The sequence below is a fragment of the Lytechinus pictus genome, chromosome 5 (assembly GCF_037042905.1).
Source record: "Lytechinus pictus isolate F3 Inbred chromosome 5, Lp3.0, whole genome shotgun sequence".
Lineage (NCBI taxonomy): Eukaryota > Metazoa > Echinodermata > Echinoidea > Temnopleuroida > Toxopneustidae > Lytechinus > Lytechinus pictus.
Window position 1 is genome coordinate 19,233,410 of NC_087249.1, and position 576,716 is coordinate 19,810,125.

Sequence of the window (576,716 nt, forward strand, 5' to 3'; positions counted from 1 at the left end):
TGAATTTGAGCTCTGATTATCTGTTTGTCCACAGTGGGAAAGCGGTGAAATATATTGACACAATCGCGATGAGTAATGTTTTAGACCTTAATCATGAATCTGTAAAATAAATATGAGGGGATTATGTTGACATGGCTTACTCACTTGACGCAAAAACATCATAAAACCTAATTTTCTTGACGCTTTGAAGCGCCAAAGACGTTGGAATACCAAGAACGTAGCAACATACAATATTGAAGAATAGATTATCAATTGTGCGAAGTATGTGAATGAAACGAAATCTATCCAACTGCAAGCCGATTCAAACCGATTCGAACGTCTTTATTTCGACCTCCAGGCCACGACTTTTGGAGTTAAATGACGTCAAAGTCTCTCCGAAACGTAAGAACAGTGAGGATAAAGGGCCTTGTTATATAGACCTGAACTAGGATCTATTTTAAGCAGATTTTTTTTTATACTATTACATGTAAGTAGATACACTCTGACGAAAGTAATACATTATCTTATATGTTTTTATGTTTTTTTCCCGTCAAAAGTCATGTGTTACTCGGTTAAAATGATTAATTATTAATATTGTTTCTCGTTCTCGTGTCTCTGGGCGAGGTTTCTAATATGGCCACCACCAAACTGTATATAACTATTTGTCTAATGTCGGTCCGACACGGAAGAGCATTGGAAATTAACTACTAAATAGAACTAAATTCTATTTCAAGTAGGTTTGTTTGTTGCTATACAATTTATGTAGGTACATATCTGCTACAGGGTATGCTGAAAAAATATCACATTTTTTAATACTGTTTCCTTCAGTCATGTGTGACTTAGTTAAAAAAAATTTATTATCAACATGTTTTTCTCGTTCTCATGTCTCTGGGCGAGGTTTCTAATATGACCACCGCTAAACTGTATATAACTTTTTGTCTAATGTTGGTCCAAAACGGAAGAGCATTGGAAATTAACTACTCAATAGAACTAAATTCTATTTCAAGCAGGTTTGTTTTGTTGCTATACAATGTATGTAGGTGGCATTTTTTAATACTGTTTCCTTCAGTCATGTGTTACTTAGTTAAAACAATTTATTGTTAACATGTTTGTTACTTTCTCATGTCTGTGGTCGAGGTTTCCAAAAATGAGTGCCACCAAAACTTGTAACTTTTTTTTTTCATTCCCCTTGAATATTCAAATTTGTTTCCTGGATATCAGAAAGGAAGGCACATGCAGGTTATTTATCGTAACTATAATGCTCTTTCTTTCATCAGTTTTCTTTTAATCCATAAGATTCCCCTCTTAGTGTGACCCTTATATTCAAAGATCATGATGATCTGCATGAAGCTCAGATAGTATTTGATTCCAATATTGAGGTAGGGTTTTCGTCTTCGTTCATTCAGTTATACCTTCACCAAGTTGAAATTTGAATGGAGGCATGGAACGTATCCATTTTCTTCAATCGAGCACACAATATCAGTTTGCACTGGCGGTAAATTGTTTGATCAATAAACACTGCACGTTTTCGGGGACATTAATTGACAATCACAGTCGGAGCTGAATTCTATTCTCTAGATAATAAGACTTTAATGCAAGACGACTGAAATTTCCTTTTCTAAAAGTGAGAGGTCACAAGCAACTGTATCTCTCATTTGTATTCGTTCGAAGGTTTTTATTATTAAAATAATTCGCTCGTCCCTAGCTTTCAGCTTCGAATTGCGAATCGGGCGTTCATGTGATTCAATCAACTACGAAAAAGGGAAAATGTTACCATGTGATTATAAAGTCACTACAAATTTATTACTTTATGATTAAAATATATTTTGGAGAATGATTCATCTACTCCTTTCAAAGAAATATCGGCGAAAATGTGTTGAAGCAACATATTTATGAAAATTTTCACAATTTTGCAATAACACCATGGTCTATTTGAAATGTGTCTAAAAGAGCATTTCCACCTTTTTGTAGAGTTACATTCCCACATCGTGACATGCAAGAAAATCAGAATCGTAAAAACTTTCAAATATTTGTAACTGTTTATAAGGAGCATTTCATTATATATTTCCTATGGCCTTAATACTTTTAATATTTTTGCTACTTTTTACCCAATACAATGAACAAATTAATGGCTGTGCTGAGGGTGAGTGTTTCAAAATGGGCCGGCATAAATATCCGGGGATTTGGAAACTCTCGTCTATCACAAACATCGTATTATGTGTACAATCGGAGCCTTCGGCCAAGTAACATTGTGTTTAATGTCAAGAATATCAGGGAAATAATCCTTGTAAATCTTAGAGGTAGAGTACAAAGAAAAAAACCCTCTCAAGACGAAAAGGATGCAAAGAAGCAAAAGAGGGAAAGAAAACGGAAGGACTGGGTATTATTTTTTTTAATACCGGGAGGCAAATAACGAATTACCATTACAAAATTGTCCGTATTCCCTTTTTCATTCATTTGAAGTGAAAAGACAAGAAGGTAAGAAGAAAAATGGTTTAAAAAAAACCGAAACAGATTTATAGGAAGTAGAATGGGATATTCCCGTCTTCGTTTAATCACGGCACATACCAATTACTGAAGTTATTCCATGGGGAAAGGTATTCGTGTACTAGAACGTTTTCGTATCATGTCTGTCATATTTGTTTTCCTTTATGAGATGTGCATTATATAACGTTGTACTTAAATTACCGTGGTAACTCCCCCCGGGCCCCAGGAGATTTTAAGAAAAATCCTGTTAATTTTAAAAAGCATGTCTAATATTGATCTGGGTATCAATTACTTTTAAAACTTAATTTATATACTTGAGAAAAATCTTTTAGTATATACTTCTAAACTTTGAGCATTCCCTCAACTAGACTTTTACAGTACTAGGCAAACTATTAAAAAAACGTTTTAGATGAAGCGGGAATGATTTGTGCAAATTTAATCGAAATAGCTTGGTCCCTTCTCCCTGTTGTGTTCTGCTATGCATACATGTATTTTCTAGACATTTATGATTATGTCTGGCGTATTCACTAATATGCTCATCTTTCTAGGAAAAACAGATAAAGTTATGACTGTTTTAATGGAATATGACAAGTTTAACTTCGTTTGAATGATATTCTCAGACATGAAATAGGAGTACAGGCTAGGATACAGAAGACAGGAGAGAGATGGAAAGAGTGAAAGAGAGAGAGAGAGAGGGGGGGGGGGGGGCGGAACGGACAAAAACGGCGGAATTGGAGCGAAAGAGAGATGAATAAAAGTTAGAAGGAGATCACTAGGTAGTGGTGAGAGGAAGGATCCAGCGAGATACACTGACAGAGGAGAAAGAGGGGGCATGCATAAAAATATGTTTTCTTGAAATGAAAATTTCATATTCTCTCCTTCTTCATAATCAAAACTCTTGTCTATCATAAAGTAGACGAATTCATATTTATATTCAAAGTGCACTTTATTGCTCTGCGGAGTCAAAATCATTCGTGGATAAATGCGCAGATTTGAAACGTGATGGTGAGTGAAAGGTGGAGACTCCTTAAGAGGCAATAGGAAAGTTATCTCCAAAAAATGATTTATGTCTCTCAATTATCCCCATTAAATAGGGTGAATGAAAACATTTTGGTGAATTAGTCTGCGCAGGTGGAAATATTGTGCAACTAACAATAACTCGGCATTCGAACGAGATCACCGTACATTGTAGAAGCCTTCGAGTGGTTTTAGCTGAACCTGTCTTTTAGATCACAGCCCGTCCTTAAATGATATCTAAATCCCGCCCCAAGGAAGAACGTGGAACAGATGCGAATGAACTCAAACTTTAGTCTTTGAGAGAGCGAGAACCCTCGATATATTGTCATTTAAAGCACCATTTCCTCCTATCATTGCTATCGTTTCGACGCGTTTCCTTTGCAGATTGTTTAAGAAGGCATTGCAAACTGAACACACACACATACATCTTACGAAGATTGAGATTATGAAAGCTTATAGATAAGCTCTACGTACTGCGATTTCTGTTGAAGAATCTTGGAATCCTGATTTACCTGTAACGAATTAAATCAACTTCGAAATCCGTGGTGCGTTTAGTAACTTCCTCGGTCTGGGATAGTCAGATTTTTTCGTTGAAAATTTGATCATTTTGTAAAGATTAGTATGTGGTTCCTGAGGTAATGTACAGCGAACTTATAGAAGATAAAAAACACCATTGAAGAATATATCATTCCTGTTACATTCATCTCTCCAATTCTCCCAGTTGTTTTAATGCAAGTCACAAACCTGTTAAACAATATCTTGTGTAGTTTATGCGCTAAAATTATATTGAATTTATCCGATGCCAGAATAGCTCTAAGTAAAAATATTCAGAGAATTCGTCTTTGAAAATGTAAAAATATGGTTATGGTTAACACAAAGTTCAAATAATCAGGGTTGTTTCATGAAGCTATCCACGAGTAACTATTTTAATTGAAAAGAAAACTTGATTTCATATAAATCAAAGCAACAAACACAAAGTTTTTAAACATTTAGTGATGACATTATTTTATTATTATTTTTTTTATCATTCATATAAACAACTATAGTATTATAATCAATGAACTTGTCTGAAAAAAATTATGAAATCTATTGGTGATCAACCATGAATTTATTTCATTGATTTCGTTATTGAAATTAAGAATAAAATTTCCGATATTATAGTCACTCAAGAACACACTGGTGTCATCTGCAAATAATATTTATTGTAATTTGCGAGATGTATTACAAATGTTATTCATATAGAGTAAAAACACTTTCTAGTCATTACTGATAAGTTGAGAAAAATCGTTATACTTAATACGGAAATTTAAGTTAAAAACTTTGAACTCAAATGAAAGCATTTCACTATACGTTTGTAAGGTTATGCGCAACGTTACAATGAACTTCAATGAACCGCCAATTGGTGTGCTACATATCCCGATCAAAGAAGTCCCCCTTTTTATTTGAAAACTGTCGGCAGTACCAAAAATCCTTCAATCGATTAGCGTCTGACATGAATCAAGATATGATGAATATTTCATAATTCAATTGCAGTGTTTAAAGATAATGGATGACTGGTTAGAGCGACATAAGCAAATCTGCCATTGCACACTTTAGCGCGTTGCGTTATGACTGCTTGTGTTGGCTGTCATTGCTTGAGGTAAAGAGACGCCGAATTTTGGTCGGAGATTAACCACTTTTTTCTGTCAGCACGATCAACATTATGCTCTCTACTCGACAGTGTAATGAAGCAATTCATGATATTGACGTGTGTAAGCTATCAATTTATATTTCCTCCTCACACTTGATATTCCACAAAGAAGTGGCGGAGTAGAATATTATTTAGTAAAAAAAACATTGCCAATAAACACGTGGTACGTACATGTTTCATCGGAAGTGTTCAATGTACACTGTTAAAAAAATTTATCCTTAAAAGAAAATAAGTTCCTGCTGCAGAGTCTCGAGAACACCTGTAATCTTACCAGATTGCGTAATCTTACATTATATCATGTAAAATTACAGGAAATTGGTATTTGGTGTATGGAACCTTACAAATTTCCTTTAATAAAACACCCTTTTCCCCTTTTTAAACAGACCTTAAAGAAATTCCTGTTTTATGAATTTACAGAATGATTCTGTTATTGCTTTCTGCAAAATCTTCTTTTTTCTGTAAAATCAGGTGTTTTTTTTACAGTGTATACAACTTAATTGAATGCTTCATGCTGAATGCTTTCTTGCCAAATCTGATATCTGTCAAAAAAACTTTGTTTTACAGTCTGATGGTACTGGTTGCCAAAATAAATGCATTTTATACGAATGTTGACTTTAAGTAGAAATAAAAAGTAAGAAGAAGAAAAAAAAACAGATGGGAAAATCCCTACATTTCGATGCTTCATATTAAGCCTTGAGAGGTAGTCTGTAATGTGTGATATCAACTACCGTCGTTATTTCCGCGAGAGATTGATTAAATTCTATTCAAACTCTTGAGTATTTGAAGCATCTCCATTGTTCCAAAGTGCGGAAATCGTTCGATCTGCGGAATGTTTTCGATTCGTAGCGATCTTAGTAAAGAAAACCTTGTATTGTCCTTTTATATAAATTGGTTTTAATCGAAACTATTAAATTGCTTAATTTCATTTTAATCTTATGTATTACACAGTTGCAGGTAGTAGGAAACGTCTTTTGGTTGTGTTTAAAGTTCGAAATAATAATGAGAACATTCTAACACTGACTAGAAGATTTAAAAAAGACGAGTCCCAGGAAAAAGATCTAGTACACACTTTTTTTCCCAAGAAGCCGCATTGAAAATAGGCATCGAGGAAAATGAATTAATTCAAAGAGCGTTTGACAGATGAGGTAGAAAACGTCTAAAGATATAGTACGTTGTATGTGAGAGGGTGGTTTTGTTTGTGTTGGGGTGTGTGAGGATGTGTGTGTGTATATGTGAAAGAAAAGGAGAGATGCCAATGATTGTAATGCAAAACTATATCAGCAGTAGATATGAACATAGTCAAACTGTGACACAAAATACTTTTCCATCGAGAGTGAAAAAAAAGAAGTGTTCTCTAAAAAGAGACGAAGAAAAATAGGTTTCCCCTTTAAAAACAAAAGTCGCTTGTGTCTCAACCACGCCAACAAATCTTTCGGTAAATAGAGGGCCATTTCATCGATGCAGTTAAGCAAGACCAAGGATTCGATGGAGATGCCTAGCTCTCCTCGTCATCGTAGTAGTCTTATCTCGTGGAGCCATCTATAGGGAATGGCAGTGAGGACACTTCCTCAGGCAATTTGCTTGCCTTTTAAAGACGGAAGACAAGCAGTATGCAGACCGATCGCAGCTAAGTCTGATTAAGAATCACCCTTTTTTCAGATCTAAAATAAATATCTAAAGCGTAACATGGCTCCATTCATTTTGGCAGTACTTATGATGTTTCTACTACCGCCTGCGTCATAATCAGTTTGCACGTGCCGATGGTAATATGGTGGGTAATCATAAATGAATTGCATGCCTGATTACATCGGGAGACTTTGTAGATAAAAATATATTGGAAAGTATGAGGTATTACCATCATGTATCATCAAAATGTTTTACATGATATTGCATGACTCCTGTTAAGTTAGCAAGAAGCTTCGAACCGTGGACTATTACATCTATGTAGCTCAGTAGAGGGTTTTTTTTTTTTTACGACCCATGGCCATGTGCCGCAATCTATAATAAATTATATAATTAAGAAATCACTTATACAATCACAGGTACAAAGTAAAAAGGAGATTCACATTAATTTAAACGTAACAATGAAGAATAATAAGATTGTAGTGGGTCGAAACACTTACTTGACTCACTCAAGGTTTACATTTGTTATGATACTAAATCCTCCTACCAGACATCAGATGCCACTTTAAAAACCCTATTATGCAACATATTCTCCAAGCTCTTTTTAATTTTCATAAATAAGCTTAAACAAATCATAACGCAGCCAAGAGTACATAAGAAATTGATGAATTTAACAGCTCATAGGAGTATTGTATATAGCTCCTTGGTTATCGCGAAATATTTATCAGTTGAATTTCTACATTACGAACTTTAGCGGCTCATTTCGTTTATTTTATCCCTCAAATTACTATTCTCCCTTGAAGGAGAAAATTATACTTAATGAATTATAGAAAAAAAAACAATATCAAAGCTTTATTTTTAAGAAGGGAAAACCTGCCCCGTGGGTAAAGGATAACTTTCAATTTTCAATCAATAAGCTTCAATTTTCCACCTGCTTTATTATTTTCGTAGTCTACTGGGCTTTCACTATGTAATTGATAATGCGATAGTAAGCAATATGGCAAGTATCGCGATCTAATCTTTGTTCACAGTGAGCATGGTGATATAGAATTTTATCAACTTAAGAAGTCTGGCGGCATCCAGTCAACAGATAACCCTCGGGATTTGAATGCGGACGGATATGGAGGAGAAGAACACTGATGTATTCATGATGCATCTGGAATTTATTACTTGTCTCCTATTAATTCCAAACTATACATTTGACATGAAAGTGGTACGTTATTAAATGCACATTTGCCTGTTCTGGTCTCCATCGAGTCTGGTTAAAGGGTAAACCCTAAATCACTTCAGCTCATAGTCATTCTGACTGTCATATGGCAAACTGCGACCTATTTGTAATCGGTGCTTATTATTAAAAAATCTGATAATCACGGATCTTTTTTAAAATCCATGTTCTAAATTGAATATCAAATTCCCTCTACAATCTCGCTGTACGTTCGCCTACCTCTACATACCCCTCTAGGCGTGGTCCGAAGTGAAGGATGTGAGGGTGATGACTGTTTTTGGCTTCTCAAGTTTTTTAAATGCACATTTTTAAAGCAAATCCTCGATGTGACATTATTTATGCATATTATGAAGAGACAAAAGAGACAAATAGTACTGCATTGAGAGATAATGCAAGTTCCAACAAAAAGTTTATTGCAATGTATATTCCAAATTTTCGACGCAACTTCGCGTCATCTTCAGGAAAACGAAACTTAGTCAAATACATGCGGCAGTTATCTCTGAATTACTTCAATTTCATTGCTTTTAAAGGAGAATGTCGCTTTTGACTCAAAACCGAACCTTCGTATGTCACAGAAAATAAAGAAATTCAGTTTTGCTCGGTCTTTATTAGTTTTCGTTGATGTGACAATGAATACCAAGACGCAGACTACCTAGCTGTTAGATTCTGGAGAATATAGGTTCTGTGCATTGATCATGTTGAAATTCCTTGTAATAAATCGTATAACAGTGAATACAAGTAAAAACAAATGATATTAAATCGGCAGCCCTGATTACAGAATAGATATTAGAGAAGAGAGAGAGAGAGAGAGATGATTGATTGACATGCTAACGCATTTTTTTTACATTCCTCAAAGTAACCACAAGTAGGCCTAGCCTTATAATTTAAGGACACCAGTGATTTCAAATTTAAATATTTAGCCACTACTTGGTTTGCAATTTTACTCAAAGTCTACGTAGGTGTTATTTAAATGAGGCTTTTGAGTTATCCTTAGAGTGGCGTATATGGAGATAATTGATGCATTCTGCATGAGTTCGACAGAACGCAAGGGGGCACGATGGGTAGTTTACCCGGAAAGCGCAATCTCTGTAATCAACCTGGAAAGTATTTGAATATAAGCTGTTCTTATATCCCCTTACCTGTGGAAGCCCAAATATCAGCAAGAGTTGAACGGTCGAAACATTGAAGTTTACCGCCATGGTTGAAGGTTAAAAGTTTTTTTCCGTTTTACAAGTGCATTGTAAGAAGACACTAGATACTGAAGTAAATCCCCGAAACTATTGTGCTATAGAATATCAATGTATAGATGCACCGTATTACAGGTAATGGGTTATCAAACTTTCTACAAACATGTATTTGCGTGGCGTGTCAGCCTATCACTTTGTATGATACTTTTTATTAGACTGAAATCGCTAAATCTTACAGGATAAAAACATTAAAAATGCAGAATCCATTGTATTTATTGATATAATAAACACAATCATTGTTTTTAAGAGCATAATTGATATGGGTCAGTTAAGGTAAGAATAAGAGTGTATATGGCTATAATTTGCATACCATTGATCCTTAAAACAATGGGGCCTTAAAATCGGTACCTCCCCCACTAAATTGAGAACAGGCTCGGGCCTCCAACTGATCCCTGCAGTACGGCACGTACTGATCCAGTCGGATCGAACCATGAATTTATTAATACAAATAACTTGAACCATTCGGTAAAGTATGAGTGAAATTACTCCGGAGCTTTCCCATAATACCAAGTGATTGCCACATAATTTACTTGTCCATCAACTATGTTTCCATCAATTCCATGCAAACAATATGCATGAATTAATTACCACTCTTATAACATAGCATATTGTCAGATTTTGGGAGTTTATCGGGAGGGAACAAATTACAAGGTTCGATCAATTTGATTTACCTGAAACTTACGGTCGTTTTCTCCCACATTTTCCCATTTTTCACACGACCTTTAGTAAGCGACGGTCGGTCTGAGGAACAACGTTACAGCTCTTGTTTATTGAACGATAATTCTGTTATTTTCAGGTAAGACATCTACCACCTCTATATGTGTAGCTATTATTGTCATTATTATTTACCTCTTTGCTTCTTGTGCCTCATTATTCTTAGGGTGTAAACTTCAAAGGGGTTTTGCAGGAACTCCTCTTTAGTAATCGCAAGATATGTGATATATCTGACTTTAAAGGCGACCGCACACCTTACGATTGGATTGGTCTGCGACCCGATTTCATAATAAAATGTGGTAGAATTTGATGCTTATATTGAGACTTGGAATATCTTACTGTGTAATGTTCTAAATCATCGTACGAATACCTGTGTTCAAATCTGTGACTGTGCTATCATCCTTCTTAGAATAAAAGCGAATTTAATATCTAATCATAATGACGTCATATCAGTCGTACGATTGCCTACGATTTGAAACTAAGTTTGGCCTTTACTCTAAAATAAAGGCTTGCAATCTTTCAAAATGGTTATATTAGTATTCTTTCAATTAATCTTAACCTCAAATAAAATGATATGTTCCATTCACTTTTTCAGAAAATGAGCAAAATGCGATTTGTTCCAAAATCGGATCGCGAACAGTCGTAAGGTGTGCGGTGGCCTTAAAGGATAAAAATTGCAGTTATGACAAGGCTGTCTTTCTTATGCCAAAAAACATGTTACCTCCATGGTACGATATTTACTGTTGCGTTTTAGGGGTCAAAAAATCAATTTCGTGGAAAATTAGGGAAATATTATTTGTCCGTAACTTATAATATTACAGGTATTTAAGACATATTTTAAGTTAGTTTCAATCATTCAGTTGTGTGCCTTGTTATTGTGTGCGTGCGCGCATACGCGTGCGTATGTGTTGTGGTTCATGCTCACACGGTCTCTCAATTTACACAGACAAACCACGATAAAGCATGATATCGGGGCGCGTGCACACCTCAGTCGCACATCGTCCAAATCGATTCAACCATATTTCCACTCTTTGTAGAGCAAATGAGACGGTTTTAATACTTGGCCAGCGTTTGGCCTATACCCGCAAGAACCAATATACAACAAAATTTGAATGTCTTTATCGGATTTCTCGTGATATTGTGGTGACTGAATAAATAACGTGACTTCTGTAATATCGATTCGCACAGTCCTCTAGATGAAGCTATTTGAAATTGTGGACGCAGATAAATGTATCCTGCTTAATACGTCAAGCTCTTGTGATAATTGAAAACAAAACTCTCAGTTATTTTCAGCCGATAAAGAATATCACGTCATGTTATATTGCCTAGTGTATTCCAATTGATGTGAATATTGTGAAGGATGGATTTCGGTAAGTATTCGGTTCATATATTGTATCAGTTGTTTGAATTAACATTTTAAATTACGAAAAATGCCGAATTCTCCAGAGTGATCATCATCAAGAGCAATAAGTTCTGATTCGAAATAGTGTGTGTTTAACTTACCAATTCATTATAGTGAAATAAAGACAATTTCTTAATTACTTCCTGAACACTTTTGAACTTGTGCTTAGCATTGAGTATTGACTGTTGTGTACATCGAAAATGTCTTACTTTGACAAAGTTACATGGTTACAGTTTCATTTCGCAAACCAATTGGTCAAGTACGTTCCGAATAGGGGAATAAGGGACAAATAATCGAAAATTGTCAATGGTCTTCTTTCAAAACGATTTGGTGAAGAGGCCTTTTAGGAAAAAACAGCTGTAAAGCTCTTGACCTGGACGATGGCCTGGAGATGTTCAGAGCTTATTCACCTGCTTTTAGTCGATTTGACATCTTCCGACCCTAGAAATGTTCTTTCCGATGAAGTTTTTTTCTTGATTTGTGTTCCTATGGGGTCCTAGAACAAATTCAGCTTGGTTGCCCAAAGTTCCCGTTTGGGCAATTTTTCTAATATGCATAAATCCAAAATGGCCGCCACATGCCATCTTAAAAAACTAACTTTTTGAACCCTTGCCCTAAAATGATGAGAAAGAACTCCTTTTATGGGTTTAGGTGTGTGTAGAATCCATTTCTATTATTATTTTTGCAATATAAGGTCATATTCTGGTCAAATCCAAAATGGCCGCCAGATGCCATCTTGTAAAATTGAATTTGAACCCCTTGCCCCAGAATGATGAGCAATACCGTTGTTTAGGGGTTTTGGGGTGTGTAGAATCTATTTCTGCTATCTATTTTGCAATATAAGGTCATCTTCAGGTCAAATCCAAGATGGCCGCCTGATGACGCCATCTTGAAATATTAACTTTTGAACCCTTTGCCCCAGAATCATGAATAATTCTAATAACTCTATGCGTGAGTCATTTGGCATGTTGATTCAATTTCTGATGTAATTTTGCAATAAAGGATAATCTTCAGATCAAATCCAAGATGGCCGCCAAATGCCATATTGAAAAATTACTTTCCGAGGCTTATATAGTGTAAGAGCTTATGTAAGGGGATTTCAGTAAGAATACTAATTTCTTTTTATTAATTCTCAATTTTGTAGTTCAAGGGGAAGCCGGATCTGAGATGTTGTCAGACGTTCGACATTAACTGCTCACCTTAGAATAAATCCTCGTTAGGTTTGGGCTAATTTCGCATGTACTTTTATTTATTTTAATGTCCATCCATACTTTTGTACTGAAGAGGCTTTAATTTTTTTTTTTAATTTGAAAGTATTTTCTCCACATTTTTCCTAAATCAAAGTGTCCAATGATAGGTTGGCATCAGTTCGTCTAGGGTCGCTAGGGTTTACATTTTCGAGAGTTGCTGTAGAGCTCCGCTCTAGAGTGGCAGTCTCCAAAGCAACTTTGTACAGATGAGGGAGGATGGCGCTGAGACAGGTTCAGATAGTGATGCTGCCCTAGCCTTCCTCCTTAGTCTTTGGCCAGCCAATGTAGCATTCTAATTATTTTCTGACGTCTTGACCCCTGTACTTAGTAGCTCTCCATAGATGACGACTATCATCTACATCTTCAAAAGTGTTAGTGTTTATGCCGGCCAAGTTTTATGTCACGTTTTCAGGTGTGTTTATAACGGAGGTGTGATCTATCTGGGGACCAATCCAAAACTCACCTTACATTGGTGAATCCCTTCTAGGATTTGCCAACGTTTCATGCGGATAACATGCCCCCAACCACTTGAGGCACCACCTTTCACTAAGAAGCGAGAATAAGCTGGTGATGCCAGCATGCACGTACGCTGAAGGGCCTTATATTTTTCACTCTGTCGTGCCATTTCATGTGCAGGATACGTCCGAGGCAGCTGACATGGAAGGTGTTTAGCCGCTTTTCTTGATCGGCGTACGTTTTCGAGGACTTATTTCCGTTCAGGAGCTTGGCCATGGCTGTGACAGATATTCCCATCCTGGTGCTTATCTCCTTGTCCAGTGAACAGATAGTCAATCCAAGGTAGGTGAGGAGTCTACCACAACCAGACGAGTGCGTGCTGTTGATAGAGATATCTGGAGGACAGTCAGTGTCTTGAGTCTATCAGTATTTCTGTCTTACAGGCTGATGGGTGATCCAAACTCCTTACATGCATATTAGGTCGTGTAGGCCTACTACCGCTTATTTATAAAAAGGCAGGGCGACGTCACGTCGTTGCCGTACAACATCTTACGAATGAGAACCATCGTGACCATTGTTTTGGCACGAAGCCGGTCGATGTTGAAGAGTTTCCCATATGCTCTGGTACGGATATACATGTGGATGCCTTCTGTGCATCCGCCAAATGCATACTGAAGAAGCATGAAGAAGAAGATCCCAATGAGTGTCAGGGCCAGGCGCAACATAATTGCTTCACGCCACTGCTCACAGGAATTGAGGGAAGCTACCAGATGTTCCAGCATTGTAGCAAACTGTGCTCATGGAATGATACAACCATGGATCAGTCTTGGGGAGCCTTCTACAGGAGGCTAAAAAGTGCACTCGTGCTGACCAAGTCAAAGGCTTTTGTCAGGACGAAAAGTCCAATGATTACTATAAAGGAAGGTAATAAGTTAACCAATTTTCTGAAAATACGGAGAAATCACTTTTGATAAAAAATAATACTTTTAAGTCCTTTCAATAGAAAAATATGGCTGGACATAAAAAAAAAATGATGAGAACTCCCGAAATGGGTCATAGCCCAAACCTTGAATGGTTTAATTCTAAGGTGAGCGGTTAATGCCGAAATATATCAACCATCTGACCATCTGAGACCTGACTTGACCACTAAAAATTGAGAAATTAAAAGAAATGAATCATTGTTACTGAAATACCCTTACATGAGCTCCTACACATAATAGTAACCCTCTTTAGGACAGCGTGTACTTTTTGGGGAGAGTATCTTCAATGTTCAAAGTTCAAGTCTCGGGAAGTAGTTTTTAATATGGCGTTTAGCGGCCATCTTTTTTTTTAAATCTGAATGATCCTATATTGCAAAATTATTACCAGAAATGGAATCAACATATCAAATAACTCACGAAAAGAGGTATTATTCATGATTCTTGGACAAAGGGTTCAGAAGTTATTTTTTTCAAAATGGCGTCATCTGGCGGCCATCTTGGATTTGACCTGAAGATGACATTATATTGCAAAATAGATAGCAGAAAGAGATGCTACACACCCCAAAACCCCTAAACAAACGTATTACTCGCCATTCTGGGCAAGGGGATCAAAAGTCAATTTTTCAAGAGGGCATCTGGCGGCCATCTTGGATTTGACCTGAAGATGACCTTATATTGCAAAAATTATAAAAGAAATCGATTCTACATCCCCCTAAACCTCTATAAAGAGTCTTTACTCATCATTTGGGGGCAAGGGGTTCAAAAGTTAAGTCTTTAAGATGGCATCTGGCGGCCATTTTGGATTTATGCAAATTAGCAAAATTGCCCAAACGGCAACTTTGGGCAACCAAGCTGAATTTGTTCTAGGACCCCATAGGAACACAAATCAAGAAAAAAACTTCATCGGAAAGAACATTTCTAGGTTGGTGTATTGAGCCTATGGGACTGTCAAATCGACTATTTGCACTGATACTCGATCAGTTCCTATTCAAGTGACCCATTTTTAAAGAGCCCCGCATTATTAGTTCTGCTATTGACTTTTGAAGTATGAAAGGCTTTTTTAGTCATCCCTGAATAGCGTGATTAGGAATTCGTGGAAAATGTCGATAATTGATTGTAATCTCACACTATACCAAACCAAAATTGTCTAGATGATTAACTTTACTATTGCCTTCCCAAAAAAAAAAAGATGCTTTCAGATGGGGACTTTTTAGTGGATGAGTCTTAGAGTTAGGGTTCTGACGCTCATCTTTTTCAAACCGAGGGTCGTGGGTTTGAATCCCAGCCATGGCGTGATTTCCTTCAGCAAGACATTTATTTATTCATATTTTTCTTCACTCAACCCGTGAGTTAATTGGGTACCAGGTATGATTAATTCCTCGGATGCACTGGGTGCAGGTGGTCAAATACTGTCCGAATAAAGGACGAAGCACTAACCAATAATTGTTGCGCTTTGTATCCTCTGGCAAAAATCCATCCATTATTGATTATCAATATGTTTTCGGTGGTAAAAGGCACAAAATAAGTGGAGTGTTCATCTCATATATTTATGAAAAAGCTGAGGCTTTAGCTGGAAAAATCGTAACTGGAATTTACACATACTGCTTTATATACCAATTATTATTATTATTATTTATCTTTTAAAAAAAAAGCCGGTCAAAAAGGGCCTACGAATTGATAAATAAGTATATTCGTATAAAATCTTATAATTGATTGTTGAATGTGCGAGATGATCTATTAAATGTAATATTTGAACTGACCAGTTGATAAATTATGTAAAATAGGAAATCTAAAGGATGAAATCAATGAAATTACACTTAAAATGCTTCATAAAGACTCTATATGACGAAGATATTAATTGATTGTTATTTTTCTGTCAATTCATTGCGATTTATTTTGATAAATAAATATTTTTTCTCTGGCATCAGATTCCATTCGAGGTAAAACAAAATGTACGTTTTGTTTATGAAAACAATGACACTATAAATCCTTTTAGACAATAATAGGAAAAAAATAATAAGCTTAACAGTAAAGTAAATTTTCTAATTTTCTTTAGATATGCAAACATTAAATTTTCAGAGGGTTTTTTACCCTCGAGTATCGTCGAATTTAATGGAAGATTGAATAAATGATGCACAGTTTAAAGGCATGTTGATGTAATCATCACCAACCTTCTCGCCTGTAGTTTTGAAATGTCTTTCGAGAAAGGCAGTATGATATTGGTTCATAATAAGGGGCATTTTGCGTTGAAAAATGCAGCCAAAAATGGTTTTCGCTCAATAATGTGAGTTATTTGGTCAGATTTTTTTTTTTTTTTTCGAAAAAAGAAATCACTTTTGGTCAGAAAAATTGCACTCCACTAAAAAACAAATGTTCAACAAAAGTTGATCCTACATTTTAGCATACAATCTGGTTTCCAGGGGGCGTTGCCTACTTACGCAGCACCCTCACTAATTAGGGAAACGAAAAGGCACCTAAATCAGGAAATTTGGTCCTCCCTCAGGGTTACATTTTGTCGCCCTTGCTCATTTTGGAAACATGGTGTATGCATTAAAAATACATTTAATTACTGACAGTGCAAAATAATTACACAATTACCTTGATTAGATCGTTTTTCAGGACCGAACACATGTCAATAATAGTAGGGCGTACCGTGTTTTAAGCCATTATACTAATTATATTTCTTTAGTTCAAAGGAAATCGCTTAATGTTAGGTGATTTGTACAAAAACACCTGCGTAACAGGTAATAGCCATTGGCTCTTATAAGGAGGTATACATACGAAATAACGTATTACAAAATAAAGTACAATGACAAAATAACGTATGACATGAAATTAAGAAATAGCGTATACATGTAGTTGTGAAATAACTCAGTTTTATGTATAATTATGCATGGCCCTGGGAATCGGGGGTGCTGAAGCATCCCACAATATTTACTTGGGTGTGCTCTGCGTGTTATTCACCATAGGCAACACCCCGTGGAAATCTGGTATGTATGTTAGATAGCAGGAATATAACTATGATGATGATGATGCACAGCATTTGTATAGCGCCATATATCTGTCAAAGACATTCAAAGGCGCATTTTTGGAGGAGCCATCCAATCTGGATCGCCAAGAACTGTGACCCGCAGGTCTCTCCTCCCGATATAACTGGTTGAGGGAATGCAGGTGAACCACTACACCGGGATTCCCCCTACACTTATTCGAATAGTGCAGTGGGTTCTTAACGTGCAAAGGTGGTGACTCTCCTCTACACGGGGCCTCCATTTAACGTCCTATCCGAGGGACGGGGTGTTTTCCACTGTTAGATAGCCTGCATCTATGGAACAAGGGAGAAACGTTTACATACAACGCACTGACTTCAGTCATCCGCCCGGGGTGGTCTCGAACCCACGATCTTTGGTTCGACGGGCAGACACTTTACCGACTGAGCCAACTTCGCTCAACTATGTATACATGTATATATGAATGTGTGTGTGAAAATATACTTATAGACATATAACAGATCCACATAATTTTATCAAAATCAATATTAATTAAGAAAATAACTCTATGTTAGAATTGCACATGAAAACAGGAGATAAAGCCTACATCCTATATAGAGATCAATATGGAGCATTTGATAACATCATAACTTTGCACCGTTAATCAGTCATCTTTTATTGTAAGTTACCTTACATGAGGCAATGTGGAGAAAATGGAAAAGAGTCGATACCTTTTCCCCGACAATTTGTCATAAACTCTGAGTTTGTTCTGCTCAAATGGACACTTTGTCCATTTCGATTCCTCCGATATTGATATTCATTGAGTGTAATGCGAAGGATAGGAGGAGAGTAATGATGAAAAAGTACTGGAAGGCAAAAAACAATATAAGTGAGAAAAACCAAAATGCATTCAGGTGCACGGAAGTGAATAGATCAATAGATACGCAGGAAGTGACAATTATTGCGTATAGGCCTCTATGTCTGTCCGCCTTTTTCATTATTGACGCTCAAACCAAGTAGAAGAAATGATATTGCGCGAAATTCTACACAGATGCATATGCATTCATAGTATTAGAGAGGCATGCGTACTTTTAAAGTCACCCCCCCTGAGAAGTGCCAATGACTTTATAAAAAGTGCGCTTGTCATTATTTTTCTCAGAAAATCCGTACCGAAAAACATGATGAACTTGTACCATTGTACTTAGTTATTACCATAACTTTCTCTTATAGCCCACATTCGCCATGGCATTGGAGGTTGAAGATATTAATATAATTATCTAATAAAATTTTATAAATTTTTGATAAATGTGATATATATTTGTATTCAAAGTTTTTAGGATTAAAAATTATTGTTTTATATCTTCTGAATTGAATGCTCTCCTTAACAAGGTAAAGTATTTGTTGATAATGAATCCCAACAAGTGAGAATAGAAGGTTTGCAAACGTAAATTAAGAATAAGGAATTGTACTCGACATCAACAACATAATAACAATATACGTTTATATTAGGCGGATATACGGTGTCTTCATGAAGACTGATTTGAAACTTATCCAAAGGAAATTGGTTTGTACGTAGATTTATAAACCACAGGCAATTGCTTGTAAAGGATTGTCTAAAGCCAATGCTGAAGAGATAACGTTGTTCAGGGTTTGGTTAACAATCTATTGAATCGAGCTTCCTTTGCCCGTGGCTCATTCGTAACTGTCCACATCATGGTTTCCATCATCGCTTGCAACCTTATCTTTCTTGAGTCAGGCCTATCGAGTGTTGTTTTAATTGCGCGCAAGTTGTGCCCTTGTTGTGACACCATTCATACGCGTAAATCATGAGAGATTGGTCGAACAAAGTGTAATAATTATCAAACTTACAATTTCTTGAAAAAACGCCTTGAGTGCTCTGCAGAGTTGGTTTGGTGCATTACCATTATTATTATTATTATTATTATCATTATCATTATTATTATTACTGAACATCACACATTATACACACTTTTCTCTTTCAAAGTGATTACAAGTGACATTCGTGGTCTAAACTTTTTTCCTTGGATGTCACCTATGAATATACGTATCTTCCTTATTCTTCAGGTGTTCTTGTTTCTTTAAACGCAACTCCATCTGAAACGGGCCTCTGGTAGAAGACAGATTAAAAAGATATTCAAGGGTCTGTTTCTTTCTGCATAGTCATTTGATATCCCTTTTTTGTAAATCCTGGCTGTAAATCGTATCAAAGTAAGGTGTTTGTTACCAATGAGGATAGGGGACTCACTTTAAAGCTAGGCCAAAATATCGTCTAAATGACACTAAATTGTGTAAGAAATTGGGTTCATTAGAATTTCGAGAGTTGGATGCTTCATTTAGAGGTGCTTATCCATATTTTGCGGGAAGTAAAACTAACATTTGGCGTTAGGGTGGGGATAAGGAAATTGTCATTTACATATGGATATTGTCCATTGGCTGGAAATGAAATTGAGGATATTTGAAAATGAACCTAGAGAGAACGGCTTTGATCTGTCTCATAAGATGTTAGTTACTTCCCGGTAGGCCTAAACATGGTCTATGTGGATTGCGCTTGGGAATTGCTTTACAAATCAGAACACGTGCCCCGTAGGTGTAAATGTTTTAAAAGGGAATCTTATTTCTCACTAATTCCCCCATCGAATTAGTATTTACGCCGTTCTCACTGACCTGTTGATTTGATTACAACCGTAATCATCTACATGTAGCATACAATTCAGAAGCCAGAATACAGTATATTCTTTTTTGTATATTCGAAGTGGACTATACAATACACGAATGCATTCAGAGAGTGAGAGCATTTAAAATGTTCAGGCCAATATTTCGCTCATGCTGCCTAAACTTTCAACGTCGATTTGAAAAGGGGGAAAGAGGTGTTTAACGACATATTACAGTATTCTAGCTGTACTTTCTCTAATTTTTGTTATAGTCGTATGAGCATTCCAACAGCATTCCAAACACTTGATTGCGATCGGTATTATACGGGAAGTACACACATCGTCAATGCCCGGTCTACTCCTGCTAGAAGGCAAAAAAAAGTTGCTATCAAGGAGTTAAGCGAATTGCATTTAAGGCATGACCTTGATTGTTTTTAATTTTCACCCAATCAGCATTGTGTTTTTCCTTCTGATTCCGAGCAAGTGGTGGTATAAGGCCTTCAAGAGAATAACTGGAATTATTCCGCTGCCGGCTTCACGCTTAATGTGTGATGATCGCCGATGTCAACATCCCTACAAAGTGTGCACCTGTTTTGAGGCTCGTTTTTGTGTGTTTCCTTATTCAAACGCGTTCTGTCACGACTTTGTGTTTTCACGTGTCAGGTTTCACCTCTTCTGCTTTCCACGGTTTTCGTGCGATCAGCTCGTGCTGATCCATGGATCGTTTTTTGCAAACTGCTTGCCTAATGTCTTCTACAGTGTATTCTACCTTCTTTCTACTATATTGCTTTATCTAGGTTCATTTTTTTCTGAAAGAACCCTGGAGTAAGCTTGAAGATGGCTTGAAATATAAAAGAATATTTTGGTGACACACAGTCTTTTTTTATCTCTTATTTGGTGACCTCGGTCTACTAGTGAATTTAATGGGCATCATAAATAATAGGACGATAAGGAACGATTGAAAGAATGGATGAAAATATACAGCAATACGCTTTGGTCGCTTTGGGGGTGCCATATCGGCAATCAGAGTTGTAAAACGGCGCCCAAAGACAACAGTGTTTGATGTTTATTGAGGTTTATAGCGTGCATTTTCAAGTTGTCACTGATTTATCTAAGAAGCGCAATCGTCGCATAATGAATAATTTCAACATACCTTGTCCAACTGACAAACTCATCCAGATTTCCTAAGGGCAGTCTTGGACATTGATATTGGTTTCCCCTTTTCCTGTAAAGCCAGGTGACAACGGACCGTGTTAAATGTGCATTCATTGGGAGTTGCGCCTGCATCTGATTTCTCGTGTACAGGCCTTGGCCAAGGCCCATTGGAAACCTCTGTATTTGTCATCTGCACCGAATTCTGTAGGATATCATTGTGCTGCACGTACGTGTCCCCACATCTCCAGATCAAGCAATCATGGTTAAAGACAGCACTCAGGTCACATTTGCTTACTGTAAAACTAGTGTAGTGTGGTTCTTTTAATGTCTCATCAACCTGCAATGCTGCTCTCTACCTGATATCTTTGGCGAATTTGGAAGGAAATCCTCCCGGCGCACGGATGGATTCGCACATTTTAACTTGCGCGCATGAAAGGGGGAAGTTGGATATGTCAAAAAAAATATACTGATTTGAGAACCTTTTTTTATATACAGGTGATACCCGCGATCATCGTACCCCCTGTGCGTTCTTCTTACGTCGAACGCAATCAAGAAGGTCGCCCGAGCTTCTTGGCATAAAATGGAGCCGTAGCACGTACAAGTTATTTAGATTGCGTTGTAAGTGCGGCGCTGTACGTTCTCTTCACGATAAAATCCCTACGCTTATAATTAAAGTCGCAGGCATGGGTACGGGTGGTTAGTGATTAAAGGTCAAGTCCACCCCAGAAAAATGTTGATTTGAATAAATAGAGAAAAATCAAACTAGCATAACGCTGAAAATTTCATAAAAATCGGATGTAAAATAAGAAAGTTATGACATTTTAAAGTTTCAATTATTTTTCACAAAACAGTGGTGCACAACTCGGTGACATGCAAATGAGACAGTCAATGATGTTCGTCACTCACTATTTCTTTTGTTTTTTATTGTTTGAATTATCCAATATTTTATTTTTTACAGATTTGACAATAGGGACCAACTTGACTGAATCATATAGTTTTCAGCAATGCTAGTTCCACATGTTCATGGAAGAATCAATCGTTGTTTCACTTGACAATGAGAAAATTATAATATTTCACATATCATGTGATAGAATACAAAAGAAATAGTGAGTGGATGACGTCATCAGTCTCCTCATGTGCATACCGACCAGGATGTGCGTATAACTGTTTTATGAAATTAAGCAAAAAAAATGTGTACGGGGCGGTAATCATGTTAATGGACTCTAAAAGGTTGACATCAGCTATAAGGGAAACTTTCTCCTTCCATGAGTCGACGTTACTAAACGTAGGTCATTATTCTAAAACCTCATCGGATAGAAAATGTGACTGCATCCTTCCTTAATATCTTTACTTAGACAGTGAAAACCAAAGTGATTTCTTCGTTGGCAGCGACATGTTCACTGTAAAAAGATCGGTAAGAAGGCAGAAGATTCAGAAACTAATACTATTAGATTATCACGTGAGCCATGTATTGGATTATCTCAGTTACCTTTCCAGGAGACGAGCTCTCGTTTCCAAGATTGTAAGGTAGATTATGCGCATTTAAAGGGGCAGATTTGAGAGCTTAGCATAAACGTGTCGAGATACGCGATTCCCAACAAGTCGCCTGTTTTTTTTTTTTGCAGTGTATTTCGATATGAATTGCCCTGGGTTGAGGAATGAATTTACGAGGGAAAACACAAGAAACAGCGAGGTATCGTAGGTGTCGTGTATCGTGTGCGTTTAGGCATGTAGTATTCATACGCCAAAAAGCCAATGTGTAACGTATTAGTCTAGAGAAAAGCTGTTAACTGTGTTTCATAATTAACAGAGAATTATTAATATGAAACAAGACACGTGCATGAGGAAATGGTTGTGGGTTAAAGACCAATCCATCCTAGTTATTCTTATACGAGCTGGTCTTCCTAACTCATACCTCGGCGATATGGGTCATGATTCTCTGACCTAAAAACATGCCTAATATTCCCAGGTATTTTTTAAAATTATTATTGTATAAAGTATAGTTAGGCAGGTAAAACTGACACAAGCTTAGCAAGGAAAAAATCGCTTAATTTAACAATACAGTTATGTGCACATCCTGGTCGGTATGCAAATGAGGAGACTGATGACGTCATGCACTCACTATATCTTTTGTATTTTATTATATGAAAGAATGATATATTCTTATTTTCTCCTCATTGTCAAGTGAAACAACGAATAATTCCTCCTTGAACATGTGGAATTAGCATATTGTTTAATACTATATTAGTCAGTCAAGTTGGTCCTTATTGTCAAATCTGTAAAAAAAAAGAAATATTGTATAATTCAAACAATAACAAAAATGAGTGATGGACTGACTGATTTGCATGTCACTGAGTTGTGCATACAATTGTTTTGTGAAAAATAAGCGAAACTTGAAATTGTCATAACTTTCTTATTTTACATCCGATTTTGATGAGATTTTCAGCGTTATGCTTGTTTGATTTTTCTCTACTTATTCAAATCAACATTTTTTTATGTGTGGACTTGACATTGTAGCACCCAATGTGGTGTTTTAGCACCCCAAATGCTAAGAAGCAGTCCTCCGTTGTGCAGTCACAATACGAACTCGTTGATTAAGTACTCATATTTAGCGCTTCATCTTTGAAAAAAAATCTGCAATGCCAACGTATGGACGTTAGCACTTGTGAGAAGGATGTCACCTCAAGTAGCAGAATGCATTGCTGATTTTGAAAATTACCATTATCAGTGAGGAGCTACCTAGCTGACTAATTTGGCATGTGACATTTGCCAACCAGACACGAACACTTCGACGTAATTCTGTTATTCATTTTTTTTTTACAATAAAAGAAAGTGAAATAATTTTTTCTTCACGTGTGCTTCTGTATCAAAATGAATAAAAGCTCAACCCCCGGCTTTAAAGCAGGTGAAATTTGAAGGAGGGATATCGATCGATCACACGAATAAAATGAACGTGCAAAAGCGTTTTACCACCTCAGCTAACACACGAATCCTTCACAGAAATATTATATTGAAAAAAAAAAGAGCCAACGACATGTTGAGGAGAGTGTGGGTGTGAAAATGAGTAAGTGTGTGTGTGTGTGTGTGTGTGTGCGAGTATGAGAGAGAGAGAAAAAAAATGGGGGATGGAAGTAAGAGGGAGGGAATGTGGAGGGATGGGTGTTGGTTCACACATATGGATAGTGCGTGGTAGACATTTTAGGGTGAGAATTTCTTTGATATATAGTTCATGCTCGAACCCATGACCTTCATATTTCCAGTCCCGTATTCAAGTCATCATTCTGCGACACAGTATTTTAATCTTAAAGTGACAAAACTGCACATTCAATTTTTGTTGTTTCATAAATTGATCAATACATACATCTTTAAGATAACAAAAAACGGTCATCCATTAAAAAATCAATCAAAAATATGTCGAAGGATCCAGCGAGAGAAGGAACATCATTTTTAATTAAAAAAAAAGTTAGAGAGGCAAGGAGAGAGAGAGAGAGAAAGAGAGAGAGAGAGAGGGGGGGGGGGGAATGGGATGAGCCACGGGGAAGGGAGAACAAAACAGAATTAAAACTGCCAGCGGTGCGTCAGCCCTAAGTGCTTAATTTTCTTGTTCTTGTAGTCATTATTTTACTTAGCATAGATACTCGGGAATGTTAATGGTGAATACCTGGCGTCCTGTGTTGATTGATTGCTCCTAGCACCACTAACAGGTTCCCGTCAAAATACATCAGGGTACATTCAATAAACTTATTTAGGATAGGCTTCGTTCCGTGTAGGTTTCCAAATAGGATAAACAGGTCAAGTAAAGCTCGCACCGTGCTGAAGAAATTATATTGTGAGCTGGATTAAGGATACTTGATCAAAATCTGTCAAGTAGGGCAGAATGTTCTGTAACTATATTGGTGATTACCATGTCAATTTTGGTGACAGCGATGATGGTCGAGATAACGATAGTCATCATGATGAATTTCATTTAGAAAAACCTGATTTTTCACAATATTAGTAAACAAAGAGAAGCAAATAACAATAACAAAAAAATTGTTGAATAGTAATGACAAGGATAATGATGATGAAATTAATTATGATAAATGCCCAAAAGACCCACATTATTTGCTAGTGTTAAGAAAGTGAGAGTAGAAAAAATGGGGTGATGTAATGATAAATTAGAAATAATGATAGTGATACTATAAAGAAATATGACGAGGATGTAAAGTACACATTTTTAATACCATTTTTCTCATAAAAAACGATTATTTTCCCAGGGTGACTTTTTCAACTTCAGGTTAATTTTTTAAATTTTATTTTGATATCAGCACTCTTTCTTGTTCTTGTACATACACTTACAAAACATCAAAATATCAATAAATTCAATTCAATTCATCATATTACAGCTCTTTTGTCAGCTTACGAACGGAATCCCCCTCATAATCTTGGGAGTGCATGGAATTTATAGTTTGACTGATGTTGCACGAAGAAATCCTGTAATCGTTTACGACGTTAGTCTTATTCTACAACCATGCACATGGCCAAGCTTGTAATTTGTGGAGAGTTTGTCAGCTTTGTGCAAACTTGCCATTCCAGTCTTCCACTCTTTATTGTCAATCATAACGCCGTGGCGACGTGAAGTGGATTAAAGGGAACGGGGATCGGTGTCATTGCGAGTTTTCAGCCATAGCCCTGCCATGCCAGTGCTGGGCTTGAATGCTAGGCGTGGGGCACAAAACTTTTCATGAACATGCGAAATAAACTTTGAAAATTGGGTTTAAAGTTTAGATATTCTACACAGTTTTCAGATTTTTTCACAGCGGGGCATTTTGTAGGATAGACAGGAATAACCGTAGTTTCTGGGGATTTATTTAACAATTTCTGACATTTTACTATCATCCCCATTCACCGACGGTAGTGTGTCAGTGCGAGCCTGCATTGTGTAATAATTTCTTCCAATTTGGGCGACCGGGTTTTGTCTAGATTTTCTTTTTAAATTCTAAATGACATTATATCATCTTGAACGAAGGCCCACTTTTTTCGTTAGACTCTAATCTTTGTTTTGATATTATACAAATTGCAATAAAATATCGGAAATATACGTTACCGATGATTTATTCCTTATTTTTTTAATTTTTCTGCCGGAGAGGAAAAAAGGCAGCCGCGTGTTGCTGCTCTCTACGTTAAACGAGTTGTGCTTTTATCCAAACTGGGCGTTGTGGCATGCGCCTGTAATACAAGCTATGTGGGGAAGTTACAAATTGATGCAGAGGTTCGAGGTTCGAGCCCTTGTCACGTCTTTCGGATGGTGACGTTAAAGGTCGGTCCCAGACGTAAATAATCATATCTGATTGATACACGTCTGACAAAACCCAAATACACACACACACTCAAGGCTTTCCGATTAAATTTTCGATATCCTGGCCAATCAATGGGAGCGACAAGTTCCGAACGCACGCACATCTGGTAAATACGTCTGTAAGGATGGTGACGTCATCCAAGATGGCAACTTACGTTGACCGACGAAAGGATCGAAGATGACTATATTTTGATCATCATCTGAAAGGAATTAGCGGTAACTGCGGTCTAAGGTACGATATTTCTGAATTTTACATATTTTTTTCGTAAATTTGATGTAATTATTTTTTTCATAATGTGACATTTTATGTACAAGAAACGATCCGAAAATCGGGTTTCCGTCGAATGTTAGATCTAACGTTACTGCTAATGCGTTGTCTGTACGTACGGGCCTCCAAGCTCTTCAGTCTATGTATTGGTCATGTTGGTGAGTGAGCCAACGTTGTTCAGCGGAACAACCAAAATACAGAGAATGAAGCTTTTGGTCTACTTGTAGGACTGCGTGATTAAAAAACGTAATTCATTTTGGTGAGAGAACCGGAACGATTTGAGTAATGAATACCTGGGGAGCGTTTTATGAAAGGACTTGTCGGACGTTTTATCCGACAGTTACCATAGTAACAGTGCTTCTCAGCAAATCAAAGACAGGGAAAGATGTCAGATCTGACTACTTTTCGGACAAAAATGTTGATGAAACGCTCCCCTGATTGTGTCACTCTAGCACTAAATTTTTTATATTTTTACACGTATGATTTGTTTCCAGATTATATATAATAATTGCCCGCTGCAGATCATCCAAATCCCCTACGAGCACTATTGATTTCACTCTAAACTACTAAAGTGATGATATACTCAATCAATCAATCAATCAATGTTATTTGAATAGGGACTTTACGTTACCGTACGGGAGTGTCCACGACAATGCTTTATACTACAAAGGATCATTGGAACAAAACCGATCAACCAAATCGATTACCCTTCCGCGCATGCGCAATGATACTTCTCACCGTCTTTTGCATCATGGTGTTAATGATATCGAGTAGCGTTGCTTTGGTGACGAGAACAAGGCAATACATCCATCGTCTACCTGGTGTGCGAGAAATTTTGAAATTCATATATACAAGCCCGTATGTGCATGTTCGAATAATTAGTATGGTATTAGCATCTATGGTATTTAGGCCTAAAGTACATGTATAGTAAACGTTATCGGGAACGTCCCCAGTCTGTAACGTGAAGTCCCCAGTGATGGGTCTCGGAGGTGAAACGTCTTTACCCTTCCTGCTCAACACACTTCTGTTTACAGTTTGCATATTTATTGTATTATTTTCGCTTCTTTTTGCACTTCATATAAAACTAAAAAATATAGGAAATCTAAAGTAAATTAATATCTGAACTTAACTACTGTTGACACGACTTTGACAAGGCAGGTGAGCAAATTGTTTTGAAACATGAGACGTGATGATTTTATTTCAGTGTTTCAGTTTACACCGTACAGGCGAGAAAAAAGCATGACGCATATTTTCCTTGTTTGACATGCTAGCACATTGAATTACCAATTTAGATCTTACATGTATAACAATTTGAATATTATTAATCCTTTTGGAAATGGGGAATCGTCTTGTCTTCAAGGTCATGGTTTAGAGATGTAAGGCCTCAATCACAACTCAGAGTGGCGACCGACCGATTATTAGCTCGGGCGCCGTTGGAATTCAGGCATCACCCAACGATTTTTGTAGAAGTCAAACGGGCTGTAAAATGTGCCCTGTCGATTACACAAGGCCAAATTTTGGTCAAATCGGGGAACTTTTCTGTTTGGCGTCGGAGCATTGATCGACTGACGACCCACCGATTCCCGGGCGGTCCCCCAACGGCCACTCGTCTATTCTTAGTAGATACTATGTAGATACATCATGGCACGCGCATGCGTAGTCTTATTCCGAAGACGAAAGTAATGAATATTCATATGAATGTCCACAACTGCGGTGGGAAAAATAATTTCGCGACCGGGCACTGCTCGGCAACCGCTAAGTATTTTTACAGCCCACTCGACTTCTCCAAAAATCGTTCGGCGATGCCTAAATTGCAGCGGCGCCCGAGCAGGCTACAAATCGGTCGGCCGCCGCTCCGAGTTGTGACTGAAGCCATAACGTGCGGATTTTCGTGTAGTCATTGAATGGGAGATCGAGGGCAGAGCTAGAGCTAGCTATCTAGTAGTCATTAATTTGCGTGTATGCTGGACATGACGGAGACTGACAATCATGACAACAGAAGAAAATCAAGAAAGTTTTCTCGACTTAGATTCACGTATTTTGTTAATGAGTGGATTTATTTTGTATTTAACTTGTTGATAACGCTTGTTGTTGATGAGAGCTTCAGGAATTTGTTTAGATAGGTCTAGATCTAACCTTTAGAATGTTATAGATTTAGGCTTTCCCAGTCAAGCTATCCTGGTGACGAGCGAGTTCGATCTGCCTATAATATGTCTCGGCCTCTGATGACTAATAATTTCTTTAATATTTCATAAAACCGAAGTAAAATGTAAATAATCGGATAATCTACCTGAGATTTAAACAATGATTGAAGAATAAAAATAAATAAATAAATGGTATGGATATGAATATCTACCGTACTCCTCCGCGCGATAATTAGCCTCTTAAGTGCCTACCATTTGTGATGATAGAGGATACTCGTTCACCACAGTTAAAAGAAACCCATAAAAAACAAAGGGATTAAAACATAGCCCGAAAAATACGAATAACATTATCAAAACAATTTTGATCATTTTATATAATTTGATACAATATGGAAAATTACTTTTGTTTGGAAAAATGTGCTCTAAGTTTCGTCTCCTACGTAGTTGATGGCAAGCTGAGCTGCCATGCACATTCAGGGGCTCGATGTAGCTGCCGGCTGCCTTACCATACCACGGCAGCCCACAATACAACGTGACGACGACCCCGGGTGTTTATTAAGCTTTTCGTAATTTACGATCAACTTTAAGAAAAAAACTGGTGATCCTTTTTTAGGAACTAAATCCATGCCAATGGAAATCAGGTGTGTATTACTTCAGGATACCAGTCGTTCTTTTAGTGGCTCGTAACTTACGAACAGCTTTATGACGCTGTATATATTATGGTTCCGGAGCTACCGGCTGCCCAGTTGGAATATGTGCATGCACAGTCATGCACGCAAGCTGCGCGCCGGGCTGCCAGAAAACCCATCTTCCTAGCTATCGTCATATTTTCATGGCAGAACAAAAATCACGTTTTATATTTAATGTAAATGTCATGCTTTTTTCTTTAGTTTGACCGGCATGACTGATGGCGATATATTTTGCCTTTTTTTTTTTTAAGAAAAAAAAATCTGACGATAAAATTCGATAGATGACACCGACGCGGCCGTGTAAAAGTTTTTACAGATTTGGTAGGCCTCTTTGAAACTCATTTTAAACACATCAAATTCAATTGTGTTAACATTTAGTTTTATCTTAATAATATTTCATCATGTATATGCTCTTGTCTAGGAATTTTCTGTGTTTCTGGGTTTGTATCAATCTGAGAGGCGTTTATAAATCCACTTTCAAATTGATAGCATTGATCACTATTATCACAAAAGTATATCAATGCCCTCTTCATCAGTGGCGTAACAGGCGGGGGGGGGGGCAGGGGGGCAAGCTGCCCCCCCTGGCGGATTTCACCGGGAAAATAAAAGAAAAACGGGAAAAATAAAAAAATAGGAGGGAGAAAGAAAGGGAAAGGGGAAGAAAAGGGGAAAAGGAAAGGAGGAAAAGGAAAGGGAAAAGCGAAAAGAAAACGAAGAAAACTTTTTTAAATGGAAAAGGAAGGAAAGCGGGAAAATGTAAGAAAGAAGAACATTTGAGAAAGAACAAATCATTTTGAAATAGGCCTATGTATGCAATAGCATGATGGGGAATAAATCAAAAGATGACAAATTGACAAACAATAGCGGGAAACGAAGGTAGAAAGGAATTTAATAGTCAAACACAGGGGCCGCGTAACGGTTATCAAAGTGGGGGGGGGGGGCTGACCATGCAGAAAATCACAATCGTATGGTAATTTTTAGGTGTTTGTACATGGTTTTGGAAAAAAGTGGGGGGCTGAAGCCCCCCCCCCCCGCGCACTTCCGCGGCCCCTGGAACACAACCGGGCTGCCGATGATTGAAATTAAAGAGCGGGAAGAAAGATGGACTGCATACAACATTCTGCTATAAGCTTGCTAAATTTTATGCAAATAAGCTACCTTTGCCCCATGCAGACCCCACGCAGTAGGGGCTCTTCATTTATAACCTTCAAATGGCTCTATAACGCTCCCCCGTTCCATCACGTTAAATCACTGGCATACAGGCGCGGGGGAGGGGCGGGATCTTGGTTCCACACCCTAGAGGAAATAAAATAAATTATAGGAGACAACGTATAATGAAATGAATGGAAACAATGAAATGTGTTATTTGCTGAATATAATGGGAAAATCTATCACATAATTAGAGTTTAATTTCAATAGGCAATTTTTTTTCCAGCTCGCTTTGCACGCTGGCGACTATTTACACATTTTTCCCACATTGCTATGTTTTGCCCCCTCAAAATATTTGTTTCATTACGCAACTGGGTTGAATAAATGTGTTGTGTAAAAGCTATATTCTGTATATGCCCGCGATTTGATTAAAATAGCGGCAATCTGCGAGGTTTAAATGGCTTTGATATCAAAAAGTTCCGGGGCCTCCGCCCCGGACCCCAACCGTACAGCACTGCGTATGGAAGGGATGGGCCTTGGCCCCAAAAGTTTTACAAACAAGAACAAAAAAAGGAGGAAAGAAAAGCAAAGGAAAAGTGTAGGATATGATTTTATTTACTGAATATAATGTAAAAAAATAGCTCAAAGTTAGATTCTCATGAAAAGGTGATTTTTTTCTCGCTCGCTTCGCTCGCTCGGAACTTATAAAGCAGCTTTTTAGCACATGTGCTATACTCCGCCATCGGTTTTTTTTTTTTTTTTTTTTTTACTCTTCACGCCACTGCCGCAAAGAATCCTGTTCACAGTGGCGTACAGACCACAAAATAAAGGAATCCATAGAGAGAAGAGTGAAATATATTATTCTCTGGATATCATGTCAAAATCTATCACAAAATTTGATTTTTTTTTTTTTTTTTTTTTTTTTTTAAAGATAAATTCTGCCCGATACGCAATATCTGGCCTTCTTAAAATAGTCGCCTCATTACACCATTACGCCTGTTCATACCATGGTATGACCGGGAAATGTTTGGCTCTTGCCCCCCCTGGCCACCGACCCCTGTTACGCCGCTGCTCTTCATACTTTAACCTTTAATTTGATGTATAATTTGTCATATTTTGTTATTAAGGTGCTTAACCAGAGGTGGGAAAAAATCAAGGGATACTTTACATACGCTATAGATTGAACCATTTCTACAGATCGTTAATTTATTTTACACTAAATAAACGAACATGATTCATGCATTATCATTAGCAATGTGTGAAACTGTTATTTTTTTTTAATATTCAGATTATCACATTTCCTTGAATAGCTTAGTTTGTAAGAATCATTGCAAGAACTAAAATCATATGTTGGAGTAAAAATATATGATAATCATATAATAATAATTATTGTTATATAATGACGTAAAATAAGACGGTAGATAGAGAAAGAAAGAGAGAGAGAGAGAGAGAGAGAAGGTGGGAAACCTCCCTTGTCTCATAATATTGTAACAATATTTTATTTCTTTTTACGAAATCGAAGTTAAACTTAATCTCATTTCAGGACATTTGATCAGTACCTATGAAAATTATTCATTTTTATTAAATAAAACTTTCATACTGTTCAATTTTAATTCAAATGATCGAATTAAGACCACCAGCTAAATTATATATAACATTTTAACTTCAATATGACATGTTATACCGCAATACAATGTATTATACTTTTAAATGGAATGTCCAGCATTTTCACGTAATTTATCTTCTTTATCGCATCGCAAGTATATGCATAACGCAAGTATTGCGATAAAAAAATTAGTTTATGAGTACTTGTTGCCCTAACATTTAAAAATAATTGCCATAATGAAAACAGGGCAAGGATTTTTAATGTATGTGTAGCTACATGCATTTTGTTAACCTTACTCGTTTTAGCGGAGCTATTTTCATTATCTGCAGTTGGAGACAGGAAACGCTGGTGTTTTGACTCAATTTATCTAGACTTGAGTGGAAACTAGCTCCACACAACATTTGGAAAAAGCTACTTCTCACTGTTGACAGCAAAGTAATAAACACAGAATCAAACAGGCTATATTTGAAGGTCATGTGCTGCACATCAGAGTATGACAATGAATCTCATTAAAATTATATTTCCTGTTCATTTCTTTCAATCATATTAAACTTTTTATTGTGGGGCACGTTCAGATCCACCATTCCGCCCGCACGTAAATATCAGTCAGTTAAGGCAAGTTAAAGATATAAGGTTAGCATTATCCATGAAATGAATAACATTTTAATTCTAGGCGTGAATAAAATATTAACGCATTCGAACGCAAAGCTGGCGCAGTATTCAGTATTTGGGGCTGACATATACACGATTGGTAGTTTACTGCAGTTGTAGAATTAAGACAATAGAGGGCAATGGCCCTTTCCCCAGTATACATAATAACTAGCATGCAAGCGTGATAAAAATAGATACTTATATTGCGTTATATAATCTTAAAACTTAATAAAGTAAAAAGGACGTTTAGAATCCCTCCTTTGCTGCCTCTCTCCTCGGCTTGATTAAGATTTTATATTGATCAGCATAAACCGTATTTATGAATACCAATTTCCTAAGGATTTACATTTAGATTATACCGTTCCATCAGAGATTCCAAATGAAATGTCATTTTGAACTTATTATTGCAGGTCGCTTTCCCCCCACGAGTTTCTAGACCACAGCTTTAGAGATAGATTGACTTAACCTATCTAGATTTGAATAATTTGACAGAGTCCTCAGTCGTAAAATGGGTCGCTATAATAACAGCTACCATCGGAATCGTCGTTTGGAAATGACAACCTTTCAGATTTCTTACATTAGTCTTAGAAGATCGTTTGCGAAGTAATCAAAGTGGCTTAGCCCGTAATCCTTTGATACCGGTCATCAATTTTCTACTTATTTACTTGAAATATCGAATGCATCTATTTTCATTATAGTTTGCAAAACGGGGGAACAAAAAATGCACACATTTAGGTATGACGGAGATGAATATTTTCTTAGATAGCATCGTGCCCATTATGTTGGACTGTATACAGCATTTCCAATGTAGACCGCATTCGCCGTATTTTTCGAGTTTTGCATTTATTGAAAAATCACAGGGTTTTGGCGTTCCATTTTCACTGATCCATAGGAGGATTTAATGCAAAACCAACATTGTCGAAAAATTTTCGTTTAATTTGAACATGATCATGATATGTCACTTATCATGTATGGTTCTCATAGTTCAACATGAGAATAATTCTAAATTTACAAAAAAAAGTACCCATGTGACAATGTAAAATTTCATTGACATGTCAGCAAATGGCCTTGTATGAAATAAAAACAAATAGAATTGTCGTCCTCTTTTTATTTTTATTTTACCTATTTGATGAATCATGTTCATTTTTCGCCGTCACTTTGCGCGGAGAAATATATTAGTCATTTTCAAACCGATAAGTTAGCAATCACTTGAGTGTCAGACTCGCAAATATTCGCTTTTCTATCTTATCCTGCTTCTTATTGACATTCAGGCCTGGCTTCCAGATAGGAAATCCATTTCAGAAAAATTAATTTCCTTCCAAGATGAAAATTGACATCCCTGCAGAACGCCTTCAAAATGTTCAATATATCAATAGATATTTTAAAGCGCATGATTGAAGGATGTTTAGAATTCATGCGATACCGTCATCCAGCGGGAATCAACGTTATTTATCAAGTGTAGATAAAGACGCAATAGAATATCAGGGAAACTGTCAGCTCTTGAGGATCAACCCTGTAAACCCGATTCCAGGATCGTTGTTCTCTGTAATCGTGAAGGTCAACATCGAATTATTTCTTTACTCAAGGCAACGAAAAGTGGATTGTATTTCAACAGTCAGAAAATACCGTCTGTTATTCATATTTATCTATAACGATGGTTTAGGTATCCAATACTTGCGATTAAAGGAATATTCTTTTTAATAAGTATTTGAACACTCACATTGATAATATGATACCTGCCCTTAGTGTACGTGGCGTATTTCGTGACCTAAGGACTGCGAATAATATCCTTCAGAAGTCTAGGGATTTGTAAAAAGCATCACAAACAAATTACCCGTACGGACGAAATTGTGTTTAAGTTTGAAAAAGTTCAAATGTAAAGCCTTAAGGACGATTCTTTTTGTTTATTCTGTTTCATGACTTGTTTTGGAATTATAAGGACTATTGAGAAAAGCTAGATATGACAAAGAAGGGGATATTCGATTGCAATGACGCAAGTGATTTTAGAGTCGAATTGCTTGCGAAAATAACATGTCATTTAAGAAGGATTTTGAGAGTCGGCGAAGGAGAAGAGATATTGTTGCAACTTGAAGCTCATATATTTCAGAAGTGCTGACTGGTAACATAAAGTATTTATTCTGAAATATGTGTTATTGTATAGTGGAATATATTAATATTGTGAAACTATAATAACCAGGGTTAGGGAAGAACTTGTGCCTGAATATCATTATCAAAATTTTGGAATTCATATCGGTTTATTGTTATGAATAGAGTTTTTCCTCACTTTTTAATTAATGAAGTCAAATTCTTGCACAAGGTATTTCCACACATTTGTAAATTGTATAACAAGTGTTTTATCTCCCAAAATAACTAAATTCCAGTCACCAAGATTCGAATCCCAATAATATCGTCTCTCCAAAAAAGGTGCGTTACTATATATCTGTGAAAACAGATTTGTTTTGAGATATTGATTTCGTCCTCTTCAAACCTAAAAAGTTGTTACAATTAATCAATCGAAATATGAGTTTTAAATTATCCATTACAATACGTAGAAAAAACATGCATTTTTTTTTTACTTATTCAAATCACCTTATACCACTCTTATCTACATGTTTGTCTTCCTTTTCCCATACAAGGCTTTCATTTTTATTTTCGAAACCAAGTGTTCTTGATAACCAAATTAAAGGAGGAAGATATTTAATTTTCTTGCATACAGACCCACACTATATCGCCCCTCACACAACCCTCTTCAAACACACGCACATACATCCACATACACCTTTCGCAAAACACACACATCCCCACACCCTACACCTGTTGCGATGATTGCGAGGCTTGAGAATTTGTTAAAAACATGTTGGCATATTTATTAACTTATTCAATAGCTCAAGGAAAATGAGGTGCCTGCACATTTTCCTAAATATCCTAAAAGTCCTTAATATTTATCATATTCAAGATTAATTCCAATATTTTTCATGACAATTATCAAGCCTTCTCATTTATTGCGCATTATTGGTTTAGACCACTAATGTAATTTAGCAATAAGTTCACATCTTCTTTAGATACATTGAGTGTACAATTCCTATGGAGATCGGTAGGTCTAGAAATTCCGGTCTCTTCACACTGGCCCATTTACTGCGGAGATCTGCCACTCACACACGCCTTGCATAGTGACCACCTGATTTTAGTGGTCAGCAAATTTAACATATACGCTGATCTTTTGTTTAATGACCTTAAGAGATGGAAACCAATACGAAGATACTACTTACAACTACAGGAGGCCAGTGATCTCCTCTTCCCGAGAATTTCTCTATCGAGTGTAGATAGGTTGAGAGCCCCTTGAGCACGAACCCATTTATTTTGAAGCCGATCAGGGAAGCATGGCGGTGCATATCTTTTTAACTTCGCCATGGTGATTTCGTATTCCACAACTGTGATCAAAACACCTATCAGGTTTACCGACTCTCCTGAGAACAAATTTTGCTAAACCCAAAATAGTGATGCCGGTAACGATCTCCTTTACAATGACATCAGGCTCATTCTTGTGATAAAATATGACAAAGTAATGCTTAATGATTTGCTAAGGTCGAAATTTTGTACTTTCCAGTATGAAATATTCTATTTTACAAGCATATGACTGCAGACTTTATCATTTTCAAGATTTGATTAGAGCGAAACAGAAAGTTCACCTCTTGTTTAAATAAACAAGAAGAATACATTCGTGTCCTGCTCCAAGTGGTGTGTATGGTACAGGCGTCATAAAATATCACCCTGAATTGATCATTCGATGAGTTTCTTTTCTGTGTCTTCTTTTGGTGCATCGCCACCCTTGGAACAATGCCGGGTATGAGTTTTTCCAAGTGATGCATATAGTGATGTGTAACAAGAATAAGTACTCTCAGTGAAACTGAGAATAAACTGTTACTTGTTCTATCACCGCTTTGTGTACATGCTGGTTGGTCTAATCCCCTGTGGCCTAATGCTACTTCGTCTATACCTGTTTATCTTACTAATAAATTCCAGATAGGCTATACCAATTCGTGTAATATCCACTTGTGGTAGCACCACATATATTAAATGAACTGTTTATGAACAAACTTTCCATTTGACACTCAGTATACGAAGTGGAAAATAAACCACCTGGGTTCGAGTCTAAATGGGAATTAGACTGGGACTGGGCTATTTGAGATGCATTGAGGACTGGGGGGGGGGCATGCTGGCCCCCTTCTGATCTCGGCCGCCGTTTGTGCGTTCGCGCCGAAATTTGGCACGCACATTCCTTACCACATAAACTACAAGAAAGTATAAACAAATCTGAAAATAATCATTTTTTATTTATAATGAATAAAATATTCAAATTTATTCATTAAAACATTATTTGCATATTTAACACCCTATTTCACTTCAAATTATCTTCTTTTTTGCAGATCTCATCTTTGTAATCTAATTTAAAGGTTTCCACAAAGAAAAATTACGAAAGCCAATTTTTTTCCTTATGTATTTCTGTGTTTTTAGAATTTCTTATGTATTTCTTTGTTATTTCTTCTATTGTTTTTATTGTTTTTTTTTTCAATGGAAATTATTACAGACCATTTAAAAACTGAATATAACCCTAATTTAATCAAGCAGATCAATTAGAACGAAAAATAATCACCCTTTTATGAATTTCATCTCCCATAGACTTTGTACACAAAGTATAAAAATGAGCCATTTTGGCATGACATTACGCGACGTCGCGATGCTATACCCATATGTCACGAATTTGGTCTCAAATGTTGCGCGAGACTTTAAAAAAATCATAAAATTTTGCGGCGCTATCTTATTGCGTTTCGGAAATATCGCGCGAAGCGTCGAGGGGGGGGGGGGCATCATGCCCCCAGTCCTTTTAGGGTTAATGGGTTTATTCCATGTTGCATTAGACTTCTAGGAAGTAGACCAACTGCCTGAAGACCAAGTGAATAATGAACCACACGGTAGTGCATGAGACGTGACAGAAACGTGATTAATCTGTAGTCATAAATTCTGCTAAGGATATTGAATTCCATGAGGTGCTAGTTATATTATCGACTTGCGGGAAAATTGAAGTGATATAAATCATATCAATGATACCATTTTGCAATCGAATTTTATCTAATATGAAATAACGAGGGGATCGTATTTCATCTGTCGAAAGCGAAGCAACGGCGATGCCACCTCTATGATCTGACAGCGATAAGTAAGAAACATCTTAGGCTAAGAAGAACCATGCAGACAAAGCATCCGGAGAACCAAAGAGAAGAAAATGAAATGAAAATGAAAAAAATACATTCTTCGCTGTTTATTTTTCAATGAATATAGCTTACCTTTTTCGCCTGATAGTGAAATATTATCAGGGGATTCATTTGTTACCTACTGGAACTAGGTAGCCTACAAGGCGGTTAGAAGAATTTCAGAAGTCACCGGGCTAGATCAGCCCTCCTTTTTCCCGACCAATTCGAAAAAAAAATATTATCATGGTTATATCTACATCGTTGTAAGACCCCAATTCACGCTTGGTCATAATTTGCGCACAGTCACCTGTCTCAAAAAATACTTAATGCCTTGGAAATCTCATATAACAAAACACATGCCAGCCAGAAATTACCCTATGCTGCGACTTTCTTAACCCTTTGGGTGCGGGCCCGCGAAACCGGATACCTCTCCCTGCGGCGGAGCCGTTTTTGGCACATTGCTGGTATTTGGATCTGTGGCGGTGTTTTCCGAATCAATTGCTAATTGCGCCAAATTGATGTATTTTCAGGATTTTTAGTAAATGTAAAGATGAAAGATTATACATTTTTCTTTCTAGAAATAAAGGTTTCGCTTCTCAAATCAACAGAATAATTCAGAAATTTAAGAGGAAAAAGTCGTGTTATTTTGTCAAATCTTCGTTTTTTCCCCCAATTCAATAGGCACTGTATACAAAAATGCGTAAGGGCAATCAGCACGCGCGGACAGGTCAGGTTCGATCGATACCGCTCTGTTGTCTGCCTCTGCTCTAGTGCTTTTTTCATTGCCTATTATCACGCTACTCATGAATGGTCTCTTTCCTTCTTGTATAGAGATCGTTTGCAAAGTGTATAATTACGACGATAATCCGATTTGGGTTAAATCACAGCATACCAAATACCTTTATTTTCCAGAATGAATACAAAAGGGTGAATATTCCTTTGCAAGTACGATGATGATGATTTAACACTGCGCAACGAATGTCCGAAACTATTTTGTGATTTTTGGAATAAGTCTAAGATCTGAACCTTAAAATTTGTGATTTGAAGATATCAATGCCACTTGTAGTTACGATTTCAAAATGAGATTTTTCAGAATCCTATAAGTGAATATTTAGTGGTCTGCATGAATAAAAAATATATACATAGCCAACTATTCTGGAAGAAATTGTCTCACGTGTGTTTATCTGTGCTGACGATCTAAAGAGTGACCATTTTACACCATAGATTTCAGAATTTCACAGAGTTCCGTTCAGGTAACTGTACCAGATCTAGATCAACGATGATAATGATTTATCTTGATCTTACAGACTTTCTAGTGAAAACAGTGTTTACTGCAACTACACCAAATTTTCTTTAAAGCTTATAGATTTGAACATTTGAATTTCAAGCATTACATCTTTAGATATGTCTTAGAGATAGACCATCAGTGCAGCCGATCGTGATCTTAACCGGGCATGTTGGCTCAGTGGTAGAGCGTCCGCCTCATGAACGGGAGGTCGTGGGTTCGATCCCCGGCCGAGTAATACCAAAGACTTCTGCCTTCTTGCTTGGCGCTCAGCATTTAGACGAAGGGTAATAATCATATTATGTTATGCAGGGCCCGCTGGAAGAGCAGTCTTATGATTGAAGTGGCTACCCTGGGTAAATAAAACGTTATTATTATTATTTTTTCAATCTCTGTAGTTTAGTATAGTTATGGGGAAATAACCGATAACAGGTCTAATGTTTCACCTGTAACGTTTAAGATATTTTGTACTGAATAATTAAGCTAAAAAGCGTCTCGTATATCTTGAAAGGTTGTTCCAAACCGTTAACAGGAATTCTTTGAAATCTTTGAACAGGTCTATATAACATTAACTAAGAGGAAATTTGTCAATCGTAACATACAATTCCTGTAAATCTCACATCGAAGTTTATGAGCTTATAAATCTTTCAATGAGCTTTCACTTACCTTAAATACCATTAACGTGGTTTTTCCTGACAACAACAATGCGCAAAGGAAAGGGATAGCTCCCACCGGCCTCTTTTGCTGGATGGAGTAAGGCAAAACGCGTGAAAACCATTTAAAATTTTAAGCCCCATAACTTTTTCACAGACCAAGGTGCTTTACCTATACATTACCTAAAATAACTGAGAGCTTTCGTGATTTCGAATTCCTGAAGACTGCCAACTCATCCATTAAACCGACGGCGTTAAATTCGCTAGAAACCTGGATACGCGTTATCCAAATGTTTTTGATAAAAACATGATAGGACCGAGGTTGTTTTCTAAAAAGAACATTAAGTAAGCGGCCAAAGGCCATCAAATCAGCGAAGCGATGAAAAGTCCATTAGCTTTCCTTTGCTTATCCTAGGCCGGAAGCAGTCTTTTAATTATGTACTTGCTCGGTTCCAATCTATAACGTCCCTCTAGCTAAAATTGAATTTTGCATTTTCACCTCCAGACCTCCAGAATGGGAACCATGTATGATTAGGTCAGTTCCCACGGTTTCGATTTAAAACATTTATACCGGAAATATGAATAAATTAGGTATTAGTGACGGGTGTTGAACAGAAAATGATAGTCTGTGGTAACTTGAGGTGGTATTTTCCGCGATCTGAATAATGAATTCTCTTTGGAAAGCTGTTATAGCATCATTTTATTCACCGCCTTGTGAAATGTTGTAAATCATTAAATATATCAAAGGTCCTGGGTTGATGCAGGGGGCTCGTAGGCCGAGTTCTAACCTTTGCATCACTCATTAATATGATCTATTTCAACCTCATTTGCAATCGTGGTTTTCTGCTATTAATATACATGAATATATATGACCAGGGGTGGATCCAGGATTTTCCAAAGGGGGGGGGGCACATTTTCCCGAGGAAAAATTTGACAAGCCCCCCTCCTCCCCCAAAACAAGTTTTCACTTTCAAGGGGGGAAGCACACTTCTGTCTTAACGGCAATTTGACATTAATATTTTTAATTGTGCCTCTCAAGTGGGGGGGGGGGGCATGGGCCGGCTGTGCCCCCCCCCCCCTGGATCCACCAGCAGTGAATATTTCTATTTTAAGTTAACAGGGGTCTTGTCATATTATTTTTGTGAGAAATCACGCATACACACAAAACTACACATTTGCAAACAGATACTCATTCAAGACGCATTAAAAAGACTGCAAAATGTTCATGTTAATACATATATATTTTAAATTTTCATTGCACTATAAGATTCGATACATTGCATGGAAAGATAATTTTCTTGAGTTACACGTTTTTCGTGCAAAATCATTCACCAATAAATGACGTCAATTGCACGGGGCCCGTGTAACACTAGTACGGTAGTATTCTCCTTTTTAATATGAAATATTTCTTACGTACACGATTTACAGTTGTCTATACAAATGAAAGCGTTCTAATGGTGTTAAGTAAATAAAATAAGCAAATTGCGTAGGGTAATTATTTTGACGAGGCTTGTAAATGTTGCCAATATAAGTATTCTTGTCACGTTTACAGATTGCGTTTCTGCTCGTTTCATTGAAATGCCTCGCAGGGCAGCAAAGGAACGGTTTGGCGGTTAGACGCCAAAATATCTGTTAAAAAATATCGTACATTACTTTGTATATAAAGATTATTTATGCAACCCATAAAAGACAAGTATTATTTTACATGAAATGATAGTTGTCATGTCATTTATATTTTATCCTGTGTTTAAATCATTCTGTTCTTTCCTTATCACAGGAAATGGGTCGAATCATCTTGATGTAAAGCAAGAACATGCGATTTAAATGGATGGAATATAATACTGGCAAGACTAGTGATGCGAATAGTATGCAAGTTTAATCTCGTGATTTCCGAAGAATTGGGACTCGTTCTTCGTGGATGATATAAGATACCCTAACACACGTGGAAAGAAGTTGTTCTGTTTCATCTACATTCTTCTGTCGTAGATGTGTTTGGCGGTGTCATTCGATGTTGTGCGGTTTGAAGCCCATTACGACACGCGCACGCTCCATACGGACCAATCAATAGCAGACGAACAATCCGCCCACTGTCGTCTGCGTTTGAAGGAGGGTAGTTAATGTTATCATTTCCCGCCAGAACCACAGTGAGGTTGGGAAGGATGCCTGCTCGAGCCGCTAATCAGTGATCAGAATTTGTGCTCTTAATTTGTTTCAATCCCGTGAACCAGTATACCGGTGAGTATAACAATGGAGCTAAGCTGCTTTTTTGCAAGGTTGTTCACAGCTGATATATTTTTTCAGTGTGAATACATACTCAATGATCGTTTTATCAATCTCTTAAGTACGCAATATATTTCATTTTACACATTTGATTTGTGGTCATGATGTCGATGTGTAGTGCAAAAGTCATTAACTCACCGATTTGAGAGCAAAACGAGAGATGGCCATTGATTTAATTTCATTACTTCACTCCGAATTTTAGTAAAATATAGGCCTACGAGAAGGTAATAAAAATATCATATTCATAATGTCAGTGTCATGGAAAATCACAATGCTATTGGTAAACAATACTTGAAACGTGATCTAGTTTGGATTTTTTTCTCAGTTATAATAATTTGATGATATTATTGCTCTCAGAGGTTCAAAATAATTTATATTGATATTTTCCCGCATAATTTATATAAGTATGTGCTAAAATGCTAATAATTACATTAATTATTGTTGTTGTTATCATAATGAAATTTGTCATTACGAAGATACAATATCACTCTTATAAAAATACTTCCCCGTCTCTCTCCCTCTTTTTTTTTTACATTTGACATTCTTTTAATTGAATGAAATTATGATGAAAACTTGATCCCACAAACTACATTTTTGTGAAAGACATGACGGGATTTTGAATCATTTGATTAAACTCAAAATAAGGTGGTTCAAAATAACATGGTTATTGCAAAATGTCACAGTAGTGCTGATTTATGGTGTAAAATGTGCATAGAAATATATTTCTAAAAAATAACAAAATCTAAAATTAAGACTCCATATCCCAGCCTTTTTTTGGAATTTGTGTTTTAAAAATCAAATCGTTCGTAACCTTTTGGGACAATATCCAGTTGTTGATTTAAATACATTGACAAACATCGTCCGTTTGAATAAGGAATTTAAATGCATTGCTGATGTATTTTTACTCCCGACCTTCCTATACCAGACAAACAGCTCCGAAATATCTAAAGACCTGTTAATATTTAGGTTTGGCTCTAGACCAAGCGCACGCGCTGCACGATCGCGAAGGATGTTCCGATAATCATTAATACTGTGTAGCATAAAGCTTAAATTGTAGTAAATAAATCGATTGAACCTGTATTCATGTCATTCTTTCTGCAATTGTTGCTCAAGCATTATATTTCTGTAAAGCACATTAGTTGAAACACATGGTTATCAAATGCACTCTAGAAAAATATTGGGTAAAAATGCTCCATGATGGTAATTATGTGTCCAACCAACATTGGGCATTTCCTTGGGCATTTTTATTTATCCAGTGTGATGAAAGTTTTGCACATTCTAACATAATTGCTGCTTATTTTTCAACCTTACTGGACAATATGGCTCCGCATTGGGTAAAATACTGTCCAAAATTGGTTGGACACATAATTACCCTCGTGCTAGTTAAAATTTTACCCAATATTTGTTACAGTGTCCGCTTATAAAGTATTACCGAAATTCTACATTTTGCTCACGGAGATAAATCTATATACAATTTTTAAATTACCTTTCAATTTATTCCACACTCAATAAAAATACATTCATAAATCATGATCAATACGTCACATATGACATATGGAATTAAGAATTGATTTAATCACCATGTTTATGTCTAGCTGCTCTATGTTTGTGAGACGTTTTTTTTTTTTTTTTCAGAGTTACTCGAAGCCCGTCATCAATTTCATTAACTTGAATGCATCTTCATTGAAAGTGATAACACTGGCCCTGAGTATCTAATCACATAGGCTAAGCTGGATCGGAAAAAATAACATCTAATGTCACTGAAGAAAAAAATATGGCTTCCTGAACAATGGTGATGGAGATTCCACTGATATACCAAGAAGAATTGTTCAAAAAATGATGTATAGCATCGAATAATTCAAGCTGAATGGACTTCATTTTTCTTCAAAGAAATACCGTCAGACGTTTTGTGTAACAGATGTAACTAAAACAGAAAATTGAAGTGAATTGATTGGTGATCCATTATACAAACTTATTGTTCATTTTTCCCATCGAGAACACGAATGAACTAAGATAAAAAATTACAAACACAAAGATAATTTTCTAATCAAATCGTGAATAATTCAACTTGAGCATCATGGATTACGACGAGAGCAGTTTTGACAACTACACCGGCAACGGCACAGCGTATTACGATGTGCCGACCGATGTCCTATCCGTCTTCGTTCTCGCCCTTTTCGTCGTCGTCGGGATTTTCGGTAATTCCATGGTGATCTACATCATCATCAAACACCGCGACATGCGGACCGTCACCAATTATTTTGTGCTCAATCTGGCCGTGACCGACATCGGCATGCTCATCATCTGCGCCGTACCGACCGGGATCGTCTATTCCATCAGCATGGTCGATTGGCCCCTTGGTGATTTCATGTGCCGGCTGACCGGATACACCATGAATGTAAGTCCATGTTTGTTTCGTGCAGTGTACCATCATGAAACCTACATGTACGGGCAAGGCCAGATGGAGAGCATTCTGGTTCCGACCGCATGGGTGGGTCAGGTTAACTTTACAGGTACCTCATGCGTATCGGTATAGTACATATTGTACATCATTAACCTGACGGCAGGTTTCACGATGTTACGCTACCTTTTGCATGTTCTGTTTCCTTCCCTTAGAGATTAAGAAATTGATTTAAGGCTTTCCTGACATAGGCCTAAACCTTCGTTTCAATAATTGGTTTACATTCGGGATAAGTAGATATCCCAAACCGTAATAAATAATCCTGGTTATTTTTTTCCGAATCGACATTGCAGCGTCATGCTTTGATAGCCATTAACTTAACAATTTTGTAGTGCATTTTCCGGCATAGTGGTAAATCATCATAACATTTACTGTACTAAAGTAGTGCTGGCTACTTACAATTTAAAATTTATAACAATCGGTTTACTATGGATTTATCTACTTTTCAGAAAATATTGGATACGATTCTAAAGTAGATTTGTCCACCAGAAAAGGTTAAGAAATCAAGGTCCTAAAAAAAAATCATAGCTCTTATTCCACAGCATTACTTGTACAATAAGACCTATGACTGGTAATGTTTCATCTGTACACAGCAAGCCATTCGTGGAAGAAATATCAACAAGGTCGTGTCAATAGGCCCATTTTGCCATAGAAGAGACCCCAGATTTACTAATAAGAATGGATTTGCGTGGTCTCTTTTGATTTCAAAATTATGGTAATGCTCAAGATAGGTTTTCAGGGTCCATGACTGATTTTCATTTCTCATTCGGTAGACAACGCATCACTGTGGAAATGTTCAATCATCGTCAGCAGGTCAGCGTACTTGTACTTCAGGGGTCAGCAAATTGGATTTGAAACCCATAGACTTCCACATTCACATTGGCTCGTACGGTTGTTAATATTAATTTTAGTCCGGAGTGATCTTTAAGGAAAATCCCGCCAAAAGATTGTCAATCGACAAAAATAAGCCACGTCAAAGCTCAATATCATGCCAGAATATAGTGGAGCTTCGTTGAGCTCAAATGGAAATACTTTTTGTTTTAACTCTGCACGCACCTGGTGCTCGAACGTGAATAAAATGTTACCGAGGTATACTGCATGTTAACATGGTAAATGCACATGTTTCGCGTTACCTGTGAGCGCCCTTCAGGTATGGCAATCTACTCTAAATGAACTTTAGTTAGAAGCGAAGCACGCCCACAAAAAATCTACACTTATTGTACTTTTGTACTCGTTGATGATAATACTTTTTGTTACGTTAATGTACACGAATTATGATGGAGTGGCTTTCCATAAATTTGACCATCGATATGATGTTGGAACGAATTGTCAGAATTCAGCACAATCCTGTCAATAATTTTCCCCTTTTGAAACGCCTTTATCATGTTTATGTATAGCATGTCACAGACCTGAATTTAATGCGCAAAACTGTTGCAATTCCTCCGTACTTCTTTCATTAAATCAGTTTTTTTTATTTTGGAGCAACTCACATTATGCTTTAGATTGATATATGCATGAACAGATGGATTATTAGTTAATTCATACAAATTGCTTAAATAAATGCTTTATTTTTTGTTAGTTAAAAATATTACGATGACTTATTACCGTATTCCGTCAAATGTTTCTTTTGGATATAAAACAAAATAATTTTGAAAGTAAAAAGGGGCCTAAGCTTTCGATCCTAGCAGAATCTTCGTCGGAGGCAAAATAATTTTCGTAGATAAAGAAAAAGAAAAAGCTTGGTGTCCATAACATTAATGCTTATACTAAAAGAAGAGTGCTATATGCTTGATGGCCATCCAGTTTAATTGTACGACTGGTATCTAACGTTCTGTTGTCATGAGCACGTTCATCAAATATCTCTAATGGACGGAAGAAATGACTATGTTACTATTTTCTGCATAGTAGCATCAGCTCTCAATCTGTTATTCCAAGAGGTTGGCTTCTATCCTCATGTGCAGGTTCATTTCAACTTCAAGCAACTTCTCAGACACAATCGGAGCAGTTAATGCTCTGCAGACACATGGCAAACGTAATAAAAAAAAGAAGAAAGCTGAATAACAAAATAAATGACGAATGGTATCGTATGCCAACAACATGAACAAGGCCATAACTCGCATACCCTTGTAAAAAAGCATAAAGCGTATTAAGCGTCCATTATTTAACATGCGCGAGTGTAAATGTTGGTCATCTTTTCCTTTAAAAAGAGCTTACTTATACGTCTACCTTGCCTTCCTTACTTGCCTTACTTATACGTCTACCTTGCCTTCCCACCTGCTAATTATTCTATTCATAGAATGTGAGATGCCAGCGGATGGCAAAAGGTATATGTGGTAAATCATTGATACAACGTTATCTAACGAAATAGAGCGAACTACAGAACTTATTAGTTGCTAAATGGCTTGCAAGTTTACGTGTGTGCACTTGCTCCCGCAAAGATTCCAATGATCATTGTGGCGGAGTCGGCCTATTTCAGTAGATTGCTGGCAATGACAGAATCGATGATTATAAGGTGTAGGTAAGCTTCGAAAGTGATGGCTTTCCTAAAGGGATACATGCGGAAAATCTAGTTGTGTAGATATGGTGCTGTGATGGAAACTGAGATGAAAAGCTGGTGTCCATCTGTCATCCGAGGTTCGTTATTTGAGCTTTGGATCCTCTCTCGTTCGGTCCCCAGTAAATAATGTTATTGATAAACATCTATGTATGTAAAACCATGGACCAGGGTATTGCTCGACTCGAAAGCGATTCCCCGTACATTGCCGTATAAACCAAAATACACACCACACGCGCGGTTTCACCCACATTTCTCACAAACATGCCCATAGATCGAGCCTGTTCCGATTACATGAACAGTACGATAAGAGTATAATTACCGCGCAAACAGCCGGTGTGTAGCAGCCCGCGGTCCAAATCCTGCATGACTGCAGATTTCACCATGAAGGGGTTTATTTTATTTTTTTTGTAAGGAAAGAGAGTAAACGATTTCCCAAAGTTTTAATCGTATATTAGTGCATCGCCATCAATAATCCTTATACAATCTAACCCGTTAATTGTAAAAGGTTTCAATGATAAAAAACCCGAATGATTTTTAGCAGAGAAATGTCTGTACACATTTTGATGATACACCCCATTTGTTTGTCTAATGTTGTCTCTCGAGAAGAATTACAGCGTTTTCCTTGCACGTACTATATTGGCAGCTATATGCTCTATAACTCGTATTCCTGGGCCCCGTCTTACAAAGAGTTACGATCGATCCGACCAACCTCAGCTTTATGGAAACACTTCGTTTCATAATTTTTTCTACAGGAAATTTATGCGATGTTGTGAACAAAGAGAAGCACAATTAGTTTTCAAGAAAATGATGAATGTATGAATATACATTTTTTCTAGATAATATTTTGAACAAACATACATCATATATATTGACGCTGCTGGATTTCCACGGTTGTGGTTGTTCAAATCAATCGCAACTCTTTGTAATACGGGGCCCTGGTCGTGTAATATCCAAAGTTTGACAATAGTTTCACATTACCCGTGGCAGAAAACCTTTTACTGATACCTGGCTTTTAGTATGATCACAATAAGAACCATTAGTACAAAATAGCTTGGACATGTTGTAATGCAAGTGATACATAACGACGAACATTCATTTGTATGATGTCAAAAGACTTGTCGAAATTATAACTTTTTCGCTACAGCCAGCATATTTGTGGCATTGCGTTTTATAGCTTGGTATAAAATTACTCGGGAAAATCTTATCAGACACACTTAATGACACTGGTTCAATAGTTGCATTTCCGAATAAACGCGATTATCCTACGGAAAATAAAGTTAGCCATACCAAGGAGGTTTCAAATGAGATGGAGTAACAGCAAATAAAATATCTTTGAACAAGGTTAAAAACCGCCAGCAGAAAGTATGTCAGGCATGCACTTTGCTCAACATCTCTTGCAATTGTGTAGACAAATGATTCCCGCATGACTCCGCAGCTATAGGTCATACATAAAGGGAAATATGCTTTTGTGATGATAATTACTTTTTCGCCGCATCTTGGTCTGGTTATATGTGTAGTACATAATTCGGAGGCATGCGAAAATAAAATATGTCCTGAAATATGACTCAAATTTGCTCGACTGGGCATGTGCGGGCACTCATCTGGCATATACAATAATGAATAACAATATTCCACCGACCACATTTGAAATTTTCATTCGCCGCAAACGATCGGAAAAGTGTTAAAATCTGGTTTTAGTAAATGTCAAATTCTTTCTTTTTTCACTAATTAAAGGTTAATTGATATAATATGGGCAAATATCTCGTCGTAATAGTGCTTGGTTATTGATGTTTTGTCATGCATTCGAATTTCAGTTTGTTTGTTAATATGAAACATGAAAAATTGATACAAATGAATATTCGTAAAATTTCACCCCTCGGATTTTTTCATTGAAACTGGCGGCTTCGAAGGCGGACATAAAAAAGGTCCTTATTGCCGTTCTTTCTTTTGTGCTTCTTAGAAATGAACAGCTGCTTGAATAAATTTGTTGCCTGTTGGAACTCCAGTCATAGAATCTTCTTGGCCATACCCATAACGCGTTCACTTTGCAACAATGAATACATAGTCTGCAAAACCAGTCGCAACCGATACGTATTATTATACATGGAATGATTCGGTGTTAGGATACGCTAACATCCATAATTATGCTGACATGCAAATCACGTTTCCATGTCCGCCCACACTTGGGAAAGGGGGGATTTAACTATTGGCTAGCCACGAGGTTCAGATTGCCGTTGGTGTAGAGATGGAAGTGAGATATCACGATATCATGGAAGATCCCATTTTCGTTCCCTTCTTCTTAACGAGACAATCATTGCCGTTAGAGTGATGCAAATGAGACTCCGGGGAGCATTTCATGAAAAAGTCGGTGATTTTCACTATTTTTTGCAAGCCACTAAAATCCTTCCATCCGACTGGCTGAGAGCGTATAAAGCTGTGAAAATAACTGCCTAAACTTTACATGAAACGCTCTAATGATCCCAGAGACAATTAACATGATACTTGTGACGGATAGTCTACTGACCTTGAAGATCACCTAATACAAAATAATGGGGGGATTTTCAGCATTAAAGTTTGAATGTGATATCGATCGGGTACATTAGTTTTTTTTTCTTCGTTTTTATGGTATTAATACATATTATATATATATACATGATATATATATATATATATATATATAAGAAGGCTCTAGGCAACCACAGATTCAGTTCTGAGGGAACAACAAAACTACTCACAGGTCTCTTAACTTTGGTAGAAATAGCGGCCATATTGGCCACGCTTGGTTTTTAACTTGATTATGTAGGCCTCACTGGTAGATTGCCAACTATTCAATGTCACGTGACTCCCTCTTAACCATTATCCTAAGATATTTTGTTTATTATCACTCTATTTTCATATATAATCCATGTCAATTACCTTTAGGTCGTAACCTTAACCGTCTATTGTACATAGGTGCTTCTCGTTTTTTGACCCGGCCAATCAGTAGTGAGTTCATATCTTATGAAGATCTGGTATTTCAATGAATATATATCGAATGTCTATTCCAAGTTATCAAACCCGTGCCCGACCATTTTAACTGTGTTGCTAACTAGGTAAATGTTTGGACCTAAGCTTTGTCGCCTTTGTCGTCTATTGTCGTCAACCTGTCTCATCATAGGATGGAAACGTTTTTAAGCAGGCTCGAAGTTCAATGGCACACTCCAAATGCTTCACGCGACTAGCCTCGTCTCTGCACAGTATATTCTACCTTTAACCCGTTTGAGCTTGTTTCGCAACACTTCAAGGACGTTGTAAGAACCGACCTAGTTCCAAAGAAGTCATGTCTTAACCGTCTGTTATTGATCGATTAAAGTCTCGAAATTTCGACTATACAAACATACGTATCAACCATGGCGCAGGAGGTAGGCTTACCTGAGCGTACTGCCGTTCGGCAAATATTTTCTTTTAGCATCAGCTAGCTTTATCAATTGAGGGGGCATCGTTCTTGAGCATTGCTCAGGCGAAGGAATAACTGTGGTGACTTGGAATAAAAAGCGTGAATTTCTTACGGTTTTAAGAAAAGATAGGCGCCAAATATCAGGGATCGATTTTTCATCTCCATGCACCGGCGCAATTTGACTTATTTGAAATCAAATTATTATAGAGAGGAGTATTGTCGTTCGACCATGCCTATAATGGAACATCAGGAGGGGGGGAGGTAACATAATATGTGAAAACATTATATGCCATGTTTATGGACGTACGTGTACTATTACAGTACAAGGAAAAGACGATAACTGTCTCGTTTTGGGATACTCCCATCCCCATTCAATCCATTCATCCCCCTTCTGTCTCGGCCGCCCCGAAGGAGGCTCTCTAGGCACTTCCGGTATCACGCATGAGACTCGAGATGGAGACTCTAAGAGGTGAGATTCACTTCAGTAGCAGTCTCTGGAATTCCGGTCCACTTACCAGGGAGGAGGGAAAACTTCCTGTGGAGATTTTCCACAGGTTCAGCTAAGAACTTACAAGGGTGTAGGAATCATTCATTGAGTAATTTGTGATTATAAGTTACTTTTCGTTGTACATGTCTAGTGCCTATGTCTTGTAAGTTAAAATTTGCTTTGCCAAAGGATAAACACAATTCAACAACGTGGATCAACAGCTTCCCTTTCTTAACCGCGACAAAATATCACATAATGCTCTTTCGTGTTGTAGAACATCAGTTTCTGCGGAAACAGCTCAGTTGGGAAAGCGAAAGACTGACTTTAGCTCACCAATAGGTGCGGCCTTTTTTCAAGATTTGTATGAAAAAGATACTTCGGGCGCTTGTAACTTTACGTAATTTTATTATGCATTTTTTTTTCAACAGATTAAAACCTGTGTTGAACACATACCTTTTTAAGAAGCACATGTATTAGCTCTATACAAAGAAATAATTTTTCCTCACGCATAGAGACTATTCATGCGTCTCTAAGAATTGCTTAGTATTAGTATTATTGTTGTTATTATTATTATCAGTATTTTGATAACATGTATTTAATTTAGCCACTAATTATTTTTGTCCATATAAACTATTTTCAGGAGTAATTTGTGAAAAAGTGTTTATCACATAAGGTTAATTTCCTCATTGCCAGTATTAAATACTTCTCACTGTGCGATATAACGAGAAGATGCAAATATTCTAGACATCATTCCGAGCAATGTCGAGACAAACTTGGAATGACATAATAAATTAAAACCTTACCCTTTACTTCTAAATGCCTCTCTTAATTATTTATTTTTCAGTGCAATAAATATTTACTGACAACTAATTTCATATAACAGACGACGTGGTTCGTATCACCATGGCAATATCAATGTTTAACCACGCTGGTGTGTTTTAAATGATGAATAAGTATTTAGGGAAAATATCTTGGATATTCGTACAATGAAACTGCATGTGAAAAACGAGGAGAAAGGTTTTATTACGGTAAATGGATAGTTCTTCGCGAGGATTTTATGCAGGCACGGATGATTTTGGGAGTAGAAGAATATGAGGGAAAGGGGGCTGGAGACAGAACGATAGTTCGAAGAAAGGAAGATATAAGAAGATAATTATTCAGTTTAACACTAAGAATGTGATGATCCTGAACATTCAATGCAATAAATGTGTTCCAACGGCCACGATTGGTAAAGTAAAACGTCATTCAAACTGCTTTATAGCTGTTAAACCCCATGCTCCTTTAATGCTGATTGGTTCCGCTCAATGAAATTTATTGCGTTAACAATTCCACCCTTGCCACGCTAACTGCGCGGGAATATTTGTACGGGCCATCAAAATGGCACTAAATAAGACCCTTTCTCTCCTGATGGTTAGATAAGCTGTATTTCAAAATTTTATCAATTGTATTGGATAAAGGCTTCGCGTTGCTTTATCGCTCAGATGAACTGCAAAAGGATTTAAAGTTAGGAGTTTATGAGAGTCATAAACAAGCACTGCAGCACCTCCACGTAGAAGCCCCCGTAGAAACCACTCTCATCTGAGTGAAAACGAGCTCGAAAGCAAGACCTTTGATTGATTGAATGGCTCCTTGGAGTGCGGTGGGAGGAATTTTCTCACACCAACCGACCCTTGGAGAACCGCAGTCAACACGAATCCCTGAAATATTAACAGCACGTTCTGGGATTTGGAATTTATTCTCGCTGTTACCCTTTCGGCGGCTATTGCTTCTAGTCATACAATATGAATAGAGCCTGGCGGATTTCATCCATGCATCATTTTATATGGTTCATGCGACAATGCACGTTCGGTAGTTTTGCGATAACCCTCGACTGTTGGAAATAAAAAAAATTAGGTGAAACTATTGGGCACAGGGGAGATATGGGTTTTGGGCTAGATTTGATGTAGCTAAAATCCTTTGATCGTGGGAAAACCTGATTTAACGCACCGCTGCGCGACCTTTTCACCCTTAAAAAATCATAATAATACACATAATTTTGTCCCCTAATTGCGGCACCTAAATCAGCACCTTCTGTACTGCAATCCTGCACCACAAGGATTTTGATAATGACCTTTTTGTTTTGCTCTCGCAGTTTCCATTTTACACCCTAAATGAAGCAATGTTGCGCCTTGCGTTATGTTAAGACAGTATGAGTTTGCTCCTTCCTTAAAACTGTTAACTTAACAATCATAACAATTAAATGCGTATACAGGTACGAGGCAACACCGTTGATGGTGCTCTTGTTTCAAGCCCAAGGATTGATAATTGAACCCCTATTTCTTAGTGTGTACAATCATACCCGTTAAACTCAAATTTGGGTTACCATTTTGGGACAACCATTCTTTCAAAGTGAAGTTTATTTCCATCGATTTCGCTGTAATGAATTATTTCTGAAATCGTTTTTATGGGAATGTTGGGGATATAGTAGGGGTCGTATTTATTGGAATCCAGTAGCAGAAGTATCAAGGTGCTTTCCTCTATCACCAGCCTCTCCTCGAACTTTGTTTATGACACGGGTGCGTAGAGTGCTCTCGATAATCATGAAATATTGGCCCCGAAACAAGCCCTGTCCATCCACCGCAATAAAATACAGTAAAGAAGTAGAGACTGTGAACGAGTCTGATGTTTTCACTACCGTTCTTCTAAGAATCCATCTGAATGTCAACTGTGATTATCTTCTTATGTATTCATTGTCGTGTTTCCACTGAAGGAAAACCTTGTGATTCGGTCACACCAACGAAACCGACTCCAAGCGACCGATGATGTACTTTTTGAGATAATGTAATAACTTGGTATCAAGTTGGCATTGGCGGATCTAAGGGGGAAGGGCACAGCCGGCCCCGTGCCCCCCCCCCTTTGAGAGGAACAATTAAAATTTGTAATGTAAAAAATGCGGTTTAAACAGAAGTGCCCCTCGCTCCTTTTGAAAGTAAAGACCCCCTTTTTTTTGCTTGTCAAATTTTTCCTCGGGGAAATATGCCCCCCCCCCCTTTGGAAAATCATGGATCCGCCCTTGCAAGTGACTGTAGCATCAATAAAAGTCCACTTTGCACTTTGACTCATTTTATTTCAAGATTTGTTTTCAATGTGTTTTATACGACAAACATTGGAGACTATTGTAAACACCAGCATATGTCCTACAATTTTTTTAGATATCGCTACGATTACTCAGAGAACGCACCGACTTCTCAAAAGTCCTCATAAATCCGATTGGATAAACTTCGTTTTGTTTTCTGTCAAGAGTGTGGAATATACATTGGTAAATTTAGATTTAAAATCGACCCTTATATGTATGTAGGTATAAACAATAAAACATTTTCCCGCTACCGAATTTTGGTTCTCGTTATGTTTGCCATAAATACAAAATTTTTGTTCGAAGCTTTGAGATCTAATTATTTTTAGGTCAAACCGGGCTTTGACGAAATAAATGGCAGGTATAATCAATTTGCAACAGGACCTTTTTTTATCATGTGTTTCGTTGTATGATTCATACTTTTATGCATTTGCAAAGACAAAGTCACTCAAAGTTTAAGCGGAGTTGTACTGGGAAGGAGTTCACTCTTATAAAAAGGTGATCTCTACTTTTTTTAAGCTGCAACCCAATTCCACAATGCGAGACTTTATTACCGCAACTCTGCGATTTGATGCTTGTGACAGCTTTATAGGTGCAAAGTTGCACCCCTCATACCAGAAATGTTTAAAGTTGCACCTCTTATACCAGGAATGGTCAAAATTGCAAGCTCAAATATACTCTCAGTGGGGCAGTACTAAAAGTGCAAAGATGTCCCCAAACACTTAAGTCACACCAACTGAACCAAACTGAAACCGACCGTGGGTATGTCATTGGGAATAGGGTAAAACATATGCATTGTCTGTCTATAGCTGTGGTATAAGGACAACTTTCCTCGGATATAAATATGTCTGTGCCATTGCATAAAACTTTCCGGTTTTTTATTTTTTATTTTTTTTTTTATTATCACTTATGTTTTTTTTTTGTCCTAATGATGTTATGATTATTTGTAAATAGTTTAATTATGTTTGATTTGTTATTTTTGTTTATACTTGGTCTGGTTGACCCAATAAAACATACAAATACAAAAAAAAAACTTTCCTCGGATATGATTCTCCCAAATGATAAAAATCCCTCGGAGTGATTCTACCGGGCACGTCTTTCTTGGGGACAAATTTAAACCAAAATGGCATTACCCCTGAGGCTCACTACCCAGTGTGACTCGAGTCTTGTTCAAGATCAATTTTTATTTTTTTTAATTCTATTTGATTTTATGAAAATGAACTAATGCAATAATTACACTTATTAAAAATAAAAAAAACACCGTTTATAAGAATTGTGCATGTTAAACATTTCTGAAATAACTTTTAGCTAAATTTGATTATCAAATCTTCTCTTTACGATTGGAACGTCAGTTGCCGAGGACACAGCTGCGTCATTTTTTTTTCATACCATATTAGTAATGACATACGCTCTTGGAAATCTAAAATGTGAAGTGGAAATTGCATGGGTATTCTCTTTGTACTTATCATTTTCAAAGAATCGCGTCACTTAATGATCTTAACACCATTAAATTCCACTGTACATTGATAGGCTCATCTGCTGTCAAACCAGCTGCGAATCTGTGACAAATGATATCTCCTCCACAACGGTTTTCTTCTTAGGTGAAAGTCAATTTGACACAGGGAAGAGCATACGGGGGAACCGTCTAATTGCCAGCGATACCATTTAGCAATCAAACGTACTATTTACTCAAGTGGCATATCCAGAACCAAATAAACACAGGAGTAGTGAGAATCAGTTATAAAGTTGGCAGCTCGAGCGTTTTTTTTTTACCACGTACGCTCATGTTATTTGGACGGGGCTTGGGCAAAATGATCCGAAGGTGATCTCACCTTTTCCCTTTCTGTAACTTTACGAAACAGTCACTTCATTTTCAATATTCTCCTTCTTCCCATCTAACTCATTTTCCTTTCTTATGACGTGAAATTCCATACACAGTCGCCACTCCTATATCGCATGTGTATGATTTAAAGGAAGTCATGTATTCTAGATTGAAGATTGAGGGCGGGTATGTCGATTGCAACCTATTACGCTAGGCGCGTGATCTGCGTACTCGCCTGGCATAGGCTGTAAAGTGTGAAAGTTAAATTCCATGCTCGAGTGGCAATAATTGTCACATCTTTCCACAAGTATCAGGATTTCGAGGATGATGGGTAAAAGTGATACGAGGGTGCATTGCGATCTTCAAACTCAATGCCAATAACGTGAGCAAAATATATTGTCCTTTTCTGTCTGTGCATAATTGTGTTAAATAATTTGATCATTTTTCCCCCTTTTTTTATACTAAGAAAAAACCCTTTATTGCCCCTATATTGTTCCCCAATTTGATTTGGAAGTCAAGCAGCATTGTTCATAGTACACGTTTGAATGCTAAGTAGATTCGAGCATAAAATCAACAATTTACATTAATTTAATGTTAATGCTAACTAAAGGGAAACAGAATTGAACAGATGGTGTTTAAACACGTTATGGACATCGGATCATGGTAAGGTTGTACATGATATGGCCATCTAATACTTTGATTCAAAAAATTGTAAGCAGGAAAGCGATCAATTCTATTATCGTGTTTGCATGAATCGTGGATACGTGATGATATCTTATTCAACCAACTGTTAATTCCCAAATCTTTTTTTTAACATTCTTGATACGCGTTTTAAAAGGATAATTCGTGTTTTTAAACACATATTCTCGTTTGTAAAGCTTGTCAGTAAAAACAAAAAGACAAAGTTGTTTTCAGCTGAAATGGCGTTGAAAATGTTTTCAATTTTTTGTTTACTTTCATTTTTAATTTTAAATGTGTGTTTTTCGTATAATTAATTCATTTATCAAACAAGGAAATTCGATGGTAGATTAGAAAAATTGTCCAAACTACTAGTAATCCCCCTCCCACGAAATAAATATCGCCAAGTCAACCGAACGCCATGCTATAATAATTGTTAGATCACTTAACAACCAACCATTGGTGCACTAAATGGCTAAATTATCGAGTAAATGACATCACATTAGAATTGTGTGTTTTTGCACTGGCTGTCTGCATCATTTAATATATTTGTGGCCTTTTCCGTCAAAGAAACTGATGATTTTTACCCTTCCTTATGGAATTTGTTTCTCACACGTCGATACTTTCATCGTATCGTAAATAATGAGGACCTCACTCCTTACCAAATATTTTTTTTTCAAAATTAGGAAGCAGAACATCCGTTATGACTAGCCTTTCAGTTTCCATCTAGGCGAGAATGGTGGAGTATATTCCTCACACGATCCCGTCTCGTAAATGCATTATTTAAGATAAAATGTCGGTAGTTAAATGCGTCCCATTAAACACAAGACATGTCCTGTTTTAATGCACAAGTCAATCAAGTTAAGCAAAGCCTATGCTCTTATTTTGGTATCTGAATCTAGGGCAGATAATTGCTGTACAACATTTTGCATGAATTATTTACTGGGTTATATACGCTGGGTATGAACGCTTCAATGGTTGAGCTATCACGGTTATCGGAGATTTCTTGAACTTCACCTTTAACTTATCGAATGATATTCATTCTCATTCTATTCATAACACTTTATAATCGCTAGAAATTTAAATCGTGCATAGTTTTTTTTAGGGGGAAATGGTAAGAATGGCATTTTGATGGAAAAGTATCACTTTTAGAGCAACCGTTTAAACCAGATACAGCTGTGTAAGTGTGTGTGCGTGTGCGTGAAGGTGTGATTGTGGGTGTGGGATTTATTATTTTATTTGTAGTTACTCTTTTCTCATGAAAAAAAGACTTTCTCAATTCTATCGCAGTGTGAAATTCGTTTCACACGAAGCAAGAAAGAAAGAAATACGTGGGAGAGATTGTGAAAATCAATGTTAACCACATAAGAGCATGCAGTTATTATGTGCTTGAAATCCGTTTTTAGTTAATGGTACCAAGAAAAATGCAAGTCAGGCGTGATGTAATAGAACATGACAGGTAAGGGAAATAAAAAAAAATTGAGCAATTGACGTGCTCCGCTTAGTCAAGTCAGAAAAAATATTTAGTCCTACGACTTGGGAACATGTAGGCTATGTATTTTAAACGAGTGTTCTGAAATATATATTCACATAAGTGGGATAGCCGCAGCATTGTTGGTAAAGGTTTGTGGCTCACTCACCTAGAAAAGAAAAAAATGACGACGGAAAGAAATAAAGGGATCGGGTAATATTTTGTCAAATAATACTTTTTTATATTTGAATTAATGTTGTCATGTGACTCACACAGTATATACACCCACTCCCCGGAACCAACACTCATTGTACATTTATTTTTAACATCAAACAAGCAAAACTTTTTAAGGATATGCGTTTCATTATATTTCAGAAAGACATGCGTATCACTAAAAGTAGTAAATGTCAAAACAGTTGCATGCTTTTAAATGATATGAGGAATTAGCAATGACGCAAATCTGTAATCTCCATTCGAAACGTCACCATCATCATGATCACGCTAATTGCCATTTTGAATAGATATTTATTCTGAATACATAACATGAAGGACAGTGAGTAACTTCCTCTGTTTTTTGCAGTGATAAATTTATTCATAATATGTGAACGAAGAGCGAAATGAATCGCACACATACATACCATGCATCAAAATAGAATAAAGGGAAATTGTTTTACGATAAATTCCTTACTAATAATACGCGTATGCCTATGTCAAATTATGCTATTTTAATCAGCTTAATTCTCGTGGCTATATAATTATTATCAAATGAAACGTAAGGATCTGCCATTATCATGTCGGACAAAAAACATGTGATTTGAAAACGCTCACTGGTTAAAACATGCATTTTTTTCATCCTGATATGCGGCATGTTGGGGGGGGGGCATATTGGAAGTCTCATTCCTCTCGCTCTCGCACCCTCTCTCTCTCCTTCTCTCCTAATCTCCTTCTCTGTCTTATTCTTTATTTTCTTATTACCCTAATTTTACCTTATCACACTCACATCCACCCACACATACCCTTATACGCAATCCCTGCGAATACATGCATTAATGTCCATCTAGTCAAACACAGTTCACCCCCCCAAAAAAAAAAAAAAAACCCACCCTGCATGTGCATTTTACTGCCCCTGTAACGCTTTATTGATTCCTATCTGTATATGTCACTCCCTCATTGTCCATAATTTTCATGTATACCAAAGCCTTGGAATCAAATTAATATTAAATGGAAGAAAAAAAATCCTTCACCAAGGCTTTCAAGTATTTTTTTTTCTTGTTTGGGACAGATTTTTAATCAAGCTTTCTTTACTAATAGGCATTATTCAAATTACCAGACCAAAGGTAAGCGGAAAATTGAATATCCATTAATTCCCTTAACTGCTTTTACCTAATTCTGATATAAATTGCTCTAAAATACTTCAAACATCGGCATTGTCAGTTTTAATCAATCGCATCCGCATCCTGATTTATAGTCTTGCCTATTGAAGGGATTTCTGCATCACAATTTGAAATACTTAATAACACAACTGCCGATGTTGTTAAGCAGTTGCTTGTAAATAGATTTAATTATTCTATGAGCCATCTCACCCATTAATATCATTGTGACCTTGGAAGTACAATATACTTGGTGCACAGCAACTATTATTCTCGATTTTTATTTGTTTTCGGTTTTACAGCGTGTATGGGGCATACTGTGGTGATTGTGTTTAAAACACATACTCCATTACATTAATTACACCATTATTACCTCATTAATATGCATGCCATGCACAGCAACAAAATGAAGTAATTAATATGATGTTAATTCATTGAACATTTTGCCTTTCTAAAGTCATTACAAGCCAGGGCTCATTACTGCAGATTCAATTGGGAATCATCAGACGTTTTAATGGGTCTTTTAATTCTCCTACAGCAGAATTAAAAACATAGTTAAATGCGATACGGATTACATACATTACCATTGTTATTAACATAAGAATAGATATAATATTGATGATGATGATGGTGATGATGAAAATACTAATCATGATTGAACATCATCATCATTACTATCATTATAATCATCATTTCAGTGAAGGTTTTTATTCAATCAGTTCATATCTTCATCAGATAACATATGTATTAGGTGTTGTAAAAACGTCAGCTATCATTAACATCGCCACATGTCTTTCTACACTTGTCATCAGTATCATTTAAGTCATAAGTCAGTGTAGTAAAACTTGTGGTAATGGTGGTGGTAATAGTAGTAGTAGAAGTATCCAAGTTTTAGTAGTCGACCCAATAGTGGTGGTAAATGTGAGAAGCGTGAGCAAAACTTCCCATTACTAGTATACCCTTTTTTATGATAATTCGTCAAACTCTCTGATTTTCATATCGATGCAGTGTCGTATCTAGGGCATTGTGTAGTTTGATGTGCAAACCCTTCATTCTAGGAAATCTGAATATGCAACTTACAGTCCCTGGCGATGACTAGAGTACAGGGGGTCCCTCTCACTAAAAACAGCAAGTTGTATTTATAGTGCTAGCCTTGTGTCAAGAACCACTTGTTGAACAAAGTTTCGATCAGGGTATGTGCGTGCAGACGAGGAAATCTGCACATCTGCTCTGGGGTGAGCACTTTAAGTACTCCCCATCAAATTACATGTATGCTGACGTGGTGAGTCGTAAAATTGCACCCCTTCACAATTTAGATGATGTGTCTCCTTGCCGGTTAGCTATGAGATTATACTTTTAACTTCTTTCCTTTTCTATTTTCCCTCTTTTGAGTCTTTCCCTTTCATGTTTAGTTCCTTTCCTTTTAATAAGTATAACAAACCAAAGTTGAGATTTCTTTCTATCTGAAAGTGGCCCAAAAAAAGAAACATGATCCATTAAATACTCCTCAGGGAGTGGAGATTGTGCATACACCATATACTGGCAAGCCAGATTACAATGACTGGAGCAATATACATTCATCCGTAAAGAGCTTAAACGTGTCGGATTGATGTGGTAAGCGACATGTGAAAGCGGAATATAGTATGATAATTATCATGGTTTGTTTTTATTCATTTCGGTCGTTGTTTACGGAAGTTTGTTTTTACGAACGACATGTCTATGGTTTACATTCATTTCATACTTTCCGTATTTTGGGTCGATTTTTATCTTTGCTTTTCATATTGGTTTGTTAAAAACCAAACAAAGAAAACCCCTAGTTTGGTTAAAAGGACATTACATAATATAATTATACATGCCATAAGAATATTTTCCTCCCAAAGCTCTATATTTATTCGAGAATAATATGCTCTTCCTTGTTGCAGGATAATAGTTTGAGTTGCATTTGTCTTTAATCATTTAAGAAGATTATCATGTGTATATTGCCATGATTAAGAAAAATAATAAAGAATGATAATGTCAGTGAGGTAAAATTGATTTTTTTTCCCCATGAGCACACACAGACGTCTTAATTGATGCCTACACACGCATTCTCCGAATAATCGACACTTTTGTTATATTGCCTTTTACATTTGCATGCATTGTAATGTAGGATAAAGCAGCAGTGTTCACTAAACTCCTTGCTCAAGGGAATGAAGTGCCAAGGCTGGGGATCGATCCTCAGACTTTTCTGTGTCTAGTCTCTGACCACTCGCCCGCGGCACGTCTACATACGCACGATGGAGGCTAGGAATCGAAAGAGACAACAGGGATCGTTCGTTATCACAAAATCTTAGCATACAGTATATTTCATTTCTTGCCCCTTTCAGAAAAAAATTCTTTATAATCACTTTAAAAGATATAAGTTTTATCAAATGCTATCAAATTTCGTTTCCTCGTCCAACGAATTTCTATGACAGGTATGTGAACCATTATTCTAGAGGCCTGTTCCATTATATGAAATTGCATCGATGAGTTTTAGTTTGCGACGTTTGAAGATCAATTGCAATATTTAAGAATATGAGATATTCCAAGCGTACCTTATTTTCGTGCTTAAAGCGATTGTTTCGGCTATTTGAAACTTGATCTTTTGTCTGAAAGGATCACATTGTATCCATACACATAATGGCAGAGAATTTGTCCATTTTATCTTTGGATTATAACCTCCTTTCATGCCCTGATAAGTATATTCTCTTCTTCCTGGAGTCCAAATAAATTCCACCCTTTGGTGTATCTTCAGGTCGTCTGATTCTTTTTCACCGAGTCTTGGATTGTGAATTGCTTTTACCTCGGTCAAATTATACCTCAGTCACTCTCCGGCGGCCGTCGCGACGGCCGTCCTAGAGCAATGTAACTGAAATATTAGGCGAGCGTCGAAATAACGACACCAAAATGACGAGAGAGGAAAACATAGAAGTGCAATTGAAAGAAGAGAAATTGAATAAGAGATTCCCTAGCTTTCACCCTTCCCTGTTGAGCCATGGTATGATTCTTTTTTTTTATCTAGACCGGTATCTTAGCAAGGGTTAGTGGCGGTGCTATAGGAGTTTGAGGCCAACCAACCCCCTATATTCTTCATAAAGCAAAAAAAGGAGAAGTAGAAAAAGTAGGGAGAGAAAGAAAGAAGAGTATATCAAGGGACATTCTTGACTGTGTAACTGTGTGAGACCTTTATAATACAGTTGACAAAGACCTTCGGCGTCTTCTTCAAGTTGTTTTGCTGCTCCCCCATCAAAATAATACCAAGGCGCCGCCCCTAAGCTAGAGCAGTCGCTTTAGTTTGGGTTTTAAGGATGGGAAGGGAGACATCTTTCTTACCGATTTTGAATGAAAGTCGGTTGAATATCATGTAACTATTTATAATAATAATGATAATGATGATGATAATAATAATAATGATAATAATAGTAATAAAAATAATGGTGATGGTGGTAGTAATAATAATAATAATAACAATAATAATGATAATAATAATACTAACTCTACCCAGGGTATCCACTGTATCTGTTCTACCAAGCCATCAAGTCAGCACACCTTGATTTCCAATTTATTAGATAGACGTTAAAACTATAAGCAGAGGGGATCCAACAAGGCGTATAAGGAAAATCAATATTAAGAGAAGGTCGCGAGTGAGCAAAGAACAAATATGGAAAATGTGATAAATTCAAACCCTAAAAATATCATATTTAACACTCTTCTCTTTAATCTTCCTTCTTTTAATCCTTTCTTTAAATCATGGAAGTTTTATTGGGGTCAGAGTGTCCAAAAGCCTCTCCCCATTTGTACGCCAGTGAATGAAGAGGAAACATTAATTGGAACACTTAGCATTTCACTATTGATTGTGAGGAGCACGTCTACAGCATGATACTTCACAAGCTTATACAATGCATGACGTTGCCATCAATCTGAATTATTAAATGACAAAAATCACTTGAAAAGGTTAATGTGTGTATATTTTTGGACAATCCTTCATCTCATTATCTCTGCATGGACAACCTACTGCCAGATGCGACTTAAATTGATATCACGTATACAATGAATGATTCGATTCAATCCTTCAAGTCTGTACAAAATATTTACAGGATGTATATAAAAAAATGAGTAATCCGTGATAATAAAAACTACTTGAAATTAGGACTTAGCATTAAAATGACATCTTAATGCATTGTGGCCATGGATCACTGAATGCTACAAGGCTAGCATCACAACCCGCCATGTGTGACAAGTCCGGGTTTTTTTTTTTTTTTTGGGGGGGGGACATGGCCGCCACGTTTTTTTCTTAAAAAGGCGGTACTCACCACGTACGGATCCCCAGGTTTTGCCAACTTGTTTTGCATGTAGACAGCAAGCGCTTGCAAGTAAGGTCGATTGAGATCAAGCCTGTACTTCGGTTACTTTGAAAATAATAAATCAAAATAGCAGATGTTTGACTTCCTCCGATCACTGCTCATTTAATAGGTAAACGATATCTGTGTGTCAATGAACAACTGTTTATTTGACGGAGGCTGACATGGGTGCTATCAAATTTAGCCACAAAAAAAAAAATATATATATATATTTGTCGGTATCTCTCAACGTTTTCAAACAGAAACACTTGATTATCAGATTTTTTTAAACGGCTACAACTACGAATATTCGTTTACATTGTTACTCTTTTGTTTCACTTATGCATTTTCATTGCGTCCGATTTGTCAAACATACAAGTGAGGGGAGCTACATGATACTTTTTAAAAAACAGCTGTGTTCACCGATACATTATCACAGAAACCGAATGCTTTTAGTTGCCATTGACCATACTCTTCGTAGCAAGACATCTGAAAAAGTTTCTTTATTTCGATACACCCTGTACAAACCTCTCTTGACTATGTAATTACCTGTACATGACATTTTCACGTTCAGGATCTTCAATACCCGTATACTGTAAGTAAGCACAGTACTTATGTCTGGTTTTCTCACAAAGTAAACATAAGAGGCCCGTAGGACAACACCTGCTTTATAAAGATCCACATGTATCTCTTGTTCATTATTGTTTATATACTGTATGAATACAATTAAATTAATAATATTTATCTTGTTGGGGTGAATTTAATGATTGTAATGATAACGATCAGAGCCTGCGGGCGTGATATTCTTGTAACATCAACAGAGGAGATCGTTGGTAGAAGTAAGACTAAAAGGGTCTTTTATCTATGTTTTTTTTGTCGACTTAAAGGGCGTGTAAGTCGCAGGACTTGTTGAACGGGTAAGCTGATTCGTATTTTTTGGGGAAAAGCTAGTTATAAAGTGTGGTACTACTCCTTGACTTTTTTAGGACAGGACAAGCGCTACTTTATGGTAGAATAAACGGAAATCATCGTCGCCAAATAAAAAAGGGGAAAACAAGGGACATTTGCTCTTACAGCGGGTTTTCTATGAGCAAAGGAGATGTGCCAAATCATGCATTTCGTGTATTTTTTTTCAAAATTGTATCATAAAAAACTGATATGAATACATTATGATTATTAAGCACGCTAATTGTTCCGACATAAGTTTCCCACCTAATTTCAGCGAGGAAATAACACGTTATATTGAAGAGGTCCTTGTACACTCCAATGGATATTTTTGTATTTATATACAGACTGAACACAAATAATAATGGCCACTAAATGTGGACAAGGATTTTAAAGAAATATACTCTTCATCAACGTGATGAATAGTATGATGAAAATTTTAAATGGATGGCGTTCATGAAGGTGGTAAACTATCACCGTTACTATTTTTGGAATATTTCAGAGAGAGACGGAAAGTGACATATACGGGTGGTAGAGATGAGAGAAAAGAGGGAGGCATCAGAGACAGAGAGAAAGAGAAAAATAGGACAAAGAGTAGACAAAGATACTGTATGTGTAAGTGCAGCCGAAGTGCAATCGGAGAGAGAGAGAGTGAGATAAAAACTTCTAATAATAAACGTAACTTAACGTAATCACCAATCAAACAATTTTGACAAATTTGATTCATTTGTCTCTCAGAGATCGAAAATATCTCATTTATTTCACAACGAAGTACAAATTACTTTACAATCCCTCGAATAGTTCTCCATTTAGCGGAGACAAGTTAATTTATAGCCCTTCGGGAACGTATTTGTTTTTCAAAATGTCAAAATCCCGCGCATGATGGCGAGATTTGGTCAACATGATGGATAATGGCAATGATGGTCTTGCGAATAAATTTGAAACTGTTATAGTATAATAAGTTTGATTGCCATTTAGCATTAAAAGATCAAACAAGCATGCAAGGTGTTTTGTAGCTCGAGGGAGTTGCATTAAGAGGTCCATCGCTCGTTATTTACAATTTAGCCATTTTATTGACAGCCATGAAAAGAAAATGGCTTTTTTCGCCAAGCAATATTACTGCTGAATAGCGCCATAGAAAATGATTCTCTGAGACATTCACAGAGATATGTAAAAACACATCCCATTGTATTCGTATTCAACTCCTTTTTAGGATCGGCTAGGTATGGATGGCATCACAGTTAAATCTGTTTGCCTTGTCATCTGAATTGCTGTATTGTTTCCACTGCAACACAGAGAACATTTCTTCTAACAAGCCTGAGAAAATATAAACGAGAGAAAACAACTCTTTTTGAGTCACTTCCACTGATTTTCCAGGAGTGATATTAAGCTAGACTATTATATGGAACAAGTATAATTAGGGCCTACATGCATCTCCATTAGTACTTCGTAGCGGCTCCGCCAATTCTCTTAGCAGAAAAAATAGAAGACTTGAAATTGAGTTGATGAGCTAGCCTTTCTTGTTAAAGTTTTGTCTTGGTTATTGTTGCCAAAGATATTTTCCAATGAAAAGAAGGTAAAATGTGTTTTATGAATTTATCTCTTCCTAAAAGGGGAAGTTTGCCATTATCATAAGTTTATTTGATATAAGAAATAAGAGATAAGAAATAAGAGATAAGAGAAATAAAGTAAAATTGTGGTGAAAGGTTGATTAAAATCTGTCGAAAATATTAGAATTTCGTTTTTGGTATTATGTGGTGACGTCACAGACGAGCAGCTCCTATGTCGTGTGACATGAATAAAGAAAACAAAATAAGAAGTTATTCATTGTGCGGGGAACATTTATCATTTCATTCACCCTTTTTGAGAAAAAGTACTTCCATTCATAATCCATTATGTTTTTTATTTAATTTGTGGAATTTCTTTGACATTATGAATGAGGGAGCTGTTCGCATATGACGTCACGAAATACATAGTTTCAATCTGAATGAATTGTATATTCTTTAATGGATTTTCATCAAATCTTTAACACTTCTTTTAATATATTCTTCATGTGTTTTTCTCACATTCATTCATCGTTGGGATGAACTTCTCCTTTAATTAGGCCTGCTAAGCCATGGCAAAATTATCCATTACTGTTGAAAGGGTCGAACGGGAGGGTAAAACAACTTTTCGAATATTCCTCCACAGAATCAATGTATGATCATATTTTCAAAATGTTTATATTTCCCTCCTGTCGCATGGTCGGTCGTTTTCCAGCCGCCGAAAATGATGTGAATCGATTTAAACCGCTATCCCTGAAGATTAAACCTGTATATCTGACATGATGCATCTTCCGCCAACCCTTCGATCGGTCGTGGCCTTTGCAGGTTTGTTATTTCAACGCTGTGACTGCTTTTCTTATGTATACGGAAACACGTCCCGACTGCTCTTTGACATATACATTGTCTGCATCCTTCGTGACGAGGAAAGCACGTCTTAGATTTGGGATCGAAGAAAGGACCCTATTCCCAATCAACAGGGGCGCCCAGGTGCCCCCTTTGAACTCATGTCCAAGAATGTACAGTGAGAAGTGGAGTGGAGGTGGAAACCTAGAGTTCGGTACCGTTCTTGAATTCAATGAATGATTTATTTGATAATGTTCAGATGATAATCAAATAAAATAAAATATAAAACCCATCTAAAGAATTTATCATTGATGCTTACCCATCAAATGTAAATAGAAGTCTTGGAGAGGGGACATTAAACGTCATTTTCTGACCTATTAGAATTAAATGACATAATAGTAATTAAAGTGTAGGCCCTATCTAAAATTTGAACACCATTCCAAAAAATATTTACAGTATCCTCGATATTTATTGATGCTTTGAGCAAAATAATACCTTTTGAATACAAAATTATGTTACCATCTATAAAAAGAACCGGTAAAATTACATACACAAAAAGAAAATACAGAATTATATTAGTATGCTTTTAAGAAATTGTGTAAGAGAATTTGTTCACCCCCTTCAAACTATTGTTTTATATCTTAAGAAGTCATAGAGCAATCTTACCTTTGTTTTTTTAGGGGCGTGCCATGAATCATGCTGGATATAAAGAAGAGAGAAAAAAATAATTTTTATCATACTGAAACTTATATCCTAGTTTTTTTAAGGGCGTAAACTATTTCTACTACTTTTTAAATCTTACGTCACAAGAACAGGTAAATTTTCCAGAAGGGACCCATGATCTACATATTGTATAGTTTCGTTCTCAGTCTCTTACCCAAAATCCCATTTATCAACCGAATCTAAGAAAGAGTAATTCTCTGTGTTTGTAAGATCTTCGAGTCGCCAACGGTATATCGTGTGTGTCCCCGTTTATTCAAACACACGAAATGGCGGAACAATGCAATGCTAATGGTCACGTGACCTGGTGAGGATATGCGCAATATATAACGTTTCTTTTGAACTCTAGTATTTGTGTCATCAATTGCACAATTGCAGGACGTTTATTCCCAATAATGTCAATACGCGACATCCGCTTTCCGAGTAAATAAAGTAAGCTTGGGTTGATATTTGCAGATATATTGAATGGTATACACCAAGCCTGCATGTGAAATGCTGGGAGATGTAATAATAGTTCGCTGGATAAAGAAAGCCGGTTTCGCTCCATAAAATAAACCACCCCCAAAATGGTGTGGAAATTATAAAAGATTGAATAGGCATTGGTCGATTGAAAATCTCTCAGGATATTTTTGAGAATCTAGCATCGTTGTGAAAAAACGCCTATGACACAATACAGAATGCTGCATAAAAAAATTCAAGGCCGAATCTATGTAAACGATAAAATGACTGGCAGTGTCAGATTAAAGAATCGGGAGAAAGCTTAGTTGAGATTTGCTTTTTGACAGCGATTGAAACGGAGTATTCACTCTTCCCAATGGTGGCGACCTATTGAATTTCAGTGCAGTGATGAAATGACTGAGACACCATTTATTACGATTTATTTATAACCAATAACCATTCCTTTCTATCTTTCCTTCTCTGTCTTTATCTGCCCTTGTCTCTCTCTTTCTATCTTCTTTTTTTTCTTTGATTCTCTTTCCTATCGTATTTCTCACTTCTTTACATGGCTGGAGTAATGATGCCAGTCGTTGTTCGGGGTTTGCTCTCAGTCCAAGAACCTATATAGATAATACTCCTAGAGTGATTTTCTTTTTAAAGTATATTAAACAGATCTATAATCTATAAGAAAATGCATGTGAGCTTAAGGGAAAGAAGTGTTGGAAATAGTAGTAGTCAGCAGGAGTATCAGCAGTAGTAGTAGTTTAGTAATAGTAGTAGCAGTGGTATATTAGTAGTAGTCTCGAGTCTCGAGAACACCTGTAATCTTACATAGTGTAAAATTACAAAATTGTAACGGGATATGAAACCTTGCACATATATATATTTTTTTCAATATACATGTTTTGTTGAATTTCTTAAAATTTAAATAACAATACAGAATACAAAGAATGGTTTTGTTTTATTTTATCCAGTAAAATTTTCTGACATGTAACAGCTTCGTACAAGCAGAAGAAGAATAAGTAAAAGGAAATAATGGTCAATGATCAAACGAGTAGAAACATAGGACATGTAGGAGTTGCCAGGATTGCATGTAAAGTGATTGATGAATTACCCACGACGATTCCCATTTGAGAACTATTTTGGTAATATAATTAAGTCCAGCAATTTGCCTGCCAACATTTTGACGGGGTTATTTAATGAACATTGCTTGATTAAGGAATACGTTATTTTCAACTTCAAGCCGGAAACTTATTGACTTTATGAGTTCATTTCAATTCCACAAACCAAGGCCAACATAACCATCCATTTCTAAATTAGACAGCTGGGCTCCAAGGCAGTAACATTGATTAGTGAAATACGGAAATCAATTGACGTTCAAAAAAATAAAGAGTAAAAAAGGAGTTACAAGTGCATCCAAATATCCACATTTAAGAAAAGTTATTAAGATCGTGCCATTCTATAATCATAAAACCTGCGTATTCTAACTTCCAACGAATACATCTTAAAAACAAGAACCAACAATTCAAACAATAATATCGGCAATTTGCTGTGAACAGTCAATTACCCGACGTAGCAGACTCTATAGTAGTGATTTGCAACAACAAGTATAATAGTATCCAGTTTCTATGCGATAGACACAGCACGACGGAAGGATCCATTGCTAAATTTTTAAACTACTAGTATTAAATGATTGAAAACTTTTTTTGTGTTTAAATGGGAAATTAAAATATCTGCTTATCATTAGAGATGTATTATGGGTAGATTAAACCGTACAAAAGTAGAATTAATCAATTGCAGTAAATATTTTAAGCGGTGTGACACAAATTTAACACAAAGCCCACTCCAACTGTGTCCGCTGAGTGAAATTATCGTCAGACTTAACAATAATGAATTTCATCTATATAATCCATTGTTTGAGCATACTTGGATCTATGAACACACTTTAAACACGCAACATGCAGTATGTGATAGTGTGTTTTTCTAGGTAGGATAGAGCTGACCGAGCAAGTACTACGAGATATCGTTTTGATGTGGCTTGTAGTGTGTAACTTCCTTTTTCCCCCCTTTGCAGAGGTTTGAACGCTCTTTTCGTCTGAAGATCAAATACTCTCCCTTCTCGTGAATCAAAACGTCCTTGTCCTTACAGACGCCCTGTCTTTGTTTGCTTGTTCTCTTTAATTCTTCCCGTGGCAGTCATCACCTTGGAAACTTGCTACAGTTTGTAACCTTTTTCACTCATGAGGGTTGTCATTAATCTTACTGGTTTTCCTCTGGTTTGAAATCACGTGGGATGAGATATCCGCTGATAATGTCTCGATGCTCAAGCGCACACCTTATATGTAGTACACACTGATACCCTTACCTTTAGGGGTTCTAGTATTCGTAATATTGGGTTTCATTTAATGAGATCCTGATATCAAAAATCAAGAACCGATTGAAGGGCGTGGACTTTCGGCCTTAGCCAAGAACTTTGAGCGAAATTGCTTCACGAAGTGTTGCGTTTGTCTTTGAGGTAAACCACGTCCAGAATTCATGGACAGTAGATTGAGCCATAGCCACACCTACGAACCCGTTTCCAGATAGACCAAATATATTACGATATTCCCACTGGCATTGTATCAGTTGGTTTGGAGTTGGTGTCGGTGGTGAATTGTGATTCGCTAATCAGGAATTGGATAACAACTGGAAAACTAATAGGTACAGAAGCCAACTCGTCCATTGATATCGGGAGATATCTTCTTTCCGATCCCAGCTTTGAGTTTTGTCATATTCACATTGAGACAGTGAAACAATGGCTATTTCATGGAAAGTAATAGAGCAGATGCAATATACAGTTCATTACAAAACATTTTTCAAAATTTGTTACTAGTTTCTTTTACGCAGGTAGCACATTATTGTTATTTTTTATTTTGATAAAAATATATAGACCGATCTTCTTTTGAAACTTACACAACAAAAATAAAAGTATACAATTGCACAAGACATTAACATTTTGGTTGGAAAAGAGCTTATTAACACGAAATGATCTTTTGGACCTTACCTTATTATTTAATCAATTGGGTGCTAAACCGTACAACAGTTGGTGTCCCGAAAACATATCCTAAGGTGTTGAAATAGCATACATTTGAATTCCTGAAGAGTGTAACACCGCAAGTGTCATAATAACACAAATGGGTGGTCAACTAACACCGAAAATTCAGCACCGGGTTAGGGAGTATCGTCTATATACACAGTTTAACATCACAGCTGTTTGAAAATTACTTCATATCTACCAAAGATAGATATTAGCTTTTTCGAAATTTGTTGAAACTAACCCATATTGAGAACCAATATCACAGTCACACCGAGAGCAAAACTAGGCGATTGATGATGTGTCATTAAAACTAACGTGACGGTGTGACTGCGGCAGTTTGCATGTGATATTTCTAGAAGATGTGTGACTTCTTTTCTCTAAGAACTGCCGTGCTCTAATTATTATCTTAGATGGAGAAGAGTTATCCAAACTGTGGATATATGGTAATGATAATGTTGTCATGGCAGTGAATATCTAAGCTACATGTGTAATGTCTGACCTTATTGATTACAGAGATAAAAGTAAGGAGCTTTCACATCGAGACTAGTTCAATCGCCCGAGGACGCACATATCGTGTCAAGTGTTTGAGAGTGCTAACTTCTTGAAGATCCAAGTGTCCAAAGTTTTAATGGATCCATAATGGAATGTAATGATGCATGCGTGTATCCCCCATGATGTCCTCTTCTCAGTGTGGTTGACCAAAGTAACTGAGACTTGCTACATTTATTGACAGGGTCACTCACCTCTTCATTTCTAACGGCGAATTTTCCCCCATCTCCCTCTTGAAATTGGATGATGCTCTAATCTAGAAAAACCGCTCGCAACTTGTTTTCCTTCTTAAACCGTCTTCTAAGACATTTATCGAAGAGGACCTTTAAATTGATCATATTGCTGTATGTTATATAAACGAAAAACTGTACATGACTTGTGTTTAAGGGTGGAACGAACCATCAGCGTCAGAGATAGTCGTTAATCTGAATACGTCAAGGAATGTCGAACTACTTTCACCTGATTTCATCAATAAAGCTGATGGAAAGATCTACCTGCAAGCACTTACTTTCCAAACCTTCTTTTCGCAGTCCTGATCCCGATGAACAGTGTTCAAGAACAAGTTGCCGTATTTCATTGAGACAGACTACACTATCATGCATTCGTTCATAAATGGCAATAGAGGTAGATTGTACATGCTCGTTTATTTCCAATGAAATAAGTCATCCCTTAACAGGGATATTTCATCAACTTTAACCTGTTAGCGTTCGGTCTCAAAGTAAGCGGTGTCCCTTTTAAGTCTAAATCTGCGTGTATTTCATTCACGTTAATGAATGTTTGTATCGATATGGATAGAGGAATCTCGTATAGGGAGTAATAAATTGAAATTTGAATTGAACGGCACTGAATAATAAGAATCTTTCTGCAAACACCACAATACTTTTTCGCAATACACCTTTCAAAATTTACAACTCCATTAATGGTTGGTTGCGAGTGAAACACCTTATCTTTTAACGAATAGTTTTGCTTTGTTGAGCCGCTGAAGTTGACCACATGTAATCACCTAGGTATAAACAGTAAGGCGAAACTGTAGAGTAAGCAATTAACCAGCCTTTTCAACAATCGTAACATGTAAAAGTAACTGATAATTGAACTTGAACGTCGATATTTCACCAATATTGATTAAAATTATAAATCTATGAAGTCAACTCTGATTATTAAGTTCATGGAAATTGTTAAATAAATCAACATTACTTAGCATCATGTAATTCATATACTCCTTTTGAATTATCAATCTGACGTTTCACAGTTTTACATGCAGACAGAACGACATCTCTTAATTTGCGCTGAAGTTGACACACTGCATAGAAATCATTGCGCTCGTAAAGAAACAAATTACTCATGGGAAATCAGCAGAACTTTGAGAGAATTTAAATCAAACTAGTTGAAAAGTCATAGAGCCCTGTCGTCGTGGCGCCCATGTAAATCTACAATACATGCTGGACCATATCTATCTCGTCAATCAAGGGATATTGTTACATTAATGACTCTCCCGTTGCCTCTGAATGCGTGCCTAATTTAATGGTACGAGAATACAAATTGGTTCCATCGATGTGCAAATTACGTTTACTTCTTTAAAATAGGACTATTAATATGACATGTATGATTAAAACCTTTCCAAAAGACCTTTGTGTTCTCGATCGTTTAACATCATTTGAAGTGCTTTATATGAATCGGACTTTAATCGCAATCTTTTTCAAAGGGAGATCATTTTACAATCTTAATTATTTCCTGCATATTTATTTTCCTTCTACTTTGCTTTTGCTCTTTTCATTTTTTTTGGCCCAACACTCCTTTTTTGCTCTTTCCCTGTCTCCCTCTCCTTCTCTATGTAAACACACCGTTTCCTTTTAAAACGCCACTTTCCAAATATTGGTTAAATTCATCAATGACCTTTATTGCTAAAAGTGAAATACTCTGGAAATGCTTTTGCAGAACCTTTCATGGTTAGGAAATTTAATCCTAAAATATTTATTTATTTCCTTAACTTCTTTATGTGAAATGTTATTTGTATTGGGATTGTCCAGAGCTGCGTCGACTAATCTGAAGGAAGGTGAATAGCTGTGTTACATGTTTAAGACCATTGGAGACTCGATCACTGATCAAAACCTTACACAAATAGTGAAAGATGACGCAAGTTTCATTCAGAGCCCTATCACGCACATCCACGTTCCCAATCTCGTGCACCAACACGCACGGAAACTCTCATTCACCTTTTTAGTCCTAGTGCACGCGCACACCTCTGGTTTGTTTCATAAAATTATTAGTTAGACACGATTTAACACATGGCTGGGAACTTATTTTTGGAATGGATATCACAAACTTCCTTGTCACAAAATTGTGTAAGTGAAAATTGAGTTAGTGAAAATTCCGTTATCATGCAAACCTGATAAAACCTTTGACAAATCGGATTAACTTAGCTGATTGGGATTTGAATGATAGAGAATCTCCCCCTACTGATTGATTCCCGCCTTAAGATATGGTTTCTTTTCGTTTCTTTATGCACATTAAACATGTTAAAGTGCTTTATTTTGTGTGCCATCAGTCGTGCAAAAAGCCGGATTTAGTGAAAAAGCCTCGCGTTTCACGCACACACGTACGCACACAGATAAACAGATCTTATTATCCCTACTTGCAACCACGTCAACGGAGACATATCTTCTCCACTCTTAGCCACACTTTTATACTTTAAAATAATAAACACGAAAAAACATCCCCACACACCGACACGCCCTAAGCACACAACCACCGACATCAAAACTACCCATTTCAAATAGTCCCACTCCTTGGCAGGAAGGGGAATGGGAGAGAGAGAGAAAAAAGAGTTCCGCCTAAGAAAAGAGGAGAGAAAATCAAGTCTGTGATTATGCTGTAGAAATCAATGCAGAAGAGTTTGTGATACAAAAGAGGAGAGAAAGAGATATTGAGGTGAACATGGATGGGGGTGGGCACTGATTTTAAAATGCTTAAAAGCTATCTGTAGACACGTGATATGGCCCTTCACCCTATATTCGCGCTCTATGCCAACACATTACCTTCCTCCTTCCTGCTCTAATTTCATTACGATTGACACAAAATGTCGTGTTGTGATCGAATTATATCCAATTTTCCTAATTTGATTGTTCATGATTACAAGCTTATGAGAAACTGAAAGGGAGAAGGAGATGAAAAGAGACATGACGCTGCTCTACCTCAGTGAAACATAAAGGAGAATGGTAGTTTTGAAATCCAGAAGTCTAATGGTTCTCTCTTCGAGCTATCAAGTGTCGCGCCTCGATCGTCTTATCTTTTCCATCTCTAGAGTTTCATAATTGAAAACCTTTCCCATCATGTTTCAAGACAATGAATAGTATTCTAGAGTGATAAGTCCAAATGAGATTCTAATCTTGGTTAAAGGCTCTGAACTAGAAAGTGTGACAACTTCATCGGCATCTGATCTCCACCTCCTTATCAAGCGGGTTTATGTTTCCAGATTATATGATGTAAAAAAAAGGACGTTTGAGACGTCTAATCTTACAGCAATTTCAATTCAATTTCCATTATAGAAAATGTAGAATCGAGTCCGATATATTCCATTACATTTTTACGACCGTTATTGAATAAATGAAATGGGTAGAAATGGGGAAATGTGCCAAAAACTTGCTAAATCAATTTACAGAATTTCAACATATTCAGGTTTTTCTTCTATCTAAATGGTGTCCTCATTTCTTCGTTCTTTTCTCACACTAAAAGAACATGCCGTCCTTTCGCTGAAATCAATAGAATCTTGTTACAAAGATATGTTTTACAGTTTGGGGTGTTTTTCGTGTATATACAATACTATTACATTATCATTGTACAAAGTCCAGATATGGCAAACATAAATGTTTCTTTATTGAGATCAAGTAAAATGAAATTAATCAAATTGAATGATGATGTTTATGAATTTAAAATGTGTGTTACGCTGTATCTGTCTTTGTGCATTATCTAACAAAACAATAATATCTGTGCCAAGTATTCGACTCCTCATGGAAACAGAGTCTCTATCTCCGCGTGAATAAAACAAAAGATTTAGCTTCCGGTGTGACGTCGCATTTACGCTCGTATTTGCTTCTAGATAAGATATTTCCTCTTTTGCCCGGTTTCGCTTCCTTTTAGCCCTTCTTCGCTCTGTTTACCGTTCTTTTGTCTTCATTAAGGTTAGTTTTCGAATATCAGATCGCCTTCCAGGTCTCATGGCTCAGAAGGCTATAGTAATAAGAGAGGGCTTGTTTGCCTTCACAACCGTTCCTGCCTTTATTTCGTTCGTACAATAGATGTGAACGGTCATTTATCAAGTTGGAATTAAATGTCCATTTAGGATGGGCTGTTTATATTGTAAGATGATAGAGGTGGCTCGTATCTGTGATTCCTTACGAGGCACGCATATTTCCCTCCCCTCATGTAGGCGTGAGGGATTTTCTTGTATCGCATTTCAGTTGCGGCGTATTCTCCCCGGACAACCATCAGGGAAACTATCCTCCGCTACCCTCTCTCTCCTCCCTAGAAGTAACTGGTGACGCACTGATTCTTACTGGGCCCCTTATGAAGAATAGGTGCTCAGACAGAAATGGCAGGTAATGCATCTCAAGGAGAGAGGGAGAGGGAGAAAGTCATAATAATAATATAAAAAAAACAGATTTGTTCCCCCAATCGTATATCTTATAACTATTTGGCTCTCTTGGATTGTGTCTACACAAGAGACACTTTCAAAACCTGAAGCTGGAGTTCTCGGAATTTGATTTTCTTTATTTTTCACAGGGACCTCTGCAAAGCGGCATTTAGAACCACGTTGCCTCAAGGCATTGTCAGACAAATGGATTACAGAATGTAATGAGATTCGATAACATCATGGGAAAACTTGGAACAATGATTGGCACTTCCAACACCCAGTGGAGAATCCGTCCTAACCAAGGAGATATCAACTCTATCTCCTTGTTCTAACTAAACTGAAATATAAACGAGTCCACCCCAATTATTTTAGTTGACGCAGTTGAAGATAATATGTATATACATGTATATCCGAACTTCGCTCCACATATCACGACGTTGGAGGGTATTCCCGAGAATCCATTTTTTTTCTAAATCACGCATCGAAATTTCTTTACGTTGAGATCCCTCGAGATTTTATGACCTTCTGATTTTAATTCGATGAAAAGGAAGATCAGCCTTGTGTCCTATAAAAACATCAATTACAGATATTGGGGTCAAATATTGTTCCTGTTTCAGAATGAAATTGGAAAATTAAATGATAGTGTTTACTTAAAGGACAAGTCCACCCCAACAAAAACTTGATTTGAATAAAAAGAGAGAAATTCAACAACCATAACACTGAAAATTTCATCAAAATCGGATGTAAAATAAGAAAGTTATGACATTTTAAAGTTTCGCTTCATTTCACAAAACAGTTATCGGTCGGTATGCAAATGAGGGAACTGATGACATCACTCACTCACTATTTCTTTTGTATTTCATTATATGAAATATGAAATATTTTGATTTTCTCGTCATTGTCATGTGAAATGAAATTTCATTCCTCCATGAACACGTGGAATTCCATTATTTTAACATTTTGTGCTTCAGGCAAGGAGGTCCTAATCGTCAAATTCGTAAAAATTGAAATATTGTATAATTCAAATAATAAAAAACAAAAGAAATAGTGAGTGAGTGACATCATCGACTCTCTCATTTGGATGTAACTGGCTCGTTCATATATGTTAAAAATAAGCGAAACTTTGAAATGTCATAACTTTCTCATTTTACATCCGATTTTGATGAAATTTTCAGCATTGTGCTTGTCTGATTTTTCTCTATTGATTCAAATCAACATTTTTCTGAGGTGGACTTGACCTTTAAATCCTCGCGTTTTTATGCTTTTCAATTAAACTCTGGTGCTGTATAAAACTTCGAGCAGTTGAGAAACAGACAAGGAAAGATCGAAGTTTGGCATGTTTGTTAGAGTTTACTTTTAAAGGTCAAGTCCACCCCAGAAAATTGTTGATTCGAATCGATAGAGAAAAATCAAACAAACATAACGCTGCAAATTTCATCGAAATCGGATGTAAAATAAGAAAGTTATGACATTTTTAAGTTTCGCTTATTTTTCACAAAACAGTTCAATGCGCAACTCAGCGATATGCAAATGAGAGAGTCGATGATGTCCATCACTCACTATTTCTTTTGTTTTTTATTGTTTGAATAATACAATATCTCAAATTTTACAGATTTGACAATAAGGACCAACTTACCTTAACCATAAACTGTTAAAATAATGGTAATTGCACATGTTCAGGGAGAAAATAAACTTTGTTTCACTTGACAAGGAGGAGAAAATTAGAATATTTCATATTTCATATAATAAAATACAAAAGAAATAGTGAGTGGGTGACGTCATCAGTCTGCCAATTTGCACACCGACCAGGATGTGCATATAACTGTTTTGTGAAATTAAGCGAAACTTTAAAATGTCATAACTTTCTTATTTTACACCCGATTTTGATGAAATTTTCAGCATTTTGCTTGTTGGATTTTTCTTCTTTTTTTCAAATCAACTTTTTTTTGGGGTGGACTTGTCCTTTAAAGCCATCCCATTGAAATATGTTAAAAATTAGGTCGGATAACTTCAGGCCATCTCAGAAAAGCAAGGGATATGGCTTTCTTATTCTTGTCAGTTTCCACTTCTCTTGATTTTCTGGGGTTTTGAGAGGCTTTAGAGGTTTTCAAGGATATTTTCGGAAACAAGAGAATATCTGGGGGTCTTAAGGACATCACAGGATTCTATTATCATAACTTTTGGTATTATTTAAATCAAGATCATCCATTCTTTTTTATTCTTCTAACTTGTTTTCTCGCTGGTAAGACAGAATTTGATGTAACGCTTTTTTATAGTTGAAATATGGAGAGCCGTGTTCACACTAACAAAATTTAGTTCGAACAAAATCAGAGATGAAAAAAAAAATTAGAAGTGGCAATTTTCTTTAAAAAGTATATATGTAAAGTGTTAAGAACAAGAAATGTGTAACTTGATTCCACTTGGTTGTGTTACGCCAAAGTTTATTTTTTAATAATACATCTAAATTAATAAAACTCAAATTCTCTCCAAGTTCTATTAGATTGATCGTACTAAGATTAGGACACGTGAAGCATATTCGAGAAGATGCCTTCATTCAGTTTCATGTTCGGACTTGTTTACAAATCCCCTGATGAAGAATACCTCATTACTTATACAGGTGATCAGAATTTATGAATCATGTTGATTGTTCTTAAAGATCACAAAGCATAAAATGGTCGTCCTGCAGTAATAAGAAAGGGAAAAAAAGGGGGGTATCCACGCGTACCATTTACACAGGAGTAAAATTACATGATATTTATGTGTAAAATATAAATGTATATGTAGAAACTAGATACACTTTTGAAAATAAGGAGAAAATCAAGAGAAAGCCCGATTTCTTGTAAATGATAATGATTGGCAACTGATGTAATGAAATATTTTGAAAGAGAGAGAGAGAGAGAGAGGAATAGAGTGGGAGAAAAGTTAAAGGTTGAAAAGTTAAAGCTTTCAAATTGGAGGGACAAACGAAAGGAACTTAAAGCGGATGATAGAAAAAAAGAGGGAAATTAATGATTTCAGTATTGGGATGGAAAAGGTATTTAGCACAATGTATACAACTATCTTTATCTCCTGTGCATCAATGGTCAACGGTTTGTCACCGAATCATTGTGTCATTTTAAACGAGTCAAATGATAATGACCACACCCTTGATATAGTTCACTCCCAAAGAGAATGCATAAAAGAAATAGCATCTTAACAGGTAAATACACGCCCACGCATATGGTTATGGTGTTACCTCTGTAAGGTACAGAAAACACACTTTGTAATGGCGTGAGAAAGCGGGGACATACATTCATTTTATACTTTATACAACCGGAGACATTTGTGTGCGTGTATGTTTGTGTTTACGACAGTTTACTGGTAACCGGGAACGTTAGTGATGCATAATAATTTGTCCTATTCTCAAACTGTTTTACGCCATCTACAGTACAGCCATTTGAGTGTCTACCCAAAGTCCCCTGTTTGATAATATTCTTACTTACTCATATGTCCTCGGTTACTGAATATTATATATATATACTCAAAAGCATGCATTCTTTACATACCCACCTATGATTATAGCTCCTCGAAGATTAAAAAAGAAAGGTGCTTAAAAAAGAAGGTTCTTAAATTAGCACGTGGTTACTCTCTCTCTCTCTCTCTCTCTCTCTTTTGGGGGAGGGGGTTGTTGTTCCAAAAAAAAAGAAAAATGTGTCACTTATAATCATGCAGGATCAAATTTACATCTTGCATTATTCATCGTCTTACAAGCTAAGAATGATTATATCAATATTTGTGGAAAGTCATAGACGCTGTAGTGTAATAATCAAGACAGCAAAGACAGAGGGACAGTACACCAAGCCTTTTACTTAAATCCGTCTCTTATTTTAAATCTCGGCATCCTCTACATTCAAATTTGATATGGCATGCCAATCCAATTTATTTCATTTATATGGCAATTTTCTCTTTTAAGCAAATTTTTAAATTTCTGCAATTGATTATAATCAATACAAACATTTGAAATATTCTGTTGATAATTTCGTTATTTCTGCATTAATCACTAACCCCAAAAGTATTATTGATTTTATGTTTCTTTATGCTTTGTATATATTTGTATAATACTTTTTGATATTATTTCTTATTAAGTAGTAATGTAGTTTATTTTATATGTAAAAGCTCTGTACAATTCAGCACATGCTGCGAACAGTTTTAAAATGAAATACCATTATTATTATTATCATTATATGCATAATTCGTAAATTTGCAATCCAACAACATTGTAAAGAACATTTCGGAGTATATTGTAATTCATTGCGTGTCTAGTGTTTCGTGCACACTGTCCACCCGGATTCAAATTAAAAATATGGGGTAACCGTCAAAATCGATATTTCAAACCACACTACATGAGCCTGGCTACATAGATCTGCAAGAGTTATAGAGCGATAACCACACAAATCCCTGAAGATCCTGAAGAGCCTCTCTTTGCTTAGACAGCCACCTGGTTTTATTGATTTGTGTGTTTAAGGAAATACAAAGGGTGGGATAGTCGTTTAGATATGAAACACCGAAAACAGGGAGTTCTACTTCCGGTTGCTTTTTTTTCAAATCATCATGAGGTATATACCTTAACATGTACTTTTTTATAATTCAGTGTTAAATGAGGAAGTCTATTTTTCTTTTTTAAAATCATTTTCTTGTGGTATATCTTTTTGAATCTGTACCTTCCGGGCGTCAACTATCGAATTCAGTGTTAGTATAAGTTTTTTTGCAATATATTATAGGGGCGTACTTGATAATAAAAATAATAATGGAAATTTTAGTCTCGCCCATTATGGAAATAAGATGTTTGTTTGATTTGTTAGGTGTGAAGTAGCAAGATGTGTTTTTCCACGAACACTGTAATAGCACCTGCCATGTCTTCAGAAAACATAATACATTCTAGTATTTAGATCGGTGCCGTTTTAGCGATCATGAATAGGGTTCACACCCCAAAAAACTTTATATTTATGCCGAATGTATGGCAAGTCCATGTACGACTGTTGCATTCCCATCTTCTAAAACGAAGATAAGACTTTGCCCCACCCCCCCCCCGAATAACTTTTTGGGGATCGCATGTCGAATTTGTATATCATTTGTCAAAAATTGTACATTTGCATCTTTGTATCCCACAAGCATATATCTGTTTTAAAAGTGGGAATTGGCTTGCCGTAGTGACATCAATAATATTATACTTTAAATATTCAGAATCAGACATTGCACATACAAGAAACTTGCTGGCGGAAATAATTATGAATAAATCACTTTGGAAACATATTTCGATATCAAAGTCATCACCGCATCGTTTAATTCCACAAACACGGTAAACTCAATTTCGCTTATTTTTCACAAAATTCATATACATTGTACAGAGAAAGCAGACTATGCAAATGTGTCGTATTGGTTCTAGATCTTAGGTTAATCGTCTCCGAAATGGAATTTCCCCCAAAATATCAATTTCAGAAGGCATGTTTGAATTGGCACGAAATGATGGAAAGTGTCATCATTCATCTAGGAATGCTCAATAGGCCCTGAATTGTCCTAAGCACAAAACGACAAAGCAAATTACTGGCCCGGCAATATTATACGAAAAAGGTTTAAGGTTTCTTATAAACGTACTTTTATTTTATTTTCTCTCTCTCTCATATGACAGGTTACGGTCCAGGCAACATGTCTAACTCTCACCGCAATGACTATCGATCGATATTTTCTGATCGTGCATGCCGTGCGATCACGCAACACCAGGACAACTCGCCGAGCTTTACTCATCAACGTTGGCATATGGTTATGTAAGTATGTCACCCCGTTGTTATGACATAACGCTCTGACTATATCACCACTTTTAAAAGACATTCTCTAAAATAAAATCTCCCAAAGAGGACCGTGCCGAAAATGGAATCCTGGACTTCCCTGATGCAGTAGTGCACCTTAAAACCACTCGGTAGCGGCACCTCAATAAAATGTACAATATGTTATCACGATAACCCTTATGTCGATGAATTAGCTTATTTTACCTGATAACTAATAATATAACGTGCTTATATAGCACATAATCACAGTCAAAATAATGTGTCCCGATCCCGGAGGGGCCACTTCCATTGACGAGTGGATACCATGCGCGACCACGGGGTCGTGAAAAGCACCCTAAACACGTATTTTCCATATTCTGAAAATGCACCCCTTAACAATTAAGTATTGGCGTGTGAAACTATACCCTTAACAAGTATTGGAACAAATTATATTGGCAAGTATTCCCAGAATTGAGCCCCTAAACAAGTACAGCGATGTATTTTCCATATTCTGAAAATGCATATACTCTTGGCAAGTATTCCCTGAAATGAACGCCTAAACAAGTATAGCGATTATTTATTGCTGTCATGGGTCCGTCGGTCGTCGGTTTTACCTTTACACACCTTTATGGTTTAGTACGGCCCCACCTTCCACACCTGGCGCAAATCGGACTCTAAACTCGTAGTGTTGGGGCAAAAAGGACATCCTTTATAAAACATTTTGATTTTATTTTATCATCCCCGCATATTTGACCCTAAACACGTATATTTTTCCGAGCGAAATAGATACACTTTTTTCAATATTTTTTGTGTTTTTGACATCCTTATCACGTTACGTACGTTACGTGCCCTATCTTGAAAAAGACGTGTTTTTTTAACGTGTTTTTTTTTGGTCGCGCATTGAATTGAATGTATTTATTGTCCTGTGTAGGAAATTCATTTCACATCGGGTTTACAAAATTACAAATACATATGCACATAGACAGAATGAAATAGACTTACAATACCGTGGGATTACATACACAAACAAAATGCCGTATACGTTATTTCAAATATAATAGAAAAAAGTACAATTGCATATGTATAAATTGATTAATTATTCAAATATTAATTGGTTTGTGATTCCATCTCCAGCCCGAATACGTAGGGGGGGGGGGTGGAACGAGTTTTGCGAGACAGTAAATTAAAGGTGAGTATTAAAAGGGGCGGGGTTCACAGTAAGCTAAGTGCAATTCCCCATTCTATCTGACAACTGTACTATTAAACACATGTTGAGAATTGGGGACGAATGACTGCCTAAAACGTACTCTGTTAGTACGGGAGACACAGAGGCGTACACCAGACCTATTGAAGTTATAATAGCAGTGTAGAGGGTGAGATTGATCTTTTAAGATGGTATCCACTCGTCAATGTAAGTGCCCCCCCCCCCCCCCCCGGGTCCCGATATACTGTACGGCCTTTGAAATGTACAGATTTGTGTTTTTATGGTATCACGCTCGGTGTCCTGTCTGTCCGTTAATTTTTCCTTGAATACACGATAACTTCAGTTTAACGTAACTTAGGCTCATATAATTTGGTGTGTATTATACTAGCATAAATCCCAGGAAGCCTATTGATTTTGAAGTCAATAGGTCAATGGTCAAGGTCACGGTGACATGTTTTTCTCTTACCCTTCTGAAGTCCTTATAAACGCTCATAACCTCAGTTTAACTTACCTAGGCTCATATATTTTGGTGTGTATGATACTAGCATGAATCCCAGGAATTCTTTTGATTTTGAGATCAAAAGATCAAAGGTCAAGTCGCCACCTTCCACTTTTCTTGCTTGACCAATGTCTCCATTTTCTGCGTTAGCAGGCGGGTGTATTATGTGATCGCCCCACTCTTGTTAAGAAATTGCAGGCAGTCGTAACACTACATGTATCTCATTCAAAGTTCTTTTAAAGTAAGTTATAACTTTAAGGTACATTTAAACTTGGTTGTAGAAGTTATTTACATACCATCTTCATTATTAAAAAAATAAAGCACAACCTCAAAACGAAATTCATACGAGAGCTATTCAGAAAAACCGCTTTGATGGTATTGCTAAAGCATGATTCAGGCTTAATGATACAACTGTATGTCATCCCCCTTCTCCTACCCACTCAACCTCTGGTCTGTCTCGTAGTCGGCGAAGATTCCCGATTTTTTTCTGTATAGTTGATGATAGGTATCAATCTTAGAAGGAAATAATTTCAAGGAGATAAATTGGCGCCATTTTCCCATTTTCAACATTCACTTAGGTTGACGTTTGAACATAAAGATGAGTCACCTATGTATGACTCATAATGTGCTTCACAATAAATTGAATTAATATGATAAGGTGATGGGGTGAAGTTTATGATGGCCATGAACTTTGTTTTCTTTAGACCTGTTTGTCTCAACCTTAATTCCCATATAAATCATATGACAAGATTTGACATTCAAAATTTTGGGAATATGCGCTTCCCCTTAATACAATCGATCAAAACATTACCGTATAAAGAGGTACATGTATAACGTATTATGTATATTACATTGCTAGAGTGTGTTTTCTTTCAAAAAAAAGTGCAAGACACCAGGCATGATAACAGTAAACATATATAGTCTTTCCATTAATTGTATGCATAAAAGACATATAATACTTTTAAGAAATGACTTTCTTGATCATGCATCTACACAACAGAATAAATCACAAATATTTCAGTAAACAAAATAATGTACTCTCCTTCAACTTCAAATTGTTTCAAAACCGATCTGATATAACTTCTAACCTATTTTCAAATCACAAATTTGTGATTAATTTTCCTATTTTCTTGGTCTAATAAAAAACGTATTTAACGAGATTCTTTTAGAAGTACACTCAGGACCTGGGTCACTGGGTGAAAGGACCAACGTCATTTTTTTTTTACAATAAATGAAAAATACAAAAAAAGAACAACACTGCAACAAATATACTTGGTTTATATCACTATATTATTCGCCTTTCACGGGCACATATATGCCCCCACACACACACGCACACTATCCGGGGTACATTACAATACAAGGGCGGAAATCTGTCTCCAAAGGTAGGGAGGACCAGGGGCTGGAAAATTTGACAAGCAAAAAAAAAGGTTATCACCCAATAAGTAAAATATATCTCGTCCAAAATGCATGTTTTATTTCAATTTCTTTTTTTCCATCATAAAAGACCGAAAATGGTAGGGGGGACATTTGACATTGTGCCCCCCTACTATTTTGGGTAGGGGGACACGTCCCCCCGGGATTTCCGCCCATGTTACAATAGTGTATATATTTGGATATTCCTTCTACAGTCCCCCTCCCCCTAAAAAAAAACAATTGTATGTGTCATATTGATAAATGGTGTCAAATAACATAAATAGTGGCAGTTGTTATACGAGTAGCACGTAGAGACCTTCTTCTTACATTTTTCAAAAATTGAAACTTGGTCCTCAAGTAGGTATCTTTTATCTATGCTGCATGCACTTTGAATAATATCTGATTCCTGTTACATATTGTGATTTCATGATAAAATTTGATATATGTAACGGCGCCAAGTGATCTCTTGCATAAGACCATAACGTTAATTATGACTGATCAGTTTTGCTTTCCGGTTGAGTATTATGCAACTAGGCCCGGAGGTCATAAAACGACCTGAAATGACATATTCTATACAAATTATCGTATTTTTTTTCTTTGCCATGAAGATAGGTTGCTATGGAGGGCGTACATCCTGGGTTTTCATCCAAAAAAAGTAGTATCTTTTGCAGACCTCGGCCAATAAATTTGCACCGGGCACAACTGCTGACCCCCGTTCATTAAAATTTCGTTCCCTTTTTCTTTTTCCAGTTTCTTTCGTGTTATACTCTCCAGTGCTGGCGTTCAACAAGACGATCGTTGATAAACATGGTGACGTGTTCTGCTCTCGCAAATTCCCCTGGGAGCACGGCGACCTCGCATTCTACTTATTCATTGTCCTAGCCACCTATGGCGTCCCTCTATCGGTCATCATGTTCTGTTATGTCCAGATCCTCTATCAGGTGTGGCACAAGACGTCCGCTGGGACAGAATCAGCGCAGGCCAACGCGAGGGCGCTTCGACGCAAGAAGAAGATAACACGAATGGTGTTCATCGTCGTCACACTCTTTGCCTTGTGCTGGGCCCCTCTGCACGCAGTCAACATCGCCATTAACGTCGACCCTTCATTCCGGGACGGGTTAAGCAACGAGTTCTACACGTTTTGTCTCTGTCTAGCTTACGCTAATTCATGTGTTAATCCATTTGTGTATGCCTTTACTACAACAAGTTTTAAAAAGTACTTCAAAAAGTTCTTTTCATCTGGATGGAGTAGTAAGACGCGTGAAAACGTGTCTGTAAGTATTAGTATGAAGACAAAAAGTGAACGACTTACGACGTCACAAATTAAAGAAGATTCCTCAACCTAGTACACTGTTAAAAAAATAGGTTGAATAACACTGCCATTTGTCGAAGTTGTCAGAAGACCACACCCAAATGTGTTTTAGTGACACCCGTGCCGTGTAACACAAAGCTTAGCAATTGATCACAGTGTTGACTTTACAATTGATCATACACGATATTCAATGCAATCAGTCATAGATATCGGTCTCATGATCAATCACTAAGTTTCATGTTACGGGGGCCCTTGAGTCTCGATGATACGCGTATAATCTTTTTAATAACATCTACAGTGCGTATATCACGCAAAGTGTTGAATTTACATCCACAAAATTTACACTGGTGTTTATACAGTATGCACTTGGTGTGATCCTCTCTGATGGTGTAGATTCAACGACATTTTTTGCAGTGTAAATGGTAAATATGAACCGTTAAAGCACTCCCCTAATTGATCCTCGTAAAGATAAGAATGTATGCCACACTTAAGATTGATTACCATAGAAGACCCATCGCCTTATTAGGGTAATTAATATCTAAGGGCCTGAAAGGTAGATTGATTAGACCCATAAATCCCGGAATTGCCACATTAGACACGGCATGGGTATCATCTCCATCAGTTAGACACGCTAATAAAATGTGAGGGGGCGAAGGGGGGGGGGGTGTCTAGCCCAGAGTGTACTGGTGTTCCAACACTATTTCGCCGATCAAATTGCTTTCAATTCCGAATGTACTTCTGAAAAATCTAATAACAGAAATTTGCACCGAATTGCAAAGTATTGCATTTGAAATAATGTTTCTCCCTGCGCTCATGCATGTCATGCCTGAAATAAAAAAATGTCCTGGTTGCAATGGAGTAGTCGTTTTATATTAATATTGTTGAGGATCCACAGATGCGAAACTATGCGCTCTTTCTGTTTTATTACTGTTCATATCTAGTGCTATTATATTTTGCTATTCGGTTTGCTTCGCGTTGACTTCAAATGGGAGCATAGTGGTTTATTGCTAGTTTATGATATCGATTTTCATAAAGTTATCATTGTAAGTGATAAGGATATTGGTTAATCGGAATATTGGTGATGGTCGTGGTGGCGATGATGATGATGATGATGATGATGATAGCGACGACGACGACGACGATGATGATATTGAAAATGAGGATGATTATGATTTGATGACGATGATGATGATGATGATGATGATAATGATGACGATGCTGCTGCTGATGATGATGATAGTGATAGTGGTGGTTGTGGTGGTGATGCTGATGATAATGGTGATGGTGGTGGTAATGAGGATGATGTCGATGGCGATGATGGTGAAGATGATTTCTATGATGATGATGACGAAGACTGTGATGATGATAATGCGATGATGATTATGATGACTGCGGTGCTGATGGTGATGGTGAGAATGGCAATGCCCTCCTCTATGCCGGTAATGCTATGATATATCGTCTTAAGACGGACATTGAATGTTTGATGTTGAATAGTATTGCTTTTCTTGCATAAAACAGTTTTTATCAATAGTCTTAATAAAATTCATAAAAAACAATTAATATAGTTTATGCTATCTCTTCCTATAATTATGATAATATAAGAATATCACAAAATCATATTTCAAAAAGTAGAGTCTTTATACATCTTTGTTCCATATAGACGTAACTTGTGATCCGCCGTCTTACAGTTGACTTTCAGTCCATCAAACATAGGATTTTAAGTTCAGCTGCACGGAACAAAAAAAAATCACCTCTGCTACCTGTTTTGTTTTTCATTTTGATTTAATCCCTTATAAGTTCTCTATACGGACGTTAAGTCCAATTATTTTTATACGATCTATTGTCTTCCTTCTCGCGCTTCTTAAAATGTTAGCCTCGAAGCCATGTAAAATCTAGAGTCATACATTAAATGAACAAAAGAGGCCCTAGTAGAGAACCCTGGGGTAAAAATTCTTCTGAAACTTTTGACCCGATTGCACACAGGAGTTATTTTGAACAAGATTCAGTAATGCTCACATGAATCAATAGAATCCAAAATAACAAAGCAGTATTGCGCTTTTCCTTTTGACTTTAAAGGTTTAAGGTCATAAAAATGGCTTAGTATTAAGCAGAAAGCTGTTAAGGGAAAGTTACCGAAGAATAAAAGTTTACTTGCAAGCACACTGCATATTTGGAATGTTATGCTCGGGTGAGTGTATATGTGTATGTGGGTGAGTTTGCTAATGTTAGGGTGTCCGTATATGATGTGGGTGTGTTCATCTGTCTGAGATTGATTTGTTGATGCGAGCAATGAGTGCGGGTACTGAGATTTTCGAGCACTTTGTCAAGAGTTGGCATTGGTTTGGCCGTGATATTAAATAAAGGTGAAACTGATTCGACAAAGAAAAAAGCGAAAAAGGAAACCATGATAAATATGATAAATGTTATGTCAAAATATTTCGCAAAAAGATTTTGTTTTACTCAAGACGCCATTTTCCTTAAGACATTTTGCCTCATACGCAATGTCTGACCCCCTAATTTTTTTTGCCCATTACGCCACTGGTATACGTGTTACGTTATTAACATCATACCAAAGAATTGTATTCAGTTTTAATTTTTCATTCAGACCGATTCAAAATATACAATGGGTTCAACGTGACATTTTATTTTTTTCAAAATCATTAATTGATAAGATATATTCAACCCCTTTTGAAGTTGAAGTAGAAGCTTAAAAATTGTCTTACTATTGACATATTGAGAAAGAAAAAACATTGGATGTGCTAATGTATTATAATTATAACTGCAATACAGACTGACAGGACGTAAAAGCGAAGCGAGCGAGTAAAAAAAAATAATTTTTAATGAAATACGATGGGTTATAAAAAAAAAACAATTGTATGAAAATGTGGGGCTGATATCCATTACCACCAACCCCCCCCCCTAAAAAAAAAAACCGCTGACGCCTATCACGGCTTAACAATGTGAAATGGGGTAGTAAAAATGAAATCACTTTTATTTAATAATGAATGAATGATTCAAAACGCATGTTATGAAGAGGTTTCATCGAGGCCAACCTGTATAGAAGGTCCAATTAAAGATGAGCTTCGGAAAATGGAGTTGCTCTGGAGAAATTATATATGTTGATGATGTTGTCTCAGTGCCTCTACCCAAAGTCACGCGTGCGGATATGGAGTGATAAAAGCAAAAACAAATTGACCTATGGAGATGAACAAAACTGGTGTGGATGTAGACGAAGAAGGGTTAGAGATCGATATAACTTAATTGAGGAAGGGAGGAGTGAGAGGGGAAAGATAGTTAGAGGGGTGGAGAGTGGCAAAATGGAGAGGAAATATGAGAGTGAAGAATGCAGAGAGATGGAACGCGAAAAAGAAGTATGCTGTGTTTGTCACATGATAGTCACCATGGTAACCGTCATCATTCCCCCCCCCCCCCAATCGGTCAACTAAAGTGGAAGTGATCTAGTTAAGCCGTTGCTATGTCGCGCACTATTAGCAATAATAATATTCGCTATAACTGACGAAATACCGATATAAGTGACTTGAGAATTGTCCCGAATGATCGAATTCCAAATTATTGCTACGAGTGATACTAGTATTCTTTTGTACTCTGATTTGGTACACTCGGGTGGCCGCCCCCCCCCCCCCCGTCCCCCACATTCGAATCTTGTAAATAATAACAGCAAACTTTGCCAACATATACAATGCAGTATTCAGTGTTACATCAGCAGGGGCGGATCCGGGATTTTCCAGTCGGGGGAGGGGCCAATTTTTCGGAGGAAAATTTTGACAAGCCAAAAAGAAATGAAAAGGTTTTCAACCAGATTCATTACAAAAAGTACAGAACACGATGTGGTATAATTCCTCCCACAGTGATGGGTATCAAAACGGTATAAAGCCTTATTTGTAACATGAATCAAAATCGACTCGAAATGATGTCGGCCGGGATTCAACTCTGAAGTAATTCTGATTTCTGAGTTGAACTTACTTTTAATCAAACCTTGTTGATTCTCAGAATTGGGTTTTCAGTTTGCGTTAACCGCAAACCGACTGTGCAACGAGCTCCAGATTATGAAGTTTAACGTCTAGTTCAATCATAATTTGTTTAGTGTAAAAATATAATACATCTGATACTTGAATTTTGCTTCAGATTCAATTATTTTCTATTATATGATCTAATACTTGTATTTTTGCTTCAGAATCAAGTAGTTTATTTAATTGATTATGTATCATAAATTAATGTATTACTAATTTATATGAACACAATCTACCTTATTTGCAGACTCAATCGTAGGTGAATGTAAATGGTTTGTTATCGAGGACTGTACATATCTACTGTACCTCAAGTGTGTGTGCTATGTATAGGTTTGGCAGTTTCTAATTAGATCTTGTTGATGAATTAGATTCAGCTGTATTTATGTCACTAAAAAATGCGTCTGTACATGTGACATGTCTTTTTTTATTTTATGTCTGAAACAAATACTTAAAAGACAATTTACTATATTTTTGTCTTGAATTGTTTTGATCACTTGATATCTTTGGCTTCAAAAGTGTGTTTGTCCTTCCATTTTGAAGATGATCGTGGTTAGTGAAATGAATTTCATGCAAATACAAATTAATGAGAAGAACGGACGCAATGACTTGTTTTTGGTAAGTTGTTCCACTTGTTCACATCGTTTTAGAGTCAGATTTTGCCTTTCCAATACGTCATCTCTTCTAGAAGGACATTATTCGTAATCTGGTTCTATAGCGTAGATGATCATTCCGGAAGTAATTTATTAATGTTGGACATTCAACATGTCCACCAATCTTTATCAGCACAAGCGATTTCATGCATGCATGGTCGGTGTTGGCGTTCGTGTTTGTGTAATAGAAGCACAGTTCAGAATGACTTCCATAGTTCCAGACCAGCTCCCTAGCACCAAGCTTACAAAATTCATCCAATTAACAATATTTTAATAACTAAACTATATACATGTATATTAATGTTCATTCTCAGGATTTACTTCATTTTAAGCTTGGTTCCGAGCTGACGTAAAAAATAAAATGAAATAAAGCCAGCACCAAAACGGTCAACACTTTATTTGAATTCATCCAATATGAGCTGAGTTATCAAAGAAGATGGAATTTAATACAAAAAGGAAATACTAGGTTTGCTGCAATCAATTATGAACTTGCCATAGATCTGTGAATATCGATCATTTCATAAATATTGTTTTTAATCGAAGCCGCTTCGTGCCACTTTGTTCATATTCCTTCTCTTTATTCAGTCTTGAGATCAAGCATGAAAGTATAAATTATTGTTGCTTTTTGCCTGGTTTCTCGAGATAATTTTATAAGCTTCGTCATTCACATTTCTTAGATCACAATCCTTTATGCGTTTTTGCGATTTTATGTCACGTGTCAAATAATATTAATATGTCTAATCTGCTACGAACGTAAATCAGTGAGATGGGCAATTGAATATATTCGAGATTGTGATAAATCAATGTTTGATAATTCGAATTTCAATTTTGAATTCACTTTGAATAATTGTAAATGTGTGAATATGTCGGCCAGGGGCGGATCCAGCTTTCGTCAATAGGAGGGGGGCGATTTTTTTTGTCACCCATATTTTCCCCCATCGGCCGCTCAAAATTGAGTTTTGTTTGTTTCTTTGAAGGGTAGTCCTAACAGCCACTTGTTAGCTATATAAAACAACATACGTGTATAATAATCTGAATAGCCCTATTTTAAAAAAGCGAGCGCGAAGTGGGAGCTAAATTTTTCAGATATTTTATGTATTTTGTCCTGAAAATTAAACATTCTGAGCAATGTTTGTGATCATGAACAAAATTTGTATGCAACTATATACTTACTGCGAGCGTGAGTAGAAATTTTTAATATCCGTTCGAAAAGGGACCTGTTACAGACTGCTTGCAGTTAGCCGTGAAGACAATACATATTTCAACAATCAAATAATGCGAGCGCGAAGCGCGAGCTGAAAATGTTATACATTTCGACCTAAAAGTTGACATTCTAAGCACTTTTTTGTAAACATAAACAGGATAGGTAAATAACTTAACAATGCGAGCGCGAAGCGCGAGAGGAAAATAATTGACAGCAAGTCCTAAAAGCAGGACTCTATATTCATGTTTTGTAAATCATGAAAAGAACGGGTAATTGGGTATCTTGCTACAATAATAATGCGAATGCGAGCAGAAAATTGTTGATATTCTGATCTGAAACTGGATAAGCATGTTTTAAATAAAGAACAATCTCAATAAACCTACATTCGTGTTTTTTAATCAAAATCATTAATGCGAGCGCGAAGCGCGACCTGAAAAAGAGTCAATTGAAGCACTAATTTAATCACTTAATAAATGATGCGAGCGCAAATCACGAGCTGATATTTTTATTATTATTATTTTGACCTAGGACCGGGACTGTCATCATATTAAAAACGATGACTATCTTCCTGTTCCTTTTCATAAGCGCGAGATAATACTAGTCGATATTCCCTTCTGAAAAAAGGGAACAATTCATGAAAAAGTTATTATCTTCTTAATTGATGTAATAAACCTAATGATAGCACGATATTAAGGTCTGAAAACTGGACGTTTTAAGCACTTTTGGAATTACGGATAGTATGCATGTGTTAGTATATATTTTCAACAATTAATGCGAGCCGTAATTTTTGATAAACTGTCAGGAAAAGGGGATTTTAAGTAGTTTGTTATAAAATTACTATAACGGTATTCATTACTCACTAATCAAAATGCGAGTGCGCAGCGCTAGCTGATAGGTTTTGACAATCAAACCTGAAAAGGGATATTTTGAGAACTTTATGGAATACTCGAAAAGAATAGGAAGTTAACAAATCAAAAAATGCGAGCGCGCAGTGCAAGCTTTAAATGTTGATGAAAATGGGCATTTTACAGATTACAAAAATCAATTTGTAAATCAAACAAAATAATGAAAGCTCAATGTCACAGCTGAAATATGTTTTGCATATTGAGTTCAAAACTTGATATTTGAAGCTGCATTTCAGCTTATTTATTGAGCAAGATATGTATCTCATCGGACATGCAATGCGAGCGCGACGCTCGAGCAAAAATTTTATATAGTGACATGAAATGTTTTTTTGAAATTATTTTCCAAGTCTCCCCCTCACCTTATTTTATTCACTCGTCTTCCTCCTCTTTTTGTTCCTATTCTTTTTCCATTCTTTTTTTCTTTCTTTCCCCTTTTTTCTTTTTGTTTGCTCCGCCAACAGGGGGGCCCGGGCCCCTCGCCCCCCTGGATCCGCCTGTGGTCGGACGAGAGTGAAGGATACTGAGTACCACTTATTTGCCCCTTCAACACAGCAAAAACTCTGGTGTTAACCGGTGTACATAGAGGACCACACCAGTTATTTTACGTCGGTGTTAATAGGTGTTATTACAAGACCTTTGGTTGTTACATTTACACTCTTTGGTGTTATGTTCAATCACTAGGGTGTAATTTTAACACCTCAGTGTGTGTTCCTCTATTGAAATTAACTGGTGTTAGTTTTAACACCATATTTTTTACAGCTCAGATCTGTTTTAGAAGATGTACAATTTTAAAAAAAAATCTCAAATGGTCTCTTGAAAGTCTACGTATCACATTTTTATTTTTATTTCCCCCCTGTATGCATACACAGCAAAAACTGTGGTGTTAACCGGTGTACATAGAGGACCACACCAGTAATTTTACACCGGTGTCGAATTGGTTAGTTTTACACCTATAGGTGTCATTACAACACCTTTGGTTGTTACATTTACACGCTTTGGTGTTTTTTATCTCTAGGGTGTAATTTTAACACCTCGGGGTGTGGTCCTCTATTAACACCAACTGGTGTCAGTTTTAACACCGCAATTTTTACAGTGTATAGGACACGCTATGCCAATTAATTGTTTGGATTGTGCTACCCGAATTCCGTAATGTTGTAAATCTTGTCTACTAATGTTTGAAATGTTTCATGTTACGAAATTTTATGTGAAAATCACCCATAGATACTGGTTAATAATGCGTGTCTTCTTATCATGCTGATGAGACTTTAATATTTGTTGTATCTTATTCATATCAACAGATCATGCAGGACAGCACTTTTTACAAACAAAACTAAAAATATTTACAAAAAAACTAAATAAGAAATGAGATACATTATTGTCATACTTCCGTCCTGATAGTTTTTTTTTTATAGACTTCATGGTCAGTTCTTGAAATATCATTGGTTATATGTTGGATATTTATAGTAAATATCCTGCAATTTCGATGTCAAAATTAGATGTTATTTGGATAATTATATTCGTTGTAATAATTATAGGTCTACTCTCATGACTTTTCATTATCCTATTTAATGTATAGAAATCGCACAGCGTCGCTCTTTCTCGTGATTACTATGTGCACGTTTACAGAAGGTGAAGTTGAGATCATGTGTTTTGTAAGTTAATGCAAAGAGAGAATATAATATTTAAAACGTGTTATTGTTGCTGTAATTAAATGGTATTCCGACACACTCGCAATTATGGTCACGTCGCATTTCAGCCAATTCCCGATTGTGGTTAATTGTTTGCTTGCGTGTGCGTATGTAGAGGTAGACGCGCGGATGGGTGTGGGTGTGTGTGTGCACAAGTGTGTTGTGGGGTGTGTAAGGGAGTTTTTATTTTGTTAATGTATGAGTTGCCGGTTGTGATTATGAATATGATTACGTATTTTTCGAGTGAATTATGACACATTCATAGAAAGCGTTCAATTTGGCGCATAACAATCACCATGATGGATATGTTGCAATTTTTAGTCATGAATGCGTTTGTTTTCTTTCCATAAGAATTTACAAAGTTCATGAATTAAATTATTGGGGGGGGGGGTATTTAAGGCATATTTACAGATTTGAACCCCCCCCCCAAAAAAAAAAAAAAAAAAAAAAAAGGAAGATAAATAAAAATAAAGAGATGATTCACCTGATTGAAAATAAGCCGGCAGTTGTTTTCGGTTTTATATAACGGTGCATAATAGTCTTGCAGATGTCATAATCACGGTAATGGGATTCTTATCTCTCCCGAATAATTATAATGTACGACGTTCTCACATTTTCTGTGGAATATTCCCGCAAGAGCTTCCTGTTCCAGTTGAAATGCATCCTACAACGACTTATGCATACTACCGCGTTACCCATTTAAAATGTGTAAAACTTGGTTGGAGGGTGGCGAAATGCGGGGATATTAATCGAATAATCCAATAATAAAAAAAATGCATTTTTTATGTCGTAAATTCATGTTTCCCCTTTTTAATTAATTCGCTTTTTAGTTACTTTTAATGTAAAATTTCACTGTATGACACGCTACAGCAATTTGCTGGAAAACGACGTAAGAAGTAATGCATGTTGATTATCAGCTGATCTTTTGATAGTGATTAAAATTATTGATTGATTGGTTGATTGTGTTGTTTGTTTATTCAATATATCTTTTTTTTAAACAAGTGTGCACCTAGTTACCACTAATGCGTAAAGCATTTCCATTTATTTGAATGCAGGATAAAAGAGCATAGGTGCCGTGGCCGGGGATCGAACCCCGGACTTTCCATGTATAGCCAGGCACCCTAGACCACACAGCCACGGCACATTTAATTGATAGATTCGATCGATCGGCAGATCAATCGATCGATTGATTAAAAGTGTTTTAATAAATTGCTGATTAAATTATTAATTGATCGATTAACGATTTTTTTTCATTAGTGAGCGATTGACTTATCATTTCTTTACTTGATTTAAAGATAGGTTGATTGGATTTAAAAAATGAATAACGATGATAGATTAGTTGAATGAGTGGATGAATGAATGATTTCGTTATGTGAATGCGTTGCTGACTGATAACTTGACGATGGATGGATGGACTGATAGTCGATACGTGGATAAGTTAACTGATTTTTGTTTGATCATTTTGATGAGCGAATGATGTATGATTAATTTATTGATGGGGTGAATTATTGTTCATTAAATGGATGAATAATAATTGATACATGAATGAGTCGGTGCGGTGATTAAAGGAGAATGAAACTCTTGGAGCAAGTTAGCTTTTGTGAAAGCAAAAAAATCAAAGAATAAGATCAACAAAAGTTTGAGTAAAATAGGACTAGCAATAGAAGAGTTATGAGCATTTGAATGTCGAGATCAATAATGCTATGGAGATCCTCCCATTGGCAATGCGACCAAGATCTATGATGTCACAGATGAACAACTCTCCCCTTTTGGACACTGAAAATATACCCCAAAACATCTCTTTTTGCTCATTCTAAACATATGACAAACGATTCATCAATGATATAATCATGATAATGTTGTGAAACCTCTGTACTTGTCCACTCATAAAGAGAACACCTCACCTTGTGATAGACTCTATAAAAGTGAGAATATAAGTGAAATAAGTACTAAAGTAATGAGGGAGTTGTACGTGTGTGACATCACAGATCTTGGTCGCATTGCCAATGGGAGAAACTACATGGCATTAGTGATCTCAATATTCAAATGCTCATAACTTTCTTATTATTCATTCAATCTTCCTCAAATTTCAACAATATGTTTCTTTGATTTTTCTCTTTGATATGGATTCAGCTGGTTTCGAGGGTTTCATTCTCCTTTAAATGAATTGTTTATTTGTTAAATAGCTAAGTCATAAAGTAAATGCGCTCAGTGTTTGATTATTTGACCAGAGATTGAACGATTTATTGCAGCGTTGGTGAGTGAATTTTAATGCTTGGCTGAATGGATAATGAATGAACGATTAAAAGTATTACCCTGTGTTTTTCCCCTAAAACAGCATTATTTTACATTGAATGATTTACTCTTCAAAGATTTGTTCGAAATTAGCAATTCGTTGAGGGGGGAGGGTGTCGCCAACCATAAAAAATCGTCAAAATCCACCAGTGGCGTAAAGATGGGGGGCTTTGGGCGCTTGCCCCCACATTTTATACGACCATGAAAAAAAGAGAAAAGGAAAGAAAAGGAAAGAGAGAAGGATAAAATATGATATCATTTCATGAATATTATGTAAAAAGCTATCATAAAATTGGAATTGCATTAAATGAAAATTTCAAAGTTTTTGCCTGCTCGCTTCGCTCGCTCGCAACTTTTTATAGCTTTTGCCCGATATCCCGTATATGGCCCCTTTAAAATTTGTTGGCTTATTACGCCACTGAAATACACCAATGTTTGCTTTGTTTGAAAACTAGATGGAACTATTTCTGGGTTTTTTGTGTGTGTGTGTAATGCATAGAGATATCTAGTAATATATCATTTTTGGTGGTAACCCTTGGCGTTCGGACTTGGGCGAAGACCGTCCTAACCAGAATTTGGAGGCCACGGAGTGCCCCTACTTTTCCCAGTAGCGTAATGAACAAACAAACCAACAAAAAAAAATTCGAGGGGGGGGGGGGGCAGACGTGCGTTATTATTATTATTATTATTTATTCGGCATTTCAAAATACATAAATTATAGTACAATACAAATAACATAAACAATAGGACATACGTGACATAGTACAAAGGACCTGGAATAGAGATGAAGGGGCTGCCTGGGTTTGGAAAAGGTTAACTAAATCACCATGACCCACATGTTTTCCTTCCCACACCCCTTTACCTCCATCCAGGTCAGTATAAGAATATAAAAAGAAACATATTAATAAAAAGTATACAACTTAAACTGGCAACAGTTAATTTGAGGGAAACAAATGTAGCATGGATCAATCAGCAATCATCATTTCAATTGATTCATTGCAATATATAATAAAAGAAAAGAAAAAAAAATGATAATGCAGTAATTTGACTTGATTATGTACATATCCAAACAGTTTCGAATCTTAATTGACTACTTTATTATTGGAGGACACTCTGCAAGATCTTGACTACAATTAGATAAGAAATTATTAAAGGTACACTGAAGAATTTGACAAATAACTAAATTATACAAATGATCTATTATAAATTGCAATCGACTTTGTATTCATTAAATTTAATTTTATTATGAACGATTGAACCTAAGAATAAATACCAGATGACATCATAAATATTCCCAATTATTATCAGTTAATATTATGGACTAGCATCATCAATAACATTTCAATTATACAAATTATGTGTACAATAATGTTCAGAATAATGAAAAATATTTACAATATCTAAAATTTATGAGTCAACAATATTCAGAATATCATATTTACAAATGTACATTAGTAAAATTCAGAGTAACGGCAACAGCAAGAACCGAATGTCATAGTCCAGTCAATGATCAATAATTGTATAATAACTGCAGTTGTTGCATTATAGATAAGTTTGACTTGTTAGCTTGTATCAGTACAGGAATATGATTTAAAGAACAGTTAGAATTTCATGACGCAGAAGCGTGAGGAGCTTCATGATATTACCAGATATAATTTCATCTTTGATGTAAGAAGGAAAACTCTCCCAAATAATAGGAAATCTGTGCACTGCCGTTTGAAGGAGACGTTCGATTCTTGATCTGAGGTGTTGAAATAATATTGTATGTTCACTCTGCCTTGGTCTTATAACTAAGTTATCCTTAACTGCCTCACACAACACGATACCAAATAGGGTTTTTACAGCAAAATAAATCATAAGATATTTCCTTCTCGATTCTAAAATGAACCATGAAAGGTTTTGCAAACGCTGAGAATAGGGCATTTCTTGACGCCTCTGTTTTAAGATCACTCGATTTGCCTTCCTCTGAACTCGTTCTTAGGGCGTCTACATGCTTTCTTGTGTATACATACCAAGCTGGAATTCCATATTCCAAGATGGGCAACACGAGAGATTTATACAAACACAGCAATGCTTGTTGAGACACACCCCTGTTTAACCTAGAAATCATACCAATCATTCTGTTAGCCTCCTTGATGGTAATATCAACTTGATCATCCCATGTCAAATTTGAGTTAAGCGTTTTTCCGAGATACTTGGTAAATTTATCTAATCAATTGGTTTGCCATTTATTGTGTAATTTGACTTTTCAATATTTTTCTTACGGGGTGCAATTCTTAGTACTTTTGTCTTTTTAGCATTTAGTTGCATTTTATTTGTGCTGCACCAGTTTATGACTTCGTTGATGTCAGCTTGGAGGATAGGAACATCAGTCTCACTTCGAATAATACGATACAACAGTGTGTCGTCCGCAAACAACACACATTTTGTATCAATTACATGGACAATATCATTTACGAATATATAACTGAACAGCCGCGGCCCCAACACACTTCCCTGGGGAATTCCTGAGGTCACCTCCGCCCACCCAGACCTTGAACCTCGAAACTGCACAATGTGTTCCCTATCACAAATGAAAGAACGGACACATTCCCAAACGTTACCTTGGATGTTGTAATTAATTGATAGTTTATTACGGAGAAGATCATGTGGCATACGATCGAAGGCTTTACTGAAATCTAAAAAAAAATGCATCTATCATAGGGGTGGGGGAGGTATCAAGAGAGGAGAACCAGTCGTGGGTAATGTTATGTAGTTGTGTAACACAAGATCGTTTAGGGGTAAATCCGTGTTGTTTGGGAGAAAGTAGACCATATAAGTCAATATGCTTAACTATAGCTTTATCGACAAAAGTTTCCATCATTTTGCAAATAATCGAAGTAAGCGCCACCGGGCGATAATTCCGAAAATCACAAGGGTTGCCAGATTTATGGACAGGAATCACAATTGATTGTTTTCATTAATTGTCTGGGTAGCTGACCATTAGAAAGTGAAATTTGGAATAGGCGTTGAAGTACCATGGATATTGGCTATATTTCACCTTCTTAAGTATAACAGCAGTAATCCCATCTATACCGGGTGACTTATTCAAAGATAAGTTATTAATATGTTTCATAATCTCATCAACAGGGAAATCAAGATGATTCAAAGCATAAATAGGAAGATCACAAACATTAGGCATGTCAGGAACCTTACCAGATTGATCAAAATCCGATACAAAATAATCAGAAAAACAATTAGCGATCTCCTCAGGCTTGTTTGATAGAATTTCAGAAATCATTGGTGGAGTTGGGTTGAGCCTCAGAGAACGCATATATCCAAAAAATCGCTTCCTATTATCATGCATAAAGAGAAAAGATCATTCAAATAACGCCAATAAGACTTGTTAGATTCTTGTTTGGCATGATTACGAGCTCTTTTGTACTTGTCCCACCATTCATTCCTACCAACTTCCCCGTCATCAAAATGAGATTTGGCGGTAACAAATAGCTTTTTAGCTTTATTTGTTAGCCTCTTTATTTGTGGGGTTATCCAAGGGCAGAATTGTTTCTTATTTTTGACTTTGTGTGGTATACAATCATTTACAGCCGCTTGATACAAATCCAAAAACCATTCCCAGCTCTCATTTACATCATTGTGATTCATGAATAGGTCTCAGGGAGCAAGCCTAATACCTTGGTCACATTTGCTCTACGGCGGCCGTCCGGCGAGTCGAAAACAGTCGTTTTATTCATTTTTATTCAAACCACCGATATGTAGCTGGTACAAACAAATGTTAAAACGGCTGTTTTCGACTCGCCATACGGCCGCCGTAGAACAAATGTGACCAAGGTGTAAGGAAGTTGTTGAGATGTTCATAATCCCCCTTTGATAACACAAAAACTTCCGTATGATAGATTTGGGTAATTGAGGTGTAACAGTATGGAGTGTTATCAACACTGCACGGTGATCACTAATTACACAAATATAAGTAACATTGACACTTTCACAAAGTTCAGATTGAGAGTTGAGATTTAAAAAAAATAGACAAGAAAACTGTTTTTGAATTATTACCATTACTTCCACGGCCGCGGCATTTGAATATCCAGAATAATCTCTTTAGCCTGCATTTTGAAGTATAAGGTAGACCACGGTCTAACTCTGTGCTAAAATTATGGGGTGCCAAAAATACAAAAATTACGTTTATATTCTATGTTTCAATTTTGTTTCTTTTTGCTTTCATAATGAAAAAAAAATACTGCAAAATAATACACTTCAGTTATCATTCCTAGACAATTCGGATGTCATATGAGTTAATAAATTGGAAATGTACTGATAGGGATTTGTGCTCTAATTAACTCTCCACAGATTATTAGTAAACCACAGCATTAAACCAGAGATTAATTTTAACCCGAGTTTAGAATACGGGCCTTTGATTAGTCCCAGCTCCTGAGTCCTACATTATATGAAAAAGGATTAATGTGGGTATATAAACCCATGAAGAGGTTTCAGAAAAATAATAAATGAATTTGGGTTTGCTATGTAACAGAAACGCTTTATATTACAATGGGGGCTCCAAACGATGAAATTTTCCAAGAATTTAGAAACTAGTGAAAAATGATCAAAACTGGCTAGGAACCTTTACGGGCCCGTAAGGGGATGGAGGAGTAATTCTTGTAGAGTAAATTGTTGTATTCTTTTATCTTGTCCAAGATGCTGATGAAAATATAAATGGCTCATTATAGAGCATGCCCTGTCTTACAATGGGAGCTCAGGGCCCTGGGAGAGATTTTTTTTTTTACTTGGGGTGCTGATGTAAATTTGAAAAGCCAAAAAAAAAGGGAAAAAAGGGGTTTTTATTTAAAATGAAGGTCGTTTTGGTCAAAAGGAATTTGACAAGCTAAAAAACAGGGGGGTTCAGTACAAAATGAAGGTCATTTTTGTCAAGCTGAGAAAAGTTGAGAAAAATAAAAGGTTTCACTAAAAATGTACGTCATCTATGTTACATTTTTCAATTCTTCCAAACCTGTCAGAATTCTTCCAAACCTGCCAAAATGTACGTCATCTATGTTACATTATTCAATTCTTCCAACCCTGCCAGAATTCCAGGGGGTGCTGCCTACGGAGAATTTTACCTGCAGCACCCCCGAAAATCTTGGGGGTGCTGGGAACAGCTCCAAAAAGAGTGTCACACTCACAGGTACAGCCTCCGGTTGATTTCGTCACGTCACAGCCGATTACGTCACATACATGCACCCTTATTCCAAGATGGCAGCCCCCAGTGCGTATGGAATTCCTAGACTACCGGGATTTGTATTCACTGAGAAACTAGGCAGTGGTACCTATGCTACAGTTTACAAGGCATATCGAAAAGTAAGTTTATCGTTTCTTAAGCTGAAATTTTCTCTCATATTAAAGCGAAGTGCCGATTGTTTGCGCCGATTGTTTACAATTTGTGTCTCGACTCTATTCAGTCCCACATCATTAAATTTGTGTAAGTTGTATTGACTCTCTGACTCTGTATTGACAAGTTCCCCCAAACAAGTCTGCGCAGCCCCCCTTGTCTGCGCACACGCATATCGGCGCGATTCTAGTAAAATAAGATATGCAATGAACACAAACTTTACACATGCAATAGATAGACAGATATTCATCTAGGCCTAAAGATCTGATTCAAAATGGTGGAAAAACAATGATGAATTTTGAGCATTTTTTGTGATGTCCTCAATTCAAAATGCAGCCTTCTCATCAAAATCCCCAAAGGCAAAGAACGTGCAAAGTGAATGAGTGCGCAGATATGGGGCACCATTTTTTGTTTAGGATGGGGGATCGGGTGTCCGGACACTTTATATTTTTGAAGCCCTCTTTTTTGTCTTTGGATTACCCTACAAATATGAATTCAATAGTTGTAATCATCTTCGATTTTGTTCTCTATAATATTTCCTACATTTTGTACAAAAAATTGATGAAACTTCGCCTGTAAATTTCTTCAAATGACTTCCTAAAATTGATCGTCCGGACACACAACCTGTCCGGACACACAACAACTGGGTATAATCTTAATGACTGCCCAAGGTTTTTTTCCATGAAATCATATAGATCTACCGTATTTCTTTCAAATTTTCTTGCACACTAACTCATAATGATGTAAGGAACGTTATCAACTGAAAGATTTTATGAAATAAAAAGAAATTCATATTGTTAGCCTAAATCTTAACTCAAATCTTAGTAAAGTTTAGGTGTGCATAGCCTGGAGGCTTCTGGGGAGTAAAAGTCATCTACTATACGTAGGCTTACTCCTGCATGAAGCCTGGGCCTGGGGATCATTCCTCTCTGTATACCCAGTTGTTGTGTGTCCGGACAGGTTGTGTGTCCGGACGATCAATTTTAGAAAGTCATTTGGAAAAAATTACAAGCGAAGTTTCATCAATTTTTAGTACAAAATGTTAGAAAATATTATAGAGAACAAAATAGAAGATGATTACAACTATTGAATTCATATTTTTAGTGTAATCTTCAGACAAAAAAGAAGGCTTCAAAAAATATAAAGTGTCCGGACACCCGACCCCCCATCCTAGATGCTAGGATTTCCCACGGTTACAGTAGATCTAAATCACAAATTGTATAAATCGTTTTGAGCCAAAACTAACGTAAATGGGCCAAAACAATATTTCCCCCCGAATTTGATATTGTTGATTAATTTTTTTCTCCAATGCAAGTATTTTTTAAATCTAAGTTGGCGGCTATACACGCGTGTGGTATCTAGGTATCGATAACAAAGACTTCAAGATGGCGACCATAACAGACTGGGTAAGTGAACTCTCGTGCTCTTAAATTTCTTTAAATTTCATACTATTTATTGAGAAAAAAAATAATCAAATATATCAAATTCGGGGGAAATATTGTTTTGGCCCATTTACATTAGTTTGGGCTCAAAACGATTTATACAATCTGTGATTTAGATCTACTGTAACCATGGGAAATCCTAGCCTCTACAGAGAGGAATGATCCCCAGGCCCAGGCTTCATGCAGGAGTAAGCCTACGTATAGTAGATGACTTTTACTCCCCAGAAGCCTCCAGGCTAGGTGTGCAGACTTTGGGACCACCATCGTAATATTGTTTTTGTATTGGGAGGGGGGCCAGGGGATTTTGTGAACACCCTGAACCCTTGTTTGTATGGTCCTGTACAGGGTTAGAAAATGCATGTTTTATTTAGCCTTTATTTTAGGGGCTATTTTTCCACATTCGGGAGATTCCTGAATTTTTTTTTAAATTTATTTATTTTTAATGGGGGGGGGGGGGGGATATTTCTGTAATATCAAGGGATACTTTTTTGTGTAACAAGAAATTATGTTATTAAACCATTCCTCATAAATCTGTTGTATGTGACACATTGATTTCCTAAACTTCTTGACTATTTTGGGTGGCAGATCTTGGGCCAGTTAAGAAAAAGATGGTTGGTCCAAACTCCAAAGCATTCAATTTTGGGATTTTTATGGGGCTTTTGGGCTGTGATAAGAGTGAAAATATGGAATTGCCTGTCGCCCTCATGTTTTCTTTGACTGATCCTGTATATTCTACTGCGTATTATGTTCCTTTTCCTTTTTTTCTTTCCCTAGAGTCAACAAAGGGAAGTGGTGGCAATCAAATGTGTATCCAAAAAGAGCCTCAACAAAATATCAACAGAAAATCTTCTCCAAGAGATTGAAATCCTGAAGAAGATTAAGCATGAATACATCGTGGAACTCAAGGATTTCCAGGTAGACTCAGAATTGTTTCGTTTTGTAATTGGTACATGTGAGCAAGTTACACTATTATTGTGAAATCACTCGTTCGTATCCATAATCCTGAGAGATTGATAGACAACAGTGTACTCAACACCAAACCTTAAAGGTAAATGACAGTAGTTGCAGTAAAATACTGATTTCATGAGAAAGTCTGTAAAACCAAGGTTAAGTATTACTATATCATCGTGGATCTAGATCTGGTACAGTTACATAAGCTGAACTTTGTGAAATCATAATATCTAAGCTAAAAAAACGATCACACTGAAGATCGCCAACACAGATAGGCACATGTGGGACAGTGTATTATTATGGCTGGAATAAAGACCCGACGGAAGTGACAGAATCCGTGTTTATTTTGCTTATTTCTCAGCAATTACACAATTTCTTCCAGAATCCTTTGGCACATATTTTTTATTCATACAAACAGACACTTTGGTGATCATTAAATTAAATTCTGTAAAAAGTCATTTTGAGATCATCCCCAAAACTGGAATTTATCTTTAAATAGAGTCACACTTAATTAAATACCTAGTTGCATGCGGTATAAGAGGCATGACTTTATTGGTCAGATCATGCCAAGAGGACGTGCACTTCTGAACGGAACTTTTTTCGTTCGGAGTATCAATGGACCTGAAAATGAGGTGTGAAAAAGGGGGTTACCAAAGCGGCACGTCCCCGTACCACCAATATATATGTGAGTGCCCCCCCCCCTGACTCTGGTTCCAGAAGTTGATAATATCATAAATTGATCAGACCTTTCTTGTCTATTTTCCATAAATAGTGGGATCAGCATTACATCTACTTGATAATGGAGTTCTGCAGCGGAGGCGACCTGTCCCAGACCATCCAAAAAAGAATAGCTCTTCCAGAGGCTACTGTCAAAAGATTTCTCAGACAGCTAGGTATTTCCATTCAATTTTGTTTTGATTTTGATTGCCAAAGCAACTGAATGATAACTGCAGGTGCAGTGTCTTACAGCATAGACTTCCGGTATTGCAGTTATTTGTGTGAAAAAAACTAGATCTTTTTTTTTTTTCATTTGGACAGTCCGTGTACAGTTACACATTCAAGATTTATGATTATGTTTGTAGAAAGTGATTTGCTGTTATCACATTGCAAGTTGCTACAAATTTGAATATGACTGCTACACTAAAAGAAATTGTGTACCACTAGTAGGTTGTTGACCTAGGACTCTACACAACTTAGTAGTTTTATTTTCATAATGATCATAAAATGCTCATTAAATTTGAGGATAAGAATCATTCTCTGTGGTTTTTTTTAAGTAAAAGTATGTAGATAAGAAAGCTCTTCAATTTGAATTGGTGTAAATCAGGGCATTATGATCCCATTTTTGGATCGAATCCAATTTTCTTAGTACAATCAATTTAAATTAGGTTGTATGCTGAATTTGAATTTGGTCAACATAATGGCAACCATAGATACCATCATATGAAAAGGATTACTGACCATATTTTACAATGAATCAAATTACTCTTCCGTTAGAAACAATATATTCTGTAAAAGAAAAAAAACTTGTATGTCCTTGACCTGAATATTATTTATGTCAACATGATCATGCTGTAAATTAAGGTCCTCTTTGGATACTGGAACAACTTTGATGTGTAGACTGATCTCTTTCTTGTCATTCCCCTCCGCCTACTATTTCGTGGTCATCATTGATATTGTTCTCCTTTTTCTGTGCCTCCTACTCTTTCAATGCTGGAGATTCTTGCAGATGTGTAAACCAGTCTTGTGTTTAAATGAGGATGTCCTGGGTGATGTTTCCTAAAGCTGAAGTTCAGTTGTACATGACTTTACGCATTACTTTACACACGACTTTATCCATGGTTGGTAGCCCCGTTGGATGCCATGTCAGAATCTCTATCATTCCCATCAGTTAAAATCTGCTTTTTGAAACCAAATAAAAAATATGTATCATTTTACTAAATTTGAACAGAGTTTTATATAGAAGGGTGATTCCATACGTGTCACTATACGGGACATTCCGACAACAATTTCTAGTCTCTTAGCTGATTGCTTGAGCAATAACAAGAGGTAGTCATGTGAAAATCTGATTACCAACAAAAAATGTTTGATTATTGATGAATTGCAGGTGAAAATGTTGTGTGCCATACAAGACTCAGAAATATCCCCTATGGCACGCAACATTTTCACCTCTAATTCACTCATGGACAATATATTTTTGTTGGTTGTCATTTTTTTTTATATGACTACACAGTAGTACTTTGTTATTATTGACCAAAAAAAAAATTGTTATTGCTCAAGCAATCAGCTAAGAGAAATTGTTTTTGAAATGTCCTGTACGACACATGCATTTTCACCTCTAATTTACTCATGGACAACATATTTTTGTTGGTTGTCATTTTTATATATGACTACCCAGTAGTACTTTTTTATTACCACAAAACAAATTGAAGTTCCTTGTTTGTTTTGACAGTAGGTTGAAAAATGATGCAAAAATGACTGATTTTTCTAGCATGGAATCTCCAAGGAAAGAAATTGATAATGCCGTTGATATAGTGCTATCTATTTAGAAATAATATATTCCTAGATGCACTAGCTCAAGCTGTCTTCCAGCGCTTAGTGGATTCAAGGAATTAATCCTGCCATGTACCCATTCGGAAAGAGTTGAGTGCCACACTATTGTGGTTAATTTCTTGCTGAAGGAAAAGATACTGTACCATGGCTGGGATTTGAGCCCATAACCCTCTGATAGAAAGATGAGAGTCGTAACCACTAGACCATGATGAGTGGTGTGTAAAGTTGTGCATATTAAAGTTATGCATATAGTCACATGTATCTATTATCAATTAAATCTTCCTCTTTTGTCTTTTTTTTTCTTGTGCAGCCAGTGCCCTCCAGTTCCTTAATTCAAGAAGCATCACACACATGGACCTCAAACCTCAGAACCTTCTCTTATCAAATTCATACAGCCCAGTACTAAAGATGGCAGGTACACCTGAATACACTTTATTCTGAATAATACAAACTACTAGTATAACAACTATCAAATATTGATAGAGAATAACAGATGTTACCCTTTATTTAAAAGAATTGGCCACTGCTTGAAAATCCATATAAAGATTTATATATTGAAATAGAAAGGGTCATTACTTATTCATGGATAATTATCTTTGGCTTTTTTATGGTGATGATATGTTGGATGCTAGGATTATAATATTTTTTAATAGAGCAAAGAATTACATGTATGTTGATAGACGAATTATCCAATTATTGTAAGCTGTTCAAAACTTTTATTAAGATTAAGACTACATTTTCTTTTTCTATTTTTTTTACATTTAATTTTGTTTAATATATTTCTTCTAATTCATTATTTTTTCCTTCTCATTCTTCTTTTTCTTCTTCTTCTTGTAATTTTTTTATTTATTTATTATTATTATTTTTTTTTTTTTGGGGGGGGAGCATTTTAGGTCAGAGATAAATATCCTTTTCATTCCACTAATACATTGTTTACGCAGAGCCGAGTTGGGTGTACGAGTCCCTGCGAGCTTCAGAAAAATCGGGGGGAAAATGATACATTTTCACGAATTTTTTAAAGGATTAAACAAAACGTAGTATAAGTCACGAAGAGTAGTACTGAGTACTGCTCGAGTGATTGCGATCTTTTCTCGAATTTGCAGAGTTTACTGAGAGTCTTTCAAGATCTTCATATGAGTAATTCAGCCCTTGATTAGGTGGGAGGTTTCGTGCATACTGCTTTTTTCCGAGATGGATGACCAGATGGACCTTCTGAAAGAAGAGACCTTGATTCTCTGTGCAGCAGCTGCAATTCTTGTGTCGAAGAGACTCAAGAGGAGAAAAAGGAAAGAGTTGAAAAACAGGAAAAGGAAGTTTTGGGTCAGGCCATGGTTAATGAGAAGGACTCAGCAAGGCTAGCATGAAGCACTCATGGCTGAGTTAGCAACAGAGGATAAGGATTGTAAAAAAAATTGCCTGTGTTTCGACTTTGAGATTTTTCAGGAACTTGCTCGAGTTGGACCCGGAATCGACAGTATCATGATCCCCATGCAAATGACTATAATATGATGACTTTACCACCATTCCCTGATGACCCACAGATTCGACCACGACCGGCGCCACCACGAATGATCTCGCAACCTGGAAACAGCTCAAGATTATATCCACGGATGCCCACTCCGACGCCCACATACATGTATCAACAGCGATACTCAGAATCCACAGGATTCCTGAGGTTAACAGCTAGTACGATCATGGCACCGACAACGCATCATGTTCCTCAGCTTGAACTATCCCTCATGACGATGCTCTTTCAAGTACAATGTCTTCAACCCAACTGGAGAGTCATGAAAACCTTCCCGGCCATGTGATCGAAAGCCAACTGCAAGAGACTGTGGCAACGACTGAATTTTAGTTAAGCAGCGTTAAGATGGCTATTAAGTGCCATTCATTTTCCAGTGCTACAATGTTTCATAGGAGCTGTGTTTGTTGTTTAGAGGAAACTTAATATTGAGTCATTCAGTTTAAACCAATTTATATTGGTGATTTTTGTCTACCCCGAATTACAAGATATAAATATCTACCGAATAAGCACCTTCATCAGAATCTTTCAGAACTTTTGGGTCGTAAAACTGAGAGCATAATCATAAAAATGAACCATCGTTCTTTTACCTATATACATATCATTCATCTTCAAATCATTCAGCTTCTACGCATTACTTGCATAACTTTACACTACAAAAGGAGAACAAGTTGTTGCGATGAAACTTCATGTTTATTACACAAGATTCACTTTGTGGAATACGTTTGGAACTTTCACGTCTTGCTGTACAGACTTGATGATCCTTTCATCCCTGTAATCCATGTTTGTAACAAACAGTGATTAAAGGTTAGGTCACAAAACACCACTATGTTCTAATTTTATTTAGTGGTCAAACTAGAAGAAATCCATTTGTTTTGCCATGGAAACCTGTTATTTAATGATTGTGTGAAGAATTCAGTGTGCTGGACAGTTTAAACGATGGATATTTGTCGGTTTTTCAGATCTTTCTTCTTGAATGTTATGAGTCTTCGATTGTACAGACATTGACTGTCTGAGAACCATTCCGTCAGGTTCTGTTCTTGGTCGTCTGTGAATGTATAGGGCGTCATTTTCCTCCGTGGCTTTGATATCCCAGACGTGGCGGCCCGTTCATGGCTATCTGATATCCCAGCCTCAGTGACACGTTCGATTTCAAGGATTTCAGGCTCCTTCACTTCCATTGACTCTATCACTTCCTCTGACATGTCTAAAGGCTGGAGGGCATTTTGTTCTCGATCCTTCACTTTATTAACCTAAACCTTAATATGAGTCTAAGGCATCTTGGTTAACGGTAGGTACACAGTGTTTTAATTATCACCAAACTGAACCACGTGATACAAACCAAAATTATTCACACTATTCATAACTCGCTTTACTCTTGCAAATCTTGTGGTCAGCTCCCAAGTGACGCGGCAAGCTCATGCAGAACTCGCAGCTGGTCGTATTAGAATTGCGGGAACTCGTGTATGGAAATATATGGTAATTTATGCTTCCCTGATTTGCAAAGGTTTATGACAAGTTGCTCACGAGTTTAGCGAGTCTACTTTGAGTTGTTCCGAGTTTGATCGCGTCTTTCAAGAGTCCTCGAGAGCTTGACAAAATTTAAATTTTTTTAAAAATTGTACGAGCTTACTGCGACATCACTCGAGTTGCGTCGAGCTGCCAAGTGTTGTTAAGAGCTTTTCCAAGTTGCTGTGAGTTACGGAGAGTTATCGTGAGTAGCCCAAAAAATTAACTCGCACAAACTCGTACACCCAACTCTGCTCTGTGTGAACAATGCAAAGAATAAAAAGTATTTAGTAGAAGGAATCAAATAGAAATTAGATATTAAGAACTAAGAAACGTGATACCTCACAATCATTACAAGGAATTGACTAGGGGAGAAGAATTTAATCAATTATATACTTGTGAAAAATTTGCTTCTGTTCTTTCAGATTTTGGTTTTGCTCAGCATATCACAGAGGATGTACAGACAGACATGCTGCGTGGATCACCCCTCTATATGGCCCCTGAGATCATAACAGACAGGATTTACAATGCAAAGGCCGACCTCTGGTCAGTTGGGGTCATAATGTTTGGTAAGAATAGCCATAAATTGTTGATTGGTCTTTGATTACATCATCTACATGTACTTTCCATTTCTTTTCATTTCACATCGTCAAACCCTAGTTTGTCTATATCCATTGTGTGTACTTATTTGGTAAAATCGCCATTTAGCCCATTTACCATTTTGAGTTTTTTTTCAGTTAGGCTATGCCCATCTCATCTAAAATCCACTTGATTTTTCAACCAATTAGCCCATATACCATGTTATGTATTTTCCAGTTAGGCTATGCCCATCTCATCTAAAATCCACTTGATGCCACTTACATGATTTGATGAACTCTTTATGTAAATTTTTTTCATTTTAAACAGTTATAAAAAGGAGTGGAAAGAAGATCATCTGGGCATAAGACTAAATGAACCTTTGTCAATTTGGGCCCAAAAAAATATTTTGACACCAAAAATTAACAGGAACGCTCATGTGTGAGTGAACATGCATTTTTTTTCTTCTGAGTTTGCTATTTAGAGAGTAATCCTCTCAAATGTTATATTTGAAGCATTAATGGATGCCGAGACTTGGATAGTGTTAAATGTTATGGCACCAAAATATCTAGAAGACCTTATGCCTTATACACCAGCTGGTAGCCTAAGATCATCACACCAGCAACATCTCAAGACGCCCAAGTCACGTGTAGCATATGGTGCGCGAGCTTTCTCTGCCTCAGCACCTTCTCTCTGGAATAATTTGCCGTTGAATTTAAGAATTATACCATCACTGGAGACCTTCAAATCTAAACTGAAGTCTTATCTTTTCTAACAGTATTAGTTTCCGGTATTGGCACTTTGACATTTATCCAATCTTTCTCATTCTTTCTTTTCTTGTGCGCCTCGGAATAGAATATTTCTAGATAGATGACGCTATACAAATGCCTATTGTTATTGTTATTATTAATTATATTTCTGACTAAATTTACACCATCATTCTTTTCTTCATTATTTCTTAGAATGTCTTTTTGGTGGTCCACCCTTGGCGTCAAGTTCCTATGCCCAGCTAGCTGAAAAGATTAGAAGTCCTAAACCTATTGAGGTAAGATCAATACAGGGCCTAATACTTTAAACCTAGCCATTGATCATGGCGTTGATATTTACAATTGATTGCATCGACTTTAATGTATGATCATTATTGTAAAAGAAGGCCCACAATCAATTTGTAAGATTTATGTTACAGGCCATGGTGACTACCCTATCATCAAGGACACGGGTGGAGGGGGTTTAACTGAGTAAGCCTTGATCAACCAAAGCTCAGAAACAGTATTCATAGTCAAAAGTTAGTCAAAAACCTGACATGATCATGCAAGTACATCTGTGTTTGATGAAAGTACATGTAACTATCAATTAAGCTTTTAGTGCCCTAAAATTTGAGATTTACAACTCAAGATTTATTTTAGTCTCAGAGGTATCTTGAGCATATCTGTATGAATTTAATTATATTTGTCTTCCTGCTTCTTTTTCATATGAACAATATGATATATATGCAACACATCAATGTTAGGGAGTTTTAAAATGAAACTTTTGTAATGTGATCGTACATCTTTGATATAATATAGGTGGGTAGCATAGATATGTGGCCATTGTAAATGTTGAGAGTACCAGCATATATTTTCCTACTTGAGTGTCATGTTAAGTGTTTATGGTTTCCATGGTAATGTGGAAAATGATCAATTATTTATTGCCTCATCACAAATTAAAGTTACATTGAAATTTCCATTGTCTCTTTGCTCAACAGTTATCCCATGTGCAGGATATGCCCATGATGCTTCAAGAAAGTAGATACATACAATAATAATTGAAATAAGATAGAAATAGAATAGGATAGAAATTCAACTGACAATGAAACTTGGTGTAATTTTTAGGCAGTTGATTCACTTGTAAATAAAATGGTGTCCTACAATGTTTATAATGAGAGTTAGATGTACATGTATTAAAAAAGGTCATGAAAATGAAGAAATGCTACATCATTATTCCATTGTTCAATTCTCGCTATCAGCAATACGCAAAAAGTACCAGGATGTCGCTATCAGGCCTCAGTCACGGTGCATTATGGGATAGTTCGGGAGCCAGGTTTCTTCCTGTCACCGTAAGGCCGCTTGGCCTCGTAGCTATTTCTTTCTCGGCTTGATTTTAGCGTAAAATATCGTTTGAGTTTTCTTTGTTTAAATAAACTACAGCAAAAATGATTATGGGTCGTTACTGCGAAGCTGCCATGTGCTGGTCGCACAATGATAAACAAAAAACCTTCAGAAATACCCCTAGTAACTCCACAGCGCGTGTGATTTGGAAAAAATTGCTACGGAGACAAGATGAATTTGACATCACTGCTCATCGATTAAAAGTTAAAATGCAAATTTCAATGTTGCCACAAAGCCATGAATTAAAGAGAATACCAAAGGCTTCATTTGCAGATATATTTATGAGTATTAGCATCAGATGATATGCTGATACTTGTTTTATCCATGGATGAAATAGATGAAACATTACCAGAACCTACATGGGCAGTCTGCAGTCTCACTTGACACTCTGGGCCAGACCAATTGAATTGATTCACTTGACCATTTGTTTTGGTTCTAGCAACGAGTGTAACGTTAGTCTGTTATCAAAGATTGCAAACTGTGTCTGTATTAGAACATTCAGAGTCCTTTGTACTAATATGAAAACTCGTACACCATTTGTATGATTCCATTTTCTAAAATATTTTTTTCATCAAGATTAATTTTTTTTCTCCAATATTTAAAATGTGTCTTTAAACATGGATTTACATTGTGAATACGAAATTAATGAATACAGAGAAATACATACAATAATTGAGCTGCCAAGTAACTTAGTACTAATTTTCGGTGTTTAGTATTGAAAAATGAAAAAAAATACTGATGGTTTCATGCAAAATACATGTACTGATTTCCTAAGTTTCAGTTATATGTGTTCTATGGCATTTCTTTGAAAATACTGATTTTCTCACTGAAATACTAATATTCAGCTTTTGAAATACTGAAATTTTCTTGATTGGGTTGGCAGCTCTACAGTAAAGCAAATTTTTGTTTTCCTATATTTTCTTATTTGGATCAGATTCCTACCTTTGTTGAGACGTCTGATTCATGTAGAGATTTACTATCAAGACTTCTCAAGAGAGATCCAGGAGAGAGGATAGACTTTGAAGAATTTTTCCACCATCCGTTCATCGATCTGGAACACATGCCTTGCCAAGATTCACTTGATAAAGCTGTAAGTACAGGCCAAGTAAAACAGTGATTATTGTATTTGGTCAACAGTTTCTGTCAAAATTAGTGTAGGTACATGTAGGTTGATATATTTTTGTTGTTGAAAAAATTGAGCATATTGCACTGCTTAATTCAATCACAACAGAGATCATGGTCGATGTTCCATTAAAAAAAGAGACATTAAATCCTTTGTTATACTAACGCATCTCTTATCTAGGCCATAATAGGAGTTGTGCATGTAAGATTCTCTCCATTTCTTGCCTGATAGAGTGGAAATTTTTTGTTGTCCATAAATATTACTTTGTTTCCAGGCAAATGTACTTTTATTTTTAATTTTTTGGGGAATACTTTTCACAACTTACTGCCTAAATCTGCAAATCGGATAAGCTTTAATATTGCAATGAATTGGGATCTTCCAGGGCTCTTTTAAGCATTTTAGTTCATGTGTAATTTATTCCCTACTTCAAACAGATATTTTTTTTACTGCATTTACCTTGTATTCAGTGAATTTTCAGTCCTCAAAATACATGTACCTGATCATTTTGTTTAGAGCATTCATACCCGCATACACCAGATACAATGCTCACAGTTGTGAGCCAGCAACAAGCCTCTTGCATTCCTATACAAAAGGAGGACATTTTCATTGCTTCACATCAAAGGCCTCATGATTTGCTTCCGCACTGCTGAAATCCTGGTGACATCAAAGAAACTCCTGCAAAAGATTTTTTTTTAAAGACATACTTCTCTGCAGGGATTTTCTTTTTTTCTATAATAAAAGTAATATACCAGATATTTTGTGTGTGTTTAGGTTGGTGTGAAAATGCGTATCAGGAAGTAATAAATAATGATAATAATATTCAGCTGAAGTATCATTAGACATGTGTAAAAGAAAGAAAAAGAGTAAAATATACTGTGGAAAGGTCATCTTTATTCAAATCAATACGATTACAATAAATAAGGGTACAAGGAACCTAGGTCCATTACACAATGAATATCATCTAACTAAAAACAAAAAAAATGTCTCATTGGCAGATTGAATCAAAATATCGGAGCAAAGGGTAAAAATAAGAAGGTAAACAATGTAATATAATAGTTATAATGTATAGTGCATATCACATTATGTCATAACGTCCCTATGCGCTTCCAAAGGACTTGGATATTATTACCCTGGCTTTAGCCTTTCAGCCTTTTACAGCACGGTGGCATTTCAAGGAAAAAAATCCCGCCAGGTACCCATTCATCCACCTGGGTTGAGTGCAGCACAACGTGGATGAATTCCTTGCTGAAGGAAATTAGGCCATGGCTGGGATTCGAACCCACGACCCTCTGTTTCAAAGTCAGAAGACTAATGTATGGTTGGCATTATGACAAATAATTAAATAAGTTTTGTTACATGGCAAACCTACACTGTACAGTCTACATGTATATTTCTTTACATTTTTAATTTTTATGAGCTTCATTTTATTGTATTTTTTTTTTTCATTGTAGAGAACAAATGTAATGGTAGCTGTGAAATCTGATCAGAAAGGAGAATGGAAAGAAGCAATCAGGCTTTATCTCAAAGCCATGGAATATTTTATCCCTGCCGTCCAATGTGAGTATATCAGTATTGTGTCACAAGGTGAAAGATGACAGATCAAAGGTTACAGACTTCATTATGTTCCCGAAAATGTCTTGTTTCACAACTCATAAGTAAAGAACTGTTTGACCGTTCTACACCTGAATCATGTACAATGCATATTGGAGTGACAATGAACTGATGCATATTGGAGTGAAAAATTAACTTTGGTCTGTTTTTAAGCAGGAATCTTGCTACTAAACACAACCGTATTCCTTCATTTCCCATTGTTTTGCAACATTGTCATGATACAAAGCTAAATATGAACATATTCTATTACTAAATTTTACAACTTATTGTTGTAACATTCTCACTGTTTGTCTGATATTTTTCAGAATTTCGCCCATCTACTTGTCTGATTTATATTTTCCTTCTAAAGAAAAAAAAAATGTGGTTGGATTCCCTTGTAAACACTATTATTTGACTGATTATTGTTTTCTTATCTGTCTTCAGATGAGCAAGATCCCACCAAGAAAGAAGCTCTAAGAACGAAAGCCAGTGAGTACATGAGGAGAGCCGAAGAGTTGAAGGGATTATTAAAACCAAAGAAGACGTCTTTGAACGACTCCATCCAGAGTGACGCTGAGCTAGCTTGCAGTTCTTCCACCGAATCAGGACCAGTGCATGATATCCATCTGTTAGGTATTATGATTATTTTCTGCTTTTATATTTTGCTTAGGTACCTTGTCAAAAGTAAGAATCGTGTCTTTCATGCGGTAATCCCGCAAGTAGCCTCTCATTACCAGTTCTCACATTTCATCATAGATAAAACAGTAGGTAATGCAGGGAAGCCACTATGATAGCCGGATTTCTGCAAAAAGACATGGCACAGACTTTTTACAAGGAAGTCAATCAGAATTATGCCTCTACAAAGTGCTTTACAGATACTTATTACCCTAGTCATTTCATCCTGGCTTGCCCACAAACAATTTATGCAATCTGTCCACTTCCTTATAAATTAGGAGCATTTTTCCAACAAGAGATTCCAACTCAAATAAATGTATGTGAGCTTTATTATTTAAGGATGAAAGGTACTGTAACAAATGAAAGGCTATTGAGTGAAAATCAAAGTAAACTGTATTTGTCAAGATCATGAACATTGTAGAGTTGAGATCTAATTGATAGAACGACTTTTATCCTTAAACATGTATGAAAATCATCTGTATGTAACTCCTTGACCAATTACACTGTGAAAGGGTATTTCATTCTTGCCTTCTTAATTTCCTGTTTTGTGCTTTTTTCTGTCTATCTTCAACAATTCATTTTGAGATTTTATCTCATTCCTATTTTTTTTCCCAGATAAAATGGCTAATGGTAACCCAGAAATGAAAGTTGCTGTGAAACTTGTCAAAGATGCAATAAGAGAGGTAGGCAGAAAAGAGAATATTCAGGAATTCTGGAATATTTAACTTTAGCAGACTGATGTAAAAGCCGTTCAACTTTATTAACAACTGAACAACAGTTGGGTGTGATATATAACCCTTGCCGCATTGGTCAGATAATTCACACAGGGCATGCACTACTGCCTATTCATTAATTAGATATTGGTATTGCAAGAAACTTTGAATCAAATGCAATTCAAATTAAGATCCTTAAAATCAACAATTTTTTTTTAATTAATTGCAAATTTACGAAAAAAAATGCTGGTCTCTTCATGCATCAACAAAAATAAATTGTTTTGTTTTACCCAGTAATTGAAATTGATCTATCACTTGTGAATTTGCAACTGAAATTCGCAATTGATTGCAAATATTTTCTTGCTGCACCCCTTCAGTCGCTCTACTTTACTCTTTGTAAAACACCACCCAGTTCTTTGGTGCCAAATCTAATTCTCAACCACTTTGATTCTTATCAGCTAAGCTTGGAATCCAACCTTTGTAGATTAGAACGTTAAATACAGTGTGAACAAGATAGTATTTCATCAAAGCCTGTACAAGTACATCATCTGTGTTTGCAAAGGTTACATGTATGTAAAAGTTTATCTTTATATCACCAGGCAGGTAACACATGTACATGTATTACGTTAAGGGTATTAAAAATGCGATAAATCTACGAAAGGGTTAAAAAGTAATTTGTATCGAAGTTTGGAAGATGCGTGGAAAGGGTAAGAAATTAAATAGGCCCTGTCAGGACCAGAAGGTCTGATCTCCTTTGAGATAAGAACAAAGCTAATAATTGGGGCTAGGACATTGGGTTAAGAGAAGAGTGGAAAACCGGCGACAGCTGAGGAAATTCTTGGCAAATTTATGGGGTTTTTTTACATTCAGCTTGGTATAGTTTGCATTTTGTTTTATTCCAGGACAGCAGTGAAGCATATCAGATTGCACTTGACCTCTATGAACAAGCTCTTGCTCATCTGATGCCATTATTACAAGGTGAATCTACTAGCACCAGGTTGTTCTCCAAAGTGTATAAGAAACATATAGTTCATTTATAACTTAGGAATGGTTGGAAATTGGTTGATTGCATTTAAGTCGGGTAAAATGTTTTTTTAAGAGATAAATGAAGAGAGGTCATTTTATCAATTTCTTGATAAATTTTTATAACAAAAGTTGTGAAAGAGCTCATAGAAATCGCTTCAATTTCAATGCAAAATGCAATCCAGTTTTTGATTCAGAGTCAGAGCTGTTCCTATTTTACGCACGACTTTACACATGACTGGTGATCTAGTATAATTGTATTTATTGATATTTCTGTTCACTTAATCAAAGTAACGTAACATTCCAAAGTCAAATATATCACAAAGCATGTAGATCATAATAATTCATAACAAAATAAAATGGTATAAATTAGAATTAGATAGAACTGAACTTTCCAAAAATAAGTGAAAAAAGCACAGAATGGAGTGGCTTGCCATGACTGCCAAACTTTGACAAATGGAAACAAGCGACACATAATCAAATTTGAGTTGTTGTTGTTTCTAAAACACCCTTTGTATGTTGCACGTTCAAGCAATATTTGGGGAAGAAATGATCGATCTAGATATTGAAAGAAATATGCTGTGAAATTGCATTGACGCCTATGTAAATGACGAACACACATTGCTCATTTACAACAAATTACACTTTTGTAACTTGCTTCCTTTCGCCAAAGTATGGCAGATAAATAGCTATAATATGCATGTATGAGAGGCAAAGCCCATGTGACTCTTTTTCAACTTGTAATGGTAATACATGTACATGGTAAAACGAAACTTGTATGTAAAATGATGGAGAGGACGAAAGACAATCTAAGAAAATCTATATAAAAACAAAAATTAGAAATTATGATTATAATTATATACCTACTAGTGAAGAATAGAGGGCAAAGAAAGAAGACAGAAAGAGAATGGATTATTGTGTTGTGGTTTAGCAGCAAGCTTATGGGTACTTACCAATCAGAATCTCAATCATTCGGGTTCATCTGGTTTTAAGTTAGTACACTCTTTGTAGATTAAAATTCTTGTTGAAATCAAGCATTTTTTAAGTACAAGAAATGGTATCTCATTTAGCATAAATACAGGTCTTCAGCTGTTATTAGGAAAGTCATTAGGAAAGTAGTGAATAAATTATAAACAGCTTTGGAATCACCCACCAGGAATAAGTAGAACAACTAACCCATGTACATACATGTAGTTAGATACCAAGAGCCTAGAAATTCACAAGAAATGAGTGCTGTTAACATGTATGACAGAAAGTACACGAGATCAGTTGAAATGTTGAAATTGGAAGAAACTGTTGTGGACATGGAATGAAAGAGAACTGATTTAAGATGGATCGGCCACGTGTTGAGGAGGGAAGACCTGTGGAGCGTTATGGCCCAATGGATTAGTCTTCTAACTTTGAAACAGATGGTCGTGGGTTCGCATCGCAGCCATGGCGTAATTTCCTTCAGCAAGAAATTCATCCACATTGTTCTGCACTCAACCCAGGTGAGATGAATGGGTACCTGGCAGGAATCTATTCCTTGAAATGCCACCGCGCTGTAAAAGGCTGCGGGTCTAAAGCCAGGGTATTGATATCCAAGTCCTTTGGGAGCGCATAGGGACGTTATGACATAATGTGATATGCACTATACGAGACCTGCGTTATTATATCATGTGAAAAAATCCTAGGATGGCATAAGAGGAACGGGGAAAGAATAAAGATTACATTGAGAGAAGTGGTGAAGAAGAAAAGTGGTAAGGTTGGTATGAACGAGGAGGATACTCAAGACAGAAAGAAGTGGAAGGAGGGAGTGACAACATGGCGCAAGGGTCAGTAACCCTTCATAAGCAGGGCAAAAAACCGATCTGACTAAAATAAATGATGAACCAGAAAGGCCTGGGGGAGCATGAATTATGTTTGCCTGCATCTGTAAATCTACCATTGTAGCTGGTCAAAGTTTTTATAATTCCAAGTCAAAACAAGTCACCCTCAGATGTCACATGAGTCCCATTTTTAAATTGTGTTACATTATTATTATTATTATTATTTATTTGGCATTTCAAAATACATAAATTATAGTACAATACAAATTACATAAACAATAGGACATACGTGACATAGTACAAAGGACCTGGAATAGAGATGAAGGGGCTGTCTGGGTTTGGCAAAGGTTAACTAAATTACCATGACCCACAGGTCTTCCTTCCCACACCCCTCTACCTCCATCCAGGTCAGTATAAGAATATAAAAAGAAACATGATGGTAGACTTGAAAAGTAGAGTCATTTGATGAAGAAATCTCAAGTTTTCATTTCAAAAAATTTTTATACCAAAAGTTTACTTCAATTCAAACTCAAATGATGGTTGAAAAAAGTGGCATACAGTGGGATGTAAATTGAATTGAATTAATCTAGTTTGAACACAGTTCCATAAATCAATATTTTGGGAATCTCTTACATTTCAATTAAAAAAAAAATCCTTTCCACATGACTTAGACTATTCATATGGTATTCTAAGAACTGAAATTTATTATCATTATTGTTTAGTATACATGTATTACCATTTGAATGATTAGTGTAGTATTAGTTGTTTCTTGAAGTTGCCTGAGAACTCATTTCAAAATTTATTAATTATGATTTTATTATAATATTTCTCTAAGAAGTATCTTATTCTGCTTTATAAATGTGGATTTCTTTATAATGATAACTTAATTTTTTTTAAGATTACCATTTGAATGATTAGTGTAGTATTAGTTGTTTCTTGAAGTTGCCTGAGAACTCATTTCAAAATTTATTAATTATGATTTTATTATAATATTTCTCTAAGAAGTATCTTATTCTGCTTTATAAATGTGGATTTCTTTATAATGATAACTTAATTTTTTTTAAGATTGATCGCCCACTGCATTTTCTTGCATCACTAAACTCATAAATCTGAAGTACTAAGCAGAATTTATAACAATGATATGGACTTATTCCGAGTATTTCATTGTTTATTGCATTTTTTTCCCCTATCTGGTGTTGTTGTGTGTATCAATGTTGTTGTGTGTATCAATTTTTTGAAGTTGGAAGTAGAGGGGTGGTTACTAGAGACAAGAAGCAGCAAATTCAGAAAATTCTACACCACGTCAGTTCAAGGAAATACAAAGATGTTATCCTTACAATGAGAAAATTGGCACAGAGTGAGCCACAGTGGACCAACATGACACTTCTTCACTAATTTCATTCTGAATTTCCCCAATATTATTGTTGGACATTTAGATATATATAATTAGTTGCTAATTTTCCTGGCATTATTATTCTGTTCAGGTTATTATGGCGTAAGGACTTATTCCTCTTCCATTCTCCTTGTACTTCACCCCCCCTCTCTTTTTCCCCCACTCCCCCTCTCTCTACCTCTTTATCTATACCCCCCTCTCCCTTTTTCCTCTTTTCTCTCTTCTTCCCAATCTGTTCCATACCCTTTCTTTTCCATCAGTTCTTGCTTCCTCATTCTCCCCATCGTAATCTATAAATTTCATTCCAACCATTCTTGTTTCATTTTATATGTATGCCAGATTGTAATATGTACTGTATAACATACTGTAATTTGCCGAACAAAATCACACTCAGGGTATAGGCCTACTTATGTGAATTTGCACTTTATTTTTTCATATATTTGTATTTGCATAATGTATATATTTTGTAATACCAATGTGTTAGTACAATTATGAACTCATTTCAAAATCAGAACAACTGTAGTTAAACCATGTCCCCTCCTTCCCCCTTCTCATCACTTTACTATGAATTTTTATATGAATTGAATTGACGTGTTGGATATGTACATAATTATTATCTCTTGTCTTATGTTTGTTTAAAATGTGTACCTTGCTGTATTCATTCTATGTTGCCCTGCATCATGTTCATCTAGAACTCATAACCTGGGCCCATTGTTGTAACTGATTCCTTTTTTTTTTTTATAAAAGGTGATTTATAAAAAAAATCATAATAATTGATGTCTTGCCTTTTGAATTTGGAAAAAAAATCTGGTGAAGCGCAGTCGATCCTTTATCTCTCTCCCCCTCCCTCTCTTTCTTTCTTTCTTTCTTTCTTTCTTTCTTTCTTTCTTTCTTTCTTTCTTTCTTTCTTTCTTTCTTTCTTTCTTTCTTTCTTTCTTTCTTTCTTTCTTTCTTTCTTTCTTTCTTTCTTTCTTTCTTTCTTTCTTTCTTTCTTTCTTTCTTTCTTTCTTTCTTTCTTTCTTTCTTTCTTTCTTTCTTTCTTTCTTTCTTTCTTTCTTTCTTTCTTTCTTTCTTTCTTTCTTTCTTTCTTTCTTTCTTTCTTTCTTTCTTTCTTTCTTTCTTTCTTTCTTTCTTTCTTTCTTTCTTCCTTTCTTCCTTTCTTCCTTTCTTCCTTTCTTCCTTTCTTCCTTTATTTCTTCCTTCCTTCCTTTCTTTCTTTCTTTCTCCCTCCCCTTTTTTCTCACTACCTCTGTCTCTTGCTCCCTCTCTCTGATTTTCTTTTTATTCCTCTGTCTCTCTCTTTTCCTGTCTCATAAACAAGTCCATAAAACAGTATTATTTAATCATAATGAACACATCTACAGACTGAGGTTATTACCCCGTACTTTATATAATCTTACTTTTCCAATTTTTCATCGATTTGATTCCACATTTTACATTATCTTTAATATTGCAGTGGAACAAAAGGGAAAACGGAGGGATCTACTGTTGAAGGAGACAGAGAAATGCATGGGCAGAGCCGAGGATTTAAAGCAGTATATCGAGGTAATCTTTCATCAATCTTGGCATTGACTGTGATGCCTTGTAGCCTGTAGGCGGTTGCCAGAGACTTTAATGTTTTTGTTTGTCCGTCCTCCCCTTTTTAGTTCTCATAATGATTTTATCATCAACTTCAAATATGTCTCGCCTACTTTGTACGTGGTTGTCAGAGACTTTGTGTTTTCGGGTTGTCCAACCGTCCCATTTTCTTTTTTGTTGTGATAACTAACTTACCGTTTGACTTTATATAAATCAAATTTAGTCCAAGTGTAGAGGGGCCCCATTTCACATAAAAGTTGGTATGATTTCAAGTCTTGCTGGAATATCACCTTCCATTTAAACAGCCAATCAAAATGCTGAATTTTCGCTGTTATGGTAGTTAACATTCCAACAAGACTTGCCATCATAGCAAAAGTTTTTAGTAATAACAATAATAATAAGATAGGTATATTTACCCAGGGAAGCCACTTCAGTTCTGAAAACTGTTCTCCCAGCGGGCCCTGCTATTATCATTACCCCGGCTTTAGCAAGGCTGCCTAGGCGCTCAAGTATTCAAGGAATTTCTTCCTACTGGGTACCCATTCACCTCACCTGGGTTTAGTGCAGCACAATGTGGATAAATTTCTTGCAGAAGGAAATTACGATATGGCTGGGTTTTGAACCCACGACCTTCTGTTTCAAAGTCAGAAGACTAATCCACTGGGCCACAACGCTCCATGAAATGTGCCCTGATTAGATATTGGTTAATAAGGTCGAAGGTCAATTATCACAAAGTTTATTTTTTGAAAATTTTTGTGTAATATGTTCTTGATCTCGCAATGGTGGAGGCATAAAGTCTTACCTTGTATGGTCAAAACTCTATCTAGTCATTTTGTAGTTGATAACATTTATGCTGGAAAAAAAGAATATCACTCATCATCATTGTCAATTTATTTAATAAGATTTTGTGACTCAAGTTTCTTTTAATATTTCAGAAATTTGAAGTGCAATAAAAATGCTGAAAGAGATACTGTAGACAGGGTTGGCACGTTTTAAACGGTGTGTTTTAAAACATGTTTTAAAACGCGTTTTAAAACACCGCATAGGCTTGTGTGTTGTAAATTTGCATGGATGTGATTTTAGATGAATGTTTTTTTCATACTTTTATTTCTGAAGTGGTGTACTATTTTATTCTAACTAATTAAAATTCTTTCTCAACACCTCTCTTTTTCTCCTCTTTCTCTTTCCCCCTTTATTCTCCCCTTCTCCATTGCTTTGTCATGTTCCTTTCCTACCTGTTCAATTATGTACATCAATCCATATTAAGAATATTCTCATTTTAACAAAAATATCTGAATGTTGTGCTCACTTTTTGGACAGGGAAAGAAACACTATTTAAAATAAGCTCAAATACATAGTAGTACTTGAATGAAATGGAAGTGTTGCACAAGCATAATAATATTTTAGAAACCGCCGCCTTCCCGCATAAGGGCCGTTAGCGCGACTGCGCGTCGCCTTCCCGCACAAAGGCCGTTAGTGCGCACTGTTAACTGCATGCTAACAGCCTTTCTGCGGTAAGGTGACATGCAGTTTGTGTGCTAATGGCCTTTGTGCTGGAAGGCGACGCGCAAAGTGCGCTAACGGCCTTTGTGCGGGAAGGCGACGATTAATGGACTGTAAAACTGACATCGTACTCTTGAGGTAGACACGAAAGCAGGTGAAACTTAACTTTGCGCTTTGTAAAGATGAAGAAAAGTACTTTAAGGACGTTCTACAGTTATGTTTGTGCGCATCATGATCTGCGCATATTTTACACCCTGCGCGCTGACGTCTCAATAAATGAACTGGTGATTAAATAAGCTGTACCGGGTAATGTCAGCTAATTTTTCTCCTTATCTGTACTATAACTGCAGATCTGATGTGTTATTTTATGACGCTATTAACCTAATAAACTGGAATTATTCCATTGACCAATTTTTTTATTCCTCTACAATTTCAAAATAGTTTCTCTGTAGTGCTGTAAAGTATTATGAATATGACCCCGAGTAAATGGAAAAGTGGTTCAGAATTTTTCCTCACATAATAGATACTGCTTTTGGCGCGTTTTCGGGTGTTTGCTCTAATAAGAGTGCTGATAGTTTGAAAACAAGCACATGAACCCATATTTTTTAATGTTTGCACCATAGGTATACCTAATCCTTTACAACAAAGTTTGGTGAAAATGACATGGGTTTTGAATAAAGTGCAGCATTTCTTTTGCTTTTCAAGTTTGTTATTGAAATTTGAAATTTTTTAGGTTAAGTATCTTTCCCGCAATTTCTAAGAACTGAGAGTGTTGTTAAACTTAAATGAGCAATTGACAGCAATATAGATAGATTGGGTTTTCAATCTTACGGATACAATTATTAATCACATTGCAAAATTTGATAAAATTTTCATGGATTGTGACTGAGTAATAGGGCTTTAAACTCATTGTTGTGATCTTGTGAGGTCTAAAAACGCCAAATTCTTTTGGATGCGCAATTCTAAAGAACATCATCCATTTGGGTTAACTTTGAAGCTCTATAGCAGAAAATCAAGCACATGGACCCATGCTTATTTTTGCATATTTTGAATATTCAGGTGCTAAAGTATCTATGTGCAAAGTATGATGATAACGACATGGATTTTCAATGTTTGGGAGCAAGACTACGGAACCATTCGCATTTTAGACGGTATTAACAGACTTTTGCTTGTTTTCGGCGCATTTTGGGCCATTTCAAGCCAACTCGCAATACTTTGGACACTGATAATTTGAAAACGAGCACATGGACCCCATATTTTTAATGTCTTAACTTCTTCAGAATATATTCCTCTACAAATCTAGAGAGTATGATGAAAATGACATGGATTTTGAATGTTTGGGAGCGAAATATGAAACCATTTGCATTTTAGAAGGTATTATCATACTTTTTGCTTTTTTTCGGCGCACTTTAGGTGGATTTCAATATTTTCAAGCCAACTCGCAACACTTTGGATACTGATAGTTTAAAAACAAGCACATGGACCCCATATTTTTAATATTTTAATGCCTTCAGAATATATTCCTCTTAAAATCTAGAGAGTATGATGAAAATGACATGGATTTTGAATGTAAGAGAGCAAAACTACGGTACCATTCGCATTTTAGACGGTATTATTAGACTTTTGCACGTTTCGGCGCATTTTAGGTGGATTTCAATATTTTCAAGCCAACTCGCAACACTTTGGACACTGATAGTTTAAAAACGAGCACATGGACCCCATATTTTTAATATTTTAATGCCTTTAGAATATATTTCTCTACAAATCTAGAGAGTATGATAAAAATGACATGGATTTTGAATGTTTGGGGGCAAAACTACGGAACCATTTGCATTTTAGAAGGTATTATCATACTTTTTGCTTTTTTTCGGCGCACTTTAGGTGGATTTCAATATTTTCAAGCCAACTCGCAACACTTTGGATACTGATAGTTTAAAAACAAGCACATGGACCCCATATTTTTAATATTTTAATGCCTTCAGAATATATTCCTCTTAAAATCTAGAGAGTATGATGAAAATGACATGGATTTTGAATGTTAGAGAGCAAAACTACGGTACCATTCGCATTTTAGACGGTATTATTAGACTTTTGCACGTTTCGGCGCATTTTAGGTGGATTTCAATATTTTCAAGCCAACTCGCAACACTTTGGACACTGATAGTTTAAAACGAGCACATGGACCTCATATTTTTAATATTTTAATGCCTTTAGAATATATTTCTCTACAAATCTAGAGAGTATGATAAAAATGACATGGATTTTGAATGTTTGGGGGCAAAACTACGGAACCATTTGCATTTTAGACTGTGTTATTAGACTTTTGCACGTTTTGGGCGCATTTTGGGCGATTTTCATGCCAACTCTCATCACTTTGGACACTCATAGTTAAAAAAACGAGCACATGGACCCCATATTTTTAACTTCCCTACACCTTTTATATGCATTCCTCTACAGTTTAGCCAAATTTGATGAAAATTACATGGATTTTGAAAAAAGTGCAGCTTACAAAATACTTTTTTAATTTTTGAGCAGATTCACGTCTTTAAAGATTTGTTTTTTCCGTGTTTTTGCACCATTCTTGCCAAATGAGGGCGCTGCTGACTCCAAATAGATATAGTTTTACCAATTAAAAGACTTTTTCTTACTTTGGTATACACTTTTTTATATATCTTGAAAATTTGATGAAGTTTGATGCGGTATCCACTGAGTAAAGATGATTTAAACTCATTTGGTGAATTTGTGAGGTCTAAGAGAGGCGTAATTCTCTTGATTGCGCAAAATTGCATATCATTCAAATACAGCGACTTTGAAGACCCGTAGAAAAAAAATAAGCACATGAACCTATATTAATTTTTGCATTTTCATAATGCATAGATACCAAAGTAACTCTCTACAAAATTTGGTGAAAACGACATGGACTTCATTTTAACTGTGGAACGTCCTTAAACAGTATAAGATAATCAGCTAGAAAACCTTAACCATAACAATCCCAGGAGACCTTAATGGCCCCCTCAAAAATTTATATGATAAATCTATAAACATGACATAGTCACGCCATATCATTCAATACTATTTTGGGATGCATGCATAGGCAGGGTGCTACATAACTTTTTAGAAGCACTTTAAATTTAATTAAATTTAATTTAAATTTTTAAATAGTTGGAATATACTTGCCCAGAAATCTATTTCACTTGCCCGAAAAAAATCCTTGAATAAAAAAGTTTTACCTCTTCAAAAGAAAGTTTTGTGGCTTTATAAACCATTGACCTTTTTCTCTCTTTTGACATGAACTGATCTACATGTACCTTACTACTGCATTTCTTTTTCCAAAGTGATTTTATCTTGCCTGCCATGACCAAAAGTAGGGTCATATATATCATATCATCGACCCTAATTTTGGTCATTCTACTGTGAGAATTTTGCTTGCCCAATTTGGGCAAGTAGTTTTGGTCTTTACTTCAAAACGCTTGCCCGACTCTAACTTTTACTTGCCCCGGGCAACCGGGCAAGTGCTTATGTAGCACCCTGATAGGTATGCGGTTATGATATTACACAACGAGTGCACGTCAGACCGCGAATTGCTAAAAATTGTGATTCATGTATAAAGTCGATTGTAATTTCTTGCCAAAATCTGTATCATTATTTGTACTTATTGTTGATTAAAATTATTGCCAATAATTTCTATTAAAAAAAAAGAAAAAAAGTAAAAAAACTTTCTATACTGAATTTTTTTATAAATGCATTTGATAATATTCCTCAATTAAAAAAAAATAAGCAGTTCAAGGGCTTTATTTATAGATTGAAATAAAGCATTTCTTGATTTAATGAAATTAAGCTTTGAAACCCCATAGATAACACAAAGTCATTTTCGTCCACTGTGCAAATTTTTCTTGCCCCCCCCCCCCAGATTGACAAGGCTCAAAATACCCCGGGACTACATGTATATGTACATGTATGAAGAATAAACTTATAAAATGTCAACTTTAGTGGGGTTTTTTTTTGGCATTCAATTTTCATGATTTAACAATCTTTTCGGGAAATATTAAGTTTTCTGTTTGAAATTCAGTAACAAAATTGTAGTCTTCTCTTACTTAATCCAAAAATGTATTTGAAATATCAAGAACTTAAATCAGACTGTATAGTTTAATTGATTTACGGAAAATTGCATCATTCGGTGGAAAAAAAATGTTTAAAAACAATTTAAACGTTTTAAAACAATAACAAACGTTTATTTGGTTTTTTTAATACACTCCTGACTGTAGATGTTGATGTACAGTACATTTACAATGAAATTTGGTAATTCATTTCACTGGATTTTATTCTTTATATCTTCATCTGTTTCTAGTTTATATTTACATAATTCACATTTTAACAGGGGAATCGTACATCAATTATATAAATGTAATACCAATTTTCAAGATTCAAGATTCTTTTATTGGTAAATGTACGAATACAAAGAAATTTGGTTTCCAATGGCTTTAACCATAAGTATACACAAAGATGAAAAGTACAACATATCATAATGATATTGAAATACTTTACATGAACATCAAAGTAAATCATTAATCACTGTCAGCAATTACTTTAATACCCCTATAATTCATAATGCATGTGGATGATGATAAAAGGTCTGTATGCTGCTATAACACCCCGCCTCCATCCTAGTATATGTGGAAAATATTTATCATTTATTTAACACAATAAATGTAGAGGAAACAGTCTACATAATATAACATTTGTATAACACGTGGTGAAAGTAATGTTGCACGTTTATGAGTTTATTGTACTGCAGCAAATGTGAGGGTCTATTAACAATATGTGACGGGCATGAGGTGCTTGTGCCAACTTGCTTTTGCATAATATTGTGAATACACAAGATGCCTACATCATATCTAACATCACAAATTAGAAAATGTGCATTGATTGATTGTCTTATAAAACTGGTTGGCAGAAATGATTTGTGAAAAGTTTGTTCAACTCTCTCAAAATATTCTAAGCTTGTACAGATGGAGAGGTCACATTTTCTTTCTTATAACATCACAGGCGTATATGCACGTTAATTGCACAAGTGCATTAAAATCTTCTCATAACATTTTCTCTGAAAGAATGCCTATTTCAGATGGCTTCTCAGTTTTTTATGCACTATGGGGAAAACGATCCATCAAACATTCACAATAGTGCACTGAAAAAGGCATGACTGGAAGGTTGTGTAAAATTAAAACATTTCAAACATTCTACTGTCTACATCATTGAACCTCTTTAATGATAAACATTGGTATGACTAAGAATTATCTGTGGCATACATTATCATTTATTCCTTTCTGTTATTCATTCTACATGTATCTCTCTTTTTTTCCCCCTTCACTTTATACCAGATTGAAAAGATGAAACCGATGAGACAGTCTTCATTGGACAGACACATACAAGGAAATGACCATAGCAAGGAATGTAAGTCATTGAATTATTTCAGTTTCATTTCATTTGATCCCCATACCCTGTTCAGGTTTGATAACATCATCAGCAACTAGCCACCCTAAAACCAACAGTAAGTTGCCAAAAAATGAATTTTTATATTGTTATCGAACATGAAATAGTTTTCAAGATTTGTTTCGGTGCGGCGCAGCAACAGCGAACAATCTGTCCCCTGACGAAGTAGCCGTTCTTGGTCTAGCCAACAGAGTGGCATTGCGGCCTGAAAGCACATTCCAAGTTTAAGATTATAATTTATGTGACTTGGTTGGCTTTTGGTTGGCAGCTCGGGTCACATTAAGAATGTGTCATTTTACATTGTCTGCGTGCTTGAAAGCTTGTATTATTTCAGACTAAAATGTTCATTGTCTATTGTTAGCCATAATGCAAAACAATTTACTCATAGAAAAATTATGAATAAAAACTTCATACATAAATGACAAGTATTAAAATAAATATCTGTAATAACTGCTGGGAATATCCCAGATATGGCGATTCATGGATACAGCAGGGGAGCTTGTTCCAGAGGCATGGCGCGGCAGCAGCGAATGATCTGTTCCTGTCCTTGGTCTTGCCAACAGAGTGGTATCATTGCCTAAGCGCAGTCTATGCCTTTCAGTACTTTTGCAGAGATTAATATGCCATTGTGTCAAGAGGATAGGATACATACAGTAAAAGAAATGAATATTCATGCAGATGATGTGTGGTCAAGCTTTTGATTCAAACTGTGCACATCTGAGTTTGAATATTCATAAGCTCATCTCCAAATATTGCACTCTAATTTGTTAAAGCTCATATGAACAGATCAAGACAAAACTCAGGGACAGCTCAGGGGACGGCAAGGCATGATAAGTCATAACATTTTTGTGTGCACTAGACCTTTTATTTATTATGGCATTCATTAGCTAGTTACATGGAACAAATCACAAACATGTGTTATGGTTTAAGTACAGCATATTGATGACTATCTAATGATGTTCTGGTAAGAATCAAATAGCCCTATACGGCACCCTCAAGTCAAGTTGCGTATCGGGTGATAAAATTTGTTTCAAGTAATACCTTCATCACCACTGTTAGTGAATGGGGAAGCAAAAAACTCATTATTGAAATGAGTCCCCCAACTGATGGTGATTCCTGTGTAGCTTTATTCAAACCAGCACGGCATCATGGATATGTGAAGGGGCAGGGAGGTGGCAAATATGGCAATAATGAAAAAAAAAAGGTTTATAACTTAAAACAAAAATCAATATATCATCAAATGGGAGGCTCAGTTCTAATATAGAGAAGAACTTTGGCAGAAAGGGTAGCCATGCCCCCTCCCCTGCTTCTACAATTGCAACTGTGTAAATATTGAACATTACACAATACAGTATGCTATTTAATACATTTATCATCCGAGATGGAGTACTGTTTTGATGATGATGAATTTGCATATAGTAGGTGGCCAGGCTAGCTCAGTCGCATATTCTAGATATTGACATAGTCAGACAATGTGAGAGAATAGAAGAAGAGAATAAATACTAGTAGAATATCTTTAGATTCTTTAGAATGCACATTTCAGGACAAATTGACTACCTATTTTGGTGTGGCCAAATGACTTTTAAGTCTTGGAAATCAACCACAATGGCCCGAATTCACAAAGGTGGTTTTGAAAACCACCGGTTGAACCCATGGTTTATGCAGATTGTCTGTATAAATTATGCTTGATTTGCCGTGTATACTTAAAAGTGTCCAATGTCGATGCACGCTTTGGTCACAGTGCGCCAAATTGACGCCTGTTGCCATGGTTAAGTACGCTATTTTATTCATGAGTCCACTGTTTTGAATTAATGAGCCCACTGTTAAAACAGTGGACTCATGAATAGATTAGCGTACTTAACCATGAAAACAGGTGTCAATTTGGCGCACTATGACAAAAGCTTGCATCAGCATTGGACTTTTTAAAATATACACGGTAAATAAGCGTAATTTATACAGGAAATCTGCATAAACCATGGGTTCAACCAAGGGTTTTCAAAACCATCTTTGTGAATTCGGACCAATTTATCTTAAAAAAAGATTACAAATTTCTACTGGCTCAAATCAGGGTTGGGAAAATATTCATCCTTGGCATTTCATTTGCAATTAATTATAATGTAAATAAATGAACATCAATTAAGAATTCATGTATTTTTGTTTAAAGTCACATGAATTGGATTTCCGAATGCATTAATCAAAGTAGACATAAATTGGTTAATGTAGACCATATTAAATTCCATATGGATGAATTGTTTGATCTAATATGTTTTGTTTGATCTCATATATTTTGTTTGATCTATTGAGCTTGTTAATATTTCTGGGATTTAATCATTTCTCTGATCTAATTATGGAGTGTTTTCCCCAGAGCATTTGAATCATTACAGACTTGGAGGCAGTATTACAGTCTCAGATAATCGATAGACATGTACTTATGCATCATTTTCTTTTGATGTCCTGTGTGGAGAGAGTAATATTTTTTTTATAAATGCCTGTGGTGATTAGATAATTGCTATGGTTTTTATGATCAGTGATCTTTCGCTATATTAGTGAAACTAATCCCAAATGACAGTAAATCATTATATGAAAACCATGATTGCTATTGGTATTAGGGTTTAATAGTACACCTGTACTTTGCGAATTTTAGTCAAGTGTAGTGTCTGCGTGTGTGTGGGTGTGTGTGTGTAATTGAGTCTTTACACACATGTTTCAATCAGTTATGATTATTTACATGTACCTCTGGGACCCACCTTTAACATAAAAAAAAGCTATAAAAGGACTTGCCCAAGACCAATCCCATTGTAGAGTTAGGCATAGAGATAGCTTTGAGCCAGGTGTAGAGTTAGGCATTAGGCAGGAATAGAGTCAAGCCTTCATACAGTTAGACATAGAACTATCCAAATTGCATACTTGTGGATTAACAAAAAAAATGTGTACTTCTGGGGCCAATTTCTTATCTCACCAGTCCAACCTTGCTACATTGCATCGCAATTGACAGTACATGTCATGTATGGATTTTTCAGGGGGCGGTGGGTCTTTTGCTTTTTTACAGCTATTGAGGACATTTTGGGGGCTCTTTTTGATTGACATCATTAATAAAGCTCAGAATTAAGCTCATTTTTTCACCAGAATGGTTTAGATTGAGTTTTTCCCTCTTTTCCTGGATAGAATACTCATTGAGTAAAGTTCAAAGTTATGTGACAGCTAAGACTTAGGGTGTATATTTGTGGAGTGTTTTGTGCACTTTATGCACAAGCACATCTTTTAAGCATACATGAACAGGTGTTTTATACTTTATCTGTCTGAATAATCATGAGTTTTATTTAATTGACACACATCACAAATGCATATTTGTACATGTACATTAACTCAGGTTATTGACGTGAGCTTAATGAATGTTATAGATGCACTTCTTCATGCTTCATGGGTTTCCATTATAATTAAAATTGAATTTCAAAAAAGATTACAATATGCTAAAAATGCAGTGAACCCCATCAGAAAATGCACTCTTTCATGCTGAGTTTTCAATGGAGACAACAACAATACAATGTTCGGCGAGCCCAGAGAAACAAACTTTGTTGAATGTAATATTTTATCACCTGATTTCACAATTAAATATCTAAAACATGGCAGAACTTGAACATTTGAAATGTGTTCATTTTCTGGTGGGGTTCACAACTTTTTAGCACCAGGGTTCTGAGCTCACCCGGCAATACATTTGCTAAACATGGCATTTATCTACATATTTGCTAAACATGGCATTTATCTACATATTTGCTAAACATGGCATTTATCTACATGTAATGTGTGCACATGCAGGGCATGCACCGGACACAAACGAGACAATACTAGAGGTTTATTCTTTGAATTATAGACAAGTCACAAGATCTTTAAATCAATAAAATCGAGGGTGTATTGTCTGAAGAAGGTGAATGATCTGAGAATACAAGTTTAATAGTTGCTTTTGCATAGTTAAAATGGAATAAAAAACAAAGTCATATCAAATTAAATCAGGGTGTAGCTTGGGTATTTATTGCTCATTCATTTCTTGAGGAATTACTGTGTTCCCAGGGCCCTGGGTGTGTGATTGAAAGGCCGGGGCGAGATTATTTCATTATATGATGGAGGAGAAAAAAAATAGTGAGTTAATAATCATTAATATCAAAGGTTGATTTGCCTGTAGCTAAAGCTAAGGTTTATTGAAAGCTCTGGGTGCTTGTGTTGCTTTTTTTAATTAATGCTTGCAGTATTATCTGTTTCATTGTATTAGAGGAAAGTGATGGACAGTTCTTTTACCCTGCACTGTGAATAGAGTATTTGAAAAGCTGTGGGTTTCTCTAAGGGTGTTTGAGTTATTTACAAAAGGTCACATATAGATTGTGCTTTATATCTTTTCATTTGGTCACCAGAAGATATATTTCATTTTGAAAAGTGTTTTAAAAACTATATTGACTTATTTTGGTCTTTACCTTTATAGGGGTACAGTAGTTGTTTAGTTATTGTCTCGCCTGCGTAGCGGAGCGAGACATACTGTACATGTAGGTATCACTGTTTCCGGCGTCGTCATCAACAATTGTGTTGTACACCCAATAACTTTCTACAGCTTTGAGGTGGGATCACCAAATTCATACCAGAGGTCCATCTCCTGAAGGCACAGGTCAAGTTCGAATATGAGTCGAATTTGAATAAGGTCAAAGGTCAATGAACTTTCCATGACTGGCACTGTGCTGTGTTGTACACATAATAACTTTCTATATCTTCGAGGTGGGATCACCAAATTCATACCAGAGGTCCATCTCCTGAAGGCACAGGTCAAGTTCGAATATGAGTTGAATTTGAATAAGGTCAAAGGTCAAAGGTCAATGATTTTTCCATGACTGGCACTGTGCTGTGTTGTACACACAATAACTTTCTATAGCTTCGAGGTGAGATCGCCAAATTCATAACAGAGGTCCATCTCTTGAAGGTACAGGTCAAGTTTGAATATGAGTCGAATTTGAATAAGGTCAAAGGTCAATGAACTTTCCATGACTGGCACTGTGCTGTGTTGTACACACAATAACTTTCTATAGCTTCGAGGTGAGATCGCCAAATTCATAACAGAGGTCCATCTCTTGAAGGTGCAGGTCAAGTTCAAATGTGAGCCGAATTTGAATAAGGTCAAAGGTCAATGAACTTTCCATGACTGGCACTGTGCTGTGCTGTACACACAATAACTTTCTATATCTTCATGGTAGGATTGCCAAATTCATACAGGAGGTCCATCTTTTGAAGGTGCAGGTCAAGTTCAAATGTGAGTTGAATTTGATTAAGGTCAAAGGTCAATGAACTTTCCATGACTGGCACTGTGCTGTGTTGTACACATAATAACTTTTTATATCTTCGAGGTAGGATTGCCAAATTCATACAAGAGGTCCATCTCTTGAAGGTGCAGGTCAAGTTCAAATGTGAGTTGAATTTGATTAAGGTCAAAGGTCAATGAACTTTCCATGACTGGCACTGTGCTGTGTTGTACACACAATAACTTTCTATAGCTTCGAGGTGGGATCGCCAAACTTGTAACAGAGGTCCATCTAAGTCATATAGCATAGTTTTGACATGCAGTCTCTTCATGACTGCAATATGCAGGCGAGACAACGCTTCGCGTTTGCCTTGTTTTTTTATGAATGGGAAGCATTTTCAGTGAGGACACTGCATCTTGTCTTGTAAATACTGCACTTGAACGCCTCAAAGAAGCTATAGACGTGCAGGCCATTCATGCAATCAATGCAATCGCTGCCGCTATACTTCTTATAAATATCATGTTTTCCTCAGGTGTTTCTTAAATGCAGCTAGATCGGGTGCATTTTTAGTAGTTGGAGAAAAGGAATTCCACTCTACAATTGTACGAGGGTTAAGGGAATATTTGTAGCAATCCTTATTTGCTCTGATGATATTGAAGTTTAAGTCATGAGACTGTCTGGTTATTCTGGTTTTTGGCCTGGAGGATGCTTTGGAAGTGATTTGATTTATATTACATGGAGTTAATATATTGTGTATTTCTTTTTTTTTAAATACAAGCCGGCTACTTGTTCTCCTGTCTTGGAGAGTATCCCATTTTAGAATACTCATCATTTCGGTAGCACTACATGTACTTATGCGTTGATACTTGTTGGATACAAATCGTGCTGCTCTTCTTTGAGTTTTTTCAAGTTTATCTAAAAGGTTTTTCTGGTGGGGATCCCACACGGAACAACAATATTCAAGCCTAGGCTGCACAAATGTCTTAGGCAATATCTTTTTATAGTTTGATAACTCCCAGAATAAAAACCGTCATGCAACCATGTGAAAGTGCTTTTGGTGTGAACTTTATTCATCACAAGGTTTATCAATTCCATATATAACCAAAGGTGAATCATCCAATTTTAATGTGGGGGATATTTTCCTTTTTTATGTATCTTTGACTTCAAATGAAGAGAATGTGAGAGCATACTGTAAAATCTAGTTTGCATTTTTTTTTCAGGGCAAATGTTTGTAATGTTTTATTGAGCTCAACCCACCTTGCAGTGATCTATGATTTTGAGAGAAATTATTGTAAATCAAGGATAATTGATCAAATATAATCATAACAATCACATCATACTTAAAGATATACCACTCCATATGGATGTGAAGTAATACAACCAATGCTGAAAACCATTTGCAGAAAATCACAAACAGAGATAGACACATACATGTATTGCCATGTCTACAGTGTATCATCATTGCTTGGGAAAGACTCATCTACAGGCAGAACACCATGTGAATATGACAATTCTTTGTCAGTAACTACTTGGGTCTGATCATTATTGTTACAGAACTTAGCTTGATACTTGTGAGACAAGTAGTTGGCCGCACTTGAAATTGATGTTTCACTCTTGGAGATGAAAATGTGTTTTTATGTCTTTTTTCATTCTTTCACCACTACATTATTAATCAAGGTTTACCATCGTGCTGATAATTGTCTTGGGGCTGCTGCCTTCCAAGTTGCCTAGAGACTGTGAAAGGTGCGTGGGGAGGGAGTATCTGATTAATGGACTATTCAAAGCCTTGAAATGTCACTACACCTGACCTTTCTTTCGTAGACCTGTAAATGTGCAATCAGACCCCGTATCTTTATGGATATTAATTTCCCTTTTTGACAATGTGTGGAAAATGAAAGGCCCAAGTGGTCCTTCTGGGAAATCTCCTTGAGCGATTCTTATCTTTGATTTTGTTCTTTTTTAAAGTAGACGTAACCAAGTCCTCATTTACCTAATAGCAATTACTTTACTGCTATCTTTTAGGAGTTACATGGAGGTCTCTTGCAACATTTATCTAAATTAATCATTTCATATTGCCAAATATAGAACAGTAGGCTATCCCAAATGAATGATGATTGCAAAAGGAAATGGAAGTGTCTTAATCAGTCATGTGACTGCACATTCAAAGCAAGGGTGTTAACTACTAGTTAATTTAGAAGAAAGTTCTGGAGCTTGTTGCTTTTAAGCCTATTGCCACACAAAACTCTTACAAACAAGATTATGCCATAAACACTAAACACATAAAAAACTTTGGCAAAAAAAAATACCAGAGTTTTTGTTCAAGCAACAGGCCCTTAATCTGTTTTTTCTTTCTCAAGAATCACATAGCAGAATGCATGAAAATGCAGGTTAACAAGTGCGTGTTTTTTTTAATGAATTTCCATCTTGTCTAGTCCTATGGATTTTTATTAAAACAGCTTTTATTTATTTAAAAAGGTTTTACAGAATGTTGTTTAAAGAGACACAAAAATTCTAGGAGTGTAATAAAAAAACATTGTTTTTTTTTTCCATTTTGGAAGGAAAGTTGAATTATCTGTAGCAGATGAAATCATACATATTTTAAAACAATGCTTCAACTATAATAACTCTTCAATTATTTTTTTATTTTTAATGTTCTAACTGATTTCTTGAAGGAACCACTTAGTCTTAGGTACAAATGCAAGACTCTCTTATGACACAAATACTACGCAACCGTAAGTCACTTTTAAACCAAACTTTGGTTGTAGAGGTACTTAGGAGACTTTCATGTTTTGCTGCAGTGGGAGGTCACATGGTAAGGTGAAAGGTCGTTTTCAGGTCAACATTAAAGTTTTTGTGCAAGATTCTCTTTAATAGGACAAATGTTATTCCATCTCAGTCATTTCACAATTCCTTCTCAGTCATTTCACAATTCCTTTGCGTGCCATCACAAATCGCGTGATTTCTGGCTATTTCCACAAGTGGGTGAGACAAATCACACAACATCGCTTATGCCTTGTTTTAATTAACAGTGAAAGCTAGAGCGGTCTTTTTTTTTCCCTTGAAAATATGGATATTTGATATTATTTGATATTTGATTTAATACTGAGTTATATTAACCAGACAATGTTCACACACATTAAAAAACATTGGTATTACTATTAAGTGGTGTATTGATAGCACGTACATTTACGCCAGTCATTGGTGTTAGTTTTATGTATGGTGTTGTTACAACACCGTTAGTTGTTATTTTAACACACTTATTGTGTTATGTTACATCTCTAGGGTGTAATCTTAACACTTTGGGTGCGATCTCCCAATACATCTCCTGGTGTTGGTTTCAGAACCCCAATTTGGATAGTGTATCTCATGCAAATTTCAGGGGTTTTTGTCATTGTACTGAATTTATGTAGAACATGGAAATTTTCCACTGAGATTCAAGTTTGTACGTGTACGTTCCCTTGCCCCCCTTCATCCCCTCACCAATGGTCGACTTTACTCCAGAGAGAAATCGCTTGTGGCAAGAACATGATAAAACAGGGAGAGATGCATGACATGGGGACGAAGGAGTGTGGCAATGAAAGACTGAGGTTTTGTCCCGGTGATCATGATAATCCTGATTTTCCAGCTTCCTTTGGCAAACTCTGAGTTGTAACGTATGGGTTTCATCATGAGAAGCATAGTTGAGGTGTGCTGCTGGACACGAATTTAGAGTTTGGTTGGAATAAACAGGAAGGAAGGGAGGTGTCATGATGCATGGTAGAGACGAGCGTGAGGTGTGCGACAAAACGACATGGCTTTCTTTTTTCCTTCTTCCCAAACGAAGTCATCAGTCTTTGAATGACAAGGTGTATTCTCACTAATCAGTGTGTTCTATCACTGATGTTAACCTGTTCGATGTGGGAGTTTTATTGAGGGTTAATTTGGGTGCATACGTGCATGTACATTTTGTGCATGAGACTTCAAATCACATCAGTAACAAAATACATACCTATCTTTGACTATTATTATTATTAGAGTGGTTTTCAATGTGTATGGGAATATACATGTAGTAAGATTGTTTTCCTTATATAGTAAAAGGGATGAATACATTTTTGTCTTACCTGCATAGCAGAGTGAGACAAGGGGCCGCTTTTCCGACGTCGACGGTGGCAGCGGCGTCGTCAACATTGAAATCTTAACCAAGGTTAAGTTTTTGAAATGTCATCATAACTTAGAAAGGGTCAGGGTAATCAAGTACTACTGAACTTCCTGCCTGAGTTTCAGGTCGCATGACCAAGGTCAAAGGTCATTTAGGGTCAATGAACTTAGACCGTGTTGGGGGAATCAATATCGAAATCTTAACCAAGGTTCAGTTTTTGAAATGTCGTCATAGCTTTGAAAGTGTATGGACCTAGTTCATGAAACTTGGACATGAGGGTGATAGTGTATCCCTGAACATCCTGTGCGAGTTTCAATTCACATGACCAAGGTCAAAGGTAAAGGTCATTAGGGTCAGCGAACTTTGATAATGTTTGGGATATTTATGGAATTGTCATCATAACTTTAAAAGTTTTATAGATCTAGTTCATGAATCTTGGGACATAAGATTAACCATGTTTCCCTGAATATCTTGATAATAATGAACCATTCTTTTATAGCGCATATCACAAAAAGTAAATTTAAGTCCCTATGCGCTTGTGCATGTTTCAGGTCACATGACCCAAATCAAAGGTCATTTAGGATCAATGAACTTTGGCCGTGTTTGGGGTATTTGTTGAATTTACATCAAAGTTTATGGACCGCCACATATAGTTCATGAAACATACACATAAGGGTAATCAAGTATGAACGATTGTTTAGCACATGTCTTAGGTCACATGATCATGGTCAAAGGTCATGTTGGGTCACACTGTTAAAAAAAACGTGATTTTACTGAAAAAAAAAGATTTTGCAGAAAGCAATAACAGAATCAATCCGTAAATTCATAAAACCTGAATTTTTCTGCAATTTAACAGAATAGGTCTGTTTAAAAAGGGGAAAAGGGTGTTTTATTTAAGGAAATTTGTAAGATTCCAAATTTCCAATGTCCTGTAAGATTATGCAATCTGGTAAGATTACAGGTGTTCTGGAGACTATGCTGCAGGAACTTCTTTTATTTTAAGGATAAATTTTCTAACAGTGCAGTGGACATACATAGTATTTTATTATCATATTAGTGTTTTCTTTTATGAATAATTATTTAATACATGTACACTGTTTTCAAATTCAGCACTGCTGCCATGTATCGAATCGCGTAATGCAGGCAAGGTAATTAGTCTCAATGCATGAATTATATTTTATTCCTCTCTACTTACCTCCCTTTCTTTCTCCATTTTATATACCCTTTCCTCCCTTTCCATTCCCATCTCTTTCAGCCTTTTTTATTTCCCTTCCCCTTCTCCTTGCCCCCTTCCTTCTCCCTCTGCTACATCCTCCTCTTTGCTTCATCTTCCCCTTTCTCTCCTCTCCCCATCCCTTCTACCTATTCACATTACCTTCTCAGTCATGGTCTTCTATTTTCCATAAAAACATGAGCAAATTCAAGTTTATGGTGGTAAGAACCCAGTGTGTATCAGTTACTTTGTCCCCTTCTCCCACCCTCCACTGTTCCCTTCTACCCCCCCCCCCCTCTTCTATCTCAATTCCTATTTAAATACTTATTTCTCATCTTTCCACATTCTGTTTCTCATCTTTCCACATTCTGTTTCTTTGTTGTAATTAAGAACATGGGTATATTGAATCTTGTGGAGGTATGACTACAGGGTATTATCAATAAAGGGAATTTATCTTATCATAGACTCACCCCCCCCCACTTGTCTCTCTTACAAGTTCTCCCTTGCTCACTCTCTCCTCCAATGTCTCCCTTATAAATAAAGGGGATTTTTTTCTAATCTTATGAAGATATGAACACAGAGTGTGTCTATTTTCTCAGAGTTTTTTTGTACCAGGATTTTTTTTTGCCATTTATTCATTCGCAACTGAACCATGTAGGAAATAAGACAGATTTTTAAACTTTTTTTGTTAAATTACAGATTCTGTTTTGTTTTGTTTCTTTTCATCATGTTGTATCACTGGGACCCTACAAAATTGATTTCCCCTAGTAATTGATACAGAACTCAAATGCAATTAGCATTTTCAGACTCTTCAGCTTTTATGGTATAGAGAATATTAAGATCTGATAAACTAATAACAATCTGATAATTTGAAAATGTTAAACATTGCATGCGGAATCATTACTCTTAATTTTTGAAAGCATTAGGACTTCTTTTGGAGTCAAAATCAATCATTCATTTAAAATGAAGAATGATGCACTTGTGATTTAGTCTAGGATTGAAAGATTATTAATGAGAATTGTACTGGTCATCAATCAAGAGTTTGTACGTGGGGATGATAAAAAAAATGTGAGCGACAAACCTGTTGTGTGCTAACTATAGAGATTCCTATCAGATTTGACATGAGTATGATGAATGTGCACCCAATGTAGAAACAATTAACTAAGTCATTGACTCAATCCGAGCATTCCAGACCCCCTACGCAGAAGCTTCAAAGCATGATGGATGTGCCCTACGTCTGCCTTAAGATGATGACCTTTCAGTCCCAGCGAGATCTGTCATTCCTCTATTTACCGAATTCTCACCCAAAATGGGTCTGCCCTTGAAGAGCCCAATCAGGGGTAAATTAGGGTGACCTTTCTTGACTCACATTCACCACGGCTGCGGCCAGAACCCTACTTAGCCGTAAAAAACCCTCTATGTACATGTACCCTGGTCAGGAAGTTATCTACAGAGTATGGGCTCTGATTAGGTCATGGTGGAATTGAGGGTATTCAAACAAAGCAACACTTGTAATGTGAGGGAGTTCTCATACCCCTGCCTCAGAGCAGTGTATAGATCACAATACATTGTACATGTAACTCCATACTTGTTTGTTTTCTGTTATTTTAGTATGGATTTTTGAAACTCATTTTAAAATATGCCATTTATTCCTTTTTAGAAAGTAGTTTCTAATCATTTGTAATATATCTGTTCCGCCCAAATAAATATAAGAATTCATTTTCCCAATACCTGTCATGATTTTTACTTTACTTTTCTCTTGCCTGCATAGCAGAGCGAGACTTCTGTGCTGCTTTTGCAGCACAGGTTATGTTTTTGAAATGTCATTATAGCTTGCAAAGTACCGGTATATGGACTTATTTTTTTAAACTTAGACATAAGAATAATCATGTTTCACTAATCATCCTGCCTGAGGTTCGTGTCATGTGCCCAAGGTCAAAGGTCATTTAGGGTCAATAACCATAGACCATGGTGGGGGAATCAGCATCAAAATCTTAACCAAGGTTACATTGTTGAAATGTCATCATGACTTTTAAAGACATTAAAGTACAGTGTATATGAAGCTGGTTTATGAATCTTGGACATTAAAGGGTAGACAAGTATCACTATACATCATAGCTGCATTTCAGGTCACATCATCAAGATCAAAGGTCCCTTAGGATCAATGAACTTTGACCATATTGGGTTTTTTGTTAAAATACCATTATAATTTTGAAAGTTCATGGATCTAGTTCATGAAACGTGGACATGGTCTTGCACAGGTCTTTGGTCAAATTATCAAAGTCAAAAATCATTTAGGGTCAATGTATCTAGTATTGTATTAATGCATTTGAGACTACCAGAGTCCTTCATTTGTAAAATGATTTTGATTTTGTTAGTTTATTCTGGCTGGGAAATTTTAGCCTTTGAAGTATAATGTCTTGTATACATGTAGGTGAAAGGCATGCCCCCGACATCTTTTGATTTGTTGGGCTTTGCCCAATTAAGCGTAACTTGGGAACTGCCACACCCAGTCAGATTATGTGTAGCATAAATTAGAGAATACCTACATGTACCTGGTACGTGCATATAATGGCCTGTTAATTACGTGCCTACATGTACAGGACGTCGCCCTGTAATTTGTAGGTGAATTTGTAGGTGAATGGCCTCACCCAGACTGTGAGACAGATTCTATAGTAGTGATAGTTTCCTTAGATTGTCACTGGGAGATGGTGGCCTGTGAATTCTGTACCTACAGGGCCTTGCCCATTAAAATGTAGATGAACTGCCACTCCCAGTTAGCTTTTTTTAATTCTTGTATATTTTGGATAGACATAGATTCTGGCTTGGACATAGTGGCCTGTGAGTTATTTGCTATGATATATTCTTGCCCCTTTAATTGTAAGTGAACAATTACGCTCAGTCAGTTCATTTGTTGAGATTGTTAGCAAGTGGGGGTTGGGGTGGTTAGGGGGTAGGGGATTTGGATTATTTGAGTATTATGTTTCAACATTTAGGCAGAGGATTCAGCTTTTGTCTTTGTCATGAGTCTGATGCTGTTATGCGAAACGTCAGTAACACATCTTTTTGTTGTTGAATGTCTGGTGGCATCCTTGTCGGTAAAAAAAAATCCAGGTAACTCAAGACCAGAGTGTTTCGGTGCTGGCAGCTTTACAGCCATGGTTCATAGTCTTCACGCATCAGATGTATTGCTGACTTTTCTTTAATAGCATCAGACCCGTAAAGTCAGAGACAAGCTGCAACCTCCACATTGATTGTAGTCCTTATATTATTTGAATGGCCTCATCCAGTTAGATTAGGAGGTACATGTACTTGTAGCGTAGATTAGTTAATACCTGGCTTAGACATGGTGTGTAAACTGTGTAAATCATGTCCTACACCATACAGGCACCATCCCAGTTATACTCTAGAAAGTAAATGACACTCTCTGTCAGAGTTTTGTATCTAGGTTTTTTTTTGTATTGGTAGCATAGAATATATACATGTATACAGTTTGGCTGGGAGATGGTAGGCTGTGAATTATGGGCAACGTCCCTTGAACTGCAGGTAAATGGCCATGCCCAATCATTTTTCATTATAGTTGCATAGTTTAAAATTATGTAGGTCAACTACTGTACGTCAGTTGATTCATTGGCATTGCTGCGGGGGGGGGGGGGTGCTAAGGGGGTTTGGGGAGTTGGTTTACCTGAATATTTCTATTAAGTTTGATATAAACAGTATTTTATTTGTTCCTTAATTTACTGGGATATCGTGACCTGTGAATGATGTGCCAACCGGTTATCTACATGTAGGCCTGCAGAGGTTGCAGCTTTTTTTTTTGCTCTGAGTCTGATACTCTCATACGTAACGTCAGCACGACACCTTTTTTTAAAAGAAATCCTAACCATTAAAAAAATCCACATAAACAAAGTGTATCCATGAGAAGTGCATGCTTTGGCAGTTTGGTGCCACAGTTTCTTTTACTCTTCTGCATCAGACTTGCAAGTATTGCTGATTTTTTGCTAAATAGTATCAGACAGTTGCAGGCAAAGACAAAGGCTGCAGCCTCTAACTAGATTATATGCTAAGGATATCCCTACAAGGCCTTACCCCTTATTAATTTTGGTAAAAGGCCTTGTCCAGTCAGTAGCTTAGATTACTTGATATCTGGCATGGAGGCAGTGATCTGTGAATTATGTGCCTACAGTGCCTTGCCTGTTAAAGTGTAATAGGTGAACAGCATTCAGGGTCAGGTTTTTATGTTTCTTTTTTTTTTAGTAGTTAGTTTACATACATTTTGGCTAGGAGATGGTGGCCTGTGAATGATGTGCCTACCGGCCAATGTCCCTTGAACTGTAGGTGAACGGCCACACCCAGTCATATATTTTGGTTTTCTTTGTAGTTGCATAGTTTAAGGAGATTGTGGCTGGAGTATGTGTCTTGTCGAGGTGAAATTCATGCCCACTACTTCGGTTGATTTGTTGGGATTGTTATCGAGTTTGGGGGTTTGATTATTTGAGTTTTTCTATTAAGTTTTATATCAATAGTATTGAATTTATACCTCACAGGGATATAGTGACCTATGAATGATGTTCCAACCTATTATCTAGGTAGAGGATTCAGCTTATACTGTAGTATGTGAATGACATTCTCATTCATATTTTCATATGTAGGGTTTTTGATAGTTTACATAGTAACTATATGCTTTGGTTGGGAGATGGTGGCCTGTGAATTATGTGCCTACCGGGCAATGTCCCTTAAACTGTAGGTGAACGGCCATGCCCAGCCATGGTTTTTTTTTTAGTTGCATAGTTTAAGGCAATTCTGGTTTGGAGAGAGGTTACATACATGTATTTTGGCTGGGAGATGGTGGCCTGTGAATTATGTGCCTACCGGGCACTGTCCCTTAAACTGTAGGTGAACGGCCACGCCCAGTCATGGTTTTTTATTTGATTTTTAATTTTTTTTAGATGCATAGTCTAAGGAAAAGTACTTTCAATGCTAGGTGAAAGGACATGTCAGTTGATTAGTCAGGATTGCTGCAGAAGTGGGGGGGGGGGACATTATGGGATATGGGGAGTTTCTTCATATGAGTATTTATTATATCAATAGTATTTGATATATTCCTTAAGTTGCTGGGATATAGTTACCTTTGAATGATATGCCAACATATTATCTAGGCAGAGGATGGAGCTTGTTTCTTTGTCATGAACAAATGTCCAGTGGCATCTAAGTCAGTAAAAACACAAGACCTGAGTGTTTAGGCACTGGCAGCTTTTCAAACCATGGTTCTAGTATTCTGCATCAGATGTACTGCTGACTCAGAGACACAAGCTGCATCCTCCACATTGATTATAGTCCAATGATGTGCCTGCAAGGCCTTGCCCCTTTATATATGTATTCACTTTAAAAGATGAATGTCTTCGTCCAGTCAGATTAGGAGGTACATGTAGCTTAGATTAGTTATACCTTGCTTGGAGATGGTGATCTGTGAATTATAAGCTCACAGATCTTTGCCCGTTAATATACTGTAGTATGTGAATGGCATTCTCAGTCAGATTTTTATACGTAGGGTTTTTTATATTTTACATAGTAACTATATGCTTTGGTTGGGAGATGGTGGCCTGTGAATTATGTGCCTACCGGGCAATGTCCCTTAAACTGTAGGTGAACGGCCATGCCCAGCGATGTTTTTTAAATATTTTTTAGCTGCAAATTTTAAGGCTATTCTTGTTGGAGATAAATTACATACATTTTGGCTGGGAGATGGTGGCCTGTGAATTATGTGCCTACCGATACTTGCCCGTTATGCTGTAGTATGTGAATGGCATTCCCAGCCAGATTTTTATTTATATGTAGGGTTTTTGATAGTTAACATAGTAAATATATGCTTTGGTTGGGAGATGGTGGCCTGTGAATTATGTGCCTACCGGGCAATGTCCCTTAAACTGTAGGTGAACGGCCATGCCCAGCGATGTTTTTTTTTTTTTTTTAGCTGCATAATTTAAGGCTATTCTGGTTTGGAGATAAATTACATACATTTTGGCTGGGAGATGTGGCCTGTGAATTATGTGCCTACCGGGCAATGTCCCTTAAACTGTAGGTGAACGGCCATGCCCAGCCATGTTTTTTTTTTTTTTAGCTACATAGTTTAAAGCAATTCTGGTTTGGAGACTACATACATTTTGGCTGGGAGATGGTGGCCTGTGAATTATGTGCCTACCGGGCAACGGCCCTTAAACTGTAGGTGAACGGCCATGCCCAGCCATGTTTTTTTTTTAGCTACATAGTTTAAGGCAATTCTGGTTTGGAGATTACAATCATTTTGGCTGGGAGATGGTGGCCTGTGAATTATGTGCCTACTGGGCAACGTCCCTTAAACTGTAGGTGAACGGCCATGCCCAGCCATGTTTTTATTTATATGTAGGGTTTTTGATAGTTAACATAGTAAATATATGCTTTGGTTGGGAGATGGTGGCCTGTGAATTATGTGCCTACCGGGCAATGTCCCTTAAACTGTAGGTGAACGGCCATGCCCAGCGATGTTTTTTTTTTTTATTTTAGCTGCATAATTTAAGGCTATTCTGGTTTGGAGATAAATTACATACATTTTGGCTGGGAGATGTGGCCTGTGAATTATGTGCCTACCGGGCAACGTCCCTTAAACTGTAGGTGAACGGCCATGCCCAGCCATGTTTTTTTTTTTTAGCTACATAGTTTAAGGCAATTCTGGTTTGGAGATTACATACATTTTGGCTGGGAGATGGTGGCCTGTGAATTATGTGCCTACCGGGCAACGTCCCTTAAACTGTAGGTGAACGGCCATGCCCAGCCATGTTTTTATTTATATGTAGGGTTTTTGATAGTGTACATAGTAAATATATGCTTTGGTTGGGAGATGGTGGCCTGTGAATTATGTACCTACCGGGCAATGTCCCTTAAACTGTAGGTGAACGGCCATGCCCAGGCATGTTTTTTTTTTTTTTTTTTTAGCTGCATAATTTAAGGCTATTCTGGTTTGGAGATAAATTACATACATTTTGGCTGGGAGATGTGGCCTGTGAATTATGTGCCTACCGGGAAACGTCCCTTAAACTGTAAGTGAACGGCCATGCCCAGCCATGTTTTTATTTATATGTAGGGTTTTTGATAGTTAACATAGTAAATATATGCTTTGGTTGGGAGATGGTGGCCTGTGAATTATGTACCTACCGGGCAATGTCCCTTAAACTGTAGGTGAAAGGCCATGCCCAGGCATGTTTTTTTTTTTTTTTTTTTAGCTGCATAGTTTAAGGCTATTCTGGTTTGGACATGCATTACATACATTTTAACTGAGAGATGGTGGCCTGTGAATTATGTGCCTACCGGGCAACGTCCCTTAAACTGTAGGTGAACGGCCATGCCCAGCGATGTTTTTTAAAATATTTTTTAGCTGCATATTTTAAGGCTATTCTGGTTGGAGATAAATTACATACATTTTGGCTGGGAGATGGTGGCCTGTGAATTATGTGCCTACCGATACTTGCCCGTTATGCTGTAGTATGTGAATGGCATTCTCAGTCAGATTTTTATTTATATGTAGGGTTTTTGATAGTTAACATAGTAAATATATGCTTTGGTTGGGAGATGGTGGCCTGTGAATTATGTGCCTACCGGGCAATGTCCCTTAAACTGGAGGTGAACGGCCATGCCCAGCGATGTTTTTTTTTTTTTTTTTTAGCTGCATAATTTAAGGCTATTCTGGTTTGGAGATAAATTACATACATTTTGGCTGGGAGATGTGGCCTGTGAATTATGTGCCTACCGGGCAACGTCCCTTAAACTGTAGGTGAACGGCCATGCCCAGCCATGTTTTTTTTTTTTAGCTACATAGTTTAAGGCAATTCTGGTTTGGAGATTACATACATTTTGGCTGGGAGATGGTGGCCTGTGAATTATGTGCCTACCGGGCAAGGTCCCTTAAACTGTAGGTGAACGGCCATGCCCAGCCATGTTTTTATTTATATGTAGGGTTTTTGATAGTGTACATAGTAAATATATGCTTTGGTTGGGAGATGGTGGCCTGTGAATTATGTACCTACCGGGCAATGTCCCTTAAACTGTAGGTGAACGGCCATGCCCAGGCATGTTTTTTTTTTTTTTTTTTTAGCTGCATAATTTGAGGCTATTCTGGTTTGGAGATAAATTACATACATTTTGGCTGGGAGATGTGGCCTGTTAATTATGTGCCTACCGGGCAACGTCCCTTAAACTGTAGGTGAACGGCCATGCCCAGCCATGTTTTTATTTATATGTAGGGTTTTTGATAGTTAACATAGTAAATATATGCTTTGGTTGGGAGATGGTGGCCTGTGAATTATGCACCTACCGGGCAATGTCCCTTAAACTGTAGGTGTACGGCCATGCCCAGGCATGTTTTTTTTTTTTTTTTTAGCTGCATAGTTTAAGGCTATTCTGGTTTGGACATGCATTACATACATTTTAACTGAGAGATGGTGGCCTGTGAATTATGTGCCTACCGGGCAACGTCCCTTAAACTGTAGGTGAACGGCCATGCCCAGCGATGTTTTTTAAAATATTTTTTAGCTGCATATTTTAAGGCTATTCTGGTTGGAGATAAATTACATACATTTTGGCTGGGAGATGGTGGCCTGTGAATTATGTGCCTACCGATACTTGCCCGTTATGCTGTAGTATGTGAATGGCATTCTCAGTCAGATTTTTATTTATATGTAGGGTTTTTGATAGTTAACATAGTAAATATATGCTTTGGTTGGGAGATGGTGGCCTGTGAATTATGTGCCTACCGGGCAATGTCCCTTAAACTGTAGGTGAACGGCCATGCCCAGCGATGTTTTTTTTTTTTTTTTAGCTGCATAATTTAAGGCTATTCTGGTTTGGAGATAAATTACATACATTTTGGCTGGGAGATGTGGCCTGTGAATTATGTGCCTACCGGGCAATGTCCCTTAAACTGTAGGTGAACGGCCATGCCCAGCCATGTTTTTTTTTTTTTTAGCTACATAGTTTAAAGCAATTCTGGTTTGGAGACTACATACATTTTGGCTGGGAGATGTGGCCTGTGAATTATGTGCCTACCGGGAAACGTCCCTTAAACTGTAAGTGAACGGCCATGCCCAGCCATGTTTTTATTTATATGTAGGGTTTTTGATAGTTAACATAGTAAATATATGCTTTGGTTGGGAGATGGTGGCCTGTGAATTATGTACCTACCGGGCAATGTCCCTTAAACTGTAGGTGAAAGGCCATGCCCAGGCATGTTTTTTTTTTTTTTTTTTTAGCTGCATAGTTTAAGGCTATTCTGGTTTGGACATGCATTACATACATTTTAACTGAGAGATGGTGGCCTGTGAATTATGTGCCTACCGGGCAACGTCCCTTAAACTGTAGGTGAACGGCCATGCCCAGCGATGTTTTTTAAAATATTTTTTAGCTGCATATTTTAAGGCTATTCTGGTTGGAGATAAATTACATACATTTTGGCTGGGAGATGGTGGCCTGTGAATTATGTGCCTACCGATACTTGCCCGTTATGCTGTAGTATGTGAATGGCATTCTCAGTCAGATTTTTATTTATATGTAGGGTTTTTGATAGTTAACATAGTAAATATATGCTTTGGTTGGGAGATGGTGGCCTGTGAATTATGTGCCTACCGGGCAATGTCCCTTAAACTGGAGGTGAACGGCCATGCCCAGCGATGTTTTTTTTTTTTTTTTTTAGCTGCATAATTTAAGGCTATTCTGGTTTGGAGATAAATTACATACATTTTGGCTGGGAGATGTGGCCTGTGAATTATGTGCCTACCGGGCAACGTCCCTTAAACTGTAGGTGAACGGCCATGCCCAGCCATGTTTTTTTTTTTTAGCTACATAGTTTAAGGCAATTCTGGTTTGGAGATTACATACATTTTGGCTGGGAGATGGTGGCCTGTGAATTATGTGCCTACCGGGCAAGGTCCCTTAAACTGTAGGTGAACGGCCATGCCCAGCCATGTTTTTATTTATATGTAGGGTTTTTGATAGTGTACATAGTAAATATATGCTTTGGTTGGGAGATGGTGGCCTGTGAATTATGTACCTACCGGGCAATGTCCCTTAAACTGTAGGTGAACGGCCATGCCCAGGCATGTTTTTTTTTTTTTTTTTTTAGCTGCATAATTTGAGGCTATTCTGGTTTGGAGATAAATTACATACATTTTGGCTGGGAGATGTGGCCTGTTAATTATGTGCCTACCGGACAACGTCCCTTAAACTGTAGGTGAACGGCCATGCCCAGCCATGTTTTTATTTATATGTAGGGTTTTTGATAGTTAACATAGTAAATATATGCTTTGGTTGGGAGATGGTGGCCTGTGAATTATGTACCTACCGGGCAATGTCCCTTAAACTGTAGGTGTACGGCCATGCCCAGGCATGTTTTTTTTTTTTTTTTTAGCTGCATAGTTTAAGGCTATTCTGGTTTGGACATGCATTACATACATTTTAACTGAGAGATGGTGGCCTGTGAATTATGTGCCTACCGGGCAACGTCCCTTAAACTGTAGGTGAACGGCCATGCCCAGCGATGTTTTTTAAAATATTTTTTAGCTGCATATTTTAAGGCTATTCTGGTTGGAGATAAATTACATACATTTTGGCTGGGAGATGGTGGCCTGTTAATTATGTGCCTACCGATACTTGCCCGTTATGCTGTAGTATGTGAATGGCATTCTCAGTCAGATTTTTATTTATATGTAGGGTTTTTGATAGTTAACATAGTAAATATATGCTTTGGTAGGGAGATGGTGGCCTGTGAATTATGTGCCTACCGGGCAATGTCCCTTAAACTGTAGGTGAACGGCCATGCCCAGCCATGTTATTTTTTTTTAGCTACATAGTTTAAGGCAATTCTGGTTTGGAGATTACAATCATTTTGGCTGGGAGATGGTGGCCTGTGAATTATGTGCCTACTGGGCAACGTCCCTTAAACTGTAGGTGAACGGCCATGCCCAGCCATGTTTTTATTTATATGTAGGGTTTTCGATAGTGTACATAGTAAATATATGCTTTGGTTGGGAGATGGTGGCCTGTGAATTATGTGCCTACCGGGCAATGTCCCTTAAACTGTAGGTGAACGGCCATGCCCAGCGATGTTTTTTTTTTTTTTTAGCTGCATAATTTAAGGCTATTCTGGTTTCGAGATAAATTACATACATTTTGGCTGGGAGATGTGGCCTGTGAATTATGTGCCTACCGGGCAACGTCCCTTATACCCCTTTCATAAACCCAGTAAAACCCAATTATGCGGCTAATAGCAGCATAATTTGGTCGTAAAATCAGAGGAGGACAAGAGTTATCCGCATTATTCTGATGCTGCTATTATCCGCATAATAGCGGCATCGGGACAAGATTTTGAGTTTATGAACGTATTTCCAAATAATGCGGATAATTGCCATGGTGCGGTCACAAGGTCACCCTTTTCCAACACAACCGCATCGGAAGGGGCGTGTCCAGTTGTCATGACGATTATCCGCCTTTTTCAGGACGGGCGCTCGTAAAAATAAAGCGGATAATTTTCGGAGTTTGTGAATGCAATTTTTATTGAATTATCCGCATTACTCTTAGGCGGCTAATTGGAGGATAGGTTTTATTGGGTTTATGAAAGGGGTATTAAACTGCCTACTGGGCAACGTCCCTTAAACTGTAGGTGAACGGCCATGCCCAGCCATGTTTTTTTTTTTTTAGCTACATAGTTTAAGGCAATTCTGGTTTGGAGATTACATACATTTTGGCTGGGAGATGGTGGCCTGTGAATTATGTGCCTACTGGGCAACGGCCCTTAAACTGTAGGTGAACAGCCATGCTCAGTCATATTTTTTCATGTGAATATTTTAAGGAGATTCTGGTTTCGAGATGCATTACATACATTTTGGTTGGGAGATGGTGGCCTGTGAATTATGTGCCTACCGGGCAACGTCCCTTAAACTGTAGGTGAACGGCCATGCCCAGCCATGTTTTTTTTTTTTTTAGCTACATAGTTTAAGGCAATTCTGGTTTGGAGATTATATACATTTTGGCTGGGAGATGGTGGCTTGTGAATTATGTGCCTACTGGGCAACGGCCCTTAAACTGTAGATGTACAGCCATGCTCAGTCATATTTTTTCATGTGCATATTTTAAGGAGATTCTGGCATCAAAATGGTACCAGGCAATGTCATTTCAATGCTAGGTGAAAGGACAATGTCAGTTAATTTATCAGGATTGCTGCCGAAGGGGGGGGGGGCATATTGGGATATGGGGAGTTTCTTATTCTGAGTATTAATGTTAAGTTTGATATCAATAGTGTTTTATCTATTCCCTAATTTAATGGGATATAGTGACCTTTGAATGACGTGCCAACATATTATCTTGGCAGAGGATGCAGCTTGTTTCTTTGAAATGAGTCTGATGCTGTTACGCAAAACATCAGCAAAAGTCTGGTGCCATCCGAATCGGTGAAAACGCAAGACCGGAGTGTTTAGGTGCTGGCACTTTTGCATCCACAGTTCTAGTCATCTGCATCAGATGTATTGCTGGCTTTCTTTAATAGCATCAGACTCAGTAAAGTCAGACAGAAGTTGCAGCCTCCACATTGATTATAGTCCAATGATGTGCCTGTAAGGCCTTGCCCCTTATATTCACTTTAGTATTTGATTCGTTAATGGTGTATCACTGAAGATCCTGCCCGAGTTTCAGGTCACATGAACAAGTTCAAAGGTCACTAAGGGTCAACAACATTTGGCCATATTGGAGGTATTTGTAGAATTGTCATAACTACAAGTTTATGGATCTAGTTTATGAAACTTGGACATAAGAGCAACCATGTATTCCTGGATATCCTGTGCACGTTACAGGAACTTAACCAAGATTAAAGGCCATTAATGATAATAATGTGATCATTTGTAATGTGCCTGTATCCATCATTAAAAAGATGCTCATGGCGCAATAAAAAAAGAAAGGAAGAAAAAAAAAACCTAAAAAGGGGGATGAATAATGATTAATTAAAAGCTTGTGTGACTAATTACTATTGAGAACTATTGTAAGTGATGAGACTAGAAATATTGCGGATGTCTTTTGGAAGTTTATTCCATAGGAGTTGCCCAGCATGTTGAAATGATCGATCCCCCATGAATTATGAGATTGTGGTACAGCAAGTAAGGATGAACTAGCAGACCTAAGGTTGCGGCATCAATTATAAGGAGTTATTAAGCTAAAATTGTATTGTGCATTTCCATGTAATAATCAAAAACAAGTAAGAGCAATTTAAAAATTATGCTATGTACAACAGGTAACCAGTGGAGGTCAATGAACTCTATCCGTGTTGGGGTATTTGTTGAATTGGTATCATAACTTAGAAAATTTATGGATCTAGTTCTTGAAAAATAGACATAAGAGTAAATCAAGTATGAATGATTGTTTTGCACAAGTATTTCTTAGGTCACATGATCATGGTCAAAGGTCATTTTTGGTCAATGGACATAGTATTTTATTATCATATGAATTTTTTTTTCAATAATTATTCCATAGCTGTTTTCAAAGTCAGCACTGCCGCTATATCGCATTGCATAATGCAGGCGAGACTGCCAGAGGCCTTCCTCTTGTTTTTCTCATAAATTGTCCTTAAACTATTTGAAAAAGTTCTGTCCTTTCTACCTCTGGGACATACACCTCCATAGTAGATGAAGCTTTAGGGTGTCTTGAAGATATATGGTTTTCTTCTTGTTGTTATGTTGTGATTATAAAATGAAGTATCATGGTGCAGTGGTTCTGCCTAGCTCACTTTGTAATCAAAAAGTCAAGTGATCCGATCCCATCACAGCCCAGCCTCTTTTACTTAGGCAACAATCCACACTTGCCACTCCATACCTAGCCTTTGACAAGAACTTGTGACTTGGTTATAATCTTTGTCAACTAGTGGCTGAAACAAGACTAGCGGTCGAAGAAGAAAGCTGGCGAAACCTAGGGGAACCGGGTCGTGTAGTGTAGTGGTTAGAGCATTGGACTCATAATTGTAAGGTTGTGAGTGCAAATCCCCACTCTGCCATTGTCTCCACTCTGATAAAAAAGCCCGAGAGTAATATCTCTGGTCTATAAGGTCAGCTACTATGACTGATTAACCTAGACGTAAAGTGTTTCCTAGGTAATTGGTTCTATACCAGCTTGGCGTTTACCAGCAAAACGCTGTCCTGTCGAGTTCCTATGGGAGTTACTATAAACAGAAAGAGAATGAGAGGTCAAGTGACTTCATTCATGAGGCTTTAGGTCATGTGGATGGCCTGTTCATCCGGGTTTGTATGATTAGTGTTTCTTACTAGTTGCTCAGTTTCTGAAATAACACGTCATATCAAACATAGAGCCTTGTCTAAAGGCTACTCCTCACCATGGTATTAAAATTTGTAGTCAGTAGGATGCACAGGCCAATTAGATTTGTCAGCAGTTCAATTTGTAAACTCTTAATTGAATGCTCCCCTGGGAGTGGAGAAAGTGCATATATTGTCTATGGGCAAGCCACAATCTGATGACTTGGTGATTTTTTGAAATACTGAGAGACGTTTGCATGTGTTAAATTTATCATAAAATCTGACAGTTATCCCATGTTTTAACATTCAGATGTATTGCTCTTCCTCCCTTACTGAGGCCATGTGAGGTTCAAATTTATTTGCTCATTCAATAGAACAAATTGCACAGAAGATATGTTGATTATGAATTTAGTCACCCATATAACGGCTGTCAGTAGTAGGCTTCAAAGTGCTGACACTAGTACCTGCAGGTATAGGGAGGCTGTTCTTTCCAATACTCAACATCAGTGGCAAAAGGATGGAAGTGATATGTTACCAAACTTGACATCTTCTTGGGTGAATTGTGTATGAACACCCATCATGCTAAGAGTGGCAAGGCATCGGATTGATTGGATTAGTGTAGTTTGCAGACCTTATACTTTGCTCTTTTACAGGAAACATTGTTTTTGCCACTAGCTCCCTTTTGAAGTTACAGCTGGTGGTGCATACCAGTATGTATTTTTCATCTGCTGTTAGTCTTTCCATCCTTTCTCTCTCTTTCTCTTTCTTCCTATCAATTCCCCTCTCTCCTTCCCCTTTCATCATCAATAAAGCAGAGGCATATAATCCGTTGAGAGCCATTAGGACATTTGTCCATACTCTTTGATATGTTGCCAATGCCTTTTTTGCCTCAGAAGGATGTGTGGTATGAAAGGTGAGGAAGGCCGGCCAGCCACCGGGTATCTTTCGTGGCCCATATAGGTGCCTAGGAATAGGTGCTTATTTAATTAGACCTGCTCCAATTTGGCAGCTCAAATTACTGTTAATGTGAAAGAGATAACATTGAGCAGGTTTTGATTAAGCTGCCAGGGCTGGCCGGCTTTTACCTGCTGCCCTCCGTCTTTTGGCAGGTGGGTGCCTTTGTAAAACCCCATTCATACTGGTGTTGAAACAAATTCCTTGCGACTCCATGTTTAGTGAACTTTGGTATACTCTAAAAACTCTTTATCAATTCCTTGTGACCACATTTCCAGTGGTAGAAATAACTTTTCAATGTTGTCGAAGCTACTAATTCCATGTTGAATCCAACCATCGAGCTATAATAGCTCCATGATCCGACATTGTGCATCCAACATTTCATCTGGGGTCTACTTTTCACAATCTACTGCCAAAATCTACATTTTCAGGGTTCTTTTTTAAATTTCCTGCACTTTTTATCATTTAGGGGGGGGGGGGCAAAATTTCCCTAAGCCCCAATATATTTTTTCCCTGCAGTCCAGACCAGTTATACATTTTTGTACACTCTTTGTTCTTAGAGTACACATGGAAAACACAACTTCGGCTTTATTACCTGAAATTTTGTTATATGAAAGTAGTATTACTAATGATAATAGTAATATGGTCCATTTTTATAGAGCAGGTACTATAATTTCATATACTCTACTGCGTTTGATACTTGGTATCATATTACCCTGGCTCATGTAGCTGAGCTGCCATAAAGGCGCTAAGGCATTCAAGGAATAAATCCTACCAGATACCCATTCACCTCACCTGGGTCGTGTGCAGCACAATGTGGGTAAATTTCTTGCTGAAGGAAAACATGCCATGGCTGGGATTCGAACCCACGTCCCTCTGATTGAAAGACGGAAGTCATAACCACTAGACCACGATGCCCCCACATTCATCTGGGATCCTATTCTCAGAAAAATCAAACAAAATATTTCATTTTGACTGATTGATTTTTTTTTTCAAGTGAAAGACACATCAGACAACTGTATGACAGTTTCAGACCATGTAGTGCTCTTGAGCTTAAATAAGTATTGAATATGGCATACACATTTTTCAATTTCATTTCTGTCTGATTTCCAGTTTTTGTTTGTTTTTTGGACGTTCATACCTGCAATTGGATGCCAATTTTCAGGTTTCTTTCATCTAAAAAAAAAAAAAATTGATACTTGTACAAATTTATGCCTCAGTCAGCAGGGGTTGATCTGTGATTTTATGGAAATAAATTTATTGGTTGAAATTTAATGAACTATTAAATGGTTTATCATTTTATTCATAGCTAGTTGCATGTATAATTTTTTTTAGGGGGAATGTGATTTTCTTAGGCTTGAAAGCCAATGTAAGAGTAGTGTTAACAATAAGGCATTTTTAAATGTGTCTTAGCTCAAATGAATATTGGGGCTTTCAAGTGTATGATGTGGAGAAAAATAAAGTTAATTAGATATTTGTTGAGTATTTTTTTCATCAAGAAAAGAATCTGCTTGATTAGTTTTGTAATAGATTGCAACAGGAAATATGATTCTTCCGGCTCCCAGCTAGCACCAACTCTCAATATGTATTACAACCCCCTTTACTGTGTCATAGCAACGTCTCTTTGATCTGGTCAGTGAACTTGGTTACTAGAAGAACAATCTGACTTCTTGGCACAAGAAAGTCATTAAGGTTGTCAAAAGTACAATAGTTTAAGCCCTTCCGGCTCTCTCAAAATTGAAACTGTGCTGCCGCACCAATATTGAATTAAGAGTAAAAAGATTTCTTGAGACTCTTGAAATGGTGTGTAACCCAGCCGAGAAGTGAGATTGACGGCTGAGTGTCAGGGGTGTGTTTCATGAGGGATCTTGTCAGTGATTTTTGCCAACAAATATTCTCTCAGCCAATCGGATGCAAGGATTTGGGTAGCTTGTAACAACTGTCTCTTTATGAAATGCAGCTCGGGATGGTTTCCCAGGCACCCTTTATCCAGGGAAGTGTTACCAAGTAAATTGTGAAGTAAAGGAAAGTTGGACTGGTTTGCGCAAACGAAATGGAGGGAAGAAAGAAGGGAATAAAATAGGAGTAGTTTTGGGAAAAGCCATGTTGGTGGCATAGATAGACATATGAGAAGAAGAAGGAGGAGGAGGGGGGGTAATGGGATTGGGAGAAGTATTCCGTTATTTCACTCCATTGATCACAAACCTGAATGTGCCCAAATAAGAAGAAAGTGAGTGAGATTATGAGATGGATAAAATGAGAAAGAGAAGGAAAAGAAAAAAAGGATGGGAAGTTGGAGTAAGAGGACTCTATAGAGGAGAAGGAGAAGACAGAGAAGATGAGGATGAAAAGAAAGAAGACAACATCAAGAAAGAAAAAGAAGGAAGAGGGTAAATGGAATGGAATAGGGAGGGGGAGAAGGAGGAGCATGAGAAGAAGAAGAAAAAGCAATAAAGGAAACTATGAATGTAACAATGAAGATTAAAAGATGATTAAATAGTAGAAGAGAATAAGCAATAAAGAAAAGGGACCAGGTGAAGCGGAATGAGATTTTCAAAGTTCAAATCACTTCCCAATCCTGTAAGATAATTTTCCTCTCCCCAAAGCATTTTTTTATGTTCTTGTACAGACTCTCATGTCCTGGAAATATTTGATATCTTCTGGATAAATAAATAATATTTCACACACTGGTATAAAAACTGATGAATTTTCTCAAAGTCTATATCAAATTTGCTTGCCTTGTCAAGGTGGGAGCTTGGAAAAGTGAGGACTGAATAATGAAGGCAAAATAATTTATCGTTGGATTCCAGCCAAATAAAATGTTCACAGGGCCCCTCAAAGTCAATTATTAATTTGTTTGCAGAGTTGAGGGGACACAACATTCAATATGGTTGGATCTGGTTGCTGGGTAATATGCGGCGACACGCCAGGGTACTTCGTCAATACTTGTTGAAGCAAAATGTTTAATGCCGTGGCCTGGATCATTAGAGTGAATATTGTCTTTTTCTCTTGTCATATTAAGCCAAAACAGTGCAGGGTATTTGGGTGGAAATGGTGATGCCAAATGTTATGGGTTTTTTTTAATGCAACAATATATGTAATACTAAAGTGACAATAGACATATTTACATTACTTGGAAAATGCAACTTAATATTTTGTTTAAATACATATTGATTAGGTTTGTAGGACCATAAACAATTAATCTGAAATTTGCAGTTGAATCACATGCATGCTACATGTATATGGCATATTTAAGACAACGAACGTCAAGAAAGTGGAAGAAATTAGATCATATATTTGCTGTTGATTTTTTGTCATCTAAAAAAAATGTGCTTAGAAACATTGAGAAACTTCCATAAAAAAAATAGAATATCAAAATGGGCTCTCTAAAATCTAAGATATTCTTTTTGTGTATATTAATGCATGGTATCATGTTAATGTATGGAAGAATACTTAGATATCAATTACAAACAAAAATGGCAAATAATAATTCATGTGAAAAGAATGTATTGCATTATTTTTTTTTCAAAGAGAAGAAAGCCTAAATGAAAAAAAAAAATTAAAAATCAATAAAAATATACCTAAAAGAATACACATAGTTATTTATTTGTGCTCAAAAAGTAAGTAGACCTTAGACTGTATGTGCCGAATGATGATATTGAAGTACAGGACAGTTATGATGTATTTCTAGAATTCATAAGATTATTGGAAAGATAGTTCAATGATTTTGGTAGCTTCATAGAAGACCGTTATTCTCTCTTTTACACTTGTAGATGTTCAATAACAACAATAGTAATATTAATAATGTTTTTGATAATATTAATGTCATAATAAAGATAAATATAGTTTTATTTACCCAGGGTATACTGCAGTTAGAAGACTGCTCTACCAGTAGGCTCTGCTTTTTACATAGGGTGTTATTATTACACTTCTCCAATCTAAATGCTGAGCTCCCAGCAAGAAGGCAGAAGGTCAAATTTGTATAAGTCTTTCATATGACATGGGCAGGGATTGAACCCATTACCTCCCGTTCAAGAGGCAGGCACTCTTCCGTTGAGCCACCATGCCTAGTGTGAAGTGTCAAAGTGTCAACACATATTGAAGAAAATATATTTTAGGGATGTATCTATATATGACGGCTGTCAGCACTTGCCCAATCCGTTGCTACGTGTAACTTGGATTCAGTTACAAGACAGGATTATTGATGAGCTTTTAGGCGGCACCCAACAAAGCTTTAAGGGTAGATTGATAGTAACAATATCACTTTAATTCCCGTTGATTTCCTTTCAAAAACATTGACTACTAGATTCTCTAATGATTTTGTAATCCTCATACAGCTTTGTGCAGGTTTCAATAGGTAACACTCACAGCTTAATTTTAAAATGCATAAAATTGAAACATGAGGTAGGTTTGACAATTGAACCTATGCCAATGTTCAGTCTGAAACAAAATGGCATACAGTTGGTTGGTTCATACCAACCAAACTATGTTTGTTAAAAAATGGAAACCTATAAAAGCTGTCGTTCTGACTGTCCCCTACATATACCTTGGATTCAATTACAAGAGTGGATAAATCATTGGGCTTTGGGCGGCAGCCTCCAAAGCTTCTGTATTACCATCATAAATCTGATTCTTTTCTTCTTTTCATTTAAATTGAAACCCAATTCATGTTCCAATTATCCATGATTTATGGCAACATGCTCCATTTATATATCTTAATTTATTTCACAATAAGGAGGGTGGATTTCTTGAAGAGAGGACAAATTATTGCTTTCTATGTAAGCTGACATGCAATTTTGTATAGTTTATGGAAACAGTGGGAACATGTGATTGTGCTTTTGCAGCAATTTCAGTGAATCATTGATCACGTATTGTTTAACGATGGCATTGAATCAGGGTGAATGTCATACCTATTTTTCAATTTTTATCATTAAATGACTGAGGCGGCAAATTGTGGTTCAGTGTACATGTACACTGTACAGGTGCAATACTATTCAGTTACAAGTACACTGTACTGAGAGTATGATCCTACTTGGGCATTGGAAGGAATTTGCAGTCAATTGTTAATCAATTTGGGGTCCTCAAGTCAATCATATGTCTTCTTGCAATGATGACTAATATTGTTAAGTGATATGGTTATAATGTATCAATATTAAAATTGCAACAGCAGTTTACAAATGCAAAATATTTCATTGCAGCATATCCCCTTATATTGCGTTGGTACATGTGCGTGTACTGCATGGAGCACTAGTTATAAGTATACTCTTATTTTTAGTATCTTAATTGAAAAAGATATGAGTGTTGATATAGATTAATGTACAAATATAAGAAAGTGTGATATTGAAAGGTGGAATTTGGATATGCTTTGTCTGAACAGGGAAAATGAAAGAAAGTGAGAAAGAAAAAAGTAGGTGAAATCAAGCTTAACAGGAAATGGAGGATCACCAACAAATATAAATCAATGTTATTAGGGCAATAATGACATAGATCTATTGGTATTCCCTGTGACATATCATAGTAAAAGCCTGGAGATACATGATACCATGTGAAATGATATTGGCTGATCCGAACTCGACCTTGAAGCTTGTAAGAGGTAAATTGGCTTTAAACTTGTTCAAAGCGATAGTAAACATTTAAACTTTACCACTAGGGCAAGAAGCCCAGGAGAATGTAATAAGAGAAATTAAGAGGGGGGGGGGGGTAGTGAGGGAGGGATATATATGGGACAGGTGAATGGGTGACAAAGGGAGTCAGAGAGAGTGCATGAGAGAGAAGAGATAGGTGGGTGGGTCATTTGTGGGTGGATGAGAGGAGTTTGGTGTCAGAGAGAAAAAGAGAAGAGACAGTTGGGTGGATGATTCTAAGAGATTGAGAGAGAGAAGAGATGGTGGGTGGGTGTATGAGAGGAGGTTTTGATAGAAAGAGAGATAGAGAGGGGGATAGACAGGTGGATGGATGACAGAGGGATTTGGAGAGAGAGCGATAGAGAACAGAGAGAGACAGGTGGATGGATGAGAGAAGGAGTCAGAGGGAGAGAGAGAGGAGAGAAAGAGACAGGTGGATGGGTGAAAGAAGGAGTCAAAGAGAGATTTTAAAGAAGACAAAGAAAAAAAGGCAGGTGAAAGAGTGAGAGAGAGAAAGAGTTGGCAGAGAGAGACGAGCCAGGTGGATGGGTGAGAGTGGGAGCCGGGGAGAGAGAGCACGAGAGATAGGACAGGTGGATAGAAGAAAAGAACGGTTATATGTTATTAAGAAGAAAGGGAGAGATGGCTAGATGAGAAGTGATCTATCCTTGTAGTTTTCACGGTGCCTACAGCAGACAATTTTCTATTATACCCTGGGACATCCAATACCATGTAACCTATACACGAACTTGACCAAGCTTAAACCAGTTAAATCATCTACTTATATGGATTGGGTACATGACATGAGTTGGCACAAAGCCAGTGTAATGTACACGACTCCACCATGATCGTTCACATATGGCTTTTTCTCCACCCACTTAATATGATATTCTATTCAATTTTTAGCTCATCCAACCTTGATTTGCAGATGAACTCTTACCCTGCTTAGGCGTCTGTCCTCTAATGTTTCTGCCTTGCCATTTCTTGCATACTTTTTTTTATTATGTTTCCTTTGCATTCGTCCGATTAGAAGTTGAAAAATAAGCTTGTTCTGAAAATATGCACTTGAATCAGTTGTAGGTCAAGCACATCGGGCACAATGAAAAATTAAAGTTTATATTAGGATCATGACTTTTGCATAATCACTCAACAGCCTTCTGCTCTGAAAATCCTAGTTCAAAAAATGAATTGGTATTTGTCAAGCAAGTTGATAAAAGTATTATGCATTATTTCATTGGAGAAACGAACCGGCTGTTATTTGCACTATTTTTAAAAGTATTATTAATTTTGCTTTTACAATATTCTATTTGCTTCAAACCAGTAGTATGTAGTTGATGTTAATGCTCTTCTGATAAGCCAATGACTTTTGAAATGCATGGGAGAGAAAGATGATGATGTGAACGGCACCAGTATACCAACTTGTGTTGTATGTTCACCTTGTTTCCAGGCAAGCAAACCTGTTGCTAAACAAAACAGAAATGTCAGGGTGTGGCTGTCTTCCTGACTGCTGTGTACTAGATGTTGTTTGGAAGAGACATAGAAAAGAAGCTCGCTTGGTGCCAATTCGAAAGAGAAGCTAAACATTAGACCAATTTTTGCTTAATTCTTTCATCCATATTTGGAGCAGGATAAATGCCAGCGATGATAATTTAGGTCTGAATGTTTTGGGGCACACATCAAAGCAATTTATCTGATTGCTGCTTCTACCCACGCCATGCCCTGGTTTGGAAAGGGCAATGCACTTTTTTAGGCATGTACATGTACACAAAATGCACTGAAATAATGAAGCATTATCTCTCTAAATTTATTAGCAGAGATATATTGTGAGAGGCCCACAAATATGAAGATAATATGGATCTGGGGACAGCAGGAGAAAAAGGAGTGATGAAAAATATGAGAGAATAGGTTAGATGTATTTTTTATTTATTCAGGGTAATAAAGATGAGAAATGTTCAGTAAACTAGGTCGTGTCGGGTAGGTAGTCATGAAATTCAATATACAAAAAAATAAATGACCCAGAACTGAAGAGTTTCTAAGAAAGATAAAAAATATAAGTGTGCAAGAGAGCTGCTTTTCCTTGATCACTCTGATTTTCTTATAATTCTCCTTTTTTAATCTTTTTGATGTTTTCCCTCTCTCTCTTATTCTCTTGTAGAATGGTGGGAGTGGGGTGGGGGCATGGATAAGAGGATAATGCTGGCTGAAATGTACAATGCTAAAATCAAGGCACCACTGTAGTAAATGCATTAGAACAAGGTTATAAGACCTTAAACAAGCATCGTCCTGCATGCATCCAATTTGTAGCCCTTAATGAAAAACGCAAGGTTCCTGTCCCAGTCGGGGTTTCCAATTCAATGGAAATATGTTTAAATCCATAATTGGAGAGGATCGCCCCGTAGCGCCACCAATTATGTGTGGTTAAGAGGCCCTAGATTGGCTGCCCATGTTGGTAGTTGGCGTCCTTCTAAATCTGAAAAGAATTGAGGTTTGTGTAAAAAGTCGCAACGCCTGGTACCATCGCTGCTGTGGGGATAATGAAAGTGGAAATGCGTTAATGAGAGAATCTGGTATACTACCATTTCTTGCTTTATCATCGGGTCGTTAATGCCAGTTAGGGGGATTTTTTTTACTACCTAATTGGTTGTGGTGATTGTATCTCTCTAATGCTTTGCCATTTGCCCATATTGATTAATTAAAACAATGGCATTGATTAGATAGAGCGATATACCCACGTATAGAGCCTAGTGTTTTTAATTTCTAAAGTGTAGTTTCATATTTCTGTGAGGAATAGGTGAGCTTATCTTTATAGTGTCACTTGGTCACTATCAACGATTTCAATCTGTATAATGACCTCCTTCTACATGTACATGCATTCTGTTTTACCAAAACATGTTTTTAAATCCTTTCTAAAGGTCGGGAATCCTGCTCTTGTTTTTTTGTGTGTGTTTGTGTGTGGTTTTTTTTTTTACTGTTCTGGATGAAAAGAAAAAATAAGAAAAGCATATTGGTGAAAGTTTGAAAGAATATTGGAATAACAAATTTATGGCTTGTAAAATAATTGGTTCACTAAAGCTATGTATTAATATAATATTGTGAGTGAAATTTAGATAACAGATTTTTGGGGGTCATTTTGTGAATTGGGGCAAATGGAAGTGTTGCCCTTACCTTACATGTACACTACATTGGAATCATCAATCTGAACAATTTGAAATCCCCATAGACATTTTTTTACATTAAAAAAAAATTCACTCTTCTCTTCTTAATTGATTTTAATTTAAAAACAATATTTCATTTCCTTTCAATATATCTGCAGGTCAAAATTCAAAATTTTGTACAAGGTAATCCATAAGGCTGGATAGTAGAATAGATACAGTCATAATTGAACTGAATGGAAAAAAATGCTTTGTAAATCTTTATAGAAACTACTAAACAACACATACAATAACTAGCTCAAAAGCTAAAATTGAGCATCATTAAAATATACGTATATCAAATAATGTTAATAGTTAATAGTTAAGAGAAATAATCATCCCAAAAGCATTTTTGCTTTAAAATTCTATTTGCGGCCCATTAGGATGATTAAAGTGCAATATATTCTCCATGAATTATTTACTTTTTATCCACTATATAAGGCTTTTTTAATACAAAATGTATGGTGGAGTGAAATTGTACTATGCATATCCTTTATTTTAGAATGCATACATGACTGCATGGCTTAAAGGAAATTATCAATATTATTTGTTCATCGATTTTAGCCTATATCTGGGCCTCATAATGTAAAGCATTGGTGTTTTTTTTTTGCATTGACCACAAAGGAATATGAAATCAATTGCAAGATTAGTCACTATTAAAGCCTTTTGACACAGGGACATGATCATTCATGGTAATACTTTTGGTATCGAGCCTATTTGCAACTGATATGGATTTTTCCCCCTGCACTATTGGGGTATTTTTACAATTTTTATGGGAAAATTGCCTTGGCTACAGAAGTATCTTTTCCTTGCATTATTTTAATTCAGCATTATATTCAATTATTGTCACTACACTGTAGTGACAAGTTTAAGTTTAACTATAGTATTGTTAAACTTATAAAAATGTTGAATTCTTTTTCTTTTTCAGGTTCTGGTTTTTTTTTTGTGATTTTTGTCAGGGTTTTTTGTTTGTTTGTGAGGGCCTCTAATGCATTTACCCTCACATGTACAAAAACAATCTCTTGAATTGTATTTATTTCTTTGAACTTTCGAAATCATAATGCATTTTTGTAAGCATCAATTTGAACTGGAAATGGTAAAATCTCCCAGACCAGCTATCGCTATTGATTTTGTCAGTAGTCAATACACTTGAACTCAAATGAATGCATTATGAGTTCACCAGGTATTGGTGTAACGTTTGATATAACTGGCCTTGATTCCAACATGCACCTTGGCTACTACCAGTGCACTTTCATTCCCAATCCACTCATATTAAGGGGGAAAGATCATGCCCAATTGACCCGCTGATTGGGAATTTGGCACCACTGAGGCATCATTAGCCGACACCTGTAACTCGATTGGCGTAGTCGGTCTCTAGTATATGGCTCTGTGTGACCCCCTACCTCATTCTTTTTTTGCAGGGTAGTCCCACATATCCTGATTGATGTTAGGCAACCAATCACAGTCTTAGATCTGTTCGACCCTGGATGGAGGCACAGTCTGCTTATGCAGACTCTTTGTTGTACTTCCATGATAGCGCTCATATTATCAGGTTGCAGATTGCTATATGTCATCAGAATAGGAGAAAAAGGCCAAATACAGATTCCAATTAACAAATCAATTATGCAGTTTATAAAGAAATTCTACACTTGAGAAAATTGTCATGATTATTTTTCAAAATGTTGAAGCTCGTTTGAACAGTGTGAAAGGGATTTTGACTTTTTTAAATTGCATGTATTAAGAAAAGCTGTCAAAAAATTACAGATCTATCAAGTTTCCATTTCAGGTTTTGTTTACTTGTACAAATGCCAATTTTAGACCATATCTGAGAACTAACTGTAAAAAAAATGATTATTTGTTTATTGTAATCTTTGGTACATTACATGGGCAGTGTCAGGATGTTTTGATAGTGGGCCAGCAGAGCTGCCAACCAGTACGTCTTTGGCGTATTTAGTAAGTTTTTGCAACCAAAATACGACAGTAGGTTTTTTCTTTAAAAACTATGAATTTGTAAAAAAATATCTTTAAAAAATGAAAAATAACACAAATGGTTATTGGATCAATGTAATTTCAGGTAACTTTTTTTTTTTTTTCAATTTTGTTAAAACGAGTGCGCATTATAGCTTGCATGCAGCTTGAGCACCGCGATGAGCATGTGCGCAATGCATTTTATCATGAAATATAGTTTTTGGGGGAAAAATGCATTTTTTTTAATCACAGAATACAATTTTTTCATTCCCAGAGGTTGGCAGCTCTGGGCCAGGAAGAATTAAAGATGACACAGATATGTCTAGAGGATTTCATTTTTTTTTTTTTACTGCTTCAAAAATCATTGGTGGTTGATGTCCTCCTGCTCCTTCCCCCACCCCTTCTGAAATGCTCCCCCGGTATAAACAATACAAGAGACTAGTAGATCAAGAGACATAATGTTCAAAATCATTTTCCTTGCATTTGACTTTTAAAACAAGAATTTTTACAGCCAGTCAAATGCGAATGATGGAAAATAGTTTCACATTTTCATAAAGAGACTTGAGATTGTTTTATATGGAATTGAGTGGATTTGTTCAGTATGTCACACACTGAAATCAACATTTTATTCTTCATTTGTGCTTGACTAAGATATCTGTATACTTTGTAGCTTTATGGAGTGAATGCTCAGAACTGTGTTAGAAGTGGTCTTTGTCTCAAGACTAAGTTTTGTTCTTTCCAAGGTTTGTTGGGATAGTGTCCTGAGCAAGCAGTCTCAATGATAGCATCTTGTCGTATTCAAATACTACTGTAGACAGAAGATCCGTCAGTCTACTCTTATCCTCTTTCTTTTTTTTCTATCTGATATTCTTTATATTAATAGAATTCTTTTCACAGTATATAAAATATGCATTCCACTGAACAAACCATGTTTGTGTAAGAGGATCTCACGGTCTCGGTTAAATATACACCATTGAACTTTGATGTAACATCACAAAGTGCCGATGTGACAAACGGAATATGTTATTACACCAATGGGTTTTGAACTTATGCCAATGGTGTTGAAATAACACCATGACTGGTATAAAGTGCCGGTGTAAAGTGCAAACTATGGTCCGCTTACAGCACTGACCTTTGAACCTCTAGCACCATTGGCATTGCATTGTATTGTATTTAAGCCTGAATGTAATTCTTCATGTATTTTAATTTTCCCTCATTACTGCACTATATATTTTTTTTTCATAGGATGCAATTTAATAGAACCATCCTTAGCCTATAACCCGCTGAAACTGAATGGTCCCTGTGTGTTAAAGTATATTAAAATTTACTAACATCATTAGCCAAATGATTAAGAAAGAGCAGCGAATGAATAGACATGTTTTAGATATGTTTGTCCTATACATGTACATCTCTATTGTTTATTGAATAATTCTCGAACTTCACCCAACCATTTTTCCCAGTGCTGCCAACTCTCATTCATTCAGAGTGAGACTCGCCTATTTTGAGGTCCTTTCTCACTCTAAAATTTGGTTTCATTTGCATGCATTGATCTCACTCATTTAAATTGGCCTATGGTAGTCTTACTCTCAACTACTTATTCAATGTTGGCAACCCTCTTCTTTCTACAGCATGTATTGCTCGTCTACGGCCAAGAAAGATTAATACAACATTCTTCCTTTGAACACATTTTCATTGAGCACTTGTTCACTTCATCACATAGTAACTTCATATCTCCTTTAGATAGTGGTTTAAGTTTTGTTCTGGATAAGTTGATATCTTTAATGAGATTGCTAAGTTTACATTTTCACTGATGCTTTTACCTATTTTGAAGTAATTTGTGTTGTGGCAATTCAGTGTAGTGGTTGTGACTCTTGCCTTATCAGGTTGTGTGTTCAATTCCCCCTGGGATGCCAACATTCTTTAGCAGGACGTCAATCTACACTTTGTCAGTCTCCACCCAGCTGTTTAATGGTATATGTTAGGTTTACAAAAGGCAATGTAGTATGTAGGATTCAAGCTTGAATTTTTTGCCGGATGCTCCCCATTCAGTGTTGAATATATATTATTTGCAGGCAAACCAAATATCTGTATTTTTTTGCATAAATAGATAAAATCAAACAAAAAAAGCAGAATATACTCTCTCTTAATATTGAGTTTTATTATTATCACTAACTCCAAAAGTCAATAATTATTGTCAAGGAGTTTTATTTATTTGTTGTATCCTTTTATATTCCCCTTTTGATATTAAGAATATTCTCACATGGGCAAGTATGTGTCTCACATGGGAGCTCTATGTGTTACAGAGATGGCTGAACTTTTGCACATATATTGTATTTTAAGACTCCAATGTAAAGTTTAAACTCCATAGTCGGCAAGAGATGGATAAAGATAGAGAGAAAAAGAAGGGGGAAGCAAGCAAGGATAGAAACTGAAGCGTGGATACAGGTGGTTAGGGTACAAAACCACCAAATTTAATTTACTTGTGCTTAAAACCCTGAAGCTCAACACTGGGGAGAGAAGTCACCCTCCCTGGAGCAACGTTTTGTTTCTGACTGACCTGGGAGTTGGGTTAGGGCTTTAATTGGTAGAGATAGTACTCAAACAGCCCCCTGTCAATAATGGACACTAATTCTCATTTTGTCTCCTTTTTCCCATCTCCGCTTCTCTGTCCCGCTTACCTCGCCCCGTCTCCTCTCTTGCTCAATTTCTGTAGTTTCTATTTCTACATCTTGCTCTTGCCTCCTCCCCCTCCCCCTCTCTCTCTCTCTCTGTATCTCATACATATTTTCATCTTTATCACTTTCTCTAACTTTCTCTCCATCATTTTTACTCCCTTTCATATGATCCCCCTATTGGGGGTTACCCTCAGTATTTTTGTACTGCATGATTTGATGTTTCTAGGTCTCTTTGAAAATTTTTATTTTATTTTGATGTACGTCATTGTTTCAAAATACACTTGTAAAGTCAATCTTATTCCATCCATCGCTCTCACTTTCTCTATCTCTGTCTATTTCCTTGTTTTTCCCCTCTCTCTCTATCAGTTTCTCTCATTCCTGTTTGTAATTTTTACTTATTTATCCTTAGCCAATCAGATGCGAGGATTCTAGTAGCTAAGAACATCCCTTGGTAAAATGCTCATTACTCCCTGATTCTCTTTCTTTTTTTCCATCTTGCTTTTTCTCTCCCTTTCATTTCCCATTATGCTTAATCCATCTGTCTAGACCCTATATTTCCTTCTATCCAATCTCCCCCTCCTTCTCTTTCTCTTTCTTTCACTCTCCTTTGGTTTTCATCTGTCCTGCATGCGTCGCATAGGTATCATCATTCGGCTATTTCGATATCTCATTTTGGTTTAATTCAATTAGTTTTCATTAAATTACCAGAGGGTAGGTTCGCTTACCTCCCCCAGATCCAAGAGATCATCTTCTTCCCCATTCAGACAGTACGAAATGCCTCGTACAGGGGTCTGTTTCATAAAGCTTACAACTATTGGAATCTAGCCATTACAGCAATATTAAAACGGCTCAGCAGCCAATTACCAACATAGTTGTACATGTAACTCTTTTATGATATTGGCCCCTTATTTGAAATAAGATTTTTTAATCATTTAGAATAGATCATTATATAACCACTAAAATGTTATAGAGAAAAAATATTAATATCCTTGTAATTTCCCCCCCCCCCCTTTCCCGGTGCCAGATAAAAAATGGCAGATTCAAAATAAAACAAAATAAAAAGTTCATCACTAATTTTCCTTTCTTCTTTCCCTCTTCCCATATCCCTGTCTCCTCTTTTATCAATTTCTATATTATGTTGCTCTTGCCCCTTTCTCTTTCTCTCTCTCTCCTCCTTTCTCTCTCTCTCTCTCTCAAATTCTAGTGCATTGGCCCAAGTGATCGCCAGAAGACTTTGCTCCACCCTCCTCCCGATAAAAATGCCTTTTTTTTTTCTTCTCTTATGTGGGGGCGTCGTGGTCTACTGGTAAAGACTCTTGTCTTTCCATTTGAAGGACATGGATTCGATTCAAAGCCATGGAGCGTATTCCTATAGCACGAAATTCACCCATTGTGCTGCACTCAACCCATGTTAGGTAAATGGATACTGGCAGGAAGTAATTCTTCAAAAAGCTGTGTGCACTGGAATCGGTAAACTAGCTTTTAATAGCTGGGGTAATATAGGAGTACCTTGAGCATCTAGCAGGATGGATACTTGCGCTATACAAATCCTATATAATTATTTTATTATTATATTTTGTGAGCTGCTGAAAAACACTTTTGGAAATTAATCCCCGGTGCCAGGTAAAAAATGGTCAAAGCATAATAAAAATTGTGTAATCTACCAAAAAGTGTTCTCTCCATGATGATGAATACAAGTATTCACTTCAATTGCTGTAAGACTCTTTCTTGGAGCTCAGTTAAAGCTTTGGTAAAGAGTAGTAATGAGTCATTGATATGAAGTATTCTAGAGTATCATCTGAAATTCCAGTCAAACAATCCTTTTTTAACTGTTTAAATTCCAAATTTGGTAGTTCCTCAGATGGGCCTGAATGATAATTCATGATTATGATTTTCTGATCTCAAGTTTAAAGTACACTTTAAAGTGTAAGGATCTACATCCAGAGCGGCTGTCAATACTGACCATTCAAACCTTTGATATTCTTGTTTGTTTGAATTTAAGAAAGATTTGAATAATTTGTGTGAACCTTTGATAAAAAATTATTTAGAAAAAAAAATTAGGATGCAAAATAAAGCCAATGTTTGGGTTGGTCTCTCAAAATCACAGCTTCTCCAGATTTATTTTTGATCCATTTTTTTGAGTGAAAGGTTGTCATGATGTAAAATAGCCAGTGTAAATGAGCCCTTCATGGAAAGATGAAGGAAGGGATATATCTTGATCCTTGTGATTGGTTTGTGCCTTGGGATTCAAGCTTTTGATTCACAGTTTAATAATGTGGGTTTAAATGCCTCAGACACGCTATTATCCCAGGTCTCAACCAGGGGAGTATTTCATGAAACCAAATGGTCAGCAAAAAACTGAGTGTTGTTATAAGCTACAAATATCCTTGCATCTCATTGGCCTTTCAGTTATTGGACAAGAACCCATATGAAATGTCGGCATAGAGGTCCAGCATCATGAATGCCGTTTGCAATTAGTTGGGTGAAGAGGAGAATCTAACCTTGGGGCGTATATTCAACTGTTCGAGCGTTTGAAGTTCAATGTGAATTTCTTGGAAATTATTCATGTGCTGAAGTGCACTATATACTTTTAGTGCTACTAGAGAAATCAATAGTTTTCATGAAATATTATAGCTATATTCTGTGACTAGGGGCCCCCTCCCCATGCCCTTGATTCTTAGAATAGTTGGGGGAGGTAGAAAACAGGACGAAAAAGGAAAAATCAAAGATGAAAATAAAGAGATGTCTCTGAAAATAAATCTTTGTTACCAGTTACACATATTGAATTGTATGTCACCTTTCATCTTTGCTTCATTCCCCATATAAAAAAACTAAATTTCCTTGCGCTGCCACAAGTGATGGTCATGGCTGTAACCAGTTGGAGTGAAGGCACTGCTCCATCTTCCTCCCTCAAAAATGAGCATTTCTATTTCTCTTTTATTATAAAACATTTCTTTTATTCAAAAGTCCATGAAAAATGATTCATCAGGTTCCTCTTGAAAATACATTGATCAACATGGTTGATTGCCCCCTCATTTACATTTTTTTTTGGGGGGGTTACTATTTTACCTTTTTTTTCGTTTTGCCCCCAAAACGTTGCTGTGTAAGTAATACTTGTATTTGGCTATTTTAATATCTACATTTTAGTATCCCATTATTTAGTTATAAAATAGTTTTTTTTTTCAAGTTTAAATCGCCTTTGGATTTGTATGTATTGATTTTGACAATACCAAATTATACACCCTTTTTTTTTAGAAAAGGCAACTAGAAATCTATTTCTCAAGAGCAAGAGTTTGCTTTACAGATTTCTTCACAAACTATATCCTTTGGGAAATATCCAAAATAGAATTCTGCCTCAAATTTTGTGATAAGATTGCCAAATATCACTTTGGAGTTTTGACTTTTCCTGTGTGGATTGATTTTGACAACATACTTAAGTACATTACTTGTACATACTGGATGATGTATTTTTCATAAGGCACGTAAATCAATTTCATAACATTAATGTTCTATATTTCTTAAACCATTTCTCCTGTGACATATCCATATTACATATATGCATTTCCATTTTCTTTCATTTCTGTTACACCCTCAAACTATTTATTGATGCAAGGTTTTAATTACTTAGAATAGTTCCCGCTGTTCCCCCGACTACTTTCCCACTTATTTCCCCAGTGTTTACACTATACTAATCTGAAACAACATAGTTTGCCTGCCACCCATCCCGCTATCAAACTACCAATAATCATTAAAAACTTTCAAGTTTGTTTTTGGCGGGTTGGCATAAAGACTATAGACGCCAGCTCCAAAATGACTAAAAAGTTACATTTTACACGTGGTACAAGAATAAAGCACTTAATTTGCCAAATAGTAGAGCGGATTAGCTCCAAAAATCACAACAATTGTGCAAATTTTGACTAAAGCATGAAACTTTCACAAGTATTAGTATATGCCATAAGATTTATTTTAAAGATGGGAGGTAAATTTATAAATGCCATTTTCGGCCGTTGCCATGGCAACGGATTAATTTCTCCAAAACAACATACATTCCCATATAAATGGTAAATAAACATGATATAGATGACCAAAATGATAATTTTCAGGCTCCCAATTGAATGCATATGAAATTTAGAAATATTCAAGATCATCAAGATAGTTCCAATTGGTCCGTTGCCATGGCAACGGCTTGTTTTTCCCCAGAAAAATAAACATTTTGATTAAAAAAAGTTGTAGAATATGATCTTTATTTTCCCCTAATTTTACAGTGCTTAACAAAGATATTTTGGTTGCTAAATGTGTAAATTACATCTCAAGCCATTGCCATGGCAACCAAATAACATCTAATTTACAAAAATAACATGGTTGTCAAGACAATGGATAGGTGGAAAATACAATTGGAATTGACTTAATCTGTATGCTTAAGTTTTGACCCCCTCATTTGAACAAAAAATACAAAATTGTTCTGCAGGAGTTCTTTATAAAGATAAAATATTATGTTGCTTTGGAAATGCTTGAATTGAATTTAAAAAGGAACAATTTTACAAAGGGCCCGTTGCCATGGAAACAGCTTATTTCCCTCTAGAAAGGTAAAAATATTGATAAAAATGTAGAATACATGTACGGTATGATCATCATTCCATTTTCCCCAATTTCAAGGTACTAATCGAGATATGTTTGTGACTAAATTTATAAATATAACATCTTAAGCCATTGCCATGGCAACCAAATAACATTAAAAACAGGTGAATAATACAATGAATATTAACTTAATGTGCATTCGTAAGGTCTGACCTACTCAACTAATTTAGGGGAAATAATACAGTCAGTGTTCTGCATGAACTAATTAAAATAATAAGCATTGATGTTGCCTTGGTAATACTTGAATTTAACGATAAATATCAATGTTCCAAATGGCCTGTTGCCATAGCAACGGATCATTTACCCAAGAACAGTAGCAGTTTTGATTTTTAAAAAGGACTGTATAATCTGATTTTTCTTTCATTTCCCTTAACTTTAGGGTAAGAATAGATATGTTTGCTGTTAACATGCAAATAACATATAAATCCATTGTCATGGCAACCAAGTAACATCTAATTTGAAAAAAAAATTAACATGGTTGACATGATAATGGACAGGTGGAAACTGCAATTTATAACAATTAACTCAAGGTTTGACCCAGTCATTTAATTTTGAACAAAGATTACAATGTTTCGCATTAGTTCATTAGAATGGTGAAATTTGAGGTTGCCTTGGTAATGCTTGAAGTTAATGATAAATATCAATGTTGCAAATGGGCCGTTGCCATGGCAACAACTCTTTTTTCCCAAGAAAAGCACCAAATTTGATCGAAAAACAGTTTAAAATCTGCATTTTGTCATAAATTTCCCCTAATTTTAAGATGCAAAGCATAGATATGTTTGCTGTTGATGTACAAATAACTTCAGCCATTGCCATGACAACCAAATAACATCTAATTTCAGTGGCTTAATTTGGTTTCTATGTTTTAAGGGTGAAGTAGTACATTGGGACTAGTTACAAGGACAGCCAGTGGTCTGACGTGTCCAAAACCCTAAGACGGCTTCCAAAAATGGAGTTTGAAATGGCTGTTGATATATAAATGGACATATAGGTCATTTCCTATCAATCTGAGATATATGATTTTGGTGTCTAGACCATGGTTTCAATGGTCAAATAATTATAATACACTATCACAAGTTGAATGGACAGTCAGTTGTCCATTATATAAAAAAATCCAAGATGGCTTCCAAAAATGGAGTCTAAAATTGCTGTTGCTGCATTAAAAAAGTAGTTTGTTTGATATCCTGGAATATGTTTATGTCATGGTTAAATGGGTCAAATAATACATTAGGACAAGTAACAAGGACAGTCAGTGGTCAAGTTTGTCCAAAAATCCAAGGTGGCTTCCAAAAATGGAATAGCTCCTGTTACTAACAAATTGGCATATTTCGTGTAATATATGTCAGTAAATACATCATGTACATTTGAACAAGTTACAAGGACAGTCCGTAATCTAGTGTGTCTAAACATCCAAGATGGCTTCCGACAATTGGAGTCTAATCGGAGTCTGTTACTTAAAATTTGACATAGTTCATTTAAAATCCACCAAGAAAAAAAATTGTTGGTGTTCACACTTTGGTTTCAAGGTTTTAAAAATATGTTTAGACTGGTTACAATGATATCCAGTTGTCAATTTTTTCCTTAAAGGAGAATGAAACTCTTGGAGCAAGTTAGCTTTTGTGAAAGCAGAAAAATCAATGAATAAGATCAACAAAAATTTGAGTAAAATAGGACTAGCAATAGAAGAGTTATGAGCATTTGAATGTCGAGATCACTAATGCTATGGAGATCCTCCCATTGGCAATGCGACCAAGATCTATGATGTCACAGATGAACAACTCTCCCCTTTTGGACACTGAAAATATACCCCAAAACATCTCTTTTTACTCATTCTAATCATATGACAAATGATTCATCAATGATATAATGTTGTGAAACCTCTGTACTTGTCCTCTCATAAAGAGAACACCTCACCTTGTGATAGACTTTATAAAAGTGAAAATATAAGTGAAATAAGTACTAAAGTAATGAGGGAGTTGTACGTGTGTGACATCACAGATCTTGGTCGCATTGCCAATGGGAGGATCTACATGGCATTAGTGATCTCAATATTCAAATGCTCATAACTTTCTTATTATCATTCAATCTTCCTCAAACTTTCAACAATATGTTTCTTTGATTTTTCTCTTTGATATGGATTCAGCTGGTTTCAAGGGTTTCATTCTCCTTTAAAATCCAAGAGGATTTTCAAAATGGCATCTAAAATGACTTATATCACTCAGAAATTATCTGAGTTCATACAACATCAACATGTGAGAAACATTTTTGGTGTCTACACTGTGGTATGAAGGGACCACTATTACATTAGGACAAGTAACAAGGATGGTTAGTTATCAATTTTGTCCAAAATCCAAGGTAGATTCTAAAATTACATCAATGGGTGCTGTTGCCAACTCTTACCTGCTTGCATTTTGAATGTAGGCACCAAAATTATTTCTCACAAGTGGATATTACATCCACTTCAAAGTAACAGTTGTCATTTTAGAACCAATTTATGGAAGCCATCTTGGATTTTCAGGCAAAATGGACAATTGTAACCAGTCCCAAAGTATAATTTGATCCTTGAAACCCTAGTGTAGACACCAAAATAATATCACCAGGTGTATTTTTGATGTACTATGTCCATTTTTTAGTAACATTATAACCCCCATTTTTCAAGCCATCTTTGAATTTTTTGACACAATAATGACACCCGACTGTCCTTTCAACTTGACCAAATGTACAGTATTACTTGACCCTTTAAATACTAGTGTAGACATCAAAATCATATCCCCATATTATATTATTAATGAACTATATTATGTCCATATTGAAGTACCAACAGTCAATTTAGACCCCATTTTGGAGGCCATCTTGGATTTGTTAACATACCAGTCCACTGACTGTCCTCGTAACTTGTTCTAATGCATTAAACCATGGTTTTATGATTATGGTTTAGACATCAAAATCATATTCCCCAGACAGATATTGAACAAACTATGTCCTAATTTATTATTTGACTCTTGAAAATATGGTTTAGACACCAGAATCACATCTCACAGGCGGATATAGAATGAGCTCTGCCAATTTTTAAGTAACAACAGTCAATTTTAGACCCCATTTTGTAAGCCATCTTGCGTTTTTTAACATACCAAACCACCGACTGTCCTTGTAACTTGTCCTAATGCATTACTTGACCCTTTAAAATATGGTTTAGACACCAAAATCATATTCCCCAGACAGATATTGAACAAACTATGTTTATTTGTAAACAACATTAGACATTGTTTTATATCTTTTTTGGAAGCCATCTTGGAATTTTGGACATACAAGACCACCGACTGTCCGTGTAGCTTGTCCTTATGTATTATTCGCCTTTGAAATCATAGTTTAGACACCAAAATCATATCTCACAGGTGAATATAAAATGAGCTATTCCACTTTTAAGTATCAGCAGCCATTTTATAATTATTTTCGGAAGCCATATTGGATTTTCGGATATACTTGACTGTCGTTGTAACTTTTCCTAATATTATTAGACTCTTGAAACCAATGATTTAAAGTCAAAATCACTTCCCCTAGGCCAATATGAAATGAGCTACGTCCGCTTTAGGTATCAGCAACCATTTTAGATTCAATTTTTTGAAGCCAACTTATGTTTTTGGACATTCCAGACCACTGGCTGTCCCTGTAACTTGGCCCTATGTACTATTGATCCTTAATAACCAATGAATAAAAAACAAATTAAAGCCATTTTATCAAGTAATGGATGAGTTGTGGATTTTTAGCCTACGGCAGCCAGTGAGGGCACCCTCTTGGATTTTCCTGTTACCCTGGAGTACCTAATTTTTCTTTTCAACCTTTCAACCAGTAAGGGTATTTTTAAAAATTTAAATATTTTAATAAGTCTACTTATCATGTAAAATTAGCAGTGAATAGATTATACTTCATGTTGATTAGATTCATAATTATGTTAATTTAAAAATTATCACAGTATTTCAAAATCTTCTTCGTCAAAATATGTGATGTAATTTTGAGGGGTCCAGATATGATGTATTGAGTAAAATTAATTTTTAAAAGTTGTCAGCTAGCCCAGCGAAAGAGTAAAACTTTCGAAATCTTTCATTTTTTTGTACAAAAATAAAATTTTGTAAAAGATTTTGGGTATAGTATTCGTAAAATAATCATATTTTATCCATCTCTCTTTCAGGTTCTCTTTATTTTTTTCTTGGTAATGATTTTTTTGGGGGGGAGTAGGGTTGCAGAATTTCCGGGAATTTTCTTGATGGAATCTTTTCATGGGAATAAACGAGAATTTGGTGGGAATTTTTGGAATTTTCGGCAATTTTCAAGAAATGATGGGAATTTTCAAAAAGTAACAATTTTCTGATATATGCAGAAATTAAAATGCGTACTAGCAGATGATACTTGATAATTCTTTGTCATCAAATTTCGAGCCAAGTATTATGCTAAAACAGTCAGACAAAGCAAAATTTTAATGATTTCCACGTAAAAGTTGATTTACTGTATTTACATTGATTAGGAGCTCAAGACCATGTCAACTCCTCAGATAGACTTTTGATTTTGATTTATCAACGCCTATTATCCCCTTATATATTGATATGATGAACGGCCTTAAAGCACAAATCACACCAAGACGCTTTCTTCAAAATGGCAGCCTGCGAATACTTTGAACGAAATTGACCTGCCTCGAAATTTGAGTTTCGGGAATTTATTTGAGCCCAAAAAAGTCTGATAAGATTTTTGTAGGTCTTATTTCGATGCCATGTATAACGAAATAAGATGGTGCTTATCATTTAGCATATTTATGTTCAGCACCCTCAAATAAGGGACCAGGAAATAAAATAAACATATTATTTTTATCAAAATTTGTACTTTTAAGGGACCATTGGCAACATTGATATTTATCATTATGTTCAAGCATTACCAAATCAACATATCGTAAAAAATCATGCATAACACTTAATGTGATTTTAAAATTAAAAGAGTAGGTCAAACCTTACGCATATTAGATTAATTTTATTGTATTTTCCACCTGTCCATTATCTTGTCAGCCATGTTATTTTTTGGTAAATTAAATGTTATTTAATTGCCATGGTAATGCCTTAAGATGTTATTTATACATTAAACAACAGAGATGTACATGTATGTTTGGCACCCTAAATTTAGTAGAATTGAATGAAAAATAAGATTCTACAAGGTATTTTTTATCAAAGATGGTATTTTAGGGGGAATAAAATGACCCGTTGCCATGGGAACAGAACACACATTTGTAAACATTGATATCAATAAATTCAAGCATATTAAGTTAATTTTATTGTATTTTCCACCTGTCCATTATCTTGTCAGCCATGTTATTTTTTGGGTAAATTATATGTTATTTTATTGCCATGGTAATGCCTTAAGATGTTATTTATACATTAACCAACAGAGATGTACGTGTATGTTTGGCACCCTAAACTTAGTATAATTGAATGAAAAATAAGATTCTACAAGGTATTTTTTTTCAAAGATGGTATTTTAGGGGGAATAAAATGACCCGTTGCCATGGGAACAGAACACACATTTGTAAACATTGATATCAATAAATTCAAGCATTACCAAGGCAACATCAGTTTTTATCATGCTAATGAACTCATGCGGAACACTTACTGTATTTTTTGTTCAAAACTTAATGACTGGTCAAAGTCAAACCTTATGTAGATTAAGTAAATCTTTACTTTACATTCCACCTGTCCATTATCATTACAACTGTGTTAGTTTGTATTAAAAATTATATCTTAATTGGTTGCCATGACAATGGCTGAAGATGTTATTTATTTATTAACAGCAAGCATATATATGCTTAGCTCCCTAAAATTGGGGCAAATGAAATAAAAATCAGATTTTACAATTTTTTTGTTTATCAAACATGATACTTTTCTGGGGGGAATGAGCTGTTGCCATGGCAACGGGATATTTGAAACACTAATATTTATCATTAAATTCAAGTATTACCAAGGCAACATAATTTTATTATTCTGATGAACTCATACAGAACTCTTACTGAAATTTTTGTTCGAAATTAAATGACCGGCCAAACCTTTCGTATATTGAGTTATTTGTATTTGTATTTTCCACCTGTCCAAAATCTTGTCATCCAAATCATTATTTTTTAGTATTAGATATTATCTGGTTGCCATGGCAATAGCTTCAGATGTTATTTATACATTTTGCATCAAACATATCGATGTTTAGCACACAAAGATTAGGGGAAATGCAAGAAAAATCAGATTCTACAGTCCCTTTTTTAATCAAAACTGATACTAAATGATCTGTTGCTATGGTAACAGGCCATTTTGAATATTGATATTTATTGTTGAATTCAAGTATTACCAAGGCAACATCAATGTTTATCATTCTAATTTAGTTCATGCAGAACACTGACTGTATTATTTTCCCCTAAATTAATTGAGTAGGTCAGACCTTACGAATGCACATTAAGTTAATATTCATTGTATCTTTCACCTGTTTTTAACCTTATCATCCACTTTTTTTAAAAATTTGATGTTATTTGGTTGCCATGGCAATGGCTAAAGATGTTATATTTATAAAATTTAGTCACAAACATATCTCGATTAGTACCTTGAAATTAGGGAAAATGGAATGATGATCTTACTGTACATGTATTTTACATTTTTATCAATATTTTTACCTTTCTAGAGGGAAATAAGATGTTGCCATGGCAACGGGTCGTTTGCAAAATTGTTTATTTTTAAATTTAATTCAAGCTTTACCAAGGCAACATTAATTTTTATCTTTATAAAGAACTCCTGCAGAACACTTCCTGTATTTTTTGTTCAAATGAGGGGGTCAAATCTTAAGCATACAGATTAAGTTAATTCCACTTGTATTTTCCACCTGTCCATTGTCTTGTCAAACATGTTATTTTTGTAAATTAGATGTTATTTGGTTGCCATGGCAATGGCTTGAGATGTAATTTACACATTTAGCAACCAAAATATCTTCGATAAGCACTGTAAAGTTAGGGGAAATTAAAGATAAATCATATTCTACAACGTTTTTTTAATCAAAATTTTTACTTTTTTGGGGGAAAAACAAGCCGTTGCCATGGCAACGGACCAATTGGAACTATCTTGATGATCTTGAATATTTCTAAATTTCATATGCATTCAATTGGGAGCCTGAAAATTATCATTTTGGTCATCTATATCATGTTTAATTACCATTTACATGGGAATGCATGTTATTTTGGAGAAATTAATCCGTTGCCATGGCAACGGCCGAAAATGGCATTTATAAATTTACCTCCCATCTTTAAAATAAATCTTACGGCATATACTAATACTTGTGAAAGTTTCATGCTTTAGTCAAAATTTGCACAATTGTTCGGCTAATCCGCTCTACTAAAACAGGTTATACTGCATGACTTTATATCACTAAGAATGAAATTTAGACTAGAATGGATGTGTAGTTCACATCATTTTTTTTCATCAAATGAAGAATATTTTTTATCCACTGCTGTAAGCTATGTGGGGTGTTCCATGAAGCAAATACTAGGTGATTTTAACTTACTAATTTGTTTTGAGCCAATTAGGTGCAAGGATTTCCTTTGCCTGTAACAGTTGATTATTTAATTAATTTTTTTTTCCTATTTTTGTTACAATGGCTCTTCCTTTAGTTTAAGTCATTGTACTTACTAGTAAAACCTTTTATGAATTAGAAGTTATTCTTCTGATGCAAATCTATTTGAACCAAGTTTGAAGTAGGCCTAAAAATTGTCTACGGACGTTCTGAGGGGAAACTTCAAGATCCATTTTGCTCTTGTGGTTCCATACCTCAAACCCATGTGTTTGTCATGTTCAGTCTTTTTTCTTTTTCTGCATTTTCTTCCCTCTTCATATATTTTGTACAACTAGATACTATATAAAGGTTGTACAAAATATTCATATTGCCAACGTTTTTTTTTTAATTGTGAATATAACACTAGCCAAATGCTCAAGAATTGTTCTGAGCACAGATTAAACAGAGATCAACCTTCATTTTCTGAGCATGAATTAAACAGATATTAATGTAATGAAGTGATAATTGATAAGTTTAAACCAATGTTTTCCTCATGTTACCTTGAATTAAGTCTTTTCCATCTCCTTATTTCAATTGCAGACAAATCTCTCCTTACCTCTTCAATTATATAATTTCGACCAGTAAGTGATGGAATGATAATATTGAATGGTAATTTAATCCATTGCAGTAAAAGAGCAATTGAAATGTAATCTCCCTAAATCCAATTAGATGATAGACTGGAGATCGTTATTTCATATTTCTGAAACTTTCAAATTAGTGGTTTGCGTGCATGAGCAGAAATTGTTTTTTTTTTTCTAAAAGTGGATTTGTTCACATCAGGAGATACCAAAAGAACATTTCATGGAATAAATAGTCATTGATTTTTCACCTTCATTGTTATAAATTACTGAAATCCTTGCATCTGATTGGCTTAAAACCAATAATGCATTGTAAATCACTAGCCTTTGTTTTTATGAAACACTCTCTTCGGACATCACTTACCATCTGTAGCAGCCATCTTTTTCTCCCCCATTCACATTAGCGCTGTAATACCCTGTTCACACTTGAGACAGAATCAAAGGATTTTATTTTGGAAGGAAAATTGCTCTCATTATTCATGTATGCTTGAAGTGCATTCTGAGTACATTCCAATTGTTCAGGCCCGTTCACAAGTCCAGCCCCAAATTATGGTTTGATATAGCCAAAAGATAAGCTAAACTTTAAATGCAATCTCAAAATACTGTTGTCCGCAGAAGCCCTCTTGTCATGGTTTATTGTGAAGAGTTGATATTTTGGCCCCCTAATTTCCTTTCGAAATTCTGTAAAAATATCACTCATATTTCTCTTATTTATTCTTACATTTAAGTATACTTTTTGGCATGCTTTTTCCCATAGAATTTCCCCATCTGTATTTTTGCATTAGTTGATGAAATTATTGAAGTAAAAAAAATAATGCAGATTAATGTTTGAGTTCAGTGATCGTGATATTGTCCTGCAATAACAGTTCATTGCATTTCTGGCATGGTGAATAAATATTGTCATTTCTAAGACGATCTAATTTAAGGTCATTAGCAGCGAATAGACAGGAGCATAGTTAAGGGAAATTGGATCATTACTTGGGTATATTGAAGGAATTATCATGTCCTCCTGTGGACGTCATGCTTAAAGCTAAACTCCAGTAATCACAGTGAGTGTTCTTTCCAGGAGAAACGATTTAAAGTCATGGTTGAGTGTCACCATGCGGCATAGTTTATGGCGAGCTCTACATTATGGAGTTGGAGAATTTAGACTAAAAACCAATTTTGCTGAAAACTTCCAACCCAGATAAGCACATGTGGGTAAATGCATTCATATTGCTTGATAAATGAGTTCTGTCAACCTTAGAAATTACTTTTTTAATTGCTGAGAAATAGGTGATGCTTGTATTGCCTATATCTATGCAATTAACTGTGTTCTTCCAGAATTATTTTGTGCACATTCTACAATTTACCATTGCAAACATGGCCATTTTGCCGGAGATTACTGTCAAAACTAAAGCCAAACATCAAAATAGTCACAGACTTGCAAGTTATGTAAGCAATGGTTTTTGAGAGAAAGTCTTTGAAATTGAGATGAATTGTTTAAGATCTACATTTTAATGAGGTCTGTCAACACAAGTCAAACACTTTTTTAATAACCATGTGAACGATGTCTTTCTGAATACTGAATATATTAAGTTAAAATCACCATCACAGAAAAGCACATGTAATGATAACAAGTACTCACGTTCTCCTAGAATCATTTAGCATTTGGGTTTACATGGGAGGGGGGTGCCCATGTAATGACAGAATCACACACTGATTTTGAGAATTACAGCTGCAATTACGCCTTTTTAACCAGAAAGATTTTTCGCTCTTTTAATACCCACACTTGCATGGTCATTTTGTTGCATTCTTCTTTGTTCCACTTGCTCTTACATGTACATGATTTTTTCAATTGCACTGGGAATAGGGAAGTGACAGAATTTTGAAGTCATTCATATTTTTTTCTTACAGTTATTTAACCTTCCTTGAAAGTTTAATCTTTTCTTTGTGAATAGGCAAAGGATATAAATGTATATGGACTTGTTATCACAGATAATCTTTCAAACTAATAAATGGCTTTGCATTTTTTTGTTACCATTGATAATTTGCCAGAGACTAAGGCATGATGCTATCGTCAGATAATATAACACAGAAATAGTTTTGAAATATTAACATTGAAAAGGATTTGAGGCATGTCTGGATCAATGAGGCCATTCTCATTACGCTTTCTAAAACTAGTTGACATTATTTGACTCCACAATACTCAGTTATTCAGTGCAGAAAAAAAAAGACTTACTACGTGTAACATACACACTACACAGTGCTCCAGCAAATTAGTAGTATTCTCTCTTTATAAAACTTTTACCTTGGCTTGTAACATACAGAGTGTTCTGCCAAAGTTTGTATTTTTACGCTTGGTTCACTTTGTAGTATAGCTTCCTGACATGTACGTACAGAATGTTCCAGAAAAAATGAATTATTTTCTCACACCATTCTCTTTATCATGTAGCAGACAGCATTTCATCAACATTTATTATTTTTTTCATTTCATCCAATTTCTTATCATTTAGACATTTAATTTCATCATTTCATTCACAAGTCATTTTATGAGCTCTCTTAGCATGTAAATCTACTTACATTAATTGTTTAACTTCATTTTATGTTCAAGACCATCCTGACCATATAACATACAGTACAGATTATTCTAACAAACTTATCATTTTCTTACTTCATTCACTACAAGTGAATTATCAAAATAATTTCCTTATTACATATTATGGATGTGTTCCAACATTCTTAATAATATTCTCACTTGATTCACTTTATCATGTAAATAGTTTACCTAACTTGTAATGCACATCGTGTTCCATGAAAAATGTAATATTCCACTTAATTTGTTTCATGGTGTATCTTGTTACAATGTTTTGTACAAGACATAGCCATTATTCACCATGGGTTGTTAATTCAATTCAATTCAATTCAATTAATGTTCTTAATTCATGCCATCCCTAACATATTGTGTTGCTTTTCTCTTTATTTTTGTCACCTTGCAGCCTGTGTACTCCAGTGAGAACTAACACTTTGTTGGGAACTTTACAGCAGTGGGAATTATCAAGTGCAATAGATGGAGAAGGCGGAGTATGGTTGGTCCGACCAATGAGAGATGAGGTTTTGTTTTGAGGGATGCCTTTTGGGTAAATGAATCATGATGGCCATTGAATGTATTTAATGCATGAACATGTTTCACCTACTAAAATTTTGGTGCACTCTATCACATGGCGGCCTGATCACCCTGGGTTTACCACAGCAACGTTGGCAAGCTTTGCATTTCGAGGCATGAATTCATGCTGGATTCTTATTTACCTCACCTGGATTGAGTGCAGCACAAAATGGCTTTCCTGTTGAAGGAAATCACTGCACTTGGGGCAGATTTGAACCCGCAGCCCTCTCATTAAGAGATGAGAATAAGAACCTAACACTATCACATTCGGATTTATGAAGAAGATATGTTTTGATTGAAACCCAACACATTGCAGGAATTTTCTGTTCATTTATTTCGAAAAAAAGGTACTTGATACAAATATCAAAACTTCAGATTTATTAGATTAGATGTATAAATACAGATTAATTTATTGATATATATATAAAGTCTCTTGCCTGCATATGGTAAATTCGAAACACAATATTACATTATTCCAGACACAAGTTACATACAATACAATACAATTTGAAGAAAGTTTTCACTTTACCCCAAACCAAAGGCTTGGAGTTAATCAAAACATCACTTTTAGTCTTTCTTTATATATTCCAAATTTCAATTAGACAGCTGTATGTGTTTAAACTGTTGCAACTTATACATCTTGTCATTTGGAGCGTAGGATAATTAGTCAGATTTGTGCAGTGCTAAGGAGACTTTATAGAGAGTATGGGAGCGAATGGGAACCATTTTCAATCCCCCAATCTGCAATTTCTACCCCTCTTTAGCACATGTATTAACACTCTTAATAGTATACAGCCCTCAATATGCCAAAGTAAAATATCCATAAGCATTGTTTTTATCCACCCTTGAAACTAGAATAAACAAACAAACAAGAGCAATAGAGTAACAAAATGATAATGTCACATTTTCTTTAAAAAGTGCATTTCAGCATTTTCATACTATATCTTGGTGGAGTATAGTGTCAAATCTATAACCCGATTTTGGTGGGAATCTGTCAATGGGGGCCCAAGATGTAATGCCTATTCGATTCAAATCAATGTAAGTTTTTCTAGTTTCTAAAAAGTCATGAACGAGGCCATTCTACACTGATTTTAATGGGGCCTATTAGGTATTCATCTAGTCATACCTTGGGTCGCAATGAACCAATAAATGTCAAATTTGGTGTGTGAGAATTTACCATCATGTTCTATCAAAATATGTAATGAAAATGCTAAAATGAACAAAAGAAAAAAAAACGATAAATTTGATACTATATTCCCAACAACCCTTCAACTCTATATGCTGTGGTGTAAGATATATAAAAACAACATTTGACAGATCCTCCTCTGTGGCCATGACCTTTGACCTTTTTTTAAAACCCATAATGCCATCTCTAATCGTTGTTTCGACGGTTATTCATCCAATGTTTTAAAGAAATACCTGGAGGGAAAACATCACTAAAATCGCAAATTGGCAATGTAAATTAAGACAGATTACAGTAATTGAAATAATATAAATGGTAAATTATAAAATTTAATAAATTATACAATTATACATATTATACTATAATTTATAAAATATTGCTTTTTGTCAATTTGGAGAATAAAGTATAAGATATGGCTTCAAATAATCAACTCTTGAATAGCTGATGTGTAGATATTTGATGCACTATGAGAATCCATATTTCCAAAGTTCAAAATCATTTCAATAGTAAGAAAGATCATAATTCATGTTGGTTGTCTAATGATATCTAAGAACTGATATGCACTTACAGAAGGTTAAGGCCTGGTCACACCGCCCGAGCGTTGTTGGAGCGGTCGTGGAGCGGAGAGAAAAAATCATCACCGCTCGCTACCGTTCACCACCGTTTAACCAAAGTTGGCCTCCGTTAAGGCAACGCCGAATACGCTCGGCCACCGCTGATGGTCCCTCCTACCGCTCCGAAAGTTTTGAGCTGCTCAAAATATTGCGAGCGGTGAGGAGCGGGCAATTTTCCGCTCCAGCAAAGTTGACTACCGCTCTAACAACGCCCAGTCAAAGTTTGGCACCGCTAGACGAAAGTTCGTGAACGCTTGGGTCCGCCAGGCCAACGCAGAAATCTTGAACGCTGGACAACCGCTGCTTCGCCAGCGTTGCCCAGCCGGTGATTAAACGGTTCACAAACTTTGGTGGAGCGGTTGTAAGCGTTTTCCGAGCGGACACGGGATTGCTGGAACGGTGCTGGGCGTTAAAGTAGCGATCCATTGCGGTGATGAACCTTGGTTTAGCTTTGGTATGGAGGTGTTGGAGCGGTACCAGAATTTGGCTATAAATACGGGGAGAAATGAATAAGGAGCTCATTTGGAATCAAGCTGCAGGTAAGTGGAGACCTCATTTATATTGCATTTGCTCAAATTTACAGTAAAAAATAATGTACTACCATGGATGCTGAGAGACTTGCTATGATTGGTGCACTAGTCCAGCAGCAGAATCCGAACCTCCTCAGATTGCAACAAGCTGTTGACAGGAGGAGAAGAGAGAGAAGGAGAGACAGAGACAGATATGTGGGTCAGACAGTGGATACTGAGAAGGCCTGAACATGGACTGTTTGACAAGCTGATGGTAGAGTTGAGGAATGAGGATCCACGAGCCTTCCAGCACTTCATGAGGATGCCACCAGCCATGTTTGATGAAGTTGTACAGAGGCTGACCCCCAGATTGACCAAGCAAGACACCAATTACTGAGCAAGCCTGGAACCTGGTCTCAAAGTGGCAATCACCCTACGGCACCTGGCCTTTGGTAACACCTATAGAAGCATGCAATACGCCTGGAGGGTTCCCCACAACACCATCAGTGTGGTAGTCAGAGAAGTGGCAAAGGCCATCATTGAGGAGTACACAGATGAACTTTTGTTTTGCCCAACGACTGAACAAGGATGGGAGACCTGGCTGACCAATGGTACAAGAGATGCAACTTCCCCCACACAGTTGGTGCCATTGATGGCAAGCACGTGGCTTGTAAAGCTCCTCCTAACTCTGGCTCAGAATTCTACAATTACAAAGGCTTTTACAGCGTGATCCTGTTTGCCATGGTGGATGCTGACTACAAGTTCACCTACATTGACGTCTCGGGAAATGGCTCCTCAGACGCTCATATCTACAACGAAAGTGATCTCCATAGTGGACTGGCCCAAAACAGGATTCTTGCCTTTCCTCAGCCAGACCCCCTACCCAATGACAATCAGGATGTGCCTTATTTCATCATCGGGGATGACGCCTTCTCTCTGCGGACTTACATCATGAAGCCGTACAGCAACAGAAACCTCACCCATGAAGAGCGCATCTTCAACAATCGGCTGTCCAGGGCAAGACGGGTCGTGGAGAATGCCTTCGGCATCCTGGCCAACAGGTTCCAGATTCTGCTCACCACCATGCAACATTACCGCGAAACTGTCAGAACCATTGTGGAAGCTTGCTGCATCCTCCACAACCTGATGCGCACCCGCCATGCAGTGCTCCAGAACAGACTTGCGGACCGTGCACAACCAGATGGGAACCTTCAGCTTTGGGCATGGAGAGGAAGACGGGACTTGGAGGACACTATCGTTGTACAAGGCCCCAACACAGCATCACGAGATGGGAAGAGGCAGCGAAACCTACTCAAGCATTGGTGCAACTCCCCAGCAGGATCAGTGGACTGGCAGGAGAGAATGGTGGCTATCAACTGAACACTGTGCTGAACACTGAGGAGACACTTGTGCATTGTACATATCATGCAAACTCATGTGTATTACTTTGTTTTAAATGTTATGTTAATGGGGGCCCCAGTATTGGAAATGCAATGAACAAATTGTGTTTTGTGTTTGTTTGAAATTTTATTAGAGATTATTAAAGAAACTTGTGATACGATTCATTCTTTTTTTTTTTTTGTTAAAGTTAGAAGTTCCCATAAAGGTCTTTACTCTTGTTGTTGTTTCAAAGTATTTATTATGGATAAAAACATGTATCAGCACAATGGCTGTTTTACATCACAGTCCTGAAAAGGACAAAATAATAAAGTACGAACAATACAAATATAAGATACAAAGAAAATATGTAGCAAAAATGAAGAATGTGACAAAAAAAGTTCATATCATATACAGGAAATGCAAGAATAATGAGAAAAGGAACATTAATTAGGAGTAGGTTAAAACAAACTCCAAACATATCAGAATATAACTACATATAAATAATGATACAAAGTAATCTTAATTATACAAGTCATTGTAAATAAGATATATGATTATGGAGTAACAGGGTACTTATTCGAAAATATTTTTTGTTTATATATCATTTCTCTTGAACGAGGTGAGGGTTTAGTGATTTCGTAATTCATTAGAAAGAGAATTCCATGATTTGCACCAGAATATTTAAAAAAATTGCTTGAAAAGTGAGGTATTGGGTTTGGGCTTGACTACATTTAAAGAGTCGACATTACGGGTATTGATTGATTGATTGATTTTATTTCTGCATTCAAATCAGAGATATGTATGTAAGATAACATAAAGAAACTAAATATACAAGTTTAACAAATCATTAATACAATACTTGTAGTTTAGGCATTGAAATTAAATGTTAACAAAATGAATTATTCATTAAAAAAAGTTGACAATTTAAGGAATGCAGGAGACCGCCATCATGAGCGATTAAAGGGGTACTCCGGGATTAAAAAATATGATTGTAACAGATTAAGTAAAATCAGACAAACAAAGCAGTGAAAATTTCATCAAAATCGGAAAAGGAATAACAAAGTTAAGACATTTTAAAGCTTTGCATAATATCGGTGAAACAGTTATATGCATGTCTTCATGAATATTCGATGAGCAAGCTAATGATATCATATCAAAGTTTGTCCACCAAGAATGAAAAATTTTGGATTGACAACTGATCTAATGCATAATATATTCATTGCTGTAACTTACTTTGTCACAAGGGAGACATATCATGTATACATGTATGATGAAAAAAAAATGAAATAATTAGGATTTCATGTAATAACTTAAGAAAAGGGAAAGTGGGGACATGACATCATCAACCCACCTAATGAATATTCATGACGGCGTGTATATAACTGTTTTCACAAAATATTGCTAAACTTGAAAATTCCATAACTTTGTTATTTGTCATCCGATTTCGATTAATTTCCTGGGCTTCACCTCCTTGTATAGGAAGGCGCAGTTCATCTTGATGAACAGTTCTCTGTCAAGTTCGCTGCAGCCTGGCCAGACTTCTTGGAGAGAAGCTTAGCGTAGAGGTCCCGGACTGAATTCCACCATGTCCTGAGAGCATCAGCTCCCTCCTCAATGGCCAGCTCTCTTGCCTTCCTGGTCCAAAGCTCCGTCTTCTTTTTTGTATCCTTGTAGTCGGTGGCCCCCTTCCTCCACAAAAGTTTGTGCTCCCTGACCCACTCGAAGAGTTGCTCCTGAGTGACATTGTCGAGTAGGAGGGCCTTGCGGCGAGACTTCTTGTGAGGCTGTTGTTCACCGTCCCTCTCCAAGTGTGGGTGCTGAGAGTGAGAGTCTGAAAAATATAACAATAAAAAAATATTAAAAATAATAAATGTATAAACATGATAATTTTTTTATTGATTTTTCATTGTATTCATCACATTATAGTTACCTTCAGCAGCAGCATGGCCCTCCTCATGTTGGTCATCACCAGGGAGTAGCACCTCATCGTCTGGCTGGTCCTGTGTCAGGGCCTCCTCGAGTTCGTCATCAGGGTCTGCAAAATATAACAAAGGAATAATAAATGAGGAATGGTCAACGTGAAAGAAAGATTATGGTTATTTTTATTATTGTTATTATTATTGTTAAAAATTTCATAAATTTTCAATGGTGATTACCTTCATCAGCAGCTGCCCCTGCCTGGGCTGGGGTAGAATTGACTGTGTCTGTGGTAGCAGTGAGTGTGGCTGTGGTAGCATTGACTGTGGTTGTAGTACTAGTAGCAGTGGCTGTGGCTATGTTAGCAGTGGCTGTGGTAGCAGTGGCTTCTGGTGTGGTCTGACTGGTCTCTTCCAACAAAAAACAATGGAATAATAAATTTAAAATGTTGAAGGAAAATACAAACAGTATTTTTCACAAATTTGTTAAATATTTCTTGACACAACCAGTTGGCCATATATATTTACCTGACTCCATTGGTTCAGCTGCCTGCTTAGTAAAGATCTTCTTGGAGGCTGCTGCCTTTCCTTCTCCAGTCTTTCCTTCTCCAGCCTTCCTCTTCCTTTGTGCACGTGGCATGATGAACTTCAAGTATATAGACATAGACTTCAATCAAAAATCTATCAGAACGTCTCTAACCGATCTCTTGAGCTCCGTAGTTAAAAGCAGTATGCCGCACAACCAATTTTACACTATGGACATGACGAACAAAGAAGCTGCCCCTGCCTGGGCTGGGGTAGAATTGACTGTGTCTGTGGTAGCATTGACTGTGGTTGTGGTAGCAGTGGCTGTGGCTATGTTAGCCGAACTCCGCTCTATCAACGCTCGAGTCACCGCCAAACCAACGCTCGCGACCGCTCGCCACCGCTAAACCAACGCTAAAGCTACGCTGGCTTCAGCGGTGCACCGCTAAGGCAACGCCTATGTTTTTTCCCCCAATTTTGTGAGCGGTGACGAGCGTTGTCGAAATTCGACCCTCTCTCCCTACCGCTCCAACAACGCTCGGGCGGTGTGACCAGGCCTTTACAAGTGCATTGTCTTAAATAAAAATATAGCGTCTGAACACTTTTGAAAAGTAAAAATCTACATAAAACTGCAGTTCAGGGCTCCATCTTACAAAAAAGTTCCAATTGATCCAATCAACCACATCTATGGTAAGCCAGCAACGCCAACATCTAAAATGCCTGTTTCTTCAATATGTTTTCTAGTTGTGATGTGTATTCATACATTCAATGTTGTGTTGACAATTGGGTGTGCCCCTCTTTGGATACAAAGAACATTGTGCAAATTTCTTGATGGAAAAATTATGACAATAATGGATTTCTATATAGTTGTGGTTGATCAGGGCCTCATCTTACAACGAGTTACAATTGATTCAATCAATCGTAACTCTATATGGAAATCCATCAGTGTCATATTTTTTTCTACATGAAATTTCAAAATGTCCCTCATAAACAAAGGAGAGCACACCAACTTATCGAGAAATCAATTAATGTAAGGATATACATTCATATCTAGAATTTTTTTGAACAAACATGCATTTTATATGTCCACTTTGCTGGCTTTCCATAGTTGCGATTGATTGGATCAATTGCAATTCTTAGTAAGACGGCCCTTGATCAATCACAACTGTTTGTAAGACTGGGTTGTTAAAATAACACAAAGCTTTGTGATTGATCATAGGCTTAAAGTTTACAATATTGATTGCCTTCATCATTATGTGCAAATCAAATTTCAAGTCAAATTCATACAGTAAAACTAGATATGTCTCATATTATAAGCCAGTTCGTAGTTCCTTTCTGCGCATGATCAAAAAATTATACGCATGATCAGAGGAAGGTCATTTGTACTAAGGTGACATGGTTATTTAAAATCTAATGAGATAAGCACCAACTTTGATGTCTTGATTATTCATATATTCTTTTGAATTGTGGTTTTCATTTACATCCACAAAAAACAACAACGCGTCCACAAACGACTGGTTTTCACAGTTTGCCAAGTACATTGTGCAACATGCTATGATATGCATTCAAAGGAATGCAACGAATACCTTCATAAAGTGTTCATTGGTGTGCTATTCTAGTCACCTGGTCTATTCAATTTCTTCATCCTGCTATGTAAGGCAAGCTTACGTAATATTTTGCTTTGAAATCTGCCTATCATAATGAAAGAAATGAAAGGTCATTTGACCGAAAATTGTCCATGAGTAACTACGAACTGGTCTATTAGGCTTATGGTATACAAACTGTAACTTAAGTTAGGCATGAGCTAAATATGTAAGGTCCAGAATTTTAGCTAAGGTATGACCTTGTTTATTTTACACTATATTTTCACCTCAGTACAGATGTAGATATCTGTGAAACCCCTCCCCCATGACAAAAATTGGGAATGCTAGTTTTTCCTCTCAAAACATATAGGGATTTTAAAGGTATTCAGCGTCATTGTAGTATTGTCATTTATTTATCAGATGATTTCTAAGTTGCATACATCTTCATGTGAATAAACTTAATTTAATTGTTTAAAATCACTTTGTATGGATAGCTATTTTTGTATAATGTATAATTTTTATTCGATAAAACAGTGAAATAAATATTTCATGAAACAATTCTTTAAGTTACTTGTTAAGAGTATATTTTTTTCTTAATTTTGAACCTTGAATTTGTTGCAACTCAAAAGTTGTTTCCCCAGAATTTGCCAGCAGCTGCATCATCAGTTTTGTCTGATATGATTTATCGTACTGTTAAATCTAACATCAGTCTTGAAAAGAAGATTTCCACTGTTCGATTATTTTTTGTTTAATCATTGAAATTATATATGATTTTATTTATGATAGTGATGGATGTTTTATGAGTGTACTTCATTTCAGTGTGTAAATGTACAATACATCGTTGGCAATTCTAATAATTTATAGAGGGCACTGTGTGAATTACGTTGTAAAACTCTTCTCTCAACCTCCCTCTTTTTTAATTCCTTGATCGATTTGAGGTTCTCTTTTTACTTTCCCTACTTTTTCCCTCTTCATTGACCCTTTACTCGCCATCTATGTTGCCTTTTCTTTTCTCCACTCTCAGTAAGAAAGCTTACCCCCCCCCCGTAGGGGTTTTGCATCATATTGATTTTTTTCACACAATTAAACTACAAGGTTTTACGGGATCCAAACTTCTCTTTTTATACTCTTCTTGCTTCTTTCTTCCCTTTTTTTCCCCTCCTCATTTTCCCAATTTTAGCACTAATTTAGCAATCACAAGAGATGTTCTCTCCCTCTGCCTCGTCCCCTTCTTAATGTGCCCCCTGCTTACGAACAGCTGTTAAAACACCAACCTGGGCACATACCAGCTACGCCCACCCCCCCCCCCCCCCCACACACACAAACACACAGTTCCTATTCTGTCAATTCGAACCAATATTCCGAAATATTAAACATGCACGTTGAAAAAATATATATCAGTGACAGTATTGGTATCATTACCACAACCCAGTTTGATGTCTACTTAAACGTGTCCTTGATAATTTTCGCCCAGTTAAGTTGGAAGGACAAGGAGGAATTGCCTGAAGTGTTTGGCACTTGTGTTGAACCTCTCAAAAGCTTATCTTAGTTTGACAGGATGTAGGTATATTATGTGCGTGTGCGTTGCAGGTGAAACTATTAAGTACTTTCTTAGCTTATTAATGGGTCAGTACAATTGATTTTTTTTTCTTAAAGGACAAGTCCACCCCAACATAAAGTTGATTTGAATTAAAAGAGAAAAATCCAACAAGCACAACAATGAAAATTTCATCAAATCGGATGTAAAATAAAAAAGTTATGACATTTTAAAATTTCGCTTAATTTTTACAAAACAGTTATATGCACATCCTGGTCGGTATGCAAATGAGGAGACTGATGATGTCAACCACTCACTACTTCTTTTCTATTTTATCATAAGGAATATGAAATATTCTAATTTTCTCCTCTTTGCCAAGTGATACAACGATTAACTCCTCCCTGTACATGTGGAATTATCATTATTTAATACTATATGGTTCAGTCAAGTTGTAAAAAATGAAATATTGTATAATTCAAACAATAACAAAAGAAATATTGAGTGAGGGACATCGTCTGTTTCATTTACATTTTACTAAGTTGTGCATATCACTGTTTTGTGAAAAATAAGCGAAATTTTAAAATGTCATAACTTTCTTATTTTACATAAGATTTTGATGAAATTTTTCTCTATTTATTCAGATCAACATTTAACTGGGGTGGACTTGACCTTTAAAAAGGCCCGAGTAAGCGAAGAGTTTCAAAATCTAATGCGAGATTGTGACATAATATTCAGAAAAAAAATATTATGATTCACCCTCTTGTCCTTTACTCTCTTTTTTTTCGGAGGGGGGCTGTAGCTATTTGTTACGGGCAGATGCCCCCAACCCCTACACAATCACCTCTATACAAACGGTGTGAACCTCTTGCTCTTATTTGATATTGGAAACCGCTCATGGAGAATTAAACGATCGTATGGACACATCCATCTGGCTATTTAGGAAGGGTGTTCAAAGAAGATGCGACCGTTGCCACGGATCAATTTGATGATATGGAGAATCTTGGTATGAACACATCCAACAGCATGTGATAGAGAATGAAGTAGAACGTAGCGTCCGATGTTACCTTTGGGAAGTGAAAGTCACCACAGACCAATTTTTTCTCGTCCATCGTCCCTCTCAAAGCAGAAATTGAAGTTTTAATGCCCATTATTCCGTAAGCTCTCCACAAGTCCCAAAGTCCCTCGAATGAATTAGATTACTAACTCGACAACTTGTATTTGTTAAAGCAATCAAGGTCCTTTCACATGATGTGTTCCCCCGCGGTACGCCAACTCAAGAGCGGCGATCCTACTCGGAAAACCACTTTGAAATTTCCGTGGAGTTATGGATGAAGATAAGCTATTTGTACAACAGCTATGTGCTTCGATTTCGTAAAATTTTTGGGCCTGGGTGAGAAATCGACCCTAATCCATAGGCTGCTTTAGAAAATTCGAAGAGAGGGACACCCCCTCCCCTCTCCCCGCAATCGCCGCCCATGACAACATATCGGCGAGGACGCCGAGGAGCCCCATTCTTATTTTAGTGAAAGATCCCCCACGCTCCCCTTCACGTTGAAGAAAGTTTTGTTACATTTTGATTGTTTTGAGACTTGAGAGAAAGTTTCGAGGGTCAGTTGCAGCCAAGGCTCAACAGGCTTGAACTTATTAAAAATAAATTCTTTTTAAATGAAAAATGATAAAATAAGGTTGTTTTCAGGAGATGGACAAGAGAGCGGAATAGAATGAGAGGAGAGAAAAGCAAAAAAACTTTAAAAAAGAAATGGATATTGTTACGAGTGAATTAGCTAACGAAAGCACCCGCGGATCCAGGATATCTTTGAAGGGAGTGCCCCCAAAACTGACGACCCCCAATAAAACGGTCATCGGTGAAAATTGAAGCCATTTTGTCTCTACACGGCATTTTAATTGGTGCATCTTTTGCCTTTGTTTTTTGTGTGTGTTTTATTAACGGGGCGCACCCGCACCTCCGACAACCCCCCCCCCCCCTATCAGCGCCTGGAGACGAAAGATTTATTTACACAAAGAATCAATGTGAATTTTTTTTTAGACTCCATCCAACCATCATAAACATGCCTTGTATTGGTATCAGGACAACTACCCCCTGGACAATCACCCCCCGGACAACTACCCCCCGGACAATTACCCCCCGATGACAATTACCCCCCGGACAATTACCCCCCGGACAATTACCCCCCGAGGACAACTACCCCCCGAGGACAATTACCCCCCGGACAATTACCCCCCGGACAATTACCCCCCGGACAATTACCCCCCGGACAATTACCCCCGGACAACTACCCCCCGGACAATTACCCCCCGGACAACTACCCCCCGGACAATTACCCCCGGACAACTACCCCCCGGACAATTACCCCCCGGACAATTACCCCCCGGACAATTACCCCCGGACAACTACCCCCCGGACAATTACCCCCCGGACAACTACCCCCCGGACAATTACCCCCCGGACAACTACCCCCCGGACAACTACCCCCCGGACAACTACCCCCCGGACAACTACCCCCCGGACAATTACCCTCCGGACAACTACCCCCGGACAATTATCCCTGGACAATTACCCCCTAGACAAAGGGAGTGCACAGAGTCATATGTCGGCCGTACGTTTGACGTAAGAAGTACTCAAGGCATTCTCGAGTATCTTGAAATCAAACGTACGCCGTAAGAAAGCTGTAGAATTGAGCTCCATCCATAGGCGGATCCAGGGGGGCTGAGGGGCCCGGCCCCCCTCCCCTATCGGCAGAGCAAAAAAATGGGGGAAAAAGGGGAAAGAAAGAAAAAAAAGAAAAAGAAGGGGAAAGAAAGGAGGAAAAATAAGAGGTAAAATAAGAGGAGGGAGCCGAGTGAAAAAAAAAAGGTCAGGGGATGACTTGGAAAATGATAAAAAAATATATTTCATGTCACTATATGAATTTTTTCGCTCGCACTTCGCGCTCGCATAGCCTGTTCGATGAGATACACATCTTGCTAAATAGGCTGATATGTAGCTTAAAATATTAAGTTTTAAAGTTGATATTACAAAGCATATTTCAGCTCGGACTTTATTCATTATTTTGTTTGATTTACAAACTGATTTCTAAGTGCTCTGTTTAATGTCCGTTTTATGGTGTGAATATAACTTGCAGCTTGCGCTATGCGCTCGCATTATTTGATTTGCCAAATTATATAACAAACTACTTAAAACCCCCCTTTTATGACAGTTTACCAAAAATTTCGTCTAACGATTTGCGCTCGCATTTTTGTTACAAATATATCAACTCACAAATCCTATTCATGATTACAAAAGTGCTTAAAATATCCAGTTTTCAGGCCTCAGTGTCAACACATTTTACTCACTTATTTAGGCTTATTACATTAATAAATATGATAATAAAATTTTCATGAATTCTGACTAAATGACTAAATTGTCCCTTTTCAGAAAAGAATATCGACAATATCACAGTTTCATATGTTTCATATCGCGCTCAGGAAGAGGAATAAGAAAGTTGTCATCATTTTCATATGATGACAAAATGTCCTTAGACCTAGAATGTCCAGGTCCTAGGTCAAAATAATAATGAAGATATCAGCTCGCGCTTCACACTCGCATCATTTATTAAGTGCTTTCCACATCCACTTCACAATTTCCCTACACAATACTTTAGATAGTGCTCAAATTCACCATTTTCATACCGGAATATCAAGTATTTTCCGCTCGCGCTTCGCGCTCGCATTGCTTTTTCGATGAGATTAATATCTTGTTCAATATAGGCTGATATGGAGCTTAAAATATCAAGTTTCGGAGTCAATATACAAAACATATTTCATCTCGGATATCGAGCTTTCATTATTTTTACATTTACAAATTGATTTTTCAAGTGCTCTGTAAAATGTCCGTTTTATGGTCTAAATATTAATATTTTTAGCTCACGCTGCTCGGTCGCATTATTTGATTTGCATAGGCCTACTTCTTTATAAATTCTTACAAACCGTCCTTAAAATGCACCTTAAACGAATTGTATACTATCATGACTGCCAATTTGTATAGAAAAAACACTGTATTTGATTATGTCATATTGTTTACAATTTAGTAAATTTGGTACTTAATTTCCTTCTTTAATGTTTAATTGCTTTCACCCAAGAATAATACACACAAAAACACCTTTGTAAGTTACAAGGTGTTCTTGCATGTGTGTATTATCTTTGCATAAAGTTTTTTAGCTACACTGTATTAATAAAGCCACATCTTAATCTGGAATGTGCACCAATTGTTTCATAATTCTTAGCTTCTTGTTAGTTGACCTGTTTTAAAATAACAGATTTATAGGTCTACTTAACAGTGTTAGTGTTGATAGTTGCATTATCGACTTTCAATATTTCTACCTATGAAGGTGTCTTTTTTACGTTTTATCTATTTGCCTGATTTCATTCCTGAAATTAAAACCAAAATAGATATTTAAAAAAATCAGTTCAGTTTGAATCAGAGATATTCAGCATTTGTGATTATTATGACTAATCGTGTTCAATTGTTCTATGAAAACTTAGAATGAGGGCCAGTTTACAAATTTTCTGATGTATATATGCATAGCCAAACGGGAGGTTTCGGGTGCAAGCCGCCCCCCCCCCCATTTTTCATGATGCAGAAGGCGCCGCTAAACAAAAACAAAAAAGGAAAAAAGAAGAAAGTGAGAGAACAGGAGAAAGAGCAATATAAAAGAGAAAGAAAAAGTTATTAACGTAAGATAAAGTAGAAAATATTTCGGAAACCTGTGCCACTGACCAAAACTTATAATGGGTCCCGCTTAATTCTAAAATTGATGCTGGAGAGAAAGGGGGATTTTCTGAAGGTAATTATCCGGGGGGTAGTTGTCCTCGGGGGTAATTGTCCGGGGGGTAATTGTTCGGGGGGTAATTGTCCGGGGGGTAGTTGTCCGGGGGGTAATTGTCCGGGGGGTAATTGTCCGGGGGTAGTTGTCCGGGGGGTAGTTGTCCGGGGGGGTAATTGTCCGGGGGTAGTTGTCCGGGGGGTAATTGTCCGGGGGGTAGTTGTCCGGGGGGTAGTTGTCCGGGGGGTAGTTGTCCGGGGGGTAATTGTCCGGGGGGTAATTGTCCTCGGGGGGTAGTTGTCCTCGGGGGGTAATTGTCCGGGGGGTAATTGTCCGGGGGGTAATTGTCCTCGGGGGGTAATTGTCCGGGGGGTAGTTGTCCGGGGGGTGATTGTCCAGGGGGTAGTTGTCCTAGAACCCCTTGTATTGTATACATATTCACATTGTGCCCGAGGAAATGATGTTAATAGCGCTAAAATTCAATTTAATGGTGTTGGTTTACTGCCCAAATGACCGGGGGAAATATTGTTACCATTACATTTTTTTTCTTTTTTGGCTCAGTTGAATTGATTGTGTAGGTGTTCGAACGTATTAATTACACTGCCTTATATACTGAGTTAAATGTGAAAGTGAAATTAACAGATCATATACCAATCGAAATCTTATAAACTACTACAAACCGTAATGCCAGCTTTAGGCATGCTCACTGCTTAGCTAAATGAAGAAGGAGTTAGATAGATAAATTGGTATATTGAAAAATCACAAAAATTACATACAGGTATAATAGTTATAAGGACTAAATTGAACCATAAATTAACATGAAAGGTATGATACACTGACAGTAGATTAATTATCAGAAAATTAAAATTTCAAAAAGATACAAAAGCATTCACAAGGACACACTCATTAAACACCCTCGTATTTATAAGACATGAACGCTCAAAATTTCAGTTTATCACATACTGTAGCCCTTATCATCATGTATATAGACATTTATGTCGAGTTCAACAGTTTTGTCAGTAATGACACTGGACTATTTTTTTTAATCGGTCAGTGCGACACCTATATGTTCTTAAAAGCGTTTCGCTTGTCTAATGGTTCTTGGATTGTTTCTCCTAAACCATTCTTCGCAGACGTTCAACTTGATCGCATACTTGGCGAAAGAGAGACAGAGAGACTGTCTCCTTGACTGCAGATCTGAGATACCCGCCAGTTCAAGGGCCGTGTTGTAGGACGTTCCTGGAAATATCAGCCGAAGGGCATGCTTCTGGATCCTTTCGATTGACTCTGATTGGACCCCAGTCAAACTAGAGTGCCAAACTGGACACGCATATTCAAGAATGGGTCGAACAAATCAAAATGTCAAACATAAGACCAGTGTATTTTTTTGTGGGAGGGGTTGTTCTTCTTTATATTTTGATGTTAGGGGTCGTAGATGTACTGTATATCAACCAGGGTTCCGTTTTATAGAGCATTGTTATAACAACCGCATAACAAGTCTACTATTAGCCAATCAAATCCAATGATTTCAGTAGCTTGAAACTGCTACTGCAAATTTGTTAGAAAAGGGCTCCATATAGATGGCGCTGTATAAATGCCTATTGTTATCATTATTATTATTGTTATCATCATCATCATTATCCAGGCCGTGACTTGAACAACCGATCCTTGAAACACTGCTGTATTTTCCTCATACAGCAGTTACAGGCTGCCCAATATATTAAGCCAAAATCTTAGGAAGATTTTAACACACCTACTTAGTGACATTCAAGCTAAGTAAATGAAATGGCTTGTTATAAGGCCAGGAAATGAGAGAGGGGAAGAGGATGATGGAGAAGATGATAATGAAGGAGCAATGAAGAAGATGATAATGAAGGAGCAATGAAGAAGAATAATTATTAAAAAAAAGGAGGAGGGGGGGAGGATGAAAAAGAAGGAGCACTTAAAAGAAGAAAAGAAGTAGGAAGACGCGTGTCACAACCCAAGTTGATTTTAAGCCTAAGAAAATTTGAACACACCTTGAACAGATTCTAGCGGGGTAAGTGGAAGGCGCATACATCCGTAATTCCGAAGCTTTGTTATTCCGAATGTTCGTTATTCCGAAGGTTCGTTAGTCCGAAAACGAAATGAGGTTCGTAATTCCGAAGGTTCGTTAGTCCGAAAACTAATGATTAACGAACCTTATTTCGTTTTCGGACTAACGAACCTTCGGAACAACGACCTTATTTCGTTTTCGGATTGATGAACCTTCGGAACATCGAACCTTATTTCGTTTTCGGATTATCGAACCTTCGGAATAACGAACCTTCGGAATAACGCCACAAATGTTCGGATTAACGAACCCTTTTACGTTTTCGGATTAACGAACATCGAGGTATAGGCAATTTACGTGTTTCGGAATTACGAACCGTCGGAATAAAGAACCTTCGGAATTACGAACCTTCGGAATTACGAAGTGTAACCAGTGGAAGGTCCGGCTGTAAAGGTAGCTAATAAAAAATAAAAGACAGCGATGTTTTTAATATAAGGGGGGAGAGGGGAGGAAAGAAGAAGAAGGACATGAGGAGAAGAGGAATACAGCAGGGTATATTAGCAATGCCATGAGATAAAAAAAAGTGGGGGGGAAATCGTCACATATGAAAACCAAAACTAGAGGAGAAAAAAATATGTATGCAGAAAATAAGAGAGAAAAATAGCCGAGAAAGAGAGGAGTAAAGCAATAGATTTCGAATGACATCTTATCTAGATATGAAAATACTTTTAAAAAAAAGAGTGGTATTTTGAATGTGAATGATGAAGGATCATTGAAGAAAGAAGAAATATAGAAAGGAGAGTGCGTCTGTGTGAGCATATGCGTGAGTGCGTATGTATGTGTTATGTGGGTGTGTATGTGTGACAGGGAGAGAAGGCTAAAAAGGTTCGAGATAGGAATAATCAAAACAAATTAGTAAAACTGAGATAGATGAAATTAGTGATAATCATTGCAATTATAGAAAGGCGGGCATTTGGTGAGAGATAGAGAGAGAGACTGAAGATTGAGAATTAGAGGGGTTTTAGGACAGTTACATTATCTTCCTTAGATATGAAACACTTTTCAGACAAGTGAAATTATGTCAATGAATGATGAAGGATCATGGGACAAATACAATAGAGAGAAAAATTCGAATGTGTGTATGCCTGCATGTGTGTGTGTGAGACAGGGAAAGAGCAAGGGGCGGGAAAGAGAGAGATCGGCACAATCAAAATACAAACGTGGAGAGACAAAGTGAGTGAGAAAATAAGAGGTAATCATCTCAATTATGTAGAGGCAGGCAAAGAGAGAACGGATGCGAGAAGGATCGAGGGGAGAATTAAGGCGGAAGATAGAGGAGAGGGGCAGTTAGAGAGAGAGGTTGGTAGGTTTGTTTAAACGTTAAAGAGAGCTGGTATAAAGAAGGGCATAGTCGTGGAAATGGAGAGAGAAAGTAAGAGAGAGATGAAGTGAAAAGAGCGGGCAGAGGAGGGAGAGGCGAACAAAGGGAGACGGAGGGGAAGACAGAAATGGATGAAACAGAGAAGGAGAAAGATAGAAAAAGACTGACAGAAAAAGAACCCTTAAGAGAGAGATAGAAGAAGAGAGAGATAAATCATGCTCCTGATGGATCCAGGGGCGAGAGATAAAGGAGATAACCATCAGGATTGGGACGCGATACACAGACACCAATAACTCCTCATTTAAAGTTCATTGCGATACCGTCCCATCCTTAAATCAAAATGTCCACTCTCTCGCTCTCTTTCCCTCTGTCTCGGTGCTCATTGCAGTGGGTAAGATCTTGAATGTCACCAAATCTGATATTGCCCTTTCGGGACGTATCAACATTACCCTGCAATTTCGAGTAAAGATTCTGGCCTCACATTGAATTAGGAGGATGCCCTCGGGCCTAGTTCTTGCTCCCTTGCTCTCTTATTATCTCTATTCCACACACACACACACGCACATAAACGCCCTCATCATTTTCTTTCTTCCTCTCTTTCGCTCTCTAATTCTTTCTCTTGATGTCTTATCTAGTTTGTTTCATTCAGAATCTATTGTATAGTCGGCAACTTGTGTGATTCATCTTACGAGATTATCATGACTTGTATTGATGGGCATGTTGTTTTCTCTACCTGGTATTGGGGTTCGAACATTTTTCTGCTGATTTAAAGGTGATTGATCTCGCATTACCCCCCCCCCCACTCTAGATTATCATGACTTGTATTGATGGGCATGTTGTTTTCTCTACCTGGTATTGGGGTTCGAACATTTTTCTGCTGATTTAAAGGTGATTGATCTCGCATTACCCCCCCCCCCCCCACTCGATTATCCTCGCTCTCAATTGGCCATCATGCCATGTGGCCGTTTCATAAAGGTGTTCATAAGTTAAGAGTGACTTTAAGAACGACTGGTGATCCTTCCTCGTGGTAAATGATATTCACCGTTGTTAATTGGTGATTGTTTAGCGCGAAAGACAGGATCCCCGGTCGTTTATGAAGCACCCACCAGGGCGTTTTCAGTAGTGGTTAAAATGAACTCAAGCCTGTCTAAGGCTTTAACAAAGGGTCACTACTGTGAATTATACACGAGTATCATATATAACTTTCCAATGTTACCAACGTCATGCACTTGGGATGGTCATTTTAATGCTTTTAATCCATGAGGCCGCTCAGATTCAAATATATTACATATCCAGCTCCCCCTCTCGTTAATGCTTTTATTTTTCTTTAAAATTTTCCTTTGAGAATCTTACAAATTAAGTGTTTTACTATCACAAACCTACATGCAAAACTTGTTTCTTGAAATATTTTAGAACATTCCATGTTACAGAAACGGTTTAATGTAAAAAAATCGCCATGGAAAAAATAACGTTACCAAATCAAAATAACTTTCCATTTGAAACCGCGAAATTCATCCCATAAAATACATTTCCATTATATCCTCCACATCTGTTTTATATCCTACATATCCCTAATCTTGTAATAAATTGGAATACATTGGGAAATTCACCAAAGCTAAACCTGATACACCATCCTAAATGGTAAGATAATCAAATTTGTATTGATACACCAACACTGATTTGAAACAAGTTTGCAAGTCGGGGACGGTTCCTACCGCCCAACACACTCAACTTGATTTTAAATGACCGAACGGGAACTTTTTATTGGCAAATTACATTCAAATTAAACTCAAATGAAACGGTTTGAAAGTTGGCATGGTTATCTATAGACCGGGACGTCCTCGGTTGACTGGTAAAATGTAAAACAAAATGTACCCCGATGTATACATGTAGGTCATTACAAGCTCACGCCCTCTCTCACAATCACAGCCTTCCTACAAAGAAAACCCCCACACACATCACTCGTATGCAATCAAATCTTGTTTATGAATGCCCCTCCCCCTTTCTTCCCTATACATGCGCTTGTATGCTTGCAATATTTTCTTATGACGTTAATCTCTAGATTTCACAGTAAAGAATTTACAATGCATCTGAAGTCTAATTAAAAAACTATATATACAGTTGAGGCCAGAAGTTTACATACACCCAGAAAATTCAAAGAAAAGTTGACACTCGCAAAGCATCATAAAATTTACTGTATCTTATAAAATATTTGTGGAATCATGACGAATTTGATTATAAAAAAATGAGTATGTCATGCCCCTTTATCACATCGCTTTGTCATCAGGAGCAGAAAAGCATTTAGGTGTCATTTTTCCAAATTGAAAATAAAGACTTGGCAAAAACATTTCATATTGCACTTTTAAGTTCAGTGGTGACATATCATGATAGAATATTTCTGTGTAACGATGTTTGAAAATTTAATAACAAACAATATAATACATTTGGCAAGAATATTACTTCTTTTTTCAAAGAATATTCCATCTGAAATATACTTTAATGCCAACGTCATTCCTATCAAGTGAAAGGGCTTAATACGCTCTTTTATTTGATACCAAATTCGTCATGGTTGTATTTATATTTCTGAAGATAAGTAAATTTTACGGTGTTTGGCAAGCGAACAAATTTCACTGAATTCTATGGGTGTATGTAAACTTTTGGCCTCAACTGTATATTAGAAGATAATAGGATACAACTCTATAAAGCCTAATATCTGAAATACCTACATTTGTATTATTTTGCAAATGGGAATTTGATCTATTCCTTGCTCTATGCAAGCACGACTCATTATACACATTACCGCACCCCAAGTAGAACAACTTTGAGTGGAGCCAATGTTATCAACACCTAACTCCACAACAAAATCAACACTGCCTCGCCAGCCGCTCATGTGCCAATGTAAATGCAGAAAATTGAAAAAGACGTTGGAAAGAAAACCCCCGCAAGCCCACTGGTGCCCGTGGGGTATTCGGTATTAGGTAACAGGCAAACGATCCGCAGTATGGCGTGCGCGCCTCACAACCCCAGCACATGTTGCAGAGTTTTCTCTCTTCTCGCATTACGCCAATTTTGAATGAGAAAATGTCCAGGCTCCCAAGGTTTAACCTATTTGCGACACGAAGTAACATTTTGACATACAACGATGAAGAAGGAGATGGAATAAATCAGGTGTAATTTGCATCGGCTCCGGGCTTTGACCAAGGGAAAGTCTCACGGGGGATTTCAACCCTGAAAATGTTGTGTTTTTGTAATGCAGAAAACTCATGCTTAAATTGTTGCAGATTTTTTAAAACAAATTTACAATGTTCTACCATGTGCTAGTAGGTCCATGGTTCTACAATAGTGGGCGAGGGAACATTGACGTAAATCAAATCCCTGCAAAGTCTAGGCTCTCATGTTTCATTCCATTTGGGAGATTATAATTACATGTACCTTTTCGTCCCTGACGATTAAGAGAGCGATAACTCCGCAATATCATTATACTGCGTTAGAACGGGAGCAATGCAGAATCTGTCACTGAATATGCTACAAAAGAAGAGATTGTTAATTTCATGATTTTGTGTAAAAATAAAATACATGAAACCTACATTTAAACGTGAATTTTACCTAATGGTTATGATTAACATGCCCGTTTCTGTCTTGTGCAATAGGCCGATTTGGTGAATCTTATCCAACCATTTTCGAGTATGCATATAGGTTCTGCTGTAAGAATGGGAGAAAATAAACGTTCTTGTAATCTCAAATGAATTATCGAACTTTTTCAAGACCTGATAGGGGCGGTGCGTAACGGGGGCACCGGGATTATCATTTTTTACAGAAGGGGGAGAGGATGGTATTAAGAGGGGAGGTAGTATTAAACCTAGGGATATGCATGGGTTTCCTCACTCTAAAATACCCCTATTATTCAACTGAGAACAAGGTCGCCCTCAACAAAATGTCCCCACATGTTATCCCCTTGTTATTAGTAATTAAAAATAATATTCATGGTAATGGTGAACGAAGATTACTCATCTTTATCGTTAAACAAAATAAAGATTTCATCCAAATAATCCAAATAACATGATAATATACATGTGAAATCTGAAAGTATGAACCTTAATATCAATGATTATTCTTGGAAGACAACAATCCCTTATAGCTTTCAAACCTTTATTGAGTAAGATTTATTCCCTAAAGCTGTGCTTCGATTAATGATGTAGACGCTCATAACAAAGGAAAAATTATTTGATTTTAGATAACTTAGTTATTGAAGAACCCAAAAAATATTATGTTTAAAATGTTGACGATTAGCCGTGTACCCTGCATTCCGTAGGATGGAAAGAAAAAAAGTTGTTGTAAGGTGAAGACGGGGGCTTTTCCTGATGGAATAGAAGAAAAGAGATGCTCTTGAATTCGATCCCACCATCCGTGCAGCGAAACTAATGCACGTACTCGAACCGCTAAGAGTTATTAAAATTTCCCGCTTTTGGCTGATTCTTATCGCGCCGAAAAGCCCCCTCGATCGTCGGTTTTTGCGCCGGGTTGAAGCATAAGGAGAGAAAACGGGGGATGGAATTACCCCGATCTATTGTATACATTAATCCCAATACATTTATTGCCGATCATTAGGGGGGTTGGCTCGGACTCGAGGGTCTTACTGAACTACTGAAAGGGCATTGGAAGTCACAAGACATCAGACGATTCTTCTATCCTCCTTCATGTTTGGATGTTTTGTTTTGTTCTTGCTTGTAAGATGAGACTGAGGTTGTTTTTTTTTTTGTTCCAAAAGAAAAGTGATAACTTCGAGATTTCGGCCCGATTTTTCTCTAAACTCTATAGTTAATACTCAGTTCCACCTTTTTGAAGGAGACAAATGCGTTTTGTCATATGCTTGTGATATGGCTGCTTTGCTAAATTTCCACTTTTAAAAACGAGAAGTTTTTTGTATTTTTCTAAAATCCATTAGATCATTGATATTTAATAACAGGAGTGCTACTCTTCTTGTTGAAGCCTGAATAAAAGCCTATCAACTTATCTCAACACATTTTTTTTTTCTTGTTCAAAATGGTTCATTCTATATGAGGGATTCCTTTTTTTCTAATTCTAAGTGTATTTCTGGGTGCAACTGAGAGAATGTGGACATAATGGAGGTTTACTCTAATATGCTAATGATAAGCTAAAATAACAATTTCAGATTGTCTGTTGGTCTTTCAATATTGTGTATCTTAAAAGTTCAGCCTGTTCTTATGTTTGTATTTCGAGAATATACATAAGAGAGGGGAAGGCGAGGATAATAACGATCTGTGCGAGGGCATTTCTGTATCGTTATTTCAATATTCGATACATTATTTGCCAGTGTGGCCGCCCCAGTCATTGATCCAATGACCTCCCTAGCCCGACCATAATCCCATAATGTAGTGGAATTGGATAGATGGAAAAGGTAACTTGGCTCTCATCGTGAACGTCATACCGTCAGCGGTATGATGTCATCAAACGAAATGTATAGGGCGTGCATTATCAACGATATCTACAGTCTCTAGAGGATCTCTTGGAGTAGACGCATTTGTCACTGTTTGTGAATCAGGGGGGGGGGGGGGTTGTCCCCCCAATTTACAGGCCGCTCTATTTTCATAGTGATAGGTTTTATGTGCGAATCCGACCTCTTTTCTTACAATGGAACCGAATTAGCTGCAAATTCATCAGAATAGACCAGGTCGTAGTTACTTCTGGGACAATTTTGGTCAAATGACCTTTCATTTCTTTCATTAAGATAGGTAGATTTCAAAGCAAAATATTACGTATGCATGCCTTACATAGCGGGATGAAGAAATTGAATAGACCAGGTGACTAGAATAGCACATCAATGAACACTCTATGAAGTTATTTGTTGCATTTCTACTTTGAATGCATACTAGAGGATGTTGTACAATGTACTTGGCAAACTGTGAAATATACCAGTCATTCGTGGACGCATTTTTTTGTGGATGTGAATGAAAAACACAATTCAAAAGAATATATGAATAATCAAGACATCGAATTTGGTGCTTATCTCATTAAATTTTAAACCACCATGTCACTTTAGTACAAATGACCTTCCTCTGATCATGCGCAGAATCTTCTGATCATGCGCAGAGTGGAACTATACGAACTGGCTTATACACGCATTCCAGTGGTTTCGGGAGTACTCTGTTCTCTCTCTGCTAGTGCGAGAAAATTCGGGAACATTTGAATTCACCGAAACCCTCCGAATCAGGCCGTATTCGGGCAAAATCGGTCCGAATTTATTCGGGAGAATTCGGTTTTGGTGTAACCCTAGCATTGAAGAATTGATTGATTTCGTCACCCCACCTGTTTATGACACCCAAGGATATATAACATCGATGTAGGCCTATGCACGCAACAGCCGAAAATAGCAGTGGACGTTCTTGATTCTTAAATCGTAGACTTTATTTCCCCTCACAATAAAAAATAAAAAGATAAAAAACAAAAAATCTTAACCTAAAAACTGCACGAAGAAGCTCAAGTTTGATATGGATCCCCCGACATAGTTCATGATTATATTAGTTGCCAATTTGAAACGCCAAAAGAGTATAGTTTACTGGTCAGAAAAATATTTAAAAAGTGTGCGTGTTTCTGATTAGGGTCCATATTTTTTGTTTGGAATTATTTTATCTTGCAATACAGTCTTGCAATTTATTGATTGATTGATTTGATTAAATTCATAAAAATTAAATAAAATGACTAAGGACAAATTGAATAAAATGAAGAATTACTTTTAAAAAAAAAATTATGGACCCTTTGAATGGAAAAGTAGAAACGAAAAATTTATACATTTTGTATTTTCGGAGATAGAGACCAGAGAAGCTTTTCAATAAGTTTTCTTTCAATTATACTGACTATAAATTGTTACAAGCTCCTAAAATCCTGACTTCTGATTGGCTACTAGTAAATTTGTTGACGATAATCACTGAGAAGGCACTCGATTCGAAGTGCTTGTGTTGTATCGTAAACGTGCTCTGGAATGGTTGCCGATGAAACTCACTCAGAAATTTCGCTCGTCGGTATGATAACATTACAGTGCTCTGACGTATTTCATTTATTAAAATCTAATTGCCCTCGAAATCACCGAATCAATTCATTTGCATGGGGCAAGCGTTGGTTTGCTATGATGTGAATAACATACCAGTCCTATACTACAGTAAACGTGGGTTGTAAACGGGAGTGGGAGAATTCCTCTCTTTCCAATGTTCTATCTTTACAGTACACCCCTCATCCTATATCTCTTTTACTCACACATACACATACGCACGCACACCCACACCTCCCACATACACAAACTTTTGCTGTCTCCCCCACTCTTTCTCTCTGGTATTACCCCCCCCCCTCTCTCTCTCTCTCTCTCTCAATCCCTCCTATTTTCTATTTCTTTTAATCTTTCTAATTATTACGCTGTTAGTACATATCTATGTAGTTATGCCTACCTGCGTATGTATGTGTGTCTGTATGTATGTATATATCTATATGTCTGTCAGTTCTATATCTCCCCGTTGCATCAGAAAATAACACGAAACCGTTTGTTCAGATGAGTGTGGATAGCATCGTTCATTTGTTTCCACGTTTCGATTTGTAAGGCTAAATAGTGTTATTAAATCGTTTGTAACTGCATCGTTTGTAGTTAAGTTTATAGGCTCGAATTCTGCATCTTAGGCCTATATATGTAGTTTGAAGTATTACGTTTGGATTGGCGGCATTGCGTTGCTTTATCAAAATTCATTGCGATGCAGTTGAATAAACAACCACGACCACTAATCCGTTGAAATCCAAACCTTTTGGTTCCCCCGGTATCCATTTCGTGGTCGCTGACTGCGATGGTTACGAGCCGACCTCGTATATAGTATTGGTTGTGACGACCTCTTTGATTACAGAAAGAATTGTCGTAATTGGCCGCATCATTGCTTTACACATGGAGGAAGATCTCCATGCTTTACACTTTGCCCTGAGTGGGCGGGGTGCGGTTACCTCGATGTCCGCTAGAAATATGTCCGCTCAGGCCTTGATCAAACACTAATTATCGGTGTATATACCCCCCCCTCTTTCTCCCTTCCTTGCCTCCCACCCCTCCCTCTTTCTCTCATTTTGAAGAAAATTCAACTCACTCTCGTTTTTTATTGTATATTGTAAGACATGTAACATCCCATTTGGTATAGGCCATTCTACAACAAATACATGATATTTTTTAATCAACATCGAAAATCAGCATAATCATTGCAATCGAAAGTGAAAATGAGAAGAAAAAAGTGTATTTTTAAGGTTCAGCCGATTTTCCTCTATTGACTCATTAGTAAAATGGTTCCCGGGATGGAAGTTAAAATAATAATTAAACAAAAATGTATGTGGACCTATATTGCATACGGACAAAGAAGCAGAAGGTCTTTGACGGAATATACATTCAAATCGATTAATAATCAATAATCAGTTAAAAGCAGTATTCCAGCAAAATTTTAGATGAATTTGATTTATTTTTTTAATTAAGTTTTGTTTAAAAAGGCAAAATATCCGATTTAAAAAAGACTGTCCATTCCATTCTCAACTACGGCCATTCAAAATATTGCATTACAGAGTCACAGCACTAACCATCGAAGGACATAACATCAGTACACTTTGGTTACTTTTTTCAAGGGGACATGTTTTCTATTAGACGCAATTCTATCGTCGGTGTCTCCATTTACTTAAGGTTGGTTGATTGGAGATGTCCTTATGTATCTTACTAAACCTCGATTAAGTAAAAACCTTCGACCTTATATGACCTTTTATCCGGACAAATCGTGACTAGAAAACAAGGGAAACGGAGGACATTATGATGTATTAATGCACTTGATGCATGCGATAATGTATATCAGGGACATTGGTATATTTAAACCTCAAATAAGTCCTTTGGAGTTCCATGATAGAGAAATGTAGGGAAACTGAATGTATTTCTTAATAAAGAAATGATTCTGCCATGATGATATTTTTTTTACTATACGTCTAGTTGTACTAGTAATTGTTATTGAGTCTGACGGATACAGTAGGGGCCTACTCTTGCAGAGAGTAATTCGGTTTTAAAAGGTTAAAACAGCATTGAATATGTATTTGTTGCGCCACAATTAGATAAAACTTATGTTTTACTAGTAGATTTTCACACAATATTGCATTTAGTTTTGCCCGTCGTTCTAACTTGATATTTCCTATGGCATGTTCAGTGCTTTTTTTTTAGATTATCTTCTGTCACTCCCTTTTAATTCACTTACTAGATTGGTTTGTATTATATAGATGCTCCGGGCTGAGAATGATATGATTTGAACAAATATAAAAAAAAATCAGACAAACAAAACATTGAAAATTTGATCAAAATCGGACTAGGATTAACAAAGTTATGGCATATTAAAGATTTGCATTATTCTGGTGAAACAGTTTTAGGCGTGTCTTCATGTATATTCAATGAGCAACTTCATGATGTCATATCCCCACTTGTTCTTTTGTATTTTATTATACGAAATTAGGTTTATTCAATTTTTTTTCTACCAAGAACTTATAAAAATTTGGATTGACAACTGATTTAGTGCATTAGATATTCATTGCTGCAACTTATTTCATTATAAAGGAGACACATTATTCACACATGTATGAAAAATGAAACGATTATGATTTCATAACTATAATAACATAAGAAAAAGGAAAGTGGGGATGTGACATCATCAGTCAACCTAATGAATATTTATGGTGACGTGCATATAATTATTTTCACAAAATATTGCTAAACTTTAAAATTCAATAACTTCATTATTCATTATCCGATTTTGATGAAATTTTCAGCATTTTGCTTTGTGAATTTTACTCTATTTATTTAAATTTATATATTTTCAACGCGAAGTACCCTTTTCAGTATTTTTTTTAAATAAAAATGAATATTAAATATTGACTCCCAAAAGTCTGAGGGTGTAGCCTCTAATACAAGCAAAGATTGTGTTTGCAAGCATCTTGTTTGGTTTTTCAAACTTATCATTGAAACGGTCATTTTCATTTAGCTCAGTTCAAGTTTATCATTTTTGTCTATTTTGTTATACATGCTTCCTGATATATTTTACTTTGTAATACTTTATTTGTTGAACAAAAAAATACAAATATTTGATACACAGCAGTTTTTAGAAACAAACATGTACTTTCCTTCTTAACACAATATTTGGTTAAATTTGCCTTTCGGTGCTTTTAGAGTGTATGATTTTGAAAGTTCATATCAGCTTTAGATAGTATAAGGAGTTTTCACACCGCGAATGATTCAATAAAACAGTAAATTTATTGAAAAGCCCGTCAAATGATAAAACACGGCTGGCAAGTCTTTGTCGGAAATTGTTGAACCAGAACAGAAGTTTCGTTCAAAAATTTCAAAGCTGAATAAAAATTGCATATATGTCCAGACTCAAGGACTAAACGGCCGTTTTGATTCACCACTTTTCGTTAACTTCTTGCACTGCAAAAACGCCGGTGTTAATCTAACACCAGCCTGGTATCTATATCGGTCCACACCACAGAGGTGTGGAAATAACACCGGTTTGGCGTTTGGCTAACACCAATTTAACACTAATTAGTGTTAAACCAATATCGATTGATTCTTAACTGGTGTTGTTTCAACGCTTCTCTGGTGTGGACCGATATAGATACCGGGTTGGTGTTAAATCAACACCGGTCTTTTTGCAGTGTGGTTCTTTGTCATGAAGGGCATGTGACAATACATTATCTCTGTTCTTGAATCATCCATACGTCGCTGTACAAACGCCCCCTAGTAAAGTAAGGGGTTAGAATCCACTTGGTCTACTACCAGATGGTCGAACTCGAATTAGACCAAAATAGTTGAACTATAGTTGTAGACGAACGCAGATTAGACCATGCACATGACGTGGGATGATACACTGCAAAAACTGTTGATTTAACAGCAGCCCGGAATCTATATATGTCCACACCAGAGAAGTGTTAATCAACACCAGTTTCGTTTTGATCTAACACCAGAAATGTGTTTATACAACACCAATTAGTATTGAAACAGCATCGGTTTGATTCCAGACTGGTGTTGTTTCAATACTTCTCTGGTGTAGACATATATATATTCCGGGCTGGTGTCAAATCAACACCGGAGTTTTTGCAGTGTACCATATAACGGAAAGTTGACAAAGCGGCAGTAGCTAGACCAAGTGGCAATTTACTGACTAGGGTGCTATTGCTGTAAGAGAAGACGCTATTTATACATCACGTATCGTGCCCTTCCTTACACCAACCGATGACTAATCCGCAGTAATGAGATTTATGGACAATTACTTCTTAAATGGTCCCAGTAACGAAATATTATTAAGGTGACTTCATCAACTTCGGAATCGCTTTGACGTAATACGAGCCCGGGGATATACGAGTCCCATCTCTCCAAGAGTTATGCGACTCCCTTCCCACCATTTCACTCCACCCCCTTAACCTTTTCCATCTTTCCCTCCCCCTCTCTCTGTTTCTCTCCCTCTCTCTCTCTCCCCCCTCTACCTTTTTACCTTGCATATCTTACTCTCTCACACACACTATGTATTTTCTTCTTCTCTTCCTTCTTCTTTATTACTGCATGCATAGTTTTTCGCTTAAACACTTAAAACTTCGCAAATTTTTCCACAGACAGCAATTTCGAAGTTTTTTTTATGAGGGAGAGCCTCAAATAAGTTTATAACTGATGTTTAAAAGGTAAAGGAGTGCAATGAGTTTCTATCAAAACGAAAGTAACCAAGGTAAAGGACATACTCTGGGAGGGAAACAGGGGGTGCTTCCACAAGCAGACGAACTTTAGCCTTTCCACGCTGGCGCGCTTTTGCTTCCCCTATTTTCTTTCTACAAGCAATCGATCCCAGCTGAATAGTATAGCACTGAGACGAGCTGTAGTCGAGCGGGTAACTTCCCCGGGGGATGGGTGTCCGATGTACCACGGGGCGCGAACCAATCGCGCGAAATCTACTTTCCAAGAAGATGGCTCGAAGAAAATCTCACTCTCTTAAGAGGCACGGGCAGTACCCGAGTATATTGATAGGGGCACGAAGACCTGGAAATGACGTCATTTTCTCGATCGAATAACAGAGGTAGTATGGGTATATGAATTAGATCTGTGTTCACGATATGCCTTCTATTCATTCTTCGGTTATCTTCATCCTTTGGATCTGAAGGGGCAATGGCCCCCTGCTCCACTACAGCACCGCTCTTGTGAAGAGTAATTGAAACATAGAATAGATGTGAAGAAAGTAAAGGTGCCATATAGCGAGTTATATGGGAAAAAGATGGCGAAAAATCAGAAAAGGGATAAAAATGAACGAGAGAGAATAATAGAGAAGGAGAAGTAGGCCTAAAATATCCAAAATAATCATGAAGAAAAAGTGGAAACGGATGAGAGGGAAGGCGGAGGAATTACGAGGGGAGCACAGTTCATTTTTTTAATAGAATAAGAAAGGGAAAATGAAGATGAGAAAGAAAGAAAAGCTAATGTAAGCATGATTCTAAAAGAGGGACCGAGGGGGAAGTGAATAAAATAAGAAGAAGAGGGAGAAGACAAGGAAGAAGAAGAATGATTATGTGATGATGATGATGATGATGATGATGATGATGGTGATGATGATGATGAAGATGAAGATGAAGATGATGGGGATGATGATGATGATGACGAATAAGAAGATAACGATGGGAAGATGGAGACGAAGAACAGCAAGAAAATGAAAATGAAATCTCCTCCAGAATAAAAGTGCGCATGTTCGGAAAGTAATACCTTGCATTTATAAAGAGGCTCTAAGCAGGGGGAAAATGCCAAGACACATATACTGAAAAAAAACCCGTCAACTTCGCCCTTTTTCAAGACTCAATATCGAGTTTTTAGACTGCCAGTGTCCTGCGAAATTGAATTTAAGCCATTCAATTACATCATTGTGAAGACCGAAAAAGAAGGCATGTAAGAGCGCGTGCAAGTCAGAGCGAAGTCGGACTCGGTCAGGTGCATGGAATTTACCTGCATCTTGAAATCCCGCTCATTAAGTGCGCCATGTTAAAATTAGTTTGGATAATTGTACGTAGGAGAAAAACCACAAACGATGTTATGCCGACCTTGCGTCATAATTAAGAAAAGTGAACGAAGGACTTCGGTGTACTTTATTTGAAAGCGAATTGAAACATTTGACGAAGCAAACATGGTGATAAAATAGCGTAGGCCTACATGTTTTTTTATGTCGCATTTTGTTAAAATACGGTACCATGCAGTCCCATTTAGTATTGCTGTCTTGGGTTTATTTTCTTAGAGAACCTGTATAACATAAATTTTTTTTTTATGCATCCTTTTTATATATCATGAAATAAAAGAAAATCACAAACAAGATGACACTTAACCGCAAACAACCTCAAGTGAAACATTTATAAAAATAAATTACAGTTATATCTATTTCTATATTATTTTCATTATTTACATCACCAAAAAAGAAGTTTTTCTTATTACTCCCCACAGTTTGGTAATTCATGGGATCATTTTTGTATATATTATTTACCAAACAATTGCTTGACCTGTTAGTTAAAAGGAGTGTTATATAATAACAAACTCGATTATTAATATTACTTTGGACGATTTATAAACACGATTGATTCCATAGTTACGTATATATACTTCTTTGACATTTCCTTAATGTACTCGATCTATAAAATTCTTTCGTCATGTCATGCTATTTTGTATAAATGATAAAATAGGCCACGGTAATGAGGCTTTTTGATCAGTGGTTGCTCGGTTGCTAGTTTTCAGTTCAATATGATGCATTTGACTATATAAATTTTAATTACAAACGTCTTTTTGCAACTTATCAACGGTTGTTGTTGTTGTTGTTGTTGTTGTTATCGTTTGTGCGGGGGACAACTTGACTTTCTCCCCCATCTATCAAAGGGGGTTCACCGGATTTTCTCTCCCCCCCTCTCTCTCCCCCTCCCTCTCCCCCCCCTCTCTCTCTCTCCATCTCTCTCTCCATCTCTCTCTCCCCCTCTCTCTCTCTCTCTCTCAATCCCCTCTTCCACTCACTCAATGGAAATCGAAGCAAGGGAAAGCGGCAAGCTCCCCCCGAATACTACCCAATTCCGCTAAGTGAACGCCATTGACCTTTATGTATCTCATCAGGCCCTGGAATACTCTATGTCAGTCATCTAGAGCCTTGTCAAAGAGTCCGACCACGATTCCATGTGATAGAGGGCATGCCGTTGGGGGACATGAATCGAATCGCAAATCATTTTGAAATAATATCCTCGAAAGTTTTACCAAAAAAAAACGAAAATAACATATATCGCGTCCCCACAGATCGCACTCACCTGCAAGTCTGGAAGGTTTAGCAAATTTTGAGGTGTATTTTCCACTTTTCATCATCATCATCAGAAGAAGAAGAAGAAAAAAAAAAGAAAAAAAGAAGGAGTAGAAGAAACTGATAATGATGATGACGATGACGATAATGTCGATGATGAGAAGAAGAAGACAAAGAAGCAGAAGAATTTAGATAAGAACAAGAAAAAGGAGAAGATGATAATAAGAAGAAATTGACGTATAATGAGTGAAAAAATAATAACTAAAATTAAACAAATTAACAGATAGAAAATTAACAAATAAAGAAGAATAAGACAAGGAAAACATGGGAAGAAAGAGGAGGATCAAACGAAGAAGAGAAATAAATGGAGTAAGAAAATTAAGAAATTCGAAGTATGAGGGAGATGAAAAAAGGAGAAAAGAATGATCCATATCGACCCAAAATGCTCTCCCACAAAAAAAAATGTTCTGTACCCATGCCAGCCTCCCATCTACCCCAACATCGAAGCCTCCATCACTTATACCTACATTGCCTCCGTACCATAACTCGTTAAACTTCGTTAGTCTCCTTTAATTCACTTTGTGTATGTCCTACAAAAACAGGTGTCTGGCCTGGAAATGATTTCTAAGGACCTGGGAAATGGAGGTCACAATCCTGCTTTTCAAAACTTTAAAATTCGCCTATATAGCCCGGGTTTTTTTTAAAGATGCATAGCCCGTGAAACATAAGCCTCTTTTACCTTCATCCGCAACCCCCTCGTCAGATCTCGATCGTTGAAAACGCGATCGTGAGGGTAAAGAAAATAATCAATTAATCAGTTAATTGATCCGTTATGGTAAATAATACATACGATAACAATATGGCTGTTAATATATAGATTAATGCTTCGAAACTACAAAATTTTGGCCTGGATTCGTTTTTAGATTTTATCAAATGTATATATTTTGTATTTCATTTTATCTTTTTTATTTCTTATGTATTTCTATGTTTTTCGACTTTATGTCTTTTTTCGATGGAAATTGTCAGGGACACTTTGCAGTCATAAATAACATTAAATCAATTGCTTCTAGTCAGAAAAAGGTAAAAATAATGATAAATTTATGAACTATAGACAATTTACAGTGGATTTGTACATGAAATCACGTGTTTGAGCAATTTTTGGTTTGACGTATACACTTCAGAACCCGAGCGTCGCGAGTTAGGTCTTAAAAGTTGCGTTAGATTTGAAAAAAAATCGTGAAACTTTGCAGCGCTATCTTTTCAGATTTATCGCGAAAATGTCGAAGGGGGACTAACATGCCTTATTCAAGAAATTGTAAAAACTTCTTCAATGTCTCTCCCTGAATATAATACATCGCCTGTGAAATTCAGTTGCATTACGTTGGCTGTGAGATTCTTTATCTAAAAGCATGCTGTTTCTCCACTTTTTAGGGAGTATCATCTCAATATCTGAATTTTTTTTTACATCGTTGCTATTCCAGCTTACCAGTTATCACTTTGGCATTTTTATAGGACACGCGTATATTATCAGGGGGAAAAGGCGGCGCCATGACTGCATTAAATGTCTTTTAAGCCACAGGAAAAATTGGAAATGTTATTAAGTAATCTGGTAATCTGCCTTCATAATTAAGTTGGGCAACGCAGACACAAATAGAGAAAGAGTAACAGAAACGGAAAAAAAGAATAGAGAAAAATATTGAAAGGCAGAATAGAGAGAGCTAGATTGTAAAAGTATGTGATGCGCACGTATTATTTCTTTCTTTAAAAAAAGTGTCACATTTTAGGTGGTTGAGACCCCTCCGCCATATACATAGTCTGATGCCGGATAGAATAAGATAAATGATAATAAAAAGTTCGCTGCTTCACTCGTCCCTCTTCTCTTTATAATTAGGGTATTATTTTTCGCTTGACGTCATCAAAGTATTTTTCTGTTCCAGAATGTTTCACCAAGTAGCAATTAAGATAGCCCACTTCATCGGTTGACTGTATCTCTCAACAACTAACAATGTCTATACGAAAAATCATTCGACTCAAGTTACTCGTGTCACCAGGAAAATGGAAGAGTTTCTAGACACAATTATGACAGCCGTGCTCGAGCAATAAACTGTAACCAGAATAATCTATTTAATGTAGAAATATTATTTTACAAACAAATTTTTGAAATGAATTGATACACTTTTAAAACTTAAAAAAAAAAAAAAACTTTTCTCAGTATCCTTAAAGTAAAAAAAGTTCCATGCCCTTTGCAGGGGCCGCAGAACGGTTTTCAAAGGGGGGGGGGGGGCTGAGCCAAAAGTGGGGGGGTTGACCATGCAAACAATCACAATCATAATAATGGTCATTTGTAACCAGCCCCCCCCCCCCCCCCCCCCCGCTTCCGTGGCCCCTTCTTTGTTATATTAGTGCACACTTTTATGCGTTCTGGTGCCAGTAACACAGCTTGGCAATGATCGTATAGAACATTTATTTACGATTGATTCCATTGACTACAATGTACAATCAATCGTACAAATCAAGCGTACAATTAATTGTTAATCTTTGTGTTACGGGACCCTGGTGTTATGATTACTTCATTACTATGTCCCTCTGCTCGGTTTCATTATAATGATTAATAATAATTAAGTAATATAGTGAGATACTGCGATAGAAATTGAACAAACGCACATTTCCTTGTGAACTGAATTAAAAGATACGCCTCATTTAAAATCCATGAAACTAATGATGTTCATTCCTGAAGACTCTACTAGGGTTAGATAATCATTATAAAATAGTCAACCTTTTTTGTCACTAGAATGTATTAATTATTAAATATAACTAATCCTAAAAATGAAAATAAAAAAGGAATTTAGGGGCTGAAGTGGGGTGATCGTTGTTCACTGCAAAAGCGATAAAGCGCTATTTTTTACTAAAAGTATATATATGAGGAAATGTAAATTACAAAAGGTAGGTTTTTTCGAATAATGGACAGGAATGGAGGGAATTATCTCGTAATATATTCTCAATTTATTTATTAGGATGTCAGCATCCTTTCATTTGACTATCATGTTACAATTTATTTTGGGAAAAAAATGTTCTCTTTTGTATTCGGTTTATTTGTCTGCAGCTTTTCTTACAGAATGTATAAATTAGATTGGATTATTTAATTTGATAAGAGAAATAAATCCGCAACAACGAAATTGTAGCGTTCGAATGTGGGATAGCTGACGGTATGTTCATGGTGAAGCTGGACATTTGATGTAATTACGCCGTCCATAATTAAATAACGTATGCAACATTCGATTCGTGTGATTTTTAACAAAACCCCCGTTTTGAAAATATCATGCATAAAGAATCTATGAAGAGGCGGAAATACCATGCAGGAAACATGAAAAGAAACGACTGTATCTTTAAAAAAGAAAAAGCATGACACGTTTGTGCTAAAATGTGAATTTTGAGGGAAAGTTAGGCCTACACTCCCTCACAGTATATTCCATTATTTTTTAGCAGACGTTTTAGCATCGGTTGGGACAATCGAATAAGACATTACACATATAGTATAACAAGTGTGTGACAAGATGACAATAACCTAATAATAGAATTACCTTTTAAGATGCATTCGCAAACCTGCATGAATTGTAATTATCAGCTATTAATTTCACTTGTTGCATGTGAATACCATAATTTCTTGTGAATTCCAAAATACCATTACGCTTCAAGAATACTAGCGGTAAAAGCCCTCAATTTAATCCCACCTCAAGCCACAGCTCCCCCATTTTAATACGTAATTACGATGACAGATAGATCACCGTGAAATAACTCACTCAGGGGGAAAAATATAATCATTTAATTCACCAGTTTTCAATTTTCTTTGAAAAATAATTATTTCCCAAAAGAGTGGGGATATGAGAAGTGCACATTTTCAGTAAACTTGTACAAAAATGTGAAAAATAATCGTAATTAGGTATATGTTCAGCCCCTCCCCTTCTCCCTGCACTTTTTAAATCGTTCGGCGGTGCAATGTTAAGTATTATAAATTTTCAATTCATTTCGTAGGTATGTGAACTTGTTACATGTTCCATGCGCATGTCTTCCTATGAGGTTCGGCGGAAAATGGCGCCTTTTAAAAATGTGTCTCCAACGCCAAATCCGCCCCCCTGTCGCATCGGTGATCTCTAGAAGTGATATTCCTTTTAACTGACGATTGGTTGGGAAATTAATTCCGACGCACGCAATCTTGTTTTACTACCCCTTGTTTTACGAAGTGATGGTAAAATCGAAGAATTTAGCCGGTTCGAGCATCCCCGTGAGCCAGCGAAGGAGAAGAAGAGGGAGGCGGAGGATATGTCATGGCCCCTCTGTTTTGTTAAGTTTTATGTCTGTGATTATTAGCGTCCCTTAGATTTTAATTATCGATAGCTCACGAGTGCGTCCGTGCTTGCATCCGGGCTGCGTTTAACGGTCGATTAACTTGCGGTGGGGTTGGCATGAGGTCCGACGTTTCACGTTTTACGCTTTACGCAAAAGAAATAGATAATTTTGCTTGATTAAATTAAAGAAAAGGTTGGTGGGCTCAGTCAAAAATGAAAGGGAAGCACGTCCGAGTGGCCAGGGAGTTTGTTCTCTAACGCGGAAGTCCATGGATTCGAATCAATGCACCCATTCTCGGCTGTGACGCAACACCCTTTGTGATCCAGGAATGACATTGACAATCGTCATATTCCTGATAGTGAAAATCGGGGTACGAATGCAAGAGCGGGTACAATGCGTAAGTGATAAATCAGAGTAAAAAAGAAGAATATAAAAACTCAATAGCATTCAAGGATCCACTCTTTATTATTCCTCACCTTTAAAACACATCCACGCATATTGATAATAATAATGATGATGTTGATGATGATGATAATAATGAAACAAATAAAAAAATAATAGTCATAATCTCCGTGAATATCATCATCAACAATAACGTGCGACATTTATATTTTTTCGTTTCTTCTTCTGAGGTACTTCATTTCATAAAATCAAATGGTAACATGATTACAAGTACATAACAATTATTTAACAGGTGTAGAAAAGGGGGAAGGTATACAGATGCAAAAAAACGAAAAATGTCTACAACAGAAACGTATGAAGTATTCCTAATACATCATTCTTCTTTTGTATTTCAACTGAACATATATAACTTGATATCATTTTTAAATACCATCCAAACTGACTATTAATTAAAACCATTTATTCGTAAAGTAATTTAGCATGTATAACTTGTAAACTATATATTGCGCATAAACTGACAATAAGTTAATCTAAGTAAATTTAGACTCACTAACTGTACAACCAATCACAATTACTTTTTCTTCTAAAAAAATATAATTTTGAACCCAATTCGATACTAATTTTTTAAACCTTCTCAAACATTTATATAGTGCTGATCACGTTTCTAAGTGCTGCATACTTTTACCTAAAAAAATAACAATTATGGTGATGAGTACATTGGTTTCTCAAATGAATCGATCGTCAATCAAATCAATTTTTCATTCTATTGTACATTCATTTGAAATTTATCTATACATGTAGAATCATCAAAATGCAACTAAAACAATTTGATGATGTTTGAATATTTCCATTGTGGTTTGGACGAAAACAGAATAAAGAGAATTTGTACATAAAATAGCAAAGAGAAATATCTGTTTTTATTCACCCCAGCAGCAAGAAGCACGAGTATAATAGTTTGGGGATTTTCGAGATCTCTCTTGCCAATTATGTCCCATTTTCCTACTTTCAACCTTTTATTTCTCTCAACTTCAGCAATATTTGTTTTTTCCTAGCTCTTTAAAGCTGTGCAAATATCCCTGAGTTGAGCTCGAAGCTCGCTCATACACGGTCACTAACTCTTATAGCACGTAGTATAAACCAATGCGTACAAGTAAGTGATACGTGTTGTGACCAATCTGTTAATGTTTGACTGGTGGAATAGGGGGAAACTTGTGTTGTGGGGGCGAAGAAAAAGCATTCGCGTCGGTAAATTTCAGAATGCGTCATGAGAAGAGATGAATACATACATGTATATAAAAATTATGGATATTATGGCAATCAAATGATTCGCTCCAGACCACACCTGAAATCATCAAAAAAATTATTTTTATTTTTAAACATACAGGAATATTTGTAAGAAGCCTTTTTATAAATGTTATTTATGCATAATGCCAGTGTATAGAGGTCTTCGTATAATACAACAATTCTTAACAACCACTTGATATTAATCTTGTTACTGATCTCAAATAAAAAAAAAGAAAATAATTGTATTAATTTGATTAAATCAAACTTAAGCCAGCTAATCCATAGCACAGCCGATTATAATGAAATAATCCGACATGATTAGTGCTAGGAAGATGTTAGTTTTAGCCGGCGAGCAACGAGGCGGGGTGCACGAGTAAATTGCATTAAACACAAGGGACAAATCTCTACCCGGTCGATTAAATGATGCCCCGCAAACTGGCAACCCGGTAATAAGGTTAATACTAATTTCACTTCTAGAAATGATCATCAAAGTTCTGTATAAACATTACCGTGGGAAGGCGGGGCTCGAGATTAAATTGGATTTTGTTTTCCTTGTGATGGCTATCATGAATAATTCATATCTTTGTAAAGACTAAAGAGGATATTGCTTGGTCAAACAGCACGTAAGGCTGTATTTAAACGCACGTTAATTAATCGATTCTCATGTATATGTGTCATGATTTGTGCCCATGACATCTTATATACTACCATCTTTAAAGGCAGAAACAACTTTTAGCAAATGTAGGAGTCTTTTTGAGTCCGAGATACATATTGTGTTTATTGGTTAATATGCTGATAAAATGATGCATGAGTTGTTCTTCATGCTAAATTTTATTATTAATTTTAAATTCGTTGATAGGGGGTGTCATTGATGTATCATTTTGTATAACTATTTACATGGTACATCGGGTTGTTATCTCCTTATTGTAAAGAGACTGTTTTCCATTATTTGAAATTTGATCAGCGTTTTCTCTGCATACTCATAGCCAAGGAAACCCTGGGCCTACTCAAAGTGATATATTTGCATGGAATGCATTGATAAATGAAATGAAAGTGCCAGAGAGTGTTGCTACTTCTTTAGAGAAATAACTGACTCGGAGACTAGGGGAAATGGAGGTTAAAACAAACTTATGTTGTAACTTTAACCTAAACTGAATCACATGATGTCGGCCTTCTTTATTACAATTGATTGGTGGGGTTGAATTAGTTAGCTGTCCCTGATTTGAAATATTACTCGATCAATGAAAGCTATTTGGATGCAGACGTGAGCCGAGTTGAGATGGTGTAACGATTCAGGTTTGTAATCGGATTACGGCGTAGTATGAAATCTCGTCATCATCGAGATCTGTTTATTATTAAGCGGGGTGTACTTGTGCGTGTGAGTGTGTGTTAGGAAGAGGAGAGAGAGAGATAAATATATATAAAGACAAGAGAAAGATAGAGAGAGAGGAGAATGGTGTGCGTGTGTATGACTGTGCTTGAGGGTGGGTGGGTGTGTCTTGAGAGAGAATGGATGCTAGATTTAGAAAGATGAAGCAAAGAGAGAGAGAGAGAGAGAGAGAGAGAGTGAGGGAGAGAGATAGTGGTGTGTCCGTGTACGTGTGTATAGGGGTGTGCGAGGTTGTGTGAGTGAGTGTGTGAGAGAGTTTAACGAGAGAAGAGAAATCATATCAATAGAAAGAAAGGGGGCGAGAAAAAGAGACAAACAGACGGAGAGGGAGAGATGGAGGTGAAACGGTTTTAGTGTGTATTTTCTTAACAGACGTGAACCAATCAGATACATAGGGACCGACCTTTAACGTCACCATCCGCAAGACATCATTCGGAGGTCGAACCTCTGATCTGGCGGCATCAATATAAACTTTGGATTAAACCAAAACATAGCCCTCGTACATGCGGATTCCGGCGATCAGTGGGGGACTGAAATTCGTTAGATAACAAACTGGTCCCCCTGCCTAATTTACCTGTTTCGTATATTTGGTTTTGATGGGAAAATGGGGTATTTTGTATGAATTGCTGGAGTCCAGTTTTCATTAATTATTTTGTAAAAATTTTACGATCGAAACTGCTAAAAGCTACCGAAATTCTGACAAATCTGTGGCAGATTTTGTGGCGGCAGCCAGCCCGTGCCCCCCCCCCTTTGGGAGCCATAATCAAAATTTGTAATGTGAATATGCCGTTTTAACCAAAATGTGCCCCCTCCCCCTTTGAAAGTGAGGACCTTTTTAAAAAAAAATTGTTTGTCATGTTCTCCGCGGACGAAATGACCTTCACTTTGAGATGAAAACATTTTTATTTTAGCTTATCAAATTTTCATCTAAAAATGTACCCCCCCCCCCCTTTTGGAAAATCCTAGATCCGCTGATGTGACAAATTCATTAGCTGATAACAAATTTGTCATCGAAATTTAATTCTATCATAAACAAAGAGCTTCACGAGCCAGGTCCTTTCATGGAGGTGAATGAAAAATGGGGACGGCCAATTTTTTACGACTATATTCTAAAACAATATATTTAAAGAGATTTTTTTTTCGGTCAGCGGCTCACAAACAGGATGCAGAAAGAGGAAAAGAACCATTTAAAGTAAAAGCATCCCAAGGCTTGTAAATAAAGTGTTCACTTGTTCACATTTAAGAGTTGATATAAACAAGTACACAGTTTATCCACACACAAGGCCGTGTCTATGCATACAAATAGAACTTCTGAAAAGTGTTATTACCCTGTAAATTTCTGATGAACTCGCCATTTAGTGTAGGTAAGTACATCTGTAGCACTGGAAAACATTATCATCCCTTTATTATTAGGCATCTCCCTCTATGTTTTCCCAGAGATCAAAATCTGTAAAATAAGAAAAAATTATGAGAAAAGACAGAAAGAACAAAGAAAGAAGAGTTTTCAAAAGAAAGTTGTGTCGTAGAACAATGGTTATTACCCCCCCCCCTTATAAATAAAAAAAAAACACTTTGTAAAAAAAATTGTGTCATCTTTATAGGCCCTACCCCCTATCTAACTATCCTGATGCCTTCACTATCTTCAGGAATGTATGACACTATAAAAGACCATATTTTATGTATTTTAGTGTATTCCTTAATATATGAAAAAGTTTAGGAAATGCGACCTGCGGAATAGAAAGAGCTCCATATTGATTAATTTATTTTCCTATTATTTATTCATTTATGTTTTTGTCTCACCTGCATAGCAGAGTGAGACTATAGGCGCCGCTTTTCCGACGGCGGCGGCGACGGCGACGGCGGCGGCGGCGGCGGCGTCAACACCAAATCTTAACCTGAGGTTAAGTTTTTGAAATGACAGCATAACTTAGAAAGTATATGGACCTAGTTCATGAAACTTGGCCATAAGGTTAATCAAGTATTACTGAACATCCTGCCTGAGTTTCATGTCACATGACCAAGGTCAAAGGTCATTTAGGGTCAATGAACTTAGACCATGTTGGGGGAATCAACATCAAAATCTTAACCTAAGGTTAAGTTTTTGAAATGTCATCATAACTTAGAAAATATATGGACCTAGTTCATGAAACTTATACATAAGGTTAATCAAGTATCACTGAACATCCTGCTTGAGTTTCACATCACATGACCAAGGTCAAAGGTCATTTAGGGTCAATGAACTTTGGCCGAATTGGGGGTATCTGTTGAATTACCATCATAACTTTGAAAGTTTATGGATCTGATTCATGAAACTTGGACATAATAGTAATCAAGTATTACTGAACATCCTGTGCAAGTTTCAGGTCACATGATCAAGGTCAAAGGTCATTTAGGGTCAATGAACTTTGGCCAAATTGGGGTATTTGTTGAATTACAGCCATAAATTTGAAAGTGTGTTGGTCTAGTTCATAAAACTTGGACATAATAGTAATCAAGTATTACTGAACATCCTGTGCGAGTTTCAGGTCACATGATCAAGGTCAAAGGTCATGTAAGGTCAAAGAACTTTGGCCACGTTGGGGGTATTTGTTGAATTGCCATCATATCTCTATAAGTGTATTGGTCTAGTTCATAAAACGTGGAAATAAGAGTAACCAAGTATCACTGAACATCTTGTGCGAGTTATAGTAGTTTTCAAAATCAGCACTGCTGCTATATTGAATCGCGTGATGCAGGTGAGACGGCCAGAGGCATTCCACTTGTTATTTGTTTGTTTCCTTATTTATTCATCTATTTATTTTGATTGATTGATTGATGATGGTTGATTTATTGATTGATGATGATCGATTGATTGCTTGCTTGCTTGCTTGATTGTTTGTTTGTTTTTTGATTGATTGATTGATTGCTTCCTTGTTTGCTTGCTTGCTTGATTGATTGATTGATAGATTGATTGATTGATTGATTGATTGATTGATTGATTGATTGATTGATTGATCGATTGATTGATCGACTTCATGACGAACATTTAAAGGTGTGTTTTTTATACATTCGCATATTACTTGTAGGAACATTTATAAAACATTTGTAAAAGGGATGTCATAGATACAGTCGAGCCTGGTCATTTTATGAGAAAAACTACAAAAAAGTAACGAAAAAATGCAAAACGAATGACATTTTCATGATTGTTAGTCAATGAAATAAAAAAGAAAATTAATGAATCGGTGCTTAAGCAACTGCGTACCGCTGATTGGTATTTCATTCAGCTCCTTTGTTTCGGTTTAGTTATTTTTCCTTCATATATATAGGCCTAATTGATGTTGAACTTTAATTAAAACATTAAGAAATAAACACATGAATAGGTATACATACACCAATAAGTAAAAACAAGAAAAAGAAAATTTCACTTCTGAAAAAGTTTTGATTTTTTTTAAAAATAATGAATGAAAATGTTAGGTTTAGACGAAGGGTTTCATATCTTATGAAGATCGCTTGTTTTTTGGAAATGTTATACTGTGCGTCCCAGAAAAAAAACGAAAATTTTCGATTCTTCAGCACAGCTTAATCACAAATAAAATAGACAAATATCCCATCATTGTAAATAGTAAAATAAAATGGATCTAATTTGATGTGGGTCACATTTCCTATTCACAGAAATGCATGAATTGGACGATACAGAGATGTTCGGTCCGAATATTAATTTTTGCTTAATTTTTGTCTTAAAATTATAAGGGGTCTACATGGGACTGGGTATATGTATAATATGCGCGGTGATGCTAGTCTGCTGGGCAAACCCTTCACTCGAGTTAAGGGTCTGAATGTGCAGCCTACTCTTGCCTTGTGTACTGAAGGCCCTCTCGCTCACAAGTTTTGTAGGTGCTAGTCTTTGCGTGGAGACAGACTTGTTGATCAAAGTTTCAATTAGGGTCTGTGCCTGCAGACTACGGTGATCCTAGCTGCATTCCTTGGCAGAGATGCTTACATTTTCCTTTATTTTGCTGCGCTTGACCCAGGGGAGGTAAATGGGCAACCGATAAAATTAATTCCTTGAATGCACTAAGTATTGCTGATAAAGTGGCAACTCGAGCTATCGCCGACACAAATAATGATTTCGTTTATATTATTTTCCGGCAAAAAAGTGTTATTGCCATTACAATTACGTTTGTTATTATTATTATTATTATCATTATTACTACTACTACTATTATTACTATTATTATCATTATTGCTGTTGTTGTTCTTGTCATTTTTGTTGTTGTCGTCGTCGTTGTTGTTATTATTATTAACATTATCATTAATGATAATGCCGGGGTAAAAATAATAGCATGGCCCGCTGGGTGAACAGTTTTCAGAAGTGAAGTGGCTTTCCTGGGTAAATATACCTATATTATTATTATTATTAACGATAAAAATATTATTATTATTAATGCTATTTTGATTATTATGATTCTATCGTCGGTGTTGTTGTTGTTAGTAGAAATTGTAGTGGCAGTATTGTGACTGTTTTTTATCATCATTGTTATTTTGATGATGTAATTGATTACTTGATTACACTATACTCTTCTTCAATAACTTAAAAATCGATCAAAAGTTCATGATATTTCTTTTTTACCTTTTCCGCCATTTAGACTCCCTTTAAAAACACACAACGAACACACACACAATCAGCTACCTGTAGACACTCGTTACTATATCTGTCACTACCTCTGATACACCCCCAATAAATCATGTGCCGATGGAGAGCATATAAACATTTTCCTTCGTTGTTTTCATTAGCGGGCGGCGTAACCCCCAACCAAAGATAGATAAACTATCGCCGGCGATGAGCGAGCCAAAATGCGAAGATCCATCATTCGGTTGTAGCCAGGCGTGGGAGGGGTGGGGGCGTTCGGAATTGGATCATGATGAAAAGTAAAAACGAAGGGGGCAAGATGGTTTGCTGTCTTAGGATAGATTCGGTAGAATTGAGGATAGCACTACATCACCATCAGGGGCCGCGAAACGGATTGAGGGGGGGGGGGTTGAGCCAAAAGTGGAGGGGGGGCTGATCATGCAAAAAATCACAATCAGAGGGTAATTTTTACGTTTTTGTACACGGTTTTGGAGAAGAATTGGGGGGGGGGCTGAAAACCACCCACCCCCCTCCCCCCGTTTCCGCGGCCCCGACCATTTGCCATGCATAAAACCTGGGGAGCGTTTCATGAAAGTTGTTAGCACCGATAAGATGTCTTTCTCTGACAGTTACCATAGTAACAGTCAGAGACAAGTGCCTCACAGCCAATCAAAACCAAGGATTTCACTGAAATTGTCAGCACCGACAATTTAGTCAGTGCTGACAACTTTCATGAAACACCCCCAGGGTTCGATTCCGGAATGTCGAGTGATTTTCAGGTATTCGAGGATGACGTGATGGGACTAATGACTATTATATTTTGATGATTATACCTCTGCAATTAAATACAAATAATACACATCATGGGAGAATTAGTAAGAATCACACACACGAGGTACATTTGAAACTGTTCTAACACACCCGAAGCATAGCCGAGGGCATTTTGTCTGTTACTAGCTAACTGATGTGTGTAATATTCTAATGCCCGAGCAAAATGACGTGTTGTGTGTTTCGTATTAAAGAATAGTGATGTAGATTCTTGTTATTTGATCAACATCCTCATCTCAAACCATGACTGTTCAATGGAACTACATATTAGTATCAGCAAGTTGTTTTGCTAGCTAAAATAATTAACTGGTTACATGATATACAGTGTATATCAGCCAATATCAGTATTGTATGCAAATATTACCCAAGATGGCATTTAAAAAAATATACATGTACAATAAACGCTTAAAAGGGAACGGTAAAAATAACCAATGTGTTGGCGATCGACAAAATCGACCAATTAACTAAATAGAAACTACCCAAAAAAATTGTTGATAATTCTTATTGAACATTTTTGTTGTTTGGACACATATCCACCGACCCAATTTGTACAAAATTCATTTTAAGAGTATATTAAGGAGAACCAATCCTTAAGCATGCCATGTAAGACGTTTCACAGGGTCCCAGTTTCTTGGTAGATAAAAAGAAAAGAATAATGAATCAATTAAATAGAAGCCCTGTGCAGCAGGTTTGAAGCACTTTATTAACCCCTCCCCCGGCCCCCTTCCCAGGTCTTAGAAATCAGGACAAGTTCTGGCTCCGTTATGCGTGAAGAGCTATCAAAGTTATGCGGTCCACTTTGTCAAAAATAAACCTAATATCTTATTCGATTATTTTCCCATAAGCCTAATAATGTTCCCTTTTTGTGATATGATAATTAATAATAATGACTGTTTATTTACCCCCTTGGCAGCCACTTTATTTGGGAAACTGCTCTATCAGCGAGACAGGCATAACAAAGTATATTATGTTATTATTACCCTTCTCCAATCTAAATGCTGAGCGCCTATGCAAGAAGGGTCATTAATATGACTCAGCCGTGGATCGAACCAACGACCTCCCGTTTATGAGGTCGGAGTTCTACCACTGAGCCACCATACCCGGTACTATTAGGTATACTCTCCATTCAAATGCTTGTGAAAAACGAGGACTGTATTAATCAAAGCTTTAAACTTCCTATGGTGGAACACTCTAACATTGAAGTGCTATATATTAACACTTCGTAGAATTCGTATAGTGAATGTACTTCAAGTGCTTTATTTTCAGCATTTGGGCTGCTCAATGTAGCACCTTTGGTGATGCCCCATTGGTGCTCAAATGTAGTTCGTTACGAGCCTGTTTTAAAACTTTAAGTGCTGCAAATTAGCACCTTAAATTCAGTCAGAGTAGGGATTCCCAAAAATCTGAGAGGAATTCAAATTAGAGTGAAATGAAAAAAAATGAGAATCCGTTTTTTACTCTCAAGATCATTCACCGCCATTCACCGCTAGTTCGCAACACAAACGCATAGCTGACGAACATTATTGGAATTTGCAAATTATGGTGGTTAAAAATGGCTCGAAGTTAGATTAAGAGAGTCTGTCTCGTTGTTTTGAATGTCCCTTTATCGGTAAAATAGGTTATTTATCAACCTATTTAGGCTTACCACCGTCACCTTATACTTGTGTACATTTAGGCCTGCATGAATTCGTTCGGTGTATTACTCTCTAATGAATTTTGGCCTGGTTAAAAGGAGGTCAAGAAGCCTAGCTACAGTTTTAAGTGGGATTAATATTTTATTCCCTGATATATATATTACAACTCTTGACCGAAATGTGATTTACAGATCATTTCCGATGCGTTAGGTTTATAGCAAAAGACGTAGACCGTATAGTGAAATGCAGATCTTAAGGAATAAAACATACTTTTTCGGTCAACCCATTATTGCACAATTAAGTATTTCTACTCGTTCTTGTATTAGAAGTACAAAAGTAGTAGTAGTAGTAGTAGTAGTAGTAGGAGTGGTGGTGGTGGTGGTGGTAGTAGTAGTAGAGATAGTAGTATAGTAGAAGTAGAAGAAGTAGTAGTATTATAGTAGTAGTAGTAGTAGTAGTAGTGTAGTAGTAGTAGTAGTAGGAGTAGTAGTAATAGAAGTAAAAGTAGTAGAAGAAGAAGTAGTAGTAGTAGTAGTAGTAGCAGTAGTAGTAGTAGAAGTAGTAGTAGTAGTAGTAGTAGTAGTAGTAGTAGTAGTAGTAGTAGTAGTAGTATCAGTAGTAGTTGCAGTAGTAGAAGTAGTAGAAGTAGTAGTAGTAGTTGCAGTAGTAGAAGTAGTAGAAGTAGTAGTAGTAGTAGTAGTAGTAGTAGTGGTGGTGGTGGTAGTAGTGGTAGTAGTGGTAGTAGTGGTAGTAGAAGTAGTAGAAGTAGTAGTAGTAGTAGTAGTAGTAGTAGTAGTAGTAGTAGTAGTAGTAGTAGTAGTAGTAGTAGAAGTGGTAGTAGTAGTAGTAGTATTAGGAATAGTAGTAGAAGTAGTAGTAGTAGTTGCAGTAGTAGTAGGAGTAGTAGTTGCAGTAGTTGCAGTAGTAGTAGGAGTAGTTGCAGTAGTAGTAGTAGTAGTAGTAGTAGTAGTAATAGAAGTAAAAATAGTAGAAGTAGAAGAAGAAGTAGAAGTAGTAGTAGTAGAAGAAGTTGTAGTAGTAGTAGTAGTAGTAGTAGTAGTAGAAGTAGTAGTAGCAGTAGTAGTAGTTGCAATAGCAGAAGTAGTAGTAGTAGTAGTAGTAGTAGTAGTAGTAGCCATGTACGCGTTTTTTCGGACGGTGTTTACTTTGTCAGATATGACGATAACGCATCTCCCCAATAATAACAGTTTCAATAAAAAAACAATATGATTATTGCACTGCTCTTTGTAGCTGCTGAAATCAAAAGGTTATGAATTTTACCGAAATTGGAATTAGCTACCTGCCGATGTATCTGGACCATCATTATAATCCCCATCCAATCATAGTATACTTTAAAAAAAAATAGAATAAAGCACATTAAGGTTACGACCAAATGGAAACATGCCTTCCCCCGCCAGGTCCCCCATGTTCTAAGTAGACTGGCCCTGAAATTTCACGACGAATCAATTCCTGCTGAAACCAGATCTCCAAGGATCGTTATAAACTGTTTGCAAATGATGCTGCCCTGTCGCCCTGGCAGACTATGCATCGATGTAACGCGATAGTCACACCTGTTAAACCGAGTCCAAACCGACCATTTGAAATATGTAATATATTTGGTCAGTCTGGGCTGGGCATAGTTAGTGTGACTGGGAATAATACCGCTAGACATTCTATAGGCCTATGCGATTAGTGGAGCAAAAAAACAAAACAAAACAGTGAAAACTCATTGACAAAACATTATTATGCACTCTTAAAAATGATTTGTCAAAATGACCATTCTCTTGGTGCATATGTGTCCACTCGGCCACGATTGATCTATGGCGCCTGACTCGTCATTGAAAGTCCGGGGTTCGATCCCCGGCCGTGGTACCTATATATATATGCCCATTAGCAAGGCATTTAATCGACAGTGCTCTTTCATCCTGCATTGAAATAAATTGAAATGCTACGTGCATTCTTTGAAACTTGGTGTGGACTTGTTTATCCGAGTTTAATAGACTACTATTTTCTTTCAATATCTATATTCTTTTGTTATTTTGCTTGCCTACCAGCACACTTATAAATCAAAGGGGCGTTCATACATCTACGTTTTAGCCAGCGTATACCAACGTACGAATAGCAAGGCGTTTCCTTTTTTTTTGTTGTTAAAAAGATACCATGATATTATAATTTGATACCTTAAAATTCTGTTTTGTTACAAAAGGCAATTCTTATTAGCAAGTATTGAATTTTTTATTAACAAAAAATAGGATGGAATGAGACCAATGGGTTACCACATTAGGACGTCGGCATCAGGGCATTCATTGGCTCTCTTCTTTAACCCGTATTTACGGGTATACAAGTCACGAACCGTTATTCCGCAGCTCTACACCGTATCCTCACTCAATCACTTGATATTTTTCATGTAATGGGTCTTAAAAGGGAACCGCTCGCCTGAGCGTTTCCCATTTCTCACCTCATCAATTACACTGAAATTAGTGATACGGGCAAAGGGCTTCCAAGTGAGCAATGATAACTATGGAAGACGCCATGAAATAAACTTTGTCGGTTCACAAGTGATGGAATTACAGGTATTAAGATAGTTATGGTTCAAGTCACTAGCGTACCTACGGGGGGGGGGGGGCAGAGGGGCAGTCTGCCCCCCTGACGAGCCACCACCCATGCATGTATCCCTGCCCCCCTGACGAGCTTGAAATACCTTTTTGCCCCCCCCCCCCCTGACGAAAATCCTGGAAAATCCTAGGTACGCCACTGGTTCAAGTAATAATGTCAATACCAGTTACACACGCGGTTATAATGTGCGACCGAGGATATTGCGTAAAGCTGATCGTAAATATATGCATGACTTTACGAGCGGCCGAAATCACGAGGTGCCAAATTAGTCTAATTAATTCCATTGGCACGTGAGCAATGTGGGGATCTATATTCAAAGTCTTCCTATTCAGAACAAGATTTTTAGAAGAAACGTTTTTTTTTTTTTTTTTTTTGCACTGAAATAATTGCCAACTTTGCCAACAATGACAATCTTGAAATGCAAGGGTCATAATCACGGGCGTAGACCCGAGTGGCGAACTTCTTTTTCAGGGGGGGGGGGGTATCTATTATTTCATCCGCCAACTTGTATAGCACGACGTCACGGACTTACGCCATTGGTCATAATTTTAACTTTAGATAATGCGATTCTGATGATTGAATCATTTTGAATGAACATAATTATCTGAGTCGAATAATCATATTTGAATTTATGCGTAAAGCCACTCGTAATAATAATAATGATAATAGTAATAATATATATATAAACATATATATATATATATATAAGCATCTTGGTTTTTCACGTATTGGCAATAATTATAAGACATTAGAAATGCGAAACAAATTATATTCACGAGTAATGCAAGTTTGCAATGCCAACAAGTTCTTTTATTTTATACTTTCCAAATTTTCGGTAGTCATCTACCTTCTTCGGGGAAGATTCGTGAATTACTCGTGAATATCATTTGTTTCGCATTCTGATGTGTTATATATATACAAACAATTTTCCCTGAGTCGCTTCTGAAAGTGTGATGCCTTTGTCTTTTGATTCATGCATGATATTTTTTTCGAATAAATATTTGAATTTCAGCATCATAGTTATCTTGGAATTTCCTGGAATGTCTACTAGATTTCAAATCAGATGGATTTTGGAATAACGTCACATTTTTTTTTTATCCATTTCATCCCTTATTAGACTTCCTCCATTATACGTCTCTTCAGGAATAATGACAGAAATGATGTGGTCGGGAGAACTATCATTCACGTTCTGAATTAATCCATTTAATCTAGGAAAGTGGTTTAAATGGACCGTGTCCAGAACAAGCTAGTTCATGATATGAATATACATCAGCACATCGTTTAAAGAGAGGCTATGGTAGGAACCTCACCTAACTTGAAAAGCGGAAATCGAATGACCCTTTGACATTTCATCATAAAACTTTTTGGTTAATCATGAAAGGCCTACTTATTTGAATAGTAGTACAACGCGTTTGTCTAATGGCTACTGTCACTGAGCATCGCTAAGGAGTTCAATTTGAAGAGAGAGAGAGGGGGGGATTACTTTACACTTTATTTTTATATTTCCGTTTTTTGTGAAACGGGGAAACAAGTGAGATACGATAGGACAGTGAATAGAGTACACAATTATACGAACTTAGCCCGTTCTACATTTTGGCTCTAAACGGTATATCCAATTCTGGTCACATTATCGATTCCCAAGGTATTAATATGGCGTTTCCATTTAGAACAACCTCCGGCGTTCTTTATAATAAGATGAGCATGAATGAGAATGATAAATACAGGTGGATAAGAAAAAAAAGGAATAAGGGGTGGGAGGAGGAGAGAAGGAAAAGAAGAAGAAGAAGAAGAAAAGTAAGAAGGAGGAGGGAAGAAAACGAAAATAGTAAGAAATAGAAGATAAACAGAGTAAGAAAAGGAACAACAACAAAAAGAGGAAGACCAGAAAGAAGAGGAAACCTAGAAGAGTATTAAAGCTGATTTTAATTTTCATAAATTATGCACATTGCATACTAACAAGATTTTGATGTTCTAGACGTAGAAACAGAAAATAAAAAGAATCTTTTGTGTGCTTTGATTATCACTTAATTTAGTTGATTTGATGTTGTTTATTGGTTAAATTAACAGATATCCTAATTGAAAGGTTTCATCCACTCTATGCTTTTAGGACATTGAAATATTATTTAGATAAATGTGTCATTATATTTAGACGATTTCCTGTACGAAACGATATATCACCCTGGGCTAAACCGAACTCGTGCCATCTGAAATTCAAAGAACCGAATCGGCAGGTGTTAGTTCCAATCTACTAGAGATAAACGATTTAACCGCACTGTACCACACGGCCGCGTTTTGGAGCGGTGTTTGAATGACAACATCCGAAGGTCATTGTTTCCACGGCAGGCGCCAACTTGTGCGGAAAATGCGGATTTTCACCGTACGTGCCTGTGTATATATAGACCCTCGGTTACCACTCCTACAGAACTATCGTTGGCTTACAACTGGCCCGCGGCCGCGCAAACCAGACCATCCCGCAACACTTTCGTGGGTTTTTAAAAGAGATGTTGCTCAAAGTATTTCTTGTGAACGTGGTGAGGAGAGAGGAAGCTTAGCGATGAAAAGTTCGTGACGATTTCAGAAGAAAGTGGGAATAAGAATAGCGTTCTTTCGTTCCCGTAATGGCGTAGCCTCCGGTGCTGGGAAATCCCTGGCAATTGACGTAGGTTTGAACGTGTCTGTGTGGTAAAATTCACTTCTTAGAGCAACCCTGGATAAGCATTAGTATAAGATAGAAAACACAGTTTTCGATCGTACCTCCAGGGCAAAGAAGGAGAATTGTGTTTGATAAGTATGGTTAATCCAGTAGATTGCGTTCGGATACCGGTATCATACACTGTTAGAAAATTTATCCTTAAAATAAAAGAAGTTCCTGCAGCAGAGTCTCGAGAACACCTGTAATCTTACGGGAAATTGTAATTTGGTGTATGGAATCTTACAAATTTTCTTGAATAAAACACCCTTTTCCCCTTTTTAAACAGACCTGTTCTGTTAAATTGCAGAAAAATTCCTGTTTTATGTTATTGCTTTCTGTAAAATCAGGGTTTTTTTTAACAGTGTGTGATTATAATTATTTAAAGATTATATAAGTATTAATACATTCTTTATTTAATTTGCAAATTTGCCAGGGTATTTTGATTTTATCAATTTAATGAAAGGTTTAGAATTACACGACCCAGACCCATCTTTATGATAATTTTTTTTTCATTCTTCCTTTATTTCTCTTTGTCCCTGCCTACTTCTTTTTTTCATTTATCGACAAACTCAGAGGGGGCAATCAATTCCCCCCCCCCCTCTCCCGCCACATGTAGCTCTGGCACTGGAGTCCCCTTTTGGAATACAAAATCTTCCAATATTGGTTCATCCATTATTCCATGTCTTCGTTGTTTCCTCACTTTCTATCTCCCCCCCCCCCCTCTCTCTCTCTCTTCCTAACTTTCTCTTGATGTTCACACGTTTTAATCATTTTACTTCCCTTCATGAACTCTATTGCTGCCTTACATTGTTGATTACTTTTTTTTTTAGGGAATGCCTTTTTTCAACTATTGTTAAGTTCTCCCCATTCCTTTTTTCTAATTTACTCTGATGTCTCCTCTAAAAGATATGGCTTCCTCTTTTTTTTCTTCGGATCCAATATCTCTTTACTTCTTTTTTTTTTCCTTTTTTAACTTAATTTCCTCCAATTTTTTCCAGTTTGGTTAATCTACTTCCCTCTTTCATTCCCAGGAATTCCGTCATTTTTCTGCTCCTCTCCCCACGCTCATTTATAATACCATTATCTTCTTAATTCTGTATATTCCTCATGCTAACGCCATCTTAAATCTTCTATCCCTTGGCACCCTATCCTCTTACATCTATTCTATCTCTCTCTCTGTTACGTTTATTTTTATTTTTTTGACACCATCCTGATCATACACAGAGATATGTAGGCCTATGACACACTCAAATACCCTCCCACACGCACACCAAGATACCCAATCCTGTCATCACATCTACGCACACGCACACACCAATCATCACAAGAGATATTTTTTTTTTAAAGAAAACAATGAAATCAGTTATTATAAAAAAATCTTAAAGACCAAAACTCCCCCCTCCCCTCCCTCCCCCCGCCCCAACACACACACAAACACACACACACATACACACCACACACACACAACACACCACTGTCCAGAAGATCTGCCCACACTCATCATAAATAAATCATGTTTAAACGTACAAAACAATTCGATAAACAATTTTGAATATAACAAGCTCACGGGAGAAGCATTACATATATTGAAAGTAAATAAAGACTTACAACTTAACCTTAACACAATTTTACTGTTTCCCATTTTTGCAAGTGCCGCCCTAATTTCCCCATTTTAATAGCTATTTTCTTTTCTTGATCCTTATATTCTAAAATAAGTTTATGTATATCGTCAATGGTTGGTAATACCCCCTCCTTTCTAAATATAAATAATATATATTTTACCATAAAGATAATAGTATTACAACTTTTTATCCCATATCTTTCCTGCTCATACACACACCCGCACCGACACCTCCACGCGCACCCACATATTCCCCATCCCTTCTTCAATCTACGCACACCCAACCACGTCCACACACACAAACACATCCTATATCTTTCCTGCTCTCTTACACACATACATACGCGCCCACACACATCATCACACAGACCACACCCCATCTTCATTCTTTTCTCCCTCTCACACACACATACGCGCGCATGTACACACCCCCACTCACTCACCCATTATTGTCCTCTTCTTTGCCATTTCTTGCTCTCTACTATCGATCGATGCTCGACTACCCTCGTGAGGCAACAGGTGTCAAAGGGACGTTCACATTCAAACGATAACCAGCACCCTAATGATATCTTCTCGATTCGCATCGTTACGATACGTTATCTCCATGCATCATCTGATCATCCATGGAGGTTTCTCAATTTACAGCCAAAAAAAAAATTCATGGAATCAAAGCCATTTCAAATCAAAATCTTTTGCCTGCATTGGGCAAAGTCAAATTTTTTCTTCTGATATATGCTTTCCCCGGTCAAACTGATCATCTGAATTTCAAATGTAGGCCTACCCTGTATAATGCGTGTTGGGTGTACATAGAATATACAGAGCACAAAGGGGGGGGGGAGAAAAAGTGATTGAGAAAGAAGAAGAGGGGGGGGGGGGAGAAAGGGAGGGTAGCGCGCGCGAGAGAGAAAGAAAAGCACAGAGACTGTGTCTTTCGAAAAAAAAGTGAAATTTATTTTTACTTCGAACTAAATCTCATGTGTTTGCACATTGTACGATATATGCACAGTCATATGCCATATTCCGTTGCAAAAAAATCGTATCTGTAGCTTTAATATTTCCCCCAAAACCTTATATTATATTTCATATCTTCCCAAACGTTGATATTTTTATTGGATATTCTCTATACAAGCCAGTATTTCTCTTCTCATTCATCTTGCCAATCCATTTCCACTTTGTCTGCATCCTTTGGTCTACTATCCCTTTGGTCTTGTCCAACATGGTCTAATCCTAATTTCGTTTATAGCCGACTCCCCTAGTAATCAATTTTGGTCTAATTACCATTAAGTCCGCTTAACAATTTGTATATTTTCGTAGTGAGGATAGTACTAATATCAACTTCTTCTGATACTACTTAGTCCATCATAGTTGAGGCGAACTATAATTTGTAAATGTATTTATCATTCAAGAGGTATTGGCCAATCGGAGAAGGAAGTAAACCAACTGCTTATCATGCTTATAAACCAAGTGAATATGTATTTTTCTCCCTATCCTTTCCACTATCAACACACACTGATATTTGATTTATCATGTAAAATGCACCAACACTTTTGTTAATTTAACGATCGTTATGTCTCTTCGAAACGTAGTAAGCCATACCCATATATAATTCATTCCCAAAATTTATCACTCCCATTCTGTCGTTTTGAGTGAAGAGAGTTAGGGCAAATAAGGCGACCTTTTTAATTCGGTTGCCATAACTCTATCATTTTTATAATGACAACCTGATCTGACATCAATTACGAACTCTGAGATTTACAATGGTGAGGTATAAAATATACTTTCCTCTTTCATCAAGTATTCATTGCGTTTGCTTGCGTAATCTCTCCAAACTTTCTGAATATAATCTAGAGAGTGGTTGAACTAAATTTAAATCTATACGCCTATCATTCATATTTCATTTAACTTGATTTTATGATGTTCTGTTTAAAAAGACTGTTGTCTTTGACTGTTACATCAATCAAGATGAAAAAGTAAATCATAAACCCGATTATTCGAGCGGTGTATAGCCGATTACAATATAAGTTATTCCATTATTCATAAGGCGCCATCGTTGTTAAAGGAGAATGAAACTCTTGGAGCAAGTTAGCTTTTGTGAAAGCAGAAAAATAAAAAAATAAGATCAACAAAAGTTTGAGTAAAATAGGACTAGCAATAAAAGAGTTATGAGCATTTGAATGTCGAGATCACTAATGCTATGGAGATCCTCCAATTGGCAATGCGACCAAGATCTGTGATGTCACACACGTACAACTCTCCCATTTGGACACTGAAAATATACTCCAAAATATTTCTTTTTGCTCATTCTAATCATATGACAAACGATTCATCAATGATATAATGTTGTGAAACATCTGTACTTGTCATCTCATAAAGAGAACACCTCACCTTGTGATAGACTCTATAAAAGTGAGAATATAAGTGAAATAAGTACTAAAGTAATGAGGGAGTTGTACGTGTGTGATATCACAGATCTTGGTCGCATTGCCGATGGGAGGATCTACATGGCACTAGTGATCTCAATATTCAAATGCTCATAACTTTCTTATTATTCATTCAATCTTCCTCAAACTTTGAACAATGTGTTCCTTTGATTTTTCTCTTTGATATGGATTCAGCTGGTTTCAAGGGTTTCATTCTCCTTTAATACCATTCAGCGCTACAAGATCCCAAGATCGAACTGTAGATGAACATCATACATATCTTTTGCAGGGCATGGGTGTATTTCAGCCATCAATAAGGGCGAATTCAGGCAGAAATTTGAATTTTTGTAGAGTTTAATAGTGATTTTTTTTATTTTTCATCTGCCTTTTGGTGATTTTGTCCTACGGCAAGTGTTAAAGTGCAATTTACGGGATTTGAGGGAAAGAGTCATAGGAAAAAACAAAAAGAGTTTTACGTACAAATCTAATTAAAAGTACTATCTCATTTCATTGGAATGTGGAAAAGGTCAACGTTTATTCCTTTGAATGGGTGGATGGAGTGTGGGCGGAACCCCTGGGGCTAATCGCTTTCACACAGTGCGATATCTTCATAGCTATTAACGTCACGTATGTCCAGTTATGTCATGTATAGACGGGTCAATTTACGACCAAAAATACCCTTACCCGGAACAAATTGCAACAAATGATTTTTCAACGGTTTTTTGTACTATTTGACCTCAGTAATAACATACTAAAAATCTACCAAAATCCGCATACGGGAAAGTGGTTATTTTTAAGATGACGTCCAAGATGGCCGCCATTGACTAAAAATGGATACAACTGACTCATTATCCACCATAGAATCATATTTCGGTTCATAATTAATGGTCTAGGGGTAAACAAAGTGTTATTACCGGCTAAAGTGAATTATAAGCCCTCTAGTGTACCTGGCAAATCCAAGATGGCGCCCAAAATGGCTGCCGTAGACTGAAAATCCACAATTCATCTAAGTGGCTTTAAATTTTTATTCAATGGTTTTAAGGGTGAAGTAGTTCATTGGAACAAGTTAGAAGTACAGCCAGTGGTCTGGTGTGTCCAAAAATCCAAGATGGCTTTCAAAAATGGAGTTTAAAATGGCTGTTGATAATCAAAATGAACATAGTTCATTTCCTATCCGCCTGGGACTTAATAATTTTGGTGTCTATACCATGTTTTCAATGGTCAAATAAGACATTGGGACAAGTTAAAAGGACAGTTATTGGTCCAGTATGTTAAAAAATTCAAAATGGCTACCAAAATTGAAGTCTAAATTTGCTGTTACTACTTAAAAAAACCGACATAGTTTGTTCAATATCCAGAAACATGATTTTTGTGTCTATATATATACCATGGTTAAATGGGTCAAATAACACATTGGGACAAGTTACAAGGAAAGTCAGTGGTCTGGTATGTCCAAAAATCTGCGATGGGTTCCAAAAATTGTTTCTGAAATGGCTGCTATTACTTAAAGCGGACATAACTCATTTCATTTTGGCCTGGGAGATGTGACTTTAATGTCTAAACCACTGGTTTCAAGTGTCAAATAATACATTAGGATAAGTTACAATGACAGTCAGTGATCTGATATGTCCAAAAATCGTAGATTGCTTCCAAAAATTGATCTTAAAAATAGGCTGCTTATTTTTAAGGCAGACATTGCTCATTTCATATCGGCCTGGGAGATGTGATTTTGTATCTAAACCATTGGTTTGAAGGGTCAAAATAATACATTAGAGCAATTTACAAGGACAGTCAGTGGCCTGGTTTGTCAATAAAATCTAAGTTGGTTTCCCAAAATTGATTCTAAATTGACTGCTGTTACTTAAAGCGGACATAGCTTATTTCATATCGGCCTGGGAGATGCGATTTTGGTGTCTAAACCACTGGTTGCAAGGGTCAAAATAATACCTTAGGACAAGTTTTAAGACGGTCAGTGGTCTGGTATGACCAAAAATCCAATATGGCTTCCAAAAATTGATTCTAAAATGATTGCTGATACTTAAAAGTGGCATAGCTCATTTTATATCCTCCTGTGAGATTTGATTACGGTGTCTAAACTATGTTTTTAGGGTTAAATTATATATTAGGACAAGTTACAATGACAGTCAGTGATCTAGTATGTTCAAAATTCCAAGATGGCTTCCAAAAATGGAGTAAAAAAATGTATGATGTTACTTATAATAGTTTGTTCAATATCTGTCTGGGGAATATGAGTTTGATGTCTAAACCATGGTGTAAAGGGTCAAGTAATACACTAGGGTAAGTTACAAGACCAGTCAGTTTTTTGTATGTTAAAAATCCAAGATGACTTCAAAAATGGGGTGTAAATTGACTGTTGTTACTTAAAATTATACATAGTTTATAAGAAATACACCTCGGAGGTATAATTTTACTGTCTACACTAGAGTTTAAAGGGTCAAGTAATCCATTGGGTTAAGTTGAAAGGACAGTCGGGTGTCAGGTATTTTCGAAAATTGAAGTTGGCTTAAAAAATGGGGGTCTTAAATGATTGCTGTTACTTAAAAGTGGATGCAGATCATTACAAATACATTGGGGATATTATTTTAGTATCTACACTAGGGTTTCAAGGGTCAAAAATACTTTGGGACTGGTCACCATGATATGCAGTTATCCATTTTGCCTTAATTCCAATTTTGCTTTAAAAATTGAGTTTTAAAGTGACTGCTGTTAATAATTGACATAGTTCATACAATATCCACCTGTTCGAAATAATCTTGGTGCCTACACTTAAATTGCATGGGGATAAATTATCATATTGTTTCATGAGTTGGTAACAGCACCCATTTTGATGAAATTTTTGAATTCGCCATGGATTATTTTTGACAACATGGAATACTAACCATCCTTGTTTCTTGTCCGAATGTATTATTTGGCCCTTCATACCAAAATTTAGACACCAATATTATTTCTTACAGATAGATATTGTAGAACTCTGACCATTATTGAGTGATATGAGTCATTCTAATTGCCTTTTTTTTTTTAACCCTCTTGAATTTTTAGGCAAACTAGACAATTGCATAATCATGTAACCAGTCCAGACGTATTATTCCAACCATGAAACCATAGTGTGGACACCGAAATCATATCTCCTTGGTGGATTTTAAATGACCTATGTCAATTTTCAAAGTAACATCAGTCACTTTAGACTCCGATTCTTTGGAAGCCATCTTGGAATTTCGACATACTGGACCACTGACTGTCCTTGTAACTAATATTCTGACTTTTAAAATCATGGTTAAGACATCAAAAATCACATACCCTTGACGGATAGTACATGAGTTACGTCCATTTGTAAATACCAGCGGCTAATTTATTCTATTTTAAGCCACTGTGGACTTTTGGATATACTTGACAACCCATCGTCCTTGTAACTTACATGTATCCCAATTTATTATTTGATCCATTTAACCACGGTATAGGTACAAAAATCATATTCCCGGATATTGAACAAACTATGGGTTTTTTTTTAAGTAGAAACAACACTTTTTTACTTCATTTTTGGAAGCCATCTTGGATTTTTTAACATACTGGACCACTGACTGTCCCTGTAACTTGTCCAAATGTACTATTTGACAATTGAAACCATGGTCTAGACACCGAAATCACATCTCGCAGGTGGATATGAGCTATGTCCATTTTAAGTATTAACAGCCATTTTAAACTCAATTTATGGAAGCCATCTTGGATTTTTGGACACACCAGACCACTGTCTGTCCTTGTAACTTGTACCGATGTACAACTTTACCATCAAAACCATTGAATAAAAACCTAATTAAAGCCACTTAAGAAAGAAATAGATGAATTTTTGATTTTTAGCCTCCTGCAGCCATTTTGGGCGCCATCTTGGATTTTCCTGGTACCCAGGACTGCTATAATCACTCTAACTTGTATCAATAAATTCGTTTATCCACTGGACCATGGAATATGAACCCAAATAGGATTCTAGGGTGGATAATGAGTGAGTTATATTAATTTTCAGTGAATGGCGGCCATCTTGGACGCCATCTTAAAAATAACTACTTTCCCATATGCGGATTTTGGTAGATTTTTAGTATGTTATTCCTGAGGTAAAATAGTACAAAAAACCGTTGAAAAATCATTTGTTGCAATCAATTTGTTCCGGGTCAAACCATATATTAACCCGTCTAGTATGTGATCCTTCAAAAAAGAAATTTGCTGAATACTCGGATTTTCTCAAAATGTTCATTCAAAGAATAAAGGCGTAAAATAGGGCGGCGTCGTAGGGGGATAGAGAATGGCCGCCCCAGTCCGTGTTTTTTCAAAATGTGAAAAAAAGGAAAAGAAGTAAAAAGAAAAATTGGAGAAGGAAGGAGAGTATAAACAATGAGAGGTTTAGGCAATACAACACTATAACACCCCATATGTCAATTAAAAGGAAATATACATGACTTTTTTAGATCATCTACCCCCCCCCCCTTGAAACTACCTGGCGCTGCCTCCGCATAAAACGTAACAACGAGCATGTAGCCATGTAAAAGGCCGTCTGAATGTTATATCATTAGAAGTAATGTATCTTCATTATGTAAAGGGACAAATTCTGTTTGAGAGTACGTGAGGGAAAGTCCGTCGTCACTGCGGCCAGCCAGCCGTTGGGAGTCATTCAAAGAGACGGTACCAATTATTCTTCATCGTGTGTGTTACGTACGTATGTAGTCTTTTCACGCGCATTAATTCTGCTTGATTCTGATTTGATGTATTACAACCTGAATCTGTTACCGGTCTTCTCTGATTTCTTGATAACATGGTGTCAAAAGAAGGGTCTCTGAGGATCTCACCAGGTTTAGGGAAAGGGTTTCATTGTCCATTGCGCTTACGTGAATGATCACTTCAGGCCCCGGTTCCACATTGCTTATGAAAATATTAAAAAATACGATGACTGTTAAAAGCTTTACAAAAACCTTGGCAATTAATTAGATAGTATACTAACTTTGTGGATGAATTTTGCATTTGCCATCGATACCGGGCTTTGTGCAAAAGGACCTCTGGATTGCGCAAAATTGAGGCTGGGTGCGAGCATGGTTATGCAAGCCCCAAGCACTTTAACTGCATTTTCATACTAAGGGAATTCCCTTAACATAAAAGGATGTGTGCACATGCATCATACCGTTCTCCCCGAAGTAAAGGTAATAGGTATACTCAATGCGACCATCTAATTCTAAGATTAATTAAGATTAACTTAAAAGAATCATATCGTTGTGATTAAACTTTGTAAGATATTCGCTCTACATCTCCTTTTTTTCAACCCCCCCCCCCCTCCGTGTCTGCCTGTCTCATCCTCTCTCTCTTCGCCTTCTCTCTCCCCCTCTCCCTCTTTCTCCACCCCTCCCTCTCTCTTCCCCCCTCTATCCCTCGGTCACACACACTCGAACCCACAAAAAAATCATACACCTTCAACGTCCCAAACATACACACCCACCCTTCTCGCACACGTACCCACACACGCCAACATGTATACTTACATCAGTCACATAAACTCACGCACACTTCTGTCTCCTTAACAATATGTTTCATTGATCAATACTTCCTGCCCAATCATTATTTTCAATAAGTGTCAAAACATAACAAGGATGCATATATACAATGTTTACGGTGGGAAGTAAGTGTTTCTTGTACATGATGCACAAATGACAAATTGTTTATTGTAACACTTTCGATGCCTCATTTGGGTTTCGTATGATTGGGCTAACTCCGATTGCAGTAGGCATTGTTTGCTTCTTTTTGCAAGTATACAATAAGCCAATATGAAAAAAATATCACACTTGATAAATATTCGAGGGGGATATGATACTCCAACAAAATGTTAGTATTAGGCCTATTCAGAAAGTATCTTAAATGCATTTTTTTCTCTTATATAAAGCCTATTATGTTTCTTCATTTTTTAGGATTGGAAGAGTCATTATCATACCTATAAACTTAACCTGATGACTTCCGAATGCTGTAATTCCGATAGCCTTTGTATAGGGGACACCCTGTTCCAGTAGGCAGTTGGTTGATAGCGTATAAAGGGACAACAGAAGCACATTGTAATAGTATCTTTTATATGTATAAACAAAAAAATCGAGTTTAATTCTTAAAGTGAATATAGGATAACGTGCATTACCACTTGATATGTTATATCGCGTTAACTTCATCACAATGCCAAGAAAGATCTGTTGAAAAATGAACGGGTGAAATGAAATAAACTGATTAATTTCAACGAAATTCGACGCCAACACCTAGAGTCACCCGATACACATTTGAGTGGTACTCTCTACGTAAACATTCACACAATGACAATAGAAAAGAAAAACGTAACTATGTAATAATAGTTTTTTACCATTAAGAGCAGGATCAAACAGGTATTAATTCACCACATTGGAATTTAAAATCATTGGAACACTCTTGATAATTATTGGTAGTATATATATTTTTTCAATTTTGATTTCGTCTTCAAAAATGTCGCCAACATGGTCTCATTGGACTAAAACAGTTTTGATGATGCTTGTATATATTTATCGGGAGGGGGGGGGGTCATAAAACTGTGAGAAAAACTTGTGCGTGACTTTATCAATAGCTTGTGTACGGGGTGCCAAAATGTGACTTCAAAGTTTTGTATTGACACGATAGAACTGTAAATACTATTTTCTTCAATTATTAATTAATTACTCAAATAAAGAATTAAATAATTAATGTTTATTTATCCATATCTGCGGATTTCATTTTCAACTGTCATTGAGACTCCCGTATGACGTGTCATATTAAGCGCATTCGTAAGATTATGCATAACTTTACAAACGGATTTATAAAAACAGCCCTTTGGTAAACTTTTCTAAACTATATATTCTTATCATTGTTAATGCAATGGCGTCAAGAGTGACAGAAATCAGGATGTTAACACTCAGTCACATTTGCTCTACGGCGGCCGTACGGCGAGTCGGAAACAGCCGTTTTAACATTTTTTAAAAGTAATAGCTACATGTAGGTGGTTTGAATAAAAATGAATAAAACGGCTTGTTTTCGACTCGTCGTACGGCCGCCGTAGGGGAAATATGACTGTAGCATTAATTTTCTTTTGTCGTTCTTTTTCCCATCAAGCGCGTTATTTGTGTAAATAAGATGTATGATTTCGTTTTATAATAATAATAATGATAATATTATTCTATTATATTCTATTCTATAGCTCATATCACATTATGATTATAACGTCTCTATTTGCTTCTATAGGGCTTGGATACTATATATTACCCCAGTATTTAGCTTGGCGGCCGTAATTACTGACAGCGCATACGCATTTCAAGGCACAAATTCCTGCCAAGTACCCATTTACCTCACCGGGGTTTATTGCGGCACAATGTTTATCAGTTATTTGCTGAAGGAAACTACGCCATGGCGGAGATTTGAACTCAAGACGCCCTGTTTCAGAGTCTGGAGATTAATCCACTGGGCTATATCGCTCCTCGAGTGATTCAGTTACCATGAAAACGATGTAGATCTTATCGCGTTATTCAGTCGTGCCAATACTAAAATGTCGGTTTCATTTCATTTTACTTTTGTCTCTTTGTGATCCCATTGTTGTGTGTGTACGTGTGTTAGTTGACATGGATATTGGTCCAGATAATATTCCCGAATCATAAATAAATAATGGGTCGTTCAGCGAACGATATTCATACACAGAATTTGGGATAACCAAAAATAATTATTGATCGGCGCTTCCATTTTTTCTTGAATAAAATGAATATTTCAAACAGATTTTGTTGGCAGCCATGGTTAGAAGAGGACAGTTTCTAGGAAATTTGACACAATTTATGAGGTTTCTACTCTTCTGGTAAAGACACTTCCTTTCTTCCAAATCGATAACTCTGCTCGGGATATATATCGGTTACCATGGCGACTGAGTATCGATGACGTAGTCATAGACATCATAAAGAATGTAGACTGTCTGCGAAACTCACGGGTAATTGAAACTGTGATTCATATCTTCTATTTAAGGTGCTTGGTAAACAGACATGCATTTCTATTAAAGGTCAAGTCCACCCCAAAAAAATGTTGGTTTGAATAAATAGATAAAAATCTAGCATAACGCTGAAAATTTCATCAAAATCAGATGTAAAATAAGAAAGTTATGACATTTTAAAGTTTCGCTTATTTTTCACAAAAGCAGTGATATGCACAACTCAGTGACATGCAAATGAGACAGTCGATGATGTCACTCACTCACTATTTCTTTTGTTTTTTATTGTTTGAATTACACAATATTTCATTTTTTACAGATTTGACAATAATGACCAACTTGACTGAACCATATAGTATTAAACAATGCTAATTCCACATGTTCAAGAGGAATTAATTGTTGTCTCACTTGAATATTTCACATGATAAAATACAAAAGAAATAGTGAGTGGATGACATCATCAGTCTCCTCATTTGCATATCGATCAGGATGTGCATATAACTGTTTTGTGAAAAAAAAAAAACCTAAAAATGTCATATCTTTCTCGTTTCACATCCGATTTTGATGAAATTAATTTTCAGTGTTATGCTTGTTGGAGTTTTCTCTTTTTATTCAAATCAACTGTTTGTTGGGGTGGACTTGTCCTTTAATGTATTCCAGAAAGTAAGAAATAGCACGTTACTGTTTCTCTACGCGTTTAGTACAGTGTTAGTGATGGTGTCGAAAGCAAGAGCCAAAAAATTGAGGCCGCAGAGCCGGACCTGGCCCCATGCACGATGGGAGTGTGGGGGGGGGGGGTGACCACGTCATTTGATTCTTAAGACGTGAACATAGAATGGCAGTAATAAAAAGAAAAGGATGGAAGGGAGCAGAAAGAAAGAAAGAGAGAAAGAAAGAAATAAAGAAAGAAAGAAAGAAAGAAAGAAAGAAAGAAAGAAAGAAAGAAAGAAGGGTATTAGTTAGAGATAGCTAGGTCGTAGATTTTTTTTTATCGGTATTCATTTGTCATTGTGAGATAAAACAAAATGCCAAAGCACCGGGGCAGCGGAACCGGGGGGAGGGGGCAAGTGCCCCCCCCCCCAAAAAAAAAAAAAAACGAGATGTGCCCTTTTTCAAAATGAAATACCGTTTTTGAAGTAAAACATTATACATTCTAGGTAAGAAAATAACAAAATCTTTGGTCCGCGCTTCGCGGTCGCATCAATTGTTTAGTATAAGGTTCATGGTTACAAAAATGCATAGAATGTCAATTTTTTAGGTTGGAACTTGGAATATCACACATTTTTGGCTCGTATTTCGCGCTCGCATCAATGATTGTTTATTAAGGTACTCATTCTGATTGTGGTTACAAACAGTGCTTAGAATATCCAGTTTTCAGCTGAGAAAATTACAATTTTCTGGCTCGCGCTTCGCGCTCGCATCAATATTTGTTTAGTAAGATACTCGTCCTGTTCATACAAAATACATAGAATATTAGGTTTTCAGGGTAGGATATCACACATTTTTGGCTCGTGCTTTGCGCTCGCACCAATTATTGTTTATTAAGGTAGTCATTCTGTTCCTGGTTAAATAAAATGCCTAGAATGTCCAGTTATCTGGTTAGAAATATCACAAATTTTCAGCTCGCGCTTTGCCACTCGCATTATTCGATTGGTGAGATATGTAGCCCGTATCCTATTCATGAGTCACTAAATGCAGTCTTTCAAAGGTTCCTTTTCTGTTCAGTGTATTAAAAATTTCAGCTCGCGCTTTGCGCTCGCGTTAATTCTTTTGTTATATTTACATCTTTTTTTTCATGATTACAAAAACTGCTCGGAATCTTTACTTTTCATGTCTTATTGCATGAAATTTCCGAAAGTTTGAACTCATGATTTGCGCTCGAAAATATCACAAGGATGCCCTTTTAACAGTAATTAGATCCATAATTGACCAAAATGCGAGTTTACAACTAAAGATTTGACAAATTTTCCAAACCGCTCACTCGCGAAAAATAAAACCTAAATACATATCTTATCAATCAGAAATCACTTTTTAAAAAAATTGCTCATTTTAATTACTACAAAACACACAACTTCTTCACACAGATGATATTCTCATGGTGAAAATATCCGTGTGCACCAAAATGCCCTATTTGGCATATAAATGCCTTTTTTTTCTTTGCCCCCCAAACGAAAATATGTTCCACCACCCCTGCCAAAGCATATCCGGTGTTCGGAAAACATACAACCAGGCCAGCAGACACCTTTAACAACCCGCAAAAATAGAGGGGTGTGTTTATACTGTATAATGTTGTACCTGACACTTCACTTTGACAGGTTTCATGTTTGGCTGGTGTTGCCGTGCACTTCCATTATAAACAGTGTGTTACACCATAGGTAAGATTATATCGTAGAGGACCACATCCAGAGTTGTTGGAATTACACCGTGGAGATTGAACGAAGCACCAAAGAGTGTAAAGCAGTTTAGCATTTTTAAAGCAGTAAAGCAGTTTTTTACAACTGAACTGGACTACCCTCTACCTTATTTTATCATTTGTAATTAGTAAATCATAAATAAATATTAACTAATTAACTAAATAAATAAATGTAAACGTAAGAACGAAATGTAGTGTAATAATGCACATTGGTGTTGAACTAACACCAAAATATTAACACCAGAGTTAATTTGAATGGTGTTGTCCTATGCGGACACCAATTAACACCACAGCTTTTGATGTGTATAGCTTGAAAGAGGGTAAAGGGATAGGGTGTCAACGTGGTCAACCGGGGATGGATGGGCTTCAGCCCCCCCCCCCCCCTCTCTCCACACACACTTTTTGTCCAAAACCGTGTAAAAGAAACATAAACATGACCATCTGAAATTGATTTTTCGCATGGTGGGTCAGCTCCCCCACTTTTGGCTCAGCCCCCCCGCCCTACTCCTTCCCCACTTTCAAAACCGATCTGCGGCCCCGAAGAATTAAAAAACGTTATAGAGCAACCGTCCATGCTCATTCCTATCCTAAAAGTTAGAACATATAGAGTTCATGGTAAAAGTGTTTGTGTGATTCAAGAGAAGAAAGGAAATACACGATTACTGACTGTTCTTTTCCATCATCGGAATTCCATTCTGATTTGATTTTTTTTAATTTCTTGGAATTAAAAAGCCACAATCGATTGGTTCATTTTATGTCATCAATTTTTCCAACATCGCAAGTGACTTTCGGAAAGCAGTCCGCCCATTCGATCGATAGGTTTGTTTTAGTGTCCGCCTAATCCCATGCTCCGGTATAATAATTTTCTTTAACAGTACAACTACCATCATGACCATATCAATACATTTACATTACCGGTTCTCAGAAGCGATTGATTAATCTTAACGAATTACCATGGGGTTTAGAGTCACGGGGAGTTCCTCTCTTTATTGACGGGGTGTATTAATGGTCCAATAATTCATCATTGTTTTGACGATGATGGTGATGATTAAAAACAAGCTCACTGTTATGCTTGCGATCACCCGCCGTCTATATCGATTGATTTATGCTGACACGACATAAGTAGGAACTCGTTGCGGTCCGCGCGATGGATTTTTGTGAAGAATGGGGGCATGGGCACAGTTTTGTATGCGTTGATGTATAATGAGCATTATAGAGTAAAGGAAGCAGATTGCGTGGGTGAGTGAAACCCTTTTAGAAGGAGAGAGTGCCCTCTTGCTCAATTATGGGGTAAATATTGAGCACACAAATAAGACAATCCATCATCTGTAATTTAAAAGGACATAAAAGAATTGATATCAGGGTTACGTAACAAAAAAAAGTTGAGCGGGGAGGGGGTGTCGTTAACAGCGGCGTAACAGGGGTCGGTGGCCAGGGGGGGGGGGGGGGGGCGGGGGCAAGAGCCAAACATTTCCCGGTCATATAATGGTGTTACGTATGAACTGGAGTAATGGTGTAATGATGCGACAATTTTGAGAGGGCCAGATAATGCGTATCGGGCAAAATTTATCTTTAAAAAAAAGTTGCGAGCGAGCAAAATGTTTGACCTTTTTAATCAAAAATCAAAAATCAAATTTTGTGATAGATTTTGACATGATATCCAGAGAATAATATATTTCACTCTTCTGTCTTTAGATTCCTTTTTTGTGGTCTGTACGCCACTGTGAACAGGATTCTTTGCGGCAGTAGCGTGAAGAGTAAAAAAAACCCACAATACACGAGGGGCGCATTATAGCACATGTGCTAAAAAGCTGCTTTATATAAGTCCCGAGCGAGCGAGAAAAAATCACCTTTTCATGAGAATCTTACTTTGAGCTATTTTTTGACATTATATTCAGTAAATAAAATCATATCCTACACTTTTCCTTTGCTTATCTTTCCTCCTTTTTTTTGTTCTTGTTTGTAGAACTTTTTGGAGCCATGGCCCAACCCTTACATACGCAGTGCTGTGCGGTTGGGGTCCGGGGCGGAGCCCCCGGAACTTTTTGATATCAAAGCCATTTAAACCTCGCAGATTGCCGCTATCTTAATCAAATCGCGGGCATATACAGAATATAGTTTTTACACAACACATTTATTTAACCCAGTTGCGTAATGCACCAAATATTTTGAGGGGGCAAAACATAGCAATGTGGGAAAATTTTGTAAAAGTCGCCAGCGTGCAAAGCGAGCTGGAAAAAAAATGCCGATTGAAATTAAATTCTAATTATGTGATATATTTTTCCATTATATTCAGCAAATAACACATTTCATTATACGTTGTGTCCTATTTATTTCCTCTTGACCAAGACCCCCCCCCCCCCGCGCCTGTATGCCAGTGATTGAACGAGATTGAACGGGGGGCGTTATAGAGCCATTTGAAGGTTATAAATGAAGAGCCCCTACTGCGTGGGGTCTGGGGCAAAGCCCCGGTAGCTTATTTGCATAAAATTTAGCAAGCTTATAGCACAATGTTGTATGCAGTCCATCTTTTTCCCCGCTCTTTAATTTCAATCATCGGCAGCCCGGTCGTGTTATTATTTTTTTCTTGTCCCTTTTCTTTGTTTTCCAATTTAGCTTTTGAATAATTACATTCTACATTCGTTTCCCGCTATTGTTTGCCATTTTTCATCTTTTAATTTATTTCCAACCGTGCTATTGCATTACATAGGCCTATTTCGGAAGGATTTGTTCTTTCTCAAATGTTCTCCTTTCCTACATTTTCCCGCTTTCCTTCCTTTTCCATAAAAAAAGTTTTTTCTTCGTTTTCTTTTCACGTTCGCTTTCCTTTTCCTCCTTTCCTTTTCCCCTTTCCTTCCCCTTTCTCTTTCTTTCTCCCTCCTTTTTTTTCTTTTTCCCTTTTTTCTTTTATTTTCCCGGTGAAATCTGCCAGGGGGGCAGCTTGCCCCCCCCCCCCGCCTGTTACGCCACTGGTCGTTAAGTGGATTTTCTTACGGATTATTTTATTTAGCTATAGGTATAGCCCGTCATGTCCATCAATTAGTTTTGTATCCTTGCTCGCAAAATAATGGCATGCAAACAGTGAACTAGCAAAATGGTCCCACCCTAATACCTCCTACCCCCTATTGAGTTCACAACAGCAAGAACGAAATCCCTTATCCCTATACGACCCCCCCCCCCCAAAAAAAAAAACACCTGCACACACACATGCAAACAAAATAACCAAAATACACGAGTTACTTTATAAATAAATTTTTGCATTCACATCAGAGAAGAGTATACGGCATAATATATTATAGAATATAAGCCATTGAAATAAATATCAACAGCATTTATCATTCATTAAACATAATGAATAATAATAATGATGGCGATTATTTTATTTTTATTGCAATATCAAATTGAACATATTGGGAACATCCGAGACATGCATCACATTTTGTCACTTCGCATACTATTCGTTCGCAAAACTATTTTTATTATGTTTATGAATGGCTCTATCAATTACCCACATCGCTGACCCTTTCTTTGGTAGTGACCCCCTCCCCCCACCTGCCCAGTTATTTGCAAGTTACCTTTAAAAGAAAAATAAAAAGGAAAGCGAGGGGAAGAAGACGGGTACCCGTAAAGAAGGTTGGGTTCTGTAATTATATATTATTACTACTCTTATTCAATTAAAAGAACGAAAGGGAACCTTTAAAGGGATGGTCCGGGCTGAAAATATGTATGTCTAAATAAATAGAGTAAAGTTCACAAAACAAAATGCTGAAAATTTCATCAAAATCGGATACCAAATAACGAAGTTATTGAATTTTAAATTTTATCAATATTTTGTGAAAATAGTTCTATGCGCATCATCATGAATATTCATCAGGTAGGCTGTCACATCCCCACCTTTTTCTTATGTTATTACATGAAATCATAAATGTTTCATTTTTTCATGCATGTGTAAATGATGTGTCTCCATTATGATGAAATACGTTGCGGCAGTAAATAACTAATGCACTTAATCAGTTGTCAATCCAATCGTTTTAGTTCTTGGTAAAAATTGTTTTAATGAACCTAATTTCATATAACAAAAGAACAAGTGGGGATGTGATATCATCAGCCCACCTAATGAATATTCCTAAAGACATGCATATAACTGTTTCACCGGAATAATGCAAATCTTTAAAATTCAATAACTTTGTTATTTGTTATCCGATTTTGATCAATTTTTCAGCATTTTGCTTTGTGAATTTTACTCTATTATTGAGATATAAATATCTCCAGCCTGGACCATCCCTTTAACGAAACATTATTCTGTCCATCTCCCCCTCCCCCCCCCCCCCCATTTAATTACACTGGAGCCGCCCTACGTGGATGTATCCTACCTATCTACAATTCACCTGTTCAAACTAACGCTGAATATATAGCACGTGTCTCAGTGAGTACCCTAGTGAATAGTATCGCCATTTATTTTACATCGGAAATCTTGACCCATATATAGGGAATATTTAGCTAGGGACAGAGCCCCATCCACTTAAACTTCAAGTGTGCTCTTGCAACGTTTGCTACAAGCAAAGTACTTCAGACCCCGGGGAACAGTCGTGACGAATCTATATGCAAAGTGATTTTCGGCTCGAGTCTAAAAATGACCGTTTTTCGATTGGGCTATTTTCAACAAATTTTTTGTGGGGTCATACTTATTTCATTTCCCCAGGCAAACATGCATGAAGAGATCATGAAATAAAAATGTGTTTTTTGAGGAGGACGGGGGAGAAGGATAGCTCGATTGAGCGGTGTGTATACGGGTCGGTAGCTTCTCTCGTTCGCTCTCTTGTCTCGCGTCTTAGTGTTTTATTGAAGAGGAGGGAATGGAGCGGAGATAACTCGTGCGTCATACTCATAGTCGGATGCGTGGATGTGAGTTAGTCTACCGTATCTCAACTCGCTGCATCACTCCTCACTCTTCATTTACCCCGAGTCGATCGGAAGAGAATGAGGGGGGAGGGGGAAGCAGAGGGGGAGAAGACGAAGGAATGTCAGGGAAACCCGCGGCTATGCACTGATTTCTTTCTCCTCCCCTTCTTTTTTCTCTTGGTTGAGAATATGTCTCTTCGTATTCTTTTTAACTATCTGTCTTCACACCCACTCCTAGTAATATTTCTATCGACTTGCGTTTAGAACCAAATCGATCAGTGGGCCCTTTACGATGCGACGAAGTGGCATGAACACGTCTCCGAGTTTCTGCATTTTGATGGAGTGCATCACTGGATTGTTTCTGCTTTAACCTTTAGGTCGAGTAATCGTTAATGCCTATTATTTCTAGTCTGCACTTGTATATATCTATTTGGTAAAGCCGAGATGCATAATATTATTACTAAACTTCAGTTGAAAAAAGTAGTATGTTTTTAAGGCCAAAACACCTATGTATTCTGAGAGGTTCTTAAAAATGCCTTTGCAGTTACGCAAAATATCCATGGTTCGAAAATAAAAACAAAAGTTATATTGATGTATACATGTCATATCTGATTAATTTACTTTGTTTTCCTTATGTTTGATCACTACCAACTGCTTGTCACCATTGTATGAGGTGCGTACTATGTTGTTGCCTATATCTGATTTGGCGGGGGTGGGGTATTTGGCGGCCCCTACACACTAAAATGATGCGTACATCTCGCCTTTCCCTCGTTTTAAATCGCCCCCGGCTGGGTCGGTGTCTTTGCACTTCTGCGTCTACTTGTTAAGGTGTGGATGCGGAAAGTTGACTGTTATAGAAGAACCTCTCTCTCTCGAGGGCAGCATTACACACACACTTTTGAACACGTTCATGTAAATAGTCAGTTTTATCGACCCGATGTCTCCCTAACAGATTTCCTATCTATTCCCGCCAGCCATCTTCCAGCTTTGCAGTCATTTTCCATGTGACGTAACAACGGCGAAGAGTTGTGGCATTGTGAGGACTAAGATGACTTGAAAGAGAAAAAGACAGACAGAGACGGAAAAAGAAAGAGAGGGAGAGAGTGGGATAGGTAGTGGGAATGACGGAGACGGATTCTGCAACATAGAAAATCTATTGAAAATGCCTGTCAAACCATAATGAACAGCCCGAAACGAAAATTGGTGAACCGGGACAGCTAATCGTGGTGAGATTCTGAGCTGACGAAAAATGGCAATTATGTCGTTGATCCATAGTCCAGGACGAAACTGCTGTTTTAATTCACCGATTTTGGACAAAGACTGCTTTGTCATGAAGGGCTTTTGACAATGTTGTAGAACCCGTCCCCGTCACAATTGCGAAAAATCCCTGTCGATGAAAGACACCGCAATCATTGAAATGATTGTTTGTTTTTATATGAAGTTTCCTTCTTTGATCGTCCTATAAACGTGTGATGTGACAGACCACTATCATCAACTGCGACATTTACAATAACGACAAGATCATGACTCTTCAAAATGCTCACCACAACCCCTCCACACCCACTCAAACACATACACCCTCCCCTTCCTTGAACGTTTATCCCCTTCAAATGCATCTCCCTCTTCCTTCCCTTTCCTGCCCCCCCCCCGTAAATGCTCCCATCCTCCCCATCACCACCATCATCATTGCCGTTAACATCATCCATTTCACCATATTATGACCATAGTGTTTATGCTTCTTTCCAAGTCATCTTGCTAATCAACCTCCTCAACTGTAGGATCACAACCATCGTCACCACCACCACCACCACCAACTCCACCACCACCACCATCATCACAATCAACTTTATTATAATCTCCTTAACATCGTCATCAACATTGTCATCACAGTCGTCGCCACCATCACCATTATTATTGTCATTATCATCATTATTGTCATCATCGTCATCATAATCATAATCATCATCACCATTGTCGTCCTCATTATCACCTCTATCGTTATCATCATTATCGTTATCAATATTGTCATTGTCATCAACTTCATCATCATCATCATCACCACCACCACCACCACCAGCAACATTATCATCATTGTTATCCTATTTATTTTTAACTTTATCATCATCATTATCATCCTCATTAACGTAATCATCATTATGATTATCATCGTCATCAGTATCGACATAATCATCATTATTGCCATCATGATCATGATCACCATCACCATCATCATCATCATCATTATCACCAGCAGCTACATTATCACCATTATTATCTTATTCATTTTAAACTTCACCATCAATAAGTTACCATCGTTCTCTCACATCACCACCATCGAAAACGCATTAAAAAATAAAATCTTGACAGGAATTAATACAATCGTAATGCTTGTTCTTGGCAGTTTTAATATCTCTTTAACATGTAACAGTTTACACCTTGTAATTCTATATATCAATTAAATTACCCAACTCTTAAATCATCGAATAAAAGTCATAATCTTCTTTATATTCATTTCATAATGTAATGATTAAATACAAATATATAAAATCTATATTAGAAACGCAAAATAATGTGTACATTTGAAATATCATATTCTATCTTTCCGCGATAATTTGTTTCTTCCATGATACCATACATGCATATTCTATAAAACAGTTATCTGTCTTCCTTTGACATTGAAAGTTTCTCATCTTACACATAAACAAAATATATAAAATATCACTTAAATAAAAAGAGACATACAGGAATAAACAAAATTAACATCATGAGCAAAATATTTTGTATTGATGAAAATAAATATGTACAATAAATACACTCAAATTAATTCAATTCAAGACAGATGAAAAAAAAGAATAGCATATCTTAAATAGAAAAGGGAATTTGTTACAAAATATCATACATACATAGATTTGTTCGCAATATACAACAATTTGAATATATTTATATACAGTAGACAAAATTTAACACAATATTACACTACCTTCTGCCCGAAAGACCTTGCGGTAAGTGTTTGAATGTACAAAATATATACAAAATAAGCCTAATTAAATCACGAGTTATCCTCTATATTCTAAATGAACATATGTGTATGTATATATAAAACCTTTCTTTTATCAAGATACACAATTTGAAGAAAGAAATGATTACATGAAATTGAACGGCTCTACTTAAAATCTTTGTTCGAAAACAACAAATCTTGATATAAAATAGAAATACTATCAAATGCTCTGAGGAAAAGGGAGGGTTGATATAGATGTAGAACAAAAAATCGTAACGATTGCTTCTTTTATCAATAGTTATCTGAGATAAGTGCATGAAATAATTATCATAAATAGTACTTGGAGTAGTAGTAGTAGTACTAATAGTAGTAGTAGTAGTTGTTGTTGTTGTTGTTGCAGTGGTAGTAGTAGGAGTAGTAGTAGTAGTAGTAGTATTAGTAGTACTTGTAAAGGAAGAAGTATCACTAAAAGTAGTAGTGCTTGTGATGATGATGGTGGTAGTAGTGCAATTAAAAAAATGAAATCGGAGCAATGGTAGTGTTAGAGAAAGTAGCAGTAGTATGGTGTTTTCGGGGGACTGAAATGATTAAAGAAGAAAGAAGGTCACAACGTAGCAAAAGAAAGTAAAGTATTTAGAAAAAGTCCAAACATGTTATAGTGGTAGTAAGTAATAACATTAAGTAGTAGAAGTAGTGTAAATGACTGGTCGCCGCTTGAATAAAAGGAAATGTACCATCAGTAGAAGCTGCGATTGCATTTATTGCAAGCAGGAATAATTGAGGTATATATAAGGAGTAATTGTAGTAGTAGAAGTAGTAGTAGCAGTAGTAGTAGTAGTAGTAGTAGTAGTAGTAGTAGTAGTAGAAGTAGTAGTAGTAGTAGTAGCAGTAGTAGTAGTAGTAGTAGTAGTAGTAGTAGTAGTAGTAGTAGTAGTAGTAGTAGAGGTAGTAGTTGTAGTAGTAGTAGTAGTAGTAGAAGAAGAAGTAGTAGTAGTAGTCGTAGTAGTAGTAGTAGTAGTAGTAGTAGTAGTAGTAGTAGTAGTAGTAGTAGTGGTATTACTGATTAATTAGAATATGAGTATTATCATTATAATAATTATCAGTATTAGTAGTAGTAGTAGTAGTAGTAGTAGTAGAAGAAGTGGCGGTAGTAGTAATAGTATTGTATAGTAATCATAGTAGTAGAAGTAGTAATTTAAATAGTTACCTAGTTGTTTCTTAGGAGTAGTAGTGGTGGTGGTGGTGTTGGTAGTAGTAGTAGTAGTAGTAGTAGTAGTATAGTAATAGTATTGAAGTAGTCATGACATAGTCCTAGAAGTAGTTGTTGTTGCCGTAGTAGAATAACTACATAAATAAAATCGTACAAGATTGTCCAGTACCCGTGCGCCAGAAGTCAACGTAGCAACAAATGTAGTAGAAAAAATAGTAGTAAAATTGTTAATTGAAATACCAGTACTAGTCGTAGAAATAGATGTTGTAGTAGAAGTTGTGTGGCCGATTTACTCGTAAAATCCCTATAAGTAGTAGTAGTAGTAGCAGAAGCAGTAGAAGTAGTAGCAGCAGCAGCAGTAGTAGTAGTAGTAGTAGTAGTAATAGTAGTATGTTGCAGAAGGAGGTTTTGTTGGTTGTGGTGCTGCTAATGTTGTCGCAGTAAATTAGGTAGTAGAAGTAGTAGAAGGAGTAGTATTATTAGTAATAGTAAAGTAGTGGTGGTGGTGGTAGTAGTAGTAGTAGTAGTAGTAGTAGTAGTAGTAGTAGTAGTAGTAGTAGTAGTAGTAGTAGTAGTAGTATGTTGCAGAAGGAGGTTTTGTTGGTTGTGGTGCTGCTAATGTTGTCCCAGTGAATTAGGTATACACTGTCCACCACTAATCTTCGTTTTCATTAATCGACATAGCCTTTACATTAGAGCCATTCGATATCTAATCACTAGCGCCGTCTTCTGTTTTTATTTTGGTCGGCATTGGTTGTATTTTTTATCGAATGTGCCAACGATCACGTTGTATTTGATAATGGTAGGTGGGTATGACGTAAGGCCCAAAATCTTCCCCCGGCACCCCCGTTTTGTCTGCTTATCTCGGGAGCAATCTCCCCTCCAGAAATGAAATAATTTATCGCGAGACGTCACAGCGTTGACGTGTTTTTTGAGAAAAGCAAATGTCAGCTTGTCTTGCGATCCCTCGTAAATGTGGCAGAGCCCTGCTCATTGAGCATTGAGAGACATCACAAGAGAGACAGAGAAAGGGAAGAGATAGAAAGAAAAGGGAGAGAGATAAAGAACGAGGAAGAAAGAGAGAGAAGAGGTTTATGAAAGATATGTGGAGAGAAGTAACACGAAGAAGAGACTGGTCAATTGACAGGTTAAGTTAACGAAGAAGATAGACAAGCCCGTACTCACAAACGGGAGATGTGGACTTAGGCGGTGTGTGTCATGTGAGAGAAAGAGAGAATGATAGATTGAAAGGTAGGAAAAGAATAAGTGTGTATTTGAAAGCAAAAAACACAGTAGCGCCAATTTGTGGGCATTGCCCCAGTGAACTCTGGCCTTTCAGCAACATGTTTGAGGGTTGTATCAGATGTTTCGTTTTGATTAATCCTTCTTCGGTAAAAAAAAAATCAATGAAGTTTCATATATCATTATTACTAATAATAGGAATAGTATCGAATTACTAGTAAAGATATAACTCTTTCTAATCGATAGTTTTGGTCAATCACGATTTAGTTAACAATGCTAACTCGGCATAATATGGAAAGAGAATCCATTCATATCATGAAATCAAATAAAGGAGTTCCCCAGGGTTACATAAATGGTCCCATGCTGATCATAATGCGGATGAAGTCCAACCAAACTTAGAGAGAGAGAGGGAAACGAGGAAGAAGAAAAACTTCTTACGTTTTGACGTAACGACAAAAAATGTATAAGTCTTAAGTTCTAAAAGAATGCGACAACTGAAGGGAAAGTGTAGAAGAGCAACTGAAAAATTGTAAGAAATAGAAAGGGGGAAACGTGCCTCATAAAGTGATAATGATAGAAGCAGAATCATTGAGAATCTTTAGAGCACTTGCGGGCATGTCTCGGAGTTTTACATTTCACTTTTAAAACATACATGCTTTCAAACTCTCAAGATTACTAGGAGAATTCGTGCCTGGGTTTCAGATTAAGTTCCTCTACTTAACATCTCTACCTTTACGTCTTTCGCTATTTTTAACCCAAAACATGCGCATTTTCCTTCGAGTGGAACTAAATACAGACATTAGCATTGATAAAAATCGACCCCACTCTTACATTGAATCGGGCCTAATTGAATTCACAATGAACCAAATCGAGATATAATCATACAAACATGACAAAGTATTAAAAGAAGCCATTACACAAATTAAATATATCTTATCACAGGGCCCTGGGAACGATTTTTTTTTACTGGGGGTGCTGATGTCAATTTGACAAGCAACAAAAAAAGAGTTTGTGTAAAAAAAATGTTGGTCATTTTGGTTACATTTCTCTATTTTGTCATACCGTCAAGAATTCATGGGGGTGCTGCCTATGGAAAATAATACACGCATGCAGCACCCACAAGGAAACCCCGAGCACCCCCGCTTACCAGGGCCATGTCATGTCATAATTAAAGCGGAATCCAGCCTTGGTAATAAATTGTTGTGTTGGCTCCATATCAGAAGGTTGCGTGTTCGAATCACGTCGGGATCACCACTTTGTGGGGGCCGATGTCGGCCGCAACCATTCACTCATCAAGGGTGACAAGAACAGATGAGAGCGAAGGGACAGGCAGATAATGTGGTGTGTAGTGTTTAATCATAAACAGAAGAAAACAAACGGAATAACCCCTGCATATGACGAAATGCATAGTAGATAATGGATCTATTCTTTTTTTTATAGCCGCTGATATAGAGGCTGATGATTATACATGGCTGCTGACCATGGGCGCAGCTGACCAGGAGACATACATGTATAATCCTGGTACCTTATTATACTAGGGTGAGTTATTTAATCTAGACGGTGATTTATGCCAAATTCTAACATGACCATCTGAGTCAGAAATACTTTGATGTAATTATTTCAGGTGTTTTTCCTTTCCGGAAAATGAAGTTGACACGTGTGATATATGATAACGCCTACAGTGTTACGACAATTTATCATGTTATAATATGAAAATAATTATGTTTGGTTAAATAACTACAATATTGATATCCCATATCAACTTACTTTAATTGAAATGCTTATTTGTACAGAAGTCTAATAACTGATGATACAACTTGTAACAAGTTATGTCATTTTATACTCATGATGTTTTCTTTTGTCTTCTGTACAATGCAGGAGTTATTCCGTTTTTTTTCTTCTGTTTATGATTAAACACTACACACCACATCATCTGCCTGTCCCTTCGCTCTCATATGTTCTTGTCACCCTTGATGAATGAATGGTTGCGGCCGACATCGGCCCCAACAAGTTACTACAAACAGTCCTAAACAGGTACGCTTTTCCTGTTTTAAGGTCAGTATACTAAAAAAAATCAGCTCGCGCTTCGCGATCGCATTAATTTGTTGGTGAGATACGTGTCTGTATCTCATGAGTCACACACACACACATATATAAATATATATATATATATATGTATATATATATATATATATATATATATATAAATGTGTAAAGTTATACATGTACAACAGCATTTGCAACTCTTTTTATTTAAATATTGTACCATTGTTCTCTTCATCCATTTCTTTACAATATTTAAATAAAAAGAGTTGCCAATGCTGTTGTACATGTATAACTTTACACATTTTGTATACTTTCTCCCATACGTGTACTGTATCAAAGCAATAGCTTTGATCCAGCTGAGGGCATGAGGCTTGTCATTATTCAAAACCCACCTTCACCCGACAAAGGAAATTATTATTGGTATCGTGTCGAAAATCTGTCTATCTGACGGTCAATCGGATCGGGGTCGCCCTAGCCACTAACCCGTCTCTGTGGTCTAGTGGTTAAGGCACCGGCGTTCAAAGCTGGGGGCCCGGGTTCGATTCCCGGCAGAGACATTTTTTCGGCATCACCAATTTTTCCAAAGGGTAGATAGCTCTGGGGAACCTTGATTTAAGCTACGCCTACCATTGTTCTCTTCATCCATTTCTTTATATATATATATATATATATATATATATATATATATATATATATATATATATATATATATATATATATATATATATATATATATAAAATATATATATGCCTATGTGTGTGTGTGGGTGTTTTGTACGTTCGAGCGCCTTTGGAACGTTGATTCGTGATTTTGCCACCCCCCCCCCATCTGAAAAATTGATCGACGCCCCTGCCTTTACATCTCGTCTCTTTTAAATCTTCATTTATCTGAGCTTCATTAATCCAGGAGGTGTTTCACAAAGATTTAAGCGTGACTTAAAGTCGCGCTGAAATTCATATAAAACGCATCACCGCATTGGTCAAAATAAGTCATTAGAGGATGCGCGCTCAATTTTAATTTTGATGGCCAGATATTATCAATTAGCTCCTGCATTTGAAAAAGATTATTATGTAAAATAGCTCTTGATGTACATTATTATGATCCTTTCAATTAACTGCACATTGCGTTCACACTCTCTTATTTCTTTGTTTCTTTCTTTCTTTCGTGAGGTAGTTGTGTTTTTTCGAGCTCCAGTTTTTCTTGTTTTTCACCGATTTATATGACCATTTGGTCCTTGATTTTCGTACCATTAAAATTGTGTTGGGTTATAGAGTAATATAGACTCGATCCTCCTTCGTCAGGTTTACAAATTTTTGTGTTTTTTAAACACATTTTCTGTTATTTTCTGTAAGTTTACTTCGGACTGATTCGTACATGGCCAGTCAAGCAAACCAACGTAATGTACAGGGCCAGCGTATACCGCAAGTGCAGCTGGCCCTTTGTCGAATAATGTCTACAGGACATTTTAAAAATGTCACCCGTCACAATGGTGTAAGCTATTAAGCTATTGAAAATGTAACGATACAATCCTATGTCAGTGCGCGTTTACTATACAACTATACCCGCTAATGACGTAATATCTGCCTCTCGCATCTCTAACGACCGTATATATAGCTGTGTATCTAAAATCCAAAGAAGCTGTTATCAATGCTGTCCAACAAGACCTCGAGTAAGAGGGGGCCTTTCTTGAACTAAGCTCCCTTGTACGGCCTAATGCTCGAGTCATTTTATCTAATGTATACCCAAAACTACCGAATTCTGTCTTGACTGAAAATCTAGCACCTTTTTGCAAAGTTGTTTCCGACAGCAAACCAATACCGCTAGGATTTAAAGACAAACGTCGAAACCATATTATGAATTTTCAAGTGCTAGTGAAACCTAATACAACACTTCCAGATAACATCAACTTTGTGTTTTCTGGTATGAACTACCGTGTATTTATTTCAACGGAATCAGTCAGATGTTTTAACTGTGGTGAATTTGGTCACATTTCCCGCAATTGCAAGAAACCTCAAACAAGCACAAATACTAAACAGTCAATGACAAATGCTGCCCCAGTTTCAAATGACACGAGAGTGCGCCACCATGAATCCTCCCCGCCTCCCACTACGGTTTCGGATCCAATCCCACCATCACCTCCCCCCCCCCCCCCCTTGGCGGAATGTACTACAATGCCCCCACCTGTACCCACCTCCTCTGAGTTCCCTAGTTTACCACCTCGTGATCGTGATTATACTTTGTAAATAATTTGTAAAAGTCCAAAGTCTTTCTTTCTTTCTTTCTTTTTTTCCCTGCCGGAGGGGGGGGGGGAGGTGTAGCAGTATTTTTTTTTCGTAAAGTACATAAATGAAAAGCCGCTTTTGAAATTTTTGTTGTAATTCCGAATAAAAAATCCCCACAGTGTCGCACATTGAATATGTTAAGTGCATTCAATTTGGAATGTACTAGATCCCTTATTTTTAATTTAGGTTACAATTATCAATATGAAATATGACTGTTTTTTGGAAATGAGCCCACCATTTTTTCGCTTACCCCTTTTACTTGTTTCTTTTTAACTGTCGCTCTCCCCCCCCCCCCCGCTCTCCTGCTTTCTTATGTTTTTGCAACTACTTTAACTTCACTTTATCATGTTTATGACCTAATTTCTCCCTATACTCTGTTCCACACCCGTCTGCGGCTCTCTTTTTTATTCTTAAATCTTTTATCTGGCGTTTTTCTTCTTTTTTCTTCTTCTTTGTTACTTTCTGTCTGCCCTTTTTTTCAATTTCTATTTCCTAAGCAAAAATGGTAATAGCAGACTCCATGCCGTTGGCGACACGTCTGCAGAGAGACGATGTTTTAGGCATCTGCTGCATGCTTTGACGAAAAACTGGAGATGCAAATTACAAAACTAGCACTTCGCTTATCATATAGATGGAGGTCTGGATTGGGGGTAACTGACAACCAAATTGTATAGGTGGTACTGTATCCATCGTCGCGCTTGGGGCAACATGCCTTAACTAGTTTACGGAGTAATGTTTTTATGAATAAAAAGTATCAGATAAAAAAATAGGAAACGCATACACATCTTACTTTTTCTGAAAATGTGCTTTCATGATTTCCTTCTTTTGGGAATTTTAGACAGTTCAAACTTAAGATAAGAAACCGCACACAAAACTGTGAGATACGAGACCAAGGGCCAACATTGAGTTGTATAATATTTAAGAAAGTATGAGGTTATGTTTTTATTTGAGTGAATAATCTAGTAAAAAGCAATGACGAATGAAAAGACCTACATGTATAATTATATACCCCCTTCTGGAACGAACACAATGACCGGAAATGTGTTCTTAGTGTGTTCACTGCGTGTTCACAGTGTGTTCGCAGCGTGTTTACCGCGTGTACACAGTGTTAAAATTGTGCTCAGTGTTCTGCAGTGAGTTTACGGTGTAATCTGTGTGTTCACAGAGTTAAGTGTCCCAAAGTGAGTCCAGTGTGATCTAAGTGTCCTCACAGTGCATTCACAGTATACTCACAGTGTGGAACATAATTATAACTCATATGCAAACTGTCAAAATGCTCAAATGTGGACACAGTGTGGGCAGTCACACTGTAGAGAAGTGTCTAATCGTCTTCACAGTGTTGAATATGACCATGCTTACACAGTGGATTAAATCTTCACATGGCCTACTAAATGAGCACACTGTGGAAACATTGTGTTACTTAGTAACTTAGTATGCCTAGTTAATAGCAAACGTCCAAAGACGTTGTTTGTGTTTTTGCGTAGTGATGCCATGTCGGGTTTTCATGAGACACAAAAATAATATACATGCACGTTAAAAAATGCGAGAAACACTTTGTACTGGTCCACGCGTTTCCCTTTAATGGTACGCCAGTAGTACTACGCCATGGGTGCTGGGAAAGCTATCTTGTCGATTAGCTTCCCTGATAAAACTTCTGCATATACGATCATTCGAATTGACGAGGAGACAGGTCTGTCTGCTTGTGGTTCAAGGATGTGCCAATACAAAATATAATCCACTTTTTATTATCAATTTATTATGATTATTACCATGAATTCAGATCGCCCACCTCATGATGTAAATTCACCGCATCATTATCCTTGCTATATAGGCCTACGGTGCACAGTTCATTCTAGAGACACACTCTATGACAAAAAGCTAATGCTAATTGTAACATTAAAAATTAAAGCTTAACCTTAAAAAAATGTGAAGATATTGCGAACGAATGACATTATAAATAGTACCAAAGTATAAAGACAACACTAAAAAGCAACATTATTTGTATCAGTGGAATGTACAGTGTATATATCGTAGGGTTGATGAATAAAAAAGATACATTCTTTAAAACAATAATTGGGTTTATGGATATGGAATTTTATACCAGCACAAAAGAGTAGCGCGTTTAGTTGATTCGTCAAAATCGCTTGTTGAATCCACCTTTTCTAGTCGATGTAAGTCGATGTACATGTATAAAGTATTGCATGATTCCGGTTTGGGAGTATCATGTATGTGGCCAACAACATCATGAAACGTCTGCGGTAACATGCAAAGTTGGCTCCGTAATAAATTGATCATTCCACTGTATGTTGTTAGCCTAATGGAAATGCCCCCCCCCCCCCCATCACTCTCTCTCTTCAACTGCGCTCTTCCCAGAACTATACTTATGACTCATGTGACGCAGTACAAAGGGTTAATCATCTTAATCGAACACACCAAAACATCTCGTGTTCAGAATTTGCGAGATGCAGTCATGTCAGTCTATCTACACTGGGTTAACGATTAATAGAACGCCCACCTTCTAATGAAATGTTATGGAGATTTTTCCAATCCCCTCATTAAAATTCAAATAAGTTCTATTCAAATTATATTTTCGTGATTGCGCACTTAACAGAAAAAAATCATTAAAAAGCAGATTTTTCATTGTAGATCTAGGGGAGCACATATTAGACCCCAGCAATGGAGTGTCTAGCAATGTTCATGCCTAAATCGTGTATATCTTTCTATGTGATTGAAAAGACTTTGAAACCATTTTTGTGAAATGGCCTTATTCGATTGAGGGGGGGGGGGGGGTTACAAAATAGACTTTTTTTCTAGAACTCTTCGATTTCTCGAATCAACATGCAGTGGTCGCAAAAAGGTCACGCGGATTACATTTCGTTACAACGTGCGAAATTTTGTGAGTAAATCTGAAAATTGAATTTCGTTTGGACAAGGAAGAGGGAGACGAGATCAATACATCTAATGCGGCGACCATGCTTTTCTTTTTTTGGAGCGAAGTTTACAGAAAAAATTACAGAGGGCGAGAAAAGCATCTATCCATGTTACCTGTAGCGAAGGAACAAACGAAGCTATATACGAGGACCTGGGGTGCAAGCTAGCAGTGTTCCTGAAAACACGATTTGGGTCTGCGTGACCATGATGGCAATTTTACTTTAGCAACAGAACCACTTGAATACCGATGAAAGAACAGCATCTTACTTAAAACGCAACCACAAATCACTTCTCTCAATGATGATAACATGACATATATGTATCTAGGGGGCAGTGGTCACGATGTGGATAATATACTTGCCAAGAAATCGAAAATTGGGTGAGAGTATGGCAAAGAAGAACTAAATGAAGACATGACGCAAAACGAAACCAAAGTATATAGGGCCTATCGGGGGGGAAAAGATTGCACGATCAAACGAAGCTCCAAAATCGTTGGAATATTGATTTATCACCTATCAAAATAACACAGTTTGTCCTTGGGTTTCATTTGCTAATTTTTTTTTACTTTTTGTTTCAACGCAACTATTTCTGCAAAGAACCCTGATGATTAATAACCCCCCCCCAAAAAAAAAAAAATGATAATAACAATACATCAGCGTCTGTAATTTTATGAACAAGCAACGATTCAGTAGGACCTAGGGGTCATTAGAGTATGGTGCTTATTTCATTTCCCACTGCTCTTATTAAACAATTTGTTTATCTTTTATGTTAAGCTATTCTTCATGTTTACTTGATCTCTCTTCAAGCATGGAAGTATAATCGTGGGCAAATCTCGTTGTAGAACTGTGCTTATTGAAAATCTATTTTTTTCCTTTGATTTATGTTTGGAGGGAAGTTGGACGGATGGTTATTGATATACATGATTCAGGGAAGTAATTCAAGTAACACCAAAAAATACATATACTAGCTGCGTCGTTTTACTCGTCTTGTTCATCTTTCTACTGTCTTTAATGTGAGTATGATCCCTCTAATTATACCCCTATCATCTAGTTCAGCATCCCCATTTTTCATCCTTGCCATAACGCTGCTCGTGTAATGTTATTCATTGTCTGTCACATTATTTGATAGTGCCATCAATCACGCTTTGCCGTTATGATTAAAAACATTCATTAAACCACACTGGTTTACCCCGCGGCCAACCGCACATCCATAACCCCAACCTGCAAAAAAAAAAGGTCGTTAAGTACCCCGATCGAATTCCCTTCGCATGTGTGCCGCTAATTAATCGACTTAAATAAGGCGCACGCATATTTTTAATTAGCTATCCCAGAGCCTGGGCAGCGTTCAAGTGTACTGTTACTCCTCAAGCCCGCCATCTTTGATTACCGGTTAGTCGAGATGAAGTATCAATTTAGAATGCTAAGCATAACGGATGTATACGGTAAATTAAAATGAGTATTTGGGTTGGTAATCAGAAAGTGCTATTGCACCCATGGTATAGCATTATAGTTTGTAGTGCTTCACATGGTGATCGTATGGTAAAGCTTACTGCCCATGTGTAACCGATGACGAAGTTTACCGCCAATCGATCGAATCAAACTTCATACCTTAACACACCACTAGCCACTCCCTGGGGAAGACACTGATGGCAGGGAATGACCACAAGTCCCAGATCAATACGTGTGAAGCGATATCGACAATTCGGTTACTGCCTGTCATTAGATTGGAAATACAGAGCAAATATCACTCGATTACTGACAAACTTCCAGACCATACTCGAGCTCATCAAGTCATTCCCCGGGTCGGTTCCCCCAGAAGGTCTGATAATGTATCGTTCTGATTAACTACGGCAAATGAGAATTAAATTACCAACCGCCATCTTTGATCCTGGCCTCTACAAAACGAAGGGAACCATGATGTCGGAGTTTTGAGTTAGTATGAAAGGGGGTGCTTTTAGGATAATTAAATGATAAAGAGCAATAGTTGTAGGCGTCAATCGGGGGATGTTTTTCCGACATGAACGTGTATTAAATCGTATATCTTTTTTCAGTCAATGCACGTTATTGCGTTTGATATGTGATTAGTTTTAGTCAAATTGATATTTTCTTGAGTAGGGTATATTTCTATTTTGCTGTCATGGTCGATGCATTAGAAATGTGCACCATCACCACCATGTCTGATTTACACTCACATACAGCTACCTTCCTACATGACATGCAGCTCTTGTTGACCAAATGCTGTGTGCGTCTTGTGTTAAAAATTGAATATCAAAATAAGAAATATGAGCACGAAATGCTTTGCTTGTACACTCTTCATGGAGCAAAGAGAAGGCACGATGTTTACTTCCTATTAACTATCATTATACGCCAGAGAAATGGAGTCGGAGAATTACGAGAAAATTCGTTTGTGAAATTAGAATCAGTAGGCCTGTATACCCACGTTATATTAAAAAAAACTCACCGGTTCGTTTGTATGTTTCTCCAGTTAAAGTTATTAACATGCCCCTCCTCCTCGAATTTCGAATTTTCATAATTCAATGAAAACATTGAACTCGATTACAATTTTATTATTTTCAACTCCAAATATAAGGGGAAAAGTTGACTTGAATTACTGACGTCTTCATCTCTTTATAATAGTAGTGGTTAAATATGAAGTAGGCCCTATCGGTGAAAATCGTTAATATCATTCTTGGCTTAGCTCAATAAAGTCTGACAGAATTGCTGGCATTCTTATACACGGGTGAACTGATAGTAGAAGTGGTCACTAATAATTCTAAATATGCCTGGATTTACAAGTCTACATAATAACAGTGTCTCGGGGTGCATTTTTATAGCCCCAGCCACTTAAAACTCTAAGGGACCTCAACACGCAGGTGGCAGCTTACACAAGAATCGATCGACTATTGAAGCCTTCGGCTCATCCAGAATCGCTTAGTAGGACTTGGGCTCTAATCATCCGAGGCATATTCCTTGCAGGTTTTCCTTAAGTTCCTTGCTATTTTTATCCTATTCCCAGTGAAGGGTGCATTGGAGTTCAAGTACACGTATTTCTACTCCACTTCCTATTATCGGCATTAAATTATTCTCTAATTCTCGCCGGAAAGTCCTTTTTGCCCCCTGATCAATAGCGGTAGATCTCCTATTACCTGAGCGATCGTCTTCATGGGTTTCCTTCAGGGACCTGTACAAAGTTCATTGCTTTGGTGCCAATAACAATCAGGATACGGTGTGATAAACACGGTAAATGATATTCTCCGCACGACGCATTCTCTTCTGAAAGCCCAAATATTATCTGCAATTAGTTTCGCCACATCAGGCATATCAATATCGTTAGAAGTACATTGAATAAATTCTAGATAATCCGATTAACATAGATCAATTCATGAGGAAAGTTCATACTTAGTAAGTGTTTCTGTTTGCTTAAAAACGTGTTTAGAGAGGAAAGGCATCTGTTAGATCTGCAAGAAGGTATTTGTAAGACACAGTTTCAGGTGCGCAAACTAATGGTAGCACAAGTCCGGTTATACAAGATAGCGTTAAATATTTTGGTTTACCATCAAAATACAGGTTGCATTATGCATAAAACAAGACAAAATAGAGAAGTTGCTGTAGCATTGTGGAAGTGAAAGCATAAATAGGTTGAAGTAGCCATAATACCATTAACTTTCGGAGCCGTAGCTTTGCGGTCATGCTGTCTAGTTTAATAGCATTACTATACCAGTATATTATGGTGAAAAGAGTGTCGGGTCAAAGTAGGTAGTAGCGTAGCAACAGTAAAGTAGAAAAGGTAGAAATAGAAACAGTCGTTGTTTGAGGCCTAGAAGTAGTAAATGGTAGTAGTAGTATAGTAGTAGTAGTAGTAGTAGTAGTAATAGTAGTAGTAGTAGAAGTAGTATTAGTAGTAGTTGTACACTCTTTAACGGTTACCCAACATTGGGTAAAATGGGAACATGCTTGAATGTTGGTTGGGTAAAAAGATATTTTGTACATTTTACGCTATGTTGCGTTGAAATGGCCAAATATGTATATATGGGGTCAAAAAAAAATACCCAGCAAACCTGTATGTTCCCTTTATAGCCAATATTGGGTAATATGATAAATATTTTACTCAGTGTTTTTAGAGTGTAGTACTTCTTAATATAGTACGAAAGAAGTAGTTGTAGTAGTAGTAGTAATAGAAGTAGTAGTAGTATAGAAGAAGGAGCCGAAGTATAAGTAGTAAAATTTTGTTTGTACAGGTTCATAAAATGGGTTCCTTTCTTATATTTTTTATCAACGACTCTGTTAAAAGGGGGATTGAAATGGACCCTTCTGTTTCATACAAAGTTTATTTTTACAAAATGCATTAGCACTTAAAAGTAGATGAAATCATCGATTTAACATCCGAAAAGGGGGAATTAATGGGGAAATATGTTTAATCTGATGAACAGCAAATTAAAGAACCCCCATCCGTCAATAATGATCGAAAGGGGTTCAATTTTAGCGTTTGCCCCATGCTTAGATTTTGCTATAGGCCACTGCATGGATTGGCATATGTTGAAACATGAAGAACAATTAATGTTGACTTATTTACAACAAGAGCCGATATATCTAACGTTTTGTACATGTTTAGGAGCATTTTGTCACTGGAACACTAATACAAATAACTGCAACAAAACCAGAAATAAAGCATTTCATAAAATATATTAATGGGGGGCCGCGGAACGGTTTTCAAAGTGGGGGGCTGAGCCAAAATTGGGGGGCTGACCATGCTAAAAATCACAATCATATGGTAAATTTTACGTTTTTGTACACGGTTTTGGAAAAAAGTGGGGAGCTGAAGCCCCCCCCCCCCGGTTCTGCGGCCCCTGTTAATTACTTATAGTGATATTCGTTGCATAACTTTAATAGGAACTTTGTTATGAAATGAAACTACAAGTGATGATGGCATTGTAAGATTCATAGCTCATGTTATCATAATACATGTATACAGTCTTTTTTTTTTGGTAACGAAATACCGTTTATTTTTGCTGAATTAGTGCATGACAGTATGTATGTGCAAAAATGAAACCATTATCGTTTTTCTTATATTCTGTACCAATTCAGCATGGTAATACATTAAAACATTAATACAAAAATTCTTAAACCTGTATCTAAGTAAGTAGTTATAAAAAAGACATATACACTGATAAATGCGAATTTGATAGAATTTACAATGGCAGTGAGCGTACGGTCTCCAATATATTTTCGAATAAAAACGACTTTTTTACGGTTCGACTTTTATGAATGAAATAGCTACGATTTCTTGAAATGAAGATCGTTTTTGTTTTCATGTATACATTAATAAATCTGTATAGTCAGTCATTAGAATCGTTTTCAATGTTTCGTCTTTAATAGGTTTTTCACTCCAGTGGGGATCATGGGAATTATCCAATATACCATAGTGTAATTTGAAGGGGAGGGGGGAGGTCGAGATCACCCAAATGTGAGGTTTTATATAATTCATAGGTTAATAAATGTGTGAATAGTGTAGAGTAACATGAAATATATATATATATATATATATTATATATATGTATGCTCTTTCTTTCTTTTAACCTCTTTTTTGTTCTCTTGTTTTCGTGACTTGAGACATCATCCGGTTGGTCGCCCCCTGCCCCACAATAACGTTCCTGATAAGCAGAACCCCTCCAGAAAGCCTAACTTCGTACACACGGTGATGAAATGAAATTAGCTTGGATATTATATGATGGAGCCATTTCCTCAACTTGAAAACAGATTTTTTTTTAATGTGTGTGTTTTACATTTATTTCACTACCAATCAAAACACCAAATTCGGATGATATTGTCTGATTTTCATGGTTATGTAACAATTACATGGTTGATTGAATTTCGTTATATATATTTTTACATGAAATGTGTTTAAAGCATATACTAATTTGGAGTCTTAACGTAGACATACAAGATTTGGGAAAATACTGAGGATATGCTACACGTTATGTCTACGTATAGTCACGCATGCTCTTTACATAAATTATCTAACGAATGGTGTCTAATGGATTGAAAAATTGCCATTAAACCTAATGTGATGCATGCATCACACACAATAGACTAAAAGTCGCCTCTTTCGACCATGTGTTCGGATTAAAAAGGGAGGACAATGTACTTTATGAGCAATTTTTCACTGACGATAGGGCTATATAGAAATAACCTCGAATCTGGTCTTTATTTTACCTCAAGGTCGAACCAGCAGACATATTGTCATTGTATGTTGGAACAAATTACACGTGTTTGGTTTATATTAATTAAAAGAGGAGAGGCACATGACTAGACAGAACAGAGATTGTGAACCTCACCGTTCTCAGATAATAGATATAACATGTGATCCTAAATGAAAGGATGTACTCTCAATATTCTGTAAATTTAAGGGTTTTTTTTTTCTTAAAATACTATCAAATGTCAAAGCATCTATCAAAATATCTCAAATTCAACCTTGTCATTTTTCTTTGATTTTTTTTCTGAAACACCGAGTGACATAGATTGATTGTGAGGTGTAAACCCATCAAAAAGCTATAGTTCGTTCCCAGAGTATCTGAGTTTTGAGGTAAGAGCAAATAATTTGATTTCTGTGACAAAAAATGAACTTATCTATTCTTCATGTGACAATGTTTGAATAAAAGATGATTTTTTTTTTCGAGTAGATAACAATAAGAAACTTACAGCGTTCATCGTGTGTGGTAAAAAAGTACAGTTAGCAAACAACCGATTACCAGGTACAACCATCTCGCAGGAGAGTATAATCTCGGGCTAGGTGTCCCGTTCCCGCCCTGGTCATCACCAACTAGAGGACCAGCTTCGTTGGAATCTTTTGGCGATGACAGTGGTCCGTAGGTCACGTGGCGTTCTTCAGTCGCCACACACTTTTCCAAGAAAGTGTCACTGAATGCATAACACCACGGTAACGACGAAGGGGAATCCCCTCTTCCCCTGGCATTCTCCTCCGTGCAATCGCATCCCCATAGCTGGACAGCATCCGTTTGCTGTTGCTCGAGTTTATTCATGGCTTTCACGCATCCCATGCTGCACGCATCGTCGCTTCCAATGGCCGATTCGGAAACATCACACACGGACAACACATTGTGGAGAGCGGCGCGACATGAGGCTACCTCATCGCAAACAAACTTGGCTGCCGAGCACGTGGATGTTGTTGGGCGGGTCGTGTAAGGTGTGACGGAGCCAGGCGTCCTGGCCACCACCACACTGTTTGCCGTTGAGCTGACGGGCGTCGGGTAGTTAGAACAGGCAATCAGGTTGGTCTGAATGTCTACACAATCACTCGGTGTCACTTGGAAGAACTGCATACCGGTGCAATCGCAGGTAAACCACCCTGACACGGGTAAATCTACAAGTTTCTGCAATGCTTCATTGCATTCCTCGCTGCATACTTGCGTAGCACCGCTCAAGAGTGGCGAACAATGCCCTTTAATCGCTATGAAACAGTGAGGAAGTCGCTGTTGACAGTCTAGTCCATAATCCATGCAAGCAGCCGACAATGAGAGACATGTCGGTATGCTTGCTTCCACCACAGACCAAGTCAAACTCAAGAGAGTTGTGAAGTAGAAAATAACAAATAAACGTTTTCCCATCGGTGCAGTTGGAATCCTCTTACAAGCAGACGATTTGTACACCCCTCGTGTCGCGTCGACATCCCCTTCGAAGTTCCTGATGTTATCAAGAAAAGATGACATCTTTACATCCATCGATAATGTTTGAAAGGAATGATATGATAGAATCCAAGACTCTTTTGCACTTAAGGTACCAGATGACACATCCACGTGTAAATGAATTTATGCTGAATTTTTTCTCAACTCTTTGTTGAGATCCCGAGGATAAGCAATGTTGATGAATAATTATTCAGCAGTTGCCAGTTGCCGCTGACGATCAAGCTGTAAGAACAAGACAGGATAGCTACTCCAAGTTAGATGTGTACCTTCGAGATACTTTTGAAGAATGAACCAATCTTCCTCAGCTGAGGATACAACCCCTTTTCAGGACAATACCCTTTTGCCGAATACTCCTCCTCCTCCCTTGCTGATCCACTAACCCTGCTAACTATAGTAGCGAGCGCATCACGCCGCGGCAAGGGGATAACGGGGAACAGGTTGAATTGAAAGTGAACTATACAGAAGATGCATTTACGTATCCATGGAGGCGCGGTTTGTAATCTTTCCGCGGGATGGCGTTGATGGTAGTTGATTGGCCCTCCGCGCTCTTGTGTCTCGCATCACCTTGGTCTCTTCTCGTTTCATCCCGGGAACGTTTCATTCACCCCTCCCTCCTCTCGACTCTCACTTCACATTGCATCATCTCACGTGGGAGGCTGGCTCTTCGCAACACGTCACAATCGAGGATGCCCATTGCATTATCACAGTCCGACCCGACAGACGGTTATCCACTCCAATGGATATAGCTAAATCACTGTGGGTTATTGGCCCGCCAGTAAGTGGCGGTTGCCATGGCTACGATGGGGCGTGGTTAAACCAATCCGTATATCCACTGTATCTCCCATTTCTACTAACCACTTGTGGGAGAACACCTATATGAAATCCAATAACCGAATGGGTTTATGCAATGATTCCATCGGTAGGTAGAAGAAAAAAGCAGGAGAGGGAGGGTTCAGAAAATGTTCAATGCAATTTAGTTGAATTCATTTGAGGTTAGTTATTCCAGAACACAGCTTAATCATTCGAAGAAAAACGTAGATTCAATAGTACTCGATACAAAAGAATTAATTAATCTCATTTGATCTGCAACCAAGCAATTCCAGCAACATCTATCACATATGATTCACAAAATGTTCAAGGTTGCATTCAAATGTTTGTTTAAATTCTGTATGCGACCGTATTTAATCGGAACAAATGTCTTCCAAAAAATTTCAATTTCCTAACCATACACTCTGGTCTGCTTTAATGACTCAAATAAAACATAAATAACAATTTCGTGAAACAAGAAATATGGAAAGTGACTTATTTAATATTTTATTGGATATAATGATTTAATCACTATACGTACTGGTCAACAGGGACTATGTATATTTCAAACATGGCCTGTCGATAATGCGGTTCCGGAGATTAGTATATTTCGAAGAGACTTCAATGACTCGTAAGGACTTGTGATTGAAGAAAATATATGTGCTAATATTTATCAGGTACCCTTTCATGTCTTTAAAAAAATCATATTCATATTAATATCTACATTTTTTTTATCAACATCCTTCCGCCCACCTGAAGGAATGAGATAGGTGACCACACAGAACTCTGCCCCGGTAACCCCGCAGACCATTGTAAAAGAGAATAAGGCAAGACGCTCGGAGCAGATCAAACACTCGAAAAAGACTGACGAGTCAACATTTGCCGACGGAAATATATCGGCGCTGAACGAACTACTGCAGCGGTGCTTAGAGCACACACGGAGGAAAGAGCGTAGGAAACTGATTCAACGCGAGGGATCCCAAAGCATATTTGCGCACCAGCGAAACCTGTTGACGTTACTCAAGTTTATTGAAATATACGTGGGTGAACATAGCAGAGCCCGTGCGGGTGTTTGGTCGTCTGCAGCCAGCGCGGGTGAATGTCACGGCGGATTCACGGTGTGTTGTGATTTCAACAGCGTGAAGTGAAATTCCAAATTGACACGGGTGAAAGTTTTATCTACATTCCTTTTCATGTCTTGTTTAAACTCATGTTTCCACAGTTACGCCAGCGTCACACGAGTCAGTTATGATGGGTCTTTTCCATCCCCTTCACGAAAAAAAAATTGAAATCCGATGTAGATTAATAAGAATTTCTAATTTATGTGTATTCGGAGGATCTTTCATCACCATCACTTTCATTTTCATCTTAGGGGGTGTTGCAAGAAAATATTTGCGATCAATTGCAAATTTACAAGTGATGGATCAATTTTAACTAAAGCAAATCAATTTATGCTTGTTGATACAAGAAGCAGACCATCAATCAATCACAAATTTGCAATGAAATACATGACTTTCAATTTATTTTTGGACCTAAAATGGACTTGCAGAATTGCAAGTTTCTTTCAACGCCCCATTAGATATTTTTTTTGTTCTTCACGTAAACATTTTGGATCGAAGCTCAATCGTTTCAGTTCAATAATTGAATTTCCGAATAGAAAATTATTGATGTGAATGCAGTTCAGGTTCCGAACCACTTATTTTGGTTATTGCTCTGCCCCCCCCCCCCCCATTATGCGATGTATTCCTTTTTTCACAAAGATTGTTACCAAGTTGTTAATCAATGACAAAATGGAGTGAAATCCGTGATTCTGACTGGTTGAAAAGCACTGTCACCATGGTAGCTGTCAGTGACTTGTAGAGTTCCCCCTTGCAATCTTCAGTAGATATGAAGAAAGTCATAGTGAAATCCTGAAAGGGGTTACCCTCTGATTTGGTGCAGTTTTCAGTGTATGTGCGGATTTATGGTTGATGGTGAGGGTGTATTATTATGTGAGGGTTGTGTATAATTGTGTGGGGGTGTGGGTGTGCGTGAGTATGTGTGTTTGCATGCTACTTTAATACAAATTGTTAGGCTGTAATCATTAACAAATTCACGTAGTGCTGTTATAAATATTATTATCATTATCTAAAATCCACTTGTACGTAATGACAAGACAAGTTTCATACAACATCCCCCTCAACACCATGCACCCCCTTCCTTCTCTACCACCGACCCCCTTAATAATGATAATACTTATAATAATATCTCTTTGAACCGTAACTCACATTGAAATCATTTCAAAGACTTGTAGTGTATAAATAAAAGTAAACCAAGTTGACAAAGAATCAGTGCATTGATGAATAAAACATATTAAAATGTCGATCTTTTGTTCTCTTTTGCCTCTTAGGTGCGATGCATTAGGCATATTGAATATAACATTTATTTTATACGAATACAAATTTTTACAAAACATTTCATTCAGCAATTGCCCTCTAAACTTGTTCGAGCGGTGAAGGTCCTGGGGGAGTGGAAACAAGAGGGAGAAATATTTAGAAAAGTGGAATAAGCGTGGCGTTTGTGCAATGTAACTCTTAAATATCCCATGATTCCATTCAGACAAAAATATGGCGTCAATTTTATCTCGTTTCCGGCCCCACCATCACGTTATCCCGAGCCGCTACTGGGTCCCGTAACACAAACATTAGCGATTAATAAATTGTACGATTGGCTTTCACGATTAATTATACACTGTAGTCAATTCGATCAATCCGATTTTTTTTGTTACAATTGATTGTATTGACTACAGTGTATTACCAATGGTCTACGATCATTGCTAAACTTTTTGTTACCAGCCCCTGGTCATACCAGACCTGTTCCTTCTTTATATTCTCTTACTTCAAGGCAAAGTAAGATCATTATATTTTCTTCCAAGTGGAAAAGTGATATTTCCCTGAAATTTTACCTTGTTGTGAGATTGGTAAGCTTATACCAATGTGTCTCCCCTAAGAGGTCCGGTCGCCTTCACCTGTTAGCCTTGAATTGTTGAGATCTCTCGATTAGCACCCTTCATTCGCCTCGGAATTACTGATGCTGTGCACCATCTCAGGTTCATAGCCTTCTTAGGGAGAGGTACTCTATTTCTATCTTTACGACTGATTCTCCCCTGTATTTCAAAGACACACCGACACGCACATCCGCTATCACACACACCCCCACTCCCTCACACACTTCCGCACCCCCACCCCACTACCATAGCTTCACCCCACCCACATCCTTCGTACAGGCACGTGAACACACACACACTCACATGTCCCTGACACACACACATACCCACTTACTTACTCATCTCATGCACTCCCTTTGCCGCCACTTTTACATGTCTTGCAACTTTTTGTTGTTTCGTTAATGCTTTGTTTATATTTTGCCATCCCTATTGTTTTGATTGCGTACCGATGATAATCTCTTCTTGAATAGCGCATAACATGTAGGGGAAGGCGGGGTAGTTGAGCATAGGGGCAAGTTGAGCCACCACCCCCAGGCCAATAATGAATGTGTCAGACATTGTGGTGGTGGCATGTATTGATGACCCATTACATAACCCTTAACCACACCACATTGTTTTCAACTTTGAAACAAAAAGTATTTTTTTAGAGGGAAAAATACAAATTTCAGCCAAAAAAGTAAAAAAAGGGTGTGAAATAGATAAGTGCTTTTTACCCGCACACGTCTTTAAATATAATAAAGAAATAAGAACAATATTGTTAGTACAGGTATGGATTCTCATTCTTGTCATAGTCTTTTACATGATGGATGCATAAGAAATGTGTGGATGTGAAAATATCGCATTAAGTTCGGTCTGGGGTAATTTGAGCCAGCCAACATGGGGCAAGTTGAGCTATAGTTATTCTTATGGTAATGTATAATAAAAAAGAAACAAACCTTAAAGGCCATTGATATGCAGGCAGAAAGGAGCAAATTCACATGACAGTTCTTTTACTTTCAGAGGATGTTAGTATTTATAGAGAATTAGCAAGTGAAAAGACTTTAAATGAAAAATTGACATGCTGGTTCTTCCCGCATACATTTTGTACAAAGTTTTCGTGGCTCAACTTACCCCAGAAGGTGGCACAATGTACTCCACAGATGGGGCAAGTAGAGCCATTTGACATCACTTTTTTCAAAGGTCACCATGACTTTCAGTGTGGGGGTAGAAAATTATCTATAGGTGAAAATATTTCCCATGATTCAAATATAAAGGCTAGGTACTTATTTCTTCAATATAATTAGTCATATCAATTCTAACATGCAAAATGCAAAAAGTGTCACCACTTACCCCGCCTTCCCGGCAAGCCCTTTACAGCACATACGTATATTAAGGAATAAATTCCTGCCAGGTATCCATGATATATCCCACCTGAGTGAGTTTTGCACAATTTTCTCACTGGAAATTATGCAGTGGCTGCGATTCGAACCCACGACTCAAGGTTTGGAGACTAATCCAATGGGTCACAACGCTCCATGCTCATAATTACGTTCAAAAAATCGCTTGTACAAGACTTGTTTGCTTCATTTTATGCAGTTCCTCTTCTAATGTTCATCTTTTATTTCTAAACTCTTATAGTTTTGGATTAGGTACCGGTACTTTTTTAATCGAGAATGAAATAAATGCAGATTGGATTAAATTGCACTGAGTTACTCTTCCCTAATGCCACCAGAACAATATAGGTAATACGAAATATAACCTTTCACAATCCATTTAATAGGAAAGTTAGATATAAAAACATCAGTGATTTCATAATTTCTCAACACTCTTAAAAACGTTGGGCAACATACGGTCCACACAACAATTGGTTAAAACATTATCCAACTCTGGGTAGTTTTCAACCAATACTGTGTAGTTTTCACCAAAAGCACACATTATTGGTTTAAAGCTACTCAGAATTTGATAAAGTTTTAACCAATTGTTGTGTGGACCGTATGTTGCCCAACGTTTTTAAGAGTGAATGATTGTGTTAAAAAGTAAACAGTATGCATTCACAAAATTTGTTAATACTCTTTAATATATAGCATGTGATAATTCTATTCTGTTCCTGAGTACGTATAGATAGCGTTATGAATTAATCAAATAAATGATTTAAAACGTTGCATATATCATTCTCTTCTCTTTAATGATTCGGTTGTACTTTATGCGTTATATAAGAAAAATAGTTAAATATGTGTGAGGGAAGATTATCAAAGAATGTATTCCGTAATGGTGGTCATCTATTTCAATAACAACTAAAATCTGTTTCTTCATCCCCCCCCCTTCTACTTTTTAATCACCTTCATCATAGTTTTTCATTTTCATCATCTTTACTTTTATTTAACCTTCGTCTCTCTCTCTCTCTATCTAACTCTTCTTTTTCACTGATCAGTGTTATGATCAGTGGTAGAGTTACATGTGGCAAAAGAATGTGATATCAAGTGTGATATCAAGAATCAAGAAAGACGTAACCGTTGTGACCCCCCCCCCCCCTCACCGATGATGAAGGGAAAGCGGAAAGTTCGAAACATAATCTAAAGCGGTATTTTAGCCAAATGTTCAAATTGTAAGCGAAACAGTCAACTGGTGCACGCATCCTCACTAATTGACAATATTGATGTTTTAACGCCTATGAATTAATTAGGCTGAGCGAATAAAGAATTGTGAATGAAATGAGGAAATAAATTGAAAAGAGTAGAAGACCCATCGCGGCATGTTAATTAACATCAGGTGGTATACATTCAAAGTAATTTAAAGCTCGTGGACATTTTTTGACAAGTCTTAATTGCATTTATTCAACGTATTCAACTTCTTATTCTGGACAATATAATATATTGTCCAGACTAAAAAGGGATTCAATCAGAGAAACTGTGAGGATGGAGGTCCTTGTGTACTGAAGAGTGTGAGTATTTTATAAGATTGCAAATCGAAGCAAAATCAGAGGGTTCTATGACATTTTCTCCGGCGACAATTGCTCCGCTGTAAATTTCACACACTAATGGAATGACCAACTTCAAACCTGGATTTAACTTTATACCCTATCCTAATCCTAACCCTATATCTTAGACGAATTAAAGCCCGGAGCAAAAGTTGTTTCACCAAATTGGAGACCAAGGGGGGGGGGGGGCAGCACCAGGATACTTTGATAAAGGGAAATTTGACGTAATATCTCATCTCCATTGAATTGTAGGGGTATTGTAGAGTTGAAATATCCAGGGCTCCTTTTTTGCACTATTCTTTTTTTGTGTGGTTTCTTTCCTTTTATTCATCTATTTTCTCTTTTATCTTCTTACATTGTAAATAACAGATTGTCTTCGAAAGCTTGAAGTAAAAGTGCGGTAAGTATTCCAAAGATTATGTTTTTCCCCTGTGTTAGCACATTGAATAACATGATCAATGCAACAATTGATAATTTATTAAAGTACATTCTAGTGAGATGAATTCGCGATCAACATGATTGTTATTCTGTATTTTCTGCAAAGAGCACATTCATTAATTTATCTAAATTATTAATAATGATGAATACGTACCATGTTTTCCAATATGCAAGATGTTTATTTTGGTGTGTCTCATGGCAGTTTGCTTGGCACCAGTTTGTTCATCAAAAACATTTTCTCACGTTATATGGCACATTAATTCATTTGGGTTGAATTATCTTGTATGGTATCTAATGAATGATAGTAGTCTTAAACGTTAAAAAGGCCTAGGGGATTGACTTATAAGATATCTTATACATCATATTTAAATACATTACTTTTACCTCAACATGCTCAACGTCGTTACTTCAGGTGAATTTACAGGTACGGAAGTTAAATATAAAAAAATACAAAGAATATTCATAATACATTTTTTTTAATACTATATATATGATTAAAGAATGAAACCTGTATTTTATCTAAGCCTCTCCCTGATGCCTCTACACACCAATATTGTAAGTTTCGTTTGGACACATAACTGATTTCCCACTAGTTTAGTGTTCGAACACTCGATTAATTCCTTCCTACCGCTACCGGATGGAGAATGGCAAATATATATAAACGCCTTGCCACATGAGGTGAGTACTGCGGCGGGATGTACTTTGGTTTGGTATTATTCACGATTAAAAATACGTAAATATAAACAAAATATAGATTTAATGATCAAACGATTACAACATAACAACTAATGTAATACAAAATATATAACATATATTGTAGGGATAACCCGTTTCACATATGCTATGAATGGCCAAACTGTACCTTCATATCTTCATATACGATAATTGGAACCCCAGACGCGATTTTCTTTTTTTAATTCGTCCGTATTTGCATACCCGACGCGAGAGAGCACTAAGAATGACAGGTAAGACTACTTCTCATGAATATTTATGGAACACGAAACGGTAGGATATATTGTAATTTTCGACCCATAGATCAGCTCGATTAGCATGATTAGTGTGGCTCAATCAGTAACCAATCTTTGGAGATTTGGTGGAGATTTTTTTACCTGATGCTAGGAAAGCATGAATGCTTGTAAGCAAGCAACCAACCAAAGGACCGACGGCTTAAGGTCCTCTCCGAGAGACCTGGAGTCGAGGGATCTTGCAGTCGAGTTCACGGGCGCAGGATCTAGTCTCGCCTAGAACGATGTTTCAGAGGTTATTTTAATTAAAAATTGAGACAAGACTCTGACAAAAATACAAGTCCAAGAGTTTTTGAGATAAAAAATCGCACCTGGTACTTGAATTCGAAGTCCGCAGACCAACCCATTGGTTTATTAAACCTCAATGCGATATGCAACTAAATTTCAAGTTATTTTAGCTCGTCTCGAAACGTTTTCGATACTGCCGAAGTTTCTCCATTAGCTCCTCGTCGTCTTCCGGTCGTCGACCGAGCTCGTATGCCCTCGCCATCGCCTTCACTATTTCTTTTTTGGTCTCGACTTTGATTTCTTCTTCCGTTTTCTCCTCCTCCTCCTCCTCCTCCACCTCCACCTCCACCTCCACAGGACTTTCCTTGACTGGCTTCAGTAGCTCTTTGGCTGGGAGAGTGCGCAAGGATTCCATCAGGTTTTCGACTTGTTTGAGTGAGTTTTCGATCACCGGGAAGGAATCGTAAATGCCGTCGATGTCGAACGAGCTGGAAACATGTCTCCTTTCGACGTGGGTGATGAGTTCGATTTTCTCCTTTAATGCTGCTATCAATTGCGTTGACTGTTGTAGCATAGTTTGGAGATCGCGTTCCGCTACAGATACCTGTTGCCTACAGAAATGATCAAAATAATGATCCTTATTGAAAATACAGAGTTATGGTTATTCTTTGGGAATATAAAATTCGTTATATTCTGGTGAATATTCCATTAAGTCAAGAAAGTTGACATATACTGATGACATAGGAAAATGCGAAATATCATTGACATTTATTACTGGGGAAAAGGGCTTGAAAATCCTGACGTGAATCATAAAAATATATGTAACATGGCACAAGTCAATAAAAGATCACGTATTCAGAGATTGAAAATCATTGAGACATTTCAAGTTCTTTCAGCGGTATTCTGATCGTCTGTTGAGCATCAGTGCAAGGCATTGGCGTACCTAGGATTTTCCTCAGGGGGGGGGGGCAAATTCGTCCGCCAAAAAAATTGACAAGAAAAAAAAAGGTCTTCAACCACAAATAAAGGATCTCGTCCGCCAAAAAATTTGACAAGCAAAAAAAAAAAAAAAGGTCTTCAAGACTCGTCAGGGGGGCAGGGATATGTCCCTTGCATTGGTTGTGACTCGTCAGGGGGGCAGTCTGTCCCCTCTCCCCCCCCCCCTCCCGTAGGTACGCTAGTGGTGCAAGGTAGTTACCACCGGATGGCAGAATAATAAGGGTGAGTTTCAATCTCGGGCCACTTACCTCAGGTCAGCCCACTCGTTCCGGAAGGCTAGAAGATCGGTTCGTCCAAGACCAAGAAGGGGTCGTTTTCCTCCGACTTCCGACTTCTGCTGGAGACTATTCTCCCGACTCTTCACAAAACGATCTCTCAGTGCTCTCATCATTTTCTGAAGAAAAAAAATTATCATAGGCTATGCTAGAGTCACATTAGCGAAACCGACTGCAAACCAACTGATGATATGCAATCGGTAATAAAGTAATAGCTTCTCGGACTGCATGGAGTTGATTTTGCCGATGTACTATGACTTAAACATAGCAATATCAGTGTTAGGAGCTAGTGAAAAGGTTGACAACATCATAACAATGAAGATGTGATGAATGGTATTACCGTCAAATAAAAAAACAACACTAACAACAAAGATAAAGAAAAGAGTCATTATAGACATGATAGTAATACAAATTATAATAATAATAATGATGATGGTGATGACAATCATAATAATCTAATAATGATGATAACGACGAATAAACAGTAAAAACGCTGTTTAAGATTATACACAACGCTGTTTACTATATGAACCTTACAGTATTTGCTTAACCGTTTAAACAATCATGTTTAATTTATTGAAGATTAGATATTGAAAATTAAACTTTGTTGCTTAAGATTTAAACACTTGTTTAAACTGTTTAAACAATTACTGTAAGGTTCATATAGTAAACAGCGTTGTATAATTTTTTTTTACTGTGTACAATATTCCTAGAAAAATTGTTAAATAAAAGCAACAAATGGCAACAATGAGGAGAAAAACCTAGTATCAGGGTATGGTCTGTCGAATTTCAACTAGCATTAAAACAAGTCATACTTTTAAATACTGTGTATAGTCTTTTTAGGAAAAACCTTGAAATTCAATATTTAAATTGATTTTTCTCACTACAAAATTGATTAAATTCTCAGTGTTTTAATTATTCAATTATTTTATTTGCACTATTAACATTATCTTTAATCTGGAGTAACCCTTTCACATGATATTCTATCCTCCGTGATGTTCTCAATAAAGATATGAGTTGATATAATAATAGGTGAAGACTCTCTTTTGCGCTTTAAAAATATCAATCACTCTTATTCTCAGCATACATCAGACATATTTCCTACAAATTAGACTAAATTGCACCAACACATAAAATTACAAAGATAATGAAAACGGATTATATTTGACTGCTCCATAACTTATTCATGAAATATCTAAACATTATTTAGAAAATACAAGGGTCTACAGAAGAATACAAGGGTCTAAAGAAGGTATTTAAATGTGGAAAATGACGGTATGATATGAGTTCCCATTCCCATGATATACATGAAATTCGTAGATTTATTTTTGTGTTATCATTATTGAAAATGGGCTGAATAAACAATGTTCAAAGTGCACGTGTGTTTTAACAAAATAACATCGAATATTGAGTTTTATTCCGTAACAAATGTAATATACAGGTCAAATCGTATTGCTCTCTCTATCGTAAGACAAACATCTTTGAGCATACCTGAGAATAGATATACTCCTGCACAGCTGACTTTAAGGCCTGGAAAATGTAAAAATAAACATAAAAATACAAAAATACGAGTTCATTGACTGCTTGGTTTTCGTATCTGTAAGGAGTTTGGATCGAAGCACATCAATCAAGTTGTCTGCAAACATTAGCAAAAATATATAGATTCACTGGTTGAAAGCTTTTCCTTACTAATGGATGTTTGCTATTAATCATAACCTAGACCATAGAGAGATGGATTGAAATACGTCAGTGAGGTCACTTGATAGTCCATAGGTCAGAAAAACGTCATTTAGATGGATGTAGTATACCATTTATAGAAATGAATTAATAACAAAATAATTGAGACAAGGGAAATTGACGAATTAAATCTCTATCTTTAAGTTAGTTTCAGATCCTGCCGATGAGGTGAGATGTGGTCTTTGATAATAAGGCTTATCCGGACATTATTTTTGTTGTGCCAGGGAATAAGTAAGCTGTTTTACCAGGTTCCACGGAGAGGACCATAAGCCTTCGGTCCTGTTGTTGCTTGATTACAAGTACTCATGTTCTAAGCAATCAGGTTAAAAATCGCCACCATCCATCCAAAATGTTCAAAGTAACATTTCAAGCGACAGACCTTGCTCATAAAAGCAATTGAGTAGGTCCCTATTCCAGAAGTGGATTATAGTATAATGTTATTTCTTATCATTATGATTTGCTCTATACAAAACCACGCCTCTATAATTATCTACCGATTAGAAGAAAACAAAATACACACACACCCCCCCCCCTATTAAAACAAATCACGTATGTGTTTTAAAAACTTATGCACATACCTGTTTCTTGTGAGACTTCGTCTTTTCTTTAATTTTTTTACCGCGAGCTGGACAGCAACAGGCTTGTATTGTTCTCCAGACTTTGTCGACAGAGGGCAGTATGTTAAATGGAGGTGGCAACGTGATATCATCGGAGATAAAACTCATCCAAAGTTGAGTACGAAAGAACAACCACTCACGATCAGCATTTTGCTAAGAAATATAATATTTAAAAAGAAAAAAATGTTGTTTTCTAGAAGTAATGATCAAATAATATATATGATTACTTTTGGAAATAAGCTTGGGAAGGAAAAGAATTACACATACCATCATTGAATGTAATAAAATGACATGAAATCGAAATATTTCAATCATTTAACACTATGGTAGATGCTCAATATTATATTGCTCAAATAAATTTCATTTTAGTGCATGATATAGACCAATTATCTACAACGCGTTGCCCAATTATTGCAGATTTATCGAAATAATTGATCTTCATTGCGACAGAAGGTATTAAAAAAATATAGAAATATCAAAATTCCTAAGAAAAAAGCGTGTGAATGTTACTAATTAAGTTTGGCTCTCTTTAATAGAAATTAGAAGGTCACTGGCGTACAGAGGGGGGGGGGGGGGGGGACCATGCCCAGCCCCAAAAAAATATCAAGGAATAAAGGAGAAATAGAAATTATATCATTTTTTCTGAATATTACTTAAAAATATGTCTAAAAATTATATTCTTGCATTAATAATGTCAAGATTTTTGCTCGCTCGATCTTTGTAGAACTTTTACTCCATCCGCCATATCTGGCTTCTTCAAATTTGTAGCTCAATTCGCCACTGTATAAGATCGACTAGGATTCTTTTTTATAGTGATGCAGCATGCTTGAATATTGTTCATCAGTGCATTGATTTCATGGTGAGTTACGGGGCGAGAGTCTGGAGTCCTTTAATCTCTTCTTCTCTCTCTCGTTCATTTTTTACACTATCAATTTAACTGGTACTGTGCTCTAGTCAGGGGCCTGGGAACGATTTCTAAAGACATGAAAGAGGAGGAGCTGGTTTGTCTAAAAAAATGAATAAATTAATAAATAAATAAATGAATGAATAGATCACTCCCACAAGAAGATAACTTTCTCCAACACAAATTTGACAAGCAAGGGGGAAAAAGGCTTTCGCCCCCAAATGAAGGGGATTTGGGTCACCCAAGATCCCAGAACCATGGCTGCAGTTGTCATTTTTTTGTACTTAAGTTGCTATTAATTGATCAGTACTGTTTATAAGAACGTCTATAGAGGGCTGCATTTTATACAAGCTTGGCTTTTAGCAGCATCATTCATTGCAAACCTGTTACCTAGATATCTTGTCTACGTTAGGCAACCTTCACAAGAAGTACGACACAAACCGCCTTAATGGAAATATACGAAATTAAAATAACTATTTGGGGGATTAATCTGTCTTGCGCTATTGACAAATACGGACAGCACGGTTTACTGGCATGACGTACACATACCTCCACTTTGGAATATCGTGACGTCATTACTGCGATGAGGAGATTGAGGAGGACAATGACCGCGATGAAGGTGTACGCCATCAGAATGAAGGCGGGAAGGAAGAGGGTGTAGGAATCGCCAGGTCGCAAGCTGGTGCCCGCATCAGGATTCTTGAATATGTTGTAGAGAACCCAGTAGAGGTTCAATAAGGACTGTGGAATACTGTTAACAATGTAGTAAATTTAGTTATAACCAGACAAACAGAATAGTATAGAGGTGTTTAATGTGTATAGTGCTTATCGCTTAGGTTGTGTGCACCTGTGAAAGAGGATTTGATCAATTTTAGTCGCTGCCTGGTATGGGAAATCCAACGTTGCGTACCTCTGGAAAATAATAATCTTTGTACGGTAGCAAACCGTCATGGAGACTGAACTATTCGTGCGTTGACCCGTAAATTTTGACATTCATTATCAATTCAATTCAATTTATTTATTCAGCCATCCAAAGTAATAACAAAACCAGATAAAGGATTCACAAAGTAGCAATAGAAAATACAAAGCAAATACAAAGTACATAGTTGATAAGTTTCAACTTACTCAATTTTTGGCATTGCATTAATAAACCAAAACAAAATAATCTGCGATAAACTTCCATTTGAAGAGCCAAAGCAATTGTAAATTAAAACGAGCACATTCTTGTTTAATGTAATGATGGCGTGTTTCAGTGATGTGGACAATATATAAAAACAAACTGTCAAACCAGTGCCCTGTCTTACAAAGCGTTGCGATTGATCTGATCAATCACAACTATGGAAAGCAAGCAATGTCAACATCTAAACTGCATGTTTGTTTAAAATATTTTATAGATATGATTTATATTCATACATTCATCGTTTTCTTGAAAATTCAATGTGTTTCTGTTTACATAGGATGATATGCAAATTTCCTGTAGAATTTTTTTTTACAAAGATGGATTTCCATTTGGATTGATTGGATTAATCGCAACTCTTTGTAAGAGTACCTGGAAGGTATTTCAGACAGTTGTACGACTTTACCAGGCGACTGGAACATGCCACTTATTAATATATAGGTAGGTCCACGAAGTCCGCTGCATAGGGATATATATTTTGGCTAAGAAAGGGTTACAAGTCGTGCATAAAGCCATTCATAACTTACAAACAGCTTTATGAAACACCCACTTGTTTTAAACATGTCCAACATGGAAGGGTTCGAACCTATTACACTTACCTATGAAATGGTGTTTTGGGGCAATCGCTCGGCAGGCTTCCTTCTACGGCGCATTCAGCGCGTGCAGTATGCAGACGATACCTGGAAGCCTGTGTCATTCCAACTCCAAAGGCTACATTGACACAGACGAAGAATACTCCGACGCGCAGGACATCGGCGCCCATGCCGATCACCGACTTGGCGACGACGAAGATACCGACATGGTTGACGCTGAGAACGTAAAATGTTCGCACCACGCAGACGAGCGCGACGACGCTGTAGAGAGTATGCGAAACTACTCGCGGTTCGTTCCACGATGCAAAGAGCCAAGTAGGTGTGACGTCACTTAAAGCGATGTTGGACTCTGCGTCGAAGTTTCTCATGTTCGAATTGTTCACTGTTGATGGTGCCATGACGGGTTGAGCCTCTTGGAATGGGTTCACGTACCTTTGCATAATTCGCTGGTCATACATGTCCTGGCGGAAGATAACCGATAAGCAAAAATATAATAAATGTATCAATAGTGTCAATGGCACCATTTTGCTTGCCAGAGTCTTTATTAAATTTGCCAGAGTATTTTATGGCAAAAGTTTTATCCAACTGGCCCGGACAACAGGCCCCTGGTGATGGCTTTGATATCTGTGGAGTTAGATTCGTTGGTGTGGCTGTGGAATTTATAATTTAGAGCATATACAGTATTTCCCAGAGAGGTACGAGCGAAGGGCACGTATCCCACCAGGCATCTTGCACACATAAACTCCCTCAAACCCATCTGACCAATCACCAAGCTTGGAATTATCCCTGTGATTGATTCTTTATCTGTTAATACTAATAATGATAATACATATGATTTATATAGCGTCTTTTCCATTTTGATTAAATGCTCAAGGCGCTTAGAAGAGAGCAAAACATAAAAGTAAGGAAAACTAAGAGAAGTACAGGAAAGGGTAATTTACAAATGAGGAAAAATGTCTTCAAACCTAGTACCTGCTGGTGAACAAATGCAATTTTAGGTTTTATATCATACGTTGTGATAGAAAATAGTATGTGTTATTTTGCTCCCAGAAAGCAGTTGGAATTCAAGACGGCCAAGTAGAGTGTCCCAGCAACCGAGGAGTTAAAAAAGCCCTGTAGGTAGTAAGTATACAATCCTGGAACTATCGTCCTGAGAGAGATCCGTCAATATACCAGAAGATCGCCGAGCTCCTGATCCGAGGCTCCTGAATTAGAACATTTCGTTTAGGGGTACATATCTATTTGATACAGATCTGATAATGTAATATTTATTTTTCTCTTTCAAATTACTTACGATGAGTCTCCCAATCCAGGCCACATAGAGTGTTGTGTAGCAGATCTTCACCATTAAACTGTCCAGAATTGAGAGAGGGTAGGAGCAGAATTTTTCCAGACCTTGTTTATAGATGAATTTCGCGTGTTTGCCAGATATTCCTGAATATGAATAAAAAGAAAGCGATGCAAGTATATAGTCCAGCATCATCCTTGAATGTGTTGAATGAAAAGGTTTGGAGAACAGGCAACAATCACTGGCCCACAGATATGGGGTCGGGATGGACCCCCAAAATTAACAGCGAAGATTAAAAGGAGAAAAGGAAAAGAATGTTGGTGAACTATGATATTATTTGCTGAATATTATGTCAAAATCTATCACGAAATTCTACTTTGTTTATTTAAAAGGCCAAAGCTGACTTGCAGTTTTTTAAGAAAAAATTTCTCCATCCACCACTTCTGGCACACTCAAAGTTTGTCGCCCATCACTATTCTGGCAACAAGTCTTTAAGACACCAAAAGAAAATCCCTAGTCGCGTCTTCCAGTAAGAGGAAACCTGCTCAGCGTGTTTTCATCGCATTAAAAACACAAAGAAGGCGGAATGCATTATTGTTCACACATGCGCAGAATATTCGATTTGATTTGCATTGTTCTCCGAGCTACCGTCTCTTAAGGTACCATGGTAAATCGTAAGCTCTCAATTATTCGAGATGTACAAACCTATACAGAAGATGAAGATCGTGATCTCGAGAAACAATGTTATGATGGGATGTGTTGAATAGTCACACAGCACCAGCGCTATCACACATGACATCAGTGTTAAATCCGAGCCCATGTTCATGTAGAGCTTGATATTCCTAGTGGTTGGTAAAGAAACAGAAGAACCCTGCTGAACATGATTGGAAAACGGGACACTGGAATATAACATTTATTATTAGATGAAATATGTTCTGGAAAACAGAGGACTTAGAGAATACACTCGTTGAGGTTGCGAGGTCAATTTGGCAAACATGTTTTTTTTCTGCATTTCCGCATACATTTTCTGTTGATAAAAACTCGCCAATGATCCGCATTGGAAAAACAAACTGGTTCAGAGTTGTAAACAACTAAAAACTACATAATTCATAAAAAATATAAATAATTATTGCTCCGAAGAACCCCAAGACATAAAGAATAAAGACATAACATAAACTCAGGGCATAACTGCTAACTTTATCAGAAGAATTCTCATTATTTAACCAAACTCTGACTCACGGTATTTTCAAAAATCTTTGTAGAATTTCAGTAGGGTAAAGTAAAAAGGCGAAAGATAGAAATGGATAGCAGACGATCGCGAGTAAAGCGATGATGAAAGAAAAGGTGGCGCTCTTTCCCTTCATTTCGTCGTAGTAGCTGTCGCTAAGGACGCTCTGCGTGAAAGGGTGTATGACGAACTGCGAAATAAAGAAGAGTTAAAAAAACATGTTATTATTACTTTTTTTTCGAGTAACCTAGAGATGACTTTTACGCATTGGCAGATTCAGGGGGCACATTCGACCCGTGCCACCCCCCCCCCCCTTGAGAGCCATATTGTATTTGTAGTGGAAAATGTCGGATAAACACAAGTGAAGACTTTTGTAGCCACCAGATTTTTATGCACCTCTTTGGAAAATCCTGGATCCGCCCCTTCTTCTGGATGATACTAACCCTATCTTGATAGTACTCCAAAAGCCCAAATAATAAATAATCTTTATATCATCGTTTGTCAAAACTCACAGCAACTAATACCGAGTGATATTCAAAATGAATAGAGGAGAATGCACACGGACAACTCTTTTAATTTGAATACAGTATAATTTATGCAACTTAGATCATGAATGTCACAGATTTAATTAACATTTGGAGTCTTTGACAGTCTTTGATATAACTCACCGGTTTCTGGTAGGCCTTCATGGCTGCTCTGACCTTAGCAACGGGATGCTTGCTCTCACTTCGTGTAAACTTCAAGATAGATCTTACCTGAAAAAAAATTAATATTTTTTGTGTCAATACATTTTCTATCTATCTATCTATCTATCTATCTATCTATCTATCTATCTATCTATCTATCTATCTATCTATCTATCTATCTATCTATCTATCTATCTATCTATCTATCTATCTATCTATCTATCTATCTATCTATCTATCTAGCTAGCTAGCTAGCTAGCTAGCTATCTATCTATCTATCTATCTATCTATCTATCTATCTATCTATCTATCTATCTATCTATCTATCTATCTATCTATCTATCTATCTATCTATCTATCTATCTATCTATCTATATATCCATCCATCCATCCATCCATCCATCCATCCATCCATCCATCCATCCATCCATCCATCCATCCATCCATCCATCCATCCATCCATCCATCCATCCATCCATCCATCCATCCATCCATCCATCTATCTATCTATCTATCTATCTTAATGATAGCATGAGTAAGTGGTTGATATTTTCCTACTGTTTGTTTTAGTGGGATATTTGTGCTGATTTCGTTATAAGGAGTAAGTGGATAAACACTTGTACACCTTAGAATAAAAAAAATAATGAAAGCCCTGTTATGAACACATAACTATCATCATGATCATAGACCGCGAAACGAGTTTGGAAGTCGGAGATGAGCATGCATTAAATTTAATAACAATTTGATGGTAATTTTTTTTTCTTATGTTTTTAATCATTCATTATAATAATAACTAGCATCTTCTTCAACGTCGTCATCATATTATCATCGCCATCATCATTTTTATCACCTCGATTATCATCTATAATTTTATAATCATTAATAACATCTTCATCCACCTATACCTCGCTCGAATAATTCGCCTGGCCCACAAAATCAGCAGCGAATTGCTCCACGCGGTCCACTATTTTCAGCACTTGCTCGCTCGCATCCTCCCATCGACCGGCGAGCTCGCGTAGTCGTCGACCTAGCCCGAAGGCGACATCGAGTGGGTCGCTGAACGCCTGCACCAGGTAAGCTTCAGTTGCTATAGCTCGGTAGGTCATGAGAACAATGGCGGTACCTGTGAGGTCTGGTTGTATATGCTTTATCCTAGGCTCCTTTAAAACAGCCCCAGCGTCGAGTAAAATCTAATTGAAATTCAAAACAATATATATATGACTTTACTTTAAGAAATTCCTAATGTAGGTTTAGTTTTGTTTGATTTTAATATTGCATTAATCCTTGTCGTAAAATTCATCAAGTATCATGAGTGTCCAGAACCTATCTATTTACGGTTTTCTTTTGAATAATAATGATAATATGATAATAATAATAATAATAATAACAATAATAATAATGATCATGATAATAATACCAATGATAATAATAATAGTAAAAGTAATAATAATAAAGATGATAATAATGATGATGAAAATGATAATATTAATAAGTATAGTTATAATAACAATATTAATAAATAATAACGTACAAATAAATATAAATAAAGTTAGAAGCAGATGAAGAGTTAGGCACTGAGTTCATTATATGTAAAACAAATACTTGTTTAGAGAAAGGTCCAACTCGGTATCGTTATTAATGTCATCGACATGGGATGTATCCAGGTGCAACTTTTCACTTTTTGGTTTTAAAGTTGCACATATAAACATTATGTGCTCCTCTGTCATAAAGGTGCAAACTGTGCCCGGTGTGGCATTGATTTGCACCTTCAAAAAGTTCAGAGTTAAACCTAATTTCCTTAAAACATGTCAAATGCAGTAATTATTAAAAGGTTTTTTTTTGGGGGGGGTGGTAACTTTCTTAAAAATGAAATTGAACTAAGTAAAAACGAAATTTCCCCTATAATGATTTTATATGACTAAGTTCCGAAATGACTGAAAATCTATCATTTTGCACTATGGGAATTCTCTGGAGTCCCATTTATATATGATATAATTTTCCTTATGACTATTCCCACCTTTACAACTGAGAAGTTATTCTTGTGTGCTGCAGCCATAAGAGGGGTGGTAAACTTGTGGTAATCATCATTTTCACAATGACAATCGATGATGGCATTCCGCTGGTTCTAGAGAATGGTTAAAACAACGGAAGGGGTGATTTATTTCTTAACGTGCTGTTTGACAAAATTACTTCTTCTTCTTTTTCTTCTTCATCTTCTTCTTATTATTCTTCTTCTTCTTCTTCTTCCTCTCCTTCTTCTTCTTCTTCTTCTCCTTCTTCTTCTTCTTCTTCTTTCTTCTTTTTTTCTTCTTCTTCTTCTTATCCCTCTTCTTCTTCTTCTCCTTCTCCTTCTTCTTCTTCTTCTTTATACATACACATAGAGATAATTACAAGAGTGAAATTGGTGAAAGCTTGAACCTGGCACGATGATGATACTTACCTTGCCCAACGTTTCAGCATATGCACAGATGTAACATACTATGTCAACCATACAGAAATCAGCTGCCCTTAGTAAAGCATCGCCAAGCGGGATTTCATGGTTGATAAACGTCGCTACCATTTCTTGATTGGATTAAAGAAATAAAACAAAATATTTCTTGATTTAGTGTTGTGAAACAATATATCACGTTTAAAGTGTGACATGCGCATGGAACAGGGGCTATTGCTATATCATGTTTAAGAGCTAAAGCTTCGCCTTTATTGAAAGCTAATATTTTATAAGACCACTCAGTACTCAGAAAAACAATGTGGAACCCCACCCCCCTCCCCCCAATCAGTGTACCCAGCGCCAGTACCTTATTTTAATGCATTTTAAAAATGTGTTTTTTAATACTCCATCTCTCCATGAGGCAGTGGCGTACCGTGGGTCACCTGATGACGGGTGGGGGGGGGGGCGGGGGCACTAGCAAACATTTTCAGTCACTTAGTGGGCGTGCGAAGCGCGCTCAATTGCCAGGTATACTGACCTAATAACTGTGCCAACTGCCAATAAACGGATATGTATCTCAATGATCAAGTAATGCGAGCGCGAAGTGCTAGGTGAAATTTTTGATATTCAGACCTAAAAAGGGACATTATAAGCAAAGTTTTGTAATCATGATACGTACCTGTTTCGCTAAACAAACAATGCGAGCACAAAGCGCGAGTTGAAATTTTGGTATATCTGTATATATTGACCCCAAACAAGGTAATTTTAAGGACTTTTTTAAAGGAATCCATTAAGGGTATATATATCACCATAGTAATCTAATGCGAGTGCCAAGCGCTTGCTAATTTTATTATAATTACATTTAAACGCATGAAACACTTTCTGTGGTCATTGTAATCATGATAGACATACGCATCTTACTAATCAAATATTGCGAGCGCGAGCTGAATATTTAGGAAATTCAGACCTGAAGAGGGGCATTTTAAGGCTTGGTTGTGGGAATTCACGAAAATCATACGTATTTTACTAACCAATGATGCGAGCGTGAAGCGCGAGTTGAATTTTTTTGTTTTAAGGACTATTTTTAGGAATCCATTAAGAGTATACATATCTCACCAGTCCATAGCGTGAAGCGCGAGTTGATTTTTTTTGTTTTAAGGACTATTTCTAGGAATCCATTAAGAGTATACATATCTCACCAGTCCATAGTCATCTAATGCGAGTGCCAAACGCTTGCTGATTTTGTTAGAATTACATCTAAACACATGAAACACTTTTGTAGTCATTGTTGCGAGCGCAAAGCGAGCTGAAGAAATTCCCAATGAAGTGAGGCATTCTAAGGCTTGTTTGTTGGAATTTACTAAGACCATACGCATTTCACTAACCAAATGATGCGAGCGCGAAGCGCGAGCTGAAATTTGTTATATTCAGATCAGAAAAGGGACATTTTAAGGACTGATTTTAGGAATTCATGAAGAGGAGACAAATCTCACCAATTCACTAATGCAAACGTAAGCATGGACTGGAAATGTTTTATATTCAGACATAAAAAGGGGGCAATCACTTCAAGTAGCCATGGAAAAGAAGCATATGTCACTACATATAACAATGATAACTCGAAGTGCGAGGAAATATATTTGGTGTATATTGACTTGAAAACGGGATGTTTTATTACAACATGATTATATATCTCGTTAAACATACATTGCGAGCACCAGATACGACGAACACATAGGCCCTGAGCAAATTACGTTTCATAAAGTTATGGAAAAAAATTCTTATGTAATATAAGATTATATATGTAACATAATTTAACATATAATGCATAGGCGGATCCAGGGGGGCCCGAGGGCCCCCCCCCCCCCCCTATTGGCGGAGCAAAAAAAAAGAAAAAGGGAGGGAAAAGAGAGGAGAAAAAGAAGAGGAGGAAGACGAGTGAATAAAATAAGATGAGGGGAAGACCTGGGAAATATAAGGAATCTTTCATGTCACTACATACAATTTTCGCTCGCGCTTCGCGCTCGTATTTTCCCGTTAGGTGATTTCATATCTTGTTCAATATGGAGTTTAAATATCAAGTTTGGAAGTCAATATACAAAACATATTTCATCTCGGAAATCGAACTTTCATTATTTTGTGTGATTTACAAGTTGATTTTTTAAAATTGTTCTGTAAAAATGTCAGTTTTATGATCTGAATATTAACATTTTCTGCTCGCGCTGCGCGCTCGCAAATTTTGATTTATCATGTACCTATCATTTTCGTGTATTCCATAAAGTTTTAAAAATATCCCCTCTCAGGTCTGATTGTCAAAACGTATCAGCTAGCGCTGCACGCTCGCATTTTGATTGGCGAGTTATGTATGTCTCAATATTGATTATACAACAAACTACTTAAAATCCCCTTTTCACGACAGTGTATAAAAAATTTAGGCTCGCAATTTGCGCTCGCATTAATGGTTAAAAATACATTAACTGATGCATCCTATTTATAATTACAAAAGTGCTTGAAAAGTCCAGTTTTCATGCCATAATGTGATTAGATTTCGCGCCCTCATTGGGCATTAATGAACAAGATATTAATTTAATGATTGAATTGTGTCCCTTTTATTTCATCTCGCGCTTAGCAAGAGGAATAAGAAGACAGTCATCATTTTCATATGATGGCATGTCCTAAGGATGTCCCGGTCCTATGTCAAAACTCAAAGTAATTATAATGAAAAATATTAGCTCTTTATTAAATGGATGGTCCGGGCTAAAATTATTCATAGTATAATAAATAGAGTAGAATTCTCTGAGCAAAATGCCGAAAAATTTATCAAAATCGGATAACAAATAACAAAGTTATTGAATTTTAAAGTTTAGCAATATTTTGTGAAAACAGTCGTCATGAATATTCATTAGGTGGGCTGATGATGTCACATCTCCACTTGTTCTTTTGTATTTTATTATATGAAATTAGGTTTATTCAATTTTTTCCTCCAAGAACTAGAAAAATTGGATTGACAACTGATTTAGTGCATTAGATATTTATTGCTGCAACTTATTTCATTATAAGGGAGACATATTATTCACACAAGTATGAAATAATGAAAAAATTATGATTTTATGTAATAACATAAGAAAACGGAAAGTGGGGATGTGACATCATCAGTCCATCTAATGAATATTCATGACGACTGTTTTCACAAAATATTGCTAAACTTTAAACTTCAATAACATTATTATTTGTTATCCGATTTTGATGAAATTTTCAGCATTTTGCTCAGTGAATTCTACTCTATGTATTGAGATATAAATATTTTCTGCCCGGACCATCCCTTTAAGTGCGATCCATATCCACCTCACAATTTTCCTACAAAGTGCTTGAAATATAGAGCTGAAATTGAATCTTTTCACTGGCAGATTGGAATATCAAATAGTTTAAGCTAGCGCTTCGCGCTCGCTTTGATTTTCATGCCAAAAGATGTATTTAGAATGCCTAGATTCTAGGTCTAAGTATGAATTCAGATACTCGACTTGTTCTCTACTTAAATCATTATCCAGTTTCAGATCACAATATCCAAAATTTTCTGCTCGCGCTTTGTGGTCGCATTATTAATGTAGGAAGATCCCATATTACTCATTCTTTTCATGATTTACAAAAAACATGAATAGAGTGTCCCGTTTTTAGGTCCAAATCTCGATTTTTTCCGCTCGCGCTACGCACTCGCATTAATTATTTAGTTATATAGCTTGTTCACGATTACAAAAATTGATTGAAATTTTTCCATTCTTTATGTAGAAATGTAAAAAAAATTCAGCTCGCGCTTTGCGCTCGCATTATTTGATTATTGAAATATGTAACGTCTTCATGGCTAAGGGCAAGCAGTCCTTTTCGATCAGTTCAAAACGTATATTAAAAAATTTCTGCTTGCGCTTTGCGCTCGCATTATCAATGTAATGACTTACATATCATGAATAGTGTCTCGTTCAGTAGGTCTAAATCTCGAAATTTTCCGCTCGCGCTTCGCGCTCGCATCAATTGTTTAGTTATATACCTATTCTGTTTAAGTTACAAAAAGTGCTTAGAATTTCCATCTTTTAGGTTAAAATGTCCAAAAGTTTCAGCTCGCGCTTCGCGCTCGCATAATATTATTTTAAAATTATGTAACGTTTCATGACTTACTGCATGCAGTCTTTAACAGGTACCTTTTCATCAGTTCATTTCTGCTCGCGCTTTGCGTTCGTAGTAATTATTTATATGCATACACATCTTTTTCAGGATAACAAACATTGCTCAGAATGTTCGAATTTTAGGAAAAAATAAGATTTCCACAAAAAAAATTAGCTCGCGCTCGCATTATATTAATAAGAATAAAGCACAGAAGTGACTATTAGGACTTCCCAAAAATCATCTTCGTGCGGCCGATCGGGGAAAATATGGCTTTAAAAAAATTCCGGGCCCTCCTATTGGCGAAGGCCGGATCCGCCCCTGTAATGTACAATAATTTCTTCTTTCCCACTACCTTCCTCCATCTTTTTTCTAATTTTCCCCCGTTTTTTTTTTGGGGGGGGGGGTGGGGCACGTGCCCCCCCCCCCCCCCGTAGTTACACCACTGCTATGAGGGGAATTGCATGAACATGTGGCTACTTTTGCAGGCAAAGTCTTTTCTTTGTCATCATGATAATTTGTGCTCATGAATTATGATATTTTCTTATTTTTTTATTCAAATTAGACGATAAGATATAATAATATTATCTTAGAGTGTGCGTGCATTGTGGCTTACAGTATCCTAAATTTGAAGAGAACCACTTAATGTACCTTATTGCACTAAGGACTATTTATCTCCATTGGCACAATTTTTAAACTTTAAATTTCAAAATTATGGGTTACTTCAAGCGAATTTTCTTGTCCAAGTAAGAAACCATATCATAACTGACAATACCTATAATATCACGTACACCACTTATATTTCGATTTCTATACAAATACACCCTCGCCTTTAGACCTAATGACCCAAAGGTGACGGAATAATAATTGCAGTACGAACAAAAAAAGGAATTCTTTGCAAATATTCAAGGGTGCATTGAAAAAGCCATATTCATGTCGGAAATTTTCTTGGGGAAAACGACCGTTATGAATAGATCTTCACAATAGCGGATTATTGAATCACTAGATACACAAAAGTTCCTTTCAAAATTAGAGAAGGAATTGGCATTACGGAAATATTTCAAAGTTCCATGCCTTCATACAAAAGTCAAAATATGGTGTTTGGTGTGTAAAATTCGATAAATATCAAAACTTATTCAAATTGATCCTATGACCAAAAATACACTTGCTCAATTGCTTTGGTCACACCGGCGAAATCTACTACTCCAGGGAGGGATGGGGGCAGTGGCGTAACTACGGGGGGGGGGCATGGGGGGCACGTGCCCCCCCCCCCCCCCCCAATCGGCTGGCCCCCCAAAAAAACGAGGAAAAGGAGAAAAGGAGGGAGAAAGGAAGAGAAACGTAGTGGGGAAAAAATAAATTATTGTTCATTATATTGTTTTATTATATTATATTATGTTATATTACATAAGAAGCAGTTTTTCATCACTTTATGAAACATTATTTGCTCAGGGCCTATGTCTTCATTGTTCCTTGTGCTCGCATAGACTGTTTAACGAGATATATAATCCTGTTGTACTAAAACCTCCCGTTTTCAAATCAATATACTGTACACCAAATATATTTCCTCGCAATTCGAGTTATTATTGTTTAATGTAGTGACATTTGCTTCTTTTTCATGAATACTTAAAGCGATTGCCCTATTTTAAGGTATTAATATAAAACATTTCCTGTCCGTGCTAATGTTCGCATTAGTTGATTGGTGAGACGTCTGCTCTTCATGAATTCCTAAAATCAGTCCTTAAAATGTCAATTTTTCTGATCTCAATATCAAAAATTTTCAGCTCGCGCTTCGCGCTCGCATCATTTGGTTAGTGAAATACGTACGGTCTTAGTGAATTCCTGCAAACAAGCCGTAGAATGCCCCTTTTTCAGGTCTGAATTTCCTAAATTTTCAGCTTCGCGCTCGCAGTATTTGATTAGTGAGATACGTATGACTATGACAACAAAAAGTGCTTCATGTGTTTAGATGTAATTCTAACAAAATCAGCAAAGGATGGCACTAGTACTAGATGACTATGCTGAGATATGTATGCACTTAATGGATTCCTAAAATATCCTAAGATATTTTTGCTGGTGCCCCCCCCCCCCCCCCAATGCCGTGACCCACGGTACGCCACTGGATGGGGGTGTCAAGAATGACATGAAGATTGTGAGTAAAATCAAGCTGGATCAAGGAGAGAAACAGACCTTCTTACAGACGATGTAAAAGGGGGCATAAACTTCCGAAAGTATATACAAATGCATAACTTGTAATTTTCCAACTTTCAATCGGTCTAGATAACATGCGAAATGGATTTTCTGTGTTCGGGGGATGGAATGTCACAAACGAATATAGTAATATGCGTCTAAAACTATATACATCTAGTGATCAGAACCCTTTAACATTTTATTGCAAGAATCGATTCCATTTGATTTCTGTATTTAGCATGCCCCCCCCCCCCCATTACTGGTAAACACTCATGGCATTCTTGATTTATTTTGGCTCATGAGTGCTGTTAAATCATCGATAACAAGACAACAATATGCCTTCTTTTTCAACCCCTTGATCTTTCAAGGCAAACAATCTTCGTATGGATTAGAGTTCCAATCTCCTTCATTTCTTTTTATTTTTGCTTGTCAGGTTATTTTATTTCAAATATTGCTCTTTTCAGAAGTGATATATTTTATTCATTCATTCAGTCCTTCCTTCATTTATTTATGATATTTTTATCATTATATATATATATATATATATATTGATTTATTTTATTTCCATTTTTCGGATCTTTATTTACATATATATAATTTTTAGTTTTTATCATTTTGTGAAGGTATGAATTTATTGTCATTGAGTCATTGAAAAACTGCCAAACAAATTGGAGCGTTTCTTTGCCTTACTCCCCCCCCCCCACCCCATGTCCTCATCACGTTTACTTTAGCACAAGCTCGTTTCAGATACAATATCTTTAATATGGGACTATAATAGGCGTTTTCGGATTTCAAATATTCTCTATTTTACCTTCACCAATTTCCTCCAAAAATTCACCAAAATGATTCCAAAACTTTTCGGTTGCTGATAAAGCATATTTCATATTGTGTAATGAATTCTATTTTAAAAGAAGTGTGCACTTACGAGTTATACCAATCTTGATGGCGTGTGCATAGACGGACCGACCGTTCTTGTCTCTGTAGTTCCAGTCCAATCCCAAATCATCTGGTCTAGAGAGGAACGTCTTTACGAGCAAGAGATCCATCGACTCGACGGCCTCAAATAGCTTCTGCCGATAAAATTTCTTGAATGTCATATTTGCCAGTTGTCTGCTTTTCCCTGCTTTATACTGCTTTTTACTCCAAAGACTTATTTAGAGGCCTCTTCCTCAGGAAAAATGAAGAAATATGACAGCCCTCTACAAATCAATTGATGATCAAGTTCATAATTGTTTCCAGTTCTTTTAATAATGTGTATTAAACTCCCTTTGAGGTCTATTCATTCACTTGACAAATTGAGGCGGCGTAAAACAGTGCAATATTTTCTGTTGTTTACATTCCATGATTAAACCCCTTCACGAGCGAAGAATGGCACATATAACTGGAACTGATAGACATTGCATTATCATCGATGTAGATTTGCACTTGTCTCCAGTGAACAACAACATATCTCAGTCGATCAAAGATTTAAGAGGGTTCCTTTAATCCAATCATGGACCCATGATCCAACGTCGAATTGATCTCTACCTCGGAGAAAACGTTTCGCCAACATTAATATTGCAGGTATCCATTATAGTCGTACACATCTAAACACGTCAGCCGCACAAACCACATTGTAGTCATGTCATTTCTCAGTATACTAGTATCCATAACAAGAATTATCTCTTTATATCATCCACGAATCTGACAAAATTCTGTGAAGCTTTTCACACGAAGCTTTATACAACTGATCGTTATATTAAATGGGTCTGATACAAAGGTATAAACCGAGCTCCGCCTAATAATCATAATCGAGCAATGTTTATCAATCATGCCGCTGGAAGTACCAGCAGCCGGCACAAAGCGAGAAAAGAGTTCAACAAAAATCATTTGAAATGGGGAAATGGAAGCAGAAAATGCAATTATTTGTTCTTCATTGCATGGCTGGATCTGAAAAGCTTCGGGCCTTGGCTATTCAATATTGTATTAGTCATGATTGTGTGCTGATATTAATAATTATCGTATATATTGCCTAAGTATTATATTCTGTATGCGGTGAATAATTAATTATCGTATGTTCACTGCCTACTATGGGAAGATTCTCAAGAATAAATCTTAATAGAAATGGGGAAAATCATTGTGAATCAATAGGATTTTCTCATGTACCTGATATCCTTCTGTCATCCAAAATTATGCAAACAAAAGTGCACAATTAGGGAAACTCTAAATTAATCTACTCAAATTTTAATGAAATAGGTATAGGCCTATAATGCCAGGGCGGCACCCGATCGAATTTATGTATTCTGTGTTCTTGAATATTGACGAACTGAATAGATTCTATGTATTATCAATTTTGTTTAATTTTGACAATAATTCATTTACTGTGTTTATAATATATTTTAATTGTCCCTCCCATACTTATGGCTGGGTAATTTTGTCTCTGATGTTCACACATATAGTTAACCTTATTTATTAAAATATAAACACCTTTGTGTCATTATCATTCTCACGTACCAAGTGGTATAATGTTTACTAAAGATTAAAAACATAACATAATAATGGCTTAATGTTAGAATATCTATTAAAAAGCCTCTTGTCACAAATTGTTATTCGAACGAATAGAATCCATTTATTTATTCATATTGAGAAAGAATCGTCTGATCTTGTTAATATAAATTCTCTAAATGTATCTTTATTACAAATTGGAATAGATTGTTTGGAGTGAACATGAAACAAAAATGAGTTAAAATGACGAATGCATTGGATCAGGGGGCAACGTTCCTTATTGTCTAATCTGTACAAATCAGGCTGAAAAGATTTTCATCCACAGTTTCCCCGATCGGCCTGTAAAGATTGTTGGTTTTTAAGGGGGGGAGGTAACATTAACTATTAAAGGGACCAAAGACTGATCGATGTTTTAAGTACATCTTAACTTAATTCTTACAAGCAAGAGAGAGTATATCTAATAAAACCTAAATAAAAAAAATGCAAGAGCAAAGTGCGAGCTCAAAATGTTGGATATTCCATGTATTCAGACCTGAAAGTTTAATTTTTTTTTATAATGATGCGAGCGTGAAGCGCGAGCTGATTTTTTTTTTTTTTTTTTTTTTTTTTTTTTGGGGGGGGGGTATACAGGCCTACTTAAATTGGGCATTCTGATGATCTTTTTGTAGTCATGAACAGGATGCGTGTCTTGCTAAACAATTAATGGAATGCAAATAAAGGAGGAAAATAGTTAAAATACAAGGTCTGCTTACCGGAAAAGGGGACGATCAATATTGTTCTTGGAATTGATAAAGATTATACATTTAGCCAGTCAATCAAATAATAAGAGTGCGAAGCAAGCACGAACTGGAAATTTGTGATATTGTTCAGCACTCATTTTCTTAACATGATGCGTGTCGATCTCGCTGAAAAAATAATAATGGAAACTTGAAAACGAAAATTTTCAAGCCCCATGCATGTTATCGTCTTGAGCAAAGTATATTGACCTGAAACTTTATTTTTACAATCCCTGTTTTATTCAACTTTTCTCATCCTCTTATCTTTTTCATTAAATGAGGAAAGGAAAGAAAGAAGAAAGCAGAGTATATTATAATAATAATAATAATAATAATAAAGGTAGTTACCCATGGTAGCCACTTCAGTTCCGAAAAGTGTTCTCCCAGCGGGCCCTGCTATTATTACCCGGCTAAGCTAGGCTACCTTTTCGGTGCACACAGCTTTTTTAAGGAATTACTTCCTGCCAGTACCCATTTACCTCACCTTGGTCGAGTGCAGCACACTGTGGATGAATTCCTTGCTGAAAAAAATTACGCCATGGCTGGGATTTGAACCCACGACCCTCTGTTTCAAAGTCCGGAGACTAATTCACTGGGCCACGACGCTCCAAAATGGGAGATCTGAGTCAGATAATCAATGAATGTTCTTATGTTCACCCCCAATACCCCCCCCCCCCCCCCATACACCCATCTGCCCCACTGATCTCTCCACTAGTGGAGAGATCAGTGATCGGCCCCCTACAAACTCTGCGCTGCAAAGATACCATAGTTGAAATAATAAGTAAAATAATTCGTCCCCTTTCTTCATTTTTTTTTATGTATTCGCTTCCGGATTTCTGGTTGGTTTACATTTTCCGAACTCGTAGTATTATTCGCCGAATAGACCTATAAGTGGATAAAACATGGCAGCACAACCTCTCGTCATAAGAATAAAAACACAACATGGAGAGGACGTTGATTGGACAGTGCAGCTTGGTCAATTGTCATTTCATGAAGTCTTGGTAAGGCCTAGATCTAAGGGTGTTTTGATCGGTTAAACTTTTCACTCGCTCTCACTCGGTCATCTTGGTCCGACATATTCATTTTATTGTCTTGTTTTGTACCTTACATTGGTTTTGATAATGTTGACGAGTGAGCCAGTGGCGGTATTAAAATGTTACAAAATTCACAAAAGATAGGATATTAAAACAAGCAAAAATAGGTACTTCCCTCAATTAGCAGTGAAAGTAGACTTTCCACACAGTCTCTATGTACCAAATCATGACATTTAATGTCAATGACATTTCCAATTGTAAAGAAAACAAAAATAGGGTGTCTGGAAAAAAAAAAATCTTATTTTAAGAAAATATCACATTTTCTTTGTGAATTTGAAGAGAAATAACCTTCAGAATGACAGAAATGTATTTTTTTTTTAATCCAATTATTGGCTACAAAAAAGAAGAATGAAATTGGGTAAATTTTCAGCATTTCCCTGCCCCTCAGCCCCTGGGCCTGCCCACTCATTCAATGAACAAGGTTATGTGTTATAACCTTGTTCTCAGTTAGTGAGTTACATCTCCATGTGTGGCAAATAAGGGTGGCAATTTTGGCTTATTTTCTCTTTTTTATGGGACAAATGCTTGATTTTCTTACACTGTCAGTTTCCAATACAGCTGTTCATCATATAACTTGGCTCTTATGTAAATTTGATTATTTAAATTATTTTTTCTGAATAAAAAATAGAGATTGAAAAATGTAAATTTTCTTGCCATATTACTTTCCACCAATAGAGGGTGTTCACAAAAATATGCCAAAAATTCAAGTTTTTGAGCGCTCTGTTGAATACAAAAATTACAAGTTACTAATGGAAATAAATTGCAACTGTATGGAAATTAGTTATTTTGGTCACGAAAGTGATATTTTAATGATTTTTTAAAGTGTGTGCTCAATACAGCATTGGCATACCATAGTCCTACCTGTAGATTCTCCACAGGCAGGATGGTTGCAGTGAACAGAAGCGGACTGAGGACTGTACCTTGGGGCATGCCCGGTGTGACAGGATTGCTGTTACTCATCTTTCCGTCAAGTATAACTTGTTGTGTACGCCCTTCAAGAAAGTCCTTTATCCATGAGAGTATTCGTCAAGAACAAATCAAGTGTTCTGTCCGTGCGAGTTGGAAAGTTGACAATTTGTGACAGTCCGACATCATTGAAGGTGGACTTCAATCATTCAGTGCAGCAGTGTATTGGTGACCGTCGATGGATGCAGTGTTCCAATTAATGTCGGGAAGATTGAAATCCCTGCTGACCCAGACTACTGCAGAAGGATTACTGATCGTAATCTGTTGGATTGCTTGGCACAGAGACTGAGCATAGACCATCATTTTTAGGAGGTCGGTTGGAAGACACAACAATGAGTGGCTGTTGGCCATAAATCTAGATCCTTGTTGCGATGATCTCACAGTCACAATTCAGTTGTACTTCACAGTCGACTAGATCATTCTTGGTGGCAAGTAGTCGATTTGACATTTTCCGAACCTAGAAATGTCTTTCCGATGAAGTTTTTTTCTTGATTCATGTTCCTATGGGGTCCTAGAACAAATTCAGCTTGGTTGCCCAAACGGCAACTTTGGGCAATTTTGCTAATTTGCATAAATCCAAAATGGCCGCCACATGCCATCTTAAAAACCTAAATTTTGAACCCCTTGCCCCAAAAGGATAAGGAATAACTCCTTTTAGAGGTTTAGGGTAGGGTAGAATCCATTTCTATTATCATTTTTACATTATAAGGTCATCTTCAGGTCAAATCCAAGATGGCCGCCAGATGCCATCTTGAAAAATTAAATTTGAACCCCTTTCCCCAGAATGATGAGTAACAACTTTGTTTAGGGGTTTTGGGGTGTGTAGAATCCATTTCTGCTATCTATTTTGCAATATAATGTTATCTACAGGTCAAATCCAAGATGGCCGCCATATGACGCCATTTTTATATTTTTAAATGTTAACTTTTGAACCCTTTGCCCCAGAATCATGAATATTAAATCTATTCGTGAGTCATTTGGTTTGTTGATTCATTTTATGTTGTAATTTTGCATAAAGGACAATCTTCAGATCAAATCCAAGATGGCCGCCAAACGCCATCTTGAAAAAAACTACTTTCCGAGGCTTATACGTGTAATGGCTAATATAAAGGGATTTCAGTAAGAACACTCGTTTCTTTTATTAATTCTCAAGTTTTAGGTCAAGGTGAAGTCACATCTGAGATGTCAGATTTCGACATTAGCTGCTCACCTTAGAATGAATCCTTTTAAGGTTTTGGCTATGATCCATTTCGTGTGTATTTTTATTTGTTTTAATGTCCATCCATACTCTTGTACTGAATAGGCTTTTAGTGTCTTATTTGAATTTGAAAGTCTTTTCTCCATGTTTTCCCTATATCAATGTGTCCAATGATTGGTAGGCATCAGTTCGTCTTAAAAGACGATGGTGTAGCGCTATAGGGTCTTACATTTTCGAGAGTGGCTGTAGAACTTAGCTCTAGAGTGGCAGTCTCTAGAGCAAATTTGTACAGGTGAAGGAGGATGGCACTGAGACAGGTATAGATAGAGATGCTGCCCTAGCCTTCCTCCTAGGTCTTTGGTCTGCCAAAAGCATTCTGATTATTTTCTCACGTCTTGACCCCTGTACTTATTAGCTCTCCATAGAATGGCGACTATCATCTACATCTTCATAAGTGTTAGTGTACATGCCGGCAAGTTTTATGTCACGTTTGCAGGTGTCTTTATGACGAAGGTGTGATCTACAAATGGGGTGAGAACAAGCACACAGCTCATCTTATCTTGGCGATGCGGTGAACATGCCCCAACCACATGAGGCGCCTTTGACTAAGGAACGAGAATTAGCCGGGGATGCCAGCACGTACGCTAAAGGGCCTCTGTATTTTTCACTTTGTCCTGCCATTTATAAAATAAATGTGCATGATACGTCTGAGGCAACTGACATGGAATGTGTTTAGCCGCTTTTCTTAGTTGGCGTACGTTTTCCAGGACTTCCGTACAGGAGCTTTACCATGACTATGGCAGATTTTCCTATCCTGGTGGTTATCTCCTTGTCCAGTGAAAGGGAGCTAGATAGGTGATCCAATGTAGGTGAGGAGTCCACCACAACCAGACGAGTGCGTGCTGTTGATAGTGATATCTGGAGGACAGTCAGTGTCTTGAGTCGATCAGGATTTCTGTTTGATGGGTGATCCAAACTCCTTACATGCACTTGCCAGGCGGCTGTGTGACTAGGTCTTGTACTCCTTTTTTATTGAGAGGCAGGGGCGACAGCGTTTCCGTACAAGATCTCACAAATGGGAACCATCCTGACCATTGTTTTGGCAGGTAGTCGGTCGATGTTGAGTTCCCCATCTGCGTTGGTACAGATATAGAAGCCTTCTGTGCATTCAAATGCATACTGGGGAAGCTTGGAGAAGAAGATCCAAAAGAGTGTCAGGGCCAGGCGCAGCCTTGCTTCACGCCACTGCTCACAGGATCTGAGGAAAGGTACCAGATGTTCCAGTGTTGTAGCAAACTGTGCTCATGGAATGATATGACCAGGGAACAGTCTTGAGGGAAACTATCTTCTGCAGAAGGCTGAATAGTGCACTCCTGCTGACCAAGTCAATGGCTCTTGTCAGGACGAAACGTCCAATGATAGTTTTAAAGGAAGGTAATAACTTAATTATTTTTCTGAAAAGTACGGATAAATCACTTCTTTATTCAATAATAGAAGTCCTTTCACTAGAAAAGTACGGTTGGACTTAAACAAGAATTAAAACTCCCAAAATAGATCAAAGCCAAACCTTGAATGGTTTCATTATAAAGTGAGCGGTTGATGACGAAGTCTATCAACCATCTGACCATCTTAGACATGACTTGACCTCGATCTAAAAATTGAGTGATTAAAAGAAATGAATCATTCTTACTGAAATTCCCTTACATGATCTCCTACACATAATAGTAACCTCTTCAGGACAGCGTGTACGCTGTACGAGAATACTTCTTAAAGATTCAATAGTCACGGGAAGTAGTTTTTTTTTTAAATATGGCGTTTAGCGGCCATCTTGAACATGTTAGATTTGATCTGAAGATGATCTGATATTGCAAATTTATTAACAGAAATGGAAACAACTTACCAAATAACTCACGCAAAGGGGTATTATTCATGATTCTGGGACATAGGGTTCAGAAGTTAATTTTTCCAAATGGCATCTTCTGGCGGTCATATTGGATTTGACGTGAAGATGACATTATATTGCAAAAGAGATAGCAGAAAGAGATTCTACACACCCCAAAACCCCTAAACAGAGGTATTACTCGTCATTCTGAGGCAAGAGGATCAAAAGTCAATTTTTCAAAATGGCATCTGGCGGCCATCTTGGATTTGACCTGAAGATGACCTTATATTGCAAAAATGATAACAGAAATCGTTTCTAGACACACCAAAACCCCTAAAAAGAGTCATTACTCATCATTTTGGGTCAAGGGGTTCAAAAGTTAGGTTTTCAAGATGTCATCTGGCGGCCATTTTAGATTTATGCAAATTGGCAAAGTTGCCCATGCAAACGGCAACTTTGGGCAACCAAGCTGAATTTGTTCCAGGACCCCATAGCAACACGAATCAAGAAAAAAACTTAATCGGAAAGAACATTTCTAGGTTGGTGTATTGAGCCTATGGGACTGTCAAATCGACTAAAGAAGAACACCTCCATAACAATCAGGCCTATCTTTCCTGATAGGTGTGTTGTAACCTGGTGGCATCATTTCAGAGTTCAACAATGTTGGTTTCAGCCAGGTTTCATTGGCAACAATTACGTCTGGTTGACAACTTTCCACCGCTTCCCAAAAAGCTTCTCTTTTGGCACACATGGATTGCAGATTAAAAGACAGGACTTTCAATGGTCTTGCTACATGTATGTTCTTCCTCCTGTTTGAGTTGCCTTTCTTAGGAGAAGACTGGTACAATAGAGATCCAGGATTAGGTGCAGGTTGTCTTCTTCTGAAGGGTGAATGAGTAAATGAGAGCCTTGAATCATCACTGCCGATGCTTGACATACATGTGTAGAGGTGTCCATATCCGATAATACCTGAGACTGGTTTTCAGAATCACCTAATAAGTAAGAGTCAAGCAAGGAGAGGGAGTGACTCGGGGAATCACAAGTCCCACAGATCCAACTGACATTCGATTTGTTGATTCTATCAAACGATACATTCCCATGCAGTTTGTGTGATACCTGGTGTCAGAGGAATCCCATGCAACTGCCATTCTGGTCTTTGATCAGCGAACTGCTTTCTTGCATACTCGACTAGGAAACTTTGGAGTGTAAGGGCCTGGTTTCATTTCCGTGTCATGCAAATGAAGTATCAAAAGGACTGATAGATATTAATACAGAACCTTCTTTGGGCTTTGGCTTGAACCTCCTGGTGTGATATACCTGTTTTCGCTATTGTAGCCACGGCCATGGCATGGGCACTAGTCACTAGACGCACTGTCGCGGATGGGCCAAAAATTTGTAAGTGCGCGTTGGTTCGCTTGTTAATGCGTTGATGTCAATATCGTGACGTATCACTAACGTTAAAGTCTATGGCAGGGCGGAAGAATACTCCAGTTCCCCCTCTGTGATTGTACCCCTGTACAGTGCATACGGCTTACCCCTTGTGCTATAGTTACAAACTAATCAATGCCAATTTCGATACTTAATGATATTGTAATAGTGAAACATGTGCATAGGGAAGATAATTCTTGCACGCTAATTTGGTGTTTATTATCTTTAGTAAAGCACACACTGAAGAATGGGGAGTAATAGTCAATTTATTCAATGTGTGGCAGTATTGGTCACAAGATTCATATCAATTTGCCAAATATTTGCACAATTTGCTTACAACTGATGTTGAAATGAGGGTTAGACTCTACTGCTCAAGATTGCAAATTAGACTTGGGTAAAAATTGTTACTGTATACAATAAATTATATAATTTATTGAATTCATGTTAAGACTTAAAATCATGTTGAATCTTCCTTTCATTATCAGGAGGTTATAGCTCAAGTTCTACAAGACAACACCCCTGCAGCTTTTGAGTGTAAGTTATCATTGTGTACAATGTAGATGATGTTTTCTGTAATTTATCAGTCCAATGATTTCTATTGATTCCTCATACTAAAGATATCTAATCAATGATTTCCCAATCTAATGATTTATTAGCCTAATGATTTTATATCCACAAGCCATTTCTTGCCTTTGGGGACCCAATACATTTGCTTATGACAGTAATAATGATAATAGTTTTACAATGCTATTCTGTAAAAAAAAAAATGCTGTAGTTGCTGAAGGAGGAGAAAAAGAAATAAAATATTCCTATTTCAGTATAGCCAATGTACAGTGTATAGTGTTAATGGCTTCACTTTTCAGATACATAGCTGGAAATCCAGATTTGCCTTATCTCATTAGTAAAACAAAGAGTAATTTTCTTGAGTTATCTGTACTTTTATTGTTACATGTAGGTCTTGTTACCCCCCACCTAAAATGGGAAAGTGGCTTTTTCCTTTTCAAAACTTTCTTTGGGGAAATCAGATTTTGATCTGGTGAAAATGATACTATATTGTGTATGATGCTTCAATCATGACCTCTTTGGTAATGTCTGTTGCAAAGTCTCTTTAATTCATCTTTATTATATACATGTATGTGGATGTGTAAGATACATTTATAGGGCTTCTGTCATGAAAATCTACTTTTTTTTCCTTGTACAGATGAAGATGAGGATGGAGACCGTATCACTGTACGAAGTGATGATGAAATGGAAGCCATGATCAACTATGTGAGTATATGTTGACCTCATAATCGATTCACCCCTAGGCCCAGTGGATTAGTTTCTGGACTCTGAAACGAGTTCCCCTAAACTTGTACACCGAATTTTGAAATTTTGAGTAGAAAATTATTTTCATGTATGCCAGTTTATGCAAAATTTATTTATAATCACAAAAATGCTTCTTTACTTTGTTGACCAATTTTGATTTTTTTTTCATCCATCTGGTACATACATGTAATGGTCACCAAACTTCCACACAGAATTTTGAAATTTTGACTAGAAAATTATTTATGCTAATTTATGTGTAATTTATTCATAAATCACAAAAAATGCTCTTTCTCCTTCATTTTTTTATCAATTTCAATTTTGTTTGCTTTATAAATGATATCTCCAGGTGGGGATGCAAATCTTCTGCACAGAATTTTGAAACTCATTAAAGGGGAATGAAACCTTTGGAACAAGTAGGCTTGTGTCGAAACAGAAAAATCAAAGAATAAGGACAAAGAAAGTTTGAGAAAAAACGGACAAATAATGAGAAAGTTATGAGCATTTGAATATTGCAATCACTAATGCTATGGAGATCCTCCTATTGGCAATGCGACAAGGATGTGTGATGTCACACGTGAACATCTTTCCCTTTGATAGACTATAAAATACCCTCAAAATGTCTCTTTTTGCTTTTTCTTATGGTGATACAAACTTTTTATCCACGATGTATCCTTAAAAATTTGTATTACATGCCCTCGTATAGAAAGAACACATGATTTACTGATAGATGTGATAAAAGAGGCAGTTTAAGTGAAATATATACCAAAGTAATGGGGAGAGTTGTTCACAAGTGACATCACACATCTTTGTCGCATTGCCAATTTGAGGATCTCCATAGCATTAGTGATTTTTTTTAAACTCTCAACAAATGCTTCCTATTTATTTGTTGACCGATTTTGAATTTTTTTTTGTTCCATCTGAGAGCTACACTGTACGTGTATGACGTTCACCAAGGTTCTACACAGAATTTAGACATTTTGACTAGAAAATTATTTATGCTAATTTATACGAAATGTATTCATAAATCACAATAATTGCTTCATTTCTTCATTAATTTCCATTCTATTTCCTCAATTTATGTCACCAATATAATTCACTACATTGTCAACTGGGCTGAAATAAAAAATTGCATTCAATTTTGTTGCAAGATCCCCAATGAGCACCACATCATTGATGTGCTAGTTTCTTTTCATTTTCAACTTCTGGCAGAATGAAAATTTCAGATTAGCTTTTTATTTTCAAATTTTTACTTTTTAAAGACCACATTACTAATTCCGCCATTTACAGAGAACCTTCTCTTGTGAATTATTTTGGAGTTTGGTGTGGCAGCTTACAAATGAATAATCTGCCAAATTGTTCTGGTAGAAAACGTGCAATTGCTGAGGAATTGATGAAACAAACATGGCATTCCAGCCAAATGTTTGGTCTTTTTCCAAGCAATAATAATACACTGTCCCACATGTGCTTGTCTATATTGGTGAATATTAAATGTGGTCACTTTAGTATCAGCTTCGATTTCACAATTTCAATAAGCCAGATCTAGATCTAACATGATATGGTGACATTTCATTTTGATCTTAAAGGGTAAGTTTACCCCCCAAAAAAGTGGATTTCAATTAAAAGAGAAAAAAAATTCAAGCAAGCATAATGCTGAAAATTTCATAGAAACCAAAACTTTATTGCATTTTAAAGGTTTTCGTATTTTTCACATCCGTTAGTAGCACAACACAGTGATATGCAAATGAGAGAGTGGTTGATGGCATTCACTCACTCTTTTTTTTTTCATTACAAAATATAGAATATTTAAATTTTAAGAATGCATCTTCATTAATCACAATAGTTTGCAGTAATGGCAACCACACATTTTCAGGGAAAATCATATTAATATTTTGAGATAAAACTTATGAAAGATATTTTAAATTTCTTATTTAAGAAATAGTTCCCTCATTTTGTAATTTATAGTGACCAGGATATGCATATAACTGTCGTGTGAAATTAATAAAATGTTAAATTTCTTTAGTATTTTAGATCCAATTTCAATGAAATTATCAGCATCATGCTACATGTACAGTACTTGGATTTTTTTCTTTTCATTCAAATCATCTCTATGCTGGGCTGGACTTGCCCTTTAAAGACTTTTCTAAGAAGTGATTGTCAGCTGTAACTACTTTCCTTTGGCTCTATAAAGTATGGCCCTTTAAAAGCAAATTAATATATTTTTTCGGTATTGTTATGCAGCATTTTATGACAGTGCTTTTATTGAAAAAGATTTTTTTTCTGGGAACATTATGGTTCAATTTCAATTGCCCTTTTGCCCATTATTCCCCTTTAATTTCCTATTTTGACACAATGCACATTATGTGTTGAGATTTATTTGACAAATGGGTGTGGCTGGTATATGCATCTACATAAGGCCATCATAAATTAGTTTTGATATAGCAGATTCACATTTTATTTAAGAAACTATTGTAGGAAGTCTGCAGGTTATCTGAATTGGGATAATGGTATGGCAGGAAATACAAAAAGGAAATGAAAAATGCAGAAAGGTCAACAAAACCTGATTTCCCACTATTTAATACCAAAAGTAAAACAGATTCTGACTGCTCAACTCTAATGAATATCCATTAAAAAGGAATTTCTTCTTTTTAAAATAAAGATTCCAATCATTGAATACAATTTAGTGTAATGAGCCAAAATATTTTAGGGAGCCAGAAATTGGGTATGGGGCAAAATGACTGCGAGCGAGCGAAGCAAGGAAGAGAAAATTTTGCCATTTGTAATACAGATATCTAATTCTGTTCAATAGATTTTGACATAATATTGGAATAGTATGATATTTCACCTTTCTTTTTTTTTCTTTTTCTACTTGGGACTTTAAGTCTTTAAAAAATATGTTGGGTCCATATCATATCCCCCCCTACCTGTAGGTACATGTATGCATTGATGAACTATGTTTTTAATTGACACTTTATAGTAAGAGTGAAATGTCTCTAATATCACACCAAATGCTTTTTGAATAGTTCAAGCATGGCAGATCACAAAATAAAGAGATATACAGTATGTCAGAAACAAACATGTGAATCTGATACCGATCTCACTTGGAGATTTGATAGTAAAAGGAAGTTAACAAAGAATAAAACCTGCACTACCTCCTGTAGTAGCAATCCCTTTCTCTCAGAAAAAAGAAGTGAATACAAATGTACTCTCGTTTGATAAATATAAGAAACTTTACTTTTAATGCCATCCCTTTCTCTCTGAAACAATCATGATAATCTGAATGTGAATCCACTCTCATTTTGAGGACAATTAAAATGAAATTTATCAAAGAATTCTTGTAATAAGCGATCCATTTCTGATGCTTGGTTGTCACCAAAGTGAGACCCATTTTTCTGTGCAATTTGGTTTCGACATCAAAAGTGTATGCATTTTTTCTGTTGGATGCACTGTACCAGTATGAAGGGTAAATGTATTTGATGGAGAAACCTTACAAAGGCATTTTGCTGCCTCTTTAAATGCTATATATTTTTATTTGTTGTATAAGTATATAACTCTATGACTTCTTTTATTTTAAGAAAAAAAGTGGATGATGTAGTACTTATGTAAATTAAAAATTATTTTTCTCTTCAAAATAGTACTGGGTTATCGAAGCATGCACACGTTGTATATTATTGATTTGTTTCATGTTTGTGAATTGGAACACGCACACAAAGAAGACTTTTTTTTTTCTTATAAGTCACTTTTCCTGTAGATTTTGACACTTTGTTGTTATTAGTGGTGAATTTCAGTTCCCATGGTCCCTGTCACGTCCCTCCATGTTGAAATTTATGAACAAGCTTTTTTAGTCTCTACCTACTAGTGATCCTTTGACTTTGTAACAATTACTGCATGGGGTGCTCACTGCTGGGAGTTGGCCCAAATATACTACAGGTACTTGTACCTTTTGAAGGAGAGTTCTAAGCTGAGTTCTCAGAGCTTGTCTCTCCTATCAAACATGTGCATGTAGTTCAGGGGACCGTTTCATCAACATTTATATCTGACAAGTTGTCAGATCTGACATCTTTGATTGATTCTTATTGGCTGAGAGGCACTGTTACTATGGTAACTGTCGGATAAAATGGGACTTGTCGGATAAAACGTCCGACAAGTCCTTTCATGAAACGCTCCCCAGGGGAGTGTTTCATCAAATAAATGTGATTTCACATTTTCATTGACATGCGCTTTGAGCCAGTCAGATGCACGGATTTCCATAAGTATGCAGCTCATGTATTATTAGTTAAAATCACTGACGATTTGTTTCATGAAACAGTACACTTAAAAGGAGAATGAACCTCTTGGAGCAAGTTAGCTTTTATGAAAGCAGAAAAATCAAAGAATAAGATCAACAAAAGTTTGAGTAAAATAGGACTAGCAATAGAAGAGTTATGAGCATTTGAATGTCGAGATCACTAATGCTATGGAGATCCTACCATTGGCAACGCAACCAAGATCTATGATATCACAGATGAACAACTCTCCCCTTTTGGACACTGAAAATATACCCCAAAACATCTCTTTTTGCTCATTCTAATCATATGACAAACAATTCATCAATGATATAATGTTGTGAAACCTCTGTACTTGTCCTCTCATAAAGAGAACACCTCACCTTGTGATAGATTCTATATAAGTGAGAATATAAGTGAAATAAGTACTAAAGCAAAGAGGGAGTTGTACGCGTGTGACATCACAGATCTTGGTCGCATTGCCAATGGGAGGATCTACATGGCATTAGTGATCTCAATATTCAAATGCTCATAACTTTCTTATTATTCATTCAATCTTCCTCAAACTTTCAACAATATATTATGTTTCTTTGATTTTTCTCTTTGATATGGATTCAGCTGGTTTCAAGGGTTTCATTTTCCTTTAATCCTCAGTAGGATTTCAGCAGTCTGAAGAGTTTTGACTAAGTTTATGAGGACATTATTTTTATATTATATCTTTTCATGTATTATGTGATTTTTTATCATTTACATGTACATGTACGTGGAGATTTTAACAATCTCGATGATTGTAGTGAACACCTTAATCTTATTATCAGTTCAAAGTTACTGAATTAAACAATAAAGTCCAGACCGACCTACCATTTCGATACTTTTGATTTTATTGGAATATTTGTTTAGGAGTTGGAAAATGATCCATTGAATATTTTCTTTCATTTTTTTGGTTTTAATTAAACACTGATTAGGCCTGTATTCATGAATTAGATTGTAGAGTAGTTTAATAAAAAGGCTGTTTGGTACCACAAAATCTGAAAGTAGTGTTGAGTATACTATTAGAATATGAGGTTGTATTATTTTTACTTGCATACATGTATCAAGAGGTAGTGTAAGAGAGTAAATAGAGTTGGAGCAAATCATTTTGCTGTGTTCTTGATGAAGTGCAAGTCCGAAAATTCTGAGAATTTCTCTATTCAGCTGCAGTGTCATTTTGAATTGGTGTATGGCGAATATGACAATGAAATGATATCAAAATCTATGAATCGTGATTGAAATGTACCTGTTTTCATTTCAGTACCTATCACTCCTAGCTGAATGTGAAGCAAGGCGGGTAATGGCGCCCCCTCTCAACATATACCCACAAGGTCAGTCAATGCTTTTCTCAATAATATTTTTATATTTACTTTTCTATTAATCTTTCCCCATTTAGAAATAATATCAACCATTTGAATTTACCCATTAATCTCGAATAATTTTTCTTAATAAAGGCCTGCCAAACATTTATCTTACAAATGTTTGAAACTTATATCAGAAATGTGCAAAGGTTATATTTTGAATTTTAGTCGGCATTCTGTGTTTAAAAAGTGTTGTTTATGCCCCCCCCCCCCCCGTAGAAAAATGATAATAAATAGTGATAATTTGAAATTATGGGACCAACCTGTTTTAATTTTGTTATTTTTCATTGTCAATCTTGCCCAGAAATATTATTAGATTTTAGATCGTGTGTTGATATCTGATATTAAAAGAGATTTCACTTTCATTACTATCATTTTCATTTCATCAAGGATAATTTATCTTGAGATTGTTAAGGTTTACTTTTTATTGCATTTTTTATTTGAAAAATTTACATTATAAAATTACATCATGAAATTTGAAATTTTTGTTTTAAATGTATTTCACTGTTTAAGCAGACGATAGCTCTTTCAACTTTTGGAAAAATGTTACATGAAGAAATATGGAGTTTAATACTATTATAGACAGGTGTAATGAATAATTTTATTACTTTTTAATCACCTTTGTATCTCTATTTCTTTAACTAAAGGGCAAGTCCACATGGGTGAAAAGATGATTTTATGAGTCAGAAGTATATTTTTTTGTTGTCATAGATTTCACTCAAAGTTTATGTATAAAAAAATAGATGATAAAGATTTATGAAGAATATCTTTAGAAGTTATACTAGATAATTTCCAGTTTAGTGTAAAATAACAACTATGTTGCCTATTTAATGAAGAATTTAGTATTAATTTTCATGTGAGCATTTGTTAAGCATTGACTTGTCATTTGTATTTTTATTCTTTTGATCAACAGTTAAAGCCGGCACAAGGAAAAATATACACAACCTCACAGTAAGTATCAGAGAATCAAACGTTATCACATTATTTTGAATCCCCCCCCCCCCTCAGAAAAAAGAGAGTTTGGGTTGAAGTAAAACTGAATTTAAATTAAAGATAAACTTTAAATCCATAATTAAACAAATAGAATTTGATATTTTGTGTGGCTTAACATTAAAACAATGGTTTTTCAGATACTAATGACCTTTGGTGAAGCATTGAAAATTGTACTACAGATCATGAAATAGTTGATTCCTTTATAACATTATCTTTTGAATTTTTTTTTTATGTTGAGTTGGTTTTGAATAACTTGAATACTTTATATGTCCGTCCAATCAGGTTCAGTGATGATGATGCCCATACATATTCTGTGTCTCCTTTGAAAATCCTATTTATTTGCTCCTTTCCCCTCTATGAATGGGAAGGTGGTGGTTTGGATATTTACTAAATTGTTTGAATAAAAATGGCTATGTTGATTGTAAATAACAAACACAGATAGCATTTGTTTCTACAAAATTGGTTCAGAAATGGCTAAAATGTGTACATGTATGTGGGTCTTTTACTTATCCACTCATGGAGAACCAATAAGATCTCTTTTCTGCGAATGTGAGTGTGATCTGTGTACACCTTCAAATAATTGGAGCTTTGTATACAGTGTGAAAATGAGAATGAAATAATTTTACTAAAAATTCACCAGATTGCTTTAGTTGAATGTGAAATGTTGTTTTGCATGGATACATTTATGATACCACTTTTAATCAGTTTTATACCCCCACTCATAACAATCTTTATTTCATTTCTCTCTCCCTCTCACCCTTGCTTTTCTTTCCATCTCGCCTTTTTTCCATGCTCTTTTCTCCTTCTGCCGTCCTTCTGTTATTCTTCCATCATTTATTCATTTATCAACCAGGTCAACACAAGGCCAGCTGGAGCAGTGCCAAAAGGAGCAGATAGTGGAATAAGTTTAGGATATGGGTAAACATTCTACTGTTTTAGTACTTTAATACAATTAACCTAAAAACAAAACTTGTACATTTTTCCCTGCTGTTTTCATCAACACCATCACCAATATCACCATCATCGCCATTATCATCATCGTTATCTTTAATTATCATCATCACTATCATCTTCATAATCATCACCATCATAATGAAAGTAATCCTCATCACGATCATCACCACCATTACCACCATCATTATCATTGTCATCATCATCTCCATCATCTTACCACCATTATCATTATCAGTATCATCACCATTATCGCCATCACCATCCTCATCAGAAGTAGCAGCTAGGCCCTCGTCATCATTATCGCCATCATCACCACCACCACCATTATCATCACCATCCACTCAGCCATTATCATCACCATTTTCTCTACCGTCATCACCATCATCATCAGCAGCATGGTCTTTGCCATGATGATGATAGTTATATTGAATTTTTTAGCAAGCCAAGCAGTTAAAATCAGTGTTAAAATATTGATAATTGCATATATTACATAGGTTATGTAGATTCGAAATAGTGATTGGTCAATACGCCATCACGTGACCATAGCTGCGAGGATCGCATTTGTTATATTCTGGGTTTTGACGTCACCTCAGTAAATAAAACTGCGTTGTATTGTCAACTGCGGCGTTATATTCACTACGGTGACGTCACTCGCTGCTTACAAGTTGCGTAATCAGGTAGTTTGATGTACGCGCTAGTGTTAACACGTCGATTGCATGAAGAATGCGCTTGATGTATTTTCAAAATATTTTCTATTATGACGTAGATGGATCAGAGTTGTAGCAAGAATTTTGGGTTGAAGCCAAATGATGAATGCAATCTCTAATGGCGAATCCACATAGACTATATAATATAACAGATATTGCCTGGTCTATCGTTTTAATAAATAACATTTCAACTCCCCTCCAAAGCTATATTTTTCCCTCGGGAGAATATTTTCCCTCAGCACTGCACGCTTCGGGCAAAATATAATCCCTTGGGAAAAATATAACTCTAACGGGGAGAGGAAATGAATTGTTATATTCAAACTCTAGGTAGGCAATATCTGTATAATATTAACCAAATTTGACTCTTTACATCCTAATAATAAAAAAAAAAAGATGATATTGGATAAACTTAAGATAACCTGATGCCGTATTTTGTGTGTGTGTCATTTTTGCAGCTCATGTACCTTTTAATGGTGCATGACCAGTATGCAAGTGCATCACTTATTCACCCATTAAGGCGAGTCACTGATTTGTCTCCTCACCATATTGTGTGAATGATGTGATGTTCCGATTGTAACATTATCTTCATTTCCTTTTTATGGTAATTATTTTTCCATAGGAGGCATGATGCTGAATTAAGAGAAATTCTTGCCAGTGGCAGGGTGAGTACTAATAAAAACCTTTTCATTGATTCCAGTTGAATTGGTATTTTTGTTCCTGGATTACCCTGTTGACAACTGAATTCGTTGATTCCCATAGGCTTTGTACAGGGATCACCTAATTCCGATAGGCAATTGGTTAACTTGTAAAAAAAGGATTGGCTTTATACAAGACTGCTTTTTTGAAAAACAGGCACATAATTTGGACTTCGTGCCAATCATTCATAGAAATAAAATAAATGAAAAATTATGTAGTTTATGTAGCGAGAATATCCAACTATACAGTTTGTTTTTGGTGCATATTTCTGTTCTTCCCTTACCATATTTTGCCCATCTGTCGTGTAGTATTATTGATAAACACTTTGAAGTTTGTGTATCTTCTGTCTCCTACATCTCTCTCCCAATCAGAATGTAATTATCCCCCTTCTCTCTAGCTTTATCTGTGTTTCTCCCTTTCTCTGTGATTTCTCTCATATTTTCTCTTCTTTTGCATGTCATCTTTCTTGTACCTACTTTTCTATCCATCTGTACATCTCAATATTGCCAATTTAAAGAGTTTCTCTTTTTTTGTCTTCATATCACATTCTGTATTGACCTACAGATAGTAGAAACAGATATAATGCACCTTGAAGTCTTAGGAAGGGGTCACAGTGGGCAAGTTTACAAGTAAGTGATCAAAAATCTGCTTATAGTTTTCCAAACAGAATGAAACTGTTGGTGTTATTCTAATGGGAAAACTAGGTCATTAATTAGCAAATTGAATTTTAACAATTAATGTCTTGTATGTTTTTGTGGAATTTTGTGTACTTTAGGGCAAGTTTACCACCCTATATGGATGAAAAGGGTTAATCAAATAAAATAATGAACAAGCAAACTTTGAAAATCATGATGACTAAAGTTTAAGTTTGTTGGAAAATTTAGATTAAATTAATGGCTATTACAAATCTCTTTATTTTATTGAAATCAATTCAGAATTGTAGATATCCTGTAGCAGTTTTACAATCAGTTATGATTTTAAGTCAATTTGGCTATTACTCAAGCCGATGTATTAAGTACATGTAAACTTGGGCAGTAAGAGGGTCAACGCTAATTAGATTTATATGAAAATGGCGTAATATTAGGACTTTGGGGACTTGAATTGATGAAGAGTTAATTTAGAATGATTTTTTCTGGTTCTTATCTACTGTGTTGGGATGTAAATTAAGAGCATAGTATTCCACGCTTTGATTATTTAACTGTAGTAGAATCGGCCACAGTATACACGTTATATCCAACAACCCATATTCTCATAAAAAGTGTGGTTCAAGTGAAGGCCATGATCTAAGTCTGCTAATATTATGGGAAGCCAAACTCTGTTAAAGTTGTACTTTTGTACAATTGTGTTGTTTTTTTTTGTGTGGCTTTTTCCCTCTTGCTTTCATGGTCAGTGAAACTGTTTTGCTTTATTCACAACAATCATAAATGATTTGAGTGTCAAATTTGTGATAAACTGAACTTCTACTGTTTTTGACACATTAGGCGACTGATAGTCAAAGCACAATTTATGACTTGAACCTGAGTTCAGAATATGGGCCTACATTTGATTGAATTTTTCTAAAGTTTTTGCATTTTTGAAAATATTTTCATTCAATCTTCTATTGCAGAGCTAAACATGTACCAACAAATAATGTGATGGCAGTGAAGGTAAGATTTCTATATGCAATTCAGATCCTTTTCACCTTTTTTTTTCTTTTTTGATAAGCTCTTTACAAGCAATTTTATGTGATTGTGTCTATTCTGTACCATTTCACTGAGACATTTAGCTTTATGTCTCAAACTGTCTGTAATATCCACAGATGTAAAGATATGGAGAAGTTGTTTAGTGCATTTAGAGCAGTCACTCACAATGTCACAGGAGAGTGTTTCATCAACATGTTTTTTTTTCCAGACAAGTTGTCCGACCTGTCCTACCTGACAACATTCCTTTTTAGAAGCAACGTTACTATGGTTATTGTTGGATAAAACATGACTTGTCAGATAGAACGTCTGAAAACTTCTTGCATGAAATGTCCTTTAGATGTCTTGTAAGAATAGCTTTCAGATACCTTTTGAAAGATGAATACATCCATCTGGATATCATTGTATGGATAATGAGTGCTAGATTGAAAGCGTCAGTCTCCATTCCGTCAGTTCTGCTGGACAACGTCTTGCTTCACTACACCTCCATAGGCTGGAGTCATTATTCCTCTCTGTAGTGGGAAACTATTCCCCCAAATTAATTCTTGATTCTATTCATTAATACAGCATCTTTCATCAAAATATATGACTATGAATAAATGAAGTTTTGAAGAAAAAAAAAATAAACTAGTAACCATATTCATAGTGGTTTAAGTTTTTAAAAAGTGTTCATTTGGTATACAAAAATCTGTGGGCTTTGTGTGGTGTAGTAAAGAAAAAAGATTTAGTAGTTTCTTGGTGAGAGGAGAAGGTGATGATGGGTAGCATGGACAATATACATATTACCGGCATGAATAGCAGACACTGCATAACAATGGAACCTCTTCTGGGTAAGATCCTGTTTGATCAATTAATGGCAGGTTGTAACAATTGTGTTTGAGCAAAATCACTACTGAATCGCAACCCTGACATCAGTAATCCACACCATTCTTGAACACTGCCATTCTTATACTTGAAGGACGGCTAGATCAACAAGAGCATGCTTTTTCCATACGACATGTATACTGCATAAGGCCCACAGATTTGTTGTATATATGAACCAAATAAACATTTTACCACTATAGATAAGGTTAGTAGAGTGCAAATGATCATTCAAATACTCAGACCTAAGGTGTTTATGGGAATGATCACATTTGGTCTATGGGGCATACATGTACATGGAGGTCCCTAACACTGTGTTCAAGATGGTTAGATGTCTGTGAAGGAGAAAGAAAAAGACTTTAAAATGTTTAAAAAGAGTTGTGTACATCAGTGACTTCTTTAGAAGATACATCCAGTGATCATTTTTTATAGATCTATATCATGAAAAGAAACTCTTAAAGGGATGGTCCGGGCTGAAAATATTTATATCTTAATACATAGAGTAGAATTTACTGAGTAAAATGCCGAAAATTTCATCAAAATCGGATAACAAATAAAGTTATTGAAGTTTAAAGTTTAGCAATATTTTGTGAAAACAGTTGTCATGAATATTCATTAGGTGGGCTGATGATGTCACATCTCCACTTTCCGTTTTCTTATGTTAATACATAAAATCATAATTTTTTCATTATTTCATAGTTGTGTGAATAATATGTCTCCCTTATAATGAATTAAGTTGCAGCAATAAATATCTAATGCACTAAATCAGTTGTCAATCCAATGTTTCTAGTTCTTGGAGGAAAAAATTTGAATAAACCTAATTTCATATAATAAAATACAAAAGAACAAGTGGAGATGTGACATCATCAACCCACCTAATGAATTTTCATGACGACTGTTTTCACAAAATATTGCTAAACTTTAAAATTCAATAACTTTGTTATTTGTTATCCGATTTTGATGAAATTTTCAACATTTTGCTCATTGAATTCTACTCTATTTATTAAGCTATACATACTTTCAGCCCGGACCATCCCTTTAAATGATTGCCTGGCATCAAAACATTCATTCAGGGGCGGATCCAGGATTTTCCAAAGGTGGGGGGGGGGGGGGAGCTCATTTTCCCTGAGGAAAATTTGACAAGCATGACAATTGAAAAAGAAAAAAGAAAAAAAGGTTTTCACCAAAATTTGAAGTTAATTTCGTCCACGTAAAATTTGAAAAGCAAAAAAAAAAAAAAAGGTCCTCACCTGTGTTTCAACGACATATTCCCATTAATAGTACATGTATATGCTGTGAATTTTAAAAGGGGGGCACACTTGTGTAAAAACGGCATATTAAAATTTTTGATAAAATTTTTCTTATGGCTCTCAAAAGGGGGGGGGGCACGGGCCAGATGTGCCCCCTCCCCTGAATCCGCCACTGCATTCATTCAAAGGAAAGTTGACCTGATTGACAGTAAAAAGCAGGGTCAAGATGTTAGTCCACTCTTGAATTGTCCAATTAAATTGTGGCAAAAGTGACAAAATTTAGATCATTTTCAACACTCATTTATTGATCACACGTATGCCAGAAGCTGATGTTAAAGTACAAAATGTATCAAAGTTTGTCAGACATTTATACAATATACAAATGAAATTTCTACACAATTGCAGAACAAGACTATGACATGAAAAATTGACTGATATAACATAATCAAGCTATATACATAGCATGTGATAAACTTTGTGTGCATTCTTCTACAGTATTGGACATGTGGTCACCATATATGTAACCTAAAACACATGTAATACATTATACATATTACACTATTGTCCACTATATGAAAGAAGAAATTGTGATAGTTTTGTACATGTAGGGGAATTGAAGTCTGTAGAGTTTTGAAAATTGTACAATGTTATGTGCATGTACATAACGTCGCACATGTATGTACATGTCAGAAGTGAGCATGTGAGTTCAGCATAATGTTTTGCACAAAGCTTTGAAAAGTCACTGATAAGATAATAAATCATGTCTTGAATTCAATCTCATAATTTATTTTGAAAACATTATTTATTCAATAAATCCTTAATTTTCTGATGAATGTTACACCAGAAAAGTGAGACAAACTCCATTTTAAGGTATCTCTATATCTTTATAAAGTGTGTAGAAACTATATGAATGATATGCACTATACAAGTAACAGTCATTATTATTCCTTACATTTCTATTCTTATTTGCCCAATTTAGTATCCTTCTGACACTGCATATATCTGTACAATAAGTGAATTAATCCTTTACGCTTTATCCTTTCACCAGGTTATACCACTGGATATCACCCCCGAAGCTCAGAAGGAAATCTTATCAGAGTTACAAATCCTATACAAGGTAAGTACACTTTTGCGAGAGTGTTTTCTGTATGCTGTACATGTAGATGCCCTCAGATTGGGAAATTAATGTGCTTATTTTGTCTTACCTTGACAAAAGTAATCAAGTGACATATATATTAACCAAAATATTTGCTTGTCATAAACAAGTGACATATATATTAACCAAAATATTTGTTTGTCATAAGCAAGTGACATATATATTAACCAATATATTTGCTTGTCATATTTTGAATTGTTTGGGGTTTCATATCTTTATTACCAATCTAAACAGTCACAGTATCACATTATTTAAACGTTAAAATCATCATGTAGAAGTTGATGAAAACACCCAAGCAAAATAGCATAATGAGTATTAAATGAGGCGTGGGAGATTGTTTTATATAATCAGTACATATGCTTGGGTACGTGAAAGTTTAGAAGATATGGTATGTCATGCCATTACAACCTTCATCCAAATTTATGTCATAACTACAACCTACATGTATACCTAAACCCAAACAAAATTGATCACACAACATTATCGGATTTGTACGTATGATGTAGTTTCTATAGTAAGAGGCTAAACCTAAGAAGGATGTATCCTTATCAGAATGTAACAGAAACTACTAACATAATAAATGTAAATGCAGTCCATGATCATCATTGTCATCATTTGCATCTTTTTGAGTTATTATCCTGCCTATGCCGTGAATTAGGCAAAGGCATCACTTTCCCTGATTTCAATCTATGTTACCATCGTACTTGGGCCTGTAAATACCTATAAGGGCATTGTCACTTCAAATTGTTTTCTAAAACCCTTTCAAAGTAATCCAGAAAAATAAATGGGAACACAAACCGAAATTTGTCATGTTTATGTTTAGAAAATGAGGGGTCTTAGCAACATCCTACTTTGGGGAAGTTCGTGAAATACATGTATATTTATAACCCTTGAATTTGTTTGCCAATTTAAGTGCAAATTACTCTGTGTAATCTTTCATAAGCTGCTCGGTGAGGGTAATGGACTTGTGTCGTCGAGCAAGGAATATTTGTGTTAGAGTACGTCTTTAGTTATCAAGCACTTAAACCAAAAGTAGTGTTCAGGTTTACTCTCAGAGGGAGTACACCATACATGATGGTAATACATGTAAATTATCCACTCAGATTCAGATGTTGTTAGATTAGCCAATGGGCACCTAAGTTGCAGATTTTTATCGTTCTCAAATAATCATTAAAACAGAAGAGTCTTTGTCATCTGAAAGCAAAATGTATTCAGGTGAACTTAAAGAGTGATCTGTGAAAATTGTAGCTAATTCATTATACAGTCTTACAGTCCCATGGGTGCTACAAAAAACTTTTGGGTTATAAATTTCAATCACTGGTTGGCAAAGCTGGATAGAGAAGAAACCCAGTAAAGCTGGTGAAACGGTCAGTAGTTCCACTTACTGCGTGCCTTGGTTCTATCTGGAGCCAAACTTCATCTTCCACAACCAAGTCAATGATAGCACTGTTTGAATAAGACTGTCTCAGATGGTTGCTGGAGTCCCCATGTATGCCGACTGTCTTCTGGCCGTTTTTCACGAGGATGACAAGGGTGTCACGATTATGTCCGATACTGAAGGAGAAGAAGTATGTTCCATTAAAGGCGCATTTGTAGTGGCCGGTCTTATTGTTGAAGTGATCACCGACATTAGCCAGGATAAGATTGAAGTTCAGATCTTTGGGAGCATCACCATGCCCATGAAGGTCGAATGTCCTAACCGCTGTGAATGCAGATCGGAACATCTGGCTTTGTGGAGGGAGGGTTCTCCACCATGTAGTGCTTGGATTGGATGCACTTGGACCTCCTGCTGTGTTGAATCCACAACATCCCCAGCAATGGTCTCCCCTGTCTCCCTTGTCGCCTCTTGGGCCATTAAGTCCTGGTACTCCAGAAGGACCTGGTACACCGTTCAGACCGTCTCTACCAGGTAGACCCGGTGGACCAGCAACACCTGGAATACCCTGTGGTCCTGGAGGACAGATCGGACAGAGGATAGGTCCCTTGCAGACAGGATCACCCTTTGCAGGCTGTCTAGGACTGGGAGTGGATGTTGGAGTAGTGGCTTTGAGCATGGTGATCTTGAGAAGGAAAAGTGAGGTCACCTCAATCATATGCTGAACCTGTAACTTCATCTCTTTTCTCTCTCAATATTAAAGAATCTAGAAAAAGTTGAATTCAAGTCTTTTATCTCTATTCTCAGTACACTCTGTATTCCAATATATGCTAATCCACACTTCTAATTTTGATCCAGAAAAAGAAATACAGCGTGGCCTTCTGATTGGTCCTGGATTCTCTGTAATAGTATGGTTTGATACAAAAATGTAATCATGTATTTGAATATAAATACATGTATCAAAAATCAACTTTCTTTCAATGTCAACACAACAAAAAGTACACCTTCCTTCGATCGAAATGACATGTTATCACAAAGAAGCTGTGAACAAAATGATTTGGCAAAGAATGTTCATACTGTTAGTGATGATTTCTGAAAATGTGGTTGACTATAAATGTGTTTACATGTATTTATGCATGCATGAGCATCGGTCACTTTTCAAATGTCACAACAACCATTTGTCATGGCACAGACCTCAATTTTTTATTTAAAAAAAGGCAATGCCATTTGTCCACGTACATGTATGTAAAATGCAGGGCACATTTCTATTAACAGCACCAGTGGCGGGCCGTGACCCGGAGGACACAAAGCATTGGAGGGGCACAGCATTGTTCACAAAGAATACAGTGCCCCTCCAATCATTTGTCTCCTTCGGGTCACGGTCCGCCACTGAACAGCACAATGGGAAAAAGTAAAAGGGCACCGCAAATCTCCAAGGACAATAAGAAGTGCTTGATATGGATAAAGTGCACAGGTGGGCTGACTCACATTTATGCAATAAATCTGTTGAAGTTAAAGCAAAGGCCAAAAAAAATTAATTAAAAACATACAAAGTACACAGGGCAGAATGAGATGCAATTGAACTAAACTATAAATCCAGTAAAAGTACAAAACACATGCTTTTAATTGATTGAAAATGAATTTTGAATTTTATTTTGAAGAAGAATTATAATGATATGAAATGGTATAAAGAAAAAGGCATATTTAGCTCCCATTCTTACACATTTCTTTTCACATTTGACATGAAATTAAAGCACTTTGTGATTGATGAAGGAGCACTTGGTGTGATGTAAAAAGGTTCAAAACCCATAATTAGGAAACACTATGATACATTAAGTCAGTTATCCAGGTTTTAAATCCGGTTTAGTCCCCGACTCTGAGGATGGCCAGATTCACCTCCCACTCACAGAGATCACCCCTTCATTCCATCTATTTGGTACATCGTTCTCCCTCAACCCAACCCTCTACTCTCCTTCGCCACTTGCTGCTTCTATGCCTTCTTTGGTCACTTCCTTGGCATCTGACCAGTCACTATATGTACCTCTCTAGATAGAGTGAAGTTCTATCATACCCAGCACCAATATGAATACCAAAATTAGGTTTAAATTATTTCTGCTGTGTAAATTTCAGCTATTAAAGAGATTGTGTTTGCATTGGCGTACTGTGATCTATTGGTATCCAATACCGTACTGTATTCTCCATCTCAAGACATATGAATTAATTACATGTAATTAACTCATGTACAGCATGATAAATGAAATAAATGGAGGTGACAAAATCCTAATAAGACGGGGGGGGGGGGGGGCTGAATCAACCCCCCCCCCCCGAATTTTGTTATGATAAACCTACAACATGTGCCATGACTCTTTTCATTTAAAGTCTTGTGGAACTTTTGAATTCAAATTTGAAAATTGCAACCCATGGGAATGCATTTCCCAAATTACACAATACTTTTAAGTGCATGTCAGACCCAAAATTGCTTTTAAAAAAATGTTAATTTGTGTACAAATCCAATGCAAATTGTGTTTTTAGCCAAATTCCTAAATTTATCGTTATTTCTACTTTTAATCTTAATTTTTATAATTTATGCATAAATTAGCTTTTTTAATTGGTAATGAGATTTTTAAAAGAATTTGATATTACAACTTTGTAGGTTATGCAGATTATGACCCCCAGTCTTCTACATGTAGGCATCAAAATAGGCCAGTTGTTTTAGGGATAACATTCAGTTTACATACCCAGGTACAACATTCATTACGTGATAAACTCAAGAACTGTTCGAATATTTCCAAAGGCTGGAATTACCCACTTGAATACATGTACAGTACACAATAAACATTCCATTTAAAACCATATACAGGGTTCCCACAGTCATGGAAAATCCCGAAAATATTTGTGGTCATGGAAAGTCAGGGATTTGGGAAAATTTGTGAAAAGTCATGGAATTGCATTTACATACACATACTACATACCTCTTGGCTATGGCAGCTTTCCAGTTTGTCATGTCTCGCAACTCTCATATTCTGTGATCATACTCTGATATTATAATTGGTGTTCATGATTTCCATTTTCCCCAGATTTTTGACATCCCAAATTCTACATAACTCCCGCGACGTCACGGGAAGTCATGGAAAGCTGCAAATTAGTCATGGAAAAGTCATGGAATTCTGTTTTCAATTTTTTGTGGGAACCCTGCATATAACATGCCATCTAAATTAATTTGAAAATAAAATAATGCACATCTAAATTTAACTAGTGCAAAATAATTTTACATGTACTTACCAGTTCCCTTGAAGCTAGTCCAAAATCTCACCTGCTTTCCTTTAATATAGGGGAGTACACAACAACCGCAAATCTGGATGTCAGTACAGGCAATATCTAGGCAGTGACTGAATGCCGCCAACTACTACGCTTCATATCTTTGAAGATTCCTGTCAAATTTCTCTCTGTGTCTTCTCTCCATTATCCCTCTCTAAAAAATCATGCTTTTACCATTTGATACCTCTGGAAACTATAATCTCACCCACAAAGGTGTTCTGGCCTGTGATTGGGTGTTATGCTCAGTAGGATTTGTTCCATGAATAAATTTCAAAATTTAATCCTTCTTCCGCCATCTCATTTCCATTGCTTTGTCACTCTGTGGATGATTAGGGAGGCAGCAATCCAGAAATTTTCTGATTGCAAGATTTCCCACTTATCTCTTTTTTCAATTTTATGTTCCTTTTTAGATTTCTCTCCTCTTGGCATATGAAAATGTTGCTTTTTGATAAATGTTGTGGATTAGCCCACTTGTAATGGTACAGATTATTTAAGTTTAATGGGTTTTTTTTTCAAAGATGGTATTTTCTATCATGTGAGAGTATGTGACTACATTATGTGTAAACTTTTGTTTTTTGTCTCATTATTTTTCCAATTCAAATACTGTGTGTTACATGTGCCACTGACTATTGAATGCCAATATTTTGTCAATTGATTGACTGGTTTCACTTGGCAATAGGGTGTTGGGTCTTTTAATAAAAAATGGTGGTTGCCTCATCCGGTCTGCTGGAACCTTCCCCCCCCCCCAAAAAAAAAAATACGGGTTGCTATTTTTTTTTTTTTTTTTAGCAGACCAAAAATATACAGGCGCAATTTTTTTGTCTCACCTGCATAGCAGAGCGAGACTATAGGCGCCGCTTTTCCAATGGAGGCATCATCGACATTGAAATCTTAACCAAGGTCTAGTTTATTAAATTTGGACATACGGGTAATCAATTATAACTGAAGATCCTGCCTGAGATTCGGGTCATACAGTATGACTATAAAAGTCAATTAGGATCAATGAACTTGGGAATCAACATCAAAATCTTAACCAAGCTAAAGTTTTAGAAATGTTGTCATAACTTTGAAAGTTTATGGATCTTGTTCATGGGCATACAGGTAATCAAGTATCACTGATTGTTTTGCATGAGTCTTAGGTCACATGGTCAAGGTCAAGGGTCATTTAGGGTCAATGATCATAATATTTTATCATATGAATGGCGAGTTTTTGTGATTTTTTTTTATTCAGTAGTTGTTTTCAAAGTCATCATTGCTGCTACATTATATTTTATCACGTAATGCAGGTGAGGCTGCCAGAGACGTCCCACTTGTTTGTAAGAAAATGTCAGATTTGGGCAAAGAATTTGCTCAAATTTGTATTCAGTGGGATTAAAAAAAATAAAGATTTTGACATGTTTGACTGCATGAAAGAATCATCCCATGCATGATTTTCTTTGTGCAGCACAGCAGCGAATGTACAGTATTTTAGAAAAAAAAAGAATAAAAAACAATTGACTGACCCAACTTTCTGACTTTGGGCTTATAAGTGCATCATAGCAACATGCACTTCTCAACTTGTGCAAAATGTAGATACTGTGTTTTTTATGGGTAGGCAGTATATAAAGTGTGTGTTTAGCACAGAATAATGAATAATAATTTGAATTTAGAGGATACCAATAAATCCTCATTTCCATCCAAATTGTTTGATGAGATAGCGCAAGGATTAAGCTATGAAGGTGTTTTTGCATCATTTTCTGTGTGTGAGTGAGAGAGTTAGAAGTAGGAGAGAGAGGGAAGAGGCAATGAGGGGAGGGAGGGGGGAGAGCTTGAGAGAGAATGGTTAGAGAGGGAGGAGTAGTACATGTAACTCTGGAATAGTCTTCCTTCCTCAATAAGAAACGCTTCATACATTGTAATTTATTCAAAGCCTAACTGAAAATATGTTTTTTCATGAGAGTTTTCAATATCGAATAACTCACTTGTTTGTAAATTATCATCATCATCATAATTATAATTATCATAATTATTATGATTATTATAGTTATTTTAATGATTATGATTGTTATAATTATTATAAACATTATTATAATTGTTGTTGCTGTTGTTGTTATTATTATAGTGTTGTTGTTAACAGACTACCATTGATTACACATAGCAAGAGAGAGAGACACCCACACACTGAGATCTCCATTATCTCTTCTGTCAGGGATTTATTTTTGCAAGCAAGTTCCTGGAGAACAGTTTATCAAAGTTTGCTCTCTGACAAGTTGTCATAGCATACGTGTTTATAACAAATTTCTTTGATTTTAAGTAGCTGTGAAACACAGATGCCTGACTTTGTTTAAAGAAACATCCAACAAGTCATTCCATAAAACATTCCCCTGCTCTGCCCATAAATACTTCTTTTGATATGGTTTCTTCAATACATACCTGAAATCTGTCAACCACGAGAGCATTATTTATCCATGCAAGGTTGGATATGCTATTCAGTTTATAATGGAGAACCTTGCTGTGTATTTTTTTTTCATTTGCAAGGGCAAGATACAAATGATCTATGAAAATGATCACTAAATTATGTACCGGTATATCATTAGATGACTCATGCATCCAGACTCTAGTTAGTTTGCTTTGCCAACCTTGAATTTAACGAAAGTAGTCTGAATTTGCATCCTGAAGTCCCTACCTAAGACTTTTGCACAGGAGGCCCTTCTCAGTTTGATATGACACAATACAAAAAATCAATGTACATGTATTCAAGAGCTACATGTAGCTTAAATAGTGTCAAGTTTAATTTCATATCTTAACATATTCAGTGGTGCTTGTGTTTTGGAGATTTTTTTTTTTTTTTGGGGGGGGAAGTGCTTTTTTGCCTTGCATGTTTCTATTCAAGTACACGAATTTGATTGACCCGACTGGTATTTGAATCAATTTCTTAAGTAATAACAACAGATGAATTCTGAATGCACTGTAAAAAATATTGGGTAATATTTTAACTGTAAAAAATATTGGGTAATATTTTAACCAGCACGAGGGTAAATATGTGTCCGACCAATATTGGGCAGTATTTTACCCAATGCTGGATGCATATTGGTTAAAGGTTAAAAAAATAAGCATCGATTACTTTAAAATGGGCTAAATTTTCATCACACTGGATAAATAAAAATGCCCAATGTTGGTTGGATACATAATTACCCAGGCTCATGGAGCACTTTTAACCAATATTTTTAGAGTGTGCTGTGCTTTAATACATGTAATATGCTTCATTAAACATGGTAAATGTCATTAATCAACCATATTTATGCACGCTTCTTTTCCATCTTATTTTTCCAGTGCGATTCACCTTTCATCATTGGCTTCTATGGTGCTTTCTTCACAGAGAACAGGATCTCAATATGTACAGAGTTTATGGATGGTAAGTGTGTCTTTCTTCTTCCTTTGTATTCTTCAAAGGGCTCGGCTCTTGAGTCTGTGGTTGATAAACACAGATGAGCAGAAATAGTGTGCAATGTGTGCATTTAGCAGAGCTGCCAAGTAGTACCATTTTTCCGTATTTAGTACGTTTTTGCAACCAAGATACGGCAGTACGTTTTTTCTTTAAAAAATATGGATTTTGTATTTTTTTTTAAAAAATCGAAATTTATTGAGAAAAATCATCTCTATATGTCTCTATTTCATAAAACGTACACAAATATGGTTATTAGATCAATGTAATTTCAGGTAACTTGGTTTTTTTTCAATCATTTTGTAAAAACCAGGGTGAGATGTACACAAGTTTCAATGTTTTTTTTTTTCATCTGCAAGAGCAGTGCACATTTTAGCTTGCATGCAGCTTGAGCGCCGTGATGGGCGAGTGCGCCAAGCATTTTATTATGAAATACACTTTTTTGGGGGAAAATACAAAACATTTATCTCACACGGTAAAAATACTGATTTTTTTGTCAAAATACTGATTTTGGGGGATTAGAATACTGAAAATGCAAAATACAACTTGGCAGCTCTGATTTAGTAATATATGCCCACTTAGATTCATCAGCATACAGTATCTTACTTTTCCCTAGAGGCTTAAAGCACACCCCGCAATGAGTGAGAATTGAAAAATACAAGAAATATTTCACAGAGCAGGAATATGGATTAATCATTAGACTTTTAGATGTGATCCCAGGACAGTTGCTGTGTTTTAATTAAGTTTGTAATCACCATGAAATGGAAAAAATTGAATAATACAATCTCTCAGGGTTAATGCAGACCTGCCAACCAGTACGTTCTAGCCGTATTTAGTACGTTTTTGCAACCAAAATACGGCAGTACGTTTTTTCTTTGAAAAATACGTTTTTTTGTTAAAAAAAAAAAAAACATGCACAAATATGGTTTTAAGATCAATGTAATTTTAGGTAACTTGTTTTTTTTTTCAATCATTTTGTTCAAACCAGGGTGAAGATATACACATGTTTTAATTTTATTTTTATTTTTTTTTTCATCTGCAAGAGCAGTGCGCATTTTAGCTTGCATGCAGCTTGAGCGCCGCGATGAGCGAGTGCGCCAAGCATTTTATTATGAAATACACTTTTTGGGGGAAAAATACATTTTTTTTAATCACAGAATACAGTTTTTCATTCCCAGAGGTTGGCAGGTCTGTTAATGTAAAAGATTGGTGTCACAAGAAGGGTACAGTGCCTTCATGAAAGGCAAAAATTCATTGGGAGGAGTGAGAAGATGGTTTCTAAGAAGGTTTTCTGCTCTGGAACTTAATCTTTATGTCATTTAAGTATTGATTGTTGTGCAGAGGCAAACTTGTCTATGTGAGATCGTAAAAAGACTTACTGCCATTGCAACGTGTACACTTCTCATTTTGTAAGCATACATGTATCTATGTGATCCATCTACATGTATTTGTATCTGGATCAAGATTGTTACTTTGTCAAACAGATGTCTCAAACTCTACATCATTAATGGTGCATTCAATTTTTTTAAACAAAATTATTCTTGAAATGACAGTACATACAGTGTACATGTACATGTATTTTTAATACGTGTAAGAATCTTTGCAGTGTTTTCTTACTTCTGCGTTTTACATTGTTTCTCGCAGGAGGTTCATTAGAAATGTATCGCTGCATTCCAGAATCAATATTGGGCAGGATGACAGTCTCAGTAAGTTGAAATTCCCACTGTGTTTGATTATATTATACCCTAGTCAATTAAAGTTTTCTATTACTTTTGAAAAGTTGTTTTAAAAATTCATTTTATAAAGAGATTTGCTGACTTATGAATTACATTAAATTGTGTTTTCTGCTTTCATCATGCAGATAGTCAAGGGCTTGAATTATCTATGGAATTTGAAAATAATGCATAGAGGTAAGTTTACTGTTTGCTTTTCTTATATTTGTTTGCATATGATATTTATAATTTGTGTACATGTACATACGTTTATATATAAACATATCCAAATATAAAACCATGTGATTTCTTATTTGACATCCATATTGTGGCTGATAACCTTAAGATGTGATTGACCTTCCACAAGCCATGACAACCATGCCTAATCTATGTGTATTAAGTTTAATGCAGATTTTTTGTTTTCATATTATTAATAGCTGACTTAAATGCTAGAAAGTGATTGTTCTTCAATACAGAAAAGAGATATTTATAAAAAAAATGATTATTGTGTCTAAAATGGAGAAAATAGAAGGGGAATATAGTTAAATTGAAAAAGAAGAACAGATACTAGGTTATCTATAGCAAATTATAGCTTTATTTAATCTTCAGAAATGAATAGTATTGGTTCTACAAATATTTGCTAGATTTCTTATTTTTAAATGGTATGATTTTTTATTTCAGATGTGAAGCCTTCCAATATCTTAGTCAACACACAAGGAGAAATCAAGTTGTGTGATTTTGGAGTCAGCGCTCAACTAGTCAGCTCGATAACAAGGACATATATAGGAACCAACGCATACATGGCAGTAAGTTATCTACTTAGAACTTTAGCATTAGAAAGTGAGTTTGTTCCTCTAATTTGACTAGCAGATTATGGTGTATGGGACTTATTTTAACAAAGTCCTGTTCAGTGCTATGTGAAAGCCTGTTGCACTAAAGACAATTTGTGTAGGATTTATTTTTTATAATTCATCGACACACATGTTTTGCTACATTCTTCACAGACCAGCTTACTTCATTCATCATGGCTCCAAAAGGTCAAGTTGCCAAGAAAGGTTGCTATAGCTAATTGCACGCAAGGATTTTATAACACCTTCAACGTTGATAGTTCCTAAAGGTTTGCCTCTCATAAAGTGACAGAAACTGGAAGGCTAATTTCTGCCCAACTTGATTAATAAGACATGCCAAGTTTTCCAACTTTTTGATGTCATTTGAAAGTTGAGTTTATTGGCTTTCCATTTGTATATTAAGTGCCCCCCATACATGATACATTTTTTACTTAGCAGCCATTTAGAAAATGTGTAGATTTTGTTGAGACTCACTCTAGAGATGATAATGATGCCTCTATCTTTATTTTGATAATTTTTTTCTCTGTAGCCTGAGAGAGTTTTAGGAGACGAGTATGGAGTTCACTCAGAGGTTTGGAGCTTGGGTGTCTTCTTATTAGAGGTGGGATATTTAAATACATAATCTAATCTGCAATGTAAATGTGCTCGCCAATTATCCCTACTGCATATAGCCGATACCAAGTGATATCACCTTGGGATACTCATATCTGGACGATCGCTCTAGGAAGAGCTATTTCCAGTTTTTTTTTTCTGTTAAATTTAACATACACTCAAACAAATAATTTTGAACCTTCTGAAATTTATAGTAATACCACTTTATAATGAAGCATAGATGGATCGACCAGGGGAGTGTTTCATGAAAGGACTTGTCGGACGTTTTATCCGACAAGTCCCATTTTATCCGACAGTTACTATAGTAACAGTGCCTCTCAGCCAATCAGAATCAAGGAAAGATGTCAGATCTGACAACTTGTCAGACAGAAATGTTGATGAAACGGTCCCCTGGTGACCAATTTTGGATGTCTGTGTAGCGATAAAGCGTTTTTAGTAAAAGATGTGTTCCTACAACTGGTAAAACAAAGAAATGAAATTGAAAATATGGCTCTATTGACCCATTTATCTAAAATAACTTTAGGGATATGAAAATAATTGTATAATTTGTGTTATTACAAGATGGATTTGGACATTCATGATCCACAAGTTTGGTACATGTACTTCAGTGTTCAAAGTGCTGTACATTTATACATCCCAAGCACGTTAGAAAACTGGAAGTTTATATTTCAAAAGTTATACCACCACGTGGAGATATTCAGAGAGCTATACGAGATAGGGAGAATTGGCATCTCATGATATATGTATATTCCACAAAACTTTGTTCAGATCTGTGACTATGCTATCATCCTTCTTAGAATAAAAGCGAATTTAATATCTAGTCGTAATGATGTCATAGCAGTCGTACGATTGGCTACGATTTGAAACTAATTTGGCCTTTACTCCAAAATAAAGGCTTGCAATCTTTCAAAATGGTTATATTAGAATTCTTTCAATTAATTTCAACCTCAAATGAAATGATATGTTCCATTCACATTTTCAAAAAATGAGCAAAATGCGATTTGTTCCAAAATCAGATCGCTAACAGTCGTAAGGTGTGCGGTGGCCTTAAGACTTAAAACTACATGAACTACAGAAATTCCTGGAACATTCAGGGTTCAAGTCATATCACAAAAAGAAAACATACCAATTTTGTTTGTCTTAATTCTTAAATTGATTGCCTTTATTTGTAATTGTGCACAATTTAATAGCAATTTCTCCTAGAAATGTAATGCCTGTACATTGTAAATACCAAAGGTGGGACTGCACAAATTTTCTTTCCAATCAATGAAAAAATTAAATTGCAATTTGCGATTAAAACCATTGAGGTCAATATCAAACTATATTGAAAGTAGACCAACAATCAAAAACTGATTTACAATTAATTACAAAAAGTGTGATTGATTCTTGGACTTGCATGTACATTTCACGTTCAGTCAATCGTAACTTGTGTATTAAACCTCCTGAAATCTACTTGAAACATTTTCACAGATTCTTGTCAAACTTATAGTATCTCTTAATGTATCACTTTGTGTGATTATGGTATACATTGTACACAAATGTTGAAGATTAATTCTGGAGCTAGTTAAATTACCGTTGCAGGAATCATTTGCAATCTCCTGTTTATACTATCCATTTCAATATTATGTTTGGTATTAAACTTTCTTTTTCCTTTTTCTTATTTTCTCAATAACAGATGGCAACTGGTAGATTTCCATATCCAGTAAGTACAAAAAAATCAATTTCCATTCAATTAGAGTTGTATGTATTTGTATGTATGTATTTCAGGAAACATAAAGGCTTAATTAGGTACATGTATCTACATGTATTTCACATGTATTTTGAGTACATTTTATACACTCTTACATTGTACAATGTATGTAGACCTCCCTTTATGTTCACACATGTAATTCATGGAAAGGAATGGTTAACTTTATGGTAATTTGTGACTAGTTATCAATATATGCATGTTGGAACTAATATACATTACTATTATTTTTATACTGTTATTTATTTTTTCCTCCAGGTAACACCAAGAGAACATGAATTATCGGTAAGTTGAAACACTGCACATATTTTTACACATAATTACATAACTTTTTTAATGCTTGTTTTGGTTTCTCAAAATGTTTGTTTTGGTTGTTAAAGTCCCACAGTAATCTAAACTAATAGCTGCATTTATGCATATCTATAATCATATTGATGGGGAGGAAATATTGGTTGTGAATATCAGAGAGTAATTTGAATTACCCAAAGTAATTGTTCAATAAATAAAGACATGTGTGCGGTATGGTGATTACAATCATACATGAAATTTTGAACTTGGATGTGTCATCAAAATGACAGATCTGAGACTGCTTTTTGACAGCTATTCATTTATTGTTTTCATTATTAAAGGTCAAACCTGTGTTGAAATGTTATAGTATGCTTATTTGCATCATTTTAGTATTTCTCTTTTGTAAATACTAGAGAGCAAACAGACAAATAATCTTTATTTTTGGTTTATGTTTTCTTTTTCGCTTTTAAACCATAGCCTATTGATCTTCTGCAATGCATCGTACATGAGGTAAGCATTAGGGAACACCTTTTTCCCCTTTTTGTTTTACTGTGGCAAAAAAGGAACTATCAAACTCTCATTTATGATATGAATAGTATGAACATGACATGGCAATAAAGTGGGTTTTTAAGACCAATTTAATTGTCTGAACTAGGGTGAACCATAATTATTGTAATGTCTTGGCTACTCTACAGGGGGGAACAACTTTGACAGTATGATGGGTTTAGGTAGAATTCAAATCTGTGATTTTTTTTAAAAGTATAATTTGTCCTGGATATTAGAAATCATAAGACCTTCAGAATTCCAGAATAATTTAACCCAAAATCATGAGATATTAAACAGCAATCTTTATTTATAAGAATTGTGATCTGCTGATATCAAATAGTCAAAGTAGATGCCAATTCGTGTGTTTCATAAGTTAGACCCATACATTTATGTCGTTCCTATGAGTTAATCTTTGGAGATGCGTTGACCACATGAATTCCACGCATTGCATTTTTGAATAATCAATGTGTTTCTATTTCAAAGTGATTTAAAACCTCATTTACGCTCTATAGTTTTCCTGCAAGATGATTCTTGAAGGTCTATTTATAAATCATCATTCACCCCTGTGTTTTGGGGGCTTTTGAGATTTTGAAGCTATTGTGTGACCTAACACCACAAAACCCACTAAATGTCACAGTGTGATTTTCAATTGGAGCCAATTAAGAGTATTTTGTCAGAATGTTCAAATTTCAGGTTTGGGTGTTTTCTGAAACAGTTTACTCTCCCCTATTTACTGTAAAAATTTGGATGTACATGTACCAATCGAACGTAAAGTGTAATTTTTGAATGTTTTATATGACATATTTTTGTCTTTTGAGTTAATTGCAATCATGTTTTGTTTTCACGAAAACCTGAATATTCATCTCTTTGAACTCCCATAGATTTAAAACAGGATAACTTATAACATTGATACTTGTTCAAACTAATGGACAGGATGTACATGTATCTAATTAGTGTGTGAACTTTGGGGGCAAGCTGATAATTCCCTGTATGGAAATTCTATTGATTTTTAATCTTCCTTCTGTCTACAATACACAATAGTGGAAAAGTAAGTGCTCTTCAATAGACCAGTAATTTTTAATCCCCCTTTTCTCAAAAGGAGCGTTCCATGGTAGTGAACATTCTCCTCTTGTGTGCGGTAGGATCAATCATTGTGCATTAGAATCTCCTCTTTCAGAAGGGCTATTTAACTAAAATTTCATTTCTGGCGACCTTTTTGTGGTGCCTGGTCACGTATGATACATGTACCACATGTTTTGGGGGAGCTTATTCCAAAGAGTAATGAAGTGATGACGTCACAAAAAAACTTTTTTTGCATTTCAGCATTTTAGATAACATATGCTGGTAGAGCATGATGAAATGCCCCACTTCCAAAATTTGGTGAGAATCGATCCATGGGGGCCTGAGATATGACCTCATGAATACATAATTAATTTGCCCCATTGAAGTCAATGTACATGAACTATTGGTCAGGGCCCGTATTCCATAAACGAGATGAGCTTTTTGCTTAAGTTTGAGCAATTTGTCTTAGCATTTTGCTTGTCTAAGAAATCTTCCCTAACGATATTCTATAAACTTTAAGACATTTTTCTCAAGTCAGAGGATATGGCTAAGCCAAAGTCTCAAATTCTAGGACGTCATGAGAAAATTGCAACGTCGCGCAACTTTTGTCGCGAACCTACATGTAACAGCTGCTCCGCGGTAAAAAGTCTATGCGTTTTATGTGTTAAGGCAAAAATCGCATCATAAGAAATATCAAGATGGAGGCTGAGAAAAAGGAAGGCCAATTTCACTGAAGGAGAGAAAATTACGCGAATAGCAGAAATAAGAGAAGGGAAGTGATCTTGAGACCCACGCTTAATTCACGTATCACGTTCCAGGATAAAGAAAGGCGTGGGCCAAAATTACCTTGATACTAAAACAATTAAGACAGCTCACAACTGTCTTTAAGTTAGGGCAAAATTCATAGCCATGTTGAATTTATGGAATACAGACTCTGCAGTTATAAGAAAAGTTGCTTAGCCATTCATCCTGTATCTGTCTTAGTCGCGCAAAAAACTCTTAGCCAAATTCTAAGACAAAATTCTTTATGGAATACGTGTATTGGCTAAGAAATTTGTCTTAGACAGAAAATAAGACAAAATGCTTAGATTTTTTGCTTAAGCATGCTTATCTCGTTTATGGAATACGGGCCCTGGTTCCTAACATTTAGAACTAAGCCAATAATTGACTTTAGTGGGGCTAATTATGTATTCATGAGGTCATATCTTGGGGCCCCATGGACCGATATTCCCACCATATTTGGGTTGTGGGGGTTTTTCTTCATGCTCTACCAAAATATGGTATAAAAAATGCTGAAATGCAAAAAGTGAAAATTGATGACGTCACACTTCGGTACTCTATGAGATTGGAACTTTGAAATCTTATTCTTTAAAATGTATATTTTCAGTACTGAATTTTGAAATATCATTTATATTGTTTGATATTGTCTGTGAATAAAAAATACATATTTCATGAATTAATGTCATATTCTTATTTTGTAGCATCCACCAAGGTTACCAAGCGACAAGTTCTCAGCACCCTTTGTTGACTTTGTAAACAGATGGTAAACAACTTAGCTTTAAACCTTACATTGCTGTAGGCTTGTTATTTGCAAGAGATTTTTGTGTTGTATTTAAGGAGTTTTATTCTGATAAATTATGCGATAATGCAATCTTAAATATAACTCAAGATGAACAATGCAAATTTGCTTTAGGTTATTAAATGACACCCCCTTTAAAAGTATTATGATGTAATAATAATAATATATATTTATATTGTGCACATATCCACCCTGGCTAAGCTATTACTTGAATGACTATTTCCCATTTATGATATATTTTGATCGACATGAATTGGCATTTTAGGTCTGTTTGTGATTGTATCATCTGAAGTTTTACAGTTTTGATTTTGATTGAGTGAATTTTGTTTATTGAACATTCCTCCTTGTTCAAGCAAATTGTATTAAAATGCTCCACCTGATATTAAAAGTATATATAAAAAAAACAAATGTCTCAGTGAATAAAAATACTAGTATTCTCAAAATAATACCTTGAATGATGTTTGCCCATTATATTAAAATGCTCAACCTAATATTAAAAAGTTAATGTGAAAAAGCAAATGTACTCTGTGAATAAAAATAATCTCAAAATATTTACATGTACCTTTAATATGATGTTTGCCTATTTCCCCGTTTCCCTAGGACAGAATTTGAATTCTGGGTCTATTTGACTTATCACTATTTTATTTACCTCTTGTATTCTCAAGAACACATCTGGGGCCTGTTTGATAAGAGTTATACAAGTCTTAATAGAGTCATAATGAATGCATAAATTCTATTATCAAATCAAATGAGTTCAGTAGCTCTTTTTTTTCAATTTCAAATTCAAAATAACATTTACTTTTGTCATAATCATAAAATGTCTTTTTTCAATATCATTTGGCATTTGTTACGGTAACAAGTTTTAGGAAAATGGACCTCGGTTAAAAGCCCGATGTGTGTGTGTGACAATAACTCTCAATCTATTTAATTTAAAGTTAATTTGACTTGATTTATCTCTTTGTCTCCCGCTGTCCCAGTCTTCAGAAGCGACCAGGAGACCGTCCAAAGCCTCAGGACCTGATGCAGCACCCATTCATCCGGATCTTCGCTGACGGCAACAAGCAGATCATCTCAGAGTGGGTTTGTCAGGAGCTTCAGGAACTCCGGTTACGAGGGATGGTTAAAGGGCTCTGAGGGCAGGAGCCAAGGATCACCGAAGGCCTTCTCAAAAAGAATTTCAGAACATCTGACCGAAGACACTATCTAATGCTTACATGCAATGGATAGTTCCTATACCAAGAAAGGTGGTCTTTTTTAAAGTAGTTTTCCCCCCAGATTGGTCAGAGGATGTCTTGGAAGTACTCCAATTTCTTGGAGGGAACTTACAGGGTTTCTGAGGACAGTATTCTGAAAACACTACTAAGTAACCAATTATTATGTCTGTACCTTGAATAGTCAAAGAACTTTTGAATGTTCCTCAGACATAATGAAGGATTGACAATGTGTGACAGAAAAACCCTTCAGGAAGCACTACCAGATAACTAGTTTTTCAGTCTATTAGAAAAAGATACCTTTCTTCATGGAGGTGTTTCACGACAGTTGTGAGCACTGACTAAATCGGTGACGACAAATTTCTTAAAACATTGCCCGGGAGTTTAACGTTCATCTGTAACATGGGTGAACACTGGTGCTGTTGCTGAATGGCAGTGGATGTCGAGGATGACCTTCTAATGGGGCGTTGCAAAAACTATAAATGGGGTGTTGCAAAAAACACATGTTTCAAATCAAGTCCTCTGTCATAAACTTTTTTGCAAGGCCTCATTATGCTTGGTTGTGGGACGCACCCTTGATTTTCAACTACATGTATAAGACCATTTTGAATAGCAAGCAACCAAAGTCATGAGCTCAGGTAGAGAGGTATGTGTATCATACCATTCTGATTCGGGGTATGTAAGGGCGATGGTTGTTTAACACAGTAAGTTTTCTATGAACTCTTTGCTGGCCACTCAAAAGAACTTTAGGAGAGCATTTCATTACGTTTTATCTTATTGACAAGTCCAATTTTATCTGATAATTACCAAAGGAACATGGCTTCTCAGCCAATAAAAATAAAGGGAAGTTGTCAGATTTGACAACTTGTCAGACAAAAATGTAGATGAAACGCTCCCCAGGTATGTGCTTTATAAAGCTATATGGTGTATCCCTATAGCTGTCTTAGCACCTACGACCGTGTTCCAGTCAGGCGTTAAGTCATGTGTAAAATTACGAACACCAATATGAAACCACCACAATATATTAGGGTTCGCTAATCAGGGACTTTTATAATGTTGGTTTTAGTCACGCTGAGTAAGATTATTTTACTTTTTTGAATTTTAAAACAGTTATAGAACAAAGTTGTAGTATGAGCCAATGATAATAAGCTGCTGATTCAATATGGGTACAAGTCTTCTTTCCTTTTTGTGAGAATGCCTTGGCACATTGCCCTTCAGTTTTAGCTTTAAAAAACAGAAAGATATTTCTGGGAATTTCTGCTTTTTTACCCCATTACATCATTGTTTGAAATTTGAAATTGATTTCAAGTGTTATTGTATTTTCTCTGTATTCTCTCTTTTTTCTAAAATGGCTTAACGTCCACCTTGAAGAAAGCAATTATGGCTAGATGGGTTATTAAAGGGGGCATTCACCCTTACAAAAATGTTATTGTAAAAATAGCAGAAAAAATACTAAAAAATATTGTCGAAGGTTTGAGAACAATCCATCAAAGAATTAAAAAGTTATTAGAATTGTAATTATTTGATTTGTGACGTCATATGCCAGCTGCATTCTTACAAAGCGAATGGCAAAAAAACAATGAAATGTAATTTTCTTCGAAAATTGAAAAGGGTTTTACTGTACCTTTTGTATATCAATGGAAAAATGATTTCTTACCTGATCATGAATAGAAGCATTAAAAAAATTAAATTCATGCATTTATATTACATAACATATGAGGCAGCTGCTCGTTTATAACGTCACAAATCCAAAACTTAAAATTCAAATAACTCAAGCTATACGGATTTTCCTCAAACCCTCACCAATATTTTCTATTATTTTTTTCTGCTATTTTTACAACAAACTTTTCTTCAGGGTGAAATTCCCCTTTAAAAGCTAAAAATTGCAAACAGTAACTGTTTTATTTAATTGGCCCATCTGCTACAGTGTGTACAGAACAAATATCTAATCTTATCAAATCAAATGATTCTGTTCCCTTGTGTCATGTTGAATTTGTTTTATGTCAGGAAGGACCAGATTCTTGCCATATTTTCCTTATTCTTTGTCATATGAAGCTAATCGTTTTGTTTTTAATGCACTATTACAGTGTACATGGTATGTCTTTTTACAGTGTCTTACGTCGCTTTTGACTCAGATACATATATATGTAACTGTATCTATACTTCAAAAATTTGTAGATGTGCTTTTAACCAGCATATTTATTTTATATTGGAGGCTTGTGTGTGGGGGAGTTATGGCCTGAATTCACAGAGCGTTTTAATTGAACCGTGGTACAAAACCATGGATAATGCAGATATTACGTACACAATTACGGATATTTCACTTGTGCTCTCAAAGAAAAGTCCAATGAAAAATGGCACTATATTCATGGTTCAATGATACAAGAAATCTACATTCTATGGTTTTGTACTTTCCTACAATGGAAACCACCTGTGTGTTTCTAATTAGATAAATGTAAATGTCAGTGTGATATATGATGTGGCAATACGATGACAACTTCAGTGCCTCCACATGTCAAACATGCCAGCTAGCATAAAGGAATCTGACCAATGCAATTAGGTTCCGGTATCGTTTTTTCTCAGTTTCAATGTTTTTATGAAACAAGCAACATCTGGTGTGGACCAGTTATAACTAAAGGGAGACACACCATGGAACTTGCCAACATTAGACAAGGCTATGGCAAAACTAACTTTTTTTAAGGTCCAAGGTCCTATTTGGTCTATGAATTTTGGCTGTATTATCTTTCACAAAACTTACATACATGTATAATGGTCATCAAATTTCAGCAAATGGAGTAATTTTAGGGTCATTAAACTGGTATAGTTTAAAAAGGAAATATTGACAAAACTTTTGGAATTTTGATTTTCAGTAGTTTTGACAGTACAAGCCCTGAGACTCTGTTTTACTGCATCAATGTACTTATCACTTTTTTTTTTGCTATTACATAATTCCTCAGGGGTACAAAAGTTTGGCAGCTGTACAAGAGGAGAGTGACAGAAGTAAAAGCAAAAGGAAGAATTGAGGAGTATAATGTCCTAAATTATATTTATGGAAAGCTTTAGATGCACAGTGATGTACACTAGTATTTCCTTAATAGCTATATATTTGTATTCAACATATCTATGTTTTGATTTGTTTAATGTAAGAAATCAAATTCCACTGAATATTATGTATCACTTGGTATGATATCTGTGTCAGTTTAGATTTGTAATTAGCCAGCAGTGTAATAAATACAGTTCAAGAGAATATTTTCATAAATGTATGCATTGTGTTAATGAATAAGACATAAATAAATGTGAAATAAAATAAAGTTGACTTGGAAGAAATGTTAAATCATTTGTATTTTACATGAACATCACAAAAATAGACAATGTCAATATTAAAAAGACTGTTCAGATTAGAATTAATGTATTGGGCCCCAGAACCCAGGGGCCTCTTGCATTGACGAGTGGATACCATGCGCGACCAAAAAAAAAAAGGAAAAAGGATGTCTTTTTCAAGATAGAGCATGTTACGTACGTAACGTAAGAAGGGTGCCAAAAACACTAAAATAATGAAAAAAGGGTATCTATTTCGCTCGGAGAGCTACATATTTAGGGTCAAATTTGAGAGCGTATAAAAAAAAATTGTTTTTATAAAGGACGTACTTTTTGCCTCAACAGTCAACACTACGTGTTTAGAGTCTCATTTGCGAGAGGTGTGGCCGTACCAAAACCCAATGTCTGTGTAGGTAAAGGTAAAACCGATGACCCGTGACATACAACTTAATATCGCTGTACTTGTTTAGGGGTTCACTTCAGAGAATACTTGCCAAGGGTATAGTATAATTTTGCTTCCAATAATTGTTAAGGGTAGGGTTTCACATGCCAATACTTGTTAAGGGGTGCATTTTCAGAATATAGAAAATACTTGTTTAGGGTGCTTTTCAAGACCCCATGGTCGCGCAGCATGGTATCCACTCGTCAATGGAAGTGCCCCCCCCCCCCCCCTTATTGGCTTCATTCATTCTTTTGTTTTTAGGGAAGAACCCCTGTTACTTCAAACCAATCAAAATCAATTTCATATCACAGAGAAAATCAATGCAAGTTTGAGGAAGATTAAATGAATAACAAATTATGAGCATTTAAATATTGAGATCCAAATGCTATGAAGATCCTCCATTGGCAATGCAACCTTATGATGCTCTTTTGTAAAGTCCATCACAAGATCATATATTCTTTTTTTTATAACAGGACATGTATTAAATAGAGATATCACAACATGATATCGTGAGCGAGTAAAGAGAGATATTTTAGGGTAATATCTCATTGTCCAAAGGGGAAAGTTTAACATGTGTGACATCACAGATCGCACGGCCAATTTGAGAGACACCTTCAGTCATCGAATATTATCTTCTTCCCAGCAAAAGGCAAGATCTTGGACTCCTGCTCCTTCTTCTTCTTTTTGGCCTCCCAGGATGGATGCAGGATCTCTGGAGCTTGTGCAGGAGCCCTCATGAGTGGTTTTCCTCCTCCAGCTCCTCCTCTTCCACCTCCCCTTGCAGCTCCTCCTCCCCTTCCTCTCCTAGACGAAGGGTAGGTCATCTGGCGCTGGGACGGCAGCGGCCTCTCGTTTGATGAATCTAAAGATTTACAGGAGATATAAAATGGAGGATAACAGGGTTAAAGCAAAATCTGCTGGAATTGCGTTGTGTCAGCTTATCAATAATATTACACATCAGTAAGCCCAACAGCAGTTTAAATAAGTGAAAATGTATGTTTTAATACATACTTAAAATGACATTTTAGCCAGGAATAACTCTTTTCTGGGATTTATATATATTTTTAAATAATATTTTGAAATCAGGCCCTAAAAATTTACAGCGGAAAGCACTCTGCCTCCTGAGAATTGAAGACCCTTACAAAGTTGGGCTTTATCTACTCGAGCACCGGAGAATTGTTGCATCTCTCTGTACCTTCTACCGTCATTTCTTCCTGAAACCATCCCTTGAGTTGGCTGGAATTCCACCCCCTTGGCCCCCAATGTCCGTTTGACACGCTCTACTGCAGCTGCCAACCCCTACAGAGTCACTGTCCCAAAGTCAAATTATTCTCTTCATCAATCTTCATTCCAAGGACGGCTCGGCTGTGGAATTCACTCCCCTCCAACACCCCTCACTCCTTTAGCTCCCGACATGGATTTATTAAGAATAGTGTTAACTCCTGAAGACGGACAGTCAACCTGCCCGAAACGTCAAGTACGGTAACCTCTCTTCACTTCATCCTGCTACTACTCAAACCATCGCTACTCAAGCCATATTCGGTTCATCTCATATGGTTTACATTCCTTTTCAAAACTTCACTCACTTCAAGAAAAGAATACTTCTAATTTCATTTTTTCATCCTTTCTCATCTTTCCATTTTAATCTTTCTGCCTGTATTTCCTTTCCCTTCTTCACATGACACATGGTGAACCGTAAACCTTCTCCACGTTATAAAGTTATAAACTCCACCATGCAAACGTACAAAGATCATCTTAATTAGCTTGATGTAAAAGCTTGTACTTTTAATTCAATTATGGTTTTACTTGGCAGTCATGCGCCACTTTTCATCCTTTTCTGATGACAACATCAGGCCCAAAGAACAATCTAAAAAATATAAAAAATGCGGAGAAAAATCATGCCTTAACAGTCTTTAATTTAAGTTTTCAGGTCTACCTTCAGTTTTGGGCTTCTCAAACGGAGCATTGATGCCTGGAATCACCTTCCTCTTCGGTTGTGCTTTCTCTCTCATATCAAGACTAGGTAGATCCACAAGTGCAACCTGTCTGCTGCCCTCTCTCGGCTCTTTCTTGGAAGGTCTCCTTAAAACATCAAGCTGTTTCTTGATGTTGATCCTACAACATAGTGGGAATATTTACATATTAAGCTGGGTGTTTCAGAAACACTTGGATTCCTTTTAGTAATGTGAAAAGACTTATACATGTATGCTAGTCTGAAATGATAATTGTATGGTGAAACCTGACAAAAGAAGACCCAACGGAGTCATCACTACAACGGAGACATGGGAAAAAGTCTACAACCCTGTGAGGTCTGAATGATTTTTCTTTAATACATATTTTCCATTATTCGAAACCTGATAAAGGCGACTCTGCCAAAGTCGAATTTCTTTAGATCACATAAATCTGTTCAACTTAGGTGAAATTTGACTTAGAGGATGTTATTAACACATATTTTGCATACATGTACATGTATTCTGGTCTGAAAAAATACATTATTGATCTCATTATTGGACTATGATAAGGTCGACTTATTTAGAATCAACTGTAAGCAAAGATCTTGAAGGATTAGCTTTATATTTTTAATGTAAAACAATCATGGCTATTAATAGTTTACTGTCTTTCATCACTGCAACAATCTTCCTCCTTTTGTTGCCATGCAATGAATAAACATAGCAAAGGGATGATTATCCATCTGCTAGTATCCATCTGTTGTACACTCGCAATCTCTATGTCAACCGTCTTTTTTACTACCTCAATTAACCTCATTGCTTTTCTCTTTCCTTTCTCCCTCTTTCCCTCCATTTCTTTCTCTTTGATTTTCGCTCAATTTTTCTCTCTTTCTAATTCCTATTGTATTTACTTTTCTTCTCTCTGTCCTCTGCTTTGAGTGAACAACTTAAGATGATGAACTCATTATTTCATTATAAAATTTTGAATGTTTAATACAGGAAAGTAAAATGAATCTTGCCATTCAGATGTGAATTTTGAATTAATCTGTTAGAATTTTTTTACATCAAAACACAATTTATCTCTAAATGCATGTACTATCAGTATCAATTTGTCAGTTAATTTATATTGTGATATTATAAGTGTATTTATGGATTGTATGCTTTATCTCTTGCGGCCAGTTAACTGAAATAATGTACACCTTATACTGAATCATTAAAATCTACTAGGATCTACAGTATGATAGTAGAAATTCTTATTGTTACACACACACACACACACTTTCTCTCTCTCTCTTCCTCTTTTCTTTTCTTTATTCCCACCTCTTCCGTGCTAATTTCTGATTAGTCAGAATTCATTGTTTTTATGTTATTTGGCCGCATGTATTTTCAACTTTGGTTTATCATGATGGGGATGAATGTCATAATTAAATACATGTGCCCCCAACATGATAAACAACCTTTCTATGTGTTTTGATATTTATGTAAATGATTGTAAAGGGTAATGCAATTCGGTTTTCAGCCGCTATAGAGATACCCTTGTTGAAATAAACCGTTTTAAATAAATAAATATGAAAAATTATCCTGTATCACCTACATGTACATGTATATCCAATGTTTCTTTTTTTTTTTAGAATTCAATTGAACTTACTTGTGTCTTTCTTTCTGCCCAGGTCGATTCTTCCTTCCTTTGGTGGTGGTCTCTGCAGATTCATGGCCCTTACCAGATAATTTCCCCACAAACAAAGAATCCAAGCCTTTCAGTTTCTTCCTATCCTTCTCCACCTGCCCACTGTTCCTCCCTTTCTGAAATTCTGCGGAGAGTTCCCTAAACTCAGAGTTGAAGTTTTCCCCCATCTCGTCAATGTCATCATCCATGTCTTCCATACTCCCCTCATCGTCGTCCTCTTCATCATCAACATCACTATCCTCTTCCTGACCATCACTCCCTCCCTGTATTCTGTCCTTCTTGCTTTGAGTTTCCACAAAGAATCTAGGTTTTTTATGCCTGCTTTCCATCTGTTCTCTCAATCGCTGATTCTGTTCCGACAGACTTGTTGACTCCATACTTGTCAATCTTCCTGAATCCATCGCTTGGAATAGAGAATTGTCCTTCTCTTCACCACTGTCATCGTCGCTTTCTTCGCTCCCTTCTTCTGAAGACTCGTCCTCTTCCTCCTCATTTGATGATTCGGAGCCTCTTCTCTTTCCTTTTCTTACTCCTTCTTTGGTTCTACTGATCAGTTTTTCTTTTTTCTTCCCAATTTCCAGTAGATCATCTGTGACAAGATCTGCATATGGAGTAATAACCATGAATATACAGGTGAATCTTCCCATGTGGAATATATCGGTATTACAGATATCTTTAAGAAATATTCATAACACAGTTCATCTTAGATGAATTTCAACTTAAAAGATGCAAGTAACACAAGCTCTGCAAAATCCAGTCTGAAACAAATGCTTGGATTTGGACAATGGATTATTTGAATAATGGAAGGTTCTTTTTGCATACTTTACTGAATTTTTTTTCCTGGAAATGAGAAGTTAAAGAGGCAGTACTAACAGCTGGATTACAGGTAAATTTGCACGAGTTGGCCTTCCATACAGGTAGGAAGAGTATTCACCCGGGTGGAAGCAAGATTAGGCAAAAAAGTCACATGCCTACACATATTTTCCAATGAATTTCTTCAAAGTCATGATTTACAAAACTTTTCTATGGTCCTGTCTATATGAGAATGAGTGCATAGTTTGCAAGCTCATCAGCCAATAAAAATTAAGGATTCCAAGACCATTGGATGGCAAAGTTACCATAATAGTAACTTTTAAGCAACGGGGTCCAAGTTTTACCAGGGATGCCAACCTTTCAGCACTGCAGATTTCAGAGGGCTGAAGGGAATATTTTGTCCAACATGGCCAGTAAATCTCACCATTATCTACCTATATAGCTTATTCTTGTAGTAAAGTTATTTATTGTAATGAAGAGACAAAATTTGGGGAATTATCCAAACATTATAGCCTAACTTCTCATTAGGTTTCAATTGTGCCATGGTATAAAACCATGGACTATGCAGATTTCCGGTATTACCATGCTTCAACTAGGTGCCCTTTCCCAAAAGCAAGCATTTGTTATCAGAATTTTGTAAGTGTACGTAATGAAATAAGCGTAGTTATATACAAAAATCTGCATTGTCCATGGTTTTGTACCATTGTACATCCAAAACCGCTATTGAGAATACAGGCCTACATTTTTTAGGGATGTTTATAAAAGTAGGGTACAAGATAACTTGCCTCTGAAGGTAGAAACTTGCTGGGAAATCAGCTTATGGTGGATGAGACGGGCTGTACCACGTTCCTCTGCTGTGGAATTGGCCTGTAGAATATGAAGTAAAGAATAAAAGAGTCCCAACCATAATTCACAATCAATGTTATAAGGAGGTGAGCTATGATCTGGAGGGTAAACCTGACAGTGAACATTAAATTCAACCCTAATAAGATCTGCAGACTTGTACAGCACCATCTCAGATCGTCAACTACTCAAATCCGGCCAGGTTCCTATTAAAGGCATAATGCAAACAGCAATGAAAATTTAGAGTATAAACAAGTGGAACGCCTCTGGCAGTCTCGCCTGCATTACGCAATTCGATATAGCAGCAGTGCTTCCTTTGAAACAGCTAATTAATAATTATTCACAGAAGAAAACACCAATATGATAATAAAATATTATGTCCATTGACCCAAAATGACCTTTGACCATGATCATGTGACCTAAGACGTGCAAAATAATCATTCATACTTGATTACCCTTATGTCAATGTTTCATGAGCTAGATCCATAAACTTCATAAATTATGATGCCAATTCAACACATACTCCGAACACGGCCAGAGTTCATTGACCTTTAAATTACCTTTGATCTTGGCCATGTTCCTGAAATGCACACAGGGTATTAAGGGATACATTGCTGCTCTTATGTCCAAGTTTCATGAACTAGCTCCATAGACTTTTAAAGTTATGATGGCAATTCCACAAATACCCCCAACATTACCAAAGTTTTTGGACCATAAATGACCTTTGACCTTGGCCATGTGACCTGAAACTAGGAAGGATGGTCAAGGATACTTGATTGCTCTTGTGTCCAAGTTTCATGAACTAGATCCATAAAATTTCAAAGTTATGATGATAATTCCTCAAACACCCCCAATATGGCCAAAGTTCGTTGACCCTAAGTGACCTTTGACCTTCATCATGTGACCTGAAACTCGCACATGATATTCAGGGATACATGGTTGCACTTTTGTTCAAGTTTCATGAACTAGATCCATAAACTTTTAGAGTTATGACAATTCCCCAAATAACCCCAACATGGCCAAAGTTTGTTGACCCTAAGTGAGCTTTGACCTTAATCATGTGACCTGAAACTCAGGCAAGATCTTCAGTGATACACTATTACCCTTATGTCTAAGTTTTATGAACTAGGTTCATACATACTTTTGAAGTTATGACAACATTTCAAAAACTTAACCTTAGGTTAAGATTTTGATGTTGATTCCCCCAACATGGTCTAAGTTCATTGACCCTAAATTACCTTTGACCTTGGTCATGTGACATGAAACTCAGGCAGGATGTTCAGTAATACTTGATTAACCTTATGGCCAAGTTTCATGAACTAGGTCCATATACTTTCTAAGTTATGCTGTCATTTCAAAAACTTAACCTTCGGTTAAGATTTGGTGTTGACGCCGCCGCCGTCGCCGGAAAAGCGGCGCGCACCTATAGTCTCACTCTGCTATGCAGGTGAGACAATAAAAACACAAACCACAAATGAAGGGATTCAAATCAAAATAATAAAATGAACTCCATTTGTTTAACTTTATGTTTTATTATGAAAACAGAGAACTACAAAAGGGTGAAAATATGAATTAACCCTGCAGTGAGTGCTGCAACATTTTTCAAACTTCCATTAACTCTCATGTCTTAACTGATTTTGATGAAACACGTTTTAAATTGCTTCTATCTTTTTACTCTTGCCAATAATATTGATTCTCTCCTTGGGGTTTTTCAATATTGTAAAGTGATGCTCCTGGTTATAAAGAAAGAAAAAACTTACATTATCCAACACAGCCTGAAGAGTCTTTTTATTAATGATGGCAGTCATGGTAACCTCATCGCAAGCAAGATCTTTGATTACTTCAATCTCTTTCACCAACCGTCCTGCTCGCCGTTCATTCTTTACAAGCTGCTTCCCAGAACCTCTGAATAAATAAATTTGTAAACAAAAATATAATATGAAATTATAAAGTATTATTAAATATACATAAGTACATTATGTGCAGCTTGAAGATGCATAGTGTAACATCCAACTCTCCCCCCCCCCCCCACTTCCGCCTCTGACTCTCTATTTCTCTCTTTCTCTCTTTCCAACAATAAAAAAAAGATACATGTTCAAGCAGAAATAGCACTCTTAACAAGTGACTTTCTCAATGGGTTAAAATGTCTATTAAAAAGGTGGGTGGTTTTATTTTGATTTTTTTTATGTAGACATCAAGCTCGACATTTTATGGGGTTTTATTTGCAAATGAACCAAAAGGACCATTTTGATAAGGAAGAAAAAAGCATAATAAAGGCATAATTATTGGTACCCTTGAGTTTGAAGATTGTTGCAACAGTGGCTTCATCGGCACTTCACCAGCCAAACAAAATCTGGAAAGTGCTTTTGTTATTCTTATATAAGTTATATACATGTACAAGCAGGGACCTGGGAAGCGGGGGTGCTGGGGGTGCAGAAGCACCCCCAGAAATTTTCCTGGGGGTGCTGCGTGTATTATTTTCCATAGGCAGCACCCCCACGAAATCAGATTACCCCCTGTATTTTTTAAATATGTTATAATGTACATAATTATCACATCCGACAATCACAAACCATTTGCTACTATCTTTCACATATTCCAACAACATAGGCCTATATCCCTCCTAACGCGACTCAATCAAGCTCGGATCAAGCTCCGGCACTCCGATACTAACAGACGTGGTCGCGCGCGATACGTGATAACCATACACACTACTCGATAGCAGGGAGGGACATGGGTGTGGTTGGACTCGAAACTTCTGGGGCCCTATTCATAAAGCTGTTCGTAAGTTAAGAGCGACTTTAAGAACGACTGGTGATCCTTTCACGCGCTAAACCATCCCCCAATGAATCTCCCATTTATCACAAGAAAGGATCACCAGTCACTCTTAACTTTCGAACAGTTTTATGAAACACCCACCAGGTTTTATGTCGAATCAAATTTCAAGTCAGACAATAGAAATCAAATTTCACAGTCTTTTTTTCGCCCTGCCCATGGCCCTGGGAAGCGGGGGTGCTGAAGCACTCAAAACATTTGGAGGTGCTGCGTGTGTTATTTTCCAAAGGCATGCAGCACCTCCTGGATATCTGGTAGGTATGTTTGAGAATGTAATGAAAATGAGCGACGTTTTGTAGAAACCTCCCCCCTTCAGAATTTTCCGATACTTGAAGTAGTGTTTAAATTCACCCTTTCTCAGATCAGAATATCAAATATTTTCTGCTCGCGCTTCGCGCTCGTATTATTGATTTTCATAATAAAAAAATGTATTTAGAATGCCCAGATACCTAGGTCTAAATCTAAACACGTGCACGCATGTTTATTCAGATACGAAGCCTTTTTTTGGGGGGGGGGGTACTCCAGGCTGAAAATATTCATATCAAGTACATTTTATCAAAATAAACACATTTAATCAAAATCTAATAACAAATACTTAAGTTATCTGATTTTAAAGTTTAGCAATATTTTGTCAAAATGGCGATATGCATGTCGTCATGAATATTTAATAGGTGGGTTGATGATGTCACATCCCCACTATCCTTTTTCTTATGCTATTACATGGAATCAAAATTGTTTCATTTTTTTCATACCAGTGTGAATGATATGTCTCCCTTATAATGAAATAAGTTGCAGCAAAGAATATCTAATGGACCAAATCAGTTGTCAATTCTACTGTGTTGGTTCTTGAAGGGAAAATATTGAATAAACCTAATTTTATATAATAGAATACTAAAGAACAAGTCATGGGGATATGACATCATCAGTTTTGCTCATTGAATATTAATGAAGACATGCCTAAAACTGTTTCCCCGGAATAATGCTAACCTTTAAAATGCAATAAATTTGATATTCCTTGTCTGATTTTGATCAAATCTGTATTCTCTTGTTCGTCGCTACATTATTAATGTAGGAAGATATCCAATTACTCATCATTTTCTTGATTTACAAAACATGAATAGAATGACCCGTTTTAGGTCTGAAATCTCAATTTTGTTTCCGCTCGCGCTTTGTGCTCGCATCATCTTGTTCATGATGAGAAAAGTGCTTTGAATGTCTCGTTTTTGGTCAGAAATCTCAATTTTGTTTCCTGTTCATGATTACAAAAAGTGCTTAGAATTTCCAGTATTAAGGTCGGAATGTCTAATTTTTCAGCTCGCGCTTCGCGCTCGCATTATATGATTGTTGATATATGTATCGTCTTCATGGGTATCTGCAAACAGTCCTTATAACACGTCCCTTTTGATCAGGCCAGAGCGTGTATCTGCTCTTGCTGATCGCGCTCGCAGTTATTATTTGTTACACGCATATTGTTCAGGACCACACACATTGCTCAAAATGTTCAATTTTCAGGACAAAAAACATTAAATCCCCCCCCCAAAAAAATAGCTGGCGCTTCGCGCTTGAATTGTCTAATTATATATCTATGTTCTTTTATAATAATAAAGCTAAGAAGTGACTGTCATATATGTATGTACGTGTGGGTGGGTGTGTGTGTATGTCATGTGGTGCCCTTAGAGGTGTGTGTGTGTGTGTATAAAATAACAATGGAAAACTCAATTGTGTCCCCCCAGGTTTCAGGAGAGATTTCAGCACCCCCACTGAAAAAATCGTTCCCAGGTCCCTGTGTACAAGGGCTATATTCAAGTAACATTTTCAGTACACATGTATTGTTATATTGTATACTGTACTGTTGCATCAGAGGGAACAGTCTGCAAATGTATAGATTTTTAATCAACTCTCAGTAAAAAAAAAAATAATAATAATATGGTGATTCCTGCATCAGAAAGAGTAATAGTGTTCATTCAACAGTCACATGTGAGAGGTGAAATTGATTGACTCTGCTTCATCACTTGCTGGAACCACTATGGCCCATATTCTAAAGCCAGGTTTAATTAAAACTCTGGTTTTAGGTTGTGGTTCAACTATGGATAGCCAATAGTGGCATAAATCTCTGAACTGTAATTTCAGTGTATCAGCTCATTTTTCTCTCAAATCTTTTTATTTTCAGAAGGATAAATAAGATACATTTCTTCACCATTCAAAAGATGAGAAAGAGCACAGTAAACATACATGTAAGAAACATACAAAGTAAGAACAATTTTGACATTTTTGGCTTTCCATAATTCAGGGCTCCACACTAACCCTTTATTTCTACTGGTCCAACCTATTCATGTCGGACCAGTAGATACCCAGTTTTTCAATTTTTTACTGGTCCGAACCTAAAATCTACTGGTCCCAAAAAATAAAGAAAACATTAAAAAAAGGCGTGAGTTTATTTTGCTGTCCTTTCTTGTTACCCCCCCCCCAAAAAAAAAAAAATGAAGGAATGAATGAATGAATGAAAGACAAAAAGAAAGAAAGGAAGAAAGAATAAAAGAAAGGAAGGAAGGAAGAAAAAAGCAAAGGTAAAGAAAGGATAGATGTGAAGGAAGGAAAAAAGAAAGAACTAAAGAAAGAAAGAAGGAAAGGAAGGAAAGAAAGAACAAAAATAAGAAAGAAAGAACGAAAGAAAAAAAGGAAGGAAAGAAAGAAAGAAAGAAAGAAAGAAAAAGAAAGAAAGAAAAAAAAAGAAGGAAAGAAATGATGCAAGCAATAAAGAAAGAAAAAACAAAAGACAGAAAGTAATGAAAAAATAAAAAGAAAGAAGGAAAGAAGCAATAAAACAAGAAAGAAAGGGTAAAAGGAGAGATGGAAAGAAGGAAAACAGAAAGAAAGGATTGAAAGAAGGAAGAAATCAAGAAAAGGGAAAATGATAGAAGGAAAAAGGAATGTTGGGAAGGAATAAAGAAGGAAGGAAGCAAGCAAGCAATATAAAAAAAGAAAAAGAAAATGTAAAAGAATAAATGAAAGGAAGAACAAAAAAGAAAGACCAAACTTCAAAGAAAGAAAGGAAAGGAAGCAAGCAGTAAATAAAAGGAAGAAAGAAAAGGTAAAAGGATAGATGGAACAAAGGGGAAAAAGAAAGAACAAAAGACAAAGAAGAAAGGAAGGAATGAAAGAGAGAAAGGGCTGAAAGAAGGAATAAAAACAAGAAAGGGTAAAGAAAGGATGGATGGAATGAGGAAAGAAAGAAAGTAACAAAGAATGAAGGAAAGAAAGGGGAAAAGAAGGAAGGAAATGAAGAAAGAAAGAAGAGATAAATATAGGATGGATGGACTCAAGAATTAAAGAAAGAAGGAAATCAAAAAAGAAAGAAAAAGAAAGAGCATTAGAAATAGAGAAAAATATTAACAGGACAGAAAGAATGAAAGAACAAAAGACAAAGAAAAAGGGAAAATTAAAAAAGAAAGACAGTAAAAGAAGAGAGGGAAGAAACAAAGAAAGATTGAATAGAAAGAAGGAAAGAAAGATTGAAAGAAAACAAAGGAAGAAAGCTAAAACTATCATCATAAATAAATTATCAGTTTCTTTTTGGCTCAATTAAAATATACTAGTACTAGCTACGAAAGAAACCAAGTGTATCAACACACACACAAATGCATATGTGGGGCTATCATGTATTCAGACGATATCACTCGAAAAACAGAAGTGAAAATTTCTCCTTTTACTGCTTACAAATGACAGAGTTACCCCAATTTTGGCAATTTTTTAGGAAATATGGACATTATAAGAGCTTTTCATTAGTGTGAAATGTGAATTTTGACAGTTCTGTGAGAGATTTCTGCCAGAGGTTAGCCAAGCTTCGTTCGTGCAGCCAGTAGGAAATTTACCATGTGGGCTGTGTGGCTGGCTAGCCACGTGTACACTGTATGTTACCCTATCAAAAATTGCATGCGATTCATTCTGTGTGTGTTCTGTGTGTGAATGCCAGAATTTAACGGGAGGAAAATGGTTCGCAATTTGAGTCATGGAATATTTTTCATGTTTATGTTGGACTAGCGAATTTGACCATTTCTGAAAAAGTTACTGGCCCAACAATAGTTTTTATTACTGTTTATGTCGGACCCATAAATCTTGCTATTTTTGGAAAAATTACTGGCCCGACAATGATATTTTTTACTGGTCATGTCGGACCAGTAAATCTTGCTATTTCTGAAAATCTACTGGTCCGACAGTGATTTTTACCGGTCTGGGACCGTCGGACCGGCGCTAGTGTCGAGCCCTGCATAATTTTAGCAGAATTAGACCACGGCCTACATGTAAGTTAAACCAGACTTCAGAATATGGGCCTATGTATCTAACGACTCAGTGGATGAGTGGACACTCTTGGGGCATTATTCTGAAATCCATGTTTGAAATTGGCGTTTGCTATTAAACAAGATCTGAAACAAAGCATGAACATAGTGTTGTGGGCTGTGCATTGCCATTAATTTCACAAACCACTCAGCCACTGAACACTAATGCTGCAAATCCTCTTTTACATAATTCTGCCATGTCTTACTGCAATTGCAATAGCATAATAATTGGCTTGAATTTGCAACTTCCAGACAAAGAACAATCAAGCAAAATCTGCCTGGGTAATCCTTTATTGTTCCCATATTTATCAGAAAATAGTTACTTTTTGAAAATTCCCAACCTTTCTTAAAAATTCCTAAATAGCCTAACATTCCCACAAAATTTATGTTTATTCCCATGGAAAGATTCAACTGAGAAAATTCCTGGGAATTTTGCAACCCTAGGCACACCTGTCATCAGAGCCAAAGTTAGGTAACCTGTTTGATAAAACTCTGACTGTAAATGAAACATTCTTTTTGAATACTTACTTCTTTTTTCTGATGACTATGATTTGGCGTGTTAAATGGTGAATAAGCTGCACTTTTGCCCTTTTCACCGTCTTCCTCATGTTGACCATCTTTAAAGATATTTTCAAAAATAAAGGGAAAGACACAGGTGAGGAAAGGAAAATATCCAAAAAGGGAAAAATAGAAAGAAAAGGAGAAAGAAAACAAGTGGAACGCCTCTGGCAGTCTCGCCTGCATTACGCAATTTAATATAGCAGCAGTGCTAACTTTGAAAACTACTATAAAATAATCATTAACAAAAACATCATTCATATAATGACATAAACCACGTTCATTGACCATAAATGACATTTGAACAGAGACTTAAGACTGTCAACTACACCCATGTCCACATTTCATTCACTCTATCCATAAACTTTCAAAGTTATGATGGCACTTCAACAATTACCCCAACATGGCCTACGTTCATTGACCTTAACTGACCTTTGACTTGGTTTTGTGACCTGAAACTCACAGGGGATGTTCAGTGATGCTTGATTACTCTTATATCCCAAGTTTTATGAACTAGATCCATAAACTTTCAGAGTTAGGATGGTAATTCAACAAATACCCCCAACACGGCCAAAGTTCATTGACCTTAAATGACCATTGACCATGGTCATGTGACCTGAAACTCAGGCAGGATGTTCACTAATACTTGATTAACCTTATGTCCAAGTTTCATGGACTAGATCCATAAATTTTCAAAGTTATGATAGTAATTCAACAAATACCCCCCCACTTGACCAAAGTTCATTGACCCTAAATGACCTTTGACCTTGGTCACGTGACCTGAAACTCGGGCAGGATGTTCACTAATACTTGATTAACCTTATGCCCAAGTTTTATGAACTAGGTCCATATACTTTCTAAGTTATGATGTCATTTCAAAAACTTAACCTTAGGTTAAGATTTGATGTTGACGCCGCCGCCGTCGGAAAAGCGGCGCCTATAGTCTCGCTCTGCTATGCAGGCGAGACAAAAAATCATGGTTTTTGTATTGTACAACAATGTCATAGTGACAACAGCTTAAAATGTATTGTTTTCTGACTAAAATTAGGCCCACTTACTATTTGCAGAGTACATCCTGCACTTAAAATCCTAAATGTATGTATGTAAATCTCGACTTGAAAAAAAAAATGATAGTATCAGCTGTACATTGGAGCTGCAGTGCGATGTGGGTAAACGAGACCCTACACCTCAATCTTGGAGCTGATACAATCTTTTTCAAGTCAGGGAGTAGGAGCCCAAATGATTATTTCTGGCATAAAATGTAGGCCTAGAATCCCTAGATCTCTTTTTTTTTATGGGCCTACAAGAATTGAGTATCGTACTTGGCTAGCGCAACTTTACTCTACCTCTTAATCTTGTAAACAAATTATGACTTTTACTCTTAAAAGGCCTTGACGAGTTTCACACACTTGTGATATGCAACCACACATCTGTTTTAAGTCTATGCAAGTAACATACAACACCAATTCTAAGAAATTCTCAAAAATATCACTTTTGTAACCAATTTATGCACACACACGCCACGTGCAGAATTCCCAGCTCTTACTTACACCGGCATGTTCTACCGGTGACCACTAGAGACACATGGGGGGATCCGGTCGACCCATTCACAAATAGAAACTTCACCTCACTGCACTAATTGAATGTGACATTTGTTATTCATTAGAGGTACGTATTGTTATTTATAATTTATATCCAACAAAAAATTCGAAAGGGTCATTATCAATGCCAGTTCATCCTCGCTCAAACTAGAGAAAAATTATGACTCATCGCATTATTAGTCCTACATCGCCTTGCGTTTAAGCTTTGAGGGCAAATGTATGTGACACATTTGTGAAGTTGGAAAATGACCATCGCCCGAAGAAAAAAACCTTCCTTAATTCATACATCGGCGTCAAGAAAGTACCGCGTGAGAAATAAAAGATTAATAAAACCAAAGGCTGAACAAAAATGTATAATACGGTATTCATAAATTGATAATATTCATAAATTATGCAAACGAAAAATCAGTTTGAAGGAGAAATATATTGAAAATCGTAAAAATGGAGAATCATATATCAAATCAAAGGAGAAAATAAGGAGAACACGATGGTGTACATCATTTATCATGGAGACCGATGGAACTCAGTTAATTGATAGTTTAAAGTTCTCTCTCTGAATGATTCAAACACGCAGAATTACGTCCGCGAAATTGGGGATTTTTTATGACGTCACTTTCTGTACGAGAGGCGTGATTGGCTCTCCCACGTGAAGTTCCACTTGCATGCAAAACCTGTTGCGAGGGTACGTTTTCTCCACATTGTCACTGAATACTTCGATCACGAAATGAAAGAAAACCCAGAATTTTATCTAGATTTTATCTAAACTTCATGTGGCTGGGATAGATTGTCACTCGTTCTGTTAGATGGAATTTTTATCTCATTAATTTGACAAAATTACGAAACTCGGGGAATTAATTATCTATACAAAAATATAGTAACATCTTGTATAATTTTTAAATTACGATAAAACGTTTTTTGAAGGAAAACGTTGAGGTAAATTAAAATTAGATGTAAAAGATCCCCAACATGCGTAGCTTGATTGAGAGCTGTGCAACACGTGCATAGATCTACTCTCTCAGCCAAGGCGAGCAAGCAATACGGCATGTTTGTGATTTTGATTACGATCACATATACGAGCTTTTAAAAGGTTTTATCGTAATTTAAAAAATAATACGAGATGTTACTATATTTTTATATAGATAAATAATTCCCCAAGTTTTGTAATTTTGTCAAATTAATGAGATAAAAATTACATCTAACAGAACGAGTGACAATCTATCCCAGCCACATGAAGTTTATCGTCGGTGCATATCGTCTGCTGCTATTCGTTGAGATGATTTGCCTTCAGGTTCGGATTACATTCACTTATTTGTAAGTACAGTTTTATCATTATTTTCCTTCTTCATAGTCACAGAGGTAAGAGACTCTGTCTGGACAGTGTGGTAATTCATTTTCATTAATTCAATTTGGCCCGCGCGGTGTAGCTAGCACTTAGCAGCTGCATGAGTTAGGTAGCGAATCGGCATGTGATCCTGTTGCAAGTTGAATTGTCCGACTCATCATCATCGGCGTAATTCCCCCAATTTACCTCCAACTACGTCACTTTGTTGTTCATTTCATCACCATTCTCTTCATCTTCAAAATCATCAATTTGAAAATCCAAATCTAGATAAAATTCTGGGTTTTCTTTCATTTCGTGATCGAAGTATCCAGTGACAGTGTGGAGAAAACGTACCCTCACAACAGGTTTTGCATGCAAGTGGAGCTTCACGTGGGAGAGCCAATCACGCATCTCGTACAGAAAGTGACGTCATCAAATTCAAGTCAATTCAGAGACCGATGCGAGGCATATTTCGGAGAGGCATTTTGAGCGTTTTTTAATCGGCGATTTTCACCTTATGTATTATTTTCGTTATTTTTTAATGACCCACTGATAATCCCCACATCATTACCTTTCCATTGACATATGATAAGACCACATTCATAATCAATATAGTTCTCCTTTAAAAAAGTTTTGCTCAAGCCTCGACCGTTTCGTATTTTCAGCATCTAAACACCTTTTCTAACTCGAAATCATGCTCGAAAAGAAAGAAAATTGATGTTTCATCGAATATTGATGTGAGAGAGAAAATAAAACCTGGTAGATCTTATCTCGATGTTTTCAAGATGGCGACTTATTCGGAGATGTACGAGTGAAAAGATCGTCTCTGTAAAATGATTATGGACCTCAAACAAAAGTACACGATGTAAGTTATAAATGTAGATCTACATGATCTAGGCCGTAATAATTTTGGAGAGCATATTATAACATAAAGCCATAATTAAATAATATTGATTTTCCGTAAACAGACCAATTTCAATAATTTTTATTCCAAAACAATAAATGTTTGAATGTTTGTAAAAATCATATGATTTAGACTTACGGACGCGTAAAATTGGGGAAGTACAATAAGAAACAAGATGGCGGCGTAAACATCGGGCAAGTCTCTTCCGTCTTTTCACAATATTTTTTCATTTTTTTGATGAATTCTTGTTTTAAAAATAACAACGAGAGCGTAGAAATGTCGGAAATTAAGTTTTATCCCATGTACATGATTTAGAGCTAGATCTTTTACTTTTTAGAAGGAAAGTAGAAATCTCGGGGGTGAAAGTTTCAGGTTTTGGCTGGCTCTGTGTGGGTCTATGAGATAGAACTTAGAAGGCCTGGCTTCGTATGAGAGTAACCTTACGTTCACCCATGGGTTCATATCATCTCGCGTGCGAAGGAATATCAGTCATATGCACGCGACACACACGACAAGTCAAAAAGATAGTGGGCTTTTGCCCACATAAAATATCACCAATAATCTGGTATTTCACATTCTGCTATGACACTTACCGAATCATTTAGATCCTTCCGTGACTTCTCCTTGAAGTTTTTTCTTTAAAATATGTATATTTTCTTGATCTTTAGTGAAGATTTCACGGAGATCAAATTTGGTCAGCGTAGATATCAATTTTCGCCTAAAGAGGGCGCGCGATTCATATTCATATCAAAGACACGACAAGGGAAAGATTAGGAACCTACACTATTTTACACGCAAATCGACGCAAGGCATTACGCGAAGTCCGTGAAGTGTCCAATCTTTTCATTGTATAGACTTTGGTATACCGTGACGTTCGTTAATACTGCTTGTACTGCTGGTTTCGTTCCAGGCATGTGTATTTAAAAAAAAAAAATTATATTAGTCATCGTTTTAAATTAATTGCAACAAAAGTGTTATCATCGCCAATGATAGTAATCCTGAATTATGTTTTTGAAGGTATTTTATTTATTGGTGCCCATAATTAGTAAATTAATCATAAGAATTGCGCATTCAAAGAATTTAGACACAGTTATAAAATTACCGAGGAGCTGAATCAAGGTTGTGAAATTTATTAGCGCCACCAACGGGCTTCCTTGTATTTCCGTAGAAGAGACAAACGAAGTCACTTGCTAGGCCGAGGTAAGCGAAATTTGCTCTTTTTAAATGAAACGAGTTAAATATCATATGTATAATTTTGTTATGTAGGGCCTATTGCTACTTACCGGAAAGAGCCCCGGTGCGTAGCGAGAAGGAGTTTCGGCAAATATTACTTCAGCAATGAAGCAATGTTTGCCGACTACTTCGAAATCTACGGTCAAACACGGTCCGGTGTACGAGGTTCGTATATATAGTAGGTATGTGACAAAAAAAATGAAAATCATCAAATATCAATAAATTTTATATCATCTGAAAGCTCTTAAAAAGACCTTTAAAATGATACCAAGAACTCAAATTTTCATCAAGAAATTATAAAGTTATTCCAGTTTAAGTCCCGCATATTTATCCAAATTTGTGGTCATTGTCTTAATGTAAAGTCAATGGAATGCAGAACCGATTTTTGTGACCATTTTGTGACCATTTTGAACCCAAGTCTTCAACGGGCTCTAATTTCTTTGTTTTTCAGCCCTTTGAAGTAATTTAGGTATCAATGGAAAGGTGAAAGAAAACTCAATTGATGTGTAATCATTTCACTTGGTAATTTTTCTTCTTAATATGTGTAAAATAATTTATTCTAATTAATTCTAATTAATTATGCAAATTACGCAAAATCACAATTACTCGCTTTTTTTTTGCCAAATGAAGGTGATCATGATAGATAATTCATATATACTTTAGTTGGCATCAAAACAGCATGAAAACAACTAAATGAATTTGTTTAAAGTATTGCTTTTGTAATTTCTAATGTTTTTCTTTGTTTTTCTGATATAGATTACAAGTCCTTTTTCAACTTTAGTATTGTGTACAACAGCTGTAGCAGGAAGAATTTCATAAAGAGAACGAATAGTGGCTGTAACTGATCTACTATTGTCCATGTAAAGGCGTAGAATATGGCCAATCTTAAGGTTTTGATCCTCTGGGATGGAACCATAAGAGTCTATGAGAAGGTGGTGCTTGATTCCTGGATTTGCTGGACGTCGAGCTGAACATTTCTTCTTCATGTTTACAGCTGAGAAATTGTTAAATTTTGTTGTTAAATTGTTTGTTATAGACTATTTCTACATGCATGTAAATATATTAGTTGAAGACAAAAGAAAAGGAAGAGTGGTTTATTTCTAATTACCAGAAAAAAAGAGATATTAAAAGTTCTGAACAGCAACAAAAACAGGCATCAAAGCTCCAAACATTCAAAACAACATAACAAAAGTGACACAAAACTTTATACAAATCCCATCCCCATTTCAAGTTATGAACACGACCCACCCCCTGCACCCTTCATGAATTTTTTTTTTAATTATAATAAAATAGAAAAAAAATAGACAATAGACCCATGTGGAAATGAAATATTTCCTCTGAGTTTTCATGTATTTTCTTACAAGAGTGAAAAATTAAACATATTTTTGCATTTTAATCATGGGCGGAAATTGCCCCCAAAGGTAGGGGGACGCTGGCATTGGCGGCAGAAGCCAAAAATTTTAGGGGGACCACCAAACTTTTTTGATAAGCAAAAAAAAAACCCAAAGGTTATCAACCAAAAATTTTAGGGGGACGCAAGAAACAAAATTTGACAAGCAAAAAAAAAGAAAAGAAAAAAAGGTTATAGTAAAAAAAAATTGGGGGGGGGTCATCACCTCAAATTTAGGGTGGGGGGACACTTCCCCCACCTCAAATTTAGGGCAGGGGGGGACACTTCCCCCACCTCTATGGATGCTGGCAACTTTGACAAGTTAAAAAAAGTTTATCACCAAACTGTAAAAAAGTTTGAAAAAAAAAATATTGCATTGACTGTACACATGTCCCCTATTATTTTGGGTAGGGGGACATGTCCCCCCTGGGATTTCCACCCATGATTTTAATTTTTTAAAAGTCAACATTGATATTCCACTTTCAAAAGCAAATCCAGTTTCCAAATGAAACATGATATTTTAATTAAAATAATCAGCCACCTCGAACTCTTGACCACATAACCTTCTCACACAGTCACACTTACCTTGGGATGACAAAATCTTTCTGTGACAAAATGTATGTATCAAAATCAATATCAGAATAATAATCTACGGTATAATGACAGAAATTTAAAAAAAGGCACAACATTATGATCATCAAGAAAGCAATTCAAGATCTAGTTCAATCCAGCATGAACGACTCACTATCGTATCGACCGCTCCCATCACCCTGCCAACCGCATCGGGGAGCTCATCTGGCGAGAGACCGGCTGTGACAAGGGTAGCTCGCGCCTCTTATATCTGGACTGCTCCACACGAGAACATTTTTTTTATAGTTTTTTTTTCAATTTGAATACATTTTTAAAAGGTCAAGATACATAATTGGATTGCAGTTCTACTTACCATTAAAACATTTCGATCATTTGCGCATCCAAAAATTTGATGAACTTTCAAGCTCCGATATCCACACTTCACAGGCGAGTATCCACATTGAAACTTACATGTACAGAAAGAGCAAGTCTTCAACTGTCTGTATCGAGGCACGAGATTGCATCAACTATGTGCGCATGCGCATGAAACCCCATTTTCGATGAGCCGCCCAGACAGAGGCGATGCCACTTGCAGCAAAACCCGCGCGAAAACCGTGCAGCCAAAACCAGCGTTCGCGATGCGCCCGTATTCACACATACCTATATATAGGCCTAGGTCCTATATGAAGTTATGAACCTCGTATTAGTGTGAGTGCCTTACGTTAGTAAATGATGTTTACTCTCTAGAAGCCGCCTGGCTACGCACACGATCGTTCTCGATCTCTCACTCTCAGTCAGAGTCTGCACCACTAACCCAGAGAGCTCCCGCCCGCGTAGCGGGCGGGAGCTCAGAAGCTTACCGTGTATTTTACCATTGTCACCGGACTAGGGTGATTTATGGTCTAAATATTTCTCCAAATGAATTGTGAAAACGGAAAGTATACAATTACCACGATTATATGGATGAAGGTCTAACGAGTGGCAGATTCCTGACATCTGGGCACAGTCTGGAACCTCAAAAAAACGAAAAGTTCTCTCCTTCTACCCAGTCTCGATCGGCCATTTTGTTACGATTTTTAACAAAAATGGCCGATCGAGACGGGGTAGAAGGAGAGAACTTTTCGTTTTTTTTGAGGTTCCAGACTGTGCCCAGATGTCAGGAATCTGCCACTCGTTAGACCTTCATCCATATAATCATGGTAATTGTATACTTTCTGTTTTCACAATTCATTTGGAGAAATATTTAGACCATAAATCACCCTAGTCCGGTGACAATGGTAAAATACACGGTAAGCTTCTGGGCTCCCGCCCGCTGTGCGGGCGGGAGCTCTCTGGGTTACTGCACCACCAGTCCCAAGGCCAAGCACAAGGTTGGGGTTGCCCGCTCCCCATTGAGTTCGGAGTTGCATTATATAATCACTATACAAATCTAAATTCATCAACAGCCATATTCGAATCACAGATATAGCGATGTCACAACTGAAAATTAATTACCTGTGTATTGAATTGCACTTTATCCATAATTGATAGCCTCTTTATAAGCACTGCAATATAATCCCTACAATGAGCACTGCAATTTCATTTAGAATACACAATCAATTAACAATTATCTCAACAATTCCTCCTCCCCGATCCCGTCATGCGCCGTCACCTCTGATGTGGCTCGGCTAAGTGTACGGTATCTTCGAAATTGAAATTGATAAAAAAAGTGTGACATAGTTCGGTTAATTGGGAGATAGATAAAAGATAGATGGATGGATGGATGGATAGATGGATAGATAGATAGATAGATAGATAGAGAGAGAGAGAGAGATATATATATATATATATATAGCCCCGTTTTATCCTTCGTTTGAAAAGTTTGTTGTTAAAAAATGATAAACAAATTTGGGTGAAGGTTTGAGAAAAATTCATCAAAGATTAATATGTCTTCAGAAATTTAAGGTTTTTATTTGGAACGTAGCAGGTGCCCCATATGTTCTGTTCTGTAATATAAAATGAATATATTTCAATTCTTTAATTGGTCATGATGAATAAAAAAATGAGCTTTCAGGAGCTGGTGTGAAATAATTTTTTTATTGAAATCCTTAAAAAAATCAAAACTTTGAGAAAATGACATAATTTATTTTCTACTATAGATTGCAAGCTGTTCGCATATTAAAATTCCAATGACTTCTTCAATCTTAGATGGATTTTCATCAAACTTTGCCAATATTTTTTCATTGTTTTCTATAATATTTTTATTATGTACTTTTTGTCAGAGTGAACTCCCCCCTTTAAAATCTTTATGAATTTGGGATTTTTAAAAAAATATGATATAGGCCTATCACAAGGCGATTTTTGTTCAATTAACTAAATATATCTTCCGCTTTACTCAATTTACTCAAGTTCAAATTCATTTCCAGAGTACGTACTAAGATGAGTTTACGAGACATATCCTTTTTTTTTAATGAGTCCTGTTTTTTTTTTTTTTTTTACTAAATGTAATGAGACTATTTTTTTATTTTGGGGGAAGGTTAATGAAATTAAAGCCTATCTTTTTAAAACAAAGCGATGTCAAACTTTCGATCTACATGAAGTATATATGACGAACATCAGCGGAATCAGAAGAGGGGAGGGGGCAGAGGGGACGGAGGGGGGGGGGCAACTCGAGTTTTTCCTCCCCCCCCCCCCCCCCATTCCCCCGTTTTAAATAAATATTTGTTTAACTTTTAAGTTGAACAAATAATCAATTATTTAAACAACATGAGGCATTTACTTACAATTAGTGCAGAAATCAATTGATCAGAGGTAAGAATTAGTACACAATCATTCAGAATTAAGCGATCGATCACTCGCTCTGCACTTACAAGTAAAATGGGAAGTTTTCAGAAGTTATAATTAACTCTTAACATGCCACACTAACTGTTTGAAAAACTATAGTAGATTTTCCTTTTGATCTTTTTTAAGATAATATCGAAATATCATTGCTTGGTGTGATTGACTCACTGGCGTAAATCCGGTCCGAGCAGGGGGGGGGGGAATATTGACCTGAAAGTTCAAAATTTGGGGGACACCCCCGCACACAAGTCATATAGGGCTATGCATAAAAAAATATGTATACGGGGTGTACATAATCCTTTAATCTTTCATTTAAATTCCTCTCGATATTTTTTTTTCTCAATGGCTATTAATGTAATGAATATATGTTGTGATAAAACTACTAAAATACAGTTATACTCCTAATGCAAGCGAGCGAGCAAATTATCAGTAGGTGGACCGTGGAAGAAAGAATGTTGCCCCAAAAACCTCTTTCAAGTGGTGTGATTAACACACCACGGGCTATATTCCACTTGAAGTATATACTATCACTTTTTTTTTTCGATGGCTATATTATATTGGATTTGTTGTGACGTAAATTGCTTGATTACAGTTACATGTAGTATCCAAATGCGAGAAAGCAAAGCGAGCGAGCAAATTTTCCAGTTGAAAGACAGTATGATAACCAAATCGTCTTTCAATGGAGTGTATAATTATGGAAGAAATTTCGGCAGTGAGCGTATAGTTACCGAGCCTTAAAAAAGTGGTTTCAGTCGTTTAAAATTACTTACAGTCAGAGGATGATATTATAAGTAACGTAAACTTTAGAAGAATATGAACAAGAAATATATAAAAATTGCTAATAGGGATTAAAATATAGTCGAGTTTTCTTCAATGAAAACTCATTTGCTGACGCCTGACGGGTTACAGGTGAGATGAGAATGAAAACAAATATATATAGGATCATGATTATCGGGAATAAGGGTGCCATATAAAATGATCATAGGCCATCACAGGCCACAATATAAACTTCCCAAATCGTGGAAATATCACAGTGATGCACATGAAAAGGAAACTTTTCTTACAATCTTTAAGATTATATCAGGAGATGATGCAACATTCTAAATTTCGAGCAAAATTCATATTTTAAATATTTATTACATTGTTGTGTTAATTAATTAAAGAAAATTTGATCAATGTCATCAGTAACGCATCGCAGGCCTACAATGAACTTGAAGAACACGGTACTAGACCAAATATTTTTGTACAAAATCCCCTCTTCCTCAAATATACCAGATGATCCCCCGCCCCCTCACGAAAGTGTATTTCAAGGATGTTTTTTTATTCATTGATGATAGTAGCTATAATCATATCTAAAAGTTATTGGAATCACACATTCATAATTGGACTTATTGTAACTTAACTCCCATGATGCAGTGGATAGAACCTTTCCAATATTAAAACTTAAACGTAGAGATTTGTCACGACCGCGCGAGAAATTTTGCACAAAATGACGCCAAGTTCAGTATTTTGACTGCATTTAAAGATGAATCCACACATTAACAGTAGTATTAACCATTGATTAAAAAAACATTGTTTTTTTATCTTGAAAAGTGGGGGGGGGGGGGGGGGGCCGGGGGGGGGGGTGACTGTACATGCCACCCCCCCCCCTCCGAAAAGTGTGGGGGATGACTGGAAATTGTTCCACAGACACCGGCGGCGGAAGCCAACAATTTTAGGGGGGACGCAGGAAACAAAATTGACAAGCAAAAAAAAAAAAGGTTATCAACCAAAATTTCAGGGAGGGACTACCTTAATTTTTTGACAAGCAAAAAAAAAAAAAAAAAAAAAAAAAAAGTCATCCAAAAAAAATTAGGGGGGGGGACACGTCCCCCCGCCCCCCCCGCTTCCGCCGCCTATGTCCACAGACACAATACAAGCATGTTGTTTTGCAAAGCCTGTATTGCTGGCATAAAAAAAAGAGTATTACGAATGTAGGGCTATAGATAATACAATTGGCACAAAACGTGTCCGTGGCACATTAAGTCCTCCCCGTGAATTTTAACAATGCTTTATTCCCACGAAATTATTTTGTTTTTAAATGCACTATAAAAACGACTTGTGTAAAATGGAGTATAGGCCTATTTAATATTGTAACTCGTATGATAGGGGGAAGAGGAGGAAGAAAAGTACATGAAACGAAGGGAGGGGGGGGGGTTAAGTGGGGAAGTGGAAAACTTTTAGGTCATAAATATTTTGCTTGAAAGGATAACATGGCGGGGGCTTAAAATATCCCGTTTTCATATGCACAAATTTTTCTACTCGTACGTGATTCCAATTTGTATTATTTTATTTCAATGAGATACGTACCCTCAGGCTGTTCATGATTACAAAAAAAGGTACTGAAAAAAAAATTAAGCGCTCACATTATTTTGATTGTTGAGATAATATCATCGATAATCACCGAAAGGTTCAGCTTGCGCTTCGTGCTCAAAACGTAGAGAGATCCACACCCTCTTCACAATATCTCTATGATCTAGGCCTACAAATATTAAAACAGTACTTTAAAAGTTCCATGTCGCCCGGGTATGTCAAGAATTTCAGCTCGTGATTTGCACTCGCATTAATTAAGATACATCTTGTTCTTTATTTAATGTGCTTAAACTGTCAAGTTTTCGCGCTCGCAATAAACTGTTAATTAGCTAGATTCCCACCCTGAGTGTTATTTCAATAAAGTGTTTAGCCTGCCCAAGTTTTAGGTCTAGACTATTAAAAAAAAAATCGGCTCGGGCTTCGCGCCCACATCAATAGTGAAGATAAATACCCATCCTGTTCGTGGTCATTACAAAAGAGTCCTCAGACGACAAGTCGGAATATGAAAAAAAATCAGCTCGTATTATCATGTAATTGGTGAGATCTGTATCCTATTCATGATTCACAGCAAACAATCCTATAACATTTAGTGCCTTTTCAGCAATAAATTAATAGGCCTATTCAAAAATTTCATCTCGCGCATCGCGCTCTCGGCATGACTTTTTTAGGCCTTTATAAGTACCAGTATTGTTTGTAAGAATAAAGCTTAGAACTGCCCCCTCAATAACAAAAATCATCATTCAGCGGCCGATCGGGAAAAAGATGTATATTGGCTTATATCGATCCGCCCCTGCCAGCGGCGTAACAGGGGTTGGTGGCCAGGAGGGGCAAGAGCCAAAAAATTCCCTGTCATATCATGGTATGAACAGGCGTAATGGTGTAATGAGGCGACTATCTTGAGAAGGACAGATATTGCGTATCGGGCAGAATTAACTTTTTAAAAAAAGTTGCGAGCGAGCGAAGCGAGCGAGCAAAAACTTTGACCTCTTTTATACCAAAATCAATTTTTGTGATAGATTTTGACATGATATCCAGATAATAATATATTTCACTCTTCTCTCTTTAGATTCCCTTTTTTGTGGTCTGTACGCCACTGTGAACAGGATTCTTTGCGGCAGTAGCGTGAACAATTAAAAAAAAAAACGAGGGGCACTGTATAGCACATGTGCTAAAAGGGTGCTTTATATAAGTCCCGAGCGAGCGAAGCGAGCGAGAAAAAATCACCTTTTCATGAGAATCTAACTTTGAGCCATTTTTTTACATTATATTCAGTAAATAAAATCATATTCTACACTTTTGCTTTGCTTATCTTTCCTCCTTTTTTTATTTTTGTTCTTGTTTGTAGAACTTTTTGGGGCCATGACTCAACCCTTCCATACGCAGTGCTGTGCGGTTGGGGTCCGGGGCGGAGCCCCCGGAACTTCTTGATATCAAAGCCATTTAAACCTCGCAGATTGCCGCTATTCTAATCAAATCGCGGGCATATACAGAATATAGCTTTTACACAACACATTTATTCAACCCAGTTACGTAATGAACCAAATATTTTGAGGGGGCAAAACATAGCAATGTGGGAAAAATTAGTAAAAAGTTGCCAGCGTGCAAAGCGAGCTGGAAAAAAATGCCTATTGAAATTAAATTCTAATTATGTAATAGATTTTTCCATTATATTCAGCAAATAACACATTTCATTGTTTCCATTAATTTCATTATACGTTGTCTCCTATTATTTCTTTTATTTCCTCTTGGGTGTGGAACCAAGACCCCCCCCCCCCTCCCCAGCGCCTGTATGTCAGTGATTGAACGGAAGAACCCCTACTACTCTTTCCGCTCTTTAATTTCAATCATCGGCAGCCCGGTCGTGTTATTATTTTGTTTTTCTTGTCCCTTATCTATGTTTTCCAATTAAGCTTTTGACTAATTACATTCTACTTTCGTTTCCCGCTATTATTTGCCATTTTGTCATCTTTCAATTTATTTCCCACCGTGCTATTGCATTACATAGGCCTATTTCGGAATGATTTGTTCTTTCTCAAATGTTGTTCTTTCGTACATTTTCCGCTTTCCTTCCTTTTCCATTAAAAAAAAAGTTTTTTCTTCGTTTTCTTTTCACTTTCCCATTCCCTTTCCTTTTCCTCCTTTCCTTTCCCCTTTCCTTCCCCTTTCCCTTTCTTTTTCCCACCTTTTTTTCTTTTTCCCGTTTTTCTTTTATTTTCCCGGTGAAATCCGCCAGGGGGGGCAACTTGCCCCCCTGCCCCCGGCCGCCTGTTACGCCACTGGCCCCTGCGCCCCCTAATTTTTATGCTTTCACAGCCAATGGAATTTAGTAAAAAGGCGCACAAAGTTAGCAGGTCAAGCCGGGATGACTATGGTTTGGAAAACCCGTACAAGTTTGTACAATACAATAGCTTCAAGATATAAAAACATCAATTTAAAAGCAAAATAATAACAAAACCACTAAAGGACATAGATTCCATTACATAATTTTATGTAACAACTAATAAATAAACAATTAAGAACATGATATAAGAGCAAAACGATAGAACAGACATAAGATAACAATGGTGTTGGGTAAGTCCAACAGCTAGTCTGTAAAAAGTTCTTTATTTACTAAAATTATTGGAATCCCATTTGAAATTAAATATAACAATTGTATACCTTCACTCATTTTTTATTGATTGAGGTATCGTCACAAGAGCCAGCTAGGGTTTTCAATTAGGGGATTCGATCCAGTTCTCTCGATCCTTTTCACTTCTTCTTTTCCTGCCCTATTCGTTATAGTGCTTGCTGTTGAAGATTTTAGGGGGTACTCCCCCCCCCCCCGGGCTACGGGCTTGAGAGTAGATCCATATTGAACTTTTTGGACATGTGATTTTCTTTTTGAAATTGGCCGCCAAATCGCAATACTTTTTAAAAAATATTTTATTGCTCGCTCATCATGATCGACAGAATCAATATAAGTTATAGATATCTAGTCAGAATATGAAGAGACTCTAGCAGCAAAGATTTTTAATGATTGGCCATGATCTCTCACTGCCTATTTTATATTCATGTTAAAACGTCGCTCATTTCGGTTTCATTTTTCCTGGGTTGCACTATACCTGTTTAAAGAATTTTGTATGGGTATAGGCCTACTGTCTACAGGCCTATTTGTCGGAATAAATAAATTTTATTGTAAGGATGCTCATTAATTCTAGCAATGGTGCGTTGCATGTATTTTCTGTAATACACCTGTATGCTCATGTTGTTGATAATGAATTCCTCGATCTAAAGATGTAAAAGAACAAAAACAACAACAACAACTACCATTAATTATACCCAGCAAACAGAATGCGGATGATGAGAGCCCACCTCATTAACATAATAAATGGCCTATGACGTCATGCTGTAAATAATGACAGCTTTGCCAAGCAACTGGAGCCGCTGGACCAAAAATGGTGGATTGCTTCCGGGAGAAATGCGATCATGTTTTTGACTTCATGCATGGTATCTTCATGATTCAACTAAAAATATATGTTAGTAAGCTCAATCTTGTATTATGGATCCAGGCTATGTAACACAGTAAGTTTGCTTTTACCCTTATTTTTTGGAAATTCCGATACTACTGTGCGTTGATTTGCCCATGCACCTGTTGCTGTTAAACTCCGCTGTGCGCTATAGCGCCTGGGCCCTGGCATAGTCAATTAATGAGCCGTCGGTGTCCCTGTGCTGTGGCCTGTGCTGACCCCATTCAACGATCAAGTTTTGTGGTGGTGGTACTGGTAGAGATCGATGCATGGTGGTGGTGTAATGGTGTTAATAAATGTATTAACTTCTTTGCAAGTGAGTGTCGGTGTATAGAGTCCTCATGGAGTGATGTACTTGAGAGTGAGAGTGGCTGTTGTTGATCTGTAAATTTTGGGAATAGAACCTTGGCTTGACTCGTCTTACACAAATTTGGCTTATTATGCCTTATGGCCTAACACTAACTAGGGCTAAGTTAAAATGAACCAGAGGCAGAGCCAGAGCAGAGGATCAAGATTTAGAACTGGTCCATTAAGCCAAATTTGTGTCGGACCAAATCACCAATAAGTTTCTTCATGATTTTATTGTTGAAATTCACATGTCCATTCTATTCCATTCTTTGTTTTTAAATTTGGCAAGAGGATCTAAGTCATGATTAAGTCATGATTGACTATTTTTGCCACACACTGCCTGGTCTTTTGTTATGTAGATCAGGCTCCAGCCTCCGCACTATTTTTTTTCGGTGGTGGCCCTTTCAAGCAACCAAAAACAATAGGGACTAGGTTTATAATTGGTGGCCGCTGTAGAAAACAATAAAAAATGAAATATACATGTAGACAGCTTAAACATAATGTTAGTTTCAGTTTGTGTATGAACCTTGTTGACAATGCATAAAACTGGTTTTGATTGGAAAACAATAATGAAAGACAAAAGTGAATTAAAAAAAAAAGGAGGTATTAAAATTTACAATATTTTTGGCATTGCCCTTTGTCAAGGAATGAAAAAAGTTATTGAGTATCAAGATAAAAATGAAAAGCAAAAAATCGTCATACCGTATAGCAATATGCCCCAAAAATACATCAGAAAGAAATAAAAAAAAGTAAAGAAATTATTGATTATACAGAAAAACAAGACGGGGAAAAATAAAAATAATTTATAACAGAAAAAAATGAAAAAAGGTAAAGGAATTATTGATTCTACAGAAAAAGAGGGGGAAAAAGAAAAGAATAAGAAAAAAGAAATATCTTGTGATATCCAACAGATGTACATTTATAATTCATGCAAATTTGAGGATAACTACATGTGTGCATCATTTAGGCCTATGGTTTAGAATCTATAGTCATTTCATCTCATTTTATTTTATTTGTCTTAGTCTCCTCCTCCCCTATTTCTTCTTCTTCAATATGAATATGACTTAGTTGTGGGCATTGTTATTCACACTTTCTACAAAATTACATGTACTTGCAGTTGCAGTCAAATAAGAAAACTTAATGTTTGAAATAAGTTTGCTCCATGTATTCATTGACAGTATTATTCCACATTTTTCTGCATTATGATCTCCTTTTTTAAATTTTGCAGAACTTATGATATTTGAGAGAAGGTAGAAAAAACCCACCTCATTCTGAGCTAGGAGACCATACCATCGCCATGGCTACTGCCGCTCAGAGATCAGCCAATAAGAAAAAGAAGGCTGTTCCTCGAGTAGCGCCAACACTAGACCCAAAAGCAGAGATAGAGAGACCCCCGTCGGTAGCATCACACAACTGTAAGTCAATGTGCCTACTTCTATTATCTATTCCAAATGTCATTGAAAAAAAAAATGATTAACCATTTTCTCGTCCTAAATTTCCAATTAATTTGAACATATACCATATTACCTATTGTAGAGCACAGTTTGATCCAGGAATTAAAGATCAGCTTGGTGTATACCCAATACACATTTGAACTAGGAGAAGACCTGTTGCTTTTTATTTGAGTTGGCATTTCAAACCAAACTTTTTCATTGTTTCATGTATGTAGGAGCTATTCTTTGTAAGTTAATTACTCGCAACCAAAAATAATGTGAATACAACAAGATATATACAGTGTATGAACATCTTTGAAATCATAATCTAAGGGTTTATAAAAGTTTGTTGATTATTAATGCAGGGCTCCCAAATATTACATGTGTATTTTTATCTTCTTTTATTTTGTAGCATGGTTAGCAGGAAACATTGACAGTGAAGAGGTTGACAGAGTATCAACCCCAGTACAACACCTTACACCTGTATCAGGAAGCCTTACATCAGTCAGAGAATTTGAAAATGATGGCCAGGCAAATGTGAGTGTATTTATCTATTGTCATTTTGTAGAAATAAAATGGTGATATAGCTCCTATTTGAATGATTGGCTTAAATGTATTTGCCATGATCAGTCGTTAATTTTGTTCATTTTTAGCTAAACACGCAAAGTTACTAATGACTGGTACTTACATACATGTATGACTAGTTTTATTACCTGTCATGGTTTTGAGATGAGGACGGTTTATTGAATATTAAAGGGGAATCCAACCCAAATAAAAACTTGTTTTTATAAGAAAAAGAAAAATCAGACAAGTTGATAGGTGAAAGTTTGAACGATATTGGACAAACAACAAGAAAGTTATGAATTTTTAAAAGTTGTAAATATTGATAATCACTATACCCATGGAGACTTCAAATTGGCCGCATATGGGATGTCATAGTGATGTAAGGCAAGGACTACTCTTCCATGTACTCCAATACATATTATTGCTAAAATGTCATTTTTTCAAAAGGTTTTATTTCAAGTTATATTTTTCTTACATGAGGACATAAAACAATATACTACCTGGATTATATTTAGATTACTGCCCCAGGGGAATGGGTACTTAGGAGAAAACCACAAATCCCTGATAATAAAGTACATGGCCTATGGGAAAGTTGTCCTTGCCCCTTGTCATAATTTACTTACCCAGTTGCCAATTTGAAATCTACATACTATTAGCGATCTCAATTTTAAAGCAGCTATAACTTTCTTATTGCTTCTCCGATTTCTTTCAAACTTTCACCATTCTGTTTAAATTATTTTTCTCCTTCCCAACACAATATTTTATGGCCAAGGCTGGATTCCCCTTTAAGGATCCACATCACTCTCTTTTAAACATAATATAAATCTTTTTTGCTCGGATGGCATTTTATTTTGTGGCTACCCTGATACATGATTTGAAATTGATAAATTTTCAAAAAGGTCTTATAAATCAAATCTTCTTGCAAAATATGGCTTAAAGCATAATGTGTATATTTTCAATAATTTCTCCTCTCTTTTGTCACAGGAAAATCGTCCAGTTTCACCGAGGGCCACTATTCCAGGAAGTAGGCCACTCTCACCGCGGTCCCCCAGCCCTGGGAACCTATTGGATAGGCCCACAACACCAAGCAGTGGAAGATTAAGTCCTCTGGATGGCATTATGGGTAAAAAGAAGTCAAAGGTCATGCCCACAGAGGAGGAACTGCCAAACGCTGATTTGATACGTCATACTCCAGAGCCTATGGAAGGTTTGTTAGCAATTAATTTTTTTTAGTTAATTTGCTTTCAAGGAAAGGAGTTATTTGTTAACTAAAATTGAAAGATTATATACTGACACACTTTAAACCACCAAGCAATTAAAGCAGATCATAAAAAAGAGTGACGTCATTTCAGCATTTTGAATATCGTATTTAAGCATTTTTTATATCGTATCTCAGCAGAGCAGGCTGAAAAAACGTTGACAAACCAAACTTGGTGGGAATTGGTCCATTGGGCTTAATATGTGGTCAAATGAATACATAATAGGCCCCATTGATTCAGTGAAGTTATGTATTAAGAAAATTGATTGATTCTAACAAGTTATGCATGAATATGATTTGGAAACTTACTATCTGCTCTTCAAAATTTTATTAAGAACTGCAAAAAAATTAGGGTGAAACTGAAAAAGCAGTTCTATCTGAGGTTACAGCATATGGTCCCCGGCAATTTTTTTTCAGAAGGTCGAGTCAATTTTCAAGTACAATTGCTCTAATGATTCAATTATATGATTGGGGCAATAACAGAAAAGACAAGACAATTTTTTTTCATTTCGATGCAATATTATGAATCTTAACAATTAAACAGCATGGAGTGATCAAAGCATGGCTGACCTCAACGATGATACAGGACGTCATCGTCCCAAAACTGCAAAGAATACCCGAACCAACTCTAGGACACGCACCCCTGGTGAGGGAGGACACTCTGGGAGTGTTCCCAGCATGCACTCTGTCATCAGCGTCAAGGAAGCATCAGAGGACCACAGGATGAACGGTGTCACGGAAGGTCATAGGTCACTTGCTCTTATGCCTTCGACGAGTGCAAGACATGAAGAAGGTGATTGCCTGTTATACTTTTGGTGGTTTAGCTGGAAGCAATGTGGATTTTAGCCAGATGCAAATGGTTGTGAATGCGGTAGGAAAATGTATATAAATTCTAGGGTCTGCATGTAGTTATCTTTCCAATGGAAAGCTGAACAGAAATACACTTAGACAGTAGATATAATTTTCATGTAAGGGGATGTAGTACATGTACTGGTATTGCAGAAATAAATAACTTAATATCTGTAACAATGAGCCTTCTGTCCCAATGTTTATAAAAATAGAACTGTATACATATTATCTGTACTGGTGACACAACATTTTGCTCCAGTGACAATTGCTGCGGGCTTTATTTTGTCTAAAATATAGGGTTAGGGTTGCATCAGCATGTTATGTTAGCTTAGGATAGGGTTTAGTGTTAAATCCAGTCCTGGTATTCTGAAAATTGTCTTAACTTTTCTTGTAAGTCAGCAAGATAACAGCGCGCTAAAATTCTCTTAAATTGGTATTCTGAAAATTGTCTTATCTCTGTAAGGACGTCCCCTATTTTATCTCTGACATGCCCAATATTCTGTCATCAACCAATCATTAAGCTTGTTATATGCTTAGGTCAACCAATAGAAGCGTCTCTTCTGAAAAATAATGAAGCGCATTGTTGATATGAGGCGTAATTTCCTTGCGACCCCGATGCTTATGCTTGTGCGCTTCTGTGCTAAAAATACACGTGGCTCTTCTCAAAGATATATTTTCTCTGAAAAGATTCATCGTCTCGAACACCAATTTTTAATTGCTGAAAAATCTACCAATCCGTCGTTATAATGTCTTTGGAATGTCTCCTTTTGTAAAACATGATGTTCTTGAGGGATGCAGCAAGAAATAATTATTGCAGACGGACAAATATCGCATGCAACAATAAGTTACAATAGCCCCCACCTCTTGTAAATTTTATTGTATTTTCCAAGGAAGTTAAGAGAACGCAAAGATAAGAGAATTTTCAGAATACCTTGTAACTTGATATTTTATCTTGCGCACAGACATAATATGCGCCGATTATATATTTACGCATCATTATATCTCTGACATCATACGCGCTCAGTGAAAGTTACAAGAAAAGTTAAGACAATTTTCGGAATACGGATTTTATTGTAACTCTAAACATACAAGAATATTTCTCTTAAGACAATTTTCAGAATACGGCCCCAGGGTTGAAGTTGGTCATGCCATTAAAGGACAAGTCCACCCCGAAAAAAAGTTGATTTGAATAAAAAGAACAAAATCAAACAAACGTAACACTGAAAATTTCATTAAAATCGGATGTAAAATAAGAAAGTTATGACATTTTAAAGTTTCGCTTAATTTCACAAAACAGTTATATGCACATCCTGGTCGGTATGCAAATGAGGAGACTGATGACGTCACTCACTCACTATTTCTTTTGTATTTTATTATATGAAATATGAAATATTCTAATTTTCCAATCATTGTCAAGTGAAACAACGATTAATTCCTCCCTGAACATGTGGAATTTGCATTATTTAATCATATATGGTTCAGTCAAGTTGGTCCTTATTGTCAAATCTATAAAAAATGAAATATTGTATAATTCAAACAATAAAAAACAAAAGAAATAGTGAGTGATGGACATCATCGACTGAGTCACCTAGTTGTGCATATCACTGTTTTGTGAAAAATAAGCGAAACTTTAAAATGACATAACTTTCTTATTTTACATCCGATTTTGATGAAATTTTCAGCACTATGCTAGTTTGATTTTTCTTTATTTATTCAAGTCAGCATTTTCCTGGGTTGGACTTGACCTTTAATGTGTGGAATTTGCAGCAGAGCAATTGTCGCCGGAGCAAATGTCATGGAACCATCTGTACTTGATTTCAAAATAAATTTGAAAAGTATTTTTTTGAAAATATAGCTATATCTCTACATGTTTTTAAATTACCCTTTCCTTTTCTCTTCGCAGACAACCGTAGCCTTGTATCCACGACGTCCCGTTCCCGTATGACCCTTCCTCAGATGGAACATGAGCAGCAAGCTTACGTCCCATTTATCTACGCAAGGGACTGCATCGCGAGGGTGATGGAAGATATGAAGAAGATGAAGGGGAATCACATCCGCATAGTTCATGAAATTCAGGACAACTACAGACAGATTGAAGATCAAACACAGGTATGTTCAATTCAAATTCAGTCCCATTTATGTCCATAATGAATAAGTCGACAGCAAAATCTTGCAAAACAGTCCCCCAAAGCAATGAAATCAATTAATAAACATCCTTGTGCATACAATAAGTAATGGGTAAAGAAGGTACTGAGCATTTACAAAATTACTACATGTATATCAAAAGCAATTGATGTAGTGTATACAGATTCATTTTCCTTTGTCCAAAGTGTAGATGGACCGACTGAACAGTTTGCGACAACTTCTTGAATTCTTCAAGGTGGCACCTTGGCACTGTATCTATTTGTAATTGTTTCTTACATATAAGATATACATTGGATTCATTGAATTCTGTAAGAACATAAGGAATGGACATCAAACCTATGTTGGGATTCGAAAAAAAAAACCTTTGTTTATAAGACGAGAGTCAGAACAGCTAAACCATGATGCTTTCACATGCTCTTCCCATGTTGCAGCTCATTTATTTTAATCCTGTTTCATTCTTTCATGTCCTGTCAACCCTAAGCTAATGTCTGCATCTGTCGGAGTACATATTGGGAATGTATGGCATAGTCTCATTACTATTTAAGTATATTTTATTGTACTTTTTATGTTAGGATCAATTCAATGTGTTTGTCATCAATCTGAGATCACAGTACAAAGAAAAGGTTGTGACCTTTAGGCAGGTGATCGAAGTGCACCGGAAGGAACTCGACAGTCACAAATCATACTGGGAACAAACTCTGATGGTAAGATCGGATTGGTTCATTAAAAGGGGTACTCCGGGCTGATCATATTCTTCACAGCCTGGAGTACCCCTTTGATATATTTCCTATTAAGAATCACATTGTAACAATGTATAGATACATGTATATACAACATATAGACAAATTTAAATCTTATCGTAAATATTTTTAAAAAGTCTTTCACATACATTTGTTAATCAATAAAGGGAAAGGGAAGTAATTTGTTTCTCCAGATATCTTGACAAACTATACAAACTATTTTCTATGAAGATGGTTAATACTAAATTTGGTAAATGAGCATGAAGATGGTAATGATATTAATATCCTGTTTTAATTGTTTTCAGAGTTTGAGTCAACGAAACAGAGAATTAATGAAAGAGAAGAAGAGATTGCTTATAATTAACAAGGTTGAGATCGAAAGACTGGAAAAAGAAAAGGTAAGATTACTGTGAAAATAATGTTATATAAAATTGTAATGAGGAATTTGGAGTTCGAAGTGTACAATAAGATTACCAGCAAAGTACTGTCAAAGAATATACAAAAATAACATGATAGTGTAATTCAAGGAAGGGATAATTAAATTATGTACAATGAGACATAAAAGAGTATGTAGAGAATTATGATGAGGAGTACAAAGAATTACAATACAGAATTGCAATTCAAAGAATGACACCAAGCATTGCAATGAGGAATGTACATTACAATCCAAAGAATGTACAGTAAGAATAATGAAAGTATTTAAGAATGCACAATTTTGAAAAGAAAATTGCACCAAAAATCTCACAAAATAAATTATGTACAAATAAAAACAGATAAAATATGAAAAACAAGAAATGAATACAAAATGAAGAATGCACAATTAGAAACTGAATATGGAGAAATTATTTCACCAGATGTTGCTGTCGTGATGAGAAAGGTTCTTCCAAAATAGCTAAGAATTTTGAATTTCAGAGTCATTGTTTTCCAGATTTGTGAAAAATGAAGTTTCTTGTTTAACGTTATTTTGCAGGAAGAATTAAGAAGTTCCTTGACTCATCAAACAGATAAAGAACACCAACAGGTCACTGCCACCAAGAAGGAATTAGAGGAATCAAATGAAGAAAAGAAGGCAAGAAATCCCTCAAATCTATTTGTTTATTTTTGTATGTATTTTATATTTAAGTGAATTTCAAGATCAAGTCTCCTAACAATAGAGTCTGACAATTGATTGAAGGACTGATTTCTATGATTGATTGCATTGCATTGCTCCATGATCAACGGTAAAGCTTGATGTTACGTGGCCCAGGAGAGCGTTTCATGAAACAAAGAGTGTCTTTCACTGACTGTTGTTATAAAACGAGCAATCAGAAGCAGATCGACTTTCAACCTGTCAACATTTTTTGTATTTCATGAAATAAAAGTACACATATCATTCTATAAAAAAATCATGCTTTATTTCACTAACAGTTTATGGAACAGCTTTCTCAGAGTAAGTTGAAAATGTAGAGTAACAAACCATTTGTATACAAAAATTTGTATGCAAAAATGGATATTCAATTTAATGGGTTGTTAAAAATATTATCCCCCCCTTCCCCAAAAAAAATTCTGTGCCATTCCTGAATAAAAGGAAACACTGAGCTAATCATTATGTTCTTTGAATGGTAATGAAGGATGTAGGTTTTTAATGTAAATTTTCTTGATGTCCGATCCAATAGATCATCCAAGATGAACTTCAGAGTGAGAAGGAGGAGGTGAAGCGGCTTCGTGCAGAACTTGAGGCATTGAAGTCCTCCTCGGGAGATATGGTGGTACCAGTCGTTGCAGGAGTCGAGAGGTCCTCATCGAGGTCCTCATCAAGGGTGGATGTTGCTCCCGTTCCAGTGGTCATCGGTGGAGGCGGTCTCGGGGAAGAGGAGAGGCAGCGACTTCAAGATGAGAAGGCAGAGATGCAAGAGAAATACATTGAATCACAGAAGGTGAGTGGTGAATCAAGTCTGTCTATATTATTATTTTTTATTTTTTATGAACACATCTACATGTAGGCTACAATTTATCTGAAGGTATTTTCTTTAAGGCAATGTACAGGTAGGATAAAAGAGCAGTGCTCAGGAAAGCCATGCTCGTGGTGACCTGAAGGCTGAAATTGAATCTTGGCTTTTGAAGATAAATCTTACTGACCATAGTCCCCAGATGTTGCTTTTCTATGTGCGTATAATATGTGGCTGACACTGCCGTGCTCAAAAACCGATATTAAGTTCACCAAAATTAGATTTGAGCATTTTGATATTTTTTTTGTAGAGCAGATCATAATTAATTTGAAAGATACATGTATATCTTCAATATTGATCATAACAAATTCCATACAACTACTTCAATTATTCATGTTGTATGGTTCTTTGTTGGTGTGTAAATGTTCTTTGTTATTTTAGTGAGCTTACATGTATGTCATTGACTTAGAAATAATTATCGAACCTCAAACAAGGTTTACTCTGTCATGACAAACCAATGGTTGTGGGTATGCAATGCAAGTGAGCCTAGACCCTTCTCTGCAGTTTCTGCTACCTGGACTTCTGGGGAGCAGTCTGGCAGTATAGGACTCAACACTGGTTGTTTGCCTTATTAGAAAGTGTTTACATGTAACTGATTTGCCTTATAAGAAAGAGTTTACATTTCATAGACATATTCTCTTTATGTACATGTATCTTTTTTTTAATTTATCATTTTTTTTCATTTTGCATTTGCTTTGATATCAAAATATTTATCTTGCAATTTGTTAATTCATTTTTTCATTGACATGTGGAACTAAACGTTGACCTTTGAACTTTTCAGGAATATGTAATACTACAAAACAAGTATGCCTCGCTGGAAGCCCAGTTTCAGATGGTTGCCAAGGCAGCATCGGATGGTAACAAGATGGATGATCAGATAGAGAGTCTAAAGAACGATCAAGAAACGATGAGGCAGGAGGAGGAGGAGTTGACGGAAGAGATTAGTAAATGGGAGGAGGATTTCAAAGAGAAGAATGGCAGGGAGCCGACAGAGGAGGAGACGTAAGTGTAATTTAAATTTACATTAAGTTTGCTAACAAATGCTTCTGTCTAGTTGTTATTCTAGGGTTTATAAATGTTAATAATAATGATGATGCTGGTGGTGATGGTGACGATATGATGGCGATGACGATGTTGATCATACGAACAATTCTAAAGGCAAGTCTTAACTTTAGTCTATTGAATGAAAACTATGTATAAAAAGTGACAATCAGTTGGAAATATCACTTGTATCTCCGTATGTTACAGATCCTAATTCCTTGAATATTTTTTGATGAAAATGATGTTTGTAATTTACAACATGCCAAGTGTTATGATGATAATGTTGATAATGTGTTATTGTTATTTCTCAGGCCTATGAGTGTGAGGGAGTTACAGACCCAACTAGATGAGGTCCAGAACATGCAGTCTGACCTCGGGTCAAAGGTCACAACCCTGACCGCTATCAAGGAAGGTAACATCCCGGAGCCAGAACCTGTCAGTGCCCCAGAACCGATCATCAAAACTGTAGAGGTAAGCAATCTCGACACAGTAGAGAACTTATGAGAATACACTGAAAGGCAAGCAGTATAAAAATATGTAGAAGAACCAAGCGGATGCAGAATTTAACTGCCTGTGTTTATCCCTAATTGTCCCTCTGTCATGATTCTACACGATCGATTACTGATGATAATCCAGTCAATTTGTTTAGATTTGAAGATAAATTTATGATGATTTTGTGATTTTATTTCAGGGGAAATAATAAAGTGAATTCCTATCCATTCAGTGTTTCCCCTAGTCTTTCAAAAACACTTTTAAAATCGTAAAAAGTATAAAAGATGATGGGCTTTAATTTATATTTGGACAAAGTGAGACATTTTTTTTTCATTTTAACTAGAAACAGAATTTGCATTGGATTTGTACATGAAATCATATTTTTGTGTAAATTTGGGTCTGACATGCAATAACAGAATGTTGCATGACTTTGTTTTTTCGCTTTTCCAAACATCACAATTTTTTCTCAAAAGTGGCACGAAACTGAAGTCATACATGTACTTAACTCTTTGTAAAACATCCCCTGTTCCATAATTATTTCATCTTAACAGGATGAAATGCCACAATAATTAAAAGTAAACAAGCTATTCAACTTCCAAAACGTTTCTTAATGCTCAATACTAATATTCTTGACAGGTGACAGTGCCCGATCCAACAACAGTAGCAGCCCTTGCTGCAGCACAAAAGAAAATAGCAGAGCTTAAGGCTCAGGTAACAGGTTTGGAGAAAGAGATCAAGAAGGCAAAGAAGGAGAAAACAAGTGTGACAAGATCCAAGAAGGATGACAAGGAGGAGAGAAATCTGAGATTGGTTCTTCAAGCAGTTCTTAAACAGGTTAGCAAGTGACCAATATAATCATTTTTACTATTTTTTGTACATTTTATCTCATTTTTTCTTCATTTATCTTCATTTAATGATTACTCAAGCCATGAGAGCATTGCACCATTTCATATGAAGCAGAAACCCAAAGGAATTGTTTGAGGGAGGTCGACCCCACATAGACAGGGTGGGATGTACATGTACTTAGTGAATTTACTTTACTCTGATGATTTTGTTTTTAATGAGAAAATATCATAATGTAAGTCTTACATTGATAGCATTTCTGCAGGTCTACATCATGAGCTTGATTGTTAATGCAATTGTTTGTCTTCCTTTGAAAATGTGTAGGTACATGAAATAAATGATGAAGAAATCACGCCAAAGGAAAGAGTAGCAACAAGACTTGAAGAAGCCGAGCTAGCCAACCCTGGCTTGTTAGAACAGAAAGACAAAGCCAAAGAAGATCCAGATGGGTAAGTATACTTCATTTTGGTTTTAGGTTTAAACAAAATCATTTAGAGTACTGATTGTATGTTGTGGGTAAGAATGCTGTCTAGGTAATTTCAAAAATTATATAAATATATTTCTGTTTATAAATGTCAAATATTTGTTCATTTGTATATCAGTGAGTTACTTTGTAAATCATTATTTTGTTGCATTGTAATTTTTGTTATTGTGATATATGTAAGAAATAAAAACCACTTGAACTTGAACTTAAACAGTCTTGTTAAAAGTAGAATTGCTGCTGCATGTACCTCAATCCTTAGCATACAGTTGGCACAAATACGATTGTTTGACAGTTTTGAATTTACCTGAGTATGGCACTTCTCTGTAGATTAAGACTCCTTTGTGTAGGTATATTAAGGTTAAGACCTCGGACTGAGGGGTGGTATGGTCACTTCCATTGAAGAGTGAATAGCATCTGCTAGAATCATCCTGAAAAAAAAACCCTCCTTAAATGAGGATTCGGGGACAGGCCTCTAGGATGCCCAGAACTTATATTTTGTGCAGAGATCCTAGATTTGCACACCTTAAACAGGGATATCATTGATTATTTGGACATACCAACTTTCAATGGATTAAACAAGAGAAGGTTCGGAGTAAGAAAAATAATTTTGTTGTGTAATGGATATGAATTTGATGATACATGTATTGCATTCATTTCTTTGTCTTTATCACATTCATTGCTTGTCTTGTTTAGAAGTGACTCCCTCACTGCAACCAGTCAGCAGGTTCTTTCTAACGAGATGGATATTTTAGCTCTTAGTATGATACAGACTGGAGTGATCCCTGATGAGCTTGGTGGGATGATAACACCACAAGTTATCGTTGCTGGTAAGATTCTTAATGTAAAATTATACAACTCAGAGACTATTTACTTTAGAATATAGGAGGTTAACCCCAAAAGGGAAAATGGCTATTAGTATTTTTCATCACATTGCCAATTCTTGTGATCATTTTCTTGAAAAAATTGATACCTTTCCTTTGGAAATCTATGGGACTTAAAGAACTCAATAGTCAACAGGTTGAAATGATGTTTGGTTTGCCCATAAACAATGTAATAGCATGGAATCTCATAATCTATAGTAAAGGAGCTATCCCAAAATGTGATTCGTCTGGTGAAACCACTCTGAAGAAGTCTTAACCTGTGCATAACATAAAATTGATGAAAAGAACGATTTTACTTCATAAAAAATAATTTTCAGGAGGGGGAGGAGAAGGAGGTGTCTCCAGTGAAGAGATGGAGGAGCTGAAAGCCCGCATCACGGAGCTGGAGGAGGAGAATGAGTCCCTCACGGACTCCAACAAGGAGCTGGAGGAGGCCAAGGAGGACATGGAGGAGAAGATAGAGGATCTGGAGGCTAAGATTAAGGAACTTGAAGAATCAGGAGGAGCCGCTGGCAGTGGAGCTACTGCAGCTTTAGCCATGGCCAATCTTGACCTGGACGATGATGATATGGAAGTAAGTAAAATCATTTCTTCCCTAGACTGTGAAACATGAGTCCTGTCTTGCAAAGACTTGTGATTGATACGATCCTCCATCCAAAAAAGAAATGATCTAAAGACAGGTGCTTGTCTAAGTCAATTCTTGTAATTTGACTCAGTGGGAACTAAGGCATTTCATCAAAATTTGGTTTGCAACTAGCATTCAGATCTGACAACTATTATTGGTTGGCAACCTATCTTCGGTTTTTGATTGGCTGAGTCACAGTTGTCTCTGACTGTTACTACGGAACTGTCAGACAATGCCATCCTGTCAGTGCTTCAACCTTCATGGAACTCTGCCCGGGTTAAGAAAAGTAGCTGCACATCTGACTATTTATTACCTGGTTTGTAGAGAACAGGGAATTTTATGAAAATCAAGAATTAAAAAAAAAATCTGCAAATGCAAAATGTTCTGGAAAGTCATTGCTGTTGTTAACTTCTTCTACAATTTTTAGAGACTCATTAATTATCTTTGATGATCGATAGTGTAGCTGTTACAAGTCCACCCATCTGGCTTCTCTTTCTCATTGACATTTTTACAATTGGTTTCCCTTCTCCCCAACTTCTCTTCTCTCTATCTTTCCTTCCCTTCATCTTCTCTCTCCTCCCCTGTCCTCCATCCCTCCGCCTCTCATAATCACAGGGTATGAGTGGTCAGGTGACTGCCCTTCAATTGAAGATGGACAGCCTGGAGAAGGAGCTCCAGAAGGAGAAAGAAGCCCATTCCAGGACCAAGGAGGAGGTGGAGACCCTCGATGAGGAGATAGAGAGACTCAAGGCGGAGAAGGCCGATGACTCCGCCGGTGGGGATGCAAAGGTGGAAGCCGCTAAAGCAGCACTGGTCGCAGAGATGGCCCTGCAGACCAAGGTAGGATCACAGACACTGACCAACCCAAAGCAGGGAAAAATATTAGATGGGGGCTATCCAAGAACCCTGGAAAAGTTTAAAAAAGATCCCTTTAGATTCCCACATGGTCTGAAGTGTAAACTGTAGTAAAATGTAGCAAATTTAAGCTAGTCGGCTCAAATAATAATTCCTGATTTTTTTGTTGTGAATACTTGATTTGAAATTGTGTTGCATTGATGTCCAGGGTGTCATTGCACAGATGCATACCCACCAAGACATTCTTCTAAATAGATCTAATCCTATTTTGGGGAGAAAGACAATTACAAATTTCACCCTTGTGTTCCCTCTTTCTGTAAAAAAATTGTCATATTGAATTGGAAATTTCAGCATGTTTTTATCTTTATGATTTTCTGTAGTAATTTGTTCTTATTACTTGGCTGTCAGGGTTGGTAGGTATGTAGATGTGACTCAGGGCTGATTTAGAAAGCTGTTTGTTAGTTACAGATGACTTTACAAATATCTGGTACATGTTCATGTTCTTGTGCTAAATCAGATCTTTAGTCATTTTGATTTTCTTAATATTTTATATTCATAATTTATGTTATTATTTTTAATCCACTGATGATATATATTTGTATGTATGTGTATATTGGACCTTGTGGCAAATTATCACTTTGCTATTTACAGCAATTGTATGAAATTTATATGTAACATACTACTACAACAATAGTTTTTCAACAGCTCTCATGAAGCACTTTATGCATGATATTCATATTCATTCATGTTCTGAAAATGTTTAATTCTCTTATTTTTACAGCAAATTTCTGATTATGAGAAGAAAATTAAGGCATTGGAGCAGGATAAGTTGAAGAATGTCCCACCTGACACTGCCAAAGAGATAAACAGTCTGTACGACAGAGTGGTGAGTGCATAGGTCTCTTTTAGGAGACAATCTTATGGTTTCTTTTTATCTTAAAAAGACAAGTCCACCCCAACAACAAGTTGATTTGAATAAAAAGAGAAAAATCCAATAAGCATAACACTGAAAATTTCATCAAAATCGGATGTAAAATAAGAAAGTTATGACATTTTAAAGTTTGCTCGATTTCACAAAACAGTTATATTCACATATTGGTGGATATGCAAAGAGGAGACTGATGACGTCATCCACTCACTATCTCTTTTGTATTTTATCATATGAAATAGGGAATATTCTTTTTTTCTCCTCATTGTCAAGTGAAACAATGATTAATTCCTCCCTTAACATGTGGAATGAGTATTGTCGAATACTATATGATTCAGTCAAGTTGGTCCTTATTGTCAAATCTGTAAAAAATGAAATATTGTATAATTCAAACAATAAAAAACAAAAGAAATAGTGAGTGAGAGTCATCATCGACTGTCTTGTTTGAGTTGTGCATATCACTGTTTGGTGAAAAATAAGCAAAACTTTAAAATGTCATAACTTTCTTAGTTTACATCCGATTTTGATGAAATCTTCAGCGTTTTGCTAGTTTGATTTTTCTCTATTTATTCAAATCAACATTTTTCTGGGGTGGACTTGACCTTTAAATACTGGCAATTGCATATAAAATAAATTATGAGAGAGAGAGAAAAAAAATTGTTCTGAAAAAATGAAAAAATTTCCAGTACAGTGTGTTGTGCAATTCTTGAATAAAAGTTGTCTATTTAACTGAAGCTACATGTAATCATTACAATGTGAAATTTTCAACATGAAAATGATTAGATCTCTGTATAAAAATGGAAATTGGCAACTGTTTAATGGAATCTTGCCAGTTTATTCATACTTTTAATATAATGATCGTCACTTTTTATGACTTTGTTAGAAATCATTTTGTGATCATGGCCACAACTAGAGGTGTTTCACAAAGTGTTGTGTCTGACTAAATGTCATTCGTAATTGCCAACAGGCACATATAATTTAATCTCATTGATAAATGTGCTGTACCTACCCCTGTAGCATCCCATGAACATGATCAGACCAACGAGGTGATGCGTTATATACCAAACACAACAGTTTAAATGCAAATATCAGTCAAGACTTAATCTTTGTGAACCCCCAGTGCCTTTAAAAGAGCGCTCTAATGGATGTCATTGATATGTTTCTTTACTCCTGAACTTATAGAGAGAGTTAGAGAGAGAAAGGGATGCAGCTCAGAAGGAGGCCATTGCCAAAACAGCAGAAGCTAATAAGATAAACGTTGACTTTGTCAGCACACAGAAGTTCTTGGAGAAAGAAAGGGAGGCCAACAAGAAACATCAGGTAGGAATGTTCTAGATACACCATATCATGTGGGAAGCTTTTTCTAGATTAGCCAGTTCCATGTCAGCTTTGATCACGATAATCCTGAAATATTCGCAGACCTTATATGGAGATGACACACTCTTTGCAACTTATGGGATGTTTGATATTTGCAATCAATTGTATATTTTTGCTGCAAATTTGAAATTGATAGATCAATTTTAATTAGAGCAAACCTATTTGAACTTTTTTTTTTCAAGAAGAACACCAGCAATTGAGTGCAAATATGCAATTACTTTGAAGCCCTATGATTGTTTCAGGGTTCAAAATTCTCTAGCAAAACCATAGAATGGTCCTTCGTGTATATATGAATGAAGATTTATGAAGTGATTGTGCCCTGTCTTACAGTGTCATGAATGATCCAACCAATTACAAGGCTATGACGATGATGGATTTTTATAGTTGAGATGATTGGTTCAATCACAACTCTTTGTAAGATGGGTCCCAGTTATCTCATGTAATTCCCCCATAATTGCAAACCCTCAATATATTTGCACCATTTACATTAGGTTTTCCCTCAGACTATGTTTGTAAAGATGTACTGTTTCTATTGGTCATGTTTTGGTGTAATTTTTAAAAACAATTGAGAGCCATAGGATGTTAATGTTCTTCCTTTTCCTCACAATAAAAGGCAACACTGAAGGCCAAGATGGCTGAGAAAGACAAGCATGCCAAGGAGCTAGTAGCGAACACGGAGAAGAAATACAACGAGAGGCTGGAGCAGAATAAGAACCAGATCACTGTCCTGGAGAAGAAGGTCAAAACTCTCTCGGCAGCTGGAGCTGGAGCAGGAGCCAAGGCTGGAGCAGCCAAGGTGAGAATGTGGTGGAGGAAGCTATGAAGGGAAAAGCATACAAGGATAATTAGGTCATGACAGAAGGCCAAGATAAGCTTTGGATGTCTTTGTTAGGATCTTTGAATTGTCTTTCTAGTCTAAGCATAGCTCTTGTGTCTGTTCCCTTGAAATCGTTCCCTTAAAATCATTTCAGAGCAAGACAGAGAAGGAACGTTCAGTTGGGCTCCGTTGCATAAAGGTTTCCTTAATATTAACATTGCCATACCATGGTAACAATGCCCAACTGCCAACTAGAATCAAGGAATTCATTGAATTTACCTTTGGGTGGCAAAGTTACCACAATGGTAACTTTTATGAAACAGGTCCCAAATGCATCCCTCTTGAACAAACAAACCGGCAACTAAAATCAATGATTTCATTGATGTCACCATTGGATGGCAAAGTTACAATAATAGTAATTTTTCTGCGACAGTCCACAGAATGTATATCTCTTGAACAAAATAAGTTATATATTACATTAAAGTGTTTAAGGAATCTTTCAAATATCTTCATAGTCCGGGGGAAAAAAATTACACTGGGGCTTGGAAAGAGTCCCAGAACTAGAAAAGGAGCCCTGGAAAATCTCCATTCATTGCAATGTCAAAGCAACTCCAATGTTGCAGATTAAGGCAGTAAGTTGTGAAAAGTAGCCCTCTAAAATAGGGAAAAAAATTTTGTCTGTCGTAGTCTCACCAAAGCTCTCTTGTTTTCTCTGTTTCCCTGAAACCCTTCCAGAGCGATGCAAAGACAGAGAAGAAGATCCAGATGCTGCAGGATCAGAATGCAGCCCTAAAGAAGCAGGTCCAAGAAGAACAAGCCAAGGCTAAACAACTCAAGGATGATGTCAAAGAAGCTAAAGCAGCTGGAGCAGGAGATGTAAGTTATTTCTCATCCTCAAAGCCCATAGAGTACCGAAGTGATGACGTCACAAAAAATCTTTTTAATATTTTTTATTTAAGCGTTTTTTATACCATATCTGTGTGGGGGCATGTTTAAAAACAACCCAAATTTATTAGGAATCAGTCCATGGGGGCCCAAGCTACATGTACATGTATGACCTCATGAATACATAATTAGTCACATTTAAATCAATGCATTATTGGTCTGGTTCATAACATTTAGAACATGGTCAATAATACACTAGTTTAAATGGGGCTAATTATTATGTATCCATCTGGTCGCATCTTGAATCCCCATGGACTGAGTCCCACAAGTTTGGGGTTTTGGAGGTATTTCATCATGCTCTACCGAAATGTGTTATCAAAAATGCTAAATTGCAAAAAGAAAATTTGATAACGTCACAAATTCAGTACTTGTTTTCATGGAAAAACTAGTCAGTGATTTTCACTGACAAATTTTCTTGTAGCCAATCAGATTGCAAGGATTTTGGTAGCTTATAACAATAGTCAGTTAAGATCTCTGTATTTTGTTTCATGAAATGCTCCCTAGGTCACAGGTTTGTTTTTTCTTCAGAGTTATACTTTTGAAAAGTGTTAGCATATTTGCCAACTGTCACGATATTTGGTGAATGAGAGAGCCATTTCGAACCCCTGTGTTCCCTATTGTTAAAATTCTATGTTCAATACTAAATGTATTGAAAAAAACTCTACAATGTCCCTATCCATGTACATGTAAGCATAATTTAAATTGTAAACTGCACACCCTGATAGATTTTCAGCTGAAAATATAGTATATGTTAAGTAATGTCAAGCATAAAAAACAGTGTTTCTCTATCCATATATACACTATTACATCAATTGGTTAGAAACCCAGATATATTCTCTGACTGAAAACCTCATGTTACCCCCTACTCCCCCCTTCCCTTAATTTACTATAGAGATTATTATGAATTTAATCTACTTGTACCTTTACAGAAAAACGCAACTAAGAAGATTGAGAAACAGATCAAGGATTTGGAGAAGAAACTGGAAATGGAGATGAAGAAACATGAGAGGGAAGCTAAGAAGGCAACAGAATTCGAAGCAGAACTCAAGACAACTACAAAGGTATGTGAATGTGTGTAGAGGCGCTTGAACGTTTTGGTCAAACAAAGATTTGGGAGGGCAGGCTATTTAGCGTTTCCAACGGCTTGACTCCCCAAACCTTTGTCTGCTCACAATTCTCTGGAACTACTCATATGATTCATTGTTCTGTATTCTGAGCTTGGGTTGAATTTAAACTCTGGTTTTAACTTCAGTTTAAGTATAGAAAGGTAATTTTGACTCAAATCTCCAACAGTTGAGGTTCTATTTTTCAACATATTTGGTGCTTAAGTTATGTAATTTTCTGGGAATCATGACTAAATAAACAGTTTTATTCACTATTAAAGTATATGAATAGAACACAGTAAGTGTAATAAACATACAATACTAACAAACTCTGGCATTTTTGTCTTCCAACAGTATTAGCCAAAAGGTAGAGATCATGACCTTTATGAGACTTCAGAATAGGGGCTATTACATGTATATCTGAAAACTGACTCTATATTACCTTTCAAAACAGATAACTCAGTTTGAACCTGAGTCCTTGGCTGAATCAGCTTTTAATTTGCATTTTTTTTTTGCTACATTAGAGGCACACATCACTATGTCCACTTTTGGCTCTCAAGATTTTTTTGAACAAAAATGGACAAAGGTGATGGTGTAAAAGATACAGAGGTTTCTCATTCAAAGATAAAAATAGAGATGATATGATTTTAGATGAAATAAAGTTACATATTGCAATGCCCAGATTTGTTAATAAGGAATCTAAGAAGATTTAGTGGTAAATATGGAGAATAATGATGGTGTCACACAAAGATAAAAGCTTACTCATTTGAAGATTAAGATATGGATAAAACATGATTTTAAATAATTGATAAATGAAACAAATGGCCAAATCATTTGCAGTTTGCACATCAATATTTCAAGTACATTTATATATGCCTTAAGAGGAAAGTACATCTAATTTATTGAAGTTTATGAAAGATAGGAGAAGTACTAAACATCTCAACGAGCTCACCCTCTCAAATTAACTTTGTTTCACTCTTACAGGATAGAGACTCGTTGAAGGATGAGGTTGCCAAACTTACAGCTCAGATAGCATCTTTGGGCGTGGCTGCGGAGGAGGCATTAGAACTCAAAGAGAAATGTACCACGCTTGAGAAGGAGAATAAGGAACTACAGAAGGAGCTGAAGGCTGCCAATGAAAACTACAATAGTGAGAGGGTTAGTATTCTAATGTTGATGCTTTGGAAAAGAGACTGTTTTCTAAAATGCCAATTCTGTATTCTTTGGTATTCTAAGCATCACATTCTGTGTTTTTTATTGACATGTACAGAACATAAACTGCCAACATTCATTTCAGCATTTGATATTTCACTCATGATTTCTATATAGTCGATTAGCCATAAACTTTTGGTGTTTTTTCCTTGGAAAAATGAAACTCATGAATTCACTAGAGCTGGAATTGATTTTTAAGAAAAAAATGACACATTGAGTTTTAATCGATGCCAGAAATGTTAAGCCATCTGAAAACATTTTTGTTTTGATTTTTTTTTCATTACAAATAAAAAAGGATGTTAACCTCAGTATTTACCCGTTTATATCTCAACCAATTAATTGAAAAAATACATGTATGATTTACTAGCCTGAAACTTGTGCCTTTTACACAATATCCATACTAGGTGTTGAGGAAGAAGTACTACAACATGGTCGAGGATATGAAAGGCAAGATTCGTGTTTACTGCAGAGCAAGACCCCTCAGTGGTTCAGAGAAAGAAAGGGTAAGAAAATTTCATATTTATTCATAGTTGTAGAACAAGACAAGGAATTAACGATCACAAATAAGATGCTAATGATATGATCGCTAGTAATATGATGTATTTTTTTTTACCATGGGGTACCTGATGAAAATCTGTAATTTTGTTCATTTATTAGTTTTTGTCTCACCTGCATAGCAGAGTGAGACTATACATGTAGGCGCCGCTTTTTCGACGGCGGCGGCGGCGTCAACACCAAATCTTAACCTGAGGTTAAGTTTTTGAAATGACAGCATAACTTAGAAAGTATATGGACCTAGTTCATGAAACTTGGCCATAAGGTTAATCAAGTATTACTAAACATCCTGCCTGAGTTTCATGTCACATGACCAAGGTCAAAGGTCATTTAGGGTCAATGAACTTATACCATGTTGTGGGAATCAACATCAAAATCTTAACCTAAGGTTGAGTTTTTGAAATGTCATCATAACTTAGAAAATATATGGACCTAGTTCATGAAACTTATACATAAGGTTAATCAAGTATTACTGAACATCCTGCATGAGTTTCACGTCACATGACCAAGGTCAAAGGTCATTTAGGGTCAATGAACTTTGGCCGAATTGGGGGTATCTGTTGAATTACCATCATAACTTTTAAAGTTTATGGATCTGATTCATGAAACTTGGACATAATAGTAATCAAGTATTACTGAACATCCTGTGCAAGTTTCAGGTCACATGATCAAGGTCAAAGGTCATTTAGGGTCAATGAACTTTGGCCAAATTGGGGTATTTGTTGAATTACAGCCATAAATTTGAAAGTGTGTTGGTCTAGTTCATAAAACTTAGACATAAGAGTAATCAAGTATCACTGAACATCCTGTGCGAGTTTCAGGTCACATGATCAAGGTCAAAGGTCATGTAAGGTCAAAGAACTTTGGCCACGTTGGGGGTATTTGTTGAATTGCCATCATATCTCTATAAGTGTATTGGTCTAGTTCATAAAACGTGGAAATAAGAGTAACCAAGTATCACTGAACATCTTGTGCGAGTTATAGTAGTTTTCAAAATCAGCACTGCTGCTATATTGAATCGCGTGATGCAGGTGAGACGGCCAGAGGCATTCCACTTGTTTTAGTTTAATAGCACAGTACCCTGGCATCCCCAAAATATGAAAAGTAATTCAATGTTTGCTTCAATTTTTTTTATTTTACTATCATTATGTTCAAAATGCTATTATGCTATTGTTGTCACATGGCTGACCATGTGTCCATGCAAAATACAAGTGTTTGCTTGGATGTGACCATGATTGTTAAGCGTTATGCGGTTGTACTTCAGGTGAACGCAAGATAGCACTTCACAATGTGGTACCCCAGTGTACAACAGTATGCAGTGGTACAGCGTGGTGCATATGTCCAAGACCTCTGAGGGGAGAGTTGCAAACATGTCATTGAACACAAATGGAATATATCAGTCATTCCGTCTCATGAGCAAGATACCAAGCTACTGTTAATGAACAAAGTGGAACCCAATATAAAATTGTTGGACTGTGGTGATGGTGTAGTGTCAGCGTAGGATTTCGCCCTCATGAGAGCTCAAATAGCCCCTAAAACTCCCCCCAAAATATGTGCTTTGGGTCGACCATTCTTTCTAGAGTTGCCCCAAGATCTGTCACAAATGATATTCAAGACTATGGCAGAATGATATTTGCCTGTTAAAGGTATTTGCTAACATTGATTTGACTTTTAAAAAATCTGAGCTGCGAGGTCCCACTTGTCACCTGCACCTGTGATATGTTACCAAAATGAAGCCCAGAAAAAATCGCGTCTGAAAATCATTATTAAGTGCTTCAAAAAAGTGAAATATAAAGTGACCGGAAATACCATCTTAATTTCATCCATACACTTATGTGTTCTATTATTATCGGCACGATAGAAATTACACAAAACCATCTATTATAACGTATATCGAAAGGATTTCTTTCGATTTTTTTTTTATAGAGTTTTTAGGTTGACAGAAAGGCATTCATGTACATATTTCATCTCTCCTTTGATATTTTTTAAATTACATGTCTACAACGTTAGCATATGCCTTTAAGGTCTACTGCATAATTAATTGATGTCCCTGAAAAGTAGCCCTTAAAATGAAAAAATAGCCCCCAAAATTCTGCAATCGCCCCAATGTTGAGAAAAGATAGCTTCTAAAAATGAAAATTATTTCCTACCCTGTGTAGTGTGTATGTATTTGGAATTATTCTTCATTATAGGTCTCCATTATTGTCTACTAAAGATCAGAAAAATTCAAAATTGTGAATTTAGTGATAGAGTGCCTGCCTCATGAACATGAAGTCGTGGATTTAATCTCCATCCAAGTCATATAACCAAACTCTTATAAACATGGTGTTTTGCTAGGTGCTAAGCATTTATATTGGAGAGGGGTAATAATAACATTTTACATTTATGCAGGGCCCGCTGTAGTTTTTATTACTGAAGTTGCTACTCTGGGTGAAGATATTATTATTATCATGATTATTGCCTCGCAAATTATTGCAGGCTTTGAGCTGGGTGTTCAAATGAATTGATCCATAGCAACAGAAGAGCACATGTCTTTTACCTCAACTCTCAGTTGTAACTGTTGTTCTATATAATGTCTTTTGTAGGGCAATTATTCCATCATCAAAGCTCCCGATGAATACACGATTGATATTGCATCATCAAGAGGCAACAAGGAGTTCCAGTTTGATCACATTTTCATGCCAGAGAACACGCAAGCGGATATCTTTGAGGATACTGATGTAAGTTGAAGGAGGAGGTGAGGAGAGTAATGATTGTGGTATTGGTGATGGAGGAGGGGGAGAAGGATGAAGTTGATAATGATGAAGATGACCATAATAACGGTGATGGTGACGATGGCGATGTGATGGTGATGATGGTGGCAATAAAGGCCAGAAAGTGAAAAATGATTGTGATGATCTTGACACTGGTGTTGTTAATGATGATAATGATAGATAATAATTGTGGTTGTAGTCATGAAGGAGAATGACGGTGATGAGAACGAGATTAATGTTCATGAGATTGGTAATAGAGATGAGGATTATTGTTAAGATGATGATGAATACAGTGAAGATTGATAATGATGACAATTGGTCTTCATATTATCTGCACTCTGCATAACTATATATGCTGCTCTCGTCCTTTCATTTCCACAGCGCTTGATCCAATCAGCGGTGGATGGCTACAACGTTTGTATCTTTGCCTATGGTCAAACCGGCTCAGGAAAGACCTTTACTATGATCGGAGACAAAGAACAGAAGTTCCCTGGTATAGCTCCAAGAGCCTTCAAGAAAATCTATGAGCTTATTGAAGAAAACAAGTAAGTGGTTTGCCAAGAAACCTTAAATGTAATCAAAAGGATCATCCAAATTTCGTACTTATAGCGTATAGTATTCTTATTCCTCTGAGCTTTTGGGTGTGTCTCATGAACATTTCAACTGGCAGTTATCAGAGAAAGGGAATGATATGTGAGGGATGGAGAGAGAGATGCAGAGGGAAGATGGGGGGGATTCCATGACATTTGCCTCGGCAGCAATTGCTCTGATGGAAAGTCTGCATGTTAAGCCAAACATAAAACTCAACCTCCAAAACTAAATAAAACCTTATCCTTATCTTTACATTATTCTGAACCAAAAACTCTATTGCAATCTTAACTTCGACCCTATGCCCTCTGAGATATTAAGACAGGAGCAAATGTCGAGGGAGCGTACATGTATGTCGTGTCAGCAGATGGGCAGCTACATTTAGAGGATATGTTTGAGTGAGTGAGTGAGTGAGAGAGAGAGAAAAAAAGCAACAGACAAACAAACCTTCAGACAGACATACAAAGAAGAAAAGGAATATACCCCCAGGATATGATTTTTTTTAAAACTTTTTTATCAGCCTTATGCATTATGAAATGGCACCGCCTAAAAAATTCTGACCTACATTTCTATTCTACTTTGTTCTGAAATGATGATTTTGTCTATTTACAGATCAAAATTTTCATTCCGTGTCTACACCTATATGCTGGAGTTGTACAACGACAAGTTGATTGATCTCTACAATAAAACAAAAGGAGATGTGAGTAAACAATTCAACCCATTTAGTGTTGGAAAGTCAAACAATGTCATGAAATCAAATAAATGCCTGATTGATGAGAAGTGAAGTTCATGTAATGGATTTGCAAACATCTATCGCTAATAATAACTTGACCCCAAGTCATTTCCTTTCACATCACATTACATGTTTATCAAAACCATTAAAAAAAGTTAATTGGTTTATTAACTTAATTTATATAGTAGCTTTTGCGTAATATTCAGTGTTATGGTGGTGATTGGGCCCAACCAGCACATGTAAGATTTCTGACCACCACAAATTGTACTTATTTTGATATCCGTTTTTAGTATTATTTTATTTACATAATTTCCAATGGCAGATAGTTATTTCGTGATGTTCAATGTTCATTACTTTCGGCTTTAAGACCTATATTTTGGCCTAAAAAACCTCTGTATTGCTGTTATATTGTGACCGCCACTAAGAAGTCTTCAGCTAGAACGCTGGCAATACTGATATTCAAATAGCGTGTAGGATGTGTTAGTAGAACGTTGGCTAAATGAATGACCAAACCATGTACAATAAAATTGACTTGTATTGAATTATTAGTCCAATTATCAGTCCCATTTTTTCGCTTATCTACAGCCTCCCAAGTTGGACATCAAGAAGGACAAGAAGGGTATGGTGTACATCAATGGCTCTGTGATCCAAGAGGCCGGGAACTCCAAGGAGCTCTATGGTCTCTTTGAAGAGGGTTCAGCCAACAGGCACGTCGCTTCGACAAGTGAGTTCAAATTCTTTCAAATTTACCAGAGGTAAAGCGATTGAAGGAGTATGTCTTGTAGGTTGCTGTAGGTTGTTGCTCTGACAAGCGAGTTCAAAACCATTCACATTTAGCTTGAATGTGTGGGGATTTCACTACAGGTATTAAACACAATTGAGGTATTTTGTCAGTACCCTGTGGGATGCAAAAGTCATTGTAGTATGCCTAGCAATTAAGAGTGTAACTCTTGCTAATTTGCTCCCCAGGGAGTAGTGAATGTGCATACATTGTGTGAGGGCAAGTCAGAGTTTAATGACGGATACTAGCACATCTGTAAAGCATTTAGAGATATTCTTTGCTGCATTCATTGCTTTAACAATGGAATGTGATTACTTTCATTTTTCTATGACAAATGTTAAAAGCTACTGAAATCCTTGCAATGAGTTTGTCAATGAACATCACTGACCGGCTGCTTCCTGAAATGCCCCACCTTCAGCCTGGCCAGACTAGATTAATCATAATTTGTGCAAATATTGAATATAAATGAACTACACCTATAATGGGCAGACATGTCATCAATCAATAACTGATCTTTGTGAGTATTTACATGTACATGTACTTGTGGCACCTTTGAAAATGAAGTGTTTCAGCATTAAATAGGATTTGAGCATGCACCCCCTGTTGTACTCCGTTTCTCCACTTAATGCCGCTTCATAATGTTTTGTTGTTGTTCCTGTCACAGTTTGTGAAAGTCTGAAGGCCACCGTGTGCGTGACCTACTTTTTTTTTTTTTGGGGGGGGGGGGGCTACGTAAAATGTGAAAGATAACCAAGCATGTTGGCCCAGTGGTTTGAGCACTGCCTCATTTTGGTGTTTGATCGCTGACCAAGTCAGTCATACCCAAGACTTTTAATATAGGAGCCTGTGCCTTCTAACCTGGTGCTCAGAATTCAGAATGGAGATGGGCAATAATAACATGGGAGAACAGTACTTGTAGATAAGAGCTGACGTAACTACCTTGTGTAAATGATATGTTATTATTATTATTATCATTATTCAGTGCATCCCACGGAAAAGGAAACCCGGGATTCCCGGGTTTTTTTTCCAACATAGCCAAATTTTGTGGTCTTACTTTCTTCATAAAATTCAGCTTTTCTTCTTCATTTTGATATCAAATATGATCTTAATATTTTATGCATAGATGAGCAAGAAGAGTTTGAAAATTCAATGTCAAAAGTAAGTTAAGCAGAAAAATTAATAGAGATTTGTTAAAGATGAAATGACCATGCATAAGAAAGTAATATAGTAGCTCATTAGGATATTTGTTTTCTTTGTTAAATTTCTGTCACATGCCTGATTATTTATTGTTTTAACTGCAATAAACAATTCAGTATTTGGTCTCAAATGAAAGAAGGGGTTCCAATCTTACTATTAATGTTTACTTTATTATCGAAACTTATACAATGTTGTGATATCTAACTCTACAGTCAGGTTTCTTTTTTTTAATGCACTCTATAACCGACATTCAAATTTTTTAAGGCTAATTGACAAGTAAATGTAACTTTCCTCCTATCATTTTTTGTCATCGACAGAGATGAATGCTGAAAGTTCTCGTTCTCATCTTGTGATTGGGGTCATTATTGAGAGTACTAATCTCGGGACTGGAGCAGTAGTGAAAGGCAAGCTCACCCTGGTCGATTTAGCTGGAAGTGAGCGTTCAGCAAAGACTGGGGCCACTGCAGAACAACTGAAGGTATGTTGATTATCTCTCTGTAAGTGCATCTTAATCATAATGTTTATTTTTTTATTTTAGTTTTTTGGGAGGGGGAGGGGGGTTTACAAAATATGTGTGAGAGATAATTCAAGTTTTGTTCAGACGTAGCATGACAAAGTTAAATAACACTTTTTCTGGAAAAATACTGGTATATGAAATTGGCAGATTTATGAAATTTTCCTTTGCTATATAGTGTCAACTTTTTGCATACATGTAGGTCTGCCATGATTTTTTTTTTTGTGGGGGGTATTTTTCATTAAATTCGCTGTTTTCATTATCGATAATTTGCTGGGATTTGCCTTTAAGTTTATATTATTGATATTGATAACTTGCATAGTTTTTGCCATTGAATTATCTGTGCTTAGAGAGGGAATACGCATGTACTGCTACTACATGTCCCCTGTTCGGAACATCAGCGCCTTTTTATTAATGCAATACATGTCCTTGATCTTGACACAGGAAGCTAACTCGATCAACAAATCTTTGAGTGCTTTGGCTGATGTGATCTCAGCGTTGTCCAGCGAGCAGTCCTTCATCCCGTACAGAAACAACAAACTCACTATGCTCATGCAAGACTCCCTCGGTGGCAACGCCAAGACGCTCATGTTCGTCAACATCTCACCCGCAGATTACAATGCAGAGGAAACCGTCATATCTCTCACGTGAGTACATGTAGAACTTGTTTTGAACCAGGGATGTATTAAGAACACAATAATGCTACAGTTCTCAGACAAATATGCTCAGACAATCAAAATAAATAATTTTATTCATTGAAAACAGCAGTTTGTAACTTGCAATTGATAAGAAAGCTTTTGAATTGATCAATGGTCATTTTATGCTTTGGCCAAAAATCTTTTGAAGCAGAGCATCTAAAATACACAAAAATAGCAGAAGAAAAAGTCTGAATGTCAATCTTATCAACCTCTAGGAATTGATACATGAATTCTGATCGGAAAGATGGCATTATGAAAGAAAAATACTACTGTTGCCAATTTCAAGAATGAAATATGATCAAATGTGACCTAAAAATATTCATTGAATGAGTTGAAGCAAGTTATGATTAAACATGTATATAACTCATGTTTTTATTTTTGAACAGGTATGCATCCCGTGTGAAGCTCATTACCAATGATGCATCAAAGAATGCAGACAACAAAGAAATTGCAAGACTTAAGGATGTAAGTTCTTTTAATTTTAGTTAAGGGAAAGTAGCAGGACGGGGTCTTCGGGGAGGGGGCGGGGGGGAGGATATGTGTCTTGGTAAAATGGTATTATCCATTTAAGAGTTTACAGGAATTTCAAAGCTACATCCCAGGTAGGAAGGACTTTCCAAGGAAATTGATATACTTGATATACAAGGAAGAATGTACTTGGTGTTTCACAGCGTCAAGTGCAACTTTACGTCCCGATGCACACATGATAATAAAAGCACCATGTCCCCATTCACATATATCACCAATGTGATGATGTGTTTTATACTTTACAAAATGGAATTTAAGTTTGACTTTGAGTCACACCTGTGAAACACCCCCTGGATTTTGAAGTAGACTAGGTACAAATAGCACATTTTTTTCAAATAGAGGGGGCTCGGATGATAATTTTCTAAGATAAGCTACATGTATATTACTATATTTGTTCAATGGGTGAATCTCAAAAATATACTAGGTGCGTTGCTTGTACCCCTACTTGGATCTGCCACTGTCAATCCAAAGAATATATGTAATCCCCTTCGACCAATTAAGGTTATGATTTATAGAGCACAGGTACATGTATATCAACCTTTTCTTGTGAAAAAAGATAAATGTGTTGTTTTTCAAGTCATCGCTTGGCAAGTATGAGGGCAATGTGACTTAATATTTTGAATGCAAGAAACGTTACCAAATATTCTATTAGAAATTTTGTTATAATATTGATTGGCCATATTGCCCCTTTCACTTGCCAAACGACAAAATGTCTTTTTGCATTATTCTCATCAGAAGATATCAGTATAGGTCCCTTTTTTAATAAATGTTACGTAAAACAAATGCTGGGATTCTGCACCATATAGTAGACTCTGCTAAAGTGGATGTTAAAGTGGACATCTAAATCAAAGCATGTTTTTCAGACCAGAATATGCATATGTGTAATTTACATCTTTGAAGTCGAGTTTTGTACAAGTCAAAAAGATTTCTGTGGTTCCAAAAGATTTTTGTATGGGGAGAATCACCTGTGTAAACCTCTCTCAATTCATATATTATGATTTTAGTTGCTATCTGGAATACAAAACAGAATATAATTTTTATATTTTTTTCCCTTTCTTTATTTCCAGGTCATTGCCAAACTCAAGAAGGGAGAGACAGTGGATGAAGACGATATGGAATAGTGCTTTAAAACAACTGAGCAACGTGTAAAGCTGATTCAGAAGAGGATATGGGTGGGTTTGAAACTTCATTCAGGTTGTGAAGTTATGTCAGTCCAACTGCAAGGGTAACATGAAATGAGAACATCATGACTCGAGTCAATTAGTTTAAACACAAACGTTCTTTGTATGCCGAAGCATACAAAAGCTGTTTGTGAGTTACCCAAGACCACGTTCTAAAGTGCTCTGAAATTAGATTTTTGCATCTGTATGGAATTTTTTCATCAAAATCTTATCAGGGTTTTTTAAAGGAAATTTATTCCACTTTATTGAAAAACCGGAGGAAGGGAAAAGTTGCTCTACAACTGTGGGTGTGTTTCAGAAAGAGTCAAGTGTGAATTCCTGATGCACTCGTGATTTTTTTTGGGTAATCTTATTGATCAGTACGCAGCATGATTTGACCAATGCAATGATGCCTACTGTGCCGCGTGCAACTGGGAGTTTAAGTGCGACTCTAATTCACACTTAAATCTTTGTTACCCATCCTAATTTACACGTGTCCTTCACGGACATGTGTTAGTGATCGGCTCAATCACAAAGATCAATTCACACTTAAATCTCTGTGACCCCCAACCGAAACCCTCGGTCTTTGTTAGTGTGGAAAGTCATGCATAACTTATGAACATCTTTTTGGAATTGAGAATGTTCAGCTGTTATTACTGTCGTAAACTTGGTTCCTAAAGAAACTTCAAACTTCACAAGGGCACTGCACAAATTCCACTCATTCAAAATGAACAATATTTTTATGCAGGCTAGCTTTAATAAGCTTCACGAGGCATATGAGAATATTTGAGAGATTGGTTCAATCACAGAGAGGTTATAGCCCTTCACATCAATTGGTTTCAGAATCCAATGTCACAAAATGGCAAAAGAAACACCAATGAAATTAAGTTGGGATTAAACAAACTTCCTATTTTATTTACAAGTCTTTCACGGACATGTTTTAGTGATTGGCGTAATCATAAAGAAGCTCCAGGAAATTAACATCAAAATTTTAAATGAGTGGAAAAAATCGCACACAATCCTTCACCCTGGGGATGTCCCGGTAAGCGGGGGATAATCAGCCACACACGGACAAACACTGTGTTAGATTGTACCCTGCTTATTGGGAAATGCCCCGGGATCTGTGTGTGGCTGTGTGATTGTTTTGATGATTTTAATGATCTTTTTATATCTATTGATTTATTTCAATGAACAAATTATGAACAAATTACTTCATATTGCTATTTCTTTTTTGATGCAAATAATTTGTGAGTGTAAAAAAACATACTTTATAATCATGTGGAAAATAAGACAAATGTATTCAGTTCAATAAAATTGTGCCTTTAATTTATTGCAATCTCTGTATTTTTAAATATACCTGTATATAAATCTGATAAAATTCATCTGTAAAATTAATTGCATAAATGTACATATATGTAACACATAAATTATATGTAAATGAAAATCCAAACTGTATGTACATGTGGAGAAAATAAATGATATTGAAAATATGAATATATATATAATCTATACAAAGAAATTGGAAACTGTAAATACATTTACATTGAGGAAAATAAAATCACCTGAAGTCTTTAATTAAAATAATGCATAGTATTTAAAAAAACTAAAGTTTAACATGAACATCTCACCTACAATCCATGAAAGGTTGACAGATCTTAATTAATATTACTGTGAAATAGACTATTAGTAATGTTACTTCAGTGGTAAAATGTATTGTTACAACAATCTGACTTATCAAACAAATTTTCTTTAATAGTAATAATATGAGCATGAATATATTTTTTATGTAATAGTAATAATAATAATATAAACATATTTATGTAAATGTACTTCAAAAATTGGTAACATTAATTCAGCTGTGCTGGCTTTGGAGCCATTATTGTATAGCCATTATCTTTAAAAATTGTTTTAAACTCGGAATCCAGTTAATATGAAATGAACAAAACAAAATCAACCAAATTATCTACTTCTCATTTGATGTAATCAATGGAAGTTAATTATTGCATCTAAAAGGAAATTTGGATAAGGAACAAATAAGAATGAATGTATAAAGTTCAAAGTATTATACATATAATTATCCTTATCAACAAGTAGATAATTACATAAAAATGAATAAAATTTGTATTCAAATAAATTAGATAAATTAGAATATACATGTATTCAAAACTGATCAGGTTTTCAAATAAATAGATATAATAAATGTTGAAAAGAATAAAATTAAACAAATATATTTCCTGAAATGCAATTATGAACATTCAATTATTCTACTTGTAGACATCTTTCTATGTACTTTTGAATGTATATTTTACATGTTTTCAAATTATATATTGTCATTTCAATGTAAAATGTTTAATTTCCGTCCATTTTTTTCAAACGAACTGTATTTCTGTTTTTATGCTTAATCAAATTCGTCCATGTTTATCATTCTTCAGTACTTTTCAACTTTTTACCTTGATTGTAAATGTAAAAGACATCTTTATATTGTGACAAATTTGACTTTTTGGTAGCACTATTAACTTGAATAGCAAGAATGTCGTAGAAGTCATTGAAATCAAGTGTGCCTTTTTGTGTGTCTTCATCTCACATTTCTTTTTGATAGGATGTTGCATTTTAGTGTCATGTTTTGTGCTATGAAGAAGACATCCAAATAAAGATTATTCTTTTCTACACTGTACTTACACAGTGATTGTCAGTTGTGTTTTGTACCATTGTATATGATGCTGTGTGATGGCTGTGTCTTGTGAAAATGGCTAGAATGTTATATCATTAAAGGTCAAGTCCATCCCCAAATAAGGTTTATTTGAATAGAGAAAAATCAATCTAGCAAAACGCCGAAAATTTCATCAAAATCAGATTTAAAATAAGAAAGTTATGACATTTCAAAGCACGCTTATTTTTCACAAAACAGTGATATGCACATTACAGAGACATGCAAATGAGACAGTCGATGTCCTTCACTCACTATTTCTTTTTTTTTATTGTTTGAATTATACAATATTTCATTTTTGATATGACAATAAGGACCAAATTGACTGAGCCATATATAAATAATGCTAATTTTATTTCAGGGAGGAATTTATCATTGTTTCACTTGAACATGAGAAAATTAGAATATTTCATATAATAAAATACAAAAGAAATAGTGAGTGATGACGTGATCAGTCTCATTTTGCATACCGACCAGTTGCGACTGTTTTGTGAAATTAAGCAAAACTTTAAAATGTCATAACTTTCTTATTTTACATCCGATTTTGATGAAATTTTCAGTGTTATGCTTGTTGGATTTTCCTCTTATTATTCAAATAAACTTTTGTTGAGGTGGACTTGTCCTTTATGAGTGAATTGTATTCAAATTAATTTACCACAAGTCCCATAATTCTCTCACTTTCATCGATACAAAAGAGTTTGAGAAACACATATCTGCATATTACATGTACGATTACTTTATTCTTTCCCTCCGTCTGTCTGTTTCTTTCTGTCCGTCAGTATTGCCGTCAAGATATGACATTTTCTCACTTTTCACCCCTTCCCTTTCTCATGCTAAAATGCCCTATCCAATTGTTTCACCCGGTATCAATTTCCCTTTCGTCCCCCTTTTCCCAGTACCATTATTGCAATATGTTGGTATCTATGTGCTGGTTTTTAAATAGTTATTTGATGTGAGTGAATTATAGCGACTTCGGTTGAATTCATGTCCATGTGATATTGACTGTCTGGAGGTTGGCATCATGCCATCTATGTCACCTAAGTAAGATTTCATCACCGACAACAGTTGCATGCTCTTCCAGTTACTCCATCGTCCTTGTTTTGGTGAGGATCGTTGGTACTTACGTTGCCCTCTCTTGAATGTTTACCTCGCAGTCTCCTACTCCTTCTAGGCTTCTTTGGTTTGCGCTCTCTCTTAGGTTTGTGGCGATGCCTTCTCTTCCTGCCCGAAGGATCGCTGTTTCCCCCTGCAAAGCCCGGTGGACTTGGGGATCGCAGAAGACGATTCAAGAAGGTCATGTCATCACCATCATCCTGGGCAAAGGTTCCGAGACCGTACAACCTCTCTCGCTCCAGATAACAGCTATCTTGACTTGATGCTGTGTCCCATCCGGTGTTGTAATGGACCTCGTCTTGGCTCGAGTCTTCGGTCTGAAGATAGTTACTCCCTTCAAAGGTGGTGGTTTCTGCAATAGAGGACATAGCTGAGAATGCAGTAGTAGAGAATGGGAAGTTTGGATTGTACTTTGGGCGACTTGACTTGAACTGCTTTCTGGAGGCACTGGGTGACTCCTGGTGTGACTTGGCTGATTTGTTGACAAATCCAGACGCACACTTGTCTGATTTGAGAAAGAGTTTGGTGTTGTCTTGTCTCGGAAACAAACGATTTTCTTGTGACCCACAAGGGTACAGACCTAAATAACTGGTCAGTGGTTTGATATTTGTAGACTTATCAGGATTTGCCTCTTTTTCCGATCTGCAATCCTGCGAATCAGGCAAGCTAAGAATGTCAAGAACCGTTCTCTCATCATATGACTTCCGCGGTTTGAGTTTAGCCTGGTTGGTATTTAAAACTTCGTCGTTGGAAATTCCCAAGGCATTCTTACAAGAGTTGTTATTGATATTACTACATGTATGTCTGCCTAATGAACTCGTCCCTCTCTTCATATTCAAGCCGTATTCTTTCTTCCCCTTCTCTGCCTTTTTTCTCATCTCACATCTCTCAGTCATAATCCCCGCCCGACACAAAGCGCTTACTTTGACAAGATTTGCGGACGATTTTGCTGGTCGGCGTCTTTTCTGTTTCTTCGACGTCGATGACGGTTTCTCTTCAACGATGACGAGAGCGCGCTCTTCGTCGTCATCATCATCCTGACTCGTCACGTGTTCGCTTCCTATTGCTTCTGTCTCGCTCTGCGTATTGCAGTCACTACTATCGCCGGTCATCGCACGTTCCTTAACTCCAATAAGGATGCAATGATTTCCGACCCGTTTTAACATCATGTCATTCTCCCTTGCTCCCTGACGCCGTGAGCGCTTTTTAATTCTCCCTCCCACCTTGCTCCCCTTTACATTACACGTATTTTCCCTTGAAAAACACGCATCACTTTTCCCCTTTTCTCCTCTACTAATTTCTCCAGCACCTTCTCCATCAGATACGTCACAGTTTGGCGCTTTTCGCTTCCTCCTGCCTCGTTTAGCAGAATCCAATTTTGCAGCAGTCAAGTCGCTATTGTCACTTCTGTCATTCACACCTACATTTTCAGTTGACTCGTCTTGGTGTTCAGTGATTAACACCTCCTGTGCTGGTGTGTCAAAGTGATTATCGTTTCGCATCTCGTCAGATACAGACCCATCCTCTTCGTTCGAATGATGAAGTGACGTTGGGATCTAGAGATATCAAAATAGATACATTAAAATAAAATTGATACAATTATTGCAGAATAACAATGAAAAAGGAATGAGGACGTATTACCACTTCTTCATGTCTCAATCAATATTTGTTTTTCATAAACAGTTTTTCTTGAAGAAATTGAGTAATTTCAGTTTAGACAAAGGAATTACTCTATCTGCATGGAAGTAATGTTGGCAGAGAATAGTCAGAATTCCCTTCTTCAAAGGCACACACTCGCAATTGCCTATTCAATGTGCAGTCTGTGAAAGTTAACCACCTGCTATTTTGTACAGTTTATGTGGACACTGGTGAAGCTTAATTGATACCTAAATTCGGTAACATTGGACGCTAACGAGTCAAACTGTTTTTTTAATACTTTTTTATAGTAATACAGTGTACATGCTTTTTATGATTATTGATTGGATAATTTTCTTCCCAAAAGTAATGGACGTTAAGTTGCCTTTTTATTGATACACTCCGTCCATCGAAGGTAACGGATTATCTATTTTATTTTTGTGTGTGTAAAAGAAGTGAGGAGTTGTCGGCTCATCCTTTCAATGTTTACCGCTCTTATTTCGTCAAATAAACCTTTCATTTCTTAGCGATGAGAGGAACGGATTCAATACATCTTTCAACCACTTGGATTCAAATTGCGTCTTCTGCTACATGAAAAATATTGGTACCCCCCCCCCAAAAAAAGAATAAACTACATGCATATGTTATTTTTTAAATAGAAATAATACTGCAGGCCCGAGTTTTTTGCGAGTTAGCGAGCAAAGTTTACATTAATTGAACGAAAAATAATTTAATAACTGACAAAATAATATATGAAAAGGGGGAAAGAAGTCGTTTTATTTTAGAACACGATTATCAGTAGCTTACATGTGGGGGCTTGAGCGCGCTTGCCTCCCAAATTTGTCACGACCAAGAACAAAAAAGAGAAAAGGGAAGAAAGAAGGGTGATATATAATATTATTTTCAGAATATTATGTCAAAATCTATCACAAATTTGGATTTTTGTAATAAAAATGTTGAATTTTTGCTCGTTCGCTTCGCTCGCAACTTTTAGTAAAGTTTGCCAGCCTATTCGCCATATCTAGCCCCCTCAAATTTTTTGGCTCATTACAAAGTATGTTAGGTTGTTCTATACCGTTGCAATCACTGAAGGTCATGCTCACTAACCCTCGTGTGCAGATACACAAATGACGGGATATGGCATGATTTTTCTGTTGCATTTGGTTTTACTCCTAGTAGACGAGCTACCTGTTCATGCATACCGTATAATATTGATTATATCATATTCTGCGATGCGGTTATCGGGCCCAAATTAACAGCATATATTATTTCTACCGCATACAGATGTTGCCTCGCTAATATAATGCTGGAGCGCCTATCAAAACAGCCAAGCTGAAGCCGGTAATAATATTATAGCAGGGCGCGCTTGGAGAACAGTGTTCAGAACTGAAGTGGCTGCCCTGTGTAAAAATGCCGCTATTAGTATCATCATTAATAATACTAGTAGACCGGCCAAAACGATTTTTTATACTTTGGACGGCAAAATTTGTTAATGCTTGCTAATGCTTGGCATCCCAGCTAATAGTCTTGCAAAAATACCTAGGAATAGCGTACGGCCGGATGCCAAGCGCAATTTTGCGTGAAAGTGTCATTTTTAGCGTAAAATCTGAAAGAATGTCGAAAATCACGCATTTTGATATTTTGACGGATTATCATCATATTTTTTATTATCTTTGATATGAAATTATTTACATTCAAAGTTTCAAATTATAAGTCTCATAAATATGCATTTTAAATTTGAATATTACAAACAAACATATGGCGCAGTGAAACATAAAACCGCGATTTCCTCAATATAAAAGTTCATAAAAACTATCAATAGTTTGAAGTTTTTTACGCAAATTAAATTCTTCGATTTCAATTCGTTTATCCATCGAATTTAATATTAAAAGAATTTTCAAGTAAGATGGAAAATATCTCATTTTATGTAATCCGAAAGGAGACAATGTGCATTTTACCAGGTGCGCATTTTGAAAGAAAAATTGAAAATACCGTACATTATGTACATAATTACATGTATAAGTACATACTAAAGCGAGTTTTTAATTACATGTATAAGTACACACTAAAGCGACTTTTTAATTAAATAGCACAAATTGTCAATTCTTTGCATCCCAGCTAAAAATCTTGCGGAAATACTGAGGAATAACGTACGGGTGGATGTTAAGTGCACTTTTGCGTGAAAGTATCATTTTTAGCGTAAAATCTGAAAGGCTGTCGAAAATCACGCATTTTGACCTTTGACGGGATTTGTAAGAAATTTTGATTCCCTTTGATATGCGATCATTTATATTTGGAGTTTCAAATTATAAGTCTACTAAATATGCATTTCAATTTGGAATATTACACACACATATATGGCAATATGACATAAAAATCTTGATTTACTAAAAATAAAAGTTAGTGAACACTATTAATAGTTCTAAGTTTTTTACAACTTAAATTCTTCGATTTAAATTGGTTCATCTATTGAATATCGATCGTTTCTAATGTCACAAGTATTAAAAGAATTTTCAAGTAAGATGGAAGATATATTTTCCGAAAGGGGACATGCAAAATTTGGCGGGGAGGGGGGGGGGGGCATTTTGAATGTAAAATTGAAGATACCGTACATTATAAACATAATAAGTACATACTTAAAACGAGTTACAAAATTTCTGGCTGCAACTGCCTAAGGTCATGTGTAGTGTCCGAAATGATTACATGGAGCTGAAAGTATCCCGTTTTCAAGATAATATACCCACAGGATTCTGCTCGCGATTCGAGTGTATATACTTTATTTTGGTTTAGCGAGATAGGCACCCTACACGGGATTACAAAAAGATGCCAAATAAATTTTCGACTCGAGCTTCGCGCTGGCATTAATAAATTCTAAGCAAGCAACCAGAGGACCGATGGCTTATTAGGTACTCTCCGAGGGACCTATAATGAGGATTGAAATGCCTTACTACCATTACTAGTAAGGCATTTAAATGCCTTACTTGGCACTAGCGCACCAAGTGGGAATCGAACCCAGGCCACCGGAATCCGACACCCCCTCACTACCGATTGAGCTATCGCGCCTTAGAATGTTTCGTTTCTAATAAAAAAAAAAGCCAGCTCGGCTTGTACTGGCTTTTTTTTTTAAACAGATACATAATATTCTTTACTTCAAAACGTCATCAAAATGTCCAGTTTACGGATGGGAATATAAAAATCAGATTGCGTTTTGCGCTCGCATCAATAGCCTATATATTATTTTTAAAAATATGTATTAAATGCCCCGTTTTCATGTCAGAATATTAAAAATTTCTGAAATTTTGAACATTACAATTAGATACGAATCATGTTCATGATTACACGAATTGTGTAACTTTCTAACTTTCAGCTCTAAATTTCATGGCATATACAGAAACTGCTTGTGCTTCGCGCTGGCATTATCTAAATAGGCTTTGTCAGATACACAATCGTGCTTGTGAGAATAAAGCTAATATGTACTTGATAAATGAATCTATTTTGGTACCCCCTGCAAAATACCAAGCACCGCCCCCGTGCTCCTCTGCTGACAAAAGCCTAGCTACGCTGCCGGTGAGCGAGCTGACTGACCAAGTCTTTTGAACAAAAGCCTTAATTTAGGGAAGAATTTGTGTTTATTAAGAAAAAATGTTTTAAATTACAATATTTTCATTCAATTGAGGTCATAATGAATAAATAAATATATATATATGTAAATATATAAATAAATAAAATAATAAATAAATGACCCCCTCCCCAACAAGCTTTCCATTATTTTGCTTCTGTTGTTTTATGCTTTTTCTTGAATTTTTTTGGGGCAAGTTTCCCCCTCCCCCTCTCTTCCATGCATCTTCCAACAAAAGGCTTAGGTCAGTGTCCGTAGCTCATTTTCTCAATTCTAGAATGAAAAGGCATTGTTTCATGCAACTACGGTCTCTTTATCAGTTAATTGAACAGTTCATTAGACCAGAAATTAAAATAGATCGGTCAATACTCATTTGCATGAGCTAAGAGTTTTCATACATGTATGTGGAGAATGATGTTTGAAATACCAAAAGAGTAGGTTCTTAAAGTTCACATTGTAATTCTTAAAGCTCATTTCATCACATGTATTGCCATGTTGGGAAATGCAGTCGTACGACCATTATGACAAACAAATCTAAAGGCTAATGACCAGCGTCCAGCGCAGATACTGTAATATATAGATGGTCGTACAACTGCATTTCCCAAAATGGCATTGGCAATACATACATGTATGTCCAGGGCTACCCAGGGTCGGGCTGTCCGGCCCCCGTCTTAGACTACGATATATAACAGCATGGACCTATGATAATAGGTATGGCCAAAGTTCAGTGACTCTAAATGACCTTTGACCTTGATCATGTGATCTAAAACTTGTGCAAGACGATCAGTAATACCTGAATACTCTTATAAGTGTCATTATTTTTTTTCTATACGTTCAAACTTATAATGAAATTTTAAAAAACGTAACATTGGTTAAGATTTCAAGGTTGATATGAGGCTCTTATATCGAAACTGCCGTCGCCTCCACCGGAAAAGTGGCCCCTTTTGTCCTGCTCTGCTATGCAGGCGAGACAAAAATTAGGTATTGCCTTGGCAACGGCCATATTTTTTAAAGACTTTGATAATCCAATAACTGAAGTAAAATGTCGATTGAAAGAGTATAAAATGCTAATTCAATCGTTTTATTCATACATGTATATTTTCTATGTTTTGGGATATAGATATTCCAATAAAATTAATGTTACCACGGTAACGGCAAATTAAATATCAGACCTATTTATGAATACTGCCACAGGTAGATTTACGTTCAGCACCAATTCATTCGCGGAAATAGCGAGAAGATCGAATTCTACAAAAGTAAATAAAATCCTATATAATATCATGACGAATATCGCACTGATTAATATTAGTATATAATTTATGTGCAATATAGATATAATATTGTGCGCTGTTTTTTTATCAGAAATGCGCATCCGATAAATGTACATGATTGTTATCTTTCGCATATATAACATAAAATTATATATCTTGCATCTTATTTCATTTTTTTTCACTATATGTGACATGACAAACAATTATTATGTATTTATATTCGGTTAGCGCTAAAATGGACGAAATTGAGATGCGGAACACAAACATTATACTATTGATAGTTTTCACAAACTATTATTTTTAGTAAATCACGATTTTATATTTCATAGTGCCATATATGTGTGTGTAATATTCCAAATTGAAATGCATATTTAGTAGACTTATAATTTGAAACTCCAAAAATAAATGATCGCATATCAAAGGGAATCCAAATTTCTTACAAATCCCGTCAAAAGATTTTCAGATTTTACGCTAAAAATGATACTTTCACGCAAAAGTGCACTTGGCATCCGCCCGTAAGTTATTCCTCAGTATTTCCGCAAGACTTTTAGCTGGAATGCAAAGAATTGACAAATTGTGCTATCCAATTAAAAACTTGCTTTAGTATGTACTTATACATGTAATTAAATACTCGCTTCAGTATGTTGTACATGTAATCATGTACATAATGTACGGTATTTTCAATTTTTCTCTCAAAATGCACATTGTCTCCTTTCGGATAACATAAAATGAAATATCTTCCATCTTAATTGAAAATTCTTTTAATATTTGTGGCATTAGGACATTTACTATACATTCGATGGATAAACGCATTTAAATCGAAGAATTTAAGTTGCGTAAAAAAACTTCAAACTATTGATAGTTTTCACAAACGTTTATTTTGAGGAAATCGCGGTTTTATGTTTCACTGCGCCATATGTTTGTGTGTAATGTTCAAATTTAAAATGCATTTTTTTAGACTTATAATTTCAAACTCTGAATGAAAATAATTTCATATCAAAGATAATAAAAAATATGATGATAATCCGTCAAAATATCAAAATGCGTGATTTTCGACATTCTTTCAGATTTTACGCTAAAAATGACACTTTCACGCAAAATTGCGCTTGGCATCCAGCCGTACGCTATTCCTAGGTATTTTTGCAAGAATTTTAGCTGGGATGCCAGGCATTAACAAATTTTGCCGTCGAATCCTTATCTAGAGCACTTTTTGACGTTTGGCCGGTCTACTATACTGCCTATAAATACAATGAGTATATAGCTATAAATTATAATTCAATTATCACTGCTGTTATTGAATTGACAGCTTCAAATTAAAGTATCTCGAAACGCCACTGACCAATGGTACGAATAAATGAAATGAAACAAACGTGAACATACAGTATCACCCTAACCAGTTCTAAAAACAAGACGCATATTGTGCATATAGAGAGACATTTTGTGTATTTTTTATGGCTGTGTAGACTTTTTACATGCTGATTGCTTCTGTGGATTTTTTTTCGAGGAGTGACATATTCATGTCACTTCACTGATACAAATAGTAGTATTCATGTAATATTCATGTAATTCATACTAAACTCAGCATGCTCAGTAGGACAAAACTGTACATTATTCGGTGCATTTCAACAGTGAGGATAATTTGTCAAATGACATGTATACCTGTAAAAGCAATCGCATTTTAATCCACAATTGTAATATGCCTCCTAGGATAGGCTTATTCTGCCTATACAAAGAATAAGAATGCAGTTCAATGCAAATATCTAGATGGAAATTGCATGATACGTGTATTTTTTTAATTTGATATTTCTCTGTTCATTCTCAAAATTTTCTGCGGGCCTTTTTGTTGTTGCTCTTTTTAATTCAAATTATAATGTCCATGGCAAAATCAAATCTGATTGGATTAAAGGCCGAGTGCTTGTTTTATTATGGTGTTCGATTGTGATAAAAAAGGAATAGCCCGACAACTTGAAGGAGGTTACCCGCTCTTCCATTCAATACAGTTATCAATAGTATCTTCGTACATGGTGGCTCAGTGGTAGATGAACGCAAGGTCGTGGATTCGATCCCCAGCAGAGTCATACCAACATGACCAAGGAGAATAGCTCCCAAAATCTCATTTCTTTTTAAAGTCAAAATAATGTCAACACCACCATTTTGGGGAGCACTTTCACGACCCCTTCCCCTTTTATGCAGATTCTGTCATATTTCGCCATAATTTTAACTTGTCTATAATTCCAAATCTCTGTATTTAATAAACGAATGTTTACATGTATGTCATGACTTAAGACATATGATTTATACCATGACCACGTTGCGTTTTCTGATACTATATTATTTTTGTATTATATGTACTAGTGTGAAATATGTAAAATAAAGATAAATCAAATAACAAGTGGAACGCCTCTGGCAGTCTCGCCTGCATTACGCAATTTAATATAGCAGCAGTGCTAACTTTGAAAACTACTATAAAATAATCATTCACAAAAACACCATTCATATGGTCAAATACACCCATGTCCACATTTCATTCACTTCTATCCATAAACTTTCAAAGTTATGATGGCACTTCAACAATTACCCCAACATGGCCTAAGTTTATTGACCTTAACTGACCTTTGACTTGGTTTTGTGACCTGAAACTCACAGGGAATGTTCAGTGATGCTTGATTACTCTTATATCCCAAGTTTTATGAACTAGATCCATAAACTTTCAGAGTTAGGATGGTAATTCAACAAATACCCCCAACACGGCCAAAGTTCATTGACCTTAAATGACCATTGACCATGGTCATGTGACCTGAAACTCGTACAGGATGTTCAGTGATACTTGATTACTCTTATGTCCAAGTTTTATGAACTAGATCCATAAACTTTCAGAGTTAGGATGGTAATTTAACATATACCCCCAACACGGCCTAAGTTCATTGACCTTAAATGACCATTGACCATGGTCATGTGACCTGAAACTCGCACAGGATATTCAGTGGTACTTGATTAACCTAATGTCCAAGTTTCATGAACTAAATCCATAAATTTTCAAAGTTATGATGGTAATTCAACAAATACCCCCAACTTGGCCAAATTTCATTGACCCTAAATGACCTTTGACCTTGGTCATGTGACCTGAAACTCAGGCAGGATGTTTACTAATACTTAATTAACATTATGTCCAAGTTTCATGGACTAGATCCATAAATTTTCAAAGTTATGATAGTAATTCAACAAATACCCCCAACTTGACCAAAGTTCATTGACCCTAAATGACCTTTGACCTTAATCACGTGACCTGAAACTCGAGCAGGATGTTCACTAATACTTGATTAACCCTATGCCTAAGTTTCATGAACTAGGTCTATATACTTTCTAAGTTATGATGTCATTTCAAAAACTTAACCTTCGGTTAAGATTTTGAAAATAATTTTCCCAACATGGTCTATGTTCATTGACCCTAAATGACCTTTGACCTTAGTCATGTGACCTGAAACTCAAGCAAGATGTTCAGTAATACTTGATCAACCTTATGTCCAAGTTTCATGAACTAGGTCCATATACTTTCTTCTAAGTTATGATGTCATTTCAAAAACTTAACCTTAGGTTAAGATTTGATGTTGACGCCGCCGCCGCCGTCGGAAAAGCGGCGCCTATAGTCTCGCTCTGCTATGCAGGCGAGACAAAAATCATCGTCATTTATCGTCGGGGGGGGGGGGTGGAAGTCATTATTCAGTTTTATATCAATTTCAGGGGGGCATGGCCTCCCCCTCCCTTTTCAAGGTACGCTAGTGTGTCTTACCTTTTGATACATTTGTCTGCTCAGGCCGAATTCTAGAGATGGAATTTCATTTGTGTCCTCCATGGTATTTATTGGCATTTCGCTAATATTTGAAGATGGGCAAGCACTTCTCTGATTATCTTCTATTATGCCTTCATCGCATATTGATTTCTTTGTAGGCCTGTGAAAAGTGGAAAACGGGGGTGAAACATGTATATTTGGAAAGAAATTCTCGAATTTCTCGGAATGGACCCAAAAGATGCAAACTTTGCAGCTACTTTCCTCATTTGGTTCATTTATATTCCCAATTTATTAAAACATGTTATCACGATAGAAATATTACTTTGTGATATCATACTTTCATTGTATTTTGTTGTAATTTGTGAACGGAAAATGAATAAAATCTAATCTGATATTTCACCAATACCGATCTGGTCACATTCTCATCAGAAAATTACTCCTCGTGTGATTTAGACCGCCTTTTTCACGCCGTACATGTATTATATCTTCAAGATATTTTTTAGATAACGGCCCTCGAAGAAATAAAACAATCACCTTATACTGCATATCTTGACTAATTTTCACACAAATGTGATGACTCGATCACTTTTTAATCTATTTTGGCATTTTAAAAACTCTAAAGCTACATGTATTCTGATAAATAGTATTCACTTATACTTTTTTTTTTTTTTTTGGGGGGGGGGGGGCATAATAAATTTTCTAAAATATCGTCGATAGTCACTAACGATGCAATATTTTAACACAGTGACAGTCTACAGCGTCGCTGCACACCCCTAATATAAATGCATTGCAATCTCCGAGAGAGCGCCGCACTCTGAAACTTTATTTGACGACACCAATTATAAACAGATCCTATGGGAGTCATTTCTCAGTGAAGGCAGTAAAGAGGTGTCAACAAAACGGCCATGACAAATTGCCTTCGTAGTGGTTAAGAGTAACAGAAACATTCATCCACCAACATGTTTTCGACCCTTCATATATCGAGTGTTGTTGCGGGTACGTCGTATATCTACAAGCAGCTCCTCGTTGAGGAAAAAACTTCATATTTTATTGAAGGAGCACCCCTATAAAAATGTAAGTAGGCCTCTTGTAATCAAGACATTTCGTTAATTTTTATTAACACTTTCATTATGCTGAAGTCTCATTTTCCATACGGTGCCACACGTCGAGTCGATGACAAGCTGTTTTATATATTTCTATTCACAGGAAAACGCCCTTTATTTTTTATGCAACGCTGCTTACAACATGAAATTTACAGCAGTTGTCTAACAGTTAAAAAAACCAAGTGTTTAACATATATTAAATATATGTTTTCAATGAATTATGCATGGTTGTTTATTAACAAATGTTGTAAAGTCCATTATTAGAGTAACCATCGAATAAACAATTAAACAGCTTTAATTTTTACAGTGTTCGAAACACGTAATACAAAAATCACGATTTAATTATTAAAAAGACATTTCTTCGACTCGCGTATGACCACCCTAAGGAAAATGTGACGGAACCATTAGTCATACCTCGGTGACTCGGTCACATTTGCTCTACGGCGGCCGTACGGCAAGTCTAAAACAGCTGTTTTATTCATTTTTATACAAACCACCTATATATCATGTAGCTCATACATAAAATGTTAAAACGTCTGTTTTCGACTCGCCGTACGGCCGCCGTAGAGCAAATGTGACCAAGGTATGAGATCACATTTTTTTCTGTCCATCTACATGTAGATCGTTACAGTTACACACGTACACGTAATGTGGAAAATGTCTTTACAGCTAATTTAGCTAATTACCACTTATTCAGTTCAACGTTCAGAGTGTGATCTTCATTGCTTTCCATGTCGTTTAGGATATCTAGAAATTCGAATCGGAGGCCGTCATATTCTCTCAAAATATGAAGTAATCGATTTTCAATGAGGATCTGTCAAATCAAAAACAAAATAAGCTAACATGTATTAATAACCAATTAGTAAAACAAATTGAGATGTTTGTTAAACGACATCACGATAATACTTTCTTTCCATGAGGGCCTCAGTTCTATATTTTGTCATCTTTTCTTGAACAGAAATGCTTTGTCATGTTTGTGAGAAAAGGCGACTTCGCCATTCCAACATATCCAATAAATAGCAAAGAACTTTAGAACTTGGTAATTCAAAAATGTGAACTGCTCGGAACTGTGCCAACCTGCATAATTACCATCATAATCATAGTGAACTAGTAGTAGAATATCACCTTTTGTGAATTGACCTAATATCTTGTAATTTACACCCAATAAATACATGTGAATAAAATGTAAATAATAATAAGAATGAAAATACCTACATTTTTATAGAGTTTCTCCTTGGACTTCGAAGTGTCGTACTGTACCAATAGCCCCACAACTTGACGGTAAGTTTCGTCTGGTATCGTATTCTTTATATAATCAAGAATGGAAGAGAAAAAAGAGTGGTCTATTCCGGGCCATATACTTACAGAAATAACAATATCATTAGTTGATAAAATCATTGTTACCCAAGAGGGACATGAATTATGAATTTCCATCCGCTTTTTATATAATTTTACAACTGAAACATTTAAGAGTAAAACCTTTAAAACCTGTCTCTTTTCATTTGTCTGTTTCTGATTTGTTAGAGAATTGTTCCCTCATTTTTAAATAGATTTTTACACCACAAACACATCATGCAACGCACACATCGCTGCTTTCCCTCGTGCTTATCTAACCCAATTTATTTCATGACTTCGTATAAGTCTTCCCAAGGGATTCGTCCGCAAAATAAAGAGTTTTCAATCGTAACATAAATATGTAATAAATATGACAAAGCCTCATCCCTTGTTAAGGCTAACTTTTTGTCATTAGTTTAAGATGTACACGTATAACTGCTTCGCTATCAATCGTGTCAATTGTTGGAGTGCTATTTACCTTTAATTTGTTAACGATATTGAGGATAGGTGTAAGGCTTTCACGATCTACACGAAAATCTAAATGAATATGAAAATAAAAACAGAAAGGACAATTAATGTTGGATTCCTTAGAAGAAAACGAGGAAACAAGAAAGATCGACAGCATAAAGGGAGGGAGAAAAAAAACCCTGACATCATGTAATTTGTATTGTATCTCATTCAATGTCTGAGCCTTGTTGCATAAAAGTTACCATTACATGGTAACTTTGCCATCCTATGGTAACTACCATGGTAACGATGATCAACAGCCAATCAGGATCAAGGGAAGTTACCATTGGATGGCAAAGTTACCATAATGGTAACTTTTATGCTTGGATTTCGGCCTACTTTTTTTTTTCTCAAACAATTGCACACCTAGTTACCAATAATGCACATAGCATTTCCATATTTAATATTTGAAAGCAGGATAAAAGAGCAATGTAGATTAAATGTCTTGCTCACGGTCATAGGTGCCGCGGCCGGGGATGAAACCCCGGACTTTCCACGTATAGCCAGGCGCCTTAGACAACTCGGCCACGGCACCTCCTACTGAATTTGTCAATCGATTACCGACACTCTGCTGTATTAAGATCGAGAAGATTAAGCTATTTTATTATAAAAGAGAGAAGACATTGTTTAATACATGATTGACAGGTTGAGCAGAGCGCATCTGTCCTGGGATTACAACAGTGCCCTCTAAAACAATTATTCAATTAAGCGTAGGTTTCAGTTTCAGTTCAAGCGTTTTCATTTCTCAGGTAAAATTAACAGTTAAAGAATACAATATAAAACATAACAAAAAATTGTATTTTAAGATTAAAGTAAATTGACAATAAAAGTTAGAAATATATACAAAATCAATAGTTTGATATTTACGCATGATGTAGAAAACATGAGCAATGAGACAATAAAAAGAAGTAGAGCTTGTAGAAAATTTAGCGCCTCTGAGAATAAATACAATTTTTAAGTCATATCGTCAAAAATGGATTGTACATGTATATATAAAATTATTTGCCATTATACATTGCCTTAAAAAAAAGTAAGAACATCAATATAAAGAGAAAGAAGTAAGGTAAATCGTGTACAAAATCTTGCAGGTAATTAATGTTATATCTTCATGTTATACCCAGCGGCGTAACAGGGGTCGGTGGCCAGGGGGGGGGGGGGGGGGGGGCAAGAGCCAAAAATTTCCCGGTCATATCATGGTATGAACAGGCGTAATGGTGTAATGAGGCGACTATCTTGAGAAGGACAGATATTGCGTATCGGGCAGAATTAACTTTTTAAAAAAAGTTGCGAGCGAGCGAAGCGAGCGAGCAAAATTTTTGATCTTTTTGATACAAAAATCAATTTTTGTGATAGATTTTGACATGATATCCAGATAATAATATATTTCACTCTTCTCTCTTTAGATTCCCTGTTTTGTGGTCTGTACGCCACTGTGAACAGGATTCTTTGCGGCAGTAGTGTGAAGAGTTAAAAAAAAAACGAGGGGCACTGTATAGCACATGTGCTAAAAAGGTGCTTTATATAAGTCCCGAGCGAGCGAAGCGAGCGAGAAAAAAATCACCTTTTCATGAGAATCTAAATTTGAGCTATTTTTTTACATTATATTCAGTAAATAAAATCATATTCTACACTTTTGCTTTGCTTATCTTTCCTCCTTTTTTATTTTTTTTCTTGTTTGTAGAACTTTTTGGGGCCATGACTCAACCCTTCCATACGCAGTGCTGTGCGGTTGGGGTCCGGGGCGGAGCCTCCGGAACTTCTTGATATCAAAGCCATTCAAACCTCGCAGATTGCCGCTATTTTAATCAAATCGCGGGCATATACAGAATATAGCTTTTACACAACACATTTATTCAACCCAGTTACGTAATGAACCAAATATTTTGAGGGGGCAAAACATAGCAATGTGGGAAAATTAGTAAAAAGTTGCCAGCGTGCAAAGCGAGCTGGGAAAAAAATGCCTATTGAAATTAAATTCTAATTATGTAATAGATTTTTCCATTATATTCAGCAAATAACACATTTCATTGTTTCCATTAATTCAATTTATACGTTTTCTCCTATTATTTCTTTTATTTCCTCTTGGGTTTGGAACCAAGACCCCCCCCCCCTCCCCAGCGCCTGTATGTCATTGATTGAACGGGGGCGTTATAGAGCCATTTAAAGGTTATAAATGAAGAACCCCTACTGCGTGGGGTCTTGGGCAAAGCCCCGGTAGCTTATTTGCATAAACTTTAGCAAGCTTATAGCACACTGTTGTTTGCAGTCCATCTTTCTTTCCGCTCTTTAATTTCAATCATCGGCAGCCCGGTCGTGTTATTATTTTGTTTTTCTTGTCCCTTATCTTTGTTTTCCAATTAAGCTTTTGACTAATTACATTCTACTTTCGTTTCCCGCTATTATTTGCCATTTTGTCATCTTTCAATTTATTTCCCACCGTGCTATTGCATTACATAGGCCTATTTCGGAATGATTTGTTCTTTCTCAAATGTTCTTCTTTCGTACATTTTCCGCTTTCCTTCCTTTTCCATTAAAAAAAAGTTTTTTCTTCGTTTTCTTTTCACTTTCCCTTTCCTTTTCCTCCTTTCTTTTCCCCTTTCCTTCCCCATTCCCTTTCCTTTTCCTTCCTTTTTTTCTTTTTCCCGTTTTTCTTTTATTTTCCCGGTGAAATCCGCCAGGGGGGGGCAACTTGCCCCCCTGCCCCCCCCCCCCCCGCCTGTTACGCCACTGGACTTATACCCCAGGGTCCAGTAACAAAAATCGCTAATCTTTGTATAACGGGGCACAGATCTCTTGAGGCGTACCATCCTCAATTGCTCTCGCCTATAATCTAGGCAGAGGCTTCAACTAATAGTAATTTGTTAAAATTACGAGTCTGATATTGGCACGCTAACACAAGTGATACGTCTGATGCGGCGAGACTACAAAGAGTGACTACTTTTATGTGATGTTCGCACCCAACATAGTCTCGCTGCATCAGACGCATTGCTCACATTTATATAATGTTCAGCAAAGACAATTAATAGCTCCAGCCTCCGCCAGGGTTATGGGCTAACAATGACCCAGGTTCATTCCTTCTCCCAAATGTTTGACTTACGGGGTGAAAACTTATGACGCAGCACAGAGAGCGTTTCTGCACTCATGAATTCTTTCTCCAGACTCATTGAAGAGGTTGAATGGTTGGCCTGTAGAAGAGTATGTTACTAGGAAGTAGAAAGAGAACGACAAAATCACAGAAAGGGGCGGGGTAATTGGGTTGATTGGATGAAATTACCATATCAGTGATTATTTCAAGAATATCTGTTCCCCAAAATAACAGACAAAAAACACACATTTTTTAAAACATCATATAAGTTAAACGAATAATTTATAACAAAAGCTTACATGAATCCATCTCCAACTCCAAGGCCATCCAAGCTAGGATATGGCCCTATTGCCCGGCCTCCAAGTATTTGAAACAAAACGATACCCTTGGCAAGTATTCCCTGAAATTAACCCCTAAACAAGTACAGCGATATTTTAATTGTTATTATGTCAGGGACGTTGGTTTACCTACATCATTGGGTTTAGTACGCCCCCCCCCCTCTCCCACACCTCGGGCGAATCGGACTCTAAACACGTAGTGTTGACTGTTTAGGCAAAAATGACATTCTTTATAGAACATTTTAGTCTTTTTTACCCTCGCAAATTTGACCCTAAACACGTAGCTTTCCTAGCGAAATAGATACCCTTTTTTCATTATTTTAGTGTTTTTGACACCCTTATTACGTTACGTACGTAACATGCCCTATCTGGAAAAAGACATCCCTTTTACGTGTTTTTTGGTCGCGCATGTATCCACTCGTCAATGTAAGTGGCCTCCCCGGGGACTGGACCCCTCCATCATACCCTGCCTAATTCCCTCTGGCTCTCTCCCCTACCCCCGCGCCTTCCTGGATCCGCCACTGACACAGTCAGGGTAATAAATCTACTCTACCGACGCGGATTGAAAGTTGGTCGTTAAAACAGACAGACACAGACACTGTCCATAAATTAATTCTGACATTATCAAACTTTATTTATAGACGAGATTTTTTTTAAAAGAAATATTTGATACCTTAAAACTTCCATATTTACTTACAGAATACCGCCTTATTCGAAATTCAGTTACTAATCAAATACGAAAAATATTTTGATTCATTGTCTAATACATGTAGATATAGCAAGGATATGATATGAAAGTAGGAAATTATGGAAGGAATCAAACAAAATTACGGGTAGAGACAAAAAAAGTTTCTATCCTACTATCAAATTTGGATAGTGATAAATTAACGATTTTTTCATGAACGTTGGAAAACAAATTTCGGAAACTTTTAATCATACTTTATCGTGGAATCATCCAACCAGTTTCTAATCTTTTACCTTACCATACCAATTACTCCTGAAAACACTTATAATTTTTTCTCTCTTTTGTCTGATCAGAATAGTCTTGATATTTGGACTAAATACTTAATTACAGCTCCTTATATTTATTATTGTATTTGAATGACTTGTCAATGCAAGTAGTTAAAAGGGAAGTTCAACTCCAATTCTTATTTTATTTTATTTACAAACGATCGCATTAATATTAAGCAATATGCCTTCTTGCCAAATCACTCCAAATAATACTTGTTTACAGAGAACTATTGATAATTGGTACGAATCTTTTAATGAAAAAGAGAAAGTTGGTGCATGTTATCTTGATATTTCTAAATGTTTTGAATGTATCGACCATAACCTGCATGTATTTCTCTTTGACACTGAGCTCCTCTGGTTTAAAATTCCTTTCAGACAGAAAACAAGCAGTTTTTTCTCCAGGTAAACAATCTAAAACAAAATAAATATCTATAGGAATTCTTCAGGCTAGTATTTTAGGTCCCTCCCTTTACCTATTATAGGAATTGTACATGTAATATATACGCTGATGTTGTGGTAAGTATGTGTCTTATAAAGATATTAATGTCATAACATCCAAGCTTCAAGCAGATTTGAATACTATTAATGAATGGTATTACTGTAACAGATTAAGGATTAATGCGAAAAAAAGTAATGTTATGATTTTGACCAATAACGTAAGGAATGATAATGATCTTAAATTGAAGGTACATATTAATAATGAAGTACAAAGTATAAGATACCTAATTACCTATAGGCATCATGTTAGATTATAAACTATACTGGGATACTCGTATTACATATCTAATTAAATCTTTAAGTTATATAACTTATAAGATATTTACATATACAATAATGAAAATAAGTAAATTTTGAATAAAATACATAAATGCACCATACAACCAACATTTTATTATTCTTATTCCACAGGGGCCGCGGAACGGTTTTCAAAGTGGGGGAGGGGGGGGGGGGGCTGACCATGCAAAAAATCACAATCATATGGTATAGTATTTATCCTGAATAAATATGTTATAATGAATGAAAAAAATTAATAAAAGAACTCACCCCCCTCTTTCCGTCTCACTCAGTTCTTGATAAGCCGATTCATACTATTATCTAACGTAGATCTGAACTAAGTACCGGTAATGGGGTATATTGGATGTCATTAACAGTTGGATCTATCTATTGTTTAGATCTAGGCCTAGGATGGGGGGTCGGGTGTCCGGACACTTTATATTTTTGAAGCCTTCTTTTTTGTCTTTGGATTACACTAAAAAAATATGAATTCAATAGTTGTAATCATCTTCCATTTTGTTCTCTATAATATTTCCTTACATTTTGTACTAAAAATTGATGAAACTTCGCTTGTAAATTTTTCCAAATGACTTTCTAAATTGATCGTCCGGACACACAACCTGTCCGGACACACAACAACTGGGTATACATGTAGATCTCTTCGCGTTAATTCTAATTTCTATCAATTTAGGACCCCGCTGCACTGCCACTGGAAATGAGGATCCTGCACTTGAATAAGCTTTCGATCGATTGTTATCCCATTACCTGTTGTTTTTAATGGATAATGCTAAAGCCTAAGACTGTCTGTGTCTGTGTAGCCTAACTTAGGTAAATAGCTAGGCCCTACTAGGACTAGGTTACAATTAATTATGCCGAATAAAAGTTTAATTTAAAACCAGTCAGTCAATTATGAATTAGGCCTAGCCTAAGCTAGAATGATGAAACACTGGTACGTGGGCTGTAGCGAATGCAGGATTTTTGAAAGGGAGATCCGCCACTGGGTCATCAGGATTAACTTTTTAGATCTAAAGTTAGAATCTACCTCACCTCGAAATTGATGATGATGATGATCGAAGTGTCCAGAGGACCAGAGATCCCCCACAGGCAACGGTACCCCCGGTACCCCCGCCGTCCGCCGCGCCGCGGCCCTGGTGCCTGCCCTGGCCCTACCCCGGCGCGGCTGATCCACAAATTAGTAACGTTAGCAGCCAAGTTTACTTACAACATTTGCGGATAAAATACAGCAGCTCAAATTCAGCAAACCGAAACGATTATGAATATGGAACCATATGGCTCATATCGCCTTGTGCTTTCGAGAAATTGGGCTTGTCTGAGGCTGAGCTGAGTAACTGAAGTCTGAACTTGGCCCTGCCCCTGATAAACCGGACGTTCCATTTCCTTTTTACAGCTGTATGCGCGCGCACACGCGCGCATGATTTGCGCATGACGTCACAGTACATTAAGCACAATGAATGCTTCGGAATGATTTCGCACCATACGATTTTAATAGCAATTTGCCCTTTTTTCCAAAATAAAGGCTTGCAATTATCCAACATCCTTAGACTAGTATTCTTACATTAATTTGGAACCTCGAATCACTGGCGGAACCTGGGGGGGGGGGGGGGGGTGCACAGCCGGCCCGTGCGCCCCCCCCCCCTTTGAGAGGCACAATAAAAATTTGTAATGTAATAACACTAGTTGCCCCCCCCCTTTGAAAGCGAGAACCTATTTTTTTTTTTCCTTATTTTTGGGGCTCGTAATTTTTTTTCGTGCACGAAATGACCTTACACTTTGGAAAATGTGTCCCTTTTTTTGGAAAATCCTGGATCCGCCCCTGCCTCAAATAAAACGATACCCTTTCTCACATTTTCATAAAATAAGCAAATTGAGACTTGTTCCGAAATCGGATCGTGGATCAGTCTTCAGGCGTGCGGAGGCCTTTATATCAGCGCACATGAAGTATTATTATCTTTGCACTTTTCGGTATAGGGCCTAGGTTAGTTCAATTAGTTTATTTGTGGGTTTTTTTTTTCATATAAGGGCGATGAAGGCCCAACAATTATATTATTGTGCCCCAGACAGACTCTCTCTTTTTTCAGTTTTCCTACTGAGCTGAATAATTTGCTGAAATTCATAAATAGTTTTTAGGGATTTTAATACTATAAGAGACCATGGGTGTCAAACCCGGGGGATATCCTCACAGTATTTGGTAGGGGGTGGCATATATTACGTACCATGATCCCCCAAGAATTTACATTGGAACATTTTAATAATTACGATGAATTATAATTATGGCCTAGGAAACGAGTAGAAGTGGATGATCATCATGATTATTGTACATAATATTATGCATGAAAACCATCTTGTAATTGTTTAAACCGTCAGACACAGATGTTTGAAAAAAATACAGGATAAAAAAAATACAAAGTTCTTTTTTTTATTTTTATAGATAACATTTATTTTTCTTCAAAATTTACCCCTCCCCGAAAGCGAACGCATGGGGTGTTCACCGTTTATTTTACCACCATTTTGAATATCATTTCATTTTCGTTAGTATTTCGTAGGGTTCCAAATACGGGACAAAATGGGGTTCTAGTCGCAACTTTTTTCTTAATTAATAATAATTAACATCATTTATATAGCGCTTATCACAAAGAATGTCTCTAAGCGCTTACAGTAAACCGAATATTTTACTTCCAAGTCCGCAGTCATCTCCACATGTAGACTATACAACTCAGACGAATAGGCCTACCTCCAAAATATACCTCTGGACGAGTTAGGTTTTGTTCGAAATTGACTGACCTGTGATGATCACTGACCCTAATATTTGTCCAAATATTAATATAATTATAGGCCTACTACAACTGATCACCGGCATATACGATTTTCGTTATAGTTTAGGGAAAGCGTCCCAGAAATGGTACCGGTCCTTAGCCCTTTTTTAGTTGTCATAAAAATCTGCCCCTTAATTTTGACGAGCTTGTATTATAATTATATAGAGCTTATGCATATCTAACTCTATATGGTATACTATGCCTTTAAATGTGATATTATTACTTAAATGACAAATCCACTAGGTTTGAATAAAAAGAGAAAGTTATGACATTTTAAAGTTTCGCTTAATAAAAAAAAAACAGTTATATGCACATCATGGTCGGTATGCAAATGAGGACACTGATGATGTCATCCACTCACTATTTCTTTTGTATTTTATTATAATTATGAAATTATGAATTTGGGACACAAATTATGAATTTGGGACACAGCCTTGACAAGTTCAAGTCCCTTTTTGAACTTTTGCAGTGACCCATTTCCATTTGATTTTTTTCTGTATATGTGAAATCAATACCATTTCTGTGTTTGTATAAATTGTATTGTATCCAAATGTAAATATTGTAAATTTGTATGTAAATCTTGTAAATTTGTAAATTTGTATGTATGAATTGTATCTTTTTATCGAATGGAATGAATAAATCTTGAATCTTGAAATGTGATTTCTCCTCATTGTCAAGTGAAACAACGATTAATTCCTCCATGAACATGCGATATTATCATACAATATTGTTCAGTCAAGTTGGGCCTTATTGTCAAATCTGTAAAAAAGGGAAATATTGTATATTTCAAACAATAGAAAACAAAAGAAATAGTGAGGAAAGGACATCATCGACCGTCTCACTGAGTTGTGCATATCACAGTTTTGTGAAAAATAAGCGAAACTTTAAAATGTCATAACTTTTTTTATTTTACATCCGATTTTGATGAAGTTTTCAGCGTTATGCTAGGTTGATTTTTCACTATTTATTCAAATCAACATTTTTTTGAGGTGGACTTGACCTTTAAAGGGGTACTCCAGGCTAAAGATAATATGATTTATAAAGTCAAAAAGGGGCCTAAGCTTTCGATCCTAGCAGAATCTTCGTCGGAGGCAAAATGACAAACATATAAAGTGGAACAACCATAATATAGACCACAAACAAGCTACAGCAACACTAGAAACAAGGAGACAAAAGGGGCATTAGTGAGTAGAGAAGACCAATCAGGTTAGTGAGGGGGATGAAAGAAAAGGAGTAGGCAGACACAAAGGGAAGTTAGTGCAAGTAAGGCCAAGAGGGATTAAGATAATGAGGCAGGCAACATCAAACAGGATCTGGAACAAAACAGTGATAGAGGGATGAATAACTAGAGAATTAGTGAGAGGTGATGGGTCAAACAGGTTACAAAGAAAGGCTTAATAAACTGGTGCATAAGAGTGGGGTGAAAAAAAAAAGAAGAAAAAGAATGGGGAACAACTGATAATGTGCAAAAGACATATAAGTATATATGATAAAGCATTAAACAAACTAAGAGAAGAAGGTAAGTGTAAATACGTATCTATAAGTGATATGTATATAAATATATCCAAAAAAGAAATGTATATGAAAAAATATATAAATATATACACATATGGTGTAACTGATATGGTAATCCGCTAGGTGTGACGGGAAAAAACATAAGACTATATAGCAGGAAAGAAAAAAAAAACCTGTATGTGTGAAAAAAAGGAAGCAAATTGCCTAAAAAGGTAAAAGCAAATATAGAAGAGAGGGGGTGTATTATGAAGAAACCATAGTATACATGTAAATAAGCAAATGTGGTAAATCTGAAAGAGGTGAGTGGAGAAAAAACAAATATATATATGTATATATAATAATTATTATATCGCCTGAATAAGGAAGGAAAAATTGGAGCTGAGCTTGTATGAGATATGGGAGGAAAGTAGAGTAAGAAACTATAATGTAACTATTCAAAAGAGCTGAGGGGAAAAATTATATGTATATATAAATTGAAAGTGGATAGGAAAGAAAAATCAGTCGTTCCCCTCTTGGATGTTCAGGCCATGAGGTTGGGTGGTGCGAAGTCGTCTCATCCAGAGCTTCTCCCTGCTAGTACGGACTGAGTCAGGACGGGTCCCTAAAGATTCGATGCCCTGTAGCATCATGTCAGTGATGGAGTGGTTGGGGAGGTTAAAATGGCGGCCAACTGGAGTGTCCAGCTTTGCTGTGTTGACGGTGGATCTGTGCCCGTAGAATCGTTTCTTGAGTGTGGTCTTGGTTTCCCCTATGTATTGTACCCTACAAACTCTGCAAGTGATGAGATATACAACATTAGTGGGTGTGCATGTGATGTTGCCCTTGATTTGGTGAGACAGGCTGGTAGAGTTGCTGGTGAAAGTATCGCCCTCGTGAAGGTGTATTTCACATATGATGCACCTGTTGCTGGTGCATTTGAAGGTGCCATGCTGTATGGGAGAAGAATGGTTAGTGAGGGAGGGCACTTCAGCACGAACAATGAGGTCCCTAGCTGAGATTCGGTGGGCGTCGGTATGCTAGAAGGGGAGTATCGGGAACGGCCTGTTGGAGACGATCAGAAGTGTGTAAAATGTGGTGGTTATCAAACAGGATTTTGCGGAGAGGGGGTAGATTGGGATGGAAGGTGGTCACAAGCGGTATTCTGTCGGTGGTCTCCTTGTCACTTTTTGGTTTGAGAACTTCAGATCTGGGGAGAGAACGAACTTTGTTAATTGCCAGTTGGACTGCCCTGACCCCGTGGCCCCTAGCACAGAGATGTTTCTGCAGATTCCTGGCATGGAAGGAAAAATCAGGGTCCTCGGAGCAGATAAAGAAAAATTAGACAAACAAAACACTGAAAATTTGACCAAAATCGAACAAGAAATTACAAATTAATGACATTCTAAACATTTGCATTATTTCACTGAAACAGATCTCTGCATGTCCTCATGAATATTCGTGAGCAAACTGTTTGTGAAGAATTCAGGATTTGCATTTATGCAATTGTCTTTTGTGACGTATTATGACGATTATTACGTAATTTACCAAAGATGCGTCATCTAAGGAAAGGCCCTGCTGGAGTGCTGGTACGCGCAGTGCAATTTGTCATTAAAATTCATTTACCGTGTTTACACTTAATCGGCTTTTGGTTCAGAACCAAAAGCCGATGCAGAATCGGCTTTTGGTTTATCTTGCACTGCGCTTACACGCTGTTACAGCTTGCGATTCAGAACCGCGAGCCGATGCAAATGAAACCTGATACGCACACCAACAATATACGTCATAATAAAGACAACGCTGGATCAGTGCGCTTACAATTACGTCACAATGGTAAAGTAAATGAAACGCGCACAAATTGCCGATGCAGAATCGGCTTTCTGTTAACACGTAGTAAAAAAGCCGATTTTGCATCGGCTCGCGGTTCTGAACCTACTACTTTGTACCGTGTTTACACTTAATCGGCTTTCGGCTTTTTCATAGCGCGTAAACGCGAGTAACTTGCATCGGCTCGCGGTTCAGAACCGGCAATTTGCACCACCAAAGTAGTAGGTTCAGAACCGCGAGCCGATGCAGAATCGGCTTTTTTACTACGTGTAAACAGAAAGCCGATTCTGCATCGGCAATTTGTGCGCATTTCATTTACTTTACCATTGTGACGTAATTGTAAGCGCACTGATCCAGCGTTGTCTTTATTATGACGTATATTGTTGGTGTGCGTATCATTTCAGGTTTTTGCATCGGCTCGCGGTTCTGAACCGCGAGCTGTAACAACGTGTAAACGCAAACCAAAAGCCGATTCTGCATCGGCTTTTGGTTCTGAACCAAAAGCCGATCAAGTGTAAACACGGTATTGGTGGTGCAAATTGCCTGTTCTGAACCGCGAGCCGATGCAAGTTACTCGCGTTTACACGCTATGAAAAAGCCGATGCAAAAGCCGATTAAGTGTAAACACGGTAATTATGAAGTGCGCAAATTTGTTATGTTTTATATACTTACGCTATTTCTTACCAAAAAACAATGTTTTATTATTGAAATGCGCATTTTGATCACTTTTGAAATTTACATTAGAAGGCTGCCATTGATCTTAGACATTCTTCCGTTATTTGAGACTGAGCATTGTTTGATTAAAAGAAACAGGTGAATATTAATTCTCTCTTTTATGACACATTCCTATTGATTGACAATTTTTGCCGAGACATTTAATGATTTTAATGAGTATTTTGGACTTTAAAAATGAGAGAGTATTTGCAAGAGATTTATCATTAATCGATTGATTTGTTTCGTTTATTCTAGAAAAGCAACCATGAACGTGTAAAGGAGAAGGGTTACTTAAGTTCAATTTTGAAATGTCACCATTCCTTTGTTAGTTTTATTTCTTCTTTTTAATACATTTTTTATAGTTACATTGTATTTTATATAGTTTTTTATATTCATTTAGATTACGGATTAAGTTACAGGCTCATATTTAGACAAAAATAATTAAGTACCGGTACATGGAAACAGAATATCATATCATTTTGCTTGAATGTGTATTTTAGGAATAGTCTTTGTCTTTATGTTGAACTTGTCATTTTGTATTGTACAACGCCTACTTAGCTTGTTGTACGCGAGCAAATGGGAGGCTGAATGTCAAACATTCGTACCGTTGCACAAAAGACGTACCATCCAAAATGTACCGTCCAAAATGTACCGTTGCACAGCTTTAGGAGATGACGTCACAATACGATTCAATTAATGGCGCTCGGTAAAAATGCAGGTGCAATACGCGTATAGCCTGCTGGCTAAATGCGCAATGCTGCCCGAGGTGTTCGCTTGTGGGATTTTGCTTTTCGCTTTCCATATTTTGGCTCCCTTTTCATAGATTACTGCAGGAAAAACTCTTTGTTTTTTCATAAATTCGCTAAACTCCGAGGCGTTGTACAACACAAATAGCGAATATTCTTATTCGTGCAATGGTGCGAGATTTCGCATTCGGTGAAAGAAAGAAACACTCTATTCAACTCGGCTATCGCCTCGTTGAATAGAGAATCTTTCTTTCACCTCATGCGAAATCTCGCACCATCGCACTCATGCCTATTCGCTATTTGTATATTGTGAGATAGGAATGAAGTAAGTCGACTACACTCATTCATAGGTTGTGATTTTTATTAGTTTATCTCTTTGACATTGGCATTCAGGAGGCTGTATATAGCCTTGCGGCTGAGTTGCCATAAAGAAGGAATGTCAAAAGTTCTAGATTTGCACCGACAAAGTGAGTGACTTCTACGAAACTTAGGAAAGGTAGAGAGTGAAATTCCCTGTGGGGTGAAACTCGTTTTTGACAGTACTTCACTGTATTTTTGGAGAAAGAGCAACAGGGCCAGTTGCCGAGGGTGTCTGTTGACGGAGCTGGGGCTAGGTATATTGAATACTGCAGGCAGTTAGAACAGAGTGAACTAGATAATTTCAGGAGTGTTTAGAAAAGACTTGTTTATTTATTGAAGTGCAGAACTATAGAATTGAGTTATGAAAAGATACCAATTTATTTGGTCAATTTTTATGTGCCGATTTTTGGGCCTATTTTCTTCAAAAGATACCAATTTAATTGGTCAACTTTTTATGCCAATTTTATAAATTGGTTTATATTTTTTTCTGGATGAGTAATCATCCATTGCTGGGATTATTTAATATTGCATTCAAGAAATTACATGTAGGATGGGGGGGGGGGGGGTCGGGTGTCCGGACACTTTATATTTTTGAAGCCTTCTTTTTTGTATTTGGATTACACTAAAAATATGAATTCAATACTTGTAATCATCTTCTATTTTGTTCTTTATAATATTTCCTAACATTTTGTACTAAAAATTTATGAAACTTCGCTTGTAAATTTTTCCAAATGACTTTCTAAAATTGATCGTCCGGACACGCGACCTGTCCGGACACACAACAACTGGGTATACTTGATTTGAGCCTAGATATAGATTTATGTACGTAGTTAAGAAATAATTCAGCTGTACAGAATCAGATTGATGTATCATTTATTACACAATAATAAGCTTCCATCTTGGAGGCATTATTGGAAATTTAACGCAACATTTTCTGCTAATTTTCTTCTGTCTGGTATTTAGTTCAATTGTTTGCAGTTATGTGGTTTATGGTGATTTATGATTGTTGACGATGACTGTCTTATGTGATTGATTTATTGATTGATTGATTGGTCGATGTTTATCTATTTGATTAATTGCAGCACGTCTCTATATTGGAGACAACTTACCCGCCATTGAGCTCGGATAGGCTACCCGTGAACGCGATTGAGATTTGAGTATGAGTACATGGTTGTATTGTGGATATCTTTATTTACTGGAATTTATTCCAAATTATTCTGAGTTGCGGTCTCAGTTTAATCTCCCGCATGGTGGCAGCATTTACCAGGAGTTTTAGGGGGTTTCACGTTACAATATCATAATTTTATCCCCACTTATTCTTTTGTATTTTATGATATAAAGTTAGGCTTAGTATTGAGTTTTTCTTCAAGAACTAAAAAAGATTGGATTGACAACTGATTTAATGCATTAGATATTCGTTGCTACAACTTACTTCAATATGTTTGAGACATATCATTCACACATGTAAGAAAACATTTAGCAATTATGACTTAAGAAAAAATCATAAGGAAAAGAAAAGTGGGGATGTGACATCAGCTTTAAGGGGGTACCCGGAGGCACTGGCGGATCCAGGGGGGGGGGGGCAAAGCCGGCCCGTGCCCCCTTTTGAGAAGCAAAATTAAAATTTGTAATGTAAAAATTCCGTTAAAACAGGAGTTTTTTTAAAGTGAAGTTCCTTTTTTTCGGGGACAATATATCCTAAATTTTTGGTTAAAAACCTTTTTTTTTGCTTGTCAAATTTTTCCTCGGAAAAATCTGCCCCCCCCCCTTTAGAAAATCCTGGACCCGCCCCTGTCCGGTGGTAATGTATAATTATTTCAAGCTGAATATTTCAATTGAAGATTTTATTCATATTTCAATAAAATATAATAATTATCATAATGATTACCGATAATGATAATACTGATAACAGTAAAAGTAATAATAACGACAACAAAAATTTGCTTTTTAAAAATCTGAGAATTCAACGAAAAACTACTTCTTGGTCACCACCTTTATTGTATTTAATGGCTTTTATTTTTCAATATCTTCAATTCCGTAGCATAAAAAGTGAAATTTATACATAAATCAAATTCAGTGCATTGACATCTATAACACTATCACATTTTATTTTATTTTTTTCTTTCTTTTTGGAAGCGCTATAATTATAACGTATACCGATTGTTTAAATCGATTTCTTCCAAATTCTTGTCTCTGTTTACATTTTTCTGATATTTTCCTCGTAAAGACTATTGTTTCATTCAGATTTAACTTTTTTTTTGCTAAATGAATTAACGTTATCCAATTATATGATAAATTTCCCCTCTTAAAAAAAATCGCTCGGTCGCTAAGGTTTCTTGTATAAAACTCTAATTTACGGTAGCCTCACGGAACCCGTCCAGGTCGAATTTCGACACCCTAGCTGGCCCAGAAAAGAAATCAACACCCCTGTTTGTTCTGCAGGATTTGGAACCATTTTGCCCTGGCTTGTAACATTCTTTTTGCGCCACACTAACATTTTACATCACAATTAATGGTTCGGAAAGTTGCTGCCGAGCTTTTGAGCGACAGGTCTACACGGGCCTTTGGCACATGGCCCTGGGAAGCGGAGTGCTGAAGCCAAACACGGCTGAAGCACTCTTGAAAGCACCCTCAGGATTTTGTGTGCATGGGGGTAATGCGTATATTATACACCATAGGATATCAGGTTGGTATGCTGAATTTGAACAGCATCCCCTTCATTTTGTAGTGAAAACTTTTATCATTATCATTATTAAACTTGTCAGAAAAAACAGCACCCCCAGTTCAAAAATCGTTCCCATCCCTCTGCTTTGGTATGACTATATACATGAAATTAATATCATACTTGGTAGAAATGTGATGACGGTGATTGAATAATCATGTTGTATATGTTCGTTTATTTTCAAAGGTGTTTATCAAAAAAAAAAAATCTTTTCCACGTTGTTTTAGTTACGTTTGTCACTCTCAAAACCATTTTAATAATCGAAAAGACCCCAACCTATTTCCATAAATTAGCGATAAAACAAGTAAAAAAAACATGTAAAACAACTCTTTACCCAGACGCTATTCATTCGGGATCATATCATTCATTCTTAAATTAACTGTCAGGTTTTTGGATAGTTCATTCCAGAAATAGCCTTGTCCTCTCACATCTTCTGTCCAGTGGATATAAGGCCTGCCATCACTGAGATACAACCTCACCAAGAAGGGCAGTTCGTCATCTGGGATGTCTTCAAGAAAGACCACCAGAACGAATTCCGTCTGTGTGTCACTCACGTGGTCCATGGCCGTACGGAACTTGAGAATGAACCAGTGATCACGAACAGCAGCTCTACTGAGCACGATAACGGTCTTGTAACTATGGGTCACCACGTAATCTACGGAATCTAAGTAATGCATGCCTGGGACAAGGTCTTCATCACCAAACAAGTTCTTCTGAAACTGTGGAAGGTGTTCTTCGAGAGCAGGTCGAAGATGATCCTGAATCCATTCTTCGTCGCCGTCGTAGAAGATGACGTTCATATCATACTCATAGTCATCGTGCTCTCGAGCATCTTGCTTTTCTTTGTATCCCAGTACAGCCAGTCTCAAGAGAAATATTTTGTACTTCAACTGCCACTTGTTACGACAGACCAAAATGGTAACAACACTGAAACAGACCACTGCTAACGGAATTATTGAAATGATGCCAATGTTGGTTCTACAAAGTTTATCTGCATCAAAATCAAGAAGATTTTTCTCACGAAGATGGGCAAGAGAGGCTGACGAACATATGGTTTTGTCTATGTTTATCAAGTGCAGGCGTTTATTGACCCAATCAACCAGCCACTTGAGATCACAGTTGCAATTGATTGGGTTCTTTGATAGATCAAGTGATGAAATTGATGAAAACAACGGCTTGAAAGTGCTTTGGTTAAGACGTGTCAGTCTGTTGTTGGCCAATGAAAGACTGTGAAGCTTCCCGTTGTTAGAGAATGTTACTTCCTCGATGTAAGAGATCTGATTTCCATATAAGTCGATACTTTCTACTTGTTCCAACATATAGAGTACACCGCCATTAAGATGCTGGATGTTGTTTCCATACAAATCCAACTTTTGAAGCGATCTTAATCCAGAAAAAACGAGAGGGTGTAGTGTTTTGATGAAGCAGTTGACTAGGAAAAGCTCTTTTAAAGCAGAAAGTCGCCGAAATACCCCAGGCGGTATATCAACTATTGACAGGAATGGGTTATTACTCAAAATCAAGTAATTAAGATTCAATAACCCGTCGAAAAGGGACGTGTTAGTCGTCGCATCCCATATGTTAAACAGGCTAATCGCAGAATCTGCCATGTTTAACTTACTAAGGGATTGTAAATGTTGAAAGGATTCTCCAGGCCGCAAGGGGAGAAAGTCAGAACGAATATAGTTCATAGAAAGTGATTTGAGAGAAGGGGTTTTTAATGCTAGAACAGATATGCGACTTCCAGACAAGGAGACGGTGTGAATGCTGTCAAGTCCAGACTCGTCCGTCAGTTCAAAGACGGAAAGATATTTGTTTGAGCTCATATCCAAGGTTGTCAAATTCCTCAATCCACGAAATGTGTAGGCTGATATTTCTGAAATGAGATTTCCCATCAGGTAAAGCTCTGATAGTTTCAACGACCAAGTCTGATTGTCAGGATTTATTTGCCTTATTTGGTTCTCCAGTAATACCAGTACCGTCAACGCTTTCATACCCGTGAAAAAATCTGGTCGAATTTCTGGAATAGAGAGAGCATTTTCATAAATTCTCAATTCCAATACTTGTGTCAAGTTCGAGAAGACCATCGGATGAAGGCCAGTCAGGTAATTTTTTCCTAAGTCAAGAACGTAGAGGGGATAATCAAGCAGTGGATCGAAGATACCTACAGGAAAAGCACCAAGAGAACCTCTTAAAATCTTCAATTGTTTGATGCTTGATTTTGAAACTCCGAGGATACAGTTTGTCACAACGTCGTCACTCAAAGGGTAATCACCGAGTTCCAACGAGCGAACATGCAGCGATGAGATTACATCGGGGTCAACTGTTTGAATTGGGTTTCCCTTTAGATCTAAGGAAGACGTCTGGCACGCAAAAATGAACTCACTCAGTGTAAGGTTGTGTATTTTATTACCAGTCATCGCTACCGTATTTGCCATGCCACAGTAAGTTAAATTGACAGTGGAAATCTGGGTGAACGACATTTCTACCAGACCTAGATGTTGGCTATACTTCAAGATATCATTTGGCAGCGATTTCAGCTTAGATCCCACTAAATCAAGAATAGAAAGCCGATGAGACATCATGAAAACCCCTGTTTCTGGAAGCACAAGGTCAGGGTTGTAGTCAAGATAGAGGGATGTTAAGTCTTTCAGAGGGTAAAATGCGGCCGATTCTATTATTCTTATATTGTTAGATGAAATGTCCAAGTTATTGATAAGAGGGTATAATTCAAACGAGACATTCAAAAGCCTGGTGATATTATTATGTCCTAAATCAAGTACCTCGATATCCTGAGAAAGATTTTGAGGAACGCTGTTCAGGCCTCTATTTCGACAAGAAGCCGTTTTTAGTGTAAAGCTTTGGTCACATCCATGATTTCTTTCCTCCACATATTCCTTTGATGATCCTGTTGGTGATCTCGTTGGTAAATGACGGTCATGAACATTGGAAAGTTGAATGGACAAAGTAATCAGGAGACAAGCGAGGAGCAAGAAATATATTCTTGAGCAGTTTGCCATGATTTAAACTCTAGTTAAGCACAACCAGATAGTCCTTTGATGATATGCATCACCTTTGAAGGCAAGTTGACAGAATGGTTTTATGTATGTATTTGTTTATATAAAACATATTATCCTGCAGACGGCATAAGTCCCGATGATGAGTTGTGTTTAACATTTTAATTTCAATAATTAAAACAGAAAGTAAAATATATGTCCTAATGTAAACGAAAACCAGATTTTTATTCACGGCCTCCTTTATCCTTATTTAAATATGTTCTCATCGATACTTAATATGGAAGTGAAATACTATATACAAAAGTGTCTAATAGTTCCTGTTATCCTGGTTACTAATTGAATAGCACCGGACATTTCTCAAATGCTAATCATTTCCTTGTAGGTGTAATATTTCAACACTTCTCTTAGGAAGCAATGAATGTTATGGCACATATAAAACAAAATGCCCCCCTTTCAATACATTATAAAATGTTTGTTCAACATAATGCCACATTTTCGGTAATACTTCGGTTTGTATGCCATTTTGTTTGCAAATAGTTCATACTTTTTTGCACATTCATTACATTGCGCTTAATCCATCGGGGCGATGTATTGAGTGTTTCTAGAAAAAAAAAAGATGGTCATGATGGTTTGGAACTTGAGGCAATGCAGGGGCGTGGCTACCTGGGTCTTTTGCTATATATTTGGTGGTAAGAAGAGAACGGAGAGGGGACGGAGGCGAAAGGACAACCCCCTCTAAAAGGGCTTTTAATCTAATGTTCTAAAATATCTTTACTTTTAAAATATATTTATGATGGCAAATAAGCTTTTGCGCATCTAGGAATTTAAACATAATTAATATCGAAGAGAGCATAAAGGCAAGAAGAAGCCTTCTTTTTTTAATTTTTTTTAAATACAAAAAAAGGTCAAAACTTTCTTTAACAGGAGTGTAAAAAAGATCAGTCATATTGCCGTCCCCTAGCTCCCCGGTCAAACATTCTTAAGACCCCCAGATGCATCGCTCTAGAAAGGCAATGGGTACTTGGTTTTGTTTTGTGGTGTAATGAGGACATAGGGGAGGGGGATGACATAGCTATATACGTGAATGCATGTATGCCTGTGCATGCTTATGTTTAGTTACTGGATCTTTGATTTGGCTTTTTTCACAAAAAGTAGTCAGTAAACCACCCTTTTTGACATGACACATCCAGTTTTCTAAATTTCTATAGGGAAAGCCACTTTTCAGTAACTGCAAAATGCAGTATCTACACTGAACTTATTAGATTTCCCCATGGACAAACGCAGCATCTACATTTTGCACAAGTTGAGATATTAAGCATTTTATTTCAATCTATCGAACCCTCTCGAAACTATTCTCTTTCTCAAGTTTTCCTTTGTAATCAATTGCAGATTATGTATGTGCATATTTTAGGCCCCACAACTCCTAAAAATTTTGTTTTTGTTGTATTTTGAGATATTGACGTAAATGATTTGAAGCAATTGCTCAGTTTCCCCATGGAAAAACGCAGTATTTACAGATGGAGAACATGTTACACTTATATCTATTTTTATCATAAGTTACTCAGGCGATATTGCTTCACTACCAAGAAATGATTTGTCAATGTGTAATTCAAGGGGAAAGTAAAAGCTTAAAAACATGAAGGGTGACCTCTACCAACAAGGGCGCCCTCTGTGGTAAAGTCCAATAAGCCAGTTCGTAGTTCCATTCTGCGCATGATCAGAAGATTCTGCGCATGATCAGAGAAAGGTCATTTGTACTAAAGTGGCATGATGGTTTAAAATTTAATGAGATAAGCACCAACTTTGGTGTCTTGATTATTCATATATTCTTTTCAATTGTGTTTTTCATTTGCATCCACAAAGAAAAAAATGCGTCCACGACTGGTATTTCACTGCAGTTTGCCAAGTACATTGTACAACATGCTATAATATGCATTCAAAGTAGAAATGCAACAAATACCTTCATGGAGTCTTCAATGGTGTGCTATTCTAGTCACCTGGTATATTTCAATTTCTTCATCCTGCTATGTAAGGCATGCATATGTTATATCCTGCTTTGAAATCTGCCTATCATAATGAAATAAATGAAAGGTCATTTGACCAAAATTGTCCCTGATGTAACTACGAACTGGTCTATACTTCATGAAAAATATCCCATGAAGGTTGGAATTTTCCTACAGAGGGCGCCATATTTTGTAAAGGGTTCCCCAGTGTTTCATAAGCTAGTAAATACATCAAAATCTAAGAACAAACTCAAGATTTATGATAGATATACACAGCAACTCAGGAGACTTGTTCATTACAATCTTTACAAGAATGTTATGTATAATTTTTGACTATTTCGGCGGACTTTTTCACAGATGACGCCCTTGTAGGTAAGGGCGCCCTCGGTATTTCTAAGCTATTATTTTTCCCGAAACTTGCACACTGGGCTCACAGGCCTTATTCATTTCCCATAGACTCGTGTGTTAAAGTGGCACTTAAAAAGAATTCATAAAAAATAAGGAGGAAATTCGAGGGTTGAATGTTTACTACCAGTGGATAGGATAAATGTCTGACATTCCATATCTGACCAGAAAAGGGTACCTCGACCGGCTCATTTAAAAATAAATCCGCATTTATGAAGACTACACCTGCCGGGACCAAATTCATCACTTGAGAGAGTAAAATGACCCTAATTCTTCCGCCAGTAAAAATATAGTTCCATAATGGTGATATATCTTTCCAATTTGGAAAAAGTAAGTTCAGTAGGTACCCTCCCTAGAATCAGTGTTAGATTGTCAGTCATATTCATTCATTTTTGTCAATCAGCAATATCAAATTTAAAAATTGATATCTATGGCCTGCCAGTTGTGATTAGGCCCGTGCGACCCACTGATACATTATTTCATGGTAATGAAGCAATATAGACTAAGTGATGATAAAACTAAACGGAAATAGGCACATATAATACTCTACAGTTGGATGATAACAAAATACTGAGAAATAAAGTAGTTTTGAGCAGCTTTGAAAAAAAACATAAAATGCTTAATATCTCAACTTGTGCAAATTGTAGATACTGCGTTTTTTCCACGGGGAGGCAGCACATAAATAGTCTTAACATACAAGGAATAATAATAATAATAAAATATTTATAAACGGAGAGGAACTCCATCGTGAGTCTCTAAAGGTCAAGTCCACCCCAGAAAAATGTTGACTTGAATAGAGAAAAATCAAACTAGCATAACGCTAAAAATTTCATCAAAATCGAATGTAAATGAAGGTTATGACATTTTAAAATTTCGCTTATTTTTCACAAAACAGTGACATGCAAATGAGACAGTCGACGATGGCCATTGCTCACTATTTCTTTTTTTTTATTGTTTGAATTAAACAATATTTCATTTTTTACAGACTGAACAATATAGGACCTAGTATTAAACAATACTAATTCCACATGTTAGGGAAGAATTAATCCTTGTTTCACTTGACAATGAGGAGAAAATTAGAATATTTCCTATTTCATATAATAAAATACAAAAGAAACAGTGAGTGAATGACGTCATCAGTCTCCTCATTTGCATACCGACAAGGACGTGCGTATAACTGTTTTGTGAAATTAAGCAAAACTTTAAAATATAACTTTCTTATTTTACATCCGATTTTGATGAAATTTTCAGTGATATGCTCGTTGGACTTTTTTTTTTTATTCAAATCAACTTTTTGTTGGGGTGGACTTGTCCTTTAAGCTGGAGATTGCTGGTAGCTTCATATAAGAAATCCCCACTTAAAGGCCTTGTAGTAAAGGATTTATGGACTTGCTCATGAATGAGAGTATGTTTTGTATTTATTTTCATGAATATTACAATTATAATAATTTATTTTGTTACATGGTTACTTGAACCTTTGATTGTAGATTAATCTTTACATTCATTGAATACATTTATTAAGCGCCGGTGAATTAGGGGGGGCTATCCTATCCTTGTACCTTCAGAGAAGACGGTGCGGTTTACGACAATACACATGATATAGGCCTACCCCACCACTATCATTTATAAAATCAATTTCGTTTAAATATTTAGGATATTAATATACCATAATTTTACTGTTTGATTTAAAAATATGCAAAATAACTCTGTTGTTCGACTGCGATAACATATGGAAATGTTTAGCTTGCTCGCTTTGCTCACTCGCAAACATTAAAAATCAAGTGACACAAGAACAATTAATAACGATCCTCTAAAACAGGGTCTGATAATTAATTCATAGCATGTACGCATGCATGGGGGTGGGGGGGGGGGGTAACCGGATAAAATGTAATTTTCGGCTTGGCATCATTGATTAGTTTGCCGGTAAAACATCTAGCCCCCTCTCCATTGAAATCGACGCATCTGGCTGTGGCTGTACATAGGCCCAACAATTCCATTATGTGGGGCAAATAACCACAATAGCTTCGCCACTGAATCTTTCCCTTAAAATCTTCGATACGTTTACGGGAACGATTCGGTTTTTCCTTTTTTTTTCAAAATTACCCTTGCTAGTTTATCTCCACCTCTTCTTTTGTAGATTTAAGTTTCTGGAGTTGACGATACCAATTACTAACTCCTCCTTTGGGAGTCGCTTGAGATATGAGCGAGAGGCGCCTGCATGAAATAGGCAAAATCAAATTCCGTTAATGTTAGTGGGGGAAGTTAACGAGGAAATTCATCATGGTCTGAGAGCTTTCAGTATGTTGGGTGCAATAAAGGGGCGGGGCTTCAGGGGTAAGGGGAGACTGCCCCCGATAAGTTTTGAAATAGTGCAAAAAGAGGAGAAAAGGAGAGAGGAATAGGAAGGAAAAAAATGAATTTAAAGGGTAGTTTAATTACTGTTCAATAATCATGTACTTCAAAAGAGCACAAAATTACTTCATCTTTAAGATGTTTTTCCCCTCCATATTGTAATACCCTGAAAGCGCCAGTGTTGTTGCATATGCCTCTGAAACTTAAAGTGGTCGTGTTGAACTCTCTTAGGTTTGAGACTAAAACACACAGAGTTCAGTACTTTAACGTAGAGTGGACTGCATGTTTTACCCAGTTGAATAACGTTTGGAAAGGTCAAATACAATTATGGAGGCTGAGAATGTAATTTCAGGCGTGCACAAAGTAACTATTATCCGAGGTTTACTTTTATGTTACATTTACTTATTGTTGCGGTTATTACCATTTTTTAATCGTAATTATTGTTATACTTATTATTAGTATCATTGTTATTTTGTTAGTGTCATTCTTATTTTCTGTTAGCAGGTTCAGATCCATTTTTTTCTTCAGATTTGCAACAACATACAGCCAAAGTGCAGACTAAATCGATCCATTTATATAATATTTCAAACACCCTCGTAATCAGTTCAGTCGCTTTTCAAGGCCAAAAGATTGTTCTTGAACAATTGAGTTTTGCAACCTGTGAAATAAAACCCTTTGTATACGTCCTTCGACACGAAATGACCTGGGCCTATTATCTTTGTGGGAGTGTGCGTGTACATGTATGGGAGGATGTGCGTGTGTGTGAGTTTATATGCGAAAGTCGTTTTAGATCGGTGTACCTGAGGGTGTGTAGAAGTATGTGCGTGTGGCTGTGGGAGGTGTAGGTTCTTGTTAAGGAGTTGCGTGTGGCAAGAACAACAAAAAAATGCACTGGTGAAGTCCACGGTTAGAGTGACATTTCACACACTGGAGGAGATGTCCGCATTTAGCGAGTGAAATTTCACTTACACAGGTCCACCTTTGGAGTTAGAATTTCAGATGAATTGGCGTTATAGAAATTCAGCCCACGCGCGGTAGACGGTATTTACAAGTATGTGAGTCTGGAGGTGAATGGATGTGCGTATGTGTGAGTGTTTAATTGAATGTTTTACAAATGCTTAGCCACAACAAGGGAAGAGAGTTATGCCAAAAAGAATGTTACCATCTATCAAATATATCACGAAATATTTCACGCATTGGGGAAAGAGAAAATAATTTTAGTAGGCCTACTTGAAAAAAAATAAACACCCTAAGCAATCATGGCAGTGACCCATATTGAAATATAACATTTTGTTTAATCAAGAATAAATAACATTTCGAGCGTTTCTGCTCTCTTGGAATCGCGGATACTTCAGTGGTAGAGCTGTGTCAACAAATTTGCCTGAAAACAATTTACACAAGCTGGTACACGTGTACACTACTTGTCCAATAGATAGAGAAATAGAGGAGACAAAAAGATGGTGGAGAGAGCTAGGGAGAGAGAGAGAAAGAAAGAGTTTGGAGAGGGAGGGGGAGAGTGGGGGAAGGGGCTGCGTCAGGATATTTTGATGGGGTAGACTAGACAGCCTAAGTATGGTCTCGATTAGTAATAAGGGCATTACATACAGAGTTAAAACAACCGAGAACTGTAAAACTTTTCCCTTTGTATTCCATTTTTTTACTCACTCCCTCTTTCAAAAAACGAAAAATCATGGGGGGTCTCATTCCTGCCCAGGGGGATAGATATTTAGTATCGCGTAAAGTTTATAAAAGAAAAAGTGAGCGAGCGAAGCGAGTGAGCAGAAACCTCAACATTTTTACTACACAACTCCAATTTTGTGAGTTTATTCAGAAAATAGTATATTTCACCTTTCTCTCTTTCCTTTCGTTTCTCTTTTATTTTTGGGGTCGTGAGAAATTATGGGGAGGGCAAGAGCCCTCCAGCGCCCCCTCCCCATCTGTACGCCACTATCTGCCTCCCTTTTAGTTGAACCAACCCTGGCGGGAAACGATATATAATTTAGATTCAACTCGAAAACGCAGATCATGCATGCAGGTGGGTGTGTATGTTCACAACCATTGTGTGTGTTTGGGGGGGGGGGGTGGATGGGTGAAAGAGAAAGAGAGAGGGAGAAAGACTGGTGGGCTATGGAAGTTAATATTTCCAGAGATCTCTGATTGATCTACACAATACAGGGCGATGCTACCCCGGATGTTACATTCTTCACTTCCAAATGAATTAGAGATCATCTACTCATCTGTACTTCATATCCAACAAGCACAGAGATGAAGATTTTCATTGAATACTAATAAATTTTTAAATGGGACACGGACCTTAATGTTTGTATAATAGTGCATGTATCCCTGCTACGACTCGCAAATCTTCTTTCATACCATTTCGAGGCCGGTAGCTCCAGAGACGGTCATAATGCAGATCGTACGGCGTTCAAAGCATGTTTTCATTGAGCGACGTGTAAATAACTAGGTAAATATTTTATTCCTTGCTGCATTACCGCCAAGTTTTCATTAATAGGTTTTCCATCATTTTTCGGTTTATGAAAACCAACTCGACGTCGTCAGAGTGCACTCTCCCTGAAGGCTTTTACGCTAAACATGCGCGTACTATACTTGACATTACAACCGATTTCATTGTTTGAACATGTTGAAGAGCAATGGCGACCATTTCGCAGCCCTATATAAAGGCAGAATTATTTGAGAGTTACAGATCACTTGGTTAAAACATTTGTTTAACATTATATTGCGATGGTACCACCATGTTACTTTAAAAGGTTGCATATCACTGGATTGGGAATTATCGGAGTCAACCAGTGAAACGGCCGCCCCTGTGATCGCTAACGGTGTAGAAAACTCATATTTATGGAGAATCGATGGAATAAGTTTTGCGTGCCTTAAAGTTCCGGATAACATTTCCTGTCGATCTGCCATTTTTACGATGCGTATTAAAGGTGATGTACGTAGTTCTAGTCTCCGTGACATAAAACTTATTGATTGATCGCAGGGTTATGTTTTTTTTTTAAATCGATCATTCGCAAGAATCAATGGATTCAATACAAATCAACCCTATATTCAATCGTTAAGCGATAATTATGTCCGTGCCCAGGTATCTAAAATCGCCTGATAGTCGTGAATATAAGATTTCTTATACCTCTGTGACTAAGAGGATGTGAAGAATCTTTATGTTATCATTATTTTCCAGGTTCCTAGTAGACCTTTTTTTCACGATAGGTGCTATAGGCCTACCTCTTAAATCTTTCAATTTAAAATTGAATAGGCTAGTTGCATCAAGTTCATGGTCCAGTACGATGTTATCGCCTGAAGTTTAGTGTTTATACCACCGCCACTACTACTACTTTTACTACTACTACTACTATTACTACCACTACTACTAAAACTCCTATACCACTACTACTATTACTACTACTACTACTACTACTAATACTACTACTACCACTACTACTACTACTACTACTACTAATACTACTACTACTACTATTACTACTATACTTCTACTACTACTTCTACTACTACTACTACTACTACAACTCCTACCACTACTACTACTGATGAAAATATTAATATGTATCTTTTAAATTTTATCTAGAGCACACATCGTCCAATGACTCTCATGCTGCTAGTCCATCAACAGTTTTGTATGTACATAGACAAAGTACAAATATAAACAAATCCTTTAAATAACCTTACATTACACAATTCAAAACTTACAAACATAACATTATATAGCGACTATATAAATTTTATCAGCAACATTATCCCGGCATGACATTAGTTTCACTTTAAAATCAGACGTAGAGTTGGCATAACGTACAACAAGAACTGCTGAGATATAATGAAATAATATATTGCCCAAGCGGGGTGGACCCGACAGGACTAAAATGCAAGATATGATTTTGAAGAAAGGAAAATGGAACGTATTCGTGGGTTTGTGCAACATAAATCTGTGCACTTTGCATAAAAGCTTTAGGGCAGATCAGAATATGATGAATGAACAGGTTCACCTTATACAAAGCATTATTCTTTTTGTTCGAAGATTGAATTTTGTCAAGTTGGGTAAATCTCAACAAAAATGGGGTGCCCCTGAACAAAAGCAAGACAGTATACTCGTACCTCAGTTAGTGGCATGCCTAAATACACGAAGAGCTTCTCGTTTGGTACATTGTTAGAAAATATCTGCTTAAAGAAAAAAATTTTCCTGCAGCAGAGTCTCGAGAACACCTGTATTGCACTGTGTAATCTTACATGCATTTGTGTAAAAGTACAGAAAATTGGTAGGGGCCTATTTGGTGTATGTAACCTTACAATTTTATTGTAAGAAAACCTTTTTCCACTTTTTAAAACAGACCTGTTCTGCAAAATCGTAGAAAATTTTTTAAAATTATTTTTCTTCTTTAAAATCATTTTTTTCTAACAGTGTAATAGCATTCTGACAGTGGAAAAATATGGGCAGTCGATATCTGATGTTATCTGCCCTCCCAAAATGCACAAGACTGAAACAATTAAAACCCCTCAAAAATTGACACGTAAGGTCATTCTTGGGAGTCGTGGTCAAAATCATTTGTCAGCTCCTCATATTGCCGTGGCCGAGTGGTCTCAGGCGCCTGGCTCACACTTCAAAGTCCAGGGATCGAACCCCGACCACCGCACCTATGCTCCTTACCTCATGCATTTAAATCGACAGTGCTCATTTATCCAACATTAAAATAAATGGAAATGCTATAAGCTTTCTTGGTAACTAAGTGTGCCCTATTATCAATATTGCAAGAAATCCGCGCCCCCACCAAAATAAAATAGCTCAATAAAGTCGGTAAACAACTGAGTTCAGAGAAAAGGTGTCCTCTGCCTAGAGGAGATTGCATTGGTAACATTGTAAGCCTACTCAATGCTATGTCTGGCATTCCTCTGGCAGACTCTTGGTAATTCAAGATCGTGTAATGATGTTGGGCATCAAGGCTGTTTTTTGTTTTACGCACATAATTATTGTCAGGCCATACACGGAATTCTACGGAAGCTTAAAAGTGCCACCGAGATGACGAGATAAAATTCCTCGTCTTCTCGACTTTTTTGGTCCGAGAAGGCGAGAAGGCGTGTTCCGGTATCTCGTCTTCTCAGCCTTTTTTTGTCCAATAAGGCGAGACGGTGAAATTCCAAATCTCGTCTTCTCGACTTCTCGGATACGAGAAGGCGATAAAGCGAGATTCCAAACCTCGTCTTCCCGACTTCTCGGGTATGAGCAGATGAGAAGGCGAGATTCCAAATCTCGTCTTCTCCACTTCTCGGGTATGTGAAGATGAGAAAACGAGATTCCAAATCTCGTCTTCTCGACTTCTCGGGTATGTGAAGGTGAGAAAGCGATTTTCCAAACCTCGTCTCCCGTCTTCTCGGGTATGTGAAGGTGAGAAAGCGAGATTCCGAATCTCATCTTCTCGACTTCTCGGGTATGTGAAGATGAGAAAGCGAGATTCCGAATCTCGTCTTCCCGTCTTCTCGGGTATGTGAAGGTGAGAAAGCGAGATTCCGAATCTTGTTTTCTCGACTTCTAAGGTATGAGAAGGTGAGAAAGCGAAATTTTAAATCTCGTCTTTTCGACTTCTCGGGTATGTGAAGATGAGAAAGCGAGATTCCGAATCTCGTCTTCTCGACTTCTAGGGTATGAGAAGGTGAGAAAGCGAGATTCCGAATCTTGTCTTCTCGACTTCTAAGGTATGAGAAGGTGAGAAAGCGAAATTTTAAATCTCGTCTTCTCGACTTCTCGGGTATGTGAAGATGAGAAAGCGAGATTCCGAATCTCGTCTTCTCGACTTCTAGGGTATGAGAAGGTGAGAAAGCGAGATCTAAATCTCGCCTTCTCGACTTCTCGGGTATGAGAAGATGAGAAAGCGAGATTCCAAATCTCGTCTTCTCGACTTCTCTGCTAAGATGTCCCATAAAATATGGGAGAATCAGGGCCGGAGAATCACTCACTGGGAGGAATGTCAGAAGATTTTTGAGGGAAATGATATTGGAGGAAGATAATATAGGGGGACAGAGAGGAGTCTGAGGGGGGATGTGCCCTCCTGGAGAAGCTGAAGAAAAATCGAATGTTCAAACTCAATTCGTGCGATTTGGTGTATACTTTTTGCCAGGATATCATTTAAATTCTGTGACTTTTTCCAGCATAACATAATGATCAGCCTTGGATTTCTAGGAGGAAAAGACTGTAAAGACAAAAAGCGGAGCGTAAATTGGCGCGGGGTCAACCCCGGAAGCTCAGGGGTTTTAGCAGGCCAGGGGCGGTGGAGCGTCATTCAAAGTGTGGGGGGGGGGAGCACCAACAATAAAGGGCACTTTCCGGGAAAAGGGGGCACCTACAAAGGGAAACCAAAGCGAAAATATACAATTTTTTCGGCATTGGTATATACCCCTACATTGAAGTACATTATCAGGGATTACATTACCGTCTAAACATGGCTAGAGGCTTGTCAGACATAGCAGCAAGTAATGTATGCAAACTGGATTCCTCCATTATTTAATGGAATACCACGTTACTAGGTCCCCAGGAAAGAAACATTCATGAATTTGAATAACTTTGTAAACAGGTCTATTGACCCCGACTAAGCCCCGACTAAGCACGCTTTGGCAATGAATATGAAAACGGTGTAAGTAACTTATAAATTTCAAGTGGAGGTTTAGCGGAAGAATGAGACCTGCCTATATGGGACTTAGTTTGATGAGTCCGTGGTTGGGTAACTATGTTTGCGTTGTACATACGTAGCAAATATCACAGCAAGAAAATATCACGGATTGTTTTAAACACGTTTCTGAATACAAATCCCATTCTTTATGTGTTGATAAGGAATGAAAGCTATTTAAATATCTACCGTATGACCCAGCACAATTCTCAAACTTTAACCTGACCTGACTTTCAATTTGTGACATTCTAAAAACAAAAAACAAAACAGAACGCTATCTGAGGAACCTCCACAAACCCTTCATAAACGAACTTTATGATAAAGTATGTATATCAAATTAAATTAAAAAAAATAAACTTTAGCAGTAATTTCACCTGGTAATTGTCGGTAGAGGGGGGCGGGTTGTCCTCGGGGGTGGTTTTCCATGGAGGGGCGGGGATTTTCCTGGGGGGGGGGGGGGCTAATCTTCCAAGGGGTCATTGTCCTGTGGGTATTTTTCCAAGGGGGGGGGGTAACTGCCCTGGGGTGGTTGTTCATGGGGTAGGAGGAATTTCCCAGGGGGTAATTGTCCTTGAGTGTAGTTTTCCCGGGGGGAGTTGTTGTCCATGGGGGGGGGGGGAGGTAATTGTCATCGGGGGTGGTTGTCCATTGGGGGTAATTTTCCGTGGGGTAATTGTCCTCAGGGGTGGGTGTCCATTGTGGGGGGGTAATTTTCCGGGGCCAATATCTACCAGGGGGTGATTGTTCTTGTGAGGGGGGGGGGGGGTAATTTGTCGGGGGTGATTGTCCAGGGGGTAATTGTCCTCGAATCCTTTTTTATGTATAGGAATATGGAACAAAAATATACTGTAACTTTGTGCATGTATTTTGTGTGCACTCTTTTGTGCAAAAAGTCGAGAAGACGAGATTTGGAATCTCGCCTTCTCACCTTCTCATACCCGAGAATTCGAGAAGACGAGATTTGAAATCTCGCTTTCTCATCTTCTCATACCCGAGAAGTCGAGAAGACGAGATTTAGAATCTCGCTTTCTCACCTTCTCATACCCTAGAAGTCGAGAAGACGAGATTCAGAATCTCGCTTTCTCATCTTCAAATACCTGAGAAGTCGAGAAGACGAGATTTAGAATCTCGCTTTCTCACCTTCTCATACCCTAGAAGTCGAGAAGACGAGATTCGGAATCTCGCTTTCTCACCTTCACATACCCGAGAAGACGGGAAGACGAGATTTGGAATCTTGCTTTCTCATCTGCTCATACCCGAGAAGTCGAGAAGACGAGGTTTGGAATCTCGCTTTCTCACCTTCTCGTATCCGAGAAGTCGAGAAGACGAGATTTGGAATTTTACCGTCTCGCCTTATTGGACAAAAAAAGGCTGAGAAGACGAGATACCGGATCACGCCTTCTCGCCTTCTCGGACCAAAAAAGTCGAGAAGACGAGGAATTATCTCGTCATCTCGGTGGCACTTTTAAGCTTCCGTAGAATTCTAATTGAATAGTTCAAGCTCTACGAACAATGATTTGATTATTTCATCCCGGTATTTCATGCACAACACATTTTGTTTCTTTTATAATCCATTGATTTACTGTGAGTTCTCGTTGCCCTAGTCAACTTCTTGAAAATTAATGTTTCTTTGTGGTGTCTTCCCAATACAGGATAGTCCTCAAGAAATATCGTAACATGGGTGTTGTACGTCGACTTGGTATTAAGCATATGCTCCTGTTCTTCGCATTCTTTGTACTAAGCCAACTTCTTCTAGCCATTTTACCCTCAAACCCGATTGGAAATCCGATAGGCGATCTCAGGGAGTTTCCAGTTCTGAATGACCAAGTGGTGTATCCTAGAACCGACCACGACCGGAAGGTCTTGGAAATAGGACAAGGAATGCTGCAAGATTTCAAAGAAACGAGGGACACCAACACAAATCCAAGGGTTCAGTACCAGAAAGCAAGTGATGTTGATCAAGGAAACGTTCGTGTGCTCAAAGATAAAGCAACGGATCCATTGGCAGTATTGCCCAAGCGGAGTGGACCCGACAGGACTAAAATGCAAGATGTGGGGCCAAAGAAAGTTAATGTTAAGGATAGGTCAAAAGTCAAGTACATTCTGCCGGTGCTGCTTGGCAACCAAGGAACAAACAATCAACTCCAAGCTGTCAAACTGGTTTCCATCATTGCGCAAAGGCGGAATCTAACGCTCGTCCTTGCTCCGTTTTTCGACCACGGACCGACATTGGAAAAACAGCTTCCTCACACGTTTGAAGAAACCCTCGATCCCGACGCCCTGTCCGAATTCGTGCCCGTGGCAACCATGGAAGAATTCGAACGCCAGTGCAATCGGAAAGCGGACGTCGTGTTTCTTGGCACCAATATGGTGATAAATCAGAGCCAATCTCAAACCGATCAAGTAAATCAACACGTCGGTGATACCATTGAGATATATTACAACTGGACTAGAATCAAGATACCTTCAACCTTCCTGCACACGAATCATTCCGATGAGGTCATCCAGATTGCTGCTGATCTACCATACTATGTAGCCGTCGATGATTTTCTCGATCGGTACCCAGACGCTCTGACAACGACACATAAATGCAATGCTTTCCTGTACCCGTATGGGTATCTAGGTCGACTGGTATACTTTGACCATATAAGTCGATACACCAAGTACTTCGTTAGGGGAAAAGAAGTCCGAGCTATTGCGCAAAACTTTGTAAAAACTGCTCTGCAGAACAATAGCTATGTCTGCATACATTGGCGATTCAATGAAGAGTGGAAAAATGGATGGTAATTATATATTCTGGTTTGGGGGTCCTTGAAAGACCCTTGATTGCAAACCAAATTTATTAGGTTAAGACTGTTCACAATTTAATGATTAAAAACAACGCTCTTTGCTATGTGAATCGAATATTTGAGTTTAAACTTTGTTGTTTAAGGTTTAAAACACTTGTTTAAAATATTTAAACAACTACTGTGCGATTCACAAAATAAACAGCGTTGTTCAAATCATTTTGAACAGTGTAGTCAGCTTTGTCTCTTTGTCATGATTGTCAGATTGCTGAAAAATGGATGATAGAACAGCCAAAATGTAATTTGGAGCGCCTTCAAGGAGATAAAAATGGTCATGAAAATAAATTATAAATGTGCGTTTGAATAACAATTATGAGCTGTAGGCCTACCCTTGTACCCAGCACTGTACATAAATAGGAATCAACTTAATGTTTTCAAATTACTTTTTAAATCACAGATTTATATCATCTGATTAGCGTTAACTTAAATTGTATATTAAAAAAAAAATAGAGAGAAAATCCCACAGCACACAAAAAACAATTTCTCCTGCGATGTTATGCTTTTTGCCAGGGTTAGACGGCACATACTGTATATCATGCAATGTTGACACTATTTCCAAAAAGGTAATGTTTTTATGCATACGTGTATAAACTGCGTCCCAGAAAAGAAAAGAAAAAACGAAACAGAGAATTATCGATTGTTTATCACAACTTAATCACGAATACAATAGACAAATTACTTATTGCAAAGCTTGACACACTGTAAAAACGCTGTTTAAAATCTAAGCACGCTTTTTAAGCCCGTCACTCTAACAACTATTGTTTGAACTTTTTAGACAAGTTGTTTAAAAAGTTTAGAATTTAAACAATTGAAAAAAAGTTTAAACAGCTTGTTGTTAGAGTGACAGGCTTGAAAAAAAAAATCGTAGAAAGAATATCAAAATATCTTTGTCGGTGGAGGGGGGGGGGGGTTGGTCTATCATGATTGCATGTTTAAAATGTTCCATATCTTCTCTTTAATTTGATATCTCAATCACAGAAAATGGTGAAGATGTAACAAAGTTCTGTCTCTTTAAAATGATGATTGTATTTCCTTAATTTCGTTAAACAAATGTGTTTTCACATATTCCCGATGTACCCCTATATGGCACGGTTAATAAAATATTGTATGCCAAACGAATTGTTACAGTTTGACAACCTGTAAAACTTTATCATTAAAAAAATATTGAAATTAAATATAATTACATCATTATTAATGAAAAGAAAACAGAATGTTGTTACTTCTTAACCATTTCTGTATTTATGTTATCAAATTAAAAAGCAGATATCGAACACTTTGGAAATTCAGGTACCACCACCGACAAGTGACGATTTAAATTACTTTCTTCAAATTTACTTATTCATGAGTAAATGCGTAAGCATATCTTCTGTGTTATACCAGTTGAAAAAGAAGATTCTGAGCTTTACAATGATAGCTTACCGTAATCCGTCTATTGAAAGTGTGGTTAAATTATGATAAATGATCGATGATTCTGGGTTTCCTTTTCTGGGACGCACTCAGCAGGAGTGCACCGATTTGTTTACATGCTGAAAGGGGTATTCCGGGTTGATAATAATTATATTTTAATAAATAGAGTAAAGTTCACTGAGCAAACTGCTGAAAATCCCATCAAAATCTGATGACAAATAATGAAGTTATTGAATTTTAAAGTCTAGCAATATTTTGTGAAAACATTTATATGAATGTCGTCATGAATATTCATTAGGTGGGTTGATGATACCATGTCCCCACTTTCCTTTTTCTTATGTTATCAAATGAAATCATTAATATTTCATATTTCTATATGCCTATATGAGGGTATGGTATATATCTCTCTCTCTCTCTCTCTCTCTCTCATAAAAGAATAAAAGAATATATCGCAGCAATGAATAATGCATTATATCAGTTGTCAATTCGTTTTTTAATTCTTGGAGGACAAAATTTGAATAAAGTAAGATAGGAAAAGAACAAATGTGGAAATGACATCAGTTCGCTCTTTTTTATGCGGCCAAACCTGTTGATTGGAGCGCATTTTCTAAAAAGCAGCTAGCGATTGAAAATGTTGACCCTCTCAATGCAAAAATCTAATTTTATGGATCGAAGATTTGGACAATTTACAAAATAATATCTCTATTAACCTTTTCCTTTCACTTCTTTTTCTCATTTTATCTTTTTTTTTTTGGTTGGTGATGGATTTTTGGGGCCATGGCCCAAAGGCCCCCCCCCCCATTTATTCGCCAGTGATTAAGCGTTTAAGTTTTACCCTTTTAGAATGTGATCCAACTGAAATCATAATCATATCAAGTGTTTTTTTCTTCATTTATTTACCTTTGCTATAATTATACAACATTATTTCACGATATACCTTTTTTGTCGTTGTATTTTAACATTTACAGGTGCAAAAAGGACTATGCGGCGGACCTTTGTAACTCATTAGACGCTCTTACACCGTCCAAACTGGCGATGGCCATATCGAAGTTTATGGCGGAGAATGGTTTAAAAGGTGCATATTTTGCATCAGAACTTGATAATGCGGTACGTTTCATTACTTCTTCCTTCCTCCATGTTTTCATTAAATGCAAATGAAATATGTTCAAGGCTCATCTTTAGACTGCTATGTCTACTACATCCCAGATTATAGGATATCAGGGGAAATGGAACGGGGAGGGGGGGGGTGCTAGAGGTTTCCAGTTCCCCTCCCCACCTTTTTCGGTATGTGGAAAGGCTACCCCCCCCCCCGCACACACCCAGTGTATCAGTAAACATGTACCAAAACGTGTTCCATAATGCATCCCCCACACCACTATCAAAACCGTCCTGTTTCCCCGGATTTCTATTTAAATACTCCGCAATTCAACAATATTTTTTTTTCATACTGAATGAAAATTGAATCCTCAATTCATGATTACTTACCTTCTGCTTCTCTTCGATACCGCGATGGTGGCGATCCTCTTTTTCCCCAAAAAAACAGAATCTCGACACTGAAAAACTAATTCCATTTGTAGACGGAACCTCATCGTTTTCATTTTCGTCACTGAAAAATAGGGCCATAATTTTCCAGTTCAAATCGTCAATTTACATCTCTGGTGCAAATCTGCGATAACTTGGAACCTAAGGGTCCATTTAGATCCAGCATTTATCCAAGCTTCTTACCTGTCCCATTGTCTAATCATCACTATATGAAATGGGGTGAACGTTGAACAGGAACAGTTTCGGCACATGCCATTTATCATCATTTCCATTACATAAGAAAGAGCCATCGAGATGCGACTCAGTGGGAAGTACGTAAAATGCGTTATTCGCAAAACCTTTATAAATATATTTTTCTGGGCTGTTGATGCATCCAGGTTCATACATACATGAATTGTTTCCACATGCTTGGCATAGGCCTATTCATCCACGCCCAGCATTCATAAAGGAGCCCCAATTGGAGTATGTCGATGTGTGACAAACTATTGTCTGACACATTCTTATTGAGCTGCTTAAAAGGCTGTATTTGATCATGGAGATGGATGTTATTCGGTCCGAATCTTAAGACGATGTGCTGTCCCGGTCCACGAACTTTCGACAATGAACTTTCATCTGTCTATTGTGGTTTTGACGGGCATTTTCAACAGATTCTGAACGTTGCAGAAAGCATCTGCGAAGTGGATGCTAGAATATGCTATTAATATTTTATTGGGGTGTTGCAAGAAACTTGGGATCAATATGCAAGTCTATTTTGGTCCCTAAATCAATCACATGTCTTGCAGTTAATAAATTGCAAATTAGTGATTGATTGCTAATCTGCTCCTTGAAACAAGAAGTTTAATCTGATTTGCTATAGCTAGCGTTGATCTATCAGTTGTAAAATTGCGACAGAATATTTGCAATTGATCGTAGATATTTTCTTGCAACACCTATGAGATAAAAGCTGGGGCAGCTTTTTCAACTTTGAACATTCAAGCTCTGTTAAAAGTGATTTGCGTCCTACTATTTCAAAAATTTCTTCGGCATGTGTCCAGGCATGATTAATGCAACATTTATTTTTTATATGTGTTATTATATTTATTTGTATTCGTTTCTGTAAAGCGCTCAAAGGTTGATTTCAATTTGTTTAATCTCTGTTTCAGCTTACAGTATGTTAATGAATTAGTTTGTCTAACGGTAAGGTTTATATTTCATTCTTTCACCAAAGTACGCACATTCTTAACCATCATGCATAGATGATGACTAATTCATATCATTTTCTATTGAATATTTTGTTCAGGATGACTTAATCCAAGGTCTTCGTACTGGAGTTGTAAACTGTTTTATGACGGGTGATCTCATCGACGGATCTCCAAAACTATCACGTCATAACAACTACCTGACGTCATTAGTAGAACAGGAGATCTGTAAAGGTAAAAAATAATAATAATGATAGGCATCTACTAGTATACAGTGCGTATAAAAAAAACGGGACAGATTTGAAAAGTCCATAAAATTTTTGTTTCAAATTATGATGTCTATATTTTGGTGTTAATAGGTGCTCTGAAGTCTTATCTTTCAAATGTCATTAAATAAATTTAGTTTCGTTCATGCTTGAGCGAACACGGAATGTTTTTGTCTGAGGTTAAAAAGGAGGCTTGCGCCAAAATGACATAAAATGATAAATATGATGATCGGCCTCTCTGCTAATCAGCATACTTCCTCTTAACCCTTTTATTATCTTTGCCATAATTTTCAAATTATGCGGTCAAAATTCATTATCAAATCTATTTATTTGCTTTACTAGTTCTGTTGTTCTTTCTTTTTAATATGTTCTATTTTAGCTTTGAATATTCCTTCTTCAAGCAAAAACATTTTTTTTCAACCGAAGTATGGGAGAGCGTGTATTTTTTTCCAAATCATTTCATTGTGTGCTACAAAGGTTATGGTGCCTTTTGAACAGTGCCATACAGATGGGTGGGGCTCGGGGATGTTCCAACCCCCCCCCCCCCTCAATTAAAAATAATCATGACCAAGAAAAAAGTGGAAAGGAAATAAAACGAAAGATAGAAGGTAAAATATGATATTATTTTCTGAATATTATGTCAAAATCTATCACAAAATTGGATATTGTAATAAGAAAGTGGGAATTTTTGCTTGCGCGCTTCGCTCGCTCACAACTTTTTAATACATTTTACCCGATCTGCCAAATCTAGCTCCTTCAAAATTGACTCAATACACCATTGCCGTTGAAAGACATGAATCCCTTCCTGTTTGTCCTGTCAAGTATATAATTAAACTTGGTCAAGGATTCAATAACCCCTTGAAAAATGGATTCATGTCTTTTAAAGGTTTCACATAATAAAAGGATTTGAATAATTACAAGTTTTCCCAATTAATAATGCAAATCTTCTTGCTTGGGTTGACAAAAAGTCTTCTTGTCTTACTTATGAAGGAAAATTCAAAGGTAAAAGAAGTTTAAATGAAAAAACAAAATAATTCAAATAAATAAATAAATTTCTAAATAAAATTTGACAGCATAATTCAAAAATTATGGCGCAGATAATGAAAAGGTTAAGAGGAAGTCTGCTGATTAGCAAGAAGTCTGATCATCATATTACTCATATTCTGCCATTCTGGCGCAAGCCTCTTTTTGAACCCCTGACAAAAACGTCCCGTGTTCGCTCAAGCATGAACAAATTTTTTTTTTAATTGCATTTCAAAGATAAGATTTCAGAGCATCTATTAACACCAAAATATAGATATCATAATTTGAAACAAAAATTTTATAGACTTCAAAACTGTCCCGTCTTTTTTATACGCACTGTATAGCGCCATTCATCTATCTAGAAATAATCTATTCCGAGGCGCACTATTAGTAATTACACCTGCTTTAAATCGAGCTGCGTCCCAGCGTTCAGTGCATTCAAGGAATTCATCCTGCCGTGTACCCATTCATCTGACCTGGGTTTAGTGCAGCACAATGTGGGTAAATTTCTTGCTGAATGAAAGAATGCCATGTCTATGATTGAAAGACGAAAGCCGTAACCACCCAGACCACGACGCTCTCATAATCAATACTGCTGAGAAAAATCGTGCTGGCATAATTATATGATACGCCTTTGTAAGACTTGTCCGTGCATTGGTGTCTTACGTCCGTGTTTATGTTAAACCTTACCACTTACCTATTATTATTGTTATTACTATTATTATTAACTATATTAATATTATTATCATTATCATTATTATTATTATTATTAACTATATTAATATTATTATCATTATCATTATTATTATTATTCTATTCTTTTAATCATTTTTGTGATAAAAAACCTGTTCGACTTTATAGTTTCACTTACCAAAAAAAGGGGGGGGGGGAAGAGAAAAGAAGTTTCAAAAATTTCTCCGAAAATCCAGTATAGGGTTAAAAGAACGAGATTTTAAAGTGAAACGTTTTCATTTAAGGATAAATCTGTAGGCTATATAAGGTTTTCAAGTAAAGACGATAGGTCTATACGATTTTAAGTTTTCTGGAGTTACAATTTGTTTATATCCATATAAGGTAGGAGGCCAAAATCACATGGATGCCATGAAAGAACATCTATGGGGCAACGAACTAAAATCTTGTTTTTTAGTTTGCTGAATATGCCACACTAGGGATAAAATTCCGAATAAACCTAATACCTTAAGCAAAGAATAATAGATACTTATTCTCTCTAATATTATTTCAGCTATGTTTTCAGACAATTTTTGTTTTCTTCTAAAAATTTACCTCCGATTTTTATAGGGCGGATTAACTATACAACCATCTCCAATTTAAGATAATGATTTTTATTGCACCATAATGTTGGATTTGCATGGAATTGTTAGCTGTTCAATACAAGGTTCTTTTCCTTTCTCCCAGAATCCACATTTTTCCTGTCAAGCCGTCTCTCATCGTGGTCTGATATGGTAAAACAAGATCGATTCGACCAAAAATGGCGAGAGGTGAATGCACTATTCTAACAGCAGAAAGGTCAACTAAGAATCTTTATGATGTATCGACATATCTGCTTCGGATAGATAGTCACACAGTCCTGTGGAGCCTTATAACCATAATAACTGTGAATTGCCGCAAAAGTGTAAATGCCCATTCATTTGCGTCAATGGAAATCACTTCTGATACGAAGTAGATTGGACTTTAGAACTTCTTTTCCACCTCACTAATTCCTCTAACGCCACGTATCTAGGACTGAATACAATTTGTTTATGTCGAAGACAATATGAAATCTATTTTATGCAAGTTTATTTGCAAGCAAGACTGAGCATGTAAGAGGAAAAGTTCCGTCGGTGCTCCAGCCAAGTGATTTCGTTCTCAATATGTAATCGATTGAGTATACCCCCTTTTTTTAGCTATGGTAAAGACTAAAACGTATTTTTTCCCCTGGATGAATGACCAATTTACTGTGAAGAATCAGATACTATTAATTAGACACATGTCATGTTTCAAAATCTGGTGAAGCTGGAATTTGTTTACTAATAACGTTAATTCGTTCGATTATGACAGTGGTACAAGTAGGGTTCACTGGAAATGTGATGATTCACCCCACCCCCCCCCCTTCGCACGATTTTCAGTCTCTCTGACTTTTCATTATCCACGTTAACTTTACTTTTCTTTTTGTGCCGTGTTGTCTTGAGGACTTGCGGGAAAAACAAAATGTTTGATTTTTACGAAACTGTTATGTCGTTTTGAATGGAACTGATATTCGCAGAGATCTCTTGATGTGATGGTTACGATGGTGATTGTTTTATTCTATTTTATTTTCTTTCTTTCTTTCTTTATTTATATATTTATTTATTTATTAATTAATTTATTAATTTATCTATTCATTCATTTATTTATCTATTTTTACCTGATTAATATTGAGGTGCCATACTTGACTGTGTGTTTTTGTCCAACTACATGTACGTTGAGTAGAAGAAATTAACCAGTTGTCTCACGATGTAGCAAACGTAGTGTGAAGACGACGTTTCGTCTGCAAGCTGCTAGACTTCGTCAGGCAATGAGCAAAGAAGCAACATGTACGTTCTCATGATTTTTAACAGTAATGAGTGTCGTTGTGCAATATAAGTAATTTGTATGTATAAATTATTCTCTTTCATCTTAGGATGATATGTGTAGGCCTATGTATAATATTTTGAAAAGTTGTATACTATCTCCACACATTTCCCAGTGCAGCTGTAGATATATTAAACATACCTGCTACTATGGTATTTTATGTCTGAAATATGTAATGATATTTAGTACTTAATAAGAAGAATTGCGCTGGTGACGCAAATAGCGTTCCCTTATCTTTGACTTAACTGGTTACTAGTTATCTTGTAATTCCTTGTGGTTCATATCTAGGATTGGCACCTACGAAAATGGGAATAGATTGATGCCTTGCAATACTAATTTTTTAACGATCCGGAATGTATAAGACGAAATTTGGTCGGGTAATATAGACATTCTTCGACGCAAACCGTTTTAATGTGAAATAAATGTTTATGTATAATGTAGTGCATTTTCAATATTATTGATGTTATTTATTTTTACTCTAAAAAAGAGACCACGTTCTGCAATCACAATGACTTTATTTGTTCGTATTTTCTCATTGATTATTATTATTTATTATAATCATTATTACTTAATATGTACTGCGTTTTTCCCAAAATGGCCAAAACATTTAGAACAGTAACAGGAATACGTCAAGCTAGAAAATAAAAATCGCAATTTTAAAACACCCTTTGAATAAAGAAACAAATGATTGTTTGAGTAAAAAAGAGGTAACTTATTCCAATATTTGGAAGCAGTTACAGTAAAAGTCCTATACTGCTATTTCATTAAGCAGGTCAAGTATTCTCAGTTTGCGTGTCGTATCGAAAATATCGACTAGATATGTGATACATTTCTTGAAATGTTATTGGAGCCAAGAGAAATAATTGACATAATTATTACTTAGAAATAAATGTAACTTTAATAAAGTATTTCACCAACTGCTATATATGCCAGCATATTGGATGAATTGTATTTACAGATTCGTTTGAACATGCGATTGATAATGGTGGTGGTGATGATGACGATGACGATAATGATGAAACACTGATGACGTGATGGTGAAGTAATTGAACATTAACGTCTTAAATTAAAGACAGATAACACGCATGACTGACCCACAATTTCGAACCGTAAACTTTAATGTTTAGAGTGTACATTAAAGGGGAAGTTCACCCTGAGATAAACATTGATGTAAAAAAAGCAATGATGAAAAAAATATTGGTGAAAGTTTAAGGAAAATCCCTCAAGGATTAAGAAATTCATTACAATATGAAGTTTTTGATTTGTGACGTCATAAACGAGCAGCTGCCCCTTACATCGACCAGCAATGTCAGACAGACGCCTTCTTTCTCGACTTTAGTAAGGCCTTTGATAAGGTATCACACAGGAAGCTGCTCTACAAATTGGTTGGAGTATTATGGCATTACTGGTCAAATGCATGGATGGATCAAAGCTTTTCTATCAGGCAGATCTCAGTCAGTTCATGTTGATGGAACATCCTCACCACGAGCCAGTGTACTCTCAGGCGTGCCGCAAGGCTCAGTACTCGGGCCTGTGTTATTCCTGCTGTACATCAATGACATCTGTGAATGCATCTCATCACCAATCAGACTCTTTGTTGATGACTGTGTGCTGTATCGCAAGGTCAAGACAAGAGCTGACCACGCAATTCTCCAGCGAGATCTTTCAACATTATCAGATTGGGCAAAACTGTGGGATATGTCCTTCAATGTCAAGAAGTATGCCCACATGTGTATCTCATTGAAACGACAACCCTTGGCTTGCAACTTTACCATCAGTGACCAACCTGTTCCAACGGCAACCTCCTATAAATACCTCGGTGTGACCATCACAGACAACCTGAGTTGGAACTCCCATGCACAGAAGATATCCTCCAAAGCTGCTCGTACTCTTGGAATCATACGTCGAGCATTGGGTAAATGTGACCTGAAAGTGAGAGACATTGCGTACAAGCAACTTGTCAGACCTCAACTTGAGTATGCTTCATGTACATGGAATCCTCACATACAGAAAGATGTAAACATTATTGAGAACATTCAGCGTCAGGGTGCTCGGTTTGTCCTTCATGACTATAGCAGAGAATCCAGTGTAACATCGATGTTGTCAACTCTTCACTGGGATACTCTCCAACACAGACGCCTTCTTAGCCAATGTGAGATGTTCTACAAAATTCATCACAATTATGTTTACATCAACATGCCACATCAGATTAAGTTAAGCAGCAGTTCTCGTCCACAACGTTCACAACACACTGGACATCAGCTCAAGTACACCCAGCCTTTTTGTAGAGTGAACTGCTACATGTACAGTATGTTCCCAAGAACCATCCGTATTTGGAATACTCTCCCAAACGCTGCTGTAACTTCGACCTCTATAGCTGGCTTCCGGGGAGCAACATTGCCTATCATTCAGCAAATGTTGCCTCCCCCTCCCCTTAAGATGCTGTAAGAGGGACACACACGCACCATCCGCACACTGCACCTAGCACACTGTATATAGTGCACCAAGAATACCACCACAGGATCACCACATCACCTGAAGCACTGGCAGCACCTAACACAGCACAACCCTCTCCAGGACAGCGTGTACGCTTTTGGGAGAGTACTTCTTCAAGATTCAAGATATGTTATGTAATATAAAATTCATAAATTTCTTTTTCTAATGGTTCGTGATGACTTATTTCTTATTTTCTTTTTTAGGAGCGAATGTGAAATAATTTGTGTATTCAATTTTCTGAGAAAATGACATTTCATTGATTTTTACCATACGATATTTAGGAAAGCTGCTCGCATATGACGTCACAAATCAAGTTATACAAAATCGAATTACTTTTTGATTCTTTGAAATTTTGATGGAATTTCTTAAAACCTTCAATTTTTATTTTTCTATTTTTACAATAAACTTTTTTTTGGTCAGCCTAGTTAACCACACGAGATAAAAAAAACAGATGTGGGGTTAAGTAAATATTTCCATGAAGATATTTATTGGTCTATAGTATATCGAATATAGAAGGACATTCAATAAAGACAAAACATGCCTACAATCTGAATACACCCGACACAATACTAACATGACTAAGTTCAAGTGATTAAAAAAAAGTGCAAAAGAAACTTTTATATACTAGGTGATTGTAAAATATTTTACATAATAAATCTCTGTGAAAAAGTGTTTATTATTATTTACAATACATCATCTCTATAATAGTTCAAAAAAAAGATCAAAGAATAGCATATCCCGAAAAAGATGATGATACTTATCTATCTAATATTAATATATTGGTAGTAGATGTTTTCAATGTGTGAACTCGATTAGGCGAGATACGAAACGCAGTTTGTACCATGTATTTTAACAACCATTTTTTTTGCTGCGGATATTTTGGTTTGATTTTCTCAGATTTACTACTTCAGATTTACTACTTAAGGTTCACTACTTATGGTTTACTACTTACGGTGTACTACTTCAGGTTTACTACTTCAGGTTTATTACATAAGGTTTACTACTTAAGGTTTACTACTTACGGTTTACTACTTCAGGTTTACTACTTAATGTTTATTACATAAGGTTTACTACTTAAGGTTTACTACTTAAGGGTTACTACTTAATCTTTACTACTTCAGATATACTACTTCAGATCTACTACTTAAGGGTTACTACTTAAGCTTTACTTCTTAAGCTTTACTACTTGACATCAGGGTGAACACTCTATTGTACTAAATGAGGAGACTGAGAAATACGTGGTGCAGGGGAAATAATTTCCCAGGACAGCAAAAAGTGGTGCATCTGACATGAGATGGCGCTACATCGATGATATAAACAAGATCCATCAATAGCTGCTCTGGGCATAGGGAAAAGTGTTGTAGCCGAACGATTATTGAAAACACTCTTTATTATTTTAGTGCAAGGTTTGTAGGTTATCAAACATGTATTCTTGTGCTTTCAGCAGACCATTTTATATCTGCAATTGACTTTTATCATACAATACAATTTGCACAGAATGGTAAGCGGAACATAGTTAAGAATGGATTTGAGAATTGACGATAAATCAGAAATAGCAGCAGTGCCACAATGACGAAAATATAATGTAGAATTCTGCCCCAATGAAAGTAGTTCCTTATCCAATGTAATTTCTAACAAGGTATATCTTTTTCTATCTATAAATGTCACTTTGTTCTACTTACAATAAACCCATGTTGAATACAAGATGCAAATAATGATTTATTACAACGAGAACACGGCATAGAAAAAGAATCTTAACTAAAGCGTTTTCTCTGAAATCAAACAAAACAACAAAATTCATAATAATAAATATAAAAATACGATCAAGTGAAGCACCAACAATAATTTTTCTTTAAGTACATACACTGCAAAATACTGGTGTTAATACTACACTGTGATCACAATCTGCGTTTACAGAGGACACCAAGCATTTTACACCAGTGATAATATTCATCTTGTTAGTTGAACACCAAGTTGTATTTTAACGCAAGAGATGTGGTCCTCTTCAAACACCAACTGATGTTGTATTTATAGCTGTAATTTTTCTTTAATACAGCGTATTGAAAAAAAAATAATAAAGGGGCATCGCAAAAAACGTTGCAATGATTTCAATCACGAGTAAATTTTAATTGCAAATTAGTAAGTGAATTCGGATAGATCAAGTTTAATTACATGTATTGTAAATCATTTTTTACACGAGGTGCAGAACAGGAGAGCGCTCCATCAAACGTGTTTTTTTTTTGGTCGTCTGACAAGTCATATTGAACTTTTCCATGATTTTGATTGGCTAAGAAGCACTGGCCCCCGTTGCATAAAAGTTACTATTATGGTAACTACCATGGTAATGCTGATCAACAGCCAATCAAAATCAAGGATTCCATGCAAGTTACCATTGCATGGCAAAGTTACCGTAATGGTAACTTTTATGCAACGGGGCCCAGGCATATGTTACTGTCAGATAACACGTCCGACTAGTCATTTCATGAAACGCTCCGGCCTCGCAACCAATCTCCAGTTCGCAATGAATAAAGTGCAAGACTGAATTTGGGACCTACAGTATTGACTGGCAGCTAATTGCAAGTTTCTTGCAACCGACCCTCTAGACTCACAGAAACAGAGGTTCAGTTTTGCACCGTGAATGGTGCAACACAGTACCACACCGGGAGCACCGTTACAAAGGTCCAACTTTGTATATTTCAGACCAGAACAATGCTAAATTTACCAAGTCCATTGCACAGGGAACCAACCATTCTGAAGGGGAAAAATGTGGGGTACAGGGCAATCTTTAAAAAAAAAATGCCATCATATTTCATCCCTTTCCATTTCCCTTTCTCCTCTCCCGATTGTCCTTGGTCACCCCCTCCCTCACCGTCTATTTGCCAGTGAGTCCCTGTAAAAGTTTTACCCAGTGGGGCATTGCTAAAGGTGATGTGACAAACCATTTTCCTCTGAAAGTGTAAATTTACATTGTTTAGGACTGGAAACAAAGCAAATCATGAATAAATAATTATTCAAATATTGTTCCATGATGAAAAGAATATAATAGACAAAATGAAATAATAAAACAGAATCTGTTTATATTCTCTCTACATCAACAACAATACCATGTTTTCCGCATAATTCTAATATCGTGAAAGAAGTTATAAGATCTCCATTATAATATAATCCAGGTGGGTGTTTCATAAAGCTGTTCGTAAGATAAGAGCAACTTTAAAAACGACTGGTGATCCTTTCTTTTGGTAAATGGTATGCACCATTGACAATGTTTTAGCGCGTGAGAAAGGATCACCGGTCGTTCTTAACTTACGAACAGCTTTATGAAACACCTACCAGATATCAAAATCCTGAGATTGCAGCACAGTACGATAAAAATGTCCTTTCCCTTTAATCATATAATTATCAAGATTCCGCTTTTCTTGATTTGCGTGACAAGATGGGCGTATGTTCTTATCAAGTTACTAGAAAGTATGAAAGAGGAGGGGAGGGAGAGGGGGGAAGAGAAAGAAAGGGAGAGAAACGAAAGAGAAGAAAGTCAGTGAGAAGTTATTTTTAATAGTTACATGTATGTGAGAAAAAAAAGAAACGTTAACATAAAGAACAGACAACAAACCAACATATTGATACCCCATTTCTGATTGAAAAAATGCTGCACATCTGAGGCAATCATTTATACTCCAAGGATGTCGCCCATATACAGTATTTAACTCTATGATGTCGCCTCGGTCACACAGGCAGTATCCACAGATAGTTGCAGCTTCAGAAGTTTGATATCACATCGTGTTGAACGCGGTATTGACGAGAGATGGAGCTGTTCCTTTTATCCGTTCACTCATGCTTCGCCGTGGTTCTGAACAGCTGGGTTATCTTCGCCCTTTCCCGTTAGATCAGCCATTCCTGATTGTAAAATGAAATCAATTGAAAATTTCAATATACAAAGTAACTGATAATATACAATTGTTTTTTTTTTCAAATCATACAAGCTCAAGGGAAAGAGCTTTTTGGAGACCATGAGCAAACAAGTATCTCTTGAAATGAAAATAATCATTGCATTGAACACAACTGTACAATAACAAATTTAATTTGGGTACTATTAAAAGTTTCTATCTACAATACAAAAAAAACTTTCAAAGTAAAGTTACTAATATAGATAGTCAGATAATACAAAGACAATTATTTATCTGACACTCCTTAAGTATCTCATTAAAAAAATACTATATTTTTGTTGCTCTACCACTAGGTCCCATCTACCCCTCCCTCCTACCCTCTTAATTCTCCTATCTGCCACTCTCTTTCCCTTTCCTTGTTTTTTCCTCTCTCCTCTATCTCTCTCTTTTCCTCTCTCTCCTCTCTCTAACCCGCCGTTTCAATCTGTTTCTCTCTCACTAACCCCCCCCCCCACTCTCCCACTTATCATCATTGATAGGCATGCTAGGTGACATATTTTTTTCTCAATGAAACAATGGGTATAAAGTTTGGTTACCGATCTCCAACCTAATCTCTCTCTCTCTCTTATTACAATTCATATCATTTTTTCCTTTACAATATTCCCCCATATTTACAGATGGGAGTTAGTTTTTTTTTTTCATGTAAACCATTTACTCACGGAAAGTGGCCTGGATATGCAATCTAAACTTCTTGGTAATGACAGGTGCACAGTTCTCCCTCTCAGTTTACAAATAAAAAAAGAAATCAATTTGTATTTATGCTAGTCTTTTGTCAATACCCAAATGTGAATCAAAATTTCTATCGTGGTCGTAGTGCATGCAGACTGAATGGGGGCCCTGGCCCTTGCCCTACTAGACCCGTGCTGAGGTGAGCAAGAAAAGCAGGTATCTCGTATTAGGCCATCAGGAATTGCAAGAAATGTCTTTAAAGAACTCACGGTAGTCTCCTCCTCCATCTTCGTCTCTCGCCGATGCTGTTTCTGTGTCGTGATGAAGCTCGACAGTGAACACGTAGAGGTATCCACCCAAGATGGCACCCACACAAGGTCCTACTATCGGCACCCACCACCAATGCATACCATTGGGACTAAGGACAGAAAAAATATGGCAAAATGGATGATTAGCATAACTCGCAGTGTGAACATCAGATAAAATCATTATGTTAACATTTTGGATATCAGAAAAGCTTCCCTGAAATACAAAAAGGACGAAAGTGAACATACCCTCAAAATTTGCCAATTTTTTTAAAAAATACAGTACATAATATTTACTGTCTACCACTGGCGTAAATCCGTGTTGATGGGTGGGGGGATGACTGAAATATTTTGGCATTTTTTTTGCAATCATGTTTTTAGATATGCAAGGAATTGTCATTGATATGTCCACAGTGGCGTATCGTGGAATACGGCATTTGGGGGGGGGGGGCACAAGCAAAATTTTTGAATCACCGAGTAAGTGCGCTAGTTGCCAGTTATACTGACCTAATAGAGACATTTTAAGGACAATGACATTAAACGGGTATGTATATCACTGATCAAATAATGCGAGCGCGAAGCGCGAGCTGAATTTTTTTTATATTCACACCTAAAAAGGGACATCATAATCAAATTTGTGTAATCATGATATGTACCTGTCTCGCTAAACAATGCGAGCGCGAAGCGCGAGCTGAAAATTTAGATAATTCAGACCTGAAGTGGAGCATTCTAAGGTTTCTTTGTAGGAATTAACTAGGACCATACGTATTTCATTAACCAAATGATGCGAGCGCGAAGCGCGAGCTGAAAAAATTTGATATTCAGTTCAGAAGAAGGGACATTTTAAGGACTGATTTTAGGAATTCATGAAGAGCAGACATATCTCACCAATCCACTAATGCGAACGTAATCACGGACAGGAAATGTTTCATATATACGAAGAACTTAACATGGAGCAATCACTTTTTGAGTCATGAAAAAGAAGCATATGTCACTACATAAAACAATGATAACTCAAGTGCTAGGAAATATATTTTGTTTATATTGACTTGAAAACGGGATGTTTTAGTACAACAGGATTATATATCTCGTTAAACAGACAATGCGAGCACCAGGAACAATGAAGACGTATAGGCCCTGGGCAAATTATGTTTCATAAAATTATGATAAAAATGTTTCTTATGTATAATGTAACATAACATAATTATAATATAATATAACATTATAATGAATAATATTTTCTTCTTTCCCACTACGTTTCTCTTCCTTTCTCCCTCTTGTCTCCTTTCCCCCTTTCCCCGTTTTTTTTTGGTCAGCCGATGGAGGGGATGTGCCCCCCCATGCCCCTCGTAGTTACGCCACTGTATGTCCATATGGCAAATACCCCTCCAATATTATTATTTGTTTTAACCATGATGGCTTAATGGTTTTATTAGAGATTACATTCAAAATTTTTTGACATTCCAACTTATTCCCTTCCCAAAGACCCCGACATTGATGAATTGGAAGAAACGGGGGTTTCTCTTCAATGTTATAATAAGGACATACGTATTTCGTTTGGAAATGGTTAACTGGCTCTTTATTTGCATTTTATGATTCAATAATATTGTTTTATTTGTTAAGCGGTATTTTAGGAAGAATTTTCACCAATAAAACAATTATCTCTTGTGATTTTTTTCAATTTCTTTCGTAAAAAGTGGGGGGGGGGGGATGTTTGTACAGGCCATCCCCCCTCCTCGAAAAGTGGGGGGGGGATGTATCCCCCCATCCCCCCGGGATTTACGCCAGTGCTGTCTACTCTTAACGATACCATGGATTCAGAGACAGAAGATGAAATGCTCTATGAAATAAAAAAACAACAACATGGGCCTAAATTAATTTCATGCAAGGTTTATTTCTCTGACGTGGGCATGGTTATCAGGGGGCAGTGGCAACCTTGTAAAGTATATTCCATTCTGCTCAAAGTTACCCTGGTCCATGCTACCAGTGGCGGATCTAGACAGGGGCACATCCTGCCCGTCCCCATTGTCAAATTTCTAAGATTGAAAGATCCTGGATACGTAAAATAAAATAAATTCGTTTTTAGATTAAATCTGTGAATGCTAATATATATGAGAAGGGGGGGGGGGGGAGGGGGATTGCTACTCACGTCCATACATCTTGGCCATAACCTGCGCAGGCGGTGAATAACCTGGGACCCAGGTCCCTGGCTGGGTTGATGGCGTAGCCGCAGTTGAACCCGAAGCAAATACCAATGTTGAATACAACGAGACCAATGAGAAGGGGTTCCATCCCGTTAGGAGGCGAGTTGTTTCTCTTGTCCGTGATAGCCAATATGCAGGACATCAAAAGAGCAGTGCCTAATATCTGACGGGGTAAGAATACAGAAGATAGATAATTGATGTCCATCCTGAATTTGAGCTAGGGATTTTGGCTTTATTTAAATTTCTGAAGAACATATAGGGCCTACTTTCAATTAAAATATATTTATTTAATAATCAAATTCACAATTAGGTCACAGTTAACAGGGTAATTTCTCACTTGTAGCCTAAACTTTACATAGTTCCACCAATGTCTTCAAAGTTCTTCGTTAGATAATATTTATGCAACATGGATGACCATTAGAACACTTGCCAATAAATAGAGAAGGTAAGGATGTGAAAATATGACCGATTGGTAAAATAATATAGAAATCACTTTCATAGACAAAGTAGAAGAAACGTATGTCTCAATCATAAATACCTTTTTAAATTTGAATGTTTCTATTTAAAGTTTAAACCATCTTGATTAAAACTCCGCCATACAATGTTGGCATACCTGATCGCCAAGTCCACTCCAGATTGAGAGGAAGTCCTTCGGGTAGGTTGCAAAAATACCAGCTGTCCCGTTTTCGCCGAGTACTGCTCGAGTTCCTCCGTCAAAGGCATTGATAGCATCTGTAAGGATTAACAGTTTACAGATTTTATAATTATTTCAGTTTTCACGTTCTCTCTTTTTTTTCTATTAACTTCAGATTATGTCCGTTTCATTTAAGTACATTTAGGCCTATCTACTACACATTCTTTCAATTTCCACATTTAAATGTAGGCTGAAAATATTTCTTTTACAATCGTACGCTAGTGGGTAAGCACCTTGCTCGAGTGACTATCATGTAGAACTCTTTATAATGTATTATTTTTCTTCATTTGATTTATCTCGCTTAATTGCGTTAGGAGCTTTTAATCCTTAATTATTTTCTTCTGGGAACCTATATGTCTACAAGCTTTGCTTTTTAATAGGTTCCTCATATTTCACGATATTGTATTTCTTTGTAAAACACTACAACTATGTATTTTTTGTCATCTTCTCATAATTATGTTCAAGATGTATATTTTTGTGGAATGTGAAACAATAAATCAAATCAAATCAATTTAAAATCGCTATACCCCACCGATGGCGTGCACCTTTCAATCAAACTATACGTGGCGGGGTGTTGTTATTGGTGTGGTGGTTCAAGAATCGAGCCCTGGTCACGTCTCTCGGATAGTGACGTTAGGTTGGTCCAAAGGTAAATAATCATATCTGATTGATACACAGGTTGGTCCTAATTATGCTTGTCTGGCCTAACATCTCCAAAGATATGCAGAGACAATATTTGCTCCACTACTGTTTCGATTTCATCAAACAGTTTACCTCTCCATTCATGACAGTTCCGTGGTAACCCTGGCTCAGGCGGTCAATGGCATTGCCGACCGAATTGAAAGCGCGCCATCTACGATTAGAAACCCTACATGTTTGCTGAACCTTACCCATTTTATAATGAGCCAAACCCTTCACACCTTCAGAGTATTTTCTCGATATCAAAGGTTTGTGAGAGGCTTATCAGCTATATCATCAACTATTGTAGTCACACAGAAAATAGACAGGGAAACAGATTAAAACTAAATCGCATTAATAAACGGAATCGAATAAAAATTGGTCTTGAAATGCACGTTAAAGGGACATCCAGGTCAGAAAAAAGATGTCGTAATTAAAGCCTGGCGTTCTTTTTCCCGATGGTTTATCATTTTTCATGTCACCTAGATTCAAAATTGCAAAGAAATTGCATTTGATTGAATCCATTTTATCCCATCTTCCCTTGCCAATGGAGGCCAACATTGTTTGACTTGTCAGCGATATTCGTGACGTATGACCCCGGACTACGTAAAGACTTTTTCTCATTGGACAATATCGAGAATACACAAACGATAATTAAAATGTGTATTTTTCATATTAAAAAATATTATTCTATTCGAAGATGAATTTTTTTATTTTAATAAAAATTGTATTCATATACATATTAAGACAGATATCAACAAGGAAAAAATAGGGCACAAACGATGCAAATATTGGTTTCTATAATAATATAGAAACTGCAAAACGCTATTCATTAGTATTCTACATGACTGTACTATATTGCATTCGGAGCTACACTGTTTAAAAAAAACTGATTTTACAGGGGAAAAAAGAAAATTTTGTAGAAAGCAATAACATAATAATTTTTTTAATTCATAAAACAGGAATTTTTCTGCAATTTAACAGAACAGGTCTGTTTAAAAAGGGGGAAGGGTGTTTTCTTTAAGGAAATTTGTAAGGTTACATATACACCAAATACCAAGTTCCTGTAAGATTACGCAATCTGGTAAGATTACAGGTGTTCTCGAGACTCTGCTGCAGGAACTTCTTTTATTTTAAGGATAAATTTTCTAACAGTGTACACAAGTTTTTTTTTTAAATTGTATTCAAGAAGGTTTGGCCTAAATATACGAGCCTGGCTTAACCTCTTCAGATTTATGGACGATTATTTCCGGAGAACCTCATGCCAATTTACCCCATTAGATTGTTATGTAACAACATGAAGTGATAAATGGATTACAAGTTTGTTAAAATGGCCTTTCATCTCTTCTAGGAAAGGCAGTTTTCAAAGCACTATATTATGGAACCTGCCTGACCTAGCAGATGCAGATATTTCATATACCAGGGTCCCGTAACACAAAGGTTAGCGATTAATCGTACGCTTGATTTTAACGATTGATTGTACATAGTAGTCAATGGAATCAATCGTCATGATCGTAGAAAAGTGTTTCTACGATCATTGCTAAGCTTTGTGTTACGGGCCCTAGGTGACTAGAAATCCACATCAATGAACTCTTTATGAAGCTATTTGTTACATTTCTACTTTGAATACATTAGGGTGTTGCTATTTTAATTGGCCTACTGTTATTTATCAGTTGCTAATGGGGGCGTGGTTGCTTCCAAATAGATATAATAATGAACACAATCCAAAAGAATATATAATCAACACATCAAAAATGACTGCTATCTCATTGAATATTAGCGCAAAGCCGCGTTGTACAACATGAACGGAGTTTGAGTAATGCAAAGTCATACCAACGAAACCGACCCCAAACCGACCGATGGTTTCCCATTCGAAATAACACAATATATTTTGATCGGTCTGGAGTCGGTTTCGTTGGTGTGATAGTAGCATAACTCGATTTTGAGTGATCAGAGAGCACTTTTGTTGTTGTCATCAAACTAAACTTGGCTCGGACTGGGAGTTTGGGGTACATGAAGGGGGTCCAGAGTGAACGGAAGGGGAGCATTTCCTCACCCTTCTTGTTTAAATATCGGACTTTCTTATTTCATTGGATAAGTTTGGTTTTGAAAGAAGATCATAATGAACGTAAATGGGATTGCTTTGAATGGTTTCATTCATGTAATACTTAAAAAACTTAAGTCTATGGAAAAATCAATCATATTGATGATGATAATTTTGGTGATAATAAATCTATGATAAAGACGACGATGGTGGTGGTGATGATGATGACGATGATAATGGTGATGATGATTAAGGTGATGATGATGGTAATGATGTTAACGATAATGATAATATTGATAATGATGATCTATAATTATCACAGGGATATATCTATGATAATTTTGGTGATAATAAATCTATGATAAAGACGACGATGGTGGTGGTGATGATGATGACGATGATAATGGTGATGATGATAAAGGTGATGATGATGGTAATGATGTTAATGATAATGATAATATTGATAATGATGATCTATAATTATCACAGGGATATATCTTCCGAAGGATTGTTATTAAGAATATCCATTATTCCAAATTGTTCGTAATGCCAAAACACAAGATATAAATCATCTGCGGATTTACGACACCGTCGGACTATCGAACCACGCAATAACAAACCTTTGGAATAACAAACTCTAACCAATAGAAAACGAGTTTTGAACCACAAGTTAGACATATTAGAAAGAATGGTATCGGAATTCACAAATTACACTATTCTGTTCCTTGTTGACTCTTAGATCTTTGCACTTTCACCCCCACCAAAATAAAAATCACCCATATTTTACAAATTCTGCCTGAATTAACAATTTATGTCAAGTTTAACTGTTTTTGACAAGAGAGAAAGGGGGAGGTGCCAGAGATAACTGCACAAACAATAATAAATCATAGGGTGCTCTGGTACTCTGATGCTCAATCACTGATCTGGTGCCAAAATCTGGTATAGTGCAATAGCCAATCGAAGTGGGAAGAGGAGGAGGGGGGGGGGGGATTCCCCTGAACTTTGTGGCCAAAGCTATGCTAGCCCCTCTCTAAACATTGAGACGTCGCCAACCAAACACGGTAAAGATTTTTGTCTTGCCGGTAATTAATACAGAGACTTAAGTCGTATCTTTTTCTGAATTAACAATTTAATTTATATGTTGATGATTGATTACTAATTAAAATTGCCCTACAATCCCTTCCTAAAAATCCAACTTTGATTCCTCACTGATAGCAAATCACAGTTGTATGAAATGAGTAGTCGTATTGTGTAATATCGGAAGCTGTGCTTGGATCCAAAGACTTTGTATTAATTTCCGGTTTCAATAACGAACTTGGCATGCTTTTTGACAAGTTCGACCAATGGGTACGGGATTTCCCCCTGCATTTTCTGAATGAGACTCGGTATCAATTGTTTTTGCCAAAAGCTACTTTTATCAGCCACCCCTCCCCTTTCCTTCCCCGCCAAAAAAAAAAAGGAAAAAATAAACGATCATAGTAGCAGTAAGGCCTACATATTGCATTTACAATATCCTATAATTATCATGTTTATAAAATTTCGTTCAATATCTCGTATCTTATTTCACTTTTCAAATCATAAATTTCAGGACGGGCTCAGTGACGTTTTATGAAGGTTTCGCAAGGACACGAGTGTAAAAAAAACAAAAAAACATCGAAACCAAGCAAAAACAAAGAACAAAAATTACGAAGTCCGACATTCGCGTTTATAAAGCGGCAAAAAACTGTCAAACGTGCGCAAATCCGTGCGCATGAGGTTCAGAAAGAACGAAAGCGACATCCGCTAAACGATTTGCTAACTTCCGAACCTTTACTCATGTTTTGCGCACTTGCACCGCATAAAAAAGCGAATGCTGTTCTTTGTCAATTCATTTATGTTCATGTCCTTGCAAAATTCTCGCAAAATGTTCGTGATTTTTTAAGAAAAAAAACCAGGCCTTCAAAATATTTTTTTTCATCTCCCACTTGCATATTTTATTCGTTTTAAAGGAAAAGTGAATCATGAAAATTCAGAACCCGAAAGATTTTGCAATGGTTCATGTCGGCAGGCTTTGTGTTGTACCTAGCCAAGGGCAACCTAGACTCCTGGAGCAATATTTGAATAGAGGATAGATATTTGCCGAAACTAAAATGAATCCCGCCATGGATCCATACAAGTTCGATAGGACAAACGGTTAAACAAATCTCTCTTTTTTTCTTAGGCTTGATCACAACCCATCTTACGAGTTTTGGACCGCGCGTTCATCAGTTCATCGCAGCTGAAATCGACTCTGAACAAATTTCTGAGATCCGTACGTTTTAAGTTTTCGTGGTGTTATCCCGCCATACATTTATATCGGGCCTCTCTTCGTTCAAACACAATTTCAGACGACAAACAATATAGTGGACAGGAAACATCGGAATTGATAAACTAGATACCCTGTCACACCATGGACCTAGGTCCATGGTCACACTAACGTAACTGATTCCTAACCGACCGATGCTATGTTATTGGATTAAGCATAATAGATTTGGTCATTTTAAAGATGGTTCAACTGGTGTGACTGCTGTGTGAAGATTACACTTGGCCAAAAAACTCTCCGAAACAACAACAACAACAAACAAAAAACCTTGTTTTCTGTAACCCAAATAGACAAATCTTAATAAATGTGCTTATGGCACACTGGACATTGTCCTTATCGCTAGCAGAGTACATCTGAACAACCATCAATCTCCAATTCTCCATATAAAAATGATTTACCTGTAACCCCACCCCCTTCACATCATCCCTAAAGATAAAATCAAAATTACATTAAAAAAAATGTCAACCATATTCCCCCACTCCGTTAAAGGCCCCCAAAAAATTGTTTTATTTTAGGTCTTACCTGAATACACTCCGAATACGCAGGCAGCTGCGACAAAGGCACCGACCATCTGCGCTAAGATGTAAAACGGGACCTTCTTCCAAGGAAACCGTCCCAAGCAGGCAAAGGCCAAGGTCACTGCTGGGTTGATGTGGGCACCTGAGGAGGGATAAAACAAAAGATCGAATTGGATGAGGTTATTGGCTGGTTATATTTATTCTAAAAATAAGAATGTTCTCGGAGAAATCAATATAGGATCAATAGTGCCCCCACATTTCATTCCAACTTGCACTTGATTGTTAGTCTGCTTCTAGCAACTTATTGAAGCTGTTTTTTCGTTGTCGTAAATAATATTTGTCTTCGAATCTCTTGACCCTCCGCAATGAACAAACAAGTTTGAGGGGTCATACACAGGGTTTATTGAGCAAAATATCCTTTAAAAATAAATGCCATATGGCAACATTTTTGATACCCTGAACATACAAACAAGCTTATTTTGTGATTGACCTTTATAATATATTAAAATAATGTTTCAAATTTCCCACTTTTCCTTTCCTTTTCTTTTCATTGTTTTTGCCAAGTGATAGAACCTTTTTAGGGCATTGCCCTCAAGCACCCCATCTATACACCAGTGTCCTCCTCCCATCTCTTACCTGATACACCAGATGCGAAATAAACGGCGAGTGTGACGGCGACACCCCATCCCCAATTGATTGAGAGAAAGCCGCCATTAGCCTCGCTACTCAGAACAGACTGTGCTACCGATGCGTCACCAAATACCTGGAGAAACAGAAGATAGATAGTATGTTGAGATTGTACGTGAAACAGTTTATATAGAAGAAGTCTAATAAAAATTAATGTAATATAAATAGAAATGTAATAAGAGTATAATATTTACACATTGAAAACGCTGTTTAAAATTTTGTACATCGCTCTTTACTAAAATTATAAAATTTACAGTATATATTTTCACAGTTTAAACAACCATGAGTAATTCATTGAAGATTAGATAATAGAATTAAAATTGGTTGTTAAAGACTTTTAACTCCTGTTTAAACAACTACTGTTACTGAGTAGCTAAAAGCTATACTGGTGCGTTTTTAATGACGCTAAGCATTTTCTCATGAATAGTGGTTAGCAGTAGATCGTAAGAATCAACCCACTAGCAGATACTCCACATCTCAAGTATACGCAGCAAAAACACTTTTCCTCGAATTTATTCATTCACCACTGCCTAGATTCAGGTCAGGAAAAAATGGAAAAATACCGATCCACAGACTGGTGCAGACATAATGTATTTCAGACTGAGATGGCCAAGGAGTGGGCCCCAACCCCTACAGTAAAAAACAGCTATTTATGCATGTCAGATCGATGCTAATCGTATTCAAGACCACTGCTACAGGCCTACAGCAATTCTTGTAGTCACCCCTTTGACGCGAGAAAGGGAGGAAGAAATTATCGACATTCCTTTGATTCAAAATTATCAATATCACTTTATTCAAAACTATCGATATCACTTTGGTTCAGAATTTGTTTTGAAAATCAAAATATGAAAATCGAAATAAAACGGCTGAACACAAAAGTAGAAGGAAGAAATTGATGTGACGCTTCGGGTTAGGGAATGAGCGGCCTTGAGTAAGTTCTGTCGTAGACAATTGAAGGTGATTAATAGGATTACTTAATTGATTCGCTAATTATTATCACAGACGGTACATCGTCAGCCGGGATCGAATATGCCCGCAATTCATTTTAGGGTTAAAAGATGATATAAGAAAATGGAATGAGATATATTTGACATCTTTCTGAAATAGATTGTGTAAGCTTTGCCAACTAGAATGATTACAAATCTTGTTTTTCCCTGTCAATATTCATACCGCAAATACTTTGTCAAATAACACAACTATTAGAATGATACACTATAACATTCGTTATACCTCTTATATTCAAAATAATTAGAATATTTTATTTAAAACAATAAAATAAATGTTACTTGTATCAAGTGTTCTAATCGCCTTGACCTACAGGATAAGGGTTGTGATTTTTTTTTTTTAAACAAGAGCACACCTAGTTACAAATAATGCATAAGCATTTCCATTTATTTGAAAGCAGGATAGAAGAGCATTGTGATTAAATGCACAAGGGCATAGGTGCCACCGGCCGGGGATCGAACCCCGGACTTTCCATGTATAGCCAGGCGCCTTAGACCACTCGACCACGGCACCTCCAGTGATTGACCTACTTGTACGATAGTGCATGCCCCTTTAAGATTTATTTTCCAGCAGGGTATGAAAACGAAGGAGAAGATGGGTGCATCATTTCCCATTGTGCACAGATGGTGTACCTTTATATTTCATCCCCCATCATATCGCAATGCATCTCGTATTCGTAGTCATTGACCACCAAGAACATGCAGATACGAACCATTAAATCAAATAAATCATAAATCCAGTATAACCCTCGGGGAAAAAGAACAATCGGGTTTACGGATATCCTACCACTTGGGACGGGTTAAAAGAGGTGAGTGTGTATGGTGCACTTTCGTAATCGGTCGTCTACATCACTTCAAAGAAGGCTATCTTGAAGATCTGTACATCTACTTTTGATTCTTGAAAGGATTGGTCAAAATAACCAATGGGTTTGTGAATGCCCATAGGACTTCAAATAAAAAGACTAAGCAATGTATGTTCAGGGCATCATTTTCTGTTTAAAATGTACACACCAGAATTTGGTTGATTTTGAGTTTGACCATAGGACAGGGTCTGACACTTACCTATTCCAACGATAGGGAGTTTGTAAATGTTTTGCTCTCGAATAAAGGGCCTTTTTACGCTCTGTGTAGCAATACCAACAAAAATCAACAGGGGTGGTTTGATGTTTATGTTTCGATATTTTTCATACCCCAATCAGGCAAATCAAACTGAAAATGCTTTCTAGGTTTTAAATAATGGGCTTGATCAGGGGCGGATCCAGGATTTTCCAAGGGGGGGGGGAGCATTTTTGTATAGGAAAAAAATTGACAAGCACAAACATGGTTTCATTACCAACTCGAGGTCATTTCGTTTCAGGAAATATTTGACAAGCAAAAAAGAAGAAAAAGGGTCCTCATTTGCGTATGCATGACATATTCCCCTACAAAATATTTTTGTGCCTCTCAAGGGGGAAGGGGGCACGTGCCAGATGTGCCCCCACCTGGATCCGCCGATGAGCTTGATTTCCAAAAGTGGAGGACTATTAAACATTAGTACCTCCTCGCAAGCTGGATTAGGATTTACCCTATGTCAACAATACTGTCTGGGAGTGAAGACTACAACTGTGCATTTCGCTGAGTACGATCAACATGATCAAGGTACTCTCTTAGCTGATATTGCCCGTTCGAGCGTGACAGATTGGCGAAACGCGTCGCAGCGATTTATACACGCACGATTTGCAAAAAGAGCGTTCCGAAATGTGTTTTCTTCGAAGATACTCCTTCCGCGCCGACAGAAGAATTGATTTTAAAGGTATCTGTGAGCTTTTCATGATGTTTTATGGAAAACTAAGAGATGTTAATATCGAACTCTATTAAAAAATAAATGCTTTTAAAGACTGAATAACAGAACTGTTTTATTGTTACAGAAATGCAAATAAGGGGTAGCATTAGATCACATGAATAATACTACATGCTATTAGTAAATAAAAAGCACAATCATGACAATCCTGCTTTTTAACTCTTATGTTTGTTCAATTTTCTTTTATTGATTATGAGTAAACCCCCCCAAAAATCAAACCGAGATCTTAAGCCGTTTAATAATTTGCTATGATAGAAATTGGCAGTCTGTTAATTATTTAAAAAACAAAGTGTTATGAAACAGTACTCGATCTATGTCATGGCTTTTATTTCAATGGTTGATTTTGTTTTTATGAAAAGAGTCACTTTTAAAGCAGAAGTTCATATCATCATCCACAAGTCATGTACTATCTTTTCCACAATGAATGCAGCAACGGATTATAACATTGTATTATTTCATTTATATTTTCGATATCATTCAACTTGACTACATCATGAACAGCTATCATCTTTATTTATTTCTGATTTATTATACACTTGGTCTTTATTTAAGTCAAACTTCCATCATGTAAATTGTCACCATGGTAACGGCATATCATTCAAGTAGAAGTGTTTTAATTCATACGCCTTTTATCAAGAACATAAAATGCTCTATATAGTTTGAATGCACTTTCTTCATTATCCAGTGTTGCTGAAAATAATTATAAAGACCGTTGAAAAGCAGTAGATATGATTCATAATTTCTGCTGGAATTACACATTATTTTACGTACGCTTGGTTGCTTTGGATTTCTCTTTACTATTAATCAAAATTATCATTTGACTAAAGACGACATAATATAGAGCAAAAATGTCTAAAAGCAACATGATAAATAACAATTACCTTTCGCTTTAAATGGTTTGAAATTTGCGTCTCTCAATAACGTCTCTATACAATATGAGGGAATGTTCGCAACCGTCACGCTAAACTCTTTCAGAAATGTATTGTCATAAAAAAATGCCCTTCATGACGATGAAGTTTTTGACGAGCGTTGGTGAATGGAATCGGCAGTTTCGTCCTAGACTCTGGATAAAGGACGTATTTGCAATTTTCGTCAGCTCCGAAACGTAGGACAAAGCTGCTGTTCCGATTCACCAATATTTGACAAAGACCTCCGAGAATTTAATTGTTATTTGACTAGCTTTTTACAAGACAGTATTTGCTGCGTTCCAGGGTTTGTTCTGCTCCGCGCCGCGATGTAAAAACTTTCTATTATCAGCTCATGAATTTAATGAATACATCACGTTAAATCGGTATTTCAATTTAGAGAATGACGAACGAATAATTGTTCAATTAAAATAGCGGAATACCAATAATCATTGGTGGATAAAATTGACTTCTGGAAGGTCATGACGACTGACCCTGAAACTATATAATGTCATTAACGTTAGAAAGTAAGATAAATAGAATAGGGAATTACAAGTGAAATGATTGAATTGATTATAAACTTTATACAGATCATTACTGAAACGGAGGAGATGCATGGGGAGAGGGGGGTGGTAGTCAGAGATGGGAGAGAGGAAGAGAGAAGGAAGAGAGAGGTTGGAAGAGAGAGAGAGGGGGGGGAGAGGGGGTGTAGAGAGGAGGGAGGGTGGGTAAGGGGAATTTGGAGAGTACAATACTATAAATACAGACAGACCAGCCAGAGTACTACTATATTACTGACATTGCTATCAATCCATCCATAACCATTCATGGGAAATGTTGGTTGATTTGTTCTTTATATTATATGCATTATGATGAACACTCTGGATGACCCGACAAACTCACAAACAAACAAATAACAACACAAACAAACGACACAACCAACAATTCTGAACATCAGCTGCGGGGTCAGGATTTCAGGATCACCCGTCGGTCTATCATCTCCTTTATTCAAAAAAATTTCTTTTTATCTTTAGGCATGTTAGGAGATGGGGAAAATAGCTTGGATATTTTCGGGATGGCATCTCGGTTGGTTAAACACCGGGAAGGGAGAACAACTGTTGTATAACCATCACATCGAATTAGATAACCCTCCTCTTAATCTTCCGCGTCCAGTTGTTTCGCCTTCCAACATCACTGAATACTCGGGGGTTTGGGAGATGAAGCCACCCCCTTCCCCTCCCACCAATCTCTAAAGGGGAAGAACGCTGTTATAAATGATAATCAATATGAATTAACAAGAATAGAAAAGTGTAAGTATCCAAGTAAAATTATATTATCTTTAGAAACATCTTAGATTTCATCGAATATCTTGAAACTGACCTACTGTTATTCATTTTAATTCTGTTGTTCTATTTATTTTGCTATTGCCCCTTGATAATATTTTTCAAATAAAGTCTATATGAAGGATTTTTGCGGTTAAAATTATGATTATTTTGTTTACCGCGTTCGAAGCTAATTATGAATAATGAACAACATCAAAACTTTGAGCCCTTCAAGATTTATTTGCCGACTACGCCACTGTCCAACACTGTCGATAGTATTTAAGTATTTCGGTATCTCATCTACCCCTCTCTGTTTCTCTCCTACTCTAATTACTACAGCTGACCAAGAGCAAGTGAACTTCAATGTATTCAATGTATACTATGACCTGCTCTACATTGCAATGCATGCTGCTCTGTGAAAATTTGATTTTATATATGTATCATGGTCCGCGCAATGGCTTTGAAAATGTGGGGGGGGGGCTGACCATGCAAAAAAAAAATCACAATCGGGTGGTGGGGGCTGACGCCCCGCCAACGACTTGTCTGACAGTGTATTATTGTAATCGCTGGTAGCATGATATTTTATAAATAAATATAAAGACATTATATGTACTGTATTGACATCATATTAATATAGGCGACATGTCTATAACATTTATTGATAGGCATGTTTAGACGTCAAATGGTGTGTATATAAACTGGTAAGAGCCTTTATTTGAAAGATTGATTTATTTTTCAACCGTCACAGTATCACATAGCTTTTAAAAACAACCTATTATGCAGTCGTGATATATTTGGCACAATTAAACAAAATGTTTAAAAAACATCACAAGGTGCACTTATTGAATGACTAATTTTGATTTCGTCATTAATTTTGATGAATTGTGATGAGTTTAAACTGAACATAGAATTTGATGTAGTAATATTGTAGCAAGCATAATGATGATCATTCAACTCATTGTTTTCACCATCACGACTTGGAATGAATTATATTTGTAACAATATTTGTTCATTAACAGTGCGAATAATACTCGGTCATCAGACATGAGTGAGCCAGTTTGGTATACGCCCTCCAAGGCCTCTCACATTGGCGGATAAAATATCATTAAATCCTTACCGATGGCTTTATTGTGTCCAATACAATAAAGAAAGAACTGATATCCCAGTCTTGTCGCTTAGAGCCAATTTAATATCCTGGCTTGGTGTATCATAATTAATATCACGATTTTTAGCTTTAAGGAATATGGAATATAGTCTCACAACACAGAAGGAAAAAAAAAGGTGAAGCCTTGTTAAGGGGGTGTGGTATTGGTGTCCCACAGAGAACATGACTTTACCAGCTATATACATACCATGCCAATATTTGGTATCCATGGCTAATCATTTCTCCGATTTGATATTCATATTTTGAACATGAATATTTGAAGGTCATTTAAAGTACAGTGCACCGCTAAAATATGAAGATTTGGTTATGTAGCTTTGAAATGCATCATTGTTGCCAATTTATGAAGTTCGTGCCATTGATAAAGCCTAGGATGCAGTTCTGTTTACGATATCTATTTTGCGATTGAGTGAAGAACTTATCTTAATGTTATTTCTCAAAGAGAGGGATGTTACTATCATCATTATCATCATTATCATGATTGTCGTCATCATTATCATCATCGTCGTCATCGTCATTATCATCATCATCATAATCATCATCGTCGTTGTCGTCACCATAGTCATCACCGTCATCATCATCGTCGTCGCCGTCATCATCATCATCATAATCATTATCCTTGTCCTCGAGATCATCATCTTTATCATCATCACCATCATAATCATCATAATTCTTACCACCACTATCATCATCGCTTTGATTATTATTTTCATTAATATCATTAATTTTGTTGATGTTATTGTTATCATTATTATTATGAATATTATCATTATTGTTTATTATCATTATTAATGTTTTTATTTTAATGCTGACGTTGTTGTTATTGCCATTATTATTATTACACTGTAAAAAATGAAGTGCTAATTTAGCACTTATATACATTGCTTGTATAGTGACTGCACTACGAGTGCTGATTTTCTAGTTCAAATTTAAACTAGAAAATCAGCACTCGTAGTGCAGTCACTATACAAGCACTGTAAGTGCTAAATTAGCACTTCATTTTTTACAGTGTATTATTATCATTATTGGTGATATTGTTATTATTGTCCTGAATATGACTACTAATAATGATAATGATAATAGGGGTAACAATATTATAAAAAGGATAGTGATCAGGAAATACCGATATCAGTTTTGGTTTCACTCAATAATTCTAAGACATGCACCTGGTCTTAGCATAATTTCCACTGAATATCCTGACGTTAGAGACTGAGGTACAAAATGTAAACAAATACCTGTAGTAATTTGCCAAAGCGGGCGACGTTTATGGACATGAAGTGATGAACACTTGAATAATCATATCATATGAATTTATCTTGTGCGAAATATAGATATCCTCTTACTACGAGTCGAAGACGAGGGCATTGGCCAATATAATCATGTCGGGCAATAAACAAGTAGGGATTTCTCAAAATGCACAAGTATTATAAAAATGACTGGAATTACTCAATCAATTGATACAATGTGTTGTATCCATCTGAAAGAGAAAACCAATACACATTCCCTCTTTGACAGAAGTATGTTGATAAAGAAGCTACGCTTATTATAGTAATAATATGTAGCCCCTAAATGTAATAACTCAGCGGTACGAAAACGCTTCTGGCGTTAGTACATTGCAAGGGGAAGAGGGATGGGGGGCCGGCGGGCGCCAGGCGGTATCTCTGCATGCGCTTGCAGGCCTTCTGTTTTTCCAGAAAGAGATGGGTAATGAAGGAACCATTTTTATATTGAATTAAGTTCTGATCCAGCTCAAAAGAGGTATATCATCTCAGTATTACCCTGGTAAATAGGATCATATAAAACTTTGCTACAAACAGAGAAGACTAAAGACGAATGATGAGGCATACATTTTGACGCATAAGAAAATAATTAATAATAATAATAATAATTGGCATTTATATAGCGCTTTATCAATCTACGACTGTTCAAAGCGCTTCACAATTATTATTACCCGGTCACTGGATTCATAGCATTACAAGCAGCCTGTTAGGCGCAAACTTGCTAAACCAACCACAATGACGGTTGTTTCATACCGGTACCCAATTAGCACCTGGGTGAGAGTGGCAAAGTGTGGATTGACGCCTTGCCAAAGGACGCTAGACCATGGTGGGATTCGAACACACGACCCTCTGATTACAAGGAGAGGGTCAGAACCGCTACACCACGGCGCTTCCACTTCGAATTCAAATACAGGCATTATTTGACAGAGATCTATATTTTACCTATGGACATAAAATTGAAATCAAATTTGTATTATTTGCATTAAGTATGTAAGTTTACCAAATGGTATTTGATTATATTGATAATATTGCTTTTCCGATTTGAAACGTGCCGTTTAGCAGATGCAAAGTCGAATCATACAATTGACACTCTGTGGTTTATTTGCTAAAGTATATTTACTCAGCATTTTACAATTTGCCTAATGGGATAGCTTCTATTCATAACGGTCGACATTACTTTTCATCTTCAAAAGATATTTGATTTTACTTAGTAAACTTCTGTAAGTCCTAATGGGCGTATTATTATTATTTGGGTTGTTGCTATTTCGGATGAATGTTAGTCTTTTGGGTACACAGAACACTTTAATCAGGTCTTGCTTGGACTGGCCTATTTTTTCGCAATTCTCAAATATAGAGAAAATTGTTTGATTAAGAAGAATAAAATCAATATATCGTGCTTATAGAACCAGAAAAGATGAGAGTTCGACGGCGCCATTCCGAGCCTAATTCGACAGATCAGGGGGGGGGGGTGGGTGCGCTTTTAAAAAGCAAAACGCTACCAGTTCCTACAAAAATACGATTGCTAAACGGTTTTTAGCTAGCGTGTATCATTCCACTCGTTTGGGGTAATAACCTACCCTCACAACAGAGGTGGATCTAAGATTTCGGAATGGGGGACAAGAAAAGTCTTCACTCAAAAGGGACCTATGTCATTATCACTTCTAAAAATGTAAAGAGGGCGGGGAAGGGCTAACCATCATCTGGTACTTAAATGTACTAATTTTTGTCAAAAGGGGCCTGTTCTCTTATCCCCAGCCGTTCCCCTTATATCAGTGCTGATAATGTGGTTACAATATGTCCTTGATTTGAAATACTGCCTGCTAATACAGATCATTGTTCACTGCCATGCAGGCACGACACGTATCCAGTGTTAAATGCTTAAATGTCCTTTTCTCTCCAGAGTTGAATTAAACTTAAGCGGAATATCGAAAAGGGGCCTTTAAATAAGTAAAACAATTTATTTCGGCTTCAAAGATTTCAGGAAATCTATATTCAACTGTATTATCGACCCGCAGGCTAGGGATTTACAGTAAAGATGCTACCTCAAGAAATGAAATAATTGCTGCTGCTAAATAAGTTGGCTGTGAACTTCCGAATTTTTCTCAGGGGATAATGGTGATTGTTTTTTATTGTGGGGGGGGGGGGGGGTAAAGAGTGGCAGACATTGCCCTGCAGCAAAATTCAATATTTGATATGTCCGAAGTCTGAAATAACTACAATTGTTTTAATAATCCCTCGAGAGAATTATGTAGCATATCCGCTCAAGACAAGAGATAAAAAAAAACCAACACGGCAGTTAGAAAATTGAGCGAACTGGTTTCATTTTCCTCCAATAATTATTGTCTGAAGAGAGACCTTAAGACAATAACGTTAGAATTGATAGATGGCTAGATATATAGATGAAGAAGATAGATGGAAATTGATTGATTAACATATTGATAAATAAATAATCTTAGCAAACAAATTTGATAGAAAAATATACAGTGCGTATCAAAAAAAGGTTTACACGAAAATGGACAGTGCTCACTCAAGTGTAACACTCTGTCAAAACTTTTACTTTCATTGGATAGATGAGCCCCAAACCCAAGAATATATGTGAAAAAATTACCCACATGTTGTATATTATTTAATTCCCAGGGCTTTTTCAAAGTGTAAACTTGTTTTGATACGCACTGTATAGATAGAAAAAATAAACTAGACTTAAACCTCGTGTTGGCGAAATTCATTTTACCTCATCTAAAACTGACCATGTCGAAATAATAAACTTTCACTAGATTATGTTACCCAAGTCAATATATCACACGCTATTTTTAGTTCTCGAGAATAATGAATGGGAGAGTACTGTGATTTCGACGAGCGTAAGAGAATTTCCGATTTATTTTCCCCGACATACCCACCGCTGATACGTTCATGTTAAAATAATGAAATGAATGGAAATGAAACATAAATTGCCAAGATGGAGACGGAAATTTTGAATTCATGGCACTGATTCACTTCATTTGGGACACGTTCTACATCCCCATTGATAAACATGATCAGGGATCCCTCGAGTACATGCTGTTTCTTTGATGTCCTACCGATGATTTACAAAGTTTACATGTTTAAATGTATGTCTTTATTGTGTTTATCATAATGCATGCACCAGGCCTCCCAATGTTTGAAGGTTGTTCGGAGGTATGAAACAGCTATCACAGGCCTGTATTGTAGAGGCATGACTATGGAGATCCAAACTATGCAAAAAAAAATACATTGTGTTTCTTATTTTTATGCACTCTTTTGATGGTGAATGAATATTTTGTTTTCATTTCCAGATACCTCTCAATAATTTGAGTCACAAATTAATGTGGTAATCATGGTAATGTTTATTGATCATGTATTCTACTGACGTCACATTTTATTTTCCATAGTTGAATATCTCAATCTTAATATAAATTTATTTAAGAAAATGGGAATTAATGTTTAAGACAGTTTACTTAAAATGTTCGTCCATGATAAAACAAGAAAGAAATGAATTACTGATACAACTGCTTATTCGAACATAACTGATGGCGACTGCAATCTATTACGTCAGACATGTATGAGGTATAGATTATAATTTATGTCCCCTTTCTCACCGTCCCATTTATTAGCACTTCGGGATGATTTTGTTCTTCTCACTCTTCTTTTCTTCCTTTTCCCTTTCTCCTCATTACTTCCTTTATTTCCCTTTTCCCTTTTCTTGTATTTCCTCTTTTCACTTATCTTCCTTTTCTTTCCCTTTGCCTTTCCCTTTTTGTCTTTCTTTCTTTCTTTCTTTCTTTATTTCGTTTCCCTTTTCCCTTTTTCACATTTGTTTATTTTCCAGGTGAGCTCCGCCAGGGCAGCAGACTGCCCTGCCCCCCGCCTGTGCCACTGGTTTAGAAACAATCTACTGAAGATGTCAACATAACGTTCTGTATAGTAACTACTTAATTTTCTCCCTTCTGGTAGGATATTTACAACAAAACACAGGTGTGAAAACCTTTATAATATTGTTTGCACATTTTCCAGTCAAGAATTTGAAATTCACGGAACAACAACAAGATCTTGAATTTTTATATGGTTTCATTAAATCCAATTTGCCACAGCCATTTTGAACAGCACTAGCTCAAGTAATATAATAGAGTCCCTAGGCTACAGACCCTTACCAATGGAGCAATGTTTACAACATTCCCATATCGAATCAATATCATGATTTTAAACAAAAAGAATCACTATTATATTTCTGATTGTTTAATGAGGGTATATGTAACAAGGCTCTCCTTAAGATTATTATGAGGCAACGGATTCACTGAGTGCTCGAACTCCTTCGAGTTCTGCGCTCCTTTAAAACATTAAGTGTAATTGCAGAGAACTGTATAGGACACAATAGCTAAGTATCTGTCACCACTAGTGTGTGTCAATATAATTATTCTTCCCCTATTTCTTCCCAATAATAGGGAGATAATTGGTTGATTGGCGGTAACGACATTATCTATGAATTACCCATCAACAGATCCCAATGTGCCCCCGATTACAATAAATAATATATCCGATAGACGAATGATGCGAATGTATAAGCCAAAAACCCTGATGTCTTCAATAGCTGTTCGATGATAACACTAAAGAACATATTTCGTTAGATTAAAGATAAACTAAAAAGATCCAGTGTTGGTCTTACACCAGCCCAAGGATCTATTATAATCATATGATCACATCGAGAATAATATTGTTGAAACAACTCCAGTTTGTCTAACAGTGTGTTGTGTTATTTAAACACCATTTGGTGTAAGCCCAATGCTTAACTCGTGCTCTTTCAATGCTTCTCTTATGGGGGCATAATAGATGGTGTTAAATGAACACATTGGTTTGTTTTAGTAGATATATTGTAGAATTCCATGGTTCATCAGAATTCGCTTCATGGAAAACAATGAACCAAATAAATCAATTTTTGACGACTCGGCAAAAGAAAACCTGCAGCAAATTTATGGGATTGCCCTTGAAGAAAAGAAAAAGGACCGAGACCAAAAACATCAACACGTATCATAGAAACGAGGGCGAAAAGAACATTTCATGGGACAGAACAGCAACAATTACGATTGACAAAGAAAACAAATTTACCAATTATTTAAATATATGAGAACGGTTGAGACCAAGGTTAATATAAACATTTTAAGAACAACCTCGAAAGAAAATCACCACAGAAACAAAATAAAGCACGATAGGCGGTGTTAAGGTCAAAGTGGAAGCAAACAGTTGTTATGTAGAGCAATCATCAAGAGATTTTAAATCAATGACGTATCTTTAGATTTTTTGTTTCTCTTCAATTCATTCCTTGAAGAACCCCCCTCCCCCAGAAATCAGATTCAAAGGAATATTTACTAGTTTTATATAAGTCAAATACAAAAGGAATAATGGGCTTTGTCGTCGATACCCTAATTTGCATAACGAACAGGATATGCATATTTTGTGTAATTACTGTCGCTGAAAATTTGAAATGTCATAACATTCCTATTTGACACCCGGTTTTCAGAGTTAAGCTTGATTTTTTAAATTTTTATTCAAGTCAACTTTTGGTTGGGGTGGCCTTTAACATTTCCAATAATTTCAAGGGTATAAAATACACACACACACACACACACCCAACCTCCCTCACACGCTTATTGACATTACTGGTAAGCACAAATAAAACGTAGCTCACCATAGCAATTTCTAAATTTGATCGACTGGTTCCATTTTCTTCGATATAAGATTATTCAATTTCGACAGGTTCATCATTTTCCTCACTTGTCAAAGCTATTTCATTACCATGCTTACTTTCTAAATCTATGCATCTAAAAAAAAAATACCGTAGGCAATGTCTTGCAGTTGCTCAAATTTGATTTTGTATTCTTTGTTGCAGGAATGATTGAATGAATACGAACTTGAACTTGAATATAACTCAGCTGAATCTTGGAATTCGTCGACATTACCGTAGACCTGTTGGCCTTGCATGCTTTTAGCTTTTTAATGGAGCACGAAATTACCATGAAATTCTACAAATGGCTCTTAAAAGACGATTGGAGAAAGCGCAAATCACAGATACGTTTGTATAAGGGTGTTTGTGTGTGTCGGATAGGGTGTGTGAGGGTGTGTGTGTACTTATCAAGTCATACACAAATGAATTATTATAAAGGTTGATTTCATAACAGCACATTATTTTCCGATGCATCGCTATTTCGTATAAAACTGATGATTTTTTGGAAATCCAGGCCATATGAATTTCCTGGCACGCTTTTAAAGCCAATATTTACCCATTCTGCAGAGGTAAGCTTGTTCGTGTTTAGATAGAAATCGATTTAAGACCTCACAGCGTAGAGTTTTCTAGGTGAATCATGTGCATTATTCATTTCTAACCCAGGCTGTTTCTGGTCGAGCGTTTATTTGAAATGATTGTTGCAATTGCCACATCTCAGAGTAAACCTCACAGGCTAGTGTAGGATGAATTTACCATGACAACCGGTATTTCTAGTCTGCTCGTGTCCCATCTTAAAGAAAGTGACGACAAATTGTTTAAGTTCACTGGTGCATCTGGGCTGACTTTAAGTAATTTTTTCACTCATCACCAGTGAATCAAATATTGATTCTAAAACCCTATAAAATGACTAGGGTATTTCAAAAGTATTGAGGTCCCTCTTCTGATCTCGGCCGCAATCTGTGCAACCGCATAGAAATTAGGCTGCAATATTACCGCATTAACTGTCATCTTGTAAAACAAATAAAAGTTATTATTTTCTAATTGTTATAAAATTTAATGGATGAAAATCGTATTCAAATACAAAATTTTACTTGAGATTTTGAAAATGTCATCTTTATAATGTTTATAATCTCATTATTATGTCATCTAATCTAAAACTTGCGAAATCAACGACCTACGTCTCAAAAGATGGGTCACATTCTCATCCTATTACATGTCTTACAGTTTGGTCGGAAGGTCATGTGACAACGATTATCGAGTCAGCTGTTGTACCACGTCCTCGTCCGTGCACGAAAATCAAGCCTTACGGGAATAAGCGAATTTTGGACCTTAATAGTTTCACCGGTGACACCAACTCGGACCGACTAAAGCTTTTTTTTCCGTTGACACATAATCGGTCGGTTTGGAGTCGGTTTCATTGGTACGACTGTAGCGGAAAGCCCTCTCCACGCTTTGAATGCATTGATGAAAATATACCTGTGGCTGTTGAGTACAGTTAGAATATTGCCCAAATCATAATATTGTAAAATAAGTATAGGCCTATGTGTAATATCAATTTGCATGGCTACTGATTGGCAGAACATATTCTTCCAATGCCTTGCATATCATGAATCAATCTTTGCATCGGATTTTGGGTTCATACATACAAGTCGATCAGTGGCTGCTTAAAAGTTTTAAAAGTGGGGGGGGGGGGTTTGGGGCTATGCAGAAAAAAAAATCACAATCAGATGGTCATTTTTACGTTTTTTCTACACGGTTTTGGGCAAAAGTAAGAGGGGGGGGGGGCTGAAGCCCTCGGCTCCGCACCCGATTCCGCAGTCCATGTAAATTTAGAAATAATGTCCTTTTCTTTATTGGTTTTGACATCGCCAGGTTGAAGAAAGGTCCAAAGAGAGTACACGTTGAAGGTGTGCATGGTGGTACATTGCGACCGGTGGGTGTTTCATAAAGCTGTTCTTTTGTTACCAACGACTTAACGAAAGACTGGTGATCCTGTCTAGGCGCTTATTATCCTTCAATGAAAATTTGGTTGGCGTATATCATTAAGCACAAGAAATGATCACTAGTCGTTCGTAAAGTCGCTCGTAACTTACGAACAGCTTTATACAAACATCCACCCGGGGGGCGTTTCATGAAAGGACTTGTCGGACGTTTTATCCGACAAGTCCCATTTTATACGACAGTTACCATAGTAACAGTACCTCTCAGCCAATCAACATCAGAGAAAGATGTCAGATCTGACAACTTGTCGGATGTTGATGAAACACTCCCCTGGTGTCTATCCATCATTCGTGTGTGTCAAGGGTGGGGGCATGGGGCATGACATATTGTGTCCCGGGTCGGGTGCCTCACTCATGGAGGGCGAGAAGTCTATTTTGGATTTAAATAAGATCGATAATGTAGAAAATGCAATGTGACGAAGTGCATGGATTCTGCACTTGCCTTAGTTAGCAGTGGCCGGTCCAGGCGAGAGCTGCTGACAGCGGGTAAAAACTTTCGGCTTGCTCTTGTCGGTATTTTTGCTGGATACACCACTGCATTTCTATGCCTTGGGAGGGAGGCCAGGCACAGGCACTAGTGGGCTTTGACCAACGTCTTCTCCGCATGTCCATGGGTAATGCCATAAACCTTAGCAAAGGGCACCGACCCGGATAACCCGGTTACGAAACCAGAACCATTTTCACTGAATCTGTTTTCTTGTTTTTTCTCGACAATATATTATCTGGGAACGCGGGCAAGCATTTGTGATGTGAGCGGTACATGAAAACTCCCAGACACTGTAAATCAATAGCTCGCTACTCTAAAAAGTCCCCCTCAAGTAAATTTAACCGAAGATCGGTTAGGCAAGACTGTGTTACAAATCCTCTTAACATGCACTCTTCTTGTTTCTGCTTCTAATGTGATTGGATTTGTAAAGATGGAGGACTCAGGGAACCGATTTCATAGCTTGCTTGATTGACGTATAGCAGAAAAAATAAAGTGGAGTAGGTTTTAAAAAGATGAAAAGAGAGGGATTTGAAACGACAGAAGGGGGAGGGGGGGGGGGGTTAAACAGACAGATATCATAGAGAGATGGAGGTTGGAGAAGCACAGAAACCAATCCGAATAATCCGATAATAGTATATAACAATATTTCCCTTACTCCTTTCATCTGTAGCCAAATTCGAAATTAGTGAACTTTTAATAGAATGCCCCAAAGCATGAAATCCGGAACTATACTTTTAACCTTACGAGAAAAAAATGGAGGAGTATGGTTGGGGAGGGGGCGCGGGGGGGGGGGGGGTCCATCAACATATTGTTGTAAGAGTTTCTTCTATCCAACCAGCTATTGTTAGCATCTCTGGAACCATTTCATGAACAGTTGATTCAATAACTTTCATCCAACCAGATGGTGTAGCTTATTTCATTATGCTTCAAATAGGATTTATATCACTGACTAATAGTATCAACATCATGGAAGCCCCCCCCCCCCTTATAGGCCCTACTGGTGCGGTCGGAATGATAAAGGCCGCCCCACGATAAGAGCAACTGACAGTAATGCTCACGCTTTAAAGGATGTGACATCCTATCCAATATCTTAAACGATGGACTCACGTGCAGCGAGGTATCATTTACCCCCGCCTGGATACCACTACTGCCACGACAGGGCTCCATCATCCACCCCGCATCAATCTCGCAATGACCAAGAACGTCTTGTAATACTGATTAAAGGGGAGTGTATTCACTTTATGTGGGGTATTGAGTTGGACTGGATGCGTATTGTGTATGCGTTGGAAGGGATGTGAATAAAATGGCGTCATACAAAGTGGGTCGTCGTCATCATCATCATCATCATCATCATCACCATCATCATCAATATCTTTTCTTCTTCTTTTCCTCCTCCTTCTTCATCATCATCTCCTTCTTCTTCTTCTCCTCCTCCTCCTTCTTCTTCTTCTTCTCCTCCTCCTCCTTCTTCTTCTTCTTCTTTTCAACCACCTCCTTCTTCTTCTTATGCTTCTACAGCACGAACGTCATTAGCATTACCATGAGCATCATTGTTATTATCATCAGCAACATCATTAACAACAGCACCATCATAACTTTCACCATCATCTCCTTTTTCTCCATTACCTTCGTTATCATCACCACGATCAACATCTTTATCAATATCATCATCAGTGGCAGAAGCATGCAGGAGCATCATTATCACCGGCTGCAACAGGAGCAGCATCATCTTCTCCGCATCATCATCATCATCATCATCAGCAGCAGCAGCAGCATCATCATCACCATCTTCTTCATCTCCATCATCATTAGCATGATCAACATCATCATCAGCAGCAGCATCACGAACACCAACAGCATCACTCTAGACAAACATCGCCTGATTAACTTGCATAGTCAATCGTCATCATCATCACTATCATCGCCAATAACACCATGATCATTATTCATGATCCATTTTCAATGACCTTCCTCCATTTGGCCTATTTGTCTGTCGTGTCATGCTTCAAACTCGCGCACGGTAATCTGTATCTTTATATTCACCCCCCCCCCCGACACACACCCCCACCCACACATTATATTCTTTCTCCTTTCCCGTTCATCCTCTTTCTCATCCCTCCTCGCTTTCTTCCCTTCTTTCGTTCTGGCTATCCCAATATCAGAATATCGCTTCATTGTGGTGATTAGAGGATAAATACTAATTCCTAATTTAATTGGCAGAGACTAAGAGCATCACATGACCGTCCTATAGATATCGCCATTGTGTAAATTGAGATACTATACTATCAGTGAATTGCTTCAGTGTACTGTAAACCTTAACATTTTGTTCATGTTATTGATTACATTCATTGTAATATGAATATAATTATAGACTGGCTGATGTAAGACAGTCTGGACTCCATTCATATCAATATAACACAATTATCGTCACCACCAAAAACAGAAATACACCATCGAGAAACACAATAAAAACACTCACGGTATTATGCAAACAGGCAAATCAGGTGCGTTGAAAGAGACAAGCTTCAATGAAGAAGAAATGCTAATTGAATTACACATGTACATCTACCTAAGATGTAGACCTACTGCCCCATTTTTCTGCTCGCTACTCTCATCCACTCCCTCAACGTTGCCTGATCGCAAGAAAAGTCTCTTTCTCTTCTTCTTTTCTTTCTCTCTCTCCCTCTCTGTCTCTTTTTCTCCCTGTCTCTATCTAAGATGAAGAACTACTACCCCATTTATTTTTTTCTATTCGCCACTCTCATCCAAACCCTCAATGTCGCCTGGTCGCAAGACAAGTCTCTCTCTCCCTCTTTTTTTCTTTCTATCTTTCTTTCTTTCTTTCTTCCTTCCTTCTTTTCTCTCTTCCTTTCTTTCTTTCTTTCTTTCTTCCTTCCTTCCTTCCTTCCTTCCTTTCTTTCTTTCTATCTATCTATCTATCTATCTATCTATCTATCTATCTATCTTTCTTTCTTTCTTTATTTTTTTCTTTCTTTCTTTCTTTCTTTCTTTCTTTCTTTCTTTCTTCCTTCCTTCCTTCCTTTCTGTCTTTCTTTCTTTCTGTCTTTCTTTCTTTCTTTCTTTCTTTCTTTCTTTCTTTCGTGAGGTAGTTGTGTTTTTTTCGAGCTCCGGTTTTTCTGGTTTTTCACTGATTTATATGACCATTTGGTCCTTGATTTTTGTACCATTACAATTGTGTTGGGTTATAGATTGATATAGTCTCGATCCTCCTTCGTCAGGTTTACCAATTTTAGTGTTTTTTAAACACATTTTCTGTTATTTTTTGTAAGGTTTCTAGACTGGTTCGTACATGGCCAGTCAAGCAAACCAACGTAGTGTACAGGGCCAGCGTACCACAAGTGCAGCTGGCCCTTTGTTAAACAATGTAGGACATTTTAAAAATGTCACCCGTCACAATGGTGTAAGCTTTCAAGCTATTGAAAATGTAACGATACAATCTTATATCAATGTCTTTACTACAACTATACCCGCTAATGACGTAATATCTGCCTCTCGCATCTCTAATGGTCGCATAGCTGTGTATCTAAAATCAAAAGAAGCTGTTATCAATGCTGTACAAAAAGGCCTTGAGTATGAGGGGGCCTTTCTTGAACTAACCCCCCTTGTACGGCCCACTACTCGAGTCATTTTATCTAATGTATACCCAGAACTACCGAATTCTGTCTTGACTGAAAATCTAGCACCTTTTTGCAAAGTTGTGTCCGACTGCAAACCAATACCTCTAGGATTTAAAGACAAACGTCTAAACCATATTATGAGTTTTAGAAGGCACGTTCAAGTGTTAGTGAAACCTAACACAACACTTCCAGATAACATTAATTTCGTGTTTTCAGGTATGAACTATCGTGTTTTTATTTCAACTGAGTCAGTCAGATGTTTTAACTGTGGTGAATTTGGTCATATTTCCCGCAATTGTAAGAAACCTCAAACAAGCACAAATACTAATCAGTCAAAGACAAACGCTGCCCCAGTTTCAAATGACACGAGAGTGCGCCAGCGCGGATCCTCCCCGCCCCTCACTACGGTTTCGGACCCCATGCCACCATCACCTCCCCCCTTGGCGGCAACTACAATGCCCCCACCTGTACCCACCTCCTCTGATTTCCCTAGTTTACCACCTCGTGATTGTGGGCCCCTTTCTACCTCAGCCACCCCCTCGCGCATCAGGAAGCCTCAATCCTCCCCACTGCACATACCTCTGACATCACCTGCTCAGCCGTCCAGCAATTCAACTACCACGCCCATAGTCGTGTCCTCCAAGTCCCCTCCCCCCAAATCTATTTCTGCGTGCCCTTCGCCTGTGTGGAAAACTCCCCCATCACCTGTCCGAACTTTCTCTGAAGTTGTTTCAAAACGTAAGCAACTAACACCCGAATCAAACGAAAACAATACTACTCTTACTACACTGAAGGCCCCCTCTCCTCTTCGGAAAGTGGCCAGGAAAGCTCCCTCCTCCCAAACCGAAACCGTAGACTCTCCAACCTTAACGCAAGTCCTTGACTCCCAAACCCCCAATATCCCTCCTACCCCATCCTCCACAGTTGGAGATTCATCTACCGACACTGACTCCATGACTTGGGAAGATGCCCAAACGGATGAAGATGTCCCGAAGGAAGATGCACTCCCATTGACTCAAGGCCCCCTCTCCCAAGGCCAAATTGTGAAATTTCTGTCAAACGTAAAAGGGCGGAAAAAGCCTGCCCAGATTGCACGGAAATATACATCAAATATTCCAGGGCTAGTTAAACAATTAAAGCCCCTGAAAAACAGCCCCCTAGTAAAACGTAACATGCAGCAGAGGATATACAAATTGATCAGCACTCTGGAGAGCTAATTCCTTTTTACCTTCTCTCCATTCATTACGTACGCTCAAGTTGCTATAGCCATAATGGCACTGTCAATGCTGACCCTCAACACCGGAGGATGCTCCTCCCAAACTCAAAATGCCTCCTTCCGAGTTTATGTTGAGCAAATTGCATGCAACCCGCTCGTTGTATTTTTACAGGAAACTTACCACCTTAAAGATAGCAATCCTTGCTGGAGCAACTGGTCGCATAAACCTTTTTGCTCACCCGGTATTACTCGAGGGTCAGGAGTGACAACTTTGGTTAATAATTCTCAAGTCGATATTTTATCTACTTGTATTGTTTTTGATGGCTATATATTGTATAACAAGCTCTCCCATAATAACTGTATTTATCATGTATACAACACACTCATTCCTCAATCTGATGAAATGGCAATTAAAGCTATTAATGCCCTTAATTGTCATATATCCACCTGTTGCGAAGATAATATTGTGATTGTGGGTGATTTTAATTGCACTGAAAATCCTGCGATTGATCGTTTGTGCACGCTCACAGAACGCAGACCTAAACTTGTTACGGCTTTGCAAAATGTTCTGAATAAATCTTCTCTTTGTGATGCATGGCGTTTTCTAAATCCAAATGAAAAGAAATTCACCTGGCAACGGCACAATCCAGCCAGTGCACAGGGCTTTTCAAAGTCTAGATTAGATCGATTTTATGTACCATCGTGTCTAGTTTCTTCTATTCATAAGTGTGAAATTATACCTTGTTCCTTATCTGACCACTCTGCAGTTTCTCTAACCTTGAAATTTCCAATACGAGCTAAAGGAAAAAGTGCATATTGGATTTTTAATAACACTCTTTTGGAAGACGAAAGTTACATTGATATTATTCGTCTTTTTTGGTCAGATTGGCAAAAAGAAAAAAATGACTTCCCGAATCTTGCATCTTGGTGGGATTTCGGCAAGGTTCATATAAAATCAATTACTCAAATGTATAGCAAAAAAATAGTACAAAGGAAAAGGCAAGCTCTAATAGAAATTAACAAAGAGATTGATAAACTTCAGAGCGCAAAAGAATCTAGCCAACAAGATAAATATACTCTCGACGAGCATAGAAATGCATTAAACTCGTTACTGAAAAATGAAGCACGCGGAGCTCTTGTGAGGTCTCGCTTTAAATACACAAATGAAACAGACTCATGCTCCAATTTTTTCTTCAACTTAGAAAAAAAGAATTCCTTATCAAAAAGTATATCCCGCATTCGGCTCGCTTCGGGACGTATTTCGGAGAACCCTTCTGAGATAAAAAATCATGTTCGGGAATTTTATGAATCTCTTTACACTCGAAAGCCAACTGACAAGAGCGCCATCAATAGTTTACTTGTAAATATCAAGACGCTTGATCCGTCCTTATCAAAGGACCTTGAGAATCCAATATCTGTAGAAGAACTTGATAATGCTGTCAAGCAGCTAGGCAAAAATAAGTCTCCTGGTATCGATGGACTTACCTCTGAATTTTATCATGTCTTTTGGCCCATGCTCAAAGATGATTTTCTCGAAGTTCTTACCTCCTCTCTTGAATCTGGATTTTTACCATACTCTTTTAGGAGGGCGGTCATTACTTTACTCCCCAAAAAGGGAGACCTCGCTGATATTTCAAATTGGCGTCCCGTCTCCCTCCTCAACACAGACTATAAAATTTTTGCTAGGCTGCTTGCCAGTAGGCTAAAATCATGCATTGACCATGTTATTGGAAGAGACCAAAGTTATTGTATCCCCGGTCGTTCTATTTATGACAACATTAATCTCATTAGAGATATTTTGTTCTATGCAAACACTGATAATATTTCTTTGGCTGTATTGAACTTGGACCAGAAAAAGGCATTTGATAATGTAGATCATGTTTATTTATTCAATGTTATGAAACGCATGGGCTTTGGAAGTCATTTTATATCTTATATACAAATTCTGTATGAAGGGGCTGAAAGCCTTATTAAAGTGTGTGGATCCCTGACAGCTCCCTTCCCCTTTGAGAAAGGAATACGACAGGGATGCCCTCTATCAGGGTTGCTATATACTCTCGCCATTGAGCCTCTCCTGAACTCACTAAGAGAGAACGTGTCAAATCATGCATTAAATATCCCTGCTATTAACAAACGTTGTGTAGTATCTGCATATGCAGACGATGTATCGATATTTGTTACAGCCGATGCTGGCTTTGAATTAGTTGAACAAACTTACAATATGTTTAGTCTGGCCTCTGCTGCATGTTTAAATACAAAAAAATCACAAGGCCTTTGGGTCGGCCGTTGGAAAGGGCGGAATGATAAACCCCTCAACTTTTCTTGGAATAGTGAAGGTCTCCCTTTTTTAGGAGTTCATTTAGGGAACACCTTTAATTATTCTAAACAAAACTGGATTAAATGTAAAGAAAGACTTAATAAGACTTTCATTTCGTGGTCTCGTTTATCGAACTCACTCTCATTTAAAGGCAAGGTATTGATTGCAAACCAGCTCGCTGCATCAAAAATATTTCATGTTCTTGCAGTTCTTTCTCCTCCTGAAAATGTATTAAACGAACTTCAGAATTTAATTGTGAATTTTATCTGGTCAAATAAGCGGCACTGGTTAAAGAAAGAAGTGTTGTATGAAAAACCTGACGAAGGAGGGCTGGGGCTAGCTTGTCTCCAAGCTCGTGTTCTAACTTACAGATTTTCGATTATTCAACGGTTTCTTTCGTTAAATTCTCATCCAGTAAATGACTTTATGGCTCATTTTCTGAGACAGTATTGTAAATTAGGATTTGATTACCATTTGTTCTTTACAAGAATTGATCCTAAGTTTTACACAAGTCTTCCAGTTTACTATAGTGAAGTTCTGCGAGCTTGGTTGACATCTGGAGCTCGAATTGTGACACAATCCCTCTCTTTCAGCCATGCAATTAACATGCCCTTAAGTAGTTTTCATATTATTGATGCAATTGATGTTGATAATTTTTTTCCGACGCGCCTGATGGCATGCGGAGTGAAACTAGTTCGCCATTTGATAAACCACTCAACCGGTCTTTGGATTGAGAGTAGCTGTCTCCAAAAGAACTTTCCAAGAGGACTTCGACAACCATCATCGCGTCTCATCGAACGTGAAACATTACTCATTCGAACTGCACTCTCTAAAGTTTTTCCTACATATTTTAATGACTCAGGCTGTCAACACGAATACTCTGATTTATTGTCTGTTCCAGTAACTCCGATCAACTTCACTCTGGCTTCTTCCGAAAATGGACTTACTGCTTCTTCTAAAGCCATCTACACAATCTACAGGAAAGAACTAGATAACACGACAATCTCATCAAGCTCACATTGGCATGATACTGGATTTCTCGATCCATCTACAAAAGTGAACTGGCTATCTATCTATCAACTACCAACACCTAAAAAAGAGGCTGATATTCAATACAAACTCCTTCACAATATTTTACCGTCGCTCACTGTACTCCATCATCTTAATACAGACATTTCTTCTTTTTGCGGATGGTGCGGAGAAGCAGGAACCATTCAACATCTGTTCATCGAATGTAAAGGAATTCAACCCCCTCTCAATCTTCTTCATAGACTGTTGAACAATCTCCTCCCCTCTCTCAAACTTAATTTTGACCTGTACTGGGCACTCATTCCGCATGCCAGAGGGCGTGACAGAAAGATTATCCGCCTTGCTAATTTCCTTATTATTAGTTTAAAAAGTACAATTTATTTTATGTACCGTACCTCAAATTTCACCGATCCACTTATAATTTGGTTACATCGTCTCAAAAACAGAATACTCTATGAATTTACTTATTACAAATTATGTTCTAATATTGATGCTTTTTCACGTAAATGGTGTATGAATAGATTACTTTTTACAATTAACGAGGGCAGCATTGCATGGCTCATTTAAACATTTGATTTTATAACTCTGTGCTTGTAATCAACCTGATCTCATTTGAATGTTTATGTCAAACTATTCTTTTATTATATACCTGACTTTTGTGATTATAATTTGTAAATAAAGTTTTCATTTGAAAAGTCAAAAAAAGTCTTTCTTTCTTTCTTTCTTTCTTTCTTCCTTTCTTTCTTTCTTTCTTTCTTTCTATCTTTCTTTCTTTCTTCTTCTTCTCCTTCTTTTTCTATCTCTCTTCTGTCTCCCTGGCGTATCCACCCATCCCCATTAGTTCTTGATTCTTATCACTCCCCTCTTCAATCGTTGGCTCTCAGTCTGATCAGCTGATGTTGTTTCAACATGTGTAAAGCAGACTGCTACATGCACTTTTCAGGCTATCTACTCCGAAATCTAACATTTTCCATCTTAGTGACAAACGTTCCCTAGGAATTTCTTTAACAAGAACGGTCAAGGGACTTAGGATGACCCTTTCAAAGAGGAGCAATACCGTCGAAATTGGTTTTCAAGAGTGTTTGTTGATTCTTGTTTTCACGGAGTAGGTCCTATAAGATCTAGCTCCGAAGTGATATTAAATAGAGTCATTTGCAACATAGTCAAAGTAGCTCGTCTAAATAATTTTGACTGGGATTTTGATCAATTGTCAGTTGATACCCACGTCTTTTTGACTCAAGTTAAAGCGGTAGTCCGAGAAAATCTGAACCACAACTAACGGCATGTCTAATCTGACTAGAAAATTATGAGGCGCCGAATGTACCATTATTATATAGAACAATTATTTGTTATATAATCATTATTTATTAAATAATAACTATTATTTATATATAATTTACATTTTATTTGTAAATAACTACTATTATATAAAATATCATTTCTAATTATTTATATATAATTCCAAGTAATACTTCATTATTTATAAATAATAATAGTTCGACATTCCATTATTTATAAATAATGATTATTTGTTTTTCATTATTTATAAATAATGATTATTTGTTTTTCATTATTTATAAATAATGATTATTTGTTTTTCATTATTTATAAATAATGATTATTTGTTTTTCATTATTTATAAATAATGATTATTTGTTTTTCATTATTTACAAATAATGATTATTTGTTTTTCATTATTTATAAATAATGATTATTTGTTTTTCATTATTTATAAATAATTTGTTGAGTTTTCCATTATTTATAAATAATGATTATTTGTTAAATAATGAAAACGTCTACTTCATTATTTATAAATAATTTTTTCGAGTGCACCATTATTCTCATTATTTATAAATAATCATTATTTAATGTTCGAGTTTTCCATTATTTATAAATAAAGATTATTTGTTAAATAATGAAATATCTACTTCATTATTTATAAATAATAATTTTGTTTCAATATCCCATTATTTATAAATAATCATTATTTATAAACAATTTTTACAGTTTGCCATTATATACAAATAATCATTATTTATATACAAATAACCATTATTTATTAAATAATGCCATTATTTATTAAATAATGCCATTATTTATTAAATAATGGAAAACTCGCTATAACATGCAAATGTGGGACCGCCCATGATATGAATATTCATGATGCGATTTCCTTTTTCGTGATTTTTCTTCACAAATTTTTGTCCATTTCCTCTTCATAATGACATTTCTTGAAGCAATTTTCTAGGGATATGGTCTGATTGTAATATTCTTCATTTTCTATATAACTTCGTCTTCGTAGAAATATCAAAAAGTGTAATTTTATACGATTTTTCCTACAGTTCACAATCCCCATAGGCGCGCGTGTACGGTAGGGACAACCGGTGAATCGACGGAGTGCTCTTCATCGAAATACTACGTTGGTTGGTCCCCGGAAGTGGCGGGCGGAATTTAGCCCGAATCCTCGATGGAAGTCGATCAAGTGCATATGAGCTGAGAGAGTGAAATATCAGTGTACTTGTACAGGCCCTTCTACTTTTTATAAATATTTCTTGTTGCTTTTTTTGTTAAGTTAATTTTTCCTGGTGTAGAGATAAGTTTCAGTTCTAATAATGCACTTCAAATACATTTTGGAGTGTCTGTTTGAGGCGTTTGGGGCGATTTCACCCTGGCCCCAAAATGCTCGCAACGACAATACGGGGCATGATGACCCCTAAATTTTTAAAAACTTATTTTTCTATTGAAAATTATCACAAAATTCACCAAAAGTGTGCACGAAAGCCTTCGTATTTCACTTTTAAAACTCCGAAAAGTGCCCAAATGACAAGCTTGGTCGCTTCGCTGTGTCGCTTTCAACTTGAGAACGTTTACGCGTCTGCTCCCCCCCCCCCCTCCTCCGAAAGAAATTCTGTATACGGCCATGCTCTAAAGAGCCTGGCACATTGATTTATGTATACTTCATTTTCATTATTTTTATCTCATTATCATCATGGCCTTACGCAGAATTTTTTCCGGGGGGGGGGGGGGGTGGGGGGAGCAGGACGCGCGTAAACTTTCTCATAAAAATCTTGAGAAAGCGAAGCGACCAAGCTTGTCATTTGAGCTTGGTCGCGTCGCTGTCTCGCTTTCAAGATTTTTTTGAGAAACTTTACGCGCGTCCTAGCTGCCCCCCCCCCCCCCCCGGTAAAAATTCTGTGTAAGGCCATGATGATAATGTGATAAAAATAATGAAAATGAAAAGTACATATAAATCAATGTGCCATATGCTCTTTTGAGCATGGCTGTTCACAGAATTTCTTTCGGGGGGTGGGGACAGACGCGTGTAAACGTTCTCAAGTTGAAAGCGAGACAGCGAAGCGACAAAGCTTGTCATTTGGGCTTGGTCCCGTGGCTGTCTCGCTTTCAAGATTTTTTTGAGAAAGTTTACGCGCGTCATGCTCCGGCCCCGGCCCCCCTGGAAAAAATTCTGCGTAAGGCCATGTTGATAATGAGATAAAAATAATGAAAATGAAAGTATACATAAATCAATGTGCCAGGCTCTTTAGAGCATGGCCGTATACAGAATTTCTTTCGGAGGAGGGGGGGGGGGGGGAGCAGACGCGTAAACGTTCTCAAGTTGAAAGCGACACAGCGAAGCGACCAAGCTTGTCATTTGGGCACTTTTCGGAGTTTTAAAAGTGAAATACGAAGGCTTTCGTGCACACTTTTGGTGAATTTTGTGATAATTTTCAATAGAAAAATAAGTTTTTAAAAATTTAGGGGTCATCATGCCCCGTATTGTCGTTGCGAGCATTTTGGGGCCAGGGTGAAATCGCCCCAAACGCCTCAAACAGACACTCCAAAATGTATTTGAAGTGCATTATTAGAACTGAAACTTATCTCTACACCAGGAAAAATTAACTTAACAAAAAAAGCAACAAGAAATATTTATAAAAAGTAGAAGGGCCTGTACAAGTACACTGATATTTCACTCTCTCAGCTCATATGCACTTGATCGACTTCCATCGAGGATTCGGGCTAAATTCCGCCCGCCACTTCCGGGGACCAACCAACGTAGTATTTCGATGAAGAGCACTCCGTCGATTCACCGGTTGTCCCTACCGTACACGCGCGCCTATGGGGATTGTGAACTGTAGGAAAAATCGTATAAAATTACACTTTTTGATATTTCTACGAAGACGAAGTTATATAGAAAATGAAGAATATTACAATCAGACCATATCCCTAGAAAATTGCTTCAAGAAATGTCATTATGAAGAGGAAATGGACAAAAATTTGTGAAGAAAAATCACGAAAAAGGAAATCGCATCATGAATATTCATATCATGGGCGGTCCCACATTTGCATGTTATAGCGAGTTTTCCATTATTTAATAAATAATGGCATTATTTAATAAATAATGGTTATTTGTATATAAATAATGATTATTTGTATATAATGGCAAACTGTAAAAATTGTTTATAAATAATGATTATTTATAAATAATGGGATATTGAAACAAAATTATTATTTATAAATAATGAAGTAGATATTTCATTATTTAACAAATAATCTTTATTTATAAATAATGGAAAACTCGAACATTAAATAATGATTATTTATAAATAATGAGAATAATGGTGCACTCGAAAAAATTATTTATAAATAATGAAGTAGACGTTTTCATTATTTAACAAATAATCATTATTTATAAATAATGGAAAACTCAACAAATTATTTATAAATAATGAAAAACAAATAATCATTATTTATAAATAATGAAAAACAAATAATCATTATTTGTAAATAATGAAAAACAAATAATCATTATTTATAAATAATGAAAAACAAATAATCATTATTTATAAATAATGAAAAACAAATAATCATTATTTATAAATAATGAAAAACAAATAATCATTATTTATAAATAATGAAAAACAAATAATCATTATTTATAAATAATGGAATGTCGAACTATTATTATTTATAAATAATGAAGTATTACTTGGAATTATATATAAATAATTAGAAATGATATTTTATATAATAGTAGTTATTTACAAATAAAATGTAAATTATATATAAATAATAGTTATTATTTAATAAATAATGATTATATAACAAATAATTGTTCTATATAATAATGGTACATTCGGCGCCTCATAGAAAATATGTGAAAAATTCGAGAAAAAAAAAAGGTCTTTGAATAGGAGAAATGAACCAAATGAGCCAGAAGCACAAATGATTGTAGAAACATTCCTACATGCAGTTATTCAGAGTGAAATAAGGGGGTGAGATACGAGGAGATCGGTGATTAATTGTTTTGAAAAGTGATATACCATGAGCTCAAAACCAAATAAAACAGCCCAAGTGTTCCCTATATCATATAGAGTATTCTCATTACAGAGTCGACGACCACGTGAAGCAACCCGAGACCCCCCCCCCCCCTCCATCCCCACCTCACTGCGCACTCATTTACTTATCTTAAAATGTTAATTTTCTTCAATAAATTATCTTCTGGTCGCCACGTACCTCACACCCCCTCCCCTCCACCGCGCGAAAGTCAAATGAAAATTTTAAGACAGAATGAACTTTAATGGCCTCGATATTGTCTCAACTCAGCCGATGCAGTGTGGAGTACAAGGCTAACAGAAGCTAATGGAAGGTTAAATAGGAGGAATAAACAGTTGTTGTTTTGCCTTTGATCTGAACTAAAGATTCCTCTGGTACGCCCAGTTGTGCTCGCTAAAGCTCTCTACCAGCGACATGGCACTGGGAAGCGGGGGGTGCTGCGAGTATTATTTACCATAGGCAGCACCCCCTAGAAATCTGGTATAGGTACGCTTAATCGTAGTATTTTTAAAAATCAAAATCAGCTTAATCTATTTTACGAAACCCTCTTTTGTGCTTGCCAAAATGGTGTAAATTCACGGTCATTTTGTATCAAATCCCTTTTTTTGCTTGTTAAGTTTTAAACAAGCACCCCTATTAAAAAATCGTTTCCATGGTCCCGACCATCGAGGCAGGTCTATGAATCTTTGACCAACAAAACCTTTCGAAAATTGTCAGTTAAAGTCAAAATCCACCCCCAATCTTAGTTAATTCTATCACGTTGAATAAGAAATATAAAACGTGAACCAGAACAACACTGAAAACCTTATCGAAATAGGATGGAAAATACGAAGAACCCATGGCATCTATGATTTTTAAACCCGCTTATTTTCACAAAATGTATGTAAATAGCGAACCAATGATGTCACACACTCATCTCTCTTCTTCGTATTAGACTGTATGTCAGCTATTTCAACTGTTAGCATTGATGATATATAAACTCTTCTCTGATTCATAATCTGAATACCGATAGAAGACTCATACTAATCAATTTTTTGCTGCCATAACTAAAGCATTTTTGGCTTAGAATAGTTGGCGTCTGCATTTTTCTTTCATTGCTTTATCGTATGCTTATTGTATGTATGTCTAAATTCCGTTATCGCTTCTCTGTTATTAGTTTTTCATGTATAGTAATGTACTTTGTGATGTCATATTATGATGTTCATGTATTGTAATTTATGTTGACTGAAATAGATATGATAATACTGTAATCGAGGCAGCCCCACAGGGGCACGGGTGACATCACCCCCTTCAAAGAGTGTGAAAAGCGAGGAAAAGATAAAAAAATAAAGTGGAAGAAAAGGGAAGAAGAAACAACATAATTTTAATACTTCTATTATGACGTCATCTCTCTCTCTCTCTCTCTATTTCTCGCTCTATTCAAACACCCTATACGCCGTCCAGGGGAGCGTTTCATGAAAGGACTTGTCGGACGTTTTATCCGACAAGTCCCATTTTATCCGACAGTTACCATAGTAACAGTACCTCTCAGCCAATCAACATCAGAGAAAGATGTCAGATCTGACAACTTGTCGGATGAAAATGTTGATGAAACACTCCCCTGGTATCCATCACCATTATGCAATAATCTTTATTACAGCAATAATAAAAAGACACGCCCACGACTTTCATACTCTGTGACAGAGCAAGTTCCCTTGTAAATCAATCTCATTCCAAAATGATAATTTCAATATTACAACCATATTTCTCAATTTCATTTCGATTTGACGCGTGCCTACGACTCTCATACTTTGTGCCAGAGCGACTTCCCTAGCAGATCAATCTCAATTCAAATTAATGATAATGGCAATTATATCGAAGCAATATATCTCAATTTCATTCAAATTTGACAATGTTTACTATAAAGCAAACATTAATAAGTCTGCCAGCGGAAGAAATGGGATGCTGTAAAAGTACAGCCATTATCCTGAGATGGCATTTCGTCGGGACAAACAAACAAACACCGGAGGACAGAGAGACGAATTTTCGTCTGATTGGAACTCAATGAAACTTGAAAGGGGAATGGCCGTGACTCCTCGATAGTCTCTCGTTTTGTTAAAGAGCTTTTACTTGATTCATTTCCCATCTGTGTCCCGTCTTTATCGAAGTCTCCCCTCCATTTCTCACCATCACTATGTATGTCTTTTTTTTCGGTAACGACATGACTGAAGTTTCCTTTCCCCTTTCTATTTTATGAGTCGTTTCTTCATCTCATCTCCGTTTCTTTTCATGCATGTACAGTGGTGCTCAAAAGTCAATGCACGCACCGTACCAGAAAATGAACATACTTAAACTTTAAAGTGTTTAAGTTTTGCCTTGTTTTAGATACTTAATTGTGAAGTCAGGTGATAAAACATTACATGTAATCAAGTTTATTTCTCTGGGCTCGCAAAACATTGCAATGTTGTTGTCTACATTCAAAACTCAACATGAGGAAGTGCATTTTCTGGTGGGGTGCATTAACCTTTGAGCACAACTGTTCATGCGTGAAAAGAAAGGGGGATGATATGAAGAAACGGCTTTCTCCCCCCCCCCCCTCTCTCTCTTCCTATCTTCCTTTCTCTTCTTCTCTCCATCTCTCTATCTACCAGTTCTATTTCCATTTCAAGGCGCGATATGAGCCCCCAAAATTTCGACATGTTTGAGGGGCAAAATATATCGTATGAGAAACAGTTCCTTAAACGTCACAATCATGTGAGTGAAAATTCTACTTTTTTTATAATCAAAATGCAATTTCAAACTTTCATAATCAAAACATGAAATATTAATTTCATGGTAGATTTTTAAATAATATTCAATGATAAAACGATATCATCCTTTTCCTATTCTTTTCTTTCATTTTCACATCTTTTCGTTTGCCGTAGATTTTCTTAGATATATTTTATCATATTTAAAAAAATATATTTTCTTAAGGGGGCGGCCCGTGCTCCAAGCCCCCCCCCCCTTCTTCTATACGCCACAACCTCTTATTCAGTGTCCTCTCACTAGTTATCAATAACTTTTTTCTTCCCTCACCATGCTCACTTGGATCGACAGTATGGCTTGTCTGTCTACCCCTCTCCAATAGGCCTATCTATATACACACACATTTTCTTAATCAATAAAGCACCCTTTCCCATGGAATCAACACCATTTCCCTTGGTCTATAAGAATAAGTTCGCAAATGAAGTTATCATGAGATTCTAAAAAAAGTATTGAGCAAGAATACATAGTAGAGCGCGGAACGACGAACACAGAAGGAGAGGGGGCACGCCACAACAAAAAGGAACCCGTCGTTATCCAAACTTCATATTCAGTAACCATTTCTTTCAGCAACACTCTCAACACATTTCCTAATACCCCTTTCATAAACCCAATAAAACATATCCTCCAATTAGCCGCCTAAGAGTAATGCGGATAATTCAATAAAAATTGCGTTCACAAACTCCATAATTTATTTTTACGAGCGCCCGTCTTGAAAAAGGCGGATAATCGTCATGACAACTGGACACGCCCCCTCCAATGCGGTTGTGTTGGAAAAGGGTGACCTTGTGACCGCACCATGGCAATTATCCGCATTATTTGGAAATACGTTTATAAACTAAAAATCTTGTCCCGATGCCGCTATTATGCGGATAATAGCAGCATCAGAATAATGCGGATAACTCTTGTCCTCCTCTGATTTTACGACCAAATTATGCTGCTATTAGCCGCATAATTGTGTTTTATTGGGTTTATGAAAGGGGTATAAGTTTATGAACATCTCAATTACCATCACACGATCAGTACAATGCGTCATGTGGATTTTAACTTGCATCTATCATAAGTCATACAATATAGTTATGATTAATGGGCGAGGAGTAAACATTAATGACATATTTATTGCTCAGCGGCGCAGACTCACGTCCCACGAGCACGTAAAGTATGGACATTGAATAGTCAGTCCCTGAAAGTGAAAAACGCAATGAAAAAAGTTAAGGGAGATTATAATCATTGACAAACCGTGAACAAAATTTTACTGCTGAAACAGAATCTCGTTGGTCTATATACTTATCTATTTTTGCCCTTTTACTTAGATATCCGTTTCGCATTTTCCTTACCATATCTGTAATTGATTTGTAAATCTTATTCCCCGACATATTAGAGCCCTTTTTCATATCCATTATTTAAGTAATATATTTGAGTACTCGTTCATATTCATAATCTATATATTCTACAGCATTATTTTCTTTATTCAAAATTAATTTTGATTTGATTGAATCCAAGGATTCAATATAATTGTAAACAGCATATGTTGTCACCTTAATTTCATATAAAAAAAATATCAAATATACTTGAAGCGATTGTGTTGTTACCTTTGGTGTAAATTTTACATGTATTGATTCGATTTGTATACTGTGACCTATAATATACAAGCAATTGTGCTTCATTTGGCCCCTCCACTTGTATAAAATCTTCTTTATGTCAATGGCTTTGTATATTCATATATTTTTCAAATGTGGAAATAAAGTTGAATTTGAATTTGAGAAAAAACAGTAGACGGGCATTTAAAAGAGACAGGATTTTTAAACGTTCGTCAAATGTTCGGTCTATTACCTGATTACGTCGATCAATATGTGTATGGTCTGTTTGGTTAAAGGTCAAGTAAACCTCAGAAAAAATGTTGATTTGAATCAATAGGGAAAAATCAAACAAGCATAACGCTGAAAATCTTATGGATGTAAAATAAGAAAGTTATAACATTTTAAAATTTCGCTTATTTTTCACAAAATAGTTATATGCACAATTTGGTCATATGCAAATGAGAGAATCCATGATGTCCCTCACTCACTATTTATTTTGATTTTACTGTTTGAATTATACAATATTTCATTTTTTTTTTTCAGATTTGACAATAAGGACCAACTTGACTGAACTATAGAATATTAAACAATGGTAATTCCACATGTTCAGGGAAAAATATAACATTGTTTCACAGGACAATGAGGAGAAAATTGAAATATTTCACATTTCATTTAATAAAATACAAAAGAAATAGTGAGTGGTGTCATCAGTTCCCTCAATTTGCATACCGACCGAGATGTGCATATAACTGTTTTGTGAAATCGAACAAAATTAAAAATGTCAAAACTTTCTCATTTTACATCCGATTTTGATGAAATTTTCAGATTTATGCTTGTTGGGTTTTCTCTTTTTATTCAAATAAACTTTTTTTGAGGTGGAATTGTCCTTTAAAATCTACAACAGTAAAAAAATTAACAAACAAACAAACAATAGGACCATGTATAGGTTGGCTAACAGCTTTCGAGAATCACGCCTATGCAAAAGACGTGTAGAAACAAAATGAAACTTGTCTTAATAGTTGTTTAGTTTTTGCCAGTCAAAATACAGCATCAACCTACTTGACCTTCAGACGACGATGTTCGTGCTAATTGCCCTACTAACTAGCGAGAGAGAGAGAGGTGAGTAATTCAAAGTCTGGAGTCGAGTTACATGTACACTGATACAAGGTCAGGGGTTCAAACCACCCTGGGACAACATTGGACATGCTGAATGATAACTTGTTTTGTCATTAAGGTGAGCGAGATGTACGCACCAAAACCAGGGGAGGAAAAAGGAAGGGGGAAGATACCGGGTCGATCTATTTTTTCTTCGCAATTATCCTCTGAGCAAAACATAAATAAAAATAATAATAATAAAAGGGTACAGCACACAATGTATATGTAATTCACAATAGTCTGCAAATGAAATCTGACACCAAAAAAGGATAATCACAATAAATACTTGAAATGGGGAGGGGCGGGAGATATCTCGTCCCGGGATCCGAACCTTATAGACAAAGCAGATATACTGCGGCAGGGATATAGCATCCAGGCATTCAATCATACATTACTATCGATTTTTATATCGAAAATCATATCCTATTCGACTTCTCCGTCAGGAGCGTGTAACGATGGCCTGCATTTTATGTCATTTCTTAAATTACTTTGCCCTGAGCAAATTGAAACCTGCGGAATAGGCGAAAATTAAATCGGCACGCAAACGAAAAATGGAGGATATAATATAATTGTTTTGTTTTCATGGGGTATTTAAATCAACGTCGAATGCCTATCGTTGCTGCAATTTTTTTTCATATCCAACTTTACAGTTACCAACTAGGCCTATGCGTTACTCGAGCGTGGTGTGGGATTTTAATTGATCGAGCCAAAACCGAAATGACGTAATGAGTTTTACAAAATCTAACGAGGAACAGGTAACACGCTTCTCATGAAAAGGGGAACATGATGATAATTTTTGGCAAGGAGGCATATCTTTACAATTACTGAAGTGTACCGGTTGTTATAGACATGGGCCTATATGGGTTTTATATTCAGTCTATTTCTACACATTCAATGGACAACTATTTGTTTTCCTTTCCGAAACATTTTTAATCATAATCGGCCTACATTCTTGGCAATAATTTTATGCACATTTAACAGGAAATTATGAATCTGTGTGTTATCAGGCGCAAATCCATGGTTTTTCATTGATTAATGAAGGGATGTTAATTGTTCTCCAGAAAAAAAAACAATGCAAAGCAAGAAAAAAAAAACAATAACAAAAAACTAACCCAAAAAAGGTAATCACTCCAAAATGAAGGCATTTTGGGATCTGTAAATTTGTGTTGCAATTTAACCGTGGGGAGGCCTTTGTCCCCACTTTCCGCCCCCCTCCCGATCCGCGCCCGAATATGTTAACAAGCAAAAATGTTTTGCTATTATAACTGTAGGCCACGTAAGAAAAACGTAGGACTAGCATTATTTCAGCAAAATATCTTGGTTGTTCGATAACTTCAATTCAATTCATATTTCTATACGTAGGCCAGAAACTGTACATTTTCTATCCTGGAACTTTCACTCGTGCGCCATCGTAATACAAACTCCAACAGGGGCCGCGGAAGCGGGGGGGGGGGGGGGGGGGGGGGGCTTCACCGTGAACAAAAACGTAAAAATGACCATACGATTGTGATTTGTTTGCATGGTCAGCCCCCCCCCCCCACTTTGAAAACCGTTCCGCGGCCCCTTTCCAATAAGAAAAACATCAAGTAAAAAGCCCCGACATTCGATTCAGAAGACGCTCGACCCACCGACCTCCCGACCTGCTCCTTCCTCTCGATACCTTGACATTCGAACCGAATTCTACGTCACGTGATCCCCAATCCCCCGACACACCCCCGCTGTCCGTAGTAACCCAAATGTGACCCTGCTACTATAATTATCATCGCTGGGGTGATTTATGAACACAACATTCCACTTCGACATGGAAACATTATGTGTGATACACACTGTACAGTTTCCATTCACCTAGTCATGTGACCTATGCTAAGTAAGCCCCAGTTTTAAGGCATAATGAGATTAATATTCATGACATTGGGGAAAGATGAACAGCAAACTGACACATTCTTAATTTCTGATGAATTCAATAAATTGTTGCTGACCCTTGCTCCGTCGGGACCATTATTTTTTATATATTCAAGATGAAACTAAATATTCATTGCATGATAAGTAAAATATGCATAACTCAATTAACTGCATACATTACTGAGTGCATAATTGCATACATTCCTAAAATCTGATGAATTCAATTGTTGCAAAGGGTTTCTAAATGATTTATATGAATGATAATTTTTTTGGCATCATATTTTTTTTTGGATTGATTGAACCTTCTCCTTATTTTGACAGCTGAATGGAGAATTGACTGAATTTCCATGTACGTACGAGGTCATTATGAAAGTGAAGCATGTTTGGCACTCATGAAATATGAAGTTTTCTTCTTCCTTTATGCTATTTGATGCCAGACCTTGCACCTCAATACAATACGGGCAAATCAATATCTGAAAAAGTTAATACTGCATAGGTTTGAAATCGATAATCCCTTGCCAAATTAAACATAATTAAACTCAACGTATCGACCATATTAAAATGAGAATAATTCCTGAAATTTTAACCGAAAGTATAGCTCGTTGACAGTGTTTACGATTGTAACTTACAATGATGTATGCAGGTAATGGGATATTACAATATAGGTTTGTATGCCTTGCCCAAGATTACTCAGTCGCAATGCATGCCCAAAGTAAAGTAATACTAGTAGATTGTAGGCCTACACGAAATAAAGATAAGAAAAGGTGATAAATTAGTATTGACACTCATCTAATCGAACTTTGCTCTGTCAAATAAAGCACCATCTGGAAGTGCATTTTAAAGCTATTCTATTTCACAGCCCGACAACCAAGTTGTATAACAACCCGGGAATTAAAACCTTTTATTTTACTACTTACGATTAAAATGTAGGTACCGATTGCCTCGGCTAGGATCTCCTTCGCAAGCTTGTTGCGAATGTGCAGCGGGCTCAAAATCCTGTCCACGGCGTTTGTCATGTCGTTTGTTGTGACAGCTAGTGTCGTCTGCTAGCTGTGAAAAATTCTTGCGACCAAATTCGAAAGCAGAGTATAAAATAGGCCACGAATAGGCCCGAAAATGGGTGACACTTTCAGTTGGAAATAAATCACTTTTCATAGAAGAATACTGCTGTAATACATGTACTTCAGGTATCCACAATTAGCTGTTACAATTTTGTTGACCAATTCCTGGTGCAATTCCCGCCGCTCGTTCGAAAGTCCACGTTAAAGTTTGTTATACTCAATGTTGTGTTATCATTTTTCCAGTCCCTCGCGCAAGCTCTCAAAACTGAGTGTGTACTATTACTACGTTAGTGGCATAGAGATGTACTATTACATCGATATCTTCGCGCGCTGCAGCACGCGAGTGAAGTCGGCCTTCAGCATTTTTTCAAACCCCCAAGAGATACGACATGAGTGATGTACAAACTGATGTCAACACAACTTGCTCAGATTGTAAATTGGTGCATAATTCGGGGGTTGCGGGTATGTAGTCCCCCCCCCCATCTCATCAGCTACCAGCCTGTAAACCGACCTTTCAGCCCCTTTCAGAAAGGGAATCTAGTATGTTTCTTGACAGTTAACTCCCTTACTAATAAACTACTTCTAGCAATTAATACATGTGACACATTTATGATCGAATATGGCGTTAAAATAGGCTTTCCCAGTATCCATGGTATCGAGAATATTCCCTCATACCCTACTCGTAGAAATGGATTCCCTCACTGAACAACATTTAATGTATATGGAATATTTGTAAATAGAGAGAGTCAAGCTAACCCCACTGTCAGTTATAAAAACATATGCCTTATCACTAAAAGAAAATACCAAATAAAAATGTTTTTTTTAAGGATAGAAAAATAGACATAACTCATGTGTCCAATATAGATCAGGCGCTTTAGCTAGGAGAAAAGGCGAAAAAAAAAAATAAAACGTTATTCCATAATGCCTTTTTGGTTTTACAATCAGAAAGTACCAAATCAATATTTCAAATAATTTCATTATCATAGAAACATAGGAAGACGACTGTAAATTATCTTCTTGGGATACGATGAGCAATCTTTCCCTTTATTCTCCAGCATCTTTTCAGATGACCGAGATGACACGCCCCTGATAAACATGTAGTCTTGACAAACTCAATGTGACATCACAAAGAAATAGTTAAAGCGCCATCACTTGGTCTGGTGTGTGTTTCCCCGCATTTATTGTTAGTAAAAAAGAAAGAAAAAAAGACGCTGTATAGTAATGGGACTTGTTGCAGCGGGATGACCATTTACCAGCATCTTACTTTCCAATTGATTAAGATGATTAAAAGAAAAATAGGTTAATAATAATCATCTATATCATTTATGAGGCACCGATTATCTGGTAGCTATTCAATCATGCCAATGGCATTCTTATTATGTTACCCCGGCTTTCTTATTTCACATCCGATTTTGATGAAATTTTCAGTATTAATATGATTATGCTTGTATGATTTTCTCTATTTATTTAAATCAACATTTTTCAGGGGTGGACTTGACCTTTAAGGTTTTACTTCGTGACATCACAGACGAGCAGCTCCTCATTATGTCGTGTGATATAAATCACTAAAGTGTGATTTTATATTTAAACAAAAATGAAAGTGATTTAATTTGTGCGGAGAATACATCATTATATAGACACATCATTTCATACCCCAGTCTATGAGAACAAATATGCATTAATCAAATTCCATTTAAAAATAGACAATCATAGAATTTATACTAGCTGCATGCTCGCTTGTGACGTCACAAATTTAAAACTTTGTAAAAATCATAACTCTCTTGCTCTTTGATGGATTTTCATCAAACAACAATATTTTTCTCTCATTTTCCGCTTTAATTAAAACCAACTTATCGTCAGGGTGGATTTCTCTTCAACACCTGCGGTTTTGAAGTGGTGAATATATATTTGACGGTGAAGTTGAAAAAGGCCACCGCACACCACCAGATTTTTAAATAAGCAGTCGTAACTCTTTATCCGAATATTGAGACACTGAACAACTCACTGAGCTAAGTTCTAACTCACCACGGGAACTTTCTGTACAAATCCGTGACAATAATGACCCTTCTTATTACAAATAAAAGCGGATTCAAAATCTAATCGTACTAACGTCATAATTATATTATAATACGACCGGCTACGATTTGAAAAAGAAAAGCAGTATACAAATGAACAAAGTGAAACGATGAAAAAGTAACAAGCCAAACAAGGCCCGTGAAGCTATACTGGTTCAAGGCAGGTTGAAATGTACATAAAAGTGAAATTACAAAGACATAAAATGTTTTTTGCAAGCAGAAAGCAACCATACAATAAAACTGAATATGTGATTTTTCATTAACATAAAAAATAGCTTTAAATAGAGACTTGCTTACATGAGCAAAGGCACATAAAAATGGCATCAATATAGTGGAGCATTCCGTACATCCGTTATGGTAGCAATGATTATTATACATAATAACATTGTATTTTACATTAAGGAATGCAGTAAAGAGAACCCACCAAAACAGGTTAAATAATTCAGTTTATAATGTGGAACATAATGTGGATGATAGGATGTGGGCTATCACAGCAAAGAAACAGTGCCAGCCGAACAGAAACGTTGTTAGCCTAAGAGAGCGCTATAACAGTAAGCCCAGCATGGGCGGAAATCCCAGGGGGGACAGGGGGGACGTGTCCCCCCTACTCAAAATAGTAGGGGGACACAATATCAAATGTCCCCCCTACTATTTTTTGTCTTTTATGATGGTAAGAAATATATCATTCTAAATCGGAATAAAACATGTATTTTGGGACGAGTTGGGACATGATGACCGTACTTTTGGGATGATAACCTTTTTTTTTGCTTGTCAAATTTTCCCGCCCCTTGTCCCCATAGATGGATCCAGGGGGCCGAGCCCCCCCCCCCCCCCTATTGGCGGAGCAAAAGAAGAAAAAAAGGCAAGAAAGAAGGAAAAAAGGAGGGAAAAGAGAGGAGAAAAAGAAGAGAAGGACGACGAGTGCATAAAATAACATGAGAGGAAGACTTGAAAAATAAAAATAATATTTCGTGCCACTATATAAAATTTTCGCTCGCGCTTCGCGCTCGCATTGCCTGTTAGGTGATTAACATATCTTGTTCAATATGGAGCTCAAATATCAAGTTTGGAAGTCAATATGAAAAACATATTTCACCTCGGAAATCGAACTTTCATTATTTTGTGTGATTTACAAATTGATTTTTTAAAAGTGCTCTGTGAAAATGTCAGGTTTATGGTCTGAATAATTTTATCAACATTTGCTGCTTTTTTGCCCCCCCCCCCCTGACGAGCTTGAAGACCTTTTTCGCCCCCCCCCCCCCCAGACGAGCTTGAAGACCTTTTTTTTTTTTTTTTTTTTTTTTTTTTTGCTTGTCAAATCTTTTGGTGGACGGTTTTGCCCCCCTGTGGAAAATCCTAGGTACGCCACTGCAGGTACCTATTATTTTCGTGTATTCCATAAAGTTTTCAAAATATCCCTTTTCAGGTCTGATTGTCAAGACGTATCAGCTAGCGCTGCACGCTGGCATTTTGATTGGCGAGTTATGTATTCATGACAATTTATCAAAAATTTTAGTTCGCAATTTGCGCTCGCATTAATGGTTAAAAGTATATTAAAGGAGAATGAAACTTTTGGAACAAGATAGCTTGAATGTGTGAAAACAGAAAAATCAAAGAAACATATCAACAAAAGTTTGAAAAAAAATCGGACAAATAATGAGAAAGTTATGAGCATTTGAATATTGTGATCACTAATGCTATGGAGATCCTCAAATTGGCAATGCGACAAGGATGTGTGATGTCCCTTGTGAACAACTCTCCCCATTACTTTAGTATATATTTCACTTAAATTGCCTCTTTTATCACATCCCGGGATCACATCTATCAGTAGATCATGTGTTCTTTCCATAGGAGGGCATGTAATACATATTTTTAAAGAATACATCATGGATAAAGAGTTTGTATCACCACAAGAAAAAGCAGAAAGAGACATTTTGAGGGTATTTTATAGTTTATCAAAGGGAAAGTTGTTCGCATGTGACATCACACATCTTTGTCGCATTACCAATGGGAGGATCTCCATAGCATTAGTGATTGCAATATCCAAATGCTCATAACTTTCTCATTATTTGTCTGATTTTTCTCAAACTTTCTTTGTTCTTATTCTTTGATTTTTCTGTTTCGACACAAGCCTACTTATTCCAAAGGTTTCATTCCCCCTTTTTCAATTGTTGAATTATATAGCTATCCTGTTCACGATTACAAAAATTGATTAAAATTTTCCATTCTTTCTTTAGTTATTTTCACAAATTTTCAGCTCGCGCTTCGCGCTCGCATTTTTTGATTGTTGAAAAATGTAACGCCTTCATAGATAAGGGCAAGCAGTCCTTGACAGGTACCAGTTCAAAACGTATGTAAAAATTTTCTGCTCGCGCTTTGCGCTCGCATTATTAATACTCATCCTTTTCACGATTTACAAAACATGAATAGAGTGTCTCGTTCAGTAAATATTATAGGACTAAATCTCGAAATATTCCGCTTGCGCTTCGCGCTCGCATCAATTGTCTACTTATATACCTATTCTGCTTCAGTTACAAAAAGTGCTTAGAATTTCCATTCTTTAGGTGAAAATGTACACAAAAATCAGCTCGCGCTTCGCGCTCGCATTATTTGATTGTTAAATGCTAACTGCACGCAGTCTTTAACAGGTATCTTTTCCATCAGTTCATTTCTACTCGTGCTTTGCATTCGTAGTAATTATTAAGTTGCATACACATTTTTTTTCAGGATAACAAACATTGCCCAGAATGTTCAAATTTTAGGAAAAAATACATACAATTTCCAAAAAATTTGTTCACGCTTCGCGCTCGCATCATATAAATAAGGATTATGATATTATATATGAATTTATAAGAATAAAGCTAAGAAGTGACTAATGAGGACTACCCCTTCAAAGAAACAAACACAAATCATCTTCGAGCTGTCGATCGGGGAAAATATGACTGAAACAAATTTCCGCCCCCCTCCCTATTGGCGAAGGCTGGATCCGCCCCTGTGTCCCCCCTACCTTTTGGGAGAGATTTCCGCCCCTGAAGCCCAGTCACATCTTTCGGATTGTGAAGTCAAAAAAGTTATTTCAATGTGTAAGTAATGCATTGTAACATCGCTGCTAATAACTGGTTGTAACAGAGCCTCTGTTAGCGCATTGTTAGAGCTAACAACGTTTCTGTGCGGTCAGTACAGATGGGTTGAATATTGGAAAAAAAAACAATTTGTACATTATCCCAATGCTGATCCTTCCTACTGTAAAAAATAACAAAAGATGATAAAAGGGCATGCTTACTTCTGATGTTTGTCAAATTCCTTGGTCTTATGTTACAATTACACAACAGAATCACTGTCTTAAGTCTTACTATGTTCTCATTAGATATATTTTCATATATTCGGGTTCAATGAGGATGGTCGTAACTTTCCCAAAAGACACGTATCACTTTATAGGATGTTACCGTAATGGAGTGCATCAATGACTTTAATGAATGATCTTAAGCCGATTGAGTCTTGGTGACGTAAGTGGGTGAAATACCGAGACCTTAATCGATTTGCAATTTGATCTTTGAAGAAAAAAAATGCAATAATATTTTGAAATACAAATTCCTACCCAGTGGCGTAATGAGCCCCCCCCCTAAAAAAATGAGGCGGCTCATCATGACCTAAGGGTAATGGTCCTAGATTTTTTGGGGAGGGTTGGGGGTCCAGCCCCCTCCCTCTTTATGGCATGTCCAAGTCTGTAAAATAATGATGATCAAAGTTCCGCATATTGACATGATTGATATAAATACTAAAATTAAAAATTCAGTCCATCGCGAGCCTCGGTGTACAGGGAATAAAAGCGAATTAAAATCCAAGTCGTAGTGACGTGATAGCAATCTTGATACGATTTGGACTTTACTCCGACCACATGACAAGGCACACAATTTGTTTTGAAATATTCGAAGTACTAGTAGAACTTCTAAATTCAGCTAAGACCCTTTTTTAAGTTTGAACTTTCAAATGCAAATTCGTATTTGAAAATCGGGTCGCAGTCGGATCAGACGCCCATATAAAAAGTATCTTAACATATTTGAAAGGTATAAAAATGGTATTTAAAAATCGGCTCAAAGAATTGCACTTATATTAAAATAAATGTTCCGTAGGTCTCAAGATTTTTAGTTTCAGTTATTTCCCCATAAAATAAAATACCAATATTTTTGACAAATATCTATCAAAAAGAAAGGTAACAACGGGGAAAAAGAGAAAGTGAGGCAATATCTTCCAAGCAATTAAAAATACATTTACGAAAGTGTGTAGAACAGATTCAACTTGGGAATAACAGAATAAATATGCCTACTGCCTGCAAATATGACCAATTCTGTTTTCTGTCTTTCAAAAGAAAGAAAGACGTTTTTTGTTCGCGTGTTTGCTTTTCTTCAATACCGTGGGGTACAAAAGCTACAGAATGTCTAGAGAATATGTCTAGCAAATAAGACATGTTTGCTAAGACTCCACACGAGCATTTAACTGGCTTTGATGATGATATGTTACAAGATGGTGGCTGGTGTTTTTGACACCATCCTAAAAAACTTTTCATGGCGTCTTGGGGAAAGAGAGAATGACTTTTCTGATTTCGGTTTGGACGTTTTAGGATTGATGGGTAAGGATCAGGCTATAGTTTTGGACATTGTCTGTTTTTATTGCCATTAGTGTGCTCCTCACCCAATCAAAATCAAGGGAAATTCTCAGATCTCAGAACTTGTCCTTGTCGGACGATGTTGATGTTGATGAAAATGTTGATGAAAAGTGGAGAATGTCAGGCAACAGTGATCATCACTGACATAATCTTGTCATACATTCAAAGGTACATGTGTTTATTGAAGACTACAATAGGATTTAAAAATGAATTTTTGGATACGTTCAGTTTCTTTAATAATAAGCTAATGAAAACGACCTTAATCACTCTTGAATGTAATTGAACTGAATGTAATTGAAAAGTTTAAAATGCTTTCAAGCGTATCTTCCCTAAACAAATACGAGTCTATAAACTTAAATGGTATCTGTTATCCCGTGTATCAGATGTATTGAGGTTAAACTTTCAATTGGTTTTTCAACCGCCACTTTCCTTCCTTTCACCACCGCCCCCATCCCCTGCCCCCCCCCCCGTCTTATCCCCTCCCCTTTTCCATCTCTCTAGAAACCTTCACCATTTATACAATATCACATACAAGATCTTATCATTGACAATGAATTAGAAAGAGGACAATTCTCATTGTCGATCTGTAAAAGACATTGCATTGAATACCACCACGGTTGAGCGACGGCGCCGAAATTATTTGTCGCGGTCCTTCAAATCCGTCTCCGGTTCAGCGCAGAAAGTGCAAACAAATAAGAGACACACGTAACTCACCTTGGTGACGACTGTGTACACGCTTTGTCAATCAATAATCCACTGTCTCGTAGCATTCACAACAGACAAAAGGTCCTTAGATGCGATGGGTCGATAGTAATAATGTTCTTTTTCAATCACGGTCTTGAGTCATTCAATTGGAAGTATGGAATCTCTCTCGCCCCCCTTTTCACGCAGGCATACGTGGGATCGATTTTTACATGATATCGATACAAAATGTCGATTATAGTGATGTGGGAAAAGGAATCAGTGCTACGTACTGTGTCAGTGTTAACATCTTTACGTTGAACAAGTGTTTTATTACACCAATAAACGGTGTTATGATTGTGGACATCAACGGAAAGACAAGACGGTGATTTGTAAAGTGAGAAATCCCTCGCAGAGTCGCAGCTCGAGATAAGGTCAGTCACTGCGAATGTCGCCACTATAATGCTCGATGTGAAAATGTCTAGAAACTTTTTTATAGAGAGATACCATACCATCATCATCAAGAAATCAAGAAAACATCTCTATAGGGGAAACATTCTAATTCGGTAAGTTACTACTAGTACTACACAAAATAATGTTACATCTACAACCCATGCAAAGGACATATCCCTGCCCCCCCCTGACGAGCTTGAAATACCTTTATTTGCCCCCCCCCCCCTGACGAGCTTGAAGACCTTTATTGCCCCCCCCCCCGACGAGCTTGAAGACTTTTTTTTTTTTTTTTTTTTTTTTTTTGCTTGTCAAATTTTTTGGCGAACGGTTTTGCCCCCCTGTGGAAAATCCTATAGGTACGCCACTGCATCTAGTAGAACTTGATGATCAGATAGAGCTTTACTCTTAATTGGGATGAAATTTGATAAATCCGTAATATTTTTTTGTTAGTGTATATTCATCCATTGTGATATGATAAAGATCACTTCAATTAGACAAACTACATGAATTGCGACTTAAGTTTTTAGTTCAATGGTTTATGTTGTTTGTTTGTATTATGCTATTTAGTTATTTTGTATAATATAACCATGATAACTCGCCCTTTTTTGTAAATATGATTACTTATTTCGCATGGTGATACTTAGATCCGATTTCTCTCAAATTACTCAGGAATATCCAAACCATTTTTGAATTCTATGGAAGCTATCAAATTGAAATGAATATGATAACGGGTTTAGTACACCGTGCGTGACATAGTATATTTTTGTCATAAATAGAAAAATACTAAACAATGAATCAAACAAGATTTATATTCAGCGAAATCTAAGGAGATGATCAATGCGTATATAAACCAATAAATCATAGCATGCATTACCTTTTTGGTAAAATTCAGCACGCAATTAGGAGATAGCAGGTCGATTGTATCTTAGCAAATGCTGATTAAGCTACCCACCCGAACTATTCCAGTTCAGTTCTGAGAGTATGGTCGCGTCACTCCCTCGCATGTGTGTTCCCATTATTAGCAGGGGCAGGCTAAAAAAGGTTCTAACTTCTAAAGTTGGCAAGAAAAGAAAAACACACACACATATACAAGGGGGGGGTTCCCAAATGAAGGTATTTTGGGTCAAATATCTACATCATAGCATAGCATCTTAATTTCCAAGCGGTGCTTCACGCCCCCAGAAAAATATCGGTGTGGGGGGGGGGGGTGCCTCAGCATCCCCAGAACCCCCACTTCTAACGGCCATGTCGATCAGTATCAGATATATTTTAAATGAAACGACCCCCCCCCCCCGAGAAAATTAGTGCGTAAAGCCGTGAAATTTTATATTCACCATAATCTAAAACACAGGAAAGATTTTAATTAATAATTTATATCAATCATAATCCATCCATTTGCGTTCTGTTCCTCTTCCTTTACTTGCTTACCTCCTCCTATCATTCCTTCGTCATTGTCATTTTGTTCTCCTCTTTTAAAAAACAAATTCTATAGGCCTACCGTCCTCCCCTCTAATTCATCTCCTTCTTATGACTTTTTATTCTTTGCATACTTTGAATTTTCCTCATCTTTCTCCTCCTTTTTCCCCTACCTGATCCATTTTCTTTTCTTCCTTTTCTATTTTATTGTATGATATATGTTTATAATTTTCATGAAAAATTGTAGAGCTCCTATAATAGCCTCGTGCTCTGTATTTCCTTTTTACAGCCGGTATCTGTGATTATGTGGACATAAATATCTCGATTAAATATCATTTGTCATTTTCAGTGAAACAGCTTGCCGAAACACCTGTCTTAACCGTTTCTCTTTTCACTTGTCTTTCAGGTATTAGCGATCGATGGATCTTAGCCGAGCACAACAAAGATGTTAGCGGACTCTGCGACTCCGGAGAGATTGTGATTAATCTCAGAGTTAAACGAGGACAAGCAAATTCGACATGATCGACTCGGAGGAGCAAATAGTGCCTCTTTCGCATCACATGACCTGGATTCATAATTTTCCTAAATGCGACAGCTGCGTCACCATGAACGCAGCAGAGAAGGGACGCCATTCACACGAACATCGCCCATTTCCACAAGAATCAGCTCATCACAATGCAGTTGCCATGGTAAACGGTGAGTCGTCTCGTGGATTGCTTCAAGGTGCAAAGTTCCTTCCTGGGATCGTGCAAGGAAGATCTATTGAGAGGGAGCAGAGGTTGGGGACCAGCCGCACTACGGTGGATAACATGCCGGTGCCAAATCCTAATATGTCAAATTATCTGCCTCAAATATCAACTCGACACCGGATAGCCGATAACACCAGTCCGACAACACGATTCAAAGTGGGCATCACAAGAGCTCAACAAAGACTTGCAAAGTCTCTAGATTCTGAGGAGCAGAGTAAGATAAGGGTACAAAGACGTATGAGTTTGCCGTCCATTTCGTCAGAAAAGATGACTTCCGGTTCATCTGGTACTTCTGCTTCAGACAGCGGTGTGTATGACGTCACAAATGAGGAGGACGAAGACACACTCCTTAGCCGGGTATCCCTGGAAGAATCCGCCTCTGAGGATGAACAAGATAACAGTAATCTTACAATCGATCCATTCCCTTATCAATCAGAAAGGTCTCCATACGAAAGTGAAATTGATACTGCACCTCCGAAACCAGCGACACCGATTAAGCCAAAGAAGAAAAAGAAGAAGGAAAAGCTTGCGCCTCCTCCTCCACCGAAGCCGCGTCCTAAGAAAGCGAAGAAGCCTTTTAAGCGGAAACGTCCGATAAACTTTGTAGCTCTCCGCCGCCACGAGCAAGAAGTTGCAAGACGTCACCCAATCAAGAAACAGTTCTTGTACTCGAACGTTCTGGAGTCTGAACTCAAAAGTTACATTCCACCTCGATTGCCCGGCGGGAAGCTCAAATCTGTCTACAAACGAACCCAAACGGGAGATATCATGTTCCCTCATGATCCGATCACAGTGCATTATACTGAACTTAAGAATGAGTCGGAGCAGGATACGCAGTCGCCGTGGCAACGTCGGAGACAAGAAGCGCTTCAGGCTTTCTTAGAAAGGAGGAAGAAGTTACTGAAGCGCGTTTCGTCAAACGACAAGAAAAGACGCGTCCGGTTCACTTTGCCTCCAGGCCATATCGATAGTGCCAGCGAAAGCGACGACGATGTCGATAAGTCCAACGATACCAGTCATGAAAGTGGTGCCGACAATGATGAACGATCACAAGGTGATTCCCAAATAAACGACGAAGACGGTTCTCAACCACCTCGCATAAGCCTTGTCGTTGAGGAAGCCCTTCGCGCACTCGAGAGCAAACCATCTCGAAAAGATTCCGATGATTTAGTTCAAAACTGGCTGCAGACGACAGAAGACAAAAACAGTGTCGAAAGAACACCACTCGGCACCAAACTTCCGAAGATATCCGAAAATGTTGTATTATCGATATCACCTCCGCTTGTTCATGACGATCCCCATCGCCGATTACACGGTGCGAGCAAGATCTCTGTGAATGTGACTGAATTTATCGACACAAATGGTTTATAATCGCAATCCCAATATGCACCTACTGTCTTTATTGTCCCTTTTTCTACATTCAAATGAATTTTATTTGCACCCTTGTGTTTTCCCTTTTAGCATCTCTCATGCTTCCGTCCAAAAATGAAAATTCTGTTTTGTTTAACGCTTTACTGTTCAAAGATGAACATCACCTAGTTTCATGAAGTGTTCCACGAGGCAAAAGTCGGCAAACTTTAGCAAAATGGAAAAAGGGCAGCAGTGTTTGAACTACGTTGTCGGTTGACGGAGACAACAGCGTATAATACCTCAGTCACCTTTTTTTTTCAACGGCGGCCGTACGGCGAGTCGAAAATAGCCGTTTTAACATTTTTTTTGTACCAGCTATATATATGTGGTTTGAATACAAATGAAGAAAAGGGCTGTTTTCGACTCGCCGTACGGCCGCCGTAGAGCAAATGCGACCGAGGTAAAAGGATGAAATTCAATCACATACTTTAATAGTCGAAACTCAGATGCTTAATTGATTTATGTCAAAACTTGTTTCTGTCCTTCGACATACAACTGGGACATTTCGGTATTAAAATGGCAAATTGGTACAGTTTGGTTAGGTTTAACGCGCAGTTATAAATAAAATCTGTTCCCAAGAAGTTAAGAATTATTCCGTGACAGCGAGGATGTGCGCATTTGTTTAAAAATGATTACCATTTTAATTGACCGCCTTGATTTCAAATATTACTTGTGATTTTACAAAAACTTCATTAATTCGGCAGGTTTAGTGGTACAGCGCCATCTAGTGTTATTACAACGGCTCAGAATAAAAAAAAAATCTTGCTTAAATTGATTTTTTGCTAACCTTAGATTATAAGGTAAGATGGTAATTTGATATTTGAATTTGAAAAAAAAAGAGCTCGTAATCAGGCTTATGATTATATGGATGATAATTTATTTCAAACGTTTTAAAGAGCCAAGCTTCATGGTAATATTCTGCACTGATGAGTATTTCAACTTACCGAGCAACTGGTCGAGGGGGTTCATGTTTCTAGTTTTCTCTAGATTGCCACTGTGTAATTCAAAAATAAATAGACTAATTTCACTTGCTGTGAAAGTGGAATAAAAGTAGAGTCATCTATAGAAATTGAAAAGAAATTGAAAATATTGTTTGTTTTCTTCTTTTCTGATGAGTGCTTTATTAACGAAACATGGCGTATGGGACTGAATTTCAGCAAAAAAAAAGACATAGTTTTTTGACAGAGTTTAACCGATAATTCAGAATAAGATTTTTGTTGCACCTTTCCCCTTTCATTGTCATTGTATTTTTCCTTTGGCCTCACACTACGAACTATTTCTCCATATAGGTCCAAAGTTTTAAAAATGAGATTTGATAAAATCACTAGAAATAAGTGCTAATAATAACACAAATTCATACCCTAGTGTCATTAACAGATCATTAAATATCTTTATACCAAATCATATATAATTTTTTTTGAGAATATTATAATATTTTATTCGGCTTTTTACTCGATGGGGGGTCTGAAACCCAGAATACTCTGAAACTTGGACACAGCAATCGTCGTGATAGGTATTCTTCGGCAACTATCAGTCCCCTTAAAATACTATAAGGAGCAAATGATACAACGTCACTGGATTTATGTAAAGCAGCAATAGTCTCAATTCATGTTCATGAGATAAACATTTCTCAGATGTGCATCATTCACTTTATGTGAATTTACTTCTATGTATGACGTCATTTTACATTTTACGGGTCAAGGGAAATTCCCCGTCTTATTACCGGAGAACAATGGGGTACGGCCATTGTCGTATAGGCCTACATAATTATACGTTCGTGATCTGCAGATGATGCACTTTTAAAAGTTCAAGTCCACCCCAACAAAAAGTTGATTTGAATAAAAAGAGAAAAATCCAACAAGCATAACGCTGAAAATTTCATCAAAATCGAATGTAAAATAAGAAAGTTATGACATTTTTAAGATTCGCTTTATTCACAAAACAGTGATATGCACATACCGGTTGGTATGCAAATGAGGGAAATGATGACATCACTCACTCACTTTTTTTTGTATTTTATCATATGAAATATTCTAATTTTCTCCCCATTGTTCTGTGAAACAAAGTTTTATTTCTCCCTGAACATGTGGAATTACCATCGTTTAACATTTTATAGTTCAGTCAAGTTTGTCCTTATTGTCAAATCTGTAAAAATTGAAATATTGTATAATTCAAACAATAAAACACAAAAGAAATAGTGAGTGAGGGACATCATCGATTCTCTCATTTGCAAGTGACTAAATTGTGCATATATAACTATTTTGTAAAAAAAAATAAGCGAAACTTCAAAATGTCATAACTTTCTTATTTTACATCCGATTTTGATAAAATTTACAGCATTATGCTTGGCTGATTTTTCTCTATTGATTCAAATCAACATTTTTCCTGAGGTGGACTTGACCTTTAACAACACCGTTTACTCGTACTGATTATCCTCTGAGGGAGGGCGCTTTGAGATCATGATGTCACATCATACATAAGATCTAGTATCAGGGGCGGTGCTACATGAAAGGGGGAATGTGCTACTGTCCCCATAACTTTTCAAGTGCTAAAATGAGGGAGAGGAGAAAACAAGCATAATCTGAAGAATATGAAGCGAAGTTATGAAGAAGGGTATTTAAAAATGTAATGCTGCAACTATAAAATGATAATAATATCCCGTTTTTATTTGGAAAAAAATATGCCCTTGGTCGCCTTACCCCCCCCTCTCCCCTTGGCCTTTGTCATAATGCCCTGGCAACACTCCCTACATACAGTGAAGATCATAGAGCTAATAGCTCGAAGGTGAAGATAGTGCACGTTGTTGTTTTGCAAAACACAACTTTGCGTGCAAGCTGTAATTCTGAAGATCTCTCGGTTTCGAGGTCAAGAGGTCTGTCATATTTTGCTTTGTTTTAAACATGTCATTGTCAAGATTATTTTTGAAAAGCTAGAAAGTTAAAAGCTATATACTGAAATCATTCCAGAAAAAAAGCTGGCTAGCGGCATGAAAATTATTCAGCATTATTACGTTACTAATATTAGATGTTTGTACTCCTACATAAACAGCTTTCCAGATAATGGGGTTTTTGGGGTACTTTTTCGTCAAACAAATTCCCACAATATCCCAAGAGATGTTTTACTTTCTTACGAACAAACACGAGATGTTCAAAATCATACAGAAATTAACAATTTTTCATAACGAATACATATGTAAGAGAGTTGAATATGGATGGATTTAAAATGACCCCCTTTTCTATATAAAAATGTAAAAAAAAAGACGTATCGAAAATTACTAACATCATTTATATATCTGCTTATGCAAACTTTTATTTCGAACTTCGTAAAGGAAATTAATATTGAATATTTTATCTTTAAGTTGGTAAGAAATTACCATCAGTTATTTCAACAGAAGTACTTCTTATACGATTTACAACAAACAATGTATTGGAAGTTAAGATTCCTTTTTAGCCTTATACGACATCATTCTGAAAAGAAAAGTGATGTAATGACTGATATGATGATAGTTATGATGATAGAATGTTATCAGTAGCAATCATTAAAATCATAAGTGGTTGAAAGCGAAATTATCTAAGAGCTTGAAGGTCATGAAGATTTCCTGGAAGACTAGTTCCACTTTTCTTTACCCATGTTATCAGATGATACTGATAGATGACAAGGTTGTCAAAAATCTTCAAGTGGCTGTCAGAACAGCTGATAGGCAAATGTGGGGAGTAGATGTGAGGGGGGGGGGACTGGGGCGTGTACACTGATGTGATGGATAAATGGTAATAGAGAGAAAAAGGGGGGATGGGGCAGGGGTAAGGATGTGAATGGAAAGGAGGGGAGTGGACGTGCCGTGGCCGAAAGCTCCTGTCTAGACACGTGAAAGTCCGAGGCTCCATCACCTGAATTCCCCTACCCACTCCGCTGACAGGCAAATATGGGGAGTAGATGTGGGGCGGGGGGGGGGGGGGCGACTGGGGCGTGTACACTGATGGGATGGATGAATGGTAATAGAGGGAAAAGGGGGATTGGGAGGATAAGGATGTGAATGTATATTCATTCATTCATTTATTCATTTGATTGTTTATTAATTTATTTATTATTTTCCTAATGGGAGGAGAATGCTCTGGTTGTTGTTTTGGATCTGTTACCGTCTGCCCCGTCTGCTACATAACCTGTTCAGCTTTAAATAAATGAACAATGGCCCAAGTCAGTTCGGGGAAGACGATTAAGCGGTAGAAATGATATGACTACTGACCAGTCATTTCATCCTTTCAAGTGTTTTATTTGTATATTACTATCATTTGACCCTCCTCAGCCAAAGGAGGTCAATGGTTTTTGTCTGTCGTTAATTTGCAACAATTATTGGTCATCTGATCCCGTAATAATGGTAAGTGGGAACCTGAAGCAAAAACTAATTTAGATTACTATTATGACAATCATGGAACTCTGAAGAAAGCAATAGAAAATGGTTGCAATAAAATTTCACAATTATGATACTCAAATAATGAAAGCGATGGAACCATAATTATCATATAATTAGAAATGATAATGATTATATCATGCATATTTCATATTTATATCGGGCTCAAGGCAATGGACTGCGTCACTCATAATTATCATGGCTTGCCTACACGCATGCAATTTTCGCACTCCCTGTAAAATATTCACGCAAGAGATGAAATGTCAGGCATGCTGATTATCACTCGCATAGATAGGGGACTTTGGAGCCATGGACCACCCAAAAGTTTCAAAATCAAGAAAAGAATAGGAAAGGAGAGGAGAGGAAAGAAAAAAGGTTGATATCTGATACTATTTTCTGAATATTATGTCAAATCATATAACCAAATTGTATTGAATGGACAATTTTCCTCGCCCGCTCCGTTCACTCGCAGCCTTTACGAAAGTGTAGCACATACCGGCCATGTTTGGGCCCCTTCATTTTTTTAATCATTACGCCACTGCTAGTTATTGCATGCTTCTTACTGACCACTTAACTCCTAAGTGGAGACGGGAGAGAGAAAGAATATGGACTGAGACCTTGCCATCAGAACCCCTACACCACGATGCTTGCACGAGATTGATTTTGCTATAGCGCCATATCAGGCAACAGTTCGTTATTCACAATTGCCATGATTGCATGAAATATAATTATATAAGATATATTATCAAAAGGTATTTAGGATGAGCCTTGATAACAGGAAGATAAAACTCACGCTAAACATGATTATGTTCGGTTGTCATACACTTTAGCATTTGGTGGTTGTTCACTGTTTCATTTGGCAACCTCCACCCTCACCTCACCCCCCCCCCAACTTCCACTAAGAATTCCATTTGTTGAAATGGGCAATAGATAACCTATTGCCTCTATAATAAGGAATGATCATCATTATGAACAACGTTATTATCGTAATTGTCATCGATATGACCATCGTCATCAGTATCATCATCTTTATCATAATCACCATCATCATCATAATCATCATCATCGTCGTCGTCATCAGTATCATCCTCCTCCTCCTTCTCCTCATCATCACCATCATCATCATCATCATCAGCATCATCATCATCATCATCATCATCAGTATCATCATCATCATTATCATCATCATCATCAGCATCATCACCATCATCAATATCGCCCACACAATCGTCGTCGTCGTCATCATCATCATCACCACCACCACCATCACCAACACCACCGCCGCCGCCTCATCATCAGTTTCCCCACCATCAACATCAACAAATTTTATAACCATCGTCACAACCACAGCTAATGATATCCTAACGAATGGCAATCAAATTACTGATTTTTATTTTGAAACGACGGAAGCCCACTCTTATTTTTTTTAACAATTAACATTATATTACAATAATATATACATGTCGAATTAACCATTAACTTACGGAAATGGTTCGTATATAAACAATTATGAAATATATCCCCGGCTTCAAGATCTATTTACATAATAATTATAAAGTACGAGCATTATGAAATTACATTCACTTTTCTATATCATCATTAATGAAACAGCTAAAAGTAAATTCAAACACAAATATGTCTTGTACTACAGCCACGTGACAAATATAATTCAACGGGTAGTACAGTTCGTACCATACTAAATTTACATTTCTCGAAGTGTTTTTTTTATGGAAATGGTAGTTTTCCTCATCCACCATGGATTTAGTGATAATGTGCATGAATATAGATAATAATGTTCCCGTATCAATTTATTGGGGAAATATGTGTAAACTTTTGTTCAATGCCATATAATTGTAGCTTATCATAGGCCTATAATTATTTTATAGATAAGATAAGCATTTATTGTCTCCATAAAACAGTGAGAAATTGATTTGACAACTTGGTTGTAAAAATATCGTCAAAAGCATAGACGTATCAATACACAGTATAGAACAGACAACAACAAAACAATAACGTCAGTTAAAGTTAAAAATAAATACATATACAGTGGAGGCAAAAAGCATGTGCAAAGATGTAGCTATAGAGGATAAAAGAGATAAGAGAGGAGACATAGGTAGAGGGATGACAGGTAAGATGGAACAGAATAGTATAAGAAGGAAAGAGAATAGCATAAGAAATCTACAAACAAAAATAGTATAATGCATGGTATATTACATCATAAGCGCAAACTTTACGTGAAAAATACTGCATGGTCTATTACATCATACGCACAAAATTTACATTTTCCTATTTATTTCAAATGTTTCATATGGGTTTTATATAAATTTCGTTGAATAAACCTGTTTGTAATTAGACCATTCATGTCAATTAGTCTATTTCATTCATTCAAGAAAAAAAATCATATGTTTTCCATAAATTATATTTACATAATTATCTACATGTCCGATGGCCCACACGACTGACGTGTAGGATAGAATGATCATTCTGTCTATGATATTGTTTTATGTTACTTTAGAGAAGTGCAGTGCATGTACAAACTACGAATGTATAAATGATAAAGGTATAACGATGTATTAAGACTCACAAAAGGAGTCGTGCAGACTCAACCGAACCTTTAACAATGAAAGAATAATCAAGTGCGAGAGAAAACTTAGTTTAAAATATTTTCTTCATAGAAATGATGATGAGTGAATCTATAATGGGCGAAACTGTAGGGCTATCAACTTTGAAAATTGAATTGCCAACAAATATTCTGAAACTGAAAGATTATTTTAAAACGAATAAGACATTGCCACCCCCATTTAATCTCTTTTCATTATGAAATAAATCTAAATCATAGCTGGACCTGAAATACCAACATTTCATTAAAGTTTAATGACTAAAACTTAATACGTCTCACAAAACATTGTACAGATCACTGTTTTAAAATCTGGCACTGGCCTAGTTTTTCTTTTCATATCCTCATTTATTGTTAGCATGTTACTCATCACATTCAATATATTGGTCCTATGTTTCATGAGAACAACTCCACAAAATCGCTCTGTAGGGGTATATAGCAGACCAATTTCACCTAAAAATTCAATGATAATCACCAATTTACATGTTTTATACTGGCAATTTACAATACAATAAATAGAATTGTGACATAAGGCACATAATATACACATAAACATCAAATTCATGTAGCTGGCAGAATTCTGTCCATCTTAAAAGTTGCTTGTGTCTGATGGATAGATGGCGCTTCATGCAACTATAGCCAAATATGAAAGAGAAGGTGCCGTGTCCGCGTGGTGTAAGGCGACTGATTACACGAATGAGAGTCCAGGGTTTGATCCCCAGCAAGGCACTTTATGCTCCAGAGTAAGGCATCTTATCTACATGGCTCTTTTAATCTTCATTCAAATAAATTAAAATGCTCCATGCATTACTGATAATATGTGAGTATGTGTTTATTACAACAAAATTAAAATACAGAATGTTGTAAAAAAAAAAATACAATTCGTAAAGACAATTTAATTTGAACCATGTAATAAGTGATAACCTTATACAAATATATAATTATCGATTTTTACAAATCTGTTCTTACTTAATGTACATGATATACAGCAATACAGTAGGCTATTTTGAAGGGTCACTACTGCAACATTACAACTTATAATCAAATATTAAACAACGTTATCTAATGTAAAACCAGGACGCTTATAAATTGAATGACAAAGAAATTAAGTTTTGAGAGCATAAGTGAAAATTAAAATCGGAAAGAAAATTATCAAAAGTGAAAAGAGATTAGAAGGTGCAACTGGACATGCTGGAGAGAGTGTTACCATTTTGAAATCTCAGTCATCAAATTTTGGAAATTTTGTGACTTATTTATTATTGACGAAAAACCTCATTTGCTGACAATGTAATTTGTTGTGATTATTATATAGATTTTCGGTAATTTTGGAATACTTGGAACCTAGCTAATGTCAATATTCAAGTTTTTATCAACAAATTACTGCTTGGCTCTCTCATGTAAATTACAACACAGTTGCAGTTTTTGAAGAAAAATACCCAAAACGTTATCTTGTGCTCATTCAGGGATCAGGGATCAATCAGGGATTTCTGGTTTTCTCCTAAGTACCCATTCCCCTGGGGTAGTAATCTAAATATAATTCAGGTAGTATATTGTTTTTATGTCCTCATGAAAGAAAAATGTAATTTGAAATAAAAGTTTTGGGAAAAATGACATTTTAGCCATAATATGTATTGGAGTACATGGAAGAGTAGTCCTTGCCTTACATCACTATGACATCCCATATGCGGCCAATTTGAAGTCTCCATGGGTATAGTGATTACCAATATTTACAACTTTTAAAAACTCATAACTTTCTTGTTGTTTGTCCAATATTGTTCAAACTTTCACCTATCAACTTGTCTGATTTTTCTTTTTCTTATAAAAACAAGTTCTTATTTGGGTTAGATTCCCCTTTAAGTCACGGATGTCGCTCCTTTTCGAAAAAAAGACGCTTCCTAACAATTCTAGCTATATCCCAGGCTTAGTATAAAATTTAATGATTTGTTACACTGGAAGATGTAATGGGGTTCTTTCGAGGAACTTTCTTTTGATGTTGTGTTTAGATCAACTCTAAATGCAAATATGCATTAAAGTGTTTGATTGATAATTTGAATTGACGAACAGAGAAAGGAAAATGGACGATTAAAAAAAATACCACTGCAACGCATTCTCAACGTAGTAAAGCTGTGACTCATAATAATAATATGTCAATTTATATAGCGCAATTACTATGTGCATACTCAACTGCGTTTTGATACTTGGTATCATAATTACCCCGGCTGTAGCTGAGCCGCCATATTAATAGGCGCTAAAGCGTTCAAGGAATAAATCCTACCGGGTACCCATACACCTCACCTGGGTCGAGTGCAGCATAATGCGGATAAATTTCTTGCCGAAGAAAATTACGCCATGGCTCATCGTAGTATTGAAGCAATTGCCTACAATCTGAAACCAATGTGGCCTATACTAGTATGCAGTGTATTCGCATTATTGTTCAAAACATAATCACATAATTCGTGTTTTTAATGCCTAGCTTAACGCTTAAGATTTATTACCAAAATGCGATATATAGTCATAGAGTTAATTGCAAACCGTGAAGCAGACATAATGAGGCGTGATGATAATTGTTGAAAGTAATCACCGTTCGGATAATTCGGAAGACATTCAACGCGTCGACCCCGTTTCGTTCGTACGAAGGTTGGACGAAGAACGCTGCCGCTCCATGCCAGTTGACCTCAGAACAAACTTGAGGAGAGTGGATGGTTGAGGAATCTCATCCCAGTTACCTCGACACATCATCCTGAAAATGATATTGAAATGAGGATGCTTGAAGCTGTAGATGAGAGGGTTCACGCAGGAGTTGGCCATGAGGAGAACACCGGCGTAGACGTCCGCAACGCTCTTGAAGGGGATGGTGAGCGAGATCGGGTACGGAAGGATGCAAAAGAAGAAGGCGCACACCACATAGAATAGATTTTTGGTGATCTGTATCTCGCGTTTGTTGCGGGACTTCTTAGCCTGTGTTTCCAGTGTGGAATTGTGGCACTTTTCGGTTATTTTAACGGACGACCCGTTCATGAGCTCACGGGAAGAAGCAGCGTCGCTGGGCTTGGTTGGGTTGTTGGAATAAAAGACCTGAAGACGACGGTTGTGACGCCTAACGTGGACGTAGATCATCGCGTAGCAGACAATGATGATGATGAATGAGATCAAGAAGGTGAGAGCGACGATGTAGTCGTTGATATAGACAAGTTCGTGGTCATCATCCCAGAAGCAAACCTTGTATGCCTCCGAATATCCAAGCTTACCAATACCAAGAGATGGCGGTAAGGCAAACGCCATGATGGGGTAGAACCAGGCGACGAACACCATTAGACCCAACTTGACAGGACTGTAGAGTTTGCAATAATTGTCTCTCGGGTTCACGATCAAATAGGCACGATTGATGGCTATGAGGGCCAGGTTGACCAGGGTAGCTCCTAGACATACCATTGTAATCCCACCAGCTATGGTGCAAACTCCTGGAGCGAGTGGCCATCCAGACTTGCTCAGCATGGACACCGCATTGAATGGCAGGAAGAGACAGTTCAGGAAGTCGACGCAACTGGTGTTGAGGACGAAGGCATTGGTCGCCGTCTGCAGCTTGCGGGAGAGACTGACGGCGACAATGACCATGAGATTGCCAACCAAACCGACAGCAGAGATCAAGATAAAGAGGATACCAATGGAGACTCTTTGTTTGTAGTCCGTGAATTCCCAGTCTGTCCCGTTACTAGCAGGTGTTGTGTTAAGGAGAACTGTTTCCTCACTAGGTGTTGATGATTCCATGTCGTAGGATGGATGTAACGTTATCAGCAGAACAGGTCTCTGTGAAATAAAATAACATTAGAAGTAATTACGAAGAAAGTCTTAAAAAACTGGAAATAATCTCACTGTTCCGACGTTTCGCCAATTACCAATAGGCTTCTTCGGGCAAATGACGATCCCACTGAAGGGGAGGCCCTAATAATCTTTGAGATTGTGCAAAGTCGGTTCGCACTGAACTATGTCCAGCGCGCGAAAGACGGATAGCATGGAATCTTTTGAATCAGTTCAGTTACTCATGCTTGAGATGAGAATGGTTTCATGTCACTATTAGCTCTTTGGGCATGATACATGCAACAAATATAAATCGAGAAAAATATCCCGAAAAAATATATATCCTGTTTTATCATGAAGACAATGAACTCCTTTGATAAAAATGATGTTGATGAAATGAAATATGAGTCGAAGTCCCGGATATGAATGTAATTAAAACATAAAGTCCTGCTTTGACATAAAAGACAAATAAACCCACCTTTTTTCTTTCTTAAAACCAGCTGTTGTTGTTTTTTTTTCCATTTTTTAAACAAAGTCTCGGAAGGGGTCGTGTTTGATGGTAGGAATAAAAATAATTTCTCAAAATGAAAAATGCCTCCCTTTATATCGAATTTCATCTTTATGCCATAAAATTAAGTTCCATGTCCAAACTATCTGAATTTAATCTATGTGTGCTTCAAGAAGTGCTCCGGACTGAAAATGTTTATACATCTAAACAAAAGGGGAACCTCAATAAGTTAAATGCTACATTTTATATCAGAATCTGATAACAAATAACGAAGTTATTAGATTTTAAAATTAACCAATATTCCTTGCCCGATTTCGATGAAATATTCAGTGTTTTCTTTGTCTGATTTTTCTCTATTCTGTTCAAATCATATTATTTCTAGCCTAGAGTACCCCTTTAAAGAAATTATGGTAATATTAAGTTCCACGGAACTACCCTACCCTATTTAAAAGGGTTTTTTGGCCAACAAGATGCCTCAAAAAGTTTCCAAACGTTTTTCCTCTCATTTTACGGACACATTATTCATTAAATAAACTACATATAGCCGCAGAGCGAGGACTTACCTCTCGAGCATCAATCCAAGAATATGTAATAGTATGATCCACATGTAAGAATTCAGTTCGCATCAGAGCATTTCAACCAGGTGCCACTGTGATGTAAGCCAAACTGAAGTGATTTGGGAGAATGAAGCGACTCTCAACAAGATCACCGGTTTTCAAACAACCAGAAAACCTTGTTTGTTGGGGAGAACTACCAGCAAAAGACCGGATTGATTTCAATAAATTGTAGGCTACGGTTACCGGATTGGTTTAGGTGCATCATCATGTGCCCTTTCTCAAGAGATTTATCGTCTCCCCATCACCGGGTATTGACATCAAAATACCGGACATCACTATAGGCCAGCACGTATCGGGGAGGACTGGTGCCATAAGTATCTAATTTAGAAATTATCAAATATATTTTTGAGACTTTTTTGTTATCCTTTCCCTCTCGATTTGGAAGCTACGTACCGCAGGTGTTGCTTACAATGGCGGCAGATGATGTCGATGAACAAGCAGAGAAAATAGTCATTATTTCAACAAGTACGAGCAAGGTCCTTTTCACACGTGAATCTCTAATCATCATTGTAATCGTGACTGTGATTATCGTTTCGTGATTCTAATCATGTTCTAGTTTGGTTTCACACGTGCTAAATATTCGTCATTAGCCCAATTTTTCACTGGAATCATCATTCAAATTACGATTTTTTTACCGTGTGAAAAGGCGGCAAGCCAAATCTGTGCCGTTAAGATTGCAGAAATAATTACACTCCAATGATCGTGTTATCATATATATGCATTCGCTTTCAAATATAATTTTAGCATTTGGAATTGATAGATCAATATTTTAGCGACAGCAAATCAGCTTATACTTTCTGATACAATTAGCAAACTATATAATTCAATATCAACCACGAATGTTGCTGAATTAACTTAAGATTGATTTGGAACTCTGCTTAATTTGCAATCAATTGCAGGTGAACCCCTTAGTTTTCTTATAAAAAATAAAGAAAAAATATTTAATACTCTCCATTCTGGGTAAAAACAATGAGCAATGTCCGACTGTCAGAAATGAGAAAAAAAAATGATCCAATTCAATTTCATTAGTTCTAAATCAAGTGGTGTTAATCTTTTAAAAAGCCGAACCCCCTCCATAAGTTATTTCTCCTACAGATGAAGCACAATCAGCTACCATAGCTCGCGCGTACCGTATGTTACAGATTCATGAAAATTTATTTATTTATTTTTATTTATTGATATATTCATATTCCACAATCATCAAAGTACATTTATAATAAATCATTTTAACACTGGAAAAATGCATAACACACAGGATTGAAACGTAGCAATGAAATGAAAAAAAGTGGAGGGGCCTACTAAAAAGCAAAGCTTGTAAAATGTAGACCCCCTATCAAAATTTTATACAAGGGTAATATGATATAAGTAGAGTAAAATAATCAGCAAAATTCTATAAAATTATATATAAACACTGTAACACAAATGTTACACAAAAATAAGTAGATCAAACTCTAAGAAAAACAAAACCCGGATGAAAAGAACCTCATATAGAACACATTAGGCGCTAATATCATAAACATTATGGTTAACTTTCCAGCCCAATAAAAAGTTATGTTTCGTTATTGTTTTTGCTCGACGTCAGGAAAACTTGAAGATGACCCATTTCCTGTGACCATTATTTCTAAATCCTGCCCCCCCCCCACTCCGTAGCAAAACGATTCCACGGCGCCTGCCCTGCGTACAGTCAGGTGACTCAGGTCTTTAATGGACCTAGTAGGTCCATGGTGTTACATACTGCCGCCTAACGACACCTTGTGTAAAATCAATGTGTACGTTTATTGGACTTTTATAGATATTCTTCAGCGACATTTACTCCGGTTTTAATATCTCAGTCAGTGGGCATAGGGTTAGAGTTATAATAGAGCTTTATCTGTAAAGATAATGATTAGGGTTTATTTAGTCTCGGGAGTTCGGTTTTATGTTTTGCTTAACGTGCAGATTTTCCATTGGAGGCTTTTGATCAATTGTCGCTGGAGCAAATGTCATGGAACCCATCAACGAAACCGACTCAAAATCCCGATGTGTGACACTTTTTAATGTTGATAAGGCAGCTTTACTTTGCGATGTATCTTAAGAAACATTGTAACCTACGTGAAATGATGTGGAGTTCCACAGGGATGACTTCTCGGATCAACCTTATTTTTAATGACGAGTTTGTACTTGTTGATTTCCTTCAACTTTCATTGGTTGAAAGGTATTTCATACCGTTCATTCGGGCAATGAACAATGGACATTATCAGACATGCCAGATAATGAGCAAAGAATTGCGGTTGAATTCAGTCTAGATAACCCTACGTTTTGGAGCCAGATCCAGAATCGACAATGATCCTTAAATTGATTTCAATTTTAAATGAGGATTTATAGGTGTTTAAAAACACAAATCAATGAGATATCAGCAATGTCTTGGTTCCGATTTCTCAACGTCACGATCCAAAAGACGCGACTCAGGCTCTACATTGCTTTTTAAAGGAAAAGTCCACCCCAACAAATAGTTGATTTAAAAAAAGGAGAAAAATCCAACAAGCAAAACACTGAAAATTTCATCAAAATCGGATGTAAAATAAGAAAGTTAGGACATTTTAAAGTTTCGCTTAATTTCACAAAACAGTTATATGCACATCCTGGTCGGTATGCAAATTGGCAGACTGATGACGTCACCCACTCACTATTTCTTTTGTATTTTATTATATGAAATATGAAATATTCTAATTTTCTCCCCCTTGTCAAGTGAAAAAAAGTTTCATTTCTCCCTGAACATGTGGAATTACCATTATTTTAACAGTTTATGGTTAAGTTAAGTTGGTCCTTCTTGTCAAATCTGTAAAAATTGAAATATTGTCTTATTCAAACAATAAAAAACAAAAAAAATAGTGAGTGATGGACATCATCGACTCTCTCATTTGCATATCACTGAGTTGTGCATTTAACTGTTTTGTGAAAAATAAGCGAAACTTAAAAATGTCATAACTTTCTTATTTTACATCCGATTTCGATGAAATTATGTTTGTTTGATTTTTCTCTATCGATTCAAATCAACAATTTTCTGGGGTGGACTTGACCTTTAGGTTTAATCTTTATCAGTTTATAACTCTCACTTTTAGTCAGGTTAACCACTTTATAAGGTTGATTGGACTTCCTAGCTCTTAGATAATTAAAATAACCATGTGTCAGTTTGTTTTTGCACGCAAACTTCTTTTGGCCAGCAGTTGCTATAGGGCTATAGGTTTCATTATGTTAATCATTGTATTATTTTATAAAGTACAGACGCCGGCCATGACATCAAGTTTGGCATTGATCATGTTGATTAACGTAAATGAATAAATCCAGGGATTCAGCGAAATACCAACTAGAACGACTTGATTGAGGGTCATATTCCTCTTCAAACTTCACCGGCACCGCAGTTGGCTCATTTGGAGCACTTCCGTGTCCGTGGAACGCGGAGGTTCGTTTCTCGACGGTTTTCTCTTCAGCGGGTATGCCAATTTTCGAAAAATTGGCGGAATTTTGTTATTTAAACCTGTCAGAACACAACGCCGTCGAGAAACGGGCCTTTGCGCTCCATGGTCACGACCGTGCTCGAAATGACCCAACTACCATTTAGCTAAAACAATATCGTCAATGCGTTACACACGAAATTGAAAGGATTTAAATTCAATCCAGGTGGACTACTGTTAGGGACCAATCGAATTCGGATATGGTTTTCATAAAAAAAGATTCATTTTTAAATCCCAAAGAAATTACATTTGAATCTTCGGGACTTAAAAATATAGTTTTAGGATTAAGACCAAATCCAGAATTCGATTGGTTCCTTTTCATCTGGATTTACTTTACTTCCCTTCAATTTAGAGAGTAACGCAGCAACACACCTGGTTCATTAGATCACCCATTAAAAGTATCTTTGTTCCTCTTAAAAAAGACTTTAACCGCCACACGTTAAAGGGATGCTCCGGGCTGAAAATAATATGATTTAAACAGATCAGACAAACAAACACTGAAAATTTGATTAAAATTGTACAAGGAATACCGGAGTTATGGCATTTTAATGAACAAATTGATGATGTCATGTCCCCACTCGTTCTTTTGTATTTTATTATAAAAAATTAGGTTTATTCAATTTTGTTTCTACCAAGAACTGAAATAAATGGATTAACAAATGATTTAGTGCCTTAGATATTCATTGCTGCAACTTATGATGATGATGATGGGTTCTTGTATAGCGCCGGTATCCGCCTCAGCTGGGCGCTCATGGCGCTTGCTCAAAAATAGGAAATATCTCACAAATTTCAATGTCTTCAAACAGTGCTTAGGATCATCATTCAGTTCAAGTACTGTCCTAGTAATGCTACAATTGAGTTATTCTTGCAATAATGTTGGAGTGGGGAACAGAAAAGTCTTCAGGTAAGACTCAAAAGTTGATTGGGTCTCTGCTCTCCTGATAACTTATTTCATTATGAGGAGACACATCATTCACACATGAATGAAAAAATCAAATAATTACGAATTCATGTAAAAATATAAAAAAGGAAAGTGGGGATGTGACATCATCAGCCCACCTAATGAATATCCATGATAACGCGCATATAACTATTTTCATAACATATTGCTAAACTTTAAAATTCAATAACTTCGTTATTTGTTATCCGATTTTGATGAAATTTTCAGCATTTTGCTCTGTGAATTTTACTCTATATATTTAGATGTTAATATTTTCAGCCCGGAGTGCGCCTTTAATTAACCAATATACATGATTGATGAAGAGCAACCCAGCTAGTGGCTACCCCCACGAGTGTTATATGGTACGGTTTTCGCAACCCCTACGCAGACGCTTTGAGAATCTATTGTCAAAAGCCCTTCATGACAAAGAAGCCTTTGTCGAACATAACGAGAGCGCAAACAGTAAGCCCAGTCACATATTTCGGATTGTTAAGTCAACAAATGTATTTAAATGTGCGGCCAGTACTGGACTCTAGTCAGGTCCAGATTTGAGAAAAGTAGACTGCCTTAGGCAATTCGTGTTAATGCTGAATTGAGAAGTGTTTTAGCCTAATTTGAGGGCGCTGAGTCCAAATATGCCGTTTACCAACCTTGATTTTTATGTTAAAATCCTCAAATTGGCAAAAACAATATGGCCGCCATTCTACACCCTTTTTTGCTCTATTTTGAACCCCAAAACCTGTAACAAAAATGTTTGTCAACTGTTTTTGGTACTATTTGATCTCAGGAATAACATACTAAATATCTACCAAAATCTGCATCCGGGTAAATGGTTATTTTCAAGATGGCGTCTAAGATGGCCGCCATTCACTGAAAATTAACATAACTGACTCTTTATCTACCCTAGACCATTTTTCGATGCATACAAGACTTGTTTTCGATGGTGTATAGGGGGTAAAAGGAAAGAGTGAACATAAGCACTCCAGGACACCTGAAAATCCAAGATTGCGTAAAAATGGCTGCCATGGCCTAACAATTTACAATCCAACTATTAACTATTTTAATGCCTTTTATTTGGCTTTTTTCATTGGTGATTTCAAGGGTCAAGTAGTAAACTGGGACAAGCTACAAGGACTGTCAACGGTCCATTATGTCTAAATATCCAAGATGGCTTTCAAAATTTGAGTAAAAAATAGCTGTTGTTATCTAAAAACCCTAAAACCCGACATAGTTTGTTTGATATCTGCATTGGGAATATGATGTTGGTCATGTTGGTGCCTAACCCATGGTTTAGTGGGTCAAAAATACGTTGGAATAAGGGACAAAGGCAGTCTGTGGTCCTTCATGTCCAAAAATCCAAGATGGTTTGCAAAAATGGAGTATAAAATGTCTGTCGTTAATTACAGACCGACACAGTTTGTTTAATAACCGCCCGGACAATATGATTTTTGAGTATAACCCATGGTTTAAAGGGTCAAGTATTACATTGGGACAAGTTACAAGGACAGTTAGTGGTTCCAGCACAGGCGCGGATCCAGGAGGGGGCCGAGCCGGCCCCGGCCCCCCCTATTTTTTGACAACCTGCAGAAAAAGTGTACTATAGGAAAAACACTAAAGAAAATTAGGAAAGAGGTATCATACCCAGGATGTGTAATTTACAACCTCGTAACGGCCGGCCCGACCCCGAAAGGAAACAAGAAAAGGGTGAGGGGAAGAACTGGAAAAAGAACTTTATATAAAAAAATTCGCTCGCGCTTCGCGCTCGCATTGCCTTTGCCAATGAATCCCATTCAAGAGGATTAAATGACACTTATATATCCAGATCTGAAATCAATTTGCACACAATATTTTAGCTCGCACATCAAGCTTTAATTATTTTGTTTGTTTTACACAAATTGTTTATATCAAAATTTTCAGCTCGCGCTGCGCGCTCGCATTGTTTGATTTGTGAGTTACCTATCCTCTTTGGAAATTCTTACCAAAATTTGTCAAAATGCTCCTTTATCATGTCAGTATATAAAAAAATTGAGCTTGTGCTTCGCGCTCGCATTTAATTGTTTGAGACACACAGCTTTTTCTGTATTTAAATAAAAACGCGCTTAGACTGTCCAGTTTTCAGGTCGGAATATCAAAAATTTTGAGCTCGCGCTTCGCACTCTCATTATTTAATTGGTGATACTTGTATCCTCTTCATTAATCACTAAAAACAGTCCTAATTTAGTCCCTTTTCACGTTACTATGATAAAATTTCGGCTCGCGCTTCATGATTATAAAATCTCCTCAGAATCTTCAGGTCTAAGGACATAAAATATCAAAGAATTTGAGCTCGCGCTTCGCGAGATACCTTACCTGAGATACCTTATCTTGTTTATAACAATAAATACTAACATATACTTAAAACTTCAGTCTCTAGTTAGGACTACCCCCTGAACCCCCCCCCCCCAAAAAAAAAAAAAAAAAAAAAAAAAAAAAATCAGATTATAGCGGCCAATCGAGAAAAATGTTGATGAAAATATTTTTCGGCCCCCCCTATTGGCGAAAGCTGGATCCGCCCCTGCAGCATGTCCAAAAACCAAAATGACTTCCAATAATGGAGTCTATAATGGCCGTTCTTACCAAAAAAAACTGCCATAGTTTGTTTAACATCAGCCTTGGGTATATTATTTTGGTGTTTAACCCATGGCTTAAAGGGTCAAATAATAAGTTGTGACAGGATACAAGGACAGTCAGAGGTCCAGCATGTCCAAGAGTAAAAACAGCTTCCAAAATTGGAGTCTAAAATGGCTATTGTTACCTTAAAACTGACATAGTTTGTTTAATATCTGCCTGGGGTATATGATTATGTTGTCTAACCCTTGGTTTAAAGGGTCAAGTAATACATTAGGATAAGTTACAAGGGCAGCCAATGGTCCTGTATGTCCAAAAATCCAAGATGACTTCCAATAAAGGAGTCTAAAATTGCTGCTGATACTTAAAAATTGACATAATCCATTTAGAATCCATCTGGGAGATATTATTTTGGTGTCTACACTATAGTTACATAATACTTTTGGATTAGTTACAATGCTATGAAGCTGTCCATTTTGCCTATTATTCAAAGATGGCTTTTAAAATGAGTCTAAAAAGACTTCCATCACTTAAACATTATAATTAGGTGAAAAAGTCGACACTATTGTGGCTTGCAAGGCTGAAATAAGCTCAGTAATATCTGGCTGGGGTATATGATTATGTTGTCTAACCCTTGGTTTAAAGGGTCAAGTAATACATTAGGATAAGTTACAAGGGCAGCCAATGGTCCTGTATGTCCAAAAATCCAAGATGACTTCCAATAAAGGAGTCTAAAATTGCTGCTGATACTTAAAAATTGACATAATCCATTTAGAATCCATCTGGGAGATATGATTTTGGTGTCTACACTATAGTTACATAATACTTTTGGATTAGTTACAATGCTATGAAGCTGTCCATTTTGCCTATTATTCAAAGATGGCTTTTAAAATGAGTCTAAAAAGACTTCCATCACTTAAACATTATAATTAGGTGAAAAATCGACACTATTGTGGCTTGCAAGGCTGAAATACTAAATCGGGACAAATAATAAGGATGCTCAGTAATGTTCTTTTCGTCGTAAAAAGTCCAAAGCGACTTCTAAAACTAAAATTGCGTAAAAATGACCGCTGTCCCCCAATCATGAAACCATAGGATAGTCATAAGCACTAAAATGACGTGTCTTGAAATACTTATCAGTGAATTATGGTACATTTTAGGGGAAAGTGTACCTTATTTCTTAAAGCTTTTTTTTTCGGATGTTTACTTATTGTTGCACCACCATTTAATTATGTCACTAACTCTTGTAAAACATATTTTTATGAGTCTTAAAAACATAGCAGAGGCACCAAAATAGTGGCACTAGATGGAATATGAAGTATTGCCATTTTTTTAAATCAATGTTTGCAAATTCGAATGCAATTTTTGGAGCGTTCTTCAATTTTTGACAAAATGGACAACAGCGTATCTCTGTAATTCGTCTTCACCTATATTATTTGACCCTTGAAATCATGAGGAAGACACAAACATGTCTCTAGGTATATAGTATATGCACTATGCAGCAATTTTTAAAGAAAAAGCAACCATTTTTTATTGCCATCATGATTTTTTTGCAAAACAGCACCACTGATAAATCTTGAAATTTTTTCAATGTAATTTTCCCCCTTTGAATCATGATTTTTTATGTTTTATTTGTTTTTCTACCAGGTGGATATTATATGAATTTGGACCATTTCAAAGTTACAACGTTCATTATAGACGCCATTTTGGAAGGTCATCTTGGATTCTCTGACACACTCACTGACTATCTTGTAAACATGACCTGATTCGTATTTGCCTTGAAACTTTTTGATGATTTTGATGATTTACTTTAGTTTTTGGAGTTGATGGTACAACGACTGCCGTTTTTGACGCTATGTTGGATTTCCAGGTACCCTCGACGAACTTTCGTAACTATAACCTGTCTAAATATATTTTGTTTCACACTAAGTTTCATGAAATAGACATCTGTAGACATCTAGGTTTCAAAAACTTAACCTCGGTTATTAAAGATTTGATGTTGACCTTGCCGCCGCCATGGTCATCGCCGCCGTGAAAGCGACGTACATGTCATGCTTCTGCAATGCAGGCGAGGAAAAAATGTCGGACACGATAAAAATATCACAACGTGATTATGCCAGCATCGCCCAAAAATCAAATATTTTGCCATATTATTTATCAATCAGCAGCTGTGAATCATGACAGCCATCTTGGAATTAAAGATGGCTGACGAATCAATCGGATGCATTATGTTTGCAACCCAGGGTATCAAAAATAAGGCATGGACCCCGATTTCTGAAATATAATCACCCATAAAAATCGTTTAATATGGGAAACTGCATTCAAAATGCCGCCATTTTGTTTTTTGCCGATTAGAGGATGAAAACGTCGGAATCAAGTTTGGCAAACAGCATTTTTGGATTCAGCATCCCTGAATTACCTTAAAACAATCGATAAATCAGCATTAACACAAAATGCCTAAAGCCCTTTTTCTGAGCACATTTTTTTTAATCCGGACCTGACTACTCTGGACAAACGACATAATGCAATTTTTCGTACGACGATCTGCTGTCCCGGTTCACAATTTGCGACAATGACATCTCAGTTGTTCATTCTGATTTGACGGGCATTTCCAATCGATTCACAAAGTTCCAGAAAGCGTCTGCCTATTGGTTGCGAAAACTTGTTATTATTGGCCTTACTGAATGTTATCTCATGGCAGTAGATCAATAGAAAACAAAAACCTCGGACGAAAGTGTTACTATCGTAAAAATTATAGGTCATAGAATTTACAGCTCCATGAAATATTATGTTTCATTATTTCCTTTTTTTTAAGATGACCCATTTTTGGTTCCCAATCATTGGTGAATTCCGCCCCCACTCTACACCCCATAGGCCTATAACACTTGACCAGGGCTCGAACCTCGACCCTCTGCACCATTTCGTAACTTGCCCCTCAACTGCATGCTCAATGTCCAGTTAAATACTATAACTTTAATGTTTGCCATTGGCGTCGCAGAGGCTGCGTCGCAAATCTAAAGCTGCCTCGTATCGAGATGGACGTAGACATTATTTTTATTACGACACAACATGACAAGGCCTTTGAAGACCCAAGGCTGGTGAAAGCCATGCAGGATTCATGCCTAACCTGGCTGAGATATTCAAGTACCTTAATCGTGAAACAGTATTCCACTTCAAGGAGCATCCTGCCAGTAACACCTGCATAATGCGAATCGCTCATCTAACTCGTTCGATCTCCTGGTAATATTATCTTTCGTTATCATACTCCTTGGGAGAAGGGGGGGGGGGGGACAGAGCTGCTCTCTAGTAAAAGAGAGATTCCAATATGTTGTGTTTGAGGAAATTGAAGACATTAATGTTCGAACAATTCGTAGTGTTAACACAAAGATAACGAGATCATTGGGGGTTATGGTATGGTATCAATCACACTATATGGAAAGAAAGGAGACAGTGGCTTATGGGACCATCATAAATGAAGGGGGCATGTGGCACATGGGCAAATTTATTATCGCGAGAGAGCAAAGCAAGAAGCAAGTAAGCTCAGTATATAATGTTGTGATATATTTTTACATATGATTAAAAAAAAGATTTATTTCACCCTCTCTCTTTCCTTTTTAATTGTTCCCTTTGCTATTTTTCTGTGTTTTTTTGGTTGGTAGTGGAATTTTCTGGGCGGCAAGTGTCCACCTCCCCCCATCGAGCTTAACAAGTGAAAAGTTAAGTGGCAATGTGCAACCGCGTAGCCAGGATTTCATTTTGGAGGGGGCGGTAAATGCGCGCAAAGCGTGCTAACACTTACCTAGGGGGTGGATGCAGGGAGTGGGAGCTTCCCCCTCCCGCGCGAAGCGCGAAGCTTTCGGTGTTTCATAAATTAAAATGAAAAGGAGCCGTCTCTCTTGTCTCTATTACCTATATCAGCTCCAATTCAGTTGACTATATTGTGATTTTGAACCTTGTTTTCAAAAGTGATTGTGAACGCACAAAAAAGGGATAAAATGGAGGAAATTAAAATAATAAAACCCGGCGAGAAACGCGGGAGCTAAAGCGTTTTACCACTTTTTTTTTTCCAAAGAAAAGGGTCCCGAGATAAGTTATATTGAATGCTTCCCTTGGAAAGATCAGATTTAATTACAAACAATTTAGCGATCACAGTGCAAATATTTAACTCGCAAAACAAAGATGAAGAAGGGGATATGCCGGGAGGAAGATATTCCTCCCCGTGCAGAGCAATGAAACTCTGAAATTTCAAAGGGCGGACGTTTCATCAAATGCAGATATCTCTAATACCCCATCGGCTCTAATTCAATTGACTTTCTAAGATTATTGAACTCCATTACAAGGAAAATAGCCTGCAAAAAGTTGAAACTTCTGTGATTTATTGAAATTATATAAAAAAAGGATGATGTATAATGTCTTTGACTCATATCCTGAAGCGCTTCATTTTGAATAATAAAGAAACTTAAGTGTCATTCAAAATTTCAAACCGAGGGCGCAAAACAGGAAAGGAGATGAATGCAGAAATTACACGAAGTTTAAAAGAATTTGATAAAAAATATTGTATTTTTTTATCTAATACGACACGAATTTTGTACCTTCCTTTTTTTTTAATTAGGAACCTGTTTGCCCCCAAATTATGATTGTTTAGTAATGAGCTGAAAAGCGGGAGAATTTGCCAATATGGAGGTGACGGGAGAAATTGATATAAAGATTTTACCCGCCCGGAGTCGACCCGACCAGAAGTTGCGCGATCAATTTAAAAAATAAGAAGATAACTTCATATACTTCGGCCTAACCTTATACTCTAATTTTATGCCATAACGTATACATTTGAAATTTAACTGGCAAGAAACACATATAGCTGAGGTGGAAAAACAGGGTTAGAGAAAGGGTGAGGGAAACAAAGGAGAACTGCAATATTGTCATTTAACCGTGCGCAGCGCGGAAGCGAAATTCATATATATAAATTTAGAGCAAGAGTGAAGGAGTTTCTTTTTTGAGAAAAAATAAAGAATAAAAAGAAAAACCCTTAAAGCTACCTTTCTTCCCTTTCCTCCCTTCGCTTTTCCTTTTCTGCTCTCTTTTCTCCCTTTTTTTTTTTTGGGGGGGGGGGGGCGACCGCCCCCCCCCCCCCTGGCTACGCGCCTGGCAAAGTGTGAATTCATGGCTTGTCAAAGGATGCTAGGCCACGCCCCCCTGATTATAAGGCGTTAGTCACAACCGCCATATATACATGAAAATAATTAGATCACAGAATAACTCATAGTGACAGAAAAGGCAATTCGAATAGTTTGTAATGCCCCCTTACAATAGCCACTCATCGTCAATATTTTTTTTCAGTTGAATATGAAATACCTATATATGAGACAAATGCTTTGAATATTGCAACTTTCACGTTTAAGTGTCCCATGTATCACCAACGTACAACCATTCTAAATGTTATTTTATAAGAAAGTCAAAAGGGGCCTAAGCTTTCGATCCTAGCAGAATCTTCGTCGGAGGCAAAAAAAAAAAAAAAAAAAAAAAAAGTTTATGAATAAAACACTCGTTGTGCATTTGCCATAAATTTTCATTTACCCAGAATAAAGAGAAAACTTGTAAAGAATGAATTTATTTTAAAGGTCCCATAGTTTTGAATAATATCCCATTGTATCCAAGAATCATCCCTTCTTTGAAGAGTTTTAAAAGGCAATTAAAGCTCAATCTTATGAGTTTGCATGAATTCGATTGATTTACTGCGTTTTTAAATATTATCTTCTTTGTTTACAGTCATGTCTTTACTCCCCTCCATTTGTTGTTCTTTATAGTTTATTTTTTGATGTTTTTATTCTGCAATATATATTTGCTTTGACTTTTGTTCGCAGGGGTCGGCGTGTTAAGGCTTCAGGCTATTTTGTCGACCCCAATTCCCAAAGGACGAGTTATTATGTAGTTGTATTTTCTGGCTTGTTACCATTATTTGTTTCTGGGAATAGGAATTCATAAATTCTAATAATGAATTGGAATTATGTAGTTGATTTATTAATGCTAAAGACGGGCTTTAAAAACTGTTAGCAGATGTACAACCGTAATGTTATCGACATCTCTAGGAGATCCTCCGCTATCAGGCACAGAGTCTGCACTTTGATCATCATGTGAAATTTCGTACAAGACTAGCTTGGATATAACTTGCTGTTGAGCGAAATGGGCCTCCTGTACACAAAGTTTTGTAGGCTGCATATTCAGACCTCCTTCCCCGAGTGAAGGGTTTGCACAGCAGACTACTCCAAATCCAGCTTTATAGTTATACCCTTATATTGTGATCCTGAGAGGACACACCTGCAGACAGTTCTTCGGTATTACGCTCTTTGATTTAATTTTGCTTTGAGACTTTGATTTACTGGTAGGGTACGAACGTTGATTTGAAACTATGGATAGCACTTCACGGACGAAGAATATTATTTCAAGGTATATAAATGCGCTTGGGGTGGTTTTTTTAATGATAAATCTGACACCATTATTTTCGTAATAACGGGTGTTGTAAATCACGGATACCGAAGGGTGTTACATAATCCACCAATCTTCTCCCCGCTTTTAAACAATAGCTGGTAAGCAGGTACACTGTTAAAAACTGAATATTTTACTGATAGAAAATTACAGAATCATTATGTAAATTGTTCTCACAGGATATCCTGCAATTTAACCGAACATGTCTATTAAAAAATGAGAAAAATAAGATAAATTACAGGAATTTTGTAAGTGTTCATATCATGTCAATTCCATAATATTTTACACAATATAAAGGTTAGACTTATTCTTGAGACGCTGGTGCAGGAACTTTCTTTTTTTAATAGAAATTCTCATAGTGTGGAAAAAGTAAAAAAAAAATTTCCGAGGAAAAGCAGTTTGTCCGTAACAATCATGTCCAAACTATAAAGGTCAGAATGGATATGCTCATATAACCCCCCCCCCCCCCCCCCCGCTGCGCACTCCGCGTTTCTTACGTAACAATTAGCCCCGTTTTACATATTGGGCAAGAAAAATCTCACAAAAACCTACAGAGATAAAAGCGAAAACAAACTGTTAAACGGCTATGGGTATACACTTTCATTCACTTTATCGCAGTAAGATTGTTAATAGCCGAACTGTCATTTACTTGTTTTATTATGCAAGAATTAAATCCAAGAATCTGAGGGAATGCCAACACTATATACTTAGTTCGTTCCTTACATGATTGTGACGGGGAGAAGAAATCACTCTTCCTCTACAAGTCAGGAAATGATAGTGAACATATTGAAGTGTAATGGTTATTGCCATACACTTTTGCTACATTCCCCCCCCCCCCCCCTCTATTCTAGAGCCGTCATTTCTTTGGTAGGAATGTCGTGCTTTATCATAAATAAAGGCCGAGGTAATATTTACTTAATATCCTATTTTCACAGAGGACATGCACAGTGCACGGTTTGACAAAGACGGGCCCTAAAGAAAATTTCAGCCATAGGGCGAACTTGCCCCACCCCGAGGCAAGCTCGCCCATTTGGGCCCGGCAAGTTAGCCCATAGGGAAAAAAACCATAGATGATGGGTTCAATGGCACAAAACATTTTTTCTATGTTTGTACTATATTTTTGATAATCTGTGAAAAGTTATATGATTTAGCACCAATAAACCGACATATTACGTATGTCATGTCATGTATACAACAGCTTTTTTGGAGGCCTAAAGGCCTATTATGTAGATAAAGTAAGGGCGGACCTGCCCCGTCGCAAGAGGAGCAAACTTGCACCACGGGCAGCCATTTTTTTTATCTTGTTCTTTGCAAAATGTACAACCTATGTTGAATTATCAACGGCATGAAGCAAATATCATACCTATATAACAACACAATTTATTATAACTGCATTCATTCTATAGAAAATGCAAGAAAATATATATTTTTTTTACAAAATGGCCTCGAAACGGAAAGGTCGGCGTAATTTTCTAGCATTCTCTCGCCAAGGTATGTTGCTATATACCTTCGTCTTCGAGCAGGTTGTCATTACATCATCAACAAAACTTATATCCAATCACAGCAAAGTGGAGAATCACGTGGTGGGCGGGACTTGCCCCTAGGGCGGACTATAGCCCCGCTATCCCCTAATCTTAAGTTCTTTTTTTGTCGAGTAAACCCTTATTAGCTAACTCCAAGAATTATTGAAAATAAATATTTTCACTTCATGCCCAAGCTAAACTCATTTCAACTTCAACTCCGTATAGAATAAACCTTTGTACTCCTTTTCGGGTGCAAATTTTCCTTCTTTCAGTCATATTCCATATCGTCGCATGCTGAACGAAGTGCAATCTGACACCTGTTTACAACGGAGCCAGGCAAGTTGAAGAGCAGGGTTTCTTTTCTCAAGTGTAGTTATAGCGAAGGTGAAGTACGATTCAAAGTCGCTGAAAAACAAGGTCACAAAGAGAGGTTATGATAACCCTTTATTAATTAAAGGTATCTACCATGTCTACTGGGCTTTGTGATCGTTACCCCCAAAACAACAGAGGGAAATCCATGTATTCACGGTTTTAAATGTTAAAACATTGGATCTCAACCCTTTTGGTTGTCCACACGACTCTTAGTTGTACAAAAAAAATAAACGATCACAAATTACTCCTTTTTAGAATTCGCTGCACTGGCTCCTTATCAAAGATCGGATAATTTTGAAGATTTTGTTCCTGGCTTTTCATGGCAATCATGGATCAACACCCCTTCCTTCATAGCCATATTACTCATTACAGAAGAATTATTCTTACAATATTCCCTTTGTATCAATTTTGGCGATTAACATGTTTTGATTATAATATATATTTTTTCCTGTCCTCATCTTCTTCCTCCACGATGCCCCCCCCCCACCTCCCTCTCCTCCTCTCCTTCTCTTTCCCTTTTCTATTCTTTTTTTCCTTCTTCTTTCTCCTCCTCCTCTTCTTCTTCTTTCTCTTCCTCATGCTTTCCTCTTTTATTTTTTTACTTCTTCTTTTATCTCCACCTCATATTCGTCCCTTTCATTATTCTTCTCCCTTTCTCTACTTCCTATCCCATTTCCCTGTCGTCTTTTAATTGTTCCTCCTCTGAGTACAGAAAAAAGTCCCTGGGGCATTCATGACTGTGGTCTGTCACATGAGGGCGTTGTTTACTTTCTGAAATCTCGTGCATAAAGCATCATTTCTTTTTATACCAGTCAGATTATTACCTATAGATACAACAGGTGAAACGCCTCTGCCAGTCTCGCCTGCATTTCGCCATTTGATATAGCAGCAGTGCTGACTTTGAAAACAGCTATTGATATTATTCACAAAAGAAAACATTCATAATAAAATACTATGTCCATTGACCAAAATGGCCTTTGACCATGATCATTGTGACCTAAGGCCCCCATCTCACTAGGAAGGCGATCGTGGCGACCATGGCGATCTGTGTAAATCCCGCAAATCGTAGCAGAATCTTCCTCGAATTCTATTTTTAGCCTGCGAGACGATTGCACTGCAACTTCTATGCGACCGACCTGCGCTGAAGGCGATGGTAATACGCTGAAAGTACGACGATGCCACTTTCTTGCGACGATTCGAGGCAGATGTGATGCGCTGCTTCTGCGATCAAAGCGATCGTACAACGAGGCTCATACGCTAATTAGGACCTCGGTACGGTGGTGCTACGAATGAAGCGATTATGTTACGTTCATGATGGGCTCTTGAAACGATTTCAAGCAATCGGCATACTAATCGCGGCACATGACACATTTTTCAGTCGATTGCCAACCTCCGACCAACATGGATGTCCAGAATTTGGTTGGACTTATACATCTTGGCATTCTAAAAACACATCAGTTAAAAGTTGAATGCGAGGACAGGAGAAGGAGGAGGCCAAAAAGATACAGGGTCCGATCCTGGCTGTCACCTAAGTCATAATATACAATGTTTTTAAAATTTCATTCAAAAGATGTCGATGCTGAGCCTAATAATTAATATGAGGGATGCATCCAGAATTTCATAAAAGAGCATAAAAATCTTTGATATTCTGTTTATTTTTTTCCACAAAGTTTGTCACTCAAAAATATTTGTTAAATTCCTTTCAAATTTGCTGACAAGAAGTAGTCTACTGATGTGAGAGCACTCATAAAAAGGGAGGGGGAGGGGGGCACAATGCCAGAATCGCCCTAAAGATTGCCTTTCCCAATCAATACATTAGTGATCGAATCATTAACAAAATTTGATGTTGTCTTCTGTTACTGTGGTTAGAATTCAATTTATTTTCAAAACATAATCAATTTATTTATTTCTGCAGAGGTAACCCATTTATTCATCAAGACATGTGAGCGTCTTTTTTCTCTTTCCAGCTGGCTCAGCAGTAAGATTTTCATCCTCCTCCTGTACCCCCTCCTCTTCCTCCTCTACCTCCTCCTCCTCTACCACCACCATAACCCCTTGTTCTTCCCCTTCGACCGCCGGCCTAAGAGGGGTAGCTTGGGCAGCTTTCCCTTTTCTGGTCCTTTTTCTGGGAGGTATGTTTGAAAACGCCGTGGTATCGCCTCGTAATCTGTTGCAAATATGATAATCCGCCACCATCGGCACGGCGTTTTATAGCAGCGCGGACGGTTGTTGCGCAATCGCTGCCCAGTCATCAGCGGCGCAGCAAAAGCGCAACGCGAACGCCTGTAGCGGGCTGAGAACGTGTGCCACATGGGCCACATGAAGAAGGAAGCGTCGTGGTGGAAGCTGTGTGAAGCGTGTCCTTGTAAACGGAAGCAGCGTAGCAGAATTGTCTTGGAAACGGGCCTGAAAACCACGGGCGATCGGTGCCGCTTTTAATGCGCTTATACTACGCTTTATGCGTTGGGGCTCCGTTACAGCTACGAATATGTCGTTTGTAATACGCTCATGACTCGATTGTGATGCGCTTTAGCACCTCCGCGATCTCGCTACGTAAGTTTTGAACATGTTCAAAATTTTGTGGCGACCATAAAGATGGTGGCGATCCTTGCCGCTTCAGAAAAGATCAAGGTACGACGGAGAAGATTGAAAAGATCAAGGCACGATCAAGCTACGTTATACCACGCTTTGTCGATTTTTGACGATCGCAGTGGAATCGCCATCTAGTGAGATGGGGGTATAAGACGTGTGCAAAACAATCATTCATACTTGATTACCCTTATGTCCGTGTTTCATGGACTAAATCCATAAACTATGATGCCAATTCAACAAATACCCATAACAGTATATAAAATGTCAAAGATGAATTCTAAGAGAGAAAAATGCAAAAATATGATTTTAAAGCAAATTACTCATTACTATTATCAAACAACGGAAGAAGTGGAGGAGTGGTTCGGATGCAGCCCCTTCCCTAAAATTCCTAACTTTATGTATTTATATCTTTATGTATGAAATACCTCGAGCGTTCCCTCACCCCCGTTACATTGACAGTATACTACATCTTATATGGGTCGTGGAGGCGTCGTGGTCTAGCGGTTACGACTCTCGTCTTTAAATCAGAGGGACGTGGGTTCGATTCTCAGTCATGGCATGTTTTCCTTCAGCAAGAAATGTTCCCACATTGCACTCCTTCCTTCAGCAAGAAAAATGTTTCCACATTGCACTTAACCCAGGTGAGGTGAATGGGTACCCGGTAGGATATATTATTTGAATAATTTAGCACCTATTATTATTATTATTATTATCATTATTATGTATGAAAATGGAAAATTCATGCTGCTCATCATGTTTCTAACTTTAGAAAAGATCTTACATCATGATGTAAGACAGAAATACACTCATGTAAGATAAGTTTTATGGTAAAAAGTGTAAGATATTTGAATGACATGGTTACCGACATAGCACCAACAGGTGATCCACATTATTGATTATACCATGTATACTGTGTCGCGTGAGAGGAGTCGCATTGCACATTAAATTCATTTGAACTGGTACAGTCTGTATATCATGATCTCGTTATTCTCGGTATTATGTTACAAAACTTATCAGCAGGTATATATACCTATTCGTTATTCGTTATTCATTGGAGCTTTCTAAACTTTTTAACTCTATATTTTCTTTCAGAACCAATCCAAGATGGTCTCCGACATAAAGGTTTTCACCAACATACCTTTTCATAAAAACTTTATCTTGGTAGAGGGGTCTTCTAACTTTTAATACATTTCTAAGATTGTTTATTAACATGTATAACGTAAACAATTTGTTTTTCTTAATCATGGAAATTTCAAGAGCGGGGTATAACACGAGAGGGTTTTTTAGGGTATATAAAATTTCCATCTATTTCCCCTTGTTTTAATTTACATGTATATGAAAAAAAGTACTGTTGATGAAATTGACTTGCACGAGGCCGGGGATCGAACCCCGAACTTTCATTTGTATAGTCAGCTCAGAGGCCTTAGAGTCCACTTAACATGCTTAAAGGACAAGTCCACCCCAACAAAAAGTTGATTTGAATAAAAAGAGAAAAATCCAACAAGCATAACACTGAAAATTTCATCAAAATCGGATGTAAAATAAGAAAGTTATGACATTTTAAAGTTTCGCTAAATTTCATAAAACAGTGATATGCACATCCTGTTTGGTATGCAAATGAGGAGACTGATGACGTCATCCACTCACTATTTCTTTTGTATTTTATTATATGAAATATGAAATATTCTAATTTTCTCCTCATTGTCAAGTGATACAACGATTAATTCCTCCCTGAACATGTGGAATTAGCATTATTTAATCCCATATGGTTCAGTCAAGTTGGTCCCTATTGTCAAATCTGTAAAAAATGAAATATTGTATAATTCAAACAATAAAAAACAAAAGAAATAGTGAGTGATGGACATCATCGACTGACTCACCTAGTTGTGCATTATCACTGTTTTGTGAAAAATAAGCGAAACTTTAAAATGTCATAACTTTCTTATTTTACATCCGATTTTGATGAAATTTTCAGCACTATGCTAGTTTGATTTTTCTCTATTTATTCGAGTCAGCATTTTCCTGGGGTGGACTTGACCTTTGAGAAAGGGAAGGACGACCCACCCCATCTGATAAAGAGGGAGGGGGGAGAGAGAGGGGGAAGGGTGGCGAGACATCTGCGTTCTGTATTCTTATTTTATCCCAAGCATTGAGTTAGAGTTCAATGTCACGTTGTAAACATACCCTTACATAAACATACTCCCAATGCATTCAAGAGCACAAACTGGAATTGATACCTCTAAATTGCAGAACGAAAGCGTCATCACATCTAAAATGGATCGAGTAACGGTTTTGATTATTTCACGTTGTTTTGAAGTCTTCTCTCCGGGGACTTCTTTTCCCCTCTTATGTCCGTTGTGCTTTCAATCAAGAATGCAGTATTCACCCCCTCTCAAAATAAATGTATTTGTATCAAGAGGTCCTCGTCTATTTGGGAATGTTGCTCGCTCTTTTCTTATATTTTCGAGAGAAGGGGAGGGGAGGGGTGTAGACATTCCAACCGAAGAAGAAAACAAGATTCATCTAAATTATTCAATTACTAACGCATTAATTCTTGCCAGTGTGACCACATTTTATTAGAGATCAAGGAGGTTTTCTTTCAGAAAATGTGAATCATTAAAAAAAAAGGAATTAGATGTGTTTCTTTGCCAGTGTAGAAAGGTGGCGAACCCAGCAAAAACTGTGTATGTGCAGGTGCGCATGGCTGCGTCCCTATACCTCCGCACACCAACCCCCTCTCACCTCCTCCTCCTCCCCAACCCCCCTCTCTTTGTCTATTTCACTGACTCTCATTTATCTTCCCCCTCGCTACCCCGTTCTGTCTCTTTCCCTCATACCATTTTACCATCCCCCGATCTTTATTTTTCTATTCTCTTTGCCTTGTTCTATTTCATTTTCTTTCTTTTTTGCAGGATCTTTTAATCCTTTTTGGTCCACATACACCTAATCTATGACTGACGTCGGCAGTAATGTCGATTGATTGATCGCTAATCCTTCCCGTTACCCATGTTCCCTAATACCTCAGTCACATTTGCTATACGGCGGCCGCACGGCGAGTCGAAGACAGACGTTTCCTTTTTTTTGTACCAGCTACATAATATGGTTTGAAAAACAAGTGGAACGCCTCTGGCAGTCTCGCCTGCATACGCGATTTGATATACCAGCAGTGCTGACTTTGAAAACAGCTTTTGAGTAATTATTCACAAAAGAAAACATTCATATGATAATAAAATACTATGTCCATTGACCCAAAATTGCCTTTGACCATGATCATGTGACCTAAGACGTGTGCAAAACAATAATTAGAAAGTCAAAAAGGGGCCTAAGCTTTCGATCCTAGCAGAATCTTCGTCGGAGGCAAAATGACTAAACAATAATTCATACTTGATTACCCGTATGTCTATGTTTCATGAACTTTCTAAGTTATGATGCCGATTCAACAAATACCCCTAGCAGTAACACGGCTAAAGCTCATTGATCTTAAATTACCTTTGACCTAGGTCATGTGACTTGAAAATTACACAAGATTTTCAGGGAAACTTGATTGCTCGTATGTCCAAGTTTCATGAACTAGATCCATAAAATGTCAAAGTTATAATGACAATTCCACAAATACCCCAACATGGCCAAAGTTCATTGACCCTTAGTGACCTCTGACCTTGGTCATGTGGCATAAAACTCAGGCAGGATATTTAGTAATACCTGATTAACCTTTTGTTTAAGTTTCCTTAACTAGGTCTATAGACTTTTTAAGTTATGACGACATATCAAAAACGTAACCTTGGTTAAGATTTCTATATTGATTCCCGCAACATGGTCTAAGGTCATTGACCCTAAATGACATTTGACCTTAGTCATGTGACCTGAAACTCAGGCAGAATTTTAAATAATACCTGATTACCCTTATGTCCAAGTTTCATTAACTAGGTTCCTATACTTTTTAAGTTATGACATTTCAAAAACTTAACCTTGGTTAAGATTTCAATGTTGAAAAGCGGCGCCTATACAGTGCGTATCAAAACGGAAACGGGACAGTTTTGAAAAGTCTATCAAAATTTTGTTTCAAATTATGATGTATATATTTTTATGTTAATAGATGCTCTGATGTCTTATCTTTCAAATGCCATTTCTAAAAATGAGTTTTGTTCATGCTTGAGCGAACAAGAAATGTTTTTGTCAGGGGTTAAAAAAGGGGTTTACGCCAAATGGCATCAAATTAGAAAATATTGATCATCAGACTTCTTCCTAATTGCTCCCATTCTTAATTCACCAAGTATGAATAATAATATAATTGATGCAGAAATTAAGAAATGGGAGCAAGTTAAATGAAAACTAGGAAGAAGTCTGATGATCAATATCTTCTCATTTGATGCCATTTGGCGCAAGCCTTTTTTGAACCCCTGACAAAAACATTTCTTGCCCGCTCAAGCATGAACGAAACTCAATTTTTAAAATGGCATTTGAAAGATAAGACATAAGAGCATCTTTTAACATCAAAATATAGACATCATAATTTGAAACAAAATGTTGATAGACTTTTCAAAACTGTCCCGTTTTTTTATACGCACTGTAGTCTCGCTCTGCTATGCAGGCGAGACAAAAATGAATAAAACGGCTGTTGTCGACTAGCCATATGGGAATTGTGACTGAAGCATGATGCTACAGTAACACCAACGAAACCTACTCCAAACTGATCGATGTAATGTCATTGGTAATAACTTTATATTTTTGTCATGTTTGTTGATTTTTTATCGGTTTCAGTGGTGTGAGCGACCATAAGACCGCATCCTTGTATACATACGAAAAAACCGATTCATTTTGAGCTGGCATGACAAAATGGTGTAATTTCTCCCTGTGCATGTGGAATTGGTTTTGTTGTAACCTGGTTATCTTGATTACTAGTAACATGATTAAGAGTCTCTTTATTTTCAAATCTGCTAGAATTGGAATATTGTGTAAATGCAATAAAAAGAAAACATGATAATTCCTGAGTGAGTGACGTCATCACTGTTTTGGACATATTGTATAACTGCTTCTTGAAAAATAAGCGAATTTTTAAATTTTCTTATTTTATATCCGATTCGGATGAAATTTTCATTGATGTGCTTTTTTATGCTCTCTTTTTATTCAAATACACATTTTCTGTTGGGTGAAATTCCCCTTATATCTAAAGATAATTATTATTGAGTATGCAATCCATGCCACTTCGTTCAACATGTTCAATGTTATGGTAATTCGATTTGAGCAAGCAAGAATATAATATTCCCCGATAAATTAAAGACCCCTGTTACATAAAATAAGAATTGTATGAGAATTATTTTTACTCATTTGGTCCGCCCCCCCCAAAAAAAAGGAAAAAAAAACAGGCATGACTTCATCAAAATACCGTACAATAAAATACTGTACATTGACAAAAATGATTTTCGAAGAATAAACAGTAATATACATTAGCTGAACAGCAGCATTCATAATGTCCATTTCCCCCTTTTTTACTAAAAAATAAAAGATGGCAATTTCCCTAAAGAGAAATTTGCTAACGTTATTCAGACTGTGACCTGTGGTATCATACTGCCTAGAAGCGATGTTATCTATCAAAAGGGACCTCCATTTTTTCTAAAATTTTGAGTTAGTTTAAAATTATGCCAAAATGTGTTAGCACATAGCTATAGCTTGCTATAGGCCTATAGCTGCGTGAACCCATCGAGTCAACACACCCTGACCACACCCCTTCTCCCTATCACAAGCACACACCAATATATACTAAAACACGCAAAAAATGCCACTTTTTTTCTAAAAATAAAGACTTAAAGATCTCTCGTGTTTTTGCAGAATTCACGTTGCTCAAAAATCGATATCTCTCCTTCAAGGGGAAATACAAATTTACCGAATTGATTTTCTGTCAGAATGTTACCCTTTTTTCTTGACAAACTCAAATAAGATGCAATTGGGTCGCGTGGGGGAAATTTGTGGCATTCTCTAAAAGTGAGAGTGAGACCTTTCACAAAATCTGAAGGTTTTTCAGAGCAAAATCCTGTGGTAGATATGCTACACAGTAATAACAGAATTAAACAAAATATACTTTCATTCAAAGAGAGTCTACATCTATTTAACGATTTAAACAACCATTTCAACTTTTAAAGATAAATTCCAGTTTTGGTAACGATCTCAAAATGACTTTTTACAGAATCTAATATAATGACCACCCAAGTGTCTGTTTGTATGAATAAAAAATATGTGCCAAAGGATTCTGGAAGAAATTGTGTTATTGCTGAGAAATAAGCAAAATAAGCGCGGATTCGGTCACTTCCGTCGGGTCTTTATTCCAGCAATAATAATACACTGTCCCACGTGTGCCTATCTGTGTTGGCGATCTTCAGTGTGAACATTTTTCAGCGTAGATTTTAAGATTTCACAAAGTTCAGTTCATGTAACTGTACCAGATCTAGATCCTCGATGATATACTGACAATTAAGCCTGGTTTTACAGACTTTCTGATGAAATCAGTGTTTACTGCAATTACTGGAATTTCTCTTTAAGCAAGAAATAATTGAAAGTTAGCTTTGGACAATTTTAGTTTTTTAGATTAAATAATACGTGATCAGTTCATTTACGTCTCATAATACTAACACCTGGAATTCATTTCAGCACTATTAGTATTAAGTATTCATGCTAAATATATTGATAATCGCTCGTATTCTTTCTCTTTAAAATGAAGTGTCTTGAATTCAGTCAAAAACATACTACATTAAAGTTTGCATACTTTAACTGCTCAGTGCAACACGTCACATAATTACATTGACACTATATTATTAGTGAGTGGTGATTTTATTTTTAACTCTTTATTATTTTGAGCTGTTTATAGAAAAATATATAGGGCATATATATGTATCTAATGAATCATTAGAGCGTCCACTGTTCGTTTTAATTATTCTTTAAATTTGCAAAATGATGAATAAAATTTCATGAAATTTAAAAAAGCAGGGTCTAACTTGCAAATAAGACTCGAATCGACGTATTTCGTAATTATTGCTGTGCCATAGAAATTATACCTGTATTGCATTATTATTTATAATTTCAGGGTCCTTACAAGTCTGTTTTCATGTTTAAGACATTCATGTTTAAGACATTCCAACAAGTTTGAACATGTTGAATAAAGAGTTACAGACCGTTTTTATTTTTTTTTTGTTTATTTTCGGTTCCTTCGCCAAGTTGGATTTTTTTATTCGAGCTGCAGCAAAAGCTATGTCGACATTAATTCCCCCATCACTCCAGTTCATTTCAAAGTTAATTTTCATTGCATACGTTTGAAAACAATTTGTGTACAAATCTAAATAAAATGAGGTCTACATTTACGCATAGACTGACATATATTTATCTCCTAAATTTTGTCACACAATACAAAATGATATTCAAATTGCTGTGCCATAGAAATTATACCTGTATTGCATTATTATTTATAATTTCAGGGTCCTTACAAGTCTGTTTTCATGTTTAAGACATTCATGTTTAAGACATTCCAACAAGTTTGAACATGTTGAATAAAGAGTTACAGACCGTTTTTATTTTTTATGTTTATTTTCGGTTCCTTCGCCAAGTTGGATTTTTTTATTCGAGCTGCAGCAAAAGCTATGTCGACATTAATTCCCCCATCACTCCAGTTCATTTCAAAGTTAATTTTCATTGCATACGTTTGAAAACAATTTGTGTACAAATCTAAATAAAATGAGGTCGACATTTACGCATAGACTGACATATATTTATCTCCTAAATTTTGTCACACAATACAAAATGATATTCAAATTGCACATCGTTATTATCTAATTTGCCAAGCCGTTGAAAAAAAATTATTTTGTCAAAGATTTGAAAGAGAGTTACTTCTTGAGTATTTGTTTAATTCAAGTTCGTGATCACTTTTACTGTCTTTTATCTTAGTTATATAAATTTCCGTTTTCTTTTCTCAATTTATATTGCCATTACATTGGACTTCCGAAAATCGCTCTTGAAAAACGCCAGGTAAATATGATTTTCATGTTCTTTTCTTAGGAAAAAAAATCTAGAAATAAAGTGCTAATTTATGTAGTTTAAGAGCTCGTATAGAGACTGCACTTTGGCAAGTTTGTGTGTTAACAACATCACATGACATGCTACAGTGAGTGCCTGAAGTGCTGATTTTTGCACCAAAAGTGCTGAAAAATCAGTGCTCTCACTTTGCCATCTCCTCATGTGCTGCATTTTGCACTTGATTGCTAACATTATGACTATCACGATTATAAAAGCACCTTCCTCCTCGAAAATACCCAGGGGAAAACACATATAAATTCATGATTTTGATGGCATAACAAATTTGAAAAGAGTATGTTACTCTTGATTACAAGTACTGTACTTTTTAATACATGGCAGAAAATGATTATTAAAATAATGACAATGATAAGAAAGTACTTTCAGATGTAAGTCGTGGTGTGAAAAACACACACACACACACGGAAAATGCCAAGACAACAGTTTAGGTCAGTGAAAATATTCTTGGAAAAAGAGTCGTAATGAAAAAAGCGACTACAAAAACGAGATCCCTCTTTAAAGAAAAAAAAATCACTTTTCTGTATATAGGTGTGGCATAGGAAAGGACAGGGAAGAACGTCTAGCTGTTTGAGGAAAGGCAAATTATGCCTGCCCTTGGGGATTGCAATAACCTGCACCAATGGCTGCAAATTTATAGCAGGCGACATACCCGTTTTGTCTCTCAAGTGCATATTATCTCCAGGGTTTCCCGCCTTTTTCGTGATGAAGTAGGCAAGGAAGGGGCTCTCTCTATTTGAGTTGGTCATTATGGCGCAATAAATTCGTTTCCACGACTCATAATTTACGACAATCAAGCCCGCACCTCTCTTGCCTACTCGCTTATCTTAATTCAATAAACCACACCTTTCTTTAATTCCCCCAAGCATTTTATTTAGTCTGCGTTCCCGATTCGTCCAGTCATCGAGTTTTTAATTTCATTCGTTTGCGGGAATTACGACCATGGAGGGGGAAATAATTTGCAAGACTTTTGAATACTGCCATGCAAGGTTCACGAGAAAATGAGGGAAGTTGGTTAAGGATAAACATTCCTATAGAAAATTCAGCGCATGACTTATTTTCCTTCAACTAGTACTCTCGATTATTAAGAGAATTTATGCATGTCATCATCCTTCCCTTATCTAAATGTAATATTGAAATGTTAAAGAAAAAAAATCGCAATGATGCCATAATTATAGAAGAGTGTATGCGATTCAATGTAATTTATTTAATTTAAAACCTTTACCACTTGGACCCTTAAAAACGGTAAACATTTGTTATTGCGAGAGGGGGGGGGGGAAGAAAGATCTTAGCGTAAAATATAAATTGATAAGAGGTATATAGGCAGCGGAATGAAAAGAGCGAGAGAGAGAGAGAGAGAGAGAGAGAGAGAGAGAGAGAGAGGGGGGGGGGAGACAGACGAGTGGGAGGGGTTGGTTGGTTGGTATGTTACGTTTGTTTGTAGAGTGGTCTTGGTGTAAGAGAAGGGATTTTCCCCTCCATTCTTACAAGGTACTGAAACGTTCATATCTTCCAGAGACAGAACTTATATCGTCTGTTCGGGGGACTGTTTCATAAAGTTGATCCTACAGTTACGCGTGACTTTAAGATTGACTGAAACGTGTTCTAACGTCATGAACGTGATGAATCTATTCCGAAAAATCTGCTTGAGCTAAAAAAAAGTCGAAATGTATATTCCGTCGTTTTCGACATGCATTTTTTTATTTCAAGAATATAGCGGAGACAGCAGGTACAGCTGTCTAGTTCACAATCAATGCCGTTTTGGTAAAAGTTTGTAACAGAGAACAATTAACTACACTAAATACGATATTTTGATAAATCCATCAATGAATGAATTAAAAAACTAGTAGATTTATAAATTTGATAAATAGATATCTAAATATATTGATAGGTAAATGGACTAATGGATAAATAGGCATGCTAGATGAATGAATTATCTCATTCCAATATAAATAAAATTATAGGCTTGTGACGGAATAGGAAAAATATCAACGATCATTACCCGAATTTTTGTCTTACAGTCTTAGAGAGTTATAAATTTATGATAAGCCCCTCATTTTAATTTTGTCAAGTAATTTGCAATATGTAATTTGTTTGATTATTTATATTCAAATTATTCTTTATTTGTATACCGATTCTCAACATTTCCAGTTGAAGTTCATTATTATCTTGATGGCTGGAAAATAAAAAGTTACATAATTTTGAATAATGAAAATAATGAATGAGAATTACTATTCACGAATAAAATAGATAATAAAATAAATGAAAACAAATGAAGATAAATGTGAATATAATAACAGGCAATTAAAAAGGGTAAACTCTGGCCATCTCAAAATAAAATGTATATTCCCTTTCCACACCCTCTCCCCCCTCACTCTTCCCCTCCTCCCTTTCCCTCTCTCTTCTGCCGTGTAAGGGTTTCTTTCATTACAATTATGAATGCTTATCCATTCTTAATATGAAAATATTATGGCAACGCTCATAGGCATCAAAGCAGAGTTGTGTCAGATGAGAAAATATACAAACAGACGACAGTGATAATTCTTTCCCCGCGCAAACAAAGAATGTCTCCTAAAAGTGATAGTGCCAACACAGACCTCCCCAGATGTCTGAAATGCATATTCTTGCACACTTTCCAAATAAAACACGTTATTTCCATATCATATTAAATATAATTTGGTGTATAATACGCAAGCAGATCCAGCCTCATTTTCAAGATTCTCCCGTCGGTTATTTTTCATGATAATTTTGTCCCGGGAAGTTTATATTATTGGAATTGGAACAATTTATCATCGACCCACTCATACGGACACGCAAATTTGAAGGGTATTATAATTTGTGCGTGCTTTTGCCTTTTACCTAGTTTACAATCATGTCACTTAAAGTTGGCCATTTTAATATCATGATCATAAATATGAGCGTCAACAGCGGTATAGATGTTTCAAATGGTATTTAACCATTGATGGTGTTGATTGGCATGGAGGTTATATGATAATCCAAATGACCTCAAAAGGCTTTCTAAAGATAAATACTTAACAGCTTAATGGAATTCAAACATTGGTAGATCCTGCAAGAAATTTGGTTTCAATTAGGGTGCGTTTATCCGCCACTTTTTTACCCTATAATCATGATTCGAATCATGATTCAAATCATGATTCTGCAGAATCACGATTGCGTTTAGTCGAAATTGAATATAATAATGATTAGAATCACAAACATGAAACACGAAAAAAGGGGCGTTTGGAAAGACGTTTCTGCAGAATCACGTACGAAAATGTTCGAATAAACGATATCGTGATTTGAATCATGATTATATGACCTCACTGTGTCGGGCTACGGCTTTCGGTTTGACTCTTGCCAAGCTCAAGGCTCTCTATGTGCTCATTGTATGTACATGATTACTCTGCATGCATTTCTTGTCATGTTCAAATTCTGTGTTGGTCTTCGCATCGTCCACTACTTTTCATTTTTTGGTCATGTCTTCAACTTCAAGTTCTAGTAAATGAATTAACTGGACAGACAATGATCTCAGTTGTTGTTGAGTATAGAGTGTCAATATTAAATTGGATCTACGCTGAAATTCACTTCCGAACACCATTTTGGATTAACTAACAAGATGAATAGAAGCATATGGACCCTATATGATAGAAGTAAACTTAGGTTGAATTCTGGAAGCAAAATATTTTTCGAGAGCCGAAACATGTGCGAAAAACTTCCTCTGTCAAACTGCGCACTAGTGATGCGCACTGGATTGGCCCGAATCTGAGGAGAAACAGCTTTGGAATGAAGGTCGTCTAAACGCTGATTCTGTGATATCGTGATTCATGTTTGTGTTTTGAATCATGATTCAAATCATGATTCAAATCATGATTCTGGCTTGAGGTCGCATAAACGCAGCCTTAGACTAGATCAATAGAAGTGCGAATGAAGGTTAACAACTCTTAGTGATCTGAATTGTCATCATGATGGGGGGGGGGGGGTTAAGGCAGATAGAATTGATTTCAACTAGTACTGAATTTACATGAGTTTTTTTATACAGTTAAATTGACGAGAGAATTTATTGAGTTTTCGCTGTTTGGTAAAGCCTGGCTATAGCGTTGGTAAATTCCCAAGCAATGTCTATTACTATTCCAATTCATGAATGTGAATTATGATCTAAACAGTTATGATGTGGAGGATACGAAAAGAAAACAAAATGTTTTACTGCATAAAATTTGGCGATTTTAAATTTAAATATATTCTGATAGCTAGGTGCCCCCCCAAAAAAAATTCTGCGGGTTTTTCTCTTTTTCTATTTCATGTAAAACATATTTCAAAGCATGGAATGGCCTTAAAAAAGGATATAATTGTTTGTATGTTCAGCCTCCCCCCTCACTTGAAACATATTGATTTACGACAAAAATGTGTTTTTTAGCCCCACTTGCTTAAAATTGCCTATATCATGTATAATGAAGGTTTAATCCTTGCAAAAAAAGCAAGATGACCAACAAGACAAGGGCCTATATTGCATAATTAATAGTTATCAATACCCATAAACCGCGATACAAATATGGAGATTAAAAGAAATAAATACACAACAAAGCAAGACCAACCGTTTTTACATCAATACAACAAGACATATTCTTCGACAATGGATAGGGACGGGTTAAAGACGTGGTAACGATCACAAAATGAGTGTTAGTTTGTAACAAGTGGAATGCCTCT

The 576,716-nt window shown here is 36.6% G+C and overlaps 14 protein-coding genes across 20 annotated transcripts; 6 read left to right on the forward strand and 8 right to left on the reverse strand.

Moving 5' to 3' along the window:
* Positions 1 to 82,349: 82,349 nt before the first annotated feature.
* On the forward strand, positions 82,350 to 89,846 carry LOC129260423 (somatostatin receptor type 2-like). The gene is made up of 2 exons (XM_054898402.2): positions 82,350 to 82,500; positions 86,370 to 89,846. Exons 1-2 carry the CDS (start codon positions 82,401 to 82,403, stop codon positions 86,963 to 86,965), a joined length of 696 nt encoding a protein of 231 aa, XP_054754377.1. The 5' UTR covers positions 82,350 to 82,400; the 3' UTR covers positions 86,966 to 89,846.
* A 13,069-nt stretch (positions 89,847 to 102,915) lies between these two features.
* On the forward strand, positions 102,916 to 286,929 carry LOC129261688 (serine/threonine-protein kinase ULK3-like). 6 transcript variants are annotated; one of them, XM_064099958.1, is made up of 15 exons: positions 102,916 to 103,056; positions 105,304 to 105,444; positions 106,253 to 106,373; positions 108,341 to 108,445; positions 111,487 to 111,630; positions 112,600 to 112,682; positions 114,719 to 114,874; positions 116,359 to 116,464; positions 116,942 to 117,130; positions 117,788 to 117,855; positions 118,788 to 118,863; positions 123,566 to 123,654; positions 130,569 to 130,641; positions 284,567 to 284,597; positions 286,246 to 286,929. In XM_064099958.1, exons 1-15 carry the CDS (start codon positions 102,934 to 102,936, stop codon positions 286,268 to 286,270), a joined length of 1,530 nt encoding a protein of 509 aa, XP_063956028.1. In that variant the 5' UTR covers positions 102,916 to 102,933; the 3' UTR covers positions 286,271 to 286,929. The 6 variants fall into 6 exon arrangements, 3 of the variants coding, with proteins under 3 accessions (XP_063956028.1, XP_063956029.1, XP_063956027.1); XR_010293679.1 differs by lacking the exons at positions 284,567 to 284,597; positions 286,246 to 286,929 and adding an exon at positions 185,858 to 187,236 and having other exon boundaries at positions 118,766 to 118,863; XR_010293677.1 differs by lacking the exons at positions 284,567 to 284,597; positions 286,246 to 286,929 and adding an exon at positions 185,858 to 187,236 and having other exon boundaries at positions 118,788 to 120,398.
* LOC129261693 (uncharacterized) lies at positions 191,126 to 192,361 on the reverse strand. The gene is made up of 4 exons (XM_054899741.2): positions 192,155 to 192,361; positions 191,867 to 192,037; positions 191,641 to 191,745; positions 191,126 to 191,541 (listed from the first exon to the last, which is right to left on the reverse strand). Exons 1-4 carry the CDS (start codon positions 192,288 to 192,290, stop codon positions 191,201 to 191,203), a joined length of 753 nt encoding a protein of 250 aa, XP_054755716.2. The 5' UTR covers positions 192,291 to 192,361; the 3' UTR covers positions 191,126 to 191,200.
* LOC129260420 (short transient receptor potential channel 5-like) lies at positions 283,286 to 306,029 on the reverse strand. Its single transcript, XM_064099956.1, has 14 exons — positions 305,088 to 306,029; positions 297,833 to 297,954; positions 297,410 to 297,517; positions 296,298 to 296,582; positions 295,375 to 295,461; positions 294,718 to 294,896; positions 294,184 to 294,320; positions 293,485 to 293,624; positions 292,197 to 292,651; positions 290,970 to 291,171; positions 289,478 to 289,669; positions 288,654 to 288,692; positions 287,136 to 287,281; positions 283,286 to 286,499 (listed from the first exon to the last, which is right to left on the reverse strand). Exons 1-14 carry the CDS (start codon positions 305,257 to 305,259, stop codon positions 286,055 to 286,057), a joined length of 2,709 nt encoding a protein of 902 aa, XP_063956026.1. The 5' UTR covers positions 305,260 to 306,029; the 3' UTR covers positions 283,286 to 286,054.
* A 2,103-nt stretch (positions 306,030 to 308,132) lies between these two features.
* On the forward strand, positions 308,133 to 350,280 carry LOC129260426 (dual specificity mitogen-activated protein kinase kinase 5-like). Its single transcript, XM_064099960.1, has 20 exons — positions 308,133 to 308,423; positions 314,476 to 314,524; positions 315,192 to 315,259; positions 320,852 to 320,921; positions 321,865 to 321,902; positions 322,798 to 322,862; positions 324,225 to 324,267; positions 324,866 to 324,930; positions 325,908 to 325,947; positions 329,140 to 329,208; positions 337,253 to 337,334; positions 339,009 to 339,070; positions 339,226 to 339,274; positions 339,758 to 339,882; positions 340,454 to 340,525; positions 342,212 to 342,238; positions 342,542 to 342,568; positions 343,049 to 343,081; positions 345,661 to 345,722; positions 346,736 to 350,280. Exons 1-20 carry the CDS (start codon positions 308,325 to 308,327, stop codon positions 346,890 to 346,892), a joined length of 1,302 nt encoding a protein of 433 aa, XP_063956030.1. The 5' UTR covers positions 308,133 to 308,324; the 3' UTR covers positions 346,893 to 350,280.
* LOC129261696 (complement C1q subcomponent subunit C-like) lies at positions 328,383 to 334,013 on the reverse strand. The gene is made up of 2 exons (XM_064099961.1): positions 333,905 to 334,013; positions 328,383 to 331,522 (listed from the first exon to the last, which is right to left on the reverse strand). The coding sequence occupies exon 2, from the start codon at positions 331,359 to 331,361 to the stop codon at positions 330,558 to 330,560; it is 804 nt and encodes a 267-aa protein (XP_063956031.1). The 5' UTR covers positions 331,362 to 331,522; positions 333,905 to 334,013; the 3' UTR covers positions 328,383 to 330,557.
* A 1-nt stretch (position 350,281) lies between the features above and the next one.
* Positions 350,282 to 372,445, reverse strand: LOC129262315 (serum response factor-binding protein 1-like). The gene is made up of 7 exons (XM_054900419.2): positions 372,265 to 372,445; positions 363,722 to 363,810; positions 357,782 to 357,926; positions 355,964 to 356,045; positions 354,327 to 354,966; positions 352,666 to 352,844; positions 350,282 to 351,591 (listed from the first exon to the last, which is right to left on the reverse strand). Exons 1-7 carry the CDS (start codon positions 372,289 to 372,291, stop codon positions 351,344 to 351,346), a joined length of 1,410 nt encoding a protein of 469 aa, XP_054756394.2. The 5' UTR covers positions 372,292 to 372,445; the 3' UTR covers positions 350,282 to 351,343.
* A 6,873-nt stretch (positions 372,446 to 379,318) lies between these two features.
* LOC129262314 (myosin-11-like) lies at positions 379,319 to 412,557 on the forward strand. Its single transcript, XM_054900418.2, has 32 exons — positions 379,319 to 379,503; positions 381,025 to 381,211; positions 381,642 to 381,766; positions 382,778 to 383,000; positions 383,596 to 383,844; positions 385,804 to 386,009; positions 386,618 to 386,749; positions 387,091 to 387,183; positions 387,756 to 387,854; positions 388,441 to 388,701; positions 389,555 to 389,775; positions 390,126 to 390,285; positions 390,943 to 391,140; positions 391,474 to 391,598; positions 392,327 to 392,460; positions 392,832 to 393,088; positions 393,755 to 393,979; positions 394,776 to 394,880; positions 396,105 to 396,242; positions 396,913 to 397,095; positions 397,852 to 397,992; positions 398,991 to 399,122; positions 400,149 to 400,322; positions 400,781 to 400,879; positions 403,517 to 403,651; positions 404,066 to 404,229; positions 404,885 to 404,972; positions 405,591 to 405,729; positions 407,301 to 407,461; positions 407,942 to 408,144; positions 408,582 to 408,660; positions 409,791 to 412,557. Exons 2-32 carry the CDS (start codon positions 381,094 to 381,096, stop codon positions 409,842 to 409,844), a joined length of 4,821 nt encoding a protein of 1,606 aa, XP_054756393.2. The 5' UTR covers positions 379,319 to 379,503; positions 381,025 to 381,093; the 3' UTR covers positions 409,845 to 412,557.
* On the reverse strand, positions 411,676 to 430,162 carry LOC129262313 (uncharacterized). The gene is made up of 6 exons (XM_064099962.1): positions 430,061 to 430,162; positions 426,935 to 426,993; positions 426,337 to 426,426; positions 425,808 to 425,935; positions 424,019 to 424,178; positions 411,676 to 415,259 (listed from the first exon to the last, which is right to left on the reverse strand). The coding sequence occupies exons 1-6, from the start codon at positions 430,125 to 430,127 to the stop codon at positions 413,643 to 413,645; spliced, it is 2,121 nt and encodes a 706-aa protein (XP_063956032.1). The 5' UTR covers positions 430,128 to 430,162; the 3' UTR covers positions 411,676 to 413,642.
* A 12,929-nt stretch (positions 430,163 to 443,091) lies between these two features.
* Positions 443,092 to 448,013, reverse strand: LOC129260418 (slit homolog 2 protein-like). The gene has a single exon (XM_054898398.2). The coding sequence runs from the start codon at positions 445,883 to 445,885 to the stop codon at positions 443,207 to 443,209; it is 2,679 nt and encodes an 892-aa protein (XP_054754373.2). The 5' UTR covers positions 445,886 to 448,013; the 3' UTR covers positions 443,092 to 443,206.
* A 10,986-nt stretch (positions 448,014 to 458,999) lies between these two features.
* Positions 459,000 to 468,033, forward strand: LOC129262312 (uncharacterized). Its single transcript, XM_054900415.2, has 4 exons — positions 459,000 to 460,111; positions 462,550 to 462,688; positions 464,403 to 464,535; positions 467,007 to 468,033. The coding sequence occupies exons 1-4, from the start codon at positions 459,006 to 459,008 to the stop codon at positions 467,105 to 467,107; spliced, it is 1,479 nt and encodes a 492-aa protein (XP_054756390.2). The 5' UTR covers positions 459,000 to 459,005; the 3' UTR covers positions 467,108 to 468,033.
* Positions 468,034 to 471,160: 3,127 nt separating this feature from the next.
* On the reverse strand, positions 471,161 to 506,964 carry LOC129261684 (aquaporin-3-like). Its single transcript, XM_064099439.1, has 9 exons — positions 506,914 to 506,964; positions 502,141 to 502,378; positions 501,622 to 501,728; positions 484,730 to 484,856; positions 484,098 to 484,235; positions 478,432 to 478,550; positions 477,764 to 477,981; positions 475,579 to 475,727; positions 471,161 to 474,590 (listed from the first exon to the last, which is right to left on the reverse strand). Exons 1-9 carry the CDS (start codon positions 506,962 to 506,964, stop codon positions 474,526 to 474,528), a joined length of 1,212 nt encoding a protein of 403 aa, XP_063955509.1. The 3' UTR covers positions 471,161 to 474,525.
* Positions 506,965 to 530,026: 23,062 nt separating this feature from the next.
* Positions 530,027 to 535,071, forward strand: LOC129262311 (uncharacterized). 2 transcript variants are annotated; one of them, XM_054900414.2, is made up of 2 exons: positions 530,027 to 530,383; positions 532,225 to 535,071. In XM_054900414.2, the coding sequence occupies exon 2, from the start codon at positions 532,337 to 532,339 to the stop codon at positions 533,936 to 533,938; it is 1,602 nt and encodes a 533-aa protein (XP_054756389.2). In that variant the 5' UTR covers positions 530,027 to 530,383; positions 532,225 to 532,336; the 3' UTR covers positions 533,939 to 535,071. The 2 variants fall into 2 exon arrangements, with proteins under 2 accessions (XP_054756389.2, XP_063956034.1); XM_064099964.1 differs by having other exon boundaries at positions 530,090 to 530,515.
* A 4,689-nt stretch (positions 535,072 to 539,760) lies between these two features.
* LOC129260416 (melatonin receptor type 1B-A-like) lies at positions 539,761 to 546,018 on the reverse strand. Its single transcript, XM_054898397.2, has 2 exons — positions 545,872 to 546,018; positions 539,761 to 544,809 (listed from the first exon to the last, which is right to left on the reverse strand). The coding sequence occupies exons 1-2, from the start codon at positions 545,932 to 545,934 to the stop codon at positions 543,607 to 543,609; spliced, it is 1,266 nt and encodes a 421-aa protein (XP_054754372.2). The 5' UTR covers positions 545,935 to 546,018; the 3' UTR covers positions 539,761 to 543,606.
* Between the last annotated feature and the right edge of the window lie 30,698 nt (positions 546,019 to 576,716).

Excerpts from the sequence above, each read along its gene's own strand:
- LOC129260418 (XM_054898398.2), bottom strand. The coding sequence starts at position 445,885 with ATGGCAAACTGCTCAAGAATATATTTCTTGCTCCTCGCTTGTCTCCTG.
- LOC129260426 (XM_064099960.1), top strand. The coding sequence starts at position 308,325 with ATGGCAGCACAACCTCTCGTCATAAGAATAAAAACACAACATGGAGAG. Across the intron at positions 315,260-320,851 it reads TGGAAGCCATGATCAACTAT|TACCTATCACTCCTAGCTGA; the intron begins GTGAGTATATGT and ends TTTTCATTTCAG. Across the intron at positions 322,863-324,224 it reads GGAATAAGTTTAGGATATGG|GAGGCATGATGCTGAATTAA; the intron begins GTAAACATTCTA and ends ATTTTTCCATAG.
- LOC129261693 (XM_054899741.2), bottom strand. The coding sequence starts at position 192,290 with ATGTCTATATACTTGAAGTTCATCATGCCACGTGCACAAAGGAAGAGG. Across the intron at positions 192,038-192,154 it reads AGCTGAACCAATGGAGTCAG|AGACCAGTCAGACCACACCA; the intron begins GTAAATATATAT and ends TTTTGTTGGAAG. Across the intron at positions 191,542-191,640 it reads GGGCCATGCTGCTGCTGAAG|ACTCTCACTCTCAGCACCCA; the intron begins GTAACTATAATG and ends TATATTTTTCAG.
- LOC129261684 (XM_064099439.1), bottom strand. The coding sequence starts at position 506,964 with ATGACCGCCCTCCTAAAAGAGTATGGTAAAAATCCAGATTCAAGAGAG. Across the intron at positions 501,729-502,140 it reads TCGTGGTGATGATAACGAAG|TATTACAAGACGTTCTTGGT; the intron begins GTAATGGAGAAA and ends CCCTTTAATCAG. Across the intron at positions 484,857-501,621 it reads TAAATGATACCTCGCTGCAC|GTATTTGGTGACGCATCGGT; the intron begins GTGAGTCCATCG and ends CTGTTTCTCCAG.
- LOC129262312 (XM_054900415.2), top strand. The coding sequence starts at position 459,006 with ATGGGTGTTGTACGTCGACTTGGTATTAAGCATATGCTCCTGTTCTTC. Across the intron at positions 462,689-464,402 it reads CATCAGAACTTGATAATGCG|GATGACTTAATCCAAGGTCT; the intron begins GTACGTTTCATT and ends TATTTTGTTCAG. Across the intron at positions 464,536-467,006 it reads AGAACAGGAGATCTGTAAAG|AATCCACATTTTTCCTGTCA; the intron begins GTAAAAAATAAT and ends CCTTTCTCCCAG.
- LOC129262311 (XM_054900414.2), top strand. The coding sequence starts at position 532,337 with ATGATCGACTCGGAGGAGCAAATAGTGCCTCTTTCGCATCACATGACC.
- LOC129260416 (XM_054898397.2), bottom strand. The coding sequence starts at position 545,934 with ATGCGAACTGAATTCTTACATGTGGATCATACTATTACATATTCTTGG. Across the intron at positions 544,810-545,871 it reads CTTGGATTGATGCTCGAGAG|AGACCTGTTCTGCTGATAAC; the intron begins GTAAGTCCTCGC and ends TTTATTTCACAG.
- LOC129261696 (XM_064099961.1), bottom strand. The coding sequence starts at position 331,361 with ATGAAGTTACAGGTTCAGCATATGATTGAGGTGACCTCACTTTTCCTT.
- LOC129261688 (XM_064099957.1), top strand. The coding sequence starts at position 102,934 with ATGCACCCTTATTCCAAGATGGCAGCCCCCAGTGCGTATGGAATTCCT. Across the intron at positions 112,683-114,718 it reads GAAGTCCTAAACCTATTGAG|ATTCCTACCTTTGTTGAGAC; the intron begins GTAAGATCAATA and ends TATTTGGATCAG. Across the intron at positions 117,131-117,787 it reads GCATGATATCCATCTGTTAG|ATAAAATGGCTAATGGTAAC; the intron begins GTATTATGATTA and ends TTTTTTTCCCAG.
- LOC129262314 (XM_054900418.2), top strand. The coding sequence starts at position 381,094 with ATGGCTACTGCCGCTCAGAGATCAGCCAATAAGAAAAAGAAGGCTGTT. Across the intron at positions 383,001-383,595 it reads TACTCCAGAGCCTATGGAAG|CATGGAGTGATCAAAGCATG; the intron begins GTTTGTTAGCAA and ends ACAATTAAACAG. Across the intron at positions 387,855-388,440 it reads AATCAAATGAAGAAAAGAAG|ATCATCCAAGATGAACTTCA; the intron begins GCAAGAAATCCC and ends CCGATCCAATAG.
- LOC129260423 (XM_054898402.2), top strand. The coding sequence starts at position 82,401 with ATGACTATCGATCGATATTTTCTGATCGTGCATGCCGTGCGATCACGC. Across the intron at positions 82,501-86,369 it reads CAACGTTGGCATATGGTTAT|TTTCTTTCGTGTTATACTCT; the intron begins GTAAGTATGTCA and ends TTCTTTTTCCAG.
- LOC129262315 (XM_054900419.2), bottom strand. The coding sequence starts at position 372,291 with ATGGATAAAGTGCAATTCAATACACAG. Across the intron at positions 356,046-357,781 it reads TTCAGGCTGTGTTGGATAAT|GCCAATTCCACAGCAGAGGA; the intron begins GTAAGTTTTTTC and ends CATATTCTACAG. Across the intron at positions 352,845-354,326 it reads GGGCAGAAAGAAAGACACAA|GATCAACATCAAGAAACAGC; the intron begins GTAAGTTCAATT and ends ACTATGTTGTAG.
- LOC129260420 (XM_064099956.1), bottom strand. The coding sequence starts at position 305,259 with ATGACATTCAAGAAATTTTATCGGCAGAAGCTATTTGAGGCCGTCGAG. Across the intron at positions 295,462-296,297 it reads AGGCGAATTATTCGAGCGAG|GTAAGATCTATCTTGAAGTT; the intron begins GTATAGGTGGAT and ends ATTTTTTTTCAG. Across the intron at positions 294,897-295,374 it reads TGAAGGCCTACCAGAAACCG|TTCGTCATACACCCTTTCAC; the intron begins GTGAGTTATATC and ends TTTATTTCGCAG.
- LOC129262313 (XM_064099962.1), bottom strand. The coding sequence starts at position 430,127 with ATGAGTCTGGAGAAAGAATTCATGAGTGCAGAAACGCTCTCTGTGCTG. Across the intron at positions 426,427-426,934 it reads ATATCGTTAACAAATTAAAG|AATACGATACCAGACGAAAC; the intron begins GTAAATAGCACT and ends GATTATATAAAG. Across the intron at positions 425,936-426,336 it reads AGGAGAAACTCTATAAAAAT|ATCCTCATTGAAAATCGATT; the intron begins GTAGGTATTTTC and ends TTGATTTGACAG.